The sequence below is a fragment of the Rhynchophorus ferrugineus genome, unplaced genomic scaffold (genome assembly GCF_030347505.1).
Source record: "Rhynchophorus ferrugineus isolate W39M unplaced genomic scaffold, kcgeb_rfMv2 rfM3, whole genome shotgun sequence".
Taxonomy (NCBI): Eukaryota; Metazoa; Arthropoda; class Insecta; order Coleoptera; family Curculionidae; genus Rhynchophorus; species Rhynchophorus ferrugineus.
In genome coordinates, this window is record NW_027472582.1 from 51,323,190 (window position 1) to 51,810,776 (window position 487,587).

At 30.8% G+C, this 487,587-nt stretch overlaps 8 protein-coding genes and 2 long non-coding RNA genes across 13 annotated transcripts; 6 read left to right on the top strand and 4 right to left on the bottom strand.

Annotated features, from left to right (window-relative positions):
* Positions 1-35,187: 35,187 nt before the first annotated feature.
* LOC143194125 (uncharacterized) lies at positions 35,188-93,224 on the bottom strand. 2 transcript variants are annotated; one of them, XR_013005193.1, is made up of 8 exons: positions 92,873-93,224; positions 50,037-50,242; positions 48,216-48,351; positions 46,665-46,798; positions 41,992-42,114; positions 41,685-41,817; positions 35,369-35,488; positions 35,188-35,314 (listed from the first exon to the last, which is right to left on the bottom strand). XR_013005193.1 is itself a non-coding variant. In XM_076400708.1 (7 exons), the coding sequence occupies exons 1-7, from the start codon at positions 92,928-92,930 to the stop codon at positions 35,424-35,426; spliced, it is 855 nt and encodes a 284-aa protein (XP_076256823.1). In that variant the 5' UTR covers positions 92,931-93,224; the 3' UTR covers positions 35,188-35,423. The 2 variants fall into 2 exon arrangements, 1 of the variants encoding a protein (XP_076256823.1); XM_076400708.1 differs by having other exon boundaries at positions 35,188-35,488.
* Positions 93,225-118,545: 25,321 nt separating this feature from the next.
* Positions 118,546-138,346, bottom strand: LOC143193938 (beta-galactosidase-1-like protein 3). The gene is made up of 8 exons (XM_076400385.1): positions 138,057-138,346; positions 137,785-138,004; positions 134,420-134,637; positions 133,811-134,083; positions 123,106-123,486; positions 122,809-123,045; positions 119,101-119,298; positions 118,546-119,036 (listed from the first exon to the last, which is right to left on the bottom strand). The coding sequence occupies exons 1-8, from the start codon at positions 138,319-138,321 to the stop codon at positions 118,849-118,851; spliced, it is 1,980 nt and encodes a 659-aa protein (XP_076256500.1). The 5' UTR covers positions 138,322-138,346; the 3' UTR covers positions 118,546-118,848.
* LOC143193939 (uncharacterized) lies at positions 128,835-133,178 on the top strand. The gene is made up of 3 exons (XM_076400386.1): positions 128,835-129,438; positions 129,723-130,218; positions 130,308-133,178. The coding sequence occupies exons 1-3, from the start codon at positions 128,938-128,940 to the stop codon at positions 131,171-131,173; spliced, it is 1,863 nt and encodes a 620-aa protein (XP_076256501.1). The 5' UTR covers positions 128,835-128,937; the 3' UTR covers positions 131,174-133,178.
* Positions 138,347-138,359: 13 nt separating the features above from the next.
* On the top strand, positions 138,360-141,045 carry LOC143193940 (caveolin-3). 2 transcript variants are annotated; one of them, XM_076400387.1, is made up of 4 exons: positions 138,360-138,499; positions 139,091-139,225; positions 139,283-139,462; positions 140,767-141,045. In XM_076400387.1, exons 2-4 carry the CDS (start codon positions 139,175-139,177, stop codon positions 140,959-140,961), a joined length of 426 nt encoding a protein of 141 aa, XP_076256502.1. In that variant the 5' UTR covers positions 138,360-138,499; positions 139,091-139,174; the 3' UTR covers positions 140,962-141,045. The 2 variants fall into 2 exon arrangements, with proteins under 2 accessions (XP_076256502.1, XP_076256503.1); XM_076400388.1 differs by lacking the exon at positions 138,360-138,499 and adding an exon at positions 138,933-138,991 and having other exon boundaries at positions 139,053-139,225.
* A 1,319-nt stretch (positions 141,046-142,364) lies between these two features.
* Positions 142,365-146,443, top strand: LOC143193941 (uncharacterized). The gene is made up of 3 exons (XM_076400389.1): positions 142,365-142,492; positions 143,248-143,425; positions 146,215-146,443. Exons 1-3 carry the CDS (start codon positions 142,468-142,470, stop codon positions 146,384-146,386), a joined length of 375 nt encoding a protein of 124 aa, XP_076256504.1. The 5' UTR covers positions 142,365-142,467; the 3' UTR covers positions 146,387-146,443.
* A 53,861-nt stretch (positions 146,444-200,304) lies between these two features.
* LOC143193192 (uncharacterized) lies at positions 200,305-212,418 on the bottom strand. The gene is made up of 4 exons (XR_013004959.1): positions 212,295-212,418; positions 203,244-203,419; positions 202,987-203,120; positions 200,305-202,457 (listed from the first exon to the last, which is right to left on the bottom strand). It is a non-coding gene; the product is annotated as an uncharacterized LOC143193192 (long non-coding RNA).
* A 26,594-nt stretch (positions 212,419-239,012) lies between these two features.
* Positions 239,013-487,093, bottom strand: Al (aristaless). Of its 2 annotated transcripts, XM_076399811.1 has the most exons (5): positions 486,958-487,093; positions 471,342-471,556; positions 291,994-292,228; positions 286,588-286,633; positions 239,013-239,663 (listed from the first exon to the last, which is right to left on the bottom strand). In XM_076399811.1, exons 2-5 carry the CDS (start codon positions 471,502-471,504, stop codon positions 239,157-239,159), a joined length of 951 nt encoding a protein of 316 aa, XP_076255926.1. In that variant the 5' UTR covers positions 471,505-471,556; positions 486,958-487,093; the 3' UTR covers positions 239,013-239,156. The 2 variants fall into 2 exon arrangements, with proteins under 2 accessions (XP_076255926.1, XP_076255927.1); XM_076399812.1 differs by lacking the exons at positions 471,342-471,556; positions 486,958-487,093 and adding an exon at positions 367,328-367,446.
* Positions 246,205-250,081, top strand: LOC143193008 (uncharacterized). Its single transcript, XM_076398924.1, has 3 exons — positions 246,205-246,328; positions 246,613-247,108; positions 247,211-250,081. Exons 1-3 carry the CDS (start codon positions 246,272-246,274, stop codon positions 248,074-248,076), a joined length of 1,419 nt encoding a protein of 472 aa, XP_076255039.1. The 5' UTR covers positions 246,205-246,271; the 3' UTR covers positions 248,077-250,081.
* Positions 256,612-257,351, top strand: LOC143194164 (uncharacterized). The gene is made up of 2 exons (XM_076400751.1): positions 256,612-256,831; positions 257,054-257,351. The coding sequence occupies exons 1-2, from the start codon at positions 256,666-256,668 to the stop codon at positions 257,275-257,277; spliced, it is 390 nt and encodes a 129-aa protein (XP_076256866.1). The 5' UTR covers positions 256,612-256,665; the 3' UTR covers positions 257,278-257,351.
* Positions 461,036-461,462, top strand: LOC143193547 (uncharacterized). Its single transcript, XR_013005050.1, has 3 exons — positions 461,036-461,125; positions 461,241-461,337; positions 461,404-461,462. It is a non-coding gene; the product is annotated as an uncharacterized LOC143193547 (long non-coding RNA).
* Positions 487,094-487,587: the final 494 nt, after the last annotated feature.

Here is a 487,587-nt window from a genome sequence, read left to right on the forward strand (position 1 = left end):
ACAAGCTCTTGACCGGGTATGGCATTAATCGCAAGATGATACTAATCTACGAGGCGAGCAATGAGCTTTCAAAGGACTATTGTCATAATTTCATTCTCATAATTTAAATTTATTTCCCAGGATAGTGTCTTATGACCAATCTTTTATCTGCTCTGTACTGCTGTTATCTCAACAACCAAAGAAACAGTATTTGGAATATTTACCGGCGACAAAGTTATTATGGCAAAAGGTGTCTAAGACTGAAAAGCTCCAAGTAACAATCAACAAGACCTACAAGTTTACTAGAGACTAGAAAATACAACTTATCACATCCAGATTTGCCTGTATTAATTTTACTTTGCAGCCTAACAACAAAATCAATAATCATACCATTTTCCCGATTCCTCAAGCAGATTAGCTGATTCTCCATTTGAAGGACAGAATCATCCATTTGAGGGTAGGTTAAATTGGAAATATCATAATAGATATATAGCAATGCAGATAATATTCATAACCAAAGAACGGTACTGATTAGTCGTAATATAATTGCAACTTTACCTATAATGAAAGAAAAGGCTTTACCAGCCAACCATAAAGTCACTTTGGACCTATGAGGTTACACTAAAACATCAAACCAATGGGTAATACAACTCTGCCAAAAGAAAGTTCTACGATTAATTACAAATGCTTATCTCTACGTAACCAACGAAGAACTGCAAAATGGCCTTTAATTTAAATATATCTACGAAGATTTCCTAGATTTCGGATTAGGTCATGAAATAAAATTAATAAATCACATAAGCACTCGACCTTGTATAGTTTAGAGTGATGTACTTTAAAAAGTTTAATTTAAATTTCATTTTAAAAATAATTACGATATATTTATCCCATACTAGTCTTGCTTGTGTATTGATGCAAGTACAACAGAATAGTAGTAATGGGATAATTTGTAAATTAAGACTGTACTAAGCACATCTAATGTAACATGTAATCATAAAATTAATAGTATTATTTATCAATTTTCAAAGAAATGTAATTGCATTAGTTGAAATAAAATTGAACAGAAGTAAATTAGAAATTAATTTCGCGTTTATCTAAACTCTAAAAACCAATCGCAATTTTTGAACCGCAAGTTTGGAATAAGTTGCATATTCGACAGTATTCGGAACTATTTTGTTATATGAAGGGTACTCCTTATTGAAAACATGGTATGCATAAAGCTAGTTTTTTTTTCTATTCCGATATGGATTTTCGTAAAAAGGACGATCGTTTTCCAGCCAATTCGTCGACTGATATTTTTTCGTATCCCGATAGAGTCGAACATGAAAGGAGAACCGTATAATAAAAAGCTGCTGCCGCTAGTATTTTAGTTTATACCCCGTTATTTCTTGGTTATTTTTTTCCTCCTTTAAAAGTTCCACATCAGACTGAATGTATGATGGGGGTCCGTGAAAGAAACACACTCTCATGAGAATACAACAAGGAACGTGACCAGAATTCTATTACATAGAGAGTCAAGGAAAATACAGGCTTTGATCTATCAATATTCCCCACATCATCATTCATAAAGGAAAAGTGATTTTAAAATGAAATTGAAACATTTTTTATTTGGTTCCTTTCCCATCTTACACGTCTTATATTGATTTATTTTACAGAATATAAAAATGAGCACATGATATAAATATATATCAAATAAATACAAATATATATTATAAACATTCTCTCGTTATTACTAATCGTAACATTCCAACTCTAATATAGTTTATTGAATAAGCACCAACAATTAAATGAATTCAAAACTATTTTTCCATTTCATTATTCCTAAGACAATAAATAACAAACATTCTAGTGAATAATTAAAATAATTAATTTACAACTTTCGGAATTCTAAGGGAATTATTAGGAAGAAAACAAATTTAAAAAAGACGACTTACTGAAGAAGAAATGAGATTGTAACATAAAAACGGTAAACTAATATATATAGTATATATATATATATATATATATATATACAGATTCTCAAATATACACTTATTTTTAAATTCAATGTGTTATTACTAAGTTTTAATAGAAATTAAAACAAAAATTCAATGTTGACCATTTTAAGTCAAACACCTATCAGAAGCGCTACGAAACATTGACGTCACATGACGTTTGCTAACCATCATTTCGACAATCCAACATTTGAATATGCTTTTCAACAATTTTTTCGTGCTTCTGATCTTTTATACGGATTATTTTTCTGATGCTTATCTGATAATTCAAACATAAATTATTTATCTGATAACTCACAGTTAAAAAATTGTTTTTTGCAACCAACGGAATGAAGGGATAAAAAAATTGAACAGAGATTTATTGAGGCAAATAACCTAAATTTGCCCACAATCGATTCGTTAATATGACTGTAATGTTTGGCCGTAACCGAAATACTGATTTTAATAAGAATACTATGTACTATATAGAACTTAAAATATGAATAAGGCCCAACATGAAATGATATCAACAGTTTATCAACAATTATTTACTCCAACTCAAATAAGGTTAAAATTATATGTATTTGAAGATGCAGCTCTGTATTCTATCAAATTACCTTGTAATATTTGAGTAATTGAAATGCACTAATTGTATTTTTGAAGTTCATTTTAATAATAGCCTAACAATCCTATAAGTGCAACACTATGTATGTATACGTACCAAATCTATTTTTAGACATGCTTTAATATATCAAATTTTCCTATGAATTCTTCAAATAGATATCTGTTTAATTTCTTTTACTTTTCGTGACTTCAGTGAGAACATTTGGTTCGTACATTGTCTGTAAGTATTATTTGAAATTTTCCGAATTTTTATTTGGCTTAACACACAAACCAGGCTGTAAATAACTTAAAACTAAAACCACATTGTTCGATATGTGTCACTTACTCTAAAACAAGTGCAGCATAGCCCACCGAACTATTTTATGTTCAAGAAACCAGATATTAGATATTGGCTTTTCATAATATAACTTATTATATACTTACTTATACATATAATTGAACTTAATTAATATTTTCCTTTATATTTTGAAAATACATGGCCATACATGTTCAGTGAGTTCAGTTAGAAGCCCATTTTATTGTATCTACTTGATGTTCAAGTTTTGTAGACATAATTAAAGGTACTGAAAATAGTTAATACTTACATTAGAATTATATTATTGTTATAAATACATTACCGATATTCAAACTATACTAACTGGTTCCCGTAGTGCTATATTTTTCTGCCTTTAAACAAAAATACAAATAATATTATTATTATTTGTTCTAGTGCATTTCAAACCATAATTTTATATAGTAGGCGATCAAAGGTATTCTATTATTTAGTTTGAATTTACAAATTAGGATTCGATTCTAGTGATATTGAAGCATTCCATTTGATATCAAAATTTTAATTTCATCATAGTTTTGGATTGCACGTAAATGTAATGAACGGATTTAGTAGACTGTATGGCGCACAACATTCTGGGGACTACCAGTATGCGGTTCCGATGTTGCCTATATCAGTTGTTCCATCTACGTTACCGACGATACCATGTGATATGTAGGCCACAAAAAGGAGACTTCACTTGACTAAAATTAATGAATCGTAATCGCTGACTTTCAGTTTTCGCATATATATCAACAATTTATTGATGAAATATTTGACGGAATCAGAATTTTATTACTTTAATTTGTATCATCAATCAGTTTGCGTAGAGATTCATCCCACCAATTTTCTTATTAATTCTGCACCTTAACAATAAAAAGATAAGATACAAAGGAATTATTTCTACAAAAAATGTGTATGTTGTAACTGTTACTGGGTTAATGCTTAAATGATGTCTATCTCCGCATTTCCAAAATATCAATGGATATTGGAAGACGTCGAAAGAATAGTGATTATCTTATCTTTGTGTTGACGTATATCTCAATGATTAAATGTGTCGCCAGCCACAACAATTGCAACTTCATTAACAGTATCTTACTAAATGATCTCCATATGGTACTTTATCTGGTTTAGTGACAATGACGTAGTTGTTGCCTTGTAATTTATTGGAAACATTGTTATAATTGTTATGATTTAATAATTGTTATAATTTTGCAAAAACTTCCCCAAAGTTGCCACAATTTCTCTCTCATTCATGTGTCCATGTCACCTACATGTAGTTGAAACATACACATACACGTAATAATGAAAACGCTGTTTTTTGTTCAACAATTGGTTTTATTCATCAACGTAATCTCCATCAATAGCCACATTCCAGCGTCGCTCTATCATTTCAATACCGCTTTTGTACAACGATTTATCTTTTGCCTCAAAACAGGCCTGTCACCAGTTGCTGTCTATTCAGATGATGATCGTTTGGATTCCGGAGTGAAGTCATGGATCCATGTTTCATCCATTGTCACATATTGATGCAAAAATTCCGATTTGCTACGTTTAAACATGGCCAAACAATGCTCAGAGTCATCAGCATCTTTTTGTTTTTGGTCAACAGTGAGCAAACGCGGCATCCACTTTAAACAGAGCTTTATCATAGTAAATTGCTCATGCAATAAAAAACCAACACGTTCTTACGATGTTAGATAACTTATACAACTTCACTTTTCTATCATCCAAAACTATTTTATAGATTTTTTTATGTTTCCTGGTGTTACCACCGTAATTGGATGTCCACTGCGTTCTGCATTATTGGTGTTTCTATAACCACGTTTGAAGTTAGCAAACCAATGTTTTATTATAGTTTATGTGGAGCGGAATCCCTATGAAAGTTTTCAAGTTATTGCTTTGCTTGAAAGGTAATTTTTCCCGAAGCCCGGATTGTTCCCGAATTTTTCGAGAAGCAGTGTAACTAAAACGATATTGTTTCAGATGAATGTTTTGAAAATAACAAAAGTAGTGTCACTCTTAGCACAATAACTAACAAACTTATGAGTAGAATATTATGTAATAGTAATATATAGTGTAATAATAACAAGAGTAGCTGACACGGCAAACGTTATCTTACCATGCAAATAATTTCTAGAGAATTTTTAATGTTGAAAGAAAATAACTGACTTATTGGAAGTGTGTAAGGATGTGGTATAGAAGTGAAAATGTATAGAAATGAGAAAAAAAGATATGGAGCGCTTTGAAAGATGAGGGAATATAAAAATAACAAAACACCAAACATTAATTTTTTTAATTTATTATAATTTATTTTAAGCAATAATTATTTATATCATTAAACGTATTTTTATCATTAATAGGTTTTTCATTAATTTTTTAATGAGTAATTGCGTACCATTGCACAGCCGTGGCGGATTCAAATTACGAAGCAAAATAATTGGAGGTCCAACTTTCAATTGTAAGTTGTGTGGTGGCATGCCTGGCAAATCCAGTGAGTTCAAAAACTCTGTTGGAAAAGTGGTAGAAAAGTGAAAATTTAGGGTTGTATGTATTTTTAATTCCACATAATAAAAATTTTAAAAAAAATGTTATCCAAAACATAAAAAAATATGTTTTATCACTTAGGGATTGGAAAAATAGATAGTAGCCGGTTGTCAGACCTACTGAATATGCATAAGAAATTACATAAGAATCAGTCAAGCCGTTTCAGAGGAGTATGAGAACGAACATTGTGACATGAGAATTTTATATAAAAGATAATCAAAAAACACATTTTCGACTACTAAGTATATTTTATATTTCTTCTCATTGGAAGAAGTCTTACTATTTAGTACTTGTTTATCTTTGACAGCAACAGTTTATAATAAAATCACTTATTTGCCAACAGAAAGGCAGATAACAATATAACATTATAATGTTTATTATGATTAATTAATAACAACATTATTCTTAAATTAAAAAAATAATAATAATACTAAAAAAATCATGACAATTAACTTTTAATATCTATAAATAGATTATGTCTTATTAATAAACCTTCAGTTATTAATAACAAATGGAAGATTATGCGGCCTATATATAATTGGCTGCATTGTGATCATGCCGTCTAAAAATAATATCAGTAATTAATAATCCTAACTAAGGAATAACCTTCATCAACATAATCTAATTAAAAATCCATCCGATGTTTAATTAATATTAATTCAAAGAATAAATGATTTTCATAATCAGTGATGATGAATTTTCTTTAAAATTGATTTAAGAATCGGATAAATTAGTCCCGTATATAATTTACATATTTTTAAGTTAAATTATACTACACATCCTATATTTACGAAAAATCTAAGTTACCTTAATACACACTTTTCTTATGCCTTGTGTATAGTTCTACTAATTTTTATTATAAGGTGCTTGCATTTTTTTGCAGAAAAATTGATACAATATATATTAAATAAAATATTTTTTATCGTCTTTTTATGACTATTTCCCAATTGTCTGACAGCATAGCGAGACTGTTTCTGCTTGCATTTCTGCATTATTTAGTCAAAATATCTTGTAAACGAATGACTAGGTCAGACGATCCTTGTTATTCTCGAATTTTTTTAATCTACGATGGGATGAAATTTTCGCAGCTGCCGGTATATGTTACAACCACATGCAGGTGACATGGACATATGAAGGAGAGAGAAATTGTGGCAACTTTGGAGAAGTTTTTGCAAAATTATAACAATTATTAAATCATAACACTTATAACAATGTTTCCAATACATTACAAGACAACAACTACGTCATTGTCACTAAACCAGATAAAGTACCATATGGACATCATTTAATACATTACAATAGACCTACTGTTAATGAAGTTGCAATATATATACCTTCCGATAAAGCAAGCACATTAATTAGTTCCCTCTACAAAAATGTAAAATATAATTTTAGGTGATTATACTATTTTCAATCGATTTCTTAACTTGCAACAACCCGTTAATAGTTCCATAATTACGGGAATAACAGGAAATAGCACTGGTTATAACTAAATCACTTTGTTTAATAATGTATTAACATACTGAATTTGTGTTTTATTATCGTTTCGAATTTGAAATTTATTTATTTTATAGTCGCCCCAATACAGTTGTGTTATTTAGCGACTTGAAACACTCACTTAATTTTTAAGAATACTATGCTTTATATTATGTTATAATCTTTTTAATCGACCTTTATCCTCAATGAGATACTATCCTAATACGTTAACGACGGCGAGATAAACTCTCAGCCTGCCCGATTAGCCTCTAGGTGCTTAAAATATTTGTGTTTATAATTTGTGTCTTTGATCTGACAGCTATACCCGGTTGCTTGATTTGGACGTTTTTTGTTTTACCGGAATATATATTTGTAGCGCATATTAGACAAAAGTTGTTAGCCTAAAATTTCTTCCTCGATATAAGCTAAAGTCTTGCCATATATAACGCCTTCAGTGCCCCTATTTTCTTAAAAAGGGAGGCAACATTTTCGCTAAGCCAATCAATATATAATAGGTAAATTGAAAAGACCCCGGCCTGACACATAGATGGCGCTACTAGAATTAAATCCATATTTTTTGGAAGATGCGTGTATAAATTTGAAAGCTGTCGGATCATTAGTTTGTGAATTACAGCATTTTGAGTGAAGCAACTTTTGTTATTGTGAAAAAATTAATAAAAAGGAATTTCGCGTGTTGATAAAATATTGTTCTTTGAAGGGAAAAAATACAGCTGGAGCAAAAAGTTGGCTTGATGCCGAGCTTCCGGACACTGCCCCAAGAAAATTAACCATCATGGATTGGTATGCTAAGTTTAGACGTAGTGAAATGAGCACCGAAGACGGTGAACGCAGTGGACACCCAAAAGAGGTTGTTACCGACGAAAACATTTAAAAAATCCACAAAATGGTTTTGAATGACCGTAAATTGAAATTGAATGAAATACCAGAGACTCTAAAGATATCAACTCATCGTGTACATCATATTATTGACGAATGTTTGGGTATGAGGAAGCTCTGTGCAAAGTGGGTGCCGCGCGAGCTCACTTTTGATAAAAAACAACGACTAATTGATGATTCGGAGTAGTGTTTGAAGTTGATCAAGCGTAATGAACACGCGTTTTTGCGTCGATATGTGAAAATAGATGAAATATGGCTCCATCATTTCACTCCGAAATCCAATCGACAGTCACCCGAGTGGACTGCATACGATGAACCTGCTCCAAAGCGTGGGAAAACGCAACAGCTGGCAAGGTTAAACGCGTCTGTATTTTGGGATGCGCATGGAATAATTTTCATTGACTATCTTGAAAAAGGAAGGACCATCAACATTACATAGCGTTATTGGACCATTTGAACGACGAAATCGTCGAAAAACGGCCCCATTTGAAGAAAAAGAAAGTGTTGCTTCAACAAAACAATTCACCGTGGCACAAGTCAGTGAAAACGATGACAAAAATCCATCAATTGGGCTTCGAATTGCTTCCACATCCGCCTTCCTTCCTCTACAGATCTGGCCCCCAGCGATTATTTTCTGTTCTCAGATCCCAAAAAAATTCTCGCTGGGAATAAACGTTCGTCGAATGAAGAGATGGTAGCCGAAACTGACGCCTATTTTGAAGCACAGGACAAATCGTTCTACAAAGCTGGCATCGAAAAGTTGGAGTGTTGCTATAATCAGTTTATAACCCTTGAAGGTAATTATGTCGAATTAAAAAAAATTATTTTACCAAAAAAATGTGTTTTACTATGGCAAACCGGAGACTTTTCAATCGACCTCTTAGATTACTAAAGGCTGTCTTTTAATTGATAATTATATAATGAATAGATAAAGTTGATTCCTAAAAACAGCCCTTTCCATTCATAGACCAACCTTAAAATCCCCCACCTCCTGTTAATATAAGTATCCAACGCCGAACAGTCTCTTCCCTGCATTGAGTGTCTCCTCTGGTGTCTTATATATCAAAATGACATTTTAATATTTATATTGTGCATTTTTCTTTTTCTTTTTTTATTAACTCTTTACTCTAGAATGACCCATTAATTATATATTTTATATTTTCAGTCATTAAATAATAAGCAATATATTTACTTAAAGATATTAAATTGAAGCATTTTATATGTACTCAAATAATGACCCAATAAATTATAATATACACCAAACAAACATCCTGTATAATGAACTAGTAATTGTCAGAGAAAAATCAATAGTTTCGCAGTCTTTTCCTGGGAATGGCTGGCTGTGGAAGGGACATGATCTCTCGGTCAACTTTCTAAATCCATTAAAACTTTGGAATCCCAAATTATGCCTTTATTTTGCTACCGGGTTTTTTTTTATTATTATTTTGCCGTCCGCTCGTATCGGGGATAGTTTGTATCGCGAAAAATCTGTTGTTGTCGCCAAGTGCTTTAGTCGGCAGTGATTTATGTCGCATGTGCGGTCGAGTGTTCCGAGCTTTACGGAAAATATGCCGCACAGCTCAAAGTTTACCGAAATTGGGAGGCAGTAAAGTCCATGGCGGCATTGATATATAGACGAATTGGAAGTTCTGACGGTTGAAAAATGTATCGGCAATTGCCATCCGATTTACGCGGTTTGGAAGTTCAACGTGAAATCATTCCCCGATCGCCGAGCTATTGAAGATGTTTTTTTAAACATGTTGACAGCGACCGAATTAATACAGATATGAGATTTTAAATTATATGACACATGCAACGCATCTGCATGAGTATATTTCACATTGAGTAAAATCTATATAGTTTCAGTAATTCAATGTAAACTTTTATTATTCGTTTATTATTCTTCTATAACGTTTGGTGCATATGTAAACGATAAATTCTTAGTTATCAACGAATGCACCAAACGATGAATCCATAATTAAAATAAAAGGTCTAAACTGGTCAAGGATTTATTCTAAACGTGACAGCTATACTCAAAGCATCAAGACAAAACTGTAAATTAAGCCTATATCTAGGTGCTGAATACGCATAATGTGGTCCAGAAACAGAATACCCTTCAGAGTCTATAGTCGGCTCTACCTGACCCTTGTCGTCATCGGGAAGGCACATATATTTCCAATATATAACATACAAAACAAATATTTACTAAAACTGAAACCGGGTAGCTCACAGATTTTGAATGCAAGAGGAACGCTACTAAGTCTAGCAGAACTTTTCTATTGGTAAGGCGTGCTTTTTCGCTACAGCATTATAATTCATCTTCAGACTTTTTTGATGACTCAGGACCGACACTCGTTTTAAATAACTTAAATTTTTCAGATGGCCAAATACCCACATAAAACTTCTGCGATTTTTTCGCACCTGCCATATCTTCAACTATATAACAATCGTTATTTAAGACTTTAGTGATGACAAATGGGCCCTATACGTTATCAAAAGTTACTTTACTCTTGCTATGTCGTATTAATATCGACATAAATTACCCATAATCTATATGGGATAATTGTTCAAGCACTTTTATGTATTTATCAACTAAAGCATATTCTTTCAACACTAATATGGAATTTATTATTTGTCAATTCCTTTAAGAATATTAATACTCGACTAATGTTTGTTATTTGTTGATTTTTCACAATATTTACTTTAACCCTATCTGCATTTCACACATATTATCATGGAGGATCCATCAGAACGTCTTTAAACTTCTTCATCAAACATTCCTGCTTCCATCTGATTCCTTACACATCTGCTTTTGTTTAGGAAACTGCTGTTGAAACCTCTTCAACTATTTTCTTGTGCCCACATTACCTCGGAACAATGTATACATTAGCTTTAATAGTGAACAGTGTAAATTCACACTGTCATTCATGCTTACCTATATAATGAACTTTTCCAAACTAGTATTTACAATTTAATTTTGATATTTATTTAAATTTAATTCGAACAGTCGATATTTTCTTATAACTGAACATATACTAGCAACCTGACAACTTCCGACTCTCTGAGAAGAACGCCGGCATACACTATTTGCTGTCATTGGAATTTCACACAGTTGACTTTCAAATACATTTTATTTACCTCACTCAAATTCGCTTCCAGCTATCTTATTCTGATGTGAGTCTCCAGATTTTGGTGAGGTCTAGGATTTCTTCCACGTCCTATAATTTTCAAAACAACGATTTCTTCTTAATTTTTTTCTAGGCCTTGTAAACGAAGAACTTAACGAAGTCGAGCTGCAACTCGAAACTTAAGCGCTGCTTGCAGGGTTATGCGAAGATTTACGAAATTTCTTTAATAGCCACAATACTACTTTTCACTTTACAACGTTTCATCAGTAACAAACTTCTGACACCACAAGCAACTAGTCAATCCGAATATATAAACACATATCAGTAATTACAATGAAACGTGAATTACGCCACATGTGAACTGCAAGCGATAAATTCTTAATAATCAGTGAATGCACCAAAAGATCAATAATTAAAAATCAACCGTAAAACAAACTAATTTAAAACTTAAATTTAATGTGTTTTGCATAAAATTTCAAATAAAATAATTTTAAAAGGTTGCTATTTAGTAGAACTGAATTATTCAGTAGGCTCAGATGCTAATCATTGAACCCTCAAAATTATAATTTCTACATTCATTATTTTAGTTATTTAATTTGAAGAACTATGTTGCTGATGACTATCATTTACTTTTAGAAACTGATCATGCTGCTTCGTTAAATTCAAATTGTCCCCGGCTTTGACTTCAGTAATTTACAAATAATGAATTCGATGTCAATGCCAGAGAATGCCAAAAGACTAAATACATTCAAAGTCAATGAATTGCATGACTTCATCAATGAAACCCATCTTTATTTTTCAAATAGATTAGCAGTTAATGGATCAACTGATTTCATGCGATAAAAAAGATTTAAAATGAGGCAAAAAGCTACCATACGAATATAATGAAACTGCCAATTTGAAGCATTTAAACAGGGTGATTCCACTGTTTTAAAGCAAAAATATATGTTTTCTGAAGGGTATTTTAATCTCAAGATCACAAACCTGTGTTGGTGATGGCGAATCTTTTACTTGGACACCGAAACGTAAATATTGTTCACAATTAAATTTAATTGTTTCACAGTTGATTATATAAATATTTAACATTTTCGATATATTTTGAATATTGTTGATTAGAATACGTTCAAGAATCTAATATAATTGTTTTATTAAAATAGATTGATTAAAATGTGGTAATCGATAAAAAGTCAAAGAAGAAGTCTAGATTGTATTTTTCTGTATATTATACATATTACATGTTTATGCATATTTCTGTATAATTAATAATAATTTAATATAATTAATATTACATTGTAACAGTTATTTATATATATATATATATATATATATATATATATATATATATATATATATATATATATATATATATATATATATATATATATAATATAAAACGATAAATGAACGGCTGGACCAATTTTGATAATTTTGATCTAGAATTATTTGTGGAAGTCCAGGAAAGCTGAATAAATATGGAAATGCTCGAAATTAAGTAAAAACAACAATTTTGTTTTTTCTTTGATGTCGAGGGTCGAATCCAACAATCTACGAGCTTAACTTCGGTGATCCTTTGTGATAGTGACATTTCAAATTATGTGCCCATTTTTTGTTGATTTTTTGTGATAGTGATACTTTACTGCTAAGTGCGCGAGAACTTTTCTCACTTTGACTAATTACAATTTACGATGCCGAAGAGAAGAAGGTCGTCGCAGTCAATGAAATGGACGAAGAGCTACCTCACGTGCTAACCGCACTGATGACCAGAGAGAGACAGATCAAGAAAATACTCGTATTGCTATGTCAGAATTTCGTTCTTTAGAGAGTAACAATGAAGATTGGCTTAGAATGCAACGAGTTCGTGCACATCAAACACAACAACGGCGAGCACGACATAATGAAATTGAGCCATTCCGCAGACACAGTGCTACTGTGATCCTGGAACGAGCTGCATTCCACTATGATGCGGCAATAGATTATTGTGCTGACAAATCGGTAACAATTTGGGGAATGACAATAATTTGTAAATATTGCAATGCGTTAAAATACAGTGGTGAATCTACTGGATTATATTGTGCTGCAGGCAAAGTAAATTTGCGACAATTGGTCCCACCACTATATCCTTTACGCTCTTTAGTTTCTGGGATTGAAAATGATTCTAAGCACTTCTTGACCAACATTCAGATATATAACAGCTGTTTCTAGATGACATAATTTGACGTTACACATATTATACAGGACAATTTCATGCCCACTTTCCCACAGTTGACCCAAAATTGCATGCAGTAGTTACCAAACACATGACACATGGACCTTACGGAGTTTTCAACTGCAATTCACCCTGTATGGTTGACGGCAAGTGTTCCAAGCGATACCCAAGAGACCTGATTGCTGAAATCATAACGGGAAGTGATGGATACCCATTGTATCGTCGGCGATCAGTTGCGGATCATGGGCGATCGTTAGTTGTGAAGGTAAGAGGACCAAATTTTGATGTAGGCTATTGTTGGATCGTGTCAAACTCGCCAATATTATCCAAAGCTTTTGAGACTCATGTCAGTGTGGAATGTTGTAACTCTGTGAGGTCGATAATGTGCATATGTAACTATGTTAACAAAGGTAGCTATATGGCCGCCTTCGCTGCAATCAATGCAAATGACGAAATATTACAGTACCAGATGGGTCTCTATGCAAGTAGCAATGAAACAATTTGGCGTGTCTTTTCATTTGGGACCCATGAAACACACCCTACAGTAGTCCATTTGGCAGTCCATTTAGAAAACGGTCAGTAAAAAAAAGTCGAGGATTCGAGATTGTCGAGGATCTCAATACGACCATTCAGAATTTTCTTCCTGGACTGTTGGTTGCCTTCAACTCAGTCGACACCGTTATGAACCAGTACGACGTAGTCAACTATCCCACGAAGTCTTTAAATTCACTGGTTTTGCTTGAATTACCACCTTACAATTTGAAGTAGGATCCGTTATCATCATACTGCGTAACATTAGTCAACCTCCACTGTGCAATGGAATAAGACTGGTTGTGAAAACGATGATGAATAACGTCATTGAGGCAACAATCATAAAGGGAAGATACAAAGGAGAGGATGTGTTGATCCCCCGTATACCGATGATTCCAACGGATTTACCATTCGATTTTAAACGTTTACAATTTCCAGTACATCAGGCCTTTGCGATGACCATAAATAAATCTCAAGGCCAGTCGTATTTCCAGTATTTCAGGACAACTCTGTTTTTTAAGTATGAAACATCATGTGTAATTAATCGAAAATAATTATAAAAATTTGTGCATACCGAGCATTTTTTATTAATTACGGATTACTATGTCTTTTATTTATCGATTGAGGCAGTACGAAGTCTGCCGGGTCATCTAGTATAAAATAAAAATGTCGGCGATGTAACTACATTTATTTAGTAACGACCATTTTTGTAATTTATTATTGACAACTTTTTATTTTATGAGTACATTATTGCATTCTCGAATGTTTATCTGAAAGCTTATATTATTATTGAAAATAATCCCCATATCACAATATCACATAGTTGTCCGATAATACTATATATCGAGAAATATAAATAAAACTTAATTTTAAATTTTATATGTTAATTGCTTTATTTTTCTGACTGATGATATGTTTCTGTATATTAATACAATAGTTGATAAAATATAATATTAATATAATAATAAAATTGTTTATCTAAACAATATTCTGCGATAAAATATACTCTATTTCGCAAACAAATTATTTAGTATTTATATTAACTGATTAAAGCATTTCTATATGGGCATATTAAAAACGTGTAATTTTAATGGCCATAACTTTGCCATAAAATTATTTGAAAGCATCATTGCCAAAAACAAACATAAAAGCCTACCATCTGCTGTATTTACCAAACTTGGTTTATCTATTTATTGTTTGCAGCTATTAGTTGTACATATCCAGAGTACATGGTCTGAATGATAATAAATAACACTACAGAAGAAGCTAAACATTTTCTTAACTTTTTGATAAATTCAATAGGGTTTACTTATCGTCTCTTTTTTCCAAAAGGCTGAAGATAGATCTCTAGTACATTTATTTCTATAGTTTCTTGGTTCATATCTGAGGCTTTTCTAAATTTCTCTTGTGTTAGTCTTAATCAAAATCCTTTAAATATCACTTAGGTGAAAATACTTTAATAATTTCATTTAATAATTTAACATTATCTCAAAGTGATATTGATTGCAATTAAATTAAAATTAAAGCATTTATAAAAAACTATACAAATATTTTAGTTAACCAAACTTTAACATATTTCAACGAATAGTATTTTATAAATAGAGAAAAAACAGCTTACTGTGTTGTATCAATTATTACTATTTAACGATATTGGAGTTTTCACTTGTTTTATGTTGTTTTAACCATTGCTTATAGTCATTGCTTATGAAATTATTGTTATCTCAATTACAATCTATATATTTCTACAATATTTTCCTGAATATTTATACCTACTACAGTAAAAACTTTATTTATTAAAAAATATATTTATAAACAATCGGACATTCCATATATTCTATTCCTTTATGAATAAGATCTTTTATAGAGACGGATATCTACACAAAAACACCGTATAATCTATAAAGATATCTGTTACAACATTTATCTAGAGATTATCTCTTGACCGGAATAAATGATGAGATGGTGAGACGATCAGTATAATGAGACAACCCACAAAAACGTTTCAGTGGCAAAACAGACGAATTAAAAATTAAATAAATATCCCCTCTTAAACCTATAAAAGCTACTATTCAACCAGTAGTTTACAATATAGATAAGATCTGGTATATATAAAAATAAAACACAAAAACTATTGGAGTTCTTTCTTTTGCACTTTTTTGTTTAGAATTTCGTATACAACAGCCACTTTTGATTGATATTTAAACATTATGTTTATTGATCGGTGCTCGGCATTCAAGTTAATAAGCTTAAAAGTTTCTGGGACAAACGCTCGATTTTGTCGGTTTAAATCTCCTTATTAGAAAAGTTTCTTTGTGGATGTGATTTGAAGCAATCCTTTCAGTGTTTTGCATTTATATTAAAATTTTCCGAAGAGGGAAAGGGCGAATACGAATATACGAACATTTCAATTAATTTCCCGATTATTCCTAAAATTCTAAAAACGATTTATACTTGCGGTTTTGTAGTTCAAAGAGTGAATGTGGATTTTAGCTTTGTTAAACCAACGTAAAATATATTAATACAAATACAATTGACTAATTAATAGATAATAAATACTGCAAGTAATATAATCAGGAGCAGAATATAACCGCAGGAAAACTGTTCATCAGGTATTAATATCAGGAATTACATTTTAATAAATTATTATAGTCCTAATATGATAAGTAATGTAACAAGACGTTAATTTTAAAGATAAAATATAAAAAGCATGCACCAAAAATATGCCGGTACTACCAAAAGCTCTATATGTTATGCTGTGGTGGCCAGAACTATGTTGGACTATGTTTAATGTAATTAGAACTGGAAATTTTATTAAACAATTCATTAAACAAATTTTAATAAATGGAAATACTGTCAAATACCTAGTGTGCCGGAAAATCATTAGCGTTTTTCCTAACAGATGACTCTTGTCTTAAGTATACAATGTTATGATTTGACACATATGTCATTTTGCTCTACAGACATCAAGCTCCAAAGCTATACAGGTTATGCAAAATTAACACCATCACAGATTTATAACTCTTTGAAATTGACAAGTTTCGTACCTGAAAACGCGCATTTGCAGCACGTATTAACAAAAGCAAAAGGAAATTCGAAAGTGGTGATTTCGATATGCAAAACAAAGAACGTTTTGATACACCAAAAAAGTTTGAAGATGCGAAACTCCAAGAGTTATTGAATGAAGTCCCAACCCAAAAACTCAACTCAAAAACAATTGGCAAAAGCGTTAAATGTGGCCCAAGAAACGACTAACGGTCGATTACGAGCTATGAAAAAATGGCAGCCATCTCACCATCTAAAAGATGGAGACATGGCTGCCACATTAATTGAACGGCAGGCAATTTGCTAATTTAAAAATCGTCTGGGAAATGCTGCTTCAAAGGTATGGTCGGAAGATATTTCTGCATCGAATAGTGACGGATGACCTTGCATTGACAGTCTCGTCTTCTATCACGGTTCAACAATTCGCCACATATTTTTGCAAAATAAAAGTGTTGTGCTTTTAAACCTTTCACTTTTCATAACTGGTACAGCCGGTTCCTACCTAGAGAGATCATAAAGCAGTTTGCTCTTAAATTCATTAAACTTGTCCGACTCAAATCATTATCACGAAAGACAGACAAATGTTGGATAGTTAGTTCCACAGTTGCTAAAAGCATTCCTTAATACAATGGTCGCTAAGTCATTAATGTCATACTAAGGTCACAAAATATGGACAGCAGGTGCACCAAATCCACCAAGTAAAAATTCTTAACAAAAGCATCGCAGTGCAAGGCGTAATGTAATGTATTAAAGGTGGAGTGGAACTAAAATAGTGTGTTTGAATTGAAATAGGACTTTGCAGTTCAGGGCTTGTGGCCACCAAAGGCAGACTGCAGTAGATCAGTTTCTTGCCCCCAGACTATTGGAGTTTAGAGTCACCAAAACTTTGGAACCCATTCCTTATTGGGTCTACCATGGAAATTTTAGTCAAAAATTAATTGAAGTGTGTATTGGGTGAAACGTCTTTTTGTAAAGACTTGGTTTATATTAAGTTAGAATAGCTTCAAAGTAAAATCAAAATTATGTTATTTTATACTATTCACATTTTCTATAGCCTTTACTTATAGTCTTTCCAATAAAACTGCCAAAGGTACATTTTCCTCATCAAAATTTATGACGTCACAACGTCACAATGTGGCCGCATTAAATTAAAGTTTGGGTTTATTTTGACACTGACAACAAAATACTAGTTCAAACAAAATAATGAAACGAAATTTTCATTATATATTTATAATTAATTATATTTTAATTTATTTTAACATAATAGTACAACCACTGCATATATTATTTAAGAATATAAACTACAGTTAATTAAAGGTAACAATAGTTTGTAGAGTAGAACTATTATATTTGTATTAAGCTCTTTTCCACACCACCTATGAGAGTTCTAGGTAGAGTTTTTATGTAGTGGTATCCCCTGGTGGCCTATAGATCAGATGAGCCTCATTATCAATTATACTTCCAAGTAATGTATTTTACTTTCATTTCATATTTACCTTTCTACGTTTAGTTCTTGTTTCCTTAGTACCTGTGTTTCCTTGTCAAGCCATATTGAAATCATTGTATTTCTTCTTCTGTTGCTGCCTGTAGAACTTGTTTTTTTATAAATTTAAATTTAATAACTACATTCTCTCTATGCATACATTTGCCATATTTGTAAAATAATACTAAGAAATTACGAACATATATATGCACACAAATGTTTCACACTCTACAATACGATTTTTCCATATTAATTATATACTCAACTTTACTTTCCGCTCTTATTGCTCAGTATTGATAATTGTCAACAATGGGTCATAAACCCACAAAAAAATTCATTCATTCACTGTCACTTTTACTATCAGAATCACTGTATAAGTCAAATACCAAATTGTTAATTTCTAATCCATCAAACACTTGTTGACAATTCACATTTGTCAATTTCTTCTTCCCTTGTGGAACTTATCCAAACCGAAAGAAATGTGGCCAAACACTAACTCAGCTCCAGGAATCCATGTCTATTTCCACCATGAACAATAACATATCTGCAATTATTTATTAAAAAATATTTGAACTAACGAAATCTAATAAACTCTAAGTTTTACGTTTGTCCGTCAACTTTTGTTATCTTTACACTCTCTATTCGCGATTTACCAAGAATGGCCCAATATTCCACTTTGAAATAGCAATCTTTCGTCTATATACATAATTTGAAATAAAAAATCTTCCTTTATATCATCATATCCATTGCAAAATTGTATTATACTAAAATTAATATCTGTAAGTTCCATTATATATCTTTATGGGTTATCGTACACCATTTAAATCAGCAAATAAATGTTTCCATTCCTAAGAGTCCATGACGGCGTCACTTGCATCCCTCAGTGAACTATACATTCCTAAGCTTTATTAGGGATACTTTTCAAACTAAAGATTTTCTCTAAAATAATTATTTTAAATTACATTTATATCGAAAAAACTACTTACTGTTTTTTACTTTTCATAAATTTAATCTTGAATAAATCTCACACCACGGTAATCTTGATTCGTTACCCGCTTTGTATTGTGCAGCTCTTTATATTCACTGGTTCTTAATGTTTATACTAGAACCAAATGCATTTTTAGCTTGCACAACACGCTGAAAAATAATTTCAATGTAACAAGGGCGGGTTATCTTATTTTATATATTCTATAGTATCAATTACTTACCCCTCCAACGCATTTTACTTATTATTATTATATCATTTATGTTGGAAGTAAATTATTAGAGACGCAATCAGTTCCTGACTGTGACAGAAACAGCAATTGGGAAATTATAAAAACAAGCACCAAATAAACATTTTCCGATTTATAACCTTTACTAATTATCACTGCTGTTTTAAATAATTTTGCCAAGATATGACGAGAATGTCGATCAGTATCAACACAACTAAAATTCTATAGACTCATTCGGTTAGACGGCCTGTCCCATCAGACAGCATTCTCTCTAGAAGTTTTCGTCTCTAGACCTCTTCGAGGGTTATCTTTACACCATTTAAATCCTATGCCCTGTAAGAGTTTATGTAGAGTCTTACATCCCTCAAAAAGCTGCAAGTCCCTAACTCTTTTATGTAAAGCTTCCAGACTAATAATTTTCTGTGAAATAATTTTATTAAATTATGTTTATAGCGATAAAATAGTTTGTGTTCTCACTGTTTTTTTACATTTCGTACATTTGTTCTCGAATTGAGCCAATATCAGGATGGTCAAGATTCGTTCCCTCTTCGTACGTAGACGGGTTTTCTTGGTTGAATCTAACGCATTTCTCTTCAATTTGTAATCACAGTACCTACACTAATATTCAGCTCAGCAGCCATACGCTGAGGTACACATTCAATAAAATTGGATAAACTTACAATATTTAATATCATCAATAATTACCTCTCTAACTGAATTTACGGGCAAAAGGGGGGCTTAATTATCTCGTTCCTTTCGTAATAACTTGTTAAAGCCGCAAGCAATTGGTGATCCTGAATATCTATTGTTTTTGGCATTTTCAAACAAAGTGATATGATATATTTTGCGTACATCTGACAACCGAACGACTTTGACAGGCTCATTCGTTTACGCGTTCCAACTAATCAGACAGCATTGTGTCTCTATTTAACTAGAATAAAATGAGAAGGAAAATATTGTCTGATTCTAAAACGAACTTACAAATTGCGGCAGGCAATACATTAAACATATTGATGACGCATATACAAAATTAACTTTGAATAAACTATATATAACCATTTCGTTTAAATCAAAATAGTGCAGAATTATCTTAAATAAAGTTCCGCTTGATATACGACGGGAAATCTCTGGTTGTAATCGATTTACACAAAATCGTATTGAAACCGAAGCCTTTATCTCGGAGACGACCTCGCAACCTCGTCCTCGAAACTGGATATTGTCATTCGTCGAAGGGCGAGCGCACCTCAAAATGCAAGGCCTGTATGAAAGTTTCCAGCAATTCCACTCGGACCATTCACAACAAATAGAAACAGATCACCGTGGCCGAGAAGTTTGCGCCGAGTTAGCTCGGTCTTTTGATTGCTCATAGTCTATTCGTCGCACGGTGTCGAAACAAGAAACTTCAATGGGAACAAGGCAAACGGGCAATACCAAGTTATATTGTGAGACATGCGCGAAGTTTGTCGTCTTTGGCCGCAAAGGTTTTAGCGACGTGGAACTGTGAAAAATTGACGATTAACCCCGGCGAGTGTCAGCAGCCTTTCAACGATGCTTCTCTTCGTACTCTTTATGTTTTTTTTAAATATATATACCTCTATATTTTTATACATATCTAAAACGGTAATGCGTTAAAAATGGTCTCAATATATCCATCGAATTTTTTTTCATCAGACTGCATGAAGTTGTTAACTCAGTTTTTTTTTATTTAAAAGCACACGCCACGCATATTGCAACTAGTTAGTTATAATCTGTAACTAACTAATTTTTTTTCGTATTATTTATATTGTGTCATCTCAATTTACGACGTCAAAATGGTACAATAATTCTTGCATTTAACGTATAAAATATAATTTATTTTAACATTATAGTACATCAAATGCATATATTATCGAAGGACTTACAACTTATTAAAAACTTAAACTACAGTTAACTAAACAGCCACAATAGTATCTAAGTTAGAGTTATTTCTTTATATTCACATTGAACTCTATTACCTCCTATAGTATAACCCTGGAGGCCTCATCTACCTGATGAAACAAATAATTGTATTTTTAAGTAATTTTTATAACAGAATATATTTACCTTTATATGTTTATTTCTTGTTTTCTTCGTTGCTAAGTTTTCATGTCAAATAATAGTGATATTACAGTATTTCTTGCTAGTTTCTTTTATTACTACCTGTGTGCATGTTTCTCGACAAAATTTGGTTTAATCACTACATTCTCCTTAATGCATTTGTCATCATTAAATCCCATATCCAGAGTGTTTCATTCACCCACTGTCGCATTATGAGCCACTATTTAAGTCAATTTCTAAGCTGTTCATATCCAGTCTAACATTAGCTCACAATCCCACCATTTGTCATTTTTTCTTCTGTGCGTTTGACGGAGTTTATTCAAACCAAAAGGGGCTGCTATTGCAGACAATCCTTTCCATATATCCAAACAGTTCTTACCTGTATAACTTTTTCGACCTGCTTATCTACTGAAGTAATTCTTTTCCATATCCTATAATATTTTGATCTGAGGAAGATGTTACACTTTATGTCCATATTATTCAGCTATCTGATCTATTGTGTATTATTTATTCAGGGGTATTTCTAAAATAGTAAAATACATAAAACACAATTAAACATTTAATTTAAATTTACCAAGTGACAATTTGAAACTCTTTAATATGGTGTCTTCAAAACTAAATTTATATTTTTCAAGCCATTCCTTTACAGCAAACTTTGCCGACCGGAATCTTTTGTTGGATTCCTTACTTGAGAGAAGTATGAAGAACAATATATCTGCGTAGAATTATTAAAACATATTATGATTTACAAAACATAATCAAATGCTCTTCTAACTTTTACCTTTTTCAACCAAATGTAGTTGCTAGTAATATTGCTTCTCTTTAATTTGAAAGATTTTAGTGATAGTGTCTATACTAATATTCAGTGCAGCTAAAACACAATAAACGTACTTCCAACAAAACCCTCAGCAGCTTAATATTTAATATTATCAATACCTACTCTCTATCACATTTTACCGGTAAGATCGGAGATCCCCGTTATCTGATATTTGTTCGAAGTTATTGACCAGAAAACAACGTTTGCCGGTTCATAACCTCTTACTATCAACTATGTTTTAAAGAATTTTTCAGGCATTTTACAACCGAACGGCTTTTGCCGGCTGATTCATATTATTTCCTTTTTAACTGAAATAAAATGAGAAGGAAAACATTGCTTTGTATTAACACGAATTTACAAACTGTAATAGGTCAAACCTTTTACATCTTGATGGCGTGAGTGCACTGCTACTTTAGATAGACTATAATTATATTAGTTCAGACAGTTTTAATATCTTCAATCTCCAAGTAATTGCGATATTGTTGAACAGTTGTAGTACTTCAACGTTTTTGTGACCACGCACTGTTTCTGATGTTTATTTCCTTTTAACATTTTAACGACTTCCTTCTCTTTAACGCCTTGAAAAATGGCTGAACAAATTTCCCTTTTTTTTTCAAAAGTTTTCTTAATTACATCCGTAATATCACCAACCGTGGAATATTTGATTCTAAGTCCAAATTAGTGAGCCATAATGAGTTCATTTTCTTCAATAATTAAATTGAGATGGTTTAAGAATATTGTCTCGAATAACTGTGTTATGATTGGCATCAGTGATATCGTTCGAAATGATGTTTTATCATTATGAGATACGTTATAACATTTTCCGTAATCTTCTACTGCATAGGCATATATTTCAATCGCAGTAAACCAAATAAATCAAATAAATCTGCTAGTTTTATTATAAATTTACTTGGCAACTGTTTAAGTATTTGACCATTTATTAAATCACTCATAATTTGATAAAACATGTGAATTATTTCAGAGTGATTGTTTCCAGACATCTTAAGTCATTATTCAGGAGCCAAACTCGATAAAATTTGGTCGTTATAGATCTTAATAAAAGCAAGCAGGTGTTTTCTTTAATTATTACACAAAATACCCTTATATCTCGTTTTGGAGGAAAGTAATTTCTTCTCGTTAAAAATGAGAATCTAAATTTATTTTGATTGTGTAATCTAAGCAATACAATTATGATGACCTGTGAATATCGTGTTGATAAGCAATTCTAAAAATAAATAAACCCATAAATTTTTGTCTGCAATCTTTCCTTAAAGATGAATAAGGCGACCATATGATAACTTTGAAATGAATAATGTTATCATATTTTTAAATATATTTAATTATAATTTTATATGCTTTTTTTCGTGCTATCTTTTACAAGGCAACTACTATATTGCATAAATGATTATTTGATATGCTAAAGATTAATGAATTCAAGCTTTTTGGCTAATCAACTAAACTTAACTAATGCAATAATTATTTATTTATACATCCTAAGATGACGTATATTTTGAGTACAGATAGATATCGCTCTATAAACAGTATGTTCAGTAAGAATGTTTAAAATTACAACTCTTATAAATCAAACAAGAATAATTGTTTAATAGTAGTTGTCTAAAATGTAACGAATTTTCTGCTCGTTTATTGCTTAGAAATGTTTCTAACAAAATGTATATAAAATAAAATTTTAATCAATATTTTAAGAATGGAACAGTTTAATATTGTATAATAACAAGTCCGGCCCACATTACATCATAAATCCATCTCGTTTTTTCAATATCCGGTATTTAAATGTGCTGTTTTTCATACAAAGTTGCTATATCCTCCCTTTCTCTTAAGCCGAAATAAATATGTCAATATATCACAATACCCTTCGCCTTTTTATGATCGAAATCTAAATCAAATTCTATTAACCCTGATCCGCTAGTAATATAAAATCAGTTATATTAAAACGCAGAACTACCATTCAGATGCAAAATAAACAACGACAATGTAAGGGAGAACGAAGAAGAGGAGCTGATTTCCAGCTCGTGCCCCTAATATGAAAAAACTGAAACAAGAAATTCGATATACAGTTCCAGATCGTTGGATTTTTCAAGTTTGTAGCCCTTTCCCTTCCGTCATAAACGATGATGGTTCGGCTGCTAGCTCAGAAAAGTTTAATAAGTTCTGCAGAGAATGTGTCGGAAAATATTGGCAAAGTAAATTAAGTATGTTATTGTTAAGCACAGAAAAAGCAAATTTTGTTCTTATCTGTGTTCTTGTCCCATGAAATGAAATGTAGACTTAATGTGGCCTGTGCTGTATTTTATTATTTTACTTGCTTTCCTTTTTTTTGCAATATATTTAAACTTATATTATTATATTCCATGATAGATATATTTTCTCATATAAACTAATATATATATTTTCTTTCTAATAATATTGTAAATTACATTCAAGGAATTTGCACTGGCATGTATAACCTGTCTCAAACTGCATTGGGAATTTGTAGTTATATTAATATAAATCAGGCATCGGGAATTAGTATTTATTTATTGTGTCCTTTTTCTGTGTAAGCAGATTATTTTTTAGCTCCCAGAAATTTATGGAAAGTCATGGGATTACAAACTTGCAATGAACATATTTCATGAATATAGATGTCAGATAATTGATTTTGCTTTTAATAAGAGGATATAATTTAAAAAAGACATCTCTGTAACGAAAATAGGTAAGAAAATAAGAATTTGAAGATAAAATATAACGAAACCGTCAAGAGAAATTGCTGTCGATTATCAGATAATTAACCCTTATACATGAATCAAGTGAAAAGTACATTTGAGAATAATCAGTGACTTCTTGAAACTTAAGATGATTAATTCTTTTCCCTTTGGTAAGAATTGGTAGTGTCACACTGCATTGGGAATTTGTAGTTATATTAATATTAATCAGGCATCGGGAATTAGTATTTATTTATTGTGTCCTTTTTCTGTGTAAGCAGACTGTTTTTTAGCTCCCAAATTTGTGGAAAGCCATGGGATTCTATTACAAACTTGCAATGAACATATTTCATGAATATAGATGTCAGATAATTGATTTTGCTTTTCATAAGAGTATATAATTTAAAAAAGACATCTCTGTAATGAAAATAGGTAAAAAATAAGAATATGAAGATAAAATATAACGAAACCGTCAAGAGGAATTGCTGTCGATTATCAGATAATTAACCCTTATACATGAATCAAGTGAAAAGTACATTTGAGAATAATCAGTGACTTCTTGAATCTTAAGATGATTAATTTTATACCCTTTGGTAAGAATTGGTAGTGTCAAGTTGGAAAATAAATAGCACGGCAAAAGAACTAAACTAAGGAATAAATATAATTAAAAATCTATTTAAAATGACATGGAATTGTTTTTTCGGTTAAGTAAAGTTATAAAATAATAGAGCGGCAGCATAATAAGATATGATCACCTTTCGAGTAACTTAATTGGTTAGCTTAAATTTACATTATAGGTGCTTGAAAAGAAAATATTTTGCTGCAAAAATATTTGATTGATTCATAAACAGAGTTTACCACAAGAACGCGTCACGTATCACCATGTAATTACGTGACTAACCCCTGACGTTAGATATTATTGACCAATCAATAGAAAACAATACACAGAAGCTCTATGTATATAATAGTATCCATGCCGGCTAAAAACAATGTTATTTCATACATCACACATGTTTTATCCATATAATTTGGGATTTTTATTATAATTTATCCATTTTTAAACAGAAGCGAAAACTTGGGAAAAAAACGATGTCTTTGCTTTCTGCACGTCCATTTACACAACTACTTCTTTTACAGAAATGTAAAAAAGTGCTAATTGTACTATTCTCTATGCAGAAACAACATGGCAAGCAGAAACAAACATACCATCGAAATTAAAATAGTAAAATAAATCAAAATGCGAAATGAAAGGCGATTCTAGATCACATCTAAATGGTCGAAATGGTAAAACTTTTCTCCAAAGTTGTTTATGAAGCGAAATCTGTATTTACTCTATGGTTTGAGTTAAACGTTTACAAACTATAAGGGTACAATACTATCTGATAAAGAAATAATAATAAACTAATATATCATTTAAAAGACATGAAATAGGTGTATTAGTAGACCTTAGTGTAATCGATGTGAGAAAAACAGATGACAAGTAAAATTACGGGGAATGATTTAATCAAACCGTTACTTATTCATATCTGAAAAACAACGCATATATGAATGATTCTCAAAAAAAAACTTGGAACAAAATTTTACATACAGCTGTTGATAAAACGAGATGTCTTCCACAAATTTCGAACAAGTGTAACTCCCGTTTCCCTCAACCTGACCAATCTGACCGATTCAAATAAATAAATCAATTAGAAGTGGTTCAAAGCATGAATACAGCAGGGACAAGAGAAGAAAAACTGTTGAGCATAGCTTCCAGAATCCCAGGATACATCACTCCACAAATATCTCCGGATTTGTCACATGGGCACTCTCTTGTATATAATAAACCATAGAAAAGAATAAACTGTATTGTCTCCCTTTTCTAATGGCGGTACATTTTTTTGCATTCGATCAAATCAAAACAATTAAAAAATCTGGAGTATTTACATTTTGTGTTACATTAATAATTCTATAGTAATAACAATTAAATTTTTATATTATTATTGATGGATTAAAATACATTGGTTTTAAAACATAGAAGAATAAGGGTAAGTGTATAATGCAAGGGGGAATGTTAGCTGCCACATTTACAACACCTTACAGCAACGAAATCGAACAGGTATCGATATATGCCAAAATTTAATGATAACAAGAACAAAGAAGAGAATAATTTTTGTTGTGTTTGAAGTAGTCATGTTATTCATGAAATTTGTTCATCAAGATTAGTAGCAGAAATTGTAATAACTAGTAATAATTAGACACTTATTTTAAACATAGTATATTTTACTAATAATTTAAATTATATTTATTTGTTGATAGTGAATGTCGAAAAATGCGAAATTTGGAGAATCAAAGAAGAAGAAATTAGACAATATTTTGCTAAGTTGTAAAATAAGAACAGTGTACAGTGATGCTATGAAATAATTAAATTTGCTAACAAAAATAGATCTGGATCAAATAAACAAAATATAAAACTATCAACGATATCCTAATGATCTAATGACAAGAAAATTGCATTATTATATAAGAGTATAGGTAAATAAATTATTGTTTTGTAAAAATAATGATGTATTGACTGAGATTTCTTTCAGCTTAAAAGTACGATAAGCCATTCATTTTATTCTAGTAAATCTACAATATGTTATTCGAAAGCTTGCTGTAGTCAATTCATTAATGGGGTTTGCGAATCAAGGATAGTAGCGATCATAGTTGATCATATTTGAAGATTTTTAGGAGAATTTCACTGCTTTCATATATACTAGTGGTTTTTTCGTTTGGTTTTAATTATGTTGCCTGGGTTTGATCTAAACGATTTTCGTCTGTTTTATGGTAATGTTTATTTATATATCGTGAAGTCCTCGTTAAATTTTATAAATTAAAATGTAAAAAATTAAAATGTTAAATATGTAAATTAATTTAAATATGGTGTTTTTATAAAAATGGAAAGGGATATTTTATTGTTTGTACAAAAATAGAATTATGTTTACTATTTCATTAAATTCAATAATTTTTAAATAAAATGTGTAATTTTCAATGTTTATTTCCATCCATATATATAGTTTCAACATTAAACCAATTATTTGTCAAATTTGTATATATTTATTTATAAAAAATAATAATGGTATGTAGTATGACTTTATATAAAAATAGAATATTAATTATATTTTTGGTATTTTACGTTTTATTCAATATTTTTTCGAACAAAATGTGTTATTTCCAAAATTTTACAATTTTTCTTTACCTCCTTATCCTATTTACCTGCTTATATATATTTTCAACATTAAATATAATAATCACGATAAAAAAATGTAAGTAAATAAAGCTGTGTATACACATGCGCCAAATCCGGAGATATTTGTTGAGTAATGTGTCCTCATAATCACATTACGCTGCATAAAGTTACTGACGAAAGCTTTGATAATGACTAGAAGATGAAGATAATTGAAGAATACTTTGAATAATTCAGTGAATGACCATCGTTCAATTCGAACGTGCCGCCATCGACTGTCCAAATATCTCTCAAGTAACTTTGCGTCGCTTTCTTTTTATCTATTTTTATTTCATCATATTTCATATAACGTCAATAATTAGCGGTGATATCGTGTAATCATCCGTCTTTTATTTCACGTTTCTTCCACTCATCGAGCCAATAACCTCCAAAAATGTAATATCTCGATTTTTCTATATATTACTAAAACTATGTTAATGAAAATTGTTTGCGGTGAAATTGAAATTTGACTATGAGAGAAGAAAATTTAGCTAAAAAAGTACATGAGAATCTGAATAAGTAAAAATGGAAATAGTAACAACTATAAACAAATTATAATAATTATAAAATGGAAACTATCTGAATCAAAACTCAACTGAAAACTACGAAGTGCAACAAAAGTGGAGCATTACTAAAACGAGTAGACAAGAGACGAAGAACGAAAATACAAGACACAAAAAGAAAACATGGATAAAATTTAGAGAAATGATGGAGAAAAAGGGTAAAGAATATCTTTTGCGACGGTTTTCAAACAAGTGAAAAAGAGATAGAGACAGACAACATGGCGCATGAAACACAACACTAAGGGAATTCGGAATGCTAACGAATAAAAGTAAAACGGAAGCCATATTGATGGGAGAGACAGAAGTAATAAATATACAAATTGAGAATGTAAAGATGTAACTAGTAAATTCATCTAAATATAAGTATAGACGCCAAAGTAATAGAATCCAGGAGATGGGAATGAATCTCCAAATAAGAAAAACTAAAAATTAGTACCTCGCTATAAAAAAAACATTCATTTGCAAAGATGAAATATCAAGTAAAAGTAAAATAAAAGTGTCTACATAAAATTACAGACCAACTCTGATATTGGGTTAAGAGACATAAATATTTTTAAAAGGAAAAGTAAGATAGAAAAAGACAAGATAGACCAAATGAGATACAAAGAAATAAGAAAAAACCTCAATATTGAGTAAGTAGAAGAGTACATAGAAAATAAAAGGTTCAGGTGGTGGGAACAATTACAGCGTATGGACAACATAGAACAGATAAAGGAAATATACACGAAGGGAAGAAAATCACAGGGCGATTTAAGTCAACCTAGGATGAATATATCAAAGAAAGAGTTTAGATGAGAAAAAAAACCCTGCCGAAGCAAGTAGACTCAGCAGAAAAATGGAAGGAAGTTTTACATGGAGCAAGGCAGGAGCAAGGAGCAATAGGCAATATAGGTTTATCAAAATAAATGCTTCATTCTTGAAGCGCTTGGTGATTAGGACTTGGTTATAGCTTTTTATATGGGAAACCATCTTCTATACGCCAGAACTACTGCATCAATTCGAGAACTACCCAACCAGCTTCAAATAATCTTGATGTGTTTACCCTATTTCTGGCTTAAAATAGAATCTCCAAAAAGTGTATTATTTGCGAGTGAACATTAATGGGAAAATGCGAGAGTAAACCATTAAACTTAAAAAGATATCGCCCTACTATAAACAACGTAATGGAAGTTAAACTTTGAAACGAAATTATTTTCCTTAATCGCGAAATTAAAAAGTTTTATCAACTTACGACAAAGGGAAATCTTATTAGGAGTTGGAGAAGTTTTTGAAAAGAATACAATAACGCTAGTAATAGGAAGACGCTGAGACAATACCGATACTTAAATTTGTTTCACGAAATATTGTTCGAGGAATTGCAGGATGCCCTCGTCCGTTCTTCCTCTTAAGAAAATGCAATATGAAATTATGACGAATCGGGACGGAACCATTTACACTAAAAAATTATTTATTTCATTTTTGAGTTATAGTGTAAATAGAAGCTTCTTTATATAAAAACTGAATTGCTGTTCGTTAGTCTTGCTAAACCTCGAAAGCGGCTGAACCGATTTAACTAATATTGGCCTCGAAATATTTGAAGAGCTTCAGGGAATCTTTACATGGTGAGAAAATATGAAGTAATCGTAAGAAGAATAGCAAATCCACAATTTTATGATCTTATAATGAGCAGCGTTCTACTACGATCTGAAAATAAGTTATGGTGGCAATAAGTCAGCTACAATTGGAGAAATGACAATCGTCTATCAATATCATAACAGCCTAAAGTAGAGTCATGAAACTACTGAATTATGTTGTGCTAGTAGAAAAAAAAATTGCTACAATTGGGCCCACCACCTGATCCTATTATCCAAGAACTACAAACGTTTCTTCATCAGAACAATGATTTAGACAATATACCCAAAATAATATTAAATAGATGCCATCTGTTTCCATAATATTATCATCCCACAAAAACACCCACAAAAACCACACAAAAAAAAGAAAACACCTCGTGTGAGTATATGAGGAAGTTTAGTCCTTCGCCGACAATTGAAAAGACTAAAGAAAATTTTGAAGTAGATGAAGGTGATCAGGTCATCTAGCTTTAAAATAAGTATCTCTACTAAATATATGTATATAGTTTTTTTTTCGCTCTACTAACATCACATTTTTCTAGAATAATATCGGGTTATGATTTATTTTTCTAGAATAATATGGGTTTATTAATTATATTAAAGACCACTTCCATGGTAAAGAAATAATAGTTTCCGGCAATATACAAAAACAAAATGGCACGCCTACACGCACATTCTGTATATCTATTGTTATATCGTTATCGTAGTGAAGGTTTGGCAGCGAACTTTCCACTTAAATGACAGCTTTGTTTTCGACAGTTTTTGACCGCCAAGGGGGAGCGGCAGTACGCGGGAGTTTTCGAAACAACTTACAGAGGGTCATCGTATGGTTGAGATAAATAACTTGGCGAAAGCATGATCGGAAGGCTATTTCAATTATTGACTTTATTGGTTGCAGCCTTCGCTTCCAGTCTATTTCACTTTTATATATTTAAACTACAATCAAGAGAAGAACATATAAAATCCACTCAACGAAAGAGCGAACTGACGTAATCTAAATTTATAACATACGTTGCGATGTTGCCGCATCAACTTTACATTTTAGTTCATTTTTGTTTTAACATATAACAACATTCTAATTTAAACTTTCACTAGTCACGCACGGTGTCTGATACCGGGCCGCTATTATTTTCCACGTAAAATTTAGTGGGATTATGTGCTGCAGCGCTTCGCAGTTGCTAAGTAGCATTCTGTATCGTGAGACCAATGCTTTAGAGTGAGTGACCCCTTATCGTGAGGGTTTGTGCTAAACTGTAGCATGTTACAGTGTAACAGACGGGAGTGACTATTTGTGACCTAATATTGTTTAGTAGCATATTATAGGAATTGTAGTAGTGGAAAAGTTCATTTAACTTTTAATGACAGCTAATCTAGTTATGGAAAGCTATGAACACGACGAGAACATTTAGAAAAGCTCTTAAGGGAAGTCAGATATGTTCAGCGTCTCGAAAGAAAACAGCTGGAAGATAACAAATCGGATAAGGATGAACAGGTTTTTCAAGAAACCGTAAAATAATGAGAGTGAATCCAAAAGCAAGAGATTTCAGATACCGATGAATCCGATCTAGGTGCCCGTAATTCGCTATCAATAATAAGTAAACAATAATTGAGTATTCTGCAAAAATGTGTCATTTATGTAGGTAAAGATGGGAAAAGGTATTGGCAGAGACAGCCTCGGAAACTGGCGGAGGACAAATACTTTTACAAGGAAATAAAATATTATAGTACGGTTATTTGGCCCAACAAAAGACACAAAGTTATTGGAGAAACCTGCAGAAATATGGGACTATTTAGAAGATAACAGAATTCTCGATATTGTTGTTGAGAATACTAATAAATATACCCCTTAAGTTAAGGAAAACTACTCCTGCAAAATAACCTCTTTGAAAACCTTGCTTTGCTTGGACTCTTATACTCATCAGCAGTGGATATAACAAATCTACTAATCTTTGGAGGAGATTGGCTATGGAGTTGAAGGGTTTTATCTTACAATGACCCTATACGATTTAGATTTATTTTGCTTTGTATTTACTTTAACGATAAACAGGCAGATACGTAAGATTTAGGGGACGTTGCTCATATAGGCAATACATTCCCTCAAAGCCGAATAAATACGACCAAAAAATGTTTGCTGTGTGACGATAAAATGTATTATACTTCAAATTTAGATATCTATGTAGGGAGTCAGCCTCATGCACTATGTAAGATATCAAATAGTAAAGACGCAGTTGTTTTGAGGTTGTGTAAACATTTTTATGGTTCATGTTTCATGGTGGTTTATGTTAATTACTCTGGTAAAAACCTTTCCTCAAAAACATAAGTTAACTCCGATTAGAACTTAATAAAATAAAAGTGAGCTACCGCTCAGATTTTCTAGACCTGCTAATCGACCACCACATACTAGCATGTCAAACATCATCACAGCTTCACACGAAAATGCATAGCACTGCCATTTTTGTTCGGAAGTGTTCTTACAAATGCTTAAAATATTAGTTGATATGAGTTTACTTAAATTTATTACAATGTTTACGAAAATCTTGTATTTAAGAATCCCATGAAGCCAAAGATAAAGTAGCGTTTTTTAATTTGATTAAATTCCTTGCGTCTTTAAGTGGCTCTATTCATGTATTGATTGAAACAAGTTTCATTTATAGTTCTGTTACAATATCGTACTAAAAAAAGTCAAAAATTTTAAGTTCCACATTGTCTCAGAGACCGGGGCGACCAAACATCTAAAATATTTGTGCGACTAGTGCAAGGTTAAATATTATAATGAAACAAAAATAATTAAATCAAATGTAATTTAATGTCAATATCAAATGTAATAGTGTAGTAAAATCTGCTGTAATTAACATTATAGCAGATATTATTGAAGGGCTTAAACTATAGTTAATTATAGAGCCACAATAATTTGTGGGTTAGAATTATGTAATCATATTTACATTGAACTCTTTTCTACACCACCTATGCGTTAGAGTTCTAAGTCATTTTCAATTAGATAATTCATAAATAATATGCAGCGATTTGAAACTTATAAAAACAAGGAATGTATCAAAGGAACGCTTGTTAGTTTACAACCTTTAATTATTATCAGTATTGTTTTGAAGAATTTTGCAGAGATTTGACAATCGAGCGAATTTAAAAGATTTTAAAAGAATGATTTGGTTAGATGATCGGAAGTATCAGAGAGCATTATATCTGTTTTTAAATAGCATAGAAGGAGAAGGAAAAGTAGCGTATGATTTTAAAACGAATTTACAATGTGAGATATGCAATATAGCCAACAACGTGATGGCATCGTATAGTATATGATTGGCTAGTTCGGCGCATGCGCACATAAATAAAATGACTAACACTTCAATTTAGTTAGGTTATGTGTGACGTTATCAATTTTTTACAGGCTCACGTTTCGTTGACAAGAAAATCTAGAATTTACGTAGTGATATTGTTTATTTTTGAAATTATTCAAAATGCGATTATGATTATCAATATTTTTGGACAATTAATGGATTTGAAAGTTGAAAAAAGTATTAACTCAAAATAAAATAAAACATGTATCAGGCGATATTATGGTTTATTAATTTCCTTTCTTGTTCACTACATAACTTGACCAAAACTCAACCAATACTGTGCTATTGGTGCCGTAAGACTTCAAAGATGCTTCACTAAATTTCGCTACAATTGGCGATCAGCCGTAGCTGTTCTGGTCTGGGTCCTCGCCTAGGCCACTCACCTATTTTTTAGATCGCTTCTTAGCATTGATTTGAAGAGGTCGATTCCACTACCGAAAACATACATTGCTTGATGCCTATGGTAGGACTTTGTCTCTGAACGTGTTCACCAACCGTTCACTGGTCGTCGCTTCTTAAACGAACGAGTTCATTTCTAATAAAAGTTAGGAGAGAAACATATGATAGACTTTGCCTTATACATTGCATTTGAAAGACCAAAAGCTTACAGGTGCCACTGTCTAACAGTGTCAGAAGTTTTCACGCAATGTTCTCGAGTGTTGTCTTCTCAGCTTTGTTCAAAATTGTATTTTCTGATATTGCAAAAATATTTTAGACGTTTTTGGAGAATGCAATATAACACATAATTTCGAAATTTTTCTCAAGTCTACCTTTCCTTTCAGATTTTTAATTTTTTTTCTGTTTTTACTAAAAGTAATTCTCTAAAAATTAGAACCATTTTAAAAATTAAATTTTAAAATCTAAATTATAGCATATTAATATATAAAATTACAATGTATTCCAGCATGATTTTTTCTTTCTATTATTCAGGATTATATTTTTTTGCTAAAAGGAAACGCCAAAATGTATTTAATATTTCACGAAAAAATATTTTCCATTTTACAGTTACCTACCGCCATCTTATACTAAAATAACAAACTTAGGTCATTTTAAAATCCAGCGTAACAGGTCCCTGTAAAGACTGAGCTTTCATGTGGCCTAAAAGATGGCGCAAACATTTACTTAGTTGGGGCAGAAATAATATAAATTTTCATTCGCCTGATTGTAATGAATTTCACGGGAATTAATCATTTGCTGCGCAGGGATTTTTATATTTTTACAGAAGTGTACATCAGTAGAAATCGTTGGCAGATGTCCCTAATTCGTAGCCGAACAGAAACATATATATTACAGACCTTAAGCATGCTTATTAAAACAAGTAAATTTTCTCATATTTCTTTAATAATAAGGATAGTTGCAAAAACTCGAAATTAATACAAACTTTACATTAGCCGATACAAAGAAAACACAATAACTTACTTAAATTAATTTATTTCATGCTATCAATATCATACCGTGTTGTATACATATACTATTGCAAAATATCACATCACATTTACATATATTAAGCCAATATATTAGTAAATCTGCAGTAGAAAGGTACTAAAATAAAGGTTAGCAAGTGAAAACCTTTACATGGTAACTACACATATTTACAAAAATAAAAGTCAAAGAAATCTTCGTCGAAATGTTGCTTTCAACAGTCTGTTAGTCACCTTAGCATAAAAACGCCAATTATAACAATCCAACATATGTATTGCACGAAAAATGATGAGCCTGAAAAACAAGAAAATAATTAATTCAGTCCTGAAAAAATCCAATTATATTATTGTGTTAATGACTATATTTTTACAATGTTTTTTTTGTGTTTTCATTTCAGTATTTATGGATTTCAGTTCTTTTATTGTTTTGAAAATATCCTAGGGAAAGTTGTAGAATCGTGAAAAACTTGCACACTGAGATACTGCATTCTATATACATTTCTACAAAGAAAAGTGTTCCTAAAATATGGGAAACAATTTATTTAGAATCGACATTATATCTTGAGAAATACACCATTTATTTAAAAGAAAAAAGTCGCTAAAAGTCATCATTAACTTATAGAGACTTCCAATGAGCATGATCTGACCTTAAAAACTGGTAAGGTTTCGTTTCGAAAATTCAGAAGTGGTGATTTTGATGTGCAATATATCATGGTTGTCACTTGACGAAGCCGGTCGATCGACTTTAAGGCCAAGTCGTCTTGGTCGCACGACAATTCTCTGTGTTTGGTGGGACCAGATTGGCGTGGTATACTTCAATTTGAGGTATACTGCTCTTTTGGATTATATGATATATTTGGATGAATATAATACTGCTCTTTTGGATTAACCAATGGTTTTTTGTGCATGCTATTATGAAAATTTTAATTAGGATAACACCAGAATGTCAATTCTTCCCTAAGATCAATAAAAATTAATAATTAAGTAATTAATTTTAATTCAATAAAAGTTTACTATAGTCGTATTGTATACATGTTCCGTATAAAATTCGTTAAAAAGAATAATATATCGTATCACCCAATTAGTATCAGGTTTAAGAAATAGATACTGTTGACAGACTGAATACTTCAACTTAAATCTATATAAAATATATTTTTCTTCGATGTTGTAAAAATATTTTGCGCGCTAAGTATACCGAAGACCTATTGGTTTATTGTTGAAGTCAGACGATTTCTTTTTAATGTTTTAAGGTCTCCTCTTTACCGACGAGGGTTTATCTCGACTGGACCTACTGTTTATCATGGGCTGCGAATGACGGTCCTCGGCATTAAGCCTACCGACTTTCAAGTGACCAACTTACAAATTATTAGAACACATACGGTCTTAACCAGCCTGGTTACTGGAGTGACTGAGATCAGTTTCCTTGTTGGATTTTACACTCTTGCCTAGGATAATAACAAACATAAATTAATGACCATGTCCCAGCAGGATTCGAACCCGCGGCTATTGCAACAGTAGGTGGATCATCCTGTCACCTTTACCGCTACGCCAACCAAGCCGAGAGTAGATTATTTGAAAGACCTTGATATCACAACGAACAATGGAAATGTGGCAGCGTCTTTATTTGATTTCAGACTCGAAAATGGTATATGTCGCTCTGGTAGGTCACTGAGGATAGATAATATGACTATAATTCACATTAAGTAAAAAGAAATGCTTCAGTTTTTTGTAACTAGTAAATAATCAATTAGAGCAACATAGGAATTTGACATATTTATAGTCAAGTCCTAATAGTAATAACTGATAACTGATAACCTAAATATAACTGATAAATCATATCAGTACGAGTATCTCTAATACAAGACTCTATATATAATAGATAAGACTCTAATATATGATGTTTATGTCATCACAAATGTAAATACATTTGTGACGTGTGATGGAAAATGGGGATTTATAATTTTGAAAAACCTTTAGACTAAAGATGACATAAATATCATGCATGAGAGTCTTGTATTAGAGAAATTTAAGTAATTAACTGTAATTTAAATAAAGATTTTCCGTAGGTGAGTGCGATAGGGTTCAAGGATTTATTTGAAATATTTTAGATTTCAACTGGCGTATATCTGACAGAGTGACATTTTCATTATAACCGACGCAATAATGGCGATTTCTATACCTATAATAAATTAAACCTTATTTTATATTTATATATTATTTGTCGCATTAAGCTGAAATAACTTCAGTTGACTTTAATTCACATAATACCAACGTATTAAACTAACGCTGTTACTTCACACTCATTAAAAATGAAAACACGCTGTCTATACAACAACATCGAGCAGAACACTGTTTGCATTAGATTACAAAACGACAACTACGTTATTATCATTAAACCAGACAAACTACCACAGGAAGATACAATGTAACAACTGTTAATGATATTGCAATTGTTATGGTTTACGACATATTCAAATATCTACGCGATGCAGATGATATAAAATAATCATCATTGCAGATGGATATCATTTAAATATTAAACAAAGAAATACGCCGACAGGTACGACATTTTATTTTCATGCTTGCCCAAATAAAAATTGAAATCGTGGATAAACTTGATTACACATCACATTCATGATTCATGATCATATCATGATTTGTTTATGATATAACCGGCTAATTATAACAACTAATAAGTCATTGCTGACGGTTTAATGTCGCAATGAATATATTATTATGACTCTAATAGTATAACCTATTTATGAAGTAAAAATATATCTTACAAATTTCGATATTTAACAAAATAGGTACCAGGCAATAAAATTGCTACTATACTATCACACACATTAATACTGGAATAAAGATTTATTTATATCCCTACAAAGTTATAGGTAAACAATTTAGCTTGAGGAATTGAATAGATTTATAAACGTCAATCTATAATAAATATCTTACCATAAATAACATCACCAATAAATTAACTATGTTTTTTTAAGATACTCCCAACCATTGTATGTATAGAATCACCCACAAAGAAAATTTCTCCTCTTATCTCATGACCTTTATTACGAGTTGCTGGTAATTTAATATTAGGGATCACTTTATAGGTCAAAACAATTTTAATTAAAATGGAAATATGAGTGTTTTAATAAAAATTTCACAGATAACTCCGAAAAGAATGGGCGACTGCACAAGAAATGGATGGCGGTAATAACTCAAGCTGCAAAAATAGCGCTTTTAATTATATTTTGGTTGAATTATTTTCAGAACTTTTTTAGAATAACTTGATATAGATAACGCAATAAAACATCGTTTTATTTTAGGTTTTATACATAGGAGTTCTAAATAATTACATTGATCTGAAAAACTGAGTAGTTATTAAAAAAGGACCTTTGAAATTTCAGTTTGTTGATAATAAATATCAAACATTCAGCGAGTCTTTTGGTTTCCTCTCGCCATGTTTAATAACTTTAATGTAGATTTATTTTGCGATGTGGGTGATAAATTTGATATGTGTAGCACATATATGTTTATGTTCGTACACAAATTCGGTCCGTTCCTTTTTGCTTCAGTTAAGTATTCTTGTTTCAGCCGGGATTTTTCTTCTTTTCTACGGCATTTCGCTGATATCTTCGTTCGGGTTCGCTTCGATCGCCCTTGCTTACTTAGCCTTTCTATCGCTGCTCCCCAAAATTTTTTAATCGGTCTTATCTCTTCCATACATACTCGCTTCTGCTATAAAGTAAGTTATCTGCTTTCCAGGTATTCTTCTAAAGATTCTGTATAGAGTTTTTCTTATTACCGTGTTCCTCATCCTGTGTAACTTTATCACTCTTTTTATCCTTCTGAGGTATTTCATACCCGCTGTTTAGATATTGTTTTTTATAGTATCCATTTTTCGCGGTCGAACCTTATAATTGGTCTATATATTGTTTTTAAGATTTCTATTTTTGTTTTGTTTCATATCCCATTTTTATTAATACATTTGGTATTTATTATCGTGTATGAGTATATATACTTTTAATTTCTAAACCCTGATATTTAAGTGAATTAAATAGTTGTATTCTTACATTTTAAATTTAGATATATATTTATTCCGGACTACCGATTACAATAACGTTCGTCTAGTTGTTGCTCAATTTCACTCCGTATGGGATTACATTTGCTTAGGGTTCTCTGTAGCGGGCTTGGACTATTAGCTGTTAACAATATATCATCAAAAAAATGCATAGGGCATTTCAATTGTTGTAAAGTTTTTCCCTTCATTGCAAATTACCCAATTAAATGACTCTTGGAAACCTCATCGATGCTTAGTTAAAAGAAAAGGGATAAAGAGCAGGACAAATTATAACTTAATTAAAGTAAAATATTCTGCTGATACTGTTTGGATTTTATTATTTCGACTCTATTTTTGGATTTATCATTATGGAGTATTTTGATGTTTGGCCTCAATCAGTAAATATTATTAACTAGTCTTATGACAATATGAAGCATTGGAACAAATATTTTTATCTTGAAAGACTTGTGTTTTGAAAACGATTTTCATAGAGCAGTTGGTAGAACGAATTCACAAATTCTTTATAATCAAGTTTTGTAATTATTATTAGACTAATTACAAAAAGTTCTACTATAATTGTTACTACAAATAATTATCCAGGTAGGTATATTTTGTCTCTGTTTTGTAGTAGTAGTATCCGTTTTTCAAATTTAAGTGGCATGAGTTTCTTTACACGAATTCTTCTGCAGTAGACTTTATGTATGTTCTTCATTTAAATAGATAAACTTTTATATCGCGTGGACAAAAAATTTTATATCGAAAAAAGCTGTGGAACATCTTACATAAATAAATAGGGACTCGAATACTTTTCACAAGATCAATGCTACTACTTTGTAAAATGATCAAAAAGAAGTGCGCAAACGATTTTGCAACAAACTTTAGACTGATTTAGAAGATCGTACCGATTTGGTGTAACGATTTATCACTATAAATTAGACGTAGAACTACTCGTAAGAAAGGAAATATTAGCCCAAAAAGTAGATGAATAGCGAAGCCTATACTATCTACCGAACAGGTCATGACCAGCCGTGTTTTGGAATGCAAAACTAAGCCTGTAATAACCCTGATTACCTTGAGAATAGTATTACTACAGGCGAATGTTACTGGAAACCTTCCTGATCAACTGGATGACAAAATCCACAAGAAGAGGCCCGACTTGAAGAAGATAAATTAAGTTTTCACAACTATAACGCACCTATACACAAGGGCTCTAATTTCCTGGTTTGGAACCTTTAGCTTCCATCTGTTCACTAATTTGAAGACATTTATTTCTGAAAAATTTTTCGTATTCAAAGAAGAAGTTGGCCCCAAGATGATTATTTTCACAGGCTTACTTAATACTGATGTTCAAGAAACTCTGAACCAAGAGTATTATAGTCAATGGAGAATTGGTAGAAAAATAAAATTGTTTAATAACTGAAAACCGCAGTTTTCTTCTGTAAGAAGAATAGAATATTTAAGAATATTTTATCTTACTTCACAAGATATGTAATGTTTTTTTGTAACTACCTACTAATTAAACATTTTATTGCATATATACTTAGATGTTTTATTAGACAGGGATGTCTTAATTATCTTAATTTTGAATTATTAAAAATATATGAAGACAACAATAAAAATTCTCTTTGTGAACTTTAAACATGTACCGATTTGGTGTAATGACTTATCATTATAAATTAGATGTAGAACTACTCGTCAGAAAGGAAATATTAGCCCAAAAAATAGATAAACATGGTATATAAAGTTTCAAATCAAAAGAAGGAGTGGTCCTAACCAGCTATATGTGCCTTGAGGCGAGTTAGGATCGCTAGAGTTAGACAAACTTTCAGATAAGATAAGATGTGTATATTTGTAAAAAACTATGATAAAGTAGAAAATGTAGAAGACACAGAGGCCCTCGCCAAAATAAGCGAAAAATAATTAAAATACAAAATGCCGGAACATTCACTCCATTGGCCATATTTGACTATATGGGATACCTCACATTATAAAATACATTGAACTCAATTTTCATTTAAAGAAGATACTGTATTCTATAACTGATAGATTATAGTGCAATCTGCTCATTGCAAATCGTATTGAAGAAGGGGGCAAAATGTATTTGAAATGAATGGTAAAACTTTACATTGGTAAAATATTGATGGAATACCGAGTACTTATTACAAATTTGAATATTCTAATATTTAATAAAATCTGATGCTGACTGATATCATATGGTTAAAAGCAGTAAAACTTTTTTTTTTAATAACTTTTTAACGTTTTAATAAACGTTTTAATTTTTTATTCATTTCTAAAGATAAATATGTTAAAAATAACTAATTTGTACAAAACACAAGATACATTTGCTTACATATATACATAATTATATAATCAAATATAAATACTCTAATAATTTCAAAGGAATGAAACTATGTACGAACAAATCAATACAGACCTGCTGATATTCCATTAAATCCGATGACGGATGATGGCCACGGTTTCGGCCTATCGTCATCAATATATCTAACATCCTCGCTCTTGTACAAATGGAACAAAGTACTGACACATTGCACTTTTATAACCCCACCCTAGAAAACGTATGTCAACTTTAGATTAATAATGATAGTGGGCCGAGACAAATCGCCACTATTACTACAAATGTGTATCATAAAAGAGAACAGACAAGATAGATATTTATAGCTATCCATATGAAAGCAATTTCGATTTTTTTTACACATCATTATTAAAAGCTGACTGCCTACCTGAAAGACGTTCTCGTTTATTTCTTTGGAAACATAGGAAACCGTCATGCGCAGTCGACGTTTATCCATCGGAAATGTTTGGATTGGACTAAGATTGATGATTTTTCGGCCGTTTTCATTAACCTAAAAATAATTTAAGATTTTTAATTACAATTCGATGCTGGCTGTTAATATAACGCAAAAATAATAAATTATGGAACGTATACTTTATCTTATTTTATAAATATAATTGGATTGAGAGATATATGGAAAATAATTTGAGAAAAGATGTAAATTTAAATATGCGTACTTAAATATGAATTAGCGGTTCCTGTGTAAAATTATAATTATATTAGTTTAACTACTTTACTAAGCAATATGAAACAAGATATTGTCTAATACGATATATTATCTAATTATATTCATATATGTTTCTTTTAGGCTTTTTTATATTATCACTGTCTTTTTGAAGTTCACCGAATTTTTCTTATTATATTTTGGAAGAATACTTGGAAAATATGAATTAAAAAAAAAACGAAATATCAATAAACCCGTTTATTACTACAATAAGTTGGTTCGGAACAATAAAAGAATGGCTGAGGTATTCCCAAATCAATTAAAATATTTAGTTAAACTGTTTGTTCCCTCTGCTATCTATAATAAAACTACCGACTTTCTAAATTCCCCATTTGATGCATTCCCCATTCCATGCATCTGCCTTATGGAAAAGTTAGTCACAAGAAAATTACAATTTACACAAATTAAACAAATAATTGTGGATAAGTTCTCTAACCATAGCTCCTGGATATAATATAATATGTTACAAATTCCATGACAAATATAGTAAAAGGAATATTATGAATCAAGACTGCAAAGAAAAAACAAAAGTCGTCACATCTTAAGCTTACTACCTATCATCTTAAAAAGTTTTGAAAGCCTGTACAGCAAGAGGCTTAGCACAACAATTTAAAACATAAATATTATTCAAGAACATCAGTTTAGTTTGGTTTTGTTATAAGCCAAATAACCTAGATATTAAAATTACTACTTTATTAATTATTACGAAAGAAGCTACTCCCTCACCTGGACTTTCAACTATAAAATCTCAGCTTACAGATAGAGAATATATTATTATGGCATACTGAACATTATATATTGAATATTGTTGTATCCCCTATATACTGCAGCGGAGTATAGAGTTTACCGACACTCTAGTTAGTAGACACTGTACACAGAAGACACAGCATCTCATGAAGACCTAATATTTTAATAATCTCGTCAATTCCATATTTACCCATTCAATTTTTAAATTGCGTAAAAGAATATGCCTGCCAGTAAATATTAAATGTTACCAAGTCACAAGGTGGAAAATGCTAAATATTTTGGCATGCATGTAGACCGAGGCTTAACTAGGACGAGGTACATACTTGCTAAATAAAGATAACTTAAACTTGACTCAAATCAATAAGCTTGCTTCAAAATAGGCATCAGTTTCGGCGATCTCATCTTCATTCGACGAATATTTCTTCCCAGCGAGCATTCTTTTGAAATCTGAGAACAGGAAATAGTCGCTGGGGGGGCAGATCTGGAGAATCCGATGGATGAGGAAGCAATTCGAAGCCCAATTCATGGATTTTGTCATGATTTCCACTGACTGACGTGGTGAAGCAGCACTTTCTTTTTCTTCAAATGCGGCCGTTTTTCAGCGATTTCGTTCTTCAAACGGTCCAATAACGCTATGTAATAGTGGCTGTTGATGGTCCTTGCTTTTTCAAGGTAGTCAATGAAAATTATTCCATGAACATCTCAAAATACAGAAGCCGTAACCTTGTCAGCCAACTGTTGCGTTTTCCCACGCCTTCGAGCGGGTTTACCGTGTGCAGTCCACTCGGATGACTGTCGATTGGACTTCGAAGAGAAATGATGGAGCCCTGTCTCATCCATTGTCACATATAGACGCAAAAATTAGGGTTTATTACACGTGATCTTCTTCAAACACTGCTCCGAATTATCAACTCGTCGTTTTTTTTTTTGTCAAAAAATGAGCTCGCGCGGCACCCCCTTTGCACGGAGCTTTCTCATAACCAAATATTCGTGAATGATATAATGTACACGTTCAGTTGATAACTTTATAGTGTCTGCTATTTTATTCAATTTCAATTTACGGTCATTCATAATCATTTTGTTGATTTTCGTCGGTAACAACCTCTTTTGGGCTTCCACTGCGTTCACCGACTTCGGTGCTCATTTCACCACATCTAAACTTACCATACCAATCCTTGATGGTCGATTTTCCTGGGGCAGTATCCGGGAACTGGGCATTGAGGTAGGTTTTTGCTTCAACTGTATTTTTTCCCTTCAAAAAGCAATATTTTATCAACACGCGAAATTCTTTTTATGCATTTTCTTCACAATAACAAAAGTTGCTTCACTCAAAATGCTATAATTCATAAACCAATAATCCGACAGCTCGCAAATTTATACACACATCTTTTGAGAGTGAGTGTTAACAAAAAAACGTATGGATTTAATTCTAGTAGCGCCATCTATGTGTCACTTTTCCTCAGAGGGGAACTTTTCTATTGACCTGTTGGAACAGCCGAATTATTTAAAGTTCTGTGTAAAGTGAGTGACATTATCAACGATAAACGATAAACATCATCGGCGAAGAAAAATAGTCGGTGAAACTCAAAGTTAACGGACGTTGACCGACGAACACAAAACTGATTGTGGCTAGAAAGCACAAAACTACCGCAAAAGCTACTGCATTTTGTACAACTCACTTGAATAATACTGTCTCAATATTGATGGAAGGGCTGCGATTGCGTAACTTTTTATAACAAAAGCCATTGCTGAGCTAAGCTAGGAAAATAGTGGTATAATGGCAATAAAATCTGGACACTTTGTGATTGGAAGAAAGTGGTATGGTTCGATGAATGAGTAAGTGAATCATGGGGAAAGTTCTGTTATGATTTGGGCGACATTATCGTAGTATTCCGCTGGTCCTCTCATTCACATCACTAACCGGATTACCGCGCATGAATATCTCGACATCCTATTGCCTATGCCTATTGCTGGAAATCAGAACATCATTAAATATCTTCGCTGGCTAGCACAATTTCCAGCAACATAATTTAACCATCATGGGAAGTTTTAGAACAGAGCGTAACAAGTATATATCCATATATCCCACATCATTAAAGTAATTGGCGAATATTATGGCACAATAATGGACCAGCATTCCATTGGAAACTATTCAAACACTATTCCGTGAGGGGATACAGCTGGATAAGCAAATGGCGGCCTCAATATATTCCGAAGAAATAAATATTTTTCCATGCCATATGTTCATATTTTTGTCCATGTGTATCATTGATTAGTATTTAAACATTTATATGAACAAATATAGAATATTCGAAAACAATGTCGCTCGCAGTAACTAAAAAGTATCCAAATAAAAATATTAATCGAAAACATGTACGTTACAGCCACTTCATAACATATATAAAAAGTTAATAGAATTTGGTTTAACAATACAGTCGACCATTTCGTTCTTTATCCCCTCGAGATTTATGTTTTATTCTATAGAAATCTGCTTTATGTTCGGAAAAATACGGCGTAACATGGAAAATGCATTATTTCCAACAAAAGTGCATTTTAGACATCTACACGAATAGAGAAGTAAATCCTTATTTATATGATTACAACGTCATATTTTTTAAAGGTAAGAGATTGAAATAAATTCGGATTTAATGGTATTTATAGTACAAGAACAGCTGTAAATTAAATTGAAGGAAAAATCTATTTCAGAAGCTGATTTTAAATTACGGATAGCTTAGTTTGAATTATTTATTATTACAATAAAATTAGTGAAAATTTTTTCATTTATAGTAATGAGGGAATAGTGTTTTACTTTTTAATATATTTTGTAACAAATTTAACCAAGCTAGATATAATTTAAAGTGTACGATAAATGATGTTTGTGTTTAAAACTAAAACTTTTAATTTGTAATTGTTGTCGGAGAGACAAATGGGTAAAATTGTTAATTATGTTTGTAAAATTGTAATAGTAATTTCTCAAAATACCGCTTTCATAATATCCTATTTGATCATGTTTTGTTACCGCTACCTAGCCTCCGGCTTATTTGGGATATAAAAAAAACCTTTATATAGTAAATTCAAAAATTTTTTATACATACGTCATCAAGACGTTTCAAGTATTGCATGCCGCAATTTGTAAATTCGTTTTAGAATCAGATAATATTTCTCATTTTCTCATTTTATTCTAATTAAAAAGAGACACAATGCTCTCTGATTAGTTCGAACACGTAAACGAATGAGCTTGCCAAAGCGGACGACGGACGTTATCAGACGTGTGCAAAATTCTTGAAAAAAGGTTATAACTCTAACCTATAAACTATATTTTTGTTCAGTTATGTTATGTAGATTTAAGTTTTGTTGTATGTCAAAGCCAAACTGAACTAAAACTCAGAGTTGATGCGACAATATTGCGACGTCAAAAATGTAGATGACGTACAAAATAACTTTAAATAAACTATAATTGACCATTGGCTATAAAAGGAGGTGCCAATCACCTTCAAGTGAAATACATGTAAAATTTATTTAAATAAATTGCAGGATATAAGTTATAGGAGAGAACAGGGAACACTATATATTATTGCAAATAACTTTACCTTTAAGCCATTGATGTACCATGTGATGTTCATAGCAGGAAATGATGGTGGAGCTGAACAATTTGCTCTGACTAGATAATTCCCTTCTACAAACTCTCTTTGAATGTGAAGAATTGGATTTTCGGAAGGTATGTCTAAAAAAATAGATATTATTTAAACAAGGTATTCTCTTTAAGTTCTTCTTTTTAATAGTCCAAAAATCTAGACACAATTTTGTGATGTTAACTGGAATAATGCTTGAATGGAACTAAATACAAATACCGCAATGAATTATTATACCAGAGTGTTTCATAAGGAGTTGTGTCTGAAATGAAAATATTCTTCTAAATTCTAAATTCTAAATAAGGCTTTTCAGTTATTGCAGAAAAAAAGTTAAATAAATAGCCGGTAGATCATCGAAATCAGCTTCTATGATTCATGTTTTACTATTAGAATGGTCCCTAGGAATGTGTGACTTGCTTCCGAAGCTAATTAGTCTTCTTTGTGATGAAACGAATAAAATCCTTTTAATTTCAAACATTGTTAGTTCCATGATATTACCAGACAACTTTCTGTAAGAAAAATCAGTACTCAGATCTTCTATTAAATATTCCTCATTAATTGAAGATCTGATGACCAATCTAAACCTAATATAAATCTCTAATTGAGCAAAACAAAATTTGGTTACAAAATGGCCTCTGTGTTAATTTTTTAAGAATGTGTTTAAAAAATAGTCCAAACTGTTTGATCCGGTCTTCGTTTTTGTGGGTATATAAAGAATACTTTATAAAAAATATAAAACTTTGTATATTTTGATACTTGCCTTCAATTACACTATATTCTATTTATTTTAAATTAATTTTGGCAAGCTATAAGAATGTATATAGTACTAGAATACTTCGAGAAGATTACACTTAGTTATCGTTACAAATTAAAACCTACAAAATTATACGTTAATCTAACTAACTTAGTTATATTAAAGAGATAAGTGATTATTGCGTGTTTTATACAGTATCAGTCAGACATTTTGCTGAATTTGAACCTTAAGCGATTATTAAATTAATTGATTAAGAGGATTACTATCTACTTTATTAACTATCTCTGCGAATCCAACAGTACAATTTCAAATTGGTTAAATAAATGTGGTTTTACTTCCATGACTTAAAATTAACTCATAAAAAAGAACTTTTTGTAGATTCACTGTTGGACATTTTCTACTTTTATAGTTAAGTAATAGCGTTAATATCATTTTAATGTATCTAGTAAAATAAAGCAATTTCAATGTGAATGATAGAAACATCGGATTTAAATTTTCATTAAAGACAACAGTGAGGTGATATAGTCACTGACAAATTACTGTAATAAAAAAAACTCTAATGGATTTAGTCTGTCGGATTCTGTTTCTGCCATATTTCTTCATTTTAACCAGACACCATTGCTTTAGCTTACTGGATTTATTTAAGCTAAAAGCCTACAAACTATATGGAAGGTTTATAGTTATCCAAATAATAAAATCTTTATTTTTAGTATAATACATTTCTTTATGCTAATAATAATGGCAGGAATACTTACCAACAACATACATGTAACTTGACACTATCATGGTATAAAAATTTGGCATGTCTGTAGATACTTCGCATCGATATAAACCTGTAACTTCACGCTGAACATCTCTCAGAACCACTTCATTCGCATTGCTTTTGCTGAGCTAAAAATAATAATTTTCTCGTGAAATTGTAAACACTTTCTTGTACATAGGATAATAGTTCAGTTTATTAGATTTAAAAGTGATATAATAAAGTCTTGTGAGATTAATATTAATGTATAATGATAACGTTGCAAATGAAGTGATCTCGAATAAATCCAGTAATATGTTATATAATGTTTTCAAATCAATAAGGCTTTCACTTTAGTAATTTATAGTACTCTTAATAGATTTACCATAATTCTGATTGTTAATATTAGTGTTGGAAACTATCGACTGAAAATAGTCGAAACAGTCGATAGTCATAAAATAGTCGAAACTGTCGATAGTATTGCTTTTTTCAGTTAAATGCACGGTTCGACTGTCTTTTCCGTTTCGTAATATCAGAGGAAGATGCACGAATTTCTTCCCGTATAAATTGTGAGGGAGGAAAGGATATAGATAATTGCTTGGATTAGTTTATTTTGGATCAATTTAGATTGACAATTGGCAGTATGGCAGTACAAATAATGTTATATATTAGTGTTATTTTAAAATTATGAAGAAGTAATGGAGTAATTATTCCAAATATGTTTCATCATGTTTAATTTTAATATTTGGAAAATAATTAAGGCATAATATAATAAATGGAATTGGTTGTTACATTAAATTATAGTGTATTTATATTTTCCAATCCTACTATAAGTGATGCATATTTTTTCTCATACTAATTTTAAAAAAGACAATTAAAGAAATGATCGCTTAATACTATTACCTTGCAATGAATAATCTAATTTTAAATGAAGAATAATTTTGAAAGTTTTATGAATGTTCTGTAGATCTGAAAAAATTAATGAAATAATTTCTACAGATTTTTTATCGTATGCTATAATATTTATATATAATAGAACTAAGAAACAAAAACTAAAAACTAAAGAAGTACAATGACCATAAATGCTAAATAAAACTAAATTTATATTTAATCATAGAAAAAACTAATCCATGACACAACTGAAAATGATCACACAATAACTACCAGACCCTTTTAAAATAAAATACAATCAAAAGGCTTGAACAAAAATCGAGAGAGTTAGATCGAAACGATTCAAAGTCAATAAAAAAAGTTACCTATTATTTCCATAAAAACAGTGAATAATATATTACTATTTATCATTCACAATTTTATTCTTTTTGCCTTATTACATTAATAATCTTGAGGAATAAAATTCCAAACTACTGCTATATTAATGTACATATTAATGGACAATATATTGTTATTTACAAGCAAACTACGAAAAAAATGAATAAAACCAAATATATCAGTAATAAATTCTATGTAAGCATAATTTCGGCACATTATTTTCAAGATCGCAGCTAGGGGGATAGAGCCAGAACGTTAAAAATCAGTAGAATGAAACTAGTATATAGATCCGAAAATAGTAACTAAAGTACATAACTGAAACAGTCACTAGTAAAAGTAGTAAAATCAGTCGAACCAAAAATAGCGACTGAAATAATTGATAACAAAAAGTAGTTAATTACCAAACAGTCGATAGACAATTTCAGTCAAAAGTTAGTTACCAGAATTGTGAGGTAAATCAATCTGATTGAAACAATTGAAACTAAATTCATTGAGCTAATTATTGTAAATTAATAATAAGTCACAAATTTACATTTATATATCACACTATATAATAAATCTGACTTACATCAACATTGATACCTGGTATAGGAAACACTAGCATGCTGGGCATTTCCTTCGGAATATATCTGAAGAATTCTTTGTTTCCTTTATACCACTTGACAGAGTATAGCTGCTCTCCTTCCAAATCATATTTACATAAAAGCGTAACGGTATCATATACTTTAACAGCTTTTGGAATCGTTACTTGCACATTCCTCAATGGAAAAACACCTACAAATTACAAAATTAGAACATAATTATGCAAACAAATACAATTAATAAGTAAAGGAACTTTACCAGACTTTTCTATTAATTAGCATAGCCGACAATTGTCTTCCTCTTGTTATGATGATGTAAAAAGCAATGTGTACTAACCATAAGAATTATTAAAGATTATTTTAAGATCTATATATCTAAATTTATTAGGTATTTACAGGAAGTAGGATTTAAAGTTTTAAAATGTGAAAACTATAATATAGCATAAATGATGACAAATTATTTTTAATATATTTTCGATCAACTTATTTCTTTTATCTATATTGTTAAATTTTCTTATTTGCCAAATTTTTTTTTATTTGCTAGCTTCTACATTGAGTAATCACATATTGAATTTTATCGACATTGCCATAAAATGATGATAGATAATTATTACGAAGCCTTAGCCTTAGTTATTTTTGAGTTTGTTCGTCAATCCATAAAGACTAATCTATAATTTCAAATATATTATTTATTAGAGGCCGAAATATTCAATTTCCAAACGTGTATATATATTTTCTGGTGTGGAAACGCGATGGCAAAAGGGGAAGGGATCCTCCTGTTGCCATCTTTCGAATATTGTTCAAAGTGCGCGTTTTCACACCAGTAACCAGGCTGGCTAAGACTTTTGATGTCTCCACGTTGGGCAATAACCAGTTCACAGATATAAAGCCGAGAGTCGTGATGGGCTCCTACCATATTAAGTATTTAATACTTGAATTCAATATAAATTCTTCGCTGTGGCCAAATATCTTTATCCAAATCCACCGTTAATATATTTTTAACAAAACAATTGAATCGACGTCAACAAATAAATAAGGAATAAATAAAAATTAAAAAATAACCAAACTTATATTTTTAACACAATTTTTTTTAAATAAAATATATACATAATAATCGTTGTAATAACTAAATAAAAATAAACAAAACCCTTATATACCTTATCTACCACACGGATTTTATATTCTACTATAAACACACAATTTAGCTTAATACCTAGCTAAACCTATTAATGTATTTACAATATTATTTCAACTACTACCAACTGACAAGTTTTGAATCGGTGCCGAACCCAAACAGTAATATTAATTTAGATTTGTTTTGTTGGTAATTTATTTTTTTGTATATTTCACAACATTATATTATTATTTTTGTATGTTTTAGACACCTGATCAGTTGGTAGTAATTATAGTAATATTGTAAATATACAAAATAGGTTTAGGTAGGTTCTAAGCTAAATTGTGTACGTATAGGGTAGAATATAAAATATGTGTAGTAGATGGGTTAAATAAGGCTTTTGTTTATGTTTGTTTAGTTATTACAATGATTATTGTGCCCCTATGTTATTTTAAAATATATTTCTTTGCGTTAGAAATCTAAATTTGATTATTTTTTAATTTTTAGATCGTTCCTTATTTATTTTTTTAAGTCGGTTAAATTTTTTTTTAAATATTTTATTTTTCTCTTTTTAGTGTTAGATATTTACACAATAAATTACAAAGTTATTTTACTTAATAGTACAATGGGTGGGCCAAGCAAATGTGCAGCCCACATGAAGAAAAATAGGAATAAAGAAACAATGATAGAATATTAGAAGCGCTTCAAGCAACGGTAGCTTTTTTGCTCTAGCCCATGTAATATCAAATCAACTCAAATTAGTTTTATGTTATTAACAAAACATTATATTGTCATTTCATTGGATCAGAAAGGACTTAATTGAAAAAAGAACAAAGCCTTTAAAAATTTAAAAATTAATGATATTTTTCTTTACGTCAAGTAGTATCAAATTTTGTTGACAAATTGTTCTGAATATTAAGCTTGTAAATATATCAACGCAACAAAGCTTTCTGTTGTTAAAAAAACAGAAGAAAATATGAACCTCCTTTATTAAATGTATATTTAAAGGGGCTATACTCTCATCAATATTCTTTTATGCCTTTTAAGGCTGAGATTATATGTCAACTTTATACCTCCCTCGGGGGCACGGCCTTTCTCTTGGTTATCGGCAATGAATCTGAGTCAGCTTGATAACCCCCGGCACTTTCCCTTAAATTAAAAGGAATCGTGGTGGTTTATTTTAGAATTTTTTGTAAATGCGGCACCTGTTTGGCTGGTTAGGAAAATATTTATTCATAGGCTGAGTGAAACCAAGGACACAAAAGAAATGTTTGATGTAACCATTATATAGTCAAAACTTATTACGCTGGTTTGTTCTGCCACGAAAATATAATTTTAAATAAAATCTATTTAAAATCATTTAAATCATATCATTTAAAATAATCGAAATATATATACAAACAGTATCTTTATATTTCTGGTTGTGTTTCAACTGTTCTAAGGCAAATAATCATTATGCCTAAATACTAAAACTACTAACGTTTGAAATTAATTATCTTAATTTCGTTATTTGAATTTCTCTAGCTTGCTCGAAAATATTCTCAGATATACAATCGGGACAAAATGTTTTTATGTCAGCAAAATAAAAATTATTTCGGAACATGCGATCCTTAACCATTCAATTGTGGTTTCTGAACACTGAATTTAGTAACATAATTAAACATCTTGGATCGGTATATTAGTTATAGTGAACTATTAATTATCAAATATAATAATCATATGTTAAAATTATTCAAGTTTAAATATTTCCTAAGTTAACTTATTTCAATAATTAAATGTTTATTTGTATAATATTTTCATAATAATTTTATTAAAAAATATTAAAGTTTATAATATTTAAAAAACAATATACTTCAAAAAGGATAGAAGGTAAAAAGGATAGATAGTAGATACATTGGACAACTCACTTATTCATATATCAGGCCAGGGACATGGCCGGATATATTGACGCCACCTCCATGGTGACATTTTGAAATCTAAGCTAATAGTGCAAATTTTCAATCGACATGTGTTAATCTTTCAGGACAATTTGCTGTTTGTTTTCAAAATTATAGTGGTTTTGATAGAAAAACATTTATTATCTAATCAACCCTGTCATAAATAGATGAATACGATGATCAAATTTTGCAAATTGCGCTTTGAATTGCTTTACCATCTACCACATACTCCAGATCTGACCCCTAGTTATCCACTGGCTATTTATATACCTCAGGACAATGCACTTTAACTGATAGTTGTTTGGATGAAATATATCGTGTCTCCAGTAATATTGTAATAATATAGATATACATATAGTAATACGTAATATACACATCTAAAAAGTAAGTTTATAAAATAGTCTACATACAAAGCTAAAGTCATCAGCTTATCTAATGAAAAGTTATTACGTTTTGAATATGAAGGTTCTAGAAGGTCATATTAAGATTTTTTACTTCCAAAAAGAGAGAAACAATGCCCAAATGTGGCATTTATATTGGCAGTATTAAAATTGGCTGCCCGTTTTCGCTCCCTACCAATTATTAAGATATCGATGGAATTCTTAAAAATATCGAACGGCACTATTAAATTTACATCTTGCGTCTTGTGTCAAGGTATTTAGTGAGTTTGGAAAGCAATTGGTTTAGAGGTTCATCGTTAGTTCCTCAAATATTGCCAACTTTCTATAAATAGGAAGAACGTAGTTTTCATTTTGGAGAACCGTCATTTATTGACGATATAAGAATATTAATAAAATACAGATAAATAAAAAAACTCGTCAGTGACTTAATATTCAAAATACCCTTCAATTATATCCGAGATCAAAGTCTTGGGGTTGCCAAATCATCGTTATCGCTTACTAGTCGTCGTTGCTGGCGCCCAACACCTGTCCAATACCTGGGATAATATATTTAGGTTATTTGTAGGCCGCTATTGAATATCTACATTATTCGAAATGCCTCAGGTCGTTGAATCATCATAACAAAGCTAGACGATACACATTTTTAACCGACTTGGAGGACTCTGAGGAGAACCGAAAAATGGAGGAAGTTCTATGTTCAGCTTTATATATATTTTTTTAAGTGTGTTTGCCGATTTCTCCGTCAATTATGGGCCGATTTTCAAAATTATTTTTTTATTCGAAAGTGTGCACTTCCGAGGTGGTTCCATTGGAATCAAGTCATGAAAAGATAGGGGGAAGGGGGAAATCGAGGGAGACCTTCAATTTCAAAGGCATGTGCAAAGTTTTCACATATTTTTTTATCGAAAATTATAAAATGTGGTTATAATGTTATTGCTGAGCCGATGTAACGGAAAATTGGAAGAAGTTTAGCGTAAAAACTATTCAGTTTGCAATTTAAATATTAACCATATCATATGAGAAATCGTAAAATTATTGCAAACCACTGATTCTATGGTGTAATGGTTAGAGCTTTCAGCTCATACCTACTGCTCAGGTTCGATTCCCCATGGGGGCGACAAATTTACATTGTTCTAGTTTGGTTAGAACATTTGTCAAATCACCTAGGCTATGTAGCGGACTCCAGGACCTGAAGCGTTCCTTATTTTCAATAATTCTTCCTTTATAAGCTTAATACCTAAGCCTATTTAACTATTTGCAGTATTATTTTAACTACTATCAACAGAACAGTTTGAAGTTGGTGCTGAGTCCAAACAATACAAAAATAATAATATATAATATAAGTTTGTGACACATACACAAAATTAAATTACGAGCAAATTACAAATACAAAATACAAATCTAATTTGTTACTCGGCACCGACTTCAAGATAATCAGTTGGTAGTAGTTAAAATAATATTATAAATAGATAAATAGGCTTAGGTATTAAGCTAAATTGAGTGGATATAGTAGAATATAAAATATGCGTAGTAGTTATGTTAAATAAGGTTTTGTTTATGTTTGTTTAGTAATTATATAGATTATTATTTACAGACTTTATATTAAGATATTTTTTGCGTTAAAAACCTAGGTTTGTTTATTTTTTAGTTTTTAATGAGTTTTAGTTTTTAATTTTGATTTTTTTTTGTAAAAATTCTGTTGATTTTCGATCACGTTCGATAGGTGCCTGAACTTCCACTGCACTCCAGAACTGTCAAAGAGAATATATACACCCTGGTAGCGAAGATATGGTGGCCATTTAAAAGGCAGAACGAGAACAGGGCGGCAGAACTAATGAAGTTGTTGTACGAGCATGGTATCAGGTCAGCGGCACTATACGGAACGGAGGTGTGGGGCTCGAGAGCAGACCGAGGCACAATTAGGAAAGATCTATCCAGCGCACAGATACTGATTATGTTGGTTATCACCGGTGGATATAGGACGACATCAACTGAAGCCCCGAGGATAATGGTTGGCGTTCAACGATTACCCTATGGGGCCAAGGATCATAGATGATCAAGTATGAACTGTGGCCATAGGAAGAAAAATGGATGAACGCTAACCTGAGTGAGGTGAACATCACAATATGGGTGGACGTCAGTGCTGGATCGGACGGAGTGAGCATGATAGAAAGAACACACCAGGGACGAGAAGACCTTTATTGTAAAAGTTGATAGTGATCTTGACGCAGGGACGGCAGAATTTACCGCACTGCTACAGGCTGCTAACAACATACAGTCAAGGCAACAGAGAGGGCACTACATCATCAGAAATGATAGTAGAACATGGATCTCCAAAAAAAATTAATATGTAGAAAAATTAATGCTAAGGCTAAAAGATATGAGCAACTCGGCAATTAACATACACATTCAGTGGGTAAGGCGATTGTCTACACCTGAAATGTTGAGGGTGGATAGACTGGCTAGGGACGCGATTCTGAAGATAGAGATTGACGTTCCGAATCAGGATTGGAGGATCCAGCGCCAGATACAACGCGAAATAAAGAGCTAGATCGATTGGAGATAGCAGAGGACATGGAGTAACAGCAATAAGGGCAGTACATTCTATGGATTTTGTGAGAGGGTCGGATTTGACAGAATGAACCTGACGAAAAAGGCTGTGCAACTAACAACCGGGCATGGGAACATGGACGCATATATCCAGAGATTCGGACGGTTGTGTGGAAGATACTGAGCACGTCATTGCTGCGGGCACTTTGAACAATAGAGCTAGAAATCTATATGCCAGGGCGGATGGGTCTGACCAACTCAGAGACTCGGAGGGGAACAACGACAGTTCTAATATCGAATTGATTAATGAATGGATAGAGTCGGTAGTCATGACATCAAATTATAACGAGGTACGCGGCGAACGCGGCTCTGGAGAGTTTAGTGGTGTAAATAACATTATCATTGAACGAACACTAGCATGGCTACGTAGCAACGGCCGTATGAAACATCATCATGGGTAGGCAGCATTTGAGTATTAGACTGCGATTTTATACCAAAATGCATTTAGCCCAAAAAGTAGAAACGCATTAGAACTAGAAGAAAATATGTCCCAAATCTTTCACAATAGAGGCTTGTGAAAATCACTTGATTCAATACTGATATCGGAAAACGCAGAAGTAACGAAACAGTGACGAAGTTATGGTATTACCAGAAAATCGCAATAGATTATCGATTAAAATGACATACACATTATTGATTAATGTTTGAAAAAACTGAAAATTTACGCTCTGAGTACCATGAAAAAACCAAAATAAATATTGTACCCCTATTTTTAACAGATATTAAAACAAAACTGTTGATTAATACCATAGTAAATAGGTTAAATTACATAAGTTATATTTATACTAAATAGAAAAAGAAACTAAACAATTTTGATACCCTTTTCTATAACTTAATAATATAAAGACATAATAACTTTTACTGTATATGAGAAGTTTCTTAATTCTATATTTATATATTTACAACACGATATTATAAAAAATAATTATTTCGAAATTTATTTCATATCCTATCTCTTCTATTTTTGACTTCGTACCAGGTGTAATATCCAGAAATATTTTTAGGCGTTGACATGAACGACCAGCCACTACAAGCAGAAGAACACGAACATGAACGGTTTAATTTTAAACATGTCATTAGCAACTGTTGCACTCCCAGTAGTGGCGGACATATTATTTCGCAACCACCAACTATTTCCGTTGGATGTCGCTGTTCGACGTCCCTTATTTATGCAGTTCATTCAGTAGAAAGCGTCATTTCTACGTATTAATAGATGAAGCATCTGGCTGGAGATTTGCAGTCATTCATAAAGTATTTCTTGGCACCGATCGGATAGAGGATATGCGAAATTGAGGAAACGTCTGAAGAGAATTTCTGTCGTTTAAAATAAATGACGTCTAATTTTCTGAATGGACGCGTTCATTGACGACAACAAAATTTGTCTTTGTAGGCCTGGTATAGATCTGCCTTTAATTTATAGAATGCTACTCATACATTTAAAATCAAAAAAGGCTAAAATTGATTATAAAGAAAGAAAACTATAAACAATGAGTGTATAAAATATCCCATAATTCATTGTGAAAAATTTTGTAAATAAATGCAATAGATTGATTGAGTAAAAGCTTGCTGATGAAAAAAGGTATTTTTTTATCTTGGTCTGCTGTGACAAATAAAGTATTATGAAGTAAAGTATGATCTTAGTGAAGAGGTAAAAGAATTAATGAAAGTGAAACAGCTTCTCACAAATAAATTGACTACAGTGGCAAACTGCTTATACGGAATAACGGCCATTTACATCTTTGGTCGTTTTTTTTTTTCAGGAAGAAGATGTTGTATTGCACAATTGATATGATCCTCGTTGTTTGGAAAAAAACTAAATGTTTAGTAAGAGGTGAAATGTGATGAGTAAAGTTTTTATAATTAGGATTTCGTTTAAAATAGTATCCTAGTCGTTCGATATTATTGTTGAAGTTACCCAACACGTGCATATTTCTTCCATAAAAATCCGTAGAAATCTATAAAAATCGTTAATCCATATACTTTTTATGCGCTAATAATTACATGTATAATATTTTAACGTACCGATTGCAACTTTAGCGATTTTGAAATACAAATGTAGTCTGAAAAATAATATATACATATTTATAAAACGCGTACTAAATGAGGAAGTAATATATTTCCCAGAGTGCTGCAAAAGTGACCTCTATTGACTTTTTCATTTTCTAAAAACCTTTTAATAATGCAGGAATAAGCCTATATCGAATAAATGCAAGTAAACTATTGATAAATGTTATAAAAGCATAAAAGCAATATCTCCTGTCCAATTGGTTAATGATTTTATTGACAAAGATGGGCATTGATATTAAGAATGAATTGGAAGTAGTGTTGGTATATTTATAGAATGAGTTTTATTATTGAGCAATAAAGCTACCTTATAATATGTGTAAGCGTACCATGTTGGCACATAGACAGAATGAGTACCGTAGACAACAAAGATATGAATAATTTTAGCTACTCTTCCACAAGGAATGAAAGGAATTTCTTTTAAATGTTGAGGTAGGTCCCGTCTTCCTAACCCGTCTTCTTAACTAAAAAACTCAATATTAACTTTTTTTTCTATTTTTGTTTCCTATAATCAAAAATGTAATTATAATGATTGCTTGATATTATTTTTCACATTAAATCATACAGTATAATCAAAGTACATCATTTTTCACAGTCCTGTTTCATACTGTCAGTTTTTTGAACGGCTGGTTCCTTTAAAATACAATCTCGTTATGTTATGTTTAAATACCTTTTATATCAGCTAGTTTAAATTGTCATAGATATAAAGCTGACGAAACTATTAAGGAAAAATCGAGAAAACCATTCGGAGCGGTACCTGAAAACCTTCGAAGCAATCATGATTTCTTTAATTTATTTCCAACTGAGGCTAATTTAAACTTTAATCTAAATACAACTTCAAATATTAGAATATTCTATTTAGGCGCATTTTATTGCACTGCGAAATGAAAAGTTAACATTCAAATGCTTAAAATTCTCAGAAAAATATTGTTTTTCTTCATTAATAACAAAAAAGTTAAACTAATTCAAGTAAAACTAATAACACAAGCATACGCGGTTTCGGACTTGACAAGCCAAAAGCTAATAACGCAAACTGGAGGGCTGAATGCCAATCAGCAGTCAGTTTTTTTAAATTGGTTCTAGTGTTTGAATTTCAATATTTTACTATTTCTGATCATTAATGGCCATATATTGAATTAAAAAGTATATATCAGAAATAAATAGAGATTTATTACTGAGCCCTTCATACTGCTTGGAATCTATATGACGCATTAGGATCTAACATTAGTCGTTCGTAATGCCTTCATTCCGAAATCCTAGGTAACGGCTTTTCATTTTATATTGATGTAGCCGCTCTTGGTTGTTGGTCGAGTCGCCCAAGTTTTGTGGAAAAAATCACGACGTAAATGGAGAAAATATATATAACACATTGGAGCTCCAATTTTTAGTAATTTTCGAACAAATTGTCAATTACGTGCTTAAAATTCAGTAATTTGTGGTGACCAAGAAAGTTATGAACAACACTTTGAAACGATGCTCATGCTGCTGCTTCATTACGTTAAATACTTTGTAAACTTAGCGTCAGTCATTGGTTTCGAATATCAGGTCCTACAAATACTCCTTTTTCGAGGTTTGTGTATGAAAGTTTGGAAACAACTTGGTTAAGTACAGGATATTTTTGCACCAGTACATTACAGCACAAATTGGCAATGGATCACTCTCCGTATGGGTTGCTTGATTCAATACTGATGATACGTCGGTATATTTATACTGTGAATTTTTTTGCATTTATACCGACGATATTCATCAAACAAAGCATTCAACAATTGACCGGGTTCACAGAATAACACATGTTATTGAAAAGCCTACGAAAGTAAAAAGTATGCTCAGCTTTATTCTTAGATATAAGACAAGCCTTCGATAAGGTTTGTTATGAAAGCCTTGTTCATAAACTACAGCAAATATTACCAAAACAACACACTGAACTATTAAAATCGTACATTACAACTAGAATGTTTAGAGTCAGACAAAATGAAGCCTACTCTACAGTAAAAGAAGCTAAAGAAGGTGTACTACAAGGAAGTGTACTATGGCCAATATTTTTCTACTCTACACTTGTTATACACCACAAATGGAGAATATTATGATGGCTACATTTGCTGATGATACTGCGATTATAGCTGTCGGAGACAATAGTAAACAAGCCTCAAGAAAATTATAACAGGCAAATGACGATATAAATATTTGTGCATGTGCAATTCACCTACAATCAGACCGTACCAGCCCCTATAATATTAAACAATACTATCATTCCATATAACAACAACGCTAAATATCTCGGAATGAATCTTGATGCAAAACTTAGCTGTAAGAAACATTTTAAGAAAAAAAGAAAAGAACTGGAATTGAAGTATAGGAAAATGTACTGACTAATTGGAAGAAAATCACAATTATCAGTACATAATAAATTGCTATTATATAAGCAAATACTAAAACCTATATGGAGTTTAATTATGGGTATATTATTCAATGAGTAACATAAACAAAATACAAATTTTTCATAACAAAGTCCTGAGAGGTATTCTGGATGGCCCAAATACTATAGGACTACATCGAGACCTTCAGATACCCACAGTAAGTCAAGAAATTGAGGGAATTGCAAGGTTGCATGAGAAAAGTCTCCATTCTCATGAGAATATTGAAGTATTGAAGCTTTTGGTTACCATCAGAACAGGACACCGGCGCAAAAGAATTAAACCATCCCATCTTGTGTAGTGTTGTTTATTGAGGTGCATATAATAAAAAATACAGTAGTGACATGTATAAACATTATTTCACCAGAGATAGGGCCGATGGGTCCTCCTAGTTATATACCTAGATTTAAGTCATCATAAAGACAAATTGTAAGTTAGTCGGAAACGACTACTAACAATGTAATAATTAAATAATTGAAAAAAAATTCGGTCCCCATGACTTGTCACAAACATAACAATACACGTTCAATCTAGTTTGCAACGTTATCTCTGCTTATGCATATTTTTTGAAGCAAATTTGCAGCACTAAAACAAGGTCCATATAATGTTTAAGGCAACGTAGTTAGATGGCAACCGACTAGCCGAATCACACTGTCAGCAGTACTGTCACCATGCACGAACTCGTAACCAAGAATCAATCTTGATACACAGATTGAAGATCTGAGTTCAGAGAATCAAGTAAGGTTGATCGATCATCGAGTATTTGTAGACCCGAATTTATAAATTTGGGAAATGAATTATATCATAATAATTTATAAATATAGATCTAGTTTGCTCAAATCTGATTTTTCTATTAATTTTTTGTTTTTGTAGCTATTAACCAATTATATCATTGATATTAACCTAAATTAATTAATCTAAAGATATTAAACTAACCCAAACAATACTTCATAATAGAATTTCACAATCTAGGATATTAAAATATTTGTCATCAATAAAATATAGTTCCAGTTATATCTTTTCCAAGTGTCCAAGCTCCCCTGTAAAATAACAGCAATAACAGCCGACAAACATGTGTTTTTTCATAATTCATTTTACGCCAGACTTTACACGTCATCGGTTAGTTAATCATATTTGTTTCTGGCAATCCACTGCCAATCGAAATCCATAAAACCCATTCTTAAAAATTTATAGGTCCCCTGTTTAATAAGATTCGCTCCATTTATTTATGGTTTCATCAAATTGAGTCTGAACGTTTGCTGCCGAACATCGATGATCGAGTGGCGTTCATCCCAATGTCGTAATCGTCTAATATCAGCGTCTATATCTTACTCATATTTGCCCAACGAGCCATACCACTGAGAAAATTGCTGTTAGTGTTTTCTCGACGTCTAGGGGACGTCTATGACTCACGAACTAATTTCCTACATCCCTTTCGGGCATTTGACATATTGATAAATTAGATTTGCCTCATTGTAAAAATATACCGTGGATATTAGTAAAAATATTTTTTTTTCATTATTATTTTTGTAATCTGGTTAGGTCTTGGTGAGTATGCGTATCAATATAGATAAAATATGCTTCATGATTATGAAAAAAGTAATATAAAGTTGCGTTAAAGTAACTAAATATTAAAACTTCCATGTAAGCAATACCTACATTTAATAATTAAGATTACATATTAATTAAGATTACATCACAAGAACACGCACTTTTTAAATAAGTAGTTACTGATGATCTCTTAATATACAGTAGGTGTCTAGATTATTAGGAACAGTAATCGTATTTATGTAATTTATAGAATTTTATATTTGTTTTTATAAACGATGTTGTTTTTAAAAGCTTATTTTGACTGAGTACCTATTACTGGTATCATTGTTTTGTGAAGTGTCATTTGTCAATTCGGTGAGGTTTCTTCCAATTAACAGTTCAATAAAAATTCAGTTCCCCGGCCTTCCATAGTGAAATATATTTTTTTGCCAAAATTAGTTTTTTTTTAACTTTTCGATACCATTTTTGTAGTAAGATTTGTCCTTTGCTTCAAAATAGGTCTCAATTTCGGCGATCACCTCTTCATTCGACGAAAATTTCTTCTCAGCGAGCATTCCTTTGAGATCTGAGAACAGGAAAAAGTCGGTGGGAGACAGATCATCGTTTCCACTGACTTGTGACACGGTGCATTGCCTTGGTGAAACAACACTTTCTATTTCCTCAAATGCGGCCGTTTTTTCGGCGATTTGTCATTCAAACAGTCCAATAGCACTATGTAACCGAAGTCACTGTTGATGATCCTTCCTTTTTCAAGGTAGTCAATGACAATTATTTCATGCGCATCCCAAAATACATACGCCATATCCAACCGAGTGTTGCGTTTTCCCACGCTTTAAGCGGGTCCATCGTGTGCGTCCACTCGGATTACTGTCGATTGGACTTCGGGGTAAAATGATGGAACCATGATTCATCCATTGTCACATATCGACGCAGAAACTTGGGTTTATTACGCTTGATCATCTTCAAACACTCCTCCGAATCATCAACTCGTCCTTGTTTTTGGTCAAAAGTGAACTCGCGCGGCACCTTCTTTGCGCAGAGCTTTCTCATACCCAAATATACGTGAATGATATGATGTACACATTCAGTTGATATCTTTAGAGTGTCTACTATTTCATTCTATTTCAATTTACAGTCACTCAAAATCATTTTGTGGATTTTTTAAAATGTTTTCTTCTGTAACAACATCTTTTGGGCGTCCACTTCGATCACTCCTTTTCGGTACTCATTTCACTACGTCTAAACAATCCTTATTAATCCTTGATGGTTGATTTTATTGGGATAGTGTCCGGAAACTCGGCACCAAGCCAAGTTTTTGCTTCAACTATATTTTTTCCCTTTAAGAAGCAATATTTCAATTTTTTCACAATAACAAAAGTTGCTTCACTCAAAATACTATCATTCACAAACTATTGATCCCACAGCTATGAAATTTATAAAAGCATATTTTGAGGGTTAGGGCTACCTCAAAAAGGTATGAAATTAATTCTAGTAGCGCCAACCATGTGTCTGCGCTTGCAGAATTGTTGTGTTTGTATTTAAAACAATCAAAAGGTAAGAATGCTCCCAATAATAATATTTTTGCTATGTTTTGTCTACAGGTTTACATTTTGTTAAAGGTTGGATGCGATACCTGAAATTTTCAACTTTTTAGGTTGAGCTTTGGATACGTCCTCAAGAAAATATAGAGGGATATAAAAGTTGGTACTGCACTTCACACATTCCCATAGAAAAATTGCAGCTATTGCTGGAGTTGCAAAGTCTGTGGTAAATAGAATTAAAATTAAATTTTATAATAAAAGATAGCTAGATTAAAGAAGAGAAGATTTTATAATAAAGATATCAAGCAACAGGAAATCATGGATTTCGTCCTGTCACCCCTGTCAAATTGGACTACGAACTGCTGCGTCATCCATCATGTTTTCCATATTTGGCTCCTTTTTCATACTAAATTCAGTAGCCGGTTAGAAAATTGAGTCAAATGAGGAGGTCATTGTCGCCACGGAGGCACCCTTTGCAGACCTCGAGAGAAAGCATTTTTCAAACGGTTTAAAGAAATTGGAGCATCGCTGGGTCAAGTGTATCGAGCTAAAGGGAGATATAAATCCCCTCTTTTCCAAAATTTTCGCTTTTCTTTTGTTGGCTAAATACTTATCGGACCAGCCTCGTATACTAATGACGTACAAATGTTATTCCAAAATACATTGCTATATTTATGTAAATAACATGCACTATTTGTAGCTTTATGTTTTTATTTCAACAAAAGCTACTTTCGAATTTATAAGAGTTCAATAATTTAGACAATTAATATATTAAATTGTAAATGTGAATTATTAAACTGCTTCTCTGTTAGGACTTCACGACTTGACGTGATAATACTTTTATAAGAAATTATACGCCATCCAAAGCTCTGCCTGTCAGATTGTAAACCCTTGATAACACCGCATGATATGAACCAAATCTGAACTCATTAAGTCAATAAAATATCATTTATCAAATCATTTGGTTACAAGACGTCATATCTTTAATGTTATTCACTTTTTGTAATATGTATTCTTTTATATTTTAATTATTGTTTATTTTTAGAAATCAAAAAATTGTGTTATTCAAATTTTGTCAGAATCTTTATCAGCTACTTTTCATAGCATTTAGTAACTGGAACAGCAATAAAACATTATTAGGTACCTATAAACACACACAATCCCAGCCAAACACTGTATGTGATTACAATAAAGAAAAACCCTTAGTTCAAGTTTAATCGACAGTATTATTAATATCGATATCATGTTTAAGAGACATGCCAAAGAATATAATGGTAGTAAGCAGAAAGTAAATAGATCAAAAATTTCTTGACCGAAATTGAATTATCATTTATGAAGATATACAGGAGATACAAAAAATAATATGAACCCCATTCAATATAGTGCATATTTTTGAAAGAACATTACGACGAAAGATCCACGAAGTTAATATTTATTGAGGTGTTGCAAGTGTAAGAACTTTAAAATTATCATGATGACACTTCATGATATGAAGGTCCGATGATTTATCGTTTACATTTTTTTCAACAAACGGCTGGGTTTTTATATAGAGAACTCCAAAGGAAGCCTACGAAGCCCGGACAACCTGTTACATATAGTCAATCATGGGGGAGGTTGCGTTACGATTTGGGCGACAATATCGTAGTGTCCTCTCATTCGCATCAGTGGCCGGATTAATGCTAATGAGTATCCCGACATCCTCAATGATGAAGTTCTTAGACACAGCCAAAAAAGCTTAGTATTACTTCGAGAAGCATCATAATATCATCAAAAAGCTTTAATAGCCAGCCCAATCGCCAGACCTCAATATAATTGAACCATTACGGAGGGTTTTAGAGGAGAGGGTTTGTTACTAGAATGAGTCTACAATCCGTTGGTTAGTAGTAGCTCTCTATCTTGTCTTTTAAATAATTTTTCAAGTATTTATATCTATATAAAATATTCTTAAGCTCTAAATATTGTCTATCAAGTGCTTATATAATTTTGTCCGTCCCCTATAAACTTCAAATCTCGTCTTGAAAGATTTAGGCACATATATCCCTTTTTTTCTATATTTCAACGTTAATAAACAATTTATTCCATATTTTTACGCAAGTTTTATACCCCTTAGGAACCGCACACTATCTATTTATAATGGAGTGCAACTTAAAATAATTAAAACAATAAACTACAATAAAAATATAACCACACAATCTTTTAAATGCCCACTAAAGTATTAAACACAGACGTCATTGCATCTTGACGGACATTTAAAATTGCAAAAAAAATATTATTGCAAACATTTTGATTCCCTCTAAACTCTTGCTTTTGTAGAAATAAAAAAAAATCAGATGAACTGAACGATTAAAAAATATATAGAGTATTTTTTAACAATTAATAATTTTTCGACAGGTTCCTTCACAAACTACATCTCTTATACAAACAGACAAATTTAAAAAAATCACGGTAAAGAACAAATCAACTATCTATTAATATATTTAATTATTATTATTACTGTATTAATAATTTCAAAATTTAATTATTTTTGAATTAGATTATTGGGATAAATTTTATGGATTGCATGCCCTACCGATTTAGTCTATTGTCTGCACACAAAAGATATAGCACCAGTACCCTACCAGCTGTTAAATACCCAGATCATCCTGGTGTGCTATAAATTGTCTTGTTTAAGTTGACTAATTAAATCAACCGCTTGATTAAGTGCCCCATATATTTCGCTAAATATAGTTTTTGATGTATGCTGTATATTCGTTTCTGTCTTATTACTTTTCACTTTCGACAATACTAAAAACAGAAATTAATTACTAGCAATAATAAGCCACCCACAAAGGTATATATTTAATACCGTAAGTAAATCTAGCGCTTCGTTTAAATCACTTTCATTAAAGATAAGACGATTTTTTTATTTCTTCTTAAAACGATATTTTTTGTAAGAGAGTTATCTTATATATTGTGGGAAGCTGAGAATTAACATTAAAACGAAGTCGAAGTATTTTTTTCAATCAAAAAAGGCAACATCCGTTATTGATATTCTCAATTTAGCTCTATTTCACGTTCTGTTCATTTGTTCAGTGACTTCTCTATCTATATAAACTCGAGAAATATTATTCACACCTACTTAATTTTAAAGGGTAAATAAATAGTTCTGCTGCACAAGTATATTATGGCTGTTGTCACTAATCCTCGTACTTCTTTATTATATATACGAAGTCGTAAATCGCATTATATGGTTCCAAAACAACAGTATATTAACTAAAATATTAACATTTAGGATCTAAAATCGTCACTTCATATTAGATATCTATTTATGTTTGTCTAAAAATATTATTGACATATACATTCCATATTTCTGTATTTTTAGAATCATATTAATTTCTATATAAATATGCATAGCAAACATCTTTAAATATATAATGACAAGTAACGGATGTACTATTTAAAGATGGAGTTATGTTTTCGTTGAGTACTGAGTCGAGTAGTAGTAATTTAGAGTAGAAGGAATGCAGGGAATTTCAAAAAATTGCTTTTTATTATTCATTTAATAGACAATAAATAAATATGATTTTTTTATACAGAATTCTGTTGTGTCGCTTTATAAAATATGAAATTCTTAGAGAAGTTCAGGTAAAAATAACTCTTTTGAGAAGTCTGCCCCAGCTTTGACAAAAAAGTGCTAGCTATTGTCAAAGTAAAAATGTCTTGGGGTGATAGTTTTATAGGATTCGTAACCAAGATAGTATTATAATTTATTTACTCACCTTTTAAAAACACTGTGATACTATGACAAATCCGAATCACACACCTAAAATATATTAAATTGAAATTGTAGTTTCGTCATTTTATATCTTACAGACCGTTTTGAAGATTCTCACCACTGCCCATGAACTATGTCTAACAGGAGGTTAGATTCGAGGCAAATCTTCGAATTCAATATTTTGTACAAAATTTTTTTAGGTATTCACATAACGAATGAAAATATTCCGCTGAAGATATTTTTAAGAGTATAAATATTTTTAAGTTTTAATTGATTTTAGGCAAGTTTTTTGGGTTTTAGATTTATACCATCACTCCCAAAACGGCGAAATAAAATATACACTGTTCACAGCAAATCATCGATTTATAGACCAGGCGTACAGAATAACTGCTATTGAAAAAAAATTGATGATATAAGTACTATACTGCTATATTCCTATAGGTCTTGTACGCATTTGACTGTATGTGGCATTTGGGATTGATCTACGAGAAGAATAAATTGTTGAGGCATTCTCAACACTCAAATTAATTTCTATCAGAACTCTGCGAAGTGCTTTTTTTAGACTACTGCCACATGTGCTCTATACTTTCGATATCTCAACAACAAAGATATAGTACTTGGAACACCTATCATGATGTCATAAGGCACTATGACTCAAAAATGCTATGACAAAATATATCTGCCTGCCTATAGGCTCTATAAATACTGTAAATGGCAGCCAATAGATCGACAAGTGGACCGGAGGCTTGAAAAACGGCTTAATAGCTTTAAATCTATGCATATCAATTTTGCGTTTCAGCCAAGCATGAATAAAACACTATCATGTGAAGAATGCCCAATTCGTCAAATTGAATCAGCGGAAAGTTGAATCCGAATCCAAATCGAATCTGCATTAATCTCAGAGGTCGATTAAATTGGAAATATCACGTTAGTCAAAAATCTGCGTAGATCAGACTCAAAGTATTATACTACACACATGTACTGGTTGTTTAAATTATTCCAACTTGACCATAGGGATTGATTTATAAGTCAATAACAAAGCCTTTTAGGAGTTATGAGGTACATATATAGGATTGCACTAAAACATCAAACCGAATTGTTAACCTCCTCTGAGATAACCAAAGAGGAACTTGACCATCAAGTTATCAAGACTTCGGCGTTAAACATGACCAAATATTTTTAAAACACCAATATATAAACGTATCTAACAAAAGATGTAATAGCACCTAGGTCCAGTGTTTGTTTATAAAATCAAACTGATGTGTTGGCATTAAGGTACTCCCTATATAATTGGTTTTAACAGAAATAAACATTTCAACTAACATCTTAAAAACACCTTGGAGATGTTTTAGCGAGAATATTGTAACAATCAAGTTGATCAGTTTTATAATTTCTTTACTTGGTAAATTTTGTAGCACTTGTCCGTCCATTAAGTCGCAGTCATTAGGTCCCATGATATTGGTATCAGTTTATTTTAAATTTTAGTCATTTCTTTTTGCTTGAGAAGTAAGATTTTTGCCACCATTGATTGATACACATGTTGAGAATTAATCAATTTTAAAATTGCAGATTCTGACTATTTTTCATTTAAATCTCACTAATCAGTTTACAAGTACATAGTCTTAGCATATACCGCGATGAACCACTACTGCTAACTTATTATACATCTAGTAATCTTTTCTAGTATTTGCTCCTATATTTTCCGATAACTTTATTAATAAATTATTTTTAACAAAAAAAATTGAACCGAAAAAATTAATAGAGAAGTTCACTAAAATGTAAAAAATAAGGACACTTAAATATATTTTAAACTTATTTTACTTATTTACTACACCTATTTTATATTCTGTTATATACACACAATTTGGCTTAATTTTTATCTACCTAAATCTATTCATCTCTTTACAACATTATTTTAACTACTACTAACTAATCAGTTTGAGGTCAGTGTTTTTTTTTGTGTTAAAAATCTAAGTGTGATACAGTACAAAGTGTGTAAAAGCCCGTATGAGGAAAAATACGAATAAAGAAAACATTGAAAATAAGGAATGTTTCAGGCCCTGGGATCCCCTATCTAGTCTAGGTGATTTGATAAATGTTCCAATCAAACTAGAACAAAAAAGTCGCTGCCCTTTTGGGAATCGATTCCATGACCTCCGCGTGTGAGCCCAACGTTCTAACAATTACACCATAAAAACAGTGCCTACGATGTTCTTATGACATCTCATAAGAGATTGTTAGTGCTAATAAAGCAAACTAAATAAATTTTACACTGAATTGCTTCCGATTATTCGTCTCATCAGTTCAGCAATAACATTATACACCAATAATTTATTATTTTACATACGTTTCTTTGAAATTTGAGAATTTCGCTCTATTTAACCCTCTTCCCCACATTAGCTCCTAACTTGATTCCAACGGGACCACCTCCTCGGACGTGCATTCTTTCGAATAAAAAAAGAATTTTGAAAATCGGTCCATAATTGATGGAGAAATTGACGAACATAAATTATTATATACATTAATAACATATTTCAATTCCGCGTGTAGTAGTTTAACACAATAAAAACTTGTCAAGTGATGTCCCCTGTTATTGTGGGTCAATTAAAGCAAATAATTCAATAGAAAGATTTGCAAATTGCCTGGATACTTAAACGCCTACTGTTTATAAATTACTTCATTCCGTGTCAATTTACTAATTCTAATTGACCTATAATTTGGTATTTAAAACGATGTTTAATGTTAATAGCCAATAACTTCTATTGTTAATGATTATAATGGCGTAAATTTATAAAATAATAAGACTATAATAAACCTATATTATATTGTATCATCAATATATTAAAATATTAATACATGATTATAGATATATCACAATATTATTTATTAAAAACAGAATAAAAAAATTCAGCACCACACAGAAATGAAAATATCTTCATTCGGATAGAGCCGAAATATAGAGACAAGATATTGTAACATAATATAAAGTAGCTGTTCGACAGTTCGCTTCCTAACTTTTTCGATTTAGGAGACAAAAAGAAAGTTATTTGGTGCCATTTCATCAAATTTCTAAGAAAAAGTTACTAATCCGATTTCTATTAAGGAACGGACGAAATTTATTTATTACAAGTTCTTCGGAAATATTTTTGATCATGTTAAACGTAGCAATACAGGGGTAAGTTTGAAACAAAATATTTTTTCTCAATTGGCATCAATCGTTTTTACGTAAAAATTTAATCACGGTTTTATATTACACTTATTGGTTTAACAATATGCCCAATGTTTAATATATATTTCTTATGAACTATTATATCCATGTCATGTAGAAAATAACTTAATTAATTAATTTTCTGTGCGAACTGTGTTATTTTAATATTACTCCAAAGTCGACGTATAAGTTCATCAACCAGATCATGTAGCATACTTGCATGATTAGATTAGATTCACAATCGTCTCCGGAATTGACACATGCGCATTCTCTTGCATAGAATAAACCATAAAAAAATAAATTATATTGTCTTCCTTTTCTAATGGTTGAACATTCTTTACGAGTTAATCGGTACGTCATATGATCAAAAAAATCTACGATATGTCGATTTTGTGTTACATTAATACTATTATAGTAATAATAATAAAATTCTTGTGTTATTCTTGGTGGTCTAACATACATTGGTTTAAAAATTTGGAAGAACAAAAGCAAGTGCAGAATGTAGGGTTAAATTTTTAAAAGTTACAGCATCAATTTTATTTAAAGCGGGAATATTAGTTGCCAAATTTATAACACATCATTTTCAACAAAATGGAATAGGTATCAATATATGACAAAATTTAATGATAAAAAGAACAGAGAAGAAAATGATTCTTGTTGTGTTGAAAGTTGTTAAGTCATTAATGAGGTTTGTCCATCAATAATAGTAGCAAAAATTGTATAAACTGATAATAATTAGACAATTATTTTAAAATTAATATATTTTAGTAATGATTTAATTTTTATTTTATACCTAATATGTAGCTAGAATTTGTTGAGAGTGAAAGTAGAAGAATGTGAAATTCAGAAAATCAGAGAAGAAGAAATTAGACAGCATTTTTCTAAGGTGTAAGAACAGTGTACAGTGATACTATGAAATAATTAAATTTGCTAACAAAAGTAAACCTGCATCTAATGACAAAGAAGATACAATGCATTATTATATAAGAGTGTAGGTATATAATTGTTTTTTAAACCTAATGATGTATTGACTGGGATTTCTTTCAGCTGAAAAGATCATCTATTCGTTTTAGGCTAATAAATGTACAATATGTTTATTGAAAGCTGGAGGTAGTCCATTCATTCACGGTGTTTGTGGATCAAGAATAGTAATGATCAAAAGTGGAGATTTTTATGAGAATTCCACTGCTTTCATATATATTGTGGTGGCTTTTTCGTTTGGTTTTAACTGTATTGGCTATGTTTGTTCTAAACGATTTTGTACTTTTTCATGTGGTTGTTGGAGTTCTTGTTAATTGTTCGAATATGTAAGTTAATTTAAATATAGTGTTTTCATTAAAATAGAAAGGCCTATAGAAATTATTTTTACTGTTTTATTTGACAATAATATTCTTTAAATAATATATGTCATTTCAAAAAATGTTTAATGTTTATTTCCATGCTTATATAAACAGTTTCAACATTAAATTAATTGTTTATCAAATAGGTGTATATTTATTTATAAAAATTAATGATGATGTGTAATATGATGTTTTTATAAAAATAGGATATATATATATATATATATATATATATATATATATATATATATATATATATATTAACTATATTTTATATATATAAATACAATATGTTATTTCCAAAATTTTATAATTTTTATTTGCCTACTTAACCTATTTACTTGCCTATATATATTCGACATTAAAACTAAGATTCTCGATAAAAAAATATAAGTTAATAAAACTGTATGTACGCGTACGCCAACTCGGTTTATTCTCTGTTCTATCCTCTATCTATTTCTTACTCGGTTTATTCTCTATCCCGAAGTAGATGTGAAGTAAGGTATCCTCTCTAATGCTCTTTCGAAGTATTTAACATAAACACTTTGTCTTAAACTACTTATGGAGCCTGAGGGAATATCGCACTCTATCGTTATTAGAATTAATAGCAGTACCGCATATGGCCTAGTATTGAAAATAGATCTTAGTATTTATTTGTACAGTAATACCTTGTTGTCGTAGCTGAAAATAAGAATGGGGGAGATATTTATTTAAAATATACTTTCGCATTTAAATTTCTATTAATTTTGTTTCAAAGAGTTGTAGTCGCAGATCATCTTTAAATGTGAAGTAAATTTAACTGACAAGCAAAATCTTTCAATTTTTCATATATCCAATAAAAGATGTAATGGTAATAAAAAGCAACAAATCGTAATAACGATTTATAGTGCCGAATTCAATTTATGTTTACTCCCAAATCTCCGATTATACGACAAACAAAGCTAAAGAAATCTCTAGAACAGATTTATAAATTGCATGAGGAGAACCAGAGAAGTTAAAAGTGTTTTCCAATAGCCGCAGTATGTATCTTCATTAGGTTTTGGGTTTTATTGCCCTTAGCGAAACTGTTCCCCCCATTGGGACAGCATTCAATATTTCAGGAAGGGTGTGGAGGGTTCCCGAAACCATTAATCCTCGGTAACATCGTCGGACTTTTTATATATTCCTTATGTGGGGTATCTTTCGAGGCGATTAAAATGTTTCGACGATATTTCATGGGGCATAATGAAGATAAAAAGGGTAGTCTATGTCAATCTGAGACCTTAATAGTTTAGTTTCAACCTAGCGTCGAAAGGTTTTTTTTAGGTAAAAATATCCATTAGTATTCTAAACTGATTGAAACATTCAGTGCCCGAAAATGATACAAAATATTATGTCGTATCGTATGCTTTTTGCAATTCGAAACTTTTTTGTGAAAAATCGGTACTTTTATTTTATTTAAAGTATTGTCTCTCTTTATCTTTCAGCAATTTACAGATTTCATCTAGAACGAGCGATATATCTTTTAAGGCTATCGACGAATCGACCCATTTTTGCTCTCTTCGTAAAAATTGAAGAGCTGTTTAAAATGGCCACGACTCATATATCGGAACAAGTAGTAATCGTAAGAAGCAAGGTCTGAAAAATATGGCCGATAATGTAGCACTTCCCCTTTTAAACGTTTCCAGGTCTGTTTTAACCAGTTTGCAACATATTGTCGAGCATTGTCATGCTGCATAATGACACTGTAGTACTTGGCTCAAACGCATCACTTTCATAATCAGTAATGCCTCCAAATCCTCGTCTTTTTAGTTGGCTAAAACGCTTTTCATCTTCGTCGTCAAAATCATTAATTTGAAGATATCGAAAAAAAATTATCATTCCTTATATTGGTCATAATAGTGCAAATTATATATACATCTACCATTGGTAATAATGTTCTAGAAAATGTTTACTGAATTATGGAAGTCATTGTAGCTATATATAATATTTAATGCAGTTTTTGACTTATTCATTATGATCATTCATTTCAATCAAATAGTGTTTTACAGACTATTCGCCATTGACTGAGACAAGATTTTTAAAAGTTTCAAACAATTGTTGAAGAACTTCAGAAGTTTTGTAGAAAGGGTTATTTGAATTATTATTTATATGCAATACGTTCAAATAGACATATTCTGATCATCTCCTTAGTATATCATAATACATAATAGGTTTTTAAACGTTTACAATAAAAATATTTGATTTATTTAATTTAAATACATTGATTATATAAAACATATATTATTAAATGATACAAACGCTTCTTAGTCTTAACGAATAATGATAAAGCTTTTTTAATATAATTTGTTTATAAGTATAACTATAGATATATTTTATGACGTATGAATATCTGTAAATGTAATATAGTTTAAATTTAATTAACCTTACTTTGCTAATTGTACTTCAATAGAACGACTTCTCAATTGTTCTTTTACAATATGTTCTGCTTTAATTGGTTAAGTTCTATAAATACCGTACGTCTACCAGGAATTATACTTCAGTCATATTATTAGCGTGTTGAAGTAATTAACAGAATTAATTAATAGCCGCAATTAGGAGGTTAGCATCACGTTAGACAAAAATCAAAACACATTGTGCCAAAATAAAACAACTATACTGGTTAGTCGGAAGATACTCTCAACTTGATCTAAAATCAAAGAAGTTGAGAGCGATATATCTTTTAAGGCTATCCACGAATCGACCCATTTTTGCTTGAAGAGCTGTTTAAAATGGTCATGACTTATATATCGGAACAAGTAGTAATCGTAAAAAGCAAGGTCTGAATAATATGGCCGAAAGTGTAGCACTTCCCCTTTTAAACATTTCCAGGTCTGTTTTAACCAATTTGCAACATATTGTCGAGCGTTGTCATGCTGCATAATAACACTGTTTTACTTAGCTCAAACGCATCACTTTCATAATCAGTAATGCCTCCAAATCCTCGTCTTTTTAGTTGGCCAAATCGCTTTTCATCTTCGTTGTCAAAATCATTAATTTGAAGACATCGAAAACTGTAACTGTTTAACTAAACTGTTTTGACTCAAACGTCAGAACAAGTAGTAATTGTAATCGTAAGAAGTAAGGTCTGGAAAATATGGCCGATAGGGTAGCACTTCCCATTTTAACGTTGCCAGATCTGTTTTAACCAGTTTTGCAACATACTGTTCATAATCAGTAATGCCTCCAAATCCTCATCTTTTTAGTTTGCCAAAACACTTCGTTGTCAAAATTATTAATTTGAAGACATCGAAAACTGATTCACATATCCAAATACTTACACAGCATTCGCTTTATTGGTTACAAATTCAGATATGTTTCAAAGCTCTTAAAATATTCGGTTCATATTTCGACGAAGTGATTCATACTGAAAAGTGCCCGTGAGTGAGACTTTAGCATGAAGTTGGTTACAAATGTTCCCAAGACGATTTACTACACAGTAACACCATTTGTTGCAAATAAAGCTCATAGTTAAAACTTTACGGTCTTGTTAAAGGAATTTGACAAAAAAAATTTGTTTATTTTCACACATAGTTTAAGTATCTACGTAACTGCTTTTTTAAGTTTCGCAACTTAATTGGATTAATTGTAATAAATTATTTAAATTAACCATTTGTTTGTAGAAAATGAGCATACTACCCTTAGGAAATATGTTAAAGAAATTTGGAATGTAAAAGAGGTATTACAAAAATTAAAAAAGAAACAATAGATAAAGGAGTTTAAAAACCGATAAGAAAATGAATGGAGACTCTTGTTAGCTACTTTTAACATATATGACCAGAGATCGGAGATTTGTTACTAGAAGGTCACGTACTAGAATATCTATTAGCAGAAGGACCAAGGTTATGGATCCAGGAGTACCCAAGCTTATAATGTGAATAAAGAACTGACGCATTCTGTAGAATTATTCTGCGGCGATTACAAGGCTGTAATCAAACAAATTATCAAAGGGGGGCAGGTTGACATTAGATGGTCCATCGTTGCAAAAGTTACGCAAAGTATCCTCTAACATTTTATACTGAAATTCGGAGATACTGGAATTCACCAAGGGGGCATACTGCATGTCAACTTCTCAGCCGTAGACTATTGAAATATGAGAATGTTAAAATACACCCCAAATCCATGGAATCCATGGCTATTTGGATGTTGTAATATTCACAAGAAGTGACTGAAAATGTCGCTGGCCGTAAACTATCGGATTTTGAGAACTTCGAATTGGAAAAGTAGAAAGACTTGGAAATATATATTCTATCAAAATGTAAGCAGAATTTGTAGTTAAGGGTAGCACAGTCCAAAGACGAACTGAAGTAGTTCAGTTTCTCAGCTATGGATTATTGAAACTTCATAATATTAAAACTAAGGAAACCATTCCACAGACCATGATCATTAGGATTATGGAAATTTAATAGAAAAGTTACAGATCAAAGGAATATCAAAGGCGACTTGTGAACAAAGGTACTATCAGTAAATTGTAAGCTACGCACAGCTACAAAGTGCTACCACGATAAACCTTATGGCCATTTTCTTGAGGAGGGATGTGTTATGTCATGCGACTGGTACGCCGCTGGTGATTCCATTATCCCTGTAGGATGATGTTGCTTTTTAAATGTTTGTTCTGAAGTGGTCACAAGTGTTTAGCGCCTTGGTTGGTCCAACGTGTTTTCCCAAAAACAAAATTTTAATGCTCTTAATAAACTTAACCAGTGATGTAGTTAGGCAATTGAAATAACAGAAACTACTGTGACTGTCTCAAATATGTTATGCTTTCGCTCGGGATAATCTTTTATACATAACTTAGATATACTCTGTATATTGTTAGAATACAAACGGATATATTTATTATATTTTACTTTTGCTGCAAGACATGTACACACCGAGACATCAACAATTGAAATTCTGCCAGCTCCTGGCCCAAAACTTCAATATTCTTCAGTTTCTAAAGTACTCGGAGCTTAAAAAATTTACAGAGAAGAAAATATTAATTCTACAGTAAAAGAAAACTAAAGTAAAAACAAACGTAACGTCGTTTTTGCTAATCAACTATAGTTTGCTTTAGAAAACTGTAAGTGTTGAAAACATTTAAATAGATCTTACTAGTAAAAACATTTTGTAAATCCTAGATGGTAAAACGTTTAAATTTTAATTTAATAAAGCTATTGGTTATTTAATAAAATAATAGTGGTAAAGGAATTGTTAAATTTACGAGTCTATTGTATATTTAAATTTTTTCACTTTTTTTTGAATTGATCAATAGATTATAATTGTTTCGGTACTTACTTTGGATCCATAATGCTACTTTACTATTTTATTTGATGAGATATTCATTATTGTGGATCAATAATATTCAGCCAGTGTAATTTTAAGATACTACGATATTACTGTTTCAATGATTCTTAAAAAGAAAAACCATATCCATGGTTCATATAAAGGTTCATCGTTTAATATAACAAAAGCAGCCTTATCTGGAAAAAAATTATTGTACTTGACGATTTTCATTAACAACTTTATACTGATGGGATCCATAAATTGGATGATCGATAGTATTTGTTTATTGATGTTGAAGGGAATAATACTTAATGGAGACGAAAATTAAATTTTTTTCAATAAATGAAATAGTTTTTAAATATTGACGTAAACTCTTTGGAAGTGTAAAGAAAAATATATCGAATAAATAAATAATAAGAAAATATATTCATTTTAACTGAAAATTGTTTTCCACTAGACAATTTTTATCAACAACTGTAGTGATGGGATCCATAATTTGGATGATCGATAGAAACTTCGACAATTTATAAAGAAACCTATAGCAAATTACCACTTTATTTCATTCATTATTATTTTTTATGGGTTCATTTTACTTATATTGCACACATATACTCTGCTTTTATAATAACTTTTATTTATGATATATTTTACCATCTCGATTTAACAATGAAATATCTTAGCAATAAGGTTTTTCAGTTTAATTCAATTTCCTACTTTTCTGTCTGTCCTTATGTACCCTATTCACATAAGCTCCTATCTATTTTACTTTTACAACCTTATTCCTCCTTATACAAAATGAAATATAAGAAAGACAATGGAAAGTATATCTATAAAAGAAAAATATTTTAGATTAAAGAAAAAAAGCCTATGTGAATGTTCCACACTTTAGCAGAAAATAATACTAAGGGTTTATTTTCAAATTGACATCAAGTGTCAATACAGTCTCATCCATACTGATAGTTTTTGATTTCATTATCAATAAATCTATAAAACAAAATTTTGCTTTAATTTAACAAGATTAATAAATATATTTTTTTAATTATATCAACAACTTATCACTCCTTATATTGGTCATAATAGTTCTAATTATCTTTACATCTACCTTTGGTAATAATGTTCTAGAAAATTTTTACTGAATTATGGAAGCCATTGTAGCTATATATAACATTTAATGCAGTTTTTGATTTATTCATTATGATCATTCATTTCAATCAAATAGTGTTTTACAAACTATTCCCATTGACTGATACAAGGTTTTTAACAGTTTCAAACAATTGTTGAAGAACTTCAGAAGTTTTGTAGAAAGGGTTATTTGAATTATTATTTATATGCAATACGTTCAAATAGACATATTCTGATCATCTCCTTAGTATATCATAATACATAATAGGTTTTTAAACGTTTACAATAAAAATATTTGATTTATTTAATTTAAATACATTGATTATATAAAACATATATTTTTAATGTTATAAACGCTTCTTAATCTTAACGAATAGTCAAAAAGCTTTTTTAATATAATTTGTTTACAAGTATAACCTTAACTATAGATATATTTTATGACGTATGAATATTTGTAAATGTAATATAGTTCAAATTTAATTAACTTTAATTTGCTAATTGTACTTCCATAGAACGACTTCTCAATTGTTCTTTTACAAGATGTTCTGCTTTAATTGGTTAAGTTCTATAAATACCGTACGTGTACCAGGAATCATACTTCAGTCATATTATTAGCGTGTTGAAGTAATTAACAGAATTAATTAATAGCCCCAATTAGGAGGACCTAAGAACAGCGTTTTCAATTTTTTATAAATAATATTGATAAAAAATATTTTTTACATGTAATAACAAATCAACTTGCTTTTTATAGTGTAGCAACTCTATCATTCCTTTATTTTCCTGTCTCCTTTAAAGGCGTGGTTTGAGCAGTTGCATCGCAAAAAATGCATTTGTGTTTCTGGTTCTCTTGAGAAATTGTATTGATAAGTAAAGGTCAATCAACCAGAGGCGGATTAAGACAATGAACTGCAATGGTGGGTTTAGTTATTATGATTATGATTATGATTGATTTACATGATTACAAACAATTTTCTCTAGAAAATATATAGCTTCACAGACAATATATAACATTTTCAACGTTTTTTGTCTATCTTCTTTAAAAATGTGTAGTATCTGGCATCTCAACCCATATGTTTTTTAAAATTTACATTCCTTAGCTAACTATTATGATGTATTCTGTCGCAAATCTTCCACTTGCTGCTCGTTGATTCCTAGTTTCATCGGTTATGTAATTAAACTTTGTTAACATTATTCTTACGGGTAAACATAAAAACTGGTAATCCCAATCAGAGATGGAGTAAATTAATGTATCAGTCAGACAATTATTTAGTGGCAGTAAATTGTATAATTAAATATGTTCTACACTCCCAAATTTGTACGTTTCTTAAGGATCATGATAATACTTACACCAAAATAAAAAATGCATTTCGGCCAACTTCTTAAGGCTAACTAAAATATTTTATAATAGATGAGCAGTAATAATACGATATATTATTTAATTATATTCAGGTCAATTGAAAAGTCCCCGGCCTACCATAGTAAAACGCATTTTTGGCAAAATTATTATTTTTATTCGACATAATTCCCTTCAAGTTTGATACACTGATTTTTGCGACCCTCCAACTTTTCAATACCATTTTTGTAGTACGATTTGTCCTTTGCTTCAAAATAGGCCTCAGTTTCGGCGATCATCTCTACATTCGACGAACATTTCTTCCCATTGAGCATTCTTTTGATATCTGAGAACAGGATATAGTCGCTGGGGGCCATATTTGGAGAATACGGCGGATGAGGAAGCAATTTGAAACCCAATTCATGGATTTTTGCCATCGTTTTCACTAGTTTGTGACACGGTGCATTGTCTTGGTGAAGCAGCACTTTCTTTTTCTTCAAATGCGGCCGTTTTTCGGCGATATGGTCTTTCAAACGGTCCAATAACGCTATGTAATAGTCACTGTTGATGGTCCTTCCTTTTTGAAGGTAGTCAAATTATTCCATGGGTATTCTAAAATACAGAGCCATAACCTTGCCAGCCGACTGTTACGTTTGCCCACGTTTTGGAGCAGGTTCATCGTGTGCAGTCCTCTCGTTTGGATGTCGATTGGACTTGTGAGTGAAATTATGGAGTCATGTTTCATCCATTGTAACATATGGATGCAAAAACTCGGGTTTATTATACTTGATCATTTTCAAACACTGCTCCGAATCATCAATTCGTCGTTGTTTTTGATCAAAAGCGAGCTCGCGCGGCACCCACTTTGCACAAAGCCTTCTTATACCCAAATATTTGTGAATGATATGATATACACGTTCAGTTTTTAATGTTTTTATTGGTAATAATTTCTTTTGGGCGTCCAATGCGTTCACCGTCTTGGGTGCTCATTTCACCAAGTCCAAACTTAGCATACCCATCCTTGATGGTAGATTTTCCTGGGGCAGTGTCCGGAACCTTGGCATCATGCTAAGTATTTGCATCAACTCGATTTTTTCCTTCAAAACGCAATATTATATCAACACGCGAAATTTCTTTTGATCCATTTTTTTCTCAATAACAAAAGTTGCTTCACTCAAAAGGTCGTAATTCACAAACTAATGATCGGACAGCTGTCAACTTTAAACACACATCTTTTGATGGTTAGGGCTAACTAAACAATAAGTGGATTTAATTCTAGTAGCGCCATCTATGTGTCAGGACGGGAACTTTTCGATTAATTTTTATCCAATTAAATTCACCAATAATGGAAATTAAACGCAGTATTGCATTAATCAGTTCATACTTACTGCTATATTGTTTATGACTACTATATTGAATGAGTGTTGAATAATTGCGAAATTAAATTGTTAAAAAATTTAAATGATCACACTATAACACACGTTTAATAAGTTTTAGTCGTTCGATAACTAAAAGACTAGTTAGCAATACAATTTTTGAGACATTAAAAGTTTTTTCTAATATATAAAGTATTTTTTTAACTTGGATAGCATTCTTAAATCGTATTCTGTTCTGTAACTCACGTCTTATGTTTGTATTCAGTTAAAAGATCACAATAATAACCAGGGTTTATGGCTTAATCACTCTAGAATCAATACAGGAACAACATTTCTTGTGTAATCCAAAAATCTTAGTGCACCTGCTTGGAAATTTTATAGATTCGCGGATAGACTAACAAATTTGAGGAGATGAATACTTTTTACTCTTTTAAAGTAGAATTCAAAGCAATTTCTTACTAAACGCAATAATAATTGAACTTCCCATTAAAATATTATTTATTATTGTACTTGAAACCGTTGTTGAACTGAGGTAAAAAATGTGAATAATTTCCAAATTAGATTATTATTTTCTACGCTCTAATGCAACTAGATCATATCCACTCGAATATTTATATATCTATCAGAGAATTTTAATCGTCACTCAAAAACACAACAAATAATTTATTATGACCTTAGTAAAAAGGATGAATGGAACAAGGATATCGTGATATAAAATATATTTATGTAATATTATAACTATTATCACTGACAAACTAAGCGTAAAAATATATTTGGAACTTTATTATTAGTGTAGTTGTAGCTAAAATAGCTTACATTTGTGTTAGTTATATATTCTCTAAAGTAGCATAAGTGTAATTATTTCAAGATAAATTATTTTGATACAATGAAAATAAAACTTAGAAAGGTTAACGGTTAACGAAGTTGTTTACTTAAAATGAATTATTTTATATAATAAAAAGTTCCTAAAAGGTACCAGATATTTTTTATACAACACCGTTTAGATAATATTTTTTTATATTGACAGAAAAAACTGTTAACACTGTGTTAAAAATATGTCAGCGTTGATATTCTTAGGAGCCTACCCAAACCATTCGCATTAGTTTTCGTCTCTGAAAGTATCTACTTTGTAAAACTTGATGGAATTATCCCCATACGTCTCGAATTACATTTTGTCTGAAAAGAATCCGTAGGCTTGGCCATTAGGGACACGTACCGGTCCTACCTACGGCTCTTATACGCGTCGAAATATCGGCTTTATGCAAATCCGTTAATGCTCATACATATCCCCAAGCTGTCTCATGATATTTATCGCTCATCGGGATGTAACAACCACTGAACCAAACCGACTTCCATTCAGTTTTACACCTGATACGACGGCACAAAGTGATCCGCCCCGTTCAATTTTATGTCCGCTGATCTATTCGTGACACTTTTCCGTTGACAATTTCATTTTGTAGATGACTTTACTGTATTTGGGTGTACCGTATTATAACAAGCTTTGTTTAGTTTGTTAGGGGTAGAATTTATATAATGTTGTCAGGTTTGTCTGCATATATTTGTAGCCAAGGGCTTTAACACAATTAATTTTTATTTATTTCTATTATTTTATTTAATTATGCTAAAGTTTTTGAAAATACAAAAACTCAAATAATCTCTAGGAATTTTATATTAAATTTAAAATTAAATTTATTTGAATTAACAATTAATATTTTTTATCAATTGTGATCATTTAAGAGATCATTTAAGAGAAGAGATATATTCGGTATTCCGAATTATTATCTTAAATTATTCTAATTTAAAATTTAAATTTGATATTCTAATTTTAAATTATTTTCGGAGGTACATTATAAAAACACAGTCAATTTTTGCCGTTTCTGACATTTCTGAATTTTCTAGAAGTAGTAAACATACAATTTTATTTATGGTTTCACTTTAGTACTACAGAGAGAATATATAGAAGGCTCACACTAAACTTCAAGTAAATTGGTTCATTTGAACTTTAGCTCATTTAAAGTTTCGTTTTCAGATACCGCGTTATTAAAACAGCAATATCTCCCAAAATAATTTAAAATCCTAAGGGCTTATATATATGTACTTCAAGGATTAGGCTTTGAAAATATGTAAATCAATTTCTAGACTAGAATACTACCTTGAACAATAATATACTTGGCATTTCACTCTTTCCATAAGTTAAAAATGGTTAGTCGGCTGTCATCAAGAGTATTGTTAAAACAAGATCTAGCAGATTTAATCGGACTTGAAATTTCTTATTAGAAAATGAAATCACACATTGTCACGTCTGGAAAGAAAAGAGGAGCATTCGCAACAGATTCATTTTTATTTCTATCTAAATAGGGATGAATTACCGCAGTATGAAGCGATGCTCTATAACGATGTAATGTGTTATTCCCTCTCTTGACAAGAAGTAATTTCGCAGAGTATTGTACATTTAAAAATAAAGTTAGTGAAAATGTGAAAGTGAACTTAATATATAGTCTATTCAAAGTTATTTTGTACATAAGTCATCTAACAATCTTGCCGCATCAACTCTGAGTTTTAGTTCAGTTGGGCTTTAATATACAACAAAAGTCTAATCTAAATAAAATAGTTGAACAAAAATGGTATCAAATATAATTTATTTTAACATCTAAAACAGTAAATCTAAAAACTATAGTCAATTATACAGTCACAATAGGAGTATAGGTTAGAGTTATAACCTCTTATTATTATTGCTTTCAAGAATTGCATACGTCTGACAACTGGATGACTTTGCCAGGCTCATTCGTTTACGTCTTCGAACTAATCAAACAGCATTGTGTCCCTTTTTGACTTGAATAAAATGTGAAGGAAAATATTATCTGATTCTGAAATGAATTTATAAATTGCGGCAGATAAACATTAAACAACTTGATGACAAAAAAACTTTGAATAGTCTATATCATTTAATGATAACTTTTATCAGGTTCAAACTGCAGATCATCAGGAACATACATATAAAAATGCAGCGTAACTAAAATTCTGGATTGTTGGGTGCCTTTCAGCATAATAGAAATTTTCACATAGTGATTTTTTTAGTGAGCTGAATTAAAAGAATCATTCGCAAAAAAAGTAATTTCGAATTTTCGTAGTACATGGCTTTATATTTATACTATAGCGTGTTTGAAAGGTAACAGTTTATAGTACATTCCAAATACAAAGGTAGTTTTGTATTTATGTCATTTGATGAGATTGGACAGTAATTTCTTCTTCACGACCTACTCGAAACTGATCCCATCGTAAATTTGACTCTGCTCTCAACGGTTTGACCGAAGCTATCAACGACATTATTAACAATTAGGAACTGCGCTGTCTTTCATCAGGACAATGCTAAATTACACCCAACTTTTGTGCTTTAGCAAACATTTTGGGAGGTTATCAGGGAGTTTTAACGTTGAACCATCTAATTCCCATTTGTTCTTGAAGAACTTGCGTCTTAAGTACAAAGCTTTAAAAAGGGCTAGTGAAAATAACTTGACTTTACCTTTGACCAAAAAACTGAAACTACCTAGTGACAAAAAAGTGGTAAAATGTTACCGATCAAAACATATATCATTAATTGGTGTTTTATATGAAAAAAATATTTGCAAAATATTAAGTCAGTTTTTTGTTGTCATGTAAAAATGTTGTAAAGGACTATAAAGTCAGTATACCATAAGTATTAAACACCTCTTCCTGTCCCTAAAAGACTCACGTTTTTAGGTATTTGAGCAATACAATTTTGCTCATGAATGATTATAGAATGAAGTATTTTTAGTTATGTGAAGAGAAAAAGGTCACATGGAATATGAATTATAGAGCGTGGTTACAATAGAAAAGTATATACAAGAATCAGTGTCAAAGTTTATAAACCATTATGCATTGGAGACATGCAAGTATAACTATCATTCTAAATTAAGTTATGAAGCTGAAATATAAGTTAATATAATACTATTTAAAGCTATTAAAAAGTCATTTCCAAAAGGCATTACCAATTATTTTAATTTATATATGATGAGATATAATTCCTTGTGGAAGCCGAAACTAGGTAAGAAATTTTACATTATACTGATTAGCGATATGTAACACACCATTTTATATTAGTAGTTCTAAGCTACTCTTATTCATTTAAATAGGTGGTTTTGTCCACACCATAATTAGTTAAATAAAGTTGATATATCAATATTTTAATATAATTCTTAGATAAGTAAGCTGTTATTTACTTAATAGTTAACTTTGAGAAAGAGCCCTGGGATGGATACAAGTCGACTAAATTTACTACAAATCTGGCATTACTCAAGTTGTTAACTCATTATTGTCATTAACTGCATTTTTGTTATAAGCAAAATTATAAAATTTCATAGGAAAGAAGCATCTCAGTCAGGCCAGTGATCAGGGTAGGTCAGAACAGGTGAATCCGAGGCTTAGGCATGATATTTCCTGTTCACAAATTAGTAAAATTTAGGAACAAATATATTAAAGATAATACCATAGTTAATATTAGTCCTTATTAGTCAGCAACACAACCAAACTCAGGTGGTTATTATAATTTTTTTCGAATAATATCATGCAATAATTTGGGAAAACAGATACAATTTACAAAGTACACGGAATATATTTTATCAAGATAACGTAGCTACTTATGGAGCTAAGCTATTATGAAAATTATTATTAATTGTAACGATCGAACTGATCGCTGTTTAATTATTTTGTGAGGGAACTGTGTATACTGCAGTCCTCTTAAAAAACCAATATAGTGAAAAAGTTACGAATTGTAAGTTGTAATTAATTGAAATCATGTTAGAGTTCATTAATCTATTACAGATAATTTGTATCTGTTTTTATATAAACTATGTATATTAAATTAGGTAAAATATATTTGCTTATATTCTATCAATCCTACAATAATAGGAGGAATATTAATGCTTTAAATAAATTATTTAGATTAATAAATAAGCGAGCAAAAACATTAATAACTTAACTAAATATAAATGTTATATCTAATTAAAACATAGATATAATCCGACATAATTTTTAACATAATTGTATTAAATCAAGGAAAACAACGTTTTAAACAAATTAAAATATGGACTAGATCCGTTAAGGAGATTTGGGGGTACTTCATATTTCTGGCATTATAAATCGAAGCGAGACCAACTTTCCGGTATCACATTTCGGAGAGTAAGATAAATCATTTTGAATGTTGAAACCTGATGAAAACAGAAACAGCTGGTAGTATACCGCCACTGATCCGTAAGGTCGTAAATAGAGAGATTTTTTTTCAGAAACCGCAGGTTCCATTAAAATCTACTACAGTTTCTTTTTCCGATTGAGTTTGCCCCATATAAAGATTTATTTCCAATCCTCCTTTTCCTGTTGTCGTCATTTATATTAAATTAGTAAATTTATGTCTAAAGTATGTTTCTTGATAGGTTAGTTAATATATTATAGTGAAATATGAAGTATATATACATATATATATATATACATTTATCTATATTTACTCCATCCCTCATGTTTCATAAAAATATATCCAAATTTTTAATTGGATCTATCTGTTTAGACAATTTTTTTTATTATTTAATTTTTATATTGTTACTAGCCGTTTCCGACTAACCTACAATTTGTCTTTATAATAACTTAAATCTAGGTATATAATTAGGAGGACCCATCGGCCCCGTCTCAGTCTCTGGTGAAATCATGTTTATACATGTAACTGCTGTATTTTTTATTATATGCACCTCACAACACAAGATCAGATCAACACTTTAATATTCTCATGAGAACGTAGTCTTTCCTCATGTCCCCTTACCTTGATTTTTTGACTGACTGTGGGTATCTGAAGGTCTCGATGTAGATAATCAGTCCTATGGTATTTGGGTGCGCCCACAATACCACTCAGGACTTTGTTGTGAAAAAATTGTATTTTATTTATGTTGCTCTTTGCAGAATATCCCCATAATTGAACTCCGTATGTCCATATAGGTTTCAGTATTTACTTATATAATAGCGATTTATTATGTTATTTTCTTTTCTTCTTTATTTGTTCCTTCCAGTGAAGTTTTGATAATTCATTCCAAAATATTTAGCGTTTTTGCTATATGGAATGCTAGATTTAATGTTACTGGTGCTTGAACGGTCTGTTTATAGATGAACTGCATATGTACCAATTAGCCAGTACATTTTCCTATATTTCAATTCCAGTTATTTTCTTTTCTTCTTTATATGTTCCTTCCAGTGAAGTTTTGCATCAATATTCATTCCGAGATATTTAGCCTTTTTGCTCTATGGAATGCTAGTATTATTTAATTTTATTGGTGCTTGTACGGTCTGTTTATAGGTGAATTGCATATGCACAAATTTACTTTCATTAATTTTTATTTTCCAAGTTTGTGTCCAATTATTTATATTCTCACTTGCCTGTTTTAATTGTTGTAATTGTCGTGATGCTTCTTCAGTATTGTGTCCGACAGCTATAATCGGAGTCTCATCAGCAATTGTAGCCATCGTAATATTCTCCGTTTGTGGTATATCACAAGTATAGAGTAGATAAAGCATTGGCCACAGTACACTTCCTTGTTATACACCTGCTTTAGCTTCTTCTATTGTAGAGTAAGCTTCTTATTGTTTGAATCTAAACATTCTGGTTCTAATGTACGATTTTAATAGTTCGGCGTGTTGTTGTGGTAACATATTCTGTAGTTTATGAAGACCTTCATGCCAAACCTTATCGAAGGCTTGCGCTACATCTAAGAATATAACTGAACATACTTTTTTACTTTCGTAGGCATTTTCGATAACATCTGTTATTATGTAGACCTGGTCATTTGTTAAGTGTTTGTTAATAAACCCAAAATGTGCTGTTGTATTAGGTTTTTTCTCTCTATGATCGTTTTTATTCTTTTCAACGAAAGTTTTTCAAAAGCCATAAGGTATTACTGGCAGCAGTGATATAGATAGGCCCATAGGCTTTTATTTCGTTTGGTGATTTCCCAGGTTTTGGGATCATTATAATTTCCACCATCTTCCAAATGCCTGGGATGACATTTTTTAAAACAGATTCTTTCGTTTCTTTAACAATAGAAGGCACTAAACATTATCTATTTCATGATAAATTAGTAATTATTTTAAAAAAATGGTTTATATGCTGTGGAGATTCATATCCAAGTAGAGTGATTATGCATCTGAATATCAAAATTAAAGGATTTGTAACGTTGAAGCCAATGATCTTATATATATGGTCGTATAAGCTATTTCACTATCCGCAGTGAGCAATAATTTAGTGAGGTTCTGAATATTTAGAAACTGTGTCATAAGATTGTTCAAAAAATCGATAGATTGGGGTTTTTAAGTATATCAATATTTTTGCCAATATTTTTATGCCGATATATCCGTATATCGTTTTTTTTTTGTTTAAGAAACCGATATTTCTCATATTAATTTTTACTCATTTTTCCCTCTAGAAAATATCAATATTTTGTCCACAATAGCAACAAACCGATTTTTTTGTCATATTAATGAATGTTGTGGTTAAAATAATAAATTTAAAATATATCTACATGTCAAGCCTATATTTATGAAAATATGTATACCTTTTTCCTGTATACCAATAGGTATCAAAAACCATATATTTTAAGAAATCAATATATATTACAGACTAATGATTTTTTTGGGGTACTAATATTGATTTCTGGTAGCAAATTAAGCATTTCTTTTTTACGCAAATTAATATATTGTCCAATTACATTTCTTTTTCGTCAAAATAATTTATATGTTTTCTGTAATATCAATATATTTCAGATTATTTTAACAGGTCAATGATTCCTTGCTCTCCAGAGCAACACATCTAGAAAATATCGATATTTTTTGACACTTATATCGATATGCTTTTCGCTTACGACGTCCCTACTGTGACTCAGTTGGTGCCGTATTAATTAATATTGGCGTAAAAGTTTTAGAATGAAATGGAATGTTCTTCGTCGATTATCTTTAAAATATTAAACTAATAGAAACAGATTTCCATTTCAACATTATTTTTCTAAAAGTTATTACAAACTATAAGGTGATTATTGTAGTAAGTATATTGTCGATAATATAACTTGAAATTTTGTGTTGCAATGTTGTAAGGAGAAGATGAAAAATAAAGCTATTCTTGCAAACGTAATGTCGTTTTTTAATTTCCGTTTATAGTATTTAACTAATAGTAAGCATTGGAATCTACACAACAAGTTGGCAGCAAATTGATCATAACATTTAAAAAAATATAAAAAACCTTTTATTTGAAATAAACGACTATGAATATTCTTCATGTGTATGTGTATGTTTTATTTACTTAAGAGCTCTGGTAATGTCTGTCGCTATATAGTAATGAATTCAACGGGAACTAACTATCAAATATTTGAATGAAATCAACAGACACACTTAACACTTAAGTAATACAGGATTTCCTTTGAAAAAATTCGCATATAAGAAGAAGATTTTTTGTCTGTTTATTTAAGCTCAAAATGCATACTTGAAATAGTAGCTGAAGAAATGGTGTTCAATCCTGACAAAAAAATTAGAGAATGGTCAAAAATATTTTATGTAAAAGTCATAAGAAAGCAGCAAAAGCAAGCCGTTATAATGCATATTTTAAAAATTTATAGAATATATTCAAATGGGTTTAAAAATATTATTTGGTTAAAAGTATCGGTAACTTTTCAGCTGATGGATTAATATAACTTATATATAAAGTAAAGAAAAAATAATACCAGTAATTAAATTGCGGATGAATGTATTTTAAGAAGTGCATAATTAAATGAAAGGCCTACGTCGTTATAATTATCTTCTGTTAATTATCGTTAATTTTATATTTGTTAAACTTATATTTAATATTTTTGAAGTTAAACCTTGCAATTAATTAAGAACTTATTCAATGATGAAAAACCTCCCGTAACGAAAATTATGAATACGTAATTGCAGACTGGAGATTCTTATCAATACTTTTCGCTATCACACTGTTAACACACGCATACGATTATGACTCTTGCTAGTTACACTTGAGCGAATGCAGTCAATGTTTTTAAAACCTTGGATCTAAATTGTCGTTAGCCATTTCCAATAGAAATTACATCTTGAAATAACTGTTCATTAATGAACATTTTGCAATTATTTCATTAATGGCTTATTGATTTTTTAATGTAAAGAAATATGGATTATCCACATTATAACATTATATTGATTAATATTTTAAATACGCAAAAATATAAATTCTTAACAACATTAAGCATTAGTCTTTAAAATACTCTCCAGATTTATCAGATATTGTTCCTTGTGAATATCACATGTTGTAGTTAATATCAAATAATCTACTACTAATATACACTAAATACTTATTTACGAATATTTCCTAATTTTAAAAAATACTAATTATTTAATAATTATAAATATTAATATTTTACTAATTACTAATTTATAAAAAAATCCCAAAAAAATGGGTAAAATATTGGATTGCTTTTACTACGTTTATAGATACCCTATTTAATGCGTGATCGTAATGAGAAACTATAACGAGAATCACGCAATAGTTTACTGTAGATCAACAGATCGGTATGTTATAATTAGTTTCACCAACTACGCATTTTATATTTCAAAACTCATATTTACCTATATTTCATCCAGTAATGGTTTGATTTAAATTGAAATTTGATAAATTGAGTACGGATTTAAATTCAATACCATCATTTTATATCATATCTCATACCTTTATTATACTACTTATTATAATTATATATACTTATTATGTATGACTGCCCAATAGGATTCTGTTGTCTTTACTGTGATACTATTCGCTATATATATATATATAATAAACGATATATATTAATAAAATGGGAGCACCGACAGGTTTGAAATTGAGTACGGGTAATATTTATATGGAGAAATAATTTTAGGCCCAAACTTTTTATGTGATATGCTCTACAAATAAGTAAATTCCAATAAAACGAAATATGCCCATATTAAACAACCAAATAAATCAGAGCGGTGATACATGATATATAAACAAATATTTTAGACTCTATTTTCATTGCAATTATAATACAGGAAATTATTCGTCATTTCTGTTGAATGCAAATTGACTACGAACGTATAATTTTACGTTTTTCGGAAATTTTCAATCGAAAAACAGGTTCTTACGTTTTGTACTTGAAATGATATTAGCCCGGAAAGTGAGTGAGTTAAGATATTAATAAATAAGTTTTTTTATTTTAAGCAGTGTTGTTTAAGATTTTATATTTTTCGTAGTTATTCCCGTATTGTTGGAAGTATCAAAGGAGTTATGGTAGGTATGATATAATGATTATGAAAAGTATGATTTTATAAAGATACATTTTACATTATTAGTAGGGACCATCAATTAATGTGTTCGTTTTCGCGGAAGGTATATTCAGCCGTAAGAGGAAAACAAGACGTATGTGAAAACTTCATCCTAATATATATTAAGAAATTCTAGAATACCAATAATCGTGTGTGCTGTGTTTATAAGGTGTTCAGTTATAGGTTTTCCTTAGCAGCTTTTCAGATCCATAATATAAACATCAATCAATCCATTTTTTGTTTTAAGATTTTCAATTAACTCGATATCTGGTGAACACAGAACAACTAAGCAAAATTGTTCTTGCTTAAGGATTGGTAGTAATAATAATGCTATATTACAAGATTTTTATGTAATATTTTTTGTGTTAACTTGAAATTCATATCAGGTTTCAGTAGTAAATGAATTTTGTAACAAAACCGTAACCAAATACTAAAGGTAATAAATGCATTAATATGTGCATCAAGAGTTAAAATTAATGTTATATTTTTCCATTTTTTAGTTAGTTTTCAGTCATCATGTGAAACACAAGGCAAAATACCAAGTAATAGATTAATAACTTGTAATTATCTGTAATGGTGGGATTATAGCATTTTATTATAATATCATATTTTGATGTAAATAAATATACTAACAGGAACTAATATGACAACTACTCTTTTACAATAAATATGGAATAGTGGAATATGTAAATAAAGAATGATGCAATTTTATTTAAAAATGTATGTACAGAAATTATTCTTTTATCAAATGGACCATTTCTATATTGCAAAAAGCGTTCTTTATTGTTTCAATTAATATACAAATATGTATTACTTTATTTAATATTCCATGTTTATGATCATAACATAAAAATAAATAAAAATCATTATACTTTTATTTGATCCTCCGAAATTTTTGCAGTTCTGAAAATATTCTTGCTCATGATAATTATGTTATAATGTTCAGTAATCTAGCATTTTAAACTTATTAATACTTTGTTCATTATTACCGTTTAAAGGAAAGAAGATTTAATTAAATGTCAGTTAAAAAAGGTTAGTGAATGTTAGTTCTTCAAGCTTACTTATATTTTAATATACATACATTTTTTGCTGAAATTAATTAACATATCAAGTATATAACTAATCTTCCTGATGATTTTTTTTTAATATTAGCGTATCACTTTTAAGTCATTCTCTTTAGTAAATTATGAGAGTAACATCATTAACTTCAAAAATTGTGCTCGAATTTCGACCGCAGGATGCAAATATATACAACTAATTACATATGTGCGCAAAAAATTAAATTAACCATTGGACAATATATTCCTGTAATTCTTTAAATATATTGCTAGTTAAAATCGAATTTCAAAACGTATTTAAACAAAATTAAATGAATTATACACCTATATTGTTTATACAAACCTTTAAAACCGAAACTTAAAAACAAAAACCACTTCCACATCAACGGATTAATTCCCATAATGTCTGTTTTTTCCGTATTGAACCCTTGATTTTAAATGGAAGTTAACGACATAGAGAAATCTACATCGTCCAAACTTTCCTTATCAGTTGCCATCATAAATTCAATCGCCCGGAAAACTTTCGAATTTAGCGCGCCTTTATCTCGACCTTAACTGAAACAAGTGCGGAACGTCCACGGCCACCTTCTCCTAATACGAACTTCGCGCGCAAACTAAAGAGGGGCCTCGACACCGAAACGTCGCGCCGTTACAGCCGACGCCACACCCCCGCACGATCAGCGGTCTCGTCGCATTTAAAAATGTAATAAGGGAGACACGAACACAACGAACAACATACACAGAAAGAAGTTATGCGTTTGCATGTCGGTGTGCATTCGTTGGGGGGCTGAGAAAATTGATCCCAATCTCGCGATGGAGACGGTGTTAAAAAAAACGAAAAGTTGGCAGCGGTCAAATTGACATAATAAAATATATTTTAATGAAAAGGTACAATTTTTGGGGTAAATAATGAATGTAGTTATGGTAATAAGAAAGTTACTAACACAACGGAAATAGTTAATATAATATATTGTCATCGAAACTGTCACAACCATAATTTCTGAAATACATTCACATTTGAAAGGTATTAGTATGGAGAAAAAATGGTATAATATATATTGATCCAGATATTTCCTATCTTTTTCTACAACTCTTTTCCCATTTTTTTATTGGTAACATGGCGATACCGTGTCAAAAACCCAATGTTCCGAGAGCTTTTGATAGTTTGAGCCGAATTTCGTTTTCTGATAAATAATAAATATCGAAAATACAATCTTCAGTTTTCCATGATAATGACATAACTTCAATTATGAAAAACGAAGCTATTTTTTGTAAAGAAATTTAAAATGGCTAGGTGAATATTTTCTTTAATGGTATCAAATGTTTTGCGAGATTTCCGGTTTCATTTGAAATGAATGTTTTCAGGATTATTCTTTATTTTTTAATATTAAACAGTCAAATCTAAGAAACCCATGATGACAGGTCTAAAACATCAAATACTACCTAACAGAACTTAATATTGGTTCTTGGAAGATCATTATTGGCAGGTAACATATGTGGCGATATTAAGATTTTGTGCGATTTGCTGAGACACCAAGATGGGTTTATTCCTTTATTTAAATTCCTTTGAGTCTTGTGTCCATACGACAGCACAGAATGATCAAATAACTGAAAAAAAAGAATTCAGGAATATCTGGAAAAAATCATAACTGGAGAAAAAAAAGCTGCATAGGGATCTTATAGTTAATAGATAGAAATTCCTCCAAGAAACATTGGTACCATCCACACAAAGTTCTTTTATCACCGCTGCACGTAGTTAAAGTTGGTATTGATACAGCAATTTTTACAATAACTTCCCAAGGATGCTAACAATATTTCAAGTTTTAACTTGCCTAAAGAGTATGAAAATATATTGCTTTTATTTCACCTCGACAATTTCCCGGAAGATTTGGGAGATGTGAGGAGAGCATGTTGAAAGAATGATTTTATCAGGACATCAGACCACAATTGGACGATTGAAAGAGGCTTTCTAGATTATTCCCAAACGCGAAAATACACAAAGAAGAGGTTTTCCTCACTAGGAAAAAGAAAAGGTTTTAGCTATTGAATTTACTATTGAAGTCTATTCTGTTATATTTTCGGAATACTACTGACACCGTAAGTTTTTAAATATCTCCGTTGGTTGACCGATGAAGACAGTCTCATAATAGAATGAGACATTGTTAAATGGTCCTGATAGTTAATCAGATCTGTGAGAGAAAACTGTAACATACCAATAAATTAGGCACATATATGTATTCATATTTATTGCATAATATTTTCAAAACAAAAGGACATCTATTGAAAAAGATTGGTATATAGTAGGGTAATACAAATATATATTGCCATATTAGTCACATATTTAGTTGTTACTTGAGCATTTCGAAACCGTTTAGGTCGAGGTTATCAGAACGATACTCTAATAACAATCAGGTTGCTATTGTTGTTACCTGAACGTTAAGTATTTTCTGAATAATACACAAAGAAATAATCTTTATAGTCAACTGAATGTGATAAAGGAAAATATGGGTGCTCAATTTGAAGGAGCGGTTAAATCAGTTGAGTAAAATTGATCAATATCTTGTACCAAGGTGTAATAAGAAGGTGCTAATGTCTGATATATATGCAGGGTGCGGAATAACTTCCAATTCCAGCTGTAACAGTATGCTTTTTACAACTCGTTTATTGTGTCACCGAGAGTCGTCATGTAAGATGATGATTTTTTGTCTATTATTCACTAATGCTGCTCTTTCTTGTAATAATGCGTCATTCGTACTTTTAAATTCACCTCGCCATAATTCCGCAGTGACAGTGTAATTCGATTTTATCAGCTCATAATACACTGCACCTTATTGACCAAAATCTTGCTCTGCGCATGGAGGGAGGTGCAGAGCAAGATTTTGCCTTTGAATATACCGATTCATTATCAATATCTCTTTTTGAGTAACCCATGATTACGTGTGCTCGGAATTATCGTCGTAGATTAATTTTTCATCATCAACCGCAATATGCTTAAAAACTTTTCTTTTTGTTATAAACAATAACAGGTCAATTGAAAACTTCCCGGCCTGACATCTAGATGGCGCTACAAGAATTAAATCCATATTTTTTTAGTTAGCCCTAAGTCTCAAAAGAGGCGTGTATAAATTTGACAGCTGTCGGATCATTAGTTTGTGAATTACAGCATTTTGAGTGAAGCAAGCAACTTTTGTTATTGTGAAAAAAATAATTGTGAAAAAAAATGTCGTGTGTTGATAAAATATTGTTTTTTGAAGGGAAAAAATACAGTTGAAGCAAAAACTTGGCTTGATGCCGAAATTCCGGACACCGCCTCAGGAAAATCAACTATCAAGGATTGGTATAGTACAGTAGATCAACTACATATCAGGATAGTTATATTATATAACAGAAATCATATAATAATAGTTATTGCCCACGGGCATATTGTTGACGTTCTCAAAAACGATTGGTATGCTAAGTTTAGACGTGGTGAAATGAGCACCTAGACGGTGAACAGAGTGGACACAAAAAAGAGTTTGTTACCGACGAAAACATTTAAAAAATCCACAAAATAATTTTGAATGATCGTAAATTAAAACTGAATAAAGTAGCAGACACTCTAAAGATATCAACTAAACGTGTACATCATATCATTCACGAATATTTGGGCATGAGAAAGTTCTGTGCCGCGCAAGCTCACTTTTGACCAAAAACAACGACGAGTTGATGATTCGGAGCAGTGTCTGAAGATGATCAATGCGTAATATAACCGAGTTTTTCAGTCAATATGTGACAACGGGAGAAACATGGCTCCATCATTTCATTCCGAAGTCCAATCATCCGAAGTCATCCGAGTGGACTGCACACGATGAACCTGCTCCAAAGCGTGGGAAAACGCAACCGTCGGCTGGAAAGGCTCTGGCGTCTGTATTTTGGGATGCGCAAAATACTTTTTAATTAACTTACTACTACGAATACCTTAAAAAAGGAAGGACCATTAACAGTGACAATTACGTAGCGTTATTGAGCTGCTTGAAGGACGAAATCGCCGAAAAACGGCCGCATTTGGAGAAAAAGAAAGTGATGCTTCACCAAGAGAATGCACCATGTCACAAGTAAGTGAAAAGGATAGCAAAAATCCATGAATTGGGCTTCAATTGCTTCCTCATCCGCCGTACTCTCAAGATCTGGCCCTTAGCGACTCCTTTCTGTTCTCAGATCCCAAAAGAATGCTCACTGGGAAGAAATGTTCGTTGAATGAAGAGGTGGTCGACGAAACTGAGGTCTATTTTGAAGCTAAGGACATATCGTATTACAAAATGGTATCGAAAAGTTGGAGTATCGTTATAATCAGTGTATCACGCTTGAAGGGATTTATGTTGAATAAAAAAAAACTAATTTTGTCAAAAAAATGTGTTTTACTATGGTAGGCTAGGGACTTTTCAATTGACCTGTTAATAATATCTATTTTTAAAGGGTACAAAATGGTATTTACATTCAATTTTTATTTTTCTTGTCTCATATAATCTCATATCAATTTCTGACCCACCTGAAATATATTTAGGAATTAGAGCTAAGTTTCTATCAATTAAGTTTTGCAATTTATTGCTTTCGAACATTGTTGGTCCTGCAGATCGTTGTTTATCATTGACATCAAAATTGTAAGGAGCATAACCATAAGTTTATGAATATGAAAAATATGCTTAGGCAGCAAGGTTCTTCAAATCAAACATTAAAAGTAATGAATATTGAAGATCAATGAAGATCGAATATTTAGAGCTTTTCTAAATACCACTAAATGGACAGCTCATGTTTGTTTGGCAAATATCAAAACCATCATTTTTTGACATTCATTGACAAACTCAATTCGTTTAATAAATATCGCTGATTAAAATATATATTAATTACATAAACAATTGCATATCAACAATTTTTCAATTACTGTCAAGTAGCACTCATTGGTATAAGATTAATGAAACATAAACCAAAATTGTAATGTTGCAGTTTTGAAATATTCAATTTTTGTCTTCATTTGAAAAATTGATATTTTATATTATTATCTTATTATCTATTATCTTAAATTAAAAGTATTGGAGAACTTGAAGGCAAAAGAGTTCTCTTACGCTGTAGATATATTTATACAAATACACGAGATTAAGGTAGTGCAATTGATAGATCGTGTAATTTACTAATGTACAATTTATCTCAAACAACGATGACTTTCGTATTTCATTTACACCAACGCAAAACAAAAGCAATCGTGAGTAAGCCGTTGCAGACCTAAGAGCGTAATAGCTACCATTATGGACGAACGATCGTAAGAATTTCCCTTACCCTTATCTACAAGGGGAAAAAAAGACCCCCTGCGCCGAGACGTCGCCCCTTTCGTACTTTCATACAAAACCCATAATTTTCGACTATTCTGTTATTTCTCACGCAATACAGTAACAGGTTTGTAATGGAAAATTACGATTGAAGGGGAAAATGAGTTAAAGCTTAGCCGAGTTCGAACACAACCTAAAAATCACATGAATTCATATTATATATCGAGATTTCTAGAAAATATAAATATAGCGAAGATATTATCGATTAAGCCGAACTTTCTTATTTATGTAAAGCTATTAAGAGTAACAAATAAAGTAGTTATAGTTATTGATATAATAACTAAGAGTAAGATATGAAATTGTTTGTTAATGAATGTAATTTCGGCAATGAGAAGTTACTAACGCTACATTTTTTGGTAACATTGTGATACCGTGTCAAAAACACAATGTTCTGAATGATTTTTGATAATTTCAGCCGAATTCCGTTTTATTGATCAGAATTAATATTTTATGAATTGCTATTTGAATATTTCCTTTAATGGTATCATATGCAGGTTTTGCAAGTGTTCCAACTTCATTTGAAATAAATTTTTGTCAGAATTACTCAGTATTTATCAATTTTAAACAGTGAAATTGTAATTTTTGCTATAACGGCTAATTTGCCTCGATAGTTAAAAGCTGATAACACAGGTGTGCAACAAAAAAGCTGTTTGCGTATTTTCAAATATTTTCGATGTATTTTGGCATGATAAATACGAAAATAATATGGAAAAAACTCCAAGATATCAGATCTGAAACTTGTAAAACAGTTCTAACTATCTACAAGAACTTGGAATTGGTTCTTGTAACATCACTATAGGCCAAGGAACATCTAAGCTGCATAGAGAGTTTAAAGTTGATAGAAATAAATTCCTCTAAGAAACATTGGTGCCCCCCATAGAATTATTTTACCACCGCTGCACATAAAATTGAGATTAATGAAGCAGTTTGCAAAATAACTTCCAAAATGTTGAAAGTATTTCAAGTTTTAACTTATCTAAAAAGTATAAGGACATTTTTTTATTTCCACCTTGACTACTCCCCGGAAGATTTGGGAGATGTGAGAAGAGCATGTCGAATGATTTCACCAGGACATTAAAAACATGAAAAAAATATACCAGTTGGGGTGCAATGATACCAGAATATAATTGGACGCTTGAGAGAGGTCTTCCATATTGTTCTCAAAAGCAAAGTGAATAAAAAGCTCTAATTTCAATAACTAAATTGACGATAGACAGATTATACTGAACTTATAGTTATTAATACAAATCTGCCAAAATAACTATCCGAAAAGCTGTTATAGGGCTTAAGCAGGCAGGTTAATTTATTAATTATTACACTCAAATATTATTCAAAGCAATCAAAAAATATTCATCTAGATATATTTCGTAATGTATCTGGCTATCCTTATTTTAAGTTACTTCCTAACAAATCTTACTCATTCTTCAATAGTCTGCACAGCGTAAGCTACCAAAACAAAACCTATCAGACCAAATCAAAAACGTTGAACCCATCCAGTAAATTTCTCTTAAAACTAGTAGTTAATTGCAGTTCATTGACTTCTACATGTCTTTACAGTTGTAGATGGAACAGACTTTGCTGGCGTCATTTTTTTTACTCATTTCTATTTTAATTCTAATTACTTTTCTGACTTGATGTAGAATTTGGACGTTGAGATCTCTCCTGGATAGAAATATAAAGAAAATTATGAGATTTTCGCTATTAAAGTGGAATTTAACCAGCAGAGTCTGATTACAGCTTCAGTATCTCACCATATGTTTTCTCAATTAAGTAATACTTATTGAAAAAACTGGTACAATATAAGTTTACGGGGCGAAAGGTTACTCATCTACAAGATTTTTTCATATTAAGGAACATTACATTCAAAAGCGCCTAAGTAGCTTCCGCAGAGTATAGCATAACACCTAATATTCAAGAGATAAAACTGCCTTTTATAACGCCTGACAGAAACTCTTTAGTTGAACCCTAGTAACTAAAATACTTCCACAAACTATTCTTTGTAAAAAGCTACTTAAAGGCTAAAGCACCCTAACAATATGTTACACCATTAAAGCCATAAATAGGGACTTGGGCTTGCTTCGACCGCCAAAAGGCTAACACATATTCCAATCACGTAAATAAAGTTTTTGAATGGAGAAAGAATGGAGAAAGCTCTCCCATTCGAATGTATCTACCACTGAAGCATGTGACACTATATGAAATAAAGCGGGAAATTTTAAAAATTCAGGAAGGTGAATGCCCTGGTTATTTATGAAGCATTTTTCCAAAAAAATGTTTATTGTTATCTTCAACCCATGTCTACGATTGACCTTCTAATAAGCAATAATGAAATTGACACTAGGCAAACCAGCTAAAGATGTGGCTCAAGATCCATAAATCTCTTTCCGCTAATTGAAAAATTATTGGAAAATCATACTAAATAGTATACGAGAATATCTAGAAGAACTAATGCTAATTTACCTGTTTGGCTTTAGAGAGAACCGTGGCAGTACCATCGAGTAAGTGAATCGTTAGGTTGAGGTGGTAGAGCACTAGAAAACAAATGATACTACGAAATGAAATATAAATACGACACATATATGAAATTCACAAAATTAAGTCAGGAATACCACAAGGCAGCATACTGGGTCCATTTATATAACTCATATTAATGCTCTAGTTATCTAATACTCAGAGGAACTATACCCATTCATGGCTATACCACTACATTAACGTATACAGATGATACGCAATCCTTTCAATCTATAAGAATCATGATAACGTATCCGAAAGGCTACAACTTCACTTTACTCGAATCTAAGCATGTCTCGCGCCGTAACATATTAGACGTAGCCAATATAGCTAAGTGGGTACAAGTAACCTTTACACTCAGAACAAGAACCTGTCCGCCCCCGAAAATTTCTAAAACAGAGGTTTCACAGACAACCATATGACATCAAATGCTTAGGTATGCATATTGAATGGCTAGTTCGGTTCCAACCATACTAGGGTGAAGACGTATTTCCAATACGCTCCAAGCTCTAGAAAGATATCTTTCTTAAAAAAACTCAGTATTTTATTACGGTTATTTAAATGAGTGTTAAAAACGCATAACAGATGCGGCTATCCGTCTCTCAGTAGACCAAAAGTGTAGTGAATAGGTGTTTACCTGACCAGACTAAAAGACTGCTTTTCATTTTTATTAGTGCTTTAAAATTATTTTCCCTACTTTTGCAACAGTGCTTTTGAAATTCATTTATAGCATTTTTGTGCACAAACTAGTGCAAAACTAATACTTGAGTGAAAAATGAAGTGCGTGAAATTAACAATGTATTTATTTTATTTTTTTATCTTTGGTAGTAAATAAAATAAAATATTAAAAATCTAAAAATGGCAAACCATAGCGATTCAAACAAATCACCTGCACACTATGATATAAGACTAGAACAATCAGCAATAACGCAAACCCCACAAACAGAATGGACTACAGTCATTAACAAAAAACGATTGAGAAGCCCAGAGGAAGAAATCCCGAGGAAACAAAAAAGGATCAGTGACTATTGGTCACAGAAACCAATAGAGACAAAAAACAGCTTTAGCAACCTGTCGGAAGAAATTGAAGGGAATATACAACCAAGCCCTGAAAAAGTTGTTCCGAAATCACCACCAATAACAGTTTATAAGGTAGGAGTAATAAAATACATCCATGACCTATTGAAAACCATTACTACGAACTACACAATTAAAAGAGTGAGCTATAAAACAATAAAAATCCATTTGTTGAAAGCGGAGCACTTTAAAGTTTTTGTAAAATTATTAAATGAAAGAAACGCCCAATACCATACATTCATGCCAAAATCCGAGAGAACATTTAAATTCGTGTTAAAAGGATTACATCACCGGACGGACTTTAACACCATCAAGGTAGCCCTAGTTAAAAAAGGCCAGGAGGTCGTAAATGTTCACAATATACGACATCACACGACAAAAAAACCTCTGCCTATGTTCTATATTGATTTAAAACCTAATGGAAATAATAATGCGGTGTATGAAATCACCAAATTAGAAAACAACATTATTAAATGCCAACCACCACACACAAAATGAATTATACTACAATGCACGATTAACACCTCGTGGCACACGGGCACACAAAAACTTACTGTCGCAAATCATATAGATGCGTAAAATGTGCAGGAGAACACAGGAACAGGACATTGTACTCGTAAAGTTCGCTATAAAAAAGTGAAATATGCTAACTGTAACGGAAATCATCCAGCGAACTACAAGGGTTGCGCAGTTCACAAGCAACTACAGCAGAAATTCTACCCTGCCTTAAGAGAAAAAGGCATCAACAGCAACAAAAACAATCCACACCTACTAGTCTACCCACCAGACCAAGTCAACCAGACAAAACTTATGCCCAAATTGCTGAAAATGGTTCAGCACAAAATCGAGAAACCACATCACAACCTACTCAAACTAGCAGCAATATTTCTAGATTAGAAAACATGATGGCCAAACTAATGGATCAAATGAGTACGATGCTTGATCTACTCCCAACCATCGTCAGAAAACTTGCCTAATGCCTGAAACCATTAGCTACAAAATCGCCGTCTGGAATACCAATGGGCTCGAACTACACGCAGAGAACTAAAAAGGTTTGTAACTGATCAAAATATTGACGTTATGATGGTTTCCGAAACACATTTTACGAACAAATATTATTTGAAAATTCCCAAATATAAACTTTATCATACAAATCACCCTGATGATAAAGCCCATGGAGGTACAGCCATAATCATTCGAGATGATATAAAATATTTCGAAAAAGAAAAATTCCATAAAGACTACCTGCAAGCCAGCAGTATAACCATAGAGGAAGTCCATGGACCATTAACAATGTCTGCTATTTATTGCCCACCCAAACATAACAACAAGGCAGAACACTTTCAAGAATTCTTCAGTACGCCAGGTAATAGATTTATAGCTGGAGGAGATTACAATGCAAAACATTTAATGTGTGGTTCAAGAATAATAACCTCAAGAGGTAGAGAACTGCTAAAAGCAATAAAGACAGATAATTTACAACATATCTCTACTGGTAAACCTACATATTGGCCTTCAGACAGAAATAAAAAACCGGATACTATAGATTTCTGTATTACAAAAAATATTGATACAAAAAAGTGTCATGCAGAATCATGTTTCGACCTGTCTTCTAATCATTCACCAATAATAGTAACAATTTCTTCAAAAAATACCATCAAAGATAAACCTCTATCTCTGTGCAATAATAGAACTAACTGGCCCTTATTTAGAGAAAACTTAGACCGACACATCTCTCTAAAATTACCGAAATGGATATAGAAATAGCACCAATAAACCTTACAAAAAATATACAGGAGGCAGCATATTCCGCGACTCCAAACAGGGAAACATTTCCAAGAAAAAATACACATATATCATGTACAAAACACAAAAAGATAGCAGAAAAAAGAAAATTACGACGAAATTGGCAACAGCAAAGGACTGAAGAGAATAAAAGAAAATTTAATAGGGCAATAAAAGAGCTGAAAGAACTAATCCAAATTGGACAAAACCCAGAAAACTTGACACCAACTGAGGCTACGGACTATTCGTTGTGGAAAGCAACAAAGAAGCTTAGGAGATCCCAGCAGCATAACCCACCTATTAAAAATAATGAAAACAATTGGGCTAGAAGCAATAAAAAGAACGCCGACATTTTCTCAAAACACTTAAACAATGTTTTTAAACCTTTCCAGTCTCAGCTACATAAAGATGAGGAAAATAAAATTACTAGCTTTCTAGATTCGCCATATCAAATGGACTTGCCGCACGAGAAATTAACGGTCAAAAAAGTAAAACAAACAATAATGAGAGAGATTAATATTAAAAAAGCTCCTGGTTATGACTGAATTACTACTGAATTATAACGTATATAAATAAAGTATTTTAAAAGAACTATCAGAAAAGGGTATAAAACTATTAACATTGATATTTAATGCTATGCTACAAATTAATTACTACCTGGTACCTGAAAAATAATGAAACTAAAATACTGAAACTAAAAAAAAATGAAACTAAAATATTAATGATTCTTAAACCATGAAAAATACCAGAACATGTGACCTCTTACATTATAAGTTTATTACCGATGATCTCGAAAGTTTTCGAGAAATTCTACATAAAGAAGCTAAACTATATAATAGAAAAAAGAAATTTTTTTCCAGAACATCAGTTTGGCTTTCGCAATAAGCGTGGGACTATAGAACAAGTGCATAGACTTGTAAACAAAATAAACACTGACCTCAATGCCAAAAGATATTGTTCGGCCGCTTTTCTAGACATATCTCAGGCTTTTCACAAAGTATGGCATACGGGATTGCAGGTTAAACTAAAGAAACTTCTCCCTCATCCGGACTATCATTTACTAAAATCGTATCTCACTGATAGACATTTTATTGTAAATCAAGGCGATGAACATACCGAATTAAATCCCATATATTCAGGAGTTTCGCAAGCTAGTGTACTGGGTCCAGTTCTGTATCTTCTCTATACGGCTGATCTGCCCACCACAATATATAACTACTGTGGAAACATACGCAGACGACACAGCAATCTTAGCATCCCATGAAGTCCCAGTCACAGCATCAAGAAAGCTACAAACCCACCTGGAGCAAATACAATTATGGCTGAAGACACGGCGCATTAAAGCCATTGAACAAAATCCACGCATGAAACGTTTACCCTGCGTAGAAGAACATGTCCAAGAGTGAATATCAATCATCATCAACTCCCCCAAGACTTAAATTGTATCAAATGTATTGGCTCATCGGGCGCAAATCCAAGTTATTATTAGATAACAAGGTATTGCTGTATGAGTCTATATTCAAGCCCATTTGGTCATACGGAATCCAACTAGGGGGTACCGCTAGCAAATCTAATATATCCATCATTCAACGGTTCCAAAATAACGTGTTGCGTGCCATTGTTGATACTCCGTACTATATTTCAGATAAAGTGATACAACGCGATATTCCTCTAGAACCTATAACGAGTGTAATTCAACGTGTTTGTGTGAAGTACTTCGAGAGTGTCGGTGTATCCCAAAGTACTCGCTAATCAGCTAAATATGCGACGTGATAGTGAAGTGCTTAGAGTAAAAAATTTAACGCCATCTGATCTGATTACTGGACATATGTAGACTTAGCTTTAGCTTTAGAATAAGACTAATTAATTAAGATAATATTTTATACAGAAGTTTGTTTAATGAAGTGATTTTCTACATGCCATGTATATATAATATAGACATAAGAAATAATTATTGCCAATAGGACAGATTGTGGAATCACAAAGAGTAATAAAAAAAAAAAGATATTGAATGGCTGACTTGAGCAAACACATATAGGCCAAAAGGAAACAATTGGACTGCAAGATCCGGAGCACATAGTCGCTTATCGGACGCAAGTAATTATGTTCAATACTCCACCGTACATAAACAATAAATATGTGTACCTGTGAATTTGCGGCAATAACTATCCAACCGGAATATACCAACATATTAACCAGTTAGCTGCTGAGCTCGAGACATTGGTCAGTGTAACATATCCTCGTCTCAAGAGAATTAGTGTATCAAAGAGCAACATCAAGCATCAGTAGAATCAGTAGATTATTATCTCAAGGAAATAGATTTCTAAGTAGCAGGATATATATTTTCATTTTCAACTTTTTCCCATCTTTCTAAGGACATGGCGATATTGTGTTGAAAGAAAAATATTGTCTTGGTAACGATCCAATTATCGGTCGAATTTCACATTTTTTCAGAATATATAAATCGTTTACACTATATCTAAACTAGCTCATAAGTTATGCAAATTGTCATTCAAGAAGATGGTTTTGCGTCTGTTAACAATACGTCGTTTGATTTGTTCAAATGACGATGGTGTTCGTACAGTAACAGTTTCATTTATTTTTAGCAACACGTAGTAAACTACAGCTTGCTGATCATATATAGTGCAAATTACAGAAAAGCTTTATATCAAAGAATACTTGGCATCGGCATTGATGTGGATAGTTTTAATTAGCTGTAATAGTACATTACTTTTTGCTATAATTGGTAACAACGTGACTTTATATTTGGCCTTGTCATACTAGATTAGTACATTTTTGATCGCGTTTGCAACACACAATAGAAAACTCTTTATAGGCCTGGCAAGCAATGAAATCATTACCTTAAAATATGTGGAAATGACAATGAAAACTGATATTTTTATACTACTAAACGCTAGAAAAGTAAAAGTAAAAGAGAGATGTTTTTTTTAATTAGAGTTTTCCTGTTATCCACTCCAAATTATGCTATGAGTAATCGGTATGTAAGCATTTCAATTCAATTTAATTTAATACCATGAAACATTTTTTTTACATTTACACACGTGAGCTGTCAGTCTCATGGTTGCAAAAAGATTTTTATGCCCACAGAAAATATTCTATTATTTTTGTTGTCTAAAAATACATAATATTTACTATTATAGTTCTTTTCCCTTAAACTCCATATCTCAATTCAACCTAAGCAGGCTTTGGGAATGGCGCTCTTCGTCCGGGAAATCCATGGGGAGTGGGTTAAATCTATTTAACGTTTCCGTCGTTGGAGTTTACTCAATTGGCATCACGTGATTCTTGGCTCTCTCCACTATCGCAAAACAAGAAGGAGATACAAGATACATTAAATAAAGGAAAATAACTAATGGATTTAAGAAAAGATGAGATAAATAATTATATCTATATTAACTTATACGGTATAATATTTACAATGCAATGTTAATTACTAATACTAATCATTCCAATCTCTAACACCCAATATTTATACTGAAAAATATAATATTTACAATCCCAAGCAAATTAATCAGAGTTAACGTTCAGACCGACATATATAGGCCGCTAACTAACAGAATTATTATGAAATGTGCTATTATAACATTGTACTGCTATAACATTATATCTTTCTATAATACCCGATGTCAACAGATGTTGTTAATCCACTTACCAGAAAGAAAAGAAATGGCTCTCTTCGGATGAGTTCGTCCTCTCTTTGGTAGACGCCAAGACCAAGCCGCCTCTCCATAGAAGCTCTCCCTGTCCACGCTCCAAGAAACACCTCTTCGGATCTGGTAGAATGATTCTAAATATTCTAAACATTCTGTAAATTTCTCAATATGCAAGGCATGACGCAAAACTTAATTAGTTTGTACATACAAATCACAGGGCGATTCAATAGTTTACACCATTACGATTAAAAATATAAAGTGCCTTAAATAAAGTCTATATTTAGCTGAACGATTATAAAAATTTACTTATTCGATTAAGTACAAAAGGTAAGGTTTTTGAAACGTTTCCGAATGGGAGAAACACTTTTCATCTAGAAAGGGCTGTCGTGGAATTTTGTTAATTATAAAACACCACTAAATTCCAAACCTCTTGGAGTTTATTTCATTTGGGCAGTAAACTAAAAATAATATTTTGATACACCTTGTAAATGTGGAAAATTTCATTTCTTAATAGATAATTTTCTGAAAACTAATAGCAATGATATTAATGCTTTGAATGTAGACAATTTGAAATGCACATAAAATTTAAATTTGAATGTGTCTTACGGATTGAATAATAAGAAAATGGCGATCTTTATCGCAATTTGCTCTCAAAAATACCGAAATGCCACAATCATATAGTTACGCCTCTTCACCGTCGGTAGAAGAACAACGTTATCAGGCACAGTGGTATTTCCACTTTGTTATTACGGGATAGTGGTATAATTTGACCATTTAATTAAAACTTGTTAGTGCTAATGACGTAGCCGTTCATTTAATTTATGCCGCTTTTAATGAAAGAAAAGTAGTAAATTACGAAGTTCGTAGTTTACGAGTCATTTATATATATGATTGTGTCGGAGGCGGAACGGAGAGCATTGTGTTGATGTTATAATCTATTTTTGTAACTTATATGTCGTTACTTAATTATATTAATTGAGCAGGTATATTTATTTGATTTTGTTAATTATAATTTCAATTAGAATTAGCCTATTTGCAAACAAACGAGTATATTTATTTATAATTACTTATATTCGCTTCTTCATAATATATATTCTTTCATATATGGTCCTAGTTCCGTAATCCAGTTTTGTTTGGTTGGTCAACTTCATAGCAACAATCCATGTTTTATCCATTAAAACACAGCAATGCACTAGTTCCTGTTTATACAAAACTACTCATTTAACAATCAATCTATTATAAAAGACATCAGTGTTAATGATATAGAGCTTACCAGCTAATGATAATTAAAGTTTTTAAATTTCTTTGTTATATTTGTTTATTTTTAACAATCTAGGAAGCATCTGGAGTGTGACTATTGCTTAGAAGGGGTATTCTGGTATAGAAATTCGAAAAAATTGATTTCTATTTTTTGAGTTGTTATGTAAGTTACCGATTCCTTAAAATTGATTTGCAATGAATAAGTCAACCAAATTTATTGAAAACTCTCCTGAAAAATTACCTTTCCTTTAATGATTTCCTGAACAGCAATGTTTCTACACAAATTTCACTGATATGCAGGACTATATCTTTCACAGATGCTTCACTTAACTTATCTGTAGCCCTAGACCATACCAGCTTTTCTTAAGATACGAGTATATCACTTTAAAGGATGTTAAAGCAATTTAAATATTTCCAAACCCAATGTTCCTGCACCCCTTGATTAGGATATTTTAACAAAAATCCAATAAAGTAATTTAAGGGACGTTTTGAGTAACATCTTAGCTCAAACGAAGAAAAGAATACACTTTTACTTAACATAGAGTATTTTAAGAATAAGACAGAAAATCTTATTGTATATAAAAACTATTTTATGAGGTATGCAGCCATTGATTAAATCGACTAAATCGAATTAACCGGTATCCTTAATACTAAACTAATCCAATAAAAATTCATACCATTTCTTCCAGAATTGATTTACTAGAAATTTGGTATTGAACTAAATTTGTAAATTCTATGAGTTGTTATGTAAGTTTTTAATTATTTAAAATTAATTTTCAGTGAAAAAGTCAACTAAATATATTGAAAGTTCTCCTGAAAATGACCTTCAATGATTTTCTAAACAGCAATGTTTCTACACAAATCTCACTGATATGCAGGCTGTAGAGTGGCTTTATAAATTTACGTGTTTCTAAAAGACGACAAACGCTTTACTTAACTCACCTGTAGCCATATACTATGAATTAGAAGCTTCTCTCAAGATACCACTATATTAAGTTAAAGGATGTTAAAGAAAGGAAAGGAAAGGAAAGGAAAGGAAGCAATTTAAATATTTTCAAACTCAATGTTCCCAAAACTAAATGATTTTTGGCTGCCGGCACTTTGATATACGCAGAGGCTTTTTGATAACCCTACTCCACTTGACTGTAATATTTTTACAAAAATTCCAATAATCTAATTTAACGGTCATTTTGAGTAATTAACGAAGACTAAACGAAGGAAAAAACACACTCTTACTCAACATAGATTATTTTAGGAAGACAGAAAGTCTTATAGTACATAAAATTACTTTACCCTTATGGAACCGTTATTTCTAAACTATTCTAATAAAAATTCATACCATTTCTCGAATGGATGTCAACATAACATTCTTAAACTGTAGCCGTATTAACCACGCTATATAAAACTTTCAGTAAAACACTAATAAATTTATTTGTATCATTTATGCTTTCGTATTTTGGTTACTTCAGTTCAGTTACTGGAGATAGTAACCTTACTCTTACGTGGCACTATTTTTACACGTCAAGAAAGGTTTTCGAGAATTACACAACATTTTCCAATCCATTGTCACCCTGTCTTATTTTCCTGAGAAGCTCTAACTTTTCTTGATTATTATGTTGAAATTACAGATGAGTTTGCTTGTACATTTCATTAAAACGTTTCGAAGAAGACCTGTAAATTATGAAATAATATAAATTGTTTCATTAGAAATAAAACAGAAAATCAACTATTTCTAACTCAAAACGAATAAATCTAGTATTTTTAAGGTTCGTGTGTTTTCCTGTTCAAGATATAATACTAGCCCGGCTTGGTTAGCGCAATGGTCATTTCGATAGTCGCGGGTTCGAATCCTGTTGGGTAGTAACCGTAACTGTATGTTTGTGATTGTTAATAATTGTGATTGTTTTAGAGGTAAGAGGAAAATCTGACAACGAAAATGTTGCCAGTCGCACCAGTAACCAGGCTGGGTAAGACCGGTAAAAAATTCCGAAATGTTACCTTTAGCTGATAGATGGAGTGGTGTAGCGGGTCTATACTAACTTGTCGGTATAGTAATTATGTCCTTTGAATATATATTACCCTACTAAATGTATTGAAAAAACTTAAAACACCATGTATAATACAACTAGCTTTCTATATTCATAAACATTTTGTTACACTGTTTTGTGTATCCCTATTGTGTATCGTATCCTAAATTTGCTTTGTGGCATAGTTAGTTCAAAATCGTTTCAGTGAGTGATATATAAGAAAGCAGGAGTATAATATTAATCCTAGTCCTTATAACTCGCAAAATATTATTCACAAATAGCTGCTGGCTAAAGCTAAGGGTGAACTCAGTCAATTCGAACAAGCCAAGATATTTTTGGCATCAATTTGCGTTGTCATGCAAGAGGATCATGTTATGTCTGTTAACTGCTATAGCGATAATAATTTTTGAAATAATACGTTATTCAGATTATTCAAATAGGGTAGGTATGTAGATAGGTTCAATATGTGCAGCAATAATTTAATTCACCCTATTGATTTTATGCACAACAAAATTTTAGGAATGAATATTCCGCTTTGATGTCGATCTGGATAGCCCTTTTAGACTAACCCATGGTATTTTGCTCTTGAAATTGTCTTAGTAGATCCACTTTTAATCGCTGGTCATAATATGCTAGAGAAAACTCATCTTTCTTTCCTAGAAAGCACTAGAATCGCGATATTTTTCCAAATAACATTTTCAGTTAGTTTGTGCGGTGGCCCTTTTTCCTCCCTAGGAATCTTTTGCAATGCAATCCAATCTTTTCCAGGCTGGAGCTGGTTGAAATTACTTTAGGAGATCGAATTCGGCTATCGCCCAATAAGATTCTAATCCAAGAATCCAATAAGATGGCCAAATTCGGCTTCTAGAAATATCACAAATTTCTTGCTCACACACAAAAACATAACGGTTATGAGTTTACCGTATATCTTGTTGTATCTGAAATAACCCTAAAAGTAAACGTCCTCGAAACATGGCAAGGTGTATATTCCAATTTTTTTATAAATTTATTACACAACAATAAAAACCCTGTTTTTTATAATACTGTTTATAGATATTTTACAGATAAGAAAATCATATCATCTACAAACGCTTGATACATCTAAAATTACGTTTTTGGTTTAGTTAGTCTTTTAAACAAAGTAATATCGGTGTTGATAGATTGATATACTGATAATATGTACCGCTTGAATATGTATAGCTCATAGCTGTATACGAATACACAACTTGAATTAAAAATACTAAAATAAATTAATACTTTTCAATAATTAGTGTTCTCAAATTTAAAATACTTATATACCTAAAATCGTAACTTACGTTAAAATGGTTACGTTGTAAAATATCAAAAACGTAGTGATATTGGAAATTCATTAGATATAATCAAACTCTCATGATCATTCACACTCAATTACTAGAGTGTCATAGGTTGCATTATTTAAGTTTGTAATTCCCAAACTAAGTTTTACAATACCATCACTGTAGGGAAAACACACATACTATACGATGTTAAAGTAATTAACAATTTACTTCTTTCTTGTAATGTAACAACACGAAATACAATATTGCCATATACCAACGGTTTCATAATTTAAAAATCCAATTTATAATTTTTTTGGGCAACAACATTAATTAAAGCAACCACAGATCCAAAAACCGTTTCAACCATGTTCACCACTCGACTTCTAACGAATCAAATTAATGTCATTCAACGAACATTTTATGATATCGTCACGACCCGTTTTGACCTTCCCGCTTTTTTTAAATTTAGTTTCTTATGCTCCGAGGTATTTTTAACTCAGAGGTAAAGAGAAGTCCAATTTTTATGATCTATGGGATTTATTAAGCGTAGGCTCTCGAGATGATTGTGAAACTCCATGATATATATCAAGAAATAATTTTATTAAATACGTAAATCTAATAGAACGTCTGCTTTGTAGGTCAACTGGGATAAATAAATGATATGACAGTTGTTGGAAATATCGGTTGGAAATACAAGGTTTATTAAATGGTATCTGACAGAGGCATAAAATTCTAGTATAACATATGCACACACAAATATTAATGGAGTAAGTATAGGTTTTATTGTAAAATATACAAAGCCACTTTTACTAATACAAACTAGAGGTAGTAAAATAATACATTAGGTTATATTATATGATATATATTTTTTGATACACATGAAAAGCGCATTTATATAGAGAAATTGGTACACCACATTTTATTCAAATGTAATGATGATCGATGTGATATATCATAATATTTTTCATAATATTTCTTAAAAAATTAAACTTGAATGGCTTTCTAACTACTTACTAAGCAACTGACAGATTCGGGTCCACTGGATTTTTTTATTATAAAAATGTTTAGAAGAATTTCATAAAAATAGAAAAATTTGTCGATTTACGCTCGAACCACACCTCAATGACACTCAGTATTAGTACAGCAGTGACAGTAACTCATCTCCCCATTCGAATATACCATGCGAGAAATCCAAACTGGGAAATATACCATAGCGACATTTACACAGAACTTATGTTATACATCTTTACGGTCGTAAACTCTGGATATGCCGTCGATAAATTAAACATTATCATCTATAGAGCCGCAACAAATAAAGCAACGCCTAAAAGCAAAACAATCCCCCTGATACATAATATATACTCCAAGAACATCAAGGACAAAATAATAGAAAAAAGAAGAAGAGAAAAACAAGCGTTCCACCCGATAACCAACAAACAAAATATTTAATAAGTATTCCAAAAGACTCATAGAAGTTTTCACAAACAAGTACCTGTCAGAACTACTTGTCAGCAATAACACCCACAGTAGACATGAATTTTTACCTGTGTAAAGCAACTAAAAACATAATGCTCAAATAACTCTTATTAGGGACAATATGATCAGCAAAATCAAATAAAGAGAAAGCCTATAGCTTTTGGACTTCCCAAGTAGTATATTTCAAACAATTTCGTCACAGTCATCATGAGCCAAGCCGAAATATTCGATGCTTGCCATAATCTCGAAAATTTCCGAGGGCAATGAAAAATTATTCAAGTAGAAATTGTGTTGGATCATCTAAACACCCTAATCCCCAATAATCAATTTAGATTCCGGTCACGGAATCATTAAAGTATCATGGAATAACGGAACTTGTATATCGCACTGTCACCATCAGCAGATGTCTGGAAAATAAACTGTATTGCTCCGCTGCCTTTTTTGATTTAAGTCAGGTATGATGGACTAGTATACAAACTAAAAATAACTCTACCATATCCATATAACCACACAGTCTTCCACCCCGAATCCGTACTGGAACCAGTATGTTACCTGATTTACACTGAGAACTTTCCAACTAGCGAGGAGAGAATGACCGCGACTTAACCTAATAATACTGGCGTACTCTCAGTGTATTGTGGCTCAAAAACTGATTCATTCAACAAATCCAACCAAGTCTACTCATGTTACTTATACTCTGATAAGAGGAACTTGTTCGTTGGTAAAATGATGCAACCAAAACATCCAAAGAAAGGAACATGCAAAGTACTTAGTTAATTTTAGGTGCATCAAAGGTCAACTTGGCAGACCATCTGGATCATGCGTAAACAGCTGGACAGCAAGCTCCGTAGCGTGTACTGGTTAACAGGACTCCACACCAAATTAAGCAGTGAGAGTAAAATATTTGTATACAAATCCATCATCTAGTCAATCTGGACATCCACGATTCTATTGTGGGTAATCTCTTTGAATTGGACATAGATTCTTATTAGGGATCTGGTTATTGCTTCCAGAAAATCTGCAATCGCTTGTAATTGGAAATACTTATCATCTGTAAATTCACGAATAACATACCTCCCTGGCAGAACATACCAATTGCCGTTGATCTTTCAATGAGATTTCTTTCTAAGGATGATCTTAACCCTTATAGTGTACGTTCCCTTTTCAAACAATTGATCTATGAAAAATACCTTAAACACCATCGGATTTACACAGACGGATCTAAAAGCGATGAATATACGGAAGCTGCATGTACATCAACATTGGAGGAACATTACAAATTGCGCTCTTTGACGAGTGTTTTTACTGCAGAATTTCTGACCATACTCTTAAAAGCGTTGAAGACAGTCCAAATATGATCTCGGCGGTAATTATCACTGACTCTATGAGCTCTCTTGAGAGCTTAAAATCGACACAGGCTCATCATCCACTGACAATACACATTCAAGAATTAAACACTGCCACTCGTAACAGCGGTAAGAATATTACCTATATGTGGATACCATCCCACATGGGAATCGAAGGTAATGAAAGAGCCGATCATCTTGCTGGGAAAATGGAAGACCATCTGTACTGGAGAAGGGACCTGAATACGTATCATACCGCATTTGGACCGCAAAACTGGATCAACTAAAGTGGGACTTAATGATCAACAAAAAACTGTGCGAGGTAAAAGAGGAGTTTTACCAAGGTATCAACTTTTGTAACTTTAGAAGGCGTAAATTGGGTACTTTTTACAGACTCAAAATAGTCCATTATCGGCTGAGTCTTGAGGTTCTACTTAAAGGACAAACTCGGCTCATTTGTAATAGATGTAGATCCCCTCTGAGCATCAAACTCATCCTAATTGAATGCTAAGGGCACCCCACCAAAGACAACTCTCTGGCCTGAAGAGATCCATGAAACAAATTTTATAATTGAGGAACCTTGTTTAACTGATGAACTATTTGGTTGCCATCGAAGTACTCCAAAATATATAATAGACTGTGAATAAATTGTTCACTTTATATTATTCTCATACTTATGTTAAATTAACTATAAGTTCTTTTAGATTTGTTCTTTATACTGTTTGTTCTGTATTATTAAAATGTATATATTACATAGGTCCTATAGCCCTTGAGGCTGATAGACCTTTAAAAAATGAATCTAATCTAATTTTCTTATCAGGAATATTATTAGGAATCTTGCTGATCATAGTCGCCAGAGCTTTGAATATTACCAAGTAATTTTGCAGGTAACTTAGAGACACTAGAGAGTTGGCCTTTTTGACCATTTCGTCGTTTTCAGCCAACATTTAGAACAGGAATAGGTGTTCTATACTGTCCTCGTATGTCCTAGCGAAACGCCAGAAAGAGGTGGGGGGGACGTTTCATCTAAGAGAGTTCCATGTATCATATTTAACCCACAGGCTGTCAAGTCAGGTCAGTAAGACGTGGAATTTCCCGTTGTCTGATGCCAGTGTAATGTACTGATCCGTCCGATAGGATGAGACCGGGAATATTCCTGATTATTACAAGAACTGCTTATGCGGAAGGCTGACAGAAGGTGGGTGGTGCGGATATTTGCTATATTTTATATCCAAGCGACGGTAATCAACGCTGGTCAGGGCGTAGGACGAGACGTCTTCCTTCCTATTATGAGACTTTTGAATCGGGTTCGCCAATCATTTTAGCCGTTTGTTATTTTGTAAGAGTCGACATGGTTATCTTAAAGTCAAAGGTTTGCTCACCCATTTTAGTCGTGGTTGTGCTTTTTCTGGGCTGGGTTTTTGATATTCTAAGACTGGCTTGGTCTCGCTTCATCGCTAATGGCTTGGTGTAGCGTAGCTAGACTTTTTGTTTTTGCAGGTAGCCAAGTATGTTAGGGTACCAACAGTTTTGATAGTATCTACACTTTGTTGGGATGGCGATCGGAACTTCCGACACATCCAGTCATTTAAACATAAAATGCATAAATATTAATTGGATAAGTATGGTTTTTATTTTGAAACATGCAAAGGCAGATTCGCTAATACTACATAGATGTAGTGATCATGTAGAAATAACAGTGATGTTTTGTGATATATGTTATTACGATTCACATTAAAAGGGCATCAGTACTACAGAACATGATCTTGTATAGACCTCTAAACCTCCTATCAGTAATTGGTAAATTAAAGCAAAAACATTGTAAATAAAGTGAAGGATCACCTAACCAATATAATCCCGTCACAAATTCGGATTCCGAAACGATCATGGAACAACTGAACAAATACATCGAACTGCGCTCATAGACGCCATCATCATCAGATATCTGAAATATGTATTGCACTGCTCTGCTGTATTTTTGAACATAAGTTAAGCTTTTGCAAGATGGAACATAAATTAAAAAAGACGCTTCCACATTCATATTTCCATACCCATCATTCTATACTCTATTCTAGTAGAATATTTGTATACAAAACGATATATCTTCTTATTGGGCTTCTTAATGCTTACAATCGCCAGAGATTTGAATGTTACCAAGTGATTCTGCAGATAACTTGAATATGCTGAAGAGTTGGCCTTCTTGATAGTTTTGTCATTTTCGGCCGACATTTAGGACACGGAGAGGCATTCTATATGGGCTTCGAATATCTTAGTGAGACGTCAGAAAGAGGGGGACTGTTGGAAGTTCCATCTGAGGGAGTTCCACGTAGCCCATAGGTTGCCAAGTCAGGTTAGTAAAACGTGCAATTTCCCGATGGCTGAGGCCAGGGTAATATACTGGTCTGTCCAATATGATGAAACCGGATATATTCCTGATTATTACACAAATTGATCATTCGGAAAGCTAGCAGGAGGTGGTGCGGTTGTTTGCTATGATATATATCCAAGTGATGGTAATCAACGCTGGTCAGGACGCAGGACGAGACGCCTTCGTTCCTGTTAGGACAGTTTTTGTCGGGTTCGCCAATCATTATGGCCGTTTGTTAGTCTGTAAGAGTTGACATGGTTATCTTAAAATCAAAGGTTTGCTCGCCCTTATTAGTCGTGGTTGTGCTTCTTCTGCACTGGGTTTTTCGTATTCTGAGACTGGCTTGGTCAGCAGTTCTCGGACCATTTTCATCGCTAATGGCTTGGTGTGGCGTAGCTAAACTTTTATTTTGCAGGTAGCCAAATATGTTAGGGTACCGATATTTTGATGGTATCTACACTTTGTTGAGATGGCGACCGCCGTTCCTGACATATCCATGTAAACACACATAAAATGCACAAATATTAATGGAGTAAATATAGCTTTTATTTCATTCAACATTCAATATGACCAAGTATTGCCAAAGGTTCTCTTTCAAACCGGTCTCCATAATTTTAATCCACATCCTTTTGAGATTACTTGTTCAATCTTTCATTCACAGCTTAATAATTTGGCACTTACTTTGTTACTGATCGCAAGTTTTACGTTTCTAATGATTTTCTTCTCAAGCTGTTTAATGATACAATGTAAACTATACTAGAAATAACACTTGAAGTGTCAGTATCTGTATCAGAAAAAATGTAACACCATTACCAGTGAACATCAAATTGGCCAAAAAGTTTGTAAGATCATACTGGATGCGATAAACTCTTGCTTCTTTATAAATACTTTTCAGATAAATATATCCACTATTGTGCTGAAACGCAATAGAGTCAAATTTGGTTGACGGACACCGGCTCAGATCGCAACTGAGTCCAGCAATTAATTTTGTAATTCCTAGAGTAACGCTTTTAGATACCAAATACACCAGACCAAATGAAGGCATCTATATACAGTTGAACTCAGAATGAAAATCAATAGAAATACTATACGTATTCTGCATTTATTTCCTTCATTAACTTATGGAGAGCCAAAATGTTTATGGGTTCATTTTGGGTTGTCTCTTCTCGAACTGTTTGAAGCGTCGTTTATACTTTAATCAACGATCTTTGATTGCCATGCAGTGAATGGAGAGTTAAAATTACTTAATACAGACATTAATATATCATACTATGACTGTAGCTAGAATTCGAATTATATATTCTGTAGATTCTAGACTATAGATTCGAGAATTATTTTCTTGGATTTTTGGAGTGCATAGGAATATTTATCTTAGTTATACTGGTAATCCGAATAAATAACGGGCGGAGACTTTCTAAAATAATATATAGGTTTAGTGCTCATCAGTCAATTTTCATAAATTACCTGATAACTGACTTGACAACTATGCAGATTTCAAAACTAATTTTCGGGGCAGATTTTCATCGAATATTTATTAACTTTGTTTATTTTTTGATACTAGGTTTCTTCGACTGTATATTATTGAAATTGGCATTGGCACCTCTGAACACAGCCAAAATGAAATAAAAAACCTCACTCTAACCTATATGAAAAGATTATCGAAAATGAACTATAATGTATAGAATTAAATTCAAAAATTAATGTTTCAACTAGAATGTTTCTACCAGCTTTAGATTAGAATTAAATTTCTAAAAATTTAATTAATTAACGTTCTCTACCAATCAATATATAAGCTTAAATAAGTCAATATATATACCATAAAAATAAAACATTTCACAAAATAAATTCAATTTATTGAAATATGTTTAGATCAAACAAATTAATTCGAACGGAAAAGGACCATCAATCACCAAACTGACGTTAATTGGCTATCATCAAAGATATCGCTGTTTTCGTAACAAATATTAGTAAAAGCAAGTTAGAATATTGACATATAACACACTTTTTAATATTTCTGAACCAGTTTTCTGTGCTGTTATTATATAAAATATAAATGTGACTTTAAAATTGTGAATAAAAATATATCATAATCAGGTTTAATATTGTTGAATTAATTATAAAGAACAATTAAATTTTAGTGCACATAGTCAAATATTTGTTCAGCACTGAAAACAATTTTCCCAGTTGCTGGAGTATAAAAATGTTCAAATACTACTATTGTATTGTCGCCTGTTTCTAGGAATGGAGCTGGTAAATAAAGAGTTTGTTGTGGGCCTATTGCTGCATATCGTCCTAAAGCAAATCCATTTACAAATACCATACCTAGAAATATACATCAAAATGTTATATATTTTAGCGCTTTGTATACAAATTAGTCTAAACGAACCTTTTCCCCATTCCCTCATATCAATGAAAGTATCTTGTGGTTCATCTTCAACGTGTAAGATGGCGCTATAAAAGGCAGTGCCTGGTTGTTCTGCTGTGTAATCTTCCCATTCTGATAGTTCATTGATCCATTTCTTCTTCATCTCCAATGGTATAATTTTAAAATCAGATAAAACTTCTGAATTTAATGTGACATTATCTGCAATATAATTTTAACCTTAGAGCTAACATTTTATACATATTATACATATGTTGATATATTTAGTACACAACAGTTGATACACAATACATTTTACTCCATGAACTTGAAATATGGAAGGGAAGGACTGCGCATGAGAGCGAAATATGCCAAATGTTATCAGCCGAAGCAAGAGGCGGGCGTGGTGAACACTTTGTGATGATATCAAACGGAATGTATAGGGAAAGACGTACCAACTTGTCACGAAAAGGTTCAGAGGACGGCGGGAGCAACCTGACAGGGAAGTCTTGAAGAAACAGTTGAAAAAACTATTTCCAGAAGTCGAAAAAATAACGTGGACTGATCGCGGACTATGAAAGCCAGAGGCGCCTCTCTTCACTGTGGGCGAGGTGTTGTCGGCAGCGGCATAGCTGAGGACGGATAAGGTCCCTGGGCCAGACGAGATCCCGGTAGAGGTGATCAAATGAGTAATAGAGGCGCACTCTAAAAGTGCAGACTCATATGCCTCATTAACTCAGCGGGAAAGCTCCTGGAAACCCCCCTCAAGAATAGATTGGGGGAGCTTACCGAGGGGGTTGTGATCCATCTTAGACAGTTCGATTTTAGAAAGGGCAAATCGACTTTTGGTGTCCTGGATATAATAAAGGAGGTCGTGGCTTGGAACAACTCCAGAGCTTACAAAATTAAGTGGTGGCCCAACTAACTTTGGAAATTAAGAACGCGTTCAACTCGGCTCCGCGGGATGGAGTAGTCCGGAAGCTGAATGGAAAGGGCGTGTGTCAAAACCATCAATTTTCATCAATTAAAAAAAAATTCAATACAAATTCAATTACAAATAAAAAACAACCATCAATTTTTACTGTTATAGTTGAAAATTCCGTAAACCGCGTGTGATCTAACAGTACATTAATAACAAAGATGGTGTTAGGATACTAACGACAATAAATATTACTGTTGTACCTGAGAAAATCAATAAAGTGCGTGATGTAACATTATCTTGACAACCAAGGCGGCGTTGGGAGATAAAGAGTAAATTAATTTTACTGTTATACCTAGTTAATAGTACAACATGCGTAACCTAACAATAAACAAATAACAAAGGCGGTGCTGGGTAACTAACAAGCAGCGGGAAGTAGGTCATAATGGCCTCTAAAGAAGACAGCCGCGACAAAGCGAAAGCAACCGCAGAAACAACTTTGTCGACTATAAAGGAGGGGTAGTGGTTTACCCAACCCTAACGAAAATAAGAGCGACAAAAGAGCCGAGCGACGAAAAGCCAAGGAGAACCAGGTCACAAACCATGTATGAAAGAGAATCCGTGGAAAACACCGACGTAGCAGAGAAGGAAAAAGAAGAGGAGCAGCTGGAGAAGCTGAAGAAGATGACAACCAAAGGTCTGGTAGAACTATTAAAGAGGCAGGCCGAAAAAGTGAGGCACTTAGTAACGCGGGAATACCTGCTAGGCAAGAAAAATGGGACTTTAGGAAAGCTGATGCAAAGGTAGTAGGATAGAAGATGGACATACTGCTAAGAATAATTTTTGTAATGTCCTGGAATTGGACACCAAAAGGACGACAGAAGAGGCTTCCAACAAACTAGAAAAAATTGAGGAGACTATCAAAAAGAAGATGGATAACATGGACAAGAAGTGGGAGGGTAGTATGGCCAGACTAAAAAGACTGGTGACAAGGAAGTCTGACGAAACCACCCCAACACCCGCTCACTCGAAACAAAAATTTCCCGCCAAAACCGTTAAACCCATCGCAACAATTTCAAAGAAAAGGGGGGCGCGAAAAACAAAGAGACGACGAAAGGGATGACGAAAGCAAGCAGAACCAAAGGAATCCACAGCTATGTCAACGTTGCGGCCAAGCCAGGGAAAAACCTGCTACAAGTTCGACCATACGGCGAAGAACTGCAGGACCAAGGAACCCACCTGCTAGATATGCGGTGAGGTACACAAAGGGAAGACGTACAAAGCCACGAAAAAGAGAAAAATGATCGTAGGATGGGGTGTGGGAAACCATCAGAGGAATGAGTATAACAAAAGGCGAAGTGGTAGCAACGCCTGAAGATGCAACCCCGGAAGCAAGAGAAGGATCTCGAAAAAACACGATTTCCTGACGCTATACAGGAATTGCTACAACCCGGGATACTAGAAAAGCGGCGGAGGGGAACGATCCATCAGCCTCCTAGCGACACTAAGAAAAGTAGTAGGCAAAGTACTTATTCAGAGACTCCAAGCAATGTTGAAGAAAATGGAGTTACACAACACAAGGCAGTACGGTTTCAGAGACAACAGTTCACCCATGCAAGCCATGAGTGATCTACCGGAATAGATCAACACCGAAATAGAACAAAGGAAACACGTTCTAATGGTGATATTGGCCAAGTTAGAGATCAGGGCGTAAACATGAGAGGAAACTAAAGGAGCAACGTTTCCAATTTATGTTTAATAGACTTAGCGAAACCGTAGAGACGATCAAATATTTAAACACTGGGAACACTACCATAATCAAAACAGGAACAATGATAACAGACGAAATCGAGAAAAATACTCTCGATCAATAGTCCACTGATTTTTTACATCATAATAGTCAGAATAACAGAGCAAATGCAGAAACAGCCCCGCGGATATAGGATGGGAAAACACCACCTCCAAATCGTATGTTGTGTTAATGATTACGCACATTATTCGCAGATATAAAAGCCAGATTACAGTGGCTACTACAGGCTTTTAATAAAGCGACTGAAAATATCAACATGGAAATATCGACCTCCAAAACGAATAGCATGGTGATGTATAGAGAACCACACCGATTCAAACTATAACAAACCACCAAATTAGAACAAATATCCAAATACAGCTACATCGGAACAGCTTGAGGATGTCAAGAACAACGTGAGGAGCCAAATTAATAAGTCAACTAGGATAGCGGGTACCTTAAGAGCAACCGTGTAGACAAATACGTATATGTCAACGCCAACCAAAGTAAGAATGTATACGGCCTGTGTAAGGCTAGTCATAACAAACATAATTGAAGCACGAACTCACACAGTCGAAACAAAAGTTATGGCATGCTCTAACGAAATGAGATTATTAAGAAGAATGGCGGGAAATACATCAGGAGACCTAAGAATTAACAGAGATGGAATGAACAGAGATCCGCAAGGAATTCAACACGGGAGACGTGGTAAGATGGATCCGAATAAGAAGAAGATTGTGGAACAAAGACATCTCTCGAATCAAAGACAACAGAGTGTCAAAAATAGCTAGAAATTGTCAACCATTAGCCCAGCGACCACCAGGATGACTCCCAATTAGGTGTAAGGACTGTTAGGTATCAGCGTCGCAAATATAACAAACTACTTGGACAATATAGAAGTTAAAGAAGCCTGCAAGCTTTTGGAAATAATTAGGAGTTAAGTAAAGTTTGAGGTTACATACATTTATTGTTTATTTAGCTATTCTGATGGCTAATGTAATGTTATTTAGACTTAATAAGTTACCTTGCCATAATCCCTTGAATGTTTGATTATATTGGAATATATTACCACCATTCATTCGTCCCATTTCTTCAACAACTATATCAATTGTAGCTCCTTTAATAGCTTCGTTATTTAGTTGTACTTGTCCATCTTTTACTCTCCAAAATCCAAATCTTTCTAGATCTGATACCACTTTGAGCTGTTTTGGTGCCAACAATTCTCCATTTACCAAAACCAGAACAGTATCGCAAACATGACCTGGTAAAGAAAAAGAAAGAAGTTGTAAACATTCCACTGAATTATTGTCTGCAACATTACCTCCTATTGTTAACATAGAGTTTTCCGGTAAATCCATATTTTCTTTACGGTATACTATGTAGCCATTTCCTTGTCCCGAGTTGTTGTTTATGTCTAGTAGTTCCATAGCTGTCACATACTTACTTTCAATAGCGTTAGGCGAATTCTGGTCAAGCAATTTTTTTAGAGGAAGTGCTTTTTGAATATCGAGGCTTTCGTAGGCAACTGGAGGTGTAATTTCCGGAGGTTCGGGCGTCAACGTTTGTATTGGGTTAGCATTAGCTACTAGTTCCTTTACTATGTAGTATTTATTTCTGTAAGCACCATTTTCGCTTAAAGGTGAATCGTAATCATAGCTCGTTGTTATGGATTCGTATCCGGAGTTATCAAACAAATCATTAGCTAGAAATAATTATAATGTAGCGTATTTTTTTATATTTAAACATGAACTATTTATGAAATTAACCAATATAAAATAATATATAATTAGTATGATACTGAATATCAATAATGTCGATAAAATAGAATTATTTTATTGATTATTTGATGAAGCTTGAGTGTGTCTGCTAACATTTCATATATTTCTGCTACTTTCATAACACTAGACTACATAATATTTTAGATCAAGGCCAGAGCTTGAGATCAAGACTCGACTCGAGACTAGGTGTAGACTAGATCAAGATAGATAAATCAAGAGATTTAATAACCATCAATATGTTATTATATATAATGAGCTTGATGAAAATAATTTTATAACAAGGTCTCTCAAGTTTAATATATTATTTTTAAATCCTACTGTCCACCAGGCGGTATGTTCTTGATAATTATATATCCAACTCTAATTTCTATCCCTCGTATACATATAAAAGTTCAGAAGCCTAATTAATTAGTTCATTTACATAATATTTAATAACGCATTCTAATTTAAAAACTTCATTGTGGCGATATCAATACATATAAGGCAAAAGTAAAGCAGGTTTTTCATCTTATTTAGAAGACACTCGGTATAATGGAATTGTAAACCTCAAGAAACGGAGAAGTATATCTCTGATTACACCACTAACTAATTGCCCAAAACTACTTTGACCCTGAGAACTGTGAATCTCTGAGAATTTGTTAGTGTTTGATGATTTGATAGATTATTCTGAATAAATCAATACTCGTATCAAACGTTATCTTCAAATTGTATTATTTCAATAGTGCTTGTTCTTATTTGTTTAATATTAGTTATTGTTTGTTTATTATTAGTTATTATCTTTAGAGTGTTTATTCTTATTTGTGAAATTAATATGTTTAATACAATTTGGCTAACCAGTCGTATTCGTTATATCGTATTCGTATACGCGCAATATAGATCTAGCGCCTAGTCAAACCCCGCCTGCAAGGGATCTTCCTGCAAAGAGGAGTCAAAAGTCAACTTTGTCTTTGTCAAAACATTTTTAGGGTAGAAAGTAGCCTGAATACTTCGAGTGGTGAGATAAGGGCATCTACTACAGGCAATCGCACGCGAGAAACAAACCTCGGGTCACAGTAATCTGGGAACAAGCTAGCTAGCAAGCTAGAAAGAAAAACATGTCCATTAAGACAACCGACCGGTAATCAATGCAAGTAGTAGATGATGAGGAACACCTTGTGGCCTGTCGAGGTAATTTAAAGAGAATAGAGGAATATCCCTATCCCTATTGATAATAAATTTAAAACCTACATACACTCCTTACCCGGCCTAATAATAGACAATGTGAACGTAGAGCCATTGATTTATATACGTAGAAATATTATGGCCGTACAAGAACTTGGAAGGCCATTGAGGCCGATGAAATTGAAAAGCCGGCAAAAATTGTCGCAAGATAAATCTTGGATGAGCGCCTATCGGCGAGCGTTTATGAGGTGGGAAACTGGTTCGATAACCCCAATACTACTAGAAGACGCAATAAGGAAAGACCTGTGGGCACTTATACAGATGGATGAAGTAAGACTGGCTTATGGTCCTGATCTAGTTACTACGAAACAATTAAAGAGTAGCAATATTACACAAATTATACAACATTTTCATGGTCTGTGATACATTTGATTGAGAACCTTTCTTCTCAAATCTAGAATGATATTAATTGAGAAGAAGAAAGATCCATCAGATCCAATCAATCTAAGACCAATATCTATAGCACGGATGCTAACACAGTCTTTCTACAACATGATCGGCAGTCGCCCGCAAAAGTACCGGTTCACCAGAGACATAGAGCCTTCATAAATATCGATGGCTGTAGTGACAACATCCGTCTTTTAGACTTATCACTATGGTCGTTTGAAATAATGTACATAGCCTCTACTGACATCGCCAGAACCTTCGATTTGGTTTCCTTTAGGGCGGTGGAGGGAGCGATGCCTGCCAAGGGATTACCAATCCTAATGGTCCAACATATAATGGGGGGCACAATAAAATTACCACCCAAATTCAACATGGCGAACGGATATCAAATGCAATACACCCTTGGTATCAGACGGCGTAACTCCCTTTCCCCCATGTTATTCAATTTCATGGATGAGATATTTCAGAGTCTTCTGGGAAAGGTGAGGATGAGAGTTAATAGTCTCCCATTGACTGTCTTGGCATTGGCTGACGACCTGATAATTATAGCCTCCTCTCGGTTAGGCCTTCAAGAACAGCTTGATTAGATAGGTTGAGAGCGTTGGCCTCTCAGTTAACGCCCAGAAATAGACCATCGCAATAAGGGCACTTGATCTGAAAAAAGTCGTGGTCGATCGACACTGTATCTTTAAGCTCCTGGATCAGAATATCCTATCTTTTAAAAGAACTAGAAAGAAGATTTAACGCAGAAAGTCGTTTGAACATAATCATACGAGACCAAATAAGAGATCAGCTAGACTCAGCCGCCCCCCTTAAGCCACAACAGCGGCACTAAAGAAAGTCGCGGTTGAGCCGCACTGCAACTTCAAACTCCTTGGTCAGGAGATCCCAGCTCTGAAAAGAACCGACCAGCTTAAATATTTGGGGATACCCTTTAATGCCGAGAGACGCCTAAACGTAAATGTCAGAGATCAAATAAGGGAAGAGCTGGAGAAATTATCGGAAGCCCCCCTTCACTACAACAACGAAATTGCACTTAGGTGAATTCGGAATTCTGTTACTGAAATTCGACTTAAAATCACTGAATGTCTTGAATATCGCTTTAACCTTCCTTATAACTGCGACTATTTTTTTAAGCAATATAATAGGCAGTTTTCAGTACGAAGTTCCTACAGCGGTTCTTTTAGAAGAAATACCTTACTTAGTTTACCGAAACAACTCGAAGATTTGGAATTGGACAGAAAATACTTTGAAACATTACTTGGCTTTGTCATGTACTAAAAAAATATACAAAAACTTGTGAGGCTTGTCGCTAACATGAGGATAGTCTTCAAAAATTTTCTTGGAAAAATGTAATATATATAATTACAAGAATACCTTGAATATAAATAGAAATATTGAAAATTAATCAATAATTCATATAAAATAATATTAATGATAAATAATTTAGATATACAAAACAATAACAAATAAGCATCGTATACTGAAGAGTATACATAAAGCCCAAACATTAGTCGCAGTTATACGTTTTACAATTTTGCGTATTGTTTTCTAATAATATTGTAATTATCAATACTTGAGGTTATCTTATCAGATAATTAAAGAAGCATTGCCTTTGCTTTTGCTTTTAAGTTTCAGAAGTTTAAAAATAATAAATAGTGGTAGACACGCACACAAAAATATATTAAACTACCAATTAATGTTCCTAACCCTCATACCAATTCAACCCCCCTAATTGTAACTCATGTTTATTTAATCTTAAAATACCATAAAAATTATTTTTATGAAGCAGACATAATTCACAATGAATTTTAAATAGAAATAATCATTAGTTTTATACATTAACAGATTGTTTTTACTAAGTGAAAGCAATCTAGCAATTATTAAATTATATTTATCTAGGTCATTATAAACATAATCTCTTAGTTCTTTCACAGGGTTATGAAAAGCTATTTCGTTTCAGAAACTATTAATATAAAGATTACCTGCTTCACAAGTTTTAGCTTTATACTTATTAGTTTAACCTATGTATGTGTTTTAATTGTTACAATTGGCAAATATTGTATAAGTATTATAATATATATATATTTCATATATAAAGCAATTGTTGAATATTGCTTGAAATATTTTATACATCTACCATGGTATATCCATTTCGATCACTGCGGATAAAGAATAAAGTTTATTGCAATAGGCCCTAAATCAAAATAAGAGCTTAACAAGTAATGCCTAACTAATGCTGAACTATCAGTTCAGAGACAAATATGTGTCTAGAAAATAGCTCAGACCTGTTACTTAAGTTCTTTTGTCATAAATGTTGAATTATTGATTATAGTCGTATGTAGTGTCGTATTTTATGATTTATATTTATTACTTTAATTGATTTACACTCAGTTCCTCAGCCATGCTTTTAAGGTATTATTATACAAAATTTGTTCTTTAAAATTCTAAGAAAATTCTGTTCAATAACATCAAAATATTATGCTTGACTTGGTGTTCAGTTGCTAATTAATACTGTAAAATATCACACGCCACATTGTCATTATCAACATAATTATTTAATAAATAAATAAGATAATATGATGACATTAGCAATATGTGCTATATTTTAAAGTATTTTGTTGATTGATAAACAATTTAGAAAAACAACAATGACATTGCAATAATGTTAAACGACTATAGCAATAACAACTTTAAAAACAAATCATATCTATTTACCTAATCAAAAATATTTTAAGAAACTGTAACACTCAAATTTGCTAAAGTGTTTAGCTTCATAATTAGTTCCTCGGTTTAAGATTTAATGAAGGCTTATAACAATTGGCATATCTTGATTTTATTATATATTCTGATGTACAAAAACCTGTAAAATGTAAACAAACCAATATAAGATCTAGACACATTTGTCTATCTCATAAAGATAGTTTTTGTTGGTTTAATGATTTATAATATTTGCTCCCTTCGCTGGTCTCAATATTTTCAGAAAAAATCTAATTAAATATAAACAGAAGCGGTATGATATTCAGAAAAATATTACAGAATTATTTAGAAACTAATGATTAGTTCAGCTTGCATCCTACTATTAATTTATTGATTTAAGAGTTTTATTTTTGTACAGGAGACGGTATAACATATCAGCAGACTGGTCAACATATCGGCCATCTATTCGTCTAAAAGTATTATAAGATAATTAAAACTTCATCTTATATATAAAAATGAATCGCAAAATATGTTCCTAAGCGCATAACTCAACAACGCCTGGACCAATTTGGCCAAATCTTTTTTTAAAATGTTCGTTGAAGTTCAGGGATGGTTTTTACGGCGAGAAAAATTAGAATTATTGCTGGAAAAACCCTAAAAATAGCCCTTTTTGTTTGAATTTGTTTCGTGTATCAGTTGACAATTCATCTGTCATCTGTCAAAAGTCATCTGTAACAGACAACTTTTTTTTTTAAATTTGATATGACTTGAACTCAAATCCTTTTAATCCGTACGAATTGTTTTATTTATTTAAAATTTTTTATTTGTTTAAAATTTAATTCAAATTTTAAATAAATAAAACAATTCGTACGGCTTAAAAGGATTTGAGTTCAAGTCATATCAAATTTAAAAAAAAAAGTTGTCTGTTACAGATGACTTTTGACAGATGACAGATGAATTGTCAAGTGATACACGAAACAAATTCGTATATCGTGGTTTGTGCAGAGTGTTTAGTTAGTTAGTGTTTGTTTAGTTCGTGATTAGTGAAAAAATAATTTATATTTGATATGCCTCCTATAAGACGAAGCAATTTAGGTAGAAGAACCAGAAATGCTATAAACCAAGCTAATTACCGATCTAATCGTACTGCACAAGAACGTGACGACGGAAATGAACGTGAAAGAATTCGGATATCACAAACGCGTGAAGCGCGAGCGCGACATTCAACTAATAATCGCGCAAGTTTGAATCCAGCTGCTTTCAGTTACGATGTGTCAATTGACTACAGTAACTACCAATGTGTTGTTATTGGTTCTATGAACTTGGTTTGCTCACACTGTAAGGCATTAAAATACAAAAACGATGCCAATGGATTGTGTTGCGCAAATGGTAAAGTGAAATTGATACAATTGGATCCACCACCAGAACCATTGTACTCATTGGTTTCAGGAATAGGAACAGATTCTATACACTTTTTGACACATATTCAACAATATAACAATTGCTTTCAAATGACTTCATTTGGGGCAACAAATGCAGTTCGGGAAAATTTTATGCCAACTTTCAAGGTATGTATTATAGCAGTTACTCATAATTATTTTAGCGAACAAAATTTTCTGTCACCAAAGTTAAGATGTGTTACTAATCTTCAATTTCTTAATCATTACGAAATATATCACTTAGTCATCATATTATATGGTGATTCAGTTTCAGTGACACTTTTATTATATTTTATATTTGATAGATATTAGTTAAAACTAAATATATACTTTTTAAGATCAAATATTATTTAAGTTTGATCATTGACAATCCATTAATTTATACCACACCATAATATTTTTTTTATTTACAGATACAAGGGCAAATATATCACAGAGCAGGTTCACTGTTACCAGTGTCAGATAGCGACAACAAATTCCTGCAAATTTATTTTATGGGCAATTCACCACAAGAAATTGATCTGCGTTGTGCACATAACAATTTAGTAAAAAGGTCTATTGTAGAACAATTACAAACTTTATTTCATCAACACAATCAATTGATTATATTGTTTAAAACTGCCCTGGATCTGATGCCATCCGATAATCACAAAATTGTAATCAGAGCTGATAAAACACCTGCAGGTCAACATACAAGACGTTTTAATGCACCAACTATTGATGAAGTTGCTATCGTTGTAGTTGGAGAAAACTTGGAATCCCGTGATATTGTTTTACATCGTCGGAATTTTCAATTACAACCTATAAAGGAAACACACCGCTCATATGATGCACTGCAATATCCCATTATATTTTGGCAAGGTGAAGATGGCTACGATTTATCAATAAAAATGATAAATCCCATTACAGGTAACTAAAATATTAGTTTAGCTATGGCGATAATATCTCAGTCACTATATTATGTATTTGAATGTTATTAAAACAAAATCTGTTTACAGGTTCTGAAACCAACAAAAAAGTCAGTTCAATGAACTATTATTCATACCGCCTAATGATTCGGGAAAATGAAGATAATCACATATTGAAATGTCGCCGATTATATCACAAATATGTTGTTGACATGTATGTTAAAATTGAAACGGAGAGATTAACATTCATCAGGTTGAATCAAACCAAACTCCGATCTGAAGAGTATATTCACCTTCGAGATGCGATTAATACTGATGGAAATGCACAGAATGTCGGTCGGATGACTATTCTTCCAGCAACATACATCGGAAGCCCTCGGCATATGCACGAATATGCTCAAGATGCCATGTCGTATGTTCGTCATTATGGTACAGCAGATTTGTTCATCACATTTACATTCAATCCGCAATGGATAGAAATTAAGCAGGAGTTATTACCTGGGAAATCATCCATTGATCGTCATGATATTACAGCCAGAGTCTTTAGACAAAAGTTGAAATCTTTAATGAATTTCATCGTAAAACATAATGTGTTTGGTGAGACACGCTGCTGGATGTATTCTGTGGAGTGGCAGAAACGAGGATTGCCACATGCACACATTTTGATTTGGTTGGTTGAAAAGATAAGGCCAAATGAAGTTGATGCAGTGATATCAGCTGAAATCCCTAATGTACAAGTAGATCCTGGATTGCATGAGGTAGTTATCAAAAACATGATACATGGTCCCTGTGGAACTCTTAATCAAAATTCACCGTGTATGATGGATGGTAAATGTTCAAAACGATATCCACGGACATTAATATCGGAAACAATTACTGGTAATGACGGTTATCCATTGTATCGTCGCAGATCGACAGCAGACAATGGAAAATCAACAATTGTCAAATTAAATTAACAAGATATTGAAATAGATAATCGTTGGATTGTTCCATATTCACCCATTTTATCAAAGACATTCAAAGCACACATCAACGTTGAATCTTGCCATTCAGTGAAATCGATTAAATACATTTGCAAATATGTAACCAAAGGGAGTGATATGGCTGTGATTGGAATTGGTGCAGAGAATTCTAATGATGAAGTTACCCAATACCAAATGGGCCGCTATGTCAGTAGTAATGAAGCAGTTTGGCGAATATTTTCTTTTCCTATTCATGAGAGACACCCTTCTGTTGTTCACTTAGCTGTGCATTTAGAAAATGGACAAAGAGTGTATTTTACAGCACAGAACGCAGTACAAAGAGCTGCTCAGCCACCATCTACTACATTAACCAGTTTTTTTGAGACATGCCAAAACGATGATTTCGCACAAACATTGCTATATTCTGAAATGCCAAAATATTATACCTGGAATCAATCCTCAAGGAGATTTATACGACGGAAACAAGGAAAACCAGTTCCAGGATATACAGATGTATATTCCACCGATGCGATTGGCCGGATTTATTCAGTACATCCAAGCAATGATGAATGTTTTTATTTACGACTGCTATTAGTCAATGTACGTGGCCCAACATCATTCCAACAGTTACGAACTGTTGATGGTGAATTGTGTGGATCCTACAGAGAAGCCTGTCAACGTTTGCAATTGCTTGAAAATGACGCTCATTGGGATCAAACTCTCAATGATGCTGTAATATCATCACACACTCATCAAATACGAACATTGTTTTCTATAACCATATCTACATGCTTCCCATCAAACCCAATTGATTTGTGGATGAAGTACAAAGATTATATGTGTGATGATATTTTGTATCAAATACGGAATAGAATGGGAAATCCAAATATACAAATCAGTGAAGAAATTTACAATGAAGCATTGATTTCAATTGAGGACATGTGCTTGATAATGTCAAACAAACTATTAATTCAATTAGGCCTGACCGCGCCCAATCGTCCAATGCATGACGCTTTTAACCAAGAGTTGCATCGAGAAAGACTGTATGATCTCAACGCTTTGAAAGAATAAATTCAAACAAATCTTCCACTGTTAAATGAACAACAGAAGTATGTATTTGAAACTCTTATGAAAGTAACAAATGATGAAACTGGAGGGATTTATTTCTTAGATGCACCTGGTGGTACAGGAAAAACTTTTTTTATTTCATTAATATTAGCAACAATTCGCTCACAAAATAAAATTGCACTTGCACTCGCTTCGTCGGGAATCGCAGCAACTTTGCTTGAAGGTGGTCGAACAGCCCATTCAGCACTAAAATTGCCATTAAATATGCAAAGCAATGAAACTCCAACCTGCAACGTTTCGAAGAACTCTGCAATGGCAAAGGTTTTGCAGCAATGTAAATTGATTGTTTGGGATGAATGCACGATGGCACATAAAAAATCTTTGGAGGCTTTAGACAGAACCTTAAAAGATCTACGTAGCAATAATAACCGATTTGGTGGTGCAATGATTTTATTAGCAGGAGATTTTCGTCAAACATTGCCAGTGATTCCACGATCAACGCCAGCTGATGAACTCAATGCATGTCTAAAGTCCTCCAATTTGTGGAAACATGTTAAAGTACTTCATTTAAGCAAGAATATGCGTGTCGAGTTGCAAAATGACCAATCTGGAAACATATTCTCTAAACAACTCATTGACATTGGTAATGGCAAATTTCCTATAGACATGTTGACGGCTTGCTTTTGCTATGACTATAAACAAGTCCCAGGGGCAATCATTAAGTGTTTGTGGTATTAATCTAGAAAACCCATGTTTCTCACATGGTCAATTGTATGTTGCCTGTTCCCGTGTTGGAAAACCATCAGATTTGTTTATCTATGCGCCAGGTAATCAAACAAAAAACATCGTATACCACAAAGCAATATAATGATAATAATAATAATAATTATGATTCACATGATTAACAATAAAGCGATTACTTACTTTTCAATCCTTATATATGTTTTATTTAATTATTTTTTATTCACAACGCCCTATCACCAGGGTGATGGTTCTGTTCAGGAGAATTTTTTAAAATACGTAGGCACAAAAACTGCCACATTACAAATCTTTTTGACAGGACGAAGTCTGTCGGGTCAGCTAGTAACTAAATAAAATTTAAACATGTTTGAGACGCAAAAGGCAAAACAAAAAATAATTGTACAATAACGCAGGAAAACTTTAGTTATGTCGTGTGTTGATCTACTATCACTACTCAAATTCAGCTTCCTCTGATTTCTAACTTTTATGATGCCTCAAGCAAGTCCTTTATGGGAAAAGCTTTTCATCAAATATATAGATAAATAAAAAATAGATAAACAAATTATATCTAAAGATATAAAAGGACGTCCTTTCCAACAACAGGAGTTTCTCGCATGTATGTAGTTATATTATGTCTACTATTGCTAACTATCATACGTATACTACTGTACGTATACCAAAGGAGGCATAAGTCCATTTATGTAATTAACAGTAATTTTTTCCTTTTTACTAAATAGAGATTGTTGGCTATGATCCCATTATATATTATTAGGAACAAATAACACGCATATGAATAAAGGCTTCCGTTCATTTAATACTTACTAAGAGACGCTCCGTTGGTAAATCCAAAATTAGTACCACCATGGAACATATAGATATTGAAAGAAGCATTTTTTGCTAAAATGTCGGTCAACACTATCCTGGTATCAGCATCTGATTTCCCTGTATGATTGGCTCCCCAGAAATCAAACCAACCTATCCAAAACTCCATTACCATTAACGGCCTGTCAGGTTGTAGTTCTGCTAATTTATTAAGTTGACCATTAGCATCCCCTCCAAAGTTCGCCGTTTGTAGAAATAAACCCGGTAACGAGCCTATAAAAATGGATCATATAGTTTATTCAAAGTTTTTTTTTATATATGCGTCATGGAAATTTGTGAAGTCAAACATCGCAATGTTGCCGCATCAATTCTGAGTTTTAGTTCCGTTTGAAATATCCAAGTTTCATTCCATTGTTAAAGTAAATTATATTTGACAGTATTTTCGTTTAATTATTTTATTTAGATTAGAATTTTCTTGTATGTCAAAGCCAAACTGAACTAGAACTCAGAGTTGATGCGGCATCATTACAAAGTTTTGACGTCATAAATTTCGATGACGCAATAGACTACATATAATCTGTCATTGTTATGGATTTACGAATAAGTCACCTTGCGAACCACTAGATAACGGACTATCAGAAGTAACCAGTAACTCCACTATACCGTTCTTCAAGAAGAGCTGACGCAGCTCTTCTAAATAAAGTTTGTCGGGAACAAGGTCTGAGTATTTCATATAGCCGTATTCATTTTCTACCTGAAATGCTATGACAGGTCCGCCACGAGTAAATTGAAATGCAGCCAAAAGAGTCAGGAGTACATTAAAATATCTGAAAAATAATTGAAAAGCCTGGTCAAGATTTCTTTATGGATGTATCGATATTTTATTAGCAGACTCATCTATTATACAGTGCAATGATATGTTTAGAACATAAGACATTTCTTTTATGTGGTAATAGTAAACCTACAAAATCTGACATATCGATTTATTGATGTTTAAAATGATGGTTTTTTTGAAATGATTGGAATTTATTAGAGTTCGTGAGTGATACAATATTAAATAAGTATACCTTTGTTCCCCTTTTTCTGTTCTTTTGCTGATTGCATAATAAGATATTTAGCTTTGAAGTTAACTACAATAAATTAATAATAAGTTACCACAATAAATTGGCGGACCAGAATACTTCACTATCTCTATGCTCACACCCACAATGCTTTTTCTATCAATACAACCTTCCTCTATTTTTCGATATTTTTAATAGCGTTCTAATATGAAATTCTGCTCTAAAACCGCCTTCCTCTTCGTCTAAAATGAGTATCTTCACCCATTATATCCCTTTTTACTCTAGGAACATAAGTGTATTCGTCAGTTTAAAAAAATTCAATGAGAAATGTCTTACGATTCATCCTTTTTCTGTTTCAAAGCCATTATTCAGGTGGCCTCTTGAAATATGAGGATAATATTAAGTAATTTATGGCACATTGTAACTTTTTTTTTCCTTATATTGTTGCAACTTGGTTTCTTATCTTTTTATCGTAATTTAGCTCAACCACTCCTTAAGATACTACCATAATAAACTAACATCTGCTTCACCTCAGTAAGTTTTCTATTTGGCAGACTTAAATTGATAAAAAATAAAACAGATCTACCAACGATAGTTGGGTTCTGATTAATTTCACATGCGAGGAAACTATTTGGAAATGATACTGATGACAAAATCAAGTCAAAATTTATAGAAAATGTTAAGAAGAAACAAGCAAAACTTTCTATGAGGCTCAAAAATATTGTGATTTTTTGGACAACAATCCGAAATATGATTACGCAAAAAACTGTAATTACATAAATACATTTTGATGACATTTTGAAACTACGGTGTGCAACTATGAGGTTGTACAAAGGTTTTATATCTAATATCAACAAAATTCAACCACATCAAAACAAAATTCCTCTAAGCATCATAAGCTCTCCAGAGAAAATTAAAGATTTGCAAAAAACACGTTATATTGTGTGAATATAAAACCGCCGAAGTAAGACTCGAAGGCCGAAGAGATAGAAACCGTTTGTGCTAGTTTAGTTAAGTTAGGTGTGAGTTTTAATTTTCGAACTGAAACAGAATTTAATCTGGTATTTAAAGAACAATAATAAGCTTTTTAAATAAAAAAAACTACTTTTAATATGGATTCATTCTGCAGTAACAAGTCAATAGTTAGCCTGCGATCTATATGGCATATTGTGTAATATGCCTATAATATCTAGCAGTCTGAATTTAAAAACATTATTGATGACATTTCTAATGCAAGAAATGCATGTGTTCTAGATTACAGGTACAAATTCGAGCTTTATCGTGAAAAAATGTGACAGGGGTTACAACTGTATTATTTTACCAAATTCGATATATTTCACAATATTCCTTTGTTTCCTAAAAACTAATACTAATAACTTCTTAGACCAGATAACTACCAGATATTTGAGAATATTAGAGTTCCTAATAAATAACCCTCGCTATCAATAACCATAATAGGCTTATAATACAACAGTACTCTTACAATAACGATAATAAACAACTATAATAGCAAAATTAATTTCTAATAAATCTAAGCATTAATATAAACTTTTAATTGTACTAGATATATTTGAGACGAACGAACAATGCATAGCACACATTTATTAATATATTGACATTGATTCAAAGGCAGGAAGGAATTAATTTTGATTAATCTTGGCCTTGCTTTTAACTGGTGGAATCAGAAATGATTTCGTCAAGAGCTGTTAAAACCTTATTGAAGAATTATTAGTGTTCAATTCCCATTGCAACCAGATAATGTGTGACATTATTGGTCACCGAAAACCACCATTTTTCTTACGTTATTTACTTAAACAATGCGTGTAATATCCGTTCTCAGTAACATTATTATTTTAGACAATAATTAAGTAAAACATTTAAAAAAGCTATTCGTACGCCTCAAGTGGTATACCCATATTTTATGCTAAGCTAAACATTTTTGTTACAATAAAATATGACTTCCTCAGCTACACATTTACATCATTTGGACTTCATTGCCCATAAATTTGCTCTAAGAAAAGATAAGTAAGTTTGGATCCTACGAAATGTTTATTTGAACTTTATATATATTTTTTCGTTATGATTGAAAAATTATATCGGCTAAATGGTGACCACGATTTGCTCTGCAACTTTCAGTTCTTTTTAAGGTATGACATCCTCCAACATCTGAGGATGAATTTCTTGACAAATATTGTCTTTAAGATGTTGAATCGTTTGGGTTTTATTCACATACATTTTTGATTTTAAAAAAGGAAAAAGATTTTAATAAAGAAAAGGCTGGTGCTATTAAATCCGGAGATCTGGCTGGCCATGCTAAATCACCACTTCGCGAAATTAGTTTTCGTCATTCACTAATTGAAGTATTGAACGAGCTATGTGTGATGTGGCTCCATCTTGCTTCAGAGATGTCCGTTGTCTTCCAGAATGAGACCTGTCTGCGTATTGTTGAAAATTCGCACGTAAACAATAAATTGTGGTTTTGTGACGCACTGGGCGATTAGGACATTTTTGTAATAATGAAACGATTATTTTCAATAAATATTGTCACTATTTCTGCTCGTTCTTGTGGTGTATATTTATTCATAATAAAATTTGGACGTCTGCACGGAATAGTAACGGGACTTTTGCCCCACCTGTTACCACAATATATAGAATCAGTTTTGTTCGGTTTGATACAATACATGGGGGTATTTAAGTCAAACTTCAAATGTAAGCTTCAAAAGGTCCTCAGTTCCAATCACAGTAAAATATTCAAGAAACTACCATCTATATAACAGGAATCCGAAATTGATCTTGTTGTGAGAAAATTTTCAAAAGTTTAAAAGAAACTTATTGTAAAGAAAATTGTAAAAGTGTAAGAAATAAATTGTAAAAAATCCATGCAAATGTAATATAGGATATTTTTTCTTTTACCTGGATACAAAATTCATGTAAGTTTGTTCGGATGTTCTGAATCCCATTGTTTTCTCTCTCAACAACCAACTGGGAAAACCACCAAAATTATATTCCGAACAAATATAAGGTCCAGTTCGTAAAATCACAAATAGATCTTCCTCCTTGGCAGTGTTAATGAATTCTTCCAGGTGCAAGAAATCCTCCATTTCAGAACCACCATTTCCAAAATCATATTTGCCTAAAATAAATCAAAATCTAACGAACAAAGTTACTTTGAAGAGATTTCATACCTGGTTCCGGTTCATGTAAGTTCCATGGTACATACGTTTCAACGGAATTCAATCCAGCCGCACGGATTTTCTTCAAGCGATCTCTCCAATACTTTCTCGGTACCCTAAAGTAATGCATGGCACCACTGTAGATCCGTATTAACTTGTCGTTCAACGTGAAGAAGCTTTGATTCGCGTTTAGACCTTCCTTAATCCCCCCATCAGTATAGTACTGATAGTTGGTGGGTAAAGAATTAACCAAAGGTACACCAACACTATACGCCATTTCACTTAATAAAACAATAATATATTAGTTATTAAGAAGTTTATATACTCGTTAAATCACAATCTATAAACACTTAAATTAATATCGATTAAATATAACTGATTTGAAGTGACCGTCTATTTTTCGGGTTGTTACTGGTAATTGATTTTTGTAAATGTGTAAGAGCAGACGACATCAGGTAGGAGTTAGATATTTTTATTTATACGTATATATTTATTTACTTATTCAAAAAATATAGTTATAACTCATATAATATAAAAGTATAGTGAAATTTCATAATTTTTATAATACATCATAATATGGTGAAGGAATTTTTACTCAATATATAAATACATGTCTTACTATTATCGAATAATGTTTAGTTTTCTAAAGCCAACACGCATTACATTGCATATTATCTCTAATTTTTTATTGCCAAATTAATCATTTTAAAATAACTGAATCGATCAACAAAAATCTTGAGCTAATATTCAAAATTTAAATATAATTAAGTAATTTTGATGACGAAATCACGAAAATAAAGTTTTAAACTTCAAGTTCCTTAAACAACAGTGATATGAATCTGGGGTACGGACAAATTGTTTAAATTAATTTGTAGAAAATCTAAAAACTCCACGCAAGAGCAAACAGGATATTAAGTGGAAGAATCGATTCGTTTCGTTCGATACGGGTATGCAAATCGTAGCCTCAGGTCCGAAACTTGTTGATATTCATACCTTCGACCTTTCCAGTGTTGCGTGCATAAGTTAATGACTTCTATTCTGTACAGGGGTGAATATTCTTAGCAAGAAAAATTGGAACATTTTAGAGAAACCAGTCGTAAGAAAACGTTGTGTGAAGGGAACCGAAAAAAATGCAACCCTTAGAGAATCGCGATCCAAACAAAATCAACGAACATGTGGAGGTAAAACACTGTAAAATTATATATTGTTCAGATGTTTTGTTTATATATACTTTTTAGATTGGTTGGGATGATGTTTTTGGTGAACCCTATTCGGTTCGAAGCCCTGAAGCTAGTTGGTCTATGAGTAAAGCATGCTTTAATTACTCCAGAAGCTGCTGCTATATTTGCTTATCCGTGTTGTGTTCTCCAATCATGAGCTGTTGTTGTGGACTATCTTTTGCTATGGCTCAGTTTCAGGTAAATGAAATATTTCATAAAAACCTACGTTTTTTTATTAAAATGACGCACATAATGAAAATATCACGTATTCGTAATACATTTATTATAACAAGTATATTATGTCAGTTTTATTTTTATATCGATAATAATCAATTGCTTTTTACATACGTAGTTGTTACAACGTTTTTTGTAATTATATCAAAATTAAATAATATATATTTAAGCTTTCAATCTAAATATTAATTGCTTTGCTTATTTTAAAGATTTCAAATGCAGTTTTTATTCCTAAGATGCTTAGTAACTTCGCGAAAACAAATTTGAACGCATTCGAACGAATTGATAATCACAAAATGACATCATTTTTTAGTATAATTTTATTTCTAATTTCAATACATTTCACATAATATACACATTCAATACACTTTATACACATTTATGAATTGAAACCAGTCGAAGCAGTCAATAACCACAAAACAGTCGAAGTAGTCAATCGTAAAAAATCTAGGGATTGAAAATAGTATTACTATTTCAGTCAAATACAGGCTTCATCAGTTTTCCTATTCGTAGTAACAGATGTAGATGTACGAATTCTTTCTCGTGCAAATTGTGAAAGAGGAAAGGATGGATAGATAATTGTATGATTCTCTTTGCTGTACTGATTCATTCCAACATGTGCTTACTAAATTTTTTTCAGCCAGCCCATAAGTTAGACGGAAACGTACATATTCCTTCTCGGACATTCTTTGAGAAAGTTGGCCGTGGCAGGTTTTTTTGATGCTTAATAAGAGGCGGTTCAGAGCGAGGCAAATAGAGCAGAATTGCCAAATACTGAAGCATTTTGTGTTTTAATTCGATAACATATTCTATAGTGATAAAACGACACACAAAATCCTTTCTTAGCTTTCTAAGTTATTTAAAGGTTTACTGAAAAGATCGTATTTGAATATGTTCTTACCGTATTGTAGCCACTGTTTTTCAAAGAACCATCTTGTGTTTTGCGACGATTCTGACATTTATACAGTTTTTGGAGACTGTTGGTCTTGAAAACATTCCTCTAACTTATTCACCCATGGGCATGAATTTCTCATTGCTTAACTCTAAATCTCAACTTTGTAAATAGACAATTAATTATTTACAGAATCACCTACAGATCAAAATCAAGTTTGGTTATTCTATTATGAAAGGCATACCAATATGTAGTTTATTATTTAGTATCAACTACTTTTGGCAAATAGATATGAATTTTATATTTTTTAAATACTTTTTTTTTCTTAATATAGTCGTTATATGCTGGATACCGATATAATACTTTTTTTTTTCAGCAAATATGGTGTATTGGTCCTGAATTAAAACTATGCAGTGTGGGTTGCAGTACAGTCAAGAAATTGGTAATTATGTGTTGTCAAACACTAGTGACGCCGTTGGCAGAAGCAATAGGTCATGTTTTATCGAAGATCAACATAACCTCGAAAACAACCAAAGAAGATCCACGACTAAAAGAACCTTTAATAGTGTAGTATTAAAATTATCGCTATATAAAAGCTTCTATTTTTGTTATTAAAATATATTCGCTTAATATATCTAAGAAAGTGTGGTAATAATGTATTTTATCAAAACTATAATCAACCCAATATTAACTCGTACCTATCATTATTCAATATATCTGTATTACACTTAATATATACATATAACACGTAATATTTTCAATGAAAATCAACATTTACAAGGATTTCCATGAATTCACTGCTTTACTGTTAAAGTCGATATGGACAAAAAAGACTAATTCTGTTGGCTTACTTTAGTCCACTATAAAATTTTAATACGTAAATGATGTCCAACAAACCTGTGTTATCTTGTTAAAAAATCAGTTTATGTTAGGTTTTCAACTAATTTTTCAATTTTTGATTCAAAGACATGATTCAATCGAAAGTTGGTTTCGTTCGATTTAAGCTTCCATAATCCTCTAATTTAAACCTCTTTATTTAAATAATAACAGCTTAACCGTCATCTGTCAAGTTATCACTTCAATATAACTTCATTGCGATTTTTAAATATATGTGATATGGCGAGAAAGTCTTAACTTTAATTGACTTAACTGGTATTTGGCAGCATTTTTGCCTGTTTGTTAAGTTATTGCAGAATGCTTATATTATCTTTTTGTTATTATTAATACATAGTTAATAGTTATTGCTGACTAACCCTATTTTTAGTGACTTAAAAACTATGTGTATATCTACGAGCATTCACAGCTCATTACTTACTCGTGTACAAATAATATTACATTATTTTCAGTCAAATACACTTTTAGTACGCACTAGAAGATCAAATTGTTTGATCCTTTTGAGTTGGAATCTTATTCAAGCTTTATCCAAGAGTTGAACTGCTTAATATTAATATGAGAAAGTATCAGAGAACTCACAATATCTGAGTGCATCTATTTTGTTTATATTACTTTTAAGTAACATGCCAATAGGCGGAAATTAGAGTGGAAACAGTTATTAAAAATGGTAAATTGGAATCATTAATTTAGCTATTTTTTTTATAAACTAAGATTCTTTCAATATACCACTTAATATAAATTATAACAATTTGATACTTCTGAGGCGCCTGACACTAGTGCTTCTGCAGAAAAAAATGCAAACATCTTAAATAACCTAATTGAGTAAGTAAACTCATTAATAAACAATGTAGTTAATTCAAGTGATTAACAACACTATAAAAGAAAACGAAAAAATATAATTTCCAATAACAAAGTACAAGGTGAATCTTTTTAATACTAATTTAAATATTTTTACACAATTTTTTTATGTGGTAATTACTAAATTTAGAAATATATTATTTTTAAAGCAATCGATGACAATCATTTCACGGCTTATCAGTTCAATTGGTACTGATTCTGAATATAATGATAATACGATAATGATAAAGTGTAATAATGAATTACGTAGTAGCTTTATCAAGTATACCTTAACAATAGTTTTTATTCAAGCTATTTATTTCAATATAAATTTACGATTGCAAATATGGCTCCTGTATATGTTCTTGTCTGTAAGTATTCTGCTCTCGTATATATTGATTTACATATAATTTTTCATATAATAATAAAATATTTTTATATTGTTATGTGTTATATTATATAAAAGTATATTTTCAGCTTTTAGTGCTTCATATCTAAATCATGTAATTTGCTTCAAACATCTAATTTTTTAACTTAGTAACTGAGTGTTTTCCATTTGACTAAGATATCATTATCGCTTATGTGACGATGAGCAATAGCAATTATTTGTTTCGTTTTGGCAGCCTTGGGTGGCTAGTCAATTTGATGTCTTAGTGCAAACGTATATTTGTACATTACAAACCTAAATAGACTTTGTTATTCACCTAGAAATAGAGATTTGATATTAGGTCAAGATGGGAGTATTCCAGCCTAACAAGTACAGTTACTTAATTTAGCCTCATCTCAGCTTTCTATACAAACATGAATATCCCATGACTTGTTTCAGTAACATATTAACTTAAGAACATATATTAATGTCCTCAATCAATGCCTTTAAAATGACACCTAAATTACGTGAATAGATTAGTTGCGAAATTAAATCCATTTAAGAAAGGTATTATGGTAATAAATAGCATTGCTTGAGACAAAACAACGACTTGAGACAACGCTGCATACAGCCTGAATAATATTCCTTGTCGACTGTTTGACCACAAGAAATAAATTCGTCAGATATAACGTGACGATTTTACAACCTTCTATTTATTCTATTTATTATTACCCCATAAAATATATTTTAATGTTATAGTGTGTGTTCTCTTTGGGCATTCAATGGGCTATATTTTAAACGACGTAACTAACTTGGAAAAGTCAGCTGAACAAAAATGGAAAAGTATTCAAAAGTATACCGAGGACATAAGCAGTTTCTGTAAAGACGAAGACGGTCAACAATTAGAGGGTCCAGTACAATATAAAGATGATTGCAGGTAAAAGTTTAATTTTTATGTACATAATTTTAAATATTTAAATAATTTGAATTGTTATTGTACTTGAACAGTTGTATAAAACCTACATTCAATTATCCTCTTTATTAATCTCAATTTCTAAATTTAAATTTTGTGTAAATTAACTGTCTTACAACTACAGAACGCCTAAAAAACTGTGTACATTCATTTACTTATCCTTGAAACTATTTCATCACTTTAATGGAGCCAAATCAATTTTAATGGCCCATAACGTTATCTAACATTGGATATAGTAATCAAGCTAGAGGTCCTATTCCAATAGCAACCCAGGCAACTATTTATTTATTTATCCTTTATACAATTTACTAGTTAGAGTGAATATTGTGGCAGGCGGTCCAACAATTTCAATTTCAATCTATCACTTTCTATATACAAAACATAGAAGAAGGAATTATTTTTCTGATAATTACAAAAAAGACTTGAAAATTATAAAATACGGCAATATTGCAGCAAAACTGGGACCAATTAAATTAAGGGGTTATTGTAATCTTAAGGTTATACTAGACAATATCCAGTCAAGGGCTTTTCTACACTTTTCGTCTTTGGCCCTACAGCTCTTTTTGTCTTTTTTTATAGTCGTATTTTCATCTCTATATTTCCAAATTTTAGTATTTAAGTATTTGATAAATTTTATAAAGGCATATAACTTTCCAATTGCAATGGATGACTAGTTCTCCAAATCTAAATTTTTTACAGCAGCTCAACTGTGTTCTATAATTCTTGTTTCGCCAATACCAACGATGATTTTTTTGTTCATTTCCTTGTTTCTTCTATACAGAGTTTTGGACCTGAGCCACAAAAACCTTCATAAAAGGTAAATTGGGGGACTGAAGAAACTCAGCAGTCCGTTTTCCAAAATTACCTAAGCTTTCGAAATCTTCAATAAATTCATTATTTTACTATTTTTGACCTATTAACGGTCATTTATTGATTTGAAAGGTATAAATCAGAAACGAATAGATGTTGAACTGCTCTCTCTTATACTGCTTGGGGTCTATTTCATGCGTTAGGGTCAGGTAAGAGTAATCGCTCATGATACCTTCGTCTCAAAATCCTTTGTATCGTCTCTCAATTTTTAGCTATATCCTGGTACCGTTCTCATTGCTTGTCGCTCGTGTCTCCCAAGTTTTGTGTGGAAAAAATCAAGATGTAAATGCATAAAATGTATTTTTAGAGATATTTGACCAATCTTGTGGTAATTTTGAAAATAATTGTCGATTACGTGCTTGTAACCCGGCGTCAACACTTTGAAATGAAGACCATGGTGCTATTTCATCAGATGTTAAACATTTTGTAAACTCGACGTTAGCCATTCGTTTATAAATATCATGTCTGAAAAATATTCCTTCTATTCTTCTAACTTGATTAAGTGCTGGGAAGTCGCTCCTTAATAAATCCAAGTTTAAGTTAAGAGGTAAGAGGTGGCAATAAAACATCCTGTGAGTTCGTAAGGGACAAAGAACACATTTTCTTGTCCTTTGTACAATTCCCCACCTTCCTCCCATAATGATAATCAACCGCATGGCTGCCCCACAGACATGAAAAAAGGTAAAATTTCGTGAATCCACATTTAATCCAAACCAAAATTCAATATTCAAAATCACCAAAATTGTGCGCATTGGGCATTGTGCTCATTTCTATTTCTATATATTGTAACTTGTGGCTTAGGTTGCCTTTGGGAAATTAAATGCTCTTCTTCTATATCATTCACACATTGATGACACATCATAGCAGTTATACTGTGCTATTTTTTTTAATTATACCGGCGAGTTTTATCGAGCAAAAGTCGGAATCATCTACATTATTTTTCTGATATCTTCATAACGTTGGCACCGTAACGAAAGTTGTACATTTTCACCAAGTGAAAATTGTTCCACCAAGTGAGCTTTGTTCTGCACGCGTTCCAACTTTGATTCCCGTGGCTTTGTCAGTGTTTACTACACCAAAACCAAAGTACTGGAAATGTGCATCTTTGTGTGCCTTTATCATATTTTGTCCACATTTACGGGGTATATATCACCCACAAACATAACAGAACGCCTTTGAATCAACTTTGCAACGTTGTTTCTCCACTTTCATAGGTTTACAATCATAGTACAGAAACAAATTCCAAATGACGTTTAATATAACAGCATTAGCTGCCACTATGCGCGAACTTGAACACTTGAACCAATAATGACACACGGATTGAAGATCAGAATTCAGATCTGGGCCATCAAATAACATTAAGAAGCGTTCTCATCTGCCCGAGCCAAAAGTTGACCTGAATTTGTAAACTTTTCTATTTTTAATTTTCATTTTACAGTTACATAACTACTATACAATGTATTCTAGTCAAAAATATCAATTTTCTGGTGTAATTATGCTCTGGTTCAACACCAATAAGTTCCTTTATATATTGCCAAATACCCTTAAATGCCCTGCTTAAGTGCTATAAGAGACAGTTTCAGCCATGCTAAAAATTAGGAAAACGCCATATCTTGATAAAAAATTAAACATGAAACATGAGAACACCAACATGAACCAAAAGGCACCAAGATTATTTTAAATAAATGCCAAATCAGGATAATATTCACTAAAATTTCCAATTCCTAACCGATTTTAATATTCTTATCTGATTATTTATCGGCAATCTTTCGAAAACAAAACAAACAAACCGCGTCTCAAGATAACAGGAATAACCTATTTTTCTTCATTATCTTTTCGCATCGAACGGATAAAATTTCAATCGTGATTTATCTCTGTTTCAGCAAATTCGTTTTCTGCGGTCCTTCCGGCGCGTCACTGATGAATTGCGTGGAAGGTTTACTGTTTAACAATGAAACATTAAACTGTGATTATCCGAGAGACGCGCACTGCTATGAATACGAATCTAAGGTCCTAACAAAGCTTGTGATACCAGCAGATGAAATCCAGTGGTGATTTATTTAATAAACCATTTGTCATGGGAATAAATTAAATTAAATTTTCCACAATTAATTTATATTTATTATTATTTCTTTAATTAGAAAGATGTTATTTAATCCCCCATAAATAATAAAGAATATATAGCAAAAAACACTTTCCTGTTTTTTTTTAAATATACACCATTATAGTAGACACTAATTTTAAATAAAAATCTTTGTTTTTTTCAATATTAAGATCAAAGGAAAAATCATTAGAAGAAAATAAAGAACAAATTTCAGATTTTGTTTCAATTTTGTTCAGAACAAATTTAAAGCATAATAACTAAATGCTTCTCACTCACTTCTCAAAACTTTAATCATCGGAGACAATTTACTTTTTCTGCAGATGAGAGGGATGTTGTTGGGACACTGTTGCGACACCGTAGCCTTAGGAGATTACTTTATTTATCTGTGTTGACCATAGGAATCGACGGTCAAAGATGAGGCCGAAATATCTGCTTTTTAGTCGCGAGGGGATTGATACTTGTCCACCCTCAGCTGCTAGGCGCAGATGTCTTTCTGGTTGTGAAAGATTATGGTTTGGGTTTTTTGGGGGTTGATTTGCAAGCCCTGTTTTCCCCGAGCGGAAACTACAGAACGAGAACTGGTGAAGGAAGCTGTGTTACCCGCATGTTGGGCGGGTATTTCTTTATTGAAATGTTTGATATAAAGAGGTTGAAAAATGCCTTGGGTAATGGGGAACCTTGGGGTCTCCTGCTTTGGCTGATTTAGGACTGGAGAGTGTATTACCGATCTTTACTTAGAAAAACCTCTCCAAAAAAATGGAAGGCAGTAAAATTATTAGGTCTTTGGGTAAAGCTGCTTCGATGGCTTTGTGTATTAGGCCGTCGCACCCAACTTTGTTGAACGCTTTTGTTAGGTCTAAAAAGACCGCGCAAAACTTTTTTTCTTCATAACGAAGTGAATTTCTACGGTCAATCTAACGGTCTAGTATGTACATGAATATTTGGCTCTAAACTCGTGCTGTTCATCTGGTATGATATGGTTCGGCTCGTTGAACCGTTTGAATGCAAAGTCTTGTGTTCTTTCGGCAATCTTGGACATTGAACTAAGCAGGCTGATGGGCCTGTAATCTGAAGATGAAAAATCTTCTAATTTTTTCGATAGAGATGTAGTCTATCTAGTCTCTAGTACTACAGAGTGAGCAGTGTCCATCAGACAATAGTTACAAAGTGTCTAAAAAAATGCATTCACTTTCGAAAGTGATGTTCCTGTCTGATTGAAAAGTGGAAAAGGAAAAGGGGAACCGTATCAGCAACTCCTCGACACCAGAAAGTCAATTTGCCTCCTCGACCTTCAAATTTACTGTAAAAGCAAAACGAAAAAATATAGTAAGATAATAGGTATCCTTCAGCCTACTACTTCAGGTGGAAACTAAAATCATGACCTAATATCAGTACTTGCTATCAACCTTAAAAGCAGGTTTAACAGACTTCGTGGGAGATATTTTCGATAATCCAGTGATAATAATCCATAAAATATGAAACGCTGATGGAAATAGCACCACCGCGCTAAAAAACATATAATATAATATTTACTCTGGGTACTGTTCAGTCATATCGACGAAACTCGATAAAAGGAAGTTTGAGAATCTAAAAAATATTATAAACACCACATAATTGCACGTCTTCTTCCAGAGAAATATAAGGGGGTCAAACGTTAAAATTTACATTGAATTGAAAATAGCATCGTTAGACTGTCAAAGAGCTCGTGTTCTAATGTAATTCCGCTACACCAAGAGGTAGTGTCTATTTTAAAAGTATGCGGTGTTTAGAGAAACCTTAATAATATTTCTGTTCCAGATAAGTAGCCAGTTTCAAACTCAAAAGGTTTTCCTCACAAATTTCACAGTTTTTTCAACATTGCATCTAGAACGATATTGTTTGAACATCTTTGTGGGAGAAGACCATCAGAAGACGTAATAATCAAGCCTATAGATAGAATGATATATGCGTTCAATGTAAAGCTATTTCGATTCTTAAACGCAGGACAGTCTTTTCAACGGCTTTTCAAGACACTATTAATAGAAGGCATAAAAGATACAACCAAGGTCAAAGAGGTACACCGTGCTCATCTAAGCCAATTACTTTCCTATGTATGACTAGTTATAGGCTATTGCATGATTGTCATAACTGCATGCACTCATAGCAGGAGTGAGAGATATAAGCGACTTGTAAACTATATCTGGTTACAGACGCATCCGATAGAGTGATGGGAGCCGCACTGCAAGAACTAACAAATGATAATACACAGCCAAACTGTTTCTTTTCCAAAAAATGTTCACCAATGCAGAAAAAGTAACAAAATAGTATAATAAAATTTGTAATAATGCATTTTTATTTTAAACTATTGTATTTTATTAAAACAAATTACTGAAGTAACATTTGAGTTCACAGGAAACGAACTGTTCGGGAACTAAGGAGGGAGGGAGATAGGTAGTTAGCTGGTGGACATTATAGAGGTATCTGATATGTAGTAACTGAGGCAGTGCATGAATGTGGTGCAGCGTCCCGCACAGAAAGGTGTTGACACCCATACTGTGGAATATCATGTAGCTATGCAGAAGATCTGGCTATAATAATGCGAGCTGCTAGCAAGAACACCTGAGAATGTAGACTAGGTTTGGCAGGTGATGGTACAGAGACTCAAAATGATCACCTTGGCGCCACATAAGACAGAGATGATCTTGACGACGAGCCAAATTTTGAAAACTATTGAAATCGAGATAGACGGCTAACGAATAAAAAGCAAGAAATCCATAAAATACGTGGGAATATGGCTGGATAGAGATATGAGGATAACCACACAGAGCCGATGCTATCCCCTTATTACCCCCTATTAATTTGGCATAATGGCAACAACGGTTCTGCCGACGATTCTGTACGCGACACCAATCTAAAAATACGGGCTTTACGAAAGTATGTTAGACCGTGTCAATAGAAGGATGGCAATAAGGGTGACCGCGCCATATCGCATGATGGCAGCGGTTGCAGCAGAAGAGGAGCGGATGATTCTGTATAATGAGGGTTAACAGTTAAGGACCCGGGCCAGTCAGGAGATCGTGTTAATGTGGCAGAACGATGTGACAGATACAGTAGATGGGTGAAAAAGTTCGTTGTGAACCTGGAGGATTTGAAGTCGTGAGAGATAGCCAGTATTATCTTAAGCAAGCAACGACTGGACACAGCCGGGACCATTTGGCTCCTATCTCAAGCACTATCTCCCACAATCAGGTTTCGTACCCGCGGTGAACGCAGTGTAGAGAGTAGGCTGAGAGGAAGGCTGGAGAGAGAGCCTGCGAGGAGAACCTAGCAATGTTGACGAACGGCCAGGCGCCACCGAGAGGCGATTTTTAATATGCTAAGAGAAATAATGAGATGTCTACATACCACTGCTATAAAAAATAATTTTCGCCTAATAAAATATCTTGCTACAGATGAATTGTTACAAAAGTTGGGAAATAATTGAGGCTAATCCTACGTATACCAAAGCAAGCTTTCGTGGCATACTTAACAAAACAAGGTATGTCAGAAACATCTCTATTTTTAAATAATAGAATCACTATTAGTATATTGATGAGCTAGCATGACATGCTGAAAAAATAAGTTACAATAAAGAATAATATGTAAGAAACATTTTAAGCGATAAAATCACTATTATTATAGTGACGAATATAAAGCATCAGCCATCAGAATGTTGGACCAGCAGTTCTGAAGTGGAGATACGGGAGGAGCACAGGAGGTCCTTTTGATTATTTTTGCACATTACCAGGACCCTCATGCTGGCCACCAGCACGACAAGAGAAGGCAATTTCGGGAATGGCGTGTAACCACAGATACGCATACATATCCCAGTCAAAAGATCAATTCAACAGCACATCTTGGTTGTATCTAAAATATTTTCTTTTATTTCATACCGTTCGACTGTCAACTAGTTTAACTGGCAGCACCACATCAGCCAGATATAAATTTGGTTGAAAGTTTAGGAAAGTTCTGCAGCAGTGCGAACAGTCACTAAGTACTGACGTGTTTGTACAAACACAAACGTGACGGGTGATTTCTGTTACCTGAATTGTTTACTAGTACTGTATACTGAACCAATTTTTTCCCGACATGGTGCCGCGGACGCTGAAACACCCTTTATCTTCAGACCCCATGTCGAACTCACCATACCAATATATACCGCCTCTCTAAACACTCCAAGCCATCCAAGCTTTACTATTCGATATGAAGGAATTCACGAGAAATTCTCCCGCAATCCCTTAAACATGGTCAATGTTCGTCTAAAGACGAGGAAAAAGAGTCTGATTCCGGATTCACCTTCACAATGAAGATGAAGACGGGAGTTAGCACTTCCACAATGAAATTCAACGAACAAGAGTAGTAAAAAGCCTCTGCCACCTCCTCCTCAGCCTCACAGTCATCAACTGCAACCCCATCCAGCAGAAACTTCGGTAAGAAAACCTTTGATTTCAAAAGAAATGTCCTTCTTTCAACCTCACAACAGGTTTCACCAACTCCCAACTCAATAACCAAACTTATTAAAAGAGCGATACTTTATGCTCTCAATTACTGTACGAAGGCACACAACATACCAGACGAGCAATTCAGGTTCAGGGACCAAATAGAAACTTCGCCTGACCGCAAAACTAACTAGCGCCTTCGACCGACGTCAAAAACTTGGAGATGTCTTTTTGGATCTAACCAAAGTCTTTGACAAGGTTTGGCACGAAAGTTTAGTGACTATATTCATTCATACATTCATATTGGCCTACCTGAAAATCTAGTCGCGCTAATTAAATATTTTCTGTCAGAACGATAGTTCTATGAGAAAATCAAAGAAACAAGCCCTGGTGATTGAAATCCAACCTACAAAAAAACAAAGACATCTTCATCCATAAGAGGTGCTTTGCACTGGGCGTTCCGCGTCTTAGAAACGAGAACGTTGTGACTTTTTTTGCATTAGAACCAATAATTAATTTACATCCCCAAACCATCTCTGCTGTGGCGACCGCCACGACCCTTTAGGCCACCACGCATTCACCTACACCAAGTTCAAAGGTTGGCAACGCTGGTGGATCGGTGCCATGCAGTTCCAGGCTATAAAAAATCATTACGACGACGTCTCGCTCTCTTTTCTTTTCTCTACTCCCTTGTAACAGTACCACTTCCACAGCGCTACCATACTTCCTTTACCTTAATCTAATATCCTGTTAATTCTCCCGTCGACCACATGTATCGTTTAATATCGCAATAAACAAGTATTTCTTCAATTAGTGTTTTTAGTTCTCGTGCAAATTCCTTCCAAAAATAGTAGTGAGTGTTCGGACAAACAATCGCATCGACAGTCACACATTTCGACCGACCCACCAGACGAACATCCCTACATTGGTTTTGAATGTGTTGCCATCTCTTGACGCGCCGCTGCAACAACATGGAGTGATAGGCAGTTAGTTATCTATATCCTAGATAGCGATAACTTTCCTGTTGATGAGATATTTTAGACATTTTGGTGGAGGTGCAAGTCTTTAGGATTCATTAGGCTTTATATATTTAATTTAAATTTTTACTGTTGAAAAACTTTTTAAATTTAATTTACTATAGATGCATTTTTTAATTACAAATGATATGTTATATCGTAGAGTATATATAAGTTTCCGACATTTTTGTACTTTTTTATAATTAGGAGAAAAAGATAGAGAAATATAAATTGATAGTTATACAATGTTCATAGACTTAACGAGCACAATTGAGAATAAATGTTAATTAATACAATATATTCTATATTATTGCATTAGTATACATGTTTATGGATATAGATAAGACACTAAGTCTTCTAAGAGAAGACACAAACAGATAATGGATACAAATAGATGTAAGAAAATATTCGATATCAAACTGCAAGTGAGAAAACCTAGAGATCCGCAACATCAGGAAAAATATAATATATTATCAAAGTATGCAACTCTTATAATAATAAATAATATAATAAGTCGGATAATGAGTAAATATAATAAACACGTTTGATTTAATGCAGTTCTGTACTAAACTGCACAGCAAGCTATTACTCGGAAGTACTATAATAATTGACACGTTAGTCGGTATGACTAGTAAAATGTATTAACAGAAATAATTTTCAGTTTGGTTTTACAAGTTACAGTGGCTTTAGTCAAACATCTTTTGTTAATTTTAAAACAATGACAAAATATATTCATTAAAAATAGTATTAGAAAATATTTCTATTGACAGTTAGGTTAAATTGAGGCAAGTCAAATAATACAAAGGAGTTTAGTCAACTAAGGAGTTTCTACTGGAGTTTTCTGATATATGTTTCCACCTAACCCTAGTAAAATGGCTTATCCTTTCTGGCTACTACTACCACCCGGCTGGCTTCCTTGAATTGAAATACAGCCATTTTCCAATCCCAAAGTACCTAATTCTCCTATGGTCCCTTGCTGACTGCCTATCTGCTGACGGTAGCGTGTTATATCCACATCCATATGCACTGACCTGAATTTCTTCAGAGACAAAGTGTAATGACAGGTTACATCACACAGGTTAAATCGGTCGAAGATGAAACACTGTTACTTCTCCCACAGCCACTTGAGGTCCTCAAGTGCTCCAGCGAGCTGTAAATATTGTAACCATTGTCTTGTTAATATACGCTGATCTACAGGTAATGATGAAATTGGCGCATGCGCACAATTGGATTTATTTCTTTTCTCATCTACAGAGTATAATCGGCCATTTTAAAATTAACCGTTGACCGAGTAAAAATAAATAATCTAGAATATTTAGATTTTATGATACATTAACAAGTTTATAACAAATATAATTAAATTGTTATGCTATTCTTAGTATTGTAACGCACGTTTATTAAAATATGAAAGAACAAAGGTATCTACGGAATGTAAGGTTAAGTTTTATAATGTATCAAACAACACCAACTTTGTTTATAGTGGGAATATTAACTACCGAACATGTAACAAAAGATTTTGGACATCAAATAATAGTCAACATATGCCAATATTTCACCCCGATTTTTGACTCAAATAAAAACCTTGCAATGGGTATAAGATAAAAAACATACAATTGTACTAGAAGTAGTATTAAAGGTAATTATAACTTTTATACACATTTTATTAGTAAGTAACTATCCACTCGTTTAGGCCAAATAAAAGATTAAGTCCCTCAAAAATAGCAGCAAAATTTGCGGTAACTGATAAAAGTTTGACCTTTACTTCATTCATGATATATTTTTGGTAACAATTTAATTTTTCTTTTATAGGTGAAGCTAGTAGTCGTTGAGGCAATGCTCATATAATTTAAACTAGAATAATAGAAAAAATTTTATAGGATTTTGCAGGATGCAAGAATAATGCAGAAGAATACTTTGAGAAGATGAAATTTTCAGTAAGAGGTTAGTTGTCCATAATTGAATAAAAGAAACATATTACATTAATCATTAATGATAGATTTTTATAAAAGAGTGTAGCGACCTTGAGGCATGTCGAATTTTACATCGTGGAATAACGGTCTACAAAATACCCAGAAATAAAATCCCAGATGTTGAACACGGGCGGGGTGCCAGCAGCGCCAACTAGAACCCGATAACGAATAGCTGGCAACCCCGAGACGATTATCTGGGATGTTATTGAAGGGTATTTCCAATCATTCGATACCCGACCATCGTTTGGTTTAAACGTACCGCCATCGACTGCCCAAGCCTCGTCTCCAGGTAACACCGCTGTCATCCGTTTTATCTATTATGTATTTTCCACATTTTTATACTACTTCAATAAATAACGCTCACATAATGTAAACACCACTGTTTTATTTAGTTTTAACTCTATTCACCGAGGAATGGAGGGTATGTGCAACATGGTGTATTTTAGGTGACCCTTACCTTTTTTTTGATACGAAATTTTGATTAGTTCGATTTTATTTAAACCATAATGTCTTCCTTCGCTCGCAGTCTGCGTCATATTAGCAAATATTTTGATTTGAAAGCCTTATGGCAGTTTCGGTCGGATACCGTCGTTATTTGTTTTTTTTTCTCAATTACCGTAACGTATGTAACTACAGATTAGTCACAGAGCAGCTTCAGAATCTAGGTACCGATTGCACTCACCATAGGCACGTCATGTGTTCGCCGATGTACCAGAATTGCCAACGTCTCGTCATCGAAGAAAATAAGCTACCACGTCGTCGAACAAGCACACCTCCCTCAGCGTCGATTACGGGAACCCTGTCCCAAAAATAGCTTATTTTCAACGTCGTCGATAGACCATATTCAAGTGCCAAAGCGACGATGAAGCAACGGTATCTGTAAGACCGAAAGTTATCAACAGCCGTACCAGAACGCAACCGTACCAACCACAAACGTTTTGATTTATCACATGTTTCAAAGGCCTTTTCATGCAGCACATTTTGTTGGCATATCAGTATTTTGTGTTTAATTTTTTTTCATACATTTTTGTATTTTAATTGTTTAAAATAATTGTATGTAAAATTGAAAATGAATGAATGAAATGAATCATAAAATGAATTTTATATAGTCGAACAATGGTTTACAAAATACCCAAAAATATAATTCCAGATGTTGAACACGGGCAGGGTGCCAGCAGCGCCAACTAGAACTCGATAACGAATAGCTGGCAACCCCGAGATGTTTATGGGGGATGTTATTGAAGGGTATTTCCAATCATTTGGTACCCGACCATCATTTGATTTAGACGTGCCCCAATCAACTGCCCAAGCCTCGTCACCAGGTAACACCGCTGCCATCCATTTTATCTATTTTATATTTTCCACATTTTTAGATTACTTCAATAAATAACGGTCACATAATGTAAACACTGTTTCATTTCGTTTTACCTCCATTCACCGAGCCATATAACTTACCCTAAAACAGCATAGGTAATTAATTAGTTTTGTAAAAATAATGATGTATTGACTGGGACTTCTCTCAGTTGAGAAAGTACAATGATGTGAAAGATGAAGATTTTGCTTTGAGATAGATGTGGTTTTTGGACTTTATTGTTTTAATATGATGTATTTATGTAAATATGGTGCGCAGACTTAATGTTAACATAACAATCATATATATAATATCATATTAAATAATATCTATATACATATAGAGTTTTTTGCTCCGTTTTTTAATGATTTGTAATAATATTTTCTAATAGAACGTGCCTTTTTATTTTCAAATGGTTCCCTATGTTTATTTACTCGGATAACAAAATTACAACACTGGATTGTTAAAATGTACATTTTAATTAACATTTAATTTAAAATATTTAATAAACATTAATGATAATATTCATATTACTATCTCTACTAGTATTTAAATGAGTTCAAAATACTTACTTTACTATTGTAATATGTTTGATTATTGCTTTTTGTTTTCATAGAGCAAAATTTCTCAAGGGACGATATGTAAAGAAGGATATATTATATATTTTAAACACCAGTCACAAAACAAAGTATATGCGCTTGCGTAGAGCTTGCTACGAGATCGCTGGTTCAGTCAGACAAGACTCATTAGTTCACAACCATTCCGAATTTGGCGCATGCGCACTCTACTGTATAGAAAAAGCCATCCCAAAGAATAAACTATATTGTTTTCCTTTTCTAGTTTTTTTGAGTCGATCTGTTCAGTCGATTAGGTCAAAACAATAAAAAAAAATGTAGGATATTTAGATTTTGTGTCACATTAATATATTCTATAGCAATAATAATTAAGTTGTTGTTATTCTAGATGGTTTAACACACATTGGTTTTAAAATATGAAAGAACAAGTGCAGAATGTAAGGTTACATTTTTGTAAGTTATAACATCCAAACAGCATGAATTTTATTTATAGTGGGAATTTTAGCTGCCAAACTTATAACACATCATTTTCAACGACACCGAGTAGGTATCAACATATGCCAAAATTTAAAGATAACATGAAGAGTGAAGAAAAAGGTTCTTGTTGTGTTGAAAGTTATTAATGAAATTTGTCTATCAAGAATAGTAGCAAAAATTGTAGTGACTGTAGTAATAATTAGACATTTGTTTTAAACATAATATATTTTAGTAATGATTGAAATTTTATTTTATAAGTAAGATGTAGCTAGAAATTCTTCAGAGTGAATGTCGAAGAATATGAAATTCAGAGAATCAGAGAAGAACAAATTGGACAGCATTTTGCTAATATGTAAGAACAGTGTACAGTGATACTACGAAATAATTAAATTTGCTAACAAAAGTAGACCTGGATCAAATAAACAAAATCGAACTATCGACGATACCCCAAGCTCAAAGTTGATGTGGCAACTCTGCAACATTTCGAGGTCATCAATTTAGGTGACGTGAGTTCACCGTTTTATTGAACGGGCTATAGTTATGCTCTGTAGTTCCGGAACAAACTGTCCCGTGTATTAGAACTATGTGGAAAGCAGCAGCGAGAGTTCATCAAATATTTATTAAAAAAATTTTTTAGTATAAGTTTAGGTCTGTTTAATATAGTTGTAATGTGTGCCATGTGCTTTTAAATAAAAAAATAAAAAATTAACGATTTAAAGAAAATTTTGCATGTTTCTGGTAGATCAAATTATTCTCCTAATTAATCTAGTTCAAGATATTGTGGATTAGACGAAAAGAAGGCTTTGTTAAAAAAACAATCAAACCAAAGATCAAGAGAATATTTGTAAATCTCTTCATGTTATATTTAGAATCGGAGGTCGAAATAAATTAAAATGAAGCCACCAGGAATCTATAAGGCCATCAGAAAAAAATATAACTAGGTAAATAAAACACGTGGAAATAAATCTGACTGGAAATCTGTCCAGGTCGATGTTGAGAACAAATATTTCTATAAAAGATCTAAACAGCTAATTATCTGGGTGAGCTAGGCACTGTGAAGTATATATCAACAACTAAAAAGGACATTCGATTTTATATATAAATATATCAATTGATTTCGTGGAAGACATGAAAATTTAATGACAAGAATGTACCGACTGTTATTATCAATATCACTTATAGGGAGTAATCTAACGCACCTATGTTGTTATGATAAGAAAAATAAGTACTTTTTTTAAATTTAGTTTAAAATTTTTTGAATTTTGAAGGAATATAAAAGTATGGGAAATATTTTTTCATTATCAAAAACATATCCTAAAAACCTAGGTACACTTTATTTTAATTTTCATATCGAGAAAAATAGTTAATATTCCTTAGTATGTGCGTTGAAGCTGATCAATTGCTGAACAAAGTAGACATAACTATTAAATTCTTCCATGAATTTTAATATAGTTGTAATGTGTGCCATGTGCTTTTAAATAAAAAAATAAAAAATTAACGATTTAAAGAAAATGTTGCATGTTTCTGGTAGACCAAATTATTCTCCTAATTAATCTAGTTCAAGATGTGGATTAGACGAAAAGAAGGCTCTGTTAAAAAAAACAATCAAACCAAAGATCAAGAGAATATTTGTAAATCTCTTCATGTTATATTTAGAATTGGAGGTCGAAATAAATTAAAATGAAGCCACCAGGAATCCACAAGGCCATCAGAAAAAAATATAACTAGGCAAATAAAACACGTGGAAATAAATCTGACTGGAAATCTATCCAGGTCGATGTTGAGAACAAATATTTCTATAAAAGATCTAAACAGCTAATTATCTGGGTGATCTAGGCACTGTGAAGTATATATCAACAACTAAAAAGGACATTCGATTTTATATATAAATATATCAATTGATTTCGTGGAAAACATGAAAATAATTTAATGACAAGAATGTACCGACAGATATTATCAATATCACTTATAGGGAGTAATCTAACGCACCTATGTTGTTATGATAAGGAAAATAAGTACTTTTTTTAAATTTAGTTTAAAATTTTTTGAATTTTGAAGGAATATAAAAGTATGGGAAATATTTTTTCATTATCAAAAACATATCCTAAAAACCTAGGTACACTTTATTTTAATTTTCATATTGAGAAAAATAGTTGATATTCCTTATTATGTGCATTGAAGCTGATCAATTGCTGAACAAAGTAGACATAACTATTAAATTCTTCCATGAATTTTAATCAGCGATTAAAAATGAAAGTATAAAGGTAAATAACTGTTAAATTCGATGGTTTTTAATATTTATCTACATAAAATAACAGTTTTCCATTTAGTATCAGTGAATTTTTCAATGTTACAGGCATTCGTTCGTAATAATGGAAGGCTCAATATTTTCAGCATTCATTACCTTTTCTTTTTTATTTGAAGCAAGTTGCTGCTGAAACCTATCCAATCCTACTTTTAAAAACCTATAAGAATGCTGCTCCGTCACATCCTAATTGCCGCTTTTAGTTTCAATCTTTTAAATGTGGCGATTTTGATGATGACGACTAAGAGCGGTCTGGGTGACCAAAAAAATTGAAATCAATCAATCGCAAAAAATTAAGACTTATTAGAAGAAAAACCAGTTGAAACTGACAAAAAACTTTCAAACAGCATAGCACTTGATGAATCAACTGCTTTTAGGCTTTTGAAAAAATGGCCAGCAATAACAAGTAACAGACACAAAGTCATTATCTTCTAATATAGTGAATGGTACACTATTGCCACATAAATATGAGTTCTTTCGACCGTCACTGGTTGAAATCAATGCAGCAAGGACCTCATTCTTTCAATATATTAACGCCATGTTGTCAGAAAATGATGTAAAACTCTTGGGTTAATATATTTAAGTTAATACATACAAAGAAACGGCATTTCAAACTAAAAAATCACCAGAATACATGTAAACATAAATATAATAATCTAAGAAGAGTAATTTATTGATGTCGATGACAGTTTCGTTTACAAATCTTCCCACCCCCCAAAGAAAACTCAAATAAAAAAAAATACTTTTCATTTTCTGAAACCAATATAATTTTTATAGAATGGTTTTCAGGTAGTTGGGAATCACTAGTAGTGTTAGATTGATACTCTTCCCAGAACCTACTACCGCAAAGAAGGAAAATAATGTTTTATCACAAGTACTTCCATACATGTACATAAAATACAAATATATATATATAAATATAAAACAGAATGTATATGAAGTTGGGAGCAAAGGTTTTCAAGAAACGCTTTTAAATTAGTCGCTCATTCATCAAGGCTCATAGTTCCTGAGAGATTCTTTTTCAAATCTATATTAACATCTACATGACATTAACGTAAGACAGCAATTACATAACCATTTCCGATATTCTAGTTGAGGTGTATAAATGTAAAAAAATTAACTAGTGAAATTAGAAAGTCGAACCGAAAGCAAATGCAGCGAGTTGTTTTTGAAATAATAAGTTTTATTTGCGTTAACAAATATTTTGACATTTTTTAAAGTTTATTTTAATTCAAAATAACTCAGCAAAACCTTTCGGTCATTAATAGGTCTAAGGTTTTTCTTGTATAGAAACATTCTTCTTCGTTATCGAAAACTTGGATTCTCCTCAGATGAGTTAATACATTTGATAAAATTTAAGGGTCTACTTTTCGGGATTGTAAAGATTAATTTGAGCTGTGAGTCGAATTTAAATGACCTATGATCGACTTTCAACTTTATAATTAATATAGCTATTGTTTGTTTAAATAACGAAAAGATTACTAAACCATAAAACGGAATTAGCAACAAGACAAGCATCAGAAATCGATTTGAATTCATCAACAACAAGTTGTTTCTGTTTAGCCAGTATGTGTAATTAGTGTTATTTTTAGTATCCTACACCTGAAGGAGTTGACAGTTACTGATATTCGCTGATAGGAAATTTCTTCTACGCAGAATAAAAGTTACATGGGTAGATTTTGTTTCGTAGTTGTATATTATTGACGTGTATCTCTCTCACTCTTTGATGTTATTATAGGATTTTCGTTCAGTGGAAGGACTAAGCTAAATAAAAAAAATGGATCTAAAATAAAGCGAAAGGAAATTGTAATAATGTATTAGTATATGGATATATGTATACTATATATGAATACGGTCTAACAACTCAGTTCTTCTGTCTGAAGTGAGAACATACTAAAAAAAAAGCCCAACTCGAACAAATAAGTATATAAATAAGTTGCGTAGGACTAAATATACTACTCAAGACAACCGAACAATTAAACTTTATGTAGACTTACAACAATCTATATGGAATATATCTCCGTAAATTAAAAGGAAAATCATAAGAATCGAACTCTAATGTTAAGCAAATAGATGCTGTAAAAATGAAATGAAACTCAATGAAAAATGAAAATATGGAAAAATATAAATGAATTAAAATAGAACACCCGAAAATAAAAATAGGTTAAAAAATACAACACAAAGATTAAAACAGAAACAATGGATATAAAAAGTCAATCACATTATAACTCGATTCAGTCTGGAAGGTCACTAAAAAGCTAAAGCGATCAAATATGCCAAGTCCACGTATAAGAGATGTAGACGGAAATTGCGCTTGCAAGAATCCGTTCAGCCAGGAGGCTACTGCCACAGAGGCAGAGCCTTGGATCTTCTTTGTTACTTACTCTATATAAATAGAAAATATTATTATCGCTATATTTGCTGTGACACGATAGCGAGGAAGCAACCAGATACTAAAATTGTACAATAATAATAAAAATAACTAGATACAGACATGGAGAATGAATAATAAAAGTCAGCATAGTGTATATTCAATTCACCTACTACCAAATGTATCTCCAGGATACCGTATATAATTATGGAGTAACTTATCAATAAGATATCCATCGTAAATCCGAATTGAGTTGCTGATATAATTCAATTCAGTTTCAAGGATAATCTGCGAGAAGTAATATCAACATATCGCAATATTTCAGAATAAAGTGTTAAGAGGCACTGTTGATGCATCCAGGTACAACAGTAGCAACCCAGTCCTTGGGATTTAAACTGTGATAGATAAAAATAAGGGATACTCACATGCCTCAACTCTTGAACAACATTAAAGTAGGGTGCAGCAATGTGTGCGACATGGTAAAAACACCAAGATATGCCATTGACGTTATTATATTGGGAATTAAATACGGGCCAATGGGTCCTACATAAGTAATCAGTTTTATGTCACTGCAGAGATAAATTGTAATTTGCTAGGCAACGACGATATACTACAGTAATAATATATTTATATAATGGCATAGCATGAAAATTTAGAAAACATTCGTTATTTAAATTTTGTTTATGTTTCTAAAGCCGTTACTATTAAGAAATTTTTCATTTAGCTATATGTTATAACGGAAAAATTGAAACGATTGTGATATTGGTGTTTTAAGTTTTAGTTGTATTTTGCAAATTGATGATCAAGTTTAGTTTGTAATGTTAGTTTATTGTATAGGTGAATCGTTATTTAATACCGTTTTATCAAAATAAGCTACATTTGTTGCATTTTAATATGATTTTCATATTCTTGAAAAAAAAAAGCCATTCGCTTCTATGCAAATTCGCCTCACTGGAGTCAGCTCGGACCAACTGCGTTGATTAACAACGTGTCGAAGTTTGACACTCGCTTTTGTAACTAGACTTAGATCATTACGTATTAATTGCTCCTCAAATTCTGAGCCAGGATATTTAGACTTAAACAAAAAGAACAAAGAAAGAAACAGAAGCAGGTATACCGCAAGGCAGTGCTTTGGGACCTCTTCGTCACCTACTCTATACAAATAAAAAAAATTACAATGGCTACATTTGCTGATGACAGCAAGGAAGATGTAACCAAAAAATTTCAAAACGTAAGTAGTAATATAAGTAACTATACTCGGGCATTGAGAATCAACAACCAACGTAGGGCATATTGAATTCACCTACATCCAAATAGGTCATAAACTAATAAATATGAATAATACTATGATCCTATATAGTGACAATGATAATTATCTTTGGATAGATGTTGACGCTGATATTGAATGATATTCAAGGTTTCGGCAGAAGATGCATATTGAGAAGAAAATAACTAGAACTAAAATATAAACTATGTACTTGTTATTTGGAAGATATTCAATATTATCCATATATAATAAGTTGTTCTTGTAAAAGTTCTTTTAGAAAGTGGTATATGGTCCTATAGGATCAGTTATATGGAGGGATTCTACGACAAATAATATCAACATAATGTAATATCTCAGAATGAATCAGATAATTATTGTGGGTATACCCAGATAAAACAGCATCAATTACTTATGGAGCAAATTAAGAGATTCGCAACGAGACACGGGGAAAAACACCACTCCTGTATTAAGACGTAACTGCTCTTAATTCGAAACTCTTTGAGAACGCGGAAATAAGACACAGTGAAGTACACGAAACGGTAAAAACACTGAAAAATTTTACTAACTTCAATGTGTTAGAGACCAGATAAGGATCAGTAAGTCTTACTAGATAAGTACACAATTTTAAGTCACTGTAGATGGAAGCTATTAATAAATTTAAAAAAAAATCGTTATATACATTTTATGAATGATTTAGTATTAAGGAACTTTTAATTTACTTACAAATTATATACGAATATGACTAATTTAAATTTGTAACGTTTACTGTGTAGGTCAGAAACGGTCAACCAATGACATGCGTGCGTGTAAGAGAAAAGTTGCACAATAGCCGCAGGTGTTCGATGTTATGTGGCTATTCAAAATTGTTATTTATTTCCAAATATATGGCAAAGCTTCAATGAATTGAATGTGAAGTTTCAAGAAACAAAAGAGACAATTATCATCATAGCGGATCGCATTCGCGTTTTTCATACTAAACTGTATATTTATTTACAGCAAAAGATTTTCTCAACCCAAAGAATTATCGAAAATAATCAAGTTCATTATGTACCCTTATGTAACATGATTTGATAAATTGGACTTACCCCAGTAGGATTAGTTGGAAACTGAATAATCTATTGAAATGCAGTTGATAATTTCCTGTCCAGTTCAATATGGATTCACACATTTATTGAAACTATCAAAGAGTTGGAATCAATTGAAGCAGAAATATTTACCAGCAATATAAGTAAAAATGCTAATAACAAAATTTTGGAAACATGGGATTCGTTCGCTTTAATTGTCTGAACAAGTTGGCTTGTGTTATTTTAGGCATATTTGTATCTACCAATGCCTTGCAAGTCATTATTTTTAGAGATAAATAGTATTGACTTGAAACTGTTTGATAGACAACTCCAGTTCAGAATGCATTCTAGTAAAAATAACATCGTATAACCCTAAAATAAGTTATTTATCATCTAATATACAACAACAGAAGTTACAGTAATATTACTTGTGATTTTAGTTAAGTATATAACGACCTTATATAATGTTTTATGCGATGAATAAAGAGCGGTGAGTTGATAGTATTTAGTAACGTTGAAAACTACCGACCGGAAATACGAGGGTGATTCAAATATGATGGAGACAAACGCTGTAGATAGCACGCATGCATGTTTTGAAGGTCGTGGCTTGAGTATGATAGCCAGGTGCCTTACGAAGAATATGGCACAGTATTCGTCCGGAGCGCATTTTTCACGCGCCTGCTACGACCATGTGTGAACGTCAAGTACCGATTGCGGTAGCACAACGTATTGTCATTCGTTTTTTAGGATGGGAAGGCGTTAAAAAGACGGAAATTTTTCTACGTTTGCAAAATCAGTTCGGTAGTGAGTGCCTGGGTGGCTGAGTGGATGGCCGTTAAATCGTCGAGAATGAGCCGCATGATCTTCGATCGCCTACCAGCATCATATCAAACATTCGCCGCGTAGAACAACTCATTTTGGAGGATCGTAAGTTGAATCTTACCTATAAAGGAGGAGAAATACATAGAAAATCTGTACATTTTTGTAAATTTTTTCAATGGAAAATAAATCTGTCAGTCAGCATTGGTCTCGGTCATATTTGAACCACCCTCGTAGTAAAAACTGTCCATAATCTCAAAAGAGTCGAACTGGTCTAGTTTATTTAATTATTAATTAAATAAAAATGCACATTTCCACTTTTTTTCTATTCAGCAATAGCAGATAGAGCTGTAGAAACTCCTTCCCGTACTAATTTTGGGAGAGGAATGGATGGGGATAATTGTAAAAAACAGAATAATATCTAATATATAAGGAATATAATAACGATCGCGAACGTGTTTGGTCGTCTTTTAATATTCGGAAAGTAGCAATGACATAAAATAATTGATTGATTCATATTTCACTGTAACATGCGCTTACTTTTTTTCAGCCGTGCCATAAGTGAGATCGAGAAGTAGATATTTGTTTTCAAACTTCCCTTGGAAAAGGAAAGGCAGGAGATTAATTACTGTAATTAATGTAATTTATTGCCTTCAAAATAACAGTTTCATTTTAAATGATGCAAAATAATTTTGTATGGGTATATTGGACTTATTGTAAAGAGGAAAGGAGTAATAACCACTAAATATTTATGTCGTATTTTCTTTGTTAACCTTTATTGTTACTATCCAACACTTGCTCCCATTTTAAATAACATTATAATTTTACTTATCGTTAATAAGGAATATTTTATTAGTAGGAATAATATAATTCGTTGAAACTAGAATGAAAGAAGTTTTAACATTCGAAGAGCTTGAACAAACATCGAGAAACTTTGAAAATCGAAAAATCCAATTAAAAAAAACCCAATAGTCGCCAAGATAATATAAAAGCAGTCGAGAATTAACTATTTATCAACTTCACCTGTAAAAGAATAATTACATCGTTACTATCACGTATATATAAATTACCACAATGTTTGCTACTATTTTGGATGGACAATCCCCAGTAATGAATTGACTACTCAACCGATGATATATTAATTAACGTATTGTACAATTACTAACCTAAAACTGATGGATATTTAATTATAACAAAATGTATATAATAGTTATAAATACATTTAATGTTATTTCTAGTACAATTTTATACCATTTTTATCATAGCCTTTGCAAGGTTTTTATTTGATCAAAAAGAATCATTTCTTGTTATCGTTTTGAAATCTGCAGCTATATCGGTGTTAAATGTAGATATATGTTGACTACTCTTTGATGTCCATAATGTTTTGTTACAAGTTTGGCAGTTAATATTTTAACTATAAACATAATTTATGCTGTTTGTATATTTTTACGCAACGATGAAAAAGCTGAATTGTTCGCACAATACTTAGCTAACATATTTCAACCTAATGATATAGAATTTACTATGGATACCTCTCCTATTTATCAACCCGATGTTGAACTAATTCTAATTTCTCCATTGGAATTTGCCACTAAAATTGATAAATTCAATCCTAAAAAAGCACCTGGTATAGATGACGTTTCAAGCAATCATCATGTCGACATATATATTTAATGCCTGCTTAAGACTGAAGCATGTTCCAAAATGCAAATTGGAAACACCATGTTAGACAAAAAGCAAAACACCAAAACCAAACCAAAATAAAACAGCTACATTTGTTAGTCGGGAGATACTCTCAACTTGATCTATAATCAAAGAGGTTGATTTATAAGACAATTATAAAGCCAGTTTGGACCTAAAAATTCAAATCAACTAGTCATCCAACGCTGTCAAAATAAAGTTCTTCGATTGGTTACCAATGCCTATCGCTACGCAACCCACGAAGAATTGCACGATGACCTGGAAATCAAATGAATTTGCGAATTTATGCAAGATTTCACCTTTAAACACGAAAGAAGATTACTAAATCATAACATGGAAGCAATATAACTGCTGAACAGAGCGCAGGATATCAGGAGATTGAAGCGAACAAAACCATACGAACCATACGTATATAAAGTGTATACCTTTAGGGTAAATTATAGCTATAAGTTATTATAATTTTATAAATTAGGAGTATATATTAATATTCTTTCTATTTTCTCTCACTCGTCTTGTTTGTGAATTAATCAAAGTACAAATGAAAAGTTGTAATAAATTAATTGTAAATTAAGATTGTACTAAGCGTATGTAATAAAGATGTTATAAAAAAATATTCTGAAAAAATTAATCCGTTTCACTTCTGCACAAATTCGCCTAACTGGCGCCAACTTCAGAATTGATCAGTGAACTGCGTCGACTAACAACGTATCGACGTTTTTGACACATTAGCCTTTGTTAGTACGACTTGGATCATTACGTGATAACTGTTCCTCAAATTAGTCGAAGCATCTGCTACCAATAAATTAACCGAAGAATCCGTGGCCCACGGTTAAATTAAACAATTTATTTGTTAACCGTACAAACAACTCACGTTTCCTCTAAAGATAACAAACGAGAACGACGAAGAAAAAAAAACGAACGGATACGCGCCGCGACGAAACCATTTCTACCGCAAGAGCTCGATGGGTTCCATTTTGACTTTAAAATTATGATGTCCCGAGGCAGACTAATGAAAACACTTTATTACCGACCAACGATTGCCAATTAATAATTTTAATAAGGTATATGCGGATCATAAAATATATTACGGGTGTTCGCTAATTACTTTAACGAATATACCGAACTATGTTGCAATAAAAATATAACAAAGTTAAATTCAATGCCTCATAACTCAGTGGAAACCAATAAACTTGTCCCGGTGTGTAAACAGACCGGGAACAGGTGATTTACTAAGAAATTGCGCGCTTGATTTATGGCCAAGGGCTGAACGCATCAAAAGGATTTTGAGGAATTCGACACCCTATGCTGTCAATTTACTAATGCTACTCAATGCAATACTCCTAATCTTATTAAATTATCTAAATATATGCTATTTAGAACATTTGTTAACCGACTTCAAAATAAGATGTGGTTATATATTCTTTAATGCATTTTCGCCGAATGAAAAAAGGGGAAGCAGTTCAGTGTAAAAGTCAGTCAGTTTCCTTTTCAAGTACTAATCATATCATACGATATGTAGAAAAACTGTACGCCAACTGTTACCATGATATAGTGATTAGAACGTTAAGCTCACATGCTGATATCGTCGATTCGATTCCCAACAGGGCACGTTTTTTTTTGTTCTAGTTTGATTAGAACATTCGTCCAATCAACTAGACTAGGTAGCGAACCATAGGGCCTAAAACGTTCTTTATTTTCAAATATTATTTCCTTATTCCTATTTCTCATACGTGCTGTAATTTTACTTGGGCTATCCATTATAATACTTAATAAAATAACTGCGTAATTGGTTGAGTAAATATCTAACACTAAAAGGAGAAAAATAAAATATTCTTAACACAAAAATTGAACCGACTTCAGAAAATATATAAGGAGCTCACTAAAAAGTAAAAAATAATCAGCCTTTTATTTTCAACACAAAACATTTTAAAATAAAATATATACATAATAATCGTTGTAACGACTAAATAAAGATAAACAAAAAAATTATTTAACCTATCTACTACAAGTATTTAATATTTTGCTATATAGACACCAATTGGACTTAATACCTAATTAAATCTATTTATCTATTTACAATATTATTTTAACTACTACCTATTGATTAATTTGAAATCGATTCCGTATCTAAAAGATACAAAAATAATAATATAATTTTGTGACACATACACAAAATTAAATTACGAACAAAAGATATCTAATTTGTTGCTTGGCACTGTCTCCAAAGTGATCACTTGGTAATAGTGTAGTAGAGAGGTCAAATAAGTTGCTTATTTTTTTTTTTAGTTATCATAACGATTATTAGGTGCATACTTTAATTTAAAACATTTGTTTGTGTTAAAAATCAAAGTTTAATTACTTTTTACATTTTAGTGAGTTCCTTATTCATTTTCGATCGGTTCAATTATTGTGTAATCAAAAATCAAGTGAAAGTGCTTCAGATAGCTGAATATCATTCAATAAAACTGCAACTTATTTATATAAAACATTTCAACAAGTGATACGTCATAAGTACACATTAATAAAACCTTTTCGGTCATTTAATGCCAAAGACCAAGTACCGGAGTCCACCTTGATAAAATAGGTCCATTCTATATAAGCCACAATTGATGAAAAAAGGTTCAAACGTATAAGAAGACGGCCTGGTTGGCGCAGAGGCCAAATTGATAAGATGGTGTAAAATCAATACAGTATTCCAATAATCAGTCGTTGTGAGCCAAACGTTAAACAATATCAGTTGAGTTAAAACAAATAAACAAATACTAACAAGGTCTAACAAGTAAAATCAATACTTCAGTATAAAGTCCGAAAGTTCCGACAGTTCTTTAAATCGTGTTTATTATTTCAATACGTAAAACGTTAATCGGATCTTGCAACACAACGTTTGTTTCTAGTTGACAAGCAAAATCGTTACAGTCGCATAATTTGTAATAAATAAATAAATAAATAAATATATATATATATATATATATATATATATATATATATATATATATATGTGTATATATAATTTTATATTAATTACTGGTTTTGAAAAAATTAATTTTGACTTTATTTGAAATTTATTTGGTCAGTAGAATGTGACGTCAGAGATAAGTCAAGTAAAGTGATGCGTCGACCAATAAAATGCTCTCGTAATAAAATAGTTTCATTACAGGTGCCTGTAATGGTAATTTAAAGTAACTAATGAAATGTAACGAAATAACGTTCTCAGTGCCTTTCTACCGAAACCACACAAAATAATTATGAAATTATTCCTATAAAGGAGATAAATTAGATATATAAAGAACATAGAGAGAATTACAAAAACAATATTGAATTTTTCATATTTAAAACTCAAATACTATCTATAACATATAAAAAGCGAAATAAACTTTATTTCTTGATAAGTTACATATTCTAACAATTCATTAAAAATATAAGTTAGAGGTACTATAATAGTATTATGTAAATCAGAACATACATTCAATAAACGAGTCCTTTCTTCTTGCTCTTTTATCGTTTCCGATGTTTTCCTATTTGACTTTTTCCACCGCCTACTCCACAACAATCAATAAATGTCGCGTCACCGAATATAATTATCATTTTTTTCCATCAGAGAGCCCTTGAATTTCAGTTATTACACTTTTAATGTGCTCGTATAAAATTCATATTTATCGTAAATTCTCAGGACAATAGATTGGCGGTTCTCGCCCGCTGTGTCCCACCAGACCTTAATTTTGTTTATACGTTTATTGGTTGGTAGATGTGACAGTTATTACCATTATATTTGACTGTTTATTCGTCTCATTCCTATATAAAATAGAACATAATGAGGATTGAATATAAATTGTTGTGTCCACGAGTGATTGTGTTTACTATTGGTTTATTACAGCTAATTTAGAATTCTAATTGTTATAATAAAAATTAATGGACCTTCTACAATAACAATTGGTCTCTTATTTGATAAAAACTCGATAATATATTAAGTTTTTTAAATACTTATTAAACATAGCAAAATGCAATGGAAAGTTTTGTTTCAACATTTAGAATAATTCGTTTTAGATCAAATGTGCAAAGTTTTATTCAGCAACTTGCTGTCATATTGAAAATAATTTCATTATATATGTACTGCAGAAACCACTCTTCTTATTGTCAAAACTGCATTATCTTAATAAAGCAATTTTTGCCCTAGGAGCAAGAATTGAACGTTTCTAGCTTCCTGCTACATTCAGACGATCCAATTGTACACAGTGAAGTTCAGAATTAAGAATATTAATAGCTATTAGTAAATGATTGCTTGATAACTTCTACCAAACGTACAGCAAAAAATTCCTTGTCGTCAAACCTGGATTGGTCACCGTTAATCAAGTCTATTTACCACGCTTTGATCACGACTGAATTCGTTTTAGGTTATAGTAAGTGATCCACTTACTCGTCGCCAGATATCTTATCCTTCAGGAATATATAAGAATGAACAGAAAAGAGACAAGAGCGATCAAACCGATACACAGAAATTATATATTCAGCTTCTTTTGATATCCAGCCTTTTCCAAAGGGTTGTCAACAACTCCTTTGGTCAATGTTTAATCACTGTTATTAAGAGGCAACAGAAGCTTATATGAGCGTTAAGCCTGGTTAATAATTTGATACCCATGATGACAGATTGATGATAGATAATTGAACTTCTAGCGTCTAGTGCAACTTTAGTATCTAAATTACCGAAATATAATCGATGAGACGGATACTGCATTTGCCGACTGTTACATAACAAAAAACATGAAGACTGCTATATATATATATATATATATATATATATATATATATATATATAAATTTGATAATGTAATAATATGGCTGCTATATAGCAGCCATCTACTGACACTTGGAATTAAATGGTTGAACTTTATTTACTATACGTGGTGTAATGGACCACTAAACCGGCTCCTTCAACACAATCGCAACTTATAATGAATGTTTGACCCTGAGTCTAATTTATTGTAATAAAAAATTCAGATATAATTGGAGTTTAAATTTTTGTTTAAATTGAGATGTTATCTTAGAGTATGTTTTTGGCAATATCTATATTATAAACTTTATTGTAGTAGGCAAATTCATGAGAGCAAGTTTCATGCACTTTAGGAAATAATTGCTGAAAATTACCCCAGGAATGTTTTATATTATTTTCGCTTTAAATAGTTTATATTCATTTTCAACACTTGGGAATATACAAATTTTGCCTTTAATTATACGAGATTTATTTTTTTATAGCTCCATAACTACTATTAGTGAAAATAAATGGCTGGGAATTATCAAAAACATGCCAGTAATTTTAGTAACTTTCGAATATAACGAAGTCTACTATGCTAAAATTTATCTGAAATTAGGTGTATGTTTTAAAACTTGTTACTATATTTAAATAACCTTTTATATTTAATAAAATATTCAAAAACAAAAAATTAATAATATGCAACCATTAATAAATATGAAAGCACAGCTTAATATAATAAATCCAGCTACGCTTTAGCCTTGCGACGAAAAATTCTCATTATAACACCTGATGATAATGTCCATTATCTTAAGATATTAGATTAATTCGAAAACATCATCAATTTCGGAATAAGTCGAAAAATGCTTCCAAATTTATCTTCAAAGATCAAAGAGGTTGGTTTGCCAAAAATGCGGTGCAAAAATGGGGGTGCACTAGGTAGTTAATCTGACTAGCAATCGAACAATGATAAAAAAGAGGTTCATCGATTAATGCCGATCACCACCTAGCAAATGTAGCCAATGAGATTCAGGGCGATTACTAACCAAATGTGAAACAATTAAATCAATAAGTTAAGGAATTTGTCTTAAATTTTATTTTACGAAATATATGTTAACTGTTTTACCCCATACTTTTGCTTAAAATATAAGCCAATATGTAGAAGGATACCTGATGATTATATCCAACGATATAATATGATATCATCTATTAACATAATGGAATTCTGATATATTTGATTGAGATGCCATGATAAATAATTACACTATTTGTAATCCACATTATATACACATTTTAGCTCATGCACTTATATAATGTAACTATGTCACATCTTTTTCACTATTTCTATTAATATATAAACGGTTTTGTGTAGTTAAATTTACATATCGAAAAGATTACTTTTATATCGTTTATATTTTCAGAGTAATTACCTGCTGAGTATATATAGCCATTTCAATAAATGTAATTGCGTAATTTTATTTCTCCCTTATAGATTATTATTCATATTAATTCATTTAGGTCTAGAAAAAAGTTAACCCTGATTTACTTAGTAAAACATTTGTTACAAATAATAGGTTAGCTTTCATTAAAAAGCTGAATGACATTGTTTATAAAAAAGTAAGAAAACAATTATTGGTAAATGAACTAATTATGTAACTGTAAGTTCTCTCGATTTTCTGCAAATAATCGTATTTGTATTGTATTGTATCATTCGATACAAATAAACTTGTATTTTTTAATGTTTTAAGGTAATGTTTATTATTTTATAATTTTTGAAAATTTTCAGAAATGTGAAATTGTAATTTGGGTTAATATAAGCGCGCTTAGATAAAATGAAAATATAATGTAGCCATTATCATAAATATAAAATCATAAAACCTGTCATCATAAAATATGAAATACTGGACGGCTGATTTCAATAGCATAATTTAAGCCAATATATATCGTTCAAGTAAGATTATAATTGCTCACAATGAAAAATAATTAAAAATATTATATGGTATTCTGAAAAGAGTTGCAAAAATCAAGTGAAAATACTTTAGATTGTTGAGCATGTTATCCAATAAAATTGCAACATATTTATATAAAAACATTTGAACAAGTGGTGTGTCAAATAATTAGTTAGCTTTTATTAAAAAAGCTGAATGACACTGTTTATAAAAAAGTAAGAAAACAATTATTGGTAAATGAACTAAATATGTAACTGTAAGTTCTCTCGATTTTCTGCAAATAATCGTATTTGTATTGTATTGTATCATTCGATACAAATAAACTTATATTTTTTAATGTTTTAAGGTAATGTTTATTATTTTATAATTTTTGAAAATTTTCAGAAATGTGAAATTGTAATTTGGGATAATATAACCGCGCTTAGATAAAATGAAAATATAACGTAGCCGTTATCATAAATATAAAATCATAAAACCTGTCATCATAAAATATGAAAAACTGGACAGCTGATTTTAATAACATAATTTAAGCCAATATATATCATTCAAGTAAGATTATAATTGCTTACAATGAAAAATAATTGAAAATATTATATGGTATTCTGAAAAGAGTTGCAAAAATCAAGTGAAAATGCTTCAGATTGTTGAGCATGTTATCCAATAAAATTGCAACATTTTTATATAAAAGCATTTGAACAAATGGTGTGTCATATAATTAGTTAGCTTTTATTAAAAAAGCTGAATGACATTGTTTATAAAAATTTAAGGAAACAATTATTGGTAAATGAACTAATTATGTAACTGTAAGTTCTCTCGATTTTCTGCAAATAATCGTATTTGTATTGTATTGTATCATTCGATACAAATAAACTTGTATTTTTTAATGTTTTAAGGTAATGTTTATTATTTTATAATTTTCGAAAATTTTCAGAAATGTGAAATTGTAATTTGGGATAATACAACCGCGCTTAGATAAAATGAAAATATAACGTAGCCGTTATCACAAATATAAAATCATAAAACCTGTCATCATAAAATATGAAAAACTGGACAGCGGATTTTAATAACATAATTTAAGCCAATATATATCGTTCAAGTAAGATTATAATTGCTTACAATGAAAAATAATTAAAAATATTATATGGTATTCTAAAAAGAGTTGCAAACATCAAGTGAAAATGCTTTAGATTGTTGGGTATGTCATCCAATAAAATTGCAACTTATTTATATAAAACCTTTCAACAAATGGTACGTCAAAGTCATACATTAATAAAACCTTATCGGTCATTTAATGCCAAAGACCAAATACCGGAGTCCACCTTGATAAATAGGTCCATTCTATATAAGCCATAATTGATAAAAATAAGGTTCAAACACATAAAAAGTCTGGTTGGCGCAGTACAATCAATACAGTATTCCAAAAATCAGCCAAACGTAAAATAATATCAGTTGAGTTAAAACAAATAAACAAATACTAACAAGGTCTAACAAGTAAAAGCAATACTTCAATATAACCATTTTCTTCCAAAGCTAATAACTCTATTCAAAATTTTGTATGCAATCTAGATTATGGAGGATTTGATAGCTAATATGCTTATTAGTTTTAATTAGGGTTCAAGATTTACTTGGTCTGGAGTTTCAACTAATTCAAATTTCGGACAGTTCCTTAAATCGTGTTTATTATTTCAATACATAAAACGTTAATCGGATCTTACAACACAACGTTTGTTTCTATATTTTTGTAATAATTCTGAAATCCTATTCTCTTGAATGACGACCTGCCACCCCAGCTGTATATAAAACGTCTTCAGAAAATTTCTCACACCATGTAATATTGCAATCTATTTTCGAACTCACAAATGTGTTTAAATCCACCAAGTATAACAAAGACAAAATAATAAGGCCGAAACACGATATTCGATTTTAATTAATTATTATAAGACTAATCAACAATCCAAACCAGGTCCATTTTTAGGATGAAGAAATATATCCTTCTGAGATGAGAATCTGAGAAACAGATTACATTTTACTAATATTTAATTTTATGAAATGTAAATAATTATTTTTATTATAATATACTTATAATAATCAAATAGGGTTTGTTGTGTACTGTAACTGACATATCGAACATTCAATATATTTATTTGTATAGAAAAACTCTTCAAGGTAACAATTTTTATAGTTATTTAAGAACATTGCGATTTAAAAAGTAGACATAATTCTAATTGGGCAGTAATAATGCAAATATTATAAATAATGAAATTCATAAATCCAACAAATAGTCGTGGAATTAACCTTTTATTCATAGGTTTATATTATGAAAAGGTAATATCCAAGACTTAATCATAGTTGCTATAGTTAGTAATAAGTAAATTTATTTGGTGTGTTTCGAGTTTCAGTGTTTGCTTAAATAAAATGGAAAAAAATTGTTGGAATTGTCAGATTTTTTAATCGACAAGAACACTTCAGGTGAAGCTGTGAGTCACAACAGTGTGGTGCAACCGTATTGTCCGGGAGTGAAACATCCGCCAGGTACTAATTGACGAAATATGAGATCAATCTACGGGAAATAAAACTCGTGTTCAATATAGGAAGGTACACTAAAAACTTTAGAAACGTAATTTAAAAAAAAACACTGCTTGAATGAATCAGTTAAGCCATCCTCCGTACAACAGAAAAACAACAGTGAAGATATGGTACTGAAATAAGAAAGACTTAATTATAGCGATCACTAAGAAAATGTTAACCCGGAGTTTAACCAACACCGCGAATGCCAACAATGTTGTATCCAATACCAATGGAGCAATTATTACACTTAAATTGTTGGAACCGGCCACATATGGTCGGAAATTGTACTTCGAGTTTATCTCTACCTTAGTACATAACAGTAGTAACAAGGTTGAACAATCATCGCTACAATAAATAATATAGATAGAGAAACGATGGTTTCTGTTATTATACCAAAAATTAAATAGATGTGTTGGGCAAAAACTACAACAAGTAACAAACAAAGCCGACTAAACTAGTATTGCCGAAGATTTGGAGGTTGCTGCACTCAAACGTGAATAGGGAACGTTGTACGGAACGCTTAAGAGATTGAGCGACAGGAATCAATCTACCAACAAAAACATTCAAAAAGCAGATGCAACATTCGTAAAGTCACACCGTGGCAACAAGAGCAGTAATTCAATGCTTATAATCAATAATACAATAGAAAAAGTGCCATCTACCGCCAACGTAATAAACCGAATTGGCGAAATCGGAGGTACCTTTTGGTTCTATATGATATGGAAGAGAAGTGTGGCGATCGCAACGAACCTTTTAGGCCACCACGAATACATCAACAAGTACAAAGGTTGGCAACGCCGGTGAATTGGTATCATGCGGTTCCAGGGTATAAAAGACCATCACGACGACGTCTCGCTCTCTTCTCTTTTCTCCATCCCCCTGTAATAGTACCACTTCCACAGCGCTACCGTACTTCCTCTACCTAACCTAATATCCTGTGAATTCTCCCGTCCACCACATGTATCACTCAATATCGAAATAAACAAGTGATAATTAAACCAGTGTTTTTCAGTTCTCGTGCAAATTCCTTCCAAAAATAGTAGTGAGTGTTCTGATAAATACTCGCAGCGGCAGCCACACATTTTGACCGACTGACCGACCCGACGAACATTCCTACAATTGGTGACCCCGACGTGATCAAAGTGCCTAACAGGTAAATCAGTTCAACATAAGCCATTCGACAGGTGCTTGACACGTGCATGGAAGGATAGCACGAGGAACGGAACCCATCAACATCATGTGGACGACGACATCCCACGAGACTAGCCTGATGGACGAAAACCACAGTAGCCCATCATGTATACCAGCAACACATTAACACCCTCGCATCACGAAAAGGGACATGTAACATAGGTACCCTCAAACAAAACTAAACGCCCCAAGACGAACGACGTCCTGCTACAACTCCGATGGCAGCTGATCCCGTAAAACTCCTCGCTCAGGTTGGGATCCCCATCTCATCAGCAGTCCCCGGGCGTTTGTTTGCGTGATTGCGGGTGCACTCCGGAACTTGCACCACATATAGGTACGTTCCACGGCAGTTCCACTAGGAGGGGAGTTATGTGGCGATCGCCACGAACCTTTTAGGCAACCACGAATATATCAACAAGTACAAAGGTTGGCAACGCCGGTGAATTGGTATCATGCGGTTCCAGGGTATAAAAGACCATCACGACGACGTCTCGCTCTCTTCTCTTTTCTCCATCCCCCTGTAATAGTACCACTTCCACAGCGCTACCGTACTTCCTCTACCTAACCTAATATCCTGTGAATTCTCCCGTCCACCACATGTATCACTCAATATCGAAATAAACAAGTGATAATTAAACCAGTGTTTTTCAGTTCTCGTGCAAATTCCTTCCAAAAATAGTAGTGAGTGTTCTGATAAATAATCGCAGCGGCAGCCACACATTTCGACCGACTGACCGACCCGACGAACATTCCTACAGAAGAACTATTTCAATCCAGACTAAAATTTGCCTCATTCGGGCGATGCTCTTGACAATTGTTTTGTATGACTTCGAGACATGGACTGTGTTACAGTCTCGTAGATGTAACAGCAACAGCTCCATAAAAGACATTGATCCAGATCATCGAAAACGATCTCAAGAATGGGAGACTAACATTGTTCGATTCTAGAACAATTGCGACTGATTGGCAACTGTGGCAGAACTTAGTTTTAATTTTTTTTAGGAATAGGAAATTGTTATTTTAGTTCGAAGTACTTCGGCAGCAAGAGCAGCTTATTAGTTGAGGGGTAGAAGTTCTCCTCGAGCGCCAGCTATAGATTGATGAAGATGATATGGCTACAATGGTGGGTCTCCCTGGCTGTTCCTGGCCTAGTCATTTTGGCCTATTGGTATCAGATTGAAGCCACTTGAAATTCATGGTATCAATTCAATCAGTCTTCAATGTATTATATTATGCACGAATCCTACATACGTCAATTAAACCTGGCGACTCATTGCATGTATCCTAAGCTGCTGGTTTATGCCATAAATAAAAAAATCGAAGGTAACGAAGATCCTTGGGCAACTGAAACAGCCATGTATTCACGAACTTCTCTACCTCGTTGTCGGTATTGAATCTTTGACCTCCGAGGGCTACTTTCAGTGGTCCAAACATGTGATAGTCGCAGGGTGATAAATTCTCCTACTCTAATTCCGATATTATAATTATCAAAAAATATTTAAAATTTATTGGACTAAAAATAATCACATATCCATTTTTAAATAACTAAAACAATCTTATGTTCTAAATATTATAACATAATTGTCAAATTGAGCATTAAACAAAATATCAAAAAAGACGCTAAATATGGAACAGGTACTCAAATATGGGCTACAAATAGATATTTATAATATCTTGTAAGAAAATAACAATTATAAATATTTATCTTATAACCGATCAATTCTGGTTTACGGATGAAATAACAAAATTTACTTACAAAAATAACATATCCGGGTGTCAAAGTCTGGCCCAGCACAGTCATTATGTGCCCAGAGCTTGCACATTAAACATCGAATCCACAGTTATCCTGCTGCGTTTTCGGAAAAAACTTCATGACAAAATATACACGCTGCATCGGCAGAGTCAGGAGCCTCTCTTCCTATAGAGGCAACTGGTTCACTATCAGAATGAAATTGGATATCGTATTCACCTTCATTTTTGTCCATTGCCTTGGCTCTTATTTTGTATACTTATTTTCTTTTGCATGGGTTTCTTATCTATTCTTTTTTATTCTTTTTCAATTTTCTTCTTATTTGTCATTTTTATATGGAGACGAAGCTATAACAGAGGACACAGTTGCTTTTCCACCTCTATTAGATGTCCTTCTGACTTTTTTTGGCACCGGACTTATGCCATATGGAGATACTAGACCTAGACTCCTACGATCAATGTTGGTTCATGTCCAGTTCCAGAAATAGATTCTTCTGTTTGAGTCTCAAACCTGGGCCTCTCAAAACCAGTCCGGTGATTCGAAAGCAAATTATCATCATTATGAATAGAAGTTAATGTTGTAAGGGGGAATCTTGGATTGTTAGTCGATGACTCGTCTTTACTGCGGGTAGATTATTTCGGAGTAAAATCTGTACGTCCATCTTTGACGGCATTTTGTTCCGCTGCAAGAAAATCAGCATCGCTGTATTTAGTTTAATTTAATAGCTAAAGACCTATAACGCGAAAACCGTTTGCTGCAATTTCGCCTGTTTGCACTTTCATGTAAGCTCGCTCAAATAACTTTACAATGCCAAAAGGCTCAGTGCTCTGTTGTTGTTTCTGATCCAGGTTCCTATTTCTTCGCTGTAGTAAACTTTTAATGGCGCAATAAAAGGGTTGCCCAACGGTTGTAGGTTATAGGTGGTGTGCCAAGTATATATCAGTATATCACATCAATGTTTCCGGTGTGGATGCAGTGTTCATCTAATATCAGTAAAACTCTTGAGTCTAGTGTTGGGTGTGTTTGCTTTATGAAGTGTTTGAATCAGTCTGTAAAAATATTCATTTAGATCCAGCCTGATGGATGTGCAACTCCTGCAGCTCCCTGTGGACAACCTCTCATCAGTTGTAGATTCATATTTTTTCTTGGGAAAATAATAAACGGGGGTACAAAGTGACTGGTGGCATTCGTACAAAGTACACCGTAAAGGCAAACAAACAGAGAAAAAGTCAAAAGCAAAGGAGTAGGTCCTTCCACCCAATCCCCTCAGAAGGCTTCGACCCCAGGAACGGTAAGCCAGATGATTACTAACCCGATTACCATCGGTAATCCGACGTACAATTCCATACTAAATAACGTTACTTACAGATAACACACAAACCAATTCTTCGAATCCTTCCCAATCTCCAATTGTTAAAAAGATAGAATCGTTAGTCTTCACCAACAAAGGTGGTTCAGCGAGTGCCCTCAAGCGTCAAAATATCTGGAAGATAGCAGTTGATGGATTATTTATTATCCAGGTAATAACGGCCCATTATGAACGGTAATTAATTAACCTTACCAAAGCCAAAAGCGTCAACAGTTAATATGTATAGTGCTAAAACTGCCATTTAGTCAACCACCCCAACTCTCTACACTCACTAGCCAAACGTAGACCACCAGCCCTCCGTAAAATTCGTCGGCCACCCCAACAACTCGAGTTTGCATCAAACGGACCCTTCATCCTCCAAAATGAAGCAAATGCGAAGCTGCTGCCCGATTGACGGGGACAAAGGCAGTTCACTGCCGCTACTACATTTGCATTGGAGTAAATAAGAAATGAGGCTAAACAGATATATAGCTATTTCTGTCGGACATCCCCACAAGGGCCCATTCCACGCAGGCGATGCTGCTTTCTTCATAGACTCGATCCAATACAACTTGACTAGACGGTAAAGTAGTTGAACATCATTTTTGCGGAGAAGTTTTTCGTGATACTAGATCCAATCCCGTGGTTGGAACATACCACGTACCTAGGCCTACACAAATTTATATATAGTTGTTGATATTCCATTAAATAATTTATTCGTGTCAATCGCACGTTCTATGCTAAGATGTTGACGTATGTTCACCGGGATATTAGAGTTATTATTAAATAACCGGGATTAGAGTTAGAGGATATCACCGTCTTACTACCGACTACTTGGACAATCAAATTCTTACCTACTTCAGTGGTTTGTTGAAGACAGGTTTATACTTCTCCGTTTTCTCTAGGAACGATGACTTGTAAATACAAATGGTATATTTGAATTTGTTTTCCTTCATAAGTGAACCGATATCAATAATATATGATGTCGTTTATACGTTAAGAGTGACAATGACAATCGCCGAATTTGAGGAATTGTCTAAATTGTAAAATTGCAAACAGAAATTCTCGTTAAAAAAAGCAAAGCGGAATCACATCACTACCAAATAAATATTAATATTTGGAATTTACAAAAAAGCTGTCATCCTAGTTGCTTTAGTGTATGTAAGAGAATATTGCTCTGCAATGGAATATCGTTTCCGTTTATAGTACAATGAAATACTATTTATAATTCCGACGTAATGAAAAGTTCATAAATAATAATCAGTTTAGGTCAGCGCCAGAAACTTTCAAATTAAGGGTATTCTGATGTACAAAGTAATTACTACTTTTGATAAATAAATTAAAAATATATAATATTTTTAAATTTCTATAGCTATAATAACAAATATATGACTTCAAAACACTTAGAAAATACGGCTTAATATTAATATTGGAATAAAGGCAATACAGGAACGACTACAATTAGACATAAAGTCAAATAAGTCAAAGAGATGCCATAAATTATAAATAGAATGTCTCAAAATAACTTAAGGCTATAGAATACCAATAACACTAATGAGAATCAACAGTAGTTTCCACTCTACTAGATGCTGTGATCCATTTGTCTACCAGACCCATCACTGACAATAATATGTAACATATTCATAAAATTTTAGGTATAAATTGTCAACTAATTTAAATCTGTCTTACACATTGTTTTATTTCAATTTTGCAACTGCAATAAGTGCACCAAAACGAAAAGAAGTAGAGTAATGTCACCTAGTTTCAATTTTATATTAAGTTATATATTTATATATATATATATATATATATATATATATATATATAAAGATATATTTTATTATATATATATTATATTAGATTATATAAATTTATATATTATATATATTATATTTATTTTATATTAAAGTTATTAACATCTCCTACTATATATATATCTTCAAGGCACCTGTTACTGTAAAGGTCAATCCCAGTTGTCTTAAAAAGCCCTCATTGAAATATTGTTAAGCATTTGCATTGCATTTTGACTTGAATAATTAAGAATAGTTTTAGTGTAACATATCATAGGGTTTATTTAAACTTTAGTTTCTTCAAAGTAGACTCAAGCTCTCTATTGGAAACAAAATAATTAATAATTGTACATAAAGTATAATAATAATATAAATGATTTTATCTGCAAAACATAGTATGAACTTAAGCATTAGTATGAAATTATATTAACATTCTAATGTTTTCTAAAAATTCTCAGGTGATAAGTATACAATGGGAATTGGTTCCTGTTGATTATTTTTTAATCGCCTCAATGAATTTAAGGTAAGGTAAAATCGTCTTATGGAACCAAGTATCTTCTACTAAGAAGTATGTCAATAGCAATTGGAATAAAATAATAATATCTCTCAAACTTATCGCTATTTCGACAAGCTGACATAAAAATTAAAATTAGCTAGAGAGATAAAAGAAAGCAGGTTTGTCACTGGATTGAAAATTATTCCGTCAATACTTAAAACAAATCTTGACTTAGTTTACTATGTTAGTGGTAATGAAAGTTAATAATTAACACCCAGTAGCCTTCACGAAACTTGAATTTGAATTCAACTTCTTGACTTAACAAGTTGCCAATTATCTCTGTTCAAACAACATGATTCTTCAGTAAAATAAAGTTCTGTATACTTAATAAAATTTTCCTTAATGACGACCCGCATATATATGCGTAATATGCTGTATCTATCATGTACTTGAATATGTCTTTGGAATATATATCATATTACTTGGTTATGGTATGAGCTCCAAAATTACCAACAAACTATTTAACAAAACTTGTAGTTCTATATTATTCTTGATACACAGGAACAATTATAAACATCGATGGAAACTTACAGGAATCTCACATCAGTAACATAAACGTGTAAATATTAAATTTAATAACGAGAGGAGGTTGAAATGCTTCACGAAATTCAATAGTTTTATTATTCTTAACAAACTTCGTTCAAATGATAATTAGAACGGACTGTTTATTATATAGGATAGTTTGAGATATCCATTCACCGACCGACCTCAAATTAATTTAATAATATTAATCGACCTTATTGACTGATATTATTTAATATTTAAGCCGTATTGGATAAAAAATATTAGAAATATTATTAGAATAGGATTGAATATATGATATTAATCTAATAAGTTTGAAAAAATATAATTCAAAGAAAATAAAATTTTATAGTTTTTAAATCGTACCGGAAGGCGTATATATTGAATTCTCATGTTTCATTTCAAATATTTTTAGAATAAATATAATTCAATTATTTTGTTTGGTATTGCATTTTGATTTATTTGCATTATTATTCAGTATGTCAACTTTTTAAGTATAATTACTTTGATAATCCCCAAGTTGCGATATAATCAAAATTGCAATAATCTAAATTATTTATATAATTAGTACAATAACACGTACATAAAACTTTATCTATAAATTTCGAGATTTTAATTCTTAATTATATACTATTCATAATTAATGATTTTTAACTGTGATAAATCTGAAATTAGTGCGAACGTTTATAAACTAAGTCACTAATAAATACTATAAATATGTTAATACAATAAATAAATTCAAGTAATTTTCCCCCTTCCTCCGATCAATGGATATAAAAAACATTTAAAATGTAATAGAATGTATCCATGATTTCTACTATAGAGTTAACTAATGAATAAAGTGTAAAAGTGTATGAAACAATGATAGCTACATGCCAATGCAGGTAATATTATAACACTCTCTATGAAAGTTTTCAGAGCGAGAAGATGCGATAAGTTTTAAATAAAATTAACTTCCTAAAATGCAAACATTTTAATTCCACTATATTTGAAATATATAAAAGTAAATGTAAGAAACATGGAGATGCATATTTCAGTTTCGCTCATTCATTAAAACCATGAGACTCCAAATTCAACATTGTATGTATATCACATTGTAGATAGACAGTTAAGAACTCAACAAAGCCGCAACACGTGTATAGTACGTTAGTTTTTATGCCAATAAATATGCAAATATCGAGAATGATGTTGCCGGCGTATATATACATATATATAAGTATATAACCGAAAACTTACCACTATAGTCAAGGCAACAGAAGAAATTCAATTAGACACATCCTCAGCATAAGCTACTATTTTGTTCAAATTTTACTGCCCTTTAATGATACTCAAAGAGAAAAATATTGGACCTTAAGTGCTGAGGGACAAATGACCACCGTTAGTGAGGAAATCGGTCGATTAAAGAGTAGTCAACAGACGCCAATTCCGTGTGTCCATTACCCACATATAGAATTACAACCAACAGCTTTTCCAGAGATGACTGGATGCTACTGGTGCCATCCTTGGCTAGATTCTATCATCAAATGACCAAACAATTTCCAATTTATATATTATGTATATAGAGTATACGTTAAAGATAATTAAGCAATGAATATAATCTAATTATAAATTCTGATTACTATTTTCTAAATATTTACATTGTTTTTTTATTATCACAAACTTGGGGTCGGTCACGCCCTACCGGATGGGCCTGCCCAATACCCGCTATAAGACAATGGGGCACACCACGCACTCTGGATTCCTTTATCCTCCACAACCTCCTTCTGATGTGCTAGTTTTCGGCGAGTTATATTCGGACCACCATCCGATTATCCTAGCTCTCGTGGACTGCTGTGCAATCGCTTCGAAGAACAAGAGGAAAAACAGGAGGAAGAGGAACACAAGGAAACCCGAGTAGAACAGAATAAAGAAATTCTCCTGGATTCTCCTCTCAGAATAAATTCCGAAGACCAATAGGCTTATCCAAGCTAACTCGAGAAAACCAGCTCCTCTACCACAATTTATTATTCGAAGTACCATCTCGTTCCAGTTTTCAAAGTGACACACTTCCTTAAAGTATCAAGTCATAGAACAATAATTAGAAGAGCCTATAATATTCCCTATTATATTAGAATATATATACTATATATATTATGGGGCTGAAACATAATATTTTTATCAATTATATTAATTCAACAAATATAGTGATCTCGACCAAATAGTTTAATAAAATCAAGATGGAATTTAAGAATCCCGAAACAAACAAATTATACATTGAGCGTAGCTCCGAAATGCTGTACCTAATTAGGTTGCATATTTCAGATATTAAACTTTTTTAAATATTTTGAATCTTAAGCTGCCATTTTACAGACTAATTCGAAATTCATATGATCCAGGGAAAGGGAACTATTGGACGTTTACTACCGAAAGTGAAATATGTAAACAGTAGGTATTATTATTATAACGACTTCATCTTGAATATTCAAATTACACTCGGTGTGTTGTCAATAAATATATGGTAGTAATATGAAACCATCTTGGTTCTTTCTTCATCTTATATTGATTTATATTGATCCCAGACCTATAAGAGAAATAATGATACTAAAAATTATATAGACACCATATCATTCATAAGCCTCCATTCCACATTGTTTTATATACTTATACAACTAGAAAATTCCTACATATATTTTTTTCAAATATAATAAAATATAGTGTGACTGCAAAAAGAAATAAATTCAATAGTTACAACAAGGAACGCAGGAACTTATATATTTATGTAACAATAGCATATAAGTAAAGGAGTAGAACTACTTATTCATAGAAAAACTTGCCAAAACAAACCTTGTTGTAAACCACCACAGTATTGACACAAAAAGTACTATATGCCCTGCCCTAATATATAATTGATAAGCCTACTCAATATTATATCTATTATATTTTCAAATTAATAAATTAATATTAAAAACTAGAATTTAATGGCATTTGAAAAGAGTTCTTGTTTAAATAATTGAAAATAAATCTTTTCATAAGTTTTAAAGATATATAACTATAAAACAAGTTAACTTTATTTTTTAAATGAAATAAGTATAATCGACACTTGAAGGTAACTCACAAAGATGAAAGCACAATGGTAAACTCTTGTAAGGTAAATATATATTAATATATATGTTAATATCTATATTACTTGCAAAATAATTTATATATGGTAGATGAAAAATAATCTAAGCAACTCAAGGTAGAATTTAAGAATTCAGAAACGAACAAATTTTCCATTGAGCGTAGTTCTGAAACGCTATGTCTAATTAGGTTGCATATTATATTTTGTACCTAATATCTTAACAGACCCATGTACAGATTAATTCGAGATTTATATGATTAAGAGACAGGAAACTATAGGACGTTTGCTACCGAAAGTGACATATGTTAACAGTAGATATTATAATTCTAATGACCTCCTCTTGGATATTCTAATTACGGTCGATGTGTCGCCAATAAATATATGGTAGCAATATGAAATCATCTTGGTTCTCATTTCACCTTATATTTATTAATAAAATTCTTAAATATATAACAGTAATAATGATACTAAAAACTATATAGGCACCATATCATTCACAAACCGCCATTCCACATAGTTTTATGTACTTATACAACTAGAAAGCCAATTATAATTTCTCAGTGTGTGTGCTCTAAAATATATATTTGACCCACATTCCACATTCTTCAATATTAGTGACAAATTTTAATACATCCGACGCCAACATTCCCCAAAATCTATGGTCAAAATCAACATTCCCCATCACTATATATCTTCCGAACAGAAAATTTACCTAATGGCATTCAAGTTTACCTCATCAAATAGCGAAAACAAACTGTTTCAAAACTCATGAGTCAATTGTGAATTTAAATAGTATTAATCTACTATAGGCCATGAGAACTAATAATAAATCTTGTTAGAGTGTTTCGAGCGGTGTACCGTACGTTTTAGATCGAAAATTTAACGTATGTACTAAGGTTTTTACAATTATGGGCATAATACATTCCTTAATCAAACAATATCCAGCCCAATGTTATACAATATACAGTTACAGTGCGTTTTCAAGTTAAATTAATAATAAATTCGTTAGGACAAACCAAACATATTCATGTACATAACATACTAATTTTATCGCGACCCAATTATGTTGATAATAATGCAAAAATTACTATAATATTGATCATATCCTTAATAATAGATATCAAGTAAGGTTAACTACTGGACGTTTACTGTCGAAAGTGGAAACCCTTAAGATTTAGCGTTCTTAAAATCACATATTATATTCAATAGGTTCCCTTTAAATTCATAAAGTTATTTTGGTTTTCACTTTACTTTATAATGATTAATAATGATACTAAAGATGCATGATTAACAGTGGTACATAAAATTATATAAACACCACGGTGAGTACACATATTACTCAAAATTCTTCATTCTATATTACATACGTTCATATACTTATAATTCTAGAAAATCCAAATATATTCATTTTTTTTTCAAATATAATAGAATAGAATTTTACCAGACAAAGAAAAGCTTTTCAATGATTAATGAAAATTAATATATTACGAAGGTAGCTATGTATATATTTAGGTAACAAGAATATGTAAGTAAAGGAATAGAGCCAGATTCATAGAAAAATGTGCACAAAATATTTGATAAACCTGCACAATATTGCCATAATAAACCAGTAATGTTCCTTATGCTGTTGTACCATAGTGATATTACCATTGATGGTCCAAGGAAGTCGAAACTCTATAAAGGCGCCCACAGAGCTTATTATTACCACTGATATTTTTAAAATCTGGTACAAATTAACGTTCTCTTTATAGGCAGTAACTATGGCTTTGGTAAATACAGTAATACAAAAAATTCTCAAAAAATATCAAAAAACATAAAAATGAAATAAAATAGTACCTGACTATATACAGAAAACACTTTAAATTGTTGATGGAAATCAATATATAAAAAACATAACAATGTATAAATTTATGTTACAAGAATATGTTATTAGTAGAGTAGATACATTTATTTATAAAAAGTATAAATATTTAACTATGAAACAGCTTAGTAGGCTTAACAAAACCTAGAGAAACTCAAATACGCAAGACGATCAATTATTTCATATTTCTAGTCTAAGTTATTTAATAAAGTTAATAACACTATAACACCAGTGAAGATTCAATGTGAACAAAAAGTTAATAACACTATAACACCAGTGAAGATTCAATGTGAACAAATAGAATTCTAAAATGACGACGTCCCTAATTCGCTGCATATGTCAACTAACAAGTTAGGAACGTAGTAATGTATACATTTATATAACAAGATTACTTATCTAAAAGCATGAAGTCACCTTTTTAAAGAAAATCATGCTAAAATAACACGTAAACAAGCGCAGTGTTGACACAAAAGCCTATAATATATAATACACTAACATATAATACTCAACACAACCTCAACATATATCATAAATTATACCTCACAAATAAAACGATCTATTAGTAACAATGTTAGTTTCTTTGGAGATAGCCATAACATCTTTTTCGAGACACATACTAATCTCATTAGCTTCACAACAAATGAATAATAATAACATGAAGTCATTTAAGAATAATGGTACTAAAAATTATGTAAATGCCATGCGAGTTCTCGAATATTCATTCAAATTTGTTTAATACATTTGTTCAACTGCCTGAGCTATCAAAAATATTTCTTAGATAGGACTACTCAGTTTTCAAATTTATTCCTCTTGACTTTTTTTTGATAGTATATTTACTCTCCAATTATTTGTTAACTATTTTATCCTGTATTAGAGCCTTTCTTTTGATAATATCGATATGCTTTTGAATAATATTAAGACCAATCAACAAATTAATATCAATAACAACCCACTGCATGATATCAGCAGTGACAAAGGATAGTGCATCAATTAAACTGTAAATTTCTAAATAAATGCTGATATAGTTAAACTGTACATCCATGAGCATTTCTACAAAGCCATACAGAACGCGGTTTTATTGGATATAAAGTTAGAATATTTATTAAAAAGCATAAAAAATAATAGAATAAAATTTATCTACATGAAGAAGTATATTTAAAATTGTTAATTCAAATTGACAAATAAGAAGCGTGATATAATATCCTATACCTAATATTAACAAATAATTATATTCTAAATTAATGAGAAAAATTTAAAGCCATTAAGATATTTTGCTTTCATTTTTAAACGAAAGAACTAATTATTTCACAACACAGCCTGGCATCTATAGAGTAAACAACCCAAACTTAATTAATTGTATTATCAAACTAAGGACTTACTCTTTCAGTTAACCCTTGAAATTCAACAATATATATATTTTAAATCCTCATGTTAAATGTATAGAAATTACCGCGGGTATAGCCGTTATCCACGAGACATACACATTGACCAAATAATGAATATATCCCTAAGCAAATGCAAATATATAACTGAACCAAACCCTATCAAAACACACAAATCCTATCAGAAAAATTGCATCTGTAGTAAGTAATCAAGTATCTGCAAGCAACGGCATTTAGTCGATCACTGTTAAACTGCAATAAACTACACTATCAACCAATCAACCATTCGGATCAAGGAATGACGAATCAAGTCAAATGCAGTGAAATGTAATGGTCATTTATTTCCATATGGTGATAATTAATTAATTAAAACAATATTTTGCTTCAGCACGACAAGATATTTGGTCATCAGCCTTTGTACCAAGCTTAGAACAGTTTATCAAATGGTAATTAGTAAACGTTATAATATTTTTGGAAACAAGAGATAGTTGCTAGTTATAAATTCTAAAATATACTACACCAGCATTACACCGAACACCTGTGAAGACGCATATATAACACTAATGCACACGTGTAATAAATTACATAGAAAGAATGTAATTCAAGAAATTATATTTTCGAATTCTCTCAATGTATTAACAACAACCAACAGCGATATGAAAAATATAGAGGGTTATAAATATATTATTCCACATCCACAATGGAGTTCCATCCACAATCTTTATGTTGAAACGAAAACAAAATTAGGTTTGAAAAACCATTAAACTAGGACTTTATGCAAGGCTTTTAATTATCATAATTTAACTTAACACTATTTTATATCTAACGCTAATTGACTATTCTTTCCAATCTTGTCAATTTTACGTTCTAGCTCTGTTCTAGTTCTTAGAATTTTTACTTAGAATAAAATCTCTCAGATTCCACTCTGGTGTTTAGAAACCAAATTATCTTCGGATAGATCCGAAGCTTGTCATCTAAATGATGCTTCGAATAGATCTGCGTTCGATAAAAGCCTTACATTATTGTCCTGTACCTCTGATTAGACTATTCATCTAATCCTTCTTTTACATGACACAACTATTTATCCGTTAATAGTCGGCATCAACTGCCTAGGTCCCTAAAAAATTTCCTCTTCCTGGGTTATCTTAGTCTAGGTTATGAATCTGACTTATGTTGAGCTTTCGCCGCCTTTAATGGTGATAGCGTCAGATAAAAACTACAAAATGTTATATATAAAATTATTCTTGACCATTGTGAATTTAGGACCATGCAGGTAACAGTTTTGGGCACAGGAACTATCTTTTCTATCTGTTTTTCAATATTACATATATCATATAAATATATATATATATATATATTATTGAAAATTGCAGATTCTACATTCGATACCCCAACTATATTTTATTTCAATCAGAATCTCACTATACATCTGAGTAGAGAGTAGAGAAGTCCGACTGCAGAGGGTAAGATCGAATCAAGATATATCCCCTACTTACCTCTTATGAGACACGGGTATTTATCCTTCATTAGTAAATGTCGATAGTAAAGGTCCAATAGTTTCCTTTCCCTGGATTATCTTCTTCATGGACATGAATCTGGTTTCTGTTAAGATTCCAAAGACTTTAATAGCGGTAATGTCAATTAAGACCTTAAAATATTATCTATAATGTTATCTTATCTGCCATGAATATCAAAGCACTGTAAGTATCAGTTTTGCAGCCTGAGACCGTTCTTTCTTCCTATTATTCAAAATTAGTTACATATTTTATTTCGAATTTCTTAAAGCTAGTTTTCATACTTTGAATACAAAGTATCGATTGTGCATACATTACGTTGTTCCTGAAAACTGCAGATTCTACATTCGATACACATTTCAATCAAAAACTCAATATATATCTGAGTAGAGAGTAGAGAAGTCTGACTGCAGAAAGGATAAGATTGAATCAAGAGAAAACTCCCAATTCATATTTTACGTGACACAGGTATTTCTCATTCAATAATAAACGTCAACACTAAACGTCCAATTTCCTTTCCCTGGATTATCTTTTTCATAAATATGAATCTGATTTCTGCTAAGATTCCAACGACTTTAATGGCTATAATGACAACTAAGACCTTATAAATGTTATCTATAATGTTATCTTCAAAAATAGTGAATGTAGGGCAATGAATATGAATATCAAAGCATTGTAAATATAAGTTTTGGACCCAGAAACCGTTCTTTCTTCCTATTATTCGAAATTAGTTTCACATTTTATTTCGAATTTGTTAAGGTTAGTTTTCATACTTTGCATATAAAATATCGATTGTGCTAAAGTAATATTCCTGAAAACAACAGATTCTACATCCGATACACCTACTATAATTTATTTCAATCAAAAACTCTATATACATCTAGTAGAGAGTAGAGAAGTCTGACTGCAGAAAGGGTAAGATTGAATCAAGTGATAACTCCTAACTCATATTTTACGTGAAACAGGTTTTTATCATTCAATAGTCAACGTCAACACTAAACGTCCAATAATTTCATTTCCCTGGATTATCTTTTTCATGAAAATGTATCTGATTTCTAAGATTCTGACAACTTTAATGGTGATAGTTTAAACTAAAAACTTTGAAATGATAGTTATAATCTTATCTTCAAATATTGTGAAATTAGGGCCATAAATATCAAAGCACTTTATGTATCAGTTTTGGAGTCTTCTTTTAGTTTTACTTAGTAATTTATGTCTAATTGTCGTGCCTTTTAGGCTAATACATTTTGCTGAATTGTTACTTTAATAATATTTATAAAATGTTTATTCCTAGTGAAAGATTCTATTCTCGGGTGTCGACAGAAGAGATAATGAAAATCATAAAATACAAATCATTTATAATAGATTCGATTAAGAGTTCTACTTATATAACGAACTATAATAACACGTTAGTACTCTTATAAGATATAAATAATATTAATTGTAAATATATTATCCGATAATTTCTAAAGTGTTATTTGCCTTCTACATGAATTTGTATGTTGTTTATTGTTTATAATGAACCCAGTTTCCCCTATGACAATAACTATCAGCTGTAGAAAACTGGTATCAGAAGATGGGAAGATGGATGTTTGATAGTTTATGATTATAAACTAAGAAGAAATACTAGAGAAGAGAAACATAAAAACCACTAGGAAGAAATGTAATGGACAAAATTGGCCAATATGATTCGATAGGAGTAGTTGTCGCAAGTTCAGTGTCCGTAATAGCAATATAGACAATGACCTGATATACAACAAGATATAATACGATTGACGATTATATCTAAGACATATGTTGCACCGATATTCAAATCAGTCGGAAAAACAACACGAAGAGTCTTAGCTAAATATAATAATAGATCTACGACTCTAAAGGAGTCGCTACTATTAGCTTAGCCTTTAATATGTCATGCGTCATTAACCTACTGATAAAATCAATTTCTTAACTTATAAGGGAACCATTGCTAAATGCTTAGTTCTTATAACGGATTCTCCATGTTTTGAAATATATATAACACATATTTATACGAGGGTCACTATTTATATCTGACGGTTCCATCATTTTTTAGCGATATACGTACTTTGAACATTTTGTCGCACGGACCTTATTTGTTTATTTTAAATTTAGTTGAAAGTTTCGTCTCGGCAAAAAATGGAACTGAACTGTGAACATTTTCGTGTGATGATTTTTTACGATTTTCGACGTGGAACGTTATCACAACAAAAGTGCATCAATCAACTTAATTTAACTTTTGGCGAGAAGCTCCATCAAAAACCACCGTGTATCGCTAGCTTAGTTAATTAAATCGTGGTCGAAGTTCGCTGTCCGACGAATTTCGTTAGGCTCGTCCAAAATCGGCTGTTGTGATGTGTGCGAAATGATTAAGCAAGACCATCATGTCACCTAGTGTGAGATTAAGGCATCCCTGAGCATTTATTCCGCCAGCATATATGCGATTTTACATGAACACTTAGCTGTGCGAAAGTTATGTTCGTGTTAGATTACACACAATTTGACAATTGCTCAAAAAATGGCTCGTGTCGATTAGTGCAAAGAAATACTTAAGAAATCAATCACGGTGCTTCGAAAGATGTTTATAAAATCTTGACGGGTGACGAATCATAGATATATTCGTATGAGCTCGAAAGTAAGCAACAGTCCACTGTACGGGTGTTCCAAGATGAACCAAATCCAATAAAAGTTGGTTGATGATGAAATAAAGTTGAAAATGATGGCCCATTTCTTCGGGAAACCTGATCATATTACAACAGTGCCTCTAGAAGATCGTAGAACAGTAAATTCTGATTGGTACACAACCATTTGTTTGCTAGAGGTCTTCGGTGAAATAAAGAAAACAAACAAGAGACGCCGGATTGATTTTCATCATGACAATGTGAGCTCTGAAACATGAGACTACTTGAGCACTTAAAACATCGAATTGGTGATTTCACAAGATTTTGGTCAATTCAATAAAGGTAAAGTTACAACAAAATTGAAGTTAACCAGTAATAACTAACATGTTAATATGGCGGTTATTTTCAAGTGATAGAAAGAAATATAATCAATTAGCATATTTTATCCAATAATGATAATCAATGAATATATTTAAGATCTGTGTTAAAATACATATCCGGAAGATATTTCAACTATTAACGTGTTAACTTCACTATCACTTATTGGTAAGTTAATATTCAATAGTAGTATGAACGTCCTGGGAATACCAAAATGCTTGAAATGAACGAATAAATAAAATTCGGCTCTTAAAACCAAAATACGGTCACCGTTTAGATTCGAGAAATAAATGGAAATTGTTTTACTTTAATACTATATATAGACTATTAGGAATATTTATGCACACAATTTTCGACTTACTAAAGGAACATCTATCACAGAATAAAATATTACTAGTTAAGAAAAATCCAACTTGATCAACTCCTGCAATCATTTTTATGAAGGGATCATAGCAATCACGCGCAATCTCCAGTGAGTCTTTAAATTTGAAAAAACCAAAACAATTTTTAAAAATCGTCATCATCTCATAAAGCACTTAGCAACTTTGAACATTTTTTCGCTCAATTGTTTAATTGCAAAACATCAGCTACCAATAATCAATTAAGATAGTTAACTTCAATTCTTAGTTCAATACTATATATAGATGGATCACTACAACAATATACTTTAAGATTACTCATCCTTCTTACGGTAATAAACTTAATTTTTGACAATGTCCTTATAATAACAAATAACCTCTAATGACTAAAATTAATTGACTAAAAGAACATAAAAAAACGTATACTTGGTAAGGATTCAATCATAAGCTAATATCCAAGCCACCTCCACCAAAAGTGACGACCTGTTAATGGGAAAAATACGCATCACTAAGGGGCAATATGGCAAGATGATTAAAAGGCGTTGAGTATCCAATCTGCCTCAATGGAGTACATGTGTGGTACATGTATGTCTCGGAGAGCTAACTTGAACTACTACAAGTGTTCCAATCCAAGAAAGTTCGAGCATTACTTAATGCCCCATGGTCCATGAGGAACGTCAATACACACCTCGAATCAGTCATTCCGTTTGTGAAAAATTTCATAAACATACTCAATGTGAGGTTCTCCCTAGGAACCTTAGAACACGACATCTTGTTAAAATCCCTACCCCTATAATTCCTATATTTGAACCCTTCGGTACTAATTGAAATAGATTTCATATCAAAAATCCAAGTAAAAGAATACCACATAAGTTATAACCAAAACATTCTCATAGAATCTTCATAAAATTGTCATAAACCTTTGAATAGTCAAGACATATTTTTCCCTCCTCGAAAACAACTCTCAAAAAAATATAACAAAAAATATATGTGTAATAAAGGTCGACTTTTAGTTAACGCTCTCAAGAAGTTCCAAACTGAAACGAAGACGTGTCACAAAACAAACAACGTCCCAAGTTTTGCCCATGTAATACAAGGGCAGTGAAATCAAGAACTCTTGTAAAATTACATACGAATGCCAAACAAAATTGATCCAGCACACCAAGAACATTAATATAAGAGTATTTCACCGACGAGGACGAACTAGTAAAAAAGGTAGGCGAATAATCCGAATGGACAGTGTAGATAAAAAAAGAAGAACACAAATAAACGAAGTTGCCACTAACCGAGTACTCTGTCAAAGCTCTGTCAAATAACAACATTAACGTTACTATAGAGCTAAAAGAAATTATCTGGCGAGACAAGAGATAATCCATTCTTTAAAAAGTAGGGTGTAACATATATCAGTTGGAAATAAGAAGTGGTACAGACTAGTTATTTAAGGACTACCATCAACAACAAACATGTACAAACTGTCAACAGCTTGGGCATACTAAAAATTTATACAATAGGAAACCTAGATGTGTGAAGTGTGCTGGTAAACATTACACTAATCGATGCAGAAAGCACCGCAAATGCGTAACAACCTTTGTATTATGCAACGAACTTATGCCAGCTATAAAGAGTATGTAGTGTATCAGAAGAAAATAAGAGAACTTCAACCAAATAAAATTACAGCTGTATAACGATCAATACAACCCGACAAAGCCAACTGCCATCAAAAATGAAACACTTGAAAAAACAGCAATTCCAACTACAAAAAACTTATGCAATGCAAATTTAATGATAAACAAATTAACGTAAAAATGTAGGAAACTATAACCCATGAGCCACCGTCGACATGACGAACTTGCTCAGTGAATTTTAGACTGAAATGCGAAAAAATTTCAGTCACTTAATAAACATTATAGATAACGTTCTTAGGAATGATAACATGGAACGTAAATGGGTTACATCAGCTAGTAAGGGAACTAGAACTATTTCTGAGAACAAATAACATAGATATAGCTCTCAAATAATTATATTAAAATACGGGGTTATGATGCATACTGGACAGTCCACATCAGTTAACACGCTCGAGGTGGAACAGCCCTAATATTAAAACATCATACTCGATATTTATTCGACATCGTATTTCCAACTCGACGAGATAAGACAAGAAGAAACACAAGCTACAATAGTTAGTACTGAAAAGAATAGCGCTGAAATAAACATAGGAGAGCTATTGTCCACCAAGATATAAAGTAACACAAAAATATTTTTTTGCTTCTAAACTTCCCAGCTGGTTTATAAACCCCTGCTGGCATCAAATGACGTCCATGAATGCTCGTGAAGGAAATTATGCAGGAGGGAGTGAGTGTCCGGGGCGACTTTTGGGGCGCTTGGATTGAACCAGGGGCTGGTGGTTACCGAGGTGCAATCTCAAGGGGGATTTTAAGACGGGATTATCTTAGAGGGCTGAAGTTTGGTTGAATATGTGGTTCAAAAAAATCTATTACAGTTGGGTTGTCAGTTTCTCTGTGAATTTGGAATTTCCTGACAAAAAACAGAACGTACACAGCTTGCTGGAGTAACTTGTTTAGCATTACATGGAGCTTTGAGATCAGATTTTGCTCAGCATATCTGGATCAAGTGTTTGATCCGAAATTAATCACTGATCTAATTAAACTCTTGTATAACTTTGACAGTTGATGGTAATTTACTGCTGCGACATATTTGCGAGTATAACGTGGAGGAGAATCCGTAGTCTTTTGAAATGACCTTTCTGATGTGGTGGCTCCAAGTAAATCATTTATCAAAAATTAGACCAAGATATGAGGCCTTGTCGCACCAGGGAATGAAACTCAAAAATATTAAAAATATTTATTTTTAAAATTAGGCCCAAGGTTTATTATTGGAGGAGACTAATGTTAAATATACAGCCTGGGGTTCACGATTAAAAACACCTGAACCAACTTACTAGCCCACCGACAGTAATAAACTGCAAGACCTATTGGACTTTTACATTTCGAAAGGCATCTCATTAAATCAAATACAAATCGAGAGCTTGTGCGAACTATCATCAATTTATTAATAAATTTACTAAGTTGGACACATTTAGACTTATAATTCAGGAACACATCACGATGTTGAGCTGCAAACCAGAAATATAAATTAAAGTATTCGGTTTGCTGCAAAAGAAGCTATCCAACATATAATATGAGGCAAAATAGCCTTTTAAAATTAGGGAATTGGTAAAAGAAATACGAAAATCTAGAAAGGTATGGTACAGAACCTGAAATGCTCTAGACAAAACAAATTTTAATAGAATTAGTAACCTAACAAATCAAAAAGTTAAATAATATAAACACAGTTGCTTCGAAAAATATGCAAGTAAATTAAGCTCGGAAACATACTCGCTAGTGAAATCAACTCGGAGATTTAAAAGATCAATTATTGGAGTACCGCCTAATAAAAATTATCAATATGAATGGGTGAGGCACAACGATGAAAAAGCTGAATTATTTGCAGAAAATATAGCTAAAGTGTTTCAACCGAATCATATAGAATCTATAAAAGACCTATAGTAAAATCCTGTTTATTCGCCCGATGTAGCTGTAAATTTGAATTCTCCAATGGAAGTTGCCACATAAATTGACAACAACCTCAATCCTAAAAAGGCTCCTCAAATTGACGATATCACCTGGGTTATTAAAAGAGCTGCCACGAAAAGCAATAATCATGTTGACATACACTTTCAGTGCCTATTTGAGATTGAACCATGTCCCGGAATTTCTCCGAGGAAGTTGCTCGAATTATGCTTAAAAATCCTGGCAAACCGGCAGAACAAGGTGGATCTATTTCCCATCACCAAAAGGAGCAGTATTTGGACGTTTGACGATGCAGTTATAATGACACAGTTATAAAGATGTATCTTTTATATATTTACTGGATATTAAGCAAGAAATGAGAAGATTGAAGCGAACCAAACAACATGAACTAATTTAATGTATAAGTGTATTATTAACTTTAGCTTAAGTATATTAGTTTAATTCTAATTTGGTAAATTCATTCTGATGTATTAATCCCCTACACGCCTTGCTTGTATCTTAATGCAAATACAACAGACTAGTAGTAATAAATTAATTTGATAACTAAAATTGAACTGATGTTAATATCAGTGTATGCAAATTTTATTAACAAACATTCTGTTCAAATGTTCATAATTATTACCAATCATATAATTCCATATGCAAACACAGCTGCGTACCTAGGCCTGAACCTAGAGATGAAGTTACGATGGAAAGAATACGTTAAGAGGAAAAGAGAATAGCTGAATCTCAAATATATAAAATTATATTGGCTTTTATGTAGAGACTCTGAACTATCGATTCGAAATAAGTTGATGATATGCAAACAGATGCTAAAGATTGTGTGGACCTACGGCATACAATTTGGGGTGTGGGCCATTGCAAGCAATATAGAAGTACAAATACAAAAATTCCAGAACAAGATACTAAGGGGTCAATACCCCTAACATGAGCATTGACAATTCAATGCCCCTTGGTATGTAAGAAACAGCGGCCTACACAGAGCCCTGGGAGTGGAGATGGAGAACGGCTTAATAATTACGAGAATGTCAAAGCAGTTCAGGTGTTAGACCAAAATGGAATAGTGAGAATACTTAAAAGAACCAAACCTTTTAAGCTAGTGAGTACAGTGGTTTAAAAGTAGAGCACAGTGCGTATTGTATGGTGTAACGAAGAGTAAACAAAATATAGGAAACGCCAGTGGGTTAAACTCGGTAAAACACCTAAGCTTTAAGATCTTAATCGTAAAATATTGCTCTTTAATCTTATTCTAGATTAGTTGTAATTAAAAATAGATTTGAAAAAAATGCATATTTTTTGTCACGTATGATTATTAGATCTTGTAAGAGTTTGCATCAGATTTTCTATGGTAACCAAAGAAACACAAAGTTCAATCTCTGCCCAAGAAACAATTCAACACTCGTAGCCTGCATACCCATTTTTTTGCAAGCAGCTTTGTCTCATATTTAGATTAGTTAAAAACTTTGTAGCAGCAGAGAGAAGGTCCGAATTATTGTTAAGTATTTTTAGTTAAACACCAGACCACACTTTAAGTAAATCTCCTCTTTCTTTTCAATACGTTTTTTTACAATACTTTTTATCCTTCTGTTATACTTTCTTCTAATTATAGATAAAACTTCTACTGATTTTGATATCATCCTTTGTCACAATTTGTAAACTACCCTACAAACAAAGATATTTCATACAAGTATGTTTTCATAAATTTTACCAGGGCCGGCGAAATAAAAATAATTGCGGAGTTTAAGTGAAGTAGGAATCATACCTAAATAAGCAAAACATAAAGCAAACAAAATATATTTTTCAAAGACCAATTACGATACCACATGTACATGCCAATTACAAGTCATGCGAATAGAAAAGCCCCCTTCGACAGCATAATCATCTTAAAATAGATTAACTAGTCTTCTGCTTAATAGTAAAGTTAATAGTAAGTAAAGTAAAGTGTAAATTTTTCGAGTTGTTGAATATATTACATATTAATTCAAATGATGTTAGATTATATTTTATTCACAAATATCAGCTATGTAGATTTTAACTCTAGTGGTATATTAAAGGAAACAACAAACTTATTTCATTATCTTATTATTATTATATCGTAGCTCTTAGTCGTTCTCCATGTGTTCCACTGAGGTTTTTAAGACAATGATACAAAGTGACTTTTTCTACATCCCACTGACCATTTACTGTAAAATGGACGTAAGTACCAGATAACACCAAACGTTTTAAGTAATTTCAAAATTGTTGTTTTTAACAAGCTCTTCAATCACATATCATATAGATAACAATATTGTGTTATATATAGAAACAAAAGGCGAAATACTATAGGTTCATACCACAACAACAAAACTTTCTTGAAATTGATTAATCAATATCTGGACTACTGCACAATATATGGTAATGTCTCATGATGTTTAAGTTGTTCATTGTTGTAATTAAAATTAGATCAGAATGATTATATGACATATCATAACTGCCCACAAAATATGATCTATAGTAAAAAACTATATGATCTAAGTAAAAGACCATTTACTATGATCAGGACCTAAAAACCGAACCCTCAAATCGTTCATACTAAACCAAGTCATAGCAACCACATACAAATTCGAGAAAGTATTGAAAATCTTAAAAACCAAAACAATTTTGACAAATCGTTATCATCTCATAAAGCATTTAGCAATCTTGTAATTATTTTAAAGTGCGTCACTGTTTTAATTGAAAAACATCAGCTAACAATAATCAATCAACACAGTTAACTCCAATTCGGAATCCAATTCTAAATATAGATAGACACCTACAACAGTATCCTTTAAGATAACTCATTCTCTATGACTAACCACCCAAACCAAGAATATACTATTGATATTGCGATATGATCTCTAATAATTCAATCACTGAGAGACCAAGAGAAAACATAAATTTGATGACGACAGAATCATAAACTAACATCCAAGCCACCCCCACTCAAAAATGACGACTTCTTGGTGGGAAAAATACCCATCACTAAGAGACAAGATGCAGAAATCTTCTCACTAAATTAAAAAAGAATAAAATTTTAAAAGGGGTTGGGTAAGTAAAACAAAACAGTTCACAAATATTTATTACAATTTTCGTTACATATAAAATTACTTATATTGTTTAATTAAATAGAGATTAATGGACAGAGCTTATTACTATATTACTTATTCTGTAAATATAATATCAATAAATAATCAAAAAAATAATACATTTGTAAACATAAATATATCTATATAAAAACCTAATAATGCTTAGGTAATGTTAAAATTAATAAATATTTTTTAATTAAATATTACATATAAGGTTGAAAGTTAAGACAAATAAATATACTATTCTGCAACAAGGCAGCTATAGTTTAATATTCCAAATAGGCAATTAGAAACTAATTCAAAAATATGCTGACTTAACTAGAAAAATTACTAAGTGAGAGGTAGTAGATCTTAAATAAAAATATACCTGGAGTTATAAAATAAAATGCATTCTTTAAATAGCGTTGATTTTTATTTAAACAGATAACTGTATTGTGTGTATTTTAGGATGCGCATTTAATAATTTTAATTGTCTATCTTGAGAAACGAAGGACTATCAACAGCGACTATTTCAGAGCATTATTGGACCGTTTGAGGGACGAAATCGCCGAAAAATGGCCGTATTTGAAGAACAAGAAAGTGCTGCTTCACCAAGACAATGCACCATGTCAAAAATCCATGAATTGGGCTTCGAATTGCTTCCTCATCCACCATATTCTTCATGAAAGGAATGAAAGGAATTTGAGGAATATTAGAACAGGAAATAGTCGCCCCCGTGACTGTTTCCTATTCTCATATCTCAAAAGAATGTTCGCTGGGAAGAAATTTTCGTTGAATGAAGAGGTGATCGACGAAACTGAAGCCTATTTTGAAGCAAAGGACAAATCGTACCATAAAAATGGTATCGAAAAGTTGGAGAGTCGCTATAATCAGTGTATCACCCTTGAAAGGAATTATGTTGAATAAAAAAAAACTAGTTTTGCCAAAAAAATTTTTTTTATTATGGTAGACCGGGGTCTTTTCATAACCTGTTATAATTTATTGAGTGAAATATCCAAGCAATCTATTTTCAAAAAAAACATTACTTATGACAAAAAAATACTTGCGGGTTTCTGATGTCAAAACACAATTTAATGAACACTAACTAAAATATCTTCAGAAAATACTTATGCGCAACAGAAAAACATTCAGGCAGAGAACATATAATTAATGAAACCTGACTTCTATAAATGTACGAGTACATATTCATTATTCTTAGTTATTCAATATAGTGAAATTCTGTTAGTAATAAAAATTTCCTACAGAAATCGTGTTCAGTGAACTCAATAGGCAACCAAATTGTAGCTAAAATAAATAATAACTATAAGGGTCTTATATATTTTTACCTTAATTAGCATTCAGCCAGTAATTAAATATATTTATAAAGTGTCACCCAATGTTATACAGATATATCTCTATCAAAAGGATAGTGTTAAGACAATACAAATGATAGTATGTTTAAAATATTAGTAATTCGTCAAAATAAATAATTGTTTTAAATAGTGCACCTTACTTAGCAACTGCATTATTTAATGATCTTGCACATGGTTAGAAATTTATATATTTCCTATAATTTAACTACTATTGGGTCTAATAGTTTTAAAAAAATGGAAGGCTGAAATCAACCAATTAAGAGTATTAGAGAGTATTAGAGAAATGTATTTAACAAGAGTAATTTTACTAGCGATGTATTATTTTAAGCCTATAAAAAAAATATTAATAATTAAATTATTTAATAAAAATGCTATAATCATTCTTCATTTTAATATTTATCAAAATATGTTCTTTGTTATAGGCCACTTTAATATAACTATTGGTTACTTTGAATAAATTAATTTTAACTATCTATTGTACATAACATGTTTACTTTAGCGAAAAAACTCGAAAGTATACATCTGGTATTATGGAGAATATATTTGATTCGGCTATAAATCCACATAACTTGTACTAATTATTTTAAAACAATTAACAATTTTACAAAATAGTAAATATAAATAAACTAAAAATATAAATTCTTGGTATAAGTATTAAAACATAAAACATAAGAATACCATTTCTCATTTTGTTGTCCTGCAATTATAGCTTGGTAATATAAATAAAATATTAATAACAATTGTTAACCAGCCAACAATTTCTTTAATAGCATTTTATAGTAAGTAAGCTTCAAAAAACAAATGAAAATATTGGAAAAATATTAAACGTGCCGTATACATTTTAAACCTTCAATATTACTTATCTTATTTAACTATTCCATCTGCCTACCAACATGCTGAAACACCATCTGTCAAAGCTGAGTTCATGTCAGATGTGGTAGACACAAAGTTACTGTAAACAAATTTTAAAAATATTAATAGAATACAATAATTTGGAAGATCATAATACAAAAATAATTCATGAAAATAATATAGTAATTATGCCACCAAACTTAAGGCTGTCAATTAAGATTTGTGCTTTTTGCAAATACAAAGATACGCAAGAAATACATCTTTGAATTAATTCAGCAGTCGCTTCTGAAATATGTTTGTATAAATTAATTTTACTCAGTCAGTTTATTTTGCATCAATCGATAGAAGCACGATAATCAAGCAAGCTAATAGCTTAAATTAATTTAATTGAAACATGATAAATAATTAATAATATAAAAATGCGAATTTGATTAATATAGCCCAATAAGCAATCTATGAGAGAAGGCTATATTAAAGGCGGCATTTAGCCCATGGAAACTCTACATTTCGTAACTTGGTTTAAGACTCTTTTTGACAGCACATTGGAATGATAAACAAGTCTTGAAAAGGACAATATTTTCAATCAGAAGCTAGTATTTCTCAAAACTCATAGTCATTTAAAAAATTACCTCTTTACTTATTTTGTCAGTCACACGTGCAATTTTTTTGCGTTACGGCCAAATGTTCAATACAGCTTCATCTTTTGGATGATTCTAGATATACAACTGGTGGAGCGTTCATCCTCTGTTATTGATATCATTACCTAAAACAACATATATTTAAAATATGCCATTGCTTTACACACACACATTAATATTTTACATTAAGTTGTTGAATTTAACTTAACTTAAAATATTAATTTAATTATATCTTAGATAATACATACAATTTACTGATTTCATATATTCAGGCTCAGCTTAAAGAACTCCTTGGTATTAAATATTCTCATGTTGTTATTACTTGTTGTTTAATCATTTTGTTTCTTAATGGTTGAACTGCTTTACATCTGAAACATCCTTCTTTATACCATTACTTGGGAATAAATTGGTTTCAGATGGACATCTGAAATAAATTTTCTTATGTTAATTTTAATCTAATATTAGTTATTTTTTATGCTAATCTCTTATCGGATAATTAATTAATATAAACCTTAAACCTTATATAGAGTATAATAAAAGTATATATAATATAATATAATATATAGAGTAATAATATGGAATCCACAATACAGTAAAATATATTTGTTTCCACTATGTCTATAATGAACTAATTCAGCTCTAGAAATATATAACAACCGTCTAGGAACCACAAAAACTGAAATTCAAAGAATGTGTTAAGTACCTTGAAAGGGTATTAGTGCACCTCAATAGACTTATCGACCACCTAAATATGTAGGAAATAAATGAAATTCCTGCGCCTAAATATTTACTATCATCCCCTCTGATTCATGTACATTGGCATTTGGAAATAAGAGGTAGAAGCAATATTTTACACAAGATATCATTTACCTATGTACTTTTTATGTCATGTATGTTATATAATCATCTATGTAGAAACTTACGTATTGTACCACTCATGTATCTGCTCTAACACTGTCAATATCCCAGTTATTAAAAAGATTACAAGTGAACTAGAGACTGAAAAGTACCAATTGTTAACTTGAAATCAATCCATGTTCATTTTGTGTGGCGGCAAAATGACAAAAACCTAACTATATCACTTGACGGATGCCCGATTCCTTAAGCAGGATAAGTTAAATACCCAGGATCATGAAGGTAGGTTAAATTAAAAATATTATGTTATAGATCAGACCCAAAATCAAGCAACTGTATTGGTTAGTCGGAAGTCGAACAAATATAGTGGATAAAGGACACTTGACCAAGAGAGTCTGGACTTTTTTTGAATCTATTAGAGTACTTATTAGTAATATTAGTACTTATTTGTAATTATTATTTACATTATATTATGATTAACTAAGTAGACCGACAAGTTGAAACTGATTCTATACAGATTGATCAATATATCATGCCCCAAGCTCCATCGAAATTGTTTTTATTATACTGTTAGTAGGTCTTTGAACTATCTGTTTTATTTTATCCCTCGATTGGGATATTGCCACGTCGATAATATAACACGTTTATTGTCAGATATCTTGTAAAAAAGTAAATTTAGGACTTTAGAACTGTGTAGTACATAATTATATTACAGATGGAACATTAAAAATAGTACGGCTCTACCTTGTTAGTATGAAACAAGTATATAGAACTTTAACATCGAAAAACTCAAAGTTTTCTTTCAGTGCAAACAAAAAGAAAGTTTCCAAATAAAAAGACAGAACTTTAACAGATTCTATTACATTGATACCAGTAAACAGATATGAAACGAAAAAGAATCAAAAGAAGAAAATCGAAAAAGAAGAAAAGTCATTTTAATATTATAATATATATATATATATATATATATATATATATATATTATAATATAATATACATATATATATATATATATATATATATATACATATATATATATATATATATATATATATATATATATATATATATACATATATATATATATATATATATATATATATATATATATATACATATATATATATATATATATATATATATATATATATATATATACATATATATATATATATATATATATACATATATATATATATATATATATATATATATATATATATATATACGTATATATATAGTCAATTCAAAATAGCAGTGACAGGTGTGTCAACATGTGTCTGCTTAAAGTTGTAAATTCGTTTTATAGTCAGAGAATGAGCTTGTAAAGTTGCCTGTTTGCCAAACTTATGAAAATTCTTCAAAATATTATAATAATTATTATACGGGTTATAAACCGGAAAACGTTGTTTTAACGTTTTGTTTTAATAAATTTGAAATCGCCGCGGTTTTTATTGCAAATATTTTTTGCGCCTTGCAGCTGCACTGTATATTAATACGAACACGGTCACTAAAATATCTCAAAAATTAAAAAACAATATAACCTTAAATTCACCAAAAATAAACCGTGTTCATGCGAAACAGGTGATCAAGATCAATTTTGGTGTTTCAAATATCAAATATACGAAATGTACAAAACAGTAAGTAGTTTTTTCAATCGAAACATAATTTAATACAATTATTTCAGAGACAATTGTTAGTCTGGAAAGTATCCACAAAAATCCAAAAGATATACAGCTATTTGACATATGTAGAACATTCGTTCATACATTGTTGGATAAGATAGGATTTAAGTGGTGTAAAGATTTAAGATGGTGAAGGGGTTTAATAGAACTTCCAGAGATTGCTTTTAAAAGAATACAATTTTTAAAAACATATAACAAAATCAAGGAAGAATTGTATCAATTCATATGTTTAAAAGAGCAATGAATTTTTCAGAATGGTACATAGGGTTGCTCATGGCAAGATGATAATAAATATAGTATAAAGACAACAAAGGTTCAAGAAAAAATGTAAACGTTGGAATAACTATCGATTAGGTTTTGTTAGTCATAACATTTCTTCATTACAGACATATAGTTATTCATGCTGGAAACACGAGTGGTTTTATTCGTGGTGCAGAATTAATATTTCTCGAAGTCCAAGGGTGACTACCATGAAGAAATGAACCATAACTTCTCTCTGCAGTAGCTGAAAATCAGCTTTTAAAGAACTTGAAGGAACCATCAGTTATTGTTATGTAGAACGCACAATACCTGCCATATATATAGTACACTGGTGAAGAAAATCCTAACAAGTTCATTAACAAAGGCTGCAATTAAGGAATAGCTTAAAGTACATAAAATAAGTTTGAAAGAAATCATGTTAAAGAATAAACTATTTCAAATTATTACTCGGTAAATATAAATGAAATTTTGAATTGCATTTTATGAAATTTACTTTTTTAGAATTAAGCCTGAGAAAAGATACATGGTAGATCAGATTACTGAATGTTAAGGCCACAGAGTATTATGTCTCCCTACCTATCACTACATTTTTAAGCCAATTGAGTTGATATGGGGTATTGCAAAAAATTATTACAATAGATATTCAGGTCGAGGAGGATATTCAAACCATAACTGTCTGGATTTATGGAAAGACGCATTGTCGAAAATAACACATTCGGTTTTTATGAGCTCGATCAGACAGATTGAAGAAGAAATTGATAAATGGTAGAATCTTGAGCAAGTTTTTAATAGATTGGAAATAAACAGCTTGATAATTAACTTGACTAGTATTTCTGAAAGTAACTATGATTGAATAAAATTTTATGAATGTTGGTTTATGATTCAATGCTGACGGTTACCAAGACAGGGTGATGAAAGAGGAAACTACTAAAGGTCACTACACAATTAATATGCTTTAATTGTAGGGAATTATATTATAGAGTGTGAAAGCTTCATGAGAGCATTATAGGACAAATGTTCAGAATGTACATGAATGTTTGATTAACATGTATGAGTAGAGAAATAACACTCACTGTTTTGCAGATATGGCAAATGCATTAAGGAGAATGCTGTGTTTAAATGAAGTTTAAAGATAGTAACAGGACAAACTAAAGAGCATATACATTGATCGAATATTGCTGGATACATTGCATCGAAAGAAACAAGAACTATGCCTAAAATATAAATCTGCTCTCTAATGAAAGTAAAATACATTACTCATATATACAACTGTTAATTAAGTGGATTAGGCCTTCGGAGGATACCACTACATACAAAGACGCGTCTAGAACCCTACTGTGGAAAAGAGCTCAATGTATATATAATAAAACAACTCTAACCTATAAATTATTGTAGCTGTAAAATTAATTGTAGTTTTAAGTTATTTTTTAAGTTTTTGTTTTAAGTATTTATTGTAAATTTCATTAGTCAATAAAACATATTACGTGACAAAGTTTATCAAGGAACCAATCAAATGTGTTCACATCAAAATGTTTCCCTTACGGATTTCTTTAATGGTGATATAAATTGAATAATCAAATTATTTGAATGGGTGATTATAACGTCATCCAAACACTGGAATTAGCGCAACATTTCTCTAGATACCCCTACTGGGCTTCTATTACTCTAAGTGTGTAGTTTAATAAAATAACAATAATAAAGTAGTTCAATTTTATTTCAATTTGTGTATTTCCTGTATACTAATTATCCCGTATTTATTCCGTACTCGGTTTGTTTGTGTGTTGATGCAAATACATCAGAACCGTAGTAAAATATTAATTTGTAAATATAAGCTGTAATTAATTAAAAAATATATATAGTAATTTTCGTAAGAAATACTAATTGGCCATTAGAAAGCTTGTTAAACTATTATAGGTAATTAAAAAAGTAAACTGTTTAAATAATAATGACAAACAAATAATAGTCTAAAACTTTAATTGGATTAAAGTTATAAAATCAAAAATTTCAGTACGAATTATCGCTTGTCTTTGGTATAAAACTCATCAATAAACGAGGTTCAACATTTACTCAACCGAGAGCTGCATCAAAAAGGCTTCAAGAAACGCTAACGACCATCGATCGATAGAGAGTAAAATCTAATAAATCAATAACGCCAAACCAAACTGTTTTTTCCCCACTCGGATCAGACTAAAGGAAGATAAAAAATCAAATTAATAAGTAAAACAATCTGGGCAACAAATAGATTTAATGGTATCTCTGCGGTAGGTAGATGTATTACAAACAAAGTTAATTATAAAATTATTTTAAAAACGGCTTCGTTGAAGCTAATAGGATATCTCTTAGCCGGACTCCGAACTTTTCCTAACATAATTAATAATACCAACGTGCTAGTATTTTACGGGACGTATTTGTATATTAAAAAAGCTTAACCTACTGCTTTTTTTTATCGAACAATGTTCGAAACTTAATTGTACGTAGTGTCGATTGGAACGAAAAATGATTAATGCAGGATGACTTTCTTCTGATCACTGTCTAGCTGATATTAATGAACAGCTTAAATATTATATATAAATTAGGACCAGTTTACATTAAACTAAATAACAGCTATATATCAAAAATATGCATTCTGTTAAAAAACTCAAAATTAACTTTGTTTTTTAAATAAGTACTTGCTTGTTATTCAAGTGTAAAATCATTTTAATTTTAAACTAATTAAAAATAAATACAACTCTGTCAGATACATCCGAAACATGTAATCGAATCAGTCTACAAAATTCAAAGATTAGTGATGCCGGCTTGATGGCGCAGTGGTAAAGGCGATGGGACGGACGGTCCTCCTAGTGTTGCTATAGTCGCGGGTTCGACTGCTGGGACATGGTCGTAAATTTATGTTTGTGATTGTTTAACATTTGTGAATGTTCTAGGCAAGAGTGTAAAATCCGACAAGGAAAATGATCCCAGGCACGCCAGTAATCAGGCAGGGTAAGGCCGGATGTCTTCTGGGATGATTTCTAAAGTTGGTCACTCGCCAGTCGGTATTTTAGGCCCAGTCCAGATAAACCCATAGTTGGTAAAAGGAGACTTTTATATATATATATATATATATATATATATATATATATATATACATATATATATCTATATAAAAGATTAGTGATAATAAATTAGAGATTATAAATGGGCAAAAAAATTTCAATTTTCTCATAGATTCCTGATTACTCTTTGAAATACTGAAGCTAAGAAATAGTCAGAGTCAGAAATAAATTACATTTTTAATCAATTACTTCGAACAGGACTGGGATAATGGGATACCATTTATTGAGTTATGAAGGAGAGAAAACAATGTTGTATATACACTACAATTTGTTTTTCCTCTGCTTTGCGTAAATTAATATACAAAGGCTTATGGAATATGCTAACTGAACATCATTAGTCTTTAAGGGTTCATTTTATATTACGTTAATATCTGGCTTTTATATATTTTCCATAGTTTGTGCATATAATTTATTGTACATTCGTGTGATAATAACAAATATCGCTTATTTCGATAGGTACTACTTTACTCCGTGTACAGACTAGTGCCTATGGAATATTTTAGCTGAATATCATTGCTATTTAAAATTTGATTTAAGATCTGTTTTTTATTTATTTTTTTGTATTTTGTGTATATGATGTATTTTAATCAGTACAAACACTCTTCTAATAAATAGGTTTTGTGTAACTTGACAAGCTATTTTTTGTGCATATAGTGGGTGATTTTTGTTTATTATTATGCTAAATAGGAATTGTAAATATCAATTACTTTAAAGAAATTATAATACTTGAGAGCGTTAATTAACTTCTTTAATAAAATTACTAAATTATTTGAAAATCTATTTTAAAAAATTTCGGTTATTTTTATGGGTATAAATGTATAGCGGCATACAAACTAATGTTTACAAAATATTTTAGATGGACTTGAGAATATTTTAAGGATACATTTTTATATTGCTTTTGTATTTCTGCTATATTTTGTGTATGTGCTCTATTGTACAGAAAAGGCCCTTTCCCCAAAAAAAGTGAATATAATTTTTAAAACAGATGCATACCTCGTACTCACTTCGCTTGTAAATTGAGGCAATTATAAAAGAAATATAATAATATACTAATTTATAACATGGTTTACTAAGCGTATCTAACTTACGAAATGTCTCCTTTATATATTAAGGTTTCTTAGATTTGCTTCATGTTCTCTATGGTTCCAGTTAATTACATTTTCATCGTTATTATTTTCTGTATTATCTGGATATCTATACGAGTGTTTACGTTATATTAATCAAAAATCTATTTTTACTTTGCAAAAATAGTTGTTTTTCTATTTCTTGCATTCATATTGTAATAGTATTTATTTAATACTAATGTAAAGAATAGCCTTACAAAGTTTCTTTGGTAATACACAAAACTGATGTTAACACTTTCTTGTTCAGTTTGTAACATGGGAAGACAGTATCGGGTATGTACCATTCTAGAGCCTCTTGCAGCAGCATAGTAATATTATATATGTCTCACTAACAGTGGCAAAATAGATTACAGAATTCTTTTAATTCCTTTTAGGTAGCGTCGAGATGCTTTTGTTATGTCGTGATCGAGTTTTATAGTACATTATAAATACAGTTTTTTTTTGAAATTCCAATAAAAATAACCAAAGCAAATTTTTTTATTATTTAATTATTACATTGTTACTAGTCGTTTCCGACCAACCTACGATCTGTCTTTATGATAACTTATATCTAGGTATATAACTGGGAGGACACATCACCCCTATCTCAGTCCCTGGTGAAATAATGTTTATACATGTCACTGCTGTATTTTTTATTACATGCATTTCACTACACAACACTACACAAGATCAGATTGTTTGATTCTTTTGAACATGTGTCCTGCTCTAGTGGTACCCAAAAGTTACAATTCTTCAATATTCTCATGAAAATGGAATATTCTCTTGTCTCCTTGCAATTCTCTTGACTTCTTGACCGACTGTGGGTCTCTGAAGGTCTCAATGTAGGTAGGCAGGCCCTGTAATATTAGGGTACGCCCACAATACTTTTCAGGACTTTGTTCTTTGTATTTATTTGTATTTTTTTATGTTACTCTTTGCAGAACATCCCCATAATTAAATTCCGTCCATATGGGTTTCAGTATTTGCTTCTATAATAGCAATTTATTATCTACCGATAATATATTTAAATACCACGTCTTTAATTTTCTTCTTTATATGTTCCTTCCAACGAAGTTTTGCATCAAGATTTATTCCGAGATATTTAGCGTTGTTGCTATATGGAATGATAGTATTATTTAATGGTAATGGTGCTTGTGCAGTCTAATTGTAGGTGAACTGCACATGCACAGATTTACTTTCGCTAATTTTTATTTTCCACACTTGCGTTCAATTATTTATATAGTCACTTGCCTGTTGTAATTTTTGCGTGGCTTCTTCGATATTATCTCCGACAGTTATAATCGCAGTATCATTAGCAAATATAGCCATTATCATAACCAAATAAGGGTTTGCACAAGACACATGTTCAAACGCACAATAAATAAATAATATTAAAAATATAAGAAATGAAATCGATACGTAATGATGAAAGGGAATATGAATTGAATGGAAATTGCTACTAAATCATCTGTCTGGTTTGGCTAATACTGATTCCATCATCGGACATACGACATATAAGGATTTTACTATTCTTTACAATTTTTAATTTATGTTTTATTTTGACTTTTTATTCTTTTCCGCGCCTTTTTTCTTCATTATTTTACTTACAATATAATTTTGACGTATATCAGAGTCATAGTAAACTAGAAGATAAAATAAATTAAAATGACGCGAGATTACTGATATTTTGAAGGGCTGTACTTAGTATATAAACTAAACCTGCTTTGTCATATAAACTAATAAGTCCACAAAATGTTTCAGATTAGTTGAAAAATAATTGAAAACCATAAATAAAATTTTATATCTAAATTATTTTTAAAAAATTTAGAAAACTATATTAAAATTTTAAGGCTTATTAATAGAATTTTATATGCAATAATCTACTAATATTTAACCAAAACTGACAATTAACTGGGAAAAGTTACTCAACTCTACTGAAATCAGCAATGGTTCCACTAATGTCGAGTAGTTCCGAAAACATTCCAGTATCATTTTTAAAAAGTATTCTCAATTATGATCGATACCAAATGGAGCGACAGAAAGTCTAAAATGAAAAATGTATAATGGAATATACGTTTACACAATTTTGTATTACTATATTTTAATCACTGTAAAATATCTCTTGAAAAAGATATGAAGATGATGATTCTTTTCATTTTTCATTTCACGCAATTCTCCTTTAATTTAGTCCTATACTTTCTGCTATATTTTCAACATGGTGTTTAAAAAAACCGCACATATTTAAGGCAACCCTTGATTTTATTTATTAATTAATTTATAAATAGTAATATGTGACTTACCGATTTAATTTTCGTGAAATTTCTAATGTGAAATTCATGTTTGTCCGTTACCTGATCTATATATTTACTAAATTATTTTATATAGAACATCATTAAAACATTATCTTATCGCATACACTTCACTCCAAACTATAAAATATTGAAACAAAAATTATCGGCTAAATATTTAAAGGAATTGTTGACTTGAATTTTAGGAATTCTGAAAATAAAAAAATTGTCGCGAACTCAAGGTCATCCTTTATGTTCTATTAAAGCAACATTTCAATACAGACAATATATTATAATATTATCACCAATTTATTTTATATATATACTGAGCGGTGCTTTTATATATTCCATTTTTATGCTGTCATTGAAGTTAAAACAGTAAATATTAATCTGTAAAATATTGTTTCATATTTCACAAGTTTTATATGTTAGATATGTATTAGTACCTTGTTATTCTTTTAATTAATATAAATTATTGCTGAAAACATACTCGAAATTGTTTCTAAAAATTAATCTCTTAGAACTTCAACAATCTTCTCCGGCAATAAGTAGTATTAGCCGGCTTGGTGGCGCAGTGGTAAAGGCGATCCTCCTACTGATGCGACAGCCGCGGGTTCGAATCCTCCTGGGCGATTGTCGTAAATTTATATTTGTGATTGTTTAAAATTTGTGAATATTCTAGGCAAAAAGGTGTAAAATCCAACAAGGAAAATGATCCCAGTCACGCCAGTAACCAGGCTGGGTAAGACCAGATGTCTTCTGGGATGATTTCTAAATTTGGTCACTCGCCAGTCGGTAGGCTTAATGCTAGGAGGACAGTGGTTCGGAGCCCACGTTAAACTTTAGGCCCTGTCCAAATAAACGCATAGTTGGTAAAACGAGACATATATATATATATATATATATATATATATATATATATATATATATAACTAGTATTATAAGATTTCCGGTAAACATTCTAGATACTATTCTAAATTGTTCTAAAGTCTATCCTAACTTATTCTAAAGACCATTCTAACGTAATCTAGAGATTATTATATCTCACTCTATGTTCATCAATCACTCTATGACAAAATATGGGGCATCGACGATGACTCGCAACACTTTATTCTGGAACCTCTGAAGGATAGCTATATTAGATTTGCTAGTAGTACCCCACGGTTCAATACCATAGGTCCAAATGAGCCTAAGTATTAACTTACACAGTAAGACCTTGTTATCTAAGAATAATTTAGATTTACGCTCAATACATTTGTTTTAGTTTGCGTTTTGTCACTAGATGTTTTTGCAATGTTAAATGTCGATTAAAACGTTCATAGTTATTCTTTTTTACAGAAAGATAAGTTACCTTATAAAGGGCGATTGTTACGTGAATAGATTTTGTCTCATTCGCTTTAATTTCTCGACTATATTAAGATGAAGTTGTAGGTTTCTTGAGCTCGATAGGACAGCTGTATACAATGAACCAAGAACACTACCCTGCGGAACACCTATTCGAATATATTGGATGTAGATTAGTATATACGTCGCACTAATTCACAATACAATATATGTGTGTGAGCTATGATTTCAGTATTTGAAAATGCGTATGGGGCAAAAGCTTTTTCAATTTAATCTGCAGTCCAGTGTCCCACGCCTTGGCCAAGGCTTGAGATATATCGAGTAATGCAGCGGAGCAATATTTTTATCATTTAAGTTTTTGTTAATTTGGTTGACCAATCTATGTCTTTGTTCTGTCGTCCGTGTTTATTACGGAAGCCAAATTGTTGGTGTGCAATATTATTTCTCTCTTCTGTGATTGTTTTGAGCCTCTTAATCTATAGTTTTTCAAAAACTTATACTCACTGATCTGGTGATATATAATAAAGTAGCATTATCAAAAATGTTCTTTTACTAAGGGGTCAACATGATTTTTATTTTTCCCAAAAAGAAGAACGAGATCAGATTTTGTCGCAACAGCTTTAAATAAAGATCATATAAATTCAAACTCTCAATATCGTAAAACATTTTCTAGTATAATTGTGTGCTGAGAAATTCTAAAACTTGTACTCATATGAAAACAGAGCACACAACAAGTCAAATGAAAAGTCCCCTGCCTGACACATGGATGGCGCTACTAGAATTGCATCCATATGTTTTTAGTTAGCCCTAACCCTTAAAAGATGCGTGTATAATTGACAGCTGTCGGATCATTAGTTTGTCAATTATAGCATTTTGAGTGAAGCAACTTTTATTATTGTGAAAAAAACGGATAAAAGGGAATTTCGCTTGTTGATAAAATATTGCTTTTTGAAGAGAAAAATACAGTTGAAGCAAAAACTTCACTTGGTACCAAATTTCCGAACACTGCCACAGAAAAATCAACTATCAAGGATTGGTATGCTAAGTTTAAACGTGGTGAAATCAGCATCGATGATGGTGAACGCAGTGGACGCCCAACAGAAGTTGCTACCGACGAAAACATTAGAAAAATCTACAAAATTATTTTGAATGACCGTAAATTGAAATTGAATAAAATAGCAGACACTCTAAATATATTAAATTAAAGAATCCGCTCCGAAGGGTGGGAAAATGCAACAGTCGGCTGGCAAGGTCATGGCGTCTTTATTTTAGGATGCGCATGGATTATTTTTGATTGACTACCTGGAAAAAGTAAGGACCATCAACAGCGACTATTATATAGCGTTTTTGGACCGTTTTAAGGGCGAAATCGCCGAAGAGCGGACGCATTTGAAGAAAAAGAAAGTGCTGCCTCACCAAGACAATGCACCACGTCACAAGTTAGTGAAAACGATGGCAAAAATCCAGATCTCAGATCTTAAAAGAATGCTCGCTGGGAAGAAATTTTCGGTGAATGAAGAGGTGATCGCCGAAACTGAGGCCAATTTTGAGGCAAAAGACATATCGTAATACGAAAATGGCATCGAAAAGTTGAAGGGTCGCTATAATCAGGGTATCACCCTTGAAGGGAATTATGTTGAATAAAAAAAAACTAATTCTGCCAAAAAAAAGTGCTTTGTTATGGTAGGCCGGGGATTTTTCGATTGACCTGTTATATTAAAGTTAAAGCAAAATGACTTCCACTAATAGGCAATGTTGAAAAAATAATAACTAATAATAAATATGTATTGAAGTGCATTAACGTACTAAAAATGTTGAAAAAAGGAAGAACCAACAACAAACAACAAGGAAGAAATAATAATCTACAGGAGCTCAGCAAACGCAGTCCATTTTATATGGTACAAATATGGCAGAATTTAAAACATCTGAGTGCTTGACATAAAAATCCAATCTCTTAATTAATCTATTCTAACACCGCTATGTAAGCGATGTTGAACACGAACAGATATTCTGCAACAGACAACCAAGGTGTATAGAATATTTGACAAAAATTGCAATACAGTCAAAGAAACTAATTGAAAAAGCAGAAATAAAGTTAGTCAGTATAGCTCCCAAAATGTGTTTAATAATTAATGAGGAAATAACCTATGACCATGATAAATAATTAAAATAGAGAGTTGATATAACTTGACTTAACTTGGCTAACGATTTAACCTCAAATATAAACAGAGTGTTGTTCCATTTTTATTCTAAAAAGCATTTTAGTTTCTTTATATATGTTAGATGTTTCAATCTAAGTTTGAATCTGCCTTCGTAATATTATCAAGAGGGAAGTCAAATTATCCCTGGCGAGTAACAACTACCTGCATTCAAAGATACATTATTAACGTACTCTGCAAAGCATCACTTAATGAATTATAGTTTCGTATGCTTTGAATTCAATAGTGTACATAGTTGAATTTAAAAATTTCAAAAACCTATATTATATTCAAAATGTATAAGTCAGAAATATTCAAATCTAATTTAATATAGTTTCTTTACGTCTTTATTTTACACTTCTTATTAATACAATACGATTAATATATTGCAACAATATACAATAATATATTACAATGGAGTAGTACATTTAAGTTAAAAAATATTTATACTAATTAAATTAAATATTCTCCTTCGAATAGTTTTCAGATTGAACTACTGTTATAACTCGTCAAAACAAATGAGTTTCTTTACATAAAAATGTATGTTGGAGGCATATATAAAGCAACCATTCGGACAAAATGGTGGATGTAATATTAGCTGCTCAGTGCAATTCTCATTTTGTGTTAGCTAAATATGTGTAATATCGTGTAGTGAATAAAACTGATTTAATTTAGTAAAATTATCAGCGTGTTTATCTACTCTTTTTGTTTCTGTTTATCACTATTAATAAAGTGTATAAGTGTATATAAAGTGCACGTCAAATACATGATAACTTAAAGAATATTTACATAATAACATTCTAATTTAGAAACATAAAATAAGAAAAAAATATATGTTTACAGGTTATGAAGGTGTAGGGTTAAAACAAAAAAAAATGTATCTTACCTGCAAACTATTTTATTTTAACGGAAGGAAGTGGCGAATTGTTGAATATACAGATCAGGCAATACTTATAATATCTATTTTAAATGTAAATGGAAGCCTTATAATGTATTTTCAATCTGCGGAATCACTCTGGGTTTGGTGATGTGTCCTGAACAACGATATAACATTTGATTACATTTTGTAAATCATTATAGTTTTTAATAATTCATTGGAGATATACATTTCTTCATACTAGAAATAAAAATTCAACAGGAACATCCCAACAGGTAGTCGGTAGTTTAGGAATAGCTTCCAAAACATAGATTAAGTTTTAAACATATCATATTAAATAGTGAAGTATTTCAAATTGTTACTTGGTTAATAAGTGAAATGTTTAATTGTGTTTTATCTGTACTCACATTAGTAGTTTAGATGTTTGAACGATAGAGACACAGAGGGCAGCGTCTGGAATTATTATAGTATGTGACAAAGAATAGCTACAATAGACATGCAGGTCGAGAGAAATATACAAGCAGGAACTGTTTAGATATGTGGAAATGATTTTTTACAATAAGAATCTTCGGTTTGGATGAAATTGTCAAATGATGGAGTTGTGTACTCGTGTGAGATTGGCAATTAATGCTTCGTTATTGATTTGAATACTAACTCATAATGTGACAGTGGGTGAACGAATCTTTCTGGATGTAGGATTAATATTCAATCACGACAACACCAAGACCGGGTGTAAGAAAGTTTAAAAAACTAAAAATGAGTATATAACTAATACAGTATAATAACAGAAAATCGTATTGTACAGTATCAAATATTTATTTGTCTGTATATGTACGGTTATTCAGAATACATTACCTTGTACATGTACAATACATGTACAATTATGATATAGGTGGATTAAGCCTCCAAGGTATTCCGTAAGAGGTGTAGAAAAGAGTTAAATGTAAATATAATAAAATAACAGTAACCTACAAACTATTATAGCTGCATAATTAACTGGAGTTTAAGTCGATGTTCGATAATAATGCATTTGATGTACTACAATGTTAAAATAAATTATATTTCATAATTTTTTTGTTACATTTTTTATTTATATTAGATATTGTTATATATAAGAGCTAAAATACATTAAAAATTAAAGTTAAATGCGGCAACATTACTGTTTTGGCGTCATAGATTGAGATGACGTGAGTTCACTGCTACTTTAATTAGACCATACGCCAAATGTGACGAGATTATTTTCATGTATTTTCGATTACATAAACCTATATATCAAACTACTCCCTAATTACTCCCATCCATAGTATCTCGCATTATTTTCGTATACTAAATTGTATATTAACTTAATTATGTAAAGTGCACCATTATAATCGTTTATCCCAATTTAAAAATGATAAGGCCATTATAAAATTACCTTAATGTAGTTTCTCTGTGATATTCGGTATATGTTCCGCATGGTAATAATACTGCTTAGAGCCATCATATTAATATTCTAATTACAATCTATGGTTGTAAAAGTGGCGGTTTCACTAATCAAAAACTCAGACGGTAGCGGAATGCACCGACCTCGTGGTTCTCTCTTTCGGCCGTGCAGGGCGACGCGCTCTCCTCGTCCAACTCGCGGTTCTCTACTATGCCCCGTCCTCGTCGACGTGGGGAACGTTAACATTTTGCATGTAATTTAATTTCGTCAGGGTCGGACTGGGCGGTTCCGACTGACAGGCTGATTGCAGGGCATTCCTGGCCTCGATCCGGCCAACGTCAGTGTTTAAACGTGTTAAAAGTGGAACTTTCGATTAACGTTTCTTTTTGTTCGTGTCAATCTTCCCCTCCCCCCTCCAACAGCATATTGGATTTAATATATTAAAAGTGTGGATATTTAAAATTAAAATGGAGCCACTGTTTTTTTGCCAAGCATAATATCCAAGAATCCAATTGTATTAAAGTTTTTTTAATTTAAAAGCGTTAACTTGTATTTATTTATAATATTATTTTGCCTTAACTAAGATAGTAAAGTTAATCAATTATTTTTTAGTTGTAATGATCTTAACCATAAAATATACATACAACATGTACTTACAATAAACAAATATAACAATTAGTACCACTTTATAAAAATATACTTCCTATCATTTGGTATACTACACAAGACAAGTTCGTTTCTTTTGAGTCCGCGTTTTTGTTCAGTGTTATCCAGGGGTAGGAGCACTTTATTGATAACATGGGAATACAGTCTTTTTCCACGCATAATATGCAGAATTTCAAACATAATTGCATTTAGTTATATTGAAATACATACATGTAACATTGTTTTTAAGTACGAGTTGCTTACATAACATTGCTAGAACTAGAACGGTGAAAGTTGTAATTAACATGGGTTTAAATGATAAAATGAATGATCTTAATCATACCATAAATACACATTCTATTCAAAACAACAGTGAATACACGCCATCTATTTGTTTAATGTACTGCTGCTAACTAATGTACAAATTATAAACCGGCAAACATCGTTTTTAAACCTTGCTTGTTTTGATACATTTCAAACCGCTGCTTATTGTTAATCCGATCCAAGATGCTGAAGCCAGAGAGAATAGATTTCGCCTCTAATCATTTATTTTAAACAGGAACGAGAGAATGTAGGTCCCTCTGTCAAGTAAAATTCGATAGAGGGATAAATATTTTACTCCTAAATATTAGGTTGCAAATTGAAAATATTTTTAGCGTGTTGCAGCTACACGGAATATGATAATATGGGCATGGTAACTAAAATATCTCAAAAATATTAAAAATATAATATTAGGTTAATCGAAAAGGAATCGTTCTCGTACGAAGTGGATTACAAATCAAGTTCAACCTGATCTTAGCTCTATTAGATATCAAATATATGTAATGTATAAAAACAGTGAGTAGTTTTTCCATTATGTTGCAGGAAACTATCCGTGAATAGCTTAGAGATACGCAGCTCTTTTAGTAATGAATATCCTTACATACAGTGTTGGGTAACATAAGGTATGCAGAGACAATCGACGAAGAGGTCTAATTGAATTTCCAGACTTTGATTTTAAAAGAATACAATTGTTAAAGGCATATAATGATATTAAGGAAAGCTTATTAGTTCAATTTTTGAATTTATATGAGACATCAATATTTCAGCATGGGACATTGGATCGCCCATGGCAAGATAATAAAAATAATGTTAAAACAAGTTAACATAAGTTGATGGAAAAAGGTAAACGTTGAAATAATATAATTAACTAGCTTTATTAGACATCCCATTTATTATTAATTGATTACAGATATATTGCTCTTCACACATTCAGTTTGGATAAACTGGATCAGACACATCGAAGAAGAAATTGACAAATGATGGAATTGTGAACAAATATTGGATAGATGAAAAATTAACAGTTAAGCTATTCAATTGGATGAAACTTTCTGAATGTGGGATTATGATTCAATGCTGACAATTTCCAAGACCGGGTGATGAGAGTGGAAACAACTAAGGGCTAGTATATACTTAATATGTGATAATTTCCGGAAATCTTATTGTAGAATGTGAAAGATTTCTGTACACAGATATGTACATATTAGTTCAGTATATACGTCTATGTTCTGTTTTACAGATATGAACAAATGCATTAGGGAGAATGCAGCGACTAAATATAGTTTTATCAAGAAAGATACACATACAGGTAGTAACAAAACAAACTCAGGAGAAATACAATAATATCAAAATGACTTTACAAGGAAATATAAATATGTGGTGGTGGAGTAGTCCTCCAGAGGATACAACTACATAACAAATGGCAAATACACCTTATAGGTGGTATGGAAAAAAGTGTAATGTTAATATAATAAAATACAACCCTAACCTGCAACCTATTTTGACCGTATTATTTATTATAGTTTAAGTCCTCCGATAATATATGCATTAGATATACTATAATGTTAAAATAAATAACATTTTTGTTTCACTATTTTACTTAGATTTAAATGTTGTTATGTCAAATGTTGTTATGTTTTTATTTTATATAGTATTACCAGTTTTTGCGGACTAACTTACAACTCTCTACTTTTATTCTCCGCGTCTGGATTCATTTATATATATTTTTATTTGTGTGTAGCAATATTCAGGTTGCTAATAATTTTATAAGAAAACAATTAAACTTTATATTCTATATAAATTACCTACAATATATTCATAAATCTGCACAGTTAAATATAATATAATACATTTACTATTACATATTTAGTTATAAATTCATATTTGTAACATAAAGTTATTTGGAATTTTCTAGTATAATGTATCATGAAACCAAAAAGTAACCTAGAATTTCCTATATAAATATAATCTTTTGTCTATAATGTTGTCTCTTAATGAGGACTGTTACTCTAGAACCTTGCGCATGCACCATATTTTAAAATATATTTTATTTTTAAGTTGTTGTGTAACTATCTAATAAACCGCTTTAGAGGACGCACTACAAAATTTAAAATATAAATGAATAAGCATTTAAGATATTTTAAGAATAAATAAATTCTCAACTTCACACTGCTGTGAAAATAATCGGTGAAAATGAAAGTATATTCAGAATAGTGATAATATATGATACGATATAATAAAGGTAATAATAATAATAGTAATGGTCTACTACCTCCATTTCTACATTACTATATTCCGTAGTCAGTTTCTCTATCAGAAATGCATTGATCCTGAATCAATGGAGTTTTAGACTTTAGCAAAATTTTTTATTTTATTCTAAATTGTATTTTAAATCTAGAATAGAAAAAGAAACTATATCAAACAGTTATTAATATTATATTTAATACTATATATTATGCTATATTGTAAGTAAGTAACAAAACAACAAAGATGTAATGATTACAAGCAATGATTGTAGATAAGAAATTGAACAAAAATTTGAACTTATAGAAGAAGGAAGATTAAAAGTTCAAGACATTTAAGAGAAAGGGATAAATTAAAGAAACGGATAGAGAAGTAAATATAACGTGATATGCAAAAAATGGGAATTCATTTTTACTCTAATTTTGTATTAACAATTATCTCAAAATTAGAGAGTAATTAATACACGTTAAAACATTAAAAGATTAGTGAAAATAGATTTTTTGGCTTAGATTACTTCAAGAATAATTTTAATTCAATCAATTGTTTTTGTTCTAATTGATGAATTGGAGATTCCTAATTTTACACAATCGTTTTCTAATTATATTATTATAATGAATACTTTACAAGTTTGAAAATTTATATTTGCCAGTATTGAAACATTACATTTTCTATATTTAAATATTTTCAAAAAGCATAAACAATAAAAATATTTATAAGAAGGGCTTATTATGTAATGAAATCACAAATAGTTACTGATTAATATAAAATAAATTTATATTAAAAATATTGATAAAAAATTCAATTTTATTTTAGCTGAAATATATTTTTTATAGTTTTCTAAACTGGTTTGGCGCCTCTGGTAAAGGTAAACAAAATGGCAGAATATTTAGAGGAAGCTGCATACCCCGAATGTCCGGACCGTTAATAAATAATATGTAAGGATAAATGGCATATGTCTACTATGAACGATTTATAAAAAAGCTATGTAACTACATTTTCAGAGACCATTGAAGACGTAATAATAACATTTTATATTATTATTTCTTAATATTAGGCATTGATAAAATTTATACAAAACAATCTAGGTAAAAATTAAGAAAGCAGTAATTGAAATAATGATGTCGGTAGCGGCTACTACAATTTTCAATATGAAAAGCGCACATAGATTATCACGAATATAATATTATTTCAGAGAGGAATAAATATATCATTTGGACTAAATTAAATTGGCTAAAATGGACAAACCCGAACAAAAGATAAATTTAAAAGAAAATCCTTGGAATTTTTGAAGTCATTGAAGTGGAGGCCGCCTAGAGCGATATAGATGCCTTATTTAACTTAATTCCCTTCAAGGGTGATGCACTGATTATATCGACCCTCTAATTTTTCTATACCATTTTTGTAGTATGATTTGTCCTTTGCTTCAAAATAGGCCTCAGTTTCGTCGATCACCTCATCATTCGACGGAAATGTCTTCCCGGCGAGCATTCTTTGAGACCTGAGAACAGGAAATCGCTGGGAGCCAGATCTGGAGAATACAGTGGATAAGAAAGCAATTCATGGAGTGTTGCCACAGTGCATTGTCTTGGTGAAGCAGCACTTTCTTTTTCTTCGAATGCGGCCGTTTTTCTGCGATTTCAACCTTCAAACGGTCCAATAACGCTATGTAATAATCGCTGTTGTTGGTCCTTCCTTTTTCAAGGTAGTCAATGAAAATTATTCCATGCGCATCCCAGAATACAGACGCCGTAAACTTTTCAGCCGACTGTTGCGTTTTCCCACGCTTTGGGGCAGGTTTATTGTGTGCAGTCCACTCGGGTGACTGTAGATTGGACTTTAGAGTTAAATGATGGAGCCATGATTAATCCATTGTCACATATCGACGCAAAAACTCGGGTTTATTACGCTTCATCATCTTCAAACACTGCTCCGAATCATCAACTCGTCGTTGTTTTCTCATACCCAAATATTCGTGAATGATATGATGTACACGTTCAGTTGATATCTTTAGAGTGTCTGCTATTTCATTCAGTTTCAATTTATTGTAATTCCAAATAATTTTGTAAATTTTTTTATAATGTTTTCGTCGATAACAACCTGTTTTGGGGTCCACTGCGTTCATCGTCTTCGGTGCTCTTGATCGTTTATTTTCCTCAGGCAGTGTCCAGAAACTCAGGATCAAATGAAGTTTTTGCTTCAATTCTATTTTTTCCCTTCAAAAAGCAATATTTTATCAAAGCGCAAAATTGCTTTTTATCCATTTTTTTCACAATAACAAAATTTGCTTTACTCAAAATGCTATAATTCACAAACTAATGATAGGACAGCTGTCAAATTTTTACACGCATTTTTTGAGGCTTAGGGCTAACTAAAAAAACATATGGATTTAATTCTAGTAACGCTATCTATGTGTCAGGCCGTGGACTTCTCAATTGACCTGTTAGTTTTAATAAAATACATTATATTATTTATAAATGCCATATTATTTTCGCCTTATTATAAAGGTTTATTGAAACTCTTGCTAATCTTCATAATTTCTACCTGTCAATAAGCAATTAAATTTGATTTACCGACGAGCTGTAAGACAAATACTTTCCGTAAGAAAATCTAATTTAGAAGAGCCAGAAATTTGAAATACACCATTGGGTTGGGTGTACTACCTTCTTTAGGCACCTGCTAACTAGGCAGCTATACGTTTTCCATTAATTATTAAATTAAAAAGATCATCATCAACGGACCACCATTTGTTCGTGATTAATTTGGTCTGCGGCCTAATTCTGATGAGATTCCGTTTTAAAAGGATATTAATTTTAATTAGATAATTGTTCGGAGATCGGCCAGGTACCCGGCCCGAAAATTTGACATGGGCTAAAATATGAACGGTACCATTAACCCGACCCACGATCCATATAGTACGAGAAAATTAAATCGATTTTTTTCTCGCTCTAATTACTTTAATTAGTTTCATAATACGTATACATAATATGTATCATAAACATACCATTTCCACTTCTGAAAATATTAAGTTACGGTTCAAAAACATAATTTCATATTTTAACATGTTAAATTCAAACAAAAATGCTACTGAACTACTTTATTGCAAAAATCAAATGCAGAAAGATCGTTCTGAAATTAACACGTCAATTGAAAATGTCTTCCATAGTAAAACACATTCTTTGGGAAAATTAGCTTTTTTTATTCAACATAATTCCCTTCAAGGGTGATACACTGCTTATAGCGACCCTCCAACTTTTCGATACCATTTATGTAGTACGACTTGTCCTTAGCTTCAAAATAGACGATTAAAATCAAAATTACGATACTACACAAGTACTCTTTATTATATACATTATTCAAGTACCAAACTTCAAAAGAAAGCTGACAAAATTTTATGATATTCTACTATATCTATAATCTATTTTATGATAAGTTTATGTAAGTTAATTTTTTTTTTGAAAAAAAAAGACCATCCACAGTGACTATTACATAGCGTTATTGGACTGTTTGAAGGACGAAATCGACGAAAAACGGCCACATTTATAGAAAAATAAATTGCTGCTTCACCAAGACAATGCACCGTGCCACAAGTCAGTGAAAACGATGGCAAAAATATATGAATTGGGCTTCGAATTGCTTCCTCATCCACCGTATTATTCAGATCTGGCTCCCAGCGACTATTTCCTGTTCTCAGTTCTCAAGAGAATACTCGTTGGAAAGAAACTTTCCTCGATCGCAGAGACTGAGGCCTATAATAAAGCAAATGACGAATCGTACCACAAAAATGGTATCGAAAAGTTGGGGGGTCGCTATAATTAGTGTATCACCCTTGAAGGGAATTATGCTGAAAAAAATAATTTTGCCAAAATAGTTTGTTTTACTATTGTAGGCGGGGGATTTTTCAATTGACCTGTTACTTATAAAAGGGGTGATTTATTTATGTATTGAATAAACAAAATAATATAGTTAAGTTAAATAAAGATATTATATAACTGCATGGGTTTTTCTTAATGTGTATTTACAAATTTATAAATAACAAAAAAATATCAACAGATGATATCTTGAAAATCATGTTGATCATGGGCATATTTTACAGTAGATTTTGTCACATTGTAATATTTAATGTCATATATATTATTAATGTTACTATTCAAAAATAAACAAATGTTTGTGATGATCATTTGCAAATTGGCTTAAACTATGTTGACTTTTTTATTATACTTTCATTTTAACATTTTGTCAACACAAAAAAATATCATTCGATAACGAGATATTGATGTCATTTATATAGAATAGAATAAACTTGATAATTCAGAGGAAACAGTTACTATTTACAGGGGATAGACGGTACAATATGAACACAATACTATTTAATACAAATTGTCACATATTGACAACATTACGTTCGTATAAATAATGCCGTGCATATAAAAAGATCAGATTGCATGTCAAGTCTTGTAGGTTATATTTCAGTCTACTATATGCTTTGTTTTACGGCGATCAAACCAACAACTGGTAAAATGTATAATCTCTCAGACTTCGAAAAGGAGCAAATGGTCGGGACGTGGTTAGCGGTAGGATCTGTGACGAAACCAGCTGAATTGTTTAACGTTTTACTAGCGACAATATTTACGATAATGGTAGGAGAGTGAAAGCATCATAAAGCGTCATTGGTGAAGAGGCACTAAGGGGGGTGAATCCAAAATTTACTGACAGCGACTTACTGATGGCGAGCATTGAAAAGGTTTGTGGCAAGTCAATATAAATCTACCATGACAAGTGACAACTGAACTAAGTACTCACACTCACTTGCGTAATACTGTTTCGACAAAAGGTACATTCCAGGATCTCCATAAAGCTAACATTCATTGAAGGGCTGCTATTACAAAACAGTTTATAGAGACTCAGCATTAATCTGCGAAGAAAATGGCTCAATGATTATAAATCCCAGATATTGTATAATTAGAAAAATATGGTGTGGTTCCATAAATCATTTACATTGCTTTCTGTATATATTACAGCCAGTTTAATGAACCTCAAAAGAACGTCCATAGAAACAATCAAAAAGATTTATATTAGTTTAAGGATTACCAGAATATCATCAAATATCTTCCCTGACCAGAATAATTGCCATACCTCCACATAGCTGGACCATTGCGGGAATTTAGAGCAGAAAATCAAGAGTAGATTTCTGTCTTCGACCTCGCTGAATTTTCCGGCTGTTTTGGCACAAAAATAGGATAGTATTCCGTTTGTAAACTACTCGGACACTATACAAATCTTTATAATAAATAAATATTGTGTATATATTAGGTGCTCATGTTATTTTATCCATGCCATGTATATAAATATAATAATTTAAACATATTTTTTATCAAATACTGATGAGAGCTTAAATGAAAAGATGATGAACTTGATATATTTATAGCAATTGAGTTACCATATATGTTTTCGAAAAGCAAATAAGTAGTCAGCAAGAAAATAAAACGAAACTAATAAACAACATAGCACACAAGAGGAGAGATACTATCGGGGTGAATATTTGGTAAACTATACTACACAAAACAAATTAAAAACGGCGAATCTCCAGAACCGGTTGTCTTCCCCACTAACCGAACAACTTGCTGCGTAAGGGAATTATCACACCCAGTAAACTACCAAGGAATATTCATGTTGGATATCTTCATAAGACTGTTTACTCGCCTGTTACAACAAGGAATAGTTAACAACAATACAATACAACAATACAATAAATAAGTCATAACATATACAGCTGAAGTACTACACAGAATTGTCCGCTTTAACGATATGTATTACGAACAATTGCCAGAAATATATTAAGATACCTAAGAAAGAGGCATTCGCGAGGAATGCAACATGAAGGTCGTGGAAAGATGGATCATGGAACGACGAAGATTCTGGAACCAGCACATGTCCAGAATGAAAGACATCAGAATGGCAAAAATAGCGAGAAATGGTAAAGCATTAGGCTGACGACCACTAAGGCGACCCCCAAAGAAGTGAAAGTACTATTGATCGTCAGCGCCGCAAGAAGAACAAACTACTTAGACACAATATGGTTTAAACTAACCGCCAGGCTTTCTAAAAGAAAATCAAAAATGAGAAAAAACTTTTGATATTCCAAAGAAATCGATTGAAGAATCCAATCAAAATATTATAAATAAGTACAAAATTCATGATCATGATCAACCAATAATTGGAGTTTGAGAGAAGCGTATCCTCCTCACACAGCATATTGCTGCTAGTGCCGCAGGACGTTAATCGAAGCTCACCATTCTCTCCTTCTGGTATCGGTCAGCGTTACTTTCCTATTTTTTCAGATCACACTGTACGACTTTAATCCATGTCTCTGTCAGAGCTACTCATTACATTTTCCTTCTAAATGTCGATGTTGCCACAGAAGTTTTCCAGGAATTCGCCTTTTTGGATTGGTCCAAACCATTGTAATATACGTCTCTGACTTTGGAATGTTTTACGCGATTTCCTACCAAACCCAATCGATTTATTTAACAGGTCAATTAAAAAGTCCCCGGCCTGGCACATAGATGGCGTTACCAGAATTAAATTCATATGCTTTTTATTAGCCCTAACACTCAAAAGATGCGTGTATAAATTTGACAGCTGTCGGATCATTAATTTGTGAATTACGGCATTTTGAGTAAAGCAACTTTTGTTACTGTGAAAAAAATGGATAAAAAGGAATTTCGCTTGTTGATAAAATATTACTTTTTGAAGGGAAAACATACAGTTGAAGCAAAAAATTTGGCTTGGTGCCGAATTTTCGGACACTGTCCCTGGAAAATCAACCATCATGGATTGGTATGCTAAGCTTAGACGTGATGAAATAAGCACCGAAGACGGTGAATGCCCAAAAGGGTTGTTACCGACAAAAACATTTAAAAAATCCACAAAATGATTTTGAATGACCGTAAATTGAAATTGAATGAATAGCAGACACTCTAAATATATCAACTGAACCTGTACATCATATCATTCACAAATCTTTGGGTATGAGAAAACTCTGTGCAAAGTATTTCACTCCGAACTCAAGTCGACAATCATCCGAGTGGACTGCACACGATGAAGGCGATCCAAAGCGTAGGAAAACGCAATAGTCGACTGGCAAGTTTATGGCGTCTGTATTTTGAGATGCGCATGGAATAAGTTTCATTGACTGCCTTGAACAAGGAAGGACCATCAACAGCGACTGTTAAAGAAACATTTAAAGAAAAAGAAAATGTTGATACAACGCACCATGTTACAGGTGAGTGGAAACGATGGCAAAAATCTATCCATCCATCCTATTCTCTAGATCTGGTCCCCAGCGACTATTTCCTGTTCTCAGATCTCAAAACAGTGCTCGCTGGGAAGCAATTTTCGTCGAAGAAGAGGTTATCGCCGAAACTGAGCCCTATTTTGAAGCAAAGGACGAATCGTACTACAAGAATGGCATCGAGAATTTGGAGGGTCGCTATAATCAGGGTAACACCCTTAAATGGAATTATGTTGGATAAAAAAAAACTAATTTTGCCAAAAAATATGCTTTACTATGGTAGGTCGGGGACTTTTCAATTGACCTGTCTATTGTGATATTCACTACATTTTCTCTTCATATCAGGACCTCTGGTGAAGTTTCAAAGCTACAATATGTTCCCGCCCGCCGTACCTCGATACTACTTACATAGAAAAAATAGAAATTTCAAGGTATAGGCGACTTTGGGAAAAGGTTTTGTTTAGTTCAATCAACGGTAGCGCTGCGATCGCAAATTGTGATTGACTAGTTTAAATTCCTGGTGCCGCCACTCACGTGGGACGTGATTGGTCGATGAAATTGTGTGAAGTCAGCATTTTCTATGGGCGTCCATTTTTAAGGTTGTTGTTTTAAGGTTTTGGTTTTTGTTTAGATCAAGAAATCTTCGTCTTACGTTGAGCTTATTTTCTGTTTTACATTAATTATTATGGAGTAATTATATAAAAATTGATGACAATGCGTCAGTGTAGCAAAAGATGTACTGTACCGGGGTAAAAATCTACTACGGAAATTAGACATCATTTCCCAAATAATGATCTCGCTCCTTTCCAAAAATGGGTTGATCAAGTAAATAGTAGTAAGTTACCTGGATAAACCACAATGCAAATATATCAACGTCATGGTATCTGTCACGGACATTTTAGTGCATATCCAACATTGTTTTATCAGGTACATATAAAATTATCTATCTACTACATGTCTGTTTATATATTGTTTGTTTACAAAAAATCAAAACCTACTTATGAAGATGTTAGTAGTATTAAAATTCAATTAATGTACCAAGTTGTTCGTATGCTGTCAGTGTGATGTCTCTACATAAAGAAGTCTTACAAGAAGGTAATAATTAAGATAATTGGATAATTAGTAGTAATAAATACCATTTTTAATTGTAAAATATCCCTAAAATATTTGTAATACTTTAACTTTTTAAAACAATCAGTGTTCAATAATTTTATAGTAGAGCTATTGTATATTTAAATTTACAAATAACTATATTTGTTTAACAAATCTTAACCAAGATTGCTTAAAGGATTTTGTTGGATCTATTAGAGGTCATGGAGATAGGAACAGCATCCTTCCCCTAGTATGTTCGAGAAATATTTAAAAGGGCACATCATCACTTCAATTTTTTCACATCATTCTCCCGGAGAAAATTGTGAAGAAGATGAACATGTTAAATAACTTATATTATTTTTTAACGGGAGATCTATTACCACTTGATGTTGTTAAATCACCAGTTGAGTCTACATTTTCAGTTCCAGAGAACTTTGCTCTGAGAAAAACAAGAGTCTAATATTGTATTTTAGTCTTAATTCAAGCTATTTAACAACACTTCTGAAAAAGATACAACACGCAATAATTGTCTACATTCTATATTAAGTAGTTCCACAGATTAAATACTCTAAAATCTAAATATCTTTAAAAAACGCATAAATTTTTAGCGTTTCCTGTGTTTTCCAAGACCAAATTTTAAAAGTTATTATGAGGTGTGATTGTATTTTTGGTTTAATGAAGTTAATACAATATCAACAGGGAAGGATTTAAAGTTTACCTTCAATATATCAAGATAAATTAGAATTCTAATAGATCTCATAAAATTGATGGCACTAAACAAATATGGGAAGGCGTTATAGAAGAATTATAGATATTTTAATTTTGCCTAGAATAGAGTTCATAGTTGTTTTTTTTTGCTTTTTGTTTATTACATTTATATTATTTACACTTATGTATATTTGTATAGGATTTATAGGATTTTATTTTAATGAATTAATTTTAAAAATTAAAGTTGATTTTCATTTAAATACTATTGGCCAATAAATGTGACGTCACAAAGTAATCAGGCGAAATGGCAGACCAATCAAAGCGAAGTATTTTCCTTACAGGTTTCTACATAACTATTTTAAACTAACCAATCAAAAAGCAAAACTTTGCCCACTACTTAGCACTGCAGTTGCACATCCCTGACTACTTATAATGATTTTATACCGAGCACATGTCAAATATACACTGACATGTAAAGGAAGTGGAGAGAAAAAAAGAAGCTCTCTCATATCAATCTGTTCTATCGGACATTTGCACTTACGAGAATAAAAAACAACACAAAAAATGGTTCGTGGTATAATTTTTACTATATCATTATATTATGACCAGATAAGGATAATTATAATCGTAAATGGTTGTAATTAAAGTTCGATAGTAGCCTCGGTTTGGACCGCATAGCTGATCTTAATATGATAAAGGAATCATTTAATTGGGATCGCTGTTTTATGAAAGCGGGAACGCCTAAATCAAAAATTGTTAGTTAAGTATATTAGTTCATAAATTATATCTTTTCAAGAAGACCGGCTTCGCTATCGTTCGAACCCTCCTAACTAGTTATTAGTGAATTATAATCGCGGGCCGGGTTTAAAAAAATCATTTCGGCTGCCAATTCCACTGCTGGTCATTTATTAAGTTGTTTTTCATTGAACATCGGTGCCGAAAACAAGAAAAAATACCATGCGCAGCAAGCAGGAAACAAAAGAACATTAATATTCGCGGTTTAAATAAGATACTGTGTGTTTCTATGTATTAACATTGATTATATCATTAATGAAGGTAATGTTAACTTATACTACGAAGAAAATGGCATTGGTATAATGACTGTAATAAGAAATCACAAAAATAATAATTTATAAGAATAATATATGTTAGATGTGTTCTAAAAGCAATATTTTTGAATTACAAGTGTTATTATTAACATTTGATTAGATATAATAGGACAACATTTAAAAATTTGTCATATTAACTCAAACACCCATCGTTACGAAATATTGACATCACTTAACCTTTCCTAACCATCATTTCCATATTCAAATGTTTGGAATTTTTGAGGTTTCTTCATTTCCTTGTTCTATTTAATTTATATTTCACATTTAGAAATTTGGTTTTAAGCCACCTACGGGAAAACAGGATAACCGAATTTTTTGCTGGTGGACCTGGTATTACAAACAACCTAAATTAGATCAGAATCGATTAGTCAGTGGTGATCAGTCTTTAATGGTTGACAACTGCAATTGTGCAATAATTACAAATTCACAGATTTTAAATGTTATTTTACGTAAAATTACTTCAGTACGTCTTAAGAAGTACTTCACAAGAATGAAGTTATATAGACTTGTTGATACATGTTTGATTTTCTTCTAACTTTTAGTAGCTCTATGGAACGATAACGTGTATCCGGGGTAGTGTCATATTACCTTACAATATTTAGGTAAATAAAATGGACAAATTGAAATTTTGATATTTATTTTAATAATACCCTTACAAACGTACATGCAGATGCAATTGCAATACTTCATTTAATTTTACAAAATCTGTGTTTAGACATTCTTTAACATGTTAAGTTATGGATGCTTAAACTAGACATCTGCTTAGTTTCTTTTACTTCCATCAGAAATAACATTTGAATTCATACATTATATATACGTAAGTATTGTTCAAGGTGTTTAAAACTTCTCTGTGTCATAACATATATATATATATATATATATATATATATATATATATATATATATATATATATATATATATATATATATATATATATATATATATATATATAACTAAAATATAACTAAATACTTCGTAAAACTATATTATTCAATAAAATATTCGACAACACAAGAAACCAGAAATTCGATATTTATTTCTTTTAATCTAATCCTGGTGTACATTTGATTGACACTTGTTGACCACAATTATTTCAGTTAACCAACTTCAAAAAGTAAATAAGGAACTCTCTAAAAAGTAAAAATAATCATTATTAGATTTTTAACACAAAAAGAAAGGTTTTAAAATAAACTATGTACATAATAATCATTGTAATAAATAAATACTGACTAAATAAATACTAGAAACTAAATACAGACTAAAAATATATCTAAAAAGAAAAAAGACTAAAAATAAAAAAAAGTTCTTTTAACAAAAAAATTGAACCGACTTCAAAAAATAAATAAGGAACTCACTAAAAAGTAACCAGTATCAGTAAAAGTAAAAATTATAACCAAACTTAGATTTTGAACACAAAAAGGAACGTTTTAAAACAAAGTATGTATACAATAATCGTTGTAATAACTAAATAAACATAAAAAAAACCTTATTTAACCTCTCTACTAGACGTATTTTATATTCTATAGTATACGCACTATTTAGCTTAATACCTACCTATTTATCTATTTATAATATTACGATAACATTTTTTTTTATATTTTAAAGTCTCCTTTTATCAACTATGGGTTTATCTGGAATGGACAGTTTAACGTGGGCTTCGAACCACGGTCTTCAGCATTACGCCTACCGACTGACGAGTGATCAACTTTAGAAATTATCCCAGAAGACATCCGGTCTTACCCAGCCTGCTGGACTGGGATCATTTTCCTTGTCGGATTTTACGCTCTTGCCTAGGACAATCACGAATATTAAACAACCACAAAAATTTACGACCATGCCCCCAGCAGGATTCGAACCCGCGGTTATAACGGCAACGGTAGGAGAATCATCCTACCGCCTTTACCACTGCGCCACCAAACCGGCTAACCGGCTATTATAACAATTGTTCACTTGAACTCGGTGTCGAACCCAAACAGTTATATTAATATAGATTTGTTTTGTTGGTTATTTAATTTTGTGTATATGTTGCAAAATTATTTTATAATTTTTGTACTTTTTGGGTTTTTATTAGCGTTACATATTTACTTATTAAATTAACCAGTTAATTTATTAAGTTTACAATGGGTAGGCCATGTAAAGACACAGTCCGTGTGAGGAAAAATAGGGATAAAGAAACTTGTATTAGCGGGAGCAAGAGAACAAAATCTTGCAACTGTTTAATACGAAGCAAAATACATCACGAACAAGCTATAAATATTGTACTATTTTACATAAGATACATTTTACGTAGAACTTTATAGGAATTATGACGAATTAAATATTAAATGATATAATAATTATATTGTACGTATGTAATAAAATAAATATTGTAATGCATTAAGTAAATAAATGTAATTAAGTAAATTGATACTAACGCTAATATTGTAGCTACACATAGTAAAATAATCTTCCACTTGGATCTTAAATATGTCAGCACTTTATATCAATATTCGGCACCACTTTTACGTCTCACTTATCCATGTGTTACGAGCTTAACTCACATTTACACTTTTTACTCTCGGCACAAAATACTTCTCATTTATCTATTCAGAATCTTCACACATACAGTATAATCCAAATCAATCGGCGGTATCTTTGACCTATTATATATTTGAAGCGAAAAGTACCAAAAGCAACCGCCCTAATGGTGCAGAAAGTAAAATGGATTAAAATTTTTAAGAGTTTACACGTTCCTTTTTATTTCACATTGGACGCGACAAAACGTGAATAAGAGTAGTCGAGTGTGGTTTTGGTTGGGATTTATTTTGGGTTGTTTACATTGTCGGCGACACTCTAAAGGTACGCCTAATTCAGAAAGGGGATACCTCCTGTGGATTTTTTGAATAAGGTCTCGAAATGTTGATATATTGATTGCTCTGGCAACAAATTACCTAACCAAATTGTTTTTAAAATAAAAGGACTAAATGTATTATAAAATCGGCTATAACCAAATAATGTCACAATGTTAAATAAGTAAGTTGTTAGATATTTAGCTTTTCTTTTAAGAAAAATCGTTAATTGAAGATGATATTAAAAAACACTAGATAGACTGTTCTACGATATTGGCTATTTCCACATCTATTGAGAAAAAAATTAAGTTATGTACTATTGATCGGCAGACATAATGGTCACATGGAGCATTATTTAAGAGCATATTTATATTCCCATATGCATTAAAAGAGTTCTGACCGTTTGTGGTAGCATAGAGTATATTCAGAAGCGATTGTCAATGTTCCTGATTTCCAAACCGGTGTTACTTGTACCATCTTTTCTGAATTGCTACTAACTATTTCCAGAGGTGATGATTCGGAGGAGTGTTTGAAGATGATAAATCGTAATAAACGTGAATTTTCGCATCGATATGTAACAATAAATGAAATATGGCTCCATCATTTCACTTTGAAGTCCAATAAACAGTCATCCGAGTGGACTGCTCACGATAAACCCGCTCCAGCGCGGGAAAACGCAACAGTCGGCTGGCAAAATCATAGCGTCTGAATTTTGGGATCCGCATTGAATAATTTTCATTGACCATCTTGAAAAAGGAAGGACCATCAACAGCGACTATACATAGCGTTATTGGACCGTTTAAAGAACTAAATCGTCGAAAAACAGGCGCATTTTAAGAAAAAGAAAGTGCCGATTCGCCAAGACAATGCACCATGTCACAAGTGACTGAAAACGATGGCACAAGTCTATGAATTGGGCTTCAAATTGCTTCCTCATCTATTCTCCAGATCTGGCCACCAGCGACTATTTCCTGTTCTCATATCTCAAACAAATGCTCGCCGGGATGAAATTTTCGTCGAATTAAGGGGTGATCCCCAAACTGAGGCCCATTTTAAAGTGTGTGTGTGTGTGTATCACCCTTGAAGGGAAATATGTTGAATAAATAAATTAATTTTACTAAGAAAATGTGTTTAACTATAGTAGGCCGCAGACATTTCAATGGACCTGTTACAATAATGTTTAAAGTAATTAAACTAGATTAGTTGATTGAAAAATACCAAATATACCGAAACTTTTCACTGCCATTCTAGTTCAAATTCTTCCTCAGTCCTTTAAAATTCGGTAGAAATTTAATTCGTTTAGCTTTATTTCCTAATACATTTCGCTTTTTCTTCTTCGAAATTTTTCGAAATTCGTTTATAACATTATATAGATGAAGTTCAAATGTATACTGACTTTAAGGCAGTTCTTAATGAAATATAGTAACTTTTAATACACATTGATCGATACATGCCTCTTAATACATTTCTATAATCTACTAGTTTATATAAATTAAAGTTATTGTCAGTTAAAAATATATTTAATATTATTAAATATAACATGTGAGCAGCAATTGTTCAATCCGCGACTGACTATGAGTAAAATAAATTACTCAATTTAATGTTGATAATAGTTTTAAATAAAATGTTATATTAAATATGCTTATTATAATGTTAATTTACAAATTAATTTATTACTGTTGGTCTGTTGTGTTTGCATCAATACACAAGCAAGCCCAGTGAGGAATAAATATAGCGATATGTATTTCCAAATCAAAATTATTTGAAACTAACTTAAGCTGGAGCTGACAATAATATAATAAATATATTGATAATATGTATACACTTTATGCAAGTTTCTATGGTTTAGTTCGCTTCAGTCTTCGGGTTCCTACACATTATCCACTAGCTTTATTGTTTCTACATTATTGTGACTTAGTAACCTCATATTATGTTTCCATGATGATGACGAGGAAATCTTGATAACGTCCTATTAGATCCATTTGACTTCGAGCTCATCGTGCAGTCGCAATAATCATGAAATAATCGAATAACTTTGTTTTGGTAGCGTATTTTCTTTCTAATTGACTGATAAATGAATCTATTTAATCGTAGGTCATGCTGTATCTTTCGACAAAACAGTTCCATCATTTTTAGTGTCATCTGCTCTCATTTTGTTTAAGGGAATAATGTTATGAAGTTAAATAATAATTAACTCTTCACTGACTTCTGCAAGGAACAACAGATCGCATTGGTCTCCAACTATGGACTGGCCAAGGTAATATTATTATAGAAATAAAGGCCATAAACTATGTATGAGATATGAAAACCAGGCTTTCACTAAACACTGAATACACAGTGATTACAAAATTCGGTTCAATAAAGTCAATGTTTCAACCGATCCAAAAATCTATTGTTTGAGAAAATACCGAGAAGGTTTTGCAATTGGTAATACAGATAAAGACTATACAGAGAAGAATTTGTCATATGCATATAGGATATACAATTTGATATATATCTAAATTATAGTTTAAATACTATATAAAATATTATTAAGAATAATTAAGTACTTTTATATTATAATATATACATTTTATATTATGAAAGCCCTGTAATCATAGATGTAAATTTCTTGAATGACTATGTACGTATTGTGTAATATAAACAAAATGTAATAAGCTGTTACTTTTTGAACACATAGAATTTCTATTACTTATTGAGATGATTTTTCAACATGAAATCTCTTAGCTATTGGAAATAGCGCGAATAGTAAGTAGTTTATAGTTCAGAAAATTGAATAGTAATAGAGAATGATTTAAGAAATAATAATTTAGATAACAGTCTCTGTGATATCTGTTAACCCCAATATATTAAAGTCTCTAAATGAATTAACTTGTTTTAAGTATACAAAACCAGCAGCATCAACCGTGATTTTAAGCAGCTTACCAAATATAAATTTATAATTATATATAATTATTAATTATACATAATTGTAGATATATGACCATATTTATATGCATAATATTTAAAATTGTTGCAAAATAAACTAATTCGGTTATAGAAATGGGCCGTCTAGCTAAATATTGCCCTTAGAAATCTTTATTCAAAGACAGTCACTGCAAAATGTGAATCTTTGTATCAGATTGTTAACGATACCTCCTAATATATCCGTATTTAATCTCTAAAAATCTAATTGTAGACATGATTATGATTAATATGTTCAAACTCATAATTTGTAAATTATTTTTTTATAAACATTAACAAGGCACAGATGGAGCTCTAATTACTTACGCCCCACTCCTTGGTGAATTGATATCCAAAGGCAGTCAGTCGTGCGTCCAAATATCACTCCTGACATAAGCATTAGTAATTATTTTGTAATATTGTAAAATTTTAAAAAGAATTAATATTTCAATTAAGTAAGTATCTGAGATGATATCTTAATTGACTATTTGTACTTCAAAATATGTCTATAAAATAAGCAAAATATATAAAATAGTGTTAGCCGGTAAAACCCCTTCTTATGAAAACAGATAAAAGATGCAATTAAGTGTTAAAAATAAAAATAATTAAGTATTATAAAATACCTGAAGAGTATACATCGAATAGTACTATAACAAATCAGATGTTATCCATTTAATCTTACATAACAATAATATATAAAGCTATCAATTTTATATCTTAATATTATAGTCTTAACAACATATCTTCATATCCATTATTTAATCATATTTACTACATATTAAGATAAATATATACACTACAGACTAACTGCTTTGCTATGATAATAAATTCAAGTTAGTAAGGAACAATGGTGGAATATTCTTATATATTATATATTAATAGCATATAATAACTAATAGCCAAATTCTATAGATATATATGTATATAAACGTGCATTAAAAAAAAGGAGTTAGGGTTAAAAGTCAATTGCAAAAAAAAACAGCAAAACTGAATAAAACCTTTTATTTTAAATAGTTTCTTTAAATATAAAGTACGTTTGGACGGCATAGTTACCAAAATTATACAGAAAATAAATATTGCAGTTTTTCGAACAATAAAAACAATTAATATAAGCATAATCTCTACACAATACAAGCTAAAACAATTCGCTATGTATATTAAAAAAAATCATTATATGTACATAGTAATAAGTAAAGTAATACTTTTATGTCTGTCACAGTCTACCAAACAAACATACATAACCTAATAATTGTATGGAAACAATCAAGTAATTAAAATTTACCTAACTATGTAAGTCATTAAATCTATAAATTTACATTGCTACAGTTGGGTTCTTTATACTAAATATTATAACTAGAATTTAAGTTTACTTAATTTTAACAATGATAATACAAAATAGATATAAAAAAGTTAATAATTGCAATACGGAAATACCAGTAAGCTCTCTAATCTATTGAAAGAGATATCAATTTCGATGAGTTTTTAAGTACACTTTTGTTAAGCTTTAACATTAATTAGATTTCGTGAAACCTTAGCACTCTTGTTTAAAGAACATTTTTATACATATAATAATTATTTGTTTTACAGTTATAGTCGTTAATGGACGGATACATTCAAATAAGGCCACAAACTCCTTTTTGGGCTAAGACACTTGAAAGGTAGAACAAAAAGATATTAAAAACACAAATAAAGTGCAACGAAATTATGATAGTAACAATTCTAAATTGGAATGAAATAAAGCCAGCAAGATTCTTTGCACTTGACACAATTCTATAATCTAAGAAATCCCGAAAAAATTCCGGACTAATTTGAAATTGTATGTTCTTACAAAAGTCATTTTTGCTAACCACAACTTAACTAATCAAATCCCCACTTTGTCGTAGCATTTCTAATCTTAGCTCGTGTTCTCTAGCCTTCAATCGCAACGAGGCAATACTGGAACTTCTCCTATCGACCTCGGGTGGAGTAACAGCACTTGGGTTTCCACCTGGAGACAACGGCGGGGACGCAGTGAATTCCTGTTTGGGTCTTTGAGCAGCTGAGATATTCGCTAGAAGCGTTTGGAAGGAACTGGCCGAAGGATAGAGCCCTACGGATGGCGGTAGCAGTGGAGGTCCAGTTCGATGATATGATGGAGTAGGAAGATATCCTGGTAAAACGTGAGGCGCGTATCTGAAGGTGAGAGGATCGAAAGGTTTTCGTAAACCGAATGGCAAATTGAAGGGAGTGGGCAGGGATGGTGGAACCACCGAAGGCGAAGGAGCAGTGGTGGTTTGGTTGAGATAAGGAGTGTAAGGATGACCTTGAGGTCCGACTTTTTCCTGTTTCCTCCACTTTGCTCGACGGTTTTGGAACCAAACCTGAAAAGAACAAGAAGATAAATTACTATTGAGAAAAATCATTATGTTAAATAAAATATTAATGTTTAACACATTTTAAAAAATATATGGAGTTTCCTTATTAAAGCAGAATAAAATTCGAAACAAAATCAAGAACAAAAGTCAAACTTATCGTAACACTGTTACCATCAATCGATGCTCGATACCTAGAGATATTAAATTCTTCATTCAATACAACAGTCTTTCCACAAATGACGCATTCTGACCGAAAATGAAAAAAAAAAGAATATGTTGATATAAAACATATCTATAGTAAATTAAATTGATAATATCCATAGTATCTACACAAAACAAAAGAAAAGTATATTAAACCACATATCGAGACATCAATAATTAGTTATAAAATGTTCGTGTAAATGTGATTTCGTAACAATACCAGAAGATTCTTGCAACTTGAAGCTGAAGGCGCTATAAACCAACTAGCAATAATTTCAGTCGCGCCATTTAGGTTCGTAGAAAAATTCTTCAAACTAGCTCTGATTAGCGCAGACGTACGAGTTAACATTTTTATATCACAAAGAAAAAAAGAGCGAGAAGCTTTTTCTCAGTAGATAATTTGCTACCGACAAAAGATTGTATACATTCCAATTTTATAATTAAAATAGATTAAGTCATTATGATAGCAATTATTGATGTTGTGGCCGCCGTAATTATATTAACAATGCGATATTTCAGGAGACTGTTAATAGGATGGGCTTGCTAGTCAGTGAGATCTAAAGCTGACATTGTAACCACATTACTTCAAGTTAATTTTATAAAGTAATTTGTTGTAACTGGAATAGGTTAGTGACTCATTCTTCTTTGACGCAGCTATACACGCGAGGATTCTTTTGTTTTAGATAAAATCGTTATTATACTGCTATTTAACCGTTTTTTTGTACTTTTGTTGCTTCCAATTAATGGTAGTATCATTTAGTCCTATCATAAAAACATAATAATTTATGCTTCTTTTTTAATATAGCACAAAACTTATTTAAACTAACATCAACGAATGATATTAATCCATGTAAATCAACTCGATCAATGTGATTATGTAATATCAAAAGTATTTCCAGTGCACATTTGATTTTCTTTATCATTCAATATATATTCTTTCGATCCACACAGCAAAAAATTCCGATTTATTACATTTCAGTAGAACCAAATATTTTTTCCCATTCGGTCAACATTCTAATGGTTTTTAAAAAATCATTTATTACTTTCATAGAAAATAGGACTAACGTAATATTTTATTATTTCAGAGCAGTGCGATTTTTATAAATTACGAGTGCTTAATAATGTAAAATTGAAATGAACATTTATTTAATGTTCAACATTGTCAACAATATTTCTATTGTTTTCCATATATATATATATATATATCCTTTCATGTCACTTTTAAAACTAATGCTAAAATATTTAATATATATTAAATTGCGTTAAAAATTTTGATAATTATGGAAAGGATGGAAGTGACGTAAAATTTTTTAAAAATATATAACAGTTGTTACTTATTATATTTGTTTCATAAATAATTTTTAATAGAGGATATTACATTAATAATATTGGTGTTACTGTTCAGCTTTTATAAAGATGATGGTGTTGCAAAAATGTAGTGATTAAGGAGCTCTCTTATATTAATTTTTATATAATAATTTACGAATGATGTTTCCATCAGGAATTAATAATTAATAATATATATGAATATAATGTATTTTCAAGTCGCAAAGATGCAGTAGCATTACAGAGGAATATTGCTAAATAAAAAATTAGAAAATAAATTCATCTGATTTTTTATCTTCAAGCAAAAAACAAGATAAATTGTAAATAGAAGTATATTTAACCAAATCGTTTTGCATATTACAATTGGTGTTACAATACCCAATTGCGATAGTTTTAACTATTTTCAACACAGAGTTCGGTATTTTACTGGCTATTAAACTATTTCAGAAGTAATTCAATATATTCTTTATCTGATTCAATATATTCTTCTCTTTTAATCCCCAAAGACATTAATTGAAGAGGCAAGGACGATACTTTCAATAATATAAAATCAGTTTTATGATTGCGAGCTGGTTTGTCAAGACCCAATCATCGTGTTTCCAGAAAAAAGGATTTTTGAAAACAATTTCAATAAGTGATGCACAGGCTAGGAAATTTTTAAAATATAGGACATTTCTCTTTAGGCCTACATCAATAGTTTTAAATTTCTCTTAATTTTACTAAATTTTCAACGAGAGGTCGGTTAAGGCGAGTTTATCTGGATCTAAAACGGCCAAAGCAATTCTGATACTACCTTTCACTTAAACACATTATCGCCATCAACACAATACAACTTTCGCTAAGTATACCTTAACTTTCAAAGCCTAACAACTTTAGAGATGATGAGAACTAATGATAATATCTTTCAATCGCGTTATTTAATAACTATTACTAAATATATGCAACCTTAAAGTACTTAAGTAGAAAGTGCTGAAATTCGTTTTCCCAGACAAGAACCTAATAATATCACTTGAGGGATGCGCAACTGGAAACAGATCAGACTCATATTTAAGCAGATTACTAGTTAGTCGGTACCAAATTGACCTTAAATTAAAGGAGTTGATTCGTCAGTCAATAAATCAAGCCTAATCCGACTTAAGAGGTGAAAATATCGAGTTTTAATAAGACATCAAACCGAGTAATAATCCATCACTGTTAAAGCAAACGTTTTTCGACTGCCTATATTATGCCTATATTTATCGCTGCGGATGCAACGGACTAAATCGATCTACAAAGTTATCCAAAATTTTGACGTAAAATATGAAAAAGTCAAAATGCGAAATCAATGCAGCAGCACAGGAAATCAGAAAATTAAAACTTTTTGATTGATTTTTGAATTCACTTTTTTGTTAAATAGTTTAATTTAATGTTAATTTGGAACAGACATACTGATGCATTTATTCAAGCACTTCCAAATTACTGTATAAGTACAAAAGAACGACATTAATGCATTAGTTTGTAAATTAAGATTGTACTAGGCGTTTCTAAAACGTAATATGCAATAAAAGAAATTAAAATATCTAGTATATTTAGAGGATTACGAAAATAAAAAGAAAGAACATCAGTCCTATATATGCAAGACAACTAAAACGTTTTAGCAACAGACAATTTTCATAAATGAAAAGTTAATTTTCAAGGAAAAAAACAACATACAGACGGCCGTAATGGATGGCTACCGGTTAATAACATCTCGATAAAACAAAATTGTATTTCCGAGCAATTCGAGAGCGAAACGCTCAATCACGTAATGGGGAATCGTCAATAAAGCGAAAGAGTTAAATATCAGATAGGTGTCGATAATAAGCTCTTTATTACGGCGAACAGTGTCAGACGAATAAATTTAATAAGGTAAAATAATAGCTAGATAGGGAATGGAAAACTAATTACAGGTAGTATCACTACTGGTTAACGCCAGAAGCATGAGTGGGCAAATTTCTTTCAGATATATTATTGCCCATCTTAATCGAATGCAGTCAACGATACCGGCGATTGAATCGATAACAATTAATTGGCTGCCGATTACCCAGCGTTATTGAGATTGAGGCAATTGGCGGTGGCCGATCCATTATACTTTTATAACGATGAGCATTAACAGTCTTATTTAGTCAGTGATATTGCTGTTTTTGTCGATCACTACTTTGTTCTTGGTCACAGCGGGTGTTCTTACCTTTGGGTACGTGCGCCGTGCGGCTGAATAACTACTAAATCAACGAGGTCCTACTGCCGACGAATGTCTACCTATCTATTGGATAATAATACCGACATATTAAACAATATAAGTTTCGATTTATATATAACAAGTCCCCGGCCTACCATAGTAAAACACATTTTTTTGGCAAAATTAGTTTTTTTATTCAACATAATTCTCTTCAAGAGTAATACACTGATTATAGCGATCCTCCAGCTTTTCGATACCATTATTGTAGTACGATTTGTCCTTTGCTTCAAAATAGGCCTCAGTTTCAGCGATCACCTCTTCATTCGATGAAAATTTCTTCCCAGCGAGCATTTTTTTGAGATCTGAGAACAGGAAATAGTCGCTGGGTGCCAGATTTGGAGAATACGGTGGATGAGGAAGCAATTCGAAACCCAATTCATGGATTTTTGCCATGGTTTTTACTGACTTGTGACACGGTATATTGTTTTGGTGAAGCAGCACTTTCTTTTTCTTCATATGCGGCCGTTTTTCGGCGATTTCGTCCTTCAAACGGTCCAATAACGCTATGTGATAGTCGCTCTTGATGGTACTTCATTTTTCAAGATAATCAATGAACATTATTCCATTCGCATCCCAAAATATAGTCGTCATAACCTTGCCTGCCGACTGTTGCATATTCCCATGCTTCTCACATGACTGTCGATTGGACTTCCGGGTGAAATAATGGATCCACGTTTCAACCACTGTCACATATCGATGCAGAAACTCGGGTTTATTACGCTTGATCACCTTCAAACACCGCTCCGAATCATCAACTCATCGTTGTTTTTGGTCAAAAGTGAGCTAGCGCGGCACCCACTTTGCGCAGAGCTTTCTCATACCCAAATAATTGTGAATGATATGATGTACACGTTCAGTTGATATCTTTAGAATGTCTGCTGTTTCTTTCAATTTCAATTTACGGTAATTCAAAATTATATTGTGGATTTTTTAAATGTTATCGTCGGTAACAAACTCTTTTGAGCGTCCGCTGCGTTCACCGTTTTCGGTGCTCATTTCACCACATCTGAACTTAGCATACCAATCCTTGGTGGATGATTTTCCTAGGGCAGTGTCAAGCCAACTCAGCATCAAGCCAAGTTTTTGCTTCAACTCTCACTTTCACAACTTTCACAAACTAATGATCCGACAGTTAACTAGATATAAGAGTGCCTTCAGTCTTTTCGAGACGATTGGCCATCCTATCTTAACTTCTTGACTTTTTTCCTTGATAATTCATTCGATTCCAATTAACTATATGATTTGAGAGAGAACAGTGAAGCCAATTGTATTCTTCGATTATATCCACCGAGCATTTAACAATAAGGTCTATCCGTTTCTTTACAACAACCTACACATATGACATAACAAAAACAATTTCTTGAAAATGAATTAGTGATGTACCAGTCGTATAACATAACATATACAGTTAGGTAGGTAGAGATAGATATTATAGATATTTAATAAAAGCTACACAGACTGATGTGTTACATTATTTCAGATTTTTTTAACTTAATTTGCATCAATTTTTCACAGCAGATAATGACTCGAGAAGAAATTCGTTACTAGTACATTTTACTTTCAATACATCCATAACCATTTCGTTATTGAAACTGACACAAAAATGTAAAAGAAGCTAATTTAATATTCAATTATATACTTTATCCCTAACCGTTAATTTTATTACTATTACAAATTCAATTAATTCATTTATTAAATTACGAATAATAATTAATTACGAAATTTGACTACCATGCTTTTAAATATATATATATATATATATATATATATATATATATATATATATATATATATATATATATATATATATATATATATATCTTATATATAAAAATGAATCGCAAAATATGTTCCTAAGCGCATAACTCAACAACGCCTGGACCAATTTGGCCAAATCTTTTTTTAAAATGTTCGTTGAAGTTCAGGGATGGTTTTTACGGCGAGAAAAATTAGAATTATTGCTGGAAAAACCCTAAAAATAGCCCTTTTTGTTTGAATTTGTTTCGTGTATCAGTTGACAATTCATCTGTCATCTGTCAAAAGTCATCTGTAACAGACAACTTTTTTTTTTTAAATTTGATATGACTTGAACTCAAATCCTTTTAATCCGTACGAATTGTTTTATTTATTTAAAATTTTTTATTTGTATAAAATTTAATTCAAATTTTAAATAAATAAAACAATTCGTACGGCTTAAAAGGATTTGAGTTCAAGTCATATCAAATTTAAAAAAAAAAGTTGTCTGTTACAGATGACTTTTGACAGATGACAGATGAATTGTCAAGTGATACACGAAACAAATTCGTATATCGTGTTTTGTGCAGAGTGTTTAGTTAGTAAGTGTTTGTTTAGTTCGTGATTAGTGAAAAAATAATTTATATTTGATATGCCTCCTATAAGACGAAGCAATTTAGGTAGAAGAACCAGAAATGCTATAAACCAAGCTAATTACCGATCTAATCGTACTGCACAAGAACGTGACGACGGAAATGAACGTGAAAGAATTCGGATATCACAAACGCGTGAAGCGCGAGCGCGACATTCAACTAATAATCGCGCAAGTTTGAATCCAGCTGCTTTCAGTTACGATGTGTCAATTGACTACAGTAACTACCAATGTGTTGTTATTGGTTCTATGAACTTGGTTTGCTCACACTGTAAGGCATTAAAATACAAAAACGAAGCCAATGGATTGTGTTGCGCAAATGGTAAAGTGAAATTGATACAATTGGATCCATCACCAGAACCATTGTACTCATTGGTTTCAGGAATAGGAACAGATTCTATACACTTTTTGACACATATTCAACAATATAACAATTGCTTTCAAATGACTTCATTTGGGGCAACAAATGCAGTTCGGGAAAATTTTATGCCAACTTTCAAGGTATGTATTATAGCAGTTACTCATAATTATTTTAGCGAACAAAATTTTCTGTCACCAAAGTTAAGATGTGTTACTAATCTTCAATTTCTTAATAATTACGAAATATATCACTTAGTCATCATATTATATGGTGATTCAGTTTCAGTGACACTTTTATTATATTTTATATTTGATAGATATTAGTTAAAACTAAATATATACTTTTTAAGATCAAATATTATTTAAGTTTGATCATTGACAATCCATTAATTTATACCACACCATAATATTTTTTTTATTTACAGATACAAGGGCAAATATATCACAGAGCAGGTTCACTGTTACCAGTGTCAGATAGCGACAACAAATTCCTGCAAATTTATTTTATGGGCAATTCACCACAAGAAATTGATCTGCGTTGTGCACATAACAATTTAGTAAAAAGGTCTATTGTAGAACAATTACAAACTTTATTTCATCAACACAATCAATTGATTATATTGTTTAAAACTGCCCTGGATCTGATGCCATCCGATAATCACAAAATTGTAATCAGAGCTGATAAAACACCTGCAGGTCAACATACAAGACGTTTTAATGCACCAACTATTGATGAAGTTGCTATCGTTGTAGTTGGAGAAAACTTGGAATCCCGTGATATTGTTTTACATCGTCGGAATTTTCAATTACAACCTATAAAGGAAACACACCGCTCATATGATGCACTGCAATATCCCATTATATTTTGGCAAGGTGAAGATGGCTACGATTTATCAATAAAAATGATAAATCCCATTACAGGTAACTAAAATATTAGTTTAGCTATGGCGATAATATCTCAGTCACTATATTATGTATTTTAATTTTATATTTGAATGTTATTAAAACAAAATCTGTTTACAGGTTCTGAAACCAACAAAAAAGTCAGTTCAATGAACTATTATTCATACCGCCTAATGATTCGGGAAAATGCAGATAATCACATATTGAAATGTCGGCGATTATATCACAAATATGTTGATGACATGTATGTTAAAATTGAAACGGAGAGATTAACATTCATCAGGTTGAATCAAACCAAACTCCGATCTGAAGAGTATATTCACCTTCGAGATGCGATTAATACTGATGGAAATGCACAGAATGTCGGTCGGATGACTATTCTTCCAGCAACATACATCGGAAGCCCTCGGCATATGCACGAATATGCTCAAGATGCCATGTCGTATGTTCGTCATTATGGTACAGCAGATTTGTTCATCACATTTACATGCAATCCGCAATGGATAGAAATTAAGCAGGAGTTATTACCTGTGAAATCATCCATTGATCGTCATGATATTACAGCCAGAGTCTTTAGACAAAAGTTGAAATCTTTAATGAATTTCATCGTAAAACATAATGTGTTTGGTGAGACACGCTGCTGGATGTATTCTGTGGAGTGGCAGAAACGAGGATTGCCACATGCACACATTTTGATTTGGTTGGTTGAAAAGATAAGGCCAAATGAAGTTGATGCAGTGATATCAGCTGAAATCCCTAATGTACAAGTAGATCCTGGATTGCATGAGGTAGTTATCAAAAACATGATACATGGTCCCTGTGGAACTCTTAATCAAAATTCACCGTGTATGATGGATGGTAAATGTTCAAAACGATATCCACGGACATTAATATCGGAAACAATTACTGGTAATGACGGTTATCCATTGTATCGTCGCAGATCGACAGCAGACAATGGAAAATCAACAATTGTCAAATTAAATTAACAAGATATTGAAATAGATAATCGTTGGATTGTTCCATATTCACCCATTTTATCAAAGACATTCAAAGCACACATCAACGTTGAATCTTGCCATTCAGTGAAATCGATTAAATACATTTGCAAATATGTAACCAAAGGGAGTGATATGGCTGTGATTGGAATTGGTGCAGGGAATTCTAATGATGAAGTTACCCAATACCAAATGGGCCGCTATGTCAGTAGTAATGAAGCAGTTTGGCGAATATTTTCTTTTCCTATTCATGAGAGACACCCTTCTGTTGTTCACTTAGCTGTGCATTTAGAAAATGGACAAAGAGTGTATTTTACAGCACAGAACGCAGTACAAAGAGCTGCTCAGCCACCATCTACTACATTAACCAGTTTTTTTGAGACATGCCAAAACGATGATTCCGCACAAACATTGCTATATTCTGAAATGCCAAAATATTATACCTGGAATCAATCCTCAAGGAGATTTATACGACGGAAACAAGGAAAACCAGTTCCAGGATATACAGATGTATATTCCACCGATGCGATTGGCCGGATTTATTCAGTACATCCAAGCAATGATGAATGTTTTTATTTACGACTGCTATTAGTCAATGTACGTGGCCCAACATCATTCCAACAGTTACGAACTGTTGATGATGAATTGTGTGGATCCTACAGAGAAGCCTGTCAACGTTTGCAATTGCTTGAAAATGACGCTCATTGGGATCAAACTCTCAATGATGCTGTAATATCATCACACACTCATCAAATACGAACATTGTTTTCTATAATCATATCTACATGCTTCCCATCAAACCCAATTGATTTGTGGATGAAGTACAAAGATTATATGTGTGATGATATTTTGTATCAAATACGGAATAGAATGGGAAATCCAAATATACAAATCAGTGAAGAAATTTACAATGAAGCATTGATTTCAATTGAGGACATGTGCTTGATAATGTCAAACAAACTATTAATTCAATTAGGCCTGACCGCGCCCAATCGTCCAATGCATGACGCTTTTAACCAAGAGTTGCATCGAGAAAGACTGTATGATCTCAACGCTTTGAAAGAATAAATTCAAACAAATCTTCCACTGTTAAATGAACAACAGAAGTATGTATTTGAAACTCTTATGAAAGTAACAAATGATGAAACTGGAGGGATTTATTTCTTAGATGCACCTGGTGGTACAGGAAAAACTTTTTTTATTTCATTAATATTAGCAACAATTCGCTCACAAAATAAAATTGCACTTGCACTCGCTTCGTCGGGAATCGCAGCAACTTTGCTTGAAGGTGGTCGAACAGCCCATTCAGCACTAAAATTGCCATTAAATATGCAAAGCAATGAAACTCCAACCTGCAACGTTTCGAAGAACTCTGCAATGGCAAAGGTTTTGCAGCAATGTAAATTGATTGTTTGGGATGAATGCACGATGGCACATAAAAAATCTTTGGAGGCTTTAGACAGAACCTTAAAAGATCTACGTAGCAATAATAACCGATTTGGTGGTGCAATGATTTTATTAGCAGGAGATTTTCGTCAAACATTGCCAGTGATTCCACGATCAACGCCAGCTGATGAACTCAATGCATGTCTAAAGTCCTCCAATTTGTGGAAACATGTTAAAGTACTTCATTTAAGCAAGAATATGCGTGTCGAGTTGCAAAATGACCAATCTGGAAACATATTCTCTAAACAACTCATTGACATTGGTAATGGCAAATTTCCTATAGACATGTTGACGGCTTGCTTTTGCTATGACTATAAACAAGTCCCAGGGGCAATCATTAAGTGTTTGTGGTATTAATCTAGAAAACCCATGTTTCTCACATGGTCAATTGTATGTTGCCTGTTCCCGTGTTGGAAAACCATCAGATTTGTTTATCTATGCGCCAGGTAATCAAACAAAAAACATCGTATACCACAAAGCAATATAATGATAATAATAATAATAATTATGATTCACATGATTAACAATAAAGCGATTACTTACTTTTCAATCCTTATATATGTTTTATTTAATTATTTTTTATTCACAACGCCCTATCACCAGGGTGATGGTTCTGTTCAGGAGAATTTTTTAAAATACGTAGGCACAAAAACTGCCACATTACAAATCTTTTTGACAGGACGAAGTCTGTCGGGTCAGCTAGTATATATATATATATATATATATATATATATATATATATATATATATATATTTATATTTATATTTATATTTATAAATATAATTTATTTACTAGGAAAATATTAAAGTAATTCTTACAAAATCGGGGAATTTTGAAAGATAATTTTTCAAAAATTAGTATTGCACTTCAGCAGTACAAAAATATTTGTACAAAAGAATATTCAGTAATATATTAGTTATTAAACTTATCTATATTTAGTTTCGTAATAATATAAATGCAATATACAACAGTAACAAATTTCATATGAATTATTTCATATAAATTCAAAAATATATTCATTTAATTGAATATAAACTCCCAAGGCGCCTTAATAATTTCCACTACAATTTTAGACTAAATTATGTGTTTTTATGTTTAAAATGCTAATACAATATTTACTAATTTTAAGCACATTATATTCAACTTAAAAGACAATATAATACAACGCATAATAGCATATCCATAATATACTTTAATTACTATAACCATTTTTGGTACATTTGTCAATAATTTTAATAATTGATAATATACAGAAAAAGCTTTTAGGGAATATTTTTAACTATACCAATAATTAACAAAAACGGTTTTAGTGAGTAATGCAAATTAATTTTTTTCTATAAACTGTTTATCATTATTTCTAATGGATCTTAATTAGACGGTAAACTGAGTAATATTATCAATAATTTTTAAATATAATTGCAGGTTATTAAAAGATATTAAGTTATATAAACATTAAAAAGTATCAAATTGCTCTATTTATTAAAACAACTTATTTCTAACTATTTTCATTTTATTTAAAATTAGTTAAACATAATTAAATAGCTTTTCAAAAAATAATAATTTATTAGTCCATTATAAAGTATTATTATTTATTATTAGCCTGTATTAAAATAGAGAAGAGCGTTGTTAATATGTGAAATATAAGTATTTGGTTTGAAACGACATGTTAGAAAAAAACCCATGTAAAAATTCTCAAAAAGCATATGGGCTTAGCAGCTAGTGAATGTGTTCAAATGATTTCAGGTTATGGAAAAAATTCAATGATGGTCCAAATGTGCATAAATACCTATCACAGGAATTGACTGAAAATATTTTTTTTTATTTTTGTCAGGCAAAAAATTAAAATGTTGTATTTTGAGTGGTGATTAAAAGTGGATATACTAGAAGACAGATACAAGGACAAAAACTGATCCAGAAGAGTCATCCACATCGACACCGAAGCGGAATATTCATAGCCATAATGTCTTGCTTTACATATGGTGAAACCAGTAGGTGTAGTCCATTACCAGCTACTAAAACCAAACGAAACTCTTACTGTACATGTCTACAGACGTCAATCGAACAAATTGAAAGACATATTGTTGCAGCTCGAGTGGGAAGTTCTGCGGCACCCAGCGTAATCAGCAGATATAGCTCCTTTTAACTATTTATCACTGACTCTGATCTATGCAGCGTAGCCTGGCTGGTACACGGTTTAGAAATTCTAAAGAAATAAGATAGAGACCAAACCAATATCATTCTTTCGAGACAATATCTTCATATTTGGCAGAAATAAGGAAAAAATTGTAGAAAGTGACAAAATATTTTGGATAATATATATTGAAACAATTTTTAACAGAAATAATGATCAGAATGTATGCAACAGTCTAATATTACTTCCCATTTTTATATTTTATATATTTCAAAGGTCATTTATATTGCAAAAGTTATAATATTCTATCATATTATTATGATCATATCTTGTTGAACTTTTATAGAATTATGTGTTCTGAATTCAGGATTTTTAATTTATTTTGCTAATTTGTTTTGTAGCTTGTAATCTTGTAGTTTTTGAAAAAAAGCACTTAATTTAATTATCATTACATCTAAAAGTAGTAAACTTTTAATTATTTAAGTAAAGCTCTCTATAATCTCTCAGGAACTATATTTATTACATTCACAAAATATAAAAGATCGCCATTGTATTATAATTAAATATCAGACAGTATTCGAACGTATTATTTAAATAATCTACAATTTTATCAATAAAACAAAGAATTATGAAATATAAAATATTTATGGTTTATTACTAACTGCTTGTGTAATATTACCAGCAGCTTTTATTCATGATTATACCAAGAGAAACAATACACAAAGCGAAAAATCATAGGGGTAATTACTATAACGTAATACGGACCCTGTGTCCTCAGAAGCCTTATAATCATACCGCCTTCTTTTTATACAGCATATGAGGAATGTTTCTGTTGCCACCATTATAAACGGTTGTGCATACCACTTCATCAATCATAATAAGCCCAATGATTAATGAAGAATAGTTTACACAAAAGAGTGTTAAGATACATTTTAACGATTTTTAAACGTTGATTTATAATATCCCTAGCGTAAAAAGTAGTAAAATGGTTGATACGAAAGTAAGCAGATATATTATTATGGATTAGTTGATTGCTTATTGTTGTCATTTAAAAACTTGTAGCGCATTTATTCAATCGTACGTATAAAAGGTTTATTAATGTTCTTTTTTCACATTAAATGGATTATAAAGCTTCTAAAATTATTTTTTAAGTAACAAAGGGTCATTCATTACTTAGTTTCTTATTGTATCATTTATATTCTATTAGATTTCCTATTGTTGTAAGTGAATAAGTCAAGCCATAATAGAAATTTCGGTAATTTCCGACCTATTGGTTGTAATAATAATTTTTGAAATTTTTAATATTAATTTTTTTATCATTTCTTTTTCACCAACAAGAATTTATTTGGATTGGCTGGTAAATTTAGAGACCATCCCAGAAGCAATTGAATAAAAACTGTTAACTGTGTAACTAGAAATCAATTATTTCTATTTAATCAATTCAATATAGATCTTCATGGGTTTTGAGAGATGTTTAATAATAAAATTAAAATTGATTTAACTAATGAATTAAATGATGTATTAAGAAATGTATCAATTTTAATCTATAGCGATCCCCAATGATATTTAGTTCGTATATTATGGATGAAGTTATGTAACCTGAATTTTATATTTTATATGATGGCTATATAATGCTTGAAAAACAATACTGACATATTGAGTGTAAACTTTGAAAGTAACTACAACAATGTGTAGAATTTAATTTTTACTCGCATTTCTTGATAGTTCCGATATACGAAAGGATATTTTCGTAACCGATTTTTTTTGAAAAAATTTTGAATAAGGTCTTAATCTTAGATAAAATAGATGATCCTAGAAAACGAAAATAACATAAAACTCATAGAGAAAACTACAACACCATGCCAAATTCAAAGTTCAAAAAAATTTGTTATCTAAAATCTTATTTTATATTAAACATAATTCCATTGATAAGATTTAATAAATCGGCAATCATAATTTTAAATAACGATCAGCCCGCCTCTGCTCTTCAATTCATTAAGGTATCAATACTTTACCCTTTAATTACGAACGAAATAAACATTTTACAACTGCCATAATTTCATAATTAGTAATAAGGCCTCGCCAAAACCCGCATTAAACAATTTGCCGCATCACCTGGTCTTTCATTTTTTAATAATTGGTTTCCTTTCGTTTCAAGGGAGTCCAACATACGAAAAAAAAGCACCACAACATAGAAAATCGCTAATTAGGCAGCGTCATTATCATAAACGTTGTACTCGTTTTAAGTACTTTAATAAGGATATTGAATATGAGGATAATTAGCGAACTAAAAACTAATTAATTTAGTTAATAGCTAATGGTCTCAGTAAGTATCAGCATATAGTTACAAAATAAAACATAAAAATATGAATTAAATGAATATTAATTAAAACTTATTTAAAAAAAAAGAAAGCACATTGACTCATCTTTGTTGTTTGACATGCTGCTTTTCTTACTAAACCGTTTAAAATATAATATAATATTGAAATGTAATTAACAATAATTATGGCAGTAGCAATATTAAATATATAATGGATTGTCAAAATAGTAGGGCCGGATTCGTGAGCGCAGTGGTCAAGGAGACCGGAAGGTCCTTCTTCTGTTACGATAGACCCGCGTTCGAATATTACTCGGGAATGGTTAAAAATTTATATTTATGATTATAACTGTAATTGTTGTTAAGAAAATAATGCAAAATCTGACAAGGAAAATGACCCCAGCCAAGCAAGTGACCAGGCTGGATAAGACCGGATATCTTCTAAGACGACCTCCAAACTGTTGACTCTCTAGTCGGGTGTAATATTTAGGACCGCAGTTTGGAGCCAACCTTAAAAAGAAGTTCCAGTCCAGTTTTTATTTTTCGGGATACAATCAGATGTACATGTGTTATTTATTACAAAAGCTTTATTGTCTTAAAATCTATTCCATATATAATTGTATAAACTTTTATATTTTTTGTGCCTTTAATTCAATTTTTGAACCTAGTTTTCCAACAACTTTAGAACACAAATATTGATACAAATATATTCTTGATGTATGAGAAGACTCTAAGTAATTATAGGTACATAAAGAATGTAAAGATAAAGACTTATAGAGTCGGAGTTTTAGAAACTGAAAAATTTATTATTATAGTGAAGCATTAATACTAAATAATTAAATAAATATTTAGAGGGTCCCAATAATGCTCAAAAACGCCCAAATCTCATTAAAAATTATTTATTTTATTATTTGACGATTTTGTTAATACAAAATTAAAAAAACGTTAGTATATGTTGGAGTAATGGCCGTTTCTGAGCAATCTCCATGAAATTAACTTAAACGATTTACAGGCAGAAAAAAAATCGGCAAACATGATGTATTTGGTGCAGGCATGTATTCTGATCGTTTCTCACTTTAAAAAGCCATATAATTTTTTCAATTTTTTCCTCACTTTTTTGGCAACATAGAGATAACAAATCGAGAGAACAAGGTTAGTTTGTGTAATGGTGGTTTACATTGATATTCGCATTTTCTCCAATATATATTGGTTATCAAAATACATGCAAACATCTACTAATATTACCAAGTAAATAGAATTAATTGCTGTGGCACTACAAACGCGTAATGTATAAAAGAACACTTCGTATTTAGACCTAATAGGTCTTACAATCAATCTAATCTACGTACAAATTATGTCGAAACTTTTCGAGAATATATAACCCAAAAGAATAAATCGAGTAGTAAAAGAAAGTAACCTAATTCCGAACTGACAGTTTGGATTCCGACAAAAACACTAAAGAATCGACCAGGCCCATAGAATAACGGATATCCGTTATATAATAATGATATAATTGAGCGTTCTTTAAAAGGAAAACAAATATGCTTTGCAGTTTTTGTAGACGTAGCACAAACCTTCAGATAAAGTTGAGCACCTGGACTTGATACATAAATTAATGATAAAAAATGCTGCCAAAGCAACGTATCTTCAATATACTCCCCAGCATTAAACAAGAAATATATTATGTACTAAAAGAAATACCAGCAGGAGTGCCACAAGCCAGCGTCCTGGGACTTATCCTCTATCTACTCTATACCATTCCAAAAGAAAAAAATCCAAAATGTTAATTTATATAACAAAATATGGATATATGGTATAGAGCAGGTATTCCGCTATAATTTATTGCGTAATGCAGGGGACGCATCTTGGTATGTACGCCCTGAGCATTTTTATCGAGACCTGGAAATTCCTACAGGCAAGAAAGGAAGCAAAAGGTTAGCTGGGAATCATGAAGCCAGGTTACACCTCCATGAATCCCAAGGGCTATATCAGCTACTGCATGGATGCCACTCTGTTCGCACACTGAAGAGGACTAAGCCATGGGAAATTGTAATTTAGTGCGTGAGTAAAGGGGCGTAACATGTGTTGCTGGATAGACTATAGTGTATGGATTACAATGGAGATTGTTAACAGTATGGTTGGTCTGGGGGCCAGTTTTAATAATAATTAAATAAAAAAGTATAATATAATAATCATAAATAAGTACATAATATAAGTACTCATTTATTGTGTACTTTTTATATATTTCTGAAATTGTAGACGTTTTAATAATAATATGCTCCCTAACTAACACCTCACTTAAGAAACATTACCTTTTAAAATTTAATTTGATATTAAACATATTGATACCTAAATTTTAAATATTGTAAAAACTAATTAGTTATCATAAACGAAGTTATATCAAATCTCTAAATGACCTTAAAATGTTGTTCAATAATGTTTTAAGTGATGCGGACAGGCGATCTTAAAATTACCACAAACAACACATATGCTTTTGCATATTCTGCTTTAGTGATGTAAATGAGACTATTTTCGTCCTGCTTCGAACGTCGAACGACATCACTTCCAATTGGACAAGTTTATCCATATTCATGTTAGCTGAGGAATATATAAGACGGCGTATCCTTAACTCCACATCGCATTTTCATTCGAAAGTTTGGCGTTAGGAATCGAAGCATCATAGAAATGAAAATCGTACTGGTATTTGTTGCTTTAATCACATTCATTGATATGATACAGAGTTCAACTCTCCATCTATATAAAACAGAAGGTAAATTCTGCGGTGACAGATTAGAGCGTATGATGAGCAGTGTTTGTAAAGATTATTATAACTCTCCTTCGAAAAGAGCGTGTAAGTATTATATATTATTAATATTACATTTATTTATACAACAATTTAATTCAACATATCAATTGGTTTTCTTGATATTTTAATTCATAAATATATTTACACATAATATTTAACTACATATATTTATTATCTCATTACAATAATTAATTAAACCGTTATTGGTACATTAATTAATATATTTAGGAGTATTTTGATGCAAATTATAAAATGTTTATGTTTCAGCTCATAATGCAATTGCATCAATATATCCCAACATTTTTAACTATGATGATTACTACAATTCCGCATCTGATTCCGATTCAAATTCTCTCACTTGGAGAGATTCGTCGTACGTGGCACCCAAATCTCTTTCCGAATTTACCGAAATTCGCAAAAGAGAGGTGATCAAAGAGTGCTGCCTGAAAGCTTGTTCTGTCGATACTCTTTTATTATATTGTCAAGGTTAAATTATAAATAAGCTTATATAGGAATTATATAAAATATAATAAAATTATTTGGAAAATAAAAGTATGTTGACATATGTTATTGGTAATTTATTTAATATTGAATATGCCAAAGTATTTTAATAACACTTTATCAAGCCAGTAACAACTGTAATTTATTTTATATTATTTTAAATATTAACAATTTAATCACTTTCTAAACTAATATCGATAGACTCTATATAATTTTCTCATAGATCTATTTATTAAAGTTTAAGGATGTTCAAAATCCTATTACTAAACAAATTATTCTCGTATTTGTTTTGGTGTGAGATCTTCAACTTTCACTTGTTACTGTTTATATTGATACCGAATTTCTTGTATTCGAAATTTCCTTATGATAAAAGACAACGGCATTATTATTATAAATACACGTGACTTAAACATATTTATACAACCAAAATGTCTAAAATCAGAAGGGCCTCTTGTAGTACTCAAGTGAAACATGATGTTTAGCTTCCTGTTTAGATATTTAATTTAGTTAGATAATACGTTATGCAAAGAGAAAATACCCTAGAAACTATTGTTAATACAAACAAATTATTGTTAATACTCCAAATATATAGAGCAAAGAGAAAATACGATACAATTTGGAGTTCTTCGAAAAATCGAACAAAATTGAAGCCAAGAGGCTGAAAATTTTAATAGTGTTTACAGTTCTGATACTGTAATGCTCCAGCTAGTTTTGCTTTTATCGATTTCCTTCCGGTAAGTTCAAAAATAAACCCCTTCTGGAAGACTGTGAATTTCCATCTGTGATTCACCGGTGAATCGCAACTAAATATTAGTATTTTGTTGCTAAAAAATTCGCCTCAAGAGAGGCTTGTGAAACTCAACTGTCCCGATATTTTGAAAATAGGGATTAGAAGTTTCTGTGACAGAGATAGCCTTTAGTATAACACCAAACTGTTGTAATAAAACGATGCATATTTCACCTAAATAGGATGGTTCTAAATATGTTAAAAAAGCGTTCAATTTCATACAAAAATAATTGTTAAAGGAGAGGTGATCAAAGAATGCTGCCTGAAAGCTTATTCTGTTGATACTCTTCTATTATTTTATCAAGGTTAAGTAATAAATAGGCTTATATATGAAACATATTAAACATAATATAATTATTTGGAAAATAAAATTGTTGCTGACATATTGTTCATTTATTTAGTACTCATTATGCCAGAGTATTTCAATAACACCTTAGAGCAAGTAGGAACTGTTATTTATTCTATATCACTTTAAATATTAACAATTTAATCACTTTCTGAACTGATATCAATAGACTCATATAATATTTTCATGAATTTATTTATCAAACTTTAAGGCTGTTTATCCTAATATAATTTAAAAAAGTTATTCTCGTATTTCTTTTGGCATGAGATCTTCAATTTTTACTTGTTACTGTTTATATTGATACCGAGTTTCTGGGTTTTCGAAATTTCCTTATGATAAGAAGCAACGGTATTAATAGTATAAAGACACGTGACTTGAACATATTTATACAATGAAAATGTCTAATATCAGGAGGGCCTCTCCTAATACTCAAGTGAAAGTGTTTAGCTTAATATGTAAATCTCATATTTGTTAGATCATACGTTACGCAAAGAGAAAATACCCTAAAATCTATTGTTATTATAAATAAATATATAGAGCAAAGAGAAAATGCGCTACAATTTAGAGTTATTTTTCGAAAAATCGAAAAACTGAAGCCAAGAGACCGAAAATTTTAATAGTATTTATAGTTCTGATACTATAATGTTCCAACAAGTTTTACTTTGTCGGTTTTCTTCAGGGAAGTTCAAAAATAAAACACCTTCTCGAATACTGTGAATTTTCAGGTGTGATTCATCGCTGAATCGTAACCAAATAGATCCATTTTCGAAACAAATAGTTACTGCCAATGACGAGAGGTAACTTCGTGTGATCCTGTGATCCTAGCGGAAATGCGGTATACCGGCGCAATTAAACCAAAATTGATGAGTCAAGAATAATTTTTTTATTGATAAACGTTTCTGTGATAGAAATTACCTCCAAAATAACACCAAAGTGTTGCAATAAAGCTATAGATATTTCACCAAAATCGGATGGTTATAAGTATATTAAAAAAGCATTTAATTTCATACTATAATTATTGTTCTCTTTCTACTACTAAAAAACATAAATGCTCATGGCAGTTATTACTAAAAATAAATCGATTTGAATCCCTATTTTAAGGTACCGAAAATATTAATATTAATTTACATATTTTCATATTATCTTTCACTCCAAACATTAGTTTTTTTTAATTATCTTTGCCGAAAAGGCCCAAAATATCCGAAACACAGACAATCAAACGAAATCCTTATTAAAACCCAAACACTGGGCCGGTATCATTAACGTCCAATATTTGACCATCAACGGGCGTCAGCTGTAAAAGAATTAAGCCCCAATAATTCCGCTTCTAAACTAGACGATATCCCTTCAAACCGAAAAGGGAGGGCGAATGATAAAGGAGGATAGCGGCGAAGGAGAGAGAGAGAGAGAGATAAAAGTTTCATCTCTAGACGTTATTAATTAAATTTACTAAGATCCAGCCCCAAAAACCGACGAACGACCTTAGTGTAAACATGACAAATGTGTTATTATAGCGACCTCACATTTAACGATGGAGGCGGTCCGAACGAAAAGCGTCCTGCTGCGTTCGAAATTAGCTCAATGGTGTCCTGCTGGTCGTCGGGCCGGTGCCTCTATTAAATACAAACTAACATATTGTTTCAAATTTGTGCGGTACCCTTTGTAGACAAAATATTTAATAGCTTGTTAAGAATTCTAATTTAATTAAAATCTCTGCTAGACCTATAAAAAATCATAATATATCTCCAACGAAATATGAAATATTTTAATTAATGTTCATTTGTTGTTTATCTGTCGCAAAAATGGTCTTCTTATAAATCTAAAATAAATAAATAACTAGAAAAGTCTTAAGCATAGACTTAATTAATTACACTGAAGCCTCCAACCAATAATAAAAAACCTAAGCTTTCATTTCCTTGAAAAACATGTTATTTATTCTATATAAACAATTATTTGTTTCTTATTAATCTAAATTCTTTTCACTTATCTTACTTATATTTTAATTTAAATAACTTTTATGATATGACACAAAAGTCATCTTATGAATCTATAATTAATTATTTTATATATATTATTATTTTAATATAATTAACTTTTGTAATACATATGTCACCAAAATCACCTTCTATTGTGGATATAATAAGTAAATAAATAAATGGAAATGTCTTCAGCATAGATTTAATTAATTTTAATAGAGCTTCCAACCAATAATTTAAAAAATTAACCATCCATTTATTTAAAAAAAATGTTTTTTATTCCATATGAATAATTTTTTTATCAATATAAATTATTTTCACTTATAATACCATTATTTTAATTTAAATAACTTTTACGATATGACAAAAAAGCAATCTTCTCTTGTATCTATAATAAATAAATAAATAATAGGAAATATCTCAAACTAAATCATAACCCCCATTTTGTTGAAAAGTATGTAATTTATCCCAAATCAATAAATAAATAATTATTATTAATACAGAGAAATTTTAATTAACTTACTATTATTTTAAAATAATTAATTTCTATAATACAAATGTAATCAAAATCACCTTCCTTCGTGGCTATAATAAATAAATAAATAAATAAATGGAAAATTTTTAGGTATTTAGTATTGAATCTAAATGATAATAGAAGTTCCAACAAGTAATTTAAAAATGCTAAGACATTAAAGCTAACTGACTTTGTAGAAAAATCTATAATTAATTCCAAATAAACAATTAAATCATTGCTAAAGGCTATTTTATTTATGTTCAATTAAATAATTTTTATAGCGAACATGCGATAAAAATCATCTCGTTATATATATGGAAAATAAATAAAAGGGAAATAAATTAATAATTATTTAAATTGTAATGGAACAACAAAAAAATTCCATTTCGTTGGGAATATATAATTAGTTTCAAATAAATAATTAAAACAATATCAATGTAGACGCTTGTTAATTGATTTACTATTATTTTAATTGAAGCAACTGTTATGGCAAAATCAGCTACTTACAAACATAAAATAAATAATCTTATACATAGATTCATTTAAATTTTAATGGTGCTATCAACAAATAACTTTAAATATAGCATTCATTCCATTGAAAAATATATAATGAACTCCAAAGAAACAATTAAAACACTATTTTCGATATGAAATCTTTTAATTCTTTTGTTATTTTAATTAAAATAACTTTTACATTACATAAATATGTTTTCCAAGTATTTACGTATGTGTATGAGTTTGTGTATATATACTATTTAAATTTTTATTAAGCGAGCCAATCGAATTGTTAACCACCCATATATTAAAATTCAATTTTATAGACAAACAATGTGACTTTAGCAGGTCAAAACAATTTATTTCTTAAATAGTAAAAATCTGCTCAGTTATTAAAGATAAAGAAAGTAATAACCCACTTTGAATGGGCTGATAAAATATATGAATTATATCTCTAGGATGTACACAGTTATAATAAAACTGTGTAGCTGAAGCTGACCTATTTCTCTAACTAGGGGTCGAATTTCATTGACGGAGATCTTTTACCATTTTACAATTACATATATAGGCCCTCTTACAATCACTGATAAATTTAGCACCCAAAATTCAAAAAAACTTTAACGAAAATTAACAGTAATTTTTAAAATTATTTTTTTATGAAAATGAATATAAGTTATATAAAGGACTTAAATTAAGTAATAATACAAATACTCTAAAATCAATCTAAAGTAACAGTTTATTTTATGTTATAAAATATTTGCTTATATTTCCTTCAATTCATAAAATGATATTAATCTCATCGTATATAACAGGTCAATTTAGAAAGTCCCCAGCCTGACACATAGATAGCGCTACTAGAATTAAATCCATATGTTTAGAAGTAGTTTGTGAATCATACAGGAACAGGAATTTCGCGTGCTGATAAAATATTGCTTTTTGAGGACATTGGCATATTGGCTTTTGAAGGACTTGGTTTGATGCGGAGTTTTCAGATACTGCCACAGGAAAATCAACCATCAAGGATTGTTATGCTAAGTTTAGACGTGGTGAAATGAGGACCGAAGACGGTGAACGCAGTAGACGCCCAAAAGAGGTTGTTACCGACGAAAACCTTTAAGAAATCCACAAAATGATTTTAAAAGGCCTTAAATTGAAATTGAATGAAATAACAGATACTCTAAAGATACCAACTGAGCGTGTACATCATATTATTCACGAATATTTGTGTATGAGAAAGCTCTGTGCAAAGTGGGTGCCGCGCGATCTCACTTTTGACCAAAAACAACGACGAATTGATGATTCGGAGTAATATTTAAAGATCATCAAGCATAATATACCCGAGTTTTTGAGTGACATGGCTCCATCATTTCACTCCGAAGTTCAATCGACAGTCATCCGAGTGGACTGTATACGATGAACCCGCTCCAAATCGTGGGAAAACTCAACAGTCGGCTGGCAAGGTTATGGCGTCTGTATTTTGGTATGCGCATGGACAAATTTGTTGACTACCTTGAAAAAGGAAGGACCATCAACAGCGCCTTTTACAAAGCGTTATTGGACCGTTTCATGGACGAAATCGCCGAAAACCAGCCGCATTTGAAGAAAGAGAAAGTGCTGCTTCGCCAAGACAATGCACCGTCTCAATTGATGCACCGAATTGCTTCTTCATCCACCGTATTCTCCAGATCTGGCCCCCAGCCACTATTTCCTATTCTCAGATCTCAAAAGAATGTTCGCTAGGAAGAAATATTCGTCGAATGAAGAGGTTATCGACTAAACTGGGGCCTATTTTGAAGCAAAGGACAAATCGTACTACAAAAATGATATCGAAAAGTTGGAGGATCCCTATAATCAGTTTATCATCCTTGAAGGGAATTATGTTGAATAAAAACAACTAATTTTGCAATGCTAATTAAAAAATGTGTTTTACTATGGTAGGTCGGGGACTTTTCAGTTGACCTGTTGTGTGTACCTTGGTGATGGACTATAACTGAATTATATTTAAAACGAAAATGGACTTTATTTTCAGTATAACTTCCTTCCAGTTTAATATTTCAACATGGTCAACATCAACGTGGTTCAATTCTTATTCAAAATGGTGTTATAATGTACCAACCTTCTTAAAATTGCACTCGTGTTTGCATATTTTTGCCATTGTTAGCAAATGCTGTATCGTTAGTTTTAATTCTACCGATGATTAATAAATAAGACTCCGCGAACTAATTAAGCAATATAGTATCATGACTAAATATCTTGCATTTCTAATGAAAATCATGTCTCCAGAATAATTAAAGTGTTGCGGGAATGTATTTTAATTCATCAGTATCATTAACATGAAACAAAAATTCAAACAGTGTATTTTCTCTTGAAACTTCGTTCTCGTTTGAGACCTTCTAAGAGTCTCCGCTTCAATGAATAATAAATATTTGATTTCGTTTTTCAAAGAATTCACGGATTAAAACGTTTTCATTCATTTTATGGTGGTAAAATTTGTCGTCTATCTCGATTTTGAATACTAATATGAATACGTCTATGAATATTAATTGCATTTAATAGAACTATTAATAGAAACTGCATTATAATTGCTGCCATGAATGATTAGTGCTTACGTTGAATCTATAGTGCTATACTGGATCCTTTAAGACCACCGCTAGTATTAAATATGCTTTCGTATATGACATATCATAATGGAACCTGCCTGAAAATCAATTTTATAGTAGTGTGAGGAAAATATTTGTGAGTAGGAATTCATTGGCTATTATTAAGCTAGTAAAATGATTATAGCTGCAACAATTTGATGATTTATTTTTTAAACTATGATCCCCTGATTAAACTTGGAACACCGCAAAGTCCAACAATATTTTAATAAGAAGTAACGATATTAATTATGAATATCTACTGTGAAGATAATCTACATATCTATATAATAAAAAAACAATTACAGATAATTATGATGCACTTTTTTATATGAAATCTGCTTCAAATTCGTTGATAACATTTTACTGAGCGATATGACATACAGCGAGACATAATCCAACCATCAGAAAAGAAAATTTGTGTTTATAAAATATAGTGAGGTATCTGATAAGACTAATTCGGTTTTAAAAACCCAATGCAACCCTATTATCTTAAACTCTGAGATTGCAAAAATAATCAATGCTAAATTTATTTATTGTAGTAGGCACATAACGATCTATAAACTAGAGTCAAAGGACTTACAACAGATGATGTTACTGCGTATTAAACCACACCGAATACATTTGTATTTACATAATGTTGAAGCCTCGGTAACAGGCGTTTTCTTGCTAATACTTGTTTCAACGGACAAACAAGATAAAGAGCATACTAGATAGCTACAAAACTTTGAAGGCGAAATGTTGCAGCCATTACTCTATGAAACCGTGAATGAGGATCCCGATCGACTATAATTGATGCATTGAGACTGAGCACTGTACGAAAAACGGCCAAAATACAAGATAGGACACAAAAATATTATTTTTCAGCATAACAGCGCTCGACCACTTGATGTAAAATAGACAAAAACACTTGGAAACAATAAAGTAGTGTTATCCCACTCCATACATTACCCCTTCTGATTACTACTTGTTTCGACATAGGAGTTGTGACTTGTCTTATTTGGTTAAAAAGTAAAGAACCAAAAAGATCTTATTAAGTATATTCGATTTTATGAAAAATAAGTAAAAATTCTTTATTGATTATTTTATTTTTATTTCCAACAAATTTATCAAAGATTTATTGCACTTTAAAAAGTAGTAGTTTTGATTTCCAGGGGGGCAGCAAAATTTAATAATAAAAATCTGGTGGAATTACTGTGTAAAAACGGAAAAAAACAGGCTCTCTCACCAACTGAAACTCGAAATATTAAATAAAACTAAATAGGGAATCGTTATCAACTATAGTTGATTGAAGTTATGCATTTAAACAAAAAATTGAAAAATGATCGGTCGTAATACTGTAAAAGAAACGACATAACTATATTTAATTTCGATATTTGATCTCAAAACTGATCAAAACTATAAAATACCGAACTCCAGTTATTAATGAAAGATAAAAATGTTACAAAAAAGTAAATATTATATATTTTTCCGTTAACAAATTGTTATGAATATTTATACTAAATGGTCACCATCAAAAGGTTATAAAATATTTTCAATAAATGTATATATCCTAATCCTAATCTTGTTTATTCTTTGTATTTTATTAAGATATAAATATTGAATTTTAATGGTATTATTGTGAACAAAACGGCAAATCTATTTATAAGCTCGATAATTCATCTCAAAACTGATCAAGAACTTTAATATCGAATTTAAATTATTAAAAATTAAAAACAAAAATGTTATATGGACGTATTTATTATATGTTTGTCGTATTTTGAATTTGCAACGAAATCTAGATAAAATAAAGGAGGTAACTGTCAGTGGTTATTCAACACAAACCTAAATGGCACCACAATTAACGTAATCTCCGCTGAATAAAAAATAAAAACACCTTTTAGCCGCCTCTATAAGAATGTTGAAAAAGCTTTTCTCTTATTTGCCTTTAACAACATTAAAAAATTCATTTCCCATACATGATATGTTATGAATATTTACACTAAATGGTCACCATCAAACAGGTTATAAAATATTTTCAATAAATGTATATATCCTAACCCTAATCCTATTTATTCTTTGTATTTTATTGAGATATAAATATTGAATTTTAATGGTATTATTGTGAACAAAAAGGCAAATCTATTTATAAGCTCGATAATTCATCTCACAACAGATCAAGAACTTTAACATCGAATTTAAATTATTAAAAATTGAAAACAAAACGTATTTTGAATTTGCAACGAAATCTAGATAAAATAAAGGAGGTAACTGTCAGTGGTTATTCAACACAAGCCTAAATGGCACCACAATTAAAGTAACCTCCGCTAAATAAAAAATAAAAACGCTTTTAGCCGCTTGTAGTTGAATATTAAAAAAGCCTTTCTGTTATTTTCCTTCAACAACATTAACAAACTCATTTTCCATACATGATATGTTATGAATATTTACACTTAATGGTCAACATCAAACAGGTTATAAAATATTTTCAATAAATGTATATATCCTAACCCTAATCCTATTTATTCTTTGTATTTTATTAAGATATAAATATTGAATTTTAATGGTATTATTGTGAACAAAACGGCAAATCTATTTATAAGCTCGATAATTCATCTCAAAACTGATCAAGAACTTTAATATCGAATTTAAATTATTAAAAATTAAAAACAAAACGTATTTTGAATTTGCAACGAAATCTAGATAAAATAAAGGAGGTAACTGTCAGTGGTTATTCAACACAAGCCTAAATGGCAGCACAATTAAAGTAATCTCCGCTAAATAAAAAATAAAAACGCTTTTAGCCGCTTGTAGTTGAATATTAAAAAAGCCTTTCTGTTATTTTCCTTCAACAACATTAAAAAACTCATTTTCCATACATGATATGTTATGAATATTTACACTTAATGGTCAACATCAAACAGGTTATAAAATATTTTCAATAAATGTCTATATCCTGACCGTTTAACCTATTCTTGGGAGAGTTATGAAACCGTCCGCCTCTAAAAGCCGTAAATAATAATTTAATAAACCGAAGAAAAAGGAAAAGAAACGAGAATACTACGGACAGAGAGGAAAAAAAAAGACGATATAATATATAAATTTTCCGCATATTAAACTAAATCGAGAGGGATTCATCGGACATATAATAACCCTAATCCAATTTATTCTTTGTATTTTATTGAGGTATAAATGTTGAATTTTGACGGTTTCACATAAACATTCGGCTCCGAACGTAGACGGGTCCGGTATAAAAAGCGGGTTAACATCTTGAAAAAATGTTAAGAACATGCCCCTCGATAGCGCATAAAAGCCGGTCGGCTCGTCCAATGAATCAATATATAATTATAACCTTAATTAAAATACGCAGCAATTAAAAGCATCATACTCGTAAAGTTTGTTACTCGGGAAAGGACTTATTTTAGGATCGTAAGCTGGGTTTTCGTGGCTTTTTTCTTTATTTTTCCGCGGTAGCTATTTGTTTCGTACGTATATTGAGTAATGATTCAATTGGATTAATTAAATAAGGTTGACGTTTATAATCCGTAAATGCTGTGGCTGGTTATGCCGTATTTTCGTCGTAAATTGCTTTTTACTGCTTCATTATACGCTACAGTCTGTTACGCCTCTAGATCTAACACTACAGGACTCACTATATAAAGCGCCTGTAAAGTTTATTTATGAAATTATATTTTTTCCAGTACCAAATTGAAACCATTATTATTCATAGAACGCGTTTTCAAATATTGGCAGCACAACAATGTATCTTCACGGTAAAACGAATACTTACATATAATGTAAAATACAAAATAAATTATTTTTAACTCTATATACTATTTTCGTCACTGTATTATTTTTAAACAATGTTTAAAGTACTTGGATTATTGAATGCCATGAAAAACTATAATAATCAATTAGCTGACTCACATATCCAATGTCTGTTTAAGACTGAACATGTTTTCTAAAAAAAACTGACAAACTGACAGAATAAGTTGTGCCTTACGGGCCTGTTTCCCTGCTACTTAGTATATCAAAATTATTTGATAAACTGCTGTTAAAACGTATTAAACCATTTATAGAACTCAGCACTGCCCTGCAATATTTCTGGGCGTCTGACACGCTTTTGATTCGGTTTGATGTTTGGGATTAGTCTAGAAAACATTTAAATTTTTATGGCAGAATTACTGTCGAATGCTGGAATCATATTCGGCTGGCATCTATTTCGGTCTTTGGGCCACTCCTGTATCTGCTCGACACTGCTGATAACCCAACAACAAAAGAAACGGTACATGGAATACTTGCGGAGGACACAGTTATTGTGGCAAAATATATATGTATGTCTAATACTGAAGAAAAAATACAAGTAACAGTCAACAAGATGCACAAATAGACTAGAGATTGGAAAATACAGCTAAATAGATCCCAATCTGTCCATGTTAATTTTGCGTTACGGCCAAATGGCAAAAACCTAATTATATCACTTGACGAATACCCGATTCACCAAGCAGAATCAGCTAAATTCCTCGGCATATATCTCAATGGTAGGTCAAATTAGAAACATCATGTTAGACAAAAAGCAAAGCAGTTTATTCTCGAAATCAAGCAACTGTACTGGTTAGTCGGAAGATAATCTCAACTTGACCATTTAATAGAGATTGGTTCATCAGTTAATCAAAAAGCTAATTCAGACCAATTGGATTCAAATATGTGGTCGCACTAAGTCATCAAATCAACTAGTAATCAATCACTACCATAAAAGTCTTTTGATCAATTACTAAGGCATACCGCCACGTCATTAACGCTTGGACTGCGCTATATCCACGAAATGAACCCGTAAAGTTATCTGAGATTACACAGATTGAAAAATTATGTGATTCATAAATCACATTAATGTAGAAGCAATACCTCTACAGGACAACGCACTGGAAATCACAAGACTGAAGAGAGCTGAAACATACTACAAAAACACAATCTATAAATGTGTTACCATTAACTTTAGCTTAAATTAGTCTAATTTAACACTAATTGCAAATGAAAATTACTAATAAATTAATATTATATATTGTATTATATATATTGAATATATGCACGATGCACAATAATCGGATTGTGCTAAGCGTACCTAATAAAATATATTTTATTTAAAAAAGATATATCTTATTGTGAGAAATCACTGATTGAAATAAAATCAAAATCAGCAACGTTTTAGTTCCAATTGCTAAGTGTTGGGAGACTACTAGTACTAGTTAAATATTAGTACACAATTATAAGCCAAAATCAAAACAAAAAGCTCCTAAAGTGACTGAATCCATTAGTCAAAAACGTTAAATAATACCATACAGTAAGTCTCAAGTTAAAAACTACCACATACGATGAGAAAAATTACGTCACGTCAAGAGTAGAATTTATGATTTATCTGCAAATTTCAAGATATAAAGGAGATATGTTGGACTCAAAGTAGAAACACAGAACATAAACAAAGAGAACATTAGTAAAAAACTGTTTTGCAAATTAAGATTCAAGCGTATCTTATTATCTTATCTTATATCTTATTCAACAGAAAAAGTGGAATGTGGGATTGCTTAGACTCCGAAAGAGTGTATTAGACGCCTTGGTTTACCATGGTTAAGACTCGATAAAATGTGTAACCTTTCAGATTTCGAAAAAGGGCTAATTGTTGGTGCTCAATTAATGTGAGCACAGCTGCACTATTTAACGTTTCAAAAGCCACAATATCCACGGTAATGATGGCAAACACAAGACAAGGTAAAACGTGACTATCAATATCGTGGTACACAACTGATCATGAGTGGTTAGATTAATGGAAATGAATATCTCAACAGTCGCAATAATGATATCCTTAATGAGATTTGCAGAGCCAAAAAGATTCAGTCTTGGTTTGAAGAGAATTAGAATATCAGCAAGTATCTTTCCTGGTCAGCACAATCGCCAAAGCTCAACATAATCGAACCATTATGATGAGTTTTAGAGCAAAGCGTTAGTAGATTTCCATCTCCAACATCACTGAAGCAATTGACGGATATTTTGGTACAAGAATGGGGCGACATTCCGATGGAAACCATTCAAACACTCTGCGAATTCACTCAAATTGTGCCTCAACACCTCATTGAGAAGTAAATACTGCGCACATGTCAGTGCTCATATTATTTCCATATATGTTTCCATTCCTTGTAGCAGCAAAACTGCATTAATATACGTTTTATCTCTCAGAATTACTCTGTTATTGAAAATCCGAAATGTTTTTTCTTAGGCCTAGTGTTTCACGTAGATATAGCAATCGAGATAAAATAAATTAATAAAATTATATTAAACTATTTAGAAATTTCATTATTAATCGATTGAACTAGTTTAACGAAAAACGAGGAATACAAAAATAAAAAGCGAAACATTTCCACCTAGTTAATAACAACCGCAACAGTTTACAATTCCGTTTAATGCAAATAACGGTTATTAGATCCCGATGCAGTTCAATTAAATGCTAAAATCAGAAATTGCATAAACAAATTACCCGGCGTTTTTCTTTTATTATTGTTACTATTATATTCGTTTAATTAAATATCGAACAACTTCAAAGAAAGGATATTAATTGAAAACGATTAATTATCCGCATCTTGACGCATTATCGTCATTAACTGTAATAAAATAAATCATTACATTCTGCGTCTGTAACTGGCTATGGACGAATCGATCATAACGATTATACGAATTTCTACGAAGGCGTTCGCTTGAACTCATTTACTCTTGTTTTTCTTCTTAATCTTCGTTTAGCTGGTCCGGCTAGACCACAACATAAAAGACAATAAAAATAAGGGTACCAGTCTATGAACGTGTCTACTTGTGTTAAGATTGCTTCGTGTTATAAGATACTTGTGACAAATGGACAACATTAACATCAATGCTTTGTTTACAGGAAGTTCAGTTTCAGAAATTCATCGTGATCTATAACAACAAGTAATGAACAATTTCAAATTATAAAATACTATCTTCATATCATTGATGTTCTATTTTGGTACAAAAATAGGTATCTCTAAACAATTTCTTACAAGTGAAACATGAGACATATTTATATAATTTTCAATCTGAGATATCATAGCAGTTGGTAGTAGTTAATATATTGTAAATTGATAAATAGATTTAAGTAGCTATTACGCTAAATTGTGTGCATAATTGTGAATATAAATTACGCGTAGTAGATAGGTTAAATAAAGTTTTTGTTTATTTTTATTTAGTTATTACAACCATTATTATGTACATATTTTATTTTAAAATGTTTTTTTTTGTATTAAAAATGTAAGTTTGATTATTTTTTACGTTTTAGTGAGCTCCTTATTGATTATTTGAAGACCGTTCGGTTATTTGTTAAAAATATTATATTTTTCTCTTTTTAGTGTTAGATATTTACCCATTAAATTACGCAGTTATTTTATTAAGTATTACAATGGATAGCCCAAGTAAAAGTACAATTCGAATGAGGAAAAATAAGAGTAAATAAACAATGATTAAATATAAGGAACGTTTCAGGCCCCTGGGTCCGCTACCAAGTCTAGGTGATTTAACAAATGTCCCAATCAAACTATACAAAAAAAGCTGCTGCCTTATTGGGAATTGAATCACCCACCTCCACATATGAGCACAACGTTCTAACTATTACACCATAGAAACAGCTGCCTACAACGTTTCAACGATGGCCCAATATGATATTGTTATTGCTTAAAAAGCAGACTGACTGGCTTGAAGTTGATTTTGATGTCGATGGCATAAATCCTCCTGGTGGGTCGAAAAGTTTCGAAGACAATCAACTTACAAGTGTTATTATTACCTTAAACCATCAAGGAACTTTCAAATATTGCAAGCAATTAATAGATCAACTCTATCTAGATACTTAAATACGATGGGAAAGACATAAAACGAGGGAAATAACCAACAATAACAATAATTTAACATGTCATCTTTAATTATTTCAACATCGTAGTTTCACTGCTTACCAGATAAAAAAGAAGAGTTTTCTGTGACTTACTGTGATTGAAGTTGGAAAGTGGCTAATGCGAATATTGCAAAATTTGCAAATCTTTCAAAAATCATGGGTTAGCCCTGAAGAAACATCTACATCGATATCGAAATGGAAGATTCATGGTCATAAACAAAAATGAAAGAATGAAAGTGTCACTACTGAGTTCTGAAGGAAATACTGTTGTAGCTCAGGTAGACAGTTCTGCAGCACCCACCGGCATAACTAATCAAATATATTTAATCACAATAAACATAACACATTAGGGACATTACCCTGAATATGTCAGATAGTATTATTTATATAATATTAGGTGCAATTGTGCAATTTGTGTGTCAAAATGAATTTTAACCTTTCTATCGTCTTCTCTTAGCTTATAAGATATTATTAATGCAAGACTGATTGCTCAACCACAAGAAGATGAATCTATTTCGAGGAACTATTAACAGTACGATTACGTGATTTGCAACGGGACCATTTAATATTCATTGTCACATTTTGCAATAAAATCCAATCATTGTCGGCTTGAGATCGCTGCATTAATCAAACTTATAAAATCATATACATATTAGAGTGTTTATTATTCAAACTCTGTCGTATTAATCCAGCTTTTACGACATCTTCCTTTGTCAATGTTAACGTATAGCGGGAACGACACGCTTAATGTATTAATACCGAACGTTATCAAGCCGGTGACATGACCGTGTGCATTTCAAGATGCAAAATATGGAAAAAATCCGACGGGTGAATGCGTTGACAGTAACGAATCCCATTTTTTATTCGAGTACGTTCAACGTAAAGCAATTTAAAATGGAACGCCGTGTTCTACGTCTTAAACTCGTCCGTATATATTTAATTATCCTACTCAAATATAGATGGTGACAAAACCAAACATGGATGACATTAATTAACACAATCATTAATTAGCACTCGCGTTAATTAAATCGATCACTAATTATTTTTAATATGTTTAACAACAGATATATAAATGCATGCTATTTATTACCGGTTTTATATTACCAGAAATTGCAGCTACTAGAGTAAAAATTGCACTTGAAATAAAACTAGTTTTATTTTTTATTTTTTATTATTTCGTTGTATTAATCTTCCTGTTTATTTCTGTCGAGTCACTATTTCGAACAGATTGTCAATCATCAAAAAAATAATGAAAATATAATGGAAATTTCACTGGGAGACAAAATAAAAATTTACAATTTATGATTATTAAAAAGTAGTAGTTTTTTCTTTGTAAATCACAAAACTTCTTAGAATAAAAAAATACTTTTAATGATGAATGTCAATGCAGTTTGCTGTGAATATTAAAGATGAAGTTACTCAAGAAAATAGAAAAGAGAAAATAGCAATGAGGTATTTATGTATCAACGTTTATTTACGAAAGTCAAAAAGTATGCTCAGCTATATTCTTAAATGTAGCACAAGCCTTCGATAACGTTTGGCATGAACGCCTTGTTCATAAACTATAGAAAATGCTACCAAAACAACACGCCAAACTATTAAAATCATACATTACAACCAGAATGTTTAGAGTCAAACAAGAAGAAGCTTACTCTACAATAAAAGAAGCTAAAGCAGGTCTACCACAAGGAAGTGTACTGGGACCAAAGCTTTATTTACTCTACGCTTGTGATATACCACAAATGGAAAATATTACGATGGCTACATTTGCTGATGATACTGCGATAGTAGCTGTCGGAGACAATAGTGAAGAAATCCCACGAAAATTACAAGAGGCAAGTGACAATATAAATAATTAGACACAAGCTTGGAAAATAAGAATCAATGAAAGCAAATCTGTACATATAAAGAAGAAAAGAATAGAACTGGAATTGAAGTATAGGAAAATGTACTGGTTAATTGGAAGAAATTATCAGTACATAATATATTGCTATTATATAATCAAATACTGAAACCTATATGGACATACGGAGTCCAATTATGGGGATGTTCTGCAAAGAGTAAATAAACAAAATACAAATTTTTCAGAACAAAGTCGTGAGAAGTATTGTGGGTGCACCCAAATACTATAGGACTGATTACCTACATCGAGACCTTCAGATACTCACAGTCAGTCAAGAAATCAAGAGAATTGCAAGGGGGCATGAGGAAAGACTCAATTCTCATACGAATATTGAAATATTGCCACTTTTGGATACCACCAGAAGAGGACACGGGCTCAAAAGAATCAAACCATCTGATTTTGTATAGTATTGTGTAGTGAGGTGCATTTATTAAAAAATTCAGCAGCGACATGTATAAACATTATTTCACCAGATACTGAATTAGGACCGATGGGTCCTCCTAGTTATATACCTAGATTTAAGTTATCATAAAGACAAACTGTAGGTTGGGCGGGAACGACTAGTAACAATATATTAATTAAATAATAAAAAAAGAGAAACATTTATTTCATTAAAAAAATAAATACAATTATTATGCAATTATTATGTAAATTGCATTTTATGAATGTTTATTTGATTAAATATATAATAAATTTGGTCATCATTATCATTTTAAAACAATTAGTTTAAATAGTTAAAATATATTATATAAAAACAAAACATCGCTAACTACATTAAATAGTATATAGCACTCTATCAGATAAATTCGCTTTTTTTCCATGTAAGTTATTTTACTATAACGTTCTACAAATGAAGCCTAGTATCATTCATTCAGTCGGCATCAAAATTTGATGCGCCTTGAAAATTGAGATTGCAGAAGCCTATTTTTACCATATTTTATTTAGTGTTAAAAAAGGAGAATTGCGGAATATGTTCATTGAAAACATGAAATAAAAAGATGAAAAAAAATCAAAGAAGAAGATCATTGAGATATTCACGGTGATGGGTCCTTAAGTGAATGTTAGTGCCCAGTAGAATTGATTTGCTGGATATTCAAGAGATTTGAATGAAACGATATAAACTATGCAAGTATGAAAATGTTAGTAATCATTTTATCTTAAGTAGCCTGTATTTATATTGCACTAATTTTACTTATGTATTGATGCAAATGTAGCAGAACAATAATAATAAATTAATTTGTAAATTACAATAGTGCTAAGCATGTCTAATATAAGGTGTAATAAAGAAAACTTGAAACGAATAATTACGTAAAAAAATAAAATATTTTTACCAAAAAAATTGAACCGATTTCAAAAAATAAATAAGGAACTCACTAAAAGTTAAATTACACCTAACAAGTAGTGAAAAATTTGTTTATAAACCATTTACCATGACTATAAATCATGAATAAAAGCTTATTCAAGCAAAAACATATACACCATTACATTTACATTGTATTTTAATTAAATGTTGTTATTTAATTACCTGCGACACATTTTAAATTGAATCTGACGCAAAAAAAAACAATTTTATATTTCTCCAATTAAAATTAAAATATAAAATGAATATTGAACAGTTTACAGTTAATACAATTATCAACAAATATTTCGCCGAGATTATATAGAATCAGAAGCGTATAATAACAAAGTTAATGGCCTTCGAAAGGCTTAATTGATCTTAATTCGGCATTCGCCCGTGCAAAATCATCGTTTCTTTTACAGTTACGTTGGAATATTAGCTAAATTATATGTCAATTTCGGTAAATTTCAATTCAGCTTTTGAACGAAATTTCATATTACATTTAAAATTAATTCGCCAAATTGCACCATACTAAAACAGTAATTGTTTAGGGTAAATAACGGGGTATTTTTTTTCAATGTTGCGTGTTGATTCCTTCAACAGCTTATTAGGTAAGCCTCGAGCATTATTTCCCACAAGAGTCGCTGTATTTTTCTTCTTTCGTTTAGGCCTTTATTATTTTTACAATTGTTTAAATATCAATATTTCTTTCTAGAAGCAGAAAGGTGGAAAAATATTATGATATCAATTCACTGAGGGAATTTTTCACATAAAGAAGCATATTATAAGCTATTAGCCATCTAAGACAAATTATTCTCACATAAAGCTCTTGGATTTTTTAGTGACTACCTACAGTTTAACATGGACTCGAACCACGGTCCTCGGTATTAAGCCTACAGACTGGTGGGTAATCAACTTGCAGAGCGTACTAGAAGATATCCGGTCTTACTCAGCCTGGTTACTGGCGTGACTGGGATCATTATCCTTGTCGGATTTTGCACTCTTAGCTAAGGGCAATCACAAATGTTAAACAGTCACAAACATAAATTTACGACCATGCCCTAACAGGATACGAATTGCGCCAACCAAGCCGACAGCTTTAACAGAAAATAGATAATTGGGACGATAAAAGGTGCAGAATTATCCAATTGCAACTATTTTCACGTCAAAGCTACTATAAACTATTTTGTATGATATATCTGATGTTTAAACAAACGTATTTGATCTAAACAGAACAAATTATTAATGGTGAACATAAGTGGTGGTATTTGTCAGTTCACTTAGAACAATCTCAAAAAAAGCGAATGATCGTAATGTATTGTATTTGCTGATTATAATGATTTCTTCCTACTAGTAGTAATATTTGGGCAGGTGTAAAAAATTACATTACTGAGTAGACTAATAAATGGCGAGTAAAGTTAAATGCTACGAAGTCTACACATGTGGATTTCATATAACAAAATTCACCAATATTACCTTCTAGTGGTAGTTGGAGCTATAAAATAAAATACTTGAGTATACCAGTGGATGTTCAGCTCAAGTGGAACAAATGGAAAGAGTACGTTAACAAATAACAAACAAAACATTGTAAGAGGATCAAAAAGATCTGGTAGTTGCTTGGACGAAAATATGAATTTTCATTTCAGAAATTTCCTTAAGCATTAGTGAATATGCAGTGCACAGCAGCGATAGGTACATTAGAGGATATATAATCAGCGAATATATTAGAATAATTGCGAAAAAAAACAACAAGCGAGAATGGGTAAAACATCGAAATACTAAAATTGCTCGGCAACAGTGAAATTACCTCAAGCTTAAAAGAACAAAAGATATTAAGAAATTACTAGGGAGGTTAAGCTATGAGTACAAAATATGCTGATTTTTAAATCTATATAAACCGCACCTCTCGAAAGACATCCATAAAACGCTATTTAGGTTTAGACCTATCACTATAAGTTTGAACTTAAAGAATAGTAAAAAGAAAAAAATCTCTAGATTGTGAGAAATATATCCCTCAAAATTGAGGCACGTTGGTTATAATTAAACATAAGATATACTAAAATATTATTAGCAAGTAAGATATATATACATTAAAATACAAAAATAATTTAAAATTATTTCGGCCGCAATAACATTTTAATTAAAAATATAAATATATTTATTATAATTGATTAAATAAATGAATTCTTCATCGTACTATTTCTATCAAGTTTTGTAATTTATAGAATTAATAGTAATCCATTAATATATGAAAGAGTAAACAATGATTAATATTTAAAATAAATATATCAATCTTTCAAAGATATTCCATTATGTAACTATTATTATAAGATAGCCCAATTAATCTACGTAGATTTATATTTTATAACATATCAGTCAAAACCAAAGAAAAAACATCCATTGTCAGTTGGATAAATGAAGGATACTGAGCATGAAATTAGCAATCAGCTGAAAATAGTGTTCTCCAACTTATTATATGGATGTTTTGTTCGATTTCAGCTACACAATGGTCGAGAAAATTCAGCGTGAAAACAAAATATGTACACCAACAATGAAGCAGCAATATTCAATATGAGATTGAGCTATTATATTTCGATATTATTTACAGAGAATATTAAATAATTATGGACTAACAATGCGTATAAATATCCAACACTTTTTTTTCGATTGTTTGTTATTGGAATAATACAGCATTTCGGTTTGTTTACGAATATTGTTGCGGTAGAGCATGTATAACGATATCAAAATTCCTGAGAAAACCCTTTCATGTCGACTGATGTTTTGTTAGTCTCTATTATTTATCAATTTCACAGACTATCGATTTTCTTTGCCAATATCTAATATAATATAGAATATAATAATATTCGAAATTAAATTTACTTTTATAATATTTGTGCTTCAATATAGATATTATTTTCGTGGAAATAAAAATCTTCTTGCAAATCAAAATACATATATTTAGAACATGTACCCAAAATATTAGCAAAATTAAATATTAAAATGTGCTGGAGTGTTATATTCAACAGGTTATGTTTATTAACTAAAATTAATCTGCAAAATAATTGTCTACAAACAATCTTGAGGACAAACACGTTATTTGTCATACGTTAATTAGATTACTATATGTTTATACAAAGTAAAATTCAAGATCTTAGAAGCCTAAATAAATATTTTAATAAATAACATAAATAAATTTATAAAAACCGTCAGTTATGCCAGAAAAGTCTCTGGAGAAGATTGCGCGAGTCGTCTATTCTTGACAGAAATTTCGCTTGAAATGGCATTCTGAGATTCAGATTTATTTTGACCAGAGTCGCCCAGGATAGTGTCTCTTGATAACTTTAAACTCTTATTAACTCTTGGTTTCTTGGTTAACTTGAATAATACTTGGGACATTAGGTGACTAAAGAGACATTATGGCGAAAAATTACAAAGGTACAGTACATAAAAAGGCTAGAGATTAAACAATATAGCTCAATAGCTCTATTCATGTCAATATTGCATTACAATCATAAGAGAGAAACATATGTTAATAATATCAATTGAGCCTTGCCCAATGTTTAACTCAGAATCAGTTACTTAAATGAAGTTCTTCCATTAATTATCTATGCATATCGCTAAGTTACCAACGAAGAACTGCATCATAACTTGGAACGAAAATAACGAAATCAAGTAGATCCTTGAAGTTGTGCGATATTTCGCCTTGACACATGAAATAAGTTTGATGGTAAGCAAATCATAGAGTCTATAAGTGTTAGTTTTAATTTTAGCTTAAATTAGTCTAATTCACTTTTGAAAATAGTTACTGATGTATTAATCTCGCACCCATGTAGATTTCTTGAAGTATAAATGAAAAGTTGAAATTAATTAATTTATATTTAAGACTAAACTACGCGCATCTATTAAAGATATTATATTAAAAAATGCTTCTTCATGCACTTGCTTACTTAAGCAATATTTTAATGGTCCAAATATTTAGAATACGCTTCAGACTCTAAGGCCATAGTTTTACAGATGTCACTGTCTGTAAGTATATAAGAGGTTGAAAGTAATTCATAGCTCTTTACAAAAAATGGCGTAAGAAAAACAGTATTCCGTTATTTCCTTCAAATATGCGTCAGAAAATATAAAAATAATAAGACTTTTTATTTTCAACAGTTAAAATCCAGTGAAAAATATGTCAAAATCATTTTTCAGTACAACAATGTTCTATACTTGAAGACACTTAAAAGGAACTTAGGTTTCCTTCCAACAGTATGTATTGCCCAGATGGTACTTCGTGAAAGTAAAACATTCTGTTAACTATGACTAGTTCACTTCTATTAAAAAATGTTTAATTTACCAAAGACTAGAATTTTTATGTTTTCCCAGAAAGGTGGGAAATATTAATAGTAAGCGATATGATTTGATTTTTATCAGGAAAAAACAAACGCAAATAAACGAGGATGAAGAAGTCATTCATTAATCTTTAGATCAACAATCCCAACCAGTTAAAATGTACTAACAAACCAACTAATCATTATGATCATTATTATAAAATAATTATTATAATAAATTATAAAATTAAATATATATATATATATATATATATATATATATATATATATATATATATATATATATATATATATATATATATATATATATATTAATTGCAATATATAATTACAGAATATAATTCGATAATGTATATTTCCTTGAGCAACTACTAATTTATTTTATGTAATAAGTTGGGCTTTTTTGATACAATTTTAAACTAATTTAAATTACCAATTGCTAAATATCAATGTAGAAAATTTAATTTGCGCTTGGCCTTGGTGCCATTGCACATTTTTCCATTTAATCGATCGAAAGCAATTTAATATGTTGCTCTTCATCAGAATAAATTATAATAATTTTGTTTATTATCTGCTTTTGTCGTTATTTAATTATGTTTATAACGACTAATAAAATTAGCTTTATATTATAATTGCGGTAAAATACGTTTATGTAATTATATGTGATTAAGTAAATAAACTTTTTAATTGAATCGAGGAACGAGGCAATTAGAGAATTCTGAAAAAAACTAGATTATGCTTGACATTCACTTATCGAACATGGGAAAAATCTTATTTGAGTGTTTTAGTCGTAGTGGAGCTGAACCAAGTATAGCATATCAAAAAATTGCCATATAGCATTGTTATAATCACTTATCAACAATTAAACCTAATTATAAACCACTTGTCACATCAAAATTTGGCCTTCTTTTGTAAAGCCTTAATTTTATTAAAGTAAAATGTTTGTGTATTCAAACCCTTTTATTAGGCTACCAAACTTACCAAAAAAAGTTCCAAACGACATAGAATCATACCCAACATTCATTGAATTCGTAAAACGTTAAAAAATAATCTAACATTTTTACTTGTTGCAATTCAGATTAAACAGGTTTAATAATTAATTATTTATGTCATTACATTTGTGATTCAATATATAATATTCTTTTAAAAACATTAAAAGAGTCCCATTAGAATGAACACTTTCTTCAAAATGCTACTGAAATTACATCGACAATATTTTTGAGTTTCCATTTTAGACAAGAAAATACAAGTTTAAGTTGTCAACCAGCATTAATATTCGAACTAAAACTTGATATAAGGGTACTAAATTACGGTACCGAAATGAACCAAACTACACAAGCTTTTACAATATATCAGTCTATTAAATATATATATATATATATATATATATATATATATATATATATATATATATATATATATATATATATATATATATATATGACAAACATTGTAATACATTGTTATTATACAACTACCCTATTCAACTGCTTTACCTTGACCAAACTTATTACATGGTCATAAAGAAACGCTTCAAGAATATGTTTCGATATTCGAAACTTCTAAGTGTCATCAACATCTTTTTTTAATTCCAAAATTCGAAAAATAGAAAAATGTTTGCCATAAATTGTTGTACATAATGACGGATAGTTTTAAGAGGACAAAAGAAAATTACAAAGAGATTGCGTTTTTGTTGTTTTTTCTTTATTCTAACTTTGATAAGAGAACATAAAATTAATTGATTTTGATAATATAACAGGTCATTTGAAAAGTCCCCGGCCTACCATAGTAAAATACTTTTTTTGGCAAAATTATTTTCTTTATTCAATATAATTTCCTTCAAGGGTGATACGGATAGTACGGTTTGTCATTTGCTTCAAAATAGGCCTCAGTTTCGGCGATCACCTCTTCATTCGACGAAAATTTCTTCCCTGGGAGCATTCTTTTGAGATTTGAGTAACAGGAACTACAACGGGAAATAGTCGCCAGCTCTGGACAATACGGTGGATAAGGAAGCAATTGGAAGCCCAATTCATGGATTCTTGCCACCGTTTTCACTGACTTGTGACAGGGTGCATTGTCTTGACGAATCAGCACTTCCTTTTTCTTCAAATGCGCCCGTTTTTCGGCGATTTCGTCCTTCGAAACGGACCAATAACGCTATCTAATAGTCGCTCCTTTTTCAAGGTAGTCAATGAAAATTATTCCATGCACACTGTTGCGTTTTCTCACGGTTTGGAGCGGGTTTATCGTGTGCAGTCCACTCGGATAATTCTCGATTGTACTTCGGGGTGAAATAATGGAGCCATGTTTCATCTATTGTGACATATCGACTTAAAAACTCAGGTTAATTACACTTGATCGTCTTCAGACACTGCTCCGATTCATCAATTCATGGTTGTTTTTGGTCAAAAATGAGCTCGCGCGGAACCCACTTTGCCCAAAGTTTTCTCATACCCAAATATTCGTGAATGATATGATATACATGTTCAGTTGATATCTTTAGAGTGTCTGCTATTTCGTTCAATTTCAATTTACGGCCAATCAACACGCGAAATTCCTTTTTATCCATTTTTTCACAATAACAAAAGTTGCTTCACTCAAATGCTATAATTCACAAATTAATAATCCGACAGCTGTCAAATTTATACACGCATATTTTGAGGGATATCTATCATCTATTTGTCAGGCCGGAGACTTTTCAATTGACATGTTAGTGTTTAAATTACGACGCTTAATTCACAACAAACTAGTGCAAACCCATACAAAACTGTGTATAAAAAAATATGATTATTTTCATGCAACATGTAAAGATATAGTATTAGTATTTTAAAAACGTGACAATGTTATTGAAAACTAAATAGCATGTTCTGGGGCACGATAACAGTTTTGGTGTCAAACAAAAAGCATTGTTCCATATATTACATAATGCATTTTGTTCAGAGTGACAATTTAACACTTAAAAGAGCAGTCACACTGCAGTCTTTAATTCAATAAGACCCCGCAATTACCATCATAATTCGACCTCTACACAAACCGACCCAAAGCGGAACAAGTAGCCGAAAACGTAATACCAAAATTACCACGTTTCGCATCTAGACCTACACATAAATACGAAACAAAGGAGGGAAAACGACGAATAACAATAAAAAAGAATGAAAGAGAAGGAGAGTAGGAACGGTGAAAAAACGTTCCGAAGCACCTGTTGCGATAAAATGACACACTGCCAGAGGAAGAGAGTCATTTCGGGAAGGCTGTGTTTTTTTTTTTCGAACACCGAGTACAGTCACGGACTTGGGCGATTAGGTTTAATTAAATAAATTACATGTCTCTATTTCACAAGAATTGTGGTCAGAGAAGGTTGTATCGTTCGGTATCGTCATTAAAAGAATGCGGACTTGTGATAGTTAATCTTTTTTTTTGGTTTATTTTGATTAAACTGACGAAACAATCGACGCTACTGTGAGCAATTAATAATGAATTAAGTTGATAAAAAATTAGTTACGAAAAAAGGAAAATAATGATTATATATAAATTAAAAGTTTTGATGAGAAAAATTTCTCTTTTACTATATATAATTAAGTCCCATGATATCAATTACCGGGGATTGACAAAATAATATCAACACCTGGGATATAATACATTACGTTACATGATGGCTATTCCGTATAAATAATGTAACACTTTTTATCACAGAGAAATAGACATAAGTTTCGCGACATCGACATATAGATGTCGCTACTTTTAACTTATTACTTGCTTTAATCGCTATACTAAGAGCCACGATGGGATCTAATTGTTTTATTTCGTTTCAATGGTGCGTTTATTGTTTATTTGTTTTGGACGCCATTTCAGTATGCTTAGCGTAAGGAACAGGGCGTTTAGATTTTTATAACGTTTAAAGATGCAATAATTAGTTCATAAGTGGATTGTACAATAAGTAAAGTGCATTCTAGATCTAAGAAGTGTTGTGTACCTAGGTGCACAGATAAATGTAAGTAAACAGTAAAGAAATGCAGAATAGGTTTTTTCGAAGAAGTATATTACTGTCTTTAAAAAATAGCTGATAAAGTTAAAAATCCCCAACTTACTGGATTAAGTATCAAAGAGATTTATGTTCTTTACAGCGTGTTTCGTTCTGTAAATTGGTGCAAGTTTCTTCATATTAATAATCATATAAAATATCAAATATTAATTTTTTCAAGTACTCAAGCTATGCAAACGGCGATATCTTGTTCTTGGGTCTGTTACTTGATAGTTGCAAATCCATAAAAATAATACTGAACTGCTACTGAATGCAAACCTTTTACGAGAGGGTTAACCGAATTTCAAGACACTAGGAATTTTGGCGCAGAACAATTCAGGAGTTAAATAGTGCTTAAATTTTATCGCCCAAGTAAGAACCAATTTGTTAAAGTGCCATCAATTAAAAATTTATCATCTACTTGATTCATTTTCTTAAAGAAAATAAAATTGTGTAATTATCCGAATATATATATATATATATATATATATATATATATATATATATATATATATATATATATATATATATATATATATATATATTGACTTATCTTAACCAAGATATTTGGATTTTTTTGGATCTATTAGTGCTCATGGGTTCGGGAATATACATCCTTCGGTAGTATATTTGAGAAATCATTTGAAACGCTCATTCTAAGTTAATTTTTTAATTTCATTGGCCTTTAGGAAATTGTAAAGAAGATAAACATGAGGACCCTTTAAACAATTTACATTCCAATATAACCAGAGATGTATTACCAAGAGTTGCGAAAGTGTAACTCTATAACTTAAATCCCAAATCTTCCTATACGAACAAATGAGGGAAGGCAACATCTCGTGCACCAGAAAATGGTTTTATTATACACGTTTTTGAGCTATCTCTTTTATTTTATTTATAGATGAGATAATTCTAATTTGATCCAAAGTTTAAAAAAGTTCTTTGTTTATAATATATATATATATATATATATATATATATATATATATATATATATATATATATAAATGCCGCTTCCTGGCAAAGCTGGCTCGCTCATTCGCATCAGTGGCCAAATTAGTGCAAATGAAAGTTTTTGCTACTATTACATATTGCTGCCAAACACCATCATATTTCACGATGATAATGCGCCCATATATATAACAAAATGGATTAGTCTTAGATTGAAGAACATCATAATATGATCAAATATGTTTCCTTATAAGCACAATCGCCAGACCTCAACATAAGTGAACTATTATGGGGAATTTTAGAACAGAGAGTGAGTAGTAGATTTCCATATCCAACAATGTTGAAGCAATTGGCAACGGATGATTAATTAACAAAGAACAGTCAACTGAAAGGTTTGATGGCATTCAAGTTGAATCACATTTTAACATAGATATTGTAAAGTCGTATTGAAACACAACACAATAACATGTGGTTATTTCAAATCAAATGGACGTCCAACATTTTTTATTAACTAAATATTAAAGCATTTAAACAAAGAACTGTATTTGGGTTATACGAAAATTTGATCAAATATGTTGTGTATTCATTAACTAATGATTGTCAATAGGAATTGTTATCAGATTATATGCGTTAGTTAGATATTTGTTTAGGTGGTTTTGAAGTAGTCCTTGCAGATTGCTTAAGTATTTTACTAGAGAAAAGTTTTCACAAAACTATGTTAAATTTTCATGAACTAAAGACACAGATAGTTTAAATTTATTAGATAAACATGTTGGAAATAGAAACAGAATATAGAAATAGAAATAGGAATAGAATATAGAAAACTTTGTTCGATATTTATAGGACCCTTGTTCATGGCCACCTGAAACTAAATTCATTCAAAATAATGTTTGTATTTGTTTGTGACCTATAATAATTAGCAAAATACAACGGATTTTCCACAAAATGATAGTTAATTGTATAGGAACACACATTCAATCTTCTCACCCAATGAAAAGTTTAATTTACATTAAGAAAATAATTTTTATAATTCTTTACTATAGTGCATTGTGGGCACACGAATAATGTTCAGTATTATAAATAATTCAGAAAAGCTTTGCCTAGTAAATATGACCCACAAAAATTAAATAATCTTTTGACTTGGCTAACTAGATAATGGATTTTAAATTTAATTAATTAAATTTAATTAATCTTCAGCCTTACAAATAATTCAGAAAAACTTTTTCCAGTAAGTATATTTTTAATATATCGTACATTGGATACGCTTAGTATAATATTAATCTACAAATTAGTTTATTACTAGTGTTTTATTATACTTGCCTAACTTCACAAGCAAGACGATTATAGGATAATCACACCAAATTTCCCACCCTTGTCAATATGATCCACAAAAATTTGTATGTACAAAAACTAGTGTGATCGAAAAATAATTTGGAGATAAAGAAGAAATATGTTTTTAATATACTAATAAATATGACTATAAAAAGTAAATACTATAGTGGGAGAAAACAGTAGGGCATTGGAGATAAAGTCTAATCTAAGCCTTAAATAATTAAGAAAAACATTTCCTAGTAAATATGGAAAAATTCAATACTATGATATTTAACGAGGTATTTCGTCTACTTCAATATAACCTTCATTTTTTCTTCATGGTATCCAGTGTTTGAAATAATTCTAGAATTATGTTTCTGGAACGAACTTTAATTTTAATCAAAACGATATTCTCCCAGCGGTTTTATGTTTGATTGCGAAATAATATGATGATATCATGATATTAACGGAAATAGAATAAAGTATCCACGAAATTAGTTTCCAATATTGCTGAATTCTAAACATTGTTAAACTGTTTGATGAGTCGACATTAATTTTAACAGTTAAAAAGATGAGGAAGAACGAAACGAAACCGCTTCGTAATTTCTGCGGTTATGGCGAGACCGAATTCGTCAAAGGTCAAGTTTCCAAGTCCCCGTCCTCCGTTTATATAAGGCTGTTAGCACAATTTCTGCCGTGTAATTTGGAAAATTTCATTTTAAATTAAATTACGTAGCATCGACATCTAATCGCCTACCTGTATTCGAGCCTCGGTTAATCCAATCTTTATGGCCAGCTCCTCCCTGAAACAGACGCAACAAAAAAATTAGACCAAGATTGTTTCGGGTTTTTAAATTGTCGAACACTCTGATTTTTTCGTGTTCTATTATCCATGTAAATTAGATTTTCTGTTGCTACCATGAATGATAACGACGAAATGTTCATTAGGTCGATGATAATATCATGGACCATGTTATAAAATGTAATATTTATGTATATACGATTGATTAATATTGTAGTTTAGAGCCTCTGTAACTCGCTAAAATTAAAATACCTTAGGATGAATTGTAGAAAGAAACTATTACTATTAATAAACGATTACACATTTTAAATAAACATTTTAAACAATAACGTATTATTATTACAATATTCATTAATAGGTTAAAATGTATGATATAACGAGTTAAAGGCAATTATGGAACTGACATTATAGTTATATAAATAGTAAAAGAATCGATTTGTAGTATTGATTAGTTGAAATAAATAAATAAATAAAATTGTGTAAAGACACAAGCCACTACAAGATAAAATTAAATTTCAAAATACAGACTGATTTTCTTTAAATGATGCATATAGACATACTAACTGCATTTGATTGAAGTATGTTCCTCACAGTAGAGACATAGAGGCCTCTTAGTTCAATGCATGAGCAATTAATATTTGGTTGTTAACCTTTTTTTAGACATACGGCAAATAATTTGGACGCTTCTCTCAAGAATCCTTATATCCTGATATAAATTGTTTCAGATATAGTATCTGTACTTAGTTGGTCCTTTGTAATAACATTTTTGGCGAAGGTATCAGTCTATTAATTTGCCGATATTCATGGCTTGGAATATAGATGATGAATCCAGGAGAAGTTCCATCTGGAAGAAATCATACTATACGAATGAAGCATTGAAGCACTAACGGATGTGAGAAACGGGCAATCTTAATGTTCAGAAACCCTCGAGTGTCGTAGCAAGTTAACTAATAGCTCTTTTAAATAATATAAAATGACTACTGAAGGAAACAAAAAGAAGAGAAGCCTTAAAATCTGCTTAATTGTGAAAATCCAATAACTCCGGTACTTACTCCAATAGGTGAGTTCTGCCGGAATAGGAACCATATGTAAGGATGAATTCGGTTTCTCCCACATAATTTTAAAGAATGTCTTCCGAAATATTTAAAAAGGCAAATTTTTCTTATTATAAAATGCCAGTCAATTTGTATTAACTAGAGAGAGAATCCAAGGTGGATCATATTAATATACTGAATGCTGATGTGATATGACGATTTTTTTTTACATTTTAGTAATAAAATAGTTTCGTCCTCTGTCGACAGGCCAATTCAGTCTAAAAGCATTAAAAGTTCATCTTTGCAAAACATGTTATTCATCATATGTTATTAAAATATATATTGCTTAAATCTGTATCTAAATATATCAGCGATTTTTTATAAATATATACATGTAATTGAATATATATTATGAAAAATTGTTATCAAGCTATAAAATGTTACCAAGCACAAAGTTTCATGTGAATATTTAGAAACTAAATCAAATCCGCACAAAAAAATTTAACAGATACAGGTGCATTTTTTGGCACTTAATATTTTCAGTGAGAAGAAAGAACCATTTTACCCTGGAGGTCACAAATATGCGATTTTTAATAAGCATCACCAGGTAGTGAATTAGATGGAGGTTATATTGTACAAATTTTGAAGAGTTTTCAATATTAAGCTACAAGAATAGACAAAGATCATATACATCTTAAATTATTTCTAATGAACTGAATACATTTTTCGGCAGAGAACACTAAAGTCATGTGAACTCAAATTACGAAGTCTCAAGTGAATATGCGGAAGAGAATCAAAATAGAAAATTAGTAGATGCTAAAGAGTTTTTCTGCAATAATGAACTACTCATTAGGAAAGATTTGTATTATATGCTTCACACTGTATAAATAACTTAGTACAAACTATTTTTTCAATAAACATAAAGGAAACGTTAAAAAAATCAACCGCTAATGTTAATTTACAGTAGAAACCTTCCCAGTCGAAAACACAAAGTAAACTACACTTATATTAATTTTATATTCACATTTATATGAGTTAAAAGTACTATTATTGTGTATTACTATGTGCTTGTAAAATATAAGTGCTAGTATCAAATATGGATGTTTTTAAAGAAAAAAGGGCAACATGAATACAAGGTAAGATAATTAAAACAAATCCTAATGTTAATTATCTAAAATAGAATAACTAACAGATATATTTTAAAAGCAAACTATTGACTTAGTAAATTACACTCGGTATAAACATATCTCCTTCTGCTTAGGTTCTTGCTTTGATTCAGATTCAACTGATATTTTAAAGTTATGAATTCAGCTTGACTTTTGATACTTTTGTTACGTTCTTATGAAATATAAAATATTATAATCATGTTGTGCTTTCTGATCATTGTATAATAAATAGATGGTATCCACGAACATAGTGAATAACATAATATATATAGATACATTTTAAGAATGAAATGTATAATAAATAACTTAAATTCAATTCCAAACGGAAATTGTGACATAGTTCTTAGAAAATATCATCATAATGCACAGATGCTACAGATATATTCACTTTTAGATCATTATTGTATCTCATATCGATATTACTAAAATGATTGTTGTTACGAATAAGAGAAAACGAAAAACAGAATCGAAGAAAAAATATGGATTTTTTTTTGTCAGCGGTCACAAGGATACCATTTATGTTTTTATGGGTCCTAATTGACTTCGAAAACGTATACAAAGCCGAACTGGTTGGTCGGGACAAATTGCAGACAAGCCGGAATGCCTGTCGTGGACATCCTGTTACTTTATCGTAAGTCGCAGAATCCAAACACGATATATTCATTTGACTTATTTAGATAATCTTATTTTTATATTGATTTGCCGAACCCGGCCCATTGTTTGGTGAAAGATAAAAGAATTTCCTGAAACGGAACGAACAATATATATAAAAGGGTGCAATACCATTTTTTTAAAACATTTTGTGACAACTATAAATACCAGACCCATTTTATACGAATTTAAAAAAGAAAAAGTAGAATTTATATGAACATTAATATACATTAAACATAACTATACATAATAAACAAGAAGAACATAAATATACATTAAAAATATATGTTTTTATAAACACATATTTTTAATGTATATTTATTTAACAATTATATAATGACTATAAATCACTTGTATCATTTTGATCTCTCTTCTACTATCTTCTTCTTTGTATAGATGCTGACAGAAGTAATTTTACAAATAGCAATAAATATTATTTTCGCAATGCTATTTCGAGCATATAAAAGTATAGACATATATATCTTTTAATATGTTGTACATAGTCATATTTATAGACTATCGAATAAAATGGCGAATGCACGCCAGCAAAATGTGTGACGTCATCACGTCGCAATGGATTAACTTGTGTTTGTAATTTGCACAAATGGAATTTTACGATTCAGTGTCCTATTCCGACTCATCAGCTAGCATTCTGTCTTTTTTGGCTAGAGTATAAGGAAAAATCTATTCAGAGTTTTAAACAAATTTGAAATTTTTACATACTGCATTTGGCATTATATTCGACATTATATAACAAGCATTGACAGCTTTATAAAAAAAATAAAAATTGTGCTTTTATCAGGGTTAAACATTAGGGATTTAAATTAATTGTAAATTGTAATTTATAAAATATTTGCGTTTAAAGTGTATAATTTATAAGGTATATTATTTTGCAATTTTGGTGCTTTTTATTTCAAGAAGAAGAAAGGACCCAGATCATCATTGCTTGAACTACATATTTTTTATAAAAGAATTTAAGAAATGATTCTTGGCCTCAATATCAAATTCGTAGATTCACCTGATATATTAAAGACAAGCTCTTCGTCTTACTCAAAGCCGACCAAAAATGATAACTAGCAATAAAGAGTAGTTTCAGACTTTTGTAAAAATTAGGTCTAAACCAATATACGTATTAAAACAAATTTCATTCATGATATATTAATATTGTAACGTTGGTATTAATACGTACTATAAAATATACCAAAACCATTAATTTAAATCAATTAATATTTTTGAAAATTACTTTAACTCTTAGATAAGTAGCGTTAATATTGAAGATATATATAGTCATATTATAGATAATTATCAAGATTTAATAATAATAAAATGAAAGATGACGTCATCAGGAACAGTTCCTACGGAAAGTCGTGGATAATAAATGATATTAATCAATCCATCCATTTTGTTAATAATTTTGGCTTGTAGTAATTTGTCGTTGAAAAATATGCAGCCAGAATTTGTTATATAACATAAAATGTATATTAGCTGAATAATCCTCGGTCTAAATATACCATATCTTGATACATAATAAAATGCAATTATAATTTCGAAGATATATTTTATCGTTTAGTTTTAAGTTTTTTCAATGATCTTACTTATGGCGATTTTAAACAATTGAAAAAAGGAGGGTATCCTGAAGCAGTTAGTCCTTTTAAGGAGTGAAAATAGACACATCCATGATTAAAATGTCTCAGCAAAATTATTAATTATTCATCCGTCAGAAGAAATAAGTTGCTCACTTTATATACCGTTTGTTCATGTGAATATTTTACTTATTACAAATAGATACAACTTTGCTTTAGACTCAAGCTGGCCTTAGCATTAGCTTTAAAAACTAATATATATATATATATATATATATATATATATATATATATATATATATATATATATATATATATATAAGTTAGTTGCAATTAATTTCGAATATGGCGTAAAACATATAGAATTTATAGAGAGGAAAAAGTAATCTAATTATAAAAGAATCAGTAGATTCCCACTTAAAATCTAAGAAGGTTGGAAGTGAGACTTAGGCAGAATAAAATTGGTAAAATTAAATTTAAAAAAACTTAAAGAATGCAAAATAAACGATAGAATAAAATTGAGTATAAATATGATTCGAGGACTGATCAAAAGAGATAAAGGAAACACACCATTTGACTAAATAAATTAATACACAGTTTCATCTCAAAAATTAATTTTGAAATACTCAATTATCCACCAAGATCATTAAATTCTGTTCAATTGCAGATTTTTATGTATATCTCTAAGAAAACCATATAGGTTAAATGTAAAAATTACAATGTAAATATATTAATGTATTGAGCATAAAATTGTGTAGTTTTGTTTAAAAAAAAGTAATAAAATATAGGTAATAACAAATATATATGGTTTGCTCAGATTATTTAAAAAAAAAATCTACTAATTAGGAAAATTATTACAAAATATGTGTTCTATCCATTAGACCGAAGAATGCTCGCCCGTTTCAAATGCAATATAAAGAAAAATACCTAGTAAAGACATCCGGATAATGAGTCCTTGAGAACGCCTTTTCCAACTCCTCTAACTGGTAACTGGTAAAAGTGGTCCTGTACCGCCTCTGCTTCCTCTTCGGTGCAAACTCATCCGGTTCGGGATCGCTTCCATCACTCTGATCGGGACCAGGCGGTCTGGGTTCAATACCCGCGGTCGGCGTCACTTCCTCTGATACTCCCATGTTCTCCGGGTTTTCAGACGAATGCGATTCTACAAATACAGAAAGGAAAACGAACGTTCAGCGATTATCATAATTAATTAATGTTTTTCTATATGTATAAAATACGATGTAAACATTCGACGTTAATCAGAGCGCGATAAATTTCATTTAAATTGTAAATTAAAATTTATTTTATGCATATTTTTTTCAGTTCTCTTTTGTCATGCAACGCGCCGGTTTATTATATTAATAAAATACGCTTTCACAAAGCAACGTTAATCCCATTACAATGTAGGAAAACGTAATAGAAGTTAAAAGGTAAAGAATTGAGGTTAAATATAAGAACGAAAAAAAATGCACCCATTAATCTAGAAACTATTGGATATTAATTAATTCTGCAGCGCTTATTTCATTACATTGTGATAATTATTTGATATTATAGCGGTTGTGTCGGATATTTTTTGTTTCGGAGATTAAAATGCCAATATTTAATTAAAATCAGTCAATATGATTTGAACAGTGAACAAGAAAAAAGATATTATATTAGCATTGCTTACTACTGACAGTTGTGTAAAGAAAAGTGATTGCATTTATTGCAGGTCGTAAAACAAAATCTTATTTTAATGAATACGTGATTACGCACCTTTATATATATGTATATATATATAGCAATAGTACTATGCGTTTGGATCTTAAAACCTTTACGACGGACTTGAGGTCTTACTTCCTCACACTTTAATTCTGATTACGCGACTTGAATATGACAAGATAACCAAACTAAACGCGGATGTAATTCTGAAATACTATTACAACATCTTCGGAAGCATCTGAAATGACATGTAACTACTCCACCCTATGGCGTAATAAGTCTAGTGTAAAAAAGACAGCCTACGTCTAAGCTGTTCTCCACCTTATATGTCTTTTTAATGGTTCAATTCAAGAAAACTTCGCTTTGCCGTTCATCCATCCAGAAACCATCTATATATTTCAGTACTCAACGTATAAATGGCTGAATATGAAGCACCAACTCTTATGATCTTTGTCTCGTCTGGACAGCTCTCACTTAATCAGTTCTCCGTACTTTTTCTGAGGAGCTACAATATAACTTTAGCGTTGATCTTTTCCCACACTGGCATTCCAGTAAACATTCTTCAAAATACTTCTACATTACACGTCTTGTTAATAAAAGAGCCAGTAACGAATAGTCAACAAATTTTGATGTCACCATATTCCACTAGTCTAGAGCTGGGCAATTTAGTTACTGGAATCTAATACTAATACTTTATGGCTAGCGGTCTTTGACCACCTAAAATTATCTTACCGTGACTTTACAGCGTCAACTGCAATACCTTTATATGACTCCATTAAATTATGTTAAGAAACCCTCGAGTAACTGCGGAATCATTGGCAGTACAACATCAACTTGTCCTTTTTCATTAATAAATTGTTTGTTTTCATAATTTGAAACAGAATATTTTAATTTACTTTAGAACTATTTTATTTTAACGAAAAGAAGTATTAATATTGAAATAATTATATTTCAAGTCACCAGACACACTGAATTATTCCAGTGTCATATTAGTCACGCTATATACCATATATAAATTAATAAAAAATAAATAAATATCAAATAACACTTTTCAAAGACATTAATTAACAAAACCTGAAAGGAATGAATGAATGGTCTAATAAAATTTATAAATTAACAGGTTAATTTATTTTCTTTTATAGAATTAAATTTAGCAATAATATTTCGCAACATAAAACCTGTTTACTTATGTATGTGTCATTCATTTTTCAAAGAATACTAGGACATACTTGCAGCTATTAATATATCAACTAGTCAACTACATTTACAACGCATATTCAATATTAAATGTTATAAACATATATTTAAAATGAATATTATTTTTGATCGGTTAATCGCTTGCTTTTAGGCCAAAAACAATTTATAATAATTATATAATAGGTTCGAACGTAACGTGATGAAGTGCTGAATAAGATGCATAAAGAAAAAGGACGATATCACAAAACATAGAAATATAGATTTAGATCTTAAATGGGCAACCCGTAACCATACTCTGACTGTCCGTCTTATCCACTAGAGGGCTGGAAATATAAAAGCAAGAACTCTTAGATATTTTTTCTTTCGACTTGACAACTTAGATCATATTTGTTTTTTTATATTATTATGTATAATTTTACGGAAATTTGTTTAAATGCAAAACATAATAGGAATGTCGTTTTACCGGATGTGGTGATTTAAATAAAAATAAGTATTTTCCAAAATATTCTGCTCTAACGCAGAAACGGTTTTTAATAGTAAACAATGATAAACTTTGGAAAACCTCTTATGATTTCCTACATCAAGTAGGAGAGAGTCATTTCTCAGACAAGAAGTAATATATGGCTATAAGTTAAATGTCGGAATCAACACTTTTTCAGCTCATATTAGAATCTTCAAAAAGAAGTAAAAGTAAATTCAAATATAATTTCTTTTTTGAACACGGTAAATTGAAAGGCTTGAGAACTGAAAATTAAAACATATGTTTCTTCACAAATCCTTTTGAAATAGGCGACAGTGCCCTCAACTTCCTGAAGACAAGAACCAGTTAGTATAACATTAAAAAGTCTGAACACTAAGTGTCTATGTGGTAATATTTTAAGCAGGTATGGTTACATATATCTTTAGTATTCTGCTTATTTTATATAAAGGTTATGTTACGGTATTCGGAACCTATTGTAATTTGTTTGTGTGCGAAGCCATCTACAGATTCTTTTATTTATTGGCAATAGTATGTACTAAATCAAGTTTAACGAAAAATCTTATTCAGATATTGTCTCAGGAAATGAAGGAAATCAAAATTCGAATATATAATTCTTATATTCAGTAAATTTAAACCTTGTATTATTATATATATTTTGGACAAATTATTTTATTAATTTACAGTTTTTTACTTCATAATACTTAAGGCAAAACGATGTATAATCAGTTTTCATATTAAATATAGTTTTTATGTGTTTCTAAAATGCTTCATACAAATGTTAAGTAGTATTTTAAGTAGTGAAATTATTTTTTTTTAATTTCCACTTTTAAATAATATTCCCGCTTGGCACGCCCTCGCGTGGTTAAGACGGAAAAAGCTTTTCTAGAACTTTACACACTGGAGATATATACTCTATGTTTCTTTATTTTATGAACGAGACTATGTTGAACACTAGGCGGTAACCAGACAGTAAAGTTCAACAATGAAAAAATACGGACGGTATCGCTACGGAAATTAAGACCGAAAAATGAGGTGTGGGCCGAGAGCCGAACCACCATAAAAATTCACATTTACCTAATGATTTAATTGTACGAAAACTACAACTTTGCTTGTCACGAATCACGCCAACCATTAAATTAACTTTTAATGGTTCGAAATAAAGGAATTAGAATTTCTGTTCTTGTCGTTGTCGAACGTGAAAAACAAACCGCGGCCGAATCCGATATTTATCTTTCCGCAATCGTTCCGAAATTGTTTAAATGCCGAGACCGAAATCATTTGCTCTCGTGCATTTCATGCATCAATTTTCGACTTGCTCTTATTCTTTTCGGTTTCTAATTAAAATTGCGACTTTTTTAATTGATCTATTTGCACAAGATCAAGTTGCCAATACACATTTCACCTTCAATAGATAAATACAATATGATTTGCTAACTGTATCTTAGATAAAACAAATTGTTTTGTTTTAAACGTCACGTATATTTAAAAATAACTATTACTTTTGTGCAAATATAAATAATAAGTTTTAATAAATATAATCTGGTGATAACAGTTATAGAATTATTTTTTCAAGTCAGTCAGAAGTCAGTATCAAATTTGAGATATGGAAATTCTAGATATAAGCTACGAGATACTACGAGCTTTTCTACACCAGTGATCAAACTACATAAAATTGAGTTGTAATGGAATAACTCAAATCATGATCTAGTTACGGGATGCGAACTAGAGCCCAATTGATTGAATTATGTCTTAGATTTCTCAGTCAACTCACACAATTTCAAGGACAGCAAAGGAGCGGTCTCTCCTGCCTCACCAAGGTATAACTGGTATGCAATAAATAACAGTGCAATATGGGAGCATAATGAATTGTCTCTTTTTGTATATTTTAAAGTCTGCTTTTACCAACTAGGGATTATCTGGACTGGACCTACAGTTTAGTGTGGGCTCCGAACCATGGTCCTCGATATTAAACCATGTGCCAGCAGGATTCGAACCCGCGACTATAGCAACAGTAGGTGGACCGTCCTGTTGCCTTTTCCACTGCGCCAACCAAGCCGACAATGAATTTTTTTATGCTGGTAACATATTCACATTGGTTTCAAAGAAACCAACTCATAACTAGCAAATCGTATAATCTAACAAAATAATAATGTCTAAATTTACCCACTTGAATTCAATGCCATATAATTAATGAGGACAACTGAACGCAACATTTGCAAAAAATGCCTGATATACACTAACATATAACTACTCCGTAATAAATAAGTACTCCGTATATCTTGGATTAAAACACGTTATTTTAAAACGAATTTTTAGTTCCATATGTTATATATTATTTGGCTTTAACGCAATTCTTCTATGGAAAAATTATTATCTGTAATGAAAGGCCCTAATAGCGTAATCGATGAACTAGTTTAACATCATATTAGATAAAAAGCTCATCAGGTCAGACTCAAAACCGAATAGGTACTAGCTAGCCCCTTGTTCTACGATCAAAGGTCAATTATCAGTCAATAATAAGGCCAGTTAGCAAATATGAGGTTGTACTAAGACTTTCAAGTAATCCAACGTTGTCAAAACATTACGAGTCCTTTTATTAGTTACCAATACCCAACAAAGAACTGCAAGATGAATAATACATTACAAATATAATGCCATAGTGATATTTGGTCATAATTTAATATATGTTGAACTGTAAAATTTCTTCCGGATATAAGCTAAGAAATTATAAAAGAATTTCACCAGTAAATTAAATTACATTGCGCCGGAAAATTTCCTTAGGGGGTCTGGTTATGGAGTGGGACTGCATTGAGGCAGATTTTATTTTTGAACAGATTGGATTCTCTAATTAACTCCTCTATATTTGAAAGTGAGTAAAGCAGCGACCAGTATTATAATTATTATACAACAAATAATGCTGTTATAATGAATAATATATATTAAGTTGGTAACAAGTTAATATTGGTTTTATATAAACAAACTCCGTAAACTATATTACACAAAGAAAATTATTGAAACTGGCCACTTGAGTACAAAACTAACCAGTTCATGAGGAAAAGCAAAATTTGAACAAATTGCTGCAGCACTACCGAGAATGTTACTATACACAAGAATTTATAAGTACAAATTTTTTTACAACAAAGTACAAATATACTTTTGTACAAGCATTTATATGTAACTTTAATATATCTTCGATTAGTTTACTCGTATTTATCCTGCAACTATCCTGCGGAAAAAATGATGGACTCTAATGAAATATTCTAGAATAATGTTACTGATGAACTCTTAAAGACTTAAAACTAAACACATCTAGTTTAATGAGAAGATATTTCTTCGATCTAAGTTCAAATATATTGATTATCTGTCAATAATAAAACCTATCTGGACTTAAGTGGATCATATTTGGTGTTGTACTAAGCTAGCAAGCTGTCTAGTAATCCAACGGTACCACAATAAAGTTAGTCCATTGATTACCAATACTTATCGCTACGTAATCAGCAAGTAACTCTACGATGACCTCGAAATCGAATATTTCCACGAATTTAACCAAGATTTCGCCGTAAAACATCAAAAAAGAAGGTTACTAAATCGCACCAGCATGGAAGAAATACAACTATACTGCACAGGAAAAAAAATGAAGTAAGCCAAAGACATGGATTAGTATACTGTTTACTATATAAAGTATTACTATTAACTTTAATTTACGTTCGTTTAGTTTTGGATTTAGTTTGGTTATTTTGGTATAGATACTCATGTGTTTATCCAGCACTCATTTTACTTATGTATATACCAAAGTATAAAAGAAAAGTAGTAATAAACTAATAATGATTAAGATTGTAATAAGCGTATCCACGTAAAGAAATAACATAAAATATAGTATTTTTTCGTGATAAAACTAAAACCAAAAAAACAATTTGTTGAATATAAAATCATGTCCATGATGAGAAATATAGAAATGGAAGTCTAAATCAGACGAAAATGTTAAAAGTTCAAAAACGTTTGGGTATGTTTGTCTATATCCATAGAGTAATAGAGAGAAAACTCATTAAGGGTATCTGGAAAAAAGTTTCGCTACGTCCAATGTCTAAATGGAGTTACAATGGCCTATTCAAGAAATTCGACTGGTCAGTTAAAATTCCTATTATAGGCACCTGTAAAATATAAAACATTTTTTTACGTTTATGTTAATATTTCTAAAAATATTGCTCAGTTGTTCGTAACCAGGTAAAAATAATATTATCACATACCACATAAACTTAATCCAGATAGTTTATATATATATATATATATATATATATATATATATATATATATATATATATAAACTATCTGGATTAAGCTTGTGATAAGGAAAATGATCCCAGTCACGCCACGGTTCTCAGCATTAAGACTACCGACTGGCGAGTGACCAATTTAGAAATCATCCCAGAAAACATACGATCTTCTTACCCAGCCTGATTACTGGTGTGACTGGGATCATGTTCCTTATCGGATTTTGCACTCTTGCCTAGGACAATCACAAATATTAAACAATCATAAACATAAATCTATGACCATGCCCCAGCAGGATTCGAACCCGCGACTATCGCAACAGTAGGCGGACTGTCCCGTCGTCTTTAAAACTGCGCAAACCAAGCCGGCTTTTCTGTACACCTGTTTACACCTATTAGAATGAAAATGCATTAAAACGAACTAATTTTGATTATAATATAATCATGAATAAAAACGCTAACAGACCCATTCTTTACATATGCACTCAAAAAATAGCGCTTAAAATAAAAATAAACGCACCATATAAAAGAAATGGACCAATCAAATCACATCGCAGCATAACAATTAATACAAATAATAAGTTCAAAGTTCAAAGTTCAAAGCAGTAATATATACACCATGAAATATTTTTCCAGTAAGGCAATATCTATGCTTTCTGTGATCATTTCTTATAAAACCAATGGTAACCTACAGGGAACTAATAGCTTTTAAAGCATCTATACTCATCAGGTGTTACTATTTGTGATCACCAGTTGTTCAACGGACAAAGTATGGTCTATCTAGGCTATCTGACCTTCACATCATATGAAATATTTTTATCGCCCTCTCTATGGGTATGTCTCCGGTAACTAGTGAGTCTGACTAACTGTTTAAAATACTTTTTACGATAACATAATGCTCCGTTGTTTCGTAATAAATGCATACTTGTTGGAACTAAAACAGATTTTCTCATAAAAAATCATATGTTATATATTAGCTGTTTTATTATTGAGCAATAACTTTTTACACTTCCATTTCCAGAAACATACCGGTATAAGTATAATTATATATAAATATATAATTTAAACAAATATACAATTTATATATATATATATATATATATATATATATATATATATATATGATCTATACATGTATATAATAATTACATATGTAATAAATTAATTGGTTTGAGAGCAACATAATAATTTAAAAACTAAGGTAGCTAATTCAATATCCTGTCTCCTGTATTAATATTTTGCAACAAAACAACAACAACAAAAGATCTGCAAGCGTACGATAATTACTGAAAATACATTAACGTTTGTATCTTGTTAAAGCCGAAACCGATAGATATCAGTCCCATTTCCTCATTTAATTTAAAGCTTGAACGGTTTGTAATAACCTAATCGGCAAAAAATCTATTAAATTATGATTAAATGAAGTTAATTAACAAGGAGTGTTTTTATTGCTCATACGTAATTGAACTACTTTCTATAATGCTTTTGTGATTGATTTTTTTTTTCATTCTACGGTCAACGATTTGCGTAATGCCTTCACCACATGTATGATTTTCGTCCTAGAAAAAAAAATCACAAAAGAAATATAAAGGAGAAATAATACGGCAATTATTATGGTACTGAATAATATCAGGACGATAGCAAAACGGTTTTTAATATCTCTCGTGATGGCCTCGTAATTGTCAAAGATGAGTATGTGTTTATTAAAAGAAAGAAATACGGAAATGCGGATGGTTCCAACTGTAAATCAGCTATGGTTTGTAGTTTCGACTGTAATTTCCGTTTTCATACGTAATTAGATATAAAATAATTTATACATTTGAATAGAATAAAATTTATATACACGGATATGCCACTTTTTTCTAATTATGATTGTTATTTAATTATTAAGCGTGTATAATTAGAATACACTTTTCAAAATTAATATAATATTATTTAAAATAAAAATAATATTATTCCACCATAAAGCCATAGCTATATACATTGTTTTGCTTGTTTTTTATCTTGTAATGTTCCATTATGTTCTTGTAATATTCTATTCTTAGCCTTCATTATTCCTAATATATTTTACTTGTATTGCGCCTAATATTTAATTTGGGCTTCGAACCACGGACCATGGTATTAAACCTATCGACTGATGAATAACCAAGTTAGAGGCTAACGCAGAAGAATTCCAAGTTTATTCAGCAACATTTTTTGGACGTAACTGCGATGATTTTCTTTTTAGAATTTTATATTTTTAACTAGAAACAGTCATAAAAAACGGAACAGGTATTGCAGATATGTCTCGATTTATTTGTTATTTGTTTATAGATTTATAGATTTATTTATTGTTTATTTGTAAAAATGATAATAAATTAAAATTAATTATGTATATATATATTCTTAAATATTTGCGTAGATAAATATAATTTCAAAATGAAGTTTCAATAACTGAATAGCAGTCAAGGTAAAGTTACAAAAACAACAACATAAATTCCCTATTACAGACTATAAATGATGATAAGTAATTTCAATGTCAAGTCGTAGGAGGAGTTTTCCTAAACAAACACTGAAAGTGGTTTGCTAAATAAGTTCGAATGTAGTAATATTTGAATATTGTAAAATTTGAAACAAAATAAATAGTGCTTTTTTAACATTAGTTTTCAGTAAAGAGATATTATAGATAATTTTAATGATTTGTTACAAAAACAAAGAATTGCATAATTTTTAAATCAAATTGTAACCACAGGTCGTCACCGCAAGAGCTACTTGGATATTTTCAACTCATTACTATATATTTTGATATGCTGAAAACGAAACTAATATGGAAAAAAATTCAGTCATGGTTACTCACAAATTAAAATATGAAGATGATCTACAGGTGTTTTAACATATTGCAGGTTTTCTAGACAACAAAATAGATTTACCAAATTCATTTGCGCTTTGTGTTTATGGGATGGTAAAGACCGAACAAATTACTGGACCAGAAAGAGTTAAAAGATAAACTATAAATAAATCGTCAAAATAATGCAGATATCGGCTAAATAGTGACCGCGATTCGCTATGCAACTTTCGGCTATTTTTAAGGCATTTTTCATGACATCCCGCAACATGTGAGGCTGAATTTATTCAGTTTCGTTCGAATATTGCCTATAAGATGTTGAATCGTTTGGGGCTGATTCTATAAACTTTTAATTTTTAAAAACCCCAGAAGAAAAAGTCTGGTGCTGTTAAATCCGGAGATCTGTCTGGCTATGTTAAATCGCCACTTCGCCAAATTAGTCTTCGTGGAAAAACGTCATTCGACAATTGAATTATTGAATGAGCTGTGTGTGTTGTAGCCCCATCTTGCTGATACCTCATGTCCTCTAGTCCTTGCTCTTGCATTTCAGGCACAAGAAAATTTCGAATCATGTCTTGGTGCCGTTCAGCAGTAACACTAACAGTAACACCTTGGTCATTTTCAAAAAAACAGAGACCAATAATGTTTCCAGCATGAATACCAGACCACACGCTTGTTTTTAGTGGATGCAATGATATTTCATGAATTAGTTGAGGATACTGTGTTGCCCAAAACCGACTGTTCTGTTTATTGACGTCGCCATTGAGAAGAAAAGAAAACTTCATCGCTAATTATCAATTTAAATAAAAAATCTTCAATTTCGCCACACAGTCTTAGGATTGCATTACTATACTCAACTCGTTGATCAGGATCTCTCGGTAGCAATTGTTGGACCAATTAATTTTAGACATTAATTTTGTACGGGAACATTTTCAAATCAATTTTCAAAATTCGCCTTAAACTGAGTGCAGAAATGTGTAATTGCGAACCACGCCTCGGGATTGATGTTTCTGGCGACTCTACAGCACTATCGCGCACCAGAGTCACATTTTCAGCGATAAATTGCGGTTTTGTGAGGCACTGGACGATTACGATACTTTTGACGCAATTTCCGCTGAGTGGTAATAATGGAACAAATATTTTCTATAAATATTGTCGCTATTTCTGCTCGTTCTTGTGGCGTATATTTATCCATATTAACATTTGGACGTCCACAAAACACAATAATTAAAGCAAAATTGAGCTAAACGTGATATAACCAAGATGGCGATGTTTTAATCAACAGCTCAAATTCTATATAAAGCTGGAGGTTTTGATTACTTTGGTAATTTTGTCGTCACTTAATTTTATCATATTTAATTTAATCAATTCGTCTTATAGCCGTTTTTTATGCGAAGAAAACGGTGTAGCTGTAAACAGGACATTTCATAACTAGATACAAATATGAATTAGTAATATATATTGCATAACAAAATATTAATCCAAATCAACGTGGAACTATTAATTAAACTAATTAAACTGGTTCAATTTATATAATATAAAAAAATATATTTAATCATGGCCATCTGTTCCGTTTATCGAAACTGAATTCTATTTTGCTTCAATTCCTACAGTAATCCAATTCCACACGTGTATGTTCGTATAAATACGTTTTATGTTAATAATCATTATATCAGTCGTTAGACCATCACATTTCCTGCAAATGAATAAACGCATTATAATGCAGGTAATTAAAGATTAATTAAACTTTAAATTGCATGACAGTTACGAATATTATTTATTAAGAATGTAATGGGTCTTTTTTTGTATGGCTTCCACACCCACGCAATCGCATTTATAATGAAATTTAAAACGTTTTGTGTTGGTGACCGATCATCTCGTTTAACAGACACACAAAGGCTTTTTAACACCCATTTAAATAGCAGAAAATTACACACACCAAAAATATTAAGTATACATTATATTTAGTTTCTTTCTTTCTTCTAAAAATCTCGCTATTTACTGTATTTATTGATTTGATACTAGACCATTTTGCTGCAGAACCAGAAGTTCGTGTGTCTAGCCTCTTCTAGTGCTAAGATTGGCTGCAAATGTATTCAGTTCTTGCCTGTAATCTGATTGATTTTTCTCATTAAAAAGACATTTATTATGAAAAAATTGGTTTATTACATATTAACTAAAATATATCATTTTCTACAGTTTTTTTGTCCTATATTTCTGACAATACGGCGATTGCGCATCAAAATAATGATCTTGAATTGTTCTTCGAAATATTAAAACCGCTTACCATCTAAATTAAGGTGCATTAGACTGAACAAATGCTAATGAGAAGGCGCTAGGTATGGTGATTACGTTGGGCGTGACAGAACTTCCCTTTCGCGCTGCTCCAAGGTATCCTTCACAACATTTACTACGAGTATCCGAACGTCGTCACATAAGAGGATGGTTTTGCGCTAATTTCTCGCTACTGATATACTTTTTACACTCAATTATAGACTATATACAACTGTAGTAACAGTTTTATTCGGGTTTAGCAGCCCTCAATACACTACATCTTACTAATCCCACAATATTTACAGTAAGGCTTTATAATCTTGAATATTGCGCTTACATATCAATGTAGATGACTCTCCCGAACCACCACATAAGTTCTTACCCTTGGGATTATAGTTTTTGTCCCCAGAAATTCGATGAAACTTTATCATCTGTCTTTTCTACAAAGAAAGCATTCTACTTCTGTTATGCTTCATAAAGACTTTCCACTAAGTATGCAATTTTTTCTTCGCATCCTTTTATTAATGCCATAGCACTTCTTGTGAACAAACACTAGTTATAATTTGGTCTGTCTAACTGTAACAGGTTAATGGTAACTTGAAACATGGTGACTGAAACTTATGTGCAAACATTTTGGTGAGTTTATTACATACTGTTTACCCGAACAATACTTTATTTGATTGTTGGTATCTTGTTTCGGAAACTAAACCGACGATTTTTCATCGCCAGTTAAAATACGTTACAGAAAACTCTTGGTAAGCTTTCTTGGTAAGCAGGTAATATTAATCAACTGTTAATCTCTATTCTATTTTTAATTCAGTTTAAGCTGTATTTTTGTTGATTTGTTAAACAATAGATTATGTTAACAAGTGAAGTCAAGTGAAGTTAACATTACAAAGAAGGCGTTTAAGTATTTGGCAGTATTTAGTATATATAAATTCCAATATTTGAAATATATACTCATTTTAACACTAATAATTAAAAGTATTTTCTTTCCGTAATTATAACAGTTTATAAGTTTACTTGGCATATCTGAATTCAACAAAGACTAATAGATAGTGGAGTTGTCAAACTGAGTACATAAAAGGAAAGAGACCTGCATTGTTTTAAAAAGGCAAAAGGGTTAAAGGATGGTGATAATAAAAAATCATATTACATAAATAATAAAGCACACATTTACACTTCTTTGTAGCTATTGCCAATTTCTATGAGTTAGGTCATGAATTAATTCTTGCACCATATTTACCGTATGTAAAACCAAAACATATTTCTCTTGTTTCCAAATATAATAAAAATTAATACGATATATAAATACGGATCTATAGATATAAGTTAGTAGCATTACCTTATCAAATTTTGGGAATATATTAGGAAATATTTGGCTCTTTTCGACTAGATGTATGAATTCATACGGTTAGAGGCGGTTAGATAATAACATTCCTTTCTAATTTAAAAGTTCTTCTAACTAACGGCCTTATTACGAATATTAAGCAACAAATTTAGAAAATTTTGGAAGATTGTGTACAGATCAAAAGAAATTCTCAAATTATATTTTATATGTTTCTTGTTGTTATTTATCACTTGTAAAATAACACAAAAAATTAAACAATCAATAAGTTTTGAAGTAGTTTTATGTATTACCAAAAGTATTGTGTGTTGTATCAAAACAAGAAAATTGTTTATTATCAAGATAAGAAAATCTAAATATAGTTCGGTCATTTCTTTATTAATTTTGAAAACAGTATTATAAATTATTAAAATTAAAGATATTATGACATTATAAATAGAGCTTGATTTAAGAAGAGATAAAAAGTTTTATTAGAAAAGAAAAATACAATTCAGTACGACTTGGACTACGTACGAGTTACGGCTAAAAATCAATAATTTTTTAGATTATAATCCTAACACAGTGGTCCAACTAAATGAAAATATGTTGAGAACATCAGCATTATATCTCAAAAGGTGACCACTACTACCAGTGAGTTAAAATGCGAATTGTTGTAATTAGTTATACGTTACGTTTTATCGTAATAGGTCTTATTATTGTTAAAAACTTATAGCTTTTTTAACTTTAATATCAAACACAACTAAACAAAAGCCATAAAATTCCAAATTCAAGAGCTGAAAAACCTTATTCGAGCACTTATCCGAAATCGAAATTCTAGGTGGTACCTCTTAACCTCAAAAGCGGAGCGCACCGCTGGGTACCCGACCGTAGCGGCGTACCACCTGCCCGATTCCAGGCACGCATCATGTTAAATAACGCCCGACAAAACGTTCGGTCCACCACTGCGGGATCCTTGTTGTTGTGTCAATTTAGAGTGCCATAAAAATATATAACGGACATAAAATAAAAATATCAGACATTAATGTAATTGTTCCACCTATGACGCTTCGGTATTAGCGAATGATTGTCCACATCTTCAGGGCAGACGCCCGTTTTATTTTTATTCGGTCGCTGTTACATCTATTTGCATATCTTTTATTGCATTTATTAAAAAAATGTTTTCGGGTTTTATTATTGTAATAACATTGTTGAAGTCGACACTTTATCCATGTCCGAAATATGTTCTATAGTCGGGTTTTAGTTAGTCAGGCGTGGACTGGAAGAAGCGATATTTATGTGAGTATGTGAGTGAGTATCTAAAAATAAGAGTTTCGTTTATATTGAATAGTATTAACTATTATATATTATATTAGAATGAAATTATATTAGAATAATATATACGCATTAAAATAAAATATGTTCACAGTAAATTTAAAGTTCTCATTTTAAAACTTTCAAAAGTGACAACTCGGTAGGATTGATGAGACATTGACATACACAGAGCTGCTCTCTTGTCAATTATTCCATAGCGGGAATCAATTTTCTGAAAGAAAGAAAATAGTTTGTCCTTGGATTGATGATCGTTCCGCAGTTACTCGAAGCATTTCAAATTCCTTAACATAGTTAAGTAGAGTTCGGGCAAAAGTATAGCAGTTCAAGCTCTAAGATCATCAAAAGTAGATCAGAGGTTATCAAAATCCTCTTAATAATCATTCCGAAGTTACTCAAAGCATTCCTTGACATATATAAGACATAGAGTCAAAAGTATCGCAGTTCAAAGTTTAAGGTCATCAGGGGTTGATTGGAGATCCTCAGAGTCATCCAGCCATGTATTATTAGAATGTGGAAACATCTGTGCTTTGAAAAACGTCCCTAGCTCGTGAATTTCTGGTGTAAGCGTGCATGCATAGGGTGTAAGGCCATCAAAAATCAACTGAAGCCTTAAACTACTGGTTACACTATGGAAATTTTGGTAGAAAAATCAAAAGATGATCAAGACAAACTGACAGATAGAGGTATAATCGATATTCATAAATAATTATTCTACAATTATGAGCAATCCAGATGGAACAACGACCACGTACATCCCTTTTCCCAACGTTTTGTGGTGGAGGTGTTATAATCGCGCAACTGAAAAAACAACATATTTATGCCATACTATGAGATTTTGTAAGTGAAGTGAGTGTGATCTGCCTAAAAGTAACGCTTTCATTTGCACTAGAATAAGATCGAATAAGTAGCCACTCTTTCAATTAAAATAAAATAACAGTAAATATAAAGTTTTCGTTATAAACCTCTACACATTTCATAACTACATACACCCAATTTACTCAAAATAGCACAGAATATATAATTGTTCAATAAAAAACTTAATTTTATAATACTTAATTAAAAAATACTTTTATTCCACTATTAATTGCAACCATAAATGAGACATTTCCCGAATCACGTTAACTCTTCCTTCAAAATTGTACATATTGTAACAATCAAAGAAAATTTGTTTTATTGCAAAAAAATGGGTGAATAGTGTTTTTCAAGTGGTGTAAAGTTATATATTTCCTTGTTTAATAAAAAGTATTTCTTCACTTAAAGAGATCTATCTTAGCGATCTATCCAGTTAGTCCAGGGAGCTATAATAATTATCTGATTTTTAAGATTAACGGACTTCCTCCGATTCTTAATAAGTTTCAGGATACTAAATCAATATATAAATGAAAAAAGGATATTTTAAATTAAAAGAATAATGGCAGATTCATCACTGTTGAAGCAAATATGCACAAAACTCTTTATACAATTTGGACGTGTTTTTTCTTTCAATAAAGCGAATATGGTAAACATTCAATTTATATAATGCACTTGTGAACTTGTGCACCACTCGCTTGAATGAAAGATGTTCAGCAGCAATTGCAGACTAAAAAAGGTAAGTACAAACTACCACTGTAAAGATTGTTTAGACCGGGTATTATTTTCCTAGAAATTTTAAACGCGTTTTTCTCGAAACTTTTTTTTTTCGAAACGGTTGACTAGTTCTACTGAACCATTCATTTAAATTTAGTAGCTTCCTCTAATACATTCTTTTATCGTATTAAAATAAAACTGTAATAAAGTCTCCTTTCTACTATTTTCAAAAAACTATAAAATGTCAAGAAAACGGTAATAAACGTATAGTCTTTTCAAAATTTTTTGATATTTACGGATAAAAATATTGTTTAACGGCTATTTTACTGCTCTGCAATATTCCTGGATATCTCACAAGCTTTTGATCGGGTTTGGCATTTGGGATTAATCTGTAAGATGAGCAAGTTGTTACCGCGTAACTATTGTCAATTGCTGGAGTCATATTTATTTGGAAGAAAATTTAGATTTTCGCACTAAATGACGTTCTCGATATTTAAAAATATCTCGGCTGGAGTTTCACAAGGTAGCGTCTTAGGCCCTCTCCTGTATCTGCTCTACACTGCTGACATTCCAACAACAAAAGAAACTCTTCTTGGAACCTTTGCTGACGACACAATTATTATGGCAAAAGATATATCTCTGCCTAGGGCAATAGAAAAAGTGCAAGTGGCAGTCAACAAAATCTGTAAATGGACGAAAGATTGGAAAATTCAACTTAATAGCTCCAAATCTGTCCACCTTAATTTTGCATTGAGGCGAAATAAAAAATAATAATTATATCACTCAATGGATGCCTGATTCCTCAAGCAGAATCAGCTAAATACCTTGGAATCCATCTTGACGGTAGATTAAATTGGAAGCATCACGTTAGACAAAAAGCAAAACACATTAGAACCAAAATAAAACAACTATACTGGTTAGTCGGAAGATACTCTCAACTTGATGTAAAATCAAAGAAGTTGCCTTATAATACAATTATAAAGCCAATTTGGACCTATGGGGTGCAAATATGGGGTTGCACTAAAAATTCAAATCAACTAGTCATACAACGCTGTCAAAACAAGGTTCTTCGATTGATTACCAATGCCAATCGCTATGTAGCTAATGAAGAACTGCACGATGACCTGGAAATTAAATGGATTTGCGAAGTTATCCAAGATTTCGCCTTGAAACACGAAAGAAGATTACTAAATCATACTAACGTGGAAGCAACTGCTGGACAGCGCGCAGGATGTCAGGTGATTGAAATGAACAAAACCATACGAACTTATATAAAGTGTATACATTTAGTGTAAACTATAGCTATAAGTTAATAATTAATAAATAATTATAATTTTATAATTGAGGAATACATACTGATGTATTTTCTCGCACTCGTCTTGCTTGTTAATTAATCCAAGTACGTAATAAATTAACTGTAAATTAAGATTGTACTAAGAGTATCTAATAAAGATGTTATAAAAAAACAACGTCTATTATCCTTTTGTTTTTGTTTCAGATTACTGAGAATGTTGAAATCATGGAATTTTTGCTCAATTTTTTTGACACGTCCACTTGTCGAGACTGTTTTTTATGTATACTTTAATCACTAATATACATCTAGCAGCAGATACATTAATATAGTAAAAAAATGGATAGTTAAAATAGTGTTTGCTTCTCTTTCATTTCACTTTAAAAGGCATCTAAATTCATCCCTTTAGATTAGAATACTCGCTTTATTTATTATTAAATTATGCTATAAAATAAATTCAATATTTCAGTTTTTTAAATTTATATCAGTTATTATTCCATTTTAGATTCAGGACATCCACGTTTGATACAGATTCAATTTGTATTCAGAGCGATTCTTAATCTATCACTGAGCCATTGCTATTAATATTTTTTTAGTCGACCAGTCAGTATACGTACAAATGCCAAAAACTAGACATTGATAACAGTATTAGGTAGCTGAAGTTAAAAGCATCCACTTCGACGTATTAAAAGTACGACTGGACATAATGGGACGTACGAATGAATGTTGAGCTTTTAAAGGCGGACTAATCCATAAGCGGGTACGATTGTTATCTCTTCTTCTCAATGTCGATTTCCCCGAATCGTTTTTCAGAATATAAGCGTTATTTAATGTGATTTCGAGTGGTAGATAGTGTCGAGGAATAATACAGAAATGGATTTTTCGGCTCGATATCATGTTATACCAGGTCGACAGGTGTTTGTGCTGTTTAATGACCTACGTCAAAATATGAAATATGTTCAGCCATTTGGTTCGTATTAAGGCGTTTATATAGTTTAACTGAAAATTCCGCAATATTTAATCACTTCTTAAATTATTTATTTCTGTGTGGATAAAAACTTAAAATATTTTAATACTAAATATATAATCATATAAATTATTAGTATACATCACTGCTAATTAGGATATTTTAATTAGTACAGCATTGTTAAAAATGATAGTTGATTAGACACAACTAGATTCCCTTAGTTTTCAAATGTCTTCCAAATTTTTGAAAGTGTTAGTGATAATAATTAGAGATTTTAAACTGGCAAAAGTTGTTCACTTACAGTCAGACTAGTGCTTAATATTTGCAATTATTCAGATTGAAAATACCAAAAGCAATAAATAGTGTCAGAAACAGACTACGCCTCTAAAAGTTACCTCAAACAGGAACGAAATAATGGTCAAAGCCGATGTGAAGTCATAATTTTTTATTAAATGGTCTCACTTTTATTTTGGACGGACTCTACCGCTGTTGATACTATACTTTTTATTTAAAAAAAAAGTATTTCTATTCCTTAAAAGATAATTTTAGGTAATATTACAACTGATGAACAGAGACTTGCAAAGCATTCGCTATAAAAAATGAATATGCTAAGTGGATGATGGGAATGAAAATTAACTTTTCATCATGAGTCACTTGAACTTGACAAAACCAATTCTTTTACACATACCTCTATCAACTCTGTAAAGATTCAGCAAGGAGGCTTAGACAGTTCAGCAAGGAGGCTTAGATACATCCACCGTAGAGCCCAAAGCTATATTTGATAATTTGTAGAGAACTCTCTTAATTGTATCAAACTGGTTTCAAGGGAGGATTGTAAAATCAAAATGCAGCATATATATCTGATTTAAAAAAAAAACATTAAAAATCTAAATATCTTAACTATATTTTAGATACAAAACTTTCTTGTTAAGCAGTTATAGAACTCACGTATAATTTTAAAATTAGTTCAAGCTGTAGAAAGCTATTAAATTTTTAATCTAAAATACAACAGGAATAATAAATCAATAAGTATTTAGCATATATAATTTATAAACCAATTTGCAATGTACACAAAAACACATTAATATAATTAATGTTAATAAAATAACCATTCTGTAATATATAGAATATATATTATATAACTAATCATCTAACTAACATTAAATCTAATATTCGCATATTAATGAAGTAAAATGTTTGTTTAAATTCACCAACTTAAAGAAAATGAATTATATATGGTGTTTTCCATATATAATTTAAAGTAGTATTTGTTCTTATTCCAGATTAGATTTCCATATATATGCCATAGTGAAAATAGTTAATGCAAAAGATATAAACTTTAAACAAAAATTGATGACAGTACGGAGAAAAAAAGGCCAAAGACGATATTTTTATGAATCTAGACTAACGCCTGACTTGGAAGAAGTATTTACTTGGTACATTAAAAAAAATTCGCGTAAACTAAATCAAATATATCGGTTTATCGGACCCAAATCGACGTTATCCCTAGATAACCAAACATCGCTCTTTAAATTGATACATAGGCCCACTTGGTTATGCCGAATCCAACTATACTGTACTACTAGCAAGGATTCCATATCGACACATTAATTGCTATGCTGCGTTCTATGTATCTAATGAAGTGACATAACACCATATCCCTCTAGAACCCATAGTGAGTGCTTAATTGACGTTACTAGACAGGTGTAAACTTTAAAGTAAGTTCACATAGTTTAAACAATTCACTTATTCTAAGGTAATGATCTACAGTCTGTCTCTTGGCCAGTAGTCAGATTGCTAAACGACTAAGAGTAAAAAAGACTCTTACTAATTTGCTTTATCCAGGATGTATTTCATATTTACTTTAAATAATTTTATTAGTTGTCAAATATTTATTCTATATTTAAGGAAAAGTGAAGATTCAAAAACTGACCTAGATTTTTGAAATTTGGTTTTTGATATATTATATTTACAAAAATACATCGATCTGAATTATCAAGAAAAGTAACAATTCGAACGAATAATCACAACTAAAAAACAAGAAAAATACCAAATTAGCACATATCAATCATTGTTTTTTTACTACCTATCAGTCGCCACGATATTTCCCACAGAATTATAAACACGGTTTTGGTCGTGCTAGCGAAATCATTTATTATTTTCAAATTATTTTAATAATTTAATTAACTTGTCAGTTGGCAATATTAATTAATCCCATGTAAGTAAGGTATTATGAAAGTTTTCCTATTAGAACAGACCGAATGGTTTTTTAATTATACCGATTGCGTTCTTAATGTAATTTTAGTTGCAACGTTTTATTGAAGGTGACATTTAGATATTAAAAGCGCGAATGAACCAAAAAAAAAAAATGGAGAGTTATCAAAATTAAATTAGGACTATATACTATATAACAGTAACAGTATAACAGTGGCTTAGGTAATCATTAGTTTACAATCAGCTGTCTAAAAATTCCTTAGTTCTAGTAGGTGTGAAGTTTAAATCCAAAGAGTTTCTCCGTTGCTCCATAATACATCATATAATTATAAAAATATCTTAAAATATCAATTATCATATAAAAGAGTACTATAGCTATATATAGTAAACACAGCATATGCAATAAATAATATATTATCAAAACCACAGGAGGTTTCAAAAACAGTAAAGTATAAATAGTTAAAAATACTATTATAGGGCAAGCCCCTTTTGAAATATACAGTGTTTAAATTCATTGTGAATCAGTGACCGGTATTGTTTATACGACTGATAACTGACTGATAGCAATACTACAATTTTACTGGACATAAGGATATCAATAAACTTGCACACCACTACATCCTATATATCAAAAAATACTGTTTATGTTCTTGATTTAAATACTAGCACATAGATTCCCTCGGTATCATTTCTACAGTTACATTGAAATTTAGATCAAGAGATGAGCAACGGACTCAACCGTTTAATCAGTTAGAAATAGAGGATATCAAGAAATGACAATTTTAACAAGATTAGCATCAGAACGAGAGATGAATAAAAAAAAATTAATAAAACACCATAGGCTATCCGAAGTAGCAGTGAACTCACATCAAAAAATATCTAATGTCTAATGCCTAAAAATATGTAATGCCTATCGCAGTTTGTAAATTCGTTTCAATACCAGACAATATTTTCTTTCTCATTTTATACCAGTTAAAAAGAGATATGATGCTGTCTGATGCGATCGAATATGCAACCGAATCAGTTTGCGAAAGTTGTTCCGTTGTTAAATTTCTGCAAAATTATTAAAAATGTTAGTGGTAATAAGAAGTTATAAACTGACAAACTTTATTTAGGCGCCTTGTTTGTTCTGATAAATTTCAAATCGCCGCTTAATATTTGTAGCCAAATAAATTGTCAGTTAGGAAGATATTATGAATCAGGAAATGGGAGGCCGTTCTTACCAGTAAAATTCGTTAGGGATGTAAGTATTGATACTATTAATTATCAAGCTGCTGGGGTTTTTATTAGAAATGTTTTATTGTGGTACATCTGTATTGAATTTTACTGTGGACACTATGATTAAAATCTCTTAAAAAACAACATAACCTTGGGTTCAAGTAAAAGGAAATTTCCACATACTTTTATGTGAGCTATTTACTTGTAGATGTTAGATATTAGTTTTTTAATACAAGTATTTCAGAAATAGCTATTAATACAGAGAGTATCCATAGAATACAAAGGGATATGTAGCTCTTCAATATCAATTCAAATATAGGATTTAAATAGTATAACCCACGAAGAGGTCCTATGCAACTTACATTACAACATGCATACATTAATATTGCTTTTAAAAGGTTACAAATTTTAAAAAAATATTATAAAAATTAAGGTAGACTTGTTATTTCAATTTTAGACCATTCACATTAGGCCACCCTTGACAAGGCGCTAATAAAATGAGTGTAAAGACAACAAAAGTTGATGAAAATATATACAATTATAATAACAATTAATTGGGTTTAGTAAATCATATTTGTTAATAATTTATTGCAGTATATATCATTCTTCATGCTAGAAATAGGAATGCAACAAAATGATCCCAATAAGTTGATAGCAAAGGCTATAATTAAGAAATGGTTTGCATAGCCTAAATTATGTTTTTAAGATACCATATTAAAGAATAAAGTATATGAAATTGTTAGTTGTTAAATATAAATGAAATGTGTATTTGTGTTTATGTAAGTTATTTTATAGTAATAGACCTGAAAAAAAGATATACATTAGATGCGTGAACAATCAATGCTTGGATGATCTCCATCTGTACCTTCTCATACTATATCTGTATTTGTTTGACTTGCTCACATAATATTGTTAAATATGACAAACGTTATGTAACCAACAATTTTGCTCTAATAATTCTAATTTTGGTTAAAATGTATATGAACAAGAGTGATTTTTCGAACAACTCTACTTTAGAATGTTTATTATCTATATACAAAATAAAGGCGATTCTCTGCGATATTTCCAATTAATTTACGATGGTCATGTCTTGAAATGGTATTGCTACTGCACTTTTCAGGTGTCAAATTTGACGTTAGTGTTTGTTAATAAGTGGCGACACTCGAAATACGTGGCGAAATTAAACATTTTGCGTTAATGAAATAAATTAATATGCATTAATTTCTTAATTAATAGTTAATATTGAATTTTAAAAGAAAATAAAAATCATATGTATACTTATTAACATTCACAAGGTTCCAATATTTATCAATATTTATCAAGTATTTATATTATAAATTTATTTCATTTGCCTGTTTTTCTGAACCTATTTTATTTTAGTAAACAAGAACTATTCGCATGAACATTGTTTAGAAAAAAAATTACCTAAATGTCTTCTTTAAATAATTACAAGCTCATTTTACTGAGGATACGGGGTACTTACGATATATAACGTAATTTAATATATCTATCTATATCATCAAACATATTGTTTAACGCTCGCTGTTAAGTTCAAATAAATCAAAATGCCGATGATATCTTAAAATATGTTATAAGTACTTTAGTGATTAAAAAATGATTCGATGATCTCCATCTGTACCTTCTCATACTATATCTGTATTATTTGACTTGCTCAAATAATATTGTTAAATATGACAAACGTGATGTAACCAACAATTTCGCTCTAATAATTCTAATTTTGAGTAAAATGGCTATGAACAAGAGTGATTTTTCAAACAGCTCTACTTCAGAATGTTTATTATCTATATACAAAATAAAGGCGTTAGGAAAGGATGTGATTTTTTTACAGCAGAGTAATCCGTAGTTTATTGGTAAAAATTATTTGCCGAAACTATATAAAATGTTGACAATTAATGATGAAAAAAAAAACTAAATTCATATTACTTACTTATATTAGACTTATAATTAAATATTATATATATATGTATGTATACCGAAACAAATATATCTAAAGTATGCCACATTCATTATTATGGTAACTCGTTCCCAGCCTCTGAGTACGTTGCGTTTAATTAAAAACCCCGCAGTTTTATAAGTGACACACCTTTTTACATTTGATTATTCATATCTGACTGTGTTTTCCGTCAGAATTATGTTTTAATTTAAAACGAACAGTGATTAACAAGCTGGAAATTAATTAACACCATTTTGTCGATACATATTGTTTTTTTTAATTACGACAAAAACTCAACGCGTATTAATATTGATCGCTTGATGGATTACGTAAGAGCGTTTCGGCATTTCTTTCATATTTCCTACGTCGATCTGTCCGATTCTCTGCGATATCTCCAATTAATTTACGATTGTCATGTCTTGAAATGGTATTGCTACTGCACTTTTCACGTGTCAAATTTGACGTTAGTGTTTGTTAATAAGCGGCGACACTCGAAATACGTGGCGAAATTAAACAGTTTGAGTTAATGAAATAAATTAATATGCATTAATTTCTTAATTAATAGTTAATATTGAATTTTAAATGAAAATAAAAATCATATGTATACTTATTAACATTCACAAGGTTCCAATATTTATCAATATTTATCAAGTATTTATATTATAAATTTATTTCATTTGCCTGTTTTTCTGAACCTATTTTTTTTTAGTAAACAAGAACTATTCGCATGAACATTGTTTACAAAAAAATTACCTAAATGTCTTCTTTAAATAATTACAAGCTCATTTTACTGAGGATACGGGGTACTTACGATATATAACGTATTTTAATCTATCTATCTTTATCATCAAACATATTGTTTAACGCTCGCTGTTAAGTTCAAATAAATCAAAATGCGGATGATACCTTAAAAATATGTTCTAAGTACTTTAGTGCTTAAAAAAACAATTTAATATAATATTGTGGTCTATTTTGTCCCCTATATCTATTAAGATGTTCAAAAACTGCATCAGATGTTAATACTTATCTTAGATGATAAGCGCTTATCCATGCGCTTTCTCTCTCCATAGTATCTACAATATACTGTTTCATTTCTGGACGGATTATTCCTACATCATATAGCTTACTAAAGTGATGTTTTTGATGATAATCAACGATATTTTAATTCAATAGAGGATCACGTTCATTACGTTTGATATTCATATTGAAAACATCTTCGTCTATACCTTTTATATCTGTTTAGGTAGAGTTAAAAATGAAGAATAGAAAGTTTGACAAAGCAAACACGAAGTGGTTATCTATTACAATACATATAAGGTTTATGCCTTGCAATGAAGTGAAAATAGCCCTAAACATTTTTAAAAGCTTTTAAATTCATTGAATGAATCTATTTCAAGCATTCGTCAACATAAAAGGGACTGTTCATGCTGTAGCTACTATATCAACCAAATATTACAGCTTCAAAACAATTTGAGAGATGATTTTAACATTTAACATGTTGTGACTAAATTTGAAAAACTACTTCTTCGATCTGCACTTTTATATAACATTTTGTGCATTAAATTGCCCAAACATTATAAAATAGTAGGTCTCGTAAAATACGGGATACATTTATTCTATTTTCGCCTTGTCAAATACACTGCATCTTAAGATTATCATAATAAAATTTTTCAATAGGTTTGTTATGAATACAATATTAACAAGTATTAGCAGCTATGGGCAACAGAGTAAGATTTCTGAGGACTGATAATATTCGATACTAAAACAGTGCCTAAATAGTGTATTTTTTAAACAGTATGATCCTGCACTTATTACATTTCTTGCAATTTATCACGTTCGACACGTTCGACACTCCCAACTTGACTTAAAATAAAAAATATTGTTTTATCACTCTATAATAAAGGCTATTGTGACATCAAACCAACTAGTAATCCAACAACGCCAAAATAAAATTATTTGATTAATTACCAATTCTTATTCCTGCATAACCAACAAAGAACTAGACGATGACCTTGAAATCAAATAGATTTTGTAAGTTATCCTTGAGTTCGCTTTAATACATGAAATAGATTACTAAATCGCAGCAACGTAGAAGCAATACAGCTCTTGGACAACACGAGGAAAACTGAAGTTTGAAGTGAACCAAGCTGAAGTAAGTCTAATTTTAATTTGGAAAATACATACTGATGTATTTTAAAAATTAAGATTGTACTAACCCTGACTAATTCAAAATTTAATTAAGAAACTGTATTATTATGATATATAGAATTTAATCATACATAGTCCACATTCTCGTATTAGTAGCAAAAAAAAGATAACTATAAAATTTAATATGAATAATCCAAATAAAATCGATGCGCGTTAAATAACTGGGAAGTGTATAAAAGATGGTTACGAAACGATAACTGACGTCAGTGTTTCGTAACGCTTCTGAATGGCGTTAGGCTTAATATAGCGAATTATTAGAGTTTATGCCTTTATTTCTACTAAGACCTTAGTGGCCACAATTATAATTTAATATGAATGCTATTTATACTCGTTCCGTCCTATGTTATTATTATAAATCAATAGTTTTGCGATTTTTTATTACTGTGATATTGGATATTGCTAACAGAAAGATAGAACTCTATCAAATCTTCCATCCTCTCCAATTTTTTATTTACAAAAACATTATTCATCATTGATTTACGACTCTTATATATAAAAGCATAATTTTTAAATTAGATTAAAAATATATAAAAAAATACAAGCAAATAATTTTCGCTATTTACATAATGAATAAGTTCCAAACAACTTATGTTAGTCATTGATCATTGATCTCCATTTCACACAGTCTGAAAACAAGTAAAAAGCTTATGTATATTTGTCCTTATTTCAACATAACTCAACATTCAATATAAACAAATTTTAAGAGGCCTCGTTCTATTTATCAGGAATTTTACGCAGATTATTTGATTAAATCGCCCATATGTATCAGATGGGAATCAATTTGTCCCAGGTAATGTATCACATCATTGACCGTGCACTTAAATGGACGAAATTCGTTCTGTTGAGGCTGGTTCTTTTTTTTTGGCCGAGCGAAAGCCGGTTTCTTCTAATTAATCGGAATGACTATAGAACAAGCCTTACACATTAACAAGTTGTTAATGCTGATAATGTTTCGCCGTCAGTGCAACGGCTCGTAAGGGAGGCACTCTGCGGGTTCTTTGCTGACGGACCGCGTTTTAGGCTTATCGGATCGGTTGATGTTGCTCGGAGTACACCCTTCTCTCCTGCATTATAAAACAGTTTTTGTATGAAATATTATTCAGTCCTTCATAATGGACCGCTCGCTATTAAATATCCCGACACGAAACCGATTAGTAACCACCACATTATTTCATAAAATATAAAATAATCAAATAAAAGGTATGTAAATAAATATAAAGAAGTATAAAAATATAAAATATTTTATACAAATTAATTTTAATTAGAGGGGAGTGGGGCAGTTTCGTACAATTTCTATATTTCGTTTTGTAGAATGCCGTCTGTCTTTCTACTTATAACGCAATAATAATAATACTTAAGCGATTTTCCATAGTTTGGGAAAAGGAGAATTTATGAAAAACATGCACACAACCAACAAAGCACATTCATACATGAACTAGCAACTAAAAAATAAAAAGAGAGTAAATATTACAATTTATTTGTCATATTATTGTTTCTAAATATGGTATATATAAACTTAAGCTGACACAAGGCGAAATATCGACACTAGTAGAAAAATTTTCATAGTTGAAAATCAATTTATTAAAAGATCGCAGTCTGGTATTCATAAAGGCTATGGTTATATTTCTGGGATGAAATAACTATCATTGTCCAGACAATGGTTATGGAAGTTTAATTATTGTGCATTAAATTAATATAGGCTTTATCTTTAAAAACATAGTAAAGTTTTTGACGTTCTTCAGATCTTTAACAAAACGTCGTATTTATTCACTCGGTTCTTGTGGCTACACTTAAAGATCCTTTTGGAGCCCTTTCTATGAAATGTTACAAAATGTACACGAGGGAAGACAAATATGGTTGATATCATACTCTCATTTGCTACTCGGATACCACCAATTGTAACCAACTATCGTCCTTAGAAAACACTTGATTTGCATCTGAAGTTTAGTCAATCGGCTCAAACTGAGAAAAAATCCTAAGTGCAAGAGACACATTCATATAATATGAACTTGTCCCTTGCAAAAACAGCTTGAAGGCTTTGAATGTAGTTATATACTAAAGATAATTATTGGAAGAAAATGAAGATATTTAGGGCATGTAGCAACAAATCATCTTATAATGAATAACAAAAATTACAAATCAGCTTAACTTAACAAGAGTATAAATTAACAACGAGAGAAAGAAAACAAGCAGACGTCATACCGTCACATTAAAGGAAAATGTATTACTTTGTAAATTTGAGTATTTATTTGGTAGCAGATGCTAAAACCATATTGAGAGTTTTTCAGGCGAGTTTTTCCAGAGAGCCTCACTGGATATCGGAGTCGGACCAGGTAGCCATTTTAGAGATATACATCTTGGTTCTACCTTCTTAGAGATATTAGGATAAACTTGGAGGAGCATTAGTAAAAAAGCCTGGCATAGACTTCCTGTAGCAGAGGAACTATTGCTGTAGTTGGATTCATTTCTATTCTTAAGTCTTAATATATCCATCGAATGAATAAACCAACAAAACGATCAGTTGCTGAGTATTTTATAACGTGACCACCCAAATTCTTACTTAAAAATAAAACGATTTTGTAGCATTTTCAAGTGTTGTAAGCTAATATAGATTTCTTTCATTCCCTAGTGGATCCAGTAAACTTATTGTAACTATATCATGTAAAACATAATTTGGTTAATACTTTTAATTTAACCTTTTTTACCTTTATTATTTATTTAATCCTTATATATTAATATTTTAATTTTTTTTATTTTGGAGAAAAATACTGCATTTACAGCTACAAATAATGTAATTGTATAACAATAAAAATTTATAAATATTTATTTTATTTATTAATAACTATTAATTAGTGCTCTTACTAAGCTACGTATTCAACAATAATATTAATCACTTTCGCCAGTAGTCTAAAGAAATGAAATAGCTCTTTAATCATCAATTCCTTAATAATATATAGAAATTACCAACAATATAAAGTTGCATTCATATTGATAGTCAAATTAATTATATTTAATAAATTAACTAATAATAACCATTAAAATTGGCTTTATAATAAAGAGAATCCATAAATTGAACGCGAAATCATTACGGCTAAAGTAAACAAGCGTTAACCGATATCATAACGGGAAACCATTACGAGCCATTGGAAGATAACATGTTCGCTCAACACCCAACCATCTTCCCGGGAACTCTGTTAAATTAACATAGAGGAAAAAAACGATATTGAAACATTGAAACATAATATGAATATCAAAAATTTATTCGAAAAATATGCTAATGTTCTGTCTAAATATGAGGTCAAAACGATAAAATTATTACTATGACGAAGCTCTGATCGAAAACACAATATACGAGACGGTATCAAATTGTCATAAAAATAAATCATCTTTATTCAAATAGGAATAATTTGTTATTAGCATATATGGTTGATGCCGACCTGTCAGATACTTTCTTGGCATTATATCATAAAAACTATGCATTTTAAATGGTGTTGGATTAGTGTATACTCAAGTGTAAAAAATTTTCAGGAATAATTAATGATGTCAAATGAATAAATATTGTTAAATTCAGTATGAACACAAACTAAATTTTACTAAAACTATTCTTAGTTTATTATTATTTCTTAATAGGATACTTGATCGATATGTATGTTAAATTCCTCTTAATAAATTTGGAGTAGCCAAATTGTATTTTTCATTATGTTTATATGTCAATATAAATATTTTATTGAAAATTATGTTTTGGTTATTAAAATTTGTACAGCCAAAATTATTGTCGAATTCGACAAACTCAGATTTACAAAATAATATTTCATTATAAGATAATATTAAAAGAGAGCTTAATTAGAGCAACTTAATCAAGAGGAAAACATAATATTGAATGAACATTGATTCCCTATCTAACTAATCTACAAAATATTCAACCAAAGCGTAGGAAGGTAAAAATTATATATTCATAGCATTAGAAGAAATTAATTAGAGAAGAGGCTCTAACGAAAAAATTCTAAACGTAAAACTGACAAAATATTGTAGTGTTTTGTGTGTAATAATATCGGAAGAACATATCGTTTTATGATTTTTTACAACAAAATATACAACACAAATGGATAATATTCACCGTATGCTGTCCCTTCCGATTATCAATAGCTTATATAATGTGGGCCAAAAACTGGATTGCTTCAAGTCATATTCAATTACTTTTTACCTCACTAATTAGTTAAGGGAATGACGATAGAATTATTTTAATTAAATAAAATAAAATTTCCAACCCAACATTTCAACTAAATATAGATAGATAGATATATACATATATTTAGACATAAATATATTAATCCACTATGTTACTATTTGATTTAAGTTGTTATGGTTATTAAATTTATAAAAAAATATGATAATCAATTGAAGAACTTGTATATACTACTGAATCCGAAGTTCACACTTATAAAAGCACATTTTAATTCGTAATATTTCCAAGTATTATGCTGACTACATAAAGCTAGGACCAAAATTTAAAAAAAATTAGCTTCTTCAAACTATTAATATCGATTTTTTAATATAACTACTTAGACATCATAATCAAAGGAAACATTGATAACTATAAAATGATGTTCTTTAATAAAAGTAAAATAAAACCATTTTATAAAAAGAAATATAATTATCACAAGCTTCAGTGAAAAAGATAATATAGAAAGAGTCATATCTCGATATCATTCGTTAGTCTGTTATTAATAACAGACCATCTGCTGATACCAGAAAACACGGATAAACGCCACTAATATATAGTTTCTTATCCAAGAGCCAACCACACGGAACAAGAAACAACCCCAATATAACGGTTAGAGTAGGCTAGAACATTATAGTTCTAGTTTATTATAATTTCAAATTAAAATTCCTAGTTCGAAAATAATTTAGCTAGTTATACATCGAACTCTTAATGAGAAATTATTACGATAACCTAGTATAAAAGACATATGGGAATTAGGCGGTACATAATTAATAAATATGCAATTTTGTTAGTCGTATAATAGTATAAATAAACTATCATTAGCTAAGGTAGTCAGTTATTTCGCTTACATGAATATAGTAGCTTATTTAAGTTAATGTTAGTTCTTCAAGTGATACATGTGGTTCACTCCTATTTAATTTTTTATTAACTGTATTGATATCTACTTATTGCCAATGTTTAAACAAGAACTGAATAAACTAACAATAAAAATAACCAAAGTAGTGATTAGGATTTACTGAAATCAGTAGCACACTGTGAATATAAATAAAACATAGCAAATATAAAAGCTGATATAAAAAAATATATGATCGATATTTAAATATGCGAAATAAAAGATCAACCATAAATAAACATGAGCATTGGCTTAAAAAGAGAGTCCCTAAAAGGTATGTCTCCTTCTTGTCTCATCTGTCCTCTTCTGTCTAATTGACCGCCCAACAAGAACAAGCCTTGCGCAACTGGAATGCAACCAATGCGTACGAAACTGGGAGATTTGCACCTGAACTACTGGAACATTTCTAAAAACTTCTTCCAATTCAACAACTAGTAGCTTCTGAAAATGGTATCCGAAAAAGAATCGACAAAGCTCACCTCGCTTATATTACGCCTGATAGTGATTGTTAACGAACAACGAAATGCTATTTATATCATGAATGTTATAATACCTGAAGAAGCAGGAGTTAGCAATAAAATATTATAAAATATTGAAATTAGGAAAAATTGTAGAAGAAAAAAACTATAACAATCTCTATAATAATAGAAAAGTTGGGCTTCAAAAGACCTGGGACCTTCAAAACAGCTCGAGAATACCATTTCATAGCAGAATCCTGCCGATTTACGTTTAGAATCACTTGTGTCCATAGGCAAGATAATAAAATATAACAAAACAGCCATATCAGGCAGGCCAACAACCAGGCTATACCTAACTCATTAGATATTTTTTACACTAATCAGTAACTCTAGTCCAGATAAACCATAGTTCATATAAGTAGAGAACAAAATAAAAAATAAAACTAAACACCAGGAAAAGCCAATAAACAAAACACACCTATGAGCATGCTATGCGTAGGCTAGCTTAATAGCTGCATTATATTAAATTCACAAAAATTTACTGACAACTCAAGCATAATTCAAACTTGTCTATTTATGATATAATAAAAGTATCTTGAAGATTAGAAAAATACATGTCATTCAGCTTCATACACGAATCCCACTATCCACTAGAATACAAACAACTACTAATATGCTGACATTTTCTAGAATAGAATTCGAAAACTATATTAATAAGCGGCAATATACGATATAATATAATAACGTATGAAAATTAGATTACAAGAGTTACAGGTACACATCAGAATGGACTAGGGACCTACGGAAGTGTAAAAGTAACATCGCTAATCAACAACATAAAACCGTTCGAACTTGTACGATGGAAGTAAAAGCACTTATCGCGTAATCTCATCACGTGACCAGAGTAATTATCGCAATGTGCTCAGGAAGGATCTCAGGAAGCTTATACACTAACACTACACTATAATTTAGAAATATGTTCCATCGATTTAATTTACTTTATAGATAATTTCAGATATCTATATAGTTTCTTCGCTTATGAGTTTGATGTTAAACTAGGACTAACAGTTCGACGCATTCTTACAATTCGTTCTTATATAAAAACTAAACCAAATATTCTAGACTAAATTTAATTTAATTTGAAAGCTTCAGAACCACAGCAATGCAGCTGGAGTCGTTTCGGTATCAATGGAATCAAGACATAATTGAGTGCGCTTTTATGCGTTGTATCGTCATTATGGACATTAGACTTCATCTTCTTCATTAGATTGATAAAATAATAAACTGAAGTTATTTTGGTAACTTTTTTTGACCCTAAAATTGAAACCGGTTTATATTTACTGCAATGATGGCATACTACACGATGATGAATACAATAATGGAAATTGAAATTGACTACCAACTGTTTAGTAATTAACTCATTTTTACTATCCATTGTTTCAGTTGGTATTTTTGGTTCGACTGATGTTACTATGTTTTACTAGTGACTGTTTCAGTCGACTACTTTCGGTCCAAGTGATTTTATTACTATTTACTATCGACTGTTTCAGTCGTGTACTTTTAGTTACCATTTTCGGTTCTACTAGTTTCATTCGACTGATTTTTAAATTTCTGGCTGTGTCGTCCAAACCGCGACCTTGACAAAAATGTGCCGAATTTAGACTTGCATAGACTTATATGTAATATATACAGTTTTATGTTTTTTTTTGTAGTTTGCTTGCAAATAACAGTACATTGTATATTAATATAGCAATATTTTGGAAGGATATTTTTCAAGATTATTAATATAATAGGGCAAAAAGATTAAAATTGTGAATAAAAAATGGTAAAATAGTTTTGAATGTTTTTATGGTAATAATAGGTAATTTTTTTTATTGACTTTTTTATTTCTATGTAACTCTCTCAATTTTTACTCAATTCATTTGGTTGTTAAAACTTCTTTCCTAAAATACTCCAGAAATTGCATCGACTTGAAACCATTTGAAAATGTTTTTAGAATAGTAGTTAAATTTTCTAAAAATGCAGATTAACCTTAAAGAGGTGATACACTATATTCAATATTTATAGTAAATATTTCTAATAAATAAATTTTCTTATAGGAACACTATTTTTTAATATTCAACAATTATTTTCTTAGCTATTAAGAGATACAAGAAAATAATGATGGCAGCGACAATTTTTAGTTAAGATTTATTTTACCAGCAGGTAAGACAGTGAAATATTTTTTGCAATCTATTTTTATTATTTTATAACTTTTCAGTATAATGGTGCATTCAGCGAAAAGTTTTATGAAAGAGGATCCACAACTACTTCTATCTGTAATTCTAGTTTTAAAAAATCAGCATCTGGTATTACATACAATGCTGAGTCGATACAAGAAATCATCACAAAAAGGATATATAAATAGAGTACTACAACTCGAAATTCAAAACACAAATACTGACGAAGAATGCATTACACCTGAAGACAATTTGATAAAAAACTAGCTAGAATGAAATAACTAATTACACCAAGAACTAAGACAACTTTATAAATTAAGCAGTATTTGGAAATGCCACTTATTGGGCCTTTAGAAAACCTATTAAATTTTTGGCAAGATCATGAAATATTCGGCTATAACCGCAACAGCTATCCCCTCGGAATCAGTTTTTTCAAAATCTGACCAAATTATTATCAATCGAAGAAATTGCATCACGGGAGACAGCTGAATATGTATATTATGTTTTTGAATAGTGATTACATATTTCCGTTCAATAATAAACGAAACTTTTATTTTATTTAAAAAGGCTCTGGTAGTTATTGTGTCATCATTTTTAATTATGTCATGGATTAGTTTCTTTTATGATTAGGTATATCTTATTTAGTATTTATGGTTATTGTTCATCTTTAGTTTTTAAGTTTTGTTTCAGTTCTAATGTACTATCTATTTTGATTATAGTATGCTATTTAAAAATAGCAATTAATATATTATTAAAAGACGATAAAACAATTTGTGGTGTTATTATTTCATTCCGTTTCACAAATCCACAGAACATTCAAATATATAAGTAATTCTACTTCCTTTAAAATGAAATTATTCATTGCATGGTAATTATCTCTTTCCTTTTCGTTTTTAAAGTTGGTACGTGAAGGAATATATACATCTCCGTCTCCCTTATACTACCGTTAAAAAAATACATTAACAAGAACATTTAAAATAAACTATATCCGTCCTTTCCTCTCTCACAATTTATACTGGAAAGAATTAGTGTATTTTCACGAATGGAAAAAAACAGTCGAACCGTGCATTTGATTTTAACTATAGCTAGTTTCTTGACTATCGACTGTTTTGCGACTATCGACTGTTTCGACTATTGTCGGTCGATAGTTCCCAACGGTAGCTAGAACATACGTATGGCACTAAATATAAGAAATTTTACAAATATCACACACAGTTTTGAACAAAATAGAAGCGGTTTTGTCAAATTTTACTTCTCATGAGGTTTTTAATTCTAGCGTATGCGAATTCAACGTAAAACGTAAATGTCGGAGATATTTTTGATTAATTAAATCATGAAAAAAAACTTTCGGTAATTTAGATTTATGTATGATGTTAAACGTGATATTTTTTCACAGCGACTCGGTTTCCATAAAAGTCGAAAACTGATTATGCGAGTTTGATACGATGCCGACTTCAACCAATTATCGACGATCATGATTAAACAGGGAAAAACTAAACGACTGCAAATAAAAACGTTGGCGAATGAAAAAAAAACCAAAGATCTTAATTAATATGGCTCCCTTTAATGTTTCGGCATTGCGTCCAGTAAATAACGTAGTTGTCAGATGCCAAAGTAAATAAAGATACAAAGGCCGCCAACCGACGTTTTTTCCCTCGGCATTTTTCGCGTCGCTCGGCCAACGTCGTTTTTAATTCCATTTCGGGATGGATCCGATTGCAAAAGGGTTCGCTCTTTAGCTGAATCCCATCCAACAAAAAAAAACGAAAACCTTAATTCGATTAAAGTCGTATGCGATTTTTAAGCGGATGGGAGTTTCAGGTAATTAGTTCCTGCTACCTCATCATTCTTTATTGTATATAGACCGAAAATGACTATCGACTGTACAGTAATTTTTTTTGATATATTGTATAGTCTCCTTTTACCAACTAGGGGTTTATCTGGACTGGCGAGTGACCAACTTCAGAAATCATCCCAGAAGACATCCGGTCTTACCCAGCCTGGTTACTGGCGTGACTGGGATAATGATCCTTGTCGGATTTTACACTCTTGCCTAGAGCATTCGCAAATTTCAAACCATCACAAACATAAATGTACGACCATGTCCCAGCAGGATTCGAACCTGCGGACATCGCAACAGTAGGAGGACCGTCCCATCGCCTTTACCACTGCGCCACCAAGCCGACTGTTTAGTAATTGACTGTTTCTGTCAACTATTTTCTATCGCTATTTTCAGTTCGACTGATTTTTAACGTTCAGGCTTTGCCATCCTAACCGAGACCTTGAAAATAATGTGCTTAATTCATGCTTACACAGAGTTATATGTAATGTATATAATTTTATGTTTTGTTTGTAGTATCATTGTAAATAACAATATATTGAACATACATACAGCAGCATTTTGGAAGTCTATCTTTTACCTTTATATATTAATGTAATAAGGAAAAAGAACAACATTTTGGTTGATAAAAGGAAAAGTAATTTTGACTGCATTTATGATATCTTGGCAACTATTATACTATTGTACTTGTCTTTCGATGTTTGTTTAAGCCTTTTGAAATTTAAAATTTCTTTCATTCAAGTTTCAATGAATAATAATATTCTTAATAATAAAATATTCCTTATTAACGATAAATAAAATAATTATTGTATTTAAAAAGGATGCGATGGTTAAATAGTTGATAAAGATTGATTGAGAAAATACGATACAAAAATTTTAAAAAATAATAAATATTTAGTGGGCATTGCTCCATTCCTCGTTACAATCAAGCCAAATATGTTTAATATAAAAATAATTTTACATCATTGAAAGTAAAACTGTTATTAATAAACTGTAATAAACTGGCTCCTTTCTTTCCCAAAGTATAATCGAAAAGGAATTGTACATCTTCGTCTCACTTATAGCATGGTTGAAAAAATATGGTTAAGGAATATAAAAATGAAATAGAAATAAACCTATTAAATGTATTATATTATATTAATGTTACTTATTATTAATTAATGTTACTACGAATATTAAAATACGATTGAATATATTAGGGATCATAATTCTATTCTTTTCTTCACACTACCACTAGCCAAATTAAAATTATGTAAAACGAAAATTATTTTGAATGAATGATAACAGAAAAACAGTAGATGTGTACATTATAGTACAATAATTGAAATATATATATATATATATATATATATATATATATATATATATATCGCTTAGTAGAGTTGGAGCACAAACATCACAGTTCAGGCCGTAATATATGTAATTTCACTAAAGTACCTTTCATGCTTTGCAATCACATTTAGTTCGTGGATTTATGACACAAAGATCTCATCAGATCTATAGCCACCAAAGACGTACACCCTCAGCAAGTTATTAATTTAACCTTTAAGAAGCATTTATTCATCTTTAATCAATGGATAAAGATGTATGTACCGATTAAATATTTTTATGTGAAAAAATACTGTACAAGCAATAGAGGCTTAGCAAACTTACGGGTTATCAATTATTAATGATTGTTTTGTTGAATTTAGTGAAGATCGAACAAATACCCATACCTGCAAGAAATAATAAAATAATAAAGAAGAGTTTGGAAGACCGTACAGTGAAATTGTATAATATTACCTAACATTTTAAATATATTAGAATAGAGTGGTTTTAAAATTTGACATTTTTTAAAAATTTTGCACCAAAGCGAATCGACAATGATTCAATTTAAGCTAAATAGCTAGGATTAATAGAGAGAATATTTACATCAGAGTTTGAAGTAAATTAAATATAGATCCACCGGTAGAAACCTGAGTCAAAACATCATGAACTAAGGATACAGTAGATGAAAGCCTTTCAAAGTTTCCAAAACTTATAAGTTATCAGTATATAAACGTTATGCCATGTTGAGTAGCTTTTCTTAATTAGATTGGAGTCTTCTTGAGAAAATAATTAAAAGTATATTTGTTGCTCAAAAATTATAATCATAAATGCTGTGTTAACAATATCTCATATTTACTGAAAAATGAAAAAGCTCTAATCTATAATATACTCTAATTTGGCTTATATTATTATAGTAGAGTTAAAATCTTCTAACTACTGATATTCAGGTGTAAATTTAATAAACAAACCAAATAATATTGCAAAATGTAAATACAATTAATTTACAAAAATACTGTTTGGCTTTTGACAAAATATATTTAAATATTGAATAATAATAACTACTCTGTTAAAAAAACTAAACTAGATTTAAAATTTATAATGAACCAAAGTTAAGGTTGCTTAGTACCAACCTCGACATAGTGCTTAATATTGCAATCTATCAATGTTGTTCCAAAACCCTTTAAAAATATAGATCTCACCCTATGTCGTTCCATATTCACTTGAGAGTAAATGAATTAATTTATATTTAAAAATTAATATTAATAACTCTCCATTTTTGTTTAGCTAAATCATAGGTGAAGAAATTTTTGAAGGTCCATCATTAAGAACATATTCAAATACCAGAAGTAAAGCGGTTTTAATTGAGTGATCATCAGTAAAAGTAGGTGATTCTGTGAAGCAATGCATCTTTTAAAAGACCAGAAAGCTAGAAATATAATATAGACACTAAAAACATTCTTTTAAATAACATTTGATGAGCTAACAATTCATTATTGGACAGTTCAACTTCAATTCTCTGAAAGTGATTAAGTTCTAGAATAATAAAACAACTTTCTTTTTAAAAAGGAGAAATGTCAGTCTCAGTTGTTGAGTTCTTCATAATGCAACTGCTTATTATATAAACAATTATGTAAAAAACTAATAATAACCCCATAGTATCAGCGTATTTGAACATGTGGTGGATGTATGAAGACATTATTCTCCCTCCGCTTTTAATTTTCTGACGAGTCTCTAAAGCGAATTGTGGCCCGACGTTCTCCTGAAGCATCAAGAAATGTTTTCGGTTTAACAACTTTTCAACTAAGGTTTAAATTTGCGTATTAATATATTATTAATATTGTCTTTCAATATTACTTTCTAAGTTCCGCACTTCTATTAGAGTTCATCAAAAACACCTTTTTTTCGGTACTGAATTAAGACAATTTTTTAATTAAATTAACGCATTAACGACATTTTTTAAGATCTTTTAGTGTTCCGTTAAAAACCTGGGTAAATATTATCAAGAAAGTATAATCTATTAAACTGTCGCTGGATGTCCAACAAAACTGGCTCATATGATTTCCAAAACATCAGTCGTCCGTTCGTCTTAAAAAGATATGTTAAAAAAAGTTTTTTTTAAGTTATTCATCTAGTTTTATTGCAAACTATCAAATGCAACAAAATACCATGTAAATATAGGAAAGACAACATTTCATATTGAAATGTTATAGCACAATAAACAAAAATAATTGTTCGTAATAATCCCAGTTGTTCTTTAAAAACCACCTGAACAGAAACAACAGAAAAAAGAACATAATCCAATTAACATAGTATCGAGCTTTTATAAATCGGCGCTGGGAGAAAGTAACGAGCAATTATGCGATGCAATAAATTGCAACAAAAGATTTGCATTTCAAATTGTCGGTTGTTGGATCGTATAAATAACCTGCAAGAAGATTGAGCTAGTCCCGATCGTTTTTCAATTTAAATGTATATTTCTTAATTGAATTAGAATATTAATTATGTCCGCTTTTTTCGTTTTGCCCTGTGCTTTTAAATTGGATATTTTTCGGGCTATTGACTAAACCACTTACTGGGTTGTTTATAAAATACCAAGCAAGATCTTAACATTAAGTAGGATCAGCGGAAGAAATTAATTCCAAGATAAAAACTGACGTGATTGCGGGAGCTAAATCTATTTCCTGACATGAAAAATGACAATTCATATTAAAATATATACAGATTTATATCTTACTAATAATTTTGATTAACTTATTATTCATATGAAATAAGTTAAATAAATATATATGTAATATATATAATATAATAACTATTTTCATTAAAAAGAAATAATTCATTATCACTAATACAATACTCGGCCACTGATTAATGTCATATACAAAATATCCTAAATATACTTAAAATATGAAAGGAATAGTCAAGTTCGAGATACCCATAAGAGCATATGTAAAAATTATGGAGATTACAAGTTCCATTCACATATTGCACACAGGGATATCATTAAAATAATTCAAAACATTTTTTTAAATAGATACTGTTAACCAACAGAGCAAATACAACGAGGGTTTGATTACTGTGGTTAAAATAATTAAATATTAACCATTACTAGATTCATCACTCATCACTAGTTAGCAAAAATAATAGAAAATTGAAAAAAGAGGAGAATCAACAGATTAAATTTGTTTCTATTGATTTGTCTCCAATATTAATTCAACAGAGTTGAAAGCTAATTTAGCTTATAATAATGGGGTCGTTCGTGCGAATTCTAGTACATTAGTTACCATATATGGATAAGTAAGCATCCATTGATTCTTACAAGAATGAGAATGATTTATGAATACTTACCTATACTATATACCTATTATAATGTGTATAAAAACTATTAAACAACCTAACCTAACTATTCAATTTGATGTTTTGGATATTTCCCTACATACAATTATAGTTTTCAATTAATATTACTGACTTATTCAGTATATACTGATCTTCAGTTATACATTGTTTTGAAGAATCCTGCTACCCAAGCCCATCACAAATATTGAATAACTCTGCTACTCCGGCGTGTATAAATGCGTCGATTATAATGCCAAGTACAAGGAACGATCTGACGAAAAATGTTCAATGACAATGAATTACAGGGTTTATTACTAAAAACCCAGCTCAAACTCTCAAAGACCTTTTAACAGCTTAGCCGTTAATGAGTGATTGAAAAAGTTATTATAATAAAATTTAGATACAAAAGTTAAAATATTCAAAATATTTTAATTAATATATAACAATTTTTCTCAATTTCAAAAATAATCCCAATATATGCAAGTATCTACTATCTTCTGATTCTTCTGTTAAAGACCCCGGAGTCTGTTTAATACAGCAATAGATTTGAACCCCTGATCAGGATTCAAACGTATGACTATCGCAGCAGTGGGACAGCTATCCAATCAACCTTAACCACTGCACTACTAAACCGACATAATGTTAATTTGCAGTTGAATTATATATGTATATGTATGTTTCTAATACATAAAAATATTTTTAACCAAAAGAATGAACCGTCTTCAAAATATAAATAAGGAACTCACTAAATATTAAAAAATAATCAAACTTAGATTTTTAACACAATAAAAAACGTTTGAAAATAAAATATGTACATATTAATCGTTTAATAACTAAATAAAATTAAGCCAAAACTTTATTTAACTTATTCTCTACAACTTTATATTCTACTATATACACACAATTTAGCTTAATATCTACGTAAATCGATTTATCTCTTGAAAATATTATTTTAACTATTACCAACTGATTACTTTGAAGTAGGTACGAGAAACATATTAGATTTGTTTTGTTCGTAAGTTAATTTAGTATACATGTCACAAAATTATATTATTATTCTTCTATTGTTTGAGCTCCAAAGCTTGATTATTTTTTAATTTTTAGTAAGTTCCTTATTAATTTTTTGAAGTTTTGTTACAAATATTTTATTAGTGTTAGATATTTACTCAGTTGTTTTATTAAGTGTTACAACGGGTAAGCCAAGTAAAGGTGCAGCCCGTATGAGGAAAATAGGAATAGAGAAACAATGATTGAAAGTAAAGAACGCTTCAGGCCCCGGGGTCCGTTACCTAAACTAGGTGATTTGACAAATGTTCTAAACAAACTAAAACAACATCAAAATGTCGTTGCCCCCACCGGGAATCGAACCCGTGACCTCCACGTATTAGCTTAACGCTCTAATCACTTCACCTTAGAAGCAGTTGCCTGCAATATTTCTAAGGCTTCTCATATGATATTGTTAGTGTTTAAAATGCAAATTGAACGCCTTTTGCACTGAAGGACTTCCGGTCATCTGTTACATCAGTTCAGCAATAACATTATACACACATATCTGATTATTTTAGATAAGAAAATGTGTGAAAACATTGTACGTGTCTTTGAAATTTTAGGTTTTCCTTCAACTTACAACTAACACCCCCCCCCCAAACTCTTCCTGCAACAGATCCTGACTTGGTTCTAATGAGACCACCTCGAAAGTGCACTCTTTCGAATAAAAAAAGAACTTTGAAAATCGGTCCATAATTGACGGAGAAATCGGCGACCATTCATTAAAAAATATATACAATCGAACATAGAACCTCCTCAATTTTGAAGTCTGTTTAAAATAGTATCAAAGACATTTAACTATGGACGACTTTTTGATCAATATGAATAAGAATAATTAGAAATTACATCAGACAAGCACATTCAACATAAATTCTGCCAAGTAATCTCAGAGGCCGCGTCATAATTCATTTTCAAGAACATATAATTTTTTCCTAGGTAGAAACTTAATTTCTCTACACTATTATTAAACTATCTGACTGGTTATTTATTTAATTATATAAGAAAACATTAGTAACGGCTTCGCGTTGAAGAGAATATTTTAATGGCAATCAATTTCCCAGATAGCAAATTATGTTTTCCACTTGATATTTCAATAAAAAGTTTTTATCATCGAATAGGACATTTAAAAGAAATAAAAATCTTCGATCTTATAACATAATTTGCTGCAATTTGTTTTATGCGTTTTTAATTAAAAGCATAAAACATTGATTAAATAACAACGTCGTGAGTTCAAATATTCGTAATGTTCCTGTCTTACAAATAGAAATATAAAAGCAAAATTAGAAAAGTATAAAATTGTTGTTATTAAAACATTTCGCAACCAACTAAAAACTGTTAATTAGTTTAAGAACCTGCAACTAATTAATTTACGGCAATATATTAGTACTATTCAAATATATGGATAGAAATGTAAAATGTGGTAAAAATATTTTTTAACAAGCAAACAAACTGAACCAACACAACATTTTAAAATTTAATTAATGTTTTATTCCTATATATGCCAGTGAATTGATTTGAAAGAAAGGAATAGTTTCATTTTGATTAATGATCTTTTGTATTATCTTTTTATAAGCTTCCGCGCAAAATTTTTATTTTGCCCGGTTTATTGACACAGTGGTGTAGAGGATGGGAAGAAGGTCTACTATCTCTACTATAATAGCGGGTTCAAATACCGTTCAAAACTTGAGTACTGTAATTTAATTTTGCGATTTTGGTTATACAACAAAATCGAACTATCCTAGCCATGTCAGTAGTTAAGCAGGATTAGATGAGATACCTTCTGACCGAGTTATTAAACTGGTCATTCCAGCGAACCAATACACGTGCACATTAGTCCGTTGGTACGATAAATAGCCATAGTCAAATTACTTCAAACCAGAATATAAATTTTACTTAATATACAATTCTACAGCAATAACATTTTATATCAATACTTCATCAATAAACAGGATATAATGCACTCTATTTAAAGCTCTGGTGATAACTTTCAGATATATTAAGTTGATATTCATTAATTCATATTCAAGCCATCGTAAGTCAGTCGGTCAGTTTTATATTGAAACAGATGTAACACAATTTATATATATATATATATATATATATATATATATATATATATATATATATCCAAACAAAATTCATGTCTAATATATATGTCAAATATTCATATTCGTATATAGAAATATTTTAATTGAAATTGGTTTTTATATATTTGGACTTCCAGTGTGCTGTAAAAATTTCTGATATGTATGAATTCTTCTCTTATAACTTATATACTAACTAACTGTAACTTATCACGAAAAGCTATATTTTTCATGTAATAACATGTATGTATTTTGCCTACTCCAAACTTGTACAATATTGTCTGCAACAGTGTCAACCCTATCCTGGTTTTGTCACATCTTCAATATTTTATAATGTTTATTCATATTTTTATTTTAGTTATATCTTCGAATAAATTTTATACCAGAAATATTTAGTATGCTGAAAAATATTTCTGAATTTTAACAACACATCGTATACGATGTATTTTTATTATATAATAAATTATATAAGTGTGTAAAGACATAATCATAACATCAATAAAATAAAATAAAGATAACTAGTTGTTTTTCTGTAGTTTTCCAAATTCAAAGACACAATAGATTATGGCTTATTTTCAGCTAACTAGTTTATCTCTTTTTGAATATAAAATATTTCAATTCGCCATAAACTGTTACCAAAAGTGAATCAGAACTCGTTAAAAATACGTGAACGTAACACAAATAAACATAATAGTTTTAGACGATACCCCGTATACTATACATATGAAATTGTTCCAACGACTACGGCCACAAAAAATTAATCAACTGAAACGGGCCTTATTCGGAGTAAACCCGACCAGGTACTTTTTAATTTTGGTAATACCTGGAGGTCGAAAAATAAACTTAATATAATTAAACGTTTCATTATAGGAGTCCAAGTGGAGCAGAACGCTGTGGCGGACTTCAGTGCTCCGGCCGTCAAAGACAAAGAGAGGACGAGAGACGAGGAGATGGAACGGAAAACAAAAAAGAGTACGAGAGCAATCTGTGGAATGAAAATGACAATTTTGTTCCATGTATTCGCATCTGCAAAAAAACGACATTCCGATGGAATACACGTACCTCTATTAACTTTTTCAATTTAATTAAAACATAAAATAACCATAAGCCTACGTTGATGAAATTATTTGAAATCGTGAAATAGCTCGTATTACATTCGGTTGAATAACCGGCCGGATATGGAAAAAAAAGATTCAGTAATTTTAATTTTCCATCTACTAAAATATAAATCATATTACTACAATAGTTATATAAATTTAAATTAGTTAAAATTAGCTAACTAAAATGTGTGTAACGTTTTACATATCTAATAAAACATTTTCATTTCAAGCATATTTATTACATATAGATTAATAATATATGCGATGATAATATGATATTAATTTGAACTAATGCTGTACATAATCGGAATAATCGATTATTTTGCGTTATAGAACGTAGCACAACAACATTGCGTTATATTATATAATACCCTAGGACATAATATAAATTATATTAATTGCACTGAAATATATATAAAAAATATGTGGTATACAAGAAAAAATCTCATCGAACACAACTTAGTTTTTAGATTGTGCAAACAAACTGAAAACAAACAAATGAATGAACATCCTTGATATATATATATATATATATATATATATATATATATATATAAGAATAAGAACGCGATTTAATTTAGCTAAAATATTTCGTTCTTTCCTGGTACCAAAGTTAGTAATGTTCCTTTTGTTAGTTAGTAATGTGGAGATAGGACCTACTTACTAACGCCACTTGAACGTTGAAGCTCTCATAATGAATTTAGTCCATTTATCGGTGTCAATAGATAGAAATCCTGAAGAAGAGCACCAATTGGTTTTCCGTAGTAGTAATCAAATCTGGGCAAATTTAACTTATAAAAGCATTGTTGCAAAAAACTAAAAAAAACAGTTGTCTTTTTTATATGCTACTTAACCTAACTATTAAATTTGACGGGTTATATTTCCCCACATAAAATAATAGTTTCACACAAACTGTACATGATAAACTCAATTGAGTCTTAAATTAAAAGTCTACGTGTCTTAAATAAAGAATAAAATAGTTTTAAAATGTGAAAGAGCCTAGTTAAAACTTGAAGAAGTTTGCTTCGCCATTACAACCGTAACTGAGAGGACACTTTAGCGACCTAAATAGGTAGATAACCAAAAAATAGTGCTTGAAGTAGATGAAGTAGTTATATAATTTCTACTAGTATAATGAGAAAAAACTTAGGAGACATAAAAAAAGTAAAAAGTAAAGCTACGGGAGCCCATTGAGTTAATTCAAATGTTCTACTTCCAAACATTTTTTGCCAGTAAATATGTGAAATTACATATTCAATTTAGCGGAAACTAGTTTTGATTAATCATATCATCTGTTAAAACGTGAGACCAATTCATAACACCAATCTACAAACTTGTATTTCACATATTAAATAAATTTAAATACAGTTTTGATTAGTACTCTAGACAGGATGGTTTATATATTAAAAAAAAACACTTTCGTAAATAAATGACGAAAAACATAAATTACTTCAATAAGCCGAAACCAATTAGTTCGTATAAATTTATCATAATTAATTGCTCGTTATAAATTATCTAACTGCATCAATTAGCATAAAATAATTATATTTTTTCTTAGCTAATTTAAAATGGAAAAATCGTTATATAGATTTAAAAGTGCATTACACAGAAAAAAACTCTGATTCGTTCAAATATATTTTATAATATTCTTAATTAAATTATTAACTTTTTTAAACTAATATTTTTTGTAGTTATAACAGGCAGTAATAAGATTGTTTGATCAAAGTTTTTTTATTTTTCGTGATAGTTAATGTTAATTAAATTCACCAAACAAACATAATATTGAATAAATGTTTATAAACAAACGTATAAACTCTTCCCGCTATATCGGACGTGTATTTTGTTGTTTTAACGTTTGGCGTTGTCGTGTAAGAGGTATTATGTCGATAATTAGGAATTCTGGCCGGTTAATAAATTGCCGAATTTTCTTAATTCGAGATAAATACCTAATGGATTTTCGGAATTTCATATTTTCATTTGTGGTCGGGGCCGATTCGATCTCTGGCTCATTAATAATCGACCGTTTCGGGCAATGCTGTTCCCAGAATCTGCGGTCCAGTTTCGCTGCTTAATTATCCGGAAGATATAAGTAAATTTATGTATTATATTAAATTACTATCGGTTTTCACGTCGGATTACCGATGCATTTAGAACTAATTTACATATTTTCAATGCCTATTCGCTATATTAATTGAACTATATATCATAGCCCGTAGAGAATTAGATTACATACCAGGAGGTTTCATTTACTTTTTCTGTATGCATCAGGTTGTCTCGAAAATAATGTCGACTTCTTGTTCTCGTTGTATTTAATAACAGGTCACTACTACAGACACAATTAAAGCTAAAAAAATCATTCTTTGTGACTACATCCATTGCAACTAATTTTAAATATTTTTCTTGTAGAACCAATTTTACTTTACTTATCAACAGCTAAGTCATTTGTTGTCAACTCAGTTAGCAATATTTCTTATTCAAATTTGCAGTATATTATATATTTCAACATATCAATATATCTAATAAATAAACTTGATGTTAGAAATACAGCAAATATGTTACATAGCTTCAATTAACGAGTTTTTCAGTTTTCCAAAATAACTTCTTGTTTTGGAAAACCAGAGCGTTCAGCATCATTACTATTTACTTCTCAGTACTTATCTTTATTAAGATAATTTTTATTTTTTTGCAATATAACAAAAACGATGTTGCTTGTAAACTAATGTGTACTGTACTAAACTGTCTTGAAATCACATGAAACCTTTAATATTATCCAATAATAGATAGGTCAGCACATCTATAGATCAGACCAGAGCCCTACTGAGTGGAGTTTTAACAGTTAAAATTAAATGTTACTATTTATTTATCATATATTCCAGGTAATTTTGAGACAGTCAAGTATGTAGACGAAATAATTATTTGTTATAGGGACAAATTATTTTATATAGTTAAGGGGACAGCTTGGCAAGTTCGACTCCATAAAGGGTATGAGTTTAAACAACTATACCCTAAATAACAAATCAAAATCCATGAAAAAAAATCATACCAACAGTAGCCAGTTTGGGTAAGACCAGATGTCTTCCGGAATGGTCTCTAAGTTGATCACTGGACTTAAGAGCTTAATGATATGCTTAGGGCACTAGCACAGAATCCGCAAAACAGTATAATCCATCAAGGTTAGTAAAGGTGAATCTTTAAAATGTACTTAAAAAATATAATAGATATCCTAAAACATTATTTGATTTTTCCTCGAAAATCCCTCCAAATATATTTTATGAATATATTATTTTATTATGTACCTGTACCTGGGTAAATCATTTTTGTTCAATGCTCTAATGTCATGTTAAATAAAAAATAGTAAAGTATCTTGCTTCTGCTTTTGCATTATAGAATATCCAGCAAGATTAAATCTATAAACACAGAATGTATAATTAAAAGGGAAGTACCATCTAGAATCTAGAGGAAATGAGGACGCGTGAATTAGTATTTCTACCTAGTTTAAATAATCGATCTAATATAAACTTAAAACTAGATAAGTATGGTCCAGATAATGAAAAAACAACCATTTCTCAATATATAAAATTTGCTGAAAAGTTTAAACAAGTCGAGAAATGAGCTAATATTATAAAATTCTCGATTATTATATAATACTTTTAAGTCAGTCGAACTAATAAAAAATGGATTGCTTGAAAATATCCACCCTTAAATTAATTTAACAACAGATGCCTGTAACTGTGTTTTAAATCGCATCGGGCATATTTGGCACCCAAGGCAACAGCGTTCTGCACCTCATGTATTTGAGCACTGCACGAAAAATGTTCGGAATATTAGCAAAGACACGATAGTGTTAAAATATATATCGGTTAAAATATACTCGGAAACATTAAAATGAGAAATGCTAGACTACACGTCGTATTCTCCAGACCTTGCTTCTTATAACATATGAGTCCTGCCTATCTTAGCAGCGCTTCGTTTCTTATGAAGATGACAAAAGATTCGCAGATTCGTGAATAACCTCAAACAAAATACATCGTTCTTTCCAGATACTGTCCAAAAATTACCTTACAGATAGACAAAAATCAATAGACATTACTTACAAATAAAATACTTGTATAGGAATTTCTTTTAAGGTTTATATGTAAAGGAAAACCTGTCATAATTTAAAATATTTTTTTCAGAATTATTATTTTGGTAAAGAACACAAATCATGTTACAGTAATAATAATTTCAAGCGCTACTGTATAGCCATAAAATATGTAATAATTGATTTTCACCCATTTACTATATCTCGGATTACTGTCAATCATATTTTTTTTCCACTAAACATTTACCGATAAGATATTTAATTAAACATATTGCTCTATTTCAGAACGATAATTATATTACAGAATCAAAACTATTTCATAACCGATATTGGTGATGACGATTGACGTTTTATGTTCCCAATAAGGAGTTCATTAAATTATATTGGTTTTCTCTGAATCAACACAAGCATTTTCTATCGGTTGCATCTTTAAAAATGGATAACCGTTTGATTGATAAACTTATAATTAAAATTCCATGCTATGTTGTGATTTGAGTGGAGAAATCAACATTATAAAAAAATTGGCTTTATTATCTCTAATATATACAATAGTATTATATACTATTGAAGTATGTCGATATCATTTATATAGGTCATATATGTTTCATATCAGATCATTTACAGCCTCTTCTGCGGTATATATGTGATTTTGAAAGATATTAAATTATCTAATCAGATTTAATTAGCTTAGCCATATGTCATTACCGTTTAAATAATAGAAATTATATCCCTAAATACATTTTCCCATCATACAGCTATACTCTCTATATTTTAAAACCCTATCAATCAGTGTTGATTTATTGTCAAAATTTTTAAAAATCCGGATGTTTTCTAAGACTTTAAGTTTTATATTGACTTAGACCATTCACCAGTATATTGGCTTTACGAATTGTTAATAATTTTTTTGTAATTATTTAATTATTATATGGTTACTAGTCATTTCCGACTAACCTACAATTTAACTTATGATAACTTACATGTAGATATACAACTAGGAGGACCAATCGGCCCTATCTCAATCTCTGGTGAAATAATGTTTATTCTGTGTCACTGCTGTATTTTTTATTATGTGTATCTTAAAACACAACACTACATAATATCAAATGGGTTGATTATTTTGTGTCTGTATCCTTCTCTGTTGTTATCCAAAAGGTGCAATACTTCAATATTCTCATAAGAATGGAGTCTTTCCTCATGCTTGATTTATTGATTGACTGTGGATATCTGAAGGTTTCGATGTAGGTAGTCAGTAGTGCAGTATTTATGTGCGCCCACAATACCTCTCAAGACTAGTTCTGAAAATTTTGTATTTTGTTCATGTTACTCTTTACAGAACATTACCATAATGGAACTCCGTATATCCATATAGGCTTCAGTATTTGCTTATGTAATAGCAACTTATTATGTACTGATAATTGTGATTTTCTTCCAATTAGCCAATACATTTTCCTATATTTCAATTCCAGTTATTTTCTCTTCTTCTTTATATGTTGTTTATATATTATTATTTTGACTATTGCCTCCGACAGCTATAATCGCAATTTTATCAGCAAATGTAGCCATCATAATATTATGTATTCGTGGTATATCATAAGTGTAGAGTAGATAAAACATTGGCCCCAGTACACTTCCTTGTGGTACACCTTCTTTAGATTCTTTTATTATAGACTAAGCTTCTTCTTGTTTAACTCTAAACATTCTGGCTGTAATATACGATTTTAGTAGTTTAGTGTGTTGTTTTGATAATATTTTCTGTAGTTTATGAACAAGGCCTTCATGCCAAATGTTATCGAAGACTTGTGCTACATCTAAAAATATAGCTGAGCATACTTTTTACTTTCGTGGGCTTTTTCAATAACATCTGCTATTCTGTGGACCTGGTCCATTGTTGAGTGCTTGTTAATGAACCCAAACTGATGTGTTGGTATTAGGTTTTTTTTATCTCTAGGATCGGTTTTATTCTTTTCAACAGAAGTTTTTTAAAAACCTTAAATATTTCTGGCAGCAGTGATATAGGTCTATAGGCTTTTATTTCGTTTGGTGTCAATAATTGACACCCCCTGTGGCTTTAATTAACCAATTAACTGCATAACTGCAACATGTCATAAAGGTCCGTGGTTTCGGAACATATCTCAAGCACTATATGCATATATAAAAACTGATGTGACTAAAATCAATGTACATATAATACGTAAATATTCAAAAAATGTCTAATTCCACAAAACAGATGATGTCAGTTAACATTTAGATATATTAAGAACAATATTTTTAGAAAAAATTTTCAAGAAATTGTTTAAAAAATAAATATGGATAATGCATATTTATATAGATTTATTTTATTATTTGCCTGTCGAAAATTATGAGTAGACCGTGACGCAAATTAATTTAAAACAAACCTTTTTTTGTCAAGGATAGAATTGATTTTTTTGGGACAGGTTGATTTTGTCATCTTTTTGTTTCAGAATTAACTGTTATATTGATTTAATTTAATAAGGTCTTCAGACAGCAGAACATGACGGTGACGATGGCGATGACATGGCAATTTGATGAATTTCAAGGACACCAATTACCACCACGGGTACAGTTATTAATAAACATACATAAAAAATATATTAAGAAAATAAATAGTTCATTAGTTGTGCTAAATAGTTAATTAGATAATTTTTTCGTCCATAACTTGTATGTTTAATAAAAGCTTATAACCTAGATCATGGACTGTAACATGATTCGGTTCATCTAATATGATTCATGTGATTAATATCAGAGACGTTAAAGGTACCTAGTAAAATTTGCAGATAAAAAATTAAACTAGATTATCATCTGATAAGATAAAAAATATTAGCTATCAGTAGTTTAAAAGTTTTATGCTTCGTTAGTATGACAAATAAATTTTACAGAACAAAACATCCTTTATCTCTTCTAGTCTTGAATCAAAGGTACATATGGAAGGAAACTTATTTAATATACCGTTTTCTTAAGTATATAATGTCACACATGTCAATATTACCACATCAAATGTGACTTTAATAATATTAAGGTTTTCGTCTTCTTTTTGTTAAAGCTTCACGGACATTACCTCGTAATATTTAGACTCAAAACAAAATTGTACCGTTTTGACACCAAATAATGTATATATAAAAATGCCAAGTTAAAGAAAAAAGTGTGTGCTCCATTCATAATGTATGTTTGTATATATCTTTGTTAAGATAATGTATGTTTTATGAAAAAAATCCCAATATACAAAACTGCCAGTAATACAAAACATATTATTAATCAAAGAAATGCAGTGATTCAAAATAAAGAAAAGAAGTATCTCCCGATATAAATACAAAATAAATTAAATAAAATAAATAATTTTCAATAATTAATTAATTTTGGTACGTCCGTCATATTTGCTCTATGTAATAAGACGACTTAATTAAATAGTTTCACACATGTTAATTTTATCACATAAACCATATTAAGTTTTTCACCTCAGTTTTCTTATTTCATGGAAGTATAACAGCCAGTGCTTCGTGATGTTTAGACTCTGAACAAATTTACATAATTGTGATACCAAATAATATGTATGTAAAAATTGCAAATCAAAGAAAACATGCTTATGATGTGTTATTATTTATGCTTATGAAAAAAATCTATGGTATTCTACTTTGATGATATATAAATACTATATTTACTAATGATATTATATATATATATATATATATATATATATATATATATATCATTAAATGGATTATCAATAAATGTTGCTATGCAGTAGGAAACATGCAGTAATATGAATTATTTTTCTTTTTATTATTTATTTGGTATGAGCTTTACGTGGGCTTTTAACCAAAATTAACAAGAGAAACACTAGTGTTATAAATGACTGGCTTCTCAGTGTTATCGACCAATGCATTAACAGAAAGACCTTCCTATCATCTTGACCACCAAGTTGACAAGAACATGTAGTATAGTTTTATTTATATATTTATTTAGGAACACGACTATATCTAAACATTATTTCAAATAACCCTACTGCTTAATGTATCCTCCAAACTACAAAGCTTTCCGAAACCAATTATCCCCAATTAGCACCCCATAAGATAATAATATTTTGGCAACTCGTTACTGAACTCTATTCACTACTATAGAGCGACAGATGTCAAATACATAACAATTCAAATATGCGCGAATAAAAAATATGAAAAGCACATAATAGTTTTATATTACCCAAAGTTATTCAACTAAACTGAAAGTCCTATTTACTCAGCAAGCAATTTTTTATAAGCAACCTTTTATAGCAATTATTATAATTACAAAACAATTTCAATAAGTAAGCCACAATTTGAACTACGACGTAAATATTGTTTTAATTCCTATATGTCCGCTAACCACATTAGATCATAGTATATATTTTGTTAGACGTATTTAACTGTTATTCAACATATGTGGTCAACACACTGAGCTGAGCTACAGTTGTGCGCTACGTTAGGGGAATAACTTTTCAAATAACTTCAACGATGCATAGCATTGACTAACATCGAATCGACACCCTTTATTGGAACCTCCGAATGATGGCTAAATTATACTTGCTAGCAGTACAAGGTTGAATTCAGTATAACCTCTTAAGTAAATTGATTTTCTAAATGTTAAAAACTGAAATTCTGACCTAAAACGGCTAATTCAAAAAGGACAATCTTCCTGCTGTTGCGACAGTCACGAAACGGGTTCGAATCCTGCTGGGACATGGTCGTAAATTTATAATTCTGATTGTCCAAAAAGCAAGAATGAAGAAGAAAGAAATCCGACAAGGAATATGATCCCAGTCACGCCAGTAACCAGGCTGAGTAAGATCGGATGATTTCTGGGTTGCTCACTGGCCAGTTGGTAGGCTAAATGCCGAGGACCGTGCTACGGATCCCACTCCAAATTACAGGTCTAGTCTAGATAAATCCGATTTGGTAAAAAGGGGATTCTAATATATATATATATATATATATATATATATATATATATATATATATATATATATATATATATATATATATATATATATATATATATATATTATAACATATATATTATAATATATATATATAAACAAAACAAAATACTCTAATACAAAACTATAATATTAATATAATTATACAATATTATTATACTAGGGATGGACGAAAAAAAGTTTCCTTTTTATTTTAAACATAAATTGAGAACTTGGTATCGTCTGGATGAAGGAATTTAAACGAAGCAAATTACATTTGAGAATCGAGCGACTTGATCCTAATTTACAATTCATATTTACCGCATTGAGGTATATATATATATATATATATATATATATATATATATATATATATATATATACATACATAAACAAAATATAATACTGTAATACAAAACTATAATATTAATATTATTATACTAGGAATGGACGAAAAAATGTTTCCTTTTTATTTTAAACATAAATTGAGAACTTGGTATCGTCTGGATGAAGGAATTTAAACGAAGCAAATTACATTTCAGAATCGAGCGACTTAATCCTAATTTACAATTCATATTTACCACATATATATATATATATATATATATATATATATATATACATACATACATAAACAAAACATAATACTGTAATACAAAACTATAATATTAATATTATTATACTAGGGATGGACGAAAAAAAGTTTCCTTTTTATTTTAAACATAAATTGAGAACTTGGTCTCGTCTGGATGAAGGAATTTAAACGAAGCAAATTACATTTGAGAATCGAGCGACTTGATCCTAATTTACAATTCATATTTACCGCATTGAGGTGTCATCACTCGTGCACATTAAAGGTATTAGATCGGGCTATAATACCCAGATAATTTTATTATTAATTGTGGACGTGTGTTTATCTCATGTTTAAATTAAACCTAAGTTAATTTGCATCTTTAATGTTAGAGTTAAATTAATTTGACGGCAATAATGCGAAATGCGCTGTTGTGGCAGCGACATGGATGGCCGACGGCGACGGGCATCGAGTTCCTGCTACGGGCAGGATTTTTGCGTTTTCGTTCGGTGAGTGAATGATCGTAAATGGACGAATTCACGAAAGGCGTGGATGACGTACGTACGAGATTGCGGTTTTGACAGGTTTATGATCGTTTACTTTTTTTCGACACCGTATTCATATTGGTTCCTGGATATAAATCCCAGTCAGCCGTGGACAAATACAAATATAGTATTAACGTAGACTAATTAAGTTAATTAACTGGAAATTATCGGGTAATGGATGGGGTCTAATTATATTCATTAGCTTGTGTCGATATAGATAATATCTTGTTGGGGGCTTACTTGTATTTTTTACCAATGGATGCAGATGATCGTTTTAACTTACTTTTACTCATGTGATAATTGTTATCGGTGCATGATTATGTATGCATTAATATTAAGCCATTAATGGTTTTAAAAATACTGCTATAATATTTGTCTCATCATTATATACTTTCTGAAGTCTACGTAATATTAATTGAGCGGAAATTTAGCTTTAACTCGTGCTATTAAAAGTTGCATCAAAGATTGCATTGATAACCTAGTAAAGGTTTTGTATTTCCATGACAAAAAAAACACATTTTATTAACATAAAGTCCATAATTTCAAATAACTATATTTGAAATTATGGAACACATGATTTTTATTATAAGAAAAAAGTTATTTTTGCTGTTTTGTACACAAAATGTATATGTAACAAATGGATAAATGTGCATTTCCTTCTTTTAAGCATAAATACCATCGATCAACTACCATCCTAAGCTCCATAGAAAGTTGTTCATTAAGAAATATTAGTTAATTTTCGTAATAGTATATTTTAGTAATATTTTTAGTTGTCTTTATACAAATTTGAAGATGTATTTTATTGGAAATTGGTAGCCATTACAACTCCAGATTGTTAATAATGTATTATATGCCTCAAAGAAAATACATAGGAGGATATCTTGACATAGGCCACACCACATCAATCTAATACTTGAATTGGTTTTTATGAAATGAATTAGTAATATGAATTTATCAGAAATGAAGGCAAACATAAGCTGGTGCCCGTGTCGTTTGTTTGTATTGATTGAATTGTTTGTAAATATTTGTATAGAAACACTTATTGAAAAACATTTAATTGTTAACTGTATACATTTAACTGCCTCTATAGGGCCTCTCTTCTGGAGTTTCTATTTTGACCACAATCCCTTTCTTTATTAAGGCTTCACATATCATATAATTCAGATAACACAATTACTAATAGTTTAATCAATATATCAAAAACTTACTCCGCTTAGATTTAGTAACCCTTTACAAAATGAACAAATATTCTGCCAATTCAGTTAATAAAAAGTTAAATTACTACTGGTATGTATTTTATTATACAGTATGTTATAAACCTACTTTCCCTTCCTTTTTAAAATATTAATTCAATTATATTAGAAAACACTTACAAGGACTTTCCTTTCTATTACTAGTTGTCCCCCATTTTTTATATAGTTAGCTATTTATTATCCCATATTACTCAACATCTAATAATAATGTATTAAAATTGTAACGTTTTATAAATAGGGTATCTCTTAAATATGATCGAGTATTCCAATAAAATATCTTCTTCGTGAAAATACTAGGTTACAGTATTATTCTCGCCAATTATTTAATATTAAGATGAAGAGTCCAATCAATAATAAGATATAGTTAAGGAGAGACATTTTATGGTCTTACTGAGGAGCTGATCTGCATACATATACTGATGATCAGTTCGTTTATATAACCAAATTGCAATAAGGAGAGCGAGAGAGATGAGCAAATTGTCGCCGCTAAAATGACGTAGGAAGTAAAAAATTACACACGGGAAATTACATACCCGCACCCATAAGAGAATTTTCCGCAATAAACAAACCTTTCATTATTTTTTTTAATATAAAATGTTGATCAAATTTATTATTTATTAATCTTTGTGTGTATTTCATAACTGAAAAGTCTTCGGTCTGGCTCGAACTTATAAATAATGACTTGACTTGAATTCATAACTTACAAGTTGACCTATGGCCGATGATTTCCCAATAGCACTAAGTTTCATATAAAATTTTCAAACATACAGTTTCGGAATATGTAAAAAGGTACAATATTGAGAAATTAAATAAGAAGCAAATTTTTATTTTGGAATTGGAAAGCTTAATCGCATGAGACAAGTGAGAACACAATGGTTTCTCGTATTTAGACACCAGCGACTTTTGCTCATTGCAAATGGGTGCCCAAAAAATTGAATAATATCATCGCTTAGGAATTTAACTGGCGGAAAACACTGGAATATAATGCAGAGTAAATGTGGTAAAATCTATATAATAAAATAACACAGCAAGATGTTAATAATTGGTATGTAGACATTTTTACTGTAAATAATAACTAAGGACCAATGGTTCCTTCTAGATAAATATCTAGTTTTAAGTAGCTGTAGCTGTCATCACAAATGGTACGTCACAAATGATTCGTTGTCTTAACTGTTTTGATTCAATTTTTGGTATCCATATCTGGACGCTCATTAATATTTAGTTCATAATATTTATATAATAATGTTGTTAGACTCAAACAATAAATACTAACAATGATAAGGTTTCAAATAAGAATACCAAATATTACGATGCATAAACCAAATATTAATTTTTTTCCCATATATTGAACTTCTACTGTAACTGTTAAGAAAAAAAACTCGAACAAACAAATCGATGTACAAGAAAGAGAAATTACTTTCCTATCAGCCTAATACCGAAGAACGTTGCTAACTGTTGTTTTAATCTCATTTATAAGATATTTCTATGATATTAAACCGGAAACAGATGATTAATCAATATCATCCGCTATATTATAGTTTTTTAAGTAATTTGAATTTCCCAGGCCACGATGATTGAGAGATTAACTTATTTGCCATGCCTTGCAACAAACATCAATTTCAAAACAGCTGCTGGTTATTATGGTGGTTATTTCAATTTAAATACAACGCTAATATATTTCGTTTTAATTGCATGAATTAAAGAAACAAAAAATTATAACTAGTCTTTTTTTAATCTCGCAAGATATTCTACGAATAAATCTCATAAAAGTATTTATTATTTTAATGTTTTATTACCTAATATTTGTCAAAAATATTGTCAATTTGAAAGTCTAATTGACAATATTTTTCATCGCATCTCATCACATCGCTTTTCATGCCTCTTTCAGAATAAGAATTCAATATCGATGGCACCTTTTGAGGTTATAGCAGCATTGATTCAAACAAACACAAGACATATGGATCATTATATCATTTACATTTGCCCTCATTGTCATAATCTTCTAAAAAAATCGATTATGTCTCATCCCCAGATTTCTTAATATTCTTTGTAATAATTGTTATAAAACTAGTTGTTTCAGCAAAAGCAGGAAACTGACAAAACTCTCAGTTATTAGACAAAAATACATCGGCTACTAGAAAAAGTAGAATAAAAAGTGGCAGTCTACAAGTACACCAAATAGCTTAGAGACTGGAAGATACATCTTAGTGGTTGGAAATCTATCCATATCAATTGTGTTTTGCCATGAAAAGATATAAACCTAACCTCTCAATCACTTGATGGATACTTTTCAATCAGAATCAGCGAAATACCTTGGTATCAATCTCCATGACACATTAAATTAAAAACATCATGTTATACAAATATCCCAGCAAATCTGACTCAAACTTAAACAATGGAAATGCACGATGACCTCGATCAACCAAACTATACGAACTTGTATAGTGTATAGGCGTTGGTGTTAACATTAGTTTAAATAGCCCACTTTAATTTTAATTAATAATTAAGGAAGTAATAAGAAAGGAAGATGAAAAGCAGTAGTGATTTTTATTATTAGTTATAATTAGAATTTTGGTATAATTTATGAATATTTAATATTAAGACCTATTGCCAATTTGTTTAATGTTACAATAACGAATTATTAAAAATTCTATTAAAGTTTTATATAATTAGATGAGAAAATGTAACAATAAATTAAATAAATATTATCACCTATTGGTCACCTTATTATTTAAATCGATTTAATTTAACGTTAGACTAACAGTAAATTCAGTTAATTATATACAATAAACTTTTAATCAAAATAAAACCAGTCGTTATAAATAACGTTTAGTTTTCTTAATTCCTAATCCAATGATTAAGCAGAAAATTAAAATAGCAGCAGCATTAGATTGCTTTATAATTAAGGGATACTAAGAATATCTGCCACAAAGATACATAATTGGATGAATATTTACTTTCGTATGCTATTATTTATTACTTATTTCCATTACTGCTGTTTTTCATTTAGTATCATGTGAATTTTAATGGCTGTGATGTGAATGTGAGTTAAAAAAAGACTAGTAGGTACTGCTACGTTTTTGCGAAGGTATTTAAAGTTAAGTTTACAATAAGAATTTGTTTTCTATGGAGTATTCATTAGTTTAGCTCTCAATTTGTTCTTTAAAAATGCGTAAAAACTTATTCAAGCTGGTATTCTTAGAGACAATAAAAAAACCTTAAAATTGATTTTATCAGAAATTCTTCAGAGGTGTTAAATCAGAAAAATACGAAGGAATAGCCACGCAAAGTCAAACCTCTTACGTGAATTTTTATATTGACCTGGTCGAGATATTTTGTTTTTCACCTTAGCCTATAATTTGGCATTTCCCTGTAGTAATTTTGCCTATTTCAAGATAATGGAACAACATGGTCACTTATTCAGAACTTTCCCAAATCTAATTCCTTGTGGAAGATATTTGTGTATTGCAAAAAATCATGTAAACAGATTACTTGAGAGAACAAGTTTTAAACAGGCAGAAACCATACATTATTGCTTCTTGGAAGACCTTTTTTATGTCACTCTGAGAACCTTTCACTTCACCCTCGTAAAATAATTTAGTTTCATTTTTTTGTAGTTCTTGCAAATTTTCACCACATTCTCATCTCACATTCAAATCTAAATTCAAAATGACTTGTATTATTAATTATTATACCTACAGATTACTAATGTTACTAATATAGTAATATATAAGGCCATAAAATGAACAAATATTACTTTTAGATTTATTAATAGAGAGTTGAGTCTGCCATGAGATTAAAAAACCTAATAATTAATATAACGGGTCAAAAAGAGGAATGTGAGGATTAACTTACAATTAATATTTAAATATTATATTTATTTATGTTGAATAATTGGAAATAGCTATTAAGTATTTATTACAAAGTAACCCTCCATTATAAAAGAGTATTCAATTGAAATGAAATAACATTCAGATAAATGATTGACTACAATTTAGAAGTATGAAAGCGGATATAAAAGTTTGAAAGCGGTAATTTAAATTACGTATTGTTATTGACTATTCTTATATTTTCAAGAATATTTATTCAGGTACTTAGAAATACTAAAAGGGATTTACCTATAATAGATACCTTTTCGAGTTTTCAATTTCCTGATGTTGATGAACAATTTTTGGATATATTTATCCAAAGCTCATAAAACCACTTTCTACATAATTTGTAGAAACTATTTTTCTATATAAATGTTTGTCTAACCTAACTCATTGAAGTAAACTGATAATAATTCTGATGAGTAATAATTGTCCATTCATGGCCACTATTTTTTCGATATTTCTATATTTCAATTTGCAATTTGCGGATACTATCTCAAAAGAACGACAAACCATGTCTTGAACTAGAATAAGCTGCATTCAAGCATGTTTTTACCGATTTTGAAGCGTACAACCCAGCGTTGTCATTGTGAAAAGTAACATTTGCTCGTATTTCTAACAATTCACGCACAATGCTCAGCCCAGATGCATCAATTATAGTCGATAGCGATCCCATTCATAGTTTCATTAGATTTTTAGCAGCTCATAAAATATCCCACTAAGCTGAGGCCACCAAATGCACATCATCAGATTGAAGCCATGGATATTCGGGTTTGCTGTTGATGTTGATACATGACCAGGTGCATGAATCATCGTGTTTTTTTCGCTTTGTATTATCGTAATATATATACTTTCCATCATCAGTAACATAAAGAAATACTAAAACATAAAAAGTAAAATTTCTCGCAGATGCAATTTACTCAATATAAAATCAAACATTTTCAATGCACTGAATTTTTTTTATTCACATTTCAACGAAATGGTACACACTAAAATGTGAATCTTTTAGGTGAGACTTCAACATGAAGTTGGTTACAAATGTACCCGATGCGATTTAATATACTGTAACACAATCTCTGTTAATTGACTTATAAAAAGTGCAAGAAACCTGATAGTATATGTCAGGGTTATTGCATTTTCAGTGTTCATATCTAAGCACTGTATGGTTTGAGAAACATTTTCTACTTGATTCTTTCTAAAGGGTAAATGAACTATTAATAACTTTAATATCTGCCTATTATGAACAGTAAAAGAACTTCAAAAAGGGGTATTCGTGTAATATTATGATATCGAATGATCTGAGGCAACAAACTTAAGTCCTCTACTCTAAGCGAAATCGCAAATACAGAACATACTTCTTACTAATAAATTTAGTAATGTAGTTTCCGCCAATAGTTTTGAATATATTTAAAACAAATATTCTGAATTTTTTTTCATACCTTGATCCAAAGTATGTACTTTTGTCCCTAATAACAGAGAAGAAAGTTATACATTTACTCCCTGTGAGAAGTACACCCGCGTCCTCTATAACGGAAGGAGGAAAGAATTTCTTATGCGTATTTACACTCGTAACTAGGGACTATCTGTTCTGTCTCTACAACAAAAACATCAATGTTTTTTTGTCGTCACTCGATTCCACGAACGAGGAAGACGTTATACGAAATTTTGATGCAGAAGCGCGATTGATAATAAATACAGATATGTTGCCGAAGAAGTCTATTGATGTCGGGGGCAAGCATCAAAACATGATCATCAAAAGCTAAAGTTAAATTAATAACGTACTTTCGGCAGGCTATGAAAAAAAAATCGTATAAACCTGCTCGTTATGACTCTCGAGGCGAAGCCGAGCAGGGCCGAAAATTCAACTTTCGGCCCTTGTGGTGTAACATACTATTTGTTATAAATAGTATATTGCACTAGCAAAAAATCTAAAATATCTTTTTTGTAGGAATCTCTAAATTATTTGTACTAAAACCAAAAAACATATTTCAAAATAAAATTTTCCAGAGAAGGGTTCGAGTCAATTTTCTATAACTCTCCATGGATTCGGCTGAACTAGTAAATATGGAATAATACAGCTAATTGGGCTTTATTAAACCGATAATGACACTATCTCCGAGTCAGACTACTGACGCCCGTGCCTGATAAAAGAGAATTAAAACAAAACATTAGTTCTATACCCTCCCTAATAACGTTGTAATCCATTTATCGGAAATTATCGCTGCTGTGTCCGGTGGCCACTTTAAGTGTATTAGTCGTGAGGAATTCGAACTATTTTCTTTTACCTGAGACCTCTAAACGGAAACCGTCATCCGCATAGATTTTAGAAAGTATGACTAGTTCATTTCTATATATTTTTCAGTTATCCGCTTACCAAATTAGGCCCGAGCGGATAAGTAATTGGTAAGATTACAATTACTTTTAAAAGTACTTTTTAAATAAATGGCAGCGGTCAAATGGCAATTGACCTGTCAGAGTAGGTACTTCCGGTCCTACAGATTTGGATCCACAAATTCTTCTAAACACTATCAATATTCTTTTCGCATGAGAGGTTTTATTATTTTTATTATTTTATCAAAATAAGTATATCTACTCTAATATATCTAATATTTATCTTAAATCTAAACATAGCCTTAATTAGCTGAACTCTGATTTCTTGCTTTTTTCGTTTTTTTTTTGCTACCTAGCCAGTCAATTCTCAAATATAATTTTTAGAAAAAAGTATAGTTTGGTCGATTTCTATACAAAATTCCACTCGAATAAGTATATCAAATAAAAATATCTTGATTATTGAAATATAAAACCTGTACTAAACAATTCAAGGAGAATCCTCAATTACACAATTCAATAAATTGTTACTTTACAATAAATATTAAAGTGTGTTAGATGCTTACATGTTGTCTAGTCATTTAATCACCTTAAAAGTGCATTTATTGAAAATAATTGATACAGTGTATATAAATCAAAATATTTTCCATCATTTTCTACAACTTTTGCACATTTTTCTGGCAACACGGTGTCACTATGTCAAAAGAACGATGTTATTTTGATAGCAATCCAATCATCGAATCAGTTTCACAATTCTGCATTTTGAAACCGTATATCAATTGAAGCCATGTTGCATCGATCTCAACGAAAGTGGCAATCAAAAGATGCTATGTTTGATTATTACATTAGTTGTGGCAGGTCCTACCATTCGAACTGTAATCTTGTATCATTGTAACATGAGAATGAGCATTGTCATGTTAGAGAATGACTTTGTTATGTCTTGCTACAGTTTGTCTCTTTTGAAACAATTCATCGTTCATTTTCAATATATTTTTAGTTTTGAGTTTATAGATACAGTAAGAGCTTTATACGAATGTAGCTCCTAATACTCTACACATTGCTAATACCACCAGTAAAAGATTACGGCCTTGAATATTTCGCTTTAGTATCGATTATGATAACTACCCTAGACGAATTTTGGTACTCGAAATTGTCATAGTGTATTCACATGTAATCATGACTCACAGTTGGCCACAGAAAAAATGTGTTGCTTGATAAGTAATTAAACGGCGTTTCAAAACATATTTTCAGTCTAATCGTAAGACATTTTCATTTTCCATCATCATTTTCCCTCCTTTAGAACATTTCTCATCGTACATAAACGACTAGAAACAGTTGAATTATTAACTGGCAAACTGTCCGCCTTTTGCGATTGACATCAAATCCCCAGTTTTTAATTATTGAAACCTAAACCACCAATTGGAATATGACGGACCAGCATCATCACAAGTTTCAACAAAAACAGTAAATGTCGAAAATGCAATTTTGAGCATTCCATAATTAGCACTGAATAATATATTAGTACTAAATGGAAAACTGTTTATGTAGGGATATTTCGAAACCACTGAATGTAATAGATAGGTTAGGTTAAGTAACCGTTAATTATATTGGTACTTCGCACATTTACCAGGAGATATCATTGACCAAAATACATTTATCTAATATGTAGATTATATGGAGTCAAATTATATGTATATTCTGCAATAAGTCATGAGGAATCTATCGTTGATGTACCCGAAATCATTATAGTCCCAACACTCATTGTACAAATAAATCAATTAATCATCAATAAATCAATCGTATCCACAATAAGATAGGCTGTAACTCTATAAAGTGAAGTAGCATACAGACTGAAGAGAACCAAGATAATTGAGATTGTGTAGTTGTTTAGCAAATACTGAATTTAAGAAAATCACTGTAAAGTATCAATAAATATATGAATGAAGAGCAATTCCTTTAGAGAATAAATGGCTCATCCTATATTATACAAGTACCTAATTTTGAATTATTATAAAGACAAGTTATACGTTAGCTGATAACGACTAATATCAATGTATTAATAATTAATAAAATATCGCAATATGCATAGTGAAACTGGGCTACAAACACAGAACAATGAGATTTACTAGAGTTAAGGTTTCTGTTTAATATTAAGTATTTCTCATATGTATATTCAAGGTTAGTGCATACGGTAAAACACGATATTAAGTTTGAAAAGACACATAATTTGAAACAAAATAAATCGAGTTCTATATAGAATTTATTGAAATAATTGTCGATCAAACAATATATTTTTAAAAAGAAATTTTTAAAATCAATTGGAATGGTTTATATGTTTCCTGGATAGATCATTGAATGGAATAATTTATTTTATTACATCTTACATTGGATATGCTTTCTACAATTTTTCAGTCAAAAAATTATTGTTGTTGTACTACGGAAGCTAGGCAAGTGCAGTACAAATACATCCGTATGTGTTTCCCAAATGCCTTTATGTAAAATTTAATAATAGGTCAATATCAATATAAAAATTTAAAACCTAATTCCCAGTTGATTATTGACCTAAAATGTGACATGACATTGTAATATTGTTATAAAATATGCTTAGAGCTTATTTTTATTACATAAGAATTATCATTTTTATTATAAACTTTAATATTCACCAAAGTTGCTTACAATTTTCCACACTCCAGTTTTACTCGCACTTGAACACAAGCTATTCTGTTTTCAATTAATTAATTATTATTTTTTAACTAAATAATTATCGAAAATCTTTAATAAAATATTTTATTTATTTAAAAAATGCATATACATTTTATATACATATTAAAACATTTTCCCCTTCTTATTTCATTTATATATTGTATGATGGATATTGTTTATTGATGGTGGTAAACAATGCAAACAAAATCGAAACGGAAAAATCCGAAGAATGCAGCACGAAAACCCAGTCGGCGGTCGAAACGCAATCGACTAAAAGACACCACGGTATTAGGCAGTTGGGCCCGAACCAGCTTTGTCTACCAACGGACCCGATAAAGCGTCCATTAGTCAGAACCAGTCAAGATAGTGTAAGTGCACATATCAAGTAAGCTTTGGCTTAACAATAAACCAACGCGACAAGACGGCGCGCGACTTCACAGTCGCCAACTTTTCAGTTTTACTGCTTCATAATCGGCCGTTCATTGTACCGGGCCAAACGAGATTCTCATTCAATTGATCATCTTAGAATGCAGACGTATCGTTTCTATCATGGATTCGGCCAAAAAATTAAACAATTCCAATCCAAAGGCAACGGCTAAGTGGTTAATTTATGTAAAACAGATACATTATCAAACATGACAAATGAATAATGTTCTCGTGAAATCAAAAATTGTTTTTTATTATTTGAGAAATTTTAATAAGGATTAAATATCAATTAGTAAATTAATTATTAATTGTGAAGCAGATAACAAATGTTGTTAATTAAACCAATACATTTTATATGAAGAGAATTAATATGATTCCTTTTAAAAACCTATATAAAGTGTAATAAAAACTCACAATTTAGATTAATATAAAAAATCGGTCTTCAAGGATACAGGACAATTCTACTTTTGGGTTAATCGCTGGGATTTGAACCACTTATAATTAGTAAGAATGAAAAGCCCAACAAGGAATAATCATCCCAGATGCCTGAAAAAGTTTACGGAAAAGGTGACTGGAAAGGTTTTTCTTGTCCGATTCAACAATCTGGCCTATAAACAATTACAACCATAAATCTCCAACCAAGACCGCCAGGGTTTACCCCGCGACTTTCGCAGCAGTAGGACGATCATCCTGTGCGGTTACTGTATTCGAGTTATTATGGTTCGGAACTCACACTAGAAGTGGTTGCCAAAAAATGAACTCTAACACTTAACACAATCTTAATAATAATTAAATGAGGCACCAGATGTTTGCGTCAACTGAATACAAAGAGTATAGTACATAAAATTTCTTATATCAATTAATAGACTATATTAGCATCATTAATAAGTCAGAGAAATGTAAAACTTGTTGATATTACCATCCCAAACAACCACAAACTATTTATTAAACTCTCTAAAAACAAGAAATATCTTCACTATTCATTAATATTATTAACAGGAGATATAATTGCTATGAAACTACTGACAAATATTGGTAAACTGGATCTACGTCTATACAAAACAATGCAGAAAGTCCACCAGACATTAATCGTTGTGATATTTCTAATATCTGAAATAAATCGGTTACCCTTCAACGGAGTAAGAATGTATTTTGGTTATATCTATAATACAATAAATAGAGTACACCCTAGTGACCAACGTGAAGTTCATAATTCCGGAATAAAAATCACAAACTTTCATTAAATAAAACAATCTCTAAATAACTAAATTATTGAATTTATTTACGCGAGTGTTTATATGAGACAATAAGGGTTTGATAATAGTTTTTCATTATTTTACACAACATTTACTAGTTGTACAATCATCCTTCTTATATATCGAGTTATTTAAATACTGCCCCAGAAAAATCAACCATCAAGGATTGGTATGCTAATATGTGGTGAAATGAGTATCGAAGACGGTGAACGCAGTGGACACCCAAAAGAGGTTGTTAATGACGAAAACATTTAAAAAATCCACAAAATGATTTTATGATCGTAAATTGAAACTGAATCAAATAGCAGACACTCTAAAGATACCAAATGAACGTGTGAATCATATCATTCACGACTATTTGGGTATGAGAAAGCTCTGTGTAAAGTGGGTGCCGCGCGAGCTCACTTGGTCCAAACAACGACGAGTTAATGATTCCGAGCAGTGTTTGAAAATGATCAAGAGTAATAAACCCGAGTTTTTGAGTCGATATGTGACAATGGAAGAAACATGGCTCCATCATTTCACTCCGAAGTCCAATCGACAGCCATCCAAGTAGACTGCACACGATTAATACGCTCCAAAGCGTGCGAAAACGCAATAGTTGGCTGGCAAGGTTATGGCATCTGTATTTTGGAATGCGCATAGAATAATTTTCATTGACTAGGTTGAAAAAGGAAGGACCATCAACAGAGACTATTACATAGCGTTATTGGACCGTTTAAAAGACGAAATCGCCGAAACGGCCGCTTTTGAAGAAAAAGAAAGTGCTGTTTCACCAAGATAATGCACCGTGTCACAAGTCAGTGAAAAGGATGGCAAAAATCCATTAATTGATCTTCGAATTGCTTCCTCATCCACCGTGTTCTCCAGTTCTAGCCCCCAGCGACTATTTCTTGTTATCAGATCTCAAAAGAATGCTCGCTGGGAAGAAATTTTCGTCGAATGAAGAGGTGATCGCCGAAACTGGGGCCTATTTTGAAGCAAGGAATAAATCGTACTGCAAAAATGGTATCGAAAAGTTGGAGGGTCGCTATAATCAGTGTATCACCCTTGAAGGGAATTATGTTGAATAAAAAAAAGTGTCAATAAAATGTGTTTTACTATGGTAAGCCGGGGACTTTTCAATTGACTTGTTAGTTCGTATTAATAACGTATTAATTATTAATTAACGTATTAATATAATCTATGATATGAACAAATTTGTGTTAATCAATGTCCAAAATTTTCCAAACTACGAAAAAATGTGTTGATGATAAATTCTTAAAAGTTACTGAATCATCCAATATATCCATTTCCTAATTAAATTAGAATCATGGGAATATGGAAATTAGAATTATTTTTTCGAAACTTTATTGTAAATAATAGGTAAAATATTTATGATTATATGTATTATCCACAGCTAGGTACTAAATTTTTCTATCTTTCAGGCACATTACGAAGACTACTTTGAAAGTATTGATAATTTTTCCAAAAAATTCACAAATCGACCCAATATCATATTTCTTAAGCCCAAAAATGCTGATTATCCAAGTCTTAATCAATTAAAATGATATCTAATTTCGTATTTCCATAATCGTATTAATGTTTTCACGATTTTTTAATATGTAGTTAAACTTTATATACTGTAAAATCGTAAGATGGTATTCTTGGTGCTATATTGACGTTTTTCTACCAAAATCGGCAACGACCTGCCATTATTGTTTCGTTCAGTGTATACTTCCTATATCTTCGGCCTAATGTTGCGTTCTTTGTCTTAGGCGTAGAAAACAGCATCCTGACCGCGACAAATTATATCACTAATAGTGACCTTCTCATAACCGTGTGGAAGCATTTGATGAACACCAGCCACATATTTTTAATTGAGGCAAAATATTACCACCCACAAGTAATAAATTGATTAGTAGGAAGACAGCTTCAGTCAATCGAGAATAATTTATACATGTACAGATTTTGCCATTGTATTATAAACAATAAATTATATTCTATTAGAAAACAATATAACATATCTAATAGTGCAAAACTAATCGGATAATGAAGAGGTTCAATAAGAATACTTAATAATTTTAATTTCGAGTATTATTATATTATTAATAAGAATATAGGTCATTGTTTATAAACAATTAAGCCTAACTTAATTATGATGACACGACTATAATTTAAATAATTACATTTTTAGCCTGGCATATAATTAAAGTTAAATAAAATTGACATTTTTATTATAAATAAAATATAATGTCAGCCATGTAATTCATGTAACATCATCATAAAATAAATGACTATTAATTACATATTGATTGCTAAACTTTCTTCAATGTTAATTGATTGTCATTATAATGAATAGAATTGTTTGATTTATTACAATAGATTTAGTTTAACATGTACATCGCCGTAGTTTAGAATCTACGTTTAATTCCTGAAATTAAAAATTGAAACATTTTATCATTACATTTTGACGACTTAATGATTTTATAATTATTTTACCGTTTGTAAAAACAACGTCGCTGTACATAAATTACGTTTTAGAAGCAGTGAAATTAAAGAAATACTAAACTAAAACTACCGCTTGTATTAATAATTACTGTTAAAACATCCTGCTTATAATTTGTTTTGTGACATGTTCATTAGTAGCGTAATTGATGCATAATTATTACAAGTTCGTCGAATTTAAACCGCACAAAGATTTAATATCGAAGGATGATTTCGAAGAAAAAAATAAAATAAAGATCAAAATAACTTTGTAAAATTAACAATTAAGAATAATATATAAAATGTTAGTATTCAATTTAGCAAAAAAGGACTGATAAATAACTACAATGCCATAATAGTGTAAAGTAAAATGATGAATTTTATTGGCTCGTCTATAGGATAATGCAGAATGGTAAGGATAGTGATTAATTGTGTTTAGTTACTAACGCATAGATGTCAACTAATATTATGAAATATATGATGGAAAATTGTATAGAAGCTATGAATATTATTACCAAATAGTATTAATATATGATTTAAAATCAAATAAGTTTAACACATAATTTTTTTGTATTTCAAACAAGTCTGTTCATGGCTTTTGCTAATTGACTTTATAACACAAGTTGACATAAAAATGACTAGATATACCTATTCATACGTCACCAAGAAAACAACGCAGGTAATATTATTTTCATTTATTAATAAAATAGTAATAGGGCAAATAGTATTAGCTAATAAAAAGAAAGTGTTGTGTTAATATAACGCCATCCACATTCTCGAAAGTACTTCTACAGTATAATTAATTCAAAGTAATATAAAAACAATTACTTTGTTGTATTGTTCTCCAAAAATGAGATTTCATACAATATAAGCTAATCATAAGATTAAAGCATATACCTTAGTATAATATTAATAACATATAAATACGATATTTATGAGAAATATCTATTGTTATTTATATGTTGTAAACTTTACATTTTTTTAATTTACTATCACATCAATCATATTACTGGTAGGAAGACATTAACATTTGAAAGTACTTGCATTATTTTAATAAGCAATACGCCAGCATAGGTTAAATAATGAAGCTATCTATCTATCTAGCTATTAATTAAATAAATAAACAGTATTTAATTAATAGAATGTCCTCCAAGAAATTCCACAAACACACGTTTCATCATTATTTTTGTATGTATTCTGATATCAAGCTATAGTTCTGTACCAATTAAAATACACATTATTAACATATCATAAGAGGGAATAAAACAATGTAATAGTTAAATAATATATTGACTAGAGGTTATTAAATAAATATGAATAAATATAAATATTATAGTATATGTAAAATTTACGTATAATAATATTGATCATACGTGGTTTATATTTATTTACGTAATTTGGTGACACAAAATTCATCAACACTTGGGTTACATATTGTTTTTATTTGTGAATCGCTGATAGAGCAAAATTAAATGAAGCCAATTTTGAGACAAATTATTACTAGCGATGAGAAGCCCGTAAAAGCTTTACAAATGGTTGTAAAACCCCAAAATTGAAAGAGATTGACTGGGAAGTTTTGATGCATCCAACTCTTGTGTAAAGGAATCTTACAAAAGTCTTGGTTCAGTTAACGCCAAAACGTCTCGACGGAATTATGGTTTTACCAACAAAATGGCAAAAAGCCTTCACATAACTATTTCCATCCATTTTAGAATTTCCAGATTTGTTTCTACCTCTTATACGTTACTTAAGGAGAAGGCAGTGACAACAAATAGTCTGAAATAATAAGAACAATTATATAGTTCTTTCCATTACTCTATAAATAAAATAGAGTAAATTTAACACCAAGTAACTAACTCGTAAACAAAGGGAAAACAGAAACATGCTTATATATAATAATAGCAGTTAAATCAATTAATATATTTATTTTATTCGATTTCCATCAACTTCGGTATTTTGAATGTTTTTCTTAGATATATTGTATCTTCACCTGCAGAAAACATAACAAATATTACTATTTCTACTTTCAATGTCATATTTTAAGTTTATTATGTATATCTATAAGCAGATGAAGTTAGCTCTTAATTTAATCATTACAAATGACTATAAACCAAAATACGAGTAAACTTTTGACTTTGAAAGATACATCAGTAGGTAATTAAATATTGTTCATGCCCAATAACAAGTATTTTAAATAAACTTGGTCTGAAAGAGGTATATATTAAACGAAGCTAGAAGAGATATAAACTTTTAAACTCATATGTAAAACACAACTCAATATGCAAATTCATGTGTACCTCCAGTTGCAGCAGAGACGACTTATTCCTCCACTTATTGATCTAAGTGATATTCCGCTGTAATGACAAAGTCTTACAGATTATCATATCCACTTAAGTTCATAAATGAAAACTAAAACATTCGACTAAAGCTTAAAGAGCCTAAAAATCATAGCTTAATATACTTTACAATTCATGATGTTAATATTTTATACGATGCCGATTACAAGGAAATGAGATTGGTAGTGAACCTTACTCCATCTGAAGTTAAAAACTGTAATGATGTCCTATATATTTATTATTTATACATCGTTGGTACCTGTTGAGATAGTTTTTGATCAATCCCCATATATAAAGATTTTTATGAACATTTTAAACTCTACTAACATCAAATATCTATACCAGACACAGTTTACGACCAAAAACCATCCGGAAGATATCGGCCGTAACAGGCCTCTCCAATTTTACTGCTTCACAATCACGTTCGACCCTAAAACAGGACAAAAACCAATCTTTCGTCGGGCTCCCGTTATTACATTATCCAATCCCACTAAAATTACACACATAAACGGTTCCAATGAAATCATGTCATACAATTATTGTTTTAGCTATGAACGTTGCAAGATAAATAGCTTAAAAGGAATTTCAATCAGTTTTCAATCAGCTACAATGTTGCTGTTATCGAGCATAATTACGAAACCGACAAAGTGTCTTAGATGTTTTGACGTTAAATAACTTCGTAGGAAGGATGTTAACGATGTATCGGTTAATAAATGGATAAAAATAGATAGATCAGTATACCTAGAAAAGTGATAGTTCTTGAAAAGGTTAATCTTCTCGCATTTATGTTAGGTCGATAAATTTCGTGTTAAAAATTATTATTAACAGTTTTGTGAATGACCGAGTTCTGTTTAAACTCCTAGCAAAGAGAAAGTACTTTATATTTTGAAGTTTTTCTCCGATTCAAGTGAAATCATAAATCTACCGACTGAAAATGAGCAGTATTTATAGTTCCTCCAAAAAAAAACAATGTACGTCATAGATGATTTCGAATATACTGCCAAATTCGGTTTTTAAAAATGTAAAATTTGTTTTAAACTCGAATCGGATTCTTCCTTCTCATATTTCTTTAGTTAAAAAAAGACAATATAATCTCTGATTCGTCGTAACCCAATTAGATTTTAAAGTTGGTGCTGTTCGGCACTGTTGTCAATTTTCTACAAAAATTCTTTAAAGCATTAGTGATAATAATTTGAGGTTATAAACCGGCAAACGTTGTAAAAAAGTTGTAAATCAATATTCTAAATTAATACGGCAATATTGCGAGGATTTGACGTCATAAATTTTGATGACGTGCATTGGCTGATTTATTGAATGGAATATATATTCTGATACTGTAATGGTTAATAAAGCGCCGTTTTGTTTACGATATTTCCATTCCTAATCCCGGTAGGCCAATTGTCGAACATGTGGATAACATTATAAAAATAGGGGAAACTAATCATTATATAAAAACTGTTTATATTCCTCTGGTGTTAAAATAATGCACAAAATTGCTTGGAATTTCGTATAAGTTGTATAAAAAAGGAGTTAAATAAATGAGTGCTGCTCGAGTTAAACTAAAAAATTTCATCAATCAATCACTGCTCGGATCAATCGCTGGCCAAGTCAGGATTGATGGTCAAGAATGTTTGGTCGGACTGGCGAGGAGTTATACACTATACGCTATTTTATTACGGCCAAACATTTAATTTGAACATGACACAGCATACAATTGGACTGCCTGAATAGATCACTCTCCAGAAGGACAGGAAGAGGGTCAACAAGACAACGCCAAGCCGCACACGTTGTTAGGGTCTCGTTAGATGCTCCAGCGGCTTGCTTGGTAGCTCATTCTACATCCACCTTATGACCAGTTTTTTGACTATCACCAGTTCTTTGATAATAGAGACAAGAGATTCAATCAAAGTGGCATACAATCGCTAGAAGTAACAATGAATTATAAATTATTATTATTATGACTACAAGTTGATGAACAAAACGGCAAATCTTTGTGCCTAAATCAAATCAAGTTTCTACGACACTTATTATGACTTAGTATTATTTATATTAGACATTTTATGTCATATTATATTTCTAATTAACTTTTATGACAGGTTTCTGAGTTTTCTGTGCTCTTCTTGGATATTGCAAGAAAATGAGATGTTGAACAAAAAACTTCCCTGACTTGACTGACACAGTTTTTTAATATATTAATGCGGATAAAATATGGGAAGACTTAATGTAATTGTCCGAAATGATTTTGCCACACGTATCGTGTTGAATGTAATAATACACGCTTCTGAACTGTTCTCATTTTTGTTGAAAATAGCACTATATTCGCTATACAATGATGCGGGCAATATATTGCCGCCGAGCCAGATGGCTTAGGAATTAATGGGGTAAAAATAAACTATTGATACCGGATGTACCAAAAAAAATAGAAAATCAAATATTCTATTATTTAGAATCAATACAACAACCACCCATCCATCAGCCTCTCTAAGATACTACGACTGGAACAATGAAAATTGATTGTAGAGTAAACTATAAATCTCCCATTTGTATTTATCCGTTAATTACCCCAAATTCCTTCTTTTATCTTAATTTACGGCATATTAATTAGTAGAAAGCAAGAAAATTAGATTTACAATTTTTCTTCATAATTTAATTATTTTTTTTAGATTTAAATTTCGTTAAGCAGGTTTTATAATTCATCTACAGACAAATTTAGTTCTACAATAATTTTGGTTAATAGGTTTCAAAAATATTTTTGTGAAAATGAAATTATTTGAATGAAATTAAATGAATTAATTTTTAACATGTATAATGTTCTCTGATCATTGATGAGTGCTAATATCTAAATATTTTTCTATTATATTTTAAATCAAATGACAACAATATCTAATAATTTATGAAGATCTATACACAATAACATTAAACTAATAACACTTTTTAAAATCTAAACCAATATTTACTGTAGGCAACTAATATTAGACATACTGACGTATATTTTGTTGTGCTGTATTAGACGCACTAAATTACTTCACAGAATTATTGGAATGAAACTCTCCAATATTGTTATTTTCTTTACTAACATAATAGTTATAAGCTATGTATAAAGATTATAAAAGATGCCTAAATATCAGAAAATCTGGAAATGAAATATAAATATTAAAAGGAATATAAAATAATGATTTTCGTATGAATGAATTCGTATTATATATTAAAAGTATTATTTCTTCGATAAATGAAATTGTTTCTTATTAAATTCTGATCTACATATGGCGTCATATCTTAATAAAGAAAAAAAAGGGTTTATAACAAATGTAATTATTGATAATAAATCGTTTATTACTAGAACTTAAAAAAAATGAATATTTTTTAAAAAATAAGATTGGCATTGTCCTATAATTTAAATATTTAGCAAATGTCCTTAGTGTCCAAATTTAATATATTATAAAATATTTATAGTATTTGATAACTGAATTTAATATAAATCATCTAAATTTAAAGATATCTCATTCTTTGAGTCTTGAAAATATTTTATTAATGAAACTATAAACCATGAGTCCATCCATGAGTATATTTCATGGAACATAGTAATAGCACTAATCACTAAATATTCTTTATTGAAATGTTTTCCAAATAATTAGTAATAAATACTTAAATTTAAAATATCAACAAAAATGATTTTGTTTATTGTTAAAATATAAATTATACAAATTTATTAAAACTATCCAAAGCCAGTTTTTACAAAATATCAGTGTTATATATCTTAAATTATTTTAAAAATGTGTCTGCTTTATGATATTTTATTAAGGTTAGATTTACTCCCAAAAAACAAAACCAAGTTACATTAAAATATAATAAAAATATGTAATAAAAACTGCAGGAATATATTAAATCCATTATTATCCAAATTACTATGAAACCTTACAATAATACAGTGAAAAAAATGAAAATGCTGTTAACTAGTCTTTAGTTGGTTAGAGATGAGGTCATATTTATAATTCAACAAATAACTCTTAAAAGCATTTGAAATGCAAGACAAGAAAACTGAATATGTAATTATTACGCTACACTCTATCACGAGCACCTTTATTGCACCAACGTACTTAAATTCATATAAATCAAATAATTTTACTTACCCAGGGCAGCAACTAAATATTAAACCAACGTAAAAAAGGTGAAAAACAACAGACACCAACTGTCACCACCAACAACAACACCCGAAACAAAAGCGTAACGTCTAGGCCTACTTTCTGTAAGCAACTGGTATATCGTTGGAGCAGCAGGTATTCGGTTACCTGTCGTTTAATCAAGCTCGACCAATCGCCTCTATGGGCGTGATCAACCCGATCCGCACCGACCAATCGGAATATGGGGGCGTGCGGACCACTTGATTAAAGTAATGGAAGACGGAATTATGAAAATACTATTATGGAAGTTAATGATTTGTAAACATTCTCTAATTGCCATAAATATATTAAGCGTTCCCGTATGAAATGTTCGATTACAGTTAAGAGGATATTGATATAAATTTAATAGTCTCAATTTCTGAACGATGATGATGGCATGCCACGTATTATGGGCTTTTTTTTATTCTGGGTAATTTAGTTTTAGATATTTATATGAGTTTTTATGAAAATTAAAGTGAACGGGTATATATTTAAGGTATTGGATTCACTTTTGGCCAGGATGTTAGACTTTCATATAACATCCTTGTAATGATACGTATATTGAAGAAGAAAATATGGTATGGAAAATAAGTTAAAATTGTTAACTACATGTCATTCTTTTTAAAATGTATGCCCTTATATGTTTAATGAATTACTATAAAATAATTTACATATTACATTTCCATATTTACTAATAATAAAATAGAAATACAATTTAAACATTATAAATTATTAAGTCTTGTTGTGTTGTCAATTGGGCAATTCGATTTGCAGAATAGAACAACAATTTATCGTCTACATAATCGTACATATCGTCTATCTACATATCGTCTATACCTACACGTGATTTCACAGATATTTCACACACCATAGCTAAAATCAACGAATTCATTCTGATTTCTGGTACTTACACAAGTTAAAATGGTACTAATCAAACGAATAGATAATAACTGCAGTAGACAGTGTATTGCAAACCTTCTGCAAAGTTACTATATTTATGATATCCAAGATGAAGAAGTTATAATGAAATATATAAGAATTATAAAGCGTTTATTTATTTTTATATCTATATTTTATTTTGATTTCTATGTATTTATAAAAGTAATCAAGATAATTTTAGAAACTAATGTACCAAATATTCACAAACTATTAGTGGCCTATATTTGTTGGCTCATTTAAAATCCCACTAGTTCATTGAAACTAATCAATTTTTATTATACCAAATATTATATCACTCAAAGGAAAGCTGAAAACATAACTGGCAACGTTATTTAACAAAATATCGATTGAATCAATCAATCAATCAATCAATTAATTAAGGATATATATAAATCATATAGATTTAAAATATTTAGAAATTAATTATAATTATTGAAATTAATATCTTAATTTATTCCTGCTAAATTACCTATAATAACGAATATATATAAGGCACTTGTAAAATTACTAATTTAATTTAACACAATAACTAATTATGACAAATGTTTAAAGAAATGTTTCTCTAAAATATCCCCGTAGCGTCATTTGCATGCTCGTATTATTGCATTCTAGAAACAGAAATTGGAAATTTCAGAAGCCCATTTGCATCAGATGTTGCTTTTCTAAGGAAAATTTTATGGAAATTAATTATCATCCGTCACGGCAACGCTATATCACACTAAATATTAGTAACAGGTCTAAAATTTAAAATGTTTGATCCGTCGTATAGACCAGCCTAACCCTATCTTACAACCACTTGTTCCAGTTTAATTTTAAATTGTAAAAACATTGTAATTTGTGAAAATAACTTGACATTTATAATTTTTCGTCAAGGAATTTCAGTCCTTTTAGTGACGGAATTAGTAGGTATATATCATCAATTAATCATTATTTAATGTTTAAAATGTATATAAAAATCCTTTTGGATATATTAAAAAAATCGAAACTACTATTTCACCAGTCCGTTATATTAATTATAAAAAAAACTCTTCAATATTGATATTTATCTGATATATAACACAAAATTATGCCCGGTAACTTATTAACTAATACTTAATATTTAAACCTAAATAAAGCTAAACTAATATATACTTGATATTGTTTAATAGGACACCAGTTCAGCAGCCATCAGTAAATGTTCTACTAAATTAACTGTTTCAAATACCATAACAATCTAGAGATAAACTGATATGTTAACTTTCATGATGAATTGTCTAGATTAACTGAAACGATGTTTGAGTTTAGATACAGTGATTACAGACAGTATTTCACTTGTGATGAGTCAGATCGAGAATTAGTCATCAAAAACCATTAAACAATTATATAAAACAAGTTCCTTGAACTTGGAGAATCTGAACTTTGTTTATTCATATTAGAATACCATATAATACAACAAACATATATAGTACATCAAACAAAACTATATATAACGCAATATTATTTTGGGAATAATTTATATTATTAATTATTTTTATATTATTATTTTATTACTAATTATTTTTGCTGTTGCATTCTCATGAAGAAATTTTGAAGCATATTGTAATACACTTATGCATTAATATGGCGTGTTCGAAATGAACGTGAACTGAAAGTGATTAAAGTACAAAATTAACTCATGAAGAAATAGTGGCACGTAAAAATCAAAATGGTTACAAACCCATAAAAGCAAGTACGTTCCACAATTAAAAATAAGTGAAAATGTCCAGTGTATAATATGAAAGTTAATCAGATTAATTTAAAAATAGAAAAATATTGATAGTATTTTTTCAATAATAAATGTTTTTATAAAACGGCTTTCAAATAATGTATTATATCCAGAAATGAAATATTGTATTTATTTAAACTACTAAGAATGTATATTGTGTAGTTTTAAATTATTTTACATAGAGGGTGTACCTACAACTAAATGTTAAAAATACCTGAAAACAAAACAGGCACGCTTTTGTTAATGACAAATTATTTGTTTCGAAATGTGGAATTAGAATGCTGCCAAAAATATTGGAGATACTAGGGGCTTATAAGACCAAGTAGGGTTTATCTAAGGGACTTATTTCTTTACAATAACTTCAAGCCGTGGTTTTCATAATCAAGCCTACCAACTAATGAATGATGAGACAATTAACCAACATTGCTGTTAACTTTAGTACAGTGGTTGTTACATACTGGGTTTTACACTTGCTTATGAATATACATATAGTCTATTCAAAGTTTTTTTGTACATACGTCATCAACATATTTAATGTATTGCCGGCCACAATTTGTAAATTCGTTTTAGAATCAGACAATATTTTCCTTCTCATTTTATATTAGATAAAAAGAGACACATTGCAGTTTGAATAGTTCGAATACGTAAAAGAATCAGCCTGTCAAAGTCATCCCGTTGTCAATTGTATGCAAAATTCTTGAAAGCAATAGTGATAAGAGGATATAACTGTAACCTATAAACTATTGTGGCTGTATAATTAACTGTAGTTTTTATATGTACTATAATGTTAAAATAAATTATATTTGGTAACATTTTTGTTCAATTATTTTATTTAGAATAAAATTTTGGTGTATGTCAAAGCCTAACTGAACTAAAACTTACAGTTGATGCGGCAACATTGTGATATTGCGATGATGTCACCAATTTAAATGACGTATGTACAAAATTACCTTGAACAGACTGTAGTATTCTTTCCCTGGTCCATTTTATTATCTCCGGTGTAATTACATGAATTCCTTCGACGTACTAAGTATATTTTATCATCTGATGTCATTGATAAGGTAAATTTTGTGATTACATATTTGCCTTATTCCACATAAACTTGTAGAGTGTATAAGTGTAATCCTAACTTTAGCTTAAATAGTTTTGCTTTGTTTTAATTTGGGAACTGATTAATGTATTAATTCCACACTCGCCTTGCTTGTCTATTAATGCAAGTTCAGTTAATTTGTGTAATTTGTGAATTAAGATTGTACTAATCATATCTAAATAGTAATTAATAAAATAATTGTTTTATTCCTGCTCGTTATTGCTGATTTTCCATAAGCCATATGATATAATTAAATAAGTAACTTGAATTGAAATTACCCAATCTATAAGCGACATCTTATAAAAGTATATAGCGAATTAAATAAATCCATAATAACTATTCAGAAATAAATAAAGTAATAAAATGCATAATTTAATTCTGAATAATATAAATATTAAGATATAAAAAAAATTAAACAACCACCTTAACACTTCAAATTTCTATGATTTAAACTAGTATTTGGTGTATAACAATAAAAAAGATAATTTATAGATTTCATATACGACCATCGACTTAAAACATTTTTTATAGCGTAAAAATGAAATTGAAATTTTGTCCATTAATAACAGTTTCGTCATATTTTACGAGTTCCTTATTTCGTTCTGATATTAATGACCATCGTTCATTTTCATTTCTCTTGATATACACTTAATAGTTATGTTCAATTCTAGATCGTTAAAAAAGACATTAGGATAGTAATTACTCATCAATGTTGTTTTATTAGAAAAAATAGGAATTTCAATGTATTGTTTTGATATGGTACGAGCATAGCTTTATGATTAATATATCATCCATTACCGTTAATTGGATAGCAATGGAATCTGGATGTGCAGTCATACTAATCAAATCGTACAATTTGTATGTTAAACGGAATGTATAATGAATGAATATTTTTTATAATTTAAAAGCATTTTATTACAAATATTTCAAATTTTATGTAATATTTGTGAAATATAACAATATAGGTATTGTAATTATCAATATTATTATTATATGTTAGCTAATATATTTGATACCGTTGCCTATAAGATTATCATTATTACTAACATTATATTATGTTATATATAAAATGTGTATTGTCGTCAGGTTCTTGCTGTTATCTATTTATGTTGTATTTTTTGTCAGATCCCCTCTTTTCTTCCACTTCAGTTCTGCTGTTTGTTGCTAATATTTTCTAGGTTTGTATATTTTATTTCAATGATTATTATATCCATGAAATGCGTCTATATAACGTTGTTTCGTAGACTTCAAAGCATTTTATTGCTTTTGTTGTTGTTTTAAAGGAGCGTTCCAGTCTAGAAATTTGAAAAATTAATTTTATATTTTCAGAGCTTAACCCTTTAAGAATAATAGGTCAATTGAAAAGTCCCCGACCTACCATAGTAAAACACATTTTTTATCAAAATTAGTTTTTCTTATTCAAAATAATTCCCTTCAAGGGTGTTGCACTGATTATAGCGACCCTACAACTTTTCGATACCATTTTGGTAGTACGATTTGCCTTTTGCTTCAAAATAGGCTTGAATTTCGGTGATCACCTCTTCATTGGACGAAAATTTCTTCCAAGCGAGTATTCTTTTGAGATCTGAGAACAGGAAATAGTCGCTGGGGGTCAGATCTGGAGAATACGGTGGGTGAGGAAGAAATTCGAATCCCAATTAATGGATTTTTGCCGTCGTCTTCACTGACTTGTGACACGGTGCATTATATTGTTGAAGCAGCACTTGCTTTTTCTTCAAATGCGGTCGTTTTTCGGCAATTTCGGTTTATGTAGTCAATGAAAATAATTCCATGCGCATCCCAAAATACAGATGCCATAAACTTGCCAGCCAACTATTACGTTTTTCCACGCTTTTGGAGCCAGTTCATCGTGTGCAGTCCACTCGGATGACTGTCGATTGAACTTCGGAGTGAACTGATGGAGCCATGTTACATCCATTGTCACAAATCGACGATTTTTCAAAATTTAAGTTATTTTCGGGGATAAAGCTGTTTTAGTGATACGGCATCTAAAATCAAAATATAACCATGTTTTTCTCGAAACTATTTCTTTCGAGATTACTTTTGATATCTTAAATTCTATTATATAGTTGAAATATATTAAATATTAAAATAATTTCTAGTTTTCTCAAAAAAGCATATTTTGGCGAAATAAACTTCGTTTGATTTTTTTACTTTTTATATTAGCAGCAGTTTTCCAGATTAGGAATTTTCTTTTTTTATGTTCAAATCACTAAGTAGGGTACAATGGCAAAGTACAAAGGCGCCATTTTTTTTGCAACACTATTTTTATCAACTAGCAACTCTTTGGATTTTTCATTTTTTAATTTCTTTTTCTTTTATGTATTCTATAAAGATTAATAAATACCTAGTAAAAAAATTGATAACAATTGTTTTTAATTTCTCTTAAAAATTTAAATAAAAATGCATGCTTCTAGACTAAAACACCTCAAATTCCTAAAAAGCATTCCATTCCACGAACGCCTTTTTAATTTATTCAATTCGTTCCTGATTCGGTTCTTCATGTGCCGTTACTCCAAAATGCTTTAAAACTTCAAAACTTTTGTTGTTTAGTTTAACATTGATTTCATTTAGAGTATGGCTTAATTTAATCACTTTTGTCTACTTTTTGTTTATTCTTAATTTATGTTAATTTTATTATTAGTATATTATAGTATTTCAATACTTTAGAGTTTCAGTGTCAATTTCATTAAATATATAGTATATCGTAAATTGTTAATATAGTTTCCAAAACCACATTGACTGCCAAATATTACATTCGGTTAGGAACTTATCAAATATTAGTTATAAGTTCAGATATGATGATATATTAAGTTTTGCTATCAGATGGCTGTCATCTTGTCACCGTTGACTTATGCATATTTATTATAGATATTGTATAATATATTAGGCTCATAAATACTTTTGATTTTTTTTTCAAATCTTCAAAATGAAATACATTTAAAATTTTTATATAGGCAATCATTTCATATGTATCGGAATCTAATTTAAATAAAATGTATATATATATATATATATATATATATATATATATATATTAATACAATTAAATATTGCAGTATTCAGTCAAACCATAGAATAAGATAAACAAAGAATATAGGAAGATTTCCTATCAATGTTTCTTGCTATTAATAGAGGAACGTTATCACTCCAGAAAAGGCATCAGTAAAAGTTACATGAGAACATGTAGTTATTGAAACAATAGAGAGATTATTTGCTGTTTAAGAATAATCAGAATGACAAAAATATTTGAACAATGTACCCAAATATTATTTAATATTTGGGACAAAGATGACCCCGTTTTTAATTATGTATCAATTTAACAAACATTATCTATATAAACATTTGTAATATAAACAAACCAAAGTACAGAAAATCAGAAATAATACTTTCCTAAAAACGTTTATAAAACGAAATAATAGTAAATACAACCATCTCAGCCTACTGACATCATGGTTATTAATAAATTAATTGTTGAATATAATATTAATTGTTTGCCTTTAAGATAAATAAATTTGTAATAGTGCACAAAAAGTATAACACATAAAAATTATGTAAAATTCCTACTATAAAACTATTCTGAATACATTTATTTATTTATATAAGCAAATTTTGAATATCGATTTCATGCCTATGTAAGCTTTGAGGATTTTTTTTGAACGTTAAATAATTGTTCAGAGTAATTATAACATATTTTCCCAATCTTTGAACAAGTGGTATTCCCAAGTAATGAGAACAAACGAAGTATGAATTTTCACGTAAGCATTTTCCTTGTAGATTTGTACAATATTTTCGAGAGCACAATTCAGGATGTATATATGTGTATGTATTCAACACTTGTGTCTCAAACGTATAAGTTTCAGTGTCAAACGTAACGTATAAGTTTAATATAATGAGAGTCTAATAATTTCATTCAGTTAATAGTTTCATTTCTACGTTTTCACTATGTTTTTTTATCCTCCACGCCATATTTACAATCCTTAAACTTTTGAAACCATTCTGAACAAATTTTGTTATTTAAGTCGGCAGTATTCACTAATTGTGAAATGTCATCTTCAAATAAAGAACAAAATAGAAGTTACGCACGTATGATATTTACTCAGATGAAATCTCCAATAGAAGAAGATATTAAGATGATAAATAAAATAGAAAGAAAGAAAGTTCTACAATAGTTCCTTGAATTTATAATGATGATGAATATAGTAATATGTTTGAAGTAGATAGAGAACAATTTTTCCACAGATAAACCGTTAGAAACTGATAGGACACATATTCTTAAGATGAGAGTAAATGTAAATGTAGACTGGCACATCTGCAACATATTTAAAATCATATAGAGGTAAATAGTAATATATATGTTATAGAAGTAACAGGGTAATGAAACACATTTATGTGTATCCAAACAACAAAGGTCTTGCCTTGTTTTAAGATAGAACACAAAGACATGGGATTTATCTGATTTTTACAATTACAACGATAATCTGTAAGTCTCAATATTATTATGAGTATTGTCATTTTAACTTGTAACTATATTAAAATGGTAGATTAGGGCAAATAAACAACTGTATGACTATATGAGATACTAGTTTTTCCCAAAAGCATCAATCTCATCAATTTAAACCACCAAATATTGAGGGTTGAAACTCTAGATGAAAAAGGAAAAGACGACAACAAAGGAAATAAAAGACCTAAAAATAATACAGATTCATGAGATACATTAGTTAATTACCATAATATTTTCAATGAGGATAGCAGTAACAAGTTGAATGAAAAACGCAGGTGAATCTGCAAACTAAAATAAGCTATGGCGAATGCTAAGACCGTAATACCAAAACTGTGGTGAATATGTACATTATCAATATTCAGATAAGTTCATAAAACTATTATTTTGCATGTTAGTAAACGTTACAATTACACTTGATGAAAGTTTTATGAAAATAAATATAGGTTATAACACATAAAAAAGGTATAAGTATAAAATATTTAATGAGTTTGTGGAGACCGCCACGACCCTTTAGGCTACCACGCATTTACATACAACAAGTTCAAAGGTTGGCAACGCCGGTGGATTGGTACCATGCAGTTCCTGGCTATAAAAGACCATCACGACGACGTATCGCTCTCTTCTCTTTTCTTTTCTCTACCCCCTTGTAACAGTACCACTTCCACAGCGCTACCATACTTCCTCTACCTAACCTAATATCAAGTTCATTCTCCCGTCGACCACATGTGCCATTTAATATCAAAGCAAACCAGTATTTCTTCAATCAGTGTTTTTCGTTCGCCTGCAAATTTCGTCCAAAAATAGTAGTGAGCCTTCGGATAAACAATCGCATTGACAGCCACACATTTCGACCGACCGACCTGCCCGACGAACATTCCTACAATTGGTGACCCCAACGTCATCAAAGTGCCTAACAGGTAAACCAGCTCAACATAAGCCACTCGACAGGTGCTTGACACGTGCATGGAAGCACAGCACGAGGAATGGAACCCATCAACATCACATGGTCGACGACATCCCATGAGACTAGCCTGATGGACGAAAACCACGGAAGCCCATCAAGTATAACATCAACACATGAACACCCTTGCATCAGGAAACGGTACACGTAAGGCAACACACTTATAGGTACCCTCAAACAAATCGGATTGCCTCAAGACGAACAACGTGCTGCTGCAACTTCAATGGCAGCTGATCCCGTTAGACTCCTCGCTCAGGTTGGGATTCCGATCTCATAAGCAGTCTCTGGGCAATTCATTGTGTGATTACTGGTGCACTACGGAACCTGCACCACATAGAGGTACGTTCCACGGCAGCTCCACTAGGAGGGGAGTGATGTGGCGACCGCCACGACCCTTTAGGCCACCACGCATTCACGTACAACGAGTTCAAAAGTTGGCAACGCCGGTGGATTGGTACCATACAGTTCCAGGCTATAAAAGACCATCACGACGACGTCTCGCTCTCTTCTCTTTGCTTTTCTCTACTCCCTTGTAACAGTACCACTTCCACAGCGCTATCGTACTTCCTCTACCTAACCTAATACCCAGTCCATTCTCCCATCGACCACATCATTTAGTATCGAAATAAACCAGTATTTCTCCAGTCAGCGTTTTTAGTTCTCGTGCAAATTCCTTCCAAAAATAGTAGTGTGTTCGGACAAACAATAGCATCGACAGCCACACATTTCGACCGACCGACCTGCCCGACGAACATTCCTACAAGTTAATATTCTTATTGTAGCTATTGCTCCAGTACATCTCATTACCCTATATTCTAACTTTTATTAACTCGTAGTTTTGGGCGATTGATCAACATTGCCTTACTAAAAATTAGTACGTTTATCTTGATTGATTTATATTTGAATTTCTGTGCTGATGGAACAAACCTAGCTACTTATAAAATAATAGAAACCAAAAATTGTATGAGCCCTTTCATCATTATCGTAAAAAGTTCATGGAGTTTTATCTCAAGTTACGCCAAATCCCTTGTGCTCCCCTACTATATTGTTGCTATAGATTTCCAATACTACATGAACTGTTGGTTATTACCATAATGTAATTGCAAAATACGCTGATCAAAAATTATGGAGCCGGCTTGGTGGCGCAGTGGTAAAGGCGATGGGACGGTCCTACTGTTGCGATAGCCGCGGGTTCGAATCCTGCTGGGGCATGGTCGTAAATTTATGTTTGTAATTGTTTAATATTTGTGAATGTTCTAGGCAAGAGTGTAAAACCCGACAAGGAAAATGATCCCAGTCACGCCAGTAACCAGGCTGGGTAAGACCGGATGTCTTCTGGGATGATTTCTAAAGTTGGTCACTCGCCGGTCGGTAGGCTTAATGCTGAGGACCGTGATTCGGAGCCCACGTTAAACTTTAGGCCCAGCCCAGATAAACCCATAGTTGGTAAAAGGAGACTTTAAAATATTAAAATAATATATATGAAAATATACACTTTTGTTTCTTTTTCATTAAATCTTATACCATGACTTTTTTTTTCACATATTACGTAACTACGCAAAGAAAATATATTTACTGTATACAGAAGACTTTAAAATAAGAGTTTTACTAATATAATTTTTAATTCTAACACTTAATTTATATTTCATAATCTTGTGTGAGTTAAATTGTCTTGAACACATCTTTAACATGAAATAAGTAAAGAAAAAATTAATAAAGAAAAAGAAAATAATATATATAATATATGTTAACATTTCAATTATAAATATTAAAAAATCTACGGTGAATAGTTAATTAGAAATGGATTAGTTAATGATTGTTCTTTGTACTGTGGATCCTTTTGAAAATAACTCATTAGAGTTAATAAGTAATTAGAAATAGTGTCTGTTAATTATTGAGAACGTATTTATTATACGTTACATAAACAAATAATATGCAGTTTCATTAAGGCAACTAGTTAATCGATATAGTTGATGATTGATGGATAAATCTCATTGCATACATGCAACACGCCTTACATAAAGCGACAGTAAACGAGAGCTATTTATGATTAACACTAAGTTTATGTTGCAACAGTGTTCTTTATTAAGACAGTTACTGGCTTTCATCATAAAGTATAAATGAGAGATCTATGCTAATTCGCGGTATTAATTCCTTATTTAAATATGCTAAAAAAATATTAAAGCAATATTTGTTTTATAATCTTTATAAACACCATTGAGGGAAAAAACTACTATACTTGGCAAAATGTGGATTTAAGAGAAAAATTAGAGAGAAAATTTAAATTCTGCTGAAGTTACCAAACAAAATCCCATTCCAAAAGTTAAAAAAATATTTATAACCTGCTGGTTTGTTTGTTGTTCAGTTAAAAATATGACTTTATAGTTCGAAATATATTATAGATAAATGTTATTTAATTTTATTTAGTCCAGTATAATGTAAAATAGTTATGTTGTACAAAAAGTAATCCACAAATAATTATATAACATCGGTATTACAAAACTTGTGATTTTATTTGTTCATTTTTATGAGTAAATCTTGAATGTTGACTTCACGTCTACATAAAATTTTATTGGTGAGACCAAACGTTTTCAGGTAGAAAAAACATTTAATCGCATTTTTACAGTGTGCATACAATTGAGCTTGTCTCAAACGTGTCAATTTCAATAAAATATAATGATAGCCTATGATAATTTGACTCCGTTTAAATTTTGAATTCTGCGTTTTCCCTACGTTTTTATCTTTATGCCATATTCACTGTTATCTGCTGCTGAAATCATTCTTGACAAAATGTTTTATTTATGTCAGCTATAAAAAATCGTTAAATTTCATCTACACATTTCTTCAAATAAAGAACAAAATAAAAGTTGGCACGTAGTCTCAGTTGAAATCAATTTTATTATAAACTATAAATAAAAGATATATACTAATTTGATGACATTATACTTTATAGTGCGAAATATATTATAAATAAGTTTTATTTAGTGCTATATAATTTCCCTAAAGTTATTTGAATTTGTTCAGGTGTTGGATTCTGATAAAAAACCGATTTTCAAACCCCAGCTCACTTGGATACGAAATATCCACATTACATTATTTCTAAGTTAGGTGTTATGTCACAATCAAGTCAAGTCAAGATATTAACGAATGAAAAATCTAGAGTTCATATAACTTTATAACATCCTAAATTTCAATCACTGGCCACACTACCTAACAATTTGCCTATAGAATATTCTGTAGAGTCATAATTGAAATGTTCATCTAAATATCTCTCAGTTCAGTCATTCGAGTATCAGGCTCAAAGAATACAAATTATCAAAAAATAGCATTAATTTAATACCGTACCGAGACAATTGCAAAATACCAACCCAATAATGTCAACAAGCTAGTGACAATATAAATAATTGGACCCAAAGCTGGAAAATAAAAATTAACCAATATATATCCGTTCACGTGACGTTCAGTTTAAATCACACCGCACAGGCATTAATAATAATAAATAATATTGTTATTGCATATAGCACCAATGCTAAGTATTTTGGAATAACCTTTGATACAAAACTTCGCTGGAATGAGCATGTTGAAAAGAAAAAGAAAGAAATGAAATCGAAATATGTATTAGTTATTTGAAAGAAAATTACAGTTATCAGAACATTATATACATTATACAAGCAAGTATTATAACCTATGTGGAATTACAGAATTCAATTTTGGGGATGTACCACGAAAAGCAATGTAAATGCTATAAAAGTTTTAACATGCACAAGATACAATAGGACTAATTACTTACAAAAGAAACCTTCAGATACCAATTTTCACTCAGGAAAATAAGAAAATCGCAAAGAGACACGAGGAAAGACTCCATTCACATGTTAATATCGAAGTATTGCAACTTTGGATAATACCAGAACAAGACACAGACTCAGACAAGAGAAAGGAGAAAGACCAGAACCATTTGATATTGTTTGGTGTATATAATAAGTGAGATATATTTAATAGAAAAAAAACAGCAGCATTAATGCATATACTTTAGACTAGAGACTAAGATTGGATCAATTAGTCCTTCTAAATATATAACTTGATTTAATTTAACTTTTGTTTTATTGGAATTAGAATATCATTTTGATGATGAAATGAACAAATAAATACATTGTCATTTACCCTGAATAAAGTTCCTAAATTCTTAACAAGAAAATTGATTTCCTATTAATAATAGATCTTACACTTTCTAAATTAAAATATAATAAAATATTAATGAATATGTTTTAGAGTATCACCAATAATAGTAAATTGAATGTTGAATCAAAATTTAGAAATAAAATATATGTACAGCAACCTGAAGAGAAGCTACCTGTATTATTAAAATGATCGGTTACTGATATTATTTCTTACCATCCCAACACAGTAGTTCTTAAAACGTTTGTTATCGTTTAATCCTCATTTGCCTCACTCAAGAAATACCGCTATCGAACACCCCAAAAGCGAACTAATATATGAACCAACCCCTAAAGCACTCTACAACAATGGTACACTAGACACAGATCATAACACTATACAATATTGCAACCGGAGGACCGTCCCAAATCCTTTCAGACGATGTCAAAATTATCGGACTTAAATGCTACCACAATAAAAATATTTATTCTGGGCCTGAATTTGAAACCCCTTAAAATCCCAAACACAATCCGGTAATTATACGCTTAGAAAGCGGGATATAATCCCATTAATATAGATATTAGGCGTCTCAGTACTAGTCATTAGCAAGATTTTAGAAATTATTTTGGTCTGAGGTAGAAAAATACTTTAAAATGTTGCGTTCTTGAGAAGTTATCTGTGGAAGGAACACGAATTTACTTGTTTGTAAATGTATTATTCATGGTATTAACTTCTTGAATTCATTGTAAATTTCCATGGGCAAAATCTGAAATAATATACCTTGTAAGATTATATTATTATAATAATTTATAATAGTACAATATAATATAAAGCCGTCTGTTCAAGTCACATATAATACTTATTCAATAAAGCTATGCTAGTCTAGTCTCCAAAAGAAGATACTTTACAATGCGATACTTGAGTTCCACATAATTTAATAGTAAAATATTTAATGAACAATGTTTTTATTTGTGAAACACTACTGAAAAGTAACGAAATAGAAACGCTCTCAAATGGTATGATGAAAAATGAATCTTACACAGTAATAATTTGTGAGAAAGATCATCTTCATAAATAATTTCCAAGCTCGCACCAGAACTAATGCAAAAAGGTGATTTTAAATTTTTATCGTCTGGACCTTACACCGTGCGATTTTCATTTTTTCCAGTCTTTGCAAAGCTAACTTGGCGATATAAAACTCTAAAGTTAGCTTTGAAAAATATTAAAATAAGTAGAACATTCTCCAGTCCAAAATAGAGCTTTTCTTAATAGCTACTATATAAATAACAATATTGGCATATCCTGTCAAATTTTCCTGATTATATATCCATCAGAGCCTTAGTACTTATCTATCTACCTTTACTTATCAACGTTGTACTACTTATTAATAATTTAAAAATAGTAAGATATATACGTACTAGTTTACGTTTAATTGTATTACATTTTTAGATAACAAATACCTGAAGCACTTCCAGTCCCAAAAATAATTTCAATGTGTAATTTTTACTTGAAATTTAAGTAACAATAGAAATATTAGCAATGCTAAAATCTAACCACTCATTTAGATTTTGAATTTAGCCAATTTTTGTAATTATTAATTTAAGGTTAAAATACAATAATACAATTTAGTAGTGAGAAATGATATAAGTAAATATCATAAACTATTAATACATTTTTTTAATTGAAATCATCCTAGCGATAAGAGTGTAATACTAAAATCAAAAATAGTAAAATTTAGATAAAAATAATTAGTTAAATTTGTAATAAATAAGCAGTCATATAATAGATATATTATGAGGCCCCCTCTATTATATAGCTGAAAATTTATTCTTCATTTATTGCTAAATTTCATGAGATAAAAAAATTTATAAAATTTACAATAATATAAATAATAATTAACAACATTTATTTAATTATTATTTATTAATTCAGTTATAGTGTATTAGTTAATAATGAATTGTAATTTATTCCACTACAGCTTAGCATTGTCTATACATTTAGATTTAGAGTTATCTCTAAGAAAATAAGTTTAAATTATATAATAAGTTGTTCAATAAGTTCGCGACGAGCTATCAATTCCTAAATCATCGACTAACTGGGTGAATGAATGGGTGCTACTTGTTGTCTTGTAAATTATATTTAAATAATTTTGTGCATCGTTTCATCAATATCTTTGAAACTTTCGTCCACCACCATTATCATCAAGAAGTGAATTCATATCTTCGAAGCAAATTCATATTTATTAGTCAGCCAATTTTTTAATTTAAAAAAAATGTCAATTTTATAATCGAAAAAATAATTATGATATAATAATTCTTCTCATATCATATCATATCTATCTCATATAATGAAAATTATTTCGTCGACACTAATATTCATTAAACGAAAAAGTAAAAGTTATTTTACAGTTATACAATTTATTTACATCCAAATGTTAGATTTATAAATATCTATAATAAATTTTATGCCACTTTCTATACATAAATAAATAAATATTCAAAAGAAAAAAATCTAATAAATAGTGGAGTAAAAATAATTATAATTATAATAATAATATAATTGTAGTAATAACAATACGTGAAATGTTAAAAAAAGAAAGAAGATATTTTCTTAAATTCAATCACATTATATATGTTAATGCTGTATAATTCAAAGAGTTAGACACAATACACATCAGTTTCTCTAAATTCATCTTAAAGTAAATCACTATTCTCTTGATGCCTATCGGTGTTTCTTAAAATATTCTGTTCAGCTCATCAAAGAAACCATATGATCCGGTACCTTAATGGACCCGACTATTTAAGAAAGAAAGGTTCGGCGATAATCTGCCTCGCAATAAATATGGAAATAACCTGTTATAAAACAATTTAAAATGTTTAATGCTTATTAATTAGTCTGGTGAATATTAATTATCGTCTTTCTAACAAACAGCTCTCCGCCAAGGAAGATGCAGTTCTCTAAAAGATGATTAATTATTATGAATCAACTGATTATATAGAAGATAAAAGGCTCATTATATTAGATTAATTGATTTCTATTGATAATCCTTTTAGAGCTTTGGGTAATTAGCAGGCAGCAGGTAATGAAAGATTATTAACCAAAATCGTCTACTGTTTGCTTAATATTACACTACTGTGTGAAAGAAGTACTAGTAGTTAAGCTGTTCTAATTTATATATAACTGACTTTTTTTTCAATATATGTTGTTCAATATATGTTTCAATATTGTTTTCGAAAAAGTTGTTCGGCTTATCAAAGTGTTTTACTATTATTACTATTTTTAGATTAGATAACTACAAAAAAAAAACCTAAAAAGGAAATAAAGTAAAAAGTAATAACATATATTGTTCGGTGTCTAAAGAGATTAAATTCATCTGTTATTGATGCTTTAAACATTAATTAAGTACAATTTGGAGATATATTCAGATATAAAACTATATTTCTAACAAATTTCTTTTTTCTTCAAGACTTGATCGTATCTAAAGGTTTCTAAGTACACAAGCTAAAATTGTAGCCGTTCATAAAAAAAATTAGTAAGATCAAATAGCCTTTCACTATAATTCTAAGAAATTTTAATTTTATCAGAATACCTTCAGAAATGTATGTGAAATTACCTTCAACTAAATCACTTACAAACACTAACAATTAAAAATTACTTTCAATAAAATTTGGCCATTATGCTATTTTCAGTGGAAAACCATAAAAGGTATCTTTTCAAATTTAGAGCCTACTAAAATTAGAAATAAACATTAATTGAAAAGACCTACTAATACCTGTGTTACCATTTCATTACAAAGAACCCTACGAGAAAGGTTGTTATAACTGACTATTAAATTTTGTGGTTTTCATATTTCTCGATATAAAATAACAGTCTTCTATTTAGTATTATTGGATCATTTCATTTATTTTATTGTCTAATTTGAAGAATTATGCTATCGAACACTGAAAACTTAATATAATAAAAATGCTACACAGTCACATATCAATTATCGGCTTTGGTTTCAACGATGTAAAATTGGTTAATTTGATGTCAGTGACAAAGAATATCTTGCCAGATATTATATTATATTATATTGTAGGCAGTTTAGCAATTGGGTAACCGCATGGGAAAGACCCAGAAGAAAGAAAAATTACTACAAGACGAATTGACTGAAAAGGCCCGAAAACCATTATAGAGAGCTTATAACCTCACAAAATTTTATTGAGAGTTGGATTTGTATTAATCGTTTTCGAACTTTTTGTTCGTCCATTTCCACATTTAAATCTTTGAACCAACAATTGCAATATGATGGAGCTTCAATTTTAATAAAAACAGTTGATAGGCTTCTGCAAAATATTCAATGCAGATGCAAATAGAACGTTAGTTTTGAAAGTTCTATGATATAACGTCTGTATACAATGTACAACATATCAAATTCATCTAATTTAACAGTTATATTAAATTATGTAACATTTTTTTACATTCATAATTCACATATTCACCAATAGATATGCTGCGCTGTATCAGTTTGATAACGATTTTTTGATAAATTAATTTTAATGCAGATAATCTAAAACATAAATATAAAAATTGATAAACCTCTAAAAACTATTGCTAAAGTTATGCTACGCGTTTAGTGGGTTCAGAAGGGCATATTGTTTTATGAGCTATTAAAAGCTATTGAAAGTATTACAACCGATCGTTATATACAACGACACGACAAAGCAATTTCTTTGCATGATAATACTCGACCAAATTGATTCCGCCCGTATTTCACCAGATATTGCACCCTCTAACTATATGTTTTTTTGTAGCTAATAACGTATTACCTATCAACACATACACTCTTATAAAGTAGTTAAAAATTACTTGTATACTATATACTAAAATAATGTAACAGGTGCAGTAAAATCCCCGCTACCGTTTTGATTGCGCGCCATCTTGGTTATGTGACAATTAGCTCAGTTTCGCTTTAACCATTATATTGTGTAGAAGTCCAAATTTTATTATGGATAAATATACGCCACAAAAACGACCCCAAATAGTGACAATATTTATTGAAAATAATCGTTCCATTATTGATAGTCAGCGGAAATTGCGTCAAAAATATCCTAATTGTCCTTTGCCTCACAAAACCACAATTTATTGTTGGCATGCAAATTTTCGACAGTACGGTACGACAGCAGATATTCCTCATTCTGAAAGACAACAGACGTCTCGTAACGCTAAAAATGTGGCTTTGGTACGCAATAGTATTGCAGAGTCTCCAGAAACATTAACTTGAAGACGTGGTTCTCAGTTACATATTTCTGCACGCAGTTTAAGGCGAATTTTGAAAACTGATTTCGAAAATGTTCCCGTACAAAATTCAATTAGTCCAAAAATTGCTACCGAAAGATCCTGATCAACGAGTTAAGTACAGTAAAGCAATCTTAAGGCTGTATGGTGTAATTAAAGATTTTTCGTCTAAACAGATAATGAGCGATGAAGCCTATTTTCGTCTCAGTGGCCACGCCAAAGAGTCAGTTTTGGGGAATTCAGAATCATCAATTATTTCATGAAACATCAATGCATCCACTGAAATTAACTTTATGGTGTGGTATTCATGCTGGAAACATCATTGATCCCTATTATTTTGAAAACCAAGTTGTTGCAGTTACTGTTACTCCTGAATGGTACCACGACATGATTCGAAGTTTTCTTGCTCCTGAAATGGAAGAGCAAGTATTAGAGGACATGTAGTTTCAGCAAGATAGGGCCACAGTACAAACAACTCGATCAACAATTCAATTATTGATTAACGTTTTTCCACGAAGACTAATTTCGCGAAGTGGCGATTTAGCATGGCCAGCCGGATCGCCGGATTTAAGAGCATCAGACTTTTTCATAAGGGGATTTTAAAATTCAAAGTATATGTGAATAAATTCCAAACGCTTCAGCATCTTAAATACAATATTAGTCACGAAATTGAAGAAATTCAGCCTCAGATGTTGCAGGATGTTATGAAAAATGCCTTAAAAAGAGCCGAAAGAAAAATTCTTCGATCATAAGGAAAAAAAGATGTAAAGCCCAAATAAAATTTTTATGAAAACCAAACTTACTTATATTTTCTTTGAACAAAGTTATAGCCAATCAAAACGGCATCAGGACTTTTTCCACACGTTGTATACTTGGTCGGAATATAGGGTTTGTACCAATATCAAAAATTAAATTTTGAGTTCCAAAAATTTTCCATCATTTTTATCAAACATTTAATTATAAATCTATATTTAAATATAGATAACATATTTTAATGAAAAATGCATTGGAGCAATTACCGCGTGCATTTATAAACGTTTCGATTATTCTACTTTCAGGTTATTTCATGATATCAAAAATATAACATACTTTATAAATACTATAATATATTAGGTCAGTCTAAAGGACGCTTTGGGATATATGCAGTATTATTACATTTATATTTGCTACTGTAATTAATAGAATTGTATTCGAAATGATAGATGATGCTCCATTATGTTTGCTTTGTTTCATTTAGAACTATTGAAATTATATTATATGTTAAATTGTTTGAAAGACAGCACCGTTTGTTGGTGAATACTAAAAATATTATTTTTTAGACAATATATATATATATATATATATATATATATATATATATATATATATATATATATATGCATTAAATTAGATATTATAAGATTATAACAGAATAAATTATACAATGTTGTAAGGGTCAGTACATCGATAATTAATTGTTAATTGAATTGTTCTATAAATAACTGATCGAAATACAAATAGATAGATAAACAAATTATATACAACATAGGCACTGATAGATAAATATGGCTTATATCCCAAATTTATATAGTCCCATTCTTATTCCAACGTCCCAAGTTTAGGTTTAGACGTTAAGAAAATATATCAATATTGATTAAAACAAATTGAAATGGATATTTAAATGAAATTAAAGATCATCAATCAGTACATAGATAAAGAGCTGTAAATAGACAAACATCCATAAGTAATAGAAAATATAGATATGCTAATTCTAAAAATGCAAATGGAGTTATCTATAATTATCTATCAGAATAGATAAGATATGATAAGTTTAAAATCCATGAGTAATAACTCTTTTCCGCTTATTTGGTACATTGTTAAGAGGAATAACTAATTTCAATTCGTATAAATTTTAAAATATCTTCAGCCAGAAATTATGAATTTAGAAGGTAAATATTTGGGAATTCGTGAAATCTATCAGACTGATAACGGAGATTATTATTCCTCATTATATTTAACATTAGTTTAAGCAAATACATATGAAAACTGAATTTAAGTTCATAATGTCACAGCCATAAAAGAAACAAATATAGACTACGCTATATTGAATATTGCAAGACAAATACATACAAAAATATTTGCTATGATACTTAAATTAGATTATCTCGACTTCACTCAAAAAGCTGATATTTAAAATAAAGAAAATGGGGCGCCAGAAATGTCTTCATCGTGCTTGTAATGCTTGGAGTAATATACAATGGAATTGAGAAATGTACTAAAACGACTAAAGATTGATTTCAATTCCTTGAAAAATGAAGCACTAGCGCATCACAAAACACAGCAATTTCAGTGTCAAACAACATTGTATAAGAGTGACTCTTAACGGAAAAATACCCTTTTAACAAAGTTATATGAAACCATACACATACCTTATTTATATTAAATAATGTATAAGATATTTGCAGTAATTGGTAAAATATTATTTTCATTGTGTTGCCAATAAAAAACAAGTATGTTAAAGAAATAGTATAAAATTAATAAAATCGATTAAAAAATGATAACAATGCTTTATATGGAGGTTATCTAGAAACTTCGAAAATATATGTGAGATTTTTATAAACTAACTAGCAAGTACTTATTAGTGTACTAAAGAGTACTATATAGCTATACAGCTAAACAGCTATTTGAAACTGTTGTTCTGGAATGTAAGGTGGAAATGACGTTGTTATAACTTGTGTAATATATATTGACGTTTTGTAGATGATGTAAATGTAGCAATCGTAATAGTGACATTCTCGAGACATATTAAGCAAACAAAAATAAGAAAGAATAACCTGTTAAATCGTTTACGTTTCATTGTTACATTCTTTCCCGAGACAAAAAATGAACCAGAAAGAAGATGGCTTCTCGAATTTCACCTACGAAAAAATATTTTAATTTAGTAGTAACGAGAGGTATCGGGAAATATAAAATCAAGTTCAAAAGCATAATAATTTTGTGCCACCTGTCGAACAAGTGCACGAATCCAAAAGATTTACCTACTAATATTTAAAAAAATGACTATGATAAAAGAATATAAAAATGTTTTATGATAATAAAAAGTTAATTAGGCATTAAAAGTTTGCCCTTGTCATATCATATATTAGATATCCAAGATCCAAAATATATACCCAACGATTATTTGCTGTTATCAGATATTAAGATGTTACGAACGAAAATGTTTTCAAGGAGACGAGAAAGTGTCTATTATATGAACAGTCTCAAAAATGCCTATATAAAGCTGAGATGACAGTAAAAACCTATACATCCAAGCGTATAAAACTTTTCATTGGCTAGAACTGCACACGCGCGCTTGATCCAATCTAACCTGAGACTTTTCACAACTAGGCGTCTTATTTTATATACGCCTTGTTGTTTACCACAGTTGTGGTTAGAAGTCATTTTTAGGTTAACTTTGTATTCACATTTTGTTGAGGTAAAATAATTATTTCCTAAGCAAAATTAGCGGCCGACAATGCTAAAATAAGTGTATAAGGTATGAATTATTACTAAAATGTTATCATTTTATAACACGAATTTTGTGAATTGTTATGGAACAAAGGATATATTTTTATGTTAAATAATATGGAAATCAAACTTATTTGAAGATTATAGTAAAGGTAAGAATGAAATATCATCACGTTTGTTAATGTTTTCTGGCTATTTGTTATTATACTTGTATCTTTCTGATTTTACAGATATTTTAAAAGATATTTCAAATCAATACAAATATGGCAATAGAATCTTTGCAGAATGTATTAAAAACAAATACACTAAGAAGGAATACTAGGGTGTCAGTTGAAAAATTATTAGATTCGTTAAATGATCAGGTAGATCTGATAATTTGGAAATGGAAACACTGAATGGCCAACCGCTAGTATCTATCAGGATCGTATAATTATGAGGGCCCATAAGAGAGCGGAACATACAAAAAATAGGTATAGAATACATACAATTCAACAACATTCAGGCAAATTTGAAGTCAAATATTATAACAAAATATACAATGTAAATATCAATGAAATCTGTGAAAAGAGATGTAATGCAGCTGTCCAGAGTATACGATAAAATATACTCTGTGCAAGCATGTGCCTTTGGTATAAATGTATGAGAAGATAATGGGCACCAAATTTTTTTGTAGATAATGTAGCTAGTGCTCGGGGAGAGAAGACACTGATTAAATTGCAAACAATTAGAAAAATCATACCAAAAAACACACAGTGAGAAGCAGGGGCAAATAAGGAAAATTGTATCGATAACAGAATAGACAATATATCTACATATTCGAAATCATAGAGGTGCTTCTTTATTTATTTTATTCCATTTATTGCAATAAAATATGTTAATATTTCGACCTTATTTATCTGCTCCGAAAATCCAAATCTGAAAAATAGAAACACATTTAAATGAACTGATGCAAAAATGCCAAAAAATGGGTGGCAGATCTGGACTTGAAGTACGACATTAACGTAAAATTACTTAATAGCGAAAATTAGTTTTAATATACTCATGTGCTTCTTAAATTAAAAAATATTTATGTAATTCATTGCAATAACCTACAAATTATGTAAATATATTCAATATTCATACTGAATCAATATGATGTTTGTGTTAATAATGCCAACGTTTACGTTCATTTTTCCTATTTATTGTCATATTTCTTCTTTTGTACATTTTGTACAGAGACCATTTTATATCACCCTCGTTTTTGTCGATTCGAGATTCGTATCGTATCTTATTAGGATCACATTTAAATGAACTGATCGTCGTTAAACCGTCTCCATTCGGCAGATTGTGAGTTTGTTCGGATCCGATGCCGGTAATACAATTTTATTTCCAACAATGGACGCTAATGATGTTAATATAAAACCAATTAGGTCCCGGTGTAACACAGTCTCGGTTATTTGTTATTAGGATGGCGGGCCGAAGGGGCCGCTGCCGATCTTATCTTCAAAGTCGACACGAAAAAGGCTCGTTTGGACGGTTTCTTCGCGGTTACTACCGTTGCGGGCCCACACAAAATCGAATAGGGAGCTTCAATTTCGAACAGCCCAACCGTGAAAGCCGATTTCGGACGACTGCAGATCATTTATAATAAATCTATTATGCTTATTTGAATCATCGACTGTTAATGTCCAAATTATTATGTATATGTATATATATGCTATATATATATATATATATATATATATATATATATATATATATATATATATATATATATATATATATATATATATATAACGTGTCCAGCAGTTTTGTATTTAAAGTGTATCACTGATATTACATTATTTAAAAATTAAAACATTCCATCTACATTAAATAATAATTCATTAACACTAATGAAAAAATATGTTTACTATATTATGTATTATATAGTGTTGAGCATAATCGGTATATTCTGAAACCGATATAATTAAGATAATTGTTATTTTTAACCGACTCCAAAAAGGAGGAAGTTCTATAGTCTATTCAAAGTTGTTTTAGTAATGTGTCGTAGATATTTGCGACGTCGAAATATTACAATATTGCCGCATCAACTCTGAGTTCTATTTCAGTTTGGCTGTGACATAAAAAAAATTGTAATCTAAATAAAATAATTAAACAAAAATGTTATCAAATACAATTTATTTTAACATTATAGTACACCTAACACAAATATTACCGAAGGACTCAAAACTACAATTAAGAACAAAGGTATAATAGTTTGTAGGTTAGATTTGTTTTGTTTACATTGAACTCTTCTCCTCACTAACCATGAGGTAGAGGTTCTAGACGCGTTCTACAAAAATAATAATATAATTTTGTGAGATATACTCAAAATTAAATTACGAACAAAACAAATCTAATTTGTTGCTCGGCACCGACTTCAAACTTTTGATCAGTTGGTAGTAGTTAGAATAATATTGTAAATAGATAAATAGGTTACAGTAGGTATTAATCTAAATTGTGAGTATATAGCAGAACATAAAATATGTGTAGTAGATCGGTTAAATAAGGCTTTTGTTTATTTTTATTTAATTATTACAACGATTATTATGTACATATATTATGTAAATAAAATTTTGGTGTTAAAAATCTAAGTTTGATAATTTTTTAATTTTTAATGAGATCGTTATTTATTTTTTGGTGTCGGCTCAAATTTTTTGTTAAAAATATTTTGTATTACATTGAACTCTTCTCCTCACTAACCATGAGGTAGAGGTTCTAGACGCGTTCTACAAAAATAATAATATAATTTTGTGAGATATACTCAAAATTAAATTACGAACAAAACAAATCTAATTTGTTGCTCGGCACCGACTTCAAACTTTTGATCAGTTGGTAGTAGTTAGAATAATATTGTAAATAGATAAATAGGTTACAGTAGGTATTAATCTAAATTGTGAGTATATAGCAGAACATAAAATATGTGTAGTAGATCGGTTAAATAAGGCTTTTGTTTATTTTTATTTAATTATTACAACGATTATTATGTACATATATTATGTAAATAAAATTTTGGTGTTAAAAATCTAAGTTTGATAATTTTTTAATTTTTAATGAGATCGTTATTTATTTTTTGGTGTCGGCTCAAATTTTTTGTTAAAAATATTTTGTATGGTACATATATAGTATGTGCTTGCATTTATTTTGTTCGCTGATCATGCATCCTCCACATATCAAAAAGCGATCAAAACTGTATTTGCGACATTTATTACTTTTGTGGTTTATATGAAGAAATCTGCTTCTTATATCCATAAAACCCCTTGAGAAATGTATAGTCATAGTAATCCATTATAACACAATTGTTGATTTCGGTTAAAACGATTTAAAAGTAATGATTTCAATAACGATTTCAAAGAACAGCCCGTCGCATCAAGAAGATTCGAAGACAATGAATTGAAAAACTTATTTAGACGAATACCCAGCTCAAGCTTTCAAAGAACATTCAGATAGCTTAACAGTTGATCAATCAGGTGATTCTAAATGTTTACATGTGATAAGGAAAATTACAAAGAATTGACTACCACACGAATTTATTGAAAACAACATGTGAAACTGTTGCAATGTTTTGTGATGGGTTATGAAAAATGATAAAAACTATGACAATCCTAAATGCGAAAAATTGATATAGTAGGATCAGCAGGATGTAGCATATTTCGAGCTGCTAAAACTAAACGAAACTATTACTGTAGATATCTACGAACATCAATTGAATAAATTTAGCAACGTACTGTTACAAACAAGGAGTAATATCAGGTAGTAGTCGCAATATTATTCTCTTACTTGACAACGCTCGGTCACACTGAACAGACATTGCACCTGATTGCTACTGCAGTGCATATCGTAGTATGTTCACTTTTAAAATACTGAAGAAGATGGATCGATGATTGGATCGCGAAACCAATGCAACCCCCAATATTATTTTTACACATTATCACCATATTATTACAAAAGTGTGAAAACATTATAGTAAATAATGAAAAATATGTTGTTTCAAACATATAGTACTCGTTTTTCTCAACAAATGACTTTTTAATATAAAAAATGATCAGAATACAAGCAAGCACCTAGCAGTATTTATTTAGGGGTAATTATTACACTATCACAGAAAAGTTTAATATGCTATGTTTATATATGAAGATAATAATGGAAATTTATCTCAGTCTCTGACGAAATAATGTTTATACATATCCCTGCTGTATTTTTTATTAATGCACCTCACTACACAATACTACACAAGATCAGATGGGTTGATTCTTTTGAGTGTTCGTCCTACTCTGGTCGTAGACAAAATTTGCTATACTGCAATATTCTCATGAGAATGGAGTCTTTCCTCATGCCCTCCTGCAATTCTCTTGATTTCTTGACTGACTGTGCATACTGACTGTGGGTATAGGAAGGTCTCAATGTAGGTAGTTAACCCTGTAGTACTTGGGTGCGCCCACAATACTTCTCAGGACACTGAAAAATGTGTATTTTGTTTATGTTATTCTTTGCAGAACATCCCCATAATTGAACTCCGTATATCCATATTGGTTTCAGTATTTGCTTATATAATAGCAATTAATTATGTACTGATAATTGCGATTTTCTTATACATTTATATATATTTCAATTTCAGTTCTTTTCTTTTCTTCTTTATATGTTCCTTCCAGCGAGGTTTTGCATCAAGATTTATTCCGAGATATTTAGCGTTGTTGCTATATGGAATGATAGTATTATTTAATGTTATTGGTGCTTGTACGGTTTGATTGTAGATGAACTGCACTTGCACAGATTTACTTTCGTTATTTTTTATTTTCGATGCTTGTGTCCGATTATTTATATTGTCACTTGCCTGTTGCAATTTTTGTGTGGCTTCTTCACTATTATCTCCGGTAGCTATAATGGAAAGTATCATCAGTAAATGTAGCCCTCGTAATATTATCTATTTGTGGTCTTTCACAAGTGTAAAGTAGATAAAGCATTGGCCCCAGTACAATTACTTGTCGTACATCTGCTTCAGCTTCTTCTTTTAAACATTGTGGCTGTTATACACCATTTTAGTGGTTTGGTGTGTTGTTTTGGTAACATTTTCTGTAGTTTTTGAACAAGGTCTTCATGCCAAGCCGTATCGAAGGCCTGTACTGCATCTGAGAATACAGCTGAGCATACTTTTTCCTTTCGTAAGCTTTTCAATAACATATCTTATTCTGTGCACCTGGTGAATTGTTGAATGCTTGTTAATAAACCCAAACCGTTGTGTTGGTATTAGGTTATTTCTCTCTATGGATTTAATAATACATAACTAAAGAATATCTAATAACTATCAGATATGATAAACCAAATAAATCATAGTAATTTTTATATATTATTTCTTTTTTTATTATTCTATATGTATATATTTTAAATGATATGTATTATTTTTCACTATGATAAAATTATTTCGCACATCAAGTAACATAGTCAAACCCAATGAATATATATCGGTTTCTATAATCGAAACACTTTAATCTTTAATCGATATACCAATGCCTCAATCTATGCTCTGAATGTTAATTTGCTCTACGAGTTCCGAACTTATTGTGACTCTTCAGACTCACAAAAATTAGATTGAATTAGTGTTTTTTTCAGTACTTGTATCTCTTTTTAATAAACTGATAATAAAATCCAATTCAAATATTATGGATGCAATAAATATTCATAGTCACATATTTCCTCTAATTAAAGATATGTTTCAAGAGTCATTTTCCAAGATTTTGAATATTACATTCTGGTTATTATATTTCGGAAAACATAAATCTTATATATGTGAATAACAATCTCATCAAATAAATTAGTAACGTAAGAAACAATCTGTTGCTTTATGAAGTTCGATAAGTAAGTAAGCCATGTTGCTATCTCATCTCTACTTGTGTATTGACATTTTTTCTCTTTTTTTTTTGAATTGGCTCGATTCACATATTATATATATATATATATATATATATATATATATATATATATATATATATATATATATAATAGAACAAACATACTTGTTAATTTAGAAAAGAGAAAAATGATTAAAAGAAATTAAGAACGTTCCAATCGAAAAGATTGCTAATTGTTGATAGCTCACACTGTATAAATATTTAGTCTATTTATATAACAAATGGCCAGTTAACTATGTTAAACAAAAAAATACAAACCGGAGATTTTAAATTGACTGATGACGATATTTTAATCAGCGGTATTTCTCGAGGCACCACCTTATTAAAACGATGTCATTAATAGATGACTGACATCGTATAAATCAAAATACCTTTGGAAATCTGATAAACAAGAAGAGATAATTTGAAACGGAGAGAAAACGCTCCCAGTAGCAGATGGTCAGCCCCGTCCGTTCGTCCGTAGTCCAAACGAAAAGAAAACAACTTTAATCAAGACCCTTTTATGTACGTTCATTATTCGTAGATTAAAAGCTTAAAATAGCTCTATTAATATGGAATGTTTACAATTAGTATTAGGCCGGTGAATGGAGAAAAAAATCTAAAACACAAAAACGGATCTTTAATCATTTAAGCCTACAATGGATATCAATGATCCCCGGAGCTTCTTGTATTATATCGAACGGCCGTATAAAAACACGCTACAAGTTGCTGTTGATGTAATAAGAAACCTAATAGCATTAGCATGACTAGCTTTTTATATCTGGCAAAGTATTTCAACAAAACACCGTAAAAAATATGTTTCTCCTTTTTCGGATCAACTAACTTCTATAACGTGAATAGGCCGGAATCGCTTATATATAGATGTATTACTTTAGTTAATATAATAATATGTGTCTTAAATTAATGAATGAGTTTCGGGTTGAATATTATTTCCATTCCCCACTATTAGTAACATTTACACCAGCTAAACTGTGTGTTTAACTATAACGGATTCATAAGTGATTTTTTTTTGAAAAGTTCGTTCTCTTTATGTTTCTAAATGTCGTTTTATCCTACTAAGATGTCTATATTGGATCTTCTCCTGAATTTGGATTGCTGTTAAATCCTGCTAAGTGCCTTTTGTATTGTCTAGTCTGGCTACTGTTTATTTTCCTGAAATACGAACTCAGTTTCTCAGTAGCTTATTGATTATTTGCAATATATATGAAGTGTTACATTTCTAAACTATTTCTTTTGGAACTCACTTTTTAACGTCACACTCTTTAAGATATTCTCCTGAAAAGATTTATATATAGATCATCTTAATGCCACTGTTGTCATGGTCATCAGTACATTACTTCTTAACCAATACGCTGCTATTGGTAATGCAAGACTTGACGATCGGTCTCAACTGTTCTAATCGCAGACCTAAGAGACGTATTGCAAGTCTCCTCTTTTTTAAATAATTTTCTATGGTCTTGATTTATGTAGTTTTGAAGCATCTTCCCTGTTCATTCCTGCATCTTCCACCGGTGGATTGCGTCACAAAAGTCTGTGGGATATTCGTTCACATTTCATTTAACAGACGGGTTCAAACCAATGCAATCTGCATCTCTAAATGTATCTTAATGGAACCTGAATATCTTCCTTTCTAAAATGTTATCGAATAGAAATATGCCGATTTTGTCTCAGTCTCATAGTCATACAGAAGGATCGACAAATTAAGCGTTAGAAAAAACCGATTGTTAATCTTGGTTGTAATATTTCTAAGAGCGATATCTTAAAAGTTCCTGCAATTCAGCTTATTGCTTCGGTCTTAAATTTTATTTTCTTTATTCTGCACTACTGATACGAAGCCCTTGAACGCTCGCGATTCATATAATTCGAATATACGAAGATTTCAGCCATTTATTAATGTTATGGTTTGTAATTGACAACTACCTCACAATTTCTTAAGTGTGTGGTACAACATTACGATAACCACATTTCCATGTACCTTTTCCAAATTGGCAATCGCGACATTCTAGTAGAACTCCCTTACTAACTTTAATTTTCGTGTAATATCGAAATGTATATATTACATGTCCAGTTTCATATTACTCTTCTACCATATTGCATCACTAATTAACCGCAACAATGAACAAAGTCTTTAGAAAAATTTAGATTATTCCATTTTCTTATAACACTGTAAAAATTTTGAAGCTCGAAAAATTTACGAAACCTCAATTTATTCTCAAAGATATAATATATAAAACAAAAAACAGACAATTTTTTTATAGTAAGATATTACATTGACATACATTTTTGGTCTGTTGTTTCTTTAAAAATATTATTATCTTATCAGCATTTCGTATTTAACATTTTTCTCTTTAAACTCCTTTTAACTCACTTGGTGCTACCAAGGAGGAATACCCACAAATTACTCTAAATTTACATTGTATATTTTCCAATTTTCATTAAAATTTAATTTAGCTCTTTCTTGTTATCAAGTGTTGTCAGAAACAACTAAGAATTGTTTTTCTGTTTCACAATCACAATCGCAATACTGTTGTAAATTATAATAATATTAAATTGTGTAACAGATTATAGCTCCAATCAATTATTACCTAACAAAGATTATAGTAGTTACTTACATGTATTTTCTTCATATTTTACTTTAAATAGGCATTTATTGAGAACAATTGTGGTAATATATATTAATATACATATTTTATTTACTCTCTAGATTTTTTCTCATCTTTGTGGCTACATGACGATAGTGTGTAGAAGGAATGACGTTGTTGTAGCAACAACCCAATTATTGATCCACTTTCCGTCCTTCAGCAATTTGAAACCGTATATCAACCAAGCTATGCTCCATCAATATGAAAAAGTGACCATTTCGGGAATGGCTTTTGCCCTTGGGATTATCGTAGAATACTTGAAACAAGCATGTAATATCGTTAAATAATCTTTATTTTTAAAACATAATTTCAACAAATGATCTATTGGTTGGAAATATACATTTTGTCTGATGCAATATTGAATATATATATATATATATATATATATATATATATATATATATATATATATATATATATATATAACATATATATATATATATATATATATATATATATATATATATATATATGTTATATATATATATATATATATATATATATATATATATGTTATATATATATATATATATATATATATATATATATAACATTAAAATTAGTTATTTTACCAAATAGGGGCTCCGAATCACGGTCCTCATCACCATAGGCACATATCACATACACGCAAGTGGCAAACTTCAATCAAATATCATTCCAGAAGACATCCGGTCTTATCCAGCCTTGTTAATAGCGTGACTGGGATCATTCTCCTTGTCGGATTTTACACTCTTGTCTAGAACATTCACAAATATTAAACAGTCACATAGATAAATTTACGACCATGCCCCAAAAGGATTCGGACTCGCGACTATCGCAACAGTAGGAGGACCGTCCTGTCGCCTTTACCACTGTACCAACCAAGACGGCAATGTTTATATTTGTTTGCATATGCAAATGCAGGTAAAGATGTAATATGTAGAAAATAATAATTAATAATAAATGAAATGATATCATGAAATGATAATAATCACTATATAAATGTTCATATTTTTCCATTTGTAATATGTTATTATTTATATGTTAATAGGTGGAAATTGATGGCCAATATCCGTGATTTAATCTCATCACTAAGCAATGGGGTGGCAGTCTATATTAACCTAGCAGTAATAGTTTGAATGAATAAATATATAAATACATACATCGTAAATAAAATTGAAAATCGACGATAATATAACAAATATATGATGACAGTTTTATCATAAATATAACGGCAAATTCAAAAATTATTTTTTATATATAATTTTATGCATTATTTTAATATTATTAAGTGAACGTTGTCAAATACAAACGTTCTTTCAAAATTTAACATATGTTATAGACATAATAAAAAATTATAATATAGAACATTTACTTTCGGTTTAATTTTATTTTTTATATTGATCTCGAAGTATAAGAAATTGAGACGCCAAAACATAGTAGGCCCTAGAGCGACGAAGGTAGTCTTTTGTTTACAGGAATTCGACTTTGGCCAGGTATACATCCAATTTATCGCTTTAATACATTGTATGTTTTTGAAGATTTTTTTCCTTTATTCGCCCGAGGAGAAGGGTCCTTTGCTTAATTTCGATTTTAACAAGATAGTTAATGTATTTTATTGTGATACACTGGCCACGATTTAGTCGAGTAATATAATTGTATTAATACGTCAAAATCATATTATGATGTTGATTTGGTCGGACCATTATAAAAAGTGGTTTACTTTATTTATTCTTTATCAATGCCTGGAATTCGATTTCGATTACTGTTCCATGCTTACATAATATTAACAGTAGCTTATTAAACATAAGTGAATGTATATGTATAACTATAATATATAATATATATTATATTAAAAGAATTTTAATTAATCAATTTATCGATAACTGAAATATTCCCATTACTCAATAAGTTCAAGATATAGGAGTTGTACTATTAGACATAATTTATACACATTAGACTTTTTGGATTTGGATTTTTAGTCTCTGTTTCACTTTAGTGTTATTTTCAATCAAATAAGGTTGCACAGAGAAATTCAACTCAATACGATCCAACCTTATTATAACAAAATTCTTCTTAGCATTGTTAAAGCATTCATAAAAGCCTAAGGTATCAACGGTTTGTGAAAAACACCTAGTAAGATTGCGTGAATATAAAAATTTAGAAATACTATTCGATGATATGGGACCCACCAAGAGGTTAAAAAGACAAGACTTTTCATTGCAGTAGAATATTAAAAAGAAAAAGGCAACCGGATTTGAAATATAGAAAGTTAAATAAGAACATGAGGAAATACGTCATTCTCATATTAATATCGAAGTATTGCAACTCTTAGGTAACACAAAAGCAGGAGGCAGGCTGAATAGATTAAAACCTTTTAATGTTGAAGTGCAGTGGAGTCTATTTAACTGAACTTTAAAAGAAAACAATTTGACTTTCACAGAATAAAGTCGTGTTTGGAGAGACGGTCAGTGAAACGAAAGAAAAGTCCAACATCTGGAAAAAAGGTCAGTAGAGTAGAAAATAAATGCAAAATGCCATAGAACATTAAGGGTCGAAAACTCAATATCTGGACCACAAATGCGGGGTAGTATAATTTGAAACATAAAAATATCAGTGTTATTTCAATAATATATAAAAAAATATGGAGAACACTGCACAAAACTCAGATAAATTGGAATGTATCGACATCGGGCTTATCACATATTGCAGTTTTAAATGTAGAGAACACCACTAGAACCCAGAACGAACAGGCAATCTACAATGTGTGGATGAACGAAAAGTCGGCGCGCGAGACTCTTGAAATTGTATTAGCTGCAACTAAATAAACTAAATAAACAAAGCTCTGAGGGCAAGGAGAAAACAACGATAAACCACCAAGCCAACAAAAGCAATCCAATTATTACATACGAAACAAATGAAGAAGAATTGCAGAAAGAAGTAGGCTGGATAATGGTTAAAAATCAAAAAATTAAAGCAAATAATTCTATAGGATCTTCATCACAACAAATAAAAATAAAACAAAATAATGAACAAAATAAAGAAACTATAATGCGCAGGCCACCCCCAATTATAATAAAACTGAACGCCGAATGTCGTACAAAATTCACAAAAATAATAAATTGTTTAGAGATGTTGAAACTGCAATGGCACTCTTATGGCAAGAGGGCTTCCATTAACAGCTAAAAGTCAGAAAATTATCGCAGAACTAAACCAAAATGGGCTTAAATGCTTAAATGCGACACATATTTTAAAAAAAGAAACGACCAAAAATAACAAAGGACAAATTTTAGTCCACAAGAAGCCATTACCTCTATTTATGTTAGCCTTTGAACATGACACAAAAACTATTTTTGGCATTAAAAAAATTTTAGGGGTCGAAATAAAAATCGAACCTCTAAAAAAAAATCGAACTTAATACCGCAATGCAAAAGATGCCAATTGCATGGACACACACAGAAATTCTGCAGAAGAGAACCTAGACGTGTAAAATGTTCAGGTAAACATATCACCACAGAGTGTAGAAAACCCAAAGAAGCTAAGCCGAAATGTACAAACTGCAATGAAGTGTATCCGACAAGTTATAGAGGATGTGTAGTTGTTAAAACACTACAAGAGAGGATAAATAAAGTAGCTCAAGTTAAACCTCCAGAAACAATGAGTGAAAAGAAACAACCGAAAAAAGATAACAACGTTAATGGTGAAATGACTTATGCCCAAAGTATCAGTCAGAGTAACCAAAGAGACACCAAGGAATATGAAGCAACCACCAATGAATTGCTACTAAAAATAATAGGAAAGCTGGACAGACAAGAAAAAATTATTGAATATTTTTTCCCGAAGGATTGAAAAACTAGAAATGAAAAACATTAGGCCTGTGGCCCCAAAAAACCCGAAAGGGCAAATAAAGATATCCGAATAGCAATTTGGAATGCTAATGGAATCCAGCAATATCACGCTACCCGACAAGTATTCTTAGATATGCAAAAAATAGATATTTGCCTAATATCAGAAACCCATTTAACAAAAGAATTATATTTATATATTTATAAGAACTCAGTACAGCAGAAAATCAGGTAACAGCAGTAACTCTTAAATCAAACAGATACAAGATTACAACAGCCGCTATTTATTGTCCTCCAAGATACAATCAAAAAAAAGGAAAATTATTTGAATGTCCTAAGCAATCTGGGAGAAAATTTGATCCAGATTGACAACAACTAAAGACAATGAACTGCATAAAGCTGCTGCTGAACTAAGATGTAATTACATGTCAACTGGAAAACCAACTTATTGACCGACTGATCAAGAAAACCCCGGACCTGTTAGATTTCATAAAAGTCGAAGAAAATGTTGAGCTAAGTTCAGATCATACCTTAGTGATTCTGAAGTTGAGCGAAAATATAATAAGAAAAGAAAGAATCCCAACGTTAACAAACAAGAGAACAGACTGGGAAGAATTTTCTGAAGAAATGAACAAACAAATTCAACTAAAGGTACTCCTCGAGACAACTGAACAATTAAATTTTGAATGAGAAAAATTCGTAGTACATATTCAACAAGCTGCTTGGAATAATACTCCAAAAATTAAGAGTAGAACTAAAGGAATTAATTATCCAAAAGAAGTGAAGGAAATGGTAGCTGAAAAACGTAGATTACGAAAAGAATGGCAATAAAACAGAACACCTGAAAATAAAAATAGTTTAAACAATATAACCCAAAGACTGAAAAGAGAAATACTGCAAATTAAGAACAAAACCATAAATGACTATCTGAGAAATTTAACAGATGATAAAGAAACTGATTACTCACACTAGAAAGCCACAATATATTCATAGCGTTCATGTCTACACAGTCCACCTATAAGATACATATGTGGGAATTGGGCACTTGACAATCACCAAAAAGCAGAAGCATTTGCTGAATATCTAGAAAAAGCTTTCAAACCAAACGAAACTAACATTGAACATTATTTGCCCTACATAGAAGCTGAAAATTCGATGAGTGAATTAGTCACGCCGAAAGAGTTAAGCAAAGTTATTAAAACTGACATTAACCCCAGGAAATCACCAGGCTACGATTGAATAACTACAAAAACCATCAAGAAAGGAAATTATAAAATCACCAACTTGATCAATACAGCATTTAGATTAAAACATGTCCCAGACATTTGGAAGATGGCGGAAATTATAATGATCCCAATACCTGGGAAGTCAGCAAACGAAATAAAAGTTTATAGACCTATATTTGTGCTACCAGTAATATCTAAGGTTTTTGAAAAACTTCTGTTGAAAAGAATAAAACCAATCACAGAGAGAAAAATCCTAATACCAACACACCAGTTTGGGTTTATTAACAAAGCATTCAACAATTGACCAGGTCCACAGAATAACAGATGTTATTGAAAGAGCCTACGAAAGTAAAAACTATGCTCAGCTATATTTTTAGATGTAGCACAAGCTTTCGATAAGGTCTGGCATGAAGGCCTTGTTCATAAACTACAGAAGATGCCACCAAAGCAACACACCGAACTATTAAAATCATACATTACAACCAGAATGTTTAGAGTCAAACAAGAAGAAGCTTACTCTACAATAAAATAATCTAATGCAGGTGTACCACAAGGAAGTGTACTGGGAAAAATGCTTTATCTACTCGACACTTGTGATATACCAGAAACGGAATATATTTCGATGGCTACATTTACTGATGATACTGCGATTATAACTGTTGGAGACAATAGTGAAGAAGCCTCACGAAAATTACAACAGTCAAATGACAATATAAATAGTTGGACACAAGCTTGGAAAAGAAGAATTAATGAAAGTACATCTGTACATGTGCAATTCTCCTATAAACAGACCGTACAAGCACCAGTAACATTAAATAATACTATCATTCCATATAGCAACAACACTAAATATCTCGGAATGAATCTCGATGCAAAACTTCGCTGGAAAAAACATATAAAGAAGAAAAGAAAAGAACTGGTATTGAAATATAGGAAAATATACTGGCTAATTGATAAAAATTCACAATTATCAGTACATAATAAATTGCTATTATATAAGCAAATATTGAAACCTATATGGAGTTCAATTATGGGGATGTTCTGCGAAAAGTAACATAAATAAAATACAAATTTTTCAGAACAATGTCCTGAGAGGTATTGTGGGTGCACCCAAATACTACAGAACTGATTACCTACATCGAGACCTTCATATCTGAACTGTGGGTATATACATATATATATATATATATATATATATATATATATATATATATTACTCTAATAGCTAATGTTTATTAGAATACAGAAGAGGAGAATAATGATTGATTGAAGTTGTATCTAAAAGTACTACGATAAATTCCAAATTTCAAAATTAGAATGTTGTCGAGAGGTGAGAAAATAAAAGATATTTGAAATTTCATAAAAAGTAGCGAAAATTTGTGCAAAATTATGATAACTAAAATTCATATTACGTTACGTAATTTAAAACAAAATCCTCCATTTAGGACATACTGTAATAATAATAAGAGTATTTAATATTATTGACCTAAAGATTGAAATAGTTTGTGGTAAATTGTATATACAGGTTTATCTAGAATTAATTATTAAACCAATGAAGGTTGCGCAATGAAAATCGACTTTACGTTTATCAAATTTTAAGGATTTTGGCACGCCTTTTATAAAGTTAATGTTCACCGATCCCTGAGCCCGTGGATAATCACAATATAATGGTAATTTTCTATGTGAAACGAAGTCGGATCTCGTCGTTCATAAACCGAATTGTCTCAAAGAACAATCTCCGTTCATAATTCGATAGTAAAACAACGCGAAACGAGTGTAAAAGAATGAGAAAGAACAAACAAACCGTTTGCGGCGGCCAACCGACGCGCCTAAAAAATAAATTGATTGTACGGGAGGTATACCAAAACCGATGTGTATTTTTAAATTATATTAAAAATCTCGAAAAAACCGAAAATTAATTTAAAATTGTCGTATTTAATAGCCGGACGACTTTATTTCAGATCTGTGCTCAACGGCGACGATAAAACATTGGTTTCATTATTTTTTTTTTCGGGACGAACGGAAAAGTGCTTTTTGGAATTATTCGTTTGATTAAAGTCAGTTTTTATGGACGATGAGTTGACGCTATTAAAACAAAGCGTTTTAAATATTTCAACTAAGAAACTGTTAGATGTACAGTTGCCGAAAGATAACGATAAAAAAGGAATGAATTATGTTTGACTACGGTGGTCTAGGATGGCTCCTTATTTATAACGTAAATAGTATTTATCGTATGTTTTACAGATTACTTATTTTTAATAGAAAGCATGATATGAATGATTCAGGTCGCTGTCAAAAAAGCAATAAGATTTTAGGGAAATAACTGATTATTATACACACTCCCAGGAGAAAATAAATGACTTACTAGGTTAATGTTAGCATTTAAAATTTACTATAACAAGAGCATAAAATTCACTAAAATGAAACCAAACTTATTGTTACGGAAATGAAGAAAATTGTTTAATAACCTAACCCAATAATCTAAAAATGTATATTTTTTCCTTGGAAGTCTGTACTGTCTCTATAAAAATATTTAATTGACTCTGTCTTTATGATTTTGGAATATTTTATAGTTAATATAGCCCATAAATATGTATATAGTCCTTCCAAAATAAATAAGTAAATTCACGTCATCAGGATGTCAAAGGTATTGCCTATTATTGCTGTTTGTAGTAATAATATTGTGAATAGACATATAGGTTTAGGTAGGTATTAAGCTAAATTGTGTGTATAGTAGTATAGTAGAATATAAAATATGTGTAGTAGATAGGTTGAATAATGTTTTTGTTTATTTATATTTAGTTATCACAACGATCGTTATGTACATATTTTATTTTTTTGTATGTTTTTTTGTGTGTTCAAGATCTAAGTTTGATTATTTTCTAAATTTTAGTGAGTTGCTTATTTATTTTCTGAAGTCGGTTCTATTTTTTTATTAAAAATATTTAATTTTTCTCTTTTTAGTGTTAGATATTTTCTCAATAAATTACGCAGTTTATTTAATATCACAATGGGTAGGCTAAGTAAAGGTGCAAGAAAAATAGAAATAAAGAAACAATAATTAAAAATAAAGAGCGCTTCAGGCTCTGGGATCCGCTACCTAGCCTAGGTGATTTGACAAGTGTTTTAACTAAACGACCACAAAAAGTTATTGTCCCGAACCTGCGACCGCCGTTCGAGATCTAAACGCTCTAACCATTACACCATAGAAACAGTTGTAACTATATTTCCACGAGGTTTTACATGCAATAGTTAGTACTGAAAAATCAAACTGAATTTCGTTTCCCCCGATTTCTCCCCCATCCCTTCAACAGATTCTGATTTGGTTCCAATGGAACCACCTCGGAAGTACACTTTTTCGAATAAAGAATTTTGAAAATCAATCCACAATTGACGGAGATATCCGAAAACATATATTGAAACAAAAATATATATATACAGCAGAATATAGAACCTCCTCCTTTTTTGAAGTCGGTTGAAAATTCGCCTGGTTGTCAAATCTCTGTAAAATTCTTCAAAAATGTTTACTCGTTGGTCCAGTTGAGAGTATTTTGGACTAACCAGTAACGTACAGTTGCTTGACTAATCAACTCTGCTTTTTGTCTAACATGATATTTCCAATTTAACCTACCAGCGAGATGTATGCCGAGGTATTTAGTTGATTCTGCTTGAGGAATATGTCGGGTATGTGTCGAGTCATATAATTAAGTTTTTATCATTTCGCCGCAACGCAAATTTAACATGGAGCTACTAAACTGTATTTTTCAGTCTCCATTTGTAAAGTTCAGTGTAAATATGATAAAACAACCCTACGCTACAAACTATTTTGGCTATATAATTAACTGTAGTTTAAGTCTTATAATTTATGCATTAGATGTAATTATAAGGTTAATATTAATTATATCTGATATAACTGATTTCATTTCATTGTTTTATTTGCATTAGAATTTTGTTATATCATAGCCAAATTTAACTAAAAGTCAAAGTGGATGGGGTCACTTTGCAACGTTGTAATGTCATAAATATTAATAATGTGTATTCAGACTTTTTTGGAAGGACTGTAGATTAAACAGGCCATTTTAAACAAGGATTATTGTTAAGTGTTGGTTGAATATTTGGTTCAAATATTTTCCCCACCCGCACTTTTAGCCAGTAATATACCTCACTGGCAGTTGAGTGATCTACATTCAAAATGTTCAGTTATCTGCAGGGCCGTATCCTTGATCTGTTACTGTAGCTTTTATTTACAGCTAATCTACCGACATGCGAGAATAACTAATGTGGCAATATAAGCTGACGATACGATTATTTTATTATCTCATGAGGATCCTAGTATATATTCTCAACTAAATCCATTTCAATCAAAAACGTCAATTCGGAGGAGATAGATTCTACTCACATGGTGTTGACCTTGCATAAAATTGGGCAAGGTACAACTATTTACACACTTAGAGGTAACATTGGACTAATAAGGTTGCTTAATTTTGCTTTCGCGTTGGTAGAAAGAGACTAAAATATAATTACAAAAGCGTTGCTGATATATACTAACCAATTTTTGACCACTATACTACAATTATACTACATACTATATGATACTACAATTCATTGCTCTAATACCAGTCGTGACTGGTATTTAAATTAAAAGTATTATTGTTATATCTATATATTGTTATTACAATATGAAATATTATTTCAATTGAGTTGACATCGATGATGTATGTTAATGATCATATCGTGGCTCTTTTATTTTGCTTTATTAAAGTAAACTGTAACATGCTAGTACATTACTATGTATCGACTCTGTGTTTTATGTTTCTAATGGCTCATTTAAACATTTAAGAAAATAACTACATAAAATTATTAGTTTATAAAGCGGGTCAGAGACCGGAGTATATTACATATATGATGGGAATACATCAATCGACGGTCTCTCGTAATAAAAATAGAACAGCGAAATGCATACGACTTCCTACATAAGGGTAAACAACACAACATAATTATAGCTAATTGGAGATCAGTTATTACAAAATAGAACATTTATAACCCCCATCTACAATAATAATTCCTATATTATTTACTATATACAATATACGTTAACACTAATGTAAAGAAAGTTGGTTTTAATCTAAACATTCTAATCAGAACCCTCTGCTTCTCAGACTGTCTGAAACGGTTATCAATAATAAACCTAACGAAATTGACATAATTATAAAAAGGCTGAGTAGGTGACAATTAACTTCAACTAATCTCATTCCTTGGTGAAGTTATTATATTATGGAAGATATCAGTTTCGTTGGGTAATACAGATTAAACAACAATAATGCAATGCAACAATATGACTTACTGAACAAACGTTTCAGTGCATAAAGACAAACAAAATATAATCTCATTTTAAATATTAAATAACATGGAGTATTTATAATTTATACTAAAACGATGTATTTAAGCTATTTAAGTGTTACTGTTACATCGCCATATATTCACTAATTGTTATGGTGTAAGTATAAAAAAATATTAAGTTGGACGTTTTGGGTTAGATTTCAGGTAGCATCACCAAAAGATGTAATTACTAATAATCAAAAAGTGAGAAACAACAGAATTCTTTTGAAACTGTATTGGAAAAGAGTAAAAAAGTACTGCAATGGTTTCTTAGTTAAGATTGTTTGAGCCTGGAATAATTAAAAATACCCAGGAGATATTTAAAAGACAGAAAAATGTAAAAATGGTTTTTCTCATACTTGAAGAATATGTGAAGTCACCTTGTATAGTTTTTACGAAAAAATACTTAGTTAAATACAGTAGCATTTCGTATTAAGTTAAATATTACTTTGTTTATGTTTTTTCATTTGTTGTAATACAATTTGTAGTTTGGTGTGAAATTTGTATATATTCTTTCAATATTATACTAGCTAAAGACCGTATATGTACGACAACTAAAAATCATACAGCATCACTGTTATAATTATTGTCATAACAGTTTTGTATGGAAACGCCAAAGTTACAAAAACTTCAAAATTTTATTTATGTAGCGAAATACATTATTTTATTATATATCTTGACTATCTTGTCTACAAACAATATGACTAAATCTTTTATAAGCATAATAAAATCATGTGGTGTAACAATGCGCAGTGAACATCGAGCGAATGATGCAGTTAACGACCGGTCGAAACCTGACATATTTAGTTCGCATTAGACCTCTAAGCAAATGTATCAAGTTACAAGTCTGCCACACAATGGCGTGAATACTTATGTAACAATATTATTTTGCATAGTTTTCTTATTTATTTACTTGACATTCATTTATATGGTAAAGACATTACAAAACACCTGGACCAGGAGAAACTAATGAATATTTTACTAGAATTTACGTATTTTGCCTAGGGTAAATAATACTAGTATTTAATTTTAAATTTATTTTGACCCATCAGGAAAAGTGTCCATCAGAGTAAAACAAAATGTATTAAATATTTATTTGGCCTTCTTGACTGAAAATGTCTTGCCAACAATAATAAACCTATTTACAAATATATATTTTATTCTAATACAAATTAATGGTACATCAATTAAAAATCAGTATGTGTTGAAGCTAATAAATAAATATCACAGTATCCTGGTAGATTTATTAAACAATGGCAAGTAACTGCGATTTTTCCCAAAGCCTTTAATAAAGTATCTAATGTAAGTAACGTAGCTTTACTACTTCATTCTCAGTTACGGATATATATTTGCCACCTTTATTGACACTACCCCTGAAAATACAATTGCAAGTTATCTGAATCTTCATCAAGAATTTTCATACATTATAGTTGCAAACATAAAACACTATTGTCTTATTAATTTACAGCAATTCAAGAATTATGGAAAAAATATGAATAAACAATTAAATAGGGTGAACAAAATAGATAGACACATGAATAACTAGATAAATAAATAAATAATGAAACAGAAAAATAATAAATGGAATGAAATTAAAATGAGAAAACTGGGATGATCTGTGAGAAAAATAACTTTGCATGGGATATATGTGTAGTAGATGATGTGCCGTTGAAATGTCCTATGTGCATACACTTTCTCATCGTGACCATTCAGACAATTTCGAACATATGCGAGTAAGTGTCCAAATTTTCCTTTACGATTAAATAGTTCATAAATAAATATTATCATTTCCATTAAATATGTATCTTATTGTTATTAACTACAAACGTTATTTTACTAGAATAAATGTGGAACCAAACATTTTACAATGGAAGCAATTTAACTAAAAATTGTCATATTTGAGAATGAGTCATATCTTAAGAATTATGTTCGATTATCTGCAAAATTATAAAGGCATATTAACCGTGTAACAAGTAAAACAAATTTGGCGAATAATATAAACTTAAATTCACCTAAAACCTTAAATTTAAGTTTTACTTGTAAACTTCCTCACGTGTCATTTCCTCACGGGGAGACCAGGAACTGAATAAAACGTGTATTATCTATTATATTATCCCTTAACAACTTGAAGTAAATCATGATTGTACGCAACAAATTTATTATCATCTAAATATTCTACTTACTTAGTTTAAATATTCTTTCACATTAAACTACGGAACATAGTATAAACAAATTACCGATACTTCGATTTATAATATTGACCTGATCTTTTGACACAGACCGATTCAAGCGTCGATACAATACAATCGTACCGGAGTCAACGAAGGATGCAAAAGAAATAACGTAATAATCTGAATCACGTAGTCAATATCCAATTCCATCGTAACCGACTGTTAAACAAATTGTATACACAGTCCTAAGTAATAACTGCAATCTTCGTCACTCCGGCAGAAAAAAGCAAAAATAAAAATCTAATTTGGCTAATTGCGAAAAAGAGAAGAAGAAGAAAATCGTCGACGTTTTGCCATCTCTCTGGATTACGTTTTTCGATGACCGCAGGACTGCACGCGTTTGCCTTCGACTGTGTCTGGGTCCGTTGCAGATCTCGCTTATTACCCAGATTGATTCAACACGAAGCCAAGAACCAATCGCATCCCGTCAATGAGCCTTCGAACAACGCTTATATAAATTCTACCCCTTTTTTATGCCGACTTGTTTGTTCTCGGTAATATTCTTGTTGGAACAATAAAATGCGCCGGAATATCGACGTGATTGTGCAGCTAGTTTTCTGAAATTAATGTTTCTCACGTTTCCACTTCGTACAGAGGCCGTTTTATAGACGTAGGATCGTTGGAGCATCAAATATACACTTTACGTCCATTAAATGCCGAATCTTATTATACCAGTTCGGAATAAAATATTAAATTGTTACTGATCTTAGTTTGATGACAAACATGTCCATTAATAATATTGAAAATGTATCTACCGTATTACCCGGTATACATAAAACTGTTCATTAAAAGTGTATTTATTCTATATGAGATTGTTTTCATTGTTATACATATCACATTTATCCTAACAGGAAGAAAAATTGTTAGATATGTTCTTCGATATACTCGATATATATTGTTATATTTCTACGTACTACTATTGAATAATGCACATAATATGCTTATCACTATTCAGAAAGGCATACTGAGTGATCGCATGTAGTTTGATCGGGGTATCCATTACTGAAAATGTGAAATATTAATGTAAACAAACTTAACGTTAATCATTGGAATGCTCAAAATTTCATTTTCGACTTTCACTAATCATTTCATTAGTTATGTTGTTCGACTTGAATAAATACTTAAATAAAGGTACTGTCGAAGTCCGTTAAATACTTTTAACCAAAAAAGTTCGAAACAATAAATGGAATTACTTTTTGAACGAAAACCGAGCTCAAACTCTCAAATAACTCTCAGACAACTTAATAGTCGACTAATCTGACTTTTACTGAGAAAAAATGGTTACAACACAAATGTTCTGAAAATGCCTTTTTGAAGCATTTCAACATCGCGAATCGACTGTTTCCATCGGTTTACATACCATGAGAACAGATCCAAAAGGAGAAAAATTGTTACGATGATGTTCACAACTTCTAAACAAAAGATAAGATTTTTCTGTGGCGTATTGTGACTTTGATAAAAAGTAAATCTACTACAATAACCCCAAGCGAAAGAAATCATAGGTCATTAACAAGTTATAGTGTATTACAATTTATTAACATTAAATAAAACTGTTAGTTCAGACATCTACTGACACCAATTGAATGAATAAGTATTTTTGCAGAAAGGTCCAGCAAGCCTTAAAGGGTATACTGTTGAAGTTCAACTGAAACGTTTTGCCTCATCCAACTTACTAACCACACATGGTATCCTCTGATTACTATTTGCGCAGACAGGTGCATCTAACATCAATGTTAAACCAACGTCATTCTTTCAATAGAGTATGAATGGAATGTTGCTAGAAATATGGACAAGATTTGTATTAACTGATGGAAAATATTAGGATCAATATATTAAAATATATTGTGTAATTTTTTCTCAATAAACGCCTTTTTAAAGTAAAAAAATTATCAAGGCTGAGGACTTTGCTTCAGTAGCAGCCTAAAATCGAAGATGTTGACGTGACTAAGAACCAGATACATACAAAACTATCGAAATATTTGGAAGTTTTTTGAATAAATAATTATTGAAATCGACCTAAATGAGAAACTAAAATAACTCACGTCTCAATATAGCAATTACTCTCAACTTTCAAATTGCTTTGTGTACATTATTTAACATTACAGTTCCTAACACAAAATGACATTTTTTGTTAAAAAAATACGCGGTAAATAGAAACGCAAATTGATTACATAGTATATCATTAAAGCTTACATATTTATTTTTGTAAGGCAGGTAAAAGCGTGACAATTATTTCTTCAGGGTTTTAAAAAAACATTATTTAACTAAATATTTAATATATTAATTATTTATGAAAGTATATCGTAAGTTTCTTGCAAAAGATACAAAATTGCTTTGGCGATAAACAATGACAAATTTATATTACAATAGGAAAAAAGTAATTTATAAAAAGACTGGTAATATTAGGATATGCTGGTGTACACAATTTTACATAATATTTTTCATAAATACAACTGCTGGAACGTATTATTATTGCTTGTTTATAATTATTGCTAAAATTTAAAACAATGGTATATTATATATTATCAACAATTTTATTTTTTTGTACATTTTATGTAGGTAATATAAAATATATTTTGTAGAACACCTTGTAAATTATACAATTACTATTACATAACTGACATGATATTCTTATAGTGGGATCAAATGACGTAAATTTTAATGGATTAAATTTTAAATATTAGTGAAATCAAATAAAATGGAATCTTTAGAACATAACAGGTCAATTGAAAAGTCCCTGGCCTGACACATAGATGGCGCTACTAGAATTAAATATGTGGCGATCGCCATGACCCTTTAGACTATCACGACGAACAACATTCCTACAATTAGTGACCCCGACGTGATCAAAGTGCCTAACAGGTAAATCAGTTCAACATAAGCCACTCGTCAGGTGCTTGACACATTCATGGAAGGATAGCATGAGGAACGGAACCCATCAACATCATGTGGTCGACGACATCCCACGAGACTAGCCTGATGGACGAAAACCACAGAAGCCCATCATGTATACCAGCAACACATGAACACCCTCGCATCACGAAACGGGACACGTAACATAGGTACCCTCAAACAAAGCTAAACGCCCCAAGACGAACGACGTCCTGCTACAACTCCGATGGCAGCTGATCCCGTAAAACTCCTCGCTCAGGTTGGGATCCCCATCCCCAAAAGAGGTTGTTACCGACGAAAATATTTAAAAAATCCACAAAATGATTTTGAATAACCGTAAATTGAAATTGAATAAAATAGCAGACACTCTAAAGTTATCAACAGAACGTGTACAAAGCTCTGTGCAAAATGGGTGCCGCGCTACCTTACTTTTGACCAAAAACAACAACGAGTTGATGATTCGGAGCAGTGTTTTGAAGATGATCAAGCGTAATAAACCCAAGTTTTTGCATCGATATGTGACAGTGGATGAAACATGGCTCCATCATTTCACCCTGAAGTCCAATCGACAGTCATCCGAGTGGACTGCACACGATGAACTCCCTCCAAAGCGTTTAAAAACGCAACAGTTGGCTGGCAAGGTTATGGCATCTGTATTTTGGAATAATTTTCATTGACTACCTTGAAAAAGGAACGGCCATCAACAGCGACTATTACATAATGTTATTGGACCGTTTGAATGACGAAATCGACAAGAAACAGCCGCAAGGACAAATCGTACTACAAAAATGGTATCGAAAAGTTGGAGGGTCGCTATAATCAGTGTATCTGCCCTTGAAAGGAATTATGTTGAATAAATAAAACTAATTTTGCCAAAAAAATGTGTTTTACTATGGTAGGCCGCGGACTTTTCAATTGCCCTGTTATGTTTAACTAATGGGAGTTAACTAAATTTAGTTTTATATATTACAAGAGTATATCTAATGATAAGACAATCCTAATGTTGATAATGACAAGCATCTGCCTCAATCAATGTATTGATGTGTGTATTAATTTATCCCAACTACAAAAAATTTTATTATTTAGCTTATTTACAATTTATTAAAATGAGTCAGTTACTAAAGTGCTACTACACTATGTCTTAATTTTACTTCAGTTATCAATAAATTTAACAATAAAATACTGTCTAAATACTATTTCAAGTTGGGCCACTGGTCCAATAGGTTTTAGTGATGTGCAACTATATTAAGATATTGGTCTATTGGTATCGGAAACCCTATCATTACTTTGAGGTTAATGAAGGTTGAGTACCACTTTACAGGAAGCTTTTCGTTACAGCATGCCAACCTCGCGATTTGATTGGATGTTTCTGATATACCAATGTGCATTCAGGACTGCTCAGATATGCGTTCAAGCATTATGTTGTCTATCATATCGACTAGTTCGTACAGAATATATTTAAATAGATTGGAAGGCTTGATTTTTCTGCATAAGAGAGAACATGGAAGAGTAACCTAAGGCATGAAGAAACCTAAGCATGTTTGTCCTATTCGAAGCTGGCTAGATGTTTCGGAAGCAATACGTCGTTCAATTTGTTCAGTTGACGTTTGCTTTAAGCAGTCGTTCTTTGACATTGGCATCACTATCGCTTTTAGATTCTTAACATCAGCATAAGTCTCTAAAACAATTCTTTACACTTTTCAAGCCATTGCTTCACTTGAACAGTATTTTTTCCATCAAGAATCAGTGTAAAGTTAAGTCACGAATTTGTTTGTGATCCATTGTTTTGGAAATAACAAAAGTAGTGTCACTCTTAGCACAGTAACTCACAAATTTATGGGTAGAATACCATGAAATTTTAACAGATTTCTTTTTAAGGTTAGTATTAACCAAAAAAGTTAGTTAGTATAGTAAGAAAGTTAGTGACTGACTGTTAGGCCCGAGACTTTTCTGGCTGTGTGTTATAATTATTTATATAATAAAGTATTCTTACAAAAACTATATATTTATAAAATATCGACCTATAATATAATTTTATAAGATTTAAAACAGATGATATTATTGTGTATTAAATCGCATCAGGTATAATTCTAACCAACTTCATGTTGTAGCCTTACTGCCGCACTTCACTTTACGTAGGTGTCATTTCGTCGAACTGTAGAAAAAAAATCTGTACGGTCGAGTGCTATATAAAACTTATGGCAACCATACTCCATCGATTATAACATGGGAATATTGGTATTGACGTTTTAAAAGTGGTGATTTTAACAAGAAAGGCAAAGAGCATTCTGGTCAGCAAAAAAAAAATGAAGACGAGCTTCTGAAGACACTAGCTTCAATGGGGTTCGCTATTCCCTACAACTGATGTGTTTGAGCCGAGTATTGCTTCGAGTATGTTATTCTCCAATATGACAACATTCGACCACATGTTGCAAAACCGATATAAACTCCCTCCCGCCGTATTCGCATGGATAAGATAAGAACGTATGGATTTTTTCTATTGACTATTACTTCTTCCAATATATGAGTCATGAATTCTCTGAACAGGGCTTCACTTCTTATGAACACACAGAAAGGACAGCCTCAAAAGATACATCGTTTTTTCGATATGAGATCCCCAAATTGCCTGAAAAATGAAAAAAATAGCAACAATCGGTGGGACAATAGTATGAATTAAACACATTTTATCGATAGTTCACAATGAAGTTTCAAGTTTAAAAAATTCTTCAAAACTAATTTATAGACAATATATAATATATAATAATATATAAACATATTAATGATAATATATATAAAATAATATATTGCAAAAACTTAAATAAAATCTAAAAGACCGGAAACCTGATTAAGAGGTAGTACCACAAAAAAACCAAACACGACGACCAGCTAAGTAATGAAAAAATCAAACCGTGTCCGGAGGCGCCTTTTAATCTGAAGATGCGATCAAAGAGCTGGTGACAAAAATTATCCCGTGGCCACCGATAGCATCAGTGATTTGCCAGCAGCGTTCCCAGCACATTAGAAGAACGACAAAGGAATTACCGTCCACGATAAATCTAACGGCGGTTTCTTTATGTTGTTGTGCTTTTTTTGTAGGGACCGCTGATGAATTTGTCATCCGGTGTCATTATGTTGGTTCTGGCGGTGCCGATCTTCTGACGATGGCGAGGCGCCGCTGACCTAACCGGGGACCACCCCCGAGAGATTGGGCCAAATTTCGAGCAGTGGTCCGTATTTCCGTTTCGCCGTTAAACATAGTGCTTTCTTGAGGGTGACCGCTAATTAAAAATAGATCAAAGCTATGTTTCTTTACTTTAGTTTGCACACAATATTTTATTTGATTTGGGAGATAACGAATACATAGGCTTGAAAAAATTTTGTGGTTTTTAAAAAACTGTGAATTAGTTCTGAGGATATTTTTATTAATTTAAGTTTTGTTAGTTTTCCGTTGACTGTTATACTTCACTCACTTCTCTTTTGTTCCATCTATATTGTTTTAATTACATCTTACCGTAGATATATTTGGTACAATGTTAATTTTTAAAATTAATTCCTTACTATAGTTCTGTTCTATTTGCATCAATATGCAAGCAGGATAAGCATAACTTTGTTTGGCAGCGTTCAATTACTAGTTAATTTGATGTATTAGAGCAACCCTATATTTGATTCCAAAAGTCCAATTAGACTGACAAACCAATTTCTCTTTGATTTTTAAGTCAAGTTCGCCATCTTCCAACTATCCCATTCGTTTCTTTGATTTTTAAGTCTAGTCACTAACTTTCGTTTCCAGTAAGACTTGCCATCGAGATGGAAATACGTGGAAATATTTGCGGCTGTTAAGCCGTATTTCAAATTCTCTAATCTATTTGTGGATCTTGTTACTTGTTCGGCTGCTTACTTTATAATTTTCCAGAAGCTCTAGTAAATGTTACAATAACTCATCAGAAATCTATTTGATATATAACATTACTCAAATTAATAAATGTTTGTATATTAAAACAAATTAAAATATATCCAAACTATCTCAAGAACTAACACTCACTAACATTTTTTAGATTGCAGTTAATTAAATCGAATTTTTAATTTACTTTCAATTATCAACAAAGTATTAGTAACAGGTCAATTGAAATGTCCCCGGCCTGACACATAGATGGCGCTACTGGAGTTAAATACATATGTTTTTTAGTAAGCCCTAACCCTCAAAAGATGCGTTTATAAATTTGGCAGTCTGATCATTAGTTTGTGAATTTTTGCATTTTGAGTGAAGCAACTTATGTTAAAAAAATTATAGTTAGAAAAATTATAGTTAAAAATTTAGTTAAAAAATGGATAAAAAGGAATTTCGCGTGTTGATAAAATATTGCTTTTTGAAGGGAAAATAGCTAGTTAAAGCAAAAACTTGGCTTGATGCTGAGCTTTCGGACACTACCCCAGGAAAATCAACCATCAAGGGTTGGTATGCTAAGTTTAGGCGTGGTGAAATGAGCACCGAAGACGGCGAACGCAGTGGACGCCCAAAAGAGGTTATTACCGACGAAAACATCAAAGAAATCCACAAAATGATGTGATGATTTATATTTTCTTTTCAAGAAATATCTCCCCTGTCATATATTCACTGCCTCGTAAGACACCGGAGTAAAGATTTTATGTCCAGAGTGAATACATAGAAATGTTAAGTTAAAATATTTTTATGGTTAACGCGCAGACAGCAGTTGAGTAATTTAGTTAATATACATTTTTACATCTTTAACTTATGTCAGATGTTTAATTATAATATTTTAATTAAAATATGCCTTTTACAGAATTTGAAAGCCAGAAAAAATAATTAGTTTCACGTGGCACCGTTCTTTAATCGTTGGAAGGATTATCACAGGCATTTCAGAGGAGATATCCAAACACCATAGTTTTAATTATTAAGGAACAAGTTACCAAGTTAACGGAAGTGTATCCCAATCATTTGATAATGAATAGTTTAATCAGTTTCTGCGACCTTGATAACTGCAGTTATTTCAAATTGGGTACCTTGAAGTATCGAAGTTTTAGAGTTTAACAGTATTATTACTAAAGCCTCTTTTATAAGTAATAAATAAAAAAACTAATAAAATCGATTTTTTAAAATACGTCTTGTTCTTTCGTAAAGTAATGTTTAAACCCCTGCCCCGTTCATAAAGCATCATAACCTGGACATCTGGTGCTTAGAGATTATCCTACAACACCGGCTAATTTTTTTCCAATTTCATAATATTTAAGTGTCTATTAAGCAATGTAACATAAATCAGAACAAGGAGTAATTGAAAAGGGTATTGTCTAGTCAATATGACATATCGAGAAACATTTCATATTCAAACACTTCCACGTAGCTCCTAGATAAATTAAAATTTGATAAATATCCCGATATGTACACGTACCTTAAAAGTAATTTTAAATGTTAGAATGTTACAGTTAAATTACTAACATGAAAATGGTAATAAATAAGTCAGCAGCTTTAACCTAGAGCTCGTTCACTTTGAACTAATCACAATAATCTATTAGTTTTTGCCGAGTGAATAAAGATGTTTGTGGTCTAATTAATGTACTGAAAGACACCGCCTTCATGCAACTTGTAGTGAACAATTTATTTTATACTCTACCATACACTTAGCATCGTCTTCCTTGGTATCAATGCTGTATTGGCAACCATTAATGAAACGTCTCCGGTTTTCACCAATATCTTTTTCGCAGTGTTGTTGTACGTGAACCTTTTCACGCCCCTATTCATTCCCTTTAAACATATCGAACGAACGAAAAACGAATTGAATCGTTTGGAATGTTTTTTTTTAATCTCCATTTTTAAAACGCATCAACTTTTGAGTATGTCAGCGTATAGCACTATGAACTATTACCTTCCAAATGCGTTATAGCATGGTTTCATTGAATAAGTAATACTAGAGATATACGACATTATATGGATCTTTTGGGAAAAACCGAAATACTTTTCCTCCTGCCTTATTGAATATAAACATATATGAATTAATTCCTATCAATTTTATCTATAGAAATTTAAATACGGTAGTTTTAACATTTTCTTTACTAAGAGTAAATTTCTACGTTCAATATATTTTTCTCTTTAATCTGAGCAAACCCTTGATGAGACTGGCAGCTATCAAAATCTGTTTCAATGGTTAAAATATGTATTTTAACCATTATGTATTTCTCGTTAGGGACATTCCCTAACGAGAAACTCTCCTGACAACCAAAAAATCGGAAGGCATGCATTATTTGTTGAAATTGCGAACAACTAGAATCCATTGATCAAAGTTTGGGAAAGCTGGAAAGGTGTGGAAAATGGTGGTGAAATAAATTTACTGAAAATAATATACTTCTTTATTCATCAGACAAAGAGGAGAGTTCCGGATAAATTATAATAACTAACGATGAATAAATCTATTGTGACATTTATAACTAAAAATAATTAATACCGAAGGATCAACGATATTACAACTAAACTAGAATACCTATATCTAAAATCACCAGTTTATGCTTGGTACCTGGTGTATCAATATACTTATTACTACGTGCTACTAAAGCTGAATGAAACTACAGTTTCTGAAATCCGTCAATCAGTAAATAAAAAATTTTAAATCAAGAACTTTTAGAAAGGGGCAGGAATGACGAGAAACAAACCTAAATAATTCTGTCACACGACGATAAGTGAGTATATCAGTAAATAGCCACTGAAGAATCGTCTGTTGAAAATAAGGTGTAGAAAATAACAAAATATATTCTAATTAAATTTTATTAATTGAAATTGCACCACTACTTCGTCAATAAAAAATAATATAAGCGGAAAGATTCTTCAAATTTATTTCTATTCATATATAATATAATTTATTTACATCAATCAAATAACATATTATTAGTTAAAATTAATTAAAATAATTTTTAATTAAAATAATGTGAACAGTTTTACTGACCACCCTAGTGCTATTTCTTTTCAATTATTTGGTTATACCGATTTATCAAAAGATTTATTCTAAGAGGCGAAACCAACGCAGACTGTGGCGTTTAAGCCTAAAAAAACTGGACTCGCGGTTTTGTGACGAAAACGTTCGAAAATCTAAGATAGATTCAAAAAAAAGCGAACTAACTTGTGTGGCTATTGACCACAACGCACCAATTTTTTGGCAAGTCAACATTTGGAATTCCGTGTGTCATTTCTAACCGCAATTGCCGTGATAATTTTAGTGAAAACAACAGTTTTGTGTCTTGTACAGTTTATTAACTCGATTTATTTTATATAATGTAGAAGAGTGAGTGATTTTTTTTTGATAATTTTGTTCGGTACTTTCAATATTCCTATTGGTAATGGCCTTCCCAAAAGGAAAGTATTAAAGAACAATAATTTTTTGCGATGTTCATTATATACAACTGATAAAAATTTGAATTTAAAAGTAGTTGTAAAAGTATAAAATGTATTGTATTTAATTTTTATTAGTAGTTTTTTATATATTTTTTAAAGTCTCCTTTATACCAACCAGGGTATATCTGGCTGGACCTACTCTTTTACATGGGCTGCGAACCGTGGTCCTCCGTATTAAGCCTACAAACTCGCGAGTGACCAACTTAGAAATCATCCCAGAAGACATACGGTCTTATACAGGCTGGTTACTGGCGTGCCTGGAATCATTTTCCTCGTCGGATTTTGCAGTTTTGCCTAAGGACAATCACAAATGTTAAACAATAACAAACATGAATTTACGGGCATGCCCCAGTAGGATTTTTATTAGTATTATGAATCTAAGAATTTTTGTAATAAAATAGATTATTATATAGAATTTCTATATAATAATTTCTAGTTAATAAATTTTATAACTAACGTATTAATAGTTTAAATAAATTTCTAACAAACTTACGATAAGGAAGGAATTTAAAACTCTTACAATTACATCAGTATCAAAAAAAAATTCAAAGAATTGTAATAATAAAATATTTGTACATATTTATATATGAATCAGCATCACGTTAGACAAAAACAAAACACATTAGAACCAAAATAAAACAACAATAAAGCAATACAACTGCTGGACAGCGCGCAGGATGTCAGGAGATTGAATCGAACAAAACCATACGAACTTATATAAAGTGTATATATATTTAGTGTAAACTATAGCTATAAGTTAATAATTAATAAATAATTATAATTTTATAATTGAGGAATACATACCGATGTATTTTCTCGCACTCGTTTTGCTTGTTAATTAATCCAAGTACATAGGAAAAGTAGTAATAAATTAATTGTAAATTAAGATTATACTAAGCGTATCTAATAAAGATGTTATAAAAAAATTATATATCAGAAATTATATACTAGAATCTAAATCTAAAGTGGCAATATAAAATATGTTTTCCAAAGATCATATTGATATTCACATATTCACATAAGTAAAAGGCTGTTTCAAAAAACATCTATAGTTTTTTAAAACAGATTTTTAATTTGAGGTTCCTCAAAGGGTCAGCTTTAAAATTAGGTGCCAAAAACAGAAACCTTAGCCTCGCTCTAGAAATTAGGGCCAATGCAAAGAAATATTGATTTGGTAAAAAAAAGTATTGATATATATTTTTAAAATTTCCAAATCAGTATCAATTCAAATTTTCAAATATCAATATATCGATACTTTTCTCCCAAATCGACATCCTTAATCATAAGTATGGTTTATCCTTTGAAATTATACAATTTTGATATAATTGTTGGCATCTTTGCTATCTCATGATGATTTGGTTCGGTTGTAATTTCCAATATAAAATTTTCATACAATTTTTACATTGTGGCTATATCCTTTGTTTTCAAATTTCAATTTTAACTTTAAACTTATGACTAATTTTTTAAATGAGTAACCAACAAATGGTACTCAACTTTACCTTAGTCTTGTACAAGTAAATATAGTTCTGTCATTGTTGAAAAGCAATAATAAAAAATATTAATAGAGAAAGCAAATTCCAAACAAATGAATATATCATAGTATCAGTTCGAGAAAAAACATTCCAAAATGTAGACAGGTGTAAGTCAAAATATGCCTTTCAAAATATTTAATAAGTAATAACTTCAAACAACTTATTATTGATTATTTTTAGGTGGTTCAAAAGAGTTTATTATTTGTTTGATATCTCAATTAGATAGTCATAGAAGGACAATAAAAAAATTTATAAAATTCCTATATAAAAAAAATATAATTGTGTAGAAATAACTATGAAAGTTTGAAGCTTCCAGGGAAAGCTGCTTTTATAATAATTTAAGCAATAGACAAAAGAATTAAGAAAGCAATCAAGTTTCACCAATATAAACATATATGTTTTATAAACACTTGAACTAACATTTTTTTAAATATTTTTATATATTTATTAGTGTTTTATACTAATTATTTTTTATTGCAACTGAAATAATGTATACATAATTGTGCTGTATTTTTCTAAATTCTATAAATAATATTTGTTGTTTTTATATTATTTTTTAAAGTCCCCTTTTTATAAACGATAGTTTATCTGGACTGGACCTACTCTTTTATGTGGGCTCCGAACCACGGTCATTAACATTAAGCATACCTACTGGCCGGTGACCTTAGAGATCATTCTAGAAGATATCCGGTCTTACCCAGCCTGGTTACTGGCGTGACTGGAATGGCTATTCCTTGTCGGATTTTCCACTGTTGCCTATAAAGATATTTACAATTACAATCACAAACATAAATTACACCCAAATCCCAACAGGATTCGAACCCGCGACAGTCACAATACTAGGAGAACCGTCCTGTCGCCTTGACCACTGTGCCATCCAAGCCTATCCCTATTTTATTTTAACAAAGAAATTTAATCCCAAGAATAAAACAGAAAGAAAGAAAGAAAGATGAAAAGAATACTAAAATAAACAGTTTTAACAGAAACATTATAAGAACGATTTCAAAAACCGATAATTCATCTAACAAAGAACTATGTCAAAAAAACTAAAGTAAAAAAAAGCAAGAATTTGTCACAAACCTAAAATTAAAATAAATTTGAAGGTATCGATAAGAAAAAAAGTATATCATCCTATCATTATCATAATAAGTTTGAACTTGTTTGATGAGATTTAAGTTTCATATTTATTTAACGAAAATAAATAACTGTTACTCACCAAATGAACCGAAGTGACTCACTCAAAACGAAACAAAAACGACCCCCGTTCTGATATATCGATAATGAGAAAATGAAAGGTCGAAATCTACAATACAAATCCAGTTCCTTAGACCATTATTGGGTTTAAATTGGATACTTCTTTGGCTATTCTATCTAAATGTATCTTTTACGGCCTTTTGCCTGGCGAAATCAATTTTTTCTCTGATCGATTTCAAGCATTCCCGTCCATTATCGGCCGCTATTTCTGGGCGATATCTTAATATTACTCTTATTTAAACTCCTAATTTGTATTTTACGCCTCGAGCTTATACGATTCAGTAGTATTGAATAGGCGTTATTACCATTGTTAACATGGGAAAATTTTTGTCCCATTTATGTACACAATGTACAAACTGATTTATTTTTTACATTTATAATATATTGTCGCATATTCCTATACATACTGTTGTAACGAAAACATAGTAAGACTAAAAATATATCGTGGCGCAACAAAGATGGGTCCTAGTCGACATATTTGTAACCCTTATGCAGGGTCTCTTGCAATGTTTCCTAACACGAAAGTATTTTACCCAAAGAAACTTTTTGTTTCGTTAACCATGTGTTTATATACCATTGTAAACATCAAACAAACGTGGTATCATTTTGGAGCTGTTTCGCCAAGGAAAACGACAATGTGACATTGTTTCTTTGCTCAATGTTGCTTAGTCGGCCGTTTCTCGCACCATCGATTGTTTCAAAGAGATTGGACTATGATGGTCTAGAAAGTGGAAGAAAGTGCTAACCACAAGACCATCAAGAAGTTAATGCAGCGAAATGCGGGGGTCTCTCATGAGACTAGTATAAGCAAGTTGACGGTTCATCGAATAACCAAAAACGAGCTCAACCTTAAGGCGCACAAGCTCCAAAAAGTTCAGCTCCTCATAGATGGGAACAAGCGGATACGGCTCGAAAGATGTCGCCAACTCAAGCGTCGGGCCGCTGCTCACCATTGAACAACACCTGAAATGACAGAAGCTGGTTTGCCGAGGTTGCCGGCACGTTGTACGCCATAATCGTACATCGCCAAAATCCGCACTCCATCATCGTCTGGGATTGAATATGAGCTAGCAACAAGATCCTCCTCGATTTCGTGCAACAAGAGGTCGATATCAATCAAGAAGTTTATCGTCGCAATATTCTCGAGGCTGTCGTACTTCCGTGAGATTATTAGCACTTTTGTCGGCGTTCTAACAGAACTCCGCTACGGTCCTTAAGGCAAAAGCGATGCAAGACTGGTGATGACTTATTAACGTCGGCAGATTGCCCTACTCTACTACATTGCTTGTCACCAAAAAACCTGCGACCCATTACCGAAAATTTTAAGTCACGTTTAAACCTGTGTATTGCGGAAAGAGGCCATTTTGAAACCAGCTGAGCATATTACTGCTACAGATCCATGTTATTGTTATTCACCATTGTTTTGCTAAAATTAATCGATATAATAAAACAATGTCGTTAAAGGTTTTGTATTATTTTTGGTTATTCCTGTAATGTTGAAACGATTTAAGAGTTGTAAATTTGATTCAAAAGCAATTAAACATATTATGATCTTATAAAGTTACATTTTACATGTTTTATTGGGAAAACAAATTAATGCGTTCGCTTTATAGGAATGTATATTCAGCTATGAAAGGTAAACACGACATGTACAAAATTTTCGTCATAATATAGATAACAAAATTCTAGAATAAGAAAAACGATGTGTCTCTTGGCTTCGATAATATATTTATATTTTCGCAAGCAGTTTTTTCAGATTCATAGTGTAAACATTAATCAATCCATTTTGAATTTTAAGAATTTAAATTAATTTAATGTCTAAACAGAAAAACTGAGAAATTTTTTCATGCTTAAGAATTGATAGTAATTTATATGATTCTAGAGACATATTATATTATTGCACTAGAAGTAATTGCAAAAGTTATTAATTGTATATCAAGAATTGTTATAACGAATATCAGCAATTATAAAAAATCTCCATGGAATCCCCCAAGTTGTCGCTGAGTTGTTAGTTCACATGTGGAATACAAGATAAAGTAGAAATTACTAGATTGACGAAAAAATTCGTAAATCGCGAAAAAATGGTAAAAAATTTCTATTTTTTTCTTCTGAAATAGCCGTAGTTTAATTAAAAAAACTTTTGTTTTATTTTTTTTACTATAATTATGTAGTAAAAATTAAGTCATGAAAATTTGAAAATAAAATTAATTTTTTCAAATTAAATAATTAAAATACCCCCTTAATTATTAAAAGTAATACGAAATATTAAATAAAATAATAATAAATAAAATAAATAGATGTGCCAATCTACTACAAAACAATACATATTGATGAACATATTGCTTAACTGCCACCAGATGTTAGATACTCATTCTCTGAGTGACATTGTTAAAAGAAGCATATGTTTTTAATTATAAACTATTGAATTATTCCATTGTTATTTCAATGAATTATTAACAGTTATCAAAGAGGCTTCAAAATGTTAATTTATGATAAACAAAAAGTTAAATATTGGTTCAACAATTTAAATAGTCATAAATTTAAATAACTAATAAGTTTCTAAAAACAGTACGCATTAATGACTTTTATAATTGTTAGCTGCAGTTACATAGTAATTTAAAAATACTTAAAACCTCACTGAATTGCCACATTTTGTACACGCTACAATTTATTAAGTTCTGTAAAAAACTGATAATAATTAATTAAGGTACACTGTAAAACTTTCAATGAGTAATAGGAATACTCTTTCCTCCACTTTGATAACAAAATAATTACCAGTTATGGGATATATATATATATATATATATATATATATATATATATATATATAAGCTCTAAATACAGAGGCAGTTCTTTTTATATTATGCTATAATACCACTATATTCTCTACCTGTTACATAGTTTAATTTGATATTTTATTGTTTTAATTTTATTAACAATAATCAATATCAATATAATCATCTTAGCAAGTCTAGTGTTGAAAGCACAAATTAGTTCGGTCCACTGTTCAAAAATTAGACATTTCTTGTAAAAGAATTAAACTTTCCCTCCTTTCAATACAGATTTTAATAGATTTTACAGTATATCATCGAAAGATCGCATGTTCCAGATTCAATAAAACATAATTTTACTTCTATAATAACAGTTTTCTCTTAAGTACTTGACTTGAAACGTATTATCTTCAATATACTGATCATCCTTGATGACTTAGTCCATATTGAGCTTTTTATTTCGAATCTTTATATATTGTTTCTCTTCATATATACTAAATTAGCCAAATTCAAGCTATTGAAACTACTCATGGTATTTTTTTTTCTTAAGCCATCATTGCCATATGCCACTACAAGTAATTTGTCATTTCTCTTATTTACTGATTTCTGTATATTAAGCTCCAAAATTCAGACAAAAATATGTGATCTTAACACAAAATCGCTAATACTTCCAGCTTATTTTGTCAACATACAATATTTTGTTTAGTTTAATAAAAATAAATAAATAGTATATAGTAATAAAAGTATTTCACTATTCCCTTTTTTATTGGCAACCATGTGGCATTTGAAATATTAAAAATATCGCCTTCATTTATAGACACATTCACCAGACAGACCAACAACCAAAGATTATTCTTAATTTTGCAGACATTTTTGTACTAAAATAACGCTAAAAAGCAGTCTTCACAACAGCTGTCTTCTACTGACTTATTGTCTGTCTTGATATTGAAATTAAAAAAGCTGTGCGTGAATGCATATTTCAATGAAGTAATATATTTTATTTATTTCAAAGATATGGAATATAAAATTGGTCAAATTTCCGTAGCGCTGTATAGTACGTAATCACAGTCCTGCAGAAACTTTATACTATTTCGCTCTTTATCATTCAATTTGGACTATAAAGTATGATTTATTATCGTTTTGTAGCACTTGTAGTCGGATTTATGTGTATGTTTCTCACCTGGTGAATACTGGAATGGTTGGAATCCCCTCATATTTGGCATTTATATTTTAAGGTGATAGCGAATACACACAACAGCGTAACATTGAGGCTGCTATATTATTTTTATTTTGACATTTAAAGGATTGCCAATATAGACAAACAAATTTCAAAAACAAAACAAATAAAACAAAACAAATAATATTCTCTAAAATTTTCACTTGTATCTCTAAAATACAGCTAATCGGTATTTGTCATGGTATCCCTAGAATTTAGCAGCTAAAAATAAATGAGAATAAACTATATATGAATCAGAGATATTTCTATTGTTGGAACACCTGAAAATGTGTGAGTATTTTGCCTGAATATACCACTATAAAAACATCTCAATACTATAGTAAACTAAAAACAGTAAACCAGAAACTATTCAGTCAATATTACTATTAGTAAAATATATAATGATTTTTTTTCTAGCATTTCTATTATAGAACATCTTCTATTTTTATATCTTCGAAAACCATAATATCATTTTCAAATTGTATAGCAACGATTAGATAAAATTTAATAATAATCAGTCAGCAATAAAACTGCTAAAATTTTGATTTCGCGAGGCAAACATCCGTAAAGCATATATTTATAGAAAATAACCGATGAGGCATCCAATTTAACATCTATAATGGGCCAAAGATCGAGCCGGACTGAGCACGTTTTCATGCTGTAAAAGATTTCCAACGGCGACCAGCTAGCGCTGGAACTGTGGCGTTAGTGCCACAAGATATCATTAACCGAACCTAAAGTCGCATAAGAAATGTGAAATAAGACCAATAAAACAGCAAGTGACTGAGTATGAAATCAAATTGAAACGTCACAGCCACAGTCTTTATGTAAAACAACAGCGACCTTTGTTTCTCCCTCTATCGCCGTGTAGTTTTTTCTTCTCTTTTTTAACGTTATTAATTTATTTTACAAGAACGTTCGCATTTGTTTAAAACGATATTTCGAATAAAATCGAAATTATGTGGGCGACTTACCAGTATCATGCTGATTTTAAACCGTCAGAGTTAGTCGGCCTAACAGACCCCATGAATATCCAGTTCAAAGATAAAATACGTTACAATTCCTTCTTTTTTATTTAATAGCCTTCTGTTCCTATTATGACCTCCTTTGTTGAGAGTGTAATAAAATTTTTCTTTTCAAATTTTATTCAATTTCTTGACAATATCTTCTGATCTATATCATCTTGAAGATATATATTTTAAAATGTAATGTTTTAAGAATAACCCATAGAAAGTGTCTCACTTTTCGATATATATCGAGAGTATAACGTATAAACGTATTAACAATCCCAATAAATAATCTTTCAATATAAAACAATATTAACTCGTAAGTGTAACCGATTTTAAACAAATAGATATTAACAGCTGCCAAGTTTCAATCTTATTCAAGTTTTAAAATATAGATGCTCATAACTCTGTAACATTTACTCTTAAAAACCCAACAAAACATTTACGGGAGATGGCTTGTGTACTAAGGCTTAATTAAAACTCTATTAATGGTTTTGAACTGATAAGATGACAAAATAAATCCATTATCCAGCAGAAGGGTGAAAAAATAATTTTCCAATACGATTATGAAATTACTGATTATTTTGTTCATAAGCACTTAATAAAGTTTTACATTTATTATAAAATCGCTCAAAGTCGACTTGGTAGCCGCAGTGCTTAAATGCGGTAAGGCCGGATGTGCAAATAGCAACTTATTCTACAATATGCATATTTGAACCAACAAGAAATCTTACCTTCACAGTTTATTGTTGAAATTAATCATGACCAACTTATTTTAAAACTAAAATCTAGTCGTTTTGAGATTACTCATAAGTGCAAATTGAATGTAATATTGAATATATTGAAGAAAATATTTTACAACATGACGTCACTGAATATGTTACCAAAATCGTAAAATACAACAATATTTGCCTTATAGTTACAATAAAAATACTCAAAATCAATTCATACATTTTAAGTGATAAGATAATTAATATTCGATATAATAACAAACAGATGTATTTTTGCAGTATTATTGGAATCTATAAAGAAATATCAATCTCATTCAATCAGTCAATCACCTTTTTCGATTGATTTAACTTATTTAAAATAAATGTCAACTTAACAATTAAGAATAATGCATACACTGTGCAATAATGTAAGGCTCTTAAAGTTAATAAATTATAATATGTGAAAAGTTTAATATAACAGAAGCTTTATTTACTTAAAAAAGTTGAGACCGTTGAAGGGTAACCTATATGTATACTGAGGGTTTAAATCCTCACTCATCACACAATTAAGTGAAATGTAAACACAGATAATCTTTGTATACAGGATTGTATAGCCACTATATAACACCTTCCTCCTAAAGAAACGACTAAAGAGACCTATGTGGTCGTTGTTCCATTTCTCAAGTTTTGATTAATCCAAATACCAATGGTCTACATCTGAGCAACTGAGCTACTACAATCGTCTTAGTAGCCTTGCACCCTGAACTGTCATCCCTGTGCCAGGACTCCTCAAACCAGGGTAGTTTTTTAAAGCATGGACGTTTCCTAACTGTAATAGTTTATTAGTGGCGGTCCTCAGGTATCTCCAATTCACCTTTAGTGACCTTACAGCTTCAATAAATTTGCCCGAACTACATTTTATTTTACTAAAGGATGTTTCGACTGTCTACGGAATGATTGCCAATCTAACACCAATCAATCTTCTGTTCTTGATAATGTGGTAATAGTAATAATAATCTTGTTAAGTAAGTGAATGCAAAAAAGAACAAACTTATGATTTCAACGGAATTGAACCGATTGCGACAATTATTGAATTTGAAATCACATTGAATGAATTGTGCAAAATCACTTTAAATTACTGTTTGGTATCAAACAATATAATAAAAACATACTGTTGCATTGCTACTACTAGGTCTAGGTAAATTACTGCTTTAATTTCTATTGCTGCATTGGTCAATGCATGGAGTGCCGGCTTAGTTGGCGCAGTGGTAAACACGACAAGGCGGTTCTCCTGCTGTTGCTATAGTTGCAGGGCATGAATCCTGCTGGGGTATGGTTGTAAATTGATGTTTGCAATTGTTTAACAATTGTGATTTTCTTTCTTTGAAATGCGACAAGGAAAATGACCCAAGGCACGCCAGTAACCAGACTGGGTAAAACTGGATGTCCCCTGGGATGATCTCCTAGTTTTTCACTGGCTAGTCGGTAGGATTAATGACCGTGGTTCGGAGTCCACGTTAAATAGTAAGTCCAGTCCCCGTATAAACCCTAGATAGTAAACAGAAGACTCTTAAAATGACCTTGATTATATGGTTAAAAATTTTAATTATGATTTCATAATATCATATACTGTCAACAATTACTAGAATTTTGAAACTTAGTTATTGCTCTACTAGACTATTATTTCATTTTTTTTTAGGTTTTAGTTAAATAAATGCAAACAACAATTTTTGAATAATTATCTTAAATATATGAACGCTTTCTTCTGGGTTAAAAAAAGTGCACACAGCCGTGCACATGCATAAAAGATGAATGTTACTTATATTTTTCAGAATAAGTTTGTCTTGACTAAAATTTAAATCAGATGGTGAAGAATTTCCAGGATTTTGAAAATTTTAATTTTTTAAAATTATTTTCTGATGCTATTGATTTTTGATGCCCTAATAATGTAAAAATGTTAAGTGACTTTCAATGATAATGATTTTTGACAATCAATTGTACAGAAATATTTTTAAGTGATCCAATATATTTTTAAGCTTTCTGAAATAATATTCTAGTTAATTCTGTTAGTAAATTGTGACACTTGATGGAAAATTTTTTGACATTTTGGAAAACCTATTTTTAAAAAGTAAATGATTGACATATTTTATATAATTTAATAATTTTCTTGATATTAGAAGTGAATTTCGAATAACTAAACGAATAAACTACGAAATCGAATTGCAACAATATAAAATAAGCGATTATTTTTGATACCAATCGATTATTTTTAACCAAAATAGTTGATTAAATGACACTAAATGTTGCAGTAACATTGTAAAAATATCTATAAATAAAATGTTATTTGAAATAATTAAATTAAAAAATTATACTATTTAAAATGAAATCCCACCATTATAATATAATTTTAGAAATACAAAGAAGTTTGAGAGAACAAATTTAAATTATCAAGAATTTAAAATAATTTAATACTAATTTTATTATATACACAGAAATGTATAATGTAATAGCATTTGTCAATTCTTTTTATTGCTTCCCCGATGCTTATATTCAATATACCAATAATAATTTTCACCCACTGTAAACATAAAAATGGTTTCGATTATGTTCGTTCTAATATTGAATCAGTAAAAATATTCAAAATATCCTCAACAAATACCATTCTAATGTCGATAATAGGCAATATTTTAAATCGTATTCGAATTTACATACGACGTGGCACAATCTCGTGGACCAAACATGATGCAGCTCGGGAATAATTTCGAAAAATTTGTTAGATGTCCCATTCGAGAAAATTAGAAATCCACCTTTTAATAAAATATTATTAAATATAAACCATAATCATACGAATGGCCTGTTTCTCAATTAAATATTCGAATAAATTGAAAAGAGAGGTGGAACGTCCAAAAAAAAACTAACGAAGCATTAAAATTAGCATTTCTGACCTGCCCCCCGAATCCATTCAGGAAAGGTTATCAATTTTTATTGTTCACAGGTGTATGGCACACACCATACGAGGCCTATCGAATAAATTGTTAATTTTCCATGGTCAAACTACTTTTGAAAACCTTACTATTTTTAATCAAATAATTAAAAAAACACATTTATATTTATCTTACAAGCGGTAATAAAATTTTAAACGAAAATTAATTACTAGATTAAGGAATTAATCAAGAGGTGATTAAAGAAAGTAAATATATTAAAACGCATTTGAATTTCACTTGATAATTATTAAAAGTCTTTATTCTAAATAGCTAGTCAGTGGAAAAAAGTTATAATTAATATTTGTTTAAAAAAAAATCGAGCAACTGTGATAAAAATCCAAATCATATTTCGAAAGTATATATCTCCATATTATGACCTTTCAAGTAGTAAACGTGAACTTCAATGAGTATAATATAATATCCTTAAGAATCCTTAAAAGAACTTTCTAATAAAAAATATTTAAACCAAGATTATTGGAAACCATGAATGATATTCTGTATATAAATATGGCCAACAGTATGAACCTATATGATAATTATTGACGCTAAAGTTTTAAGTAATTACACTAAAAAATTATTATATTTAGGAAAATCCAAATTATGATTTTCGAATGAGCACAAAACTATCATAAAAACGTGTTGGTAAAATTTGGGTATGAGAGTACTTAATTTGAGATATAAGCAAATATCAAGTTCGTGTGGAATAGTTCATTTTCGTACTTGTTTCTCTTATATTACTTCTGAGTAGATCAATCTAACACAAGAGCGGCGATTAGATTTTACACCTATGTACCAGCGGAATTCAGCTTTTTTAAATTCAAAATAACAATTTAGTTGAAAACTGACAATTGTTAATAGTGCTCGATGCGTAAGAAAAGAACCAAGAATAAATAGTATTCCGAAAATATTCAATTTATTTTTTTTATATTTTAAAGTCTCCTTTTGCCAACTAGGGGTTTATCTGCACCGGCCCTTCAGTTTAACGTGGGCTCCGAACCACGGTCCTCAGCATTAAGCCTACCTACTGGCAAGTAACCAACATAGAAATCATCCCAGAAGACATTCGGTTTTACCCAGCCTGATTACTGGCATGACTGAGATCATTTTCCTTGTCGGATTTTGCACTCGTGCCTAGAAGTATTAAACTATCACAAACATAAATTTATGACCATACCCCAGCAGGATTGGAAACCGCAACTAACGCAAGAGTAGATGGACCGTCCTACTGGCTCAGTTCATTTTGTAAGCAGGCGTCGGTTAATAACAATAACAACATTTAACTAATTGTGAGGCTACAACATAATTATCCACATACAATTATGGTCATTCATGAGCTAAAACCGCTTGTATGAATATATACCGGTAGAAGGAGCGATTATAAATCGACATTATTAAACTATATAAACATTAACAAAAAGAGAATATTAGTTCAATGACAATATTTTCATTGATAGTTTGTTCCACAAAAATATAATACATTCGGAAGAGCATAGGATTGAAACATTATATTTTGCGCAATGACCATGTAGAGCTTTAAAAACTTCAAGTAACAATTGCGGTTCTCAATTTATACTCTTAATAATTAAACCAAAAGTAATAGGTAAATCCTGGCAAACTACCAATATCAATTGCCAGGCGAAATATCTATGGGTTTAAACCAATCCTGTATATTTGTGGATCAGCCACCGTTATTAGATATGCCTGTTTCTTATCAGAAAGATTGAAGAGAACAAGATTTTTAATAAGAGTTTTTTCAATTTCAGCTTGTATTAACTGCTTTTTTTATTATCATCATGTTACGAATCAATTCCTAATAACTAAACTAATTAACAGGTTATAATAGACACTTTAACTACATATTTATTATATTTACCAAAGCATTTGTAATTTCGTCTATTAAGATTCATTTATGATTATGTACCACACCTAATACTTATGATAGACACTCACCGTTACATTTTTTACTACTAAGATAATTATTAAGAATAAAGTATTGAGTAACCGATATAGCAAAGATATAAATGTGATGTTACTGCGTCATTTAAAAGTGGTGGTTTTGATATCAAAGGCAGTTTGGAAGAGCAAAACAGATCGAGGACAATGAATTGCAAGACATATTGGAAGAAAACCGAGCTCAAACTCGTAAAGAATGGTCACTCACAGCTGGATGATAACTTAGTAGATGATGAATAAACTGTTTCTATAACCTTGGGAAAAACACAAAATGATTCCAATTGAGAATATAGTAAACAGAAAGTAATTTTGGTTTACCACATGTGCATTTTCATTTAATTGAATTAATAGTCTGAGTGAACAAGCGCTCTTCTGGAAAGACCTACGCAGGCGCATATATTTTGTTTTGTAACTGCTGTTAAAAAACAAATATAAAACATATGTAACATTAGTAAAGGAAGTGCTGGGAAACCATTTAAAGACTAGTTAAGGAAGTTATATATGAATATTACCATTATTTTTTTATAACATATTTTAAATTAAATACTAACTAAAATGCCCGTTTTAATAATTGAAAGTGTTGCAATTTTGTTTACAGAGGAAACAAAAATTGGGAAACATTTGAAGATAAAAAGTCATATTCTATTAGAAAATTTTACTGCAAATCTGAAAAAAAAAACGTTAAAAATGTAATCGTATTGAATCATTTTTAGAGAAATTCCGTAAACCATAGTTACATTACTTTTACAAGACTACATCTATCTCAAAGCAAAATCCTTATCTTGCAGACCATCGTACTTTTTACCTGGAATAAGTCTGAAGTTATTCATCATCATTTTTATATATAACACTAACTTATATATTAATGCTCTTGTATAAAAATATATTCTTTTTTCTTTGTTTGTTTCACTCCTTCACATTCAGAGTAGTAGTCATTAGATAATTAGAGTGTCATTGATGATTAATGTTATGTTCTGTTTATTCCATTCAGCTCAACTTTTATTAATAAATCTGATCTCAAAGTCTTATCTAATTTCTTGTCTTATTCTAATTTAGCTTTCATCGGCTTTTGCACAACAAATCCCAACACTTCATCTATAAAAGAAAATTAAACCATATACTAAAATATATCATGATTAAAGTAAATGTCTAATTTGTATCAGTTATTACAATTTTTGCTACTATTATAAATGGACGAGCCCCAGTAATAAATTGACTACTGAACTGACTATCTAGCTTTTGGTTGGCGTATTATACATTTACTAACCTAAAACGAATGCATAGTTAATTACAACAAAATGTGTATAAAAGTTATAATTACATTCAATATTACTTCTAGCACAAATGAATATTATTTCTCTCATTCTCATTACAGCGTTTTTATTTGAACAAAAAGAATAATTTTCTCCTTGGCTTATTGTAATCATTTTGAAATCTGATATTGAGATCGAGATGATATTTTGGCATATGTTCACTTTTATTTGGTGAATTGAAAATGTTTTCTTACAAATTTGGCGGTTAATATTCCCACTATACTACTTCTATAATTATTATAATACTACTATAATATTCCATACTTATTTTTCCATGTTTTAAAACCAATATATGTTACAACACTAAGAGTAACACAACAATTTAATTATTATTGTTAAACTTGTTAATGCATTTCAAAATCTAAATATTCCAAATTGTTTGCTTTCAATCTATCAACGATAAATTTTAAAATTGCCGATTATACACTGTAGGTAGAAAGAGAGAGAGCGCAATATAGCCAATTGTGCGCATGCACCAATTCAAACATTCCCTTCCGTTTATTGTACTCTCACCAATTGAGCGAAAATGTAATTTCGAATTGTCTCAACATCACAGTTTCATTTATTACCGCGCAAAATAAGAAGCGTTTTCTATAGCTTATTGTACTAGCGATAAAAAGTACTACGACAGTTTCAGGCACAAAAGCAGTGTCAATCTAGGAGACTCATTGTTTATTCAAATTGAACTGTTGAATTAAACCTCGTTTTGTTACAAACGAGATCAGCAATAGTAAAAGACTAAAAGTCATGCTCTTGCATGATAGTCAATGAAACAAAATTTAATTAAAAAGCGTTTTAATAGGTTTCCCAAAGGTAATTTAATAGAATCAATAAATAAAGATGTAATAAAAATATTTTGAATAATTTCTTCACTATACTTCGAATCACATTTTAACATTCATTTTTAACAGTTATAAAACACCCGGTACATATAATCTTTTTTCTATATATATCCGATAATAAAACACAAAAGACGTTTTGGTCCTGGGACCATTCGGATCGGATCATTCCGGCCCGTAGAAAGGAAAATCCAAATTTACTAATATCAATAAAAAAATAGTTTATGTTTAACAATAAAAATCAATTTTATTTTGTCCGTCGACCTGTAATGAATTAGAATGCACAAAATAATGTCGAAAAATCATTCCGGCCTTTAAAAAATGATGCCTCATAACCGCTTCGAATACATTATCATAATTTTCGAGTGTTATACAAATTCTGGCGCCACACGGGCCATAAATTATAATTTGTTGCGATAATGAAATTCAAATTAACAATCGCTGAAACGGATAAACCCTCGGTGGATGTTTGAACGTGCTTACATAAAAAGTTATTGGTTTAATTAGATGGTTTATTTTCTACGATGCGAGCTGACTCGAAATCGAATGTGTCATGTAGATTATAAATTATCGTTCTCATCTCGTGTCCAGTACAGAAAAGGTATTTGTTCTAACTACTAATATCAAAATGAAGATAAACATATTTTTTTATTATTTAGATAGAAGGATTTATATAACAAAATTCATTAATTATATGTTAATTTCCTATGAATAGTAACAGTAAAGTTATTAATTGGAATATGTGTTCAGTCCTGCACAGGCACGTTCTTTGATATAAATAAGGCTTAAAAAGTTGACAGAGCGGTTTTATTTTAAATATTTTGTTAGTATTAGAACTAAATATTTAGAGTCATTATGATATAATCATATAAGACAATCACTGTAATCATCAAATTAATCATATTTCCTATATTTTGCTCAATCTAAGTTCTGGCATTTTAAACTCAAAAAAGTGTTTCAAGGAAAACCATATGCATCAAAAGAAGATATGAGTTGCTCTAGACGGTTATTATTGATTTCCCAAAAAATCTCTACAGTAGGAAATAATAGACATGATAAGCCGACTTGGTGGCGTGGTGGTAAAGGCGACAAGACGGTCCACCTACTGTTGCGATAGTCGCGAGTTCGAATCCTGCTGGGGCACGGTCGTAAATGTATATTTGTGATTGTTTAAAATTTGTGGTGGTTTCCGACAAAGAAAATGGTCCCAGTTACGCCTGAAACCAGGCTGGGTAAGACTGGATGTCTTCTGGAATCATTTCTAAGTTGGTCACTCGCCAGTCGGTAGGCTTAATGCCGAGGACCGTGGTTCGGAACCTACGTTAAACTGTAGGTCCAGTCCAGATAAAGCCCTAGTTCGTAAAAAAAGACTTTGGATTTGGACAAAAAATGGATTTGAAAGAAAAATTTTCGTTTGAAATTCCATAATTTTAAATACGCACTGAGAAGTTCCAAATCGTTTTGTGACGTAGTTATTTTGGTCACACTGGATTGTTTATATGGGTACAAGCCTTAATTGTTTTATTATTTTAATAATTTTGCGTTATAATTAAACATTCTAAAGTATCGATGGTAGGAGGATAGCTAATATAATTATATATAGATAAGATAGAAAAATGTAGAAATGTTATAAGGTAGAAAAAAAAACAAATATAGCTTGGCCACTGATGATTTATAGTACAGTAAAATTTTAAGTATTCACTAATTTAACTACCTTTAATTATGTCTAAAATGCCTAAAAAAGACATAATATTGAGGTAAACAACACTGTTGAGAATATTTGAGGTTAGGCTTGATTTGTTTTGTTCGTTATGTATATGTGTTCCTAACAATTTTTTTTAATTTCCAAAAAAAAAAGAAAATTATTTTCAATATAATGTGGTCAGTTTAGTTTCAAGTGTGCATGAAGTAACCATATATTTCTAAAAGATTCAAATGCCAACCGGGCAGAAAAACAGTGGATTCAACACTACTAGACGACCATATATTGATGAGTTAGTGAAGTATTGCAGTTGCATGTCTTGTTATAAGTTTGTAAGGGTACTATTAAAATAAACTTTAAAACTACAATTTGTGCATTTTATTTACCCAAATATTACAATTTATTTTGATATAATACCGGATATATATTTTCGTTCCATAGATTTGCTAAAAAGCTAAGAAAATAAAACATTCATCATCTAATATATATGATTTAAAACTTCTTTTGTTCTAGATGCTATAAACTATAAAAAATTAATATTGCCTGTCTCTCAAAATTCTCATCATAACATTTTTCAATAGGTTTAGTACAATTTTTATATGTCTTACCAATTATTTAAACTATGATTTCAATAATACTATGCTTACAGTTTCCCTCTGGTGATTGTGCTATCATTGGGTACCCCTACTATCGGGTAGACTTACTATCTGCATATATTGATTTTCTTGCCGAGTATTTTACTGATATATACTATTATACTGATTTTCTTCAATATACTACCACATTTCATAGTTAGTGTGTTAATATGTATAGCCTGAATATACTTCAAGTGCTTAAAAATTTCAGGTATCGTAATGCGAAAATAAGGCTTAAGAAACATTAAGTGCCCTCAATGTTTTACAGTGCTTCTGATTAACATTTGACTTGAATGATGACATGACAAATAAATTAATAAATATTATGTTATGAGATATTTTTTATTTTAATATTATAGTACATTTTTAATGCATGTATGGTATATATTATCTCGTTCCTATTCGAAGTAACTGATTAGCAATCTGTTTCTGAGTTTGACTATCTAATGACTTCGGAATTTTCAAGCAGAGTGATAATAAGCAGCGATTTGAAATTTTTATAACCAACAATGCGCCAAAACAACATTTGTCGACATATAAATTATAATTATTACTAGTATTTTGAAGAATTTTGTGGACGTTTGGCAATTAGACGAATCTTGTAGGCTGATTCTGTTACATGTCCGAACGTATCAGATAGCACCGTGTAGCGACTGCTACGACCCCTTTAGGCCACCACGCATTCACCTACAGCAGGGTCAAAGGGTGGCAACGCTGGTGGATTGGTACCATGCAGTTCTCGGCTATAAAAGACCACCACGATGACGTCTCGGTTTCTTATCTTTTTTCTACCCCTTGTAACAGTACCACTTCCACAGCGCTACAGTACTTCCTTTACCTAACCTAATATCCTGTCAATTCAACCAGTGTTTTCAATTCCCATGCGAATTCCTCCCTCAAAATAGTAGTGAGTATTCGGATAAACAATTGCATCGACAGCCACACATTCCGACCGACCAGACGAACATTCCTACAACTGTATCTTTTTTTAACAAGAATAAAATGAGAAGGAGAGTACTGTCTGATTTTAATAAGAGTTTACAAATTCCTATAGGTAACATTCGACATCCTGATGACGTGAGTACACTGTTATTTTGAATGGACTGTTCTTTAAATCTACTTTGCCAATATGATGTAGTTGGTGCCGTAGTATTCGACTATTCTGTATCACATCTTGCCAGTATTAACGATCACTGGCAGCCGTTCTGGCACCGAATAATGTTAGTATTATATTTTTCAAATGTTTTTTGGGTCCGCTCGTTGTAGGCCATCCATTTAACAAACATGTCCAAACCACTACTACATGCGATTTCCTCCTCAAGTTTTTAGATTTCTGACTGTAAAAGTATTCAAGCCTCATAGCCATACAGAACGATTTTAGTTATTAATTAAAAAAGTAATACTCATACAAAGATATTTTGTTAAATGTGGAAGTATAAAAATTTTAATTTAAGTGTTATTAATTTCTAAAAATATTATCACAGGCATAGGTTATACGAATGATACCAATATATTCAAACCAACAAAATTGGTTTGGAGTTGAATTGCACGTTTCTATAGTTTTGGTCTTAGGATTTGAACTCGTATTGCCTCACCAAACTAATAATCGTGGTATTTCAATAAATTCTTATTCTTTACTTATTTCTATAAAGTTTTCCATCGATATTAAGCTAATTTAAATAACAGTCGACTTGATTTGGAAATTATACTCTATTTGTTTAATATCTAGCAATGAAAAACTATTCCAGCATATATATAATATTTGCTTGAATACCCCTAATAATTTTATCTAACTTGAACTGAGAAAGTCTCAATGGAAAAACTGTACTTATGGAATTAATTATTGAATTACACCCTCCAAAGTTGTAGTTTTTGTTAACAATATTGTTAAAACTTGAAGTTTCGTCTGAATATATTGCTTTATCGCATATTATTGGTTCAACATCATTGGTCCTCCAGTCCTTGTAGAATTCTATTTCAATTTACATGAGTAATTTAGAGATGATCAGTAAAAAGACCCATTCCGGACTTTGTTGAGTATTATCACAACAATATAATATTACATGGTAGAATATTTTCGTCAATAACCTCCGCAAGTCTTCGACAAAACATTCTTAAGGTAAGAGTGATATTACATATAAAATATCATTTTCCAAAATATTTGTAGACAGTAACGTTCATCAAGCCAATAAAGGAGCTTACTCTCATTCAACTTTATCCAATCAAAGTTACTACTACTCTTCAATACGTATCTTTCAGTAATAGGTGTTTTATGTAATAAAATCTATATTTTCATATATTGCTTTTATTTAAAAAGGTTTTTATTTATATTCTCCAGGCTTTAGTTGAGCATAATTAATTACTTTTTTTTATAATTTCAGACTCCAAACTCTTCTCAATCTCTCAATCGATTTCAATAACTTAGGCCCTTCTGAAATTAATTAAAAATTAAATAAAATGTTAAAATCCACATAGAAAAAATTATTAATTTCGCCATTGCGTCACGAAATTTGTAAATTAGTTTTTAAACATTTGGTTTATCTAGGGATATAATTATTTAATATATATATATTACACTGAAAATTCAATATTATAATTTGGATACATTAAGTTTTATAATAATATAAAAATAAATATATAAGATAAAATTATAGAGTTTAGGGACAACATAATTTTATAATTTTCAGTTTTCTATAAATATTATGCAGGATAGGCGTATAAGATAGAACAAACCTAATTATATCATTCTTTCAATAATACTAATAATATATGCACAAGAATTAAAATTAAGATAGTATTAAAGTTTAAAATAATAGACCCCCATCTATAAACGTTGATAAATGGCGGATAATAGGCTTTGTATCCTAGAAGGGTATAATTAATCTAGTTTATTGAAATACATGTGCACCCTGTTTTAAATAAGCAAACCTGGCTTTAATTATTTAAATTATTCTATTATATTTAAAAATAATGATCAATTTTAAAAGAAAAAGTTACTACAAAATCCTAATTATTCTATGTCATAATTGATCAATTAAAAAATATAACGTCTAATGGAAGCAAATATGAAAAACGCGAATATCAACTCAATACACAACAACGAATTTTATAAGTGAAGATGGAATGTGGTTACTTTTGGCACGACTGATCTATATATGTTAAGCCATGCGTAGAAACTGTTCCGAGAGGAAATTATATTCAGTATAAATGTCTGTTAAAGAAAGGTGCGGTCCAAAATTGATTGTGGGACTGAGGATCTTGCATCCTGTCTAGTATTTGCAAAATAAATCATTTTATATCTCAAGCATAAAAGTTTATAATCACTGTCATATTTATAATGTAATATTATTGAAATGTTCCCACCTATCACCCTCTTGAATAATATTTGTAAACTTTACTTTTATTATCATTCATTCATTTGATCATCGTTCATTTGATTTATCTACTAAAGCGGATATATAAAGAAGTAATAATGTTGCATTGCAGTGACAGTATCAGCTATAGTGGCGAAATGGTTAGAAGCTTTAAGGGAGAAAAAAAAGGAGAACCAGTGAAATATAGAAATATTAATATGGTAGCATGAAAAAAAATGTAAATGGGGTAATGCAGTTATATTATCAGCTGTAGTGGCGAAATGGTGGGAAGCTTTACGAGAAAAAAAGAGAACCAATTAAACATAGTAAGATTAATATGGTAACATGCCAGCTTGGTGGCGCAGTCCAGATAAACTCATAGTTGGTAAAAGGAAACTTTAATTATATTTTAAAAAAATATGGTAGCATGAAAAGAAAAACATTAAAATGGGGAAATGTAAACTGAATAAAGACAAATTAAAGCATGCTTGTTTGATACTAGATAAAGTGATAAAGTTAACAAATCCCGCTAATTATGCTGTTGAGCTAATTACTTTAAAATAAGACTAAAGCGAAATGTATGTATAAGTTTTTAAAATACGATTAGACATTTAAAATAATAATATCCCTAAAGGGTTTCGATTCAAAATTGATAGAAAGGCAACAGAAAAATAATAAGATCTGAAATGAATGTTACTGATATGCTTTTGTGTTTGTGTTCAAATCAAATTACACTATAAAGACCCCAAGCAATACTATATATCTCAAAAATGTCCACATAGAAAAGACACCCAAGCTGCTAGGAAGCAGTTGTCCCGTCGTACGTGTGAAACAAAGGTTAATACTAGATTTGTGTACGTAAAAAATATATTTTACAAAAATGTTTACATGTCACCGAAGCCGCAAGATGTTAGCAAAAAAAGATCAGCAGCTAGAAGTACATGAGGTGAATTCCAATACCGAATTAAGGAAAAAAGCATGCATAAAAAGTAGATTCAAAACAGTATTAAAAAAAGATATACACAAATGCACTAAACATGTGAAGGCTAAAAGAATGAAGAAGGAAGAAAGAATGCTAAATACTAGAAACCATAAAATCAAATATTTAATACATGAAAAATTACTTACAAGCTACAAATCCACCATGAACACTAGATTCATTTCTCCAGCAAAAAAAGGGACGTTCATGAATATGTGCATATCCATATAATCATATAGATTTCATGGATATGCCTACAGAGGGCCTGTGACAAAGGTGTTTAAATGAATTTTTCATTGCGATAGAAGACCTAACGTATTGTGAACAAGGGTAGCATTCCAGAAAAATTCCAATGCACCATATTTAGTTTCACCACATTTGCGTTAAACTGACAAAATGATAAAATAACCATGGAGATCTTCGCTTTTTTCCTTCCCTATTCTACGCCAAGGTAATCTGTTTCAGAGCAATAAGTCCCTGTTTTGTCCAACTACAAGTGTTGATTGAATTGAGATATAGATATTTTTATCTGCTGCTCCTGCTTTGAGGAATATTGCGTATATTCCTTAAAGCTTTACTCTGGAGTCTTTCTATTATATCAATGTTGTTACATGTTATATCCCAATGAATGCTGTATATCCAGATCAGTTTGATGATGGTCTTGTATATCATCACATTGTTCTCATTGCTTAAAATGAAATAGTCGACCTGTTAACCAATAGAGAATAAGGAATTTGCTGTCGAGTTATTTACGCTTGGTCCAGATGTGCTTCTGCCAAGATAAACTACAATATTAATAAAGGCCCAAGTATTTTGCTTATGTCTTGTGATATTTTTGCCATTATTATCCACTGATTAAACCGTATGTCTATGTTATTTAGATGGCATTGTTGTTTGAATAAAACAATTTTTGGGTCAAAATGCACTTGTGAGATAGCAATTGTATCCTCACTAGTTGGAAGGTCTGCAATATAAATCAGGTACAACACCATTCCAAGCAAGAATTTAGCTGTCAATACAGGAGGAAGTGATGTAGCAGGCACTATTAGAAATTGAATCTAAAAATAATGAATCTATTGAATCTAGAAAGAATTGAATCTATTGAGAAATTGAATTGAAGAAAAGGCCAACAGTGCTGTGCCTTTGTCAAAAAACACTATACGTCGCGTTTAGATACAGTGTTTGTACATTAGCATTATACATTAGCATTCTACATTAGCATTATATATTAGCATTATACATTAGCATTATACATTAAAATTTTGAGGCGGTAAGTGTACTTGGATTCATGTGTTTCTTACGTATTCAGTTTCCGCATTTCAGAGTTAAATTTATCCGATGGCAATGACAAACTTGTCGTATTTACTTTCCAAAATCTGAAATAATTTTGCTGAAATTATCTATACAAAATTTATATTTTTGTTAATTGATTTTTCAATTTTTTTTTTCATTTCATTGGCAACTAATTGATTGCAATGGATTTACAGACTTTGAAAGTCTGTATAATGACGAATTTGTTTTATTTTCTGAAAAATAAGTTCTCTGACAAGGACTCCTTACCACATAAAGATCTATTGTTTAACAGAATTTCTTTATCCTTCTAACATTATTAAACTTAATTCAACAGAAATAATGACCACTTGTTGAAACGACTGGGCAGAAAATATGAACGGTCCAACCCTATTACTATTCTGACATAGACGAAATCATTTCGATGCAAACACATTCATGTTACCAGACAGAATACAGATATTTTATTATTTAGATATTTTTTATGTTATATAACATCTTTACAAGATCATTTGTACAATATAGTAAATTTGATGATATTCATTCTAGTGGTTCACTTAAAACTAGTCAATCTAAAGCTGAATGTATTTTGAAAAATTAAAGACCCATATTGTTGAGATAATAGAAATATTCACTATTTTCTATGTATAATAGCCAATATATCATTAAACCAAAAGAAACAGAAATATATTGAATGTTGAACCTTAATTTGCAATCATAATTACATCATTCAAAAAAATAGTATATTAAGCGCTTTTCAACATTACATAATTCATTCAAACTATTCAAGTTTTATTTTATTTCACGCTATAATTCTAATGATTGTGAAGAATTAGAATTGCAATCGACCATTGAAGAATTAAAATTAAATTTTAGGATGTAAAACAATTATCGAAAGGCATTGGCGTGTGACGCAACGATAAAGCTCCCGCTCTGCCTCCACGACTCCCCCCACGCCTACCCGCCGTTCCCCGCCAAGCTAATTAAACAGTTTTTCTACTGTTCCGGTTGAGGCAACCACAAGTTCATTATCGCGATATTAGATTCGAGCGTGACATTTTCTTTTTGTTTACTCTAACCACTTATCGACAATGCCTCGTTATATCCAAAGCAAATCGAATCGCGTACCGTCCGTAAAACAATATATTTTTAAACCGATAAATCAATGAACTAAATCAACATTGTTGATAGTCGTCGCCTTCTTCGCGGTCACGTCTTTTTTGTATCGGTCGCTCCTCTTCCCTTCCGTAATTAAATATTTTTTCGTCCCTCATATCCTCCTTTCGTGTGTTTGATGAAGATTTTCCACGACCAATTAAACGGCTAAGTGGATTTCGTCATGAAAGTCTAATATCTGGTTTTATTGAGCTACTATTAAAATTGATACTGTGTCATTTATGGATAAGCCAGTCATCGGTGGAATTTACATTAATATTTTTTATTATTAATCTCTCAGAACGTTAACAATCTGCCAGTGGGCAATAAGTGTTATTATATGATTTCCGTTATATAATATAACCATCCTGACATGTTGAAGATCACTTGAGTAAGTGATCTGTGGTTATGTGTGTCTGAATGATTCTAGACATTATTAAATATCATGTGTTTATTAATCAGTTCGTAGGGTAGTTTGCGTTTGAGCGTATGCTCTACACTGCCATCGCTCCCATTTAACTGTTTGACGAGTGCATTGGGATGCACTACTACTCTTTCAGAGTACTTCGCGCTGACACTCCGAATCACGCTCGTTATGGATTCTAAGGGGATATCGCGCTAAATCAGTTTGTTAGACACGTAATATGGGGCATCAACGATGACTCGCAACACTTTATTCTGGAACCTCTGGAGGATATCCATATTAGATTTGCTAGTAGTACCCCACAGTTCCATACCATAGGTCCAAATGGGCCTAAGTATTGACGTATACAGCAAAACCTTGTTATCTAAAAGAAAGTATTATACTTTTTAAATAAAATTGTTATTTATTGTTTTAGAACTAGATGAATTTTTTATTAAATAGTATCTCAGTAAAAATGCAAAACACACGTGTATTACACACTTTTGGGATTTGAATTACCCAAAATACAAAGAAAAGTCAACTTTTTCATATTAAAATCTCTTCGATTCTTTTAAATTTGTTTACACTAATATTAAAGTATACATTAACACTGCGCTCTGCTTCTCTGCTTCACTAACTCTACAATCAAAACTGGAAAAAACACATGCTTTGTTTTTATTAAAATACAATTTAAAATATATCGGATTTATTTAAAATACGAAATACAAAATATTTTTAAGTCGTGTATATCATATCACAAATTACAAAATATGATCATGCGTTAGCATATATAAATAAAGTAGAACACTATGTCATTAAATGCACTATCAGACAAACAGCCCCTTCTTGTAATATAAAAAAAACTTGCTATAAACATAATCTCTCTGCAAATATAACATATACAGTATTTTAACTATTTTTTCAAATTCACATCACAAATTACAAAATATGATCAGGATTTAGGATTTTTAAATAAAATAGAACTTTCATGAACACCAGATCTTTAAATGTACTATCATACAAACAGCCTTTTCTTGTGATATGAAAAAATCCTGCTATGGACACAAACGTCCTGCAAGCCCTTATAAGCACAAACATTTGTTATATTTTATGTTTGTTTGTTGCAAATTATTGCAGAAGAAATCAATAGTAAATATTAAAACAATATATACGAATGAACCAAACGTCTGAAGACCAAAAGAGTTTAAAGCTAAAAAATAGAAACTGTTCAATCAAATATCTACTACAGGAACAATTACATGCATAGCTAGAAATCCACGAGGAATTCTAGATTCAGTTCTTTAGCAGTAAAAGGTGACTTCGTGAAGTACGAGCAAATAATTCTGTAGATTACAAAACAGTATTTGAACTATTTTTATTTCAAATTCATATTAAAAATTACAAAATATAGGTGTGGTTATGTAAATAGGATAAAACTTTCACGATTACTAGATCTTTAAATGTACAATCAGACAAACAGCTACTCCTTGGGATATGAAAAAAAAACTTGTAAAGAAAACAATCTTTTTACAGGCCCCGAGCACAAGCGTGCGTTATATTGTATGAAGACGCGGTTTATATTTGGATAGTGTTCAAGGATGGCAAACTAACTAATTCCATTTTTGATTTCTGTGTCTGTCTTTGTCCGCAAAAATAATAAAATCATGGTCTTTAGTAGTAGCAGTAGTAGTAGCAGTAGTAGCTGTTCCAGTTACTCCCAGGAATATTTCACGATTCCATGATTTGACTTTATGCCATGAAATTTTAATTTTTTGCCTTCCAACAAGCATTTTTAAGCACTTTTTTAGTTGTAAACATAAACATAACAGTAATATGCCTCAAATTTCAATCCTGCAACCAATCTAATCCGGTTTGTAGAGACATTAATGTAGGCAGAAGTTTGACATAGTAACAATTGTTGCCCCGAATGTAATCCAAAGCTGAAGCAATTAGTTTCTGTAATTTAGTAAATTCCTCCACGTATTCTAATTCTAAATCCGAGAAAGTGTTAGTATTTCCCTCTATCTGGTAGTTCAGAAGATCGAACCTATTAACTTTTTCTACCACCCGATTCGTTAATATTTCTGGAGAGCGAAATATATCTAAATGTGGATTTCTATATTAAAAGGATACGTGCACTAGTGAATAAAAATATTAAAAAAAACCGGATTGGTTGGCGCAGTAGTCACATTTTTCTGCTGGGGCATGGTCGTAAATTTCTGACAATGAAAATGATCTCCAGTAACTACGCTGGATAAGACCGGATATCTTCTGGGATGATTTCTAAGTTGGTCACTCGCCAGTTAGTAGGATTAATGCCGAGGAGCGTGGTTCGGAGCCCACGTTAAACTGTAGATCCAGTCCAGATAATTTATATATGATATATTAACAGTAACCATTCGCATATGGTTCAAGATAGTTCTAGAGCATATCTAGAACCCGAAACCCGATATCTAACCCGAAAGATGAACCAAGGTATGCACAGTTATTGTACAATGTCAATAATATATTATTTAATAACACTGAGTTATAAGCCAGTAGAAAATGTTTCCGTAAATTGATAAAGATCTGAAATAAATTAGTTGGTCATCACACCAATTGATTTCAATTCAATTAAATCAGTTCTTCTTAGCAATTTCCTCTCTTTTCTAAATGAACAGTGGAAGTAGCGTGGCAAACTAAAGTGAGAAAATCATGGATCAGTCTGATAGAATCATTAATGCTACAACCGAATCAAACAGATCAATATCGGTCTCGCAATGTCATTTGAACAATTTGAATTAAGAACTAAACCCTGTATGAATGCTCGGTCAGATGTTGTAGAAGATATGAAAGATATGATGATGTAGCTAAATACTCACGACAACCTAAAGAGCATCAAAAAGACATAGGTTTATGTAAACACGGCATCACTATGTTGCTAAAAGAAAACATTGAAAAAAACGTATGGAATATATTTTAATTAGTTTTGACCCCACCATCAAAATTCATGGACCTTATATAGTGTAGTTAGGAGAATAATTGAATTAACTACTAAGAAGGCATTTCTTCTGTAGGCTTAAATGTTTGTAATTATTTAAGTAAGGCTAAAGACATTTTAAAATAACCCTTGGCCATGGTGATAATTTCAGCAAAGAAAAACCTATGATGCTAAAATTGCTACACAAGTATTATGCAACTAAAAACTATCACAGCTAACAATGTTAAAATTATTGTGTTAAAAATTATTAACCAGCCTTTTATATCGGTTATCTACTAAAATATCAAATTTGTAATTATATAATTTTGAAATAAAAAGCATTTTAAAAACAAAGAATGTATTAACTGTTATTTATCATTGCCGCTATTATATAATTCATTCAAATTATCTGGTGATTTTATTTTACCTCACGCTATAATAATATTATATACTGTCCGTACCATAAGTTAAATTTCTTTTAGAATTTAATTTATTTTTACTTTGAATTGATTTGTAATAAAAAATGTACATTGCAACTTAGGCCGGTTTGTAAACGAGTTGTTTAATTATATTTTTACTATATACCCTTTAAACTATTTATAGTTTTATTCATTTATTATATCAAATATGTGTCGTTAAGTCACTAAATATATGGCATCGATTAGAAATTGATAATAATAATATTAATTTTATTCATCCATTTATTAGGTGATAGGATATTTTTATAAATCTATTCATTATCCAATGGATTTCGTTTGGTTATTGTGTAGTATTTTAATACTTAGAACAAAATGAAACTTACCAGCAAATTACTTGAAATTAGTCCTAAAATATAGGCTCAAAACATTTCTGCAACGTTGTTATATATTTATCCTAGAAAGTGGGTATTTTTCTATTACAAGTGATTGTGTCGCTCTTGAAGAACTATGGATACATAGTAATCTCAAATGACTTCTTTCAAAATGAGAATAGTAGCAGTGTTGCGGTAAATAGAGTGCGATATCACTGCAGCTATACAGAAATAATTAATACATTTGAGGAAAATGGCTGAACAATCAACTATTTTGTTTAAGATATGAATATATTATTACTACTATTTAGTCGATATAGTTTTAGTTAATAGTTCGAATTAATTCCTTTGCTAAATTAAAATATATTTTTTTTATTTATAATTAACAAAATGTTAACCCAATATTAGCAATTACTAATAAATTTACTTTATTGAAGATCGTAAAGAATGTATTGATTTTACATCAGATCTTTAAACCTCTTAAATATTGTATAATTAAAGGTTTACTTTTTTAATTCATTTAATTTATTCTTCGATTTCATCAGCTTCAGATATGGTGCATTGTCTTTCAAAATTTGTTTCACCAAAACTACTGTAAATTTTAAATTAAACGCCTCGTTGATGTCAGAACCGATACTTACTGAGTGTTGAAGCAATATACACCAGGATCAGTTGACAATATAAGAGGATAAAACACATTCGAATAATTAAAGACATGCATCGGAAGAGACTACATCAATGAATATATTTAATTTAGACCGTGTTAATATCATTATATAATATAATATTCTTAGGGTATATATTTATTCATGCTATTAAAGACTATAAAATAATAATTAAACAATGGAAGAATATAATAAGTATTATTCGAATTGTTATCTCCCTATATATCCAATTAGATTTTACGACAATAGCTTTCGCATTTCCATTACAGAATAAAAGTTTTTCTTGTAAAAAATTTCCGTAGGGATAAATAATCGATAGATTTGATTGCCCGTAACCACGCCATCTACCTCGACAGAAAAGTAAATTTAATTTAACTTTTAACAAGCAGAAAATCGCGTGCTTTTTAACCATAAAGTGCCGAATCAACATAGAATATGGCTAATTTTATTAGGTTTCCTCGTTTGCGATTAAAATGTTTTGGTTCCAACTCCTTCAAAATTTGATTTCCTGACTAACGTCATGAATTAGGTGGATTTTATTAATGTTGACATGCAATCGTCACTAGCATCAGCGATTGGCACGCCAGTGTATCCACGAAACTATCTGCTGTAACATACCAGATAAAATTAAATTGTAAACATTTATAATATAATATTTGTATATATCTATTCGACTAGCTTCATGTGTTGTCCTATTTTCGGTTATATTCAAAGAACTAGCTCATTTTGAGGAGATTAAATATCAGGAGTAATTAGTGTTAAGTTCTTCGTTAAAGTCTAGTTATATTTTCACCACTTTTCTCTATTTTAGTGGCAGACAACTTTCCATTGAGTACGTTACAATATATCTAGATTGAAATCCCACTCACAAATATATTACGGGCAATAAAAAGAATCAATTAATTGTCTGACTATTTTTAGTAAACGAATGAATTAGTTAGTTGGAATGGAATTTGTAACAATATCGTGGGTTGATACAAACTATATTTATCCACATGACAAACTTCCGAAACAACATAGATAAATTAATATAAATCAATTTTCCATTTTTAAAGTAGCTTAGTATATTATTGCATAAGAATAATATAATATAGAATAAAACTTAACTTATGTTTAAATAAATTTGAATCTCCTTTAATGATTTTATATTGTATTAGATCTGATATAGTACTTTTAAATAAATTATTTATAATCATATTTAATTTGGCCCACTCTCTAAAAATTTTACTATGTGGCATATTTTTAATCATATAGGGGCCATGAGCAAAATGATACGCACAATATTACTTATATATAAGGTGTTGAGGTACTATTTGTTTTATATAAACCAAATTTTTCTCGGAATAAATTATAGGAATGTTCGTTTGGTCGGTATGAATGTGTGGCTGTTTATGCGATTGTTTGTCCGAACACTCACTACGATTTTGTGGAAGGAATTTGAACGAGAACTAAAAAAACTGGTTGAAGAAACACTTGTTTACTCCGATTTAAACTGATACATGTGGTCGACTGGAAAATGGACAGGATATTAGGTTAGATAAAGGAATTACGGTAGCGCTGTGGAAGTGGTACTGTTACAAGGGGTAGAGAAAACAAAAGAGAGCCAGACATTTTTCGTATTCTAGATTGACCAGCTAGAACCAAATGGTCTTCGGATGATTACGACTGGGACTGCCGTAGTTTGTTTACTACCGGGGATTGTGGACGGGTAGGGATTTTATTAAGGTGTTATCGTGTGCTAAGGTTCCTATGGAGAGCCTCACACTGAGCATGTTTATGAATTTTTTCACAATCGTGATGCCCGAATCGAGGGTGTGTGTTGACGTTCCTCATAAACGATGAGGCTCTGAGTAACGCACGGACTTCTTTGGATTGGAGCAGTTCAAGTTCTCTACGAGACATACCTGTACCACACCTGTGCTCCATTGAGGCAGATTGGACGGACTAGCATTTTATACAGGGTCGCTTTCTGTGGCATTGGGAGTTTGCTTTTTCTGCAGAGTAGAGGAAATAGGCTGTACACGCTATTTCCTTTGCAAATGGCGTGCTAGATTTGGGCAGACCATTGAAATCTGCGGTCAAACTGGAGACCGAGGTATGAGGCTTTCTGGAGCCAAGGGATAGTGACTTTATTGATTTGGAGGCGATAGACGCGAAACTCCTTCTTGCGGTGGAACAGAATAGAGTTTTGCTCGGGTCAGAAAGGTTAGACATCGTCGTGGTGGTCTTTTATAGCCGGGAACCGCATGGTACGAATCCACCGGCGTTGCCAACCTTTGGACTTGATGTAGGTGAATGCGTGGTAGCCTAAAGGGTCGTAGCGGTCGCTAAAAAATTATATCGTAAAGCGTCTGATTTCCAACGGATAGTTGTCCCATTATTGTAGCAAATCATAGGCTAATTACTTTAATAATGTTCAAGATGGATATTTATCCATCATTCTCAGCTCCAAAACTACCCATAACGATTCAATTACGTTAAGGACAATTGTGCTGACTAGGGAAGGATATTCTAATATCTCTCTAACCAAGAATGGGCCGTTTTGGTTATGTCTATATTATCACCTTAGAACATGGCAGTATTTGGTATCAATATATAGTATATAATATTTATACTAGAATATGCTAGTTACAATAAGAACTTCACTAAGGATTTCCAGATATTCCTTCAAGGTAATCCAGCCAATGATGTGAACGAAAAAGCACCACTAGAACTAGCTGAACACCACGATATTTCTGCTCAAATTACAATGGAAGCTACCCTAAGATTGACTATAGGAAGTTTGAAGTTCGAGTTATAGGCTTCCTTTAATGTTCACCATACATAAACCCAGCTATTCTTTAATAATGATGATTCATCAGTCCACTCTTCTTTCGTAATTACAGCTCTTCCATATATACTAGCTTTGTGGAGCTCACGCTAGGATATTATTGTCGAAGTGGTATTACTCAAGTCAGTGATGAGTTCTACTGTCACTTTAACCAAGATATTTTACGTTGTCTAGCTAAAATCATTTTTAATGTTCATCGGCTTCTGTCACTTTGGGTTTTACCCTCTATAACTCTTCGCCGATTATGTTTTACTATACCAATATATATATATATATATATATATATATATATATATATATATATATATATATATATATATATATATATATATTACTATCATATATACTATATGTAATATGCATCTAGGGATATCAATAACACATACGTATATAGATTTTTGGATAGTCTTAAGGCTTTAAATGTTGAGTGTAAAATATACTGATAAAAAAAAAGATTGTTTTACCATGAAGACCATATGGCAACATATGGAATAATATTTTTAATAAGAAATCTCGAGAATAAGTACCATACCTGATAATTCCTCCTCGATCTAATTATTCCATTGAGATCACCCCTCCTACGATGGAAATCATACGCTACAAGCCGCTTTCACTAACGAACTTCTGTGAATCGTCGAAAGTCGAAGAGGATGCTGGCTGATTGGCCCCAGCCCTTATATTAAAAGCAAAACCACCGCAATAAATTTCAATCAACGACGACCAGAACAACAACATACGGTGCCGTTGGCCATACAATTATCCGACTTTTTGTCGGCACCACGTAGACAAAGGCTTTCCGAGCCGAAGAAGACGCATTATACCGTGTTTATTCACGATTATATGGCTTGGCGAATAACGACTCCCTTTAAAAAATGATAAATTAAATTATATTTTTATGGATACGTCCGGTCGGTTTCGGGCTTAATGAGTTAATAAAATATCAGACGAAGAAATGTTCGATTTTTATGTTGTCCAGGAAAGCAAAAAGTGAAAAGGTTTGGATTATGTTAATTTTCTTCACTTATATTTGTTTTGTTTTAAAGTTAATTTTGATGGGCTTAAAAATGTTGAGTATTTTGAGCGATATATCCTCAGTCTGTCTTCAATAAAGTTTTGTCATTAGATTGAAGTATTTGAATTTTGAAATAACAACTCAATAATCTACCAAGTGCATAATAGAGAAGCGATTAAGAAAGAGATACTGTCCTGCAATATTCTTGAACATCTAATAGACATTTTTCGGGGTATGGCATTTCGTATTTATCCACAAAAAGCGAAAAGTATTTCCTCAGAATTATTCTCAATGGTGGAAGTCGTCGATCTACTTCGGCTGGGTACCTTGTTACCACTTCTATATTTTCTTTGTGCCTGCGATATCCCAACAATTAAAAAACAATATTTAGAATATATGGCGACAATCAAATACAACAATAAAAAATCCATAAGTAAGAGGCAACAAGATTAAATACCAAAGGATAATAGACGAGCAAATTCAACTCGCGAGCTAGGTCAATTCTGAATTGCGGCTAAAAGTCAGAAACCTAATTATATCGAAATAACTCATTCCATCTTGATGGTAGATTAAATTAGAAATATCATGTTATACAAGAAGCCTAATAATTAATCAAAATCATGCCCAGTTTCAGGGGCAGTCGGAAATTTTACGGAATATAAATATATGGTTGCACTCATGAAATAAACTTAAAATTCAAAGTTCTTCTATTAATTACCTATGTTTGTCGTTATGTAACCAACGAAGAATTATATAATGACCTCCAACGAAAATGAACACCAATGAAGATATTGCTGCAAAACAGAAATCAAACCAATGTGTAAGCATTAAATCTAGTAAAGACGCCCAGAAAATCAGAACATTTATTCTAACCAAACCAAAGAAACTTATTACTTATTATATAAAGGGTGTTACTATCAACTTTAGCTTAATTAGTCTATTACGATTTTAATTTAGAAAATACATACAGAAGCATTTACCTCAAATTTATGTTACTTATGAACTATCTAAGTAAAAATGAAAAGTTGTACAATAATCACTGAACTATAAATAATATATAGTTCTTGTTTAACAAGTATTATTCAAACTAGACGAAGTCATCATGGATAGTTCCCACCATTCCATGGTAGAAACTAACTTTCAACTAACTTACTCTAACGTCAAACTACTCTGTTCGTAGCAATGAATAAGACAATTCTTTTTAATTATCTACCAATTAATGAATACAAAAAATCGACACAAGATGACCTAACTGAGCATAATCTACCCTTATATCAAAGTATTAGATTTTATTTCCGACAGGTAATCCAAATACTAAAAGGATGGATAAAATATAGAAAGAGTAGATAAACAAACTTATGTCATATAATTGAAATATATACAATATATTTCACAAATACTCTAGCAAAAATATATTTGATATAATACAAAATATTATTGTAAACAACTATGCGACCTAACCTATCTATTGTTAAAATGGATCTAATTGTTAAATTCTATTATATTTAGTGTTACTAATTTATTGAGTTTACATAGACACTGATAATGGAAAGTTTTTGTGAAATTTATTTACTTTTATTGTTTGATTTGATAGAATCTGCTGCCAAAGCTCATTTAAAACTTTCAGAAACTGATGGTGATGCTGTTCCGTCTGCCCCTGGTTTCAATGCTATAAAAGTGGCAATTCTGATGTCATTAACAAAGAATCTGACCTGGAGAATTAACATAGTTTGAAAACAATGAACTTCATGACCTGATGGACATAAATCAAGTTAAAACAATTTAACAGTTGGGAATCGACAATTTTCGAACAACTTACATACGAAGTAAATTAAAATGTCGAACTATTTCAAACCATTTCAACATCGAGTTTTTATTGTTTTCCAGAAAAAAAAGTTTTTTTGACGTATTGATACTGATGATGAAAAAATATATGCTAGACCAATCACAAGCGTAAGAAGTTAAATAGCCCAAAAGACCTATCCACATCAACATCGAAGCATAATATGCATGTCCATAGCCTTGCTGAACATGGTGGGATCAGCAGTTCCGAGCTGCTTTCTTTTTTTACTCTTTGTGATTCCACGATCTGCCTTATAGGCAATAAGTATTTCTTATGTCTATATTATATCTACATGGCATGTAGAAAATCATTTTATTAAGAGATCTCCTGTATAAAATATTATCTTAATTAATTAGTCTTATTCTAAAGCTTATTCTAAAGTCTATATATGTCCAGTAATCAGATCATGTGGAGTTAAACGTTGTACTCTACGCACTTCACTATCACGTCGCATATTTAGCTGGTTAGCGAGTATGTTGGGATGCACTGACATTCTTTCGAAGTACTTCACACAAACGCATTGAATTATACTCGTTATAGGTTCAAGAGGAATTTCGCGTTGTATCATTTTATTTGAAATATAGTACGGAGCATCAACAATCGCTCGCAACATTCTTCAACCATAATTGTATTTGGTCCAGGTGGGTTTGTAGGTATATTGATGCTGTGATTGCATCTTCATGAGATGCTAAGATTGCTGTGTCGTCTACGTATATTGCCACAGTACTTATTTTTATGGTGGGCAGATCGGCAATTACGAGGTGCTAAAACCGAATTAAACTGTTATATCAGATACCAATTGACGTTAATAAAACAAACAGCATTAGAGAGTAACACGGGCAGTCATCGTTTTGTATTGCAACGTTCGGCAGTTCGTAACAAGACTTGTGAAGGATGCACTGTTACAGCTCGAATGAGAAGTTCTACCGCTCCTAGCGTACTTTCTAGGCATAACAACTTTTGATTAGCAATTATTCACATGGATGCAGCATGATTTGGCTGGCACGCGATTTTAAAATGCTGGAATGTGAAAATGGATCGATGTTGGTTGCCAAACCAACATCTTTATTTCGATATTGTACAGCCATGTTGCCAGAAAGATTGGAAAAATACGTAGATATTATGTAAAACGTTTTGATAACATATATTTTACAAAATTTTCTCAATAACTATATTTTTAAAGTTAAAAAATGATCAGAATACGTACCCGAACCTAATATTTTTCCTCTGGTCTTTTTGATTTTAAAACATCGATTTTTTTAGAAACGTTCTCTTTGGAAAATATTTATATTAAGTTGCCAACAGCACTTAATAGGTCTTCAGAGCTAAAAAAATTTCATCTGCATTTCAAACAATTGGCGAATGTAAATTAAAACCTAACTAGGAATTTTTAATAAGAATATAATTCCAGTATGCGGTGCGGTATGGCAGATATTAGACGATTTTTTTATAAATTAATGGCCAAATCTAGTATATTTAATAACAATTTGTCTTTGGTAATTTATCAAAACAAAGTTAATACCTTGGTTGAATTAAAATCTTTTCTGGAAATTAAGCTCATATTGGGACTATTAATACTAACATTTTTAGTGAAAGTATCGATTAAGTTAAAACTTCAGTTCTAATATTGAAATTTAGGCTTTCAAATGCCGATGTAAAGGAAAACGCGGATTTCTTTAAAACTGACCTAATATAATAGATCGAAAAACAATTAGTTATTCACGAAATATATTTAAGTAAATTCCTTCTTGTATGTCAAGTAAATTCTATTAAAATTGTTATTTTATGATGATAATTTATGAGGACAAATATATAACACACATCCATTCAAATACCACCTTTCTATCTGACGAGATTTATATATAACAGTTTTCTGTTGATTAAAACTATTAGCTAACTAAACGGGTCTAAATCAATATTAATGGAAATGTACTCATTACCAATATAGCTAAAGATAAATCAAGTCCTGTGACACAGAAATAAATCGTGCGGATTTTAGAACGTTTACTTTAGTAGTTAATTATTAGATCTCTATGGCTGATTTAATACCTCCAAATAGCTAAAACCTTATTTTCTTGGCTAATAAGATTTCTACAAGGATCATTCAGAGTCTATTGACGTGCATAATTTCTTTAAAATAAAATTGGAATGTTCTACCGCACCTTGTCAATTTTGCAAAGTCCAAATGGGATTCTAAAGATAATTGAGTTCGTATTTGCATGTAATGATTTTTTTTTCATTTTAAAATGGAAAGATGCATTTGTCTTACGGCTATTAAATATATTACTTCGGAAGTCAGCGTGTTTTATACCAAATTAATTTTTTATAACATACTTCAGAAATAAATCAGAAAAGCACCTATGTTTTTTATATGAAATTCCTATGGAGTCATTGTTGGATAACTATTCCCTTATTATAAATATAATAATCTAAGTAAATAGGATAACTATTAGTTATAGTAAAAGTACAATATTCCTAAACCAAAAAATCATTTTTTGAATGAGATTGTCTGCTTTTAAGATAATTAGTAACAGTTAATAATAACAGATAAATCCCCTAATAGAATATACTCTAGAATATAACAACATATTGCATAACCTACTTTATCGATCAAATATCATCTAAGATCAAATAGTAAAATACCTATATCATCTATATAGTGCTAATCTGTTGACGATTTATTTAATATATTCTTAAGAGTACCATGAAAAATAATACCTAAACATTATATTGTCATGCATTCATGTTAAAATAAAAATAATTATTCCTATGTATGAAGGAGATGGAAAACATAGTATATACATTTACCAATACCCACTCTTATCATCTTTAAATATGGCAGTGTCTAGCGATAATATGCTAGTCATAGTAAGAACTTAATCACTGAAAATATCGAGATTTTCGTTCGCAGTAATCCGGTCAGTGAGGTGAACGAAAACTCCAACTAAATACCACGATATTGTCGTCCTAATCATAACGAAACCTCCCCCGTGCTTGGCGATAGGAAACAGATAGTTCGGATCATAGAGTTCATTTTCTTTTTCTCAGAGTTCTCCATATATAAACTTGAAGGTAAAAACAATGTAATCGGTAGTACTTCAGACCATACCACATTCTTCCAATTATAAAGTTTTTATAATATTATAATCGTTGCGCCACTTCTTTCGTAGCTTAGCGTTTACTTCCATTATAAAGAGTTTCGCAAATAGTAGCTCTTCTATGAATGTTAACTTTGTGAAGATCCCGCAATAATGTTTCTCTTGAAACAATATTACTCAAGTGAGTACCGAGTTATCATGCCATTTTTGCCGCCGTAATTTCATGTTGACGGGCCATATTCCTTCTTAATATTCATCCATGTTATCTCTGTCACTTAATGCTGTAGTTACCATGAAACGTTAAACAAAATCTGAAAGATAACCCACAATATTTAGCATGTGTGATTTTAAAAGTGGTGATTTTGACACACAAGACAAAGATCATCCTAGACAGCCAAAAAAATTTGAATACGACGATTTGATGATCTGTAAAATAGCAAAAGGAATGTGCAGAATTGTTAGGAGTAACACATAAAAATGTTTTTATGATCCAAATGCTTGGATATTTTGTGTAGCATGAAGTCAAGAGACATTGAAAGAAGTAGGACAAAACAATATATAACTCAATTAGTAAACAGACATATTAAAATATCAAAGAATATAAACAGAATTGTTCAAAAAAAAAGGAAGTGAATTAAGCTAGGAAGCAGATAAAGATTACGCGCTATGGAAAGCATCTCGGAGATTAAAAAGACTAATAATTGAGTTTAAGCGACTAATTATTGAATACTGTCTATTAAAAATGATCGAAATAAACGGGTTCGACGCAACGGTGAAAAATCTGAATTATTCGCAGAACATTTAGCTAACGTATTCCAACCGAATGATGTAGAATCTACAATGGATACAAATCCTGTTTCACCCCGACGTAGCTGTAAATTTGATCTCCCTAATGGAAGTTTCCACAAATTGACAAAAACCTTAATACTAAAAAGGCCCTTGAAATTGATGATATTTCACCTAGGTTATTGAAAGAACTGCCACGAAAACGTATTGAATATTTGAAATTAGAAAATTAGAAAAATAATATATTTAACAAGACTTTCTGACATTATTTTTTATATTTTGTTTTGAAAAAAAAGAATAGATACTTTTTTTTAGTATTTAGTACAATATATAGTCTTGCCCTTGAGATTTGGCAACACCATATGGTATTGCAAGCCAAGCGTTTCTCAAAAGAAATGTCGATGTACCGTATTGCTTTGGTTAAACGTTGGGCATTTATTTGTTTAACTATTAAAGCGTTTGATATGGCATTTTTAAAGTTATATTTTGATGTTCCTTTTTTACTTAAAACGAAGGCCTTTTAGTTTCATATATTAGCGTTTTAACAGGATTACAAATATGGAGAGTCAAAGGTAGGTTTAGTTTCAGTTGTTACAAAAAAGATAAATTCATTAAATAACTTAAATTTTGCAGTGAAAGTAAATTAATATGTCAAGTTTGTAATATGACATACTTAGTAGCAAGAGAAAGAAAGATTTCACCATAAGCTTGCTGCACAACTAAAGCCGATAATAAGAAGGATCATCTGCCTTCTCTGTGCCTCCAATTTAATGATTTTAGTATCCATACATGCTGAATTTTGGCAGCATCTTTATCAAATCAATAATGTAAATGTTAAACAATCTAATCTATATTTTAAGAATTTGTAAGGCTTTGAAAGCTGGAAGCCACAGGACGTTAAAGAACAAAAATATTGCTTAAAGAATGTCTTGGAAAACAAGAAGTCAAGAAGTTTATATACCACTGTATAAGGAGTTATCATCAAGGTAGTATTTTCCATAAAACTATCGATATGATTATTATCTTACGAATGAATTTTAGGTAGGGTACAATAAGTCAAGAAGAATTACAGGCAAAAAATTAATTTTAATGTGTCTATATAAGTTTTTTTGTTAAGAATGTTATAAGACTCAATATTGAAGAAAATACAAGTAGCCAATATGAATCCTAGAATAATATTCGACAACTGAATTTTGACAAGGTAAAAGGGAATTATATATTTAAGTATTTTCAATTAATCGTCCAGTTTATGCAATTAATAGTCCAGGCTTTGCAGAAGTGCAGGAAAATATTGCATACCATTAATCCTGAAAAGGTAGCTATTTAAAAAAGGATTGTATTTGCTACAGCTGTTTGATTTGTTGATACGGAAAAGTAATCTGCCAAAATATCAAAGAATAGAAAAGCAGAGGTAATAAAATAAAACACAAAATATTAACTTCATTGCGTCTTTAGGTACTTGAGTCCTTGATTTCATTAACTACGGTGGTGTTTTTTAGACTGTAAGCCATTTTTCCATGAAATATATTAGCCATGACTTTATTTGAAAATTTTCTATTGCAACTTTTATTCTATTCTAATTAATTAATAATTAGTGTGAGAAGTATAAAGGACTATAACAAGAAAGTTGTTATAAAATTTTATTTATTTATAATACATTTGTAGTATTGTATATTCAAATATGTGGTAATTTAGTAAATAATTCATGGAATAGTTAAGTTTCATTGTTTTATATCCTCTAATTTAAAATTTAAAATTAATATTAAATTTTAAAATATATAAATGAATATAATATAAAATTTAGTATTATGTTGTATTTTTCTTTTTACTTTTTATTTTACTTTTTACTTTTATTATTATACTGTCATTTTTACTATATATATATACCAAGAAGATTCGTGGATAGCCTCAAAAGATTACTTACTCCTCTTTTAACATGTAGCGTTTTAACATAACCTAATAAGTATCCTCTTACTCTGTTAACATACCAAATTTAATATTTTCATTATAAACATCAATAAATTTGGTTTTTTAACATAAGAAAGAATAGAGGAACAGTTTACGACATGACATGAAGGTAATGACAAGTAATGCGCATATCATACTATGATAATTCAAAGCTGCTTCGCAACCGTCCGAGTTTACAATTTTCTTCGCTAATAACATCTCTAAAACCATCGACGTTGAATGCCCGCATTTCCAACTAGTAAATTAAAAGTATTACAGGCCTAATAGCAAATAAAGGTGAACATTATTTTTATCGTGACAGGCACAATACGCATGTTAATTATAATTTATATATCCCTATGGACATTTAATATTAAACATCCGGCAAATTAATGATAAAAAGCCTGGTTAATGCATTATTAGATACAATGGTTAAATTTTAATTTGTAGCCTTATCTGTTAATTACTATCGCTATTTTGTTAGCGATCATGCAATTATATTCGTATATTTCAACAATTTTTATTACTTTATTATTATTTTTTAAACAACATTTCTATTATTTAAGCGTCGTTACCGCTTAATGTACGTTATGACATAATGTTCACCAATTATTAAACCATTAAATGTATTGTATAGATGTTAGTTTGTAGTTATTAGCATTATATCGTCATTATTTGAGGTTCTTTTATATGAATTGTATAAAAGACAACCAAAAAATTAATAATATTAATTTATTACCATAATGGATGTACAAAAAATAGTTTCTAGATTTTGAAGCTTGGTTCAGAGAAACTGCATTTTAACATGCAATACATTTTATTGGAAGATTCAGCTTAAGAAGTGAAGTGTAGAACAAGTGGTATGCAGAGAAGTAGTGTCTTAACAAATAATCATCTTTGTAGATTTTCACGGATTTCTTAATAGCCATCTGCAGATTTAGTTATATTAAAGAAAATTAAATAACAATTACTCACGAATTACTTCCAAAAGCTAACCAAATATCAAGGGACAAATCAGAATATGAGGTAAATTACCTCTTTAAAATCAGTGAAATTGATAAAAGAAAGACCAAAAGTTATAAGAGTATAGTAGAGAACCAGTAATGCTGTAGACAAAATAATATATAATAAAATTAGCAATGAAACAAATCAAAAGATCAAGTGAATTAGAGAGACAATGATTACTCGCTATGGAAAGCAACCCGAATATTAAAAAAAAAAACAATTGTTAGAGTATCGACTATCAAAATGATCGAAATTAATGGGTCCGACGCAACGATGAAAAAGCTGAATTATTTGCACAACACACCAATTGATATAGAATCTACATTGGATTTAAATCCTGTTTATCTGCCCGATATAGTTGAAAATCTCTCCAATGTAAGCTAGCTACGGCAATTGATAACAACCTCAATCCTAAAAAGGCTTCTAGAATTGATGGTATTTCACGTTAGCTATTAAATGTCACCAAAATATATTAAACTGTTTTTTAAAATACTACATTTCCAATGTGGATTTCGAAATCACCACTCAACAATCGATCAAGTACGCAGAGTAACAACGGTTGTTGAAAAGGTATTTGAAGAAAATAAATATTCCCCATATAGTTATGACATTTGGGATTAATCTAAAAAATTAGCAAATTGCTACGCATTTATGCGTTTTTGCGCTAATTTCGAATGGAATTCTACAGAATAATATCTCGGGACCTATCCTGCATCTGTTCTATACTGCTGATCTCCCAACAACAACAAAAGAAACAGTACTTGAAAGATTTCCCGACGACACAGCCATCATATATATATATATATATATATATATATATATATATATATATATATATATATATATATATATATATATATATTAGCCATGACTTTATTTGAAAATTTTCTATTGCAACTTTTATTCTATTGTAATTAATTAGTAATTAGTGTGAGAAGTATAAAGGACTATATCAACAAGAAAGTTGTTATAAAATTTTATTTATTTATAATACATCTGTAGTATTATATATTCAAATATGTCGTAATTTAGTAAATAATTTATGGAATAGTTAAGTTTCATTGTTTTATATCCTCTAATTTATAATTTAAAATTAATATTAAATTTTAAAATATATAAATGAATATAGTGTAAAATTTAGTATTATGCTGTATTTTTATTTTTACCACCTGCTGATCTCCCAACAACAACAAAAAAAACAGTACTTGAAAGATTTCCCGACGACACAGCCATCATATATATATATATATATATATATATATATATATATCTGCCTAAGACTGTAAAAAAAGTATAAATAGTAGTCAATAAGATATACAAATAGATTAGAGACTGAAGTATACTGCGTAATAGCTTCCAATGAAATGACAAAAACCGAATTACACCACTTGAGGGATGCCCAATTCCTCAAGCGCAATCATCAAAATACCTAGACATCCAACTCAATAGTAGGTTAAATTGGAAACATCACGTTAGTAGAGCAGTTAGTTTCAAGATCAAGAAATTATACTGGTTAATCGGAAGATACTCTCAATTTGACCTAAAATCAAAGAGATTGGTTTCCCAGTCAATCATAAAGCCAATTTGGACCTCGAAATCAAATTAATTTAAGTGCTCCAAAGTTTCGCCTTAAATCATGAAATAAAGTTGTTAAATCACAGCGACGTGGAAGCACATGGAGCTACTGGACAACAAACAGGAAATCAAAAGATTGAAGCGTACCAAACAACATGAACTTGTACAGTGTATAAGTGTTATTCTTAAGTTTATCTTAAGTAATTTAGTTTTATTTTAATTTGAAATAAATATCCTAATGTATTAATCCCGTAATCTCCTTACTTTTGTATTAATAAAAATATAACAGTATAGTAGTAATAAAATACTTTATAAATCAAGATCTTGACGATACAGTGGTTTTATCATCACACGAGGATCCAATATCAGCTCCCACCTCCAACTTCATCTTTACAAAGTCGAATTGTAGTTGAAAACGTGGCGTATCAAAGCAAATGAGACAAAATCTACCCATATTATATTCAACCTTTGCAGAAGAACATGTCCCTCAGTAAATTTGAATAATCATGAACTTCCGCAAGCAGAAAACATTAAATATCTGGGAATGCATTTTGATCGACGTCTGACTTGGAAAAACATATAGTGACAAAACGCAAACAGCTTGGACTTAAACTAAACCAAATGTATTGGCTGATAGGGCGTAAATCTAAATTACCATTAGATAACAAGGTTTTGCTGTATAAGTCAATGCTTGGCCCATCTGGACCTATGGTATTGAGCTGTGGGCTACTACTAGTAAATCTAAAATAGATATCCTCCAAAGGTTCCAGAATAAAGTGTTGCGAGTCATCGTCGATGCCCCATATTACGTATCCATCAAACTAATTCAGCGCGATATCCCCTTAGAACCCATAACGAGTGTGATTCGAAGTGCTAGTGCGAAGTACTCTGAAAGACTATTAATGTATCACAATACACTCATCAAACAGTTAAATGTGAGCGATGACAGTGAAGTGAGTAGGCTCAAACGCAAACTACCATACGAACTGATTAATAGACACGAGTGAAATTTAATAATTTCTAGAATAACTTAGAATAATCTAGAATAAGATTTAGATTATAAGTTTTATAGCAGATCACTTACTGAAGTGATCTTCTACATATTAGGATGGTCGTATTATATGACGGAAATCAAACAATACATATAGCCCACAGGCAGATTGTTGATGTACTAAGAGATTAATAAAAAAAATAAATCAAGATTATAGTAATTATAACTAATGTAATATGTAAAAAAGTAAGTTATTTGGAACGAGTTTATGGCAGAATATATGTGCCTAGGACTGTAGAAAAAATACAAGTAAAAGTCACCTATTCAACCATTCTGTTACTATGTTTTATATATGTTATATTCTTGTATTGTGCGAAAAATAAACCCTAATATTTTTTTTGCTAATGCATTATCCTATTTTCAGTGGTACTTACTCGTTTTCATAAATAAAAATTGAAGTCAATTCTTATACTAATTTTAACACATTTTTGATCTCCAAATAAGTTATATATTTAACTTGCAGAATCACTTCATCGTTATAATTGTTTTTTATTTACAACAAATACGCACAATAATAATAGAAAATTGATTTTAAGCTTCCTTATTACTATACTACTAAATTAAATACACGTTATTGTTAAAAAAGACGTACACGTTAGATTCCTGGTAAAGCTGTTAACAGTCGGAATATATTCAACACCATTGTTGGAGTTAATAAATCAAGTATTATATTACTACTGAAATAAATTACCGATGAAATAAACAGTAATAAACAGCTGCTACAAGCCCAAAATAAATTAAGTAAATGTTATGTTATTAACTCTACGTTATACTATTCGGATGTATTATATATTATACTTTTATTTATATTCGTTTTTACTGATAATTTATACGTTAAAAATCATAAAAAGTAGTATACATTAATAATATATAAATACAGATAAGTCATTACATGTTGAATTAATTATATAATCATTAGTAATGATCAATATCTGAAAAGATTAACACTGTAGGGCGTCTCTCATTATCATCATTAGTCATCATCAAAACTAGCAATCCGCAGTCATATCTACTGCTTATTCAATAAGCTGCTAGTAATTCTTTAGGTCGCCAATATGATTTCACTGAATATCTGTACTGGCAGACTCTCTATGATCCTAATCCAGATCGGTAATTTATACTTCTACTGATTATATATACTGATTACTTCTGCCGTCGATGGTACTTGGAGTTACTTAATTCCGGCATAAGTATCTCCATGTATCTTAAATTTTTCTTTCTTAAATTTTGAGCCACACAACTACGCATTTTCTGGAGAATGCTCAAGGCCTCAGATAACGCATCAAATGTTATTAATCATTATATAATTTTAGCATTATGGTAAAATTATTATCAGAAATTGAAACCTTCCCACCAATTTTAATCATTTTTGCTGCCTCCTGATTGTCTCTGCCTATTCATTAAGCTAACGATGATTAAATGGTATTAGATGTGTGAAACAACAATTTAGTGCTTGTAGTGTAGTCAACAAGAATATAGTTTAAATAGTTAGAAAGTAATTAAAACCTTGGTCAAGAGCTTTATTTGTTAATTTCGACCAAAAACAGTTTAATATTAATTTAAAAACTTAATATAGCCAATTAATTAATATTAATTTAACTAAATTTAGTATAATTAAATGTAATATAACTAAATAGATATTTAAGTAAAATTTTAAACCGATTCTTTAGCGAATACATTTAAAAGAAAAACAACAATCAACAGTTAGTTGCGGACTAAAGAGTAAATATGAATATTCAATTCCCCCCTCCTACAATCCGTGCATGTATCTAATCAAGTATGCATGATTGTACAAAACATTCGAAACGGCAATAAAATTAGTCACCAAGGTAATTAACCCTTTGTGCTCATGAAAATTACTCGTAAGAATAATCCACGGAAGTGTATTTCCCACATCGTAAAAGAATGTGATCGTACTAACAGTGTTGCTTATACAACACTACTTGTACATTGTCAGTTTAATAAATAGCCACTTGTGTCCATTAAAATAAAACAGTTTTAAAGAAAATCAAAAGTTTTTGTACCGATACGTTTCATAATTTGTATGCAGTACTTATAACATTATATACTCTTAATCATAATAACTTCACTGACTTATAAAGATACTGACTTATACAGATAGAGAAACTAATGTGCACTATTTTGATGCATTTGTAAAGAGTTAATTGATACACTGGAAGTAAAATGACAAGAATGTACACCTAATATTAGTCACATTGAGCAGTATTACTAACATTTCGTTTTGTTGACACTAAGGAAAAAGTCCATGTATCTTATGGTTTGGTTGCGTTAATTGAATTTTCTGAAACAGGATTTTCCAGATCACATTTGTTAAACAACTTTCTTTATTTGCATTTTTGTATAGTATATAGTACACTTATTTGGTAATACGGAATCCAACTGAGAGATACTGCTAGCAAGTCTAACATAACCATTATTCAGTGGTTCAGTATTCAAGAGTTGCGTGCCATAGTCGATGCTCTGGACTACATCTCTAATGAAATGATACGACACAATATCCCTCTAACCCATAATAAGTATAATTCAAAATGTTTGTGTTAAGTAAATTAAAAGTGTTAATGCATTCCAATAACCTAAACACACATCAAAAACACAATCCGACCTAGTTATAGACATATATAGACTTTAGAATAACATTTAGAATAAAACTAACCAATAAAATACATTCATTTTTCACAGGAGATCAATAATTAAGTAACTCAGTTTCTTCACAATGAATTTTAACAAGCAACCAGTATTTTTAATCTCTTTTAATTGAAGTATGAAGTAAAAGTTATTTTAAATGTTACTTTATCGAATTACTAAAAAACTTTTTAGTAACATTGGTTACTGAAACTAACATTTCTTCAGACATGTTTAAACTGTCACACAACCCGATCGATTGACCATCATGACGTGAACGACAACGATCGCCGAACGACACCGAGAGAGAAAGGTTAATTTTTTACCTTGTCCAGTGCTAATTTAATTTTCTCAGAATAAGCAGAAGTTAATTTTATTTGTGAGACATCGGTGGCGTTTTTTAGCCGAAGCGTGACAATCGTAACAAAGAGATCGACCGACCGTACCATTGCCAACTTCCTGTCATCTTGATTGGATGGTTTATTCGCTTTTTTGGCGATCGGTTTTTATCGATTCTAAGTCATGGGGGGAGGGCGTCAGAGCATGGGTGTTCTATGACAGTTTCGATTTGTTTTTTCCACTTGGAAATGGTTTCGATCGTTTCTTTTTTTCCGGTCGAATTCTATTAGTTTTCCGTTCGATGAACAGGGAAGATACGGTTCGGTGAATGTCAGGTCATAGTCTTTGTTTCAACGCTTATCAGACGTGGTTAACATATAGAAATAATGAAACTAATCTTCGTGCTATTGCCTTTACATGATTTTGTGGACGGTTTTCAGTTACTAAAACAAGTTAATTATAAAATTTGAACAAGGGTAAACTTTGAAAATAAACTTTTTAAATGTAATTAATTAGTAGGCTCTCAAAGATCAAATATTCTGAATTTGATAGCAAGTGCTAAAATATATTCGCTTCATTCGAAATGACAAGACACTAATTATTAGTAATAAAACACTAGTATTAGTAACAAAACGTAACATCAACATATTAATTTCATTAATTTCACTTTTTATTAAAACAGTAGTATCCCGGTGAACTTCATGTCATCTACATCGTAGTTATAACAGTGTTCCTAGTAAGTAATAAATTTGTCCTTCTATCTGCTGTTGTTTAAGATTTTGTTGATTAATTTCTGGCAGAAACTTGAATGTTACCGAAAATATTTATGGTATAATACTTTGAAAATAGGCATTAAATTATCCTGTTGAATATACGTTGCAAAAAACGACGTCATTTCGAAACAACTATTATATTTTTAAATGTTGACCAAGAAATGGTTAGAGTTATATTATGAGCGTAATGAATCTTGTGGCAATACGGCAATTTTACAATTCCCTATCACATAAGCACAACATAACCCAATAAATATACCGATGTATTTTAAAGCCTTACAACATTGACAAATGATTGTCATAACGTCAATTGTAACTGATTTATTAACACTACAACATATCTCCGGATCGTAGTTAAATACTGCTCGTTCTTCGATTGCAGAAGCACTACGTCTGCGGAATCGCTCAATTTCATTATGTCGTGATCACTGTTGTGTTCGATGTGCACGAACTCGTTGTGATCTAAGCCTTAGCTGCTTCATTTCTAGTCAGTGCCGAGAAATGTTCTTCAATGTCTCATCATGCATAGCGCAACTGCATAATATAAGTACAAGAGAACAATAGAAACAAATTAATTTGTAAATTGATTGAAAAAAAGAAAAGATGGAAACCATTTGCAAGGATTGATGTAAATTAGATCCAATACATCCATTACATACATATTTATAATCTTCAAGGAACTAGATTATTTGTACTCTGACAGATTGGCCAATATGGAAAACCAAACGATTCTAATTTCGATTTATACGGAAGATTAACTCCAAATGTTTTGTGAGTCCAAGTACTAGGCAAAAAAAGAAATACCAATACTGCGCTAATATAAGGAATTAAATAAATAATATTATATTTTATCCCATAAAAAATAATAAAAATAATATTATATATTTAACCAAAAACATAAAACCGATCTATTTTTTGTAGATTAGTTATGCATTTTTTTTAAATAAACTTTGAAGTCTATTTAATCCACTATAAATATATATAATATAAATACTATTTTATCATACATAAAAAGTGGTAAATATGTTATGAATAAAAAACTAGATGAAATTGATCCAACATAGTAAAATTTGTAATATAAGTTTAAGCACAATAGAGGCCACTCCTTTTTGCAGAAAAAGATTCTTGGAAAATCGTCACTTAATGTAATTAATTACTTATTATAATATTGATAATAACTGATAGTCCAAAATACCAGAAACCGCTAAGCAGGTAGAATATGTAATGAAACTGCACAAAAGCCAAATGAAAGTTATATTGATTGGAGAATCAGAAGAAATGCATATCCTCATTGAAAAAGTAAAAATAGAACAAGTAATTACTTAAAACATTAAAACCCAAATGATAGGGCCACTTGCAGCGTATGGAGCATACAAGACAGGTTAAGAGAAGAAGGAATGGGCTCAAATTGTACAGGAAACTTGAGTGATATTTATATATACAGGCCCGACAGTCACTACTGTTCAAGCATTTGAAATTCAAAAATTTCATTTGTTTAATAGATTGATTTTTTTTAATAGTTTTAATTAAAATATATATAGAAAACCATTAATATACGTGATGCCATCAGACTAGTTAACACAATAATTTGATCTATCGATTATGTATTATTATAGAAACATTGTCTTAATTAATTAACAATTGATGACAGCCATATTGTGTACAATATAACTATTTAGATATACATTTAATCCTAACATTAACAGCTATACTCAAAGACGTGGCATTGTAAAATAAATAAACAAATATGATGTCATTAACAATTAACTTTAGTTAGATAAAAGTTAAAGAAAAAATTAATTAACAATATTATTTAAAATTACATGAAAATATTATATTCATATCTATAACTATATTATTATCTACACTTACCCTTCACCAATCCATCCATTTGTTCCAATCCGTCGGCGATATTCACCAAACTCCTTATAGAGAAGATAGAATTCGTGGAACGCATCTTGCAGTTTTCCTGCGACGCTACCGCGTCGTCTTTTGGCCGTGTCGTAAGATCCATGTCCGACACAACACCATCCATAACACGCCGTCTCTTCTTCGCAGTATCAATTATAAAACCGGAACTTTTTTTTCTGCAAAATTACATACGATCTCGTTAGCGATTTAATTGAAAAAATGTAAATCTAATTAGTTCATCGTCAATGGAATTTGTATATCGATTAGGACACATGCAATTTCTGCCTAGCGTGATATAATGTTAACGACCATCCTGGTTCTTTTTTTTCTTGTTGGTTTATAACCAGCTATCTGATTTGCTGTCGTCAGTTTAGAAGGGAACCGAATTATATTTAGTTTTCTCGATCAGCTCGATTTCTTGCTAATTTATTAACGGTGATATAAAAGTCTGTGTCGTTATTTAGCTTATTTGATAAACTTAAGCGTTAAAATATTCATAGATAATCGGGTTTATAATTTCATTCTACATCTACTTACGCCACTATATCGTTATTTGGTTTTTAGTATTAAATGTTTCTATTTTCTGAATACATTATTAGTTTCTTCTAAAAGGTTAAAATATGGCTTGTTCTATACAATTTATAAAACCTCTAACTCTAGAAAATGTGACAGTGCGAAGAAGGAGTTGAAGAAGAAGTTGGATCTCTAATATCTACACCAGTGGAATATATATATTTTAAATAAATTAAATAACTTTAAACAAATTTGAATAATAAAACTAATTTCAAAAATGTATGAGTCGGCTTGATTGGCGCAGTGGTAAAGGCGACTGGACGGTCCTCCTACGGCTAGGGCATGGTCCTAAATTTGTATTTCTGATTGTTTAATATTTGTAATTATTCTAGGCAAGAGGTCAAAATCCAACGAGGAAAATGATCCCAATCACGCCAGTAACCAGGCTGGGTAAGACCGGATGTCTTCTGCGATGATTTCTAAGTTGATTACTCGCCAGTCGGTAGGCTTAATGCCCAGGACCGTGGTTCGGAGCCCAAGTTAAACTGTAAGTCCAGTCCAGATAAACCCTCGTTGGTAAAATGGAGACTTTAAAATATAATTTAAAAAAAACTAATGTAGAAATAGCTCCACTTCACGTTGGAAAGTATTTAGAAAATCTGAAATACCACTACCTAATTAAAGCTAAATAACTTTATATAAAATACAATGACCTACTCCAATCAAATCATAGTATTTGGATAGTCTACTGCTACTAGAGTCAAAGTAGCTGAAGCAAAAAATATACAATCAATTAGCAATATTTAAATAAGTTTGGGTTGAAGTATTTTTCTGTAAAAGATCTCCAATAATACTGGTTCGCTTAAGCTACACTATAGCGCATTTGAAAAGTAACCTAGCGTTTTAAAAATTTCAAAGGTATTCCTCATATTCTATTTTTTCATTCAAAAAAGAGAAAATTGAGTGCGAACTCATATACTGCTATAATAACAAGAGCTTAACTGAGCGCCAATGTCAGATATTTTTTCAGAAACGTTAAACATGAATCCAACATTGGCCTGATCAATCGTTGAAGAAGTCTGGGATATTCGTAAAACTATTAAAATGGACATATCTTATTTCACGAGATCTCTACGACATTAAACTCTGTAGTTTTTGAACTGGCCAAACAATTATAAACTATTTACACAAGATTGAACGCCAAAAATAGTTCTATAATTGTATTATATATGAATTAACAATGTAAATTTTAATGGACCGAGTGTCCATTTCTGAACACCTACTGAAATAATATGCAAAGTTATCATTATGCACTATAATATGGCATAATGATATATATAACTGGCGGAAAAGGTCGTGTTCAAAGACCTAACATCCTCGCATACAAAGCCCGTATTTTTACCAAATAAGATGAATATAATGAATGAAGATGACAACTTCTTAATGAGATTGGAAATTATTTACCCATCATGTGCTATTATTATTCATTAATAGATAAAGCATTGTCTTTCACCAAAACAATGCTAGACCACACTTTGTAAGGATTTGGCCCCAACCTTTCCCAATCCAGCTACCGCTTATTCAAATTTTTAAAAAAATCGTTTTAATAACGTATGAAGCCGGCTTTAAAAAAACTTGCGAAATTCACTTTTTTAATGTATTACTACTATTCTGTTGTACTTGCTTTAATATACAAGCAAGGCGTATAAAAGATAAATTAGGAGGAACATATGTAATTTAATCAGCATAAGAACTGTAAACTATTTCTTTGGTTTACCCAAGAGATAGCTAATTTTCGTTTGACATCAAGTAACAATCAGCGCAATAAGCAATAAACTGTACAAACATTTATTGAACCATATACTCATTTTTATTCAAAACATATTAAAGTATCATAAAAATTCAAAAAATATGATACTTATTTTAATGTTATTCATACATATGTAAGCGGAGATGCCAATTAAAGTTTTGGCCTTTAACAATAAAATTAGTACATTAACTTAGTGACATTTCGGTAGAATTTCAGAAAATCTTTTTAAAGATTAACAAATGTATAAAGAGTAACTCAAACTAATTGTAAATAACATGAGTTTGTGTGGTAATTATATAACAGAAATCCCTTCCACAGATTAACTAATGCGATCTAAAATCATTATGCTAACCAATCAGTCAAGAAACTTTAATTTTAAAAAAATGCAGATAAGCTTGATGAAATTTGTAATAAATCACACCGATAGGAATTATAGTTGAAATAAAAATTGTCCAAGTCTTATGAAAGAAGTATAAATTGTGTAAATCAGATGGAATAGTATATGACAGACCCAATTAACGGAAGGTTTGATTATATATTTGGTCATGAAGTTAGATTGTATAAATTGAAAGTCTTATAAATAATTTAAAGAATCTTTAATCTTAAAGGAAGTAAAGCCAAACTTCCGTTTGGCTTGGAAGTTTCACCATTACCCTAGAGTCAAATAATAGGTAAAATAATGAAAGCAATATTTTACACACAAAAAATTAATGAAATGATCAGTCATCGACCCTAGATATAAACTTACTCAATTAAAATAAGTTCATTTAATTAATTATGATTAAATATAACTAATTTACCAGATTGTCCCAAGTAGATTCATTAAAATATTAAAACATATTTCAATATTTCAGTTTTATTATCTCCATTTACGGCCTTTTATTAAATGTTTATAAGTATTTTTTATTTTAGTATACTTTTAAATATATTTGTAATTTATCTTAAACCAATTATTATACACACCTATCTATTAGAATTAATCTAGAAGTCACCTACCTAGAAGTATTAATCTATAAGAAAATATTGACAGAACTCATGAATCAGTGAAAATTAATCACTAAAAAAATAAATTGGAAGTTTCTTCTTGGTACTAATTTGTTGGTTAAGCTATGGGTATTTTTTTGGTACAGTACTGTTACATTAACACTAAGATTTAAAAAATCAATATAGATTTTATGAACCCATAGAAAAACATATTAATATGTATCGACCACCAAAACCGCCCGATTTACCTTCTATTGATCGATTGTGGAATAAATCGGATAAAAAATATTTAATTTACGAACTATAATAGGTCTTTAAATTTTCTTCAGTACATACTAAACGGTTTGTTTCAGTTTTGTAAAGCAATCGCATTATTTTAGAGTTCCTCATGCATGCCATCGATTGACTAGAATCGAATTGGATTCAAAAGTCGAATTACTGAAACGAAAGCACCTTTATCGTTTTGTGAAAACAGTTATACCATTTAATTTGAAATGCTGAAACTGGAAAAGTACACTGTATAAATATAAAAGACAATTAACGTGAACTAAAAAGGTTCGGTTCTATTTCATATGTTAGGGTTATTATATATGTTTTAAAGGTTGAAAATGTAATATACTGAACGCTGTATGCTATTAAATTTTTATATATACTTAAAAAAGGATCATATGTTAGTTGAACGACTTTATGTTTACAAATTTTTCTTCGATATTAAAATTATTAAATACATTTACACGGTCTCTTGTAGGTTCAAATATGTTAAACAAGTCTGTGTGAGTTATATAATCTCTCAAAATAGCAGAATTTACAAAGGTAGCTAATAAGCAGCACATTCGGCACTATATTCTGTATGAAATTCAACAAGACCTCGAAACCACAAAAATAAATTTGAAGTATTATTGGTACAAACCTTGTGTCTTATAAAATGTATAATTTCATACCCACAAATATGTTATATGAATTCATTCAAGTAACCATAATTAACTTACTTATCAAGAAAATAAGACAATTGTTCCGCATTTACTCGAAACATTCTTTGACATAGCTTAATGGTGTTTGGGTAAATTCGCCAAAGATGGATTGAAGCCATGAGATATTAGAATTAGGAAACATCCATATTTTGAAAAACGCCCCAAGCAATAAGAATCCGAATTCAGGGCGTGTGAAAATTAACTAAAGTTTCTGTGAACTTTCTTAGCCTACTAATATTTGATCAAAAGTTTACAGTTCATTTCCTAGTTTTCAGTTAGTGTGGTTTGTAGTTTGCAGCTCGGTTGGTCAGCCGAAGACGACTGGAATTTTGAGACATCAAAATAATTCAATACAGGTCATACCTGGAAAATTTCAATAAACATAGTGCAATTCAAAAAAAAAATCATACTAAGAAAACTAAAAAAGATATAATTGTATAATCTCAAACAAAATTACTCAATTACAAGCTAAGACGTCAGAAGTACAGACTTCTTTTCTTCAAGAGGTAGATGTTATATCGCATAATTTTTTTAAAATTACATCTTACATTAGATATGCTTCGTACAATCCTTCCCTTAGCTTAATACCTACCTAAACCTATTTATCTATTTACAATTTTAGTTTACCTACTACAACTGATCACTTAGAAATGCACACAACCGATGCCGGGTTCAAACAATACAAAAATAATAATATAAATTTATGACATACATACAAAATTAAATTATGAACAAAACTAATTTAATTTAATACAAACGTTTGGATAAAAAATATTTTATTTTTCTCTTTTCAATGATAGATATTTACTCAATAAGTTACGCAGTTTATTTTATTAATAAGTTCGTTAAGTATTACAATCAGTATGCCAAGTAAAGGCGCAGCCCGTATGAAGAAAAATAGGAATAAAGAAATAATGATTGAAAGTAAAGAAGGCTTCTTCTTCTTCAAATGTTCTAACCAAACTAGAACAACAACAAAAAATAGTTGGCCCCGCCGGGAATCGAACCCGCGACCTCCGCGTGTGAGCTGAACGCTAACTATTACACCATAGAAGCAGTTGCCTTGCAATGTTGTTGCAACTTTTCTACGGCTTCTCATATAACATTGTTAGTGCTTAGCAAGCAAATTGAATGGCTTTTACACTGAACTACTTACGATTTTCCGTCATATCACTTCAAAAATAACATTATACATATATTGAGATATTTATATATTTTAGATAAAGAAGTACATGAAAACTTTATACATGCCTTTGAAATTTTGGATTTTCCTTCTATTTCCCCCTTCCCCCAACTAATCCTAACTTGGTTCCAATGGGACTACATCGGACGTGTATCGTTTCAAAAAAAGAAGTTTGAAAATCGGTCCACAAATGACGGACATATCGGCGAACGTACAAAAAAATTATACAGCCGAACATAGAACCTCCTCCTTTTTTTGAAGTCGATTAATAACACTGCGCAACTGAAGAATTGTTGTGTTTATATCTAGTGTGAAATGTAAGGAGTGAGTGTTCTTCTTTCAGATATATATATATATATATATATATATATATATATATATATATATATATATATATATATATGAATAATGATAAGAAATGAAAATCTGAAAGAAGAACATCTTGTGATATACGATTTAATCAATTGAATTCAATTTTAAATTATTTTGTGTTAAGTAACGTTGTTTGTTTATAATAAAAAATATATATTTCCATTTTAACCAAGGTGTCGGTTGTATATTAACTTATTGTAACCTTGCAACTTGACTTATAAGAATGATAAAAATGATGAAATATAGTTAACATACGTAACATATTTAATGTTAAACGACTTTTATTAAGAAGCCTTTGTTTCCATTCAAGAATATATATTTTTTAATCCAGTAATTGCCGATTTGTTTATTGACTTCGAGTCATCTTTGTACCAACCATTGTATTTCGCTGTAAAAAAAAATTAAAATACGTCAAGCATTATAGTCTTCAATGGTAGATTATCTTTCTGTATCTTTGGAGAAATGAATATGTTATGGAAATATTTTATGGATTATAATAATCATCAACATCAATCCATAGCTTGGTAGGAGTGTCTACTTCTTAACTTACACGCTGCTATTAGTGCTGGATGAAATCGAACATTATTCACTAAATCTCGGCAAATTTGGCAGTCAGTCATAGTTGTTCTGGCTATTGATTCAGATTCAAAGCCTGTGAGGACCTCATTCAAAAGACATGTCTAAATAATTGTAATCTGTTTCTCAATTGTGCACTGACGTCGAGTCTTAAACGCTTGAATTTAAATACGATCTCGAAGAAAAACATGAAGAATTTGCCTTAAGTATTGCTTTTGAAATACCTCAAGCTTATAGATATCAGACTGCAATAATGTCAGTACAGTAGAATTCACAAAATAAGCGTTCGAAAGGAAAGTACTGTTTATTGATTGATGATGATTAATCATTATTCATGATGATTAATAAATCAATTTGATTAGTAGAGGTAGTAGGAAGCAATGACGATTTATTTTTTAAGCATATGTTCACAGTTCTATAAAAGTACTAAAATAGATTATACGATTTGAATTTACTTTCTATGAGTCAATATATTAATCCTAATTTATCATCTTAGGTTCAAATATAAGTTAAGATATGCACTGATATTCAATTGTCCTCATGTACAAATGTCACAAACCACATATCACAGACTAAACCTCATAGAAATAGATTTTGAATTAAAAATGAATGAATAATCTGATAAGTAATATTACTATAGATAATTGCATGATTCGACGAATATTGTTTCAACATTCTGTTTAGTACAAACCATATTTGGTTACAATAATCAACCGTAGAGTTTCGCAAAGTCTTAACTACAATATGATATACCTTTTAGACGATAACAGACATAGAAGATATTTACCACATATATTTTAGAACTTAATACAATATGCTATTTCATATATAATTAGTCCTAGTAAAAATTGATTTCGTTATTGGTTTTTAAAGCAAAATATTACTAAGTTACTAAATGTCTTTGCATTTTTTCTGTCACATCACATCTTTAAATGTTCTTCTTTACATATTATTGATATAGTTCTTAAAAAGTTGACTAGAATTCCTGACTATATATTTAGCAACAGGTTCTTTCTTCTAACCTTCTACCCTCAATCAATAGTTTACTGACAGTTGCCCTGTATCTTTCACATTAGAACACACACTAAACGATGAGTTTAAACAAGTAAATATTCCTTTTTAGGGCCTTTTTTTCGAAAAAGTTGTATTTGTTGGTATACAACTATGATCGATGTGTCTTGTTTCCTAATACTAGTTTCTCGCGGCTTCATCATTGTCATAAAAAAAATATCTTTATATTATTTTTACGAAGCTTTTGATCACGATTTTTTTATCAAAGTAGTATACAATACTGCATAGTTTCGACGTAACAATTAACTAATTTTTTATATTCTAATGGTTGCATATTACATTCTCTATATTTCTGCAGTGTAGCATCTTGCGACTACTCAAGTATCTACTCCATACTACTGACATCTAAACAACAAAAGAGAAAGCAATGGTACTACTGAACAACGTCTAGCAAATCAAAAGAAACTCGCATTTGGGTTGCTATGTTAGTTGGTACAACCACAACAGAACGGAACAGATCAGAATAAATTAATTAGGATTAACTAAACGTATCTAATGTAATTATCTAAATTATCATAAAAATAAATCATAAATCTTTATGATTAAATGATTAACTACTAAATATATGGAAATTAGAAAATAGACACCGTCGAACCACCGAAAGATGATAACAAATGGTCAAAATATTGATATAGAAACCAATTCAGATTCTTAAGACTTCAATGAGAAACAATCTTTATAAAATTAAGAATTGTAGATTTCTTTTAAACAAATCAAATTATTAGAAAAAGGTTACTCAATGACTCAAAAAAGTTGGAAATATAATTATTATATGCAAGTATAAAATATTATCTATATAATTTACAAGTAAAAAAAATTTAGAAACGTTGACTTTAAATTTAAGCAGTATTAACAGTAATGCTATCCAAGTATGCAAATATGGACTACTTATCACTATATGTTAAATAAATTTTAATTATTCATGAATAAATAACGTAAATTCTAACATTTAACAATATTATGTTCAATAAGTTCTCACTTAATCGAATCCTGCTTCGCAATAATAACGACCATCGGCGACTAATTTACATAAATTAAAATATCAATTAGCGTTTGTCGCAGCAAACAAAAATATCGAGCAAAATGTATATCAAATAACGCACTGATAAAGGTAGCAACAATATAACGTTAAACTAATTATACGGAATACCTTATGCGCAAACTAATTGGCAACGATAACCAGAAAATGGCAAAAAAATGGGAGCAACACAAAGCTGTCTTGATTTGAATTACAAAAAATGTTGTACTTGCGAATAATGTCAGTTACCTATCTGTCAAAAGGTTTAATGAGTAATATTAAATATAACTTCTGTGGAAATAACTTTAAATTGTGATGAGATAGACCGCAAAGCAGCATGCGTCTAGGTTTGTCCAAGTGTTAGCAATATGCAAATATTAAAATTTTCCTGTCATAAATGATTATATCGAAATTAATTTACATTTTTTACTTTTAAAATATACCGTAAAATTGGAATAACCGCCATTAGTTTAGATAACAATGGAAATACTTTCAATGAAAAAAAAATTTTGTGATAATCTTACAAGGTTGTCTTGTTGACAGATTTCTGCGCTTATGTCAAACAATTTTAATACATTTTATTTTGTGGACAATATCTACAAATATTAGGTACTTCAAAATATTCTGGTCATTTTTTTTTTGCTTTTAAACGGCATTTATTGAGAAAATTTGATTCAATATAAATTAATCAAAATATTTGCCATTATTTTCTATTTTCCCAAGTTTTTCCTATATTTGTAGCAACACAGCGATAACGTATCGGGATAATGATATTGATTTGACAACGGTCAGACTATACTTCTCAACTTTTGAAGTGTATAGCAGAGCGTCGTCATGCAAGACGATAACTGTGCATGTGTTAGTCGCTATTGCTTGTCTTCTCTACAACGATGTGTCGGCAAACACCCGCAAGAACAGATTTATTCAGTTTTAGTATCTGCTAAGTAGCAGAATACTCCTGAATTACTATAAAAACTCCAATATTAATGAGATTTTGGAAAATATGAAGGATCAAGAGTTAATCTGTGTTAAAAGCATAAGTTCTGCCAAGAAATGTTACTCTGTAAATTTAACTATGACATTCCAGGCTCATAAATTATTCGAACATATTAAAGCTTGTTGGCACTCTTTGAGAGTAAGATCTTATATCTATGCCCTGTTACGTTTCTGCTACTACATAGTACTAAGCACCATTAACATTAATACACTATATCTTACTGATTTTACCATATGCACAGCAATCTATTGCGATTATTGAAAGACGGTATTGCTGATATTGAAATGTTGTCAGTTGATGCCGTGAAGTATCTTTAGTAACAATTTCATTTGATTTTAAAAAGTCGTAATAAATAACGCCTTGCTATTCCCAACATGTGCACAGCAATATTTTATGGCCATGAATATTCAGTATCGATATCGATCGAACTACTATGACATTTAGGGCTTGGGATTGTTGCAATAGATCCAATGTCGTAGCCGATAGATCGCTGAGCAAAATACATGCAAGATCAGAGCCTACAGATACCTATCTCTTTTACTTTTATGTATCTTTCGAAAATATCGATTGATCATATGATTCTTGAACAATATCACATTTTTTTATTTAATCAATACTCCTTCAATTGCCCAATGTGTTTTTGCACGATAATTTATTTTTGGTCATTTTGATCTACATTTATCGGCTGCTGCGGACATCTTTCATCTATCTGGCGATCTTATGACTCAACTGTATATTTTATTTAAACTTTTTAGTGTTTGTGATCATAAACAATAACACTCGAATAATATTCCGTATTGGCAATTTAAATTGTTATAATACCACTTGATCAGTGTACTGCATAAAACATTTACAAATAATTTTTCACCTCTCTACAATCACGTGTTACTCCATTCAATTTTGGACCAACCGGTTGATTAGTCCACGATAGCTTTAGTTCAGCTTTTTCGGATACTTTGAAGGTGTAGCCAAACATTGCCATGAGGTTCTTATTCGACATATTCAAACATTTAAGATAAGAATTTTAAAATATTTTAAACACGGACTTTCTTTAACAAATTTTATTTTTGTGTATAATATCTGCAAATATTATACAATTAATTCAATATAAATTAATCAAAATATTTTCCATTATTTTCTATTTTCCAAGTTTTTCCTATATTTGTAGCAACACAGCGATAACGTATCGGGAAAATGATATTGATTTGACAACGGTCAGACTATACTTCTCAACTTTTGAAGTGTATAGCAGAGCGTCGTCATGCAAGAAGATAACTATGCATGTGTTAGTTGCTATTGCTTGTCTTCTCTACAACGATCTGTCGGCAAACACCCGCAATAACAGATTTATTCAGTTTTAGTATCTCCTAAGTAGCAGAATACTCTTAAAATACTATAAAAACTATAAACATTTTGTAAAATATGACGGATCAAGAGTTAATCTGTGTTAAAAGCATAAGTTCTGCCAAGAAATGTTACTCTGCAAATTTAACTATGACATTCCAGGCTCATAAATTATTCGAACATATTATAGCTTGTTGGCACCCTTTGAGAGTAAGATCTTATATCTATGCCCTGTTGCGATTCTGCTACTACTAAGCACCATTAACATTAATACACTATATCTTACTTATCTTACCATATGCCCAGCAATCTATTGCGATTATTGAAAGACGGTAATGCTGATCTTTACTATGACAGTATATTTTTAAATTCTGTCAGTTGATGCCGTGAAGTATCTCTAGTAACAATTTCATTTGATTTTAAAAAGTCGTAATAAATAACGCCTTGCTAATCCCACTATGTGCATAGCAATATTTTATGGCCATGAATATTCAGTATCGATATCAATCGAACTACTATGACATTTAGGGCTTGGGATTGTCGTAGCAGATCCAATGTCATAGCCGATAGATCGCTGAGCAAAATACATGTAAGCACCTAATATACACAGATCAGAGCCTACAGATCTCTTTTACTTTTACTTTTATATATCTTTCGAAAATATCGATTGATCATATTATTCTTCAATAATATCACATTCCTTTATTTACTCAATGCTCCTTCAATTGCCCAATGTGTGTTTGAACGATAATTTATTTTTGCTCATTTTAAGCTACCTTTATCGGCTGCTGCAGTCATCTTTCATATATCTGACGATCTTACGACTCAACTGTGTATTTTATTTAAACTTTTTATTGTTTGTGATCATAAACGGTAACACTCGAATAATATTCCGTATTGGCAATTTAAATTGTTATAATACCACTTGATCATTGTAATATATTTATAAATAATTTTTCACCTCTCTACAACTACCTACGGGTTGACTAGTCCACGATAACTTTACTTCAGCTTTTTCGGGTACTTTGAAGGTGTAGCCAAACGTTACCATGAGGTTCTTATTCGACATATTCAAACATTTAAGATATATTATACATGGACTTTCTAAAAGTAAAATTTTATTTATACAACCAACAATAGGTTAACAGCAAATATAACACACCATTTGATCAGTATTTTTCGTAAATAATATTTATTTATGAAACATTTTTAGGTTTTTAGGTAAACGTGAAACATTGCTGCAACTTTTTTTGCAACAAAATGTTTGTTCTAAAAATTTAACCAAACACTAAGGAAACTTAGTAGAACACCTAAAAATACTGACCCATATTAATATCATTCGTACTTAACAATAATTCGCAATATCCATCAATTTAATGTCTCGTTTAATTAAGTATGATATTTAAGATAATCTTGTAATTTATTTTGCATACAATATAACACCGCTTGTTCCTTTATAGATACTATTATTCTTTATTTTTACATTATTTTAACTTTTTAGTTCAATGGAAAAAATACTGTATTTGCCATCCAAGATATTTCCCAATCTCGTATTACTTATTAGAATCAATACGTCATTATCTGATTAAGCAGCACTTCATAGTGACACCAAGATAACAAAATATTAATTTTGAATGGGAAGACCACTCACGTTTTTCATTTTGCGGATTACAAATAATCCATGTATATTTAGAAGTATAAATATCAATTGGAAATAATCATTTATAATAGCATCATAAGAGTTATTAAGAGTTGGGAATTAAAATAATCAAAATAAATGTGTACCATATGCATTAACCGATACAAATAAAAATTTTCGAAATTGTCTAATGAGTAAAATTGATAATGATTTATATTATCTGTTTTATTGTAACAAAATTAGTTAATTATGATAACTTTTGAAGATCTAGATAATGTAAAAAGAGCAAAGCAGTCTTACTAGAACAACTAAAAATACTGACTCATATTAATATCAGTCGAACTTAATAATAATTCGCAATCACAGTTAATAAAATTTCTGGTTATGTTAATCTTGTAGTTTATTTTGCTACAATATAACACCAGTTGTTCCTTTATAGATACTATTATTCTTTATTATTACATTATTTTAACTTTTTAGTTCAATAGAAAAAAAATACTGTATTTGCCATCCAGGATATTTAACCAGCTCGTATTACTTATTAGAATCAATACGTCATAATCTGATTAAGCAGCACTTAATAGTGACACAAAAATAACAAAATACTATACTAATTTTGAATAGGAAGACCACTACATTTTTCATTTTGCGGATTACAAATGATGCACGTATGTTCCGAAGTATAAAAATTAGTTGATAGAGTTGGGAATTAAAATAATCAAAATAAATGGGAACCATACGCATTAACCGATTCAAATAAAAATTTTGGAAATTGTTTAATAAGTAAAATTGATAATGATTTATATTATCTGTTTTGTTGTAACAAAACTAGTTAATTATGATAACTTTAGAAGATCTAGATAATGTAAAAAGAGCAAAGTAGTGTTACTAGAACAACTAGAAATACTGACTCATATTAATATCAGTCGAGCTTAATAATAAGTCGCAATCACAGTTAATATAATTTCTGATTAATGTTAATCTTGTAGTTTATTTTGCTACAATATAACACCACTTGTTCCTTTATAGATACTATTATTGTTTATTATTACATTATTTTAACTTTTTAGTTCAATAGAAAAAAAACTGTATTTGCCATCCATATTTCCCCATCTCGTTTTACTTATTACAATCAATACATCATAATCTGAGTAAGTAGCATTAATAATGACACCAAAATAGTAAAGTACTAGTTTTGAATAGGAAGACCACTAAATTTTTCATTTTGGGGATTACAAATGATGAACGTATGTTCGGAAGTATAAAAATCAGTTGGAAATAATCAACTGTAATAGCACATTTAAACACCATGAGAGTTATTTAGAATTAGGAATTAAAATAATCAAAATAAATGTATATCATATGAATTAACCGATTCAAATAAAAATTTTGGAAATTGTTTAATGAGTAAAATTGATAATGATTTATATTATATGTTTTGTTGTAACAAAACTACTTAATTATGATAACTTTAGAAGGTCTAGATAATGTAAAAAGAGCAAAGCAGTCTTACTAGAACAGCTAAAAATACTGACTCATATTAATATCAGTCGAGCTTAATAATAATTCGCAATCACAGTTAATATAATTTCTGGTTATGTTAATCTTGTAGTTTATTTTGCTACAATATAACATCACTTGTTCCTTTATAGATACTATTATTCTTTATTATTACATTATTTTAACTTTTTAGTTCAATAGAAAAAAAATACTCTATTTGCCATCCATATTTCCCCATCTCGTTTTACTTATTACAATATGTCATAATCTGAGTAAGTAGCATTAATAATGACACCAAAATAACAAAATACTAATTTTGAATAGGAAGACCGCTAAATTTTTCATTTTGCGGATTATAAATGATGCACGTATGTTCGGAAGTATACAAATCAGTTGGAAATAATCAACTATAATAGCACATTTAAACACCATGAAAGTTATTTAGAGTTAGGAATTAAAATAATCAAAATAAATGGATATCATATGAATTAACCGATTCAAATGAAAGTTTTAGATATTGTTTAACTAGTGGAATTGATAATAATTTATATTATCTGTTTTGTTAAAAGTTTTGTTATGATTAGAAGATCTAGACAATGTAAAAAGAGCAAAGCAATCTTATTAGAAAAACTAAAATAACTGACACATATTATTATCAATCTAACTTAATAATAATTCGCAATATCAGTTAATTTAACTTCTGGTTAATTTATGTTAATCTTGTAGTTTATTTTGTTAAAACATCACACGACTTTTATAGATGCTATTATTGTTTATTTTTGCCTTGTTTTAAATTTTTTGTTCAACAGAAATTAAATTGTAGAATATTTAATATCTAATACATTTAATATCTAATAAAATTGTGATCAATTTTATGTAACAAAAGATGTTCCTTTCATTTAATCAACTGTGTATTTTTTTACTTTGTCCTATTAACCCTTACAATCTCTTGAATCGTTTAAAAAGTTCACTCAAATTTGCCACTATTATTTGGCAATTCCCTTATGAATCATCATTTCGTACAAAGTTTCTTATCGATATCCTCACATGTGATGCATCTTTTATTTCATTTATTTACATTATAATATAAAAATTCACATATTTGACTTTCTTGAATAATTCATATTCACATTCCACAAGTGGTTTTCAAATGAGTATAAGTTTTGATACCAAAATATAAAGGGTTGAACAGATGAAGATAGGCAAAATAATTAATTATTCGAAAGATCATTATCAAATCTGACCGATCATATATTTTACAATGTCAGTTGTTTTTAGTATCTATTGAAATTATATAATGAATTAATATAGCCGTTAAGATTAAATGAAATCAAAATTTAATTTTTATTATATTCATTATTAATAAAAAATATTATTATTTTGATATATAATAAATAGTGATTATGCAAATTTCTCAGTTTCAATATCACTATCAATTAATATTAGTAAATTTAACTATAATGAATACTAATTATTAGAAGCATAATATTGTAAACATTTTAATAATAACTAAACACATTAACGTCAGATAAATCAAACGAACGATTATTCACCTATGGGGTGTAAAATTAAAAACAAAATAGTATTTTAGAAACTTACAATCACTGTAACGCTAAAATGAATAATAAGTGAGCTCGCTATAAATGTCCGTCAGCGAAATGAAAAAAACAAAAGAGAAAAGCAACGGTCCGCGTTGATCAAGTTGGCTTGGACACCGGGATGCGTTAACCGACAATTATTGCGACGAACCGCACTGACAGCCGCGGTCGTATCCCTCTCGATGCGCCGCAGCCGATTCGCAAAACGGGCAAAGTACATGCAACGGACGTTGGGTCCACGCACACACTGTGTAAACGCGCCGTCTCTCCGATGGGTGGATACGCGGCGAAGCCCCGCCCACGGGCGGAGCGAACGCCAGGCTCATTAATTATCGCCCTTGTTACTGTCGTATCTAAATAATCGTTTAATGCGGCTGTTATACAACGTTTTATTGGACAAAGTAGACTGTTTCGGGTCAGTCGGATGGGGGATCGCTTTCGAATCTATGATCCGTGGGGAGGGGGCAGTTGGCCGATCTGTTCACTGATTAATTTGTGGGACGCATGAATTGTGATAATGATAGGCATTTTTTCTATCGTCGATGGGTCGGGCGGTTCGGTAATTACGTTTTTTTGCCGATAGCTGGGCGTAAATATTATTTTGATCCGTCTTCATTTTGATATTTATAAG

Coding starts and splice junctions, on each gene's coding strand:
- Al (XM_076399811.1), bottom strand. CDS start 471,504: ATGGATGGTGTTGTGTCGGACATGGATCTTACGACACGGCCAAAAGAC. Junction 292,229..471,341: donor AATGGATGGATTGGTGAAGG/GTAAGTGTAGAT, acceptor CTGTATTTGTAG/AATCGCATTCGTCTGAAAAC. Junction 286,634..291,993: donor TATCCGGATGTCTTTACTAG/GTATTTTTCTTT, acceptor CGTCTGTTTCAG/GGAGGAGCTGGCCATAAAGA.
- LOC143194125 (XM_076400708.1), bottom strand. CDS start 92,930: ATGGGAATTAATCCGTTGATGTGGAAGTGGTTTTTGTTTTTAAGTTTC. Junction 46,799..48,215: donor AAGTTACATGTATGTTGTTG/GTAAGTATTCCT, acceptor CTATTTTTTTAG/ACATACCTTCCGAAAATCCA. Junction 35,489..41,684: donor ATTTAATGGAATATCAGCAG/GTCTGTATTGAT, acceptor CTTGTTTTTCAG/GCTCATCATTTTTCGTGCAA.
- LOC143193939 (XM_076400386.1), top strand. CDS start 128,938: ATGCCTCCTATAAGACGAAGCAATTTAGGTAGAAGAACCAGAAATGCT. Junction 129,439..129,722: donor ATTTTATGCCAACTTTCAAG/GTATGTATTATA, acceptor TTTTATTTACAG/ATACAAGGGCAAATATATCA. Junction 130,219..130,307: donor AATGATAAATCCCATTACAG/GTAACTAAAATA, acceptor ATCTGTTTACAG/GTTCTGAAACCAACAAAAAA.
- LOC143193938 (XM_076400385.1), bottom strand. CDS start 138,321: ATGGCGTATAGTGTTGGTGTACCTTTGGTTAATTCTTTACCCACCAAC. Junction 134,638..137,784: donor TACATGAATTTTGTATCCAG/GTAAAAGAAAAA, acceptor ATTATTTTTCAG/ATATTTTAATGTACTCCTGA. Junction 134,084..134,419: donor GTTATCTAGTGGTTCGCAAG/GTGACTTATTCG, acceptor CCATTTTTATAG/GCTCGTTACCGGGTTTATTT.
- LOC143194164 (XM_076400751.1), top strand. CDS start 256,666: ATGAAAATCGTACTGGTATTTGTTGCTTTAATCACATTCATTGATATG. Junction 256,832..257,053: donor CTCTCCTTCGAAAAGAGCGT/GTAAGTATTATA, acceptor TTTATGTTTCAG/CTCATAATGCAATTGCATCA.
- LOC143193008 (XM_076398924.1), top strand. CDS start 246,272: ATGACTTCATTTGGGGCAACAAATGCAGTTCGGGAAAATTTTATGCCA. Junction 246,329..246,612: donor ATTTTATGCCAACTTTCAAG/GTATGTATTATA, acceptor TTTTATTTACAG/ATACAAGGGCAAATATATCA. Junction 247,109..247,210: donor AATGATAAATCCCATTACAG/GTAACTAAAATA, acceptor ATCTGTTTACAG/GTTCTGAAACCAACAAAAAA.
- LOC143193940 (XM_076400387.1), top strand. CDS start 139,175: ATGCAACCCTTAGAGAATCGCGATCCAAACAAAATCAACGAACATGTG. Junction 139,226..139,282: donor AAATCAACGAACATGTGGAG/GTAAAACACTGT, acceptor TATACTTTTTAG/ATTGGTTGGGATGATGTTTT. Junction 139,463..140,766: donor TTGCTATGGCTCAGTTTCAG/GTAAATGAAATA, acceptor TTTTTTTTTCAG/CAAATATGGTGTATTGGTCC.
- LOC143193941 (XM_076400389.1), top strand. CDS start 142,468: ATGGCTCCTGTATATGTTCTTGTCT. Junction 142,493..143,247: donor TCCTGTATATGTTCTTGTCT/GTAAGTATTCTG, acceptor TTAATGTTATAG/TGTGTGTTCTCTTTGGGCAT. Junction 143,426..146,214: donor CAATATAAAGATGATTGCAG/GTAAAAGTTTAA, acceptor TCTCTGTTTCAG/CAAATTCGTTTTCTGCGGTC.